The sequence below is a fragment of the Symphodus melops genome, assembly GCF_947650265.1.
Source record: "Symphodus melops genome assembly, chromosome: 12".
NCBI lineage: Eukaryota > Metazoa > Chordata > Actinopteri > Labriformes > Labridae > Symphodus > Symphodus melops.
In genome coordinates, this window is record NC_136702.1 from 11,897,656 (window position 1) to 12,435,155 (window position 537,500).

The 537,500-nt window shown below is 40.2% G+C and overlaps 26 protein-coding genes and 1 long non-coding RNA gene across 49 annotated transcripts in view; 12 read left to right on the forward strand and 15 right to left on the reverse strand.

Moving 5' to 3' along the window:
* The window catches only part of LOC306832630 (uncharacterized protein), a 139,782-nt gene extending 122,065 nt beyond the window's left edge, over positions 1-17,717 (reverse strand). For 2 of the 7 annotated variants that reach the window (XR_013780252.1, XR_013780256.1), the window contains exons 1-2: positions 17,305-17,684; positions 12,047-12,205 (exon numbers count right to left, since the gene is read on the reverse strand). The gene's annotated coding sequence lies outside the window, so the exon portion shown is untranslated. Of the gene's footprint in view, positions 1-12,046; positions 12,206-17,304 lie in introns of all 7 variants that reach the window. The other 5 variants (XR_013780253.1, XR_013780254.1, XR_013780255.1 and 2 more) reach the window with 5 other exon arrangements.
* Positions 17,718-33,561: 15,844 nt separating this feature from the next.
* kcnj3a (potassium inwardly rectifying channel subfamily J member 3a) lies at positions 33,562-61,398 on the reverse strand. 2 transcript variants are annotated; one of them, XM_079357388.1, is made up of 3 exons: positions 59,772-61,387; positions 58,808-59,024; positions 33,562-38,043 (listed from the first exon to the last, which is right to left on the reverse strand). In XM_079357388.1, the coding sequence occupies exons 1-3, from the start codon at positions 60,447-60,449 to the stop codon at positions 37,448-37,450; spliced, it is 1,491 nt and encodes a 496-aa protein (XP_079213514.1). In that variant the 5' UTR covers positions 60,450-61,387; the 3' UTR covers positions 33,562-37,447. The 2 variants fall into 2 exon arrangements, with proteins under 2 accessions (XP_079213514.1, XP_079213515.1); XM_079357389.1 differs by having other exon boundaries at positions 37,955-38,043; positions 58,793-59,024; positions 59,772-61,398.
* Positions 61,399-72,071: 10,673 nt separating this feature from the next.
* Positions 72,072-108,498, reverse strand: galnt13 (polypeptide N-acetylgalactosaminyltransferase 13). Of its 3 annotated transcripts, XM_079357138.1 has the most exons (14): positions 107,941-108,498; positions 103,609-103,892; positions 98,016-98,184; positions 94,686-94,852; positions 94,083-94,290; positions 90,786-90,956; positions 90,016-90,133; positions 88,989-89,169; positions 87,185-87,324; positions 84,880-84,978; positions 82,401-82,535; positions 82,082-82,111; positions 79,954-80,174; positions 72,924-73,032 (listed from the first exon to the last, which is right to left on the reverse strand). In XM_079357138.1, exons 2-13 carry the CDS (start codon positions 103,748-103,750, stop codon positions 79,989-79,991), a joined length of 1,746 nt encoding a protein of 581 aa, XP_079213264.1. In that variant the 5' UTR covers positions 103,751-103,892; positions 107,941-108,498; the 3' UTR covers positions 72,924-73,032; positions 79,954-79,988. The 3 variants fall into 3 exon arrangements, with proteins under 3 accessions (XP_079213263.1, XP_079213262.1, XP_079213264.1); XM_079357137.1 differs by lacking the exons at positions 79,954-80,174; positions 82,082-82,111 and having other exon boundaries at positions 72,072-73,032; positions 108,174-108,426; XM_079357136.1 differs by lacking the exons at positions 79,954-80,174; positions 82,082-82,111 and having other exon boundaries at positions 72,072-73,032; positions 107,941-108,426.
* Positions 108,499-129,071: 20,573 nt separating this feature from the next.
* On the reverse strand, positions 129,072-211,254 carry pttg1ipb (PTTG1 interacting protein b). The gene is made up of 8 exons (XM_079357139.1): positions 211,068-211,254; positions 210,777-210,832; positions 210,570-210,678; positions 210,154-210,259; positions 209,683-209,748; positions 209,104-209,150; positions 208,573-208,625; positions 129,072-129,081 (listed from the first exon to the last, which is right to left on the reverse strand). The coding sequence occupies exons 1-7, from the start codon at positions 211,168-211,170 to the stop codon at positions 208,582-208,584; spliced, it is 531 nt and encodes a 176-aa protein (XP_079213265.1). The 5' UTR covers positions 211,171-211,254; the 3' UTR covers positions 129,072-129,081; positions 208,573-208,581.
* On the forward strand, positions 138,965-152,287 carry prpf40a (PRP40 pre-mRNA processing factor 40 homolog A). 2 transcript variants are annotated; one of them, XM_079357134.1, is made up of 27 exons: positions 138,969-139,075; positions 140,412-140,492; positions 140,657-140,800; positions 142,776-142,859; positions 143,694-143,712; positions 143,809-143,828; positions 143,958-143,999; positions 144,128-144,238; positions 144,366-144,486; positions 144,728-144,752; positions 144,967-145,182; positions 145,364-145,469; positions 147,589-147,653; positions 147,753-147,917; positions 148,877-148,985; positions 149,144-149,294; positions 149,414-149,547; positions 149,661-149,775; positions 149,922-150,013; positions 150,123-150,239; positions 150,441-150,578; positions 150,676-150,771; positions 150,870-150,956; positions 151,090-151,180; positions 151,284-151,345; positions 151,449-151,604; positions 151,690-152,287. In XM_079357134.1, the coding sequence occupies exons 1-27, from the start codon at positions 139,073-139,075 to the stop codon at positions 151,777-151,779; spliced, it is 2,640 nt and encodes an 879-aa protein (XP_079213260.1). In that variant the 5' UTR covers positions 138,969-139,072; the 3' UTR covers positions 151,780-152,287. The 2 variants fall into 2 exon arrangements, with proteins under 2 accessions (XP_079213261.1, XP_079213260.1); XM_079357135.1 differs by lacking the exon at positions 140,412-140,492 and having other exon boundaries at positions 138,965-139,075.
* fmnl2a (formin-like 2a) lies at positions 154,044-200,119 on the reverse strand. Of its 6 annotated transcripts, none has more exons than XM_079358091.1 (28): positions 199,394-200,119; positions 184,337-184,420; positions 180,233-180,313; positions 176,133-176,209; positions 172,409-172,492; positions 171,277-171,432; positions 168,297-168,405; positions 168,003-168,079; positions 166,976-167,069; positions 165,501-165,575; positions 164,374-164,484; positions 163,914-164,063; positions 163,447-163,548; positions 162,775-163,096; positions 162,389-162,580; positions 161,856-161,876; positions 160,881-161,005; positions 160,599-160,801; positions 160,242-160,476; positions 160,069-160,137; positions 159,898-159,978; positions 159,653-159,782; positions 159,388-159,551; positions 159,193-159,294; positions 158,531-158,626; positions 157,961-158,084; positions 155,376-155,475; positions 154,044-154,966 (listed from the first exon to the last, which is right to left on the reverse strand). In XM_079358091.1, coding segments are annotated over exons 1-28 (3,279 nt in total). In that variant the 5' UTR covers positions 199,508-200,119; the 3' UTR covers positions 154,044-154,965. The 6 variants fall into 6 exon arrangements, with proteins under 6 accessions (XP_079214217.1, XP_079214220.1, XP_079214216.1 ...); XM_079358092.1 differs by lacking the exon at positions 155,376-155,475 and adding an exon at positions 156,777-156,896 and having other exon boundaries at positions 154,881-154,966; XM_079358094.1 differs by lacking the exon at positions 161,856-161,876.
* Positions 204,252-206,963, reverse strand: sumo3b (small ubiquitin like modifier 3b). Its single transcript, XM_079356746.1, has 4 exons — positions 206,824-206,963; positions 205,976-206,104; positions 205,784-205,855; positions 204,252-204,932 (listed from the first exon to the last, which is right to left on the reverse strand). The coding sequence occupies exons 1-4, from the start codon at positions 206,842-206,844 to the stop codon at positions 204,867-204,869; spliced, it is 288 nt and encodes a 95-aa protein (XP_079212872.1). The 5' UTR covers positions 206,845-206,963; the 3' UTR covers positions 204,252-204,866.
* Positions 211,255-212,372: 1,118 nt separating the features above from the next.
* myo10l3 (myosin X, like 3) lies at positions 212,373-266,402 on the reverse strand. Its single transcript, XM_079357733.1, has 41 exons — positions 266,118-266,402; positions 252,438-252,536; positions 242,862-243,020; positions 241,895-242,082; positions 241,571-241,705; positions 241,341-241,465; positions 241,211-241,224; positions 240,999-241,083; positions 240,336-240,442; positions 239,915-240,044; positions 238,672-238,790; positions 235,744-235,890; positions 235,330-235,430; positions 234,880-234,946; positions 234,157-234,249; positions 233,077-233,145; positions 230,801-230,883; positions 230,604-230,712; positions 229,297-229,377; positions 227,444-227,568; positions 227,116-227,227; positions 223,577-223,683; positions 221,657-222,058; positions 221,514-221,544; positions 220,560-221,366; positions 219,737-219,860; positions 219,248-219,491; positions 219,058-219,153; positions 218,758-218,851; positions 218,436-218,491; positions 218,190-218,332; positions 217,800-217,994; positions 217,454-217,611; positions 216,847-216,970; positions 216,121-216,418; positions 215,831-216,038; positions 215,562-215,698; positions 214,989-215,112; positions 214,457-214,912; positions 214,056-214,247; positions 212,373-213,921 (listed from the first exon to the last, which is right to left on the reverse strand). Exons 1-41 carry the CDS (start codon positions 266,136-266,138, stop codon positions 213,817-213,819), a joined length of 6,270 nt encoding a protein of 2,089 aa, XP_079213859.1. The 5' UTR covers positions 266,139-266,402; the 3' UTR covers positions 212,373-213,816.
* A 13,705-nt stretch (positions 266,403-280,107) lies between these two features.
* Positions 280,108-286,020, forward strand: glb1l (galactosidase, beta 1-like). Its single transcript, XM_079358316.1, has 16 exons — positions 280,108-280,312; positions 280,599-280,768; positions 280,843-280,993; positions 281,863-281,923; positions 282,020-282,114; positions 282,196-282,376; positions 282,459-282,517; positions 282,605-282,726; positions 283,309-283,349; positions 283,451-283,569; positions 283,652-283,726; positions 283,793-283,882; positions 283,997-284,110; positions 284,288-284,419; positions 284,929-285,156; positions 285,262-286,020. Exons 1-16 carry the CDS (start codon positions 280,259-280,261, stop codon positions 285,463-285,465), a joined length of 1,896 nt encoding a protein of 631 aa, XP_079214442.1. The 5' UTR covers positions 280,108-280,258; the 3' UTR covers positions 285,466-286,020.
* On the reverse strand, positions 285,550-292,381 carry ankzf1 (ankyrin repeat and zinc finger peptidyl tRNA hydrolase 1). Its single transcript, XM_079358315.1, has 16 exons — positions 292,236-292,381; positions 291,788-291,932; positions 291,582-291,700; positions 291,373-291,475; positions 291,084-291,295; positions 290,884-290,993; positions 290,426-290,579; positions 289,983-290,205; positions 288,328-288,426; positions 288,039-288,218; positions 287,813-287,935; positions 287,443-287,719; positions 287,228-287,339; positions 286,975-287,142; positions 286,822-286,892; positions 285,550-286,246 (listed from the first exon to the last, which is right to left on the reverse strand). Exons 2-16 carry the CDS (start codon positions 291,906-291,908, stop codon positions 286,120-286,122), a joined length of 2,199 nt encoding a protein of 732 aa, XP_079214441.1. The 5' UTR covers positions 291,909-291,932; positions 292,236-292,381; the 3' UTR covers positions 285,550-286,119.
* Positions 292,382-293,319: 938 nt separating this feature from the next.
* LOC306832368 (uncharacterized protein) lies at positions 293,320-295,193 on the reverse strand. The gene is made up of 5 exons (XM_079356986.1): positions 295,048-295,193; positions 294,707-294,807; positions 293,811-293,948; positions 293,603-293,724; positions 293,320-293,515 (listed from the first exon to the last, which is right to left on the reverse strand). The coding sequence occupies exons 1-5, from the start codon at positions 295,093-295,095 to the stop codon at positions 293,454-293,456; spliced, it is 471 nt and encodes a 156-aa protein (XP_079213112.1). The 5' UTR covers positions 295,096-295,193; the 3' UTR covers positions 293,320-293,453.
* A 136-nt stretch (positions 295,194-295,329) lies between these two features.
* Positions 295,330-300,878, forward strand: LOC306832953 (uncharacterized protein). Its single transcript, XM_079357975.1, has 16 exons — positions 295,330-295,817; positions 295,922-295,964; positions 296,046-296,108; positions 296,203-296,358; positions 296,489-296,606; positions 296,761-296,939; positions 297,114-297,195; positions 297,303-297,433; positions 298,618-298,730; positions 298,828-298,879; positions 299,257-299,544; positions 299,637-299,754; positions 299,862-300,040; positions 300,134-300,215; positions 300,305-300,429; positions 300,518-300,878. The coding sequence occupies exons 1-16, from the start codon at positions 295,758-295,760 to the stop codon at positions 300,529-300,531; spliced, it is 1,803 nt and encodes a 600-aa protein (XP_079214101.1). The 5' UTR covers positions 295,330-295,757; the 3' UTR covers positions 300,532-300,878.
* Positions 300,879-302,220: 1,342 nt separating this feature from the next.
* tra2b (transformer 2 beta homolog) lies at positions 302,221-306,863 on the forward strand. Its single transcript, XM_079356985.1, is given in 9 exon segments — positions 302,221-302,431; positions 304,585-304,730; positions 304,826-304,988; positions 305,143-305,275; positions 305,278-305,312; positions 305,400-305,515; positions 306,173-306,295; positions 306,395-306,465; positions 306,556-306,863. Coding segments are annotated over 9 exon segments (831 nt in total). The 5' UTR covers positions 302,221-302,398; the 3' UTR covers positions 306,567-306,863.
* A 3,186-nt stretch (positions 306,864-310,049) lies between these two features.
* On the forward strand, positions 310,050-358,328 carry igf2bp2a (insulin-like growth factor 2 mRNA binding protein 2a). 3 transcript variants are annotated; one of them, XR_013780244.1, is made up of 17 exons: positions 310,050-310,570; positions 311,740-311,800; positions 335,873-335,921; positions 336,697-336,748; positions 338,754-338,817; positions 341,097-341,387; positions 341,908-342,042; positions 344,724-344,846; positions 347,472-347,607; positions 349,390-349,527; positions 350,024-350,092; positions 350,796-350,918; positions 351,323-351,397; positions 351,623-351,754; positions 352,450-352,563; positions 353,588-353,885; positions 355,304-358,328. XR_013780244.1 is itself a non-coding variant. In XM_079357292.1 (16 exons), the coding sequence occupies exons 1-16, from the start codon at positions 310,393-310,395 to the stop codon at positions 353,684-353,686; spliced, it is 1,839 nt and encodes a 612-aa protein (XP_079213418.1). In that variant the 5' UTR covers positions 310,050-310,392; the 3' UTR covers positions 353,687-358,328. The 3 variants fall into 3 exon arrangements, 2 of the variants coding, with proteins under 2 accessions (XP_079213418.1, XP_079213419.1); XM_079357292.1 differs by having other exon boundaries at positions 353,588-358,328; XM_079357293.1 differs by lacking the exon at positions 310,050-310,570 and adding an exon at positions 310,680-310,986 and having other exon boundaries at positions 353,588-358,328.
* A 44-nt stretch (positions 358,329-358,372) lies between these two features.
* tmem41aa (transmembrane protein 41aa) lies at positions 358,373-365,110 on the reverse strand. The gene is made up of 5 exons (XM_079358321.1): positions 364,821-365,110; positions 364,239-364,389; positions 363,496-363,657; positions 362,677-362,815; positions 358,373-360,602 (listed from the first exon to the last, which is right to left on the reverse strand). The coding sequence occupies exons 1-5, from the start codon at positions 364,988-364,990 to the stop codon at positions 360,385-360,387; spliced, it is 840 nt and encodes a 279-aa protein (XP_079214447.1). The 5' UTR covers positions 364,991-365,110; the 3' UTR covers positions 358,373-360,384.
* Positions 365,111-365,876: 766 nt separating this feature from the next.
* On the forward strand, positions 365,877-374,193 carry ehhadh (enoyl-CoA, hydratase/3-hydroxyacyl CoA dehydrogenase). The gene is made up of 7 exons (XM_079357390.1): positions 365,877-366,112; positions 367,031-367,134; positions 367,518-367,693; positions 367,865-367,976; positions 368,513-368,617; positions 371,562-371,903; positions 372,270-374,193. Exons 1-7 carry the CDS (start codon positions 366,039-366,041, stop codon positions 373,520-373,522), a joined length of 2,166 nt encoding a protein of 721 aa, XP_079213516.1. The 5' UTR covers positions 365,877-366,038; the 3' UTR covers positions 373,523-374,193.
* Positions 374,194-374,986: 793 nt separating this feature from the next.
* On the forward strand, positions 374,987-387,591 carry LOC306832675 (UPF0524 protein C3orf70 homolog B). Its single transcript, XM_079357541.1, has 2 exons — positions 374,987-375,545; positions 385,159-387,591. The coding sequence occupies exons 1-2, from the start codon at positions 375,362-375,364 to the stop codon at positions 385,848-385,850; spliced, it is 876 nt and encodes a 291-aa protein (XP_079213667.1). The 5' UTR covers positions 374,987-375,361; the 3' UTR covers positions 385,851-387,591.
* A 38,464-nt stretch (positions 387,592-426,055) lies between these two features.
* On the forward strand, positions 426,056-434,426 carry LOC306832589 (thioredoxin domain-containing protein 6-like). 2 transcript variants are annotated; one of them, XM_079357392.1, is made up of 16 exons: positions 426,056-426,258; positions 426,373-426,430; positions 426,703-426,806; positions 426,926-426,997; positions 427,370-427,486; positions 427,880-427,967; positions 428,120-428,202; positions 428,309-428,401; positions 428,923-429,077; positions 429,422-429,618; positions 429,978-430,122; positions 430,206-430,313; positions 430,464-430,615; positions 430,716-430,860; positions 432,616-433,089; positions 434,287-434,426. In XM_079357392.1, exons 1-15 carry the CDS (start codon positions 426,226-426,228, stop codon positions 432,953-432,955), a joined length of 1,890 nt encoding a protein of 629 aa, XP_079213518.1. In that variant the 5' UTR covers positions 426,056-426,225; the 3' UTR covers positions 432,956-433,089; positions 434,287-434,426. The 2 variants fall into 2 exon arrangements, with proteins under 2 accessions (XP_079213518.1, XP_079213519.1); XM_079357393.1 differs by lacking the exon at positions 426,703-426,806 and having other exon boundaries at positions 426,241-426,258.
* Positions 434,427-435,095: 669 nt separating this feature from the next.
* smarcal1 (SWI/SNF related, matrix associated, actin dependent regulator of chromatin, subfamily a-like 1) lies at positions 435,096-444,837 on the reverse strand. Its single transcript, XM_079357391.1, has 17 exons — positions 444,038-444,837; positions 443,617-443,950; positions 442,453-442,503; positions 442,083-442,343; positions 441,946-441,996; positions 441,658-441,841; positions 441,269-441,419; positions 439,925-440,086; positions 439,737-439,802; positions 439,267-439,407; positions 438,356-438,574; positions 437,844-437,914; positions 437,525-437,627; positions 436,977-437,159; positions 435,888-435,988; positions 435,595-435,691; positions 435,096-435,419 (listed from the first exon to the last, which is right to left on the reverse strand). The coding sequence occupies exons 1-17, from the start codon at positions 444,458-444,460 to the stop codon at positions 435,225-435,227; spliced, it is 2,793 nt and encodes a 930-aa protein (XP_079213517.1). The 5' UTR covers positions 444,461-444,837; the 3' UTR covers positions 435,096-435,224.
* Positions 444,838-444,879: 42 nt separating this feature from the next.
* LOC306832591 lies at positions 444,880-447,097 on the forward strand. The gene is made up of 3 exons (XR_013780251.1): positions 444,880-445,040; positions 446,224-446,580; positions 446,957-447,097. It is a non-coding gene; the product is annotated as an uncharacterized lncRNA (long non-coding RNA).
* A 5-nt stretch (positions 447,098-447,102) lies between these two features.
* On the forward strand, positions 447,103-457,379 carry LOC306832590 (E3 ubiquitin-protein ligase MARCHF4-like). The gene is made up of 4 exons (XM_079357394.1): positions 447,103-447,692; positions 453,926-454,081; positions 454,934-455,126; positions 456,762-457,379. Exons 1-4 carry the CDS (start codon positions 447,276-447,278, stop codon positions 457,184-457,186), a joined length of 1,191 nt encoding a protein of 396 aa, XP_079213520.1. The 5' UTR covers positions 447,103-447,275; the 3' UTR covers positions 457,187-457,379.
* Positions 457,380-465,447: 8,068 nt separating this feature from the next.
* Positions 465,448-478,259, forward strand: LOC306833206 (collagen alpha-2(VI) chain-like). Of its 2 annotated transcripts, none has more exons than XM_079358318.1 (28): positions 465,448-465,800; positions 466,899-467,043; positions 467,429-468,039; positions 468,152-468,172; positions 468,267-468,332; positions 468,435-468,488; positions 468,572-468,616; positions 468,718-468,744; positions 468,834-468,860; positions 468,943-468,987; positions 469,075-469,128; positions 469,419-469,481; positions 472,230-472,292; positions 472,380-472,433; positions 472,534-472,569; positions 472,674-472,736; positions 473,303-473,365; positions 473,634-473,696; positions 473,799-473,861; positions 473,949-473,999; positions 474,076-474,174; positions 474,859-474,921; positions 475,017-475,052; positions 475,175-475,220; positions 475,297-475,449; positions 476,673-477,128; positions 477,209-477,244; positions 477,315-478,259. In XM_079358318.1, exons 2-28 carry the CDS (start codon positions 466,905-466,907, stop codon positions 477,914-477,916), a joined length of 3,099 nt encoding a protein of 1,032 aa, XP_079214444.1. In that variant the 5' UTR covers positions 465,448-465,800; positions 466,899-466,904; the 3' UTR covers positions 477,917-478,259. The 2 variants fall into 2 exon arrangements, with proteins under 2 accessions (XP_079214444.1, XP_079214443.1); XM_079358317.1 differs by having other exon boundaries at positions 465,449-465,800; positions 466,899-467,052.
* Positions 478,059-485,068, reverse strand: LOC306833208 (X-ray repair cross-complementing protein 5-like). The gene is made up of 21 exons (XM_079358320.1): positions 484,857-485,068; positions 484,433-484,546; positions 484,144-484,327; positions 483,652-483,700; positions 483,426-483,548; positions 482,773-482,952; positions 482,340-482,454; positions 481,947-482,085; positions 481,746-481,858; positions 481,582-481,644; positions 481,360-481,497; positions 481,189-481,279; positions 480,705-480,832; positions 480,283-480,479; positions 479,989-480,079; positions 479,783-479,852; positions 479,521-479,630; positions 479,139-479,235; positions 478,870-478,937; positions 478,681-478,755; positions 478,059-478,500 (listed from the first exon to the last, which is right to left on the reverse strand). The coding sequence occupies exons 1-21, from the start codon at positions 484,869-484,871 to the stop codon at positions 478,486-478,488; spliced, it is 2,175 nt and encodes a 724-aa protein (XP_079214446.1). The 5' UTR covers positions 484,872-485,068; the 3' UTR covers positions 478,059-478,485.
* Positions 485,069-485,835: 767 nt separating this feature from the next.
* tmem169b (transmembrane protein 169b) lies at positions 485,836-491,051 on the reverse strand. Of its 2 annotated transcripts, none has more exons than XM_079357483.1 (3): positions 490,962-491,051; positions 488,674-489,046; positions 485,836-488,214 (listed from the first exon to the last, which is right to left on the reverse strand). In XM_079357483.1, exons 2-3 carry the CDS (start codon positions 488,945-488,947, stop codon positions 487,580-487,582), a joined length of 909 nt encoding a protein of 302 aa, XP_079213609.1. In that variant the 5' UTR covers positions 488,948-489,046; positions 490,962-491,051; the 3' UTR covers positions 485,836-487,579. The 2 variants fall into 2 exon arrangements, with proteins under 2 accessions (XP_079213609.1, XP_079213608.1); XM_079357482.1 differs by lacking the exon at positions 490,962-491,051 and adding an exon at positions 489,637-489,783.
* LOC306832638 (uncharacterized protein) lies at positions 489,883-493,905 on the forward strand. 2 transcript variants are annotated; one of them, XM_079357476.1, is made up of 14 exons: positions 489,883-489,907; positions 490,848-490,904; positions 491,017-491,143; positions 491,220-491,309; positions 491,405-491,592; positions 491,681-491,723; positions 491,821-491,929; positions 492,026-492,158; positions 492,257-492,321; positions 492,786-492,973; positions 493,056-493,191; positions 493,274-493,315; positions 493,399-493,426; positions 493,500-493,905. In XM_079357476.1, exons 1-14 carry the CDS (start codon positions 489,901-489,903, stop codon positions 493,625-493,627), a joined length of 1,341 nt encoding a protein of 446 aa, XP_079213602.1. In that variant the 5' UTR covers positions 489,883-489,900; the 3' UTR covers positions 493,628-493,905. The 2 variants fall into 2 exon arrangements, with proteins under 2 accessions (XP_079213602.1, XP_079213601.1); XM_079357475.1 differs by lacking the exon at positions 489,883-489,907 and adding an exon at positions 490,481-490,601.
* Positions 493,906-494,378: 473 nt separating this feature from the next.
* Positions 494,379-504,723, reverse strand: pfkla (phosphofructokinase, liver a). The gene is made up of 22 exons (XM_079357466.1): positions 504,443-504,723; positions 502,421-502,494; positions 502,233-502,310; positions 501,379-501,568; positions 500,962-501,127; positions 500,433-500,477; positions 500,229-500,337; positions 499,945-500,040; positions 499,596-499,688; positions 498,648-498,773; positions 498,491-498,555; positions 498,336-498,399; positions 498,096-498,242; positions 497,923-497,993; positions 497,249-497,336; positions 496,985-497,137; positions 496,402-496,566; positions 496,256-496,317; positions 495,342-495,453; positions 495,129-495,228; positions 494,924-495,029; positions 494,379-494,842 (listed from the first exon to the last, which is right to left on the reverse strand). The coding sequence occupies exons 1-22, from the start codon at positions 504,525-504,527 to the stop codon at positions 494,695-494,697; spliced, it is 2,343 nt and encodes a 780-aa protein (XP_079213592.1). The 5' UTR covers positions 504,528-504,723; the 3' UTR covers positions 494,379-494,694.
* Positions 504,724-505,793: 1,070 nt separating this feature from the next.
* Positions 505,794-537,500, reverse strand: part of map3k13 (mitogen-activated protein kinase kinase kinase 13) — a 35,457-nt gene continuing 3,750 nt past the window's right edge. Inside the window, exons 2-15 of one of the 2 annotated variants that reach the window (XM_079357464.1) lie at positions 530,193-530,270; positions 516,625-517,331; positions 515,143-515,326; positions 514,850-515,041; positions 513,880-514,038; positions 513,492-513,650; positions 512,815-512,923; positions 512,533-512,642; positions 512,251-512,367; positions 511,615-511,758; positions 510,680-511,430; positions 510,508-510,578; positions 510,036-510,327; positions 505,794-509,373 (exon numbers count right to left, since the gene is read on the reverse strand). In XM_079357464.1, coding sequence (XP_079213590.1) covers positions 509,272-509,373; positions 510,036-510,327; positions 510,508-510,578; positions 510,680-511,430; positions 511,615-511,758; positions 512,251-512,367; positions 512,533-512,642; positions 512,815-512,923; positions 513,492-513,650; positions 513,880-514,038; positions 514,850-515,041; positions 515,143-515,326; positions 516,625-517,264 — 3,030 coding nt within the window. In that variant the 5' untranslated portion in view covers positions 517,265-517,331; positions 530,193-530,270 and the 3' untranslated portion in view covers positions 505,794-509,271. Of the gene's footprint in view, positions 509,374-510,035; positions 510,328-510,507; positions 510,579-510,679; positions 511,431-511,614; positions 511,759-512,250; positions 512,368-512,532; positions 512,643-512,814; positions 512,924-513,491; positions 513,651-513,879; positions 514,039-514,849; positions 515,042-515,142; positions 515,327-516,624; positions 517,332-526,832; positions 527,209-530,192; positions 530,271-537,500 lie in introns of those variants that run through there. The other variant, XM_079357465.1, reaches the window with a different exon arrangement.

Below are 537,500 nucleotides of genomic sequence, written 5' to 3' on the forward strand. Positions count from 1 at the left end.
ATTCTATTACAGTCTGATCTCTCTGTTATGTCTCTTAGTATGATTCTTCATTTACCCAACCATTTCCCCATAAGAAGCACTAAGTTGAAAATATGCAACTAAGTGTGAAATTTAACTTCAGAGGTCTCGCGCGCGCACACAAAAAAAAAATAAAAAAAATATCACACTGGAAGCAGTCAACAAACTGACAGGGAGTGACTAATAGCTTTTTCTTTCTGGGTAGAAATCCAATTCATGCCAAACAAAAATCTTATTTTGTTTCTGTAATGGTATGACTGTATTACTGTGCATTTCATGAGATCCATTTAAAAGGTGGAGCCAGTCTTGCACATAGCCCCCTGCACAGCCCTAGCAGCTGCTGTGTTATGAAGTCGCACAACTCTGGCTATACTACCAGGAAATAACCACACAGATGCCTGCAAGGCACAAACAGGAGCTGGAGCATTTCATTCAATCATTTAATCCATACTTTTAAGTAAAGGACCTCCATTCTTATGTCCTTTTTTTATTACTTGAGTGAATGGTAGCACACAGTTTTTCCTGTCACCTGCCAATCTTTTGCACAGAGCCGTATCGCCGCTGTTTATTCAGGAAAAGGTTTTTCTAGCAGTGCAGCCAAGTAAGAACTTAGTCACTGTGTTCATTTTGAAAAACGGGTTTCACCACACTATTCACCTTGATGTACGTACTTCTTTTATTATCGTTAACATTTCTTGTCATATTATTCCTATACAGCTAAAGATTTACTCATAAAAAATCTGCTTCTAATGGGATTGTGTAATTCAGAATGTAATCAGAGGGAGTGCATTGGTGCATCTGAATTTATTGTAATGTTGAAAATCATATTTATTATTATTTATTATGTTGATTGAAAAATAGAATCATTCCATCACAGGTAGGATTTTTTTTTTTTTTTTTTGGCTTATGTCATGGCTAACATGCATAAACAGACAAGACTTTATTATAATGTACAAATCTATTTAGCAGTTGGTTTATTTTATTACAAAAAGGTAAAACAATAATAATGTTTGGCTAACCCAGAGCATGAGATAATGAAAGCAGGAGTGCAGATGGAATAAAACCACATAGTATTTATCCTGTTTTATATAGGGGATGCAAACAGCTCCATATGTATTTTGGTGTTGTGTAAATGCCAGGGAGACACAGCAGCATCCGTTGGAGTTAACGGTGCAGCACTTTTGTGTTCAGTAGCACAAATCATTAATCATGAGGCCGGCCATATTCTTGTAGTGCCTGTGCTTTCATTACTGGGCCTAATTAAACAGTTCTGTGAACTGGAATCTCAGATTCCTCTGTTACAGATTATCATTAATTATGGTGAAAGTGCTCAGAGATGTTGGACTCAATTATATTCTGCTCAACCCTGGCAGCGGGGTGATTCATTGTTCTGAGCACTCCACAGCCGTACTGTCTCTGCTTATCACCAACCTCCACTTTTGTAAATTGGGCTCTGCCAGCCAACAAACTAAGAATTATGTGCTGCTTTTTCATTACAAACATGTTGGAGGAGCACAGACCAATTAAGGGAGGGATATTTTGTGTGGAGTGATGAGGCAGGCATTGGTGCAGGGAGATGGGGGGTTGGGTGGAGGGGGCTCAAGTTGTGGCTTTATTACCATGTGCGGTGCAGCCCTCCACCAGGTCTGTTGACTGATTATGCTCCCTACACTCTCTCAATATCTCAAAGCCATCAGTACTGTAACAGTAAAATGAGAATTTGGACTGAATATATTGTTGATATCTCTCTGCATACTGTGTAGACACAGCTTTCCATTGTCCTCGTGGAGGGTTTAAATGGAGATTTCTATTGGACCTGGAGCTGAGTGTGTCTGGCTTTGAAAGAGAGCGATAACTTTTCAAAATATTTGTGTCTGACATGCATCTTTTTATGCAGCTGAACAATGTCAATATTACTTTTATGGTCTTATGTAGGGTATGTGGGGTCTGTGATGAAAACAGTGTGTGAATGAGATTATTGGCCACCTTTTTTAAGGGTCAGAGACGAGAGGAAAATCTAAATCAAAGGGAGGCAGAAGTTCCACTGGTAAGCTTCGGCCTTAGCGGTTTGCACAATTTCATATGCCACAGTAGGTAGTGATTTTAATATATATGAAAATCAGCTGGAGCTGTGTGCATGTGTCTCTTATAATATCACCTGTGGGAGATTTTCGCTGCCTTACAAAGCAGAACTGTTTACGTTCCCCCTCACTACAGTGTCGTCTCAGAGCGACTCTCCATAAGATGTCTGTCTCTGTTCCGCTGCTTTAAAGAATTAACACAGAGTGCAGTGACAGCGAGACGTGGGAGAGGAAAACAAAGACAAGAACTCAAGATTTCAAAATTAAATATAACAATATCTCTGGTTCTCTCGTAGTTCCTTAAACTACCGTTGGTCTAATCCCATAATTCCCCTGGCAGAGGAGTACGAAATGGGATTTTTCTTTCCTTCTGGTGACATAGCGGCAGCTCATTGAAAATGTAATACACTACTTCCAAGTCACAGGTCAGCTGGCAATCTGAATTCTAAAAGGACTGTGAATAATATTCTGTTTTATTTTGAAAATGAACTTTGTGGCCTCCATCATGAATCCAATATATGTCTTAATCTTGTGGGCTCTTGAAACCCACAGCTCAGGAAGACGGCCTGTGACTCCTGAACCTAATAAGGAAATCACTTGTTTTCTCATCCGTCTTCTCATTTTATGGGGGCTGACACAAAACAGTCCTTTATCCTAAAAGCAATTGATGAAGCATGAAATATATGTTAAACACTATTAAGGCTCTTTCTCGCGTTCCTTAAAAAAATGTTGTTATGTAACTGGTCTGAGGCACGACCACAACAGAAACACAAAAGAACATGAATTGTATTCGTCATTCTTCAGCATTTGCTTAAGTTAGTTTACGGCGTATTTTTCTGAGATGAAAAGATGAACACCCGAGCATCTATTGTTATTCTGAACTGAACACAGCTGACAGTGGCAGTGAATTTAAGCGTTAATTACACAATAACCTTTTCAGAATGGATATTTAGACACGCTGTGTCCTGTGACTCTGAATGTTCAGGAAATGAAAACATCCAACGACCAATCAGTATCTGCTCACATTAGCATAGTCTTTTAAAACCCAATGCCCCAAAACATGCCACCGAAATCCTCTCCTATTTATCTTAAAATAGCCACTTAACTTTGACTGACACTAATTCTTACTACATGCAACTGTAGGAACCCCTTCATTTCCCCCTTCTGTCTCTGTCAGAAAATTACAAAAGACAGAGTTTGTGATGTCCCCAGTGTGTGAATCCCTTTATTCTGTCAGATTACAGCATTTGATATGACGTAGTGCGGCATTCTGGCCTCGCATGCCTGCCAGAGACAAGGGACCTGTCAGCAGCAGAGGGGAGCAGTGCAGATCATCACTTTGACTGATCCGCAGACCCGGAGACTGTCATCTCCTCCGACTGTACAAGTCAACACAAATAAAAGTGAGGAAGCAGAAGCCATAATGGCTGGGAGAGATCCAGGCTCATCGTGGCCATTACTTTTATTCAAACCTTACAGATGACATGATGTGAAAAATGAGCCTGTGTCTAGTCGGGTGCCCATTAGTGAGTGAGCACATTATCTCCCCTTTTTCACATTGAATCTCCTCCCTGCATGCAATGGCAGATGCTCCAGAGGAGTCACTCACTTTTATGGGCTTTTGACTGCTGTACTCTTTTAAATACAGGGGCCTGCACCAGGCAGAGATGACGTATGGCTGTCAGCGCTCTTCACCTCACTGACAGATGCCTGCAGTGGATTCCTCCTTAAGCCTTCTGTCTCAAACTGAGGGGGACAGCTAACCTCTTCCCTCCCAGACAAAGATGCATCAAATTGATTATTACAGCAAAGGAGGTAATTTCTAAAAAAAAGAAGGAAAAATAATTCATCACCAGACAATTACAATGTAATTTGCTCTAGTATAGTCTGAAGGCAATAATGAAATACAATTCCCCCAAACATATGAGAGTGATATCACTAGTAGTGCAAATCCTCAGTTTGATCACAATACCATTGATTTTACAATAGGTGCCAATGTCAAAAAGTCTGATTCAAATCCACGATCGATTTCAGATTACCAAATACAATCGGCTACATTTCACCTAACGGAAAAAAAACATTTTTTTTTTTTTTTTAATTGATTTGACAATTTCATTTCTGAAACTTCATAAAAAAATGTAAAAAAAAAAAACCTTTCTCAACAAAAAGAACAAAGACCTGTGTTTCAGCCACACTCTTCAAGTTTCATTGCAATAAAATGTTTTTATTGTGAAATAATTATGGACGCTGGTGGTTACTGTACCTTTAAGAAGTTCACACATTTGTGTTTCACCACGCTGAATTTTTTAATTTAATCATTTCTTTTCCTGTACAGTGATCAGTATTACTGCGTAGTGCTGTGTAAACATAACGCAGTCTTACATGTGTCCTCTTCTGCTTATTTTGACACATGTTCTGTATCAATTCACCTCTTTTATCTAAGTAGCATGAGTTTGGCTTGAATAAAGTTTTTTCATGACAAAATGGGATTTACTTCATTTTCATTTATGCATTTTAATAATATATATATAAAAAAGATAATTCAAACACTATACAGAATTTAATGAAATCTGTGAAACACGGTGAGGTCACCTGGCTATTCTGTCATCACAGCATTTGATCCTCGAGTGAAGAGGATTGATACAGAAAGTAAAAATAAAACAGAGTGCACGACAACACCTGTAGTCTGCATGTCAGAAGCATTGTTTGAAAATTTCAAGACTTGAGCTTGACAGAAACTGTGTAACAGGCTGATGGTGGGAATTTCAAAACAAAAGGAATATCTTAAAGATGACTTCGATTGGTGTTTTTACTTTCCATTGATTTGATCTTTTTCTGATTAGATCAATGGATAGTTACTGAATGCTAAAACTTCATAACATCAGATTTTTTCTTTGATGAGGATGGGGAACAAAATCAGCAACAAAAGTTTGTATTTCGGGAAGTTTCTAAGCTGACAAACATTATGTGCGGGTCCACTGCCTGTCTCACCTCCTAATAGTCTTTAAAACACCTCCGATAACTGATGAAAGAAAATCAATGACTTTCTCAAATCACTGTGTTTCTGTCACATTGTCGTGGCTGGAATTGACAGGACAAACAAGCGCTGCCTCCATCTTTCCAGGCCGTGTGAATTTAACCAAAAAAACAAACACATACTAGCCTGGGCGCTCGTGTTTTAACACCCGGCCTCAGAGAATGACACAATCTTGAATTAATGATGCAAACCAAATTCACAAGCACTTAAGATTAGGTTTATCATCAGCTTCTCTCTCAAGTCTCCCTGAAAAGATACAAAGATTGGCAAGTTATCAAGCACATCAGGACAAGGTGATTCAAAGTGCTTCACACAAGATGTCAAAGGCGGCATGAGAAAGGGGAAGAAGACAGTGTTTTAAATCCTTGATAAAATGCTTTATTTTGAAAGAACGAGATAAATTACCCATTAACCAATCAATCAATCTGAAATGTAAGAGCCTGTGGATGCAGTTGAAAAAAACATCAAAGAACACTACAAGAAAGCTGGGGGACATGTATATGTATCATTTTCTTTATGGTGGGGAATTCACCAGTGCAGTGTGCTAGAGTAAACAATTCAATAGTATAGAAACCCCCAAGGGAGGTCGAGCATATTTGAAAATAACATACATTTTATTCTACAATGGGAAATAAATCTGGATGCAGTCTTACAGATCAAAGCTCAGAGGTTGTGGTCAGTGACAGAGAGTCCTGACTTCTTTCATGCAGTAGTATGAACCACAGCCGCTTGGTTCAATCTAATCTCTGACAAGAAACAACAAGCCTTTGGGACACCCCCGCGGCCCACCTCTACGCCAAACAACATCATAAGCAGCTCTACTCAGGGGGTAACATCTACTGCAGCTGTCACGGGAGAAATATGTTTCCATTTTACAACTTCAGTGGCAGAGAAGACCATACAAATGCTCCTCTATTTCCCTCGCTATTGCTCATTCGTTTGAATCTCTTTGCTCTCTCTCTCTCTCTCTGCTGCTCCCTGTCAGTTTTCCCTCAGTGCCCACACTCAAAAGGGTTCCCTGGTGACTGCGTCCCATTACTGTCCTGAGACTGCTGCACAACAGAGCTGCACCCCCCCCCCCCCCCCCCCAGTGTCCTTGGTGATACCAGTCAAGATTCCCACAGTGCCAAGTCAAGCATTACACCAGACGAACAAGATGCAAAAGTCGGTACAGTTTTAGTTCAACCTGCACGACACGTCTGTCTTTTAAGACTAAGAAATATGACGTCATATGTCAAATCATTAAAAAAAAAAACATAGTCCCAGAATTAAAAGAGACTTAATGACCAAATTACAGATGTTTCCATTATTTCATAATACTGATTAAAAAACACCCAATTTTGATTAAAAAAAAAAAAGTTATCACAATTATGCACTTTGTTTCAGCAACAATTCCACATTTTCTTGTAGGCCAAAGCTGAACTATTATTTTTTTGAAGCAAAATAAATTATAGACAGGCGGTTGGTGTAGGTTCCACCCCCCTTCCCTTTCTTTACATGTAAATGTCACTGGAAAAATGACAACAATGCATTTATAAATCAGCTGACATTCCCTTATTGATGCTTTGAAACCTTTTGCAATTATTTTTTTTTAAATCAACCAGCAGGTAAGATACTTTAAATCCTACGATAAACAAACTGAAGATGAAAAAAAAACAAAGAGTGATGAAATAAATCCCAATCACTACTTTGATTTAATTCATGCAAGTCAAAGTGATTAATGTCTCCCGTGTTGATGGCAGTAAGGTGACGCTTGGATCTAACCTGCACTCAAACGCTCACTATAGTGTTCCCATGATGTCTTCTACAAACTGTCTGCACTCTCACTGTTGATCCAAATACACCAAGTTCCTCTAATTCTACAAGGATCTCAGGCGTGGCTGTGCTAATCACCTGACACACCTGATTTTCCAATTCATTTTCTCCATTCATCTTGAGCAAATGTAGCGACAGCTTGCAATCTGTTTGTTTTGACTTGTCAAAAAGGAACCAAAGGCATGTATCAACATGGAATAAATGCTACTGCAAGATGTCACCAGCTGTACACGATATGATGAATTACAATCATATGTTAATCAGCCGGGGTTGTAGTAATGGGATGCTGACGTGGTGTTCCAGCGTGAGCCTTCTTGCTATGTTTGTTTTTGTATACAGATACGGATTCTTGAACAGACAGGAGCATGCTGCTGTTTGAAATACTAATGAACAGATTTCAGTATTTGTTTTTATGCTTTTCGGATTTTTCTTTTTTTGCTGTTTGTTTGCAGCAGAGAATAACTAAAAACGCATTTATGAAATAGGATCTGCCTTTAATGAAATATTAACTGAGTTTGTTCATGCATTAATAATTACTGCTGCCCACCTTTTTGTTGTTGTTGTTGTTGTTTTATCACAGCTTTGTTAGACATGTGCTACCATAATTGCATGAAAAGACTGGAAACTCGTCACTCTCTGTATTTGTCTCTGACATGCATGCTAAATCGTGAGATGTAAACAGGAATTGAGTGTGTATCTGTGGTTGAAGACCGGCTACAGAGCAGACTACATGGGTCCAGCAACAATGTCAATACTGCCATGAGTAGCTTTTCATTCCCCGGTTACCAACACAGTGAGATCATGCGGTTTGTCCAGCAAACTCACCACTGACTGAAAGAGCCTCAATGCTTCACTGTGGTTTTACTTCTCCATCAGTGGGTCCATCTGTAGATGAACCGGATTAATTTTTCATTCAAAACAAAGGCAAATGTTGAGACGGACTAAAGTTTTTATCCAATTTTTCATATGAACGAAACTTAAGCAGGCGGATTCAGCGTGAAGAAAAACATGGTGCAACACTAACTCCCCCTGTCGTCTCATACATGCCATCATTTTAACTTGAACAACAATGCTAATGGATTTTTTTTTTTTTAAGTTGGAGCCGACTTTCTGTTAAAGGAGCAATCTGTAACTCTGACCCCTAGTGTTTAAAATAGGTACCGCAATCCAAATAAGCCCCCCCCCCCCCCGACTACCTATCCGAGTTTTAATCTCCCTCCATTTTTCAAAACCATCTCCAATATTAATTGTAGTTTTACCATGTTTATGTAGTAGTATGTAGAGCGCATTTCATCGCTACAACACCTGTAGGTTTGACGTGATAACTGGTCTCATATCCGGCAAACCGAGGGGTGTCCAAAACGGCCGTGTGGGGGGTGCCTTAAAACTGTCCACCTTCTCTGGTCAAAACTAAATCAAACCATCCCGGACAAGAATCAAAAGCTGCCTGGCTGCATGTTTCCTTCATGTCTGATGATACTGTATCATCAGGTCATTGTAGGATTCAGTTCAGTAGATATCTTACATTATGGTCCCCTAACAAAAACAGTTTCATGCTCGGAAGGGATTCATTTAATAAGTGAAACTGCAAACAAGGATTTTTTTTGTGGAAAACAGAAAATATTTAAGATATATAAGATAAGATGATATAAATAAAGTAATTATTACAGAATATGAAATCTGTGAAGGGAGGCTTCTGTGGGTAAACAAATGAAGCAAGAGTAAATAGAAACATCAAAAGCACACACCTATAAACTATGCTACAACTAAATTACTTCCACACTCCATGGGTGCAATATGTGATTTAAAAGAGCCTGGCGGTGGCAATATTCCTCTGATATGGTGTTTAGTTTTAATAGGAACTCTCAGCTCAAATATGAGCTGACAAACACAGCAAGACAAACACAGTCTCTCTCCGGCGATGAAATATACACTATCAAATAGACCTGTACCTTTTTGAATCCACTGTGTGGGTGAAACTAAAGCGCAGAACAAACAGCATTCTGATATGGCTTTGAGGGTGATAACAGCGTCTGACAGGGTGGAGAGAGCAGGCTTTGGGCTCCGTGCGAAAACACAACCTGTGATTGACATGATTCCCTGGCCTTAGAGAAGTTTACCTTTTAATAAGAGCTCAGAGAGCCCCTCTCAACAAGCTGGTCCGGGCTCCCGCCGACAGCAGGGGACAGCTGGGGATGTGTGTGTGTGTGTGTGTATTCATGTGCATGCACGTTTGTGTGTAATCGATGTGCCTGTGTGTGTGCGTGTGTGTGTGCGCCCACTTGTAGCAGATTTCAATCAAGGATTTCAGCCGTGCCCAAATATCCCTTCTCTTTTGGGCCAGGTTGTTTGAAGAAAATGAGTGGATTCAGGATCAAGAGCCTTTCTGGAGGAATTTAAGTCTGTTTGAGGATTATGACTTCTTCATCCTGTACAAAGCCTGCAGACGCTGCTATATGCTAGCCCTTGGAGGCCTGGCTTACCAATGCATTCCAGACGTCGATAGGAAAGTGATAAAAACCCAGTAAAGACATCATAGTTTTTTGCACAAATCTTCAAAATAAATAGTGGGGTGGAAAACTTTCTCGTTTTTCCTCTTAAGGAGATTTTTTTTTTTTTTTTTTTTTACAGAATAAGAATTTGCATCAACAAAAGGACATTATGGATTCGAAGTTATAAAAAAAAGGGCTTCTGAAGAAAGTCTTTCTGGCTAAGCGCACATCATGCCTGTGATCATCTTGCTCCAAACATAATCATGTTCTTGTTACTGCCTTTGGAAAATCCTGTCAACATTTTTCCACACTCCTCATTCATGCTTTGTAGTTCCCATCAGGCCTCTAATCTCTAAATTCAACAAACTGCAGCAAGAGCCACACCTCCTTTTTATCTCGCTAATGAATTATAATTAGCGCGCTAACACGTCCCATGCCGGCTCTGATCAGCGTCTTCAGGTTTCAACCTGCCTCTCTGCGGCAATCGACGGCGTGCCTGATCCGTTTGGGAGAGAAGTCTGACGTCGCCTTCGTCGAAAAAAGCTTCAATGACTGGAACAGCCTTTCTTCAAAACCTTCATCAGTCACACAGCTGATGAGTGGACTGCGTCTGCAGCACAGCCAGCGGCGAGTGAAGGGGGCTCTGATCGGATCTGTCATTATTTACCCTGTTTACAGCATAAGCTGAGAGCAAAACAAGAAATCAATAGAAAATGGGGACAAATGACTGTAAGTGTCAATATTTAAGACAGCTGAGATAAAGGGCGCTCAGTCTATAATAGATTCTTTCCATTTACCTTAAGTTTATCGAGCAGAGGCTTTGTCAGTCGCTGACAAAACCATTGGCTAGTTGTTGATGCAACTATGTAGTATCATTGGAACTTTAAGTATAACAAATGGAGGTTGTTATCAAGGGATATGATACACGTTCAGCAATTATATTGGCTGCTATTTCACTGTGTTCATTTTATTTATTTTTTTTATATACACTTTAGTGTAAGTCCTGTAGCCTCCAGTCAGAAAGCTTTTAGCCTCTACACAGTATGTATGACATACGGTGAAACCAGGCATGTGATGTCAGTGAGAATGTTGGCAAAGAACAATCGGATTTCAACAAGAAGAAGTTATCCAAAGCGATCTGCAGTCTTAAGATACCAACAAACCACTTGGCTGCATTTTTAAACCCTCCAAAGTGAAATCAACAAAGTCCGGAAATATTCCAAACTAATTGAATACAAAAAGACGTAGACAAACTGATCCTCCAACATTGAGTCTCCAGAGTGCTTGTTTTTTTTTTTGGAAAGGTTAGGAGACTTGGTTTGACCCGCAGAGAAGTGCGACTCTTAGAGCTGTACTTCTGACTTAAATATTTTTGTTCTCGATCAAACACTCCCACCTTCATACAGAGTGCAGCCCAACAGACCGAGCGAGGCGAGAGGAAGCCACGAACCACGAGCGAGCAGGAGAGGGAGGAAGAAGCGTCTCCTACAGACAGTCACAGCAGGGGATGGACTAACTATAGCCACATCAATGACTAACTCTCACAGCAAGGACACCTCCCTTCACTTTGAAAAGAAAATAAATTAAACAACAAAGGGGGACAGTGACATTCACAGCCTTTCAGTTTATTGCACCAAATACGGCCGGTCCTGCGTCCAGCGCGGGATCAGTGTGGATTTCAGCGGCCAGTAAAGACAACAACAAAATGAAAAAGCACTTTAGGGACGAACTCTGCTTCCCAGCAGGAATGATGATTGCTGTATGGATTCGTAGATGAAGCAGAAAAAAAAGTTCCCTCATCTGCTGGCCTAATATGGTCATTCCAACACAGGAGGAGACCCGTCTTTGTACTTCCTCATGCATTACATACACAATCAATAATGGAAAAATATACACTGGGAAAGGCCTTAGTCGCACTGCCTACAAGCGGCATTGATAAATGATTTTGTGCCAGTTATGACAGCAAGGTGCATGCAGTGAAGAGAGTGGAAGGCCTTTTTAATAGTGCAAGGAGAGAATTAAATCAAACCCAGGAGGGCCTCCTCTGGAAAGTCGAGATGCTGCATCTCTCTGCTCTAAATCACAGCTCTACTTAAGCCCGGCCCTCTCTTTCCCCATTTTTCTACATTATCAGAGGAAACCTGTCACTGCTGTCTATGGGAAAGTTTACAAATCATGATTTATCAGAGAGAGGATCTCTAAACACCTGTGTGAGAAAATAAGCATCCCCTGCATTATTATTTATAGGCCAAAAACTTTTTTCAGTCTGCCTGTAAGTTAAGAAAGTAACTTAAACACAGTGCAAACATTCCTGTTGAGTATGTTTGATTAGTCTGTAGTGCCTCTATGTTTATTGTCGACATTCAACAATTTTAAAAAAAAAGAGACAAAATGCTGATGATCCTCAATATAATTGCTGTTTTTTTTTTTTTTATGGCTGATGTGTATCTATGTAATTCACGTGCACACAATGTGCTCTTAGCAGTCGTCGTTGTAAAAGCCTGTACAGCAGCTCATTATTATCCAAGGGAAGGGAAAATATAAAAGGGGGCTTAAAAAGGAGTGAAAGTTTCCAAAGGTCAAAAATTAATCAAACTCATTACCTGAGGAAGCCAAGGATCCTGGTTGCTGCTAACTCCTTTAGCAGATTTTTAACCTCTATTTTCTTTTCAAAGAGGCGGAGACTCCCAGAGGAGCAGACGTCTATGACTTCTCATTTACAGCTGGATAGGAGGACCGGAATGATCCTCGAAGGCCTATTTCTGGAGACACAAACATCAACATTTAAATTCAGAAACAAAAAATATCCTCCTTTTATGAAAGGACTCGAAAACCTTAGACTGCATTCCTACAGAGCCCTAAACAACAACAACCCAGTTTTGAACCACTTTCTGCAGCACAAACAGGCAAAGCCACACCAGCTGGGGAGAGAAAATCCTTCTTACCGGCCACCAAGGCCAGTTGCAACCAGTTTATCCAGTAAATACTGCAGAAGAAAGCGACAGAGCCAAAGCCATAAGAGGAGGAAGAAGTGAACCCGGGCAATGGGCAGCCAGTTCGATGTCAGGTCTCTGTCTCTGCACAACTTTCTCCTCATCGAGGAACCAAACAAAGACAGATGGGCAGATACATTCGCCTAAATCACATACTGAAATATATTATTGTATCATTATGCATATGTATGGAAATCCCTTAGCTGTCGATAAGCAGCAGTAAAAAAAATGTTTTAAAAAAACACTAAATATGTATGTTAACTATTTAAAAGAAATCATATCTGTATACATATCTTCGATCATTTGCATGAAAATGTTTAATGTTGCAGGTATGTTTGTTATTTTTACTGTTTCAATTATAAACAGTTGTAATTTGTCAAAGGAAGTATTTAATGTATTCTAAAATCTGGATCAGTGTAAATTGTTTTCTCACAGGGAAAAAGATAGGAGACATCATTTAGGGAGATTTGTCACGCATAGACGGGTAGGAGCCTAATTTGAGCTGATTGAGGTTGTTACGTTTATGGCCTGAAGCTGCCCAAAGTTTGACGGTAACATGTTTGACTGGCCACAGAAATATCAAGACTCAATTCACTCCCCGTATGGTGCCAGTGTGATCCAGCCTTTGGATCGATTTAAAACAACCTCAAATTAATTACCTCCAACTCCATCCATGCGCACGTTTGTTTTTAAAAGCTCTTTTTAATTCTAATGTTTTCATTTAATAATAAAACAAATGTTCTCTGCTGAAAAACAGCTAAAAATGTGAACGTAAAAAATAAACATTTATGATGGTACGAAGCTTTAAAAAAAAAATGTTTAACTTGAGTTTTGTTTTTTCTCAGATGAAAAAAAAAAGATTTAAAAAAAGGGAAAGTGTTAATGCTCTAAGGGTAGTCCAGGCTGTAAATGTGCACAATATTCCACATTATATACATGTCATTTCAAATGCACTCCAAGTGACGCAGTGTCAAATCTGTGTGACAGATTTAGGTGAACGCTGGTGAAGGGAACCCTGCGTGGGGAGAGCGGCTTAGGGCTGACTCAAGCCGCCAGTACAAGATTTCCAGCAGGCAGAAAGGAGCTCTGCTCACCACGGAGCGGCTGCTCGTCCAGCCCACCAACACTGACAGCCAGGCAATAACCTGACACCATTGCCATCTTCTGACTACAGTCACACATGACTCTTTATGCAAGCTGCAAACTCAAGAACTTCACACAAATAAAGGCAGGAGATGCACTGGCTAAGGGACTGAAAAGAACAGCAGTTCAATTTAGAAGGAGAAAAAAAGCACAAGTCAAGTTCTGTCATTAAAAAAAAAAACGGATAAACAAAATAATCAGCAGACTGATTTGGTCAGAGCACTTAAATAGTTCACAGAGATGGAAGAGGAGAGAAGTGAGTCCTAGGATCAGACTTGTACAACAAAGCAGAGGTTTCACATGTGGAGCAGATGTTGTATCTTATTTATGATGTAACATCTCCCTCTTATGGCTGCTGCCTGAGGGGACAAGAGGACACATGGAATGGTGGAAATTTAGGAAAAAACAAACATCACCTCAATGGGAATTATTTGAAAATCAAAAAAATATATTTTCCAAATAACTCATCAGAATTCGTGTGAACTCTTGGAATGATCATTTCTACATCTTTTCAAGAGTAATATGCATCTACAAGTGTAACGTAAAATCCCTGAGAATAAAATTTTAATTTGAAAAATATTAAGATGTCGTAATTCTTCTTGAGTTTGATTAAATTTCCTTTAGCTTAAATTAAAGGTAGGATGAACAGAGACTGAAAAATCCAATCCAACTCTTCCAATAACTTCATAATGATATAATGTAATATCATCCCATCCTAAAATAAAAATAGTATTATCATATATATTATATGTTTTAGCTTATACTATGTGTCTATTTAATATTTAACTTTTTACATTGAGAGCACTGAAGACAAATCACTTGTGTGTGTAAGCACACATGGCCAATAATGAGATTCTGATTTTTAAATGCAGGAGCTCACTGACATCTAGTGGACAAACTCTAAACATGGAAAATGTAAGAGGAGCAGAAAGCAGCTGCAGATGGATGCCATTTAGACTATCAGAAAACATGTTTTTATGTTCTTGGTACATAAAAGCCTGATGTTCATTCTGCTCAGCAAGTCCTTGGTTAGTCAGATCTGTTTTCTGCATGAGCTCAAAGCTTGTAGAATATTTTCATTCAGCCAATCTAATCTAATAAGTACACTGTCGAACAAAATCTTTGCTGTGGGGGAAGCTGCACACCTCAGGGTTCAGGAGGTGTACAGGTCGTGGACAGTTGGTAGATTGAAGCCGATCACCTCCTCTGCAGAGCGGATGATACGCTGCAGCGTACCAGACTGTGATGGAGGAGAAGATGATGGACTCGATGATGGCCGTTTGGGCGACAGTAGCTCAGTCCGTAGGGACTTGGGTTGGGAACCGGAGGATCGCCAATTCAAGTCCTGGTGCGGACCACCCGGGGTGCCCTTGAGCAAGGCATCAAATTCCCCTCCACCAGCTCCAGAGTGCCTGCTGGGGGTAGCTCCATCACTCTGAGTGCATGTCCATAGGATCCTGTTTGTGCACGAGTGTGTTGCATGTTCACCAGAGAGTAAACACCTAGTGCACTGTCATGAAAGAGCTCAGTGTATTTTGACATAAAAATAAAACGCACAAAAACTGACAAAACAACGCAAAACAACGCACACCAACACATCGGGGCGACCGTCCGTGGCGCAATCACGATTTTAAAGTGCGACAGTAAACCAGTTGCACATCCCCGGGTCAGCCTAAATGTTTTTGATTAAAACATTTTTAGGATTAGCACTCTTAAAAGAGCTCATAAAGTGTACCACATTTTGTTTCTGTAGATGGAATCAAAGATTTAAAACACTTCTTTTGTTATCTGAGAGAAGTTACACAAGCAAGGATCGAGAAAAGAGGAAACACGGTCCTGGAAGAGAAGCAATGCACAGGATGTAGGGTTGTAGTCCCAACCAAAAACAACATCAACAGCTGTCATCAACAACAGTATCTTTGGCTTATCTGGCTCCACTAACCCGAACATTAAGAGACCGTGATTACCAGTCATACGAAGCTGGTAATGAATCGGAAAAGTAAAGCCGGCGTTTCAAAGAGCGCCTTCACACAAAACGGCAGAGATTGCTTCATTTCACCCATCACACAAGCATCTGCCGTCTGCAGATCGTCATATCTAACAAACTTTGAGCAAACTATAAGAAAATCAAGATGTTAAAGATAGAGCTCAAAGTTCTAAAGCAACAAACGCAGGAAGGACAATTGGCAGATAAAAGAAAAATCAACGAGTATGTGCAGACTATGGGTTATTATATTTTCTTTCCGTCGTTAGTTTGCCTTCAAACTGACGATAATAAGTTCTGTTTCGTCTCAGAACTGAATGTGTTGCTCTGACTCTTTCTTGTGGCGTGTATAACAGAGCAAGAAGTTATATTTCAGCTGCAGCTCTGACGATAAAACGACAGAGCGGCATGGTGACATTAAACATTCATCTGAAAATATCAGTCAAAGCCATAAGAACTTTTTAATTGTACATCTTAAAAACACAACTGAAATGCTCTGATGCTTTTTCAGTCTCTGCTGGAGGATTAACGATATCTATAAAAAATAATAATCGTGTACTTAATGGACACTCTCAATTAACCCCGGAAGCTCCACAATCAAAAGATCTGATTGGTCAGTGGGGAGATTTTCACAGTTTGATCTCTTATCTCCAACATAACCTACTTTGCAGCAGGTTAAGTGTGCGTGTGCAGCGTCAGTTACCGTGGCGATATACCCAGTTAAGAATGAACGACCTACGTTAGAATGAAAATCCAGGGTTAACTCGGAAGTTGTCGGCTTTGTAGTACAGGTCTCCTTCATCCAGAAAAAAGCAACAAAGAGGAAGTCAGCTGGTTTAAACCAGATATTTTTTAAAAGAAAGCTTTATACAAGGGGTCCTCTTCCAAAATGCCACACACTGCGGACCAATAAAACAAACACTTATTAAATAAATTGTAAAATATTCAATGCATCAAGCTATTCTGTCACATGCATGACATACCAGGCTCACAGGCTTCTGGCATTATTTCACAAATTCAAAAAACTTTAAAAAAAACAAGGTCAACATTCACTGAATTCCAATGACTGGTTAGAGACAACTAAAAGGGTTGGGCTTCAAGCACTTGTACACTTAGTTAAATCATTTCTTAAGGTTTACTTAAGACTATATTGAAAAATAAGCTAGTTTTAACTTTACAGTCAGTACACTTGACTTAACATTAAACAGAATTAAGTAGGAATTCTCCAACTATTACTTTTTCCTAATAATTCATTGATTAACTGTTGTTGGTATTATAATTATCCTTTAATGTGAAGAAGGGACTTTTTCCATCACTGATAATAATAGCTTACCCCGATCATCAACATCAGAACAAATTGCAGGAACCTGCCTCAAAGGACTTAGGCTTCATAAACGACAACACAAAACAACAGAAAATACCAAGAATGTGAAACAGTTTTTAAATCCTGTCGGACAAATCTCATTTTCATACACAATTGTTATCATCACTTGAAAAATATTTGCAGAGCTAATGCTCGTTTTATTCAATAACTAGCAGTAAGAGTCGCACACAGACTGTCACAATGCTGAACAGTGTAGTGACGTGAGCCGCCTGTGTACGTCACAGGTGACGAGTTCACCTGTTAGCGCATCTACCGGTAAGCTAATGTTCAATATAAACTACCTGTTCATCCTAATACTGATTAACTCTTGCACTGGGTCAGAGAGCGAAAAACACACGTGTCCTTTACAGAACTTACCTACAAAGTTGTTTGTTTATCTGAGATTTTTATCCACAGGTGCTCAACACGATTAACTGTCACTCCTGCCATTCAAATAGGATGACCGGAAGTGACGTCACACACCAGCCAGGTTCTAGTGAACTACGCCACGTTGCAGAAAAATAATAATAAAACAAAAAGTAATGTGAACTTTTTGACTTGTAGGATATTGACATATAAAATGATCAAATTAAGATGTTTAATCAAAATAACTTCCACCAGTCAGATACAGTATTCAAATTTCCCTGAGTAGGCATGATTTGGTCAGGGTCAGATTTAAACCAAAACTTATTGTTTAGTAAGAAAAAGAAGAGGGTAGCAATAAAGTAATTAACTTTAGGCTGTTGGGACTATAATCACACTGTACATAAAAGCTCTTCCTCTACTAATCAAGAGTCTTACAATGTTGAGAGAAGAGTAACACTATTATCAGTTTAAATTACATACAACCACTTAGACTGACTTTAAGTCACAAGCATAGTGTAAGCATAGTGTTGTTCAGATAGAATATATGAAATACTGGTGTGTTGATATTTCAAGAGTTTATTAAAAGCCTATAAGTCTATTAAAAGGATTTATTCAATCTGTGCATTTGGTTTATTTTCACATTATTTTTGAATAGTTACCACGTCATGTTTCTGCAGTAAAAGTGACAGTAATTCATCTTCTGGAAATTAAATCTATAAAAACATGCCATGGCTTACATACACATAAATAGGTTGGCCTTATATGTATAGAAATGTGTTCATCACATAGTTAGGACACGATTATTATCATAATAGGTTATCATGAGCTTACTGGGGGGTAGTTGATTGGTTATCTTAATTACCTATTTTGCCTATAACAGGCTGAGCGCAACTAGATCTTGTGTTCTCTCACATAAGTCCTGAGGCTGAAGTTGCACTTTAAAAATGATAAATAGACGTTGTTTTTTTTCCTACAAAGCTGCAGGCGCACTGAAGTTTCTGTAGAACTAACCAATGGGTAGGTATTACAGGAGTGTTGCAATAGCAGGGAAATGAGAAAGAAGAGGAAAACAGGGACCTGTTCAGGAACATACATACTGTTGTATGGAATTTGGAAATTGAAGAAGATTGAGCTGTAAACAGTGAAAAGCAGACTTAAGGAAATTAATTTAGCCTATGATGATGACCATTCAAATAAGAACAACTTTATTGCCTGGTCATTGATGTTCTATAAGGCCATCTATCACCATCTACTAAAATATTTTAAAACATTGAAATTGTATATGGATATATTTACAAGCTTCTTATACTCTATAAAGATGACTATTTTTTTATGTGGTCAGGAGACTATTTTGTTATTTCTGTCTATGGAGACAAATAATGAAGCTCTGGAGGTTCATGGAGGTCTGCAGGGAGCAGCACTCTGAGGTCACCAGCTGAGCATCTCCCACAGAACTGCCTGATTGCCAGAGAGAGATATGAAGAAGGAAAGTAAGGATGAAATGTGATGTTTCCTTCTCAAGGTGCAAACAAAGGTGCTATTACAAAGCTGGAATTCTCTAGAAAGCCGGAAGAAACCCTCAGCAAATACTTTACAACTTTGTAGACCTTTCTTGATTAAGGTTGGCTGACTAAGTAAAATAAAGGAAAGGCTAAATGGATGAAAGTTGTTGCTGCCCCAAATTTTAAGAAGCATTCCCAGAATAATAAAGAAAACACAATTTTCAATACGGTAAAATTCTTTGACCTTAAACGTTTCAACTCACTGGCAGTTCTCTGTCTGTGCACTAGATGGCACTGTTGTCTTAATAATGGTTAAATCTGCAATCCAGTTAAAAGATGCTCAAGTCAGCATTACTGAGATGAGCAAACAAGCATACATTATATCAACAAGTGGGAGATTGTTTCTGTTTTAATCTAACATATACTTTCTGTTGTGTACTATGATGTAATGTGGTTATAGACAAGGTGTCATTAAAACGTCTTCATATTTGATCAAAGCAGCGATGGTTGACATCTTGATATAATGACTCGACAGCAAAGCAGGAAAGAACACAATAAAAAACTAATTAGCTTTTGATTTGGAACATGAGTGTCATGGATTATTGAAATAATTAACATAGAAAGAACAGTTAAACCCCCTGTGAAGATAATGAAACTGATCAAAAATAAATAGTACTGTCATTTTGAAGTTGTACTTTTTTTTTTTCTGGTCATGCTTCCTGCCCTTTTAAAGGTTGTTTTGCTTTTTATTGCTAAATCTGAAATTACAAAAGCCTGTCACTTGAAATGAAGATTCATGATGCTAACAGGCTCACATCCTGCAGCCACTGTGCCTTCATGTGATCTTGCTGAATAAAATGATTACCTTGCAATCCCTTTTTTGTATTATGCCTGCTATAGGTTCCCAGTATTATGAAGAGCAGTATGTAAACAAGCAGAGTGTCCTGATTGTGTTTGTGAATGGTTTCATTTTATTTGATCACAGAGGAGAAGACGGATCAGGGTAATCCTTTTTGCTTGGAGATATCTGTGAAGGTAAATGAAAGTGTCAGAATGATGTTATTATGGATGATTCAGAAAACAGATGAAATATTTCTGTGCCAAAGCAATGTGGTACTTTCAACAGCATGAGCGTGGAGCATTACATCTAATATGCACCATTATTCAGGGTGTATAATATTAAATGTGAAATATTACTCATGGTGCAATAAAATGTACAATAATATCCATTTGAGGTGCAACTGCATCCATGAGCAACAACATTTAAGACTCGACTGAATGCTTTTGGTTTCCAATAATTCTTTATTTTTGATGTACCTATGTTAGTAACTACCAGGAATGCATGTGGGACTGTGATGAATGTGTTTTTTTGTTTGTTTGTTTGTTTTTTATGAACAGAGGCACATCAAATGTAATTAAACATTATGCAATGACAATAAAGTTATTCTGTTCAGTTCTTTTGTTAATAAACATCAGGTTATGTATGTGTGTTATACAGCAAATTGCACCAAAAAAAGAAAGCATTTGGAAGATTGACTTTACTACTGAAAAGCAAAAAAATGAATTTCCACTTGAATGTTTTTGAACTAATACCCTGTGAACCCTCCACCAAACCCACTCTGTTAGGCGTATAAAGTATCTCCAATATGACAAAAACACATATCGCCAGCTGTAATTGCAATATCTGATACTGTTAATCTTACATTAAACCAGCTGGCTGTGAAAATTCACAAATCTTACCTCAAGATAAATTTCATTTTGGTGCTCCAGATGTACAGCATGAACAGTATGGGGTCACCTATTGCACAGCAGAGAGAGACACGCTGTTTACCATCCCTAGAGATTAAGGACGTCTGCGCTCCACAACAAAATGTAAAAAAAAAATTAAAAAAAGTATTCTGCACCTGACAGGAGAGCTGTGTCTCACTAAAGGTGACTCATTATCTGCTCTACCTGGTGTGTTTTTGTGTCTATGATACAACATTCCCTTTGATCATACATGACAGCTGTGAAAGCATCACGTTTTATCCAAACACACCACAAAGGAAAGGCAGGTTTTTATAAATTGTGCATTAAGAAACAACAGGAAATAAGGGAGTCAGAGCTTTAATAAACAATCATCTAAACCTTTCCTGCATGTCCATTGTTGTGACTCACACATAATCTCTGAACATGTAACAACCTCTCTCGCTGCCTGCCTTAAACTCTCCTCCCTTGACGTGTAAAACTGCATCACCTGCTCTGCATCACTGAAGAAAACGGTTGTTACCTCACAGTTGTCTGATTTAAATTGTTGCACAAGATTGCCTGTAAGAATAATATTAATTATCATAACTGCAATGACCATGTGGACAGAGAATATTGTGTGCCTGCGAGGCTGCCTCTTCTATTGTAGCCCCTCTTACAGCCTGTGGATTGCTCATTGACTCACCCAGCAGTACGGTTACCTAGCAACGCCTCTTGAATGTACTGTACAGTACTTCCCCATCTCATGGGCGCCTTTAATAATCTGCTTTGCCATTTCCATGTAAGCTTTGTTAAAAGATTTATGGCGCATTTGAAATTGTTCCTGTTCGTCTTTTGTGTGGCAGTTAATGGTGTACATTCATATGATAAGATGTATTTAACAGTGGGGCTTTTGTATGCACGTCTTTCTACGACATGAGAATTAGCACGATACAAGAATGTGAAGATACAAAAATATGGGTAACATGCAAACATATGATCACAGCTTTGAATGGGTAGCAACAAACTGTTGACGTGGTTGATTACATTGAGTGTACCCACACTCTATGATAGACGTTTTAATAAGGCAAGGCAAGTTTACTTTTATACATCACATTTCAACAACAAAGCAATTCAAAGTGCTTCACACAAGCCATCAAAAGCATGAGGAGAGGAAAAAAGAGACTGAAAGATAAAAACAAATCATTTACAAACAGAGAATATGAGTGGATAATATCTATAAGTGACCCTGAGCCAGCTAAATGTATACATCATACTGTTGCATAATGCAGCTACTCTTTAGCCTCGGTTTAGAAATACTGCACATATCAGCTAATAACTAACTGCAATGGTGCAGGATCCCATTGCATTCTAGAAAAAAGCAGGAGTGCATTTACAAGCCACGAGCAGAGGCAAAGGTTGTCCGCAGGTGATCAATCTCAACGTTACATGTATTGTTGTTGTCCGAGTCCGGCTATGAAATTTATTGCCCATATAAAGGCTGCTCATCATGAGGCTGACAGAGTGTATATATTCTCCATGACAGGAGATCAGGACTCCTGATGCCTTGTGAAATTGCTCCAGAGATCTCGCTCTGAATCACCATGCAGCCAAACAGTCTGCACGTGGGCTGGTATGTAGACCTCTAAGCTTTAGTCTTTGCACAATATATGCCCTATGTGTTTCGGTGTTTTTGTTGTCTAACCCTAAGGTCCAGCATTTTAGCTTTATCTTAGGTGATAGCCGATATATGTACATTTATTCTAAAAGCCAATTCCCTGTGCCTCTCTGAACAAATATATTCTGTAGTACGAGCAGCTCCAGTCTAACTAACCCAACATGTATAAATATTAGGCTCTACAGCCTCTCCGCATGCAGCAGGGAGCCTCTCAGGAGCAAAACATGTTTTCCCTGCATCTAGTTCACCTTGCTACTCGTCCAACTCTTCACCATGTTTTGTTTTATTCATGTTCCTACACTAAACTCCTTCTCCCATCACCCAGAAGCCAACCTGGACCTGCGATTGCTGCTTGACTACAGCATCCAAACATCCGTGTGTCAGACCCAAAGTTAGCTCCTCTAATTCTGATTTACTTCTCTTTGTATTCCCTCTCTCTCTCTCTCTCTCGCTCTTTCTCTTCACCTGTTTCCGTCCACTGCTTTTCCCTGAGGAAAGGAAGATGTTGTCTCCCATCTGGCTGACTTCACAGCAGACTGACAGTCTGTTGCAGTCCTCTTGTGACTCCCTGCTGCATAGTGTTCATCCCACTGCCAGAAGCCTATAGCTGAATGAATCCAGGCACCTTTCTTAACTAACAGATATCTAGTTAAATTTGAGAATATTCTGCCTTTTTTTACTCATATTTCTAAAAGTGATCCTTCTTCATATAGAGCACATCACGTGCTGTCTGTATCTGAGAGGGCCATTTTATTAAATGTCCTGGATAATAAAAGATGTTAACAGAGAGTGCAGTGAAGTTTTTTTTTTCTCTCCTTGGAATCGACAGTCATCTTGCATGCTTAATCGCTCTTCAGCGTCAGTGGCTGCGGGGAAGAAATCTGACACCGATATTACCCCACTGAGATAAGATTCTCTACAAATCTGTGCTTTTATTTAATTTGGTTAGCCCCTCTCGACATCACATTTGGAGCCACCGTTTTACGACAGTTATTGTAATCCTGTAATTGAGAATATTATGGCATTAGGCATGAGTGAATATTGTCGGTCAAATATTCTCAAAACTGATTATCTTTTAATTTGTGTTCATGATGCCACAACTGGATATTTGTTGTGTTAAGCAGTCTCACATATGCGCCCTTTTATCTTGTTGTCTTTTTGTTGTGAACCAAATCTACTGTAACTGGTAAAAGATCAACTTTGACTGTTAAAAAATTATTTCTATAAATCCCCTTTGTACCCTCCTTCTCCCTTGTGGTACGACTAAATGTGGAACAAGTGTGTATTAATTTTGTTCATTTTGTCTCATTGACAATCCTTATCAATCTTCTTATTTATCACAATGTTTTGAGTATATTCGTATTTCCTACAATCTTACAATATGTGTCACAGCCTGGGAATATAGTTTTCTTGTGAGAAAAAGTCATTTTAACAGTCATTGCTGCTCACTTACAGCTACGGGTAAGTTTATGTAATATATTTTATCTTAGCTTAACCAACATGGAGGTTATGTTTCATGACACAATCCCTCATTACTATTTGATTTTATTCTATACTGTGATTTTTTTTCCCACTATCTCTGTTTTATACAATCCCAATGAGAAGAACATGTATGGGAAGAAGGTTCTGTTTCACCCCAGACCTTTTCAAACATTAAACTTGGATTATTTAGCAGTAGTACATTTTAGGACATTAAGGTCCTTAAATGTTTCTGGAATTTCCTTTCAAACATGCATCTCAAACCCTGAACTCGTCTGTGTATGGCTTTTGAATGACTCTTCCGTGGTGTTTTGATATTTTTTGTTACATTTTTGGACCATTATTGCTCTTAGATAGGACAGTTGAAGAGAAACAGGTACTGTTGGAAGGAGATAGTGGGAGATAACATCAACGAACAGCAAAGGGCTAAGGTTGAATTCCAACCCACAGAGTGCTGTGACGAGGTCTGTAGCCTCTATAGAAGGGGTGCACGGCATAACAATGCCATTTTCCTTAATGGTGACCCTGTGTGGGGTAATGCAGTAGAACAAATACATGAAAAAAACTTTAAGAGTTGAGTAGTGACTGGAAAGAAAAGAGTCAGGCTATTATGGTGTATGCTGACTGTGATCACACAGCCACACACCCCGCCTTCTTGAAGACTTAACTTGGGGGCTGACAGAAAAAAAAAGTCTGCATAAAGTTCTGGTGATTAGACTTGACAGTTTGCATATGCACCCCACCTTGATAATGTCAGGAAATTATCAGGAGTGCTGGAGTCCATAAATAGAACCTGAAGTCATGCAGTTTTTATTCTCTAAAAACACAGCTCAGAAGCCTTTAGGTTAAACTGATCCTATTAGAACAATTATGATAGAAGACATCTTTTAGAGTAGATTCTGTTACTTATAAGCAGCCAGCGAATGGGCAGTATAATACATTGCATTGTAAATCAGCATTATGTCTTGATTAAGCCATCTGGAGACATTTTTCCTGGACCTGGGCATGTCTCGTGTTAATGAACCACCTCAGCTGTCCACTGTGGTTACTTTCAAGGCTGTGTGCTTTTCTTTGGGCAAGGATGAAATGAAAAGGAGAAGCGTGAGTCAGCAGTGAGAATTCACAGCGAGGTGATTAGAGGTAGCTGCGAAGGCTCTTTCTGGGAGCAAAAGATTAAGACGATGCTACTCTCTCATCTTCCTCAAAGCCAGAGCCATTTGATGTGGCCCCTACAGGCCATGCGTCCTGAGCCAACGTTTCCTCGGCAGCAGATCATAAATGGAAAAAACACATATTCAAATATGTTTTGATATGAGTGGCTATCATTAGACGATAAATTGAAAGATTGGCTTGGCACATCATAGATATCATTTGAAATTCATCCCGCTGAGGGATTGGCGACAGAGAGGATTTTACGAGTCCACAGCCAAACATTTGTAAATATAGTATACGGCAGCATAGTTCCTCTGACACTGGGCAATCAAACATTATTGTTGCATTTATTTATTAAGTTACATTAAAGAGAGAAAGACTTGTTATTAAAGCTAAAGGACTATGATAAAAAAAAATTAAATAAAAAAAACAGAACAGATTGAGAATAAAATAATTGGAACCAATTCTGATGATTTTGTATGAGGAGGATTTCATGTGTTATGATCATTTTCTTTTTCTTTTTTTTCTCTGATTTTATTAAACAGAGTCACTTTGTTCCTGGAAAAAGTACACTTACCTCTAGCTGTTTGCATGTTTACAGATGATTCCCCTTTGTTGAAGACCTACATACAAAGACAATATAAAAAACTACAATGTACAGTATGACAAAACAAGTTGATAGAATTTCTGAGTATTCCAACTTCCAATATGACTGTTTGTAAAATGCAGTAACTGTACTACAACACTGTACATGATTAATGGTTATATAGGGTTAAAGCTCCTGTGAGGAATTTACAGCTATGTGGATTTGTGTGCCCCCTGGGGACAAAGGATTTCTGGATTTCTTTAAACATTTGACATGCAGGAATGAATCGTTGGGTGAAAAAAAGAAGAAAGAAATTGCTGTTAAAAAAGTATCTTTCTGCCACGTTGTGATTTCCTACTGAAATGGAATAGTACCATTCCAAAAACACTAGCCCCATAACTCGAAATCAAAAACAATTAGACACACCTTTTTAATTGGGCAAAAATGTGTATATGCCCCTGAACACATAATGAGTCAGATATTTTGATTTTCTAAATACTTAGATAATGTTTTTTAAATATATTTGGCAGATAATGTCAGATAAATAAACATTTAAGACAGAAATGTTGGATTTAAAATTGGAAAATGTGCTCTTTGACACTTGCCCCACAGCAGGTTTTTAGAATAATCGGCTTCCTAATGGTCTTGTTTGCTTTTATAGGTCACAAAGATGCATCAATATTATTTTCAGTTTGTTTCATTATCAGCTTAAAACTCTTCACAGGAGCTTTAATTGGTTCAGACAGGAAACTTAAGAGTTAAGGGAATGCTATGAAACAATTGTCCATGGAAGGACTCGAACGATTCTTTCTTATCTATACAATTAAAGGGAATGTATTTTTTTTAACTACTTCTCAGAGAAAACAATTGCTTTGAAATGGTTGTATTTGATGTCATTTAAGAGGGAATAGGTTGTAATTACACTTAGAGATTACAACTTCTGCTAAAATCTTCCCAAACCCCAAAACTTTTCGTAAGCTTCCAGTTTTTCCCTCATGACTTTGCTTACTTTATCTTTTAATTCACCCAGTGCCAGGGGTTACAGGCCTTTAGGACTTAAAATTCATAATCCGGCAGCTGAAAGCATTTATTTTTTTGCTTTGTGGTGATAATTTCATACAGAAAACTCAGATTCTGCTCGGGGAGGTACTCAAACAGCTTCTCCAGACAGCTTGTTTGTGAGATTCTGTTTGATTTATGATCATGTTTGTACAGTACAGTATGTGCATTGGCGTATGTGTGGAAGCATATATTAGTGAAAGTACAGTATGAGTAAATGTGACTTCCATATGTCCCTCATATATTTCCCAAGGGGATAATCATACATAGTAGAGTGAGTCAGTCTTGACCTCCAGTGGAGAAGATTTAAATAGATCATAAGCTGCCGCATGGTTAAATGACTTATATATTTCTAATTTTCACATGTATGTTTGAAAAACGACATTCGGATGGAAACTGCTGAAATTGTAATTCATTGTCTTTAATCCATGTAATACATTTCAGAAGGATAATTATTCACGTTCATTCTCAATTTGAGAGGCGACGGAGCAAATGATGCAGATAAAAGGTTGTTTTGAAAGCATTCATACAGCCAAGGTCTCCCTCCTTCACTGCTGATTTCCTGATGTGGACGCAGCCATTGTACTGTACATAGATGATGCCATTAGCACAGATACATTAAACATGAGGGAGCCAGCACTGGAATAAAATGGAACAGATGGTAAGCATATTTTGAGCTGGGCCAGGATGAATAATTCCCCCAACTGATGACACAGCAACAGCTTTGAAATGTCCCAGCTTGATTTGATCAAAGTTTTAGTTCGAGAGTATCCAAGTGTCACAACCTTTGAATGACACTTTTCAAGAGATGTTGCTTGGCGTTTTCAAAGAGTAAACATGTCAAACAAGTGCAATATTTCAAAAAGGAACACCTAAAATGACAGGCTAGTTCTTAAATCAACATCCAGTTTTCTCTCCCCTTGTTGTGCTGAGCTTTAGTTTCCTTTTGCAAACATGCTGCTGTTTGCTGCTGTGTGTGACATTTTGCTTTTACAGCAGCTTAGCTCTCCAGATTCCCATGCTGGATGTTTGTCCTTGAGGGGACAGTTACCCTCAGACCTACCTGTCAGTTTCAATAAGAGGTGGCAGAGAATTTTTCACTCAGTGTGTAATCCATTTTTAAAAAAGTAATGCAACTCAATAGTTTTTTTGTTGTTTTTTTTTGCTCTCCGCAGAGTATGGTTAATTCTTTCACGCAATATGCATATGCAAAGCCCTTGTATTTTTTTTAACGAAAGAGAAAAGGACAAAGTCAAGCACACCATGAGTTTTTAAAAACTTGCTTATATATTTTTGTCACTCGACTGATCTTTGAAAGAAGAATGTGTATGGCTTTCTTTTGTCAGCTCTTAGCTTAAAGAAGGTCCACACTCTCCATAAATTATTCTTTAGATCATAGACCTCTTACTATAATCCATCTTACTTCTATTGTTAAAGTCTTAGCGTGTTTGTTTGGGTGTCTCTTTTTCTTCCTCCCTCATGAAATACTTTGACATTTGATGATAAGGCAACACAGCCGAACCTCCATACTCATTAGTTCTAAAGCCTGGAAATATTTTTTTCACAGTAAAGTTTTGTATGACTGCATTATGCATTACAGTTGCTGAATGATTTATTCTATCTGACAAGTAGCCCATAATTGAATATAGCCTTCAAACGCGATGCTGCGAAAGCTATCACACTCACCCACGTTCGACTTCAGCGCCTGCAGGAAGCCTTCTCAACATTCGAGCCCAATTAAGATTGTTCCTCTGTGTTATTACTTTCAGTATAACTCTCGAATAATGAAACACAGAACAGATGTGTGTGTGTGTGTGTGTGTGTGGGGGGGGGGGGGGGGGGGGGGTAGATGGGCCGTATGTTAGTATGAGTTAAACCAATTAGGTGAAGTGTTTTTTTTTTAAAGGTGAACACTTTCTGTAAAAGATTTTGTTTTTAATGGATGGGGCATGCCAATTATTCATCCGTCTGGATTTGTGTTTGTTCCACTTCTGTGCATATCGAGATCTTCAACTCTTCTTTGACTTGAATAGAAGTGATTGGCTCATTAAACCGGAAAAAAATATTTGTGTATTTAAGTGACACAAAAGTGTGCGAGCTAAATTAAAACACTTCCCTTTTGCTGTGTCAAATGTTCAGAAACCCTCTGTTAAAAGGGACCTCACCTCCCTCAGCTAATCTTTTGCTTCATTATCCTGTCGCCTATCGATCCAACCACTCCTTCAAAATATTAGCACAAACACAAAATGATGTATTCCTTTGTGCCAACATGACCCAGACAACAAAAGTAAGACAGAGAGGGGAAAGAAAACAACCAGTGTTTCATTCATCCTGTTTACATTTAGTCCAATCAGCTCCCTGAGGCTGCTCGCCGTCGGGAGGCCTGACTCCTGCGGTGAAGGAAAGTGGGGGATGTAAGCTTGCTCTATTTTTCTATAGCATGAAAAATGCATGTGGGTGAAGTGCATTATGAATTACATGCAGTAGCAATATCCATAAAGCCACAAGGACATGGCTGTTGAGTACTATAGTTTGCTAGCATCTTTATCCAACAGAAGCCATTGCATTAATGTTGTACTTAGGAGCCAGTTTAGACTTATACTAAGGTGAAACAGACGTGTTTGTTCTATGTAAAAATTTCAGGGACATTTCCAGGAGATTGCAGATGACTCCACCAGAATTTTAATTGGCCATCCAGGTGCCACCTCATCATCCTAAATGAAGAGTGGCTACCCTGTTCCTATGGGTGGGGTTTAAGTTCAAACTAATTTATTTGGGCTGTGCTGCTGCTAGAACCTTTTGGGACATTTCAACGTTTTTCTTTTGTTTACACTTAAGAATCCACATATTTGGATCACTTTTTTTGAATGATCAAGGAGGAATGAAGTTTGAAATATTTACATGTTATCACTTATGTTGTTGTTTACATTAAAAATGTGTACATAGGTATGTAACAAGTGTGATACCTGAATATTATTACACATCTGTTTAAAATCGAGGCAATTACAGCATTACAAGTTCTGCTATTTCTTTCATAGCAGATCATTGCTAGAAAGGACAGGCTATAGTGGGCTTCCTCGGGATGCAGCTTTAGTCGCAGACTCTGGAGATCTATCTTAATTAATTTCAAGTGTGGTTAACTCTCGACAAAGTCCTGTTTACTGTTTAAAAGGAACAAAGATAATAGATGAAAACAGCAGAGATAAAGCCAGAGCGGTCTCACAAAACAAAAAATCTGTAACCGTCATCAGAAAAATCTACCAAACTAAAGATTTGATGTCAAGTAAATACTAAAGGGAACATGCTATGAGAGAAAACACTATTTAAAAACAGGTGAAAGGAGGAGAATGTTGACAGACTTTAACAAGGACGAAGCAGAAAACCTTATTTGGGTGCTGCAATATTTTCTTGAGCTGAAGAAAAATAGTAATTCTCATTGTAAATCAAAAAAATCATTACCCATTTTGATAGTTTGAGTCAAATTATTGTTGTTGTTTTTTAAATTAATTGCCATTTAATAAAATCAAATATCCCTCGGCTCTGCTCAGCCTGTTGCTGGGGTTTTTATCTGATATTGATATCTGAGCAAGCTGCATGAAAAACTAAAGGCATGAATTGTTGTCATTGCAGTGAAGGTGAAAAAAATGGGCACAGAATATGCTAGCTAACAGCCAAGTGTGTATGTACGGTGAACAGACTTTTGTTGGCAGCACTTAAACAGTTGACTACCTGGGGAAGAGCCCAACACTGTTTACAACCTGGTACAGTTACAAAAGAAACACAGTGTGTGACTGTGAGTGAGGCCTCTTGAAATATTCATCCCTCTGCCACAGTAGACACTGAAATGGCTGCAAAAAGACTATGATGAAGTGAATGACCAACAGCAGGAGAGAAAGCCCTTGCCCAGCCAAGTGAAACCAGTCCTGAATCTACTATCAGTCATTCTTCTGCTGCACTAAAATATAGAGTCATGAATCTAAACCTCCCCACCATAGAAGAGATACAGTACACACGAATACATCTACACTAGTTGTGGAGACAAGCGGATACAGTGTATTCTGGATGCAGTTGCTAGGTAACAAGGACTTCAGGGGGATTCCTCATTATGAAGTATCTTAAACGCATCATTAATTGCTAATTTGGAGACATAAGTATTTGAATACTTATCTTAAATACTTTTACATACATCAGTAACAGCATGTGTGCATATGACAATGTTTGAATTCAAAGCATGACAGGATTTTTCATCACGTTTCAGTAGGTTTCCATGTAATTATTTCATTTTTTCACATGATTGATGTGGAAGCAGTTTGCGTTCTACTGTATCTGGATCCAAAAAGCCTCCACGTACTGTATGTCACTCATGCAGAGACAAAAGAGCTGCACACAGTTGCAAACAATCTTTCTCATATAGCTCCACACTTATCAAACAGTTGCCTCCACAGCCCGAGCCGAGGTTGCAGCCGAGAATCCGCCACCCTTGTCTGAACAGGCTTATTTTTAGCATGCATGGATTGTGAGAGAGCACTTGTTTTATTTCAGTCCTACTGGCTCTGCCTGAAGTACCACAATTATTTGGTGCCCTTCGAGTATGCGGAGTCATTTTCCTTGAGCGTACATCCAGCACATGGATGAACAAAAGGTGGCAGGATTTATAATGGTTCACTACAGCTAGCAGAAATGTTCCTCGTGGCCACGGATGATCCCTTTTAGTCTCTTCCTGTAACTGTACATCAGTGAGTTAATGATGAGGTCAATTTTCATACCTACTGTAGAACTGGACAAATTTATAAACATTTACATTTTAAATGTTTTCTTTCTGTGCTAAAGCTTAAATGAACAGAGAATCAAAATCCCTGCATTCAGCATTATTTAATCTACATTGTAAATTATTTTCAGTGCCAAATAACTATTCTAAATTCAAATGATTTGCATCACATTTTAAACATTGGAGGGGCAGAAGTGAAAAAATAGATTTTGAACTCTCTCGTGCCCTCAGAGTGATATTTTTGTCAAAAGGAGGGCGACAGTTGCAAACTGATCTTAAGGCAAACATGAAATGGAAGCAAGTAGATAGAGGGAGCATCAGGCAAACAGGCTCATCACTCCAGAGAGAGAGAGTGGGCTCAGTGTGATGTGTCCTCCTCAGCTCCTTCTTTTTCCCTGCGCTGTTGGCGACTAAAGCAGAGAGAGAGATTTTGACTCAGGTGCAAACTGAGCTGTTTTGCAGACGCCCACGCCTGCCCCGTTATCTTACAAATACAATACACCAGAGACAAGGCATCTGTTGTGGCTGTGTGCGTGTGCCTGTGCGTGTGTGTTTGTGTGGGTGTGAGGATGCAGGGATGTGTTAGTGTGTCTGTGTAGATGTTTGAAACAGTGGAAGACAAACAGAGGATGAGTTTTTTTGGCATCATTTGTCCTTTGCACCTTTCTGTTTCCATTTTTAAAACAAACTTTCTAGATTACATTGTAAAAAAATATAATAGGAGGTATTGATCCCTGTTTTCTGTAGTAGCTGTTTTAAACACTCTATTATCAGTCCCATTTGTATGGCCAGGAGAGGAGCTGAGGGATAAAGAGGGGAAGTGCAAATGTAAAACAAGTCATGACAGAATCTGACAAGAGACAGAAATATCCCCTCTCCCTCTAGTGTTCTCTTTTACACTCTCTAAACCATTTTAATCTCCCCCTTAATATCATCCCTTCCCAACTCAACTTTGATCACTGTCATTTTGCTAACTTCCAGGATTGGAAGGATTGAGGGAAATGCATTATTCATCCCACACACCAATTTGAGTCTCCTCTGCTGTCTGTAATGCACTTCTCTCATCTTGCTGTCAGTTTCTGCTTTTGTTCCGTATGCTCCGTCGTACTGATCTTTCGGGGTCTGTAAAGTTTAAACGAAAGAAATTATAACATTTACACATGAAGGAGGAACTTAAAAAAGTAATAAATTAGAATTTCCCATTTTATTTAAAATGTATTGGCTGGTAGATTGCAGATGTGGAATATAAGATGTCCTTGTTCGCGAAGATTAGGCTACTTTGTTCATTGCAGCAAGTATAGCGCCCTTCTAAGCATAATGCTTGCGTTTATGCTCAATGTCGAAAAAGCATGTTGAACCACAAACTGTTATAGTCTTCAGCCCTCATATTTGTTTCATGGAGCAGATATTATCTAACCACTATTATCATTGCCTTGAGCAGAAACGAGCACTAAGCCTCCCGACTCGACCTGCCCAGCAGTAAATCACACCCAGTGCTCGGCAGTCAGGCGGTTCTGCAATAAAAACTGAATTGGAAATCACTACAGAGGCCTTCAGAATTTGATACACTCTTCAGTCAGATGGACTAAAGACTAATCTGTGGACCAGAAAAAGATGAGCATGTAAAAGCCCTCAACAAAACCCAAATATGCAGCAGGGACAAAATCAGTCAGTCCAACAAGGTTACATTTAGACTCAGCAGGCAAGCTCATGCTGAGAGATGACTCAGTATTATAGATCTACAGGAGTTTCAATATGTGACAAAAAAAAACAAAAACGCAAAGCATGCTGGTAAGTGTTTCTTTGTCCTGAAAGGTAAATGAAGAATTAATATAAGTATTAAAAAACCCATGGGTAGAGCATGGCATGAATACAAATATAACAGTAGTGATAATTCTGCTAAAAGGTGCATCGTAAAACTTGAAATCCTCATTTTTTTCTTTATTATAATTAAAGATAATTACAGACGTCCCACTTCACTGACTGATTTTGTCAGTTATAATAGAAAGAAAAAATGTGTAAAAAGGTATAAAGGTGATGATGTGCCAAAAGACCAGGACAAATGTGCCAGCAGACTGGTAGAATATTTTTTTTGTGGTCAAAATAGACAATTTACCTCCTAAACCCACTTCAGCATTGCACCAAAAAAACCTTTATATCACAATCTAACATTAAAGCTGCTTGACCACGGAGAAAGCCAGCAAACTAATAATCTGCTGATCCATGTGGTTAAAAAAGAAAGAGGGAAACATCATGGACATGAGCTGTTTTCCTGATGTTGTAGCTTGAGACAGTGAAAAACATAAGATTTGACTTTCATTTTAAATCCCTACAAAGATAAAAATCAAGGTTGGCTGCTTTGGTGTGTGTACCTTGACAATGGTTTGTATTTTCAAACAGTGTGTTTTACTGTTAAACAATAGAGGAGAAAATCCTTTTGGGAAGAGGACCGTGGTGGCAACACATCATTATTTAATGGAGTATGAACTTCCCAAAATCAAATAGAGCAGAACAGAGCTTCAGACGTTAGTTTGAAATGAAGACAGAGAGAAAAACACAAAGAAACCAACTTTTAAACTAGGTACTGTTTTTTAACATGTTAAGGAACTCCAAAAGCTTTTCCATATTTGTGGCCATGTTTTACTGGGTAGCTTTGATTAGACAAAGACTGTGCGGTCTTGTCCTTTACCAACACGTTACAAATTCACATTTTTCAAACCTACCATACTCACATCCATAATCCACTTGATAGCTCAGGATTAGATCCTATGGATTAAACGTGTACATCTCTTGTTCAGAATAATTTATACTGGAAGACAAAGCTGTTACAGAAGGGAAACAAAGAAAATCACTGAGATTGCGTGAGGACATTTGTCCTTTTAAGCAGTTTGCAACGCAGCGCAAAGTCAGCTACGCTTTTTTCTTACGTTGTATCATTCTTCGTATGTATTGACCCAATTTGACGCTGACACTTGGTGACGTAGTGCGAGAACTGAAAAGGAGTTCTTAGATAGCCAGTCGGTGTGGCATATTTAGTTTTGAATGTTACAGGAAGTTCCTTTCTTTCTTTTCTTTTTTTTTTTTTAACAACTCAGCAAACTGATTCTCTCAAAGTCACCAGATTTAATTGTGGGTTAAACCTAAGGGAACCATTTGGCTTCAAGAGAGCCTACAAGGAGAAATAGAAATGTGCCATTTCAGTGCAAAATTGTGTTTCATTTGTCCTGCAAGCATTGGCAGCTGTTCTCTTTGCCATAGGCTGAGTCTGACAGAGATTATTTCTCAAGAACCCTGATAACAGTAAGAATCAAAACAACTCTCTAAGAATTGCATTTTTTTTCTGGACAGCAAACAAGATTCCTAAGTCTGAGTAATCCTTTTCTTGCCTCCCACTAAAATCCTCCCACTTTTTCAAAATACATTGGAGTCAATTATTTTAGTATTGAAAGGCTATTTCTGTGGAGAGGCATTATTAGCACTGCCGGAGAGACCACACATGACTAGAGAATAAAACAATGAAGTGACATTGAGTAAAGATGTCGTTAGTCTTAAATGGCATATGTTTTTCGGAAGATCAAGTGCTGAGAGGTGCCCTTAAATGAAGTGCACCTTCATCACCACCGTCAAAGTGCAATAGCATGATCTGTTTTGAAATTGTGATCCATCCTTCAGGATTTTTCGTACTTTTCACAATAAACACTGGGTTATCGTGTGATGAAAACAGAATAAACCCACTGATACGGTCATACATTAGACTTTATATCCAGAAGCCTTCCAGGTATCAGTTATTATTTACCCAAACATTTGAAAACATGAACGAGTGCACAGTGAAGTGTGAACAGAAGGAGGGATTACACGTTGTATGATCAAAACTATGAAAATGCCAAAGTGAAGAACTTCTCACAGTGACACTGGGTCAGTGTCGATGATGGATACTTTATGTGACACAGATTTGGTGGAGATTTTAAAATGCATGTCATCAGTTTGCATTTGTCTTATAAAAGCGAAGTTGATTGGGCAAACATATTCAGAGCAATACTCATGAATGTTAAAAGGTCTGGGTTTTGAAAATGGTCTAAAGACTGGTCCAATGATTCTAAAAAGATACCATGATCTGTGCCCCTGAGATTTTTTGACAGTTTGCTCTTTTTTATACTTGAGCAAATGTTCAGCATACAAAACTGGAGTGACCATCAAAGTATATCCTTTTTTAGTGAGTCAATCTGTTTCAGCTCATTTAATGCATAGTATATGTGTCCAGAGACAGCTCTGAGTACAAAATAATACAGTTGAAAATGCTAAAGCTGTGTTATTATCTGGTATGCAGTGTCCAACAAAGAGAAGTACACATTTTGTCTTAAGTAAAATGAAAGCTCTGTCATGTATGTATGTTTATCTTTAGCTTGTTAGCGCAGAGCACAGACACTTAAAACAGTTATAAATAAAGCTAACTTTGCTATACATGTAATTATAAACCAACCTATCAGGATATTTTAACCATTATTTAATATATTACATAAAAAGGAGATTAAACAAACTGTAAGCTACAGCTAGCTATCTCTAATGTTTGTGCCAGGCAAAGATGACTAATTGTTTGCTGTGGCTTCATGTATCGATCTTTCCAAATGTCAAAATGTACAATTCCTTTTATATGTTTACACAGACATGATATACAGCCACTCACCTAGCTCTCTAAAGGTTGTCTATTTCCTTCAGGTGAAGCAACATTCATATTAGCTAATTAAGAAAAAAATGTTGTCCTACACATGAACAGAGGAATAAAAATGTTTAGCTTTAGACTTTTTTTAATACAGTGGCATATGTGAGGTAAGAGTGTTATATGCCTCCCGTCATTATAACCCCCCAATTTCTAATCATTTTTTGTTGATCTAATGGGTAAATCATGCATTAACACTAGTCAAATTAGCAAGGTCCTAAACAGGTATGTTAGATCTTTATTCCTGAATAGATTGAGTATCATACAATGTCTTTGAAGCGTTTCAAGAAAACCAGATTTCATGGCATTGAATCAGTAAACAGAATGAATATGGGGCTGTGGTAGACCCTGTGGCAATATAAAGATTATATTCATTGTAATATTATTGCTTTCATCACAGAGGAGGGAGATTATGGACCCTTAAGACAAAAGGTTATGGTTTCCTTACAGGCCTACCTCTAATCTAACTAGTAACACCTAAGTTGAAATCCTAATGGCGTGTTTTGTGTTACTACAAAGGCCTACTGTAGATTAAATTGTTTTTATTATGATATAAAGTGATTGCACAGTACTGAGCCCTAAGTAATTCATTAATGACAAAATGTCGATAAATACTTTCTAATATCACAGGGTATAATGAACAATGTTTGTGCTTATCAAGTACAAGTATTGACGCTTTCAACTTAAGTGTTACTTTAATAAGCAAGTGAAAATTGTGTAGCATTGCGCCCAGTTCAGACAGCTCATATGATGCTAATAATGCATTCTCAAAAAGACAAAATGCATCATATGCAACATATTCTGCAATTGATTATAACTAATAAAGTCATAAAATCCCACATGGTAAAATAGTCTATATATGAAATACCAAAAACCCAGCGGTGAACAAACGTGAAGATGGAAACAAGGTAATATAGTTAAGGCTAAACATCTTGTCTATTACCTTTGTATAGCTAAGTCAATAAGAGGAGCATGCAATCAACAGAACATTGCCACAATTTTACATTAAACAACAAAAGCTATCAACTCAAAACAAATGTATGTTGCTTTCCTCACCACAAATCAGAACCGTGTAATGTAGGTTTTCCACATTGTAAATCATATGGCTTTGTGCAATTTTTCCACTGTCAGTAAATCCGCTTATGAAATTGTTTTTTTGTTTTTTTTTGTAAAATAAGATATTGATAAATGTCATGCCAGAAATTATTGAGATTCTGCTCTACATGCGCTGTTTCTTACATGCCAGATTGTGCTAATTGTACATCATCCTAAAAAATATATCAGAGATCTTTCGCCGTAGCATGTATACACTTACAGCCAGGGACAAATGTGCTCATTTCCATCACCCTACTTTATATAAGGTATTTGTGCACTTACTCTACATTTCTTTTAATATAAGAATATTGTCCATTAATAAACGGGGAATAGTACAAGGACTTCAGGTAGGGAAGTAAAGGTGGATGGCATTAGTTAAAGTATGTCACCTATTTTATGTAAAGCGATCTGAATTCATCTTTCTGAGTTTTGGGGGCAGGTGTCCGTCCATCCTTCCCCCACCTCCCCCAGCAAGTCGCTGCAGTTTAGGAGGTAAGTCCGCCACTGACTTACTCATGGGCTCTGTGCTGATCTTGGAGGCCTTGCCAGCCATCTTATCATCAGAGACCCCGGGAACAGAACTGATTCGCTGCAGCTTCATTGGCAGGTCTCCAAAGCTGTAAGTCATCTCTGAGGTGGTCGAGCTCATCCGTAGCAGCTTCTTGGGCAGGCCTTCCCGCCCTGTGATCTTCTGGAGCTTGGTGGGCAGCTTGGTGGTGCTGTCATTGTCCTCCAGGGTCTCCAAGCAGTCCAGTGAGCTGTTCTTCTCCCCGCTGTTGCACAGGGACGGAGCCATTAGGGGCGAGGAGAGCAACAGGGCCTCTTCCTGCTCCTTCACACTGTGCGGAGTGGTAGGCACCTCGAACGTGGCATGGAACTGTGAGTAGTCCACCTTAAAGAAGCCTTCCTCCAGGGAGATGACTGGGAAGAAGCGATGTCCCCACAGAACCTCGTCCTCTGTATACGATGTCCTCGCCTGGCAGGTCATTCCTGTCCAAGAGGGGAAAAAAAGAAAACTTGATGAATTATTCCTGGAAAATTATTTAAGGCTTCAAAATTTAACAAATTGTGTCTTTTACTTTCCCCAACCCAACACACAAGAGGCTAACATTTTGACATGAAATATTTCCTGACTCCAGCGTTAAACAACAGAGCCCTGATTTAATTATATGCTTGGCACAGTTCCATCAACAAGATGGTATTCATCAGGATTCTTGCAATTCTCGGATCACAGAGCCAACAATAATGCAAACAAAAGTGCCTCAGTGAATGAGTGCTTACTGTATTACAGAAACAGCTGCCTAAATAAAAAGCTTAATGGATTATTCGGCTTCCAAACGTGATGTTTAGGAGCAATTTCCAGGCTAACTTGAAACATAATTAGAAGTGCAGCTGAGTTATTTGCTGTGTTTGTTTGGTTAATTAGTTAATCATAAAAGGCCTACTACATTCTGTAATTACCGTTCATAAAGAACTCCATATGCACTAATCATATCCAGTCACAAAGTAAACGCAGTACGACATCTTTATGATGTTTTTAGTCTATAAACCAGAGGCTCCACATTAATGCACAGAACAAGGAAAATAAATATAACTATGACACAAATGCATTGTGGAGGACAAGGTGATGCTCCATGTGGTATAATACACAGTTCCTCTTCACGTCCATATTTGTGCTACTAAAAAGGTTCAGTCAACATCTTAAGCTTGGCCAGAAGCTACAAAGATGGAGGATTAAGATAACAAAATTTCTGGAGAGGCAGACCCAGAGAAGTATCGGCTGCAGACGAAAGCTTCGGGCAGTCTAGCCGCGGGTGAAATGCTTCTGAAGCTCTCTGACACAATAAAGAGAATCTGGTTTAATCAGAAACAGAAAAGGAAACACGAAGCATTTGTTACACAACATTGTTCAGCTTGAGAGAAGCCAAAATGAGTGTGACAATTCAGTTTAAAGCATCCAATTGTGTCATTCTGAGATTGAAAATGAAAATCAAATATCCAGTTTAGCACATTCAGTCTTTGAGTGCATGAACATGTAACCATGCTGCACTAATTGCTTGGAAGATATCAGATTTTAATGAATTTAGAATAAAATCATCCTCAACAGTGACTTTGAATTAAATCAACACTTATATATCCACCTCACACCCTTGGAAACAAATTATTGCAATTTGTAAAACCTCTCACAACAACATTTCTTTCTATGCAAACTTATTGGATGCTTATTAGTGATTTTTTTCCCCCGTCACCATTATGCAACAGCTGCTGTGAAAGCTGCAGTGCATTATATCATTTTATGCTGCTTACAGCACAGCCCTATGATTCTGAGCACAGAGAACATTCGGATGAAAAAGAAATCATTTAATTTCACACTCAAACTAAGCATGGAAAATCTATGATTAGGTTTATGTCTTAAACAAAATTCTAATTTGGTAATATCAGTCCTAAAAGCTCTTATTTTAGCACAGACGATTGGCTTGGGGCACTCGTGCTAAGACTTGTTGAAATCCATTAGGAAATCAACAACTGCAGCGTGTTATTATCACATGTTTTAATTACCAGATTAATATTGTTTGAGCAGAGACAGCCGGGTCCAGACTCAGATGAAGCGCTCATTCACAGTGAGAGACCACGGCTGATTGTGAGGAAAGCCAACAATGAAACTGGAGGAATCTGTGACTCTGCCTGATTGCCAAGGTCATAAAATAATTCAATGACAACAGCAATGGCAGATGTGCAGGAGAGTGAACATCAAGTGTGTTTGGGGTATTCAAAGTATTACTTCTGCACTGATGCTTTGGAGTCCCAGAGCCTTTGGGGCATATGGAAGTGTGTGTGTGTGTGTGTGTGCTGCGGTGAATAAAGCGGCTAAAGCTAATGAGAACTTTGAGGCCAGAGCGATTGAGAGTTAAGTGTGAATGGAAAGCTTATTGTGTTGTGAGCTCTTTCAGATGCCTGCAGCCAAAACACAGTCAGCATTTGATCATCAGCAGGCTTACATATACTGATTCAGAGAAAACTGTAGTGTTAAACACTTTCTAACAGCTTGTTAATCACCTCCAGAAGTGAGCCATACCTGATTTATAGAATACAGCAGTCTGTGCTAAATGGATGTCTGTTTAGCAGGTACAGGACTAAAGAATCAATAGCAGCTTTATGGGAAAAAAGAAAGGTTGGAACAAGTGAAATGAAATTGTGCCCATGGCAAAAGACTGCTATAGTTATATACAAGACATATAGCTTTGTCTTTCATCTATTAATAATGCTCTTTTTCTTCCTGCAGATGCTGTATAAGTTCCTGTTTAGACCTCTGGATGCTTATGAACCATGCAGGCCCGGGGCTGAATCTCACCCTCCCCTTCACTCAACCCACACAAAAGAACAGTGAGCATCACCCATACAGACAGTCTAACAAACCGTACCCTCCTTCAAAACCTAACTAAAGACCTCAACTTGATCGTGGTCATTAATATAAATCTAATTTCAATGCATTATTCAAGGATTGCTGTCTGAGCCGAGCATAATTAGTAACACAGTTACATCACATACAGTTGTGTTGCTAAAGACCAGCTGTTCTCAAACATCCACGTCCCTACAGCACACCGTTTCACAGACACAGCAACAGGAATGAACTCTGTTCCCTGACTTTCACTGAGGCAAGGCCTTAAAATAGTCAGAATTTGTGATGGAAATGTACTTTTATGTAGAAGAATGTGTTTGAAAGAAAGCTCGAGATCACATCAGAATACAGCTAAAGAGCTAAAAATAACACGTGAAATAACAAAACAAGATATTTAATCTGTTTTTGAATATGATTCCTAAAAATAGGAAGACAAATAAGAATACCCGTGTCGGTGTGTATTTTGTACTACTGGCAAAGGCTTATGTAACTATAACACACACGCCTGCCTGAGACTCAGCGTTTCTATGGAAACAAAACTGTAGGAATGTGTGCATGTGACAGCCATAAACCTTTCCACTGTTGAGTTTGTGTAAAAAACACAAACACAAAACAGAAACAGGAGTCCCTCTTTAAAATTACAAGAGTAAAAAAAAAAAAGGCTCGAAATTGAGTTTGAATCGAGGGAAGGATCAAATTATCTGTCCGACTCCAGAGTTAGAACCGAATGGCTTCAACATCAGATAAAAACCTGACCTGTTATTATACAAACACCGCAGATTGGAGGCTTTTTAGTGGAGTGGGGAAATCATATATTTTGGTTACTTTTCATCTCGCCACATATAACAAATGTTCTCTTTATTAAAGTACAAGAGCAAGGGTCTCTTCCTCTTTCATCTATCACTGTAACAGTGCACTGCTGCTGTGTTTTATAACTTTGCCATCCTCATAGTCCTCTATCTGTACCACACGAGCACTGTTTTATAAACACACAGGCACACACAAACAGCACAAGGAGACATGGATCTCACTCCATCTCTATTGCTGTTCGCTGCTGGAAACATCTTTGACAAACACACACACGCATGACAACAGCATAGACAAACGCATCAGATGTATGCTTTGCACTGGTGTCAGGGCCAGTTTGTTGTATTGGTAACAAAAAAGTTTAACCATAAAAGCAACGACATGGTTCAAGACTAATCTTTGTTTTACAAACGTTTGTTGGTTTTTTGATAGAGCAAGGTCTGATTGGCTGTGACCTCTGTTGCAAGGAAAAACTTATCCTTGAACACCCTTTTTTAGGTCAAATGTGTCTTTCAATGCACGAAATAATGCACACCATTTCAGACTGAACGTGTTCTAGGTGTTCTCACACCCTGTTTACGACTTCTCTCTTTTTATTCTGCCTTCAGCTCATTGTTGCCTGGTAGTAATGAGCATCCCTGCACCGCCAGTTCACCAACAAGCTTTGCAATTTCATCAGCTTTATTATTTAACAGTCTCGGCTAAAAGCCATCTACCAAAACCTAAAGCCGTAGTGTCTGAGTGGAAATATTTGACTTCTGCCATTCAACTACACTATCTCCCTTTACAGTTTCAGTTCTAACACTGACTAACAAGACCACCATAACTAAATCATCTGTTACCTGACTGACCCCTTTACTATTTCCTGGTGTGAATCAATCAATCAATAAATCTATTTTGTTTTATAGAGAAAATAAAACTTCATGATTAAAAAGGTGTTTTCATTGTAACCTTACCAAAGCAAAAAGCAGATGCATTGATACTGCAACTCAACAACAATAAAATCAAAGTCCAACGACACTATGAATGAGATCAGGGACACCAGAGAAACCAGCAGGGAAAAACCATCACTGAAATTCATGATGAGTCTGTTTCTCATTATGTTCATTAAGAAAGACATTCCTTACTCTGAGGATCCATTACACGTCTAATTTCTCTCCATGTTTATCTATTTCATTTTGTGACTCTGTAGACGATAATCATAAAGATTTTTCATTCTCAAGGGAGGAGCTTTTCTTAGGAGTGTCCTGTAAAACAGATTCTGTTACAGAGAAAAACATATTGTGGGTACAACATCTACTAACACCATCATACTGCTCACTAAATGTATGACAAGAACATTTCCTCTTAGACAATGATACAGAATATATTTCTGCACCGGACAGTAACTCAGTGACATTTACGCTGGAAGCATTGTCAAGGTATCATTATTATTATCAATAGAAAATTACCATGGATGAGAGTAAAAAAGATACTAAAAGCTACAACAACAACATATTTTGAGAAAGTTAGTACAATATGAAAGGGATTGCTTTATTTGAAATACACATTAAAAAGAGTTTATATATTTGCTCTACAGGGTATCTTTTAGCTAAATGTTCTGGTTTTACTGCATACAACATGACAATGTCAATTTACTTCCACAACTTTCTTACAGCATCATGAGCAGCGGGAGAGAATAATTCGCCTAAATCAACAGAACAACATCTTATCATCATGCAGTAAAAAGCTAGCAACAAGCAGGTAAACACAGAACAGCCTTAAGCTGTGAGAGAAACATGTATTTCCCCTCTGGAGCTGAGTGAACAACGCAACATTCCCCAGATATTTAAAAACACGGCTTTGACTGAGTGCTAAAAGGGATTCAGTCGGCTGGAGATGTAACCATCGACTGTTTTCTGATGCATTTGCTATAATAAGCCCATTCTCACTTTCATGTCGTCAAAAAACAGCAGCTTGGTCAGCAGCCCAGTGCATCAAAATAGGATGCTGTAGCTACTGCTGCAGTCAAGACCACACAAACTAAGACGAGACCAGAGTGCTCAGAGAGCGAGACAAGACCAAGACATTAAGGGATCGAGATCAAGTCAAGACCAAGACAAAGGCAGGGCAAGACCAAGAAAAGACCAAGACCGTAAATATCAGTGAGAAATAATAATCTTGTGTGCAGCAGGCGTGTCATTTAATTAGAGTGTAACACCAGGAAGGTTGGTACCGTAACCAGGGAAACAAATCAAACTACAAATGATTTGTAGTTGTTTGTTATTTTTAGAAAGAGGCATTTTCTTTCTTATTACAGGAATGACTTGGAAAAAATTGCCTTTCAGTGGTGGTCTTGATTTAAAATCCGGAGTCAAGCCAGTCTGAGACTGAGACAAGAGTAAAAATGCTTTTGATTCCGAGACTAGCTGCTTTATTCACTGCAGCACACACACTTCCATTATGTCACACTTATGAAGTGGTCTTGAGACCAAGACCGATTTCAAGCACTATAACACTAGCTTCATTTCAAGATGCTGTCCTCAAACTCATTTGTTTTAAACTTGACATAAAGGTCAGATGGCATAGTAGGAAGAGCAAGACGGTCGGCTAACATTCGCTGTCAGTGGCAATGGACAGATTTTTTTCAGTACTTTACTTCTGTTTCAATAGTACTATAGTCACTTTGCTGGATACTGTGTATACGTTACACTTCCTGCGTTAGTTGCCTAACCAGTGTACATACCAGGCATTATCTATATATTATTAATACCATATCAAGCTTGCAAAAACTGACATAAATGCTCTACCTAGATGTTCATATTTGTATGAAAGTCAGTCAAAAAGAAATCAATGCAATGACACACTATTCATCTAAATATGTAAAAAATGAAGGAACGGATTCTTAAAAAATAACAAAAGTATGACAGCTTGGTGATAATCTCATAATATTCACTTGTAAGAGTTTCTTCATGATGTCACCTTGCCAACAGTGAATAGACTGCAGGATATATGATCTCTGCTGATTGGCTGATGCATACCTTAATCCAAAGTGTGAAATCCCTACAGATCCTGTCGCTGAAGTTCACCCGGCAGTTTACTGCTCTTACACAGCATGCAATATCCATGTGACAGCATGAGCGGCATTAGAATAATCCTCTGCTGAATCCACAAGTTTAAGACAGATGTTAAAAAAAAAATCATCTCATTTGAGGTGAATTTCAGAGAAGAGGAGATCGAAAATCAGAGAGGACACTTTGTCTTCATCAATGTGTACAGGTGGGTTTCACGCTGAGATTTTTTTTTCTGCCATCTCAGCAACAGATTTATTTTCAAATAAAATGTCCATACGTAATCCAAATGGAATTTTAGAAAGTGAGCTGAAGTGGAAGCAGCAGTGAGATGGGATGACTCCCATTTGATTCCATCACAGAGAATAAAAAAAAAAAACTTTGAGATTTAGATGCCCAAAAGCCATCTCAGCTTGAGACTAAATAAATGCACTTTTCCCTTGATAATACAGAGCTGGCTGCTCCTCTGGTCTAACAAAGTGAGGCAGCCGCACATTGAGTCGAGTGACAGTAGAGATAAAAAGCCTTCTTTGGGGGCTGGGAGAGAAAAAGCACAGCAAACTCAGAGGCAGCTTGCCATCTGCCTTGATAGAAACCAAAACCTAAGAAAGGAAAAGAAAAAAAACTAAGTGGTATTCAGAGACCAGGTCATCTAAAAGAAGCTAATCCAGGTTCATCCAGGATCATGTCTGTTTGATGCCTGCAAGGAAGGCACATTTTCCAGCTCTAGACTTGCTGTTAAAACACAGGAAGGAGAGGGCAGACCCGAGAGCAGCTCACACCACGAAGGCAGGGTCTCAATCTAGATTTGTGAAAAAAGAAATCACTGCTATTATATGATTCAGCAACCCGCAGGCAGTGAGCAAATGACACTCCAAATTGACAACTCTGTGAAAATGAAGGTTTATTCAAATGACTCCTCTGGATGAACTCTCACAAGGCAAGTCACCAGAAAAAAAGGAAGGTGGGTGTCGGAGACTTTTATACGCAAGCTCCTATTTAGTGACAAATTCTCAAATAACCTCCCTCTCCCTCCCCTTTTTTGTCTGGCTCTCTTTCACTCAGTCACTCAAATGGCCGGACACACACACACACACACACACACACACACACACACACACACACACACACACACACACACACACACACACACACACACACACACACACACACACACACACACACACACACACACACACACACACACACACACACACACACACACACACACACACACACACACACACACACACACACACACACACACACACACACACACACACACACACTCGTTCACCAGTGCAGTGCTGTCAGCAAAGTCCCCTGACAGTCTATCACGGCTGTGGAAACAGCTCAAGTGTTATGTATGAGAAAAAAATACAACCAAAAACACAAGCATTAGGATCTGGACACTGCACACACACACGCAGCAGCAACACAACCACACAACACGCTCCAAGATTCATCCTGATCTCATTGTCGAGGGTGCTGGCTCTGGCCGGGCATGAAAATGCCTTAGCTGCAGTGCTGGATTGTGGTGGAAAGACAATTACTTGGAGACAATTATCCTGTTGTTCGTTTGTGCAAAACAGGAAGCAGAATTCCCCTTTGTCTAATTTTGGGATTTGTGTTACAACAGATTAAGCTGCTGTGTTGAATATGCTAATGAGTGGCAGAATAGGAGGAGAATATAAGGATGCAGAGGTGAGTTTCAGCTTACTGAAGAGAGGAAAACTCAGTTAAAAGGTCTGGTTACTTAAGTGCTTTGACATTTCACAACTGACATGTTTCTCTTTTCCATAAGATGCAACACAGGTTAGAACAAATTGTGGCTACAGTAGCACAAAAAGAAATCTAATTTTGATACAGACACTGCTATTGTGGTCACAAGTCCTGTCTGATCATCTGTTTCTATGGTGACCACCATCAAGTGCTGAAGTGTAGAAACATCCACAAGCATCCAGCGACCTGTTTTTCACAGTTTTACTTTATGAAGACGGAAATCAGTCCCCACTCCCCGTGTTTTAATGCTGTTAAGTGTGAGATCCATTTATAAAGGTGGCTTCTACCCATACAGTGTACGATTGAGAAATGGAGGAAGGTGATGGAGGGGAAAAGGCAGACGGCTGTGGGGGAGGGGAGAGCCTGAATGCTGAGGCAATTGAGGCTGGAATGGAAGAGAAGGAAGGGAAGGGAATAAGAGCAAGAGCTGCCAACCATCTCCACATAAGGTGGAGTGTCATGCAGGCTGAAGGAACATATGGCTGCAGGCCATTAGCACAGCCAGGAGAGCACATATTACCAAGCAATGGCAATCCTGAATGCTGCTCTGAAAGGAACCAATTGAGCAAAGCATCAAACTATTGATTCCCCTGACACAAAACAACCAGCATCGGTCATAAAGCAGAATATGTCCAAACCCACTGAGGGTTCGACTTATTTCTTTTTATGATATATTGGGGACACAAGTGATCAGAAAACCTTTTACCCATGCTGAATTAGTGACAGCTGTAATCCCTTATTGATCTCAGCTATTACATGTACTTAAACCATGAAGAGGAGTCACAGCTGAAAGAGGAGGAGACAAAGGAGGGACCTTTAAACCCTCCTTTGTCGATTTCGGTGTTAAGGAATTGCTTTTTTGATTCTTTTTTTTGGTCACTCAAGCTGAAGAGCAGATTGTAGTGGGAGACCTAAGCATGCTCCAGTGAAGAGATAGAGAGAGACATCCCTGAGGAGTGTCTTTTTCTAGAAGACAAGCCTTAAGAACTTGTTCATGTGGCTTTACGTTTTGGCCACAGGATTGATTCACCTTCACTTCAGGGACAATCAAAGCTCCAACAATCAATGTTTGCCATCGAACAACATTGTGAGTGCATCACAGCCTTCCCGGTAACCTCTGACAGAAACAGTGTTCCTGAATGTCTATAACTCCAAAGACACAGGGGCTAATACGAGCTGCACTGTACAGTCGTCAAAAAAAACAAAGACGAAAATACACCATGACAAGTATTTCCAAGTCTTCATTGAGTGATCAGAAAACCTCTGCACTGATGGCACTTCTGTCACACAAGTTCATCTCAGGTCTCCCTCCTCTTCTCAACCGGTGATTTATTGGAATCCAACAGGGACTTGACAAATCCCTGAAGACACAATTACCGTGCTTCCCCTCGGGAGGCCAGCACAGTTCATCTGAAAGGAATAATGAATCCAGGATGTCATTGCTGGTTCGCTGCAATGCCCATAATGGGGAGTTAATCCCCAGTGCCATTACTGTATGCACAGTAGACATAAAAGGTGATCTGAGAATATCTTTGTGTATCTAAAATTTTCAATGCTAATTTCAGTGTCATGTGATACAAAATTCATGCTAAACCAGGCTACCTTTCTACAGAACATTATGAATAGTTATTTGGGAAATATGAAGATCCTCACATACTTTCAGAGATTTATATCACTATTATTCTCTAAAAGCCAATTTTAAAAAGTTGTTTTCTAAACATTGAACAGAAACAGGTGATTTCGGAAGGAGGTTCCTAAGTAAGGGAGCGAATACAACAAAGAAGCAATCACACTCAGACGTTTAGTACCTGGTATCACCATGAGGGTTGTAGTTGGATGACTGAAGATTTTTTTTTAATACAATCATGTACAACCCCACAATCAAGACACAAAGTTAAAACCCACCATTGTTGCACCACAAAAATCTAGTTGTACTGTTAATTTTACTCATTGTGATACATTTTTGCAATTGAATAACAAAAGTTTTTCCATTAAGATTTTATAAAGGGATAATAGACACTTGGGGGAGGCTTCTATTACTGAATTTGGAAATGCTGAAGGTGTTTCCCACAAGCCTCAGCTCCAACTCTTTAGTTGCAGTAGGATGGCCCTATTTTTTATTTCTGGAACTGCTATCCCAATAATAATAATCTTGGGCTTTAATGTTCCTTCTGTAACTGATGGGTTACATCATTGAGACTATGTTCAGATACATACAATGTATTATTACATTCAACCAAATGTTCTTAAAGTAAAGCTAAAGCTAATTTACAAATGAAATGATGCAGAATCATGTTTTATTTTTCCTACAATGAAAATGCATTTAATTTGATCAAATTTGCTTACTTTCTTTTTTCTTTTCTTTTTTTCATATGATTGACCTATGACTTAAATACAACTGTGAAGTCCTTTTAAATGACACGCATTGAAAGAAAGCTAAGTATATAATTTTATAAAGATCCACACTTTAATTTATCACTACACCTCTCTTGGACCCTGTAAACATTTCATTTCATGCTAAAATAATAAAGGCCATCAGCTGTAGAACGCATTCTTAATGAAGACAAAAGAACAAGAAGCATGAAAACCTATTTAACACGAGAGCTGTCCGGTATCAACACGTGGCTTATCACAGCACAGGTGGAGCTCAGCAGGGACAGCAGTGTCTCTCCAGAGTTCTCACCCCTAGCACATTAGATTTAATTGGCAACTCCTACTCAGGAGCCTTACCATCTTTAACCCTCTGACCTAAAGGTTGAGACACCAAGAGACTCATTTTCAGTGTAATGAATCATGGTCAGCTTCTTGCTCATACCTAAGGTTCACTCATACAACTGTTTGCTTAAACTAGGATTTTCCCGGCTTTGGATTACTCTTGATCTTGGGGGCTAAGGCCCCATATGATTGATACTAGATGGCCTCTGGTGGAACAAATATAAGGCTTTCTATTTTCTTTCAATTACATCTGCTGATGATAAAACAGATCAGGCTTTGACATTTGCTGCTCTGCTAATCACTGGCAATAGATGTTTGAAAATTAATTACGCTGGCTGCAGAGCCTGCATGGAAGCAATTATTGCTCATTTCATTTGCTAAATATACTCTTCATGTACATTTGTGTCACAACCGTTATAACTTAATTAAAGCTGATGATCATAGTATTATGTGTCATAATTATTATCTTTATTATTAACTTTATTATTCTCCACAACAAGGGGTGGTGAGTTGCTGTCTTGATTGGCAACAATGGCTCAGTGTCTTTACTGTCTTTTTGTTAGGGCTGAATATATTTTAAATCTTTAAATTCCATCTTTGTAGACATGTTTGTTTATTTTCTTAAAGCTTAAACCTGCAAAAGTCCAAATACAGATGTTTATTTAAAAGACATAATCTAAAATACGGAGCATCCAGGTAACAGAATTTAAAGCTGCTCTCTCTCCCGTCACATACAGTACTGCATTTATGCACGAAAACACATGAATAAACATAACCACTTGATCCTGTCTATATGCAACCAAGCCCCTGCCTCCCACACTCATTTTAAAACGAGCAGATAGCTGGGATACTCTATTTTTTATTCTGTTACAGTGAATCATAGGAAAAGCCTTGTAGCTGTATGAAAAAGAGGGGGCTGACAGCAATCTTTGAAAACAATCAACGCACGACTTTAGAAGAGAAAGGAGAAAGATTCTGATCTTTTTTTGCCATAATTTCCCTCCTAATCAAATCAAGAGATGAAATGTGACGCCGAGTTTCATGCACAACACATATTTAGTAGGATATAATTTTCAAATATGAGACTATTAGTTTGTTCAGTAAGCAGAGATTGTTTGCCTGCAGCATAAAGTGCTGTGTCACCAGAAGGGCAAGAAAAAGTCGAAATGACAAGTCTCATTTCGCAAACAAATACAAGCGTTTAAATGAACAGCAGGACAGCTTGGTTTATCATGAACAAAACTTTATGCCTCCTAATCCCTTAAACCTTGCCAACTTTGTTAGAAAACATTTCCAAAATATTTCTTATTTGCACCATTTTATGAATTTCATAGCAAGTGTAATGATCACACAGCACACATTTGCATGAAAGTCACATCCCTCTGAAAAGAAAAAAGGTTTATGCTGATGATAGAGTTCATGAATCATTGCTTTTCATAGCTGACGAACGAATTTAAAAGCACTTTGCAGCGCTTTGAGGATCTTAACACTGTGGTTTGCCTCCATGTTAGAACCCAAACAGTGTACACAAATTCAGGGCTGAACTGATGTGCTCCTTTCAAACCTCTTTCTGCTCTGAAATAAAAATGAGTTCCCCATTAAAAAAAATCATCAGCATGTTTATGCTAATTAATTATTATTCCTCTAATCTGAAAACTGCCTTCTTTTAAACTGCATTAATAAATATTCAATCATCAGCATGCAGGAGCTTCAGCATTCAGAGCATTGTGGAGCAACAGCATCCTGTACAAAGCCCGCAGTGAAAATAAGGAAATGAATTTAGTTACAATGCACTGATTAGTTTCATGGTTGGGGGAACATAAACGTCTGTTACTGGCAGCTACAGTTTATTTTGGGTCCTCGAGAATCAGCACCACTAATGAACAGATTGGCTCTGGCTTGGCGTTTAAGCCTTTGCAGTGCTGAGAAGCAGTACTGGTGCAGAAATGGGACACTTATCTAAACTTGTGATGTATTTTAAGAGGCCGCATGTAGTAGTTCTGAATCAGAGGATGAGTCAAAGTCAGGTCAGGATCAGCTTTGTAGAATAACCCCGTATTGCTATTAATACGACATTATTTCACTATTTGTTTTTGTGAACTTATAGATGATCAACTGTACACATTAGAAAGAAGAACACATTTTTACACATTCCAGAAGGCAAAGAATAAATACCATGTAGCTCAAACACTTTTTCATTGGTTTACAGGGAAACTCAAAAAGAAAGAAGCCATTGCTTATATTGTTAGTAAAAACCTGTGTTTGTCATACTTCATTTGACCAATCAATTGTCTGCTGAGGTAAATTTAGTAACACATTAAATTACGGTAAATGACTTGTGCATCCATTCACACAGCTGTTTTCAATCAACTTATCTAATTAGACCAGAGCAGGGTTTCCCAACCTTTTCGCTACACATCTGCCCTCCCAAACAAAAAAAGTGATACATTTCTGTCAAATAGTAACATAAACTGTGATTAATTTCATTAGAACCAGAAATAGTGTAGAAGACCTTGTAGCCTGATAATTTCAAATGGAGAAACATGCATTTAATACAAAGTTATCTACAGACCTGTGACTAAACCATACAGTAATTGTGGTCGATAGAGCTATCCGTCCGGGGCAGGGTCGCAGGGGCAGCAGTCTTAGCAGAGACGCCCAGACTTCCCTCACCCCAGACACTTCCTCCAGCTCTTCCGGTGGGACCCCGAGGCGTTCCCAGCAGAGAGACATAGTCTCTCCAGTGTGTCCTGGGTCTACCCCGAGGCCTGCTCCCGGAGGGACATGCCCGGAACACCTCCCTAGGGAGACATCCATGGGGCATCGGAACAGATACCCGAGTCACCTCAGCTGACTCCTCTCGATGTGGAGGAGTAGCGGCTCTACTCCAAGCTCCTCCCTGGTGGCTGAGCTCCTCACCCTATCTCTAAGGGTGCGCCCGGCCACCTTATGGAGGAAGCCCATTTCAGCTGCTTGTACCAGTGACAAAGGGCAACCCCGCCGGAGGCCAACGCGCACCAGGAACAGGTCCGACTTACTGCTGGCAATGCAAATCAACAAATGGAGTTTGACTGCTCCAGTCATACACGGACTGAAGCGCCCTTCGCACAGGGCCCCGAACCCCATACTCTCGGAGCACCCCCACAGGGTGCCATGGGGGACACGGTCGAAAGCCTTCTCCAGTCCACAAAGCACATGTGGACTGGTTGAGTGAACTCCCATGAACCCTCGAGCACCCGACGGAGAATGCAGAGCTGGTCCAGTGTTCCAGGACGAAACCGCATTGTTCCTCTTGGATCCAAAGTTTGACTAACAGTCGGATTCTCCTCTCCAGTACCCTGGAATAGACTTTCCCAGGAAGGCTGAGGACTGTGATTCCCTGATAATTAGAACACACACTCCGATCACCCTTCTTGAAAAAAGGGACCACCACTCCGGTCTGCCAGTCCAGAGGAACTCTCCCCAACCTCTGCGCGATGTTACAGAGATGTGTCAACCATGACAGCCCCTGCACATCCAGAGACTTAAGATATTCAGGGCGAATCTCATCCACCCCTGGTGCCTTGCCACCGATGAGCTTGCCAACCACCTCAGTGACTTTGGCTTGACGAGTCCACCTCTGAGGACTCAGCCTCTGCTTCCACAATGCAAGACGTGACGGTGGGATTGAGGAGATCCTCGAAGTATTCTTTCCACTACCCGACTACATCCCTAATTGAGGTCAGCAGCTCCCCACCTCCACTGTAAACAGTCGTGGTGAAGCACTGCTTCCCCCTACTGAGGCAACGGACAGTTTGCCAGAATTTCCTTGAGGCCGTCCGAAAGTCCTCCTCCATGGCCTCCCCGAACTCCTCCCATGTCCGAGTTTGGGCATCCACAACAGCTGAGGCTGCATCACACCTGGCCTGCCGGTACCCGTCAGCTGCCTGAGGAGTCCTATGAGCTAACAATGCCCAATAGGACTCCTTCTTCAGCTTGACGGCCACCCTTACTTTCGGTGTCCACCAACAGGTTCAGAGATTGCCGCCACGACAGGCACCAGAGACCCTGCGACCACAGCTCAGAGCAGCCTCTTCAACAATGGAGGTGGAGAACATGGTCCTCTCAGACTCAATGTCTCCAGCTTCCCCCGGAATCTGTGAGCAGCTCTCCCTGAGGTAGGAGTTGAAGACCTCACTAACAGAGAGTTCTGCCACACGTTCCTTACTACACGTTTGGGCCTGCCGAGTATGACTGGCTACCTCCCCTGCCAGCTCATCCAACTGACAGCACAGCCCCTTTCTTCACCCGAGGGAAGAAAGGGGCTGTGCTGACACACAGTGGGAGGTCAGATGACACAACCACAAAGTCTACCATCAACCTCCGGCCTAAGGTGTCCGGGTGCCACGTGCACTTATGGACATACCTGTGCTCGAACATGGTGTTAGTTATGGACATACTGTGACTAGCACAGAAGTCCAACAACAGAACACCACTCGGGTTCAGATCAGGGAGGCCGTTCATCCCAATCACCCCTCTTTAAGTCTCACTGTCGTTGCCCACATGGGCATTGAAGTCCCCCAGCAGAACAATGGAGTCCCCAGTCAAAGCACTGTCCAGCACCCCTCCCAGGGACTCCAAGAAGGCCGGGTACTCTCAACTGCTGTTCGGTCCGTAGACCGAGACAACAGTCAGAGACCTGTCCCCTTCCCAAAGGCGTAAGGATGCAACCCTCTCGATCACCGGGGTGAATTACAATGCTGAGCTGTGGGGCTATCTAGTCGGTACCTCTCTACTTCCCGCACAAGCTCAGGCTCCTTCCCCCCCAGTGAGGTGACACTCAATGTCCCAAAAGCCAGAAGTTGTGTCTGGGGATTGGCTCGCCGAGGCCCATGTCATGGACCTATGTCATAGAGCCAATGAAATAGGGGATGTAGAAACCATGATGGTTTTGGAACAGCAGGTGGCTACGAAACCCTCAAGAATTGGCATCATTTCAGGCACCATCTCAGTTTTATAGAGCTGCAAGTTACCACATTTGGATAACAAGGCAGAGGACAAGACAAGCCAGGCATTGACAAATGTAAAGTTATCAGTAGCCCAGTCTTAGCTCATGGCTACATCCATTAGCTTGCTAAGTAGCAAGCTAGACTAATAAGATAGCTAAGAGAGTTAAGTGGATGAATTAGCCTAGCTAAAGTGACACTTTATAGTAATAGAAATCCAGCAGAAACCACCTGTCACTGAACCTTATCATGCCCCAAAATTTGCATGACCTACAGCCCTAGAGGTATTGGGTTTATAATTTTATCCAGCATTCAGCATTACAACGTGACATCCATAAATGGCCAAAAAAGAGATGTCCTTTCCACCTGCTGAAATCCAAACTTTGACCTGTCACTGCTGTGAGGTCTGGTTGAAAAATACCAATTAAATGCCTCCCTGGATCCCTCAGCGTGATCAACCCTTGGCCTTTTAAGTATTGACATGTACAGTATGCCCAAGTTTTCTGAAAAAAACAAATGAGGTCAACAACCAACAACAATCACTAGCTTAACGTTAACATCACAGCCTGCTACAGTATCTATACAATTAACCAAACAAGCTCTATTACAGAGCCCTGTGTTCGGTCCAAAAACTGGAGGTATAGTTTCTTAATACATGCTCCCTGTTTGCAGCTACAAGAGATGCACAAACAGACATCTGAGTAATGAACATTGTGTATTTTACGTATATAACACTGTCAAAGTTCACACAAGAAATAAAAGATAACAACAAAGATTTTTGTAGATTACAGCAAACTTGTTATTGACAAAAATATTTCAAAGTTGTTTTCCCTTATGGGGGATTACAATTGAGATGATGCAGCTTTTTATATTAGGCTACAGTCCTTGTTCTCAGATATTTGAAGCAAATTATTATTTCTAAATAATAACTGAGATCAGGTTTATCTAACTGCTTGTTTTAACATTATTGGAAAAGCAGCAATGTGTAGGCCTATATAGTAAAATAAATTGAGGGTGAGATCATTAAGAATCATTGAGATGCATTTCTATTTGTAGGGCTGTGAAAATGCAAATTGGGTCATGGCTAGCTGAGGGGTAGGTTTGTTTGTCCTCAAAAAAAAAAAAAAAAACATGATACGAAACTATTAGATTAGTAATACACCAATGCACCAATATTCAGTTTGATAATGTTAGGTGTTTTTAGAATGAGACATACAGAAACAAATAAAGCTAAAGATGAAGTACTGTACATGTAACCTCCAAAGTATATTTAAACGACAAGCTCACGAGAATGATATGAGGGGAAGAATAAAAAACACTGGCAAGAAACTTCGGCGGCACTTTCATGAAAGCCAATCAGCATTGAGAGTTTGTATTTGTAGTGTAGGTAAATCAGACATGCTCACAATCAGGGAGCTGCATAAGGTAAACCAAAATGTATCCATGTTCTCCTCCATTTGTTGATTTTAAAACACAGCTGGAAAAATGTTCAATAGTGATACTGTGTAGATTTCGATGTGAGCGCACCTGTGTTACACCTGTGCTTATATCTGACAACAACAATGAAATATTGTGAATGAAGATATGGAGGACCCAGAAAGAGTAACTACTGTTTAACACAGAACCTAATTGGGATCTTAATAAATATACAAACAAACAAACAAACAAACAAACAGACAAAAGCCCTGGTTAATGTTATGAGACAAGTTTGTTATTTGACTAGAAATAAATTAAGAATAAAAAGGCCTACCTATGCCTTGTTTAATTTTAATACAACAGTCAAGTTTGTTGAATATCCGAAGGGGACCAGAATTAGAGGAACATAAATTCTTACATTATACTGCATGAACATTAACGGTAGAGCAACCAAATAAACTATGGTGTCAGTGAACATATTTTGCTGATTCATGTTTTGCCACTGGCCAGATCAGATGAGTAAACCGTTGTTGTTCTGAATAAAAGCGTACTTTTTGGGGGCAGCATACTTTTCTTAAAAAAATGTATGGTTCCTGTTGTACATGAGCAGCAGTTACATGTTCACAGATATGTGCACATTAACTAATAATTCAAAGAAGCAACATTGAGAACACAAACCGTGATCAGCTTGTTCAGCAGACTACCAGATTGCAGCTCAACAGATGCTACTGCATTGCGGACTTGTTCAACTGCAAATCAAACTGGAACATAGTTGTGTCACAGCTCAGTGGTAATAATAATAACAACAATAATGATAATAACTTGATATGTATGGCACTTTTAAAAAACTAGACTTTTTTTAGATTTAAGTGATGAAAGGAAAAACAATAAAAAAGAAAACATCAATACAAACAGATGAAAGCAATAACAACAACAAAAACAATGAAAATAAATAAATCCAAAAGAGTAACGACAGGTTTTGAGGATACTGAAGGGAAATAATGCTATTAAAAGAATAGCAAGAAATAAAATTTAAAAAGGTAAAAAGTAATAAATAAAATGATGTCATGTATTAAACGTGTAATCATTGTTACTCATTGGCATTAGCACTATTAATGATGACCAATACCACCTGTCTCCAGTCATTTCCTGTGATTAATATATTTTATTACATCTTCTTTGGTAATCCAAACACCTGAGATGTAACTCAGCTCAGTGTTATTGTGCTGTGATTCACATCAACACAATAATAACAGGGCCTGAAATTGCTCACACAGAGCCTGACATGCAGATCTTCTCTGTGGCCAATGACATATTAGCACCTCACAAGAAGATACTTGTTGTGGAGCAATGAGATCTGTTACATGTTTACGCTGTTATTGTGTCAGACGTTACCTTCATATTGTTAACTCAAACAAAACTTGTTACTACAGCCTTCTTGTTTATTTTATTTTCTTCCCTACAGTACAGCTAGCGTGTTTCAGACAGCATGTACACTACATTAATTGCAACGTGATGTAAACCCAATTTATCCTCAGCAGCACATCAACTTTGCACAGCCGTGTTAGAAAAGCAACTCGATACCACAGAGCCACAACTGGCACCACTCCAGGAGAAAATATGCTGCTACCAGACATCCTACATGTCTCATTTGGAACATGCATCGTACTGAGGTGGTGTTCAAAAACACCTTTGGACTCCTTTTCAAAAGGAATGAGGAATCGCTCAGGTCTGTTTATACAATGAAGAGGTAGTCAGAGGTTACAGCTTAATGGAACAAACCCGGGTTCCTACGTGATATCTTCCAGAATTCACTTAGTTGTTTTGTGTTGTGTGTAAAAAGAAACTTCTGTGAGACCAAAATAAAAGGTATGTGATCTAAGGTAACAATGCCAAGAATGTTACACCTTTGTATATTTTCTATTATCTGGTAGTAGGGAAAAAAGATTGTGCAAGCTTTAATCTGCGGCATGAGAGTTTTAACTCGTGTTCCAGACTTTTTTTTTCCATGCATAACAAATGAAAAAAAAAAATCTAGGGAGTTGTCATCATCCTCGGTAGTAAACAACAAGCTTCATAAATATTTCATCATATTCTTTCTGTGCTGTATCACCTGTTCTGGTCAACACTTCCTCGTACAGTAAGAACTCTTTGTGTTTCTATATCAGAGATCCTCTGTATTACCAGTGATGCTGTCAGTGAAAAGCAATTTGATTTCATGTTTGGCATCACATGTTTGCCTTGCTTTTATTGCAGAAAGGGTGTTATGATTGTGTTATGATCCCTATACCATAGGAATAAAAAAAAAAAAAAGAAAATCTAAGTTTAGGTGCAGTGCTGCAATCCTGAATACTCAAGGAGAGGTTGCCATGGAAACAGAGTTACATTGGCCAGAAATGAAAGCGTCTGAGGATTTAGACTTTCACTGTACATAAATTTTTAACCATAGATTGTTTCAACATCAGTCTTTTCAACTGGCTCCACATTAGCACAAGCGCTCCTAATACAGACAATTCTGTAAAGTGAAAACATGAGCAGGACAAACCCAAACTGAGATTTTGACTGTAGGGACACATGCTTGTATGGCAGCTGTTATATAATGCTATAAATACATTATATTATATCAGTCATATCCTAAACCAATCCCAAACCCATAAAATAATCTGCTCCAACAGTATGCTGGACAAATTTTAGGACAAATTTTGCCACACTAAACTGCTACTTCAAATTGTGATGCCAAACGTGCAATATGCTTTTAAACATGTTAAATACAATCCAAAGAACACAAAAAGAATTCTGCATGTCTCAACCTGCAGATATGCCGAATAGTCTTAGCTGCAAAGAGACATTCAAACACAGCACTAACTATCAGCTAATTGCTGATTGTCTACAGTGCAGCCTGTCACATCTCCATATGTTGTTTAGTCTCAGCCATCCTACTACAACTATTAAGCCCTGTAGCACTGAAAAAGAGCTCTCCCCTCACACTACATCAGCAGTGTCAAATAAACTGTTTGAATTTAAAATGACCACAGTGGAGAATTTTACTCGCTGCATTACACGTCTTGTAAAAATGGAATTCCCTAGAAAGAGGCCCTAGAAAGCAAATTCTTATCCCCCGTGAGAAAAGCAGCCCCGAAGTTAGTGCTGTGCGGGCCAAAGGCAGAGAATGGATTGTTTTTAGATAGGAAAAAGAAAATGTTTTTGTCCCAAAATTGAACTGCTGGATTTTTATGTGACACTTCTCAACTTCTCCAAAATCAAGAATACCTTCTAATGCATAAAATGTTTCTCCTAATACCTACAAGACAGAGTCGATCATCTATTATGGATAAATGTTAAGCACGGCTATTATTAGCTGCGCTGTAAGTTGCTTCAGAAGCAAAAATCAATGAGATGCAATCAAGAGGTCAACAGTGAGTCCTTAAATATGACAGCTGTTAACAGGAGATTTGTTTGAGAAAAAGACAATGCAACAACTTAAAAACACAGTAAAGACAATGCAACATCCTCGGCTAATGTACTTTGAGCCTCATGCAGTAAAACAAGCCCTCATTTCCAAAGGCAGGCCTCTAAAGGTGTACCTTGTGGTTACTCACCCGTCGTCTCCACTATTCCTTCAAGTATCACCACGATTTCAAACTGCTCTGTTTGCATGGACCTCTGGGAGAGTTCGTAGAAAGGGCTTTTGGTGTCAATCACATGGCAAATCGTGAGTGGTGAGACGAGGAAGAGCTGGTCTGCCCCGGTACTGAAACCCACGTCCAACTCCAACTGATCCAACGGAAGAAACTCGCCCTCGGGCGTTTGGCGAGACTAGGGAAGCGTACAGAAAGAGACAGAGACAGAGATGCTTGGTGGGGTGAAAAAAGGGGGGTAAGACAGACTTATGTGCAGCTCATGAAGAGGCTTTGTGGTGACTTTAAAAAAAAAATCATATGTTTTAGGTGCAATCAGGGTGGATGTCAAGCAATCTATTGGATTATTTCTGTTAGTTTCTTAAATTACATACAGAGGATTTATACTGTATTCAGCATATTCGGCCCACATTTGATTTAACTACCACCAAAAATTTAAGATGGTTTAAATGATTTGATACTGTTTGATTTTTCTGCCTAACACTATCAAGGGAGATTAGATTTACCTTACACCCTGTATTAAAGCTTACATTTAATTTCATTTGCCATTTGAAGATTGCTAAAGATGATGTGGAGAGACGTTGTCTAGGGAAAGGCCTCTTGGAAACTTAGAGTGGATTATAGTTCCTCTGTTATGGTTGCAAAATATGATTTTTTTATTTTATATTTTTTTAAAGGTAAAATGGACTTTCTGTGCCCAAGCTATGGCCAAGAATTGCTGATAGTGTTATGATTATTATTGGTCTTTTTAGAAATCTTTTTTAGTCTAGAATCTTTCAGAGGATTTATGTACAGTAATGGGGAGGCTTAAATGTCAGCGTGTGGGCATTTCCTCCAATCAAATTAACACATGATCCTAGTAAATAAAAAGAAAGTGTAGGACTCATATAACGGATCCCTTTTGACTAAAAGTAGCATCACTTACTTTGAGCAATTTGCAGCGGATCTGTGCAGACACCATATGGCTGTTACGCAGGTTGCCGACCCTGAACATGAGAGTTAGTTTTCCATCTCGCATAGAGATCACCGCATGTTCACTGAACATTAGAGTCTCGGCCCTTTTCTTAGGCTGAGACATCTTGATGAACATGCAGCCGATCAGAAAGGCATCGACGATCGATCCGAGGATCGACTGGAAAAGAAAGAGAATGATCCCCTCGGGGCATTTGTCTGTGATGTATCTGTAACCATAACCTATGGTGGCCTCGGTCTCTATGAAGAAGAGGAAGGCTGAAGGAAAGTTGTACACGTTGGCCACACATGGAGTGTACTTGTCGTTATGTGCTCTGTTGAGGTCTCCTCTGATATACGCGATTAACCACCACATAGAGGCCATGAAGAGCCAAGCCACCGTGTAGGTGAGGATGAAAATAAACAAATTCCAGCGCCATTTCAAATCTACGAGTGTTGTGAATAAGTCTGAGAGGTATCTGCTGGTTTCACCACCCAGGTTCCCATGCTGGACGTTACATCGTCCGTTCTTGTCCACGAAGCGCTGCCTCTTCCTCTTTTTCTCCGGGGGAGGCTGGTTGAATCCAGACCCGCTAGATGAGGTGGTCACTACCTGATAATCGTCCCCAAATTTCTTTCGAAGTGCAGACATACTACGATGACAGCAGCGAAGGGAATAACAAAGGATTCAATGATGAAAAAGAAAAACAGCGTGGCTTGTAGTTGCTGCAGTGCCCGTGCGCAATGTCTCCCCTTTTGGAAATAAGGCAATAAAAGTGTGCTGTCTTCGCCACCAGTTAGTCTTGCACTGTCCTCTTTCGCCACACACTACTATTGCTACACCTCACAGCCATGAAACATCAATAATGTATCAGTTCTTTACAAACCTCGATGATAGAAGCCATATGAATGAACAAGAAAGACGCACAGGATGAGGTATCCAAACGCGCCAGTAGCAGTCCAGGTTTTACAGGTTTATCAGTTGCTGCGTCGCGGATTACTCATCGCCCGTGAAGGTTGGGGCTGTATCGACCTGTTCAAAACTGTACTCGCACAGTAAGTTCTCATGCGAAAGTTCAAAATCCCTTAACACAAAAATCTCTGCGTAATAAGTCGCTGGAAACCGTTTCCAGGATGAAACGTGTCTGTGCGCGCTTGTGTTGGAGATGATCTGGCTTTCAGTCCTTCCTTTGTGATGTGTATACATAGGAGATGAGTTGCATCCGAGCATATGAGTGTTGAAAAATGACGAGCTGGAGAAAGAAATCACTGTCCCACTGTCGTCATTTTTGGATGCGCGCCTCGACGCTGATGGCCAGGCTCTTTTCAGGCATCTCTTAAAGAAATGTTGGCTTTGTTGTCATGTTTCAGCTGTAGAGATCCACCAGATGATCCTTTGTTTGTCTAATTGGATCCTTCTTTCCCGTCGAATTCTCTGCGCGGTTCCTGCGCACTTCCACTGTTCCAATGATGCACGCACTGTTGCCTAGTGGTACTACAAAGACAGACAATTTAGGAGGAGGAGGGAAGAGGATCGCCTGATTTGACAGTTTTTTTTTCTCCAACTGATCAAATGTTTGAGGCTGTAGCCAAGATGTTAAGATGACTTTCAAATAACAACTGGACGGCTCCTGTTGGCTTCCTAAAAAGAAACACGCTGCTGACTTTTTGCAATAATATAATATTATTGCAAAAAGGGGGGGGGGGGATTATCTAGTCGAAAATACAACATTTCACACCTTCATATCTACTTCCCATAAAACATCATCTTTTCAAACAATTAGTTTGACACATTATGTATTCTACATTTTATTTTAGATGGGCATTTACAAATGCTGTCTGTTTGCTGACTTTACCTCTGGGAGTGCACTAGCAGCCACCAATGACCGCACATCCATCCCATGGGTGACTGCACCCGCTTTATCCTGTGAATGCTGCACAGAGGAGATCTTAACAGAGTAACAAGTTCTGCAGGAAAGCTGCTGACTGACACTCACAACAAGCTGGATGAGATATGGGGAGGGGGGATACACTACCCAGAATTCACTCATATTACAGAGATCAGGGCCACAGAGGAATACACCCACACTATGGTTACCCAAGCTTTTACACGCTGCATGTCTCCCAAACACACATAAGGACGGATAAACAACATACCACCAGCTCTCTCACATATATACCTCCCCCCCCCCACCGTTGCCACTGCTACCCTCCCCACTTTCTCTTTACTTGTCCACTCAATATCAGGATGTTAACTAAATCAGGTCGTTGCTCCTGCAATATTTCTCCTACAATTATCACTACATCGTGAAATCAGAGATGTCTGCTGCCTTTCAATTCACAAGCTCGCCAGGAGATATGTTGTGACAAGATCAAAGCAGGTCTAGAGCTGTTCAACTTTGGCAATTTTAACGCCACCAAGAGCAAGATATAAGCCACTGTTTAATGCATGCTCACTTCTGAAATGTGACTACCATAAAATGAAATATCTTGTGAATATGTAACAAATCTTTTTTTATACCCTCATGAGAATTCAGGTGGTATATTCTGTTGATTTTATATGATCCCAAATATAGCACAAAAGACTTCTGGAGCTGTGTTGAGTTTGTTTAATCTGATCCTTTGGCAAGCTCACTGGGATCAATTTGTTGTGCTTCAAGGTGAAATCACCTCTCCTCTCATCCTGGACCTCGCTGTGTTTTATGGCACAATATCTCATGTTCAGTCTGAGCCCAGTCAGTGTGTCTTACTGTACAAGTGAAGGTTCTAAAAACAGCACTAAGGCCTGACATAACTGTTTCCAAATGAACGACTGCGTGGCAGCTCAGTGCAGCAATGATGTGCCTCCAAGTGTTGTCTGCGCAGCTCTGGGATTCAGCCCTCTTGAGGGGAGAAAGGACGGCATAAGATTTCCCCTATCAGTCACCGGGCCGTCATAATTGCCAGGTGAACATTAGTAACAGCTTCTGCAAGTGCTTTTATAATGAGTGCAGAGGGGACACAGGTCATCCACCATGCATCCTGGCCCTCATTAGGAGGAGAAGCCTATTCACATATTTGCAGAGCAAAAAATGAGGCTATTAGTTTGGACTGGTCAACAGCAAGTCAGCCAGCCAGCACCACGAGACAGAGATGTTTTAATTGCTGTTGCTGTTTTACTCAAAAGTTTTCCATAGCTCTTGTCAAAGTGTCTGCTGTGTATGTATGCTTTCAGAAAAGACAATTAAATATTACTGTCTAGTGTTCCTGGGTTATAAAGTGCCCAAAACGTCATATTAAAGTCATTTTCTACGTCTTAAATATTCACGCACCAGTCAATGCAAAACAAACATTTTCAAGAGTTTAAAGGTGTACTATGGAGTATTGGTAGATACAATAAAAGTTGGAGAAACTTACTGATTTTTTTCTCTATACAAAAACAGTCATCAGAAGAAAATGTAGTTCCTGGAACACTGTTTCAAGTTAAAATGCTACGCGAACAATTATGGTGGTCAAACTGTAACTTTCCTGGTGACGTTTTAGCTCCAAACTGTGTTGAATTCAAATTTGCAATCATCTATTTTTTTCTTTGCCTTTCAGGGATATTTTTAATCATTCAAATAATAATATCCTTGTGATCATTCCACAAACAGTGATGTAGCATGTGGGTTCAAACCACATCTATGTTTTTCAGCCATAAGGGTATCTGCATAAATAAAGTGTTTTTTGAAGCATCATTCAAACATCACTTACCCTGCAGAAATTCTCCTTTCAGTCTGCTCACCACAAAGGTTTTGTCTCTGACAGCTTAATACAAGAGAGAGGTGAAGGTCCAGGCTTGTTCTTGTCAAACTCCAGGAGGCAGCTGATGTGTAACACTGTGAAAAAAATTAGAATATATGTAGATGAGGTTCTGTCTGAAAACAGCCGAAATGTCTGCTCTTCATTGTCTGTACAAAGTAAAAAGATAGGCAAACATCTGCTTTTTCCCCCTCCATTCATTCAATCAACATCCATTTCAATCACCATCATTGAGCAGCACCTTGAATTTGTTTTTACATCTTGCAACAGTGCATGTCAAACTTCCATTAGTCAATAATCAGAAATACTTTTCATATCTTCAGTAACCCTATTCATAAAAATAGACCCAGCAGGAACCCGATGGGCTGGTGAGGATGAGGATTGATTTATTAATCTAATCAGCCCGATGTAGGACATGAGATGCATTCGTCCTGCTCTCTGAATGAGTCAGGATAGCACTTGAGGTCATTCTGCAAGAAGATCAGCCAATCACTTCAGACAATCTTCTCTAATTCTCCATCTTCCCTTCATAATCTCTACAATCAGGAGCCGAGCAGGGAAAACCGTCTAAGCTTTGATGTTGGCTTTGATGGATTTGTTCCCCCTTTCACAATTTTACAACGTCCTCACATACAAAAAAAAATGTCTCAAACCATAATTCACTGCAACAGTATTGATTTTCACATTTTGAACAAACAATCCTCTTCTTATGAGAGACATGCACGCAGATTTTCTCATCCTGCAAAGCTTTTAACGTGATCGGAGGCATGCTGGCTGGATGCTGGATGCACTAACAGCCTTTGCCTTCATGCTTGGCATGTCATGTGAAACCATGTGGTGGCTGAGTAGAGCAGCATCTCTAAAACCAGTGACTCCATGGGGGGTGCAGCAATTGGGTCAGAATCTGGAGCCTCTGAGGGACATATGAGGTTGTCAGCATCTTGTGGTAATCAAAGAACATTACAGCTGTTCGTGAGCGATTGTTAAAGAAGCTGCAGTGTTCAACCTCAGACTGAACCCTCAGTGGAGGCAAAAAGAGTCTAATAATGACGAAGATGCCTCTTATAGCCACATACTGTCTATGCATGTCAGATGATAAGGTATTATCTTAGGTACACTTAGAAAGCAAAAGCAAATGTTTTCAGGAGCAGTCTTTTGTTTTTTCTATCCTCCAGATCTTATTATTTGTCACTGTGGTCAAAAATAGCATCTGAGCAGGAGTGTTTTGCAGAGCAGCTCCTGGAGATTGATGATTGATTACTCCACAATTACAGCTGAAAGCAGCAGGGCCCCTCCTCCTAATCACTGCTTTCGTCGGTAAAAGGAGATTATCACATAGGAGAAGCTTGTTAGAGCCACTTCCTCCCTGTAAATCAATAAAAATTACTCAAGAGATTGCAAGCATACAACAGAAATGTCTAAGTTGAACCCCTATAGGCCAGCAGGATATGAACATTTCAAAACTGGTACTGTGCATTATTCTGTGTGTGTGTGTGTGTGTGTGTGTGTATGTGTGCGCCTCCTGTGGCAGTAGATCTGACTCCTGCTGAGAAACCAGCCTCGAACCATGTCTAATTAAAGCTGCTTTTCAATGCAGGCGCTCTGAAACTTCAGGTTCCCTTAACAATTAAGAGCAGGATTTTTCCTCTGGTCCCCTGCGAGAAGAAAAGGCACATCCACAGAGTTGATAACCCCCCTCCTTCCCCACACTGCTACCCATTATTGGATTCACTTAGTTGATGGATCCCCATATATTGAACAGGGGCAGACAGGAGAACAAGCATACAATCAGGCACACCAAACACTTTGGGAAAAATAGGACAGAACCTGATGTATAGCCTTGTATTTAAAAGTCGAGGCACGGAAAGTATTGAGAGCTACTTGTTATGATGGTCTAATGGAAATAGGTTAGCAAGACAATCCTATAACAAGGAGGTAAGAGGTTCAATTCCTGCTCATGTGTCCTTGAAAGCTGCCCTAGATAAGAGCATCAGCGGAAAAAAGCTACAATTGTGAGCCTTAAAACAGCGGGGTTAGAAAAACAAGACTGTGTGATTTCCCATCGCTGAGATTGAAGAAAAATCTTAACCTCCTGACATAACTCTGTATAGTCAATTATCTTTTATGTACATTTACATATTATACTGGAAACCAAATTCCACTGCTGCCGCTAAATAGCTGGCATTAACCAAACAAAAATTAGTCAGCACAGATTCAATTCATCATCTTGTATTGCTACACGGCTGCAAGTCCTGCATTAACAGGTCCCGGACGTATTATGGGTAGACTAACGTTGTGGTATTTGTGCTTCAAATCTCTTTTTAAACTAACAAAAATAAATGAGGCTGAACACAATTTTGCATAGCTTTGTTTCTCCATGTTATCAAATACTCACGAACTACGTATGTTTGTTTAATGTACCTTTTTCCAACACACTCCACTCCCCAGCAGCTTCTTTGAGGTGGTCGGCTACTGTCTTCTGCTTTGGGCCACTTGTCAGTAGCTACTGGCTGTCTGAACAGTGGTCTTCAGTTCTGAATGAAACAACAAATGATGGTAACGTGAATCTGGTGAGAGCTTACAAATCAGCCCTCATTCTGCTCAATTTCCTCATAAATCTTTTCCATTCTTGTAGTTGTTGTTCGCCATGACAGTTTCTTGGACTCTGGTTCGAGAAACGTGACCAACTCCTGGAAGTATTGCTTTTACTTTATTTAAATTGGAAGATGCAATTCAACAAACTGTTAATAAAGATTAGGAAACTGATGTGCCGCACAGAGTATATAGCTATAACTAATTACTAACCCTTGTGAGTTTCACAAAACTTAGGGGGGGCATATCGATAGTCACCATTTGTGTAATGAGCAGGCTGACCTTGTCTACCCTGTCATCATCACAATTATGTGTGCTAACAGGAATAGCGATTCGCCAATAATTGTAATACTCCCCATTGACAGTCTCTGCTGGTTTCCCCTTGTGCTTTAAGTGTATGTGCTTAACTATCTAAGCAGTCATTTTAATTCATGACTGACATGGTTCTTATAACGCTAGCTGAGCTGAACTACTGTAGCCTAATATAAAGCATGCACAGATGCTTGGAATATTGAAATGTTATTTAAATAATGGCGTCAATGAGGACTCAAGTAATCGTCCCCATCCCTACTTAAAGCTTCTGTGAAGAAACTGCCTCAGTCTCTGAAACCCTCGTGGATGCCTCTTACGTGACTGCTGACGTTATCCTGTATGTGTCTAAGTAATATTCCATATTTAAAAAAAGTATTCTTGCTGTTCATTAACATTAAACTCATTGTGAATCTTTACAGCTGAATATGTATACAAAAGCATTTTTTTTATTGGTGGCAATATACTGCAAGAGGCAATTATGAAGCACTATATAGAAACATTCAATCTGGTTCTTTATGAGCTCTTTAGCTTTTGTGGGTCATAATAGGTATTAGTATGAATCTTAGTTGAACTTTTTGTTATTATAGCCTTGTGTAGCCACAGTGACAGACTGAGGCTGAAAAAAATATTTAAAAATAAAACTTTCAATTTCCAAACAAGAGAAGAAACTATGTGACTCTCATTTTACCTCTGGCTTCTCAAGACCCTATGAACATTTTGAAGAAAAACAATTGAAACACTTGACTAACTTAAGGGCTTAACTGAAAAAAATAAGAGAATTATACAGCATGTAATAAGATCCCTGGGCACTGAGGATGCACAGTATGTCTTAAAAGGTTTAATACATAGCCGCAGTTCTATGTTTCCTGGGCTTAAACAAAAGCAGGCACTGTGCAGCCTACATGCGGAGAAGCTCTGATCATGTACAAGCTCCTAAAGCCACAGCAAGCCTCAGATAAGGCCTCCATTAGGGCTTTTATTTTAAAGCATCTCACACGTTAATGGACTCCTCTGGCCCGGCCACAGACCCACTATCTTATCCTCCCAGGCCCAGTTAACCAGTCTGGCTTGTGCTTACAATAGGTGTGAGACTGTCTGAAACCACAGCAAGGCTCCCTACTGAGAGTGTGGTGAGGCGCTGACGTATTCTCAGTTCCACAGCAACAACTAATACTTCTGCAACCTCTCAGATGTAAACTAATATTTATAAAGAGTTAGGGAACTTACAATATAAAGAACATGCAATATGAATACAAGTCATTAAAAAAAGGGAATACTCTTCCCTGAGTCCTGTAGAATGTACACGGCGTGACTGCATGTTTTTATGTTGTTTGTAAAATATTCAAATAAAATCAAAATAAAAAGGTGACATAATTTTTACTTAATGGCTAATGTATAGCTAAAATTATTAGACAGTTAAATGGGTAGCTTGAGGGAACTATGCAGGCATTGTTTCATTTTGTACAATTTATAAGTGGTTTTGTAGCTTTATCATATATTTAGCATACAGACTTTCAGAGTTTTCGTCATTGTTGTACAAGAACCAGTTTGTTAACCAAACATAGCATAAAGAATTGAAGTTTGGCAGCTAGCATGCTTTTATTCGTCACGTTTTATATGAAGATAGAAATAGGCTACTGATTCATTACGGAAGAGAGGTAGAATTTACACTGGATTTCTTTTAAGCTCTCATCACAAGCAAGCTAGCTGTTTCTAGTTTTTTAGCTAAGATATTCAGTTGTAATGTAATATATAACCATTTATCAAATTACTGTACTGTTAAAGCTGTATTCTTAGACCAAGTACCTCTCCTTTAATGCTCTAATTCTGAAGTACTGAGTTGACCATGTACTGGTTATTCTCATTTTGCAACATCTCAGGAACTGACACACGATCAACACGCCACCTCTGCTAAAACTTCTGCTGACACAGCACACAAACATTCTCTGGCACCTAACTGGTAACTATATAATCCTGTGACTTCTGACATTCATGGTCTATCCTCTGGGTTTGGTAGTTGACCTGTGAGTCAGCGAGCTGGACCTCTCAGCTGAGATAAACCCTCAGTATCTGCATTGTTTCCTTGCTTTATTAAACCTCCCGGTTTGTTCAATTTGACCCCGAGTCTCTTCCTTCTCTAAGAAAACCAACATGAACAAGGTGACTTAAAAAAAACCCCAAGCAGTAGAAAAAACATAATACATTGTTTTGGCTTTGCATAAGGGAAGAATGGGATTAAGTAGAATGCGTTTTATACACACTGCCATTTTTTTAAAGATTAAATTAAATGACTTTAGTTAAAGATGATAGTTTTTTATGCCTTTTAACATGACCTGGCTAACATATTCAAATCTTTATTTTCATCTTAGCTTAACAGCTGTGCATTATTTTATTTTTTCTTAAAGAAAATATGTTGTCACCTATTTTTTTTTTTTGACTTGATGAGATAGAGCAGCTTTTGGTGAACAAAAAAATAAGAGAGAAAGCGTTGGGGGTCACATACACCATACAGCACCAGGATGTCAACCCTGTGACCAGTTCAATAAGGAGCAGCTGCACACATGATGCCCACTCCACCCACTGAGCTAAACCCCCACCCCTGTCTTGGAGCTTTTAATAGCACCTTTAAGCTAATGAGCTGGGCGTTGAAGCTTTAAATTCATCATAGTGATACAGGTTGGGAAATCTTCCTGTAAATACTTTGACATTTTCCAAAATGTCAAACTTTTTGGTTGATCAATTATTCAATCAAGAGACATTAGTCTGTAACTTTGATAAATGAACAGCCAAAGTAAAAATATCACCTGCTGCAGCTATTTAAATTGCTGTATTACATATTGTTTTGACATTTTACAGAAGAAAGTATTAATGGCTTGATCAAAAATATTGACAAATTAATATGATAGAATTAGTTTAGGGCTATAATGTTCACCATTCATGTGTTAGTAATGAACTACCTTCTTTTCTTCATCGTGTTGTGCCAGATTTACCATCATCAGTAGACGATCCAGGGGCCTAAGGAGACGGGACAAAAAAAAAGCAGAAAACACCTAATACAACGTTTACCTTATGGCACTATGTTTTACATATACAGTATGTCCTTTGGTCACCATAAAGGAGCGACTGTCATTCGCCGCCTTTAGAGCCCACACACTGAGGCCTGGTAATGAGATGTACAGGGGTCTTAAAAGCTTCAAGAACAAGGTTTTATTAAACCACTGATGCATTGGTGTGATGTGCTAGTGTTCACATGTACATCAGTTGCTTTACACTGAAATGAATGCTAAATCTATGTTCAGTTTTCCTACAAAAAAAGGCAAAATGTACAAACAGGAAACATCACTTTGCAAACAGTACATTGAAACATTACATTCCTATTTAAACGCCATGCACTTTAAGATAATCAAAAACAAATGTGTGTACATAATAAGAAAGAGGTGATTGAATTTCTGTCTGAATGTCAAGCAAGCTCTTGGCAAGGATTCAGTATTCAAGCAGCATTGATAGTATTTCACCATTAGTTGCTCCCTTGTGTATGCTCGCCTAAGGTTCTTTAGGTAGTCTGTAAATTGGTTTCATGGGGCCGATGATGATTTCCGAAATACACCGCAATTTCAAAAAACCCGAGGTAAGCACTAGTTTTTATTAACACATTTCAAAATAAACCACTGCAATACCTTGTGATATTTTTACCATTCAATTTTTTTTCTCTACAAGCAGTGTTCAAGTTTTACAGAATCTTAAAAAAATAACTGGTTCTGTATGTACAACAACAACAACAACAGCGCTGATATAACAACATTGTGTACAATAACACACTGTTGGCTGATCCTGGTCAGCAATGTTGTGAAACCTGCCATGCCTACATGAATGACTGGTGAGTACTGATATACCAAAGGGAATAACCAAATGTTGGATCAAGGATAAAACGATGTTTGTATAGTCGTGAGATATGTCAATTATTTCATTGAATATGTTATGTTTTATATGTTTTTTATACTTAAAACAAACAGATGAAAATAAGCACTAACCAATTTCATGAACAAAATAAACAAATCTAAAAATCAACAACGGCATACAAAAAACTTTCTAAAGGCACAAGTAACTATGCAGCTCAAGATATGATTTCTCAACGTGTTAGAAGGATTGCACACATCTCAAAATCAGAAACCTGAACGCTTCAGTAACTGACAAAGGTGTTTTAAGTTATGTAGCTCACAGCTTGCCTTGATAACAGAGTTACACTAGATCAGGTTATGGTCATTTTGGAAACACTCTTTACATTCATTTAATATATTGTTCTATCTCCAACAGCCACAACGTTCATTTCTTCCACAATCAGTAATAAATACGACATATCCTAGAGCTGCCTCATGTTTTCATCTGTAACATACATTCGGTTTTGTTGACTCTCATGGATTTACATCATAAAAGGGAGGATGTTATAGCTGCACTCTTGCCTTGCGATCTAAACATTTACCCTCCCAAACATATGTAGAAATGTAACCGAACAGCTAGAGCCCAACCACTAAATAGGCTGATATTGGCTTATCAATAATGTTTCACTATCTGCTAACATGTCAGGCAATAATGAACAAAACATGTAAGGGAAAATATGTTGGATGTAATGTAAAGGTTTCGAGAAAACTTTATTTTACCAGTGAGCACTGATGAATAAACATTTTTAAACATTTGAAACTGAACTATACTGTATGTATGCAACAATGCTAACAAAGAGCGTTTATTTTTTCTCCTTAAAGTCAAACTGAAATGTTAAGCTAGTTTTTTTTTTTTTTTAAATCCTCTCTAATTACCAAAAACAATACATGCTTTTATTGATTATGTTTACATGTGATGTGAATTCTTTGTACTGGCCATAAACAGCCATTTGCACTGTCTTACATATGGACCACAGTGTTTCCCTAGGTTTACAGCTTTGGGGTGGGGGAGAGAGGACAAATGTAAACAATTGTTTACGTGCGGCCATGTATAGAAATGACATGCCATCGTAAATAACATAAGGCTATTTAGTTTGTTTAATAAAGAACTAGGTATTTACCTGTTCTATAGGAAAGGTATCCTAAATGACTTCTGTTGTGATCTGGCATTATATCTAAAAAACAAACAAAAAAACACCTTGACCTTTAAGGGTATGGGGTAAATAACAGTAGCTGAGACATGCAAGTGTTTTTGTTGCAAATGGCTGCAAATGTGAAGAAAGTGGTACCAAAAGCACATCACTGGTTATTGAAATATTTTTTGGAGGGACATTTTGGCCATCGTTTGGATTGCCACTTTTTTACCCTGGCTAACAGAAAATAAGTCAATAACTGTGGCAGCAAACTTTTCAGTAACCCTTAAGAACCTGCTTAATTGTTGATTTGATTTTTTTTCTGCCTCCTGTTGACATGTAGAAATAATGCAGGTTTAAGGCACTTCCACATTGGCTTCACTCTTGAAACCAAGAGGCTACAGCAACCTTGTATACGAGTATAAGGTCTTCATCCGCACAATGTCCCTGGTGGACTACAGGGATGATAGAGTGCTCAGGTCTAAGGACTTTTCAATGCTCTGATTTTTGGCAGTCAAAAACAGCAAACCTAGACCCATACAAAAAAGGACAGCTAATGCGGGATAAAGGGCAAATTTAACTACAGTGTGGAATACAATGTGATGATTTGGCTAGAGAGGTTTCAAGTTGAGGAAAAACACACAACAGCTGTAGTATCATAATTAACAGTTTTTGCGTTAAAATGAATAAGAATTAAATTAATTCAATTTCAGTTTGACTTTAAATGGAAACATCAGCCTGCATAAACTATCATTTTATTTGGTCAGCCTCTAGATCACTTTCCTGTTGAATGACATCAGACACTGATATGGAAAGAAAAGAAGCAGCAGCTTTAATACAACAGTCCTGCTTTTAGATTGTATCGTGTACAGTGGATACAATGATGCACTGCATGTACACGGCACAAGGAGGTAATTTACAGACCATCTCAGAAACATGCCTTTTCAGTGATGCTCTTCTGTTAAACTGCGTCAGCTGAGCAGCAGTCTGAGCAGCATGGTGGATGCATGGCTAGCAGCTGGCTGACACCGTGCGAGTGCTTTGATTTTCATGTTCTCCATGCATAGACCTTGCAGATAGTTCTCCCTGCTTTGACACGATGTCCCAAAAGCCACGGCTCACCGTGCCACATGACGAGCAGGTGCAGCCTCTCGCAAACCTGTAAATGGAGACGCCTCCATCATGGAAGTTAAGCCACTGCTGCCTGGATCTCTGCATTGGCTGTTACAGGACGAGGCGGATGATGTGCGTGGTTAAGAGCCACCTGTTCAGGGTTTGGAGAGCCAGGACTGGTTAGGATGAGGACAGAGTGGTGTGGGGGGAGCAGAGAGGTGGGAGATCAGATGCTCAGAGTCATGTTACGGAGCAACCACTGCTGAGAGCGGCTGTCGTTGCAGTCTCTCAGGGTGGGGACCATCTTGTCCTCTTCAGATGGCATGTCCAAACACTGGTTGCTGTTCACGTGCAGCAGGGTGAGACGCTGCAGGGAGAGGGAAGAAGAAAATGACAAAGAAATAAACGTTAAAAGATAGATAACCCTTTTGTTTTTGGAAATTAATTCCTTCCTAGTGTTTCTTTTGAGATATGTAGTGTGAAGAGTTCTACTTTCCATCAGCCTGCCTAATTGACAGTGCTTCAGCTCTTTTTCCGAGAAACTTGAACCCACCTGGATGACTAAGATGAAACCTTCACAGACACACGCATCAACTTCTACTTCAACTATTGATTTCCCACATTTCACAAAAATACCTCTCAACACGGTAAATGGCCCGGGTTTGTTGCATTTGGTAACTGCAGCAGAAGCAAGAAAAAAACAAAACAATAGGAACATCAAGAGAGCAGGACTCTCTTGTTGTGGAAAAGTTAGAGTCTTGACCCTTGTACAACACAACATGCACTGAGGCTGCTGCGAGAATCGAGGCTCCTGTTTGTGTGAAGACTGTTGTCATCGCTCCTTTATAAAAAAAGGTTTCTCGGAGAATAAAAAGAGAGCTAAAAATCCATTTCTCTACCTCTGAAAGACTGAAACCAGCACCTACTGCTTTTGTTTACAGCTGTGTTCACTGGCACTTCAGACATTGTTGGACAATCAAATGAAATGCTCTCAAGTGAAAAAGTTTCTATTTGTATAACTACCACGCTAGTCTTTATCGGTGCCTTTTTCTGGAGATGAACAATACTCGTACTGATTTAGATATTTCTCTTATCATAGCTAAGAGTGTTATCCTTGTCGTAGGGTTAATGTGTGAGGCTACACAAAGCTAAAGTAAACCAGACATTCCTTATTCACAGAACAAAAAATAGTAATAAATAAAAATGCATAAAAATTAAACGTAGTCCAAATAAATCTATCTAAAATGTGTGCTGGATTCACATACAAACAGGAAGTAGCTTCAACTGTACGGTTTTCAAATTAAATCTTTTGTTGAAGAAAGTGTGCCTTTGATCACAAAGGAGGAGCTGTTCCGTCTCGTCTGAACGTCTTTGTGGCCACTTCAGTGTGATCGGATCGGTCCCATCTCTACCCTTGTCCACACCAGAAACAGTCATGGGACCGAAATGGTTAATAAACGTGTTTGAATCAAAACGTTTTCAACGAGACCATAGTGGGTTTAACCAGCGATAGAATTCCAGCAGACATTGGACAGAGAGGGTCAGGGAGAGGTTGGGGGTAGACGACTTGGGTAGGAAGAAACCCTTTGTCCTGTGAAAAAACCAAGGACCATGAATTATTAGCCTCTAAAAATTATATCTATTTATAAGACTGCATAAAACAAATTAAACTTAGATGATAAGGACTATTTAACTATTATCTTGTGATTTTAACCCTCAAACAACTGATGCTTTGGCTGCTACAGGGCAGCAGAAAAAAGCTGTACAGACAACACTGACAATTTATTATTAAAGCCCGACCAGTCTTTGGAGCTGACACTGATATTGGGGAGAAAAAAAATCTGATACCAATATATAGGCTGATACCCTAGTTAGATCAATCTTTGATCTGCAGAGATAGATATAGATATACATGTGTTGTGTTGATCCCTCATATTCAGTAATCAAACACTTGTGGAAAAGATAAATGACGCTGACAAGATGGAAATTAACTGCGCATATGTGTATCACACCTCGACACTCTGGAGAGTGAGAATGCTTGTTGTTTTCCATATAGCACTGCCGGTGAAACAGAATGCAAGTTTAAACAATGAAATGAAAATGAAAATGAATGAAAAGAAATGATATTTGACTGGTGAATAAATCTAGGAATATATCTGTAATCAAATTGCCGATACCGTTATTCACTGGATATGCTAACATCGGCCGATATTATCTGCTGGCTGATTAAACAGTGGGGCTCTAATTATGATCTTCTTAAGCAACTGCTTTGCTAATTCACACAGCAAAAAGACAAAGAGAAACATTATCATTCCATTTTTGTAGTGACTGGTGAATAATAAGATAATTTACTTTCATTCTGTTGTGGTTTTAGTCTCACCTGGAAACAAGACGAGTGGAAACTTTAGGTCCCCCTCACATTCAGGCAGATGCTCTCACCTGTTTGAGGTCTTTGAATCATAGTCGGGAAACTGCTCTGATCTTTTCGTTTCACTAACAACTAACTAGTGAAGCACCATTGACAGGCCCTGGAATGACAGCATAAAATTGGTTCTTAATCTGTCATTGCAGCGAAGAACAAACAGGAGTTATTTTTTAACCTTTAAACTGTTGACTACTGTAACTTAGCAACTCCTGGAAACGTGTCCCTCATTGAGTCCACTGCTAATACTCAATGTTTTTCATAACCCACACAAGAAAGACTCACTGCTCACGACAAATTTATGCCACACTACATCCACTGTGAGCATCAAGGCCACTGTTCTTAAGGGGAAGGTAATGGGAGTAACTCTACAACGGGATTTTAGCTTCTTGAAATCACATTATGATCCTTGTTTTGCTTCGTTTGATCCTCAAGCTTCATCGATATTCTTGATGACGTATGTACCATTGTTCAAAAATTAATATCAATTATGGAAGATTTCTGTTTAGGTAGTTTTAAGATCAGAACCATTCAGATGTGAATCCACCCGTGTCCCATTGGATTTGGCCGCTTTCCTCTCCTCCTCATTTGTTCCGTGTTTTGACGGTTTCCTCCCATAGAGCAGAATGAGCAGAACACAGAAAACTGGCTTTTAAAATGTCAAGGCGGCCGGTGGCGCAGCGGCAGTGCGCGCGACCCCATGTATTGAGGCTCAGCCCTCACGCGCGGGCGGCCCGGGTTCGCGTCTGGCCTGTGGCCCATTTCCCGCATGTCTCTCCCCACTCTCTCTCCCTGATTTCCGACCCTATCCACTGTCCTCCCTCTATCATTAAAGGCAAAAAGGCCAAAAAACAAAATCTTTAAAATGTCAAGGCGGCAAACAACACACCTGTTGAGATGAGCTTAATCCGAGCACTGCATGAGAGTGTACCGAAGAAATCTGTGGCTATCTGCCTCAGAGAATTCAGAGAACGAACACACACACACACACACACACACACACACACACACACACACACACACACACACACACACACACACACACACACACACACACACACACACACACACACACACACACACACACACACACACACACACACACACACACACACACACACACACACACACACACACACACACACACACACACACACACACACACACACACACACACACACACACAGAAGAAGAGAGCTCTCAATGGCCTTGATTAACCATTTATGCTCATTCGCTCAGAAGAAACACACTTCCGCAATTTGGATCCTCACTTGAGTTGCTTTTCTGGTGGTAATGACGACACGCAGAGAAGGAGACTCAGATGAAGTTGGTGCATAAGGAAAATGCTGAGACTCAGATGAGAAAAACAATGCCATGAAAAAACTAGGGGAAAATATATTAAGAATAAACATTCTGCTTTTATCTGTTGTAATTTACACATTGATTACTTCTATTGATCACAAATGAGTAATAACCTCAGTTTCACGGGTCTGCTCGCTGCTGTCATTGGGGTTCTTTTTTCAAAATAAACAGCATACATCAAAGAAATTAATGTAAACAAACTACAACACACACATAGGTATGATTTGTCCTGTGGTTATGGCACATGTTTTCATGACAAGACTGCTTTTACTGTTGGCAGAGGATAGTCAGCCTAATGAGCACACACAGACGCTCGGGCCATGTTTGATCTTAAGCTATTAAACACAAGGGCCTGATATCCCCTGACTGGATACAAAGAGGTACACACACACACACACTTTCACACACACCTTTTCTGAAGTACACATTGCAGACGGCCCTACAGGCACATTTGTTCAAACAAAACAAGAACAAAGAGAGCAGGTGGCGCTCGACCTTCCACACCTAAAAAACAAGTAAGAACAATAAAGTGGCTTTGTACTGGAGATGTTTTAAGAATACGAAAAAAATATTCTAAAAATCAGACACAGGAAGAGTCCTGCCTCCTTAGTTTCAAGGACAAGTAGAGATCATATTCAATGTTAAAAAAAACAACAACAAAAAAACAGCAGCATAATCAACAAATACCTTTGTCAAAGACTTATTCATGCATGGAGCTTCTCTTATCTGGAAGTAGATCTAATCTATAAATGATAACAACCTCACAGAGGCAGTAGTGAAAAAATACTATTTCATCTTTTCATTCAAGGATCCAAACCTGCTCTAGTAGCTGAGATGACAGAGATGGAGAAAAAAAATGCTCCACATTTAATGAAAATACTAGAAATGTGGAGGTCCTGTCCTTTGCTCATAATTATTTCACAGCTCCTCTGGGGCAGAGAAAACTCCTATCTAAGCCTCCCAGCAAACCAACCGCCGTCTCCGGAGCGAGTTGCTGAGTGTGTGCACAGCTGAGACCGGATAATTAAATGAGGACGGTTTCTAACCACGAGGCCAGGCTGATGAGCATTATCCTCTTTGTCACCAAGCAGCGTGCTGGACTTGCTGAAAGGCAAAAGAGTTCCCCGTTTGATGTGATCATGTGCTGACACTGTTGGAAGATCTAGAGGGCGAGGACGTCTTTTGTGGGAAATACAAAACCAGCGGATTCCTTTTGTCTCTTGGTGGAGTCAGGCAACAGTCTTATTTGCACTAATGGTTCGCCTGCTCCTGTGTACATGTTCTGCTCTGGAGCTGGCTATGCCACAAGGACCTCGGAGAGGGAACAACAAATCAGGCCATCTAACAGCAGGTCATTTTACTGTCACTGCTCTGAAACACACCAGCAGCCCTGGGAGTTTCTTGTCCAATTTAGCCTGCTTGGTCGCAAAAACTGAGATGTGCCACAGAGAAATTTCTCTTTCGCTTTTTTTCCCAATTGACACAATAGTACGAGACTCCAAGGTGCAAACTGGGTATAACTCAGCAAAAAAAAAAAAAAGAAAGTTGGCGACAGAAAAAAACGAGAGGCAGACAGAGAGGACTGAATAGCAGGAAAATAACAAACCTGAGTGACAGAAATGCTGAGCCAAAAAACATTCTTCACAAAAAGTATGTAAATAAGCAGACAGAGTGGTGGAAAGCTCTGATAATTGGAATGCATTGCTTCGACAATATGTACATGGCACTCAGTGTACACAGCTGCTTCAGGCCAAAAGGAGAGCAGCCTGAGAGGCCAGGGCCATGAAAGCTAGGTTCACAATGAAGGATCACTTCAAAAGAACTTGTACACAATGGCGAGCCTGTTTCAATCAGCCCTGCACGGAGATAATCAGCCGAAAATAAACACGTCCTCCAGCTCAGGCATCGTTCAGGAAATGCTGGCAGTGAATTAAAATAAAATATTTATGTTGGAAAACAAATGTCAAATGAGATCTAATTTAGTGTGAAGAACGGCTAAAGGTCTGGCAGATAGCATCTTAGACACAGAACCATCTTGATGAGACATCCGTCATTGCTTAATGTGGCTCTGCCCCGCTCTGCATAGGTTTCCACCCACTGAAAGGTCAACGGAATGAGCTACTTAATGCACCATAAAACTATTTTTATTCACATTCGGACTATTATCTGAAAGATCAACATCATAAGATTTGCATTCATCCTTAGAAAAAACAGGAAAATACTAAATTCTATTTAAGCTCCTGTGGGGAACTTTAAAGTTGAGTCGTTTCCCCTATAAACAAAGCCGTACCTATCTTGTCTTTGCTTTAAGAACGAATCCTGCTTTAACATCCTGCTTTTTGGGCCTGCAAGTAACAAAAAAAGACAACAAACACAACAAACCAGAAAAAAAATGAGTGATATTTTTGGCGACTCTGACGTGTTGATTACTGTGGATACGAGAGGATACTTAAATGGACTGGAGTACACAAAGAAAAAACTTTTGAGGATGTTGACTCAACCTGTCTGAAAAGAGAGACAGGAGGGAAACATTTGTCGAAACTGGAGGACACAACGGATTCTAAGTCACCTGGTGGTGCAGGTATATATAAACTACGATCGGTCTTAGTATAAACAGTAACTCAGGACCTTTCTGAATAAGAGCATAGAAAACTGCTCACATATTGTATATGCCTGCAGTCTGCATCAATCAACAGCTAGAGTTTCCTGCTGTACTGAACTCCGATGTTTTACAGATTTTACAGACCTTCTTCACATACTGGAAACGAGAAAAGCCTCAAGGAAATTTGTCATGAAAGTGAGTTTTCTGCCTGCACTGTTTTGGTACTGCATAGTGACACAATCCATGGCATGATATGTTCACCTTAACAAAATACAGTCTGTTTTTGAGAGTAAAGGGAAGCTGTATAATCTGGATAATATTTAAACATGTGTTGCTTAAAATGATCTCAAACTGGATGCCATAATATCAAATTCACAATAAAATGATCAGAGACACGAGTGGTGCACTGTAGACCCAGAGCGCTGTATGTGCAGAAAGATGCATGTGCTCCAAAATAGCGCTAAAACAAAATGTCTTGATGGCAGCAAAGTAAAGCACTGGAAACATTTTGCAAATTTAGGTTAAACTTACCTAGTTAATGTGTTTTAGGTCAATTTCTCCTAAAAAAAAAAAAAAAAAAAAAAAAGAGCTAAGTGATGTGGTTCAAATGGTGCTGTGTGCATAGGTGTAGAGCCTAGCTTCTGTGTAAGCACCTGCTTTCTCAATAAAATGGCCGAGCTGACTGGAATCACTTGTGGCTAATACACTTACGACTGACAAGTGCCTTACAATCCCACATTTCAGTCCGTTTCATGACAGGTTAACAACTCCCCGAAGAGGCAGTTTCGAACCCAAAGAGATTCTAATCTATTCTAAATTTAAAGAACGCTAATGCTAAAACTCCACACTACGTTACTAAAATGAGCACCAGCTTCTGCTCTAATCTCTACTAACGTGCTCACCTCAGTCCCCACAGTCCCGCAGAGCATCGGGAAGCTCAGAGAAAATAATCAGTGGGACTGTAGTAGAGGTGTCTAGCGACCTCCAGGTGGGTGTAGTTGTGGAGGATCCAGTTTTGTATGGGACTGTTGTTACAGTACTCCACCGTGGGGCCGTAGGTGCCATCCTCCAGGCGGCTGATGGTCAGACATGATTGGGTGATGATGTGGACGAAGGTGTGCTTCTGCGGTGAGCCAGGAGTGAGAGGGACAGATGGTAATGAAGGAAAGTCTTGTTAAACGAAATGGTCTGCTCTCTAAAGCCAACTGTTACGGCTTCATAAGATGATGATTTTTTTTTTGTAAAAGTACTGATTGTTCGTCTCTTTTTATTTCAAACTAAGACTCTATCTATTCTTCTTCTATACTTCCTAATAAAGTGTGATAAAGCTGTTGTGTCAATTATTTCAAAAACTCATCGTAGGCAATCATCAGAGATATGAGATGTAAGGTTGTTAAAGAAAAAGAAGCTTTGCTCAAACTGTCAGAACTTTCTTTTTTTTTTTAAGAGACATACTTAAACATACATTTACAGAAGAGGAATATTTCTTTTATCACTATGGCCGATGCAAAGCCAGTTTATTAAGTGAGCCTATTTTCTTATCGTCTCCCTACCCATTAATTTCACCAGATGACACAGCTGCTTTTTCATCATCCGGAACACCTCGAGCCTGATGTTTAAAATTGTGAATTTGATTCCTGATTAAAAAGGTCCCCACATAAAGAATTCATGCTCATTTAAACTGAATTCACAGTTTGTTATTGTATCTGCATGAGTGACTGTCAAGACGTTGCCGTATGAACACCAATAACTAGAGCAGGTGAAATGACCCATCATGCTTGTGAGTGAATTCAGCAGATATGTGAAAAAGTCAGGTATTCATGTGACAGTGAAACTGATGACCAGATGAAATGTTAATGGTACTGTAGTCGCAGAGGATTGGGTCCCTGCCTGTCACACTTGTTTCTATAAATAACCCCGGCCACCCGTAGCGGTGAAGCCCCAATGCTGTGTACAACGGAGACCGACCGTTTATGAATTATTCAACCTTTTTTTCCATATTAAGAATGCACCCAGAGAACAAAGTGTAATGAAAGGATTCCTCCTCGGGTTTGTTCAGCGCTTGACGGAAAGCCTCCGGGCTTCCTCACCTTGCCATCTTTCCGTGTCAGCGATATGACGTCTCAATCACTGACGGGTATCACTTTATTCAGAGGAGTCTTTTCTTAGCCTCTCCCAGTGGTTTGAAAAGTAAAAAAAACCCCATCAATAGTTAATATAAAGGACTCTTTGACTTGTATAATCCATAATGTAAAGTTCTGAGAGAACACAGCATAATAAGAATATTTCTCTGTTCTCTCAAAGTGAACACAGCTCACATAATATGAAATCATCATATAAAGCTCGGTTGTTTGATACACAGTTTTTTGGCATGGTCATTTATCCCATCTTTGTTCATTTATTCGTAGTAGCACCGAAATGAAAACAATGACTCACTCGTACATTTTGGTGTTGTACAATTTCAATATGGCTTGTGCGAGCGGGACTTGCAGGCCGCAAGGTCTCTAATGTACAGCGCAATAAGAAAGTGCATGAAGAGGATTTCTTTTACAGGCTCATTTATCTTTGTTGTTTTGATTTACAGGATTAAGTCAGCATTATTTTTAGCTGTGACATTTGGTTTGTAGACTTTGCTGTGCAGCTGAATATTTGTTCCATCATTAAGCCTGAAAGATTCGGCCACTCACTTTTTGATTTTAAATGTCTGATACTTTAGATAAACACATTTTTAAAAGCAACACCAACTGCAGCCTTTAAAACAGTCAAAAGGCTGCATCCACACATTTCTCCTTTGAGTTTAACAAACATGGTTGTACTACAGTGCGTTACATTATAAGCAGATCTAACATGATCTTCACATTTATTTTGATCGACTACAAAAAGTCTCTACTTTCAAACAAAGCTTGCTTCTTCTCGTCTAATAATCACTGACACGTCACAGTCCTCACAGAGCTCGAAGGTATCACAAAATTGGGTGCACGGGATTCAAACTACGAGGCCACATTCAGAACAATGATTTGAAAAGCTTACCTCAAAATCATATTCCCACTTGCCAACATACTACATGAAGGGGGAAAAAAAACACATGAGGAGGGAAACAGCTGCTGGTTGTGAAAAACAACTCAGCCGCCATACAACGATAAAAACTGACACACGGCGCCACCTGGTGGCACCAAACAAATACTACCCAAAACGAAGTTCACCCCACTACAACTTAATCTCCTCAAGCTACAATCAATCAGCATTTTGTCCAAGTCATTTTTTTTTAAATTATACGTCATCAGGAGGCAGGAGCGGCTGCTTGGATGTAAGGATTGTCACAAGATGCCTTGTGAGACATGGCTCTTACCTCAGCATCGTACTCGAACATCTGATTGCCCTTCATGTGGTGACACTTGAGCATGACCACAGGTCCGTTGAGACGGGAGACGTCCAGACAGAGGTCATCTGTCCTTATTTCTTTGTCTGCTGTGTATGAGAACACCTGGGAACAAAATATCTCAGTCAGTGAAAGATAAATCTGACAATGGTCTTTTTTTTTCTTCTTCTTTTCTTTCTGTCATTTGAATTTTTGTTTTACATTGATTGATGGTCTATACCTCAATGGTTTTGAGGAAGATTTGTATCATGTATCAATAACATTTATTACATTTAGTAACAACAATGCTTTTTAACCCCTTTTTTCTTTGTCACTGAAGAATTTGAGCTGATCTGAAGACAGAGGGAACAATTATTGGACAGAAATAAACACACTGGCCACTCTATCAGGCACACCTTGCCAGTACCGGGGTGGACCCCCCCCCTTTTGTCTTCACAGTTGCTTTAATTCTTTGTGGCATTGATTCAACAAGGTGCTGGAAATATTCCTGAAAGACTGAGGTCCATATTGACGTGATAGCGTCACACAGTTGATGCAGATTTGTCAGCTGCACATCCATGAGACGAACCTCCCATTCCACCACATCACAAAGGCGCTCTATTGGATTGAGATCTGGTTACTCTAGAGGCCATGAGAGTACATGAAGTCATTGTCACGTTCAAGAAACCAGTTTGACACTATCTGAGCATCGTGACACGGCACACTATACTGCTGGAAGTAGCCACAGAAGATGGATACGCTGTGGTCATCAAGGGATGAACATGGTCAGCAACAATACTCAGGTAGGATGTGGCGTCTAAACGATGCTCAGTTGGTACACAGGGGCCCAAAATGTGCCAAGAAACACCGACACCACCAGCCTGAATCATTGATTCACGAAAGAATGGATCCATGCTTTCTGCAGTGGAAATTGAAACGCATCAGATCAAAACCAGAGAACATTTTTCCATTCCTCTATTGTCCAATTTTGGTGAGCTTGTGCAAATCAGTATGCTGTTCCTCGCTGACAGGAGTGGCATGCAGTGTTGTCTTCTGCTGCAGTAGCCCATCTGCTTCAATGTTCGCCAAGTTGTGCTTTCAGAGATGCTCGTCTACATACCGAGGTTGTAAAGAGTGGTTATTTGTTACATTATAAGCATATCTATCTGTCTTTTAGCTCAAACCAGTCTGGCATCAACTAACCACTGCTGTGTCTAATTGGACATAGAGGCCCGGCAAGAGGTATAAAGACAGGGGTACGAGCAGCGCTGAGGTTCCCCTATCCAAGCGTCCTACAGAGTAGCAGCAGGGGGGGGGTTTAGAGGGAGGAGACGAGCGTGATAGTGAGAGGAGCGGATCGGGGGGCACAAGCTGGGGGGAAGCAAACCCAAGAGAGAGTAAATCCCCAGTTTAAAATGTAAATGTTGCTGAAAAGGAGGGAAATAGGAAGATATTAATGTCAATGTTGAAATTGTTTAGAATGCAGAGGCTGGGAATGTTGTATTTGTTTAATCATAGTGTTTCTCTTTGTTAACTATTAATGAATCGAAATAAAAATAAATAAAGTCACACCATTTATTTTTCTTTCATTCGAAACAAGTTAACATGTGGGTGGGGAAAATGATCTTTAAACCTTCTTTTACTGTGCCTATGTCTCCTCCTAACTACAATAACTGCAACCCGTTGTGCGTAACACCGGGCTCCTGGATTAGCACGTTCCTTTCAAAGGAGTTAAATTCAGACATCATCACGATCACCTCACTTTTTGCCTGACTTGGGAAATCGCAGTGTATGTCCTAACTCCTTACTAAATCCCAGTATTTTGCACGCTAGGGCAGAAACGGCCCATATTGCATATTCCTTAAGCCAAACTAAATGGACAACATGGGTTGTTTTGCTCATAAGAAAGAAGCAATCCTCACTGCGAGCCGTGAGCAGACCAGAGCAAGTTTGGGCACCTTTTAAGACGCGCAAGCCTTTAGTAAACCAGGCTCTTGGTGTCCAACCTAATTGAGCTAAAGACTTATTTAAGTCTTACTTTGTTTTGTATTCATTTAATAGAGATTACAGTTCATGCACGAGCACAAGCACAGGTTTACAACATGGGCGGCCTTCCATCATCGAAAAATCCCAGACTTTAATGTCTGTCTGGAATGACTCAAAGTAAGCCACAAAGTAATACGAGTCCATCTGTCTTGTAAACTATGCACACTTATTGATCACGTAAAGCAATGCATGTGTTTCAAGAGGAAACCCTGCTCAGGCCTGGTTAGTCCTGGAGCAGTGCGAGTACAGGCCAGCAGGGGAAAGTGGAAAAGGGGGGCAATGCAAAGTACGAGACAACGTGCGCCCTTGTTGTACATCTGTACATTGTACAGACCTTAATGCAATAATTCTAAAAGCATGTTTTGAGTGTTTTTATTTTTAAGTATCCACTTCAAAAACAATAAAAATATTTTTCGTCAATCACCTGGTTTCCGCCCATGCCATGGCAGTTGAAGAAGCCGACTTTCTCGTTCTCCTTTCTTCCCATATTGTCCACACACTGGTTGGTCTCAACATTTCGGATCTACACGAAGAAGCAAGAGGAAAATAATTAGAAGCATTCTTAATATAACTGGAGATTTTCTTTCTGCCTCGAGCTGTTTTGTTTTTCCCAGAGCCTTAACGATTACATTCTCATTGTTTAAAATCCATTCTTTAACCACGTCAACCAAGTGAGAATCTCACCTTTATGCTACAAATGTAAAACGCTCCCACTAAGACTTCACTTTCTGTTCAAACTTTTCTGCAACATTGTTTTGTTTATAAAGTGTAAAGAGACACTTTATTTATGCCAGGGCGGATCTTTATAATGAAGAAAGAAATCTGTTAAACCTTTTTAATTTATTGATAATTTTATTCATTACATTTATCTAAAACAGTACAATCAACAGAAACGTGTCATTTTAAAAGAGTAGCTAGTATGTTTCATCTACATATAGTGGTTGCAGCTTTTCTTGTTCCTTTATAATAGTAAACCTAATCCCTTAAGGAACACAAACTGATTAAAGAATGAAACGTTTTGAAACGTTCAAAGCTCATTTTTGATTTGATTGAAAGATTCACTGATCACAGAGAAAGCTTATTCTACACGGGCCGCAATCCGTCTTTGGCAGCTTTGACAAGTAATCATTTTCAAACAGTGACCTTTACTATGTTCATTGTTTCAGCTACATTAAGTGGATTTAAAGAATATTCATCAGCAACAATTCCTTTCACCATTTATTCAAAAACTTTTTCAGTTATTTAATTTAAAAAAAGCAAAGATTTGCCAATTCAGGTTACTTAAATTTGAGAAATTTCTTTGTTTATTCTCAGTGTAAACTGAATATCTTTCGGCACTGGGAGATATTAAGGAGACATTTTAAAGGTCAAATAGTCTACCAACAAAGTAATTATCACTTAATGCCTAAAAGTCATTTACTGTACGGTGCATAAAGTTAGATAAATCCAAAGTCCTCTCATTTCAGTACCTTTATAAGCTGAAATAAATGAGTGAACTCACGGCACAGCCTGACTCGTCCCTGCATTCACAGCTTCCACAGACTTTACACTCAACTTAGCTTTTCATTGAACTCGTGCATTTACGGAGCTAAAGCTGAGCTGGCTTTAAATGTTGCCATAGCAACTTTTATGCCCGTCATGCAGGGCCAGAACAGCGTTCATAATTAAGTGATATAAAACCTAATGGCTCCAGCTGTTAAAGAAGGGCTGACTGTGTGTTATGGAGGATGAGAGTCAGTCAGGAGAAGTCTGCTTTAGAGGAAGATGGAGAGAGTGAGTGAGAGAGAAAGAGAAAAGAGAGAGAGAGAGAGAGAGTGAGCGAGCACGTACTGCAGTACAGCCGAGCAGCACAGAAGAAAAAAAAAAAAATCCTGTCATCCTCAGCTGTATGACTGTCAGAGGATTACAAGCTCATTTCACCATGAGTTCTTAAACTGACATTACTTTTAAATGGCCCTCGTCTATCATGCAGACAGCAAAGTGCATATCAGCGCAGACTGAGCCCTGTGTTGCATGCGTTACTGTCCACACACAGACATGGGCCTTAAAAGGCAAATTCAGGTCACTTATAAAATACATTTCCCTATGTGACTAACTAATTAAAGAAACTGCTATTATCTCTGACACAATTAAAAATGCACTCTCACGCCTAATCAGGAAATTATCTCACAGTTCCCACATTCGCTTTTTAAATTTCTGAAGGAGCTACTTTCTTAGTTTCATTTCTGCATATTAGAGTAATCATGTAATTAAACATTTCCTCTATTTTTCAGATTTTTAGAAATTGGAATATATACTTATATTGAAGTACTTGCTATTTAATAATTAATAACTTTGAAAGAAATTCTGACTGATGTTTGCTTCCTGTGTTTTTAAGCGGGTTTTCACCTCCTGAGAATAACAAAAAATGTCCAACGATACTTTGCAGAATGCATCTATAAGCCTTATCCCACCTACACATACAGCAAAATATTAACATGTGACAAGGATCAATACTGACCGCACCAACAGTCCCCTTTTTTGTTTATTATAAGGAGTTTAATACCAACAGCTTTTTATCTGTATTTTTTAAACTTTTTGCCAGATCCTGAGATGTTGTGATTTATCCCAAAGTGACATTGTGTGTCTGAGAAAACAACCAAGAGGCTGAAAGGACATCTCCGACTGACTGCAGGGCGAGTGGCATGTCTGCTGCATTAAGGGAGATCAGAGTAGGAGAGAGGTCATACTTCACCAAGTGAGTAGTATCTTCTCGGGATCTGGGAGTCTGGGTAGACATTCTCTAGATACCAGGCAAACGGTTTGCAGTGCAGGGCCTCTCGGAGAGCTCTGCGAGAGGAAACGTCTCCGTAGTCAACACGCATCACACCTGCACACACAAAACCAAGGTGAGGATTCAGCCGTGTGCATCTATAGATCGTCTGTATTTGAGCATTTCCATTTTGTGTCGCAAGTACAAGAGGTAAAACGTGGCGGCGTGCGCTACCAAAAATAAACACAAGGGGGACCCTGACAGAAATAAATAAATAAATACAAACCTACTCGAAATGATGAGGTTGGTCATTGGGCATGTGAGTAAACTATGGCAAACCGATTGTATTCCTATGTGAATTTCTTAAAGCAGGACATTACATTCACAGAGGCAGAAATTATGTAACACAATACGATTAGGTAATATTGTGTGCCATATGTTTTTTTTTGCCAAATTAATAATGTGTGGTGCGTCAGCCTTGATTCAACCGAATACTGAGTAAGGATAACACACTGACTGGGCATGGACACATACAAATACATTAGGCAGATGGTTTCTCTCCAGAGTGCCTCTTGCAGACTCAGAGCTTGTGTGTTGAAACATCCACGGGGGTAATTTATCATGAAAGAGCGTGAATGCAATAAGGGAACCGGAATGCAACTTCCAAAAAAAACGGGCCAACACGTTTAACCTGAAGCATTGTGTAATAATCTATCAAAAAGAAGTCAGGCAATGCAAAGAGCACCTTCTGTCACACCAGCAACATTTTACACACGTCTGTGAAATAGAAATTTCATGTTGGCAGATAAAAGCTATTAGCAGGAGCCTGCTCTTCCTCCCTTGTTGCTCTTGTTCCCCCCTCTCTCTCTCTCTCCCTCTGTAGGGTCCACGGATCACATGTTGAAGATGATGAATAGCCTCTTTGATCTTGAAATCACCAGTGTAGAGGAGGGAGATGCACTTTTAATAGGATCACTTGATGCCCCTCCCAAATTCAGCCTGAGCAGCATACTGTGCTCCTGTGTGCCAATAAGTGAGGTCTGGCAGCAGCGTGGCCCAGATCATTCTCCCTAATGTCCTGGAGGAACAGGCATTCATTGTGGGGGCCACAATAGGCAGAAAGCTTCATCCATCACAACACCGCCTCTGTCTGCACACCTGCCCATGGAGAAGCTTCCCCGACTGAGAAGAGGAGAAGGTCACAATTTGTGCAGGGAGATCGGCAGATTATGGATGATCCCTTATAGGGTGGATGGCATCTAAAACACTTAACCAGAGATTTCCGGGACACTGCTGTCTTCTAAAGGGTAATCACATTACTAAATCGACAGATGGAGGGGTACTCATCTCTCAATCTGCACAGTCCTATTGTTCTTGTTTATCTGTGTGTGTTTGAGCTCTGTCTCAGACAAGCCCAAATTTAAAAAAAAAAAAAAAAAGTCTAAACCCAACTTCAGAAAGTTCCAACGATGGAGATGAAGGAGAAATGAAAATTCATGAGCCAGATAAAGTAGCATGAAAGACTAACTGAGAGCAGAGGAGTCTTTCTTTTCACTGAAATCAGCTAAATGTAATAACAGCCGACACATCAGAAGGGTCTGGTGGTGAGATTTCTTCACATTTGCCTCAGTGCACAATGAATAACCTATTCTTCAGACAGAACTATATATATTTCCATGAAATCTCAAACACGCAGAATTCTTCTTCTTTAATTATAGTCACCAATGTGTGAGTCTACCATTTGGGTTTTTAGAGAAAATCAGCGAGACAGACAGAGGCACCTGGAGATATGATGTAGAAGAATTCTTTGAAATCGTCCATCCACACTTCTGCCAGCCGCCTGTTGTTCTTGTTGATGACTTGGCCCGTTCCCCCGGGGAAGCTGTATGGGGTGGCCTTCCGAAAAACGTGGCCCACGTGTGAACAAGTTACGATTTCTAAAGACCCTCCACACTGCCAGATCTGCAGACACAGACGCACGTTGAGTATTTGGAGTAAGAGTTAATAGAAGTCATAATTACCTGAGGTCAAGTGATGTGAGTGAAGACTGCATGGTTATGATTTCTTTACTAAATCAACATATACATAAAATTATATGAACTTATTATATTCTTTTCTTTTTCCAGGAGGCCAGGCGGGTCTAAAGCATTGACTTAATGTCCCATTGTCCCTGCTGCCTGTTGTCTTCCTGCCTTAAACAATAGTTATAGTTCTGTCTAGTTTAGCTTCTGTCATGTGAAGCTGAAAACGAAAAGACTGTGACAGGCAGAAAGTTCCTTCCCTTTCTTTTACCCCGAACATAACAATATCTTAATGCCTTTAAAAAAGCTCTAATTGTTATTAGATGTAAATACATTTTTCTTTAAAAGCTCATGAGAAAAAAAAAAGACCTTGGCTGAGCAGTGAACTTAAAGGTACTCCTGCAGATCTCTAAGGTCTAAACAGCCCTTTATTTGTATGGCACAACGATGTATCTACGGTAATCTTTCACATTGCTTACTTCGTCATAACTCTTAAAGAAAATCTTATTAGGCAAGGCTAATACTTATATAACTGTTTCCCTTATTATATCATATGGTATGTATGAATATCATTTCTGAGAGAATTTTGCGCTGCATTTAAAGCCGATGAATCTGTTGCTTTAAATGGTATATTTGTGTTTACACTTATCTCATTTCACTTAACTTTTTCAGGATTCTGCTTTCTTTACATCTTTTCCTTAAATGTCTCTCTTAAGTCTGACTCAAGGAAAGACGCAGATGTTTTTCTATGGCTTATATGAACAGTCCTCTCCCTGCCGCCACTTACTCTAAAGGACATTTCCAGATTTTCTCCGCCCCAGATGTCCATCCCAGGATCGTAGTTTCCAATGTCTTCAAAGTAGGCTTTGTCTATAGAGAATAATCCTCCTGCCATTGTTGGAGTCCTGCAAGAGATGCAAAATAATCCCTTTGCATCATTAGATCTCGTTGTGCTGCATCTATTAGAAATGATGGTGATTCAGAGGAACATTTAGAAAGTAATAAAAGATCCATTTGTTAGACAATTCTGAACAAAGCCTCAGAGATGCTTTTACTTCAGGCTCTTAATTGAGGACATCGTTTGTTCCTGGGAGTGATTTGCATACAGATGACAAATTGTGCCTTGTTTTTATAACCCAGCCCCCCCCCACCCCCAAAAAATGGGAAAAACAAAAGCATCCAGAGTATTTCCTATTTTTACATTGAATAAGATCTTCGATTTTAATAGAGCACAATGACAGCCATGTCCTATTTAGGACTTTGCTTGCATAAGTTGGATATGCAGAGGAAACGAGTCTATTTCTATCTGCAGATAAAAATGGAACTCTTTCATAAGAGGAGTTTTTGAGAGGACAATTGACTATTCATGTTTGCCCTTACACATAAACCCATCAACTAATGCCTGTTTTAACTACTAACAGTGTCTTTTCACCTTTTTTGACCTTTTCTCCATTATCCATATTCAAAAGACACTACACTAGTGGAAAGTCAGTCTGCTATCCTTCGTAATTCATCCAGATTTAGCTCCAGAGGAGGTAGAAACATTTTCTCTCGTACCTGACAGGAAGTGTTCTATCCCCTTTGCGTCGATCCATCTCCCGCTGGGGAACTGGGTACCAGCGAAAGTTCAGCTTCCAGTTGAATCCTCCATAGGTCATATCTGAGCCTGCCATGTATTCAAACGTCTCGTCGCTGATGACGTCGATGATAGGGCACACGACGGCTGTCCTGAGAGACACAAAGAAGGAAAAGGGAAGATTCAATGTGGAGATAAGTAAGAGATTGAAGGGTCTAGTCAAAGAGGAGCAGAAACTGTTGTCATAACTCCAAGGAAGCAAAAGAAAGAATCCTGAAATGATTTTTTATCAGTCAGTCAGTCAGTCCCCAACCCAATCGCATTCAATTTTCAGGTGTAATATAACGAAGAAAGCTAATTATCTGAACATATCAGATGCTGGTACTGGCAAATAAGGGCTTATGGTAATTTAGTAATCTGATAAATCAATAGTCAAAATGTTGCTGATTCATCGGTTCTTGGACTTTTCATTAACTAATGAATCCCCATCTCTCTTTCTTAAGTTCAGCTGCTGTTTCACTGCTAAGACTAACATGAGGAACCAAAAGTGCTTCAAATACTCTGGCATTATTAAGAAAACTTTAATTATTTCTTGTCTATCAAAGACAAGAATCCAGGTAACAGTCAGTTTGCTTTGAGTTTACTACAACCAGTAGTGTAATTTCATCAAAAAGGGGCCAGCCTGCAGGTATACGTACATGAGGAAAGTGCATGACTGGCATTTTTGATCCAGTGTTTAACCATTGCAGTAATAAGTAATTGATCTAACCTTATAATTCACCTTCAAGTGAAGGAAATACTTAAAGTAGAAAAAAAACGTAATAAAATAAACTAATATGTAGGGATGTCCGATAATATCGGAGGGCTGATATTATCGGCCGATATTGACTTAAAAATGTAATATTTGGACATATCGGTATCGGATTTTTACAACCGATACTGGAACCGATATTGGAATTTCCGAGTCTCCATGAACGCAGCATGGGACGTTTGTGGGCGCGCGCTTGATGACGTTAAACAACAAATACAACATGCTGGACTCGTGGCTAACAAGTTAGCTCACCTGGTGAATGAGGTGTCCGTGGTTTGGAACTATTTCCAAGTGTCAACTACGGATAATAAATTTGCAATTTGCAATGACTGCAAAGCGTCGGTTATGCGAGGAGGAAACAAGGTGTCTTCCTTTAATACATCAATTTTAATAACCCATGTCAAGAAGAATCACGCGGAGTTGCATGCTACATTTGCGCAGCAAAGTGATGAAAAGAAGCAACAGCCGAAACCGAAGAAAACCACAGTTGGCCGGGAGGACAAGGACTGCCCACCTAAGAAGGCTCGAACTGGAAGCATGAACCTGCGGGACATGTATCAAGAAATCCTTGCATAGAATGAAGTTGCAGCTCAAGCACCTACAAGCGAGACAGCGCAGGTGAGTAATTGATTAACTTAATCATCAAACTAAATTTAATCTGCTGTGCTGAGTGCGTCACATTAAAAATATACATTACATGCAATGAATACAATAACCATTTGGCAGTCAGTGCTTCAAAGAAAAATTAATAATAGAAATTCTATTAAAGAAATGGAGGAATTCTATTATACATTTATTCCCTGTCTTTTTTATTCTTTCTTTAGGTACATGCATACCTAGGAGAAGCCATCCCCTCGAAAGGATGCCCTTTGGAGTACTGGAGGCATCAGGAGAGAGGATGTTGTTACTCTCAAAAGAGATTGGCCATAACTTGTCAAATAATATACTCAAACTGGGCTCAGTCATTCATTGACTATGTTTGTTTACAACTAATGGACTGAAGATATGCCTCTTCCTTTTTTTTAATATTGTCTGTGGTGTTGTTTGAGGCTGTTTGTTGTTGAGGTTTCTCTCTAACACTAAATAAATATGGCACTTTTTTCCATAATTTAAGTTGTTCTCTTATTTTTCTCAGTGTGTACATTTGGAAAGCCATGTTTCATTCACATATGCATCCAGTGGGGCATCACAATAAAATTAGGCATAATGTGTTAATTCCACAGGAGATATTTTATGTTGTTGTTACCTAACAGTTTTGATGTAAAAAGCCTGCATATATCGGTATCGGTGATATCGGTATCGGTGATATCGGTATCGGAAATTAAGAGTTGGACAATATCAGAATATCGGATATCGGTAGAAATATCGAGCATCCCTACTAATATGTATGCTGTACGGTGAACTAGAACAACTAGTTATAAATGTCAACATGCACTACAGCAGATCTGACTCTAATCGACATCCATTTGTTTTTGTTTTTTTAAATACTTTATTAATCTGCGAGGGGATGTTCAGGTTGACGTTTTTATTTTTGTTTTATTTTTTATTTTCTGTGCTGTTGGAGGTTCACTACCTTAATCGACGTCACCTTGGCAGTATTCAGGAAGTGAGCCTGTCACACCTCTCCAGCAAGCAGACCAACTTCCATTCTTATTAGTCAGTACAGACACTTGAACAGGGGAACACTGTAGACTGAGCTAATTCTCCATCTAAACATACTGGCCTCACAGACTTGATGCCCCTTTTTGCCCTCTGCCTGACTAATCATGGGAATTGAAAATTAACATACTTAACATTTTCTGGACTTTCTCATCAACCTAAACTGATTGAAAAATGCATTAATACATCAGTGCAGTAGCATTTAGTGAAAATGTATGGCTGAATAATATTCAGTTCACATGGTAGTGATTTATTCCCGATGGAAAATGATGGAACATTAAATGTGTCTGACCACAGAGGAGAGAGATCACAGGAGAAACATTATTATTGTCAAACAAAATGCAAGATACTGTGAAAAAAAAACCCCATAACATCTCATGAACATTTATCCCACTTTAATCTCGATTTTACCACGACAGCTAGCATCAACTGCAGCGTTGTAAAAACAAAGAGGAAACGGTAACTTGAGCTAGTTTTTCCTCTGAGCCAGCAGCAGATGATGCAGAATGATTATCTTCTGCTATCAGCAGTAGCAGGCTCAAACTGTGTATTCAGACCTGATAGTTTGCTGCCCCATCAATATTCAGATGGAGCTTTGGCTCAAGCAATCAATGATGCAACTTAAGTGAAATTGGATAATCGCAGTATTAATAAAACATGTCTCAGGCCTGAATAGGCAGAAGATTACAATGATTGACAAGGAACAAGCACAAAAACACTGGAGCGACTTGTCCTTAAAAAAAAAAGGTTGAATCTGGTCGTGTCATATCAGAAAGAACCTTCAGCGAGTCCGTTAAGTTTACCCTACCTGTCCTCTTTGATACGTGCCAGCAGGGGCTCCAGCCAGCCCACAGTGCACTCACAGTGAGCGTCCAGGAAGGTGATGACCTGACCTTTGGTGGCGGCTGCCCCCCGTAACCTGGCTCTGATGAGACCTGAACGTTGCTCCATCCTCAGAATCTTCACCGGCACCTCCAGAGTCCGCACATAGTTCTCCAGCTTCTTCTTCAGAAAGTCTGAAAAAAGAACAGACAGAAAAACAACATAATAGGCATCAACCACAATCTACATGTATTTAATGTGACAACCTAGTTTGATTAAATTACACTGTGCTTTTTTATGTCAAACTTAAGAAAGTGATTGGTCAGATTTGTTTGTCTATAATTTTAGAAACAAGTGCATTTTTATGTCTGTTTTAAACATACAAAAATGGTATTGTGTAGATTTCTGTGATATATATATTGTTGTTTAAATGTTTTTTTGTACATCATCATTTTAGTGGCCCACTGAGCCCTGTTCATAACCCGGAGGAAAAATTTTACATCTTTAACCCTTGATTCAGAATTTAAACTTTGTCAACATTTTATTAGCTCCTTTCTGCTCCTCATTAGCTTGAGCGTAGAGCACTAACCTCTCTCACTGGCATCGTCCACTAGCACCACCTCGGTGAGCAGGTGTTTGGGAGAGCGGTTGATGACACTGTGAACGGTCCGCAGCAGGGTGCTCCATGCCTCGTTGTGGAACACGATGACAATGCTGGTGTTTGGCAGGTCGTCTGGGTAAACTTTGGTCTTACAGCTAAAAAAAGACAATTGGACAGAGGGAAGTTCCTCAACAGATGATTTTTAATCAAACATTTTTTGTAGCCCTGTAAAGGTTGTTTTTAATATTCTCACTGGAAAATGCAAAGATAAAAAAAGATATCAAAACAGAAACATATTATATTAATTAAAAAAAAATTTTTTTTCTTATATATTTATCCCTTTATATTCTCATATGGCAAGACCTTTGTTCAGCTCAGCACTACTAGCTAATAAACTGTATGAGACTATACCTTATGGTTGTTACAACAACAACAACCAACTATGACTATAACCCTATCATGAATTATTAATGTGTTTTTAACAGTATATATGAATATATTGTTTCTTAATCTAGAAGAATCCCCAGTATTTGTTGCATAAAACTGCTCAGATATTATTATATATTTTAATGAAATATTGATGTTTGGCATTCTTTATCACTGTTTTGATTTTTAAATTCAACAGACTAAAAGACTTGGTTGTGATGTTTGAGTTGATCCAATCTATCATTGGGTGAGAGCACCAATGGAGCAACCAATTAACCTTAGATGCATGTCTTGGACTACGGTAGGGAACGTTAGGTTACCAGAGTAACCCAAGTTCTCTGAAAATTGTTGAGGTATGTAAGTATGGGAAGCGCTGTCTGATGTGACCGATCTCTGAAGCTCCACTATCTCCGGGGGTATACCAATCAACTTCATCGCACGTCAAAATTGGCTTGTAACCAGAACCCACATGGTTGGCTAAAAAGCCCAATAGACCTTAGCAGTGGAGAATGCTTTGCTATTTCCCAGTAACTCCTGCAGAAAAACACAACACATCTGGAACAGAGCAGTAAGAATAAATTTTGTCTCTAGACTCACACCATCTCTCAAACCAGTGCCACTTGCTGTCATATAATAAATATGTGGACACGCTCTTGGATTCTTAATAGTTTTAATCACCTTAAGAGGCAGGTCTATGCCATTCAAACAGAGCGTCTCCCATGCCAAGTCAAGAGCCAGCCAGGGTGTGGATGAAAAAGTCTGACCGTGCACCTGTCACACAAAATGGCCTTATCGTACGCTAGGCCAATCCATAGCCAGCCTATCTGCCGCATGCTAGCACACCTTCTGCAGATAGAGTTTGCAATGAAGGAAGGAGGGCTGCACAGCCTCAAGGCCTGGACAAGAGGGAGTATGGAAGCATCCTATGTCATCATCTTTGAGGAGATCTAAATTAACATCCTCCTCTTCAGCATCTCCTTCACCATGCTCTACACCTGAATCTAGAAGCTGGCTAAAAAGACGGGGAGAAATCCTCATCTGCTTCCTCCATCATATGCCCCCCCGAGTATGAGCTAAAGGCCAGCTTACCACTGGGTTTAACTGCAGAATTAAAGAGGGTTCGGCTCTAAGAGGCTGACGAAAACCAGCAAGTGACGTTCTAGTATCCTGGTTAATATAGTGCTGCAGTGCTCGCATGACGCTGTGTCCACAAGCCAAGGCTGGGCGTGACTGACACTCGTACGAACGATGCAGAGGGGATGGAGGTCCATTCCTTTGATGGTAAACCTATTTGCAGGCAGTCATGGCGTGAAGCAACATCCCTAACCCTATCCATTTTAGATCCCAGGAGCCATGTTAGCCATCACGTAAGAAGTGACCGCTAGATAGGCAACACACCCACAGGCTATTGACGTGTAAGCTTGTTTGGCAGAAAGATTGGGAACGGGTGCAGTGATGGCCTACCTTTATCAAAATCTGGGGTTGTTTACAAACTTTAATCACACTCCAGTTTTTTTTAGCCTGAAGCTGTATCAGTGCCTGAGAAAAGAATCTGTGTTCTCCTTTTAGGCAACACTGTTGTCAGAGCAAATGCATTGACATGTGAGATTTACGGACAAATAACCCCAGAGAAAGTGGAAAAGTAAACCCAGTGTTGACAGCAATGTCAGCAGCTCAATGGAATGATGGTCTGTCAGAGCCAAAGAGTGAGAATATGTCAAACTCAGGCGATCGCTGCAGGCGATGATGCAGAATACAGAATAAGCTGCATTATGAAAGTAGACTGCCCAAGCAGGAGGAGGGGTGGTAGGAGGTGACGGAGGGTGAAAGAAGCCATTGGAGCAGACAGCATCACTTGTTTTGTCCTGTCTATTCAAAGCGACAGGGCTGACTGACACATCTAGGCCAGGAGGTTGCCTTCAAGACAATCCTGCCTGCTCTGAATAATCTTCACCACAGAGCTGCTGAATTTTTGCTAGGCTAAGCTGTGTTCTGTGATAAAGCTGCTGTAATATTTATAGTCAAAAATGGTTGGAGGTATTATGGACAGAAAATCTGGGTTGCAATTAGCTGAGTGTTCACATTTTCTCAGTGAAATGGGTCTTCTTTTTCACTATGCAGGCGAAAGGATTTTTGTATTTGTATCCCTGCATTGTACAACGTCCAGGGAGTCTTTTCTTTTAAAAAGGAAACACTAGCAGACTTGAGCCATAGGATGAAAGTGTGAAAAACAGGGCATTTTTTGGTGGCCCTCTAACCTATGGTGTATTTTAATATTTATCAGAAATCGCTCTCGTGATGTCTCCAAGAGAGTGCTGGTACAGTTTCATTTCAGCAGCTGTCGAAAATATGTGCTCATGTTTTGCACAAATTGCTCCTTGGAATTTCATTAAAAGCTCAAGTGGATCTTGAGTGACAGTAAACAAAACCCAACTCCCATTCAAATGTCAGGCCTGATGTAAACACATGAGGGAGCTGATGGATTCTGCTTTAAACAGAGGTGGTAATTACACGTCTTTCTGCATTAAATGCAGTATTAAAACTAGTCTAAGCTAACCAACAAACAAAAAAATACTCTCATCAGCAGAATAAGGTTTTAGAGAGGAGTTCATTTGCACACTCACCGTCTGAAACCCTGTTGAGACTTTTTTGACTAAGAGGGAGAAACCCTGCTGCCTTGCTGAGCCATCAAACACATTTCTTCTACCGTAATGCTGCAACAGTTTTTTGTGAGCCTAGCATAACAGTCTGCCATGTTTAAAGATGAAAACAACCCAAAAATAAAAAGCTAAAAAACAACCAAAAGTGGACTGCATCAGCCAAGATGTCAAGCTTTTTTGAAACCATACAATGTGTGATGTGAATTAAAGGCAGGTGTTGAAGCGTACGCACCCATCTAACCGCACATCCGGCAAACTCCTGTTTAGCGCGATCATGTCACTGGCCATCAGATTGAACTGGTTGATCTTAAAGAGCTCCTTCATTTTCTCCTGGTCGTCCTTGGGAATGTTCACTGCTTTCCCCATCTCTCCCGGACCCTCGTGACTACGAGATATCACAGCTGCAACATGGGGTGGGGTGGGGGGGGGTGGGGTGGGGTGGGGGGGGAGAAAAAAGAAGAATATCTGATGAGGAATCCAGGTGAGAATCCAAACTGCACTCTAAAAGGAAACAGAGACTATAAAAGGTCGACTGTTAATAAGGAAACATTATAAGAAAACAAAGTTATTAAGGCCACACTTCTTGTCCTTAATGGGGACTGAGAGTACCAACTGACCCTGCTGACCCGAGTGTTGGCTCTGGGCCCTGTTCTCAACAGCAGGGGTGGAATTAAAGAGTTGTGGTTTTACAAGAACTTTACGAACCCAGCCAAAAGTACACCAATAAATCCAAAACAAAACAAGTATGTCCATAAATGAAGCTTCAAAGAAGTAAAACAATACACATCATACATACATGTTGGAAATGAATCTCTTTGGTCTGTACACCAATGTGTATTATCATGTTCTTAGAGCGTGTGGCTTTAATTGCATAAAAAAAAGGGGAAAATGACAAACAAAAGAGCTGCTCTCATCTTTGGGAGATGCATACATTCTGAAGCGGACACCACAGTTTTAGAGCTTATCTGTTTTTTTGTTGTTGTTTTTTTGCTTTTTTCTGGACAGTGTAGCTGAAGCATGCTGTATTTTTCCCTGCATGCTCTGTAGAGTGTTTTCCTCTATGATAGATAAAAGCCAGAGTGTAAATGCAGTTTTTCCCCAATACATTTGCTGTTATGTCTTTAAACAGTGGTTCACGCACTTGCATGTGAACATTACGCTGCATTCCCCTTTATTTAATAACACTGCACATTCTAAAAAAGACACTGTAAAAAGCTTTGAGAAAAATATGGTCCCTCGCACATCAGTGAACAGTGTAAGACATTTGATAGAGCGAGTGTAGCCGCTCTGCTTAAGCTCTCTCCTGGCTGCTGTGGTTTGGGCTGAGTGGGTATTAAAGCACTGCATAGTCCGTAAGCCATATTTAATTTTAATTTAATCTATTTGGAGGTTTTGAATTCAGAGATTTGGGGAAACATTTTAATAGATGAAATAGAAGTATGAAAGCAAAATCCTTTCTTCTCTGCTCCTCCAGTCAAAGGCCTGCATTCAGCAACACGGTTCCTTTTCCTGCTGCATAGAGCCAGCTCCCTTCATTAAAGGTAAATAACCTTCCCTGGATTTAAGACTCTCTCCTTCGCAATAATCTCTCGGAGCAGAAGCAGTGATTTCCTTGAAAGGGGGACATGCAGTTCACATTTGCAGCTTGGCCTCAGGTCAAGAGGATTCCCTGCAACCCCTCATGAAAAAGGCCATGTGTTTGCTGGATTGTTGACCTCAAACTGCTCCTGTTTTTTTATATGAGGTGCTGCTGACACTCCACGTGGACACTGGCTTAAATGTGATGGACGCACCTCGAGAGCTGAGCTTGATGTTCGCCAATGCATCAGTCTACATCTAAAGATCAACACAAAATATAAGGTATGTTGATTCAAATACAATATAAACCAATTCAATTCAGCCACAACAAAGATTACCAAGTTAAATTAGGAGGAATGCAATGAGTTGTGCACTGCATGGGCAGGATACATTGTGTAATTTGCAGGAAACAGTCCTCATGCTCAAGGACAGCATTCCCTGGCTCTGTGTTGGATCGTGTAAGTTGTGAAATATCAGACACATTTTTATTGTTCAAGCAAGGCTAAACCAATATGTGACACACGCAACAGTCAAACGTTATTGTGACTTCTTCAGGATAAATGGGATTCACTTTCATGATGTCGTGAAGGCTTTTTCCAATGATGCCAAATAACACTGCGGTTCTTGCTGCAGTTGCTACTGGACCTTTCTTATTAAATATAATTTGTTGTCAGTAGATCACTGTGTTTGTGTGTGTGTTTTTTTTCTGAGCTGCTCCAAACCAACTGCCCCAAGTTGAATCTTCAGTCAGCTCTTCAACTTCAAGAAACTAAATTTTGCACATAATTATATTCACATAAAAAAAATATCATCCATCTCCCTCAGCACTTTGCATAAATCCAAACAGTCAGATGAACCACGTAGCCTCAAACTAATAAATGTGTCGGTAACACACAGTCGAGAGGAGCCTAGGAAAATAACCTCTCCACGGCAGTTATTCCCAAACTGGTGCCCAAGGCCCCTGGGGGGGCTTGAGGCTATGACAGGCAGGGGGCTAATTAAAAACAAGGACTTCGTGGTGTATACCTATATATTTCTGTTTTGATGTATATGGGGAGAGTTGGGGGAGGGGCATTAATATGTTTTCTTCTGCCAAAGGGGGGCCCGGCAGATAGAGCATTGGTCCCCAAACTCTATGGTATTTTCTAGCCTAACATGTTCTTCTCCTGACACAGAGCATTCATTATAAAAGATGACCGACATCATCCAGGAAGGAACAGGGGCCCCTGTCCTACCTCCGGTCAATCAATCTAATTCAATGTCTCTGCCTGCAGCTTAATCCGAGCAATTACAGCGAAAAGGTTTCACTCGCGCTCACAGGTAATGAGTCTTCAGATACACAATAGGTCAATATTTCAGTGCTGGACAAAAATAAACTGTCATATGGCGCCATATACCTGTCCGTTGTGTGATTCATGAGCTCGCAATTCTGACAAAATGGAAATACACGAGCAATTCTTCACTCTCTTTGGTATATTTTGGCCTTCTCTGAACGATATGTCATAACTAAAAGGTCTCACGAGACTTCATCTGGACTCTTCCATTCCTGTTTGCAAATACAGTCACACTTACACCATTTAATTTAATATACCAGGTGAGTTGATGGCGCTCAGTTTGAAATATAATAAAAGGACATACAATCAGATGAACAACATTTCTTTCCCCTGCATCTCTCCAACAATCCTTCCTACTTTAACCACTGACATTAAAGTATCCTAAAGATGTTGTAATCCTGTCTATAGCTTGTTAGCTTTAAAAAGTTACATTTAACTATTCTAACAGGACTCACAATGAAGATGTTCTTTCAAAGTCACATTTTTAATCACAAAATGTATCAATGTATCACAACACAATGTTATGAGACACAGCCCTATACTTTTAATCAACACAAAGTCTTGCGTATTACATGGCAAACAAGTCAATTGTCATTTTTAAGCATGCAGATGGAAGATAAGGATTTCAACCTGCAAACTAATGTTGTCTCGAGGTCGTCTCCCAGGTTTGCACAGTGGTGCAGAGTTGTAGGCTGTATTAGAGCTTGATTCATTCTCTTTCCCACATATCTTACCTCCACCTCGTCCTTCTGCTGCCGTGCTCCAGATACTATTTGTGAGTGGAGCACAGCGAGCATTACATTTCCTATCAGAGAAGCTTTTGTTAAAACACGACATGCTGGCAACAAACACCCTGCAGAGCACTACACCGATCTGATGATCAGGCGAGTAGAGGCTCACAGAAAGAACAAGGATTTATGGTCTGGGGACGCTGGTTAAGGTTAGGTCAAACACTCAATGTACACTTTACTTTATTGCGGTGTATTTTGTAATCTTCCGTTAAGATTTCATGATGTATTAATGCAATGAATCAGTTATCGCAGCATCGTGATAATGGGGTTATTGTGGGTCATCATGCACAAGGTTTGAATTTACTTTTGCGCCTGCCTGCAACAGTAGCTGCTAGATTTAAAACTCAACCAGCTGTTCTATTTTTTTTTTTTTTTTACCAGCCTCTCAGCCTTTCACCGGCCGCATTGTGTAATGACCTCTAATATTATAATCAAGGCTTACAGTATATTATTCAAGTAACTGGCAATTCTATGAAGGAAAGTGTTTATAATGTTGAAGAAAGAACTGACGTGCTGTTACAAACAGGAAAAAAAAAAAGTTTGCTTCTGTCATTTTACTTCATCATTTTGAGGCAGTTTTACACAGTATACCCTCACTTCTTCCAATCTCCTTTGTCAAACGACTGTACAGAACTCTACCACTGAACTTACTGGGCATTTCCGTATTCCATTAAGAGCCCCACAAAGGGACGGACAACCTATCTTTGTCCCACGTTAAGTCCATCAGGCATCCCAAGGCTCACAAAAAGGTTTAAGAGTTAATCATTCAAGATAACGCAGCCATCATAAAGTGAGGACGTTAAGGGTAGCCAATGAGGTTATTATGTCATGATATGCCAGATGACACCTACAGTAAACAGAATTCAACTTAACAAGTTCAAACTGAAAACACAGAAAAAAATAGAGTCTCGAAAACTTTGATCATATATTTAGAAGACTATAATATCTTCTCGAAGCATAGTGACTCATGTACAGCAGTGTTGTGTATTGAGATGAGTCTCGGTAGCTGGCAGCTCTGCATCCTTCCAATTTTAAAAGCAGCTTAGCAAGCCTCTTAGACTCCTTCTTACTGCAGGTCATGTGAGGAAATGAACTCAGCTAATGAGGCACTGCAGTTTGATCTCAGAAAGGGTTACTAGAAAACACTAACACACACACACACACACTGTTTCAAGCCGTACAAAAGATCAATTAACTATTAACTGATTAACTATTAAACACTAGCTGAGAAGAAGACTGGACGCTGGACAGAGACACTTTAGAAAATAATTTTTCTTTACAAGTTTGAAGAGCATTAAACACTTTATTAAACGTTTTGCTTTATTACTTCGTTGGTGTGTCGCTGACCTTGCAGGGAAAGATATTCCACTGAGCGAGCTGCATGATAGGATCTTTGACTGATGATTAAGTTTAATTGTTAATGGAAATGTAGGAGCGTTTACAACCTATGGGCTACAAACATAGAACAGATTGAATGATGTCAAACAAGAGATGTACGACGCAAATGAATGATAAAAATCCTACAACTTCTGCACACACTGTACAGCTGTTTTCTAACGCTTTAACATGCATTCAGATCACTTATAGTCGAGATGTTTTCAAAGTCCGTTTGTGATCTTTGTGTAATATACGTGTATCAATCGAAAATCTTAAGCAACACACAGGCTCTTAGATGACCTTTGCTTTTGTTTTCCCTGTGTTTCACTGTATGTCACTGCAATAAAAAGTACTTACTTGTTTTATAATATACTAGATGAGTTATCCATTAAAGTGCCCATCATGTTTGTATTTACACTGGTCAGAAAACTAATGAGATGATGAAATTTGTTTCCACTGCAAAGTTTCAGGAATTGCACAGGATGTTAAATTTACCTTTTTTTTTAAACACACCACATCAATCATTCCTCTTTTGCAATCTGCTGATAGTTTGGAAATAAAAAAACAATTTAAACCTCCTGAGAAGTCTTACATTTATCAATGCAAACCCCTTTTTCTCCTAAATACTCTTTGTATAATGAGCTGTGGGGGAAAAAAACTACCTTAAAACAGGGGAGGGGAGGTTTTACGCTCCGTCAGCTCGATTTCTCGATTGAAATGAGTCGCAGCAGTGGCGTGGACTCACCTCGGAGGGCAGGGAGCAGCGAGCGGTCTTTCCTATCATCACATTTGTTACACTCGCTGAAGTAGAGCAGCAGGAACACGTCCACCAGCACCCACACTAAAGAGGTGGTCAGCACCACCTTACAGTAGACGAACCGTCGCATCACCTCCCCAGGACGTCTGCCAGGAAGCCAAACAGGGAGGGTTCAGGGCGAGGACTCAGTCTGCTGACGAAGTGAGTGAACTCTGGAGACCGAGTGAGGAACGAGGGAAGAGAGCGAGTAGGTTTGACCAGCAGTCGTCATCCTGCAAGAGAGGAAAGATATGTTGAGAAGATAGAGTTCATTATTGTAACAGTAAATAATAAAAAGCATCATGGGAATTTTGTTTGGTTTCACAGTAGCGGTTTCATCATCATGCCACATCCTGCCCCTTCCACTGACAAAAACATAATTAATTTTTACATAAAACATGTAAAATCTTTCCAATCACGATTCCCTAAACAGTCTGCAGCACAACAGATGCTTGTGTTGATTTTCAAATCGGTGCACCAAAAGATCAGCATGAGACGAGAGTCTGACCGTTTTCAGCCTGCTTGGCCCTGACTCGTGACTGGCCGGTCCTCTAAAGTAGCCAATTTTTTTTTTTTTTTTTTTTTTTTTTTTGCCAATCTCAGGCTCACCAGACACACGAGGAGTTTCAAGCTCTGTACACAACGACACAAACAGCCACACACACACACACAACAGACTAACATGTTGGCAGTGTAGACGTGAGGTGTCCATCAGCAGAGCAGGAAAAGTGTCTTTTAATGCAGAGAATGCAATCATGTTTTGTTTTGTAGGACGTTTAAAAAAAAAAAAAGATGTTATTTATAATGTATCTATAATCAGCCAAAAATCTGTATCGGCTGATGAGACCAGGTAAATTATTGGAAATCGGAATTGGTCAGAAAATTGTTTCAGCTCACAGGACTTGATGTTAATATCCCTAGTAATCAGCTCTCTCTAGTTGTTTTGAGGCACTCAGTAATTGAACGTTTTATCATGCCATTCCTCCTATACCATGATGCCACCCAATCACAGCCTATCATTGATGACATTTAACCCCATTCAATGTCATCAAATAAATCTGACTTCAGGATCTACACTGCAAGTCAGTCAGGGTTGCTTCACATGTTTTGGCTTCACTTTTTGAGTGATGTTATGTCATCCATCTTTGTATACAGCCTATGGTTAGCATGGTGAAACTTTTTTTTTTTTTTAAATGCATGAAGCAATAACTTTAGCTCTGTCTGCATTTTGCAGAGCCTCACAGCAGTGCCCATTTTTGATTTACTGTCAAGATATCAGCAACCACAGTGATCATTTGTAATCCTTCTAAAATCTCGCAACTGTCTGGAGAGTGAGATTACGAGGTGCATTTGGTCTTTTCAGTGACTCACTGGCCAAGGTGGCGGGTAGATGAAAAAATTCACCGGCCAAACAATGTATTGGCGTCTCAGTGTGTTCTGCGATTCTCACAGTCATGGCAGCAGAGAGAGGAGCAGGGGAAAGTAGATGCAGGCCGCTACAAAAAACATGCTTAATAGCCATAGCATAGTTTCGATGACCTTTTGGTTAAAAAAAAAAAAAAAAAAGTACCCGCTATATGGCGTATAGTTCTCTGAAATGTACTCACCAAATTAAGAAATCTACCTGTATTTGGCGCTTGGCGGGTGTTCATTTCGAACCCTGGGTGTTTCCATGAATAAAATGAAAGGAATCTTTCAGTCATCTCAGAATTTGTCTATAGTCTAGGGTTGTAACATAAGTCGTGAGAGAATCATATCCTGAACCCAGTACTGTATCGGGAGTTGAATCAATCATCTCTCGTAAGAATCATATCAGGAGGAGGAAAAGTTCAGATACTAAGTCAGGACAGTTGGAATGGCTCTCAGTCAAATGACATACATACATACATACATACATACATACATACATACATACATACATACATACATATCATCAGTCAAAATATACACAAAAATATATTAATACATAAAATATGGTGTGTTGGTCCAAATATGTAACAGTCGAGCTCCAAAGTGATATCCCGAATGGCAATAATATTATCACTTGAGTTTATATCAGAGAAGAATCCAATCAGACGCAGCCAGGAGAGAGGTCAGATTGTTTTTGCTTCTCTTGCAGAGCTGCTTATTTTTCTTTAATAAAACTGTACCTATCATTTCTATATTTTATATCGCTACACTTGCTGTGACTGGCATCAATCGCACACAGACCTGTACAGGAACAGTCCATTGCATGTCACCCTCAATGTCCTGTATAAAACTGACCCTTAGATCCTCCATTTTTCTACATCTGAAAGGATGCTAATAATGAAAGTAAATCAGAATGATGGAAAAAGATTCTTTCAGCCATAAGAAACCACTGAATACACCGCAGCCTTTTAGACATTCATACGAGAAAATACCATTTCAGATGTACCTCCAGTTAAATGTAAATGATGTTAAAACGTTAATAAATTATAAATCAAATGGATGATTGTGTAACTTAACCATTAACTCTTGCAAATAGTGGCAAATGCCTGCAGCACTTCCTGTTGGGAATCTGACAGAATTCCCTATCTTTCACTTGCAGCATGGTGATGATTTTGTACTCCACAACCCCCCACTCCACCCAATCCACACACAGACACAGTGTCCTCTCTGCTCCCTGTCTAAATGTCCATCACAGGCTCTGACACTGCTGCCCTGGGCTAATTCTTATCTCATTCGGAAAACTAGGCAGCCTCTGCCCAGCTGTATGAAGAGCTCCAGATTCAAATCACAGAGTGGCGAGTCACTTCAGAATTTCAACCACCATTTACTGACTTTTAACTTGAGCGCTATCTGGACTTCCAGGTAAAGAGTAAAATCAGCTAACTGGTCCTGGAAATACTTTGAAATTCAAATCTGTATGTCGCATAGCATCCCAAACTCCCATTGTAGACAGATCAATTATGATGCTGTCTGGTCTTGACTGTTTGCATCTCCAACCATCTGCTTCAATGCTCTGGTGGCAGAGAGGTGTTTGCCACTGGCGGCTTGCTGGAGTTTACGTCCGAAGAAGTCTGCGTCGATTAGCACAAGCATCTGCACAGATGAATATTCATTATCTGCTGCACAAAACTCTAAAGTCATGTCCCTTCTGTCTTTACGAGACACTTTTTCAGTCCTTTAGAGACAATTTTAAACCATCGGCATTACAAGCTGTTTCATGAAGTGGCGGTTCATTTAACACTCCTTCATGTGAGATATCTGCTGCAGAGTAAAGAGCAACATTAAGTGTTACTACTGTACTTTATTCGGCGTGCTTTTACTATGTACGCTATTGCAAGACTAAGTCGTCATAATCTACACTGATACAACTGGACACAGCTCTGAGCAATACTGAACATGGGACAATGACAACAATAAGAGCAGCAAACAGCTCAAGAAAAACTGGAATGATGCAAAGGCTGAACTGATTTTGTCATTAACTGTTGATGTAAAGATCCCGACTGAAGTGATGTGCTCATGGGCTACACTTTGAAGACAAAAGGTTGGAGAATCCACATGTTAAGAACGACCTGTTGTGTATATTCAAAGGGATTCAAACCAGGGACCCTCTAGCAGGACTTTCAAGCAGACAGTGGAGCTGTTCAATAGAATATCAATGGATAATGAATTCAGAACAAACTGTATCAAGTGCTGATGAGACAGTGGGCCCTTCTTGATTGACGTTAGTGTTACTGTGAGTGTTAGTAGAGTTGTGTTTTATTGTATTGCATGTTAAATTGTGTTTCTAAAAACAACTGTATTGACTGAAGGATTTAAGATTTATAAACTACCAGTAATACAATATTAGCACTGCAACCACAATTTAATATTGCTAATCAACAACTACCAAGTGAAACAGGAGGTGATAAAGCTGATCCCAATAAACCCATTAGGCCAGTGGCTGTAGCTCCTCTATCACCCAAACAACAACAACAAAGATTACTTTTAGCCTTATGGTGGTTTAAAAGGTGTGGTGAAAGCACATACACGAGTCAAACCATGTCATGTGAATTTGCATTTCATAGCCTACACGTTTAGCAGATGATTTTGCAAATTGTGGGATGTGACAGGTTCAGGCTTTGTAAGTAGACTGAGGCAACGTGTGAAGCAGTCCTAAGGAACCAATAGGCTACTCACGCATTCATAATGTAAAGGCAATTTTAAAGCGTAAATGCTACAGCTGGAGACGTGTTGTGTACAGCAATAATCGCGACCATGTTTATCTCGTAAAAGGTCTGCACGCAAAAGAAAATAAGGATACTGTCTGCTTACCTAAATTACGGATGGAGTGAACCAGTGACCTGTTCCAGCGTCGCTCTCGGGCAACGTGTTGAACGCACACAACATGACCCAATATCCAGTCCTCTAGTGGATAAATACAAATACATCTGCTCCTAATAACACGCAACCTGTCGTGACGACAGTTAAGGAAAAGTCCATCTCACAGTATAGTCTACAATCCCGCGTGATACTGTACGTCCAGTAATAAACGCCACTCGTGGTACCTGTTTGGACTCCTTTGCAGGATTTGGTTCTTGGTCAGCCGCAGTACAACGCTTAACATCGACAGCCTCCATTCATTTTGCACATTCGTTTTTTTTTAATGCGACTGTGGTCAATGCTGGACCCGTCTTTGCACGCACCTGTTCTCCCTGCTGGATATTATTATAATGGTAAGAGTACAAGCCGAGATGATATTCCGCAGCACAATCTAACCTCTCAGCCCAGAACCAACGTGCTAATGTGTCGTTCCTGCTCTCCGATTGGTTCAAAGCGCTGTCACTCAGCACATCTTCTCGAAGTGAAGCGTCACGGACGTCTGGTAAATGTAGGCGTGTGAATCAACGCTGTCACCCCGACGGGCGAATTACGCACGGCATCTCACTGCCATTTAACATGAACATTAGGTATCTATTGTTAAACAATAATAAAAAAAAAATCCTTCAGACTTAACGCTGATAATTAGAGGAAACCTAATCCCTTTTATCGTTTGTATAGCCTATTTTATTGTTTATTAGAATAGTCTAAACTTCCATTAAAACTTATCAGGCTATTCTCAAAACTATTCTTTCAGAGGGTTAAGAGTCAGCAATGTTTGCTTTAGTTTTTTGATGATGAGATAAATGAACAAAACATAATGCACGTTGATACTTTTATGCATTTTGTGTTTGATCTATAGGATACTGACGTCATATCTGAGCCCTCTCGTATAGCTGGAGAAAAGCCTTGATGATGATGACTATGGGCATTTATCTGGCTTCCTAGGTATAAGAAAGTGTATTGTTATCTTTAAATCAGTCTTATACTTTTAATTACCTTGTTTGACTATCTTTGCATAAAGGAAAACTCAACAAATACCCTGCTGTTGTTGTTGGGTTTTTTTTGTTTTTTTACATACTCCACTTGACAGACATACATAAATATGTGCATGATTGCTTTATCCCTACACTTGTTTAAGTCCTATAAGTCCACTAGACAAGTGGGCCACAGTTAACTTTTGTTTTTTTAAGTTTAATTTTTAATTGTGTAAACTATCTGTCAGCTGGTAAAGCAACCGAGCTGTGAAACCAGAAAGAGGGCTACAATGGTAGAAATTGTAAAAGGATCAAAAGACAGAATTACATTTGGTTAGTCATCCCTCTCAGTAAGATCCATCAGAAATTAAGAAACTGGCAGAATTCAAGGTTTTTAAGACACAAGTAAAACAGGGCGGACACTGCAAGTCTGTGAACACCAGCTGGGTTTCCTCTTATAATCCTTATTTTACTGTTTGTCATTTTTTAGTCTCTTAATTGCATTATAATGTCTGGAGTTGTATAATATCACAATTTCTGTATCGTTTAATGTCTAATGCTTCTGTATAAATCCTAATAGCCTAGCCAGGGACATGGTTTGCAAATTAGCCATGACTAAATAGACTTACTACTACATCGGCTCCTGTTAAATGAAAAAAAAAAAATGGAAACAAAATAAAATTAAAAACTGGCGGATGATATTGACAGATTGGCAGTGTTAATATTACATCATGTGGCAAGCTTTGGTGAATCATGTTGAACAATACTGCCATCTGCTGCTACTCTTAAGGGATGTTCAGTGCGGCTTTTTTTTTTACTTCAGTGCTTTTACAAGCAAAAACACATGTTGCATGATAGAACTGAATCTCTGCCTTGGATCATATCTTTTTGTGTTTTCCTTTCAATCATGTAGCAACAGTGAGAAATAATAAGTAATTATGTTCCCACAAATGGGCTTTTCTGTCTCTTTTATAATCGTCTGCGTCTTCTCCTTTTTATTGATGAACTGGTTGATGAGTCTCACCACTTCTCAATGAAATGAGTTATCTGGTTATCTTTATGTGTTCCTACAGTAACGACTTATGTCTTTTTCCAGTTATTATTACATCCTCTCACTGAAAAAAAAATCATAAATATAATTTTCCAATGACAACTTACTAAAAAAAAAAAAAGATAATTTCATTTGTTTGAGTTCATTTGTTTTGAGCAGTACAATGTAGATGAATAATTTCTCTTTATTGTATCGCCTTTACAAAGAACCAAAAGGTTCAGGAGAGAAACAACGTATAAACCTGCTCTTTGTACAAGGAAAATATTTTGGGTTTTTTTTACAATACAATAATGTACTGAGGCCAAAATATGTACTTAAATACACTCACATTTGCATAAGCCACGTGTGATTACAATGCATCACATGCTTTACAGATACTGTAGCTGACATTGAAATTTTGTACAAAACCACATCTTCAAACTACAGTTGCTCCCTCCTGAACTGTTAGTGATTCACTTAAAGTGAACAATGAAAAGTAAAAAAAGAACGATAAATAAAGGATTATCAGCAATGAATAAAGAATTACCTTATCTTATCTCAACACCTGATATCATAAAGCACAACCAGAACATTCCCACTACCAGGTTAATAAGGTGATTCCTGCTATACTGTTTAATCACAATAATGACACCAAATGTGGACACAACATTTATGAACATTATTCGAAAAAGGTGGCATTTGTCCATTTATTACACTTAAATAACATTATGTGGAATCATTTGTCTGTTCATTTGATCAAGGCCAAGCAAGGTGCCACTGCAGATGCACAGGAATCACACATGCAGTGAGATACAGTTCAAAGATTTAATTTTTTATCAATAGTTCATAATAATATCTTTTGACATATTGCAGTTTTTACATCTTACAATTACAACACAGACTTAATTGATAAGTATACTTTTTGCCTTGCTCGGTGCCTTGCACTGCGGGCACCTCAGCACTTGGTGCATGATCTGGCACCTCTCCAGCAACCAGCCTATAGCTTCAATACTTTGATCTGAACTAGGACTTGAACTGGTGACCCTCCAGTTCCCAACCCAAGTCCTTAGATATGAGCTACTGCTGGCTTAAATACATGTTAAGCTATTGCTGGTTTAAATACACGTGTAAACATATTCTCACAAATACAGATATACAAGGGACAGTAAGGCAAGACCACCAGAGTTTTTAAAAGAAATAATGGGTATTGGTCTATTTGAACTATAGGAATAAAAGAGGTCAGCAAAATATTACTTTAATTATTATGACTAAAATGATAAAATGATCAAGTGCAAATACTCTAAATGTAAAAAAAACCCAAATCCTCTCATGACAACAGTGTACTCTGTAACTTCCAACACAAAAGTGTTCCAATCCCTGAGCTGCAACTTTTGCTTCAGCCAGGTAGTGCTATCCACCAACAACCAGGTGACTAAAAACTAAGATATAATGATTAATCCAACAGAATTATGCACTCCTATCAAGAGATGTGGCCATCAAACATGAGTTTACTTTAAGCGTTACCTTTCTTACAAAGTACCAATATCAAAGAAACTTGATAAACACAGACGTCATATCCATAACACCTTATGTCCCGCACTCCTAGCCCACTACAGTGTCCCAGCATTCTGAACAAACCAGCTTTTAAGGTTCAACAGATAAATAAAAAAAAGATAAAGAAGTAACCTGTAAAACTATCATATCTACCCATAGCTATACAAGCATATAAACATTTTCAAAGAAAAGTCACAAAGAGAGATGGACATTACAGCATTGGACCAATAATTGTATGTCCTTCATTTAAGCTACACATATTAATATGCAAACACACAACTATACATTACATACGGAACACAATGTACCTCATGCATGCTTTGGTGCACGTGGATATTGATGTCACGCGCGCACTCTGGCCGTATGGTGGCGCTCTTGAAGCTCCATCCTTCCTCTCGCGCGCGCTCTGAGGCAGGCAGGTGCTTCTGTGAGGCTACAGTATTTAACGCTGGGTGGTGGATTCATTCCCCTCTGAAGTTGGCGACTGAACACATGAAACCTCCAGTAATGCGATGCCAAAGCAGCTTGTTGAACTCTACAATAACTTCTTCAGTTCAGCACCTTATCCTTTCCACTTCTATGACTATTACTTCTGGATTGTGCCAGGCGCGTCTTTCCTCATCGCTTGCACTTTAAAGTTTGATTCTTTTATTTGGAAAAAAAAAAGTGGAAATGAACAACACCGGGCTAAATCAAACCGAGGCTGGACTCCTCAACAGGACGGAGGAGTTTTTCTGCTGCAACTTTTCGTCCGTGGTGACTGATAATGGCTTTGTGGCTGCAGCTCCGGATGAGAGGAGCCTCTTCATCATGAGGGTGGTCCAGATCGCCGTCATGTGCGTTTTGTCCCTCACTGTGGTGTTTGGCATATTTTTTCTCGGTTGCAACCTGCTTATAAAGTCAGAGGGAATGATTAACTTTTTGGTAACGGACAGAAGACCATCTAAAGAGACTGAGGCAGTTATTGTTGGAGCCTACTGATGGTGGGGATCTGTGCTATTGTTTGAATCAGATGGAGACATATGGGAGACATTGCAACTGCCTCACCAAACCCGTTTTCACATCTGTATTTAGAAAAATCGGAGAAAAAATAGCCCCCCTCCGGGAGGAAACTAAACCTTTCTGGACATTGAGCCTCACCTAATTTCTTGTGGCCTTTTAATGCCAACAAAGACCCTTTCATCTCCAAGAGGTATAGAGCGTTTTAAGCCTCTTTTGTTTGGAAAGTATTCAACCAGGCACTGATGTATTTCCAGTAGTTGGAGCACTGTTTGTACAATAAGTGGAAAAGTCTTCTTTTTTTGCCTCCTATATTGCAAATGCAATATAAAACGTAATGGTTAAACATGTACTGTATGTTGTATGTGTTTTTGCATACAATATGCAACATATTAATGAGTGTATTTCATGGGAGCTCCTTGTGATAACTGCATGACTGTCTGCATGGGCGTTGGGGAGTTTCTAACATGCCATGTATCTTGTTAATTGGAATAAATTCATTTCTGTACTTACGATTTCCCTTTTAATTAAGGTTTATTAGGAATATTGCCTTCATCGTGCCCTCTGCCAAAGTAATTTTAGAAATTTAAAAGACATGCTTTAAAGAGCATTTTCTAATTTATTGTATTTATGAGAGAATTACACTGATAATATGGAATTAGCGCTGTTAAATGTGGAAGGAAATTGGGTATTCTATGAGCATGCATTTGTATAAACAGTGAAATTCACACTACATTATTGTCTTCTCATTTTGATTTTCAGGCTATTGACAAAATCTAAATGTTATTCCCTTCCCTCATTATTTCATGAACCAAGAGAATTACATAAAACTAACATATAAATGATATTATACATTTGAGTATGTTTTGTAAAATGATGTTTCCTCTACATATACAATGTATATGATATTTCTCTCGATTCTGATCCACACATCCTTTCACAGCATTCCTCTTTCTGTCACAGCATCTGTTGTGCTCTGCTCCTGTCTCACCTGGATGTCAGCTCCCGAGGGTGACACCATGCAGCCTCAGAAATAACTTGTCATATGAACCCGGGGACGATGAAGCCACCAGGCAATATGCTGCCGCCTGATTGCCCACCTGTGCTCCACATAACACAGTTAAACACTTTGAATCTTGCTTTGTTTAAAATGCCCTTCCCCTCAGATTCTCTCCCTTCTCTACCATCTTTCTGATCTGCATGTCCGCCTTGTCAGGGCCATGTTTTGTGTGGATGGCTGTTGCTTGTTTGGAAACATTGACCGAAACTGTCTTAGACCTGGAACTTTATCTTCTCTTTTATTCATGCGGATCTAAAGACAGCTGTACAACCGTCGACATTGTAGACATTAATAAGAAACTTTTTGCAACTCAATTAACACTATTCTGTTTTCCAACCAAGCTCAGTATTAGAAATTTGAAAAACAGCATTAAATGTTTTTCCATTATTGTTGTGTGTAAAAGCTTTTTTTTCCTCTCACATGCACTCCTAAAAATGTAGCATTTCAGAACTGCCCCTGATCTGAATCTTCACACATTTACCTCACAGCAGGAGTCTATCCACGTCGGACAGGAGGAGGGGGCAGGGGGTCTTGAGACATGAAATTGGTGGACGAAGCATGAGTGTCCGCTATACAAAGCTATAATGACAATATTTGCCTTTATATCAATGCTATGTTTAGTTTAACAGAATCAAACATCAACAAAACAGCAGAGAAGAACAGACAGATCAACAAAACCAATTATGAAACTGTTACCTTACATGCACAGAAATGGAAACGGTTGTGAATTGTCCTGACTGGAGTTTGCCGACAAAATTCGAGTGGGCTGGCAGGAGAAACTCTTGATAAGGTCTGAGTGAAAAGTTTTGCTGTTTGCATTCACACACATATTTCACAGGACTTCTTATCTGTTATCGAGTCAACTCATTAAAAAAAATACTATAAATGTACAATCATTTTCTTGCCTTCTTCAAATCTCTAATAAGAAATGGCTGCATTACATAGAAGTGTCTGACTGGGAAGTTATATTTTTACCATTAAATCATGAACACATGAAGTACATTTTCAAGCATGTGAAGCACTGTTCAATGTGTTCGTCTCATTTTAACCTCATAGCTCATTTTGCATTGTTAGAATAACACATTGGCACTAACCTAGAATTACTTTATTTAAATTAGTAATTGATACAGGGAATGGATTCAGACTGAAGACACAAAAACTCAGTCCAAACCTAATAAACTGATTCTAAATTGCTACACAGAGCCAACAGTCTAAAAAAAATCCCAATTGACCTGATTCCATATGTTGTCTTGCAGAGAAGAAAATTAACAATCTCAAGCAGATGTAAAATGGAGAATTACTTTCCTTATGTCACAGCGAGTGTTTCGCTCTGCTTTGTGTGATTGCTTTCATTAGGGAGTGCTGGGAATAGCTCCCAGAAAAATGTTGTGGCAGTTTAATATCCAGCGGAGAACAATTTTCTGTCTGCAGCTGAAACATTGCTCGTTCATCCAGCTGTGTCTCACTCATACAAATTCAATCAGACCGGATTCTGACTGATTTTGGAAATCATGAAAGAGGTAGATTCAAAGTTGAAATGAAGATACAGTACAGAAAATTAGAACTTAACTGTAAAAGTATTTCTGTTTACATTTTCTGCAGAGAGTTGGTTCGTTGATCGACAATCTACACTGGCAGAAAGATTTTCAAGACCTCCCACACTTCAATACCTCTGGCAATACAGTCAAGAAACTAATAGTCATCTGCAGGGCTCATGTACTCCTTCCACTGTAAGGCTTTGACGCTGTGAAAAAAACCCAAAAACAAACCCATGAAGGACCTTAATAACACAATTACATTTATTACTTTCTCCTAGTGTTACAGTGTTTTCTCACATTTTCCCACAGACAGGGTGTTGTGAGTTAAAAAAAAAAAAGAACAACAAAATCCCATTTTCATGGCATAACTACACCGTATTCAGACACATTTACCGTGTATCACCAATGTAACACAGGTGAATACAGCCTCCGAGTCCTGTCTACTGTAGGGGCTGATTGTAGCTGTGATATATTCAGCAGGGTGTTGATTGTGAGCTAAAAGAGGCTTTAGAGTCTGGCTTGCTGTTATGTGATTGGCTGGTAGAGGTCTAGTCGATGAACTGGATAGTGACTAAAAGCTCCAAATAGCAGCAATCCAGCCACAATCATCTCCTTTGTTTACTTCCATCCCCCACACCCTCTCATCCACCTTAATCTGTGAGGTTCTTCCATTATTTCTTCTTCGTCTGTGATGGAATCTGTTAATGTGGCTTAAAACTATTAAATAATGATGTGCTTTATTAGAAATCGTACACTTTTGTAGGTATTATCATTTATATATAAAGTGATTTACATGATATCAGTTTTATAATGTGGTATTAGAACTTTTTACTCGGTGAAAACTACTTTGTGTTAAGAAGAAAGCTTGACAGATTTCTTTATTAAGTAAGCACATGGCAGGAAGTAAAGCTGTGACAAATCCATGCAGACAGGTTGTAAAGGACTATTCCATAAATTGACATCTCTGATTCAAGTTATGGAATGACTCATGGCTTTGTTGCACCGATGATTGTTTCACACTTAAACGTCACATAAATTTCAAATCTGAACATTACTGCTATTAACTCTTAGCCAGCCAAATATAATTCCAATGCAAGTGAAAGCTGCTCAATCAAATTATTATTTGAGTTAAGTTTTTTTTTTTTAAATCTTAAAACATTGTTGTATTTTCTCAATGCATGCAGTCAGGAATACATTCTGCTCAAATGTTTATTTAGAAACTTTTTTACATTTCCTAAACTGTCGTGCTACTGATTTCATTGGCTCTAGATACGGTCATGGGGGCACAGATGGAAAATTTCACGATTTTTTTTTAGTTTATGTTTGTGCTTTTTATGCCCTGATTTTAAAGACAAGACAGTGGATTGGGTCAGAAAACCGGGGACGGACATGCCAGAAAGGAGCCACAGTTAGGAGTTTAATCTTGGCCACCCACTTGGAGGACCACAGCCACTGCTCATCAGGTGCTCATAGGCTAATAAGGTATCATCAACCTTCTCTGCCATAGCAATCATTACCACCAAACTACGGTCTGTGGTTAACACAAGCTTAAGAGTTGTGGACGTTTTGTTAGACGAGATAAACTATGTTAGCTAAGACCCCCACTTGTGAATTTTAAAGTTGTTAGCGACCGCGGTTTTAAGTACACTAATGAGTAGTAGTAGAGACAATAAACTCTCTCACTCGTCCGCCTTACAGCCTCTAGTCATGTTTTTCCAGTGCTCTTGTAAATATTAGGTTAATAAAAAAACATTAAGCTCCAGTCGTTTCTTAAAACCGCTAATTAGATCGATGAAGCATAACGGTCATCAAAATCATGCATTAACTCTTCAAACTTCATATAAATGGCGTTCATCTGTAAAGATTATCCAGCTGTACTAAACAGCATCAGAAACGTGTGTTTTCCACAGAGCTTATTTTCTGCAATGATCCAAAATCCAATGCAAAAATCCCATAGTCACCGGCGTTGTCACTTCCGGGTTGTTACTACAAAAATACATCATCACTATCACAGTCTATTGCAAGTAACAAGAACACTTGTAGATATGTTATGGAGTCAAAAGTACAATGTTGTCTTTCAAACACAGGAGTAAAAGTAATAAGTTCCACAAAATTATTCTCAAAAAATGTACCGCAGTTCTGTAAGTAAATAACCTTTGTTGCTGTCCACTATACACAAAGAACTGGAGAACATGAGAGAGGACACAGGAGGTTTAAATAATCGGACAGTAACGAGGCAGGTGAATACAATTAGGATGAGGGAGCAAAAGGCGGGAAACACGAGCAGCAGGATGACCAGAACAAGGGTAAGTGTAAAATAATACAGGAGGCAACGATGACATAAAGATGATTAAACATGACCTTTTCTAACTTAATGGATCGTGTTAAGCTAATAGGTACAAAGAACATTTATCAGACTTGACACAAAAATAAAATAAAATAATAATTTACTAAAAGGTAGTAAAACCTGGTCAGGACGATTATATGAAACAGTTGGTGGAGCTATAAAAGAGATATGACTATAAAACAAAAAGAACAGAAGCAGTGAATCTTGCTTGTTTTATTGGCTGTAATAACTGCGAATAATACATTGGTAGGCTAATGTTCATGAAGTTAGCAAACAGTTGTGCCATTAGATCACTTTGAAATGTACTCTCATAGTTTGAGATAATAATTATATCTGTTCAAGAAGCACACATTCTCTTGTAATGATCGGATACAGCAGGTTGTTCTAAACTAAATAATACCCTGTTGAATCATCTTTCCTTTCTTTTCACACAATGCAGCATCATTAGACAATCAGCAGGAACTCATTAATCCTTGTAGTCAAGCAAATGTGTGATTGTTGGCTGTTTAACAAATATAATTGCCATGATGATGTGATATTGACCCTGAAATCCATTTCTTTTGTTGTGTGACCGTGTTTCAGGTTTTCTTGACCCTCTGATCATTAAGCTCTCTGGCAGATACAGTACATCAGCCTGAGCACAGTCTTGTCTCTGCTTTGAAAGTGAACCATTACTTTGCTTTTAGAGTAAGGTTTCACAATGCAATATTAACACAAAAGGTAATAACCTTTTCATGTTCTGAGCACAGATGAATTGTGTTTGTGTTTTTTTTTTACAATAATATAAACTTTTAAGGAAACTTGCATAAGAATGAGGGTTTTAAAATTGCAATTTAAATGATATAATGAGACACACAGAGTGCAGGAGATCAGTATGAATTATTCGGAGTAAAACCATACCTTGAGTATTCCCCCGTCACCTCATTTCAAAGAGCTTAAGCCGACTTATAGTACATTCTGTATAGTACACTCTGTAAGTGTACTCTGTCACTAATGTAATGCTTCTGGAGCTAAGTAAAGACACCATTAGCTGTCATTTTCTAAATCCACTTTGACTTTGCAAATCACATTTCCTAATGCATAGCAGCCTGCTGGCTTGTAAAGATCCATTAATCATGGATGGCAGGTGTGATGAGCAAAACCTTATCGTAGAGCAAGATGTAAAGAAGAAATGTGCATTATTTAGACAAAAGCTTGTCCATGCAAATACTACCAATGTCTGTCTTCTGGGTATATGTTATGTTGCAATCTTTTCCACTATATTTCTAACTTGTATTAGTATCTAGGGTAAGCACATCATGTTTTGGCTGTATGTAATACGCTGAAAGGACTAACTGTAGAATCTTGCACTGAATAAAATGTCACAACCGATACTCAGGAAAAAAAACCCCTACAAAGCCACATCACCTGATTCTATACGTTTCTCTCTGTGTATAACCTTTGGACATTTCATCTCCTCCTATATATATGTTTTCTTTCAATGATGTTTACAGCAGAACTCTTCAGACCCCCTGGCTTTCTTTTTCTTTTTATAGTTTTCAGCACCACATTTCTCGTGACCTGTCACCCTGACTCCAGTGTATTTGAACATGTACTGAACAGTATTTTTCATCTCGCTGTAGAAAAAGGTCTTCTCTCTCCTTCTCTGAGACAATGCCAGGAGCTCTTTGCGTTTAACTCTGACAGGTGGTTTCAGTGGAAATGAAGTGAGCTCAGCTCCTAACATAGTTTTATACCCTAGCTTAATGCCTGCATTAATCATTATCATTATCCTCACCGATAAATGCCTTCCTGAGCTCTGACTGAGACCCAGAAACTGTGTCTAACCATCACCACAGATGGAGAAACAACATTTTTGTATAATGAAAATGAGGACATACTTATTACAGTCAGAATCAATCATAATACATTTAGATTCACCACAAAATAAAACATTTGGACCATACATCTTTGTAGTTATTACATTTTCATAAGTGCAAAGCCCCTCCCTGTACTCTTGGCTGAGCAAAGATACGCTGATAAGAAGCATCCTCTTCAGACCTGACTGTAGAAATCAACAGTGACAGCTTGGACCTGCCTGCCAAGTAGCAGTGTCCTGCCTGCCTGTGTGGCGCACTCCCATGCCCCAGCTGTCAGCTGCACTCAGTCACTGCACCAGTAATGAAGCACCTTTGGCTAATTCATCCATTACCACTACGCACAGTATGTCTGATCTTCTTCTGACCACAACCTCATTTATTACCGACATAATGTATTCCAAGAGTAATTAAAATGTTTATAGTGTAAAATCAGACAGGATTTTTTTCAGGATAAAGTTTAGGGATATATGGTGTTTTATATGAAATCTGCACACAGGAGCTACAAGTTCACAAACTGTCCCCCCAATGTTTCTGATCGGATGCTCCTATATGCCTCGGGAATTCATGCCTAATGGTACACCTCCTGGTTCTGTCACAGCACATGAAAGGAAGTCACAGTGCTGTGTGATAAAACCTCTACAGGGTCATGACTTATTGAGCTCCCTCAAATTGCCTCTCACGGTGCTGCAAGCTCTTCCTCCCTCAGGCCTGAGGCCATTATCGCCCAGCTCCGTCTGCAGGTGCTTTCTCCGGTCACATAACCGACTTCCTCCGTTTAAGCTATGCTGCAGCTCAGCTCCAGGGAAAACTAGTTTAAAGCACTAATGGAGGAAGAAGTGTTAAGTTTTTCATTCATGCTTAAAAGTACTAATACAACAATAAACAGTACTCCATTTTAAGAAGAGCCCTTCATTTATAATCCTACTTGTGTGTACATTTCGATCAGGGGGTTACAATGAAAGACAGAGAAAGATCTAAGTACAACTTTCCAATTAAAAACATTATTAATTTAAAAAAAAGGCAATGTCTTTTCAGAGGAAATTTATGAGGCAAGATAAGTACATGCATTGACAGAAAAGATCTATCCTTAAGCAGAAGAGACAGAGAAGATGTCAGATTAGAAGAAAGACGTCAAAGCAAATGAGTCAGCAAAGGAGATGAAGATGGGGCGCTCTGTGTAAATGATGTTACCTCAGCACAGAAAAGGAAAGTCAATCACTCGCTGTCAGAATCATCCACTCCACTTCACAAGCTAGCTAGGTGTGACTTTACAGCTACTGAGCAGGATGACATTCAAAGAACGTCAAAGAACTTATTTAACACTGCGGGTCCCTGTGAAGAGCAGTGCAAGCCAACAGACAAGGAGCCAGGCTAAACCTCCTGCTCATATTTCACAACAAAAATCCCATCAGTTTTCAGTTTTAAATCTGATCATTACCTCAAAATATAGATCGTTCTTTTCAGGGTGCTCTAGCATCATTTTATCAGGAGTTCATTTCTTGTAGAGCTCCCTTCCTTTTTCTCATCGTTATCTCTGCGGTATTGTGCGCTGACCCTCCCCTACTCGGGGAGGGTCAGCATCACATGCTGGACCTCTGCAGCACTGTGTGTGTGCGTGTGTGCATATATGTGTGTGTGTTAAATGACATCCCAGCCTAGCAGAGCCACACCTTACAACACAACATGTCACAAAGGATCAGCCTCCAGCCCACTTCACTCCAGGAGCTGCTTTCTAAAAGACCTCTGCTGTTCTGTTGTCCTGTTTATTCTTACCAATGAAAGGTCAGCTGCATCACATGACCAATAAACTCCCGCCTGTTTGAAAGTGTCAGTTTGCATCAGCTCAGGATAGGAAAAAACTAAGAAGAATTTTGCAGCTTGTTTCTCAAGTTAGACTTTATTTTTGTATAATTAAAATGGCAACAATTATCTTTGGTTACACCCTCAAAAAATACCTTTTTATAATCATGCACTTTTACACATCTTCTGAAACCTTACATCAAATAATCAGTAATCAAAAACTAACTAATTAGCCTTTAAGGGGCTTCAATTAGGTGTTAAAAATTATGACTGTGACCTTTATTTAATCAGCAAAAATCAATTAAAAGAGTTGCAAAACCCCAGCTCCTCTAAAGCACCACTCATCATAAATAGACCGATTATATCCAAGTGACATCATTGAATTTGCATCTGAGCTGTGGAACTACCTTATTAAAAAAAACAAAGCCTGTTTTTAACATTGAGGTCATCTACGCAGCTGCCTGAGTCACCACATAAAAGCTTCGCTCTCACAGCTTTGCACCTGGCTGGTGTTAGAGATGCTTTGATCTGTGTCACTGCTCGTATTCGCCTCTTTGTAACAGTTAAACAGCCCCCTGCTTCCTTTGAGGGGAAATTGATTAGTGATTAAAAAAGGAAAGAGGAGGAGACATGTCTTTGTATCCACACAGACTCCACTTGTGTGGGTGGCTTTATTGAGAGCTGTGGACATGGCAAGGCTGATCAGCATTATTACATTGAGACGGCTTACAGTTTTATGCACTTAAAATCCAACAGGTGTCCACAATAACATCCAGCAGACAGTTATATTTTTTGGCACTTAGATGTTTAAATGTTCTAATTCTGTTACCTTGAAATCCTGATTCAATGATTTTTGTTTTTTCTTCATCTATCAAATTTTTTATGGGGGGGATGACTGCTGTCTTTATATTTTTTTCATTGAAAAGGCAGATTTCTTCAGGAATGAGACAGTTTACCACAAGAAATCAATCAGCGTTTTTCATGAGCCTGCTAAAGTTATGGAGAACTTAAAAATGAATGGATGGGTAAATTAATCACTCCTTATTTCAAAGAGGAGTTAGGATTCTTTTTCACTGGATGTGAAACAGACTGAAATGAATAATAATGCCTATATACAGCATGACCTACGAAAGCAATTACCATAATCACCAAAATATATTATTTATACTCCTATTCGTAATTCCAGAAACTGTCACTGGCTAGGTGTCAGATGACCTGATAAACAGCATGATGCTGAAGCAGTGTTTTATAATATTTTTAACAGCATAGATTCTCAATTAATTAAACAATTCAGTGTTAAAGAATGTAGGCCAGATTTTCAATTAAAAGAAGAAAAAAACCCCACTACTGACGCATGCACAGGACAAAAATCAGAAAAAGAGATAAGGTTAGCCCTCGGGGGGCTAAGGGAGCAATGCAGAAGTAAAACTTCTCACAGGAGATATAACCTTCAAGAACACTGTCATGATGAGGGGTCCTGCATATTATCTTAAAACAGAAAGAAATGCAATGTTTGCCTGAATTAGACAATGAGGGATACAGTCTGGTGCATAAACCATTCATTTGATATTCCTTAGAAATATTTAACATAAACAGTTGCTGCAGTTAAAGGTATAATATGGAGAATTTGGTTGCTAATGTTTGCATTAAAATATATAGATGAATGACAAATGGACTAAACCCATGTTTTATTGTCATAGTTCAATATTTGCGTAATGTGAAATATTTCCAACAGTTATCAAAGCCAGAGAAATCCATCATTTTTTAATTGAAGCGCTTTTGTCTTGTTGGCAGGCGCAATGATGAGTCGCAATGACAGACACAAAATGTTGGTCTTTACTATTGAGACACTGAATGTTACATCAAAGATTGTTGCATAAGCTAGCAAGAGCTGCTACTAAAAGCTGCCGACCTGTTGCTGTAGGTTCTGCTGTGATACAAACGTCATGTAAAGTATACTCAGATACATCGTCGCTAAACATACTCTCTCACTCAGGTCAGTTTCGCCCGTTCGTATTGCCTACGTTCAACACAAAGTTTGTTTTCAGCTGGGGGAGGAGCGGGGAGTAGCAGAAATAATCACTTCCATGATTCCCTGCCTGCCTCAACGTCACCGTTTGTTATTGGCGACCTATTTTACCTGCTGTGCCGTTTAACACACTGTCTATCAATACTGATGTGAAAAACATTGTACGTTTAATGTTCAATGTTCTCATTGAATTGGAATAGAAATGATTTAAGGAGATTTCTTCCTAATTTTTCCCGGAGGATCAACCAACCAGTAAGGTATGCAAAGTTTCTTATGAATGCTAATGCGTGTAATAGATTGAAAGGCTGCACAAACTAAGGCAATGAAGTAGTATAGTGTAGTGGAATATTTCAACTTGAGAGAAAATATGCATGTATTCAACAGATTTATATACCATCGTCTATAAATAAACATGGACCAAGCCTGAATGGTGTCATCCTGTGGTTACTGAATGGGTTTTAGAAGCCGCCATTGATGGAGTTCACCATGCTGGAAATGCTGTCTCAACCTAACTTTGGGTCAAGCAAAGGACTGGCTGAGAAAACTTGAACTGAGGCAGGTTTAAACCCGGTCACACACACGCCTGCTCGCCCGCATGCACGCGCACTCACACACACATGCAAACACACACACACACACACACACACAGTGTACATTGCTAGCTAGCTCAAATTTGTACAGCCAGTTGGTGGTGTAGGGTAAATAAACACAGGCCACATCAACAGTCCAGTGTTCATACACAAAAAGAATCACTCCGAGAATACAAAATGAGCAGTTTGTAACTTTCAGAACTTTCCACAATGTTTTTCCTTCTCATTTGAATATTCTAATTAAAACACAAAGCTTCAAGTTGGTCTAGTGTTGATGCAGGGCCAAAGTGGAAATAAATTAGCTCATTCTGTGATCATGATGGCTCAGCTCGTCTAGAATTGGCATCAATCAGACATGTCTCGGAATGTGATCAAGTTTGGTGTGAATGTCTCCCCCCCAAAAGTGGAAATAAAGCTGTTATGAGTGCTAACAGTCTGGCAGGCCACTGCTGCTATGAGAAAGGTGTGAGAGCGTCATAGCTGTCATTAATCTCAGCCCTGCAGTCACAGCACATTTCAACAGATACAGCTGGTCTGCACCATTTTAGGCTGACTTCCTGACTGTGACTCTGACCTCCTCCCTTCCATCACTTGCAGGACTGATCACCTCCTTTGACAACTCCTCAGGGCTGCACCTGACCGATGGTGCCTTTCACGACACCTTTCATCACACATTTAGCTGTCAATAGGAATTCTCCCTGTGCCTGACAGGAAACATCTGTCCTGTGTATGCCCTTTAATAACGTGCAAAAGTCAAGGCTGCTGAAGTTTTCATGTTGACAACGTTTTCAGAAAAGTCTGAGAGAAATCACATTTTCTTGGCATATTCCATGGATTCTTTATTTATTGAAATGTGTTTATTAATTTCTTTATTTAATACTTCCAGATGTTTTCCCAATTTTGAAATGGCTAGTCAGACTACCAACCTACCAACCAAGGGATTGTTCCACATTTTAGGAAACACTCTTTTTCCTTTAGAAAATTGGGTTTTTACACATACATCTACATAAGATTACTGATACAACTTTTATGGTTGCAAGCTCATCCCCCATATATTCTCTCGATATCCAGATCAAAGATCTATCAAGATGCAAAGCATTGTCTCAACATTAGTTACTAAGAAGAATTCAACTAGTCGAGCTTCAATGTCACAAAACAGTCTAATTAACCAAAAACATTGATGAGAAAAAAACCTGCACTGCTATGCATTAAAATAAAGGAAAGTGTTTTATCTTCCGGAGAGTAACATTTCCAAAATGTTTAAAGAACAACTGCTGCTTGTGATTTCTGGCTTCTGGGTACAAACTCTTTTCCATACGTCGCCTAAAGAAAGCTATATCCAACCGAAGCACAACCTCATACAGCCCAGTACTTCTCCTTCATGAGAATTAAAATCAATGTGTAAGAATCCATTTCGTTTTCCACTGTATAGTGACACGCAGCCTCGTCACATGTTTTGCACAGCTGTGAGCAGTAGGGAACAACACTGTTTCCCAGACCTTCCGAGACTGCGGACTGACAACAGCACAAAAGAGTCTTCCTCTCATAGAGACATTTATAAATCATCAACCACAGCATAGTGTTGTTTCCAGGGTTGACAAGTTCAGTATGAACTCTCTCAGCTGACACCCAATAAGGGCTGAACAGGTCCCTGTTGGAGTGACCCCAGGTTGGAAAAAGAGAAAATAGCCCCTTCCACCAACACAAACACAGACTTTTTTTTACACCATGCAGATCAGAGAACCTGAAACCAGGCAACCTCTGGGGCTCTTCGTCATATCTCAGAGGTGGGTCTTTGTGTTTCTGGGTATTTGAACGATTATATGGGGCAAATTGGTTTCCAAAGGTTTCTTCTAAAAATAGCCCACCAAATGGATTGAAGCTGACATGAAATTGGTGGATTTTATCACCTCCTTTCATCTTCCTAACCAAAGATGATAGCAGCACAGAGCAGTGGCTGAGGTGAAAAGAAACACACATCCCAGCATGTCATTGTATGTGTTTTTAGGATCAATGCTTCATGACAGCTAAGCGACAGCATCAGGCCCTAAGGACATTAAAGGGATATGGGAGCTCTGAACAACCCTCAATAAAACACAAACCTACAATACATATAACATGTACATAAGCAGGATTACCTTTTCTGAGGAGGTAATGGCTTTTGGAAAGGATCCTGGGAGTGTATGACAGCCTGTGTCCTGTTGATTGATGGCGGCTCTGAAAAATACAAGTGACATTCATGGCAAATAATGCATCAGGAAACATACAGAGAAAATAAGGAAACTATGCAGGGAAATATACATCATTCAAATAGCTTGTCCCCTGAACGGTTTACTTAAAAAGTATGTGCTGCTCATAAAACTGTTGGATGACGTCAATAAAATCAGTGTCACACAGAAGTTTGTGCTTTTGAAATTAATATTAGTCCATCTGTTATTTTGACTTAATCATAGCCGAACTGGTGCAGATGACAGAAGTCCTTTATGTGGTATATTGTTTAACTGATAAAATACTAGCAGATGCTGGATGGATTGACGGAAGTCAGACAGGGTTAAAAAGGAGTTTAAGCAGGAGAATATCAAAACTTCATCAAACCTCGTCGCTGCAATTTCCCAGCATCTAAGTCTACCCCTCCATCCACCCACAGTGGTCTCCTATCCTCCACTCTGTACCTTTTTTCTGTCCTTGTGTGTGTGTGTGTGGGTGCATGTGTATGTCACTCTCTCCAGGGTCCTCAATGTCCCTTTCCCTGCTTTCAGTCTGTGTTTTGGTGACAGCAATGTCAAAACACATCAGCTGTATCGAGAGCAGAGCAGGGTTCCAGTGGCACATTGGCTCTACCACCTGGCTCTGTGATGGCTGCATGAATAATCCCACATAGTGGCTACACACACCCTGATCTCTCTCTAAAACCATGGTATTAAGCTCTTGGCCCTACAGACCAAATAATAAAGCATTGTTTTTGACAGGTTCTCGGCAGACTGCTCTGGGCTAAGTGGAACATAAATTGAACTCTAATAATACCCATAAATGTGATAATGTGTTTACTGAAGAATGATGGAGCTGCAGATAGCAATGTACATAGCAACAAGCCCGTGGAGACAAGAACAGGAGAAGATGTAAAAGATAGAGTGGCCATAAGCTACAGGTACGGTGATTGACTTTACCATTAACAGGCTGCACATTTGTCTGGGTCATTCATCGGCGAACAACACAATCCTGTCTATTTAGCAAAACATTGGTAACGAAGATTGCTTTTGCAACCACACAGTGTCATTGTAAGGGATTACAAACTCCCTGGTCAGGTTTCTGCTGCTCACTGCAGTCGACTGTCTCAGAACTGTTAAGCCTTTTAATCCTCTTTTTATTTTGTGGTGTTCAATATCAAAGGTTCCTCTCAACATACTTTTAGATGGAGACCTCAAAGAGATCTATAAGAAGAGCTAGAGGGCAACTGCAGCTTTAAAGGTGACATCATCAATGTAAAAATAGAAACCAGCAATTGCATCTTGGTCTAATAAAAGTAAAAGGATCTAACAGTATAAACACAACCTTGATTGCACGTGCAATGATTGGAGGTGCAGACTCTAAAAACAATGTTGCAATCAAGGACTTGAGCTTTGAGTATTCACACATTATGCTTCTCATAGCCTGTATTACTCTCTCTCTCCATTATATGACAACTTGTAGCATTTAAAGCATTATCCACCTCTCCTGTACTTTTCTTTACATATTATCAAACCATGAAAACCTACGAGATGTTGTTCTTATGAACATGTAACCATCTCTGAACAGGGATCCCATATATACTGTAATTTTGAGCAGTATGCTTTTTTTCCTACACAGATGGAGAAGGGCTAACATGCTGCAAGGGAATAGTTAAACCCTGTACTTTCTGGTCTAAGCATCACTTGTCCAGACATCAAATTATAATGAAATTGTTCTTTCTATTTCGGTACTATATTAGGCCCCTAACCTTTACTTTCATATTTAACTTTAGAGACAAAAGGGGGTCTCATCCTTCCAAGATTCTATAAGCATGCCAGCTAACTGAAAGGGCCAATAGATTTGATAAAGATAATACATAAACTTGCTTTCACTCAAACTAGGACACTAAAAACACAATTTAAATGACATTTGAATTTATAAACCGTGAAGTTTTCTGAGCCCCAGTGAAAAGTTTTCCATGAAGCTGGGCTGAGCCAATATGTAAATGCAGCAAAATTACATTTTCAGGAAAATTCACTGTGAGACAGTGGAATGGACTGATGACAGTTGTATCCTGTAACCGCAGCGTGACCAGGTATGAGGCTGCTTCATTTGTTTTCCGCTTGCCAGCATGTGCTTTTCCACTACTGTGAATACTTCCAATTGCATTGTTAGCATCCTTATCAAAAAACTGTCATCACAGTCTTGTTGTTTGTTGCTTGGTCCAGCATTTAGGATATTTTGTGAACAGTGAACACCTAAATACTGTCAGTTTCATGCAGAATACTGATGCCCCTGTTACGTCTCATCTACAATGTGGAGTGGAAATAGGGAGAATGGTGGGGTGTACTTAATCTTTCCCTGAATTGCCAGTGGAGATAGTGTGTTAAGCATATCTGAAATAAGATGCAAAGCCACGTTCATTTACATACATGCTGTGATGTCACTGAATTTTGTTTTGCCGCATGTGCGCATGCGTGATAATAAAAACTGGTCTCCGTCAAGAGCTCCGACCAAAGAAGCAGGTGTGCTGTGTTTTCTTCCCTAACTAAATAAGCTAGTGATAGCTTGCCATCTCTGATGACTGTATCCACGCAAGACTGCTGCAAGGATGTCTAATGCTACATAGTGACACAGGTGTAACTGAGGGGACACATGTCAAACATCCACTATGAGTTTAAGAGCCATGCCTTGTGCCTCTTCAATGGTAAAACACAATGTAAAACAACACCCTGCAACGGCAATGTTACATAGTTCCAAATGCAATGTGCAAGAAAAAAGGCGCAATGATGGCGGAACATCCTTGCGGCACTGTTGTGTAATAGCAATGTGTTAACAGCTAATGACTTTGGTAGTGTTTTATGTACAACAGGGAAACTTCCCCACTGTGTGTGACGCATAAATAAACCACTCAGAAAGATTTCATTTCCGAATGTTTTTTCAAGAGTTTTCAGAGTTTAGGAATGCATAAATTGTAGACTCTAAAGGCCACACAATGGAGAGAAAAAGAAACCACATTATACCTCCATGAATAATGTATTCATGCACTATGCTTAATCAAATGCAACAGGTCATTGCTGATTTTTTCATTTGCCCAGCCACTCACATTGAAGAAAACATTACCAGTTGTACATACGCATCACTTACAGTGCAATGACATTTGCTTCCATGAACACTTGCGCAATCAACAGTATAGAAATTGTGAAAACCTATTTTAGCACAATGTTTAAAAAACAATGTCAACAATGCAGGGACAAGCATGTAGAAATGTTGAATATTAAGATAAACTCTGAAATATAGCATGTTGCAGAATAAAATGTAGAATATGAAATCAAATAAATAAAACGTAGACTTGTGTAAAACATTTGCAAACAGAGGTTAAGAGGTTTTATGATGACATAAGAAATGTTATTATTCAGTCTGATTATTTTTTTTGTCATTGTTCCTTTGCATTTCTTGCATTACTTTAACTACTTGTTAAGATTCAATCTATAGGTGCCTTTCAGATGTCAACAGTAAAAATAATTTAGCCTACATAACTGTTGCTTACTTCGCCTTAGATTCAAAATAACGTGTGTTTGCATGTTCTGTACACACATTTACATGCCTTACCCAAGTGCAAACATGTGAGAACCATGTGAGGTCAAATTTATCATACATGGAAGTATACATGTTAAATCCTTTTAAAGAGTTATTTAATGTCAGAAGCTTAAGACATTATATCATCCTCCTACAGCATATGTTTGTTGTAATGTTATATAGTTAATACATCATCATAGCTTAGCAGTGAGCTTGCATCCCCGTCAGGGTTTCAAGATGTGTGAGATGAGTGATCATATTTCAAATTGGGATCAACATCTGCATAATTTCAGAGAAGTGTGAATCAAAAAATGGCAGATGTACATCTGTAGATGTAGAATTACCCATGTAGCTATTAAGGACTTCAAACACAGCTTTAGAAATATGTTTTAGGACATCTGTTTGTATTTCAGTGTAATGACATTTTGAAAAGAAGACTTGAATGAAACAAAATGTCAAGGTTTCAGGTCAATTTGGCCCATGCAGAGAAACCAGTGTGTCTTTTAATTTTAATGATGCCAATGCCATGATAGAACACTACTTTAAACTTTTTATCATCACAGCTTGATTTAGAGAAAACTGATATCCCATTTAAAAAGAGGACCAGATTACACACCTCCACCATCTCGTCACCCAGTGATGTGACAGTGAAATGTTCCAAGACAAGAGAGGAAAAAACTACCCAGCAATCGTCTTTTAATTAAAAGCTTGTCTCGAGTCTGACAGGAGCACTCTGTGGTATCAGAGCCTCTGAGAAAACGACACAAAAGGATTCCTCCATGTGTGAAGTCAACAGGACTGCAGCAGCCTAAATGAGAGCCAGCAGAGAGATGGCCTCAGCCCAACTGTTTCACAGAGATAAGGAGGAATAGAGCATTTGGGATGGAGCGGAATGAAATGCGTCAAGCAAACAGACTGATAGTCTAACATAATATGTAATTAAAGAAAATAAAGGTTTGCTTGATGCACACATTCAGGAGTTATAGTTTGGCTGAAATGTAGCCCCGATAATTGTTAAGTTCCCCACTCCATTAGCAGCTATATTTTATTGCAAAATGAATCACAAACCAGGGAAAGTTTCAGCAGTTGTGAGAGAATCAGAATCAGCTTTATTGGCCAAGTGTGTATGAATGTAACTCTGCCTTACAAGGCTCTCTCTGTACAGACACTAAAAAGTCAATATTGAAGAGATAAAGATTGCAAAGGATTATAAATATTTAAAGCTGCTGTGAGAAACTCTCTGTTTGTGATGATTTTGGTGCCCCCTGTGGACAAAGCAATACCGCTTACCGTTTTGCTGATTTTTTCCTGCACTGCATAGGCAATCTTATCCCATTTTCTTGAGCAACCAATGGTTCTAGTCATCAAAAATGTTTGCCATGGAAAATGTTAAGACATTTATTTGGCAGCAACTCAAGACAGGAGCTTTAAGAAAATAAAAGTCTTCACATTCTTAAAAGAAAAGAGCAATAGTTGATAGTTGAATTCTCCACTATATTACATTACTAGTTACATTATGAACAACTCTGTCTCTACACATTAACATTACATTATGTACCTTCTTGATGATATTAATTTTTAATATTAAAAAAATATATTCCATTAACTATGGTCTAAAGTGTAATGCCAAGAGATGAACCACCACTAATTGCCTTACTTATTACACATGTGCCTGTTAAAGCTACACAAATCAAACCCTGTGCTGAGATTATTAAAAGATTTATACCTGAACATTTTTAATCCTTTCTTTGAGAGGTTACAAGATTCTGATAAAATATATATATTAAAGATCTCTTTCAACAAGGCGAGAAATTGCTTTCCAGGTTGGAACAAAAATGAACATAACCTTAGGAACAGAAGGAGAACAAGAACAATATGAGATCAGCCCATCCAGTCAGGAGCCAGTTTAAAGCATCAATTTTACATCCAATGTGTCAGAAAGTCAAAGTGGTGGTTAGAGGGAGTTTAAAATGGAGCCAGCCCACTGGCGCTTCAGACATAAGGTCATTATTTCTTTCCAACGCTCTCCGTTCCCATCAGGTTTTCACCATTTGATTCATGTGCAGCAAACTGTGCATACTCATTACAGATTGGGAGCAGGTGCTTTCAGCTAACTGGATATCATAATGCTGTGTCAGTCACCATATTTGGGAGGAAAATGGTTCTGACTGACGCTCAAGGGTCTCCTGGGTCCCAGGGAAGATTTTTAAATTGACTATTCAATGTAGGGCATCAACAAAACTCCCGGAAAGAAATCCAAAAAGAGTTACCATAAAGAAGGCTTCAATATAAAAAAAATAAATAAATATGAAGTTGACTTTTCTACCAAATTAATTAGACTAGGAAATGAGTTTCCAAAGCACATTATGTCTGCGAAGGAGCATCTAAAATAACAAGAGATGATGAAAAGATGTGAATACTTTTACAAGTGAAGTTTGACACTACTGTTGTCTTTTAGTCATTTGCTGAATTCATGCATATAGCCATTAATGTCAAAAACTGAATTTTAGGAGACTGAACTCGGAACAGAGGGTTAAGTAAATGTGTAGTTTGTAATCCGTGCAGAATAACTTTTGTCTTTGATGATTTTCTCCAAAAAATTTCACATTAATGCAACGTTGTTAGGTTCTAGCAAAATGTTATAATTGAAAAAGAAAACTGGACAAGAGTTTTTTGAAAAGCTTTCATGTCTGTGAGATTATGTGGTCAGATCAACATGCCAACATAAACAAACTACGGTAGTCTGCTTGGATGACAGTGGTAAAATGAGGTTAAGCATATTTAAAGTATGCAGAGTTCAACACCTTATTTTAGTATGTTAGCCTGCTATCGTTTGCTTGTTTGCATTTAATGTTGAATTAAGCAGAGACTGGTGGAACGTTCACTGTTTTCTATCGAAGGGATATTTTGCAATGTATTTATGGATATTCAAAAAGTGTTAGTAGTATAGTTCTTTTCATAAATTAAATCTTCAATGTATAATACTATAAATGCCCCAATTTCTTCAACCATATTTTGGCTCAAATCAAAATTACTAAATGTGCTCTGTAGATAAAATTCTCAAAGTATTTCCATCCATAACTTCCTCTGCACCCGCACTTACTTTTGGGACAAATCTTTTGCTAACATATAGTTTAGAAGGATTTGCCTCGAAAACCACACTGTAATCATTTGTAGTTCTTCCGGGACACCAACCATCTGAAATGATTGTGCTGGTGGCTGGTAGAAGGTCAGATTTTTCTTCCTTGCCAAACTGCCACACAACAGATAATTAAGGACAATGACTGCAAGTGTGTCCATACTAAACAAAGATAGGTATTGGTAAGGATGAAATCAGCAAAGATACCCTCTAGGATAGATCCGTTCAGTTCAAAGTGGTGGGCCAACTACAGGAACAATTCTATATCCCTTTCTAAATATTGCAGTTCATAACAAAAACTATTTTTATCCTCTAAGATTGAATCTAGTAAACGTTTTAAAGATTAACTTAAAAAACAAAAAGTTCTTTCCTCTTGTGGCCATATTGGTCAATCTTGCATGTCTAATTGGTATTGCCAGATGTTTGGAAGCGTTCCCATGTGTTACAAATTTAGCCCTCTTGCATAACTGATATCAAACCGTTTCTCTGAATGAACATTTTTAGGGTGGGATATTCATCTCCACTTTTTCAAGAGGGATTCAACAAGGTGTGATGAACCTGCCATCGCAGCCCCATTTTACGGTACACTTCCCACAGCAATCCCCTGTGGGATCCGTGTCTCATTCCACACCTGATGTTGGCTCCCCACCTGATCTCGGCAGTCGTTCAAAACAACTACGCTCAGCTTCACAAACATATGCCACATCAGTCCAACAGATAGGTCTGATTGTGGACTTTTTTCCCCCCTCTGACTCATTTGCACTGTGCCAAGAGTTTACTGAGTATGATTATCCCAGTGAAGTCACTCTGTCTGATTGACAAGCAGGGTATTACACACAGACAAATGAGCACTGTAATAGCTAATTGACTGCTCATTCATGTCCTGAACACAATGTTCTGTGAGGAGAGGAGGGACTATATAACAGCAATTATATTTAGCAGTGAGTGTCAATGTGCTTATCGATTTGGCAAATTTCCTCCAGTGCTTTTTTGGTGAAAAGGTCAGATGCTGTTCCTTGGAGATAGGCGTAATATCAGATGGTTTTTAATGGGCTTCTCTCGTAAAAGCTGTCTATTATATCAAAGTAATCTTGCTGTGTGTGTGGTTGAAAGCCACAGTTGATCCAGAGATTACACCGCTCACCCACTTGCCCCTTTCATATTAACTGAAAAAAGTCCTAGGGCTAAAAATTCATCCTCAGTAAGTACGAGATCACATGACTATTAGTCAAAGTGATGTTGCACTTACACGTGGAGCTCATGATTTAATTAAACGTGGTGCTCAGTACAAAGCTGTGATATGTGACTGCATAATGCATACATTTTAAGTGCCATGCGTATGAAACACAGAGCTGCTGAAATGATTTAAAATGCTGCACAGGAGTTAATGATTCTGAAATGTATGTGTAGTTGACTATGTAATGTGATAAAAAAGAAAAGGGATCAACTAACCATTCTGCTTGACCAACATGACCCTTAATCATCATATACTGACAATCTTCAAATTAATCAGAGACAAAATATTGCTTCATTGATTGCAATGGGTCTCATTTTTGAGTCCTTTTATAAACCTCATATTTCAAACATGCGTTATAAGAATTTTTAAAGCATATCACAGGAGGCCTGTAATTACTTAAGGGGAATGCCTTCAATTGTAACAGCCATATATAATTCTGATAACACAAGGCAAAATCCTGAAAGGCAAAATCCTGATAAACTATCCACCAGAACAATCACAAAAGCACATTGGAGCAGCATAATTTCTTTTTAGGAAATTTGAAATGAAGGACATGAAGCATAAAAGCTTGTTTCATAGACTGCTATTACATATAAATCCCCTGGCATCCTCTTTGTGCTCCCACTGCTGCCCCCTTTTTCTACAGCCATTTCCTCTTATTATGGGCCATAGACTCAGCATCCAGTGAGTGCACACAGCTGGACTTCGTTCCTCAAATGAAATCTTCTCCCCACCTTCAGCATCAAAAAAGGAACTATAATTTATGTTATGTCCTAAATCAGAAGCAGAGAGACACATTGAAGGTACAACATTTGTACAGAAATAGTAAATGGGTACCATCTCAAATGTGCATTTTTAATATTGGGAGGTATTCTCTGCTTGTAAGTGCATTTCAGAAAGGCAAGAATAAGGGGTATTCTTATTTTGATAAAACCTCATGGTAAAGTGGTTAAGTCTGTTATATGAAGAATTGTTGGGTCAGGAACCAGTTAGCTCATTAGATCACTAAAACACAATTCATAACATCAAATATTTGGAGCAGTAAGCATGTTCATAAATCAGCCCTGGAATTGCAAATACTTTCTTAGTCTTTGCATGGAGCAAGGCAGCAATGTAAGGTAGACATGACAGTGGTCTCAATCTTCTAATTTCAATAAGTTATCAAAACAAATTGATAAAATATGCGTAGTACGCTTTTAGAGTTTAGAGTAAGTTTTTCATTTTTGGACTAAACCAGGCCTGCAGAAAAAAAAAATGCTTTGATAATCTTAAATGAAACTGTAAGTATAGAAATTTAAACAAACAAATCCCAACCATCCATTGACAATATAATGATGATATATTAGCTCCACTAGAGAAGGTCTTCCCGATTTGTAAATGATTAAAGGCGTGTCAAGGTACATTGCATCGACCAGGCAGACCCTGAAAGAAGGCTATATCTGTTTGTTTGTTTGTTTTCATTTTAGGCCTGAGAGAACTAATGTGTGTTTTTGTTGGGTTTTTTGGTGTCAGAGTGTATTGCACTCGGTCTTTCACGTCTATTTCTCCTAAACAGGAACACACAGTCTTCTCTGAGTGACAACCTGTCAGCGGAAGCCTGGCACATTTGCTTTGTGACAGATGACAAAGCATGCTCTCGTGTCCTCACAGGCCTCAGAAGAACACATTCAGAAAGAGCTCACAGAGTAAAATGTCAGGTTTATCAGACACGACAAACTCATATCTGAGGCAGGGGATCTCCTTGAGTTGTCATGTTGCAGTGAACAAATCTTTTCACAGATGTTCTATTTAAAGTGTAAAAAGAGTAAAAATGACTCATGTGTCTGACATTTAATACAACATTCAACAGGTATGTACTTTGCTGCTGTGCACTGACATCAGGCCTGTAGGCTTTCTGTTATCTTCTTAACAGTAAACATGGTATATTTAGTGCATGGATGTGTGTGGCATTGCAAAAGGGAAATACAGTAGACTGGCCTAAATTGCTGATATCCATGAAATCAGCGACTCTTTCAGAATCGGAGACTGTGAATAGCTGATTCTCTGCAATCAACAGCTTTGTGTGTTCTTGCGTGATAATTGCAACGCTGAGACGAATCTTACCAAAAATAGTTTCTCGATTCAAAATTCTCTGCGCAGAGCTCAGTGTGGCAGAGGTTTTGTCACATGTAAAGTCACAGATACTCCCGACCGCATGTTGCATGTTGTAAATGCACTGTCTGATTCTTTTTTTAGCTCAGAGGTCATGCTTCCATTGATCTTATGGCATGACGGTCAATAATCACTCAGAGGACAAATGTGCATTTAGACAAAACATATGATCCTCAACGAAGAATAACCAACACGTTGCAAATCATATCCAGAGGGCAGATTATTGTTTGCCACGTCAATGTCCATCATTTCAAAAATATACCACTATATTCTCCTTTTATATGTGCTACAATATCAGTGATCATCTTTACCATCTGATTCCTGGTATATATAAGCAATGTGGACACAAACATCTGTATCCCCTCACAATACAGTTTTTGAATGATAGAAAATCTAAACGCTTTAGTTGGTCAAAAGCTCTCTACTTGCATAAACAATATAAACCTGAGTTATATAACTGAACCCTGAGCTGTTCTGTCTCCTTTATTCTCAGAGGGGAAATTGAAAAGCTCCCTGCAAATGTAATAGTTTGTGTTGTTGATGGTTAATGTGAGCGTGTTTGACAGGAAGCCAATTGTTAGATGAGAGAACAGTGCCTGTAAGGCAGGTCAGCAGCTTGCTGGACTCTAAGCTCAGAGTAAAACTGCCAGTGGCAAACATTGACCAGCTCATATAATGTGAATCAATCACACAGAAAGCAATGAGGTACTGACAGCAAACTGTGCTAGGATGTACTAATAGAACATCAACACATATACATACTGAGTGTATATCTGCAGAGGGAATCAGTAGGGAAGCAGTTTAATAAGTGTAATAATTGACTAAACGAATGATGGGATGAGATCATTACAAGTATTCAAAGACTGAAGCCAAAGTGAAGTTTGGATTTGGTGGAGTGTCTTTTAGTGATTTCTGTCAGGACGTTTTGTCCCACTTGTACTCAAATCAGTGTGATCTGTAAGTCGGACAGAGAACAGCACCCCTGCTGGTTGTTGTTCTGTGCATTGCTACCTAAGTAATTGCTCCAGCTAATGCAGCACCATGGCAAGCAGCTTTGTAATGAACACTTTCTGCAATAAACCTTAACTTCATTAATTACAATAATTAATCTACAGCTGGTTGTATTTCTATTTGAACAACTCTTGAGGATAAAAGAGATCTTACTCTAACAAGTAAATAAGCCAGAAGACAGAATTTTATCAAGCAAATTGTCCTTTTTTATTCACAAATATATTTCATTTAAATAAAATTACATATATATGACATATGTTACTTTTAACGTATTCCAAGCCTACTGTAACTGTTTACTTGATAAGATTAATTAAGATAATAATCCTTACTTTACAAAGACATTTGATGTATAATTGTTCCTGTTCATTAGGATTTGTCGTTGATCATGCAGCATATTTCACAGAGTAAACTGATGTTAAAACAAGAAAAACAATGAATCTGTCACACTGACTGATTTAAATATGAAAGCCTTAAACAGCCAACCATATAATTGTTGAGAGCACAAAGGGGGAAGTAGGCCTTCTAAACACAAATTCAATTTCACCTTCTGTAACGCAAAACAAGTTTAAACAGTATTGATGAAATACTTGCTTTTAAAAAATATATCAATAATATTCAATCTGATGGAAACCATTTGCTGTTTTGGAATGACTGTTACTGTGTTTGTTTCTTTGTTTCCCAGAAGACAGATAGTGCATCTGGTTGACTGACTCTCTTCATTAAGTTGAAACGGGATCTATCACTGCCCCTGACTGTCGCCTTGTTGTCTGTTTGGCTTGTTAAGAGAATGGATAGGGAATTCTCCTTCACTTGTCAGTAAATTTATCACAGTTTATTGCAGTCTACCTCAAGTGTGGGTTCATCTGTTTCCCAACTCTTAGTTACATGCTTCACACTCTAATAGCACTCTAAATCCCAGAGACAATAGTATACAGCTCCAAAGTAAACAACAGCACTGAGCAGTATCGAGAGTTAAGCTGCAGATCACGCCTGGAAGGCACATTTTTATTTTCATTTGAAAAGATATAGAATTTCTTGATTATCAAAAAACAATTCAAGATGGTGGGCATGCTGTTGCCAGGTGACAAAAATGTGAAAAATTCAAATCAATATAATAATATGTCCACTTGATGATGATGAACAAATGTTTGAATAACCTCTATAATATGTAGCGATCTGCTTATATACAAACAGAATGCACAATTAAGATAAACAGTTCTAAGAAACCGATGGGGGCCAGACCACAACCATCTGATTGACATTTAAAAGTGTGCAGACTAAATACTTTCTGATTTCCCCTCATTGGGAATCATTCCAGAAACATACAGCCAGGAGAGATGTGTCACAGAATCCAATAATTGGAAAATCACAGCCAGCTCTCCAAATGATCCCCAATACACAGAGGTAATTTTGCTGTGTCTGAACACCAGCCACTCCAGCTTCTGAAATGGGCACCTGTTATAGCGTCAAAAGTAAAAGGGAGAAATAGTTCTTGTAACAGTAAAGAATAACCTCCAGCAATCATCAGATAAAATGCAGCAAGGGTCATAAATAAGTGAATTATTATTGTCAAAGTTTCCAGGTTTTTAAATATAGGGTCCTACTGCATACATACTGCATGCATACTTCATTCAGACTTGAAAACACATCTTACACGGTATGTCCCCCCTCACTCCTAACATTATTGATAAAAGTTGAGTACAAACAAACAAACATATATAAACACGCACATATATATATATATATATATATATATATATATGTTTAATATGGTTAGAAAAACAAAAGTAGTCTTATTACAATATTTGAATGTAATAATACTATTTTGGTTACCGTCGCCTTTCTTATTGCGCATTTTTGCGCAATCCCGACTCTCCAGAAACTGTACCTTTGACCTCGCAGCTTTTCGGGGGAGCTGCACCAATCGCTGTGCACGTTGTTGAGAGGTGCTCAATTGAGGTTTACAGCCTCTCGTCAACATGGTGAGTGAAACAATTGATATTAATAGATGATTTAGAGTAAGGTTGAAGTCTGTAACAGTTGAAGGTGTATCTGTAAGTGATTGTCAGGCGGTGAATGATCTGGTTTTAGTCTCTTTGATACTGTAATAAAGTTACCGTCCTGGATCATTGTCGGTTAGCTTGTCACGTTAGCACTGAGCTAATTTAGCGGTACTCATACAGACATGGATCCGACTAAGTCCTGAGCTGAAGCGTAGTGTGGGAGAAAATAGATTAAAAACATTGAAAGGATGTAGACTCATGTTAAAGGGTTGACTAGTAAATTCATGCCATGGTTTTTATTTAACAACTCGTAACACTTGAGCTATCTTCGTAGCTCGCTAATTATCTCTAGTATGGCTCGGTTAACGTTAAGCATACTTCTGTTCTAGGAATTAGATGGAGCCCAGAGTTATTCATCTCAAACGGTACTTACATGTTAGCAGAGTAGCACCAGTCACAGACAATGGTGAGAGTTATGGTGATTTATAGACATGTGGTCCATATTAAAGATAAACAGCTTTGAGATAGACATCCAGAGGTTATCGCTATCTTTACAAAGTGATCTTTAACTTTTGGGGTGTTTTTCCAACTTCTTAAATCAATTCGTAGTTTTGCACCAAACATCACGAACAAACTTGAATATTTAAACGCTCAGTAAAGTCAGTCCAGTCTGCTCTACAGCATGAAATATATGACCTTTAACCTTAAATCTGACCACATCCGGTGGTTTGGACGAAACGGTCTGACCCTGCTTCATGCGGGAATTTAAAAAAAAACTTTGGCTGGATTTCAGTCTAACGTACAGACAATCACCAATTATTCATGAACATTGTTTGCTAAAATAAAGGCAAACAGGAATTAAATATGTTTAAAGATATTGTGTTTAATCCCCACATGGACACAAAGAGGTCCCTGAAGAATAGCAGTGGTACTATGAAAGTGTACTGTGTGTTGTTTTCCATGATTGTTCCACCTTTAATGTTTATTCTTGCGCACCTGTGTTTCAGTCAAATGTGAAATATAAACTTTAGCCTTCTGATTGCATCCAACACATGAGGATATTTTGGATTTGCAGTCCACAGTGGATAACAAAAACTTAATAATGCAAACCTTTAAGCTTTGTCTTACCTAAATACAGCATTAACTGTCATGTTTTAGGTCATACTTTTAAAATAAGATTCAATAAACTTAAAGACTAATTAAGGGAAACAGCTGTGTTAGTGTCAGTGAAAAACAAACGTGCTGCTGACTGTGCGTCACACCACTGGCTGTTGTGAGTTCTCTAACTCTGTGTGGTGTTTCTTATTCATGACAGTCTTCATCGGAGGCTAATAATGGCCCGAGCCAAGCGCCACCTTATCCAGGTGTACCGCCCTCAGGGATACCTCCCCCCTTTGTAAGTCAGTGACAGATATATTTAAACAAAAAACAAAAAACAATTAGCTACCAAACAACTGTCACATAGGGCCACCGTGTGAGTGGTAAAAAAAATAAATGGTCTCTGATAATGTTTCATCTTATCTCACACATCCATTTCTGTTTCCCTGTATAATTGTCCAGATGGGACCACCAGGAATACCGCCTCATTTCCCTCCTATTGGGATGCCTCCCATGGGACAACGACCACCTACCATGACTCCTATGCCCCCTGGTATAATTCCCCCTGGTATCATGCCGCCAATGGGGGCCCCACCAATGGGACAGGTGAGTCTAGTAGATCTGTTCTGTTTAGTTTAATAGGCGTGTATTTCTGCTGCTTTTCTTTTTTTCATACAGCTCTGAATCTGAGTCAAACTCCTCAATCATTCACAGCATTTTTAGTTATTTAGCAACAAGTCTGTTAACAATGTATCTGATGACTTTTTCATATAAAGTATAGGGCAAGTCTTAATAGCATAATATTATTTACACCGCCCCAAGTAATAAGAATAACACTTGAAGCAGCAAGTGTGTTTCTGATAGAAAGATTGTTAAAAAAACATTTGAATACCAAGCAGGTCAAAGAGGGGGGGGGGGAACCATGAACAGCAGAAGCCTGTGTTGCAGGCTACAGATAAGTAACACGCATGAATGAGACATGAATTCATAGAGGAAGAAGATGAACTGCTTCAGCTGAGCCTGAAGCAGTTTATCAAGAGTTTGGTCCAAGGCACGTCAGAGCCAGCCCTCACTGTGGATTTATTAAACATGCTTTAAAGTGTTTACTTTGATGCTGCTCACTGCTGGCCATTTGAAGGCAGAATAAGGATTTATGTCCGCCAGTATTGACTGGCCTCTGGCTGGCATTAGGTGCAGTTGTCTGGAATGTAAAGATATCAACGGCCAAAATGTCAGGCAGGGAAATATGCCAAATAAACAAATAATTGAATAATGAATAATGGCATATTAAATATGGTTTTCATCTCACACATGTAGAAGACGTGCACCAACCCTCTAAATATCAGTACACTAATGGACCGTCCCCCCTCGTACGCTGATCACAGGGAGACAGGTGTCCGCTTGTACGTCCCTCCATTGAGCTGCGAGGTCTCGTATTAAAGACGATCCTTCTTGTGCTGTCCATGTCTCTTCATTCTGGACCTTTTTCTTTATGCTACGCCACAAAAAAAAAACGGATCACCCGACTTTTCTAAACAAGAGCGGGGTTAGGAGGAAGTTGTTCTAAAACATGCTGCTGGTGAAGAGGCTGAAAACAGAGAGAGAAGAAGTGTGTGAAGACGTGAAGGGAAAAGGTGATCAGATTCAAGCAGTTTGTGAACAAACCCTAAAATAAGTTGGAGAACAAAGCGTTCAGTCTGGTTGGACTGAAATACTCCGAGTTCAGATTGTGAGGTGCATGCCGCCTCGTACAGGGTTTGACTTTGACCACAGTGTTAGGGGTCCGTCTGGGTGGGCTTGACTCCCATGTGAGTTGATTACAGTAATTTTTGCTCATTTGACAAAACACAAAAACTAATAATCTTATTCAGTTATTTCTGCCAGAGCCATGATATGAAGAGATATCCTCAATAAAGACAAACACATAAATCACTGAAGTGCTGATTAGAACAGACAGTTTACAGACGTACTGCTGAACAAAACGGTCATACAGACGGATTAAATACTGTATTAAATCTGAAGTTGTAATAAACTGGAGTTTCCTTTAACTCAAGCTTGATTAGAAAAGAGAGGCTAACATTGATTCATGTCAGAGGATACCTATGTTGCTTTTATTTATTTTTATACAGTGCCTAAACTGTGAAAAGAGGTCACTTTACAATGATTTATTTTTTATTTTTAAATCATTTTGGACATTTATCGTCAGTTGTCACTATTTTTTATTTATTTATTTTTTCCCCCTTTTCTTTAAGCAAAAGTGGATGAAATTAAGCGAGCATATGTGAACTTGTCATGCATGTAAATAGGTGCGATATTTGGGGTGTTTGATTCAGGTGCCAGCAACACCAGAGTGAAAAGGTGGTGAAGTGTTGTTTTGGTATGATGTAGCTTCGCAGGTTTCAAGCTGTGACAACACACCATTAAAGCAGACTTGGTTGCTATCCTACCCCCCCCCCCCCTCATCACAGACAGTAACAGCCTCTCTCACTCTGTGTCCTGACTACCTCTGCCTGAACAGAGGTGGTAAAGGAAAAGCCAGATGAATAATTCATGATGCCTTTTTTCCCCCCTCTCTTGTTAGATGCCAGGCATGATGCCACCCATGATGCCAGGGATGATGATGCCCCCTCGCATGCCAGCTGCGGCTGTACAACCAACAGGACCGGTAACTTTCTCTCGCTCCTTTTTCCTCACTGCTCTGTTTCACACCTGTTAATTATACACTGCAATCTGTGAAACGCTGGATGAAGCATTCAGGCACTGAATCATCACAGCTGGATATCAAGTGATATCATACCCCTAAAAAAAACCCCAAACAAACGGACGTTTTCACTTTGATTTAGCCGTTAATCAGTGGAAAATATATTTTTTATTTTAATGAGTAGTGAGCAATTTATGCTAATAAGCAATGTAATGTATTTACTATGACAACATTAAAGATCCCATATTCTGCCCTGTTTGGGGTTCGTCTACTCAAGTACGTTCACAATCGCTAAATTCGTCTCTCATCTGCCCCCCCCCCCGATCAGGGTCCCCAGGTGGGCCCGGTCTGATCTGATCCGCTCTGTTGTAATTGGTCAGTTGCTCAGCACGGATGTCACATGGGCGTGCAGCACGAGCTTGGTCTTGCTACAAGGAGCCAGTGGGCTTGGATCAGTGATGTCACACCGGCAAGACGTCACACCGGCAAATTTCATTGGGAGGGGAGGGGGGCGGGGGGGGCTTGAAGCTGAGCTGAATTTGTGCACAGAGAGGCGTCTAATGATGCACAAAACGCCTGAAAAACTCTTCAGGATATAAAGTTTAAAAAAGCAGAATATGAGACCTTTAAGACATTCACTCATACGAGGTGTATCCACGTTGTTACTAATTAGCAGAGGTTTGTCACTTACTAAGTGGATGATCAGTCTGTGCTCCCTGCTCCATTAATCACTCACTGGACAAGAAGTGTGAACTATCTGGGATATAATTCACTAACATCTGTGTCTTTCGTCCACAGCCTGGTGTTGACTCCACGGGTAAGATCTTTAAGTTGTCACTTTGAAATTCCCTTTTTTTTTTTTTTTTGGTTTAAAAGTACAGCGTCTGACTGGTTTGTGTGTTTATCATCACAGCTGCTGCACCCGGAACAGCTGTAAGTGTCATTTCTTCTTTGCAGTAATTGCTATTGAAAATGTAGACAAATTTCAGTTGTTATCATCGTTCCCTCCTGCCTTTCTGTTTTCAGTTTGGCAGACTTTAATGTGTCCCTTTGTCCCCGCAGAGTGCCACGAATGGATCCCCACATGAAGAACAGACCAAGAAGGTTTGTGCACGTTTAGCCTTCAAAGATGGCAGTTCAAGACTTGACTTAACTCACAGGTCGCTCGTAGTTGGGTTTCTTTTTTCGGTACTGAAGAAGCTGATCCACGCGTTGTTTTTTGTCTGCCACAGAAGTCCCTGTGGACGGAGCACAAGTCTTTGGATGGGAAGACTTATTATTACAACACGGAGACCAAGCAGTCCACATGGGAGAAGCCTGATGACTTAAAATCTCCTGCAGAGGTAAAAGTTGTAACACCATTAAAACAGCACACACATACATGTTGACATACTCACGAGTTCTTCTACCATTGTTCTTGTGCATTGTATCCCAACTGAATTATTAAATGCTTTCTTTCCCCCTTTTCAGCAAATGCTTTCTAAATGCCCTTGGAAGGAGTACAAGTCAGACACAGGGAAGCCTTATTATTACAACTCTCAGACCAAGGAGTCCAGATGGACCAAACCCAAAGACCTGGAGGATCTGGAAGGTACAAAGCCGCTGTCTGATGACATCATACCTGTAGTAATGTGTCTCCCCCCCCCTCGCCCCCCATAGATGAGCCTTTACAGTGAACGATAGGCCACCTGGCTTGTTAGAAAAATAACATGAAGTTTTTTGGCAGCCTTGATGTACAAACACACCAAGTTAAAATGCAGGAGCAGCGAGTGGCTCTCTAATCTGCTGTGTGCTTTGAAATGATAACAACCATCTCCTTTCATTTATTTCAGCGATGATCAAAGCTGAGGAAAATGGGTAAGAGCTTCCTGTTTACCTTTTGCACTAGTTATTATGAACAACACTGAGCGGTTATTGGAAGTGATTTCTTCCCCCCCCTCGCCTGTTTAATCATTAATGACTGAGAACTTTTTTTTATTTTGATGGAGTAAGGCCTTTAGTTTCCAGCCGAGGGGAACTTTTCCCCCAGTATTTTTGTGCTGGGTTCTGACCTGTCACCGTGTGATTTCAGAACGTCAGATGTAGCGGCTCCTGGCACTGCAGCACCTCCTGCAGTGCTTGCAGAAAACCCAGCCACTATGGCAACAGTGATGGAGGTGGAAAGCAAGATGGCAGTCCCGGAGGAGCAACTGTCTCAGGCGGCCGTGCATCACACAGCTGAGGTGAAGATTGCAGACGCACCTGTGGTCTCCGCAGAGAGCCCTGCCCCCGCTGAGGTCACAGCCAGGTAAACTATGATCTCTCATACAGGGACCATGTCACTGCACTCCCTCCACTTAGTTTTTACTTATTAGTGTGTTCAGTTTACTTAGTCAATAGATGTTTTTGATGAACTGCTACGGCTCTGTAATGATCTATTATCCTTCATGCAAACACAGTTTATCCAATTACATCCATCTTTTCTTTAGCGTTGAGGTCGCAAAGGAAGACCGGCCAGAGCTTCAAAAGAAGACGTACAAGTGGAACACAAAAGAGGAGGCCAAGCAGGCCTTCAAAGAGCTGCTGAAAGAGAAGGTACGTCAGGCGCTTAAAAGAGCTCGAGTGAAAGCACAGACGACACTGTGTTGTCTCTGTTAGTGACATGACCTTTAGCAGAACAAACACAAAGATAAAACTCTCCTCTCCTGAACATTAGTATCCATTAGTCTGATTTTTTTATTTTTTTATTTTTTTTTACTGCCTCCAGCACCATAAAAACCTGAAACTGTTATGTTGGTCAATCTAAAACATTTTGGATGTGAAGTGGCACCCCCCAAAGGCGAGATTATTTATGAAGCACATTTTAACAAGGAAATCCAACGTGCTTCATCCATGACATCATCAGGACAAAGAGGACTTCTACAAATCATTAACACAGACTTTTAACAATCACAGAGGTGATTCTAAAGAAAAATGACATGAAGAAAAACAAACTATATTATGATCCTCACAGCCGTTAATGTTTCTTCTGCTCTGCAAGCCTTCCAGTGTTGTAGACACAGATTCACATACTCATTGAGATAGATCCTGTTTCTCAGTCCAACCTCTTGAGGCTCACAGTTTGTTCCCACAGTCTCCACAATTTTACACTGCAGCATTTTGTAATTGTGATTCTATAATAATTCATGAACTAAAGAAACAGGGCTTAAATACAAGAAGAGAGTTTGACAGTAAAAGTCTCCGGTGAAGGGTGGAGATGTGATGCCTCGTCACTTTGAGTGGCGCTGAGTCTGTGTCTGCGGCCCGTCTCAGTGCTGCCTTGTGTAAAATGTTTCAGCCCGGTCATTCACTGAGTCTCTGTTCCTCCATCAGCAACTTTAGTTGCAGGATGTCAGACAAAGGGCAGAGTATGCCTGATGGCAAATCAATACATTTAACATATTGTGCCTCTAAAAGTACAAGACGAACCATGCATACATGCACATGTCTGTAGTTATGGAGAAACCAAAAATCCCGGCGTGTTTCCTGTATTCATGCTGCAAGTAAAATCACTACCTGTTATTTCCTCACAGAAACAGTACACTCCTGCTCAGCAGCAGGCAGACAGACGTCCCCCTAAATTGGTCGATTTATGTCGAAGAAACTGACTGCAAGTTCTAAACTCTGCAGTGTTGCTCTTATGTGTTATTAAGTCAATGAGAATCACTCGGATCAAATGCAGAGTGCAGCCAGAAGGCAAATCTCTGAAGACAAAAAGGGGGTAAAAGGAGCAGAAATGCAACAATTGTTATTTCCCCCTCCCCCCCCAGCACAACATGTTATGGACATGTTATTCTGTCCAGCACAAAGCATGATGGGATGCAGTACTTCCATAGGCTGCTGCTTTAATATTATATCATGTGCTTTAATATTATATAATATGCTTTAATATTGAAGAGCGTTTGTGCATCTGAGAAACTGTCTTCATACGTGTTGAACCTCTGGGTACAGGAGTTTCTTTTTTTAGGGTAATCTAGCACATCAGTCTCTCCTAATGCCTGATGAGTTTACCATCACATGCTATGCATTTTGATCTGCACCTAATCCTCCCTCCTCCTGATGAGCCTCTGGGAGGTCTTAACATGAAGCTGCACCTCCTGTCGCTGTGCACAGTACGAGCGGAGCAGCACCCACCTTGAACGCAGCTATATTTAGGCTCCGTTTAAATGTTGTGCACAAAGCTCCCCTGAGATTGTTTGCCATTTCCAGCGCGATCTTAATGGCTCTGTCTTTATGATTAGCTTTATTGGATCAAAGGCACAGGGCTGGCGGGGGGGGATTAAGACACTGAGAGAACGAGGCATGCCTCAGTGAGTTAGAATAACTGTGACAAGTGACAAGACAGAGGCGCACGCTGGAATCAGTTCATAATGGATGATGGAGTCACTCCCTGAGAGATGCGAGCGGTGCAAAGGACACTTGAATAAGTCTACAACGGCACTCGTTTGAATTAGTGCCTCTTCACTCCACTAAAGCCGGCCTCCATTAAGAAACGTGTTGGCTGCTGAGAGTCGAGCTACGCTGCTCGTTGTCACCGTGGCGGTCTCATAAGCTATCTCTTCATGTGACTTTAAATCACTGAATTGTCCTTGATGTCTTTGAATATTTCAAAATATCATATTTGATTGAGTTTTGTCTGAACCTGTTTGTTTTGTTTTTTTTGTCTGTGTTTCAGGGCGTGTCCTCAAACTCCTCTTGGGAGCAGGCTATGAAAATGATCATCAATGATCCTCGCTACAGGTGCACCATCCTCCTGAAACCTGTTTGAAGAATGTGTCACAGCCGGTGAATACAAAGCCCGCTGACTTCACTCTGTCATCTCTCCTTTTGTCTTCAAAGTGCGCTTCCCAAACTGAGCGAGAAGAAGCAGGCGTTCAACGCCTACAAAGTCCAAACGGAGAAGGAGGAAAAAGAGGAGGCCCGGATAAAATACAAAGAGTCGAAAGAAACCTTTCAGAGGTTCTTGGAGAACCACGACAAGATGACATCTACCACCAGATACAAGTAGGAGCTGCACCAATCTGCACAATAAGATTTTTCTTTTCACTTTATTGATCTTCGGTTCCCCGAATCGTCAATATTGCTCACTGAAAGGTCATCAATGCCCTGTGCCTGCAATCATGCAGTAATAACACTGCTAGCTTCAAGCTAAGCTCGACCTGTTAGTAATCTTCACGCTGTTGTTGCTGAGCTGTGTTCACTGTAACGTGTGTGTGTGTGTGTGCGCACATTTCAGGGACATGGAGCGTGTTTTCAAATATGACAGCTTTAAGTGGATCCCTGTTGTCTTTTATTTTTATTCTTAATGTTTTGAATTCATTGTTCTTATAAATCCAACACCAACTGTTAAAAATATTTAACGTCGACTAATAAAGTTGGTCCACACATTTTTTTTTTCCACATGAAAACTGAAAAGTGGTGTTATGCTTTTAGAATCTTGCACACATTTCAAATCGTTTCTCCTCAGTTTTCGTCTTGCGTGACGCCATCAGTTCAGCAACACGCTCGAGTTTTCCACTGAAGGTCATCATGGGGGGGGATGCAGATGGACTGGTGACCTTGACAGAGTGCCAGTCAGAGTTCAACTGGCACTGAGGTTGTTGTGATGACTGGGGCTCTAATCTGGGACGGCACACTGCAGGCAGCCAGACTTGTGTGTGTGTGGGTGTGTGTGTGGGGGGGGGGGGTGTGGGTGTGGATGGGTGGGTGGGGCGTCCTCCTCAAGTGAAATCCCTCCTGAAGCTACAGTTAAGCCTTTTCTGTCACTCTTTGGGGCTGCTTTAGAAAGAGAAAAAAATGTCATGGCAGATCATGAAAAACCACTTTCCATCACACCGAAATGACCTGTTCAGATTTTTAATTTCTTTTTTAAATGAATTTGTATTTGGTCGGTAAAATGCTGCCCTCATGTGGGCTTTTGTGTGAACATATCCTAAGCTCAGTTGTGTCTGTTTGTAATGCAGGAAAGCAGAGCAGATGTTCAATGAGCAGGAGGTGTGGAGCTGTGTACCAGAGAGAGACCGGCTGGAGATCTACGAAGACGTTTTGTTCTACCTTGCTAAGAAAGAAAAGGTGAGACTGTTTGGAGTGTTGTTCTCAAAGATTTTGTATTACGACCGAGTATCAACGCACACTTTCACACTTCGTCTGCCTGTATCGTAAATGCTTTGCTTTGTTCGTGTAAACACTGTAAAAGAGGAAGGATGTGAATTGTACCAAATTGTATCCAGGAACAAGCCAAGCAGCTAAGAAAGAGGAACTGGGAAGCTTTGAAGAACATTTTGGACAACATGGCAAATGTCACTTACCGCACCACCTGGTCTGAAGCCCAACAATACCTGCTGGACAACCCGACCTTCGCAGAGGATGAGGAGCTGCAGAGTAAGGGAGCAGATATCAGTGTTTCGACATCACTCAGTTCAATTCATCTGGCTCTGTGTGAATATGTGTATAAACTTTTTGAGTTGGGCCTGCTGATGGTTATTGTCATTCGTTTACAGATATGGACAAAGAGGATGCACTCATTTGTTTTGAGGAGCACATCCGGGCGCTGGAGAAGGAGGAGGAAGAAGAGAAACAGAAGACTCTTCTGAGGGAGAGGAGACGACAGCGCAAAAACAGAGAGGCGTTCCAGGTGAGAGACATTTGACATGAAACATGTTCAGAGAAAAATGCTGAACTCACATCGCCATAGATCGTTTCCTCTGTCCTCTAGTTAAATGAGTGTTTTTTTTTTTTTCCTCTCAGAAATTCCTGGACGAGCTCCACGATCACGGCCAGCTTCACTCCATGTCTGCCTGGATGGAGATGTACCCGACTCTGAGCTCAGACATCCGCTTCGCCAACATGCTGGGCCAGCCTGGTAGGACACACGTGGCTCCGCACGCCTGCATGAAGTCAATGCTCTGAAGCATGAACACAAAAATAAAACATACAAAGCTCATGGTGTCCAATAGTTCATGTTCCAGTTTAGTTGATGCTTCATCTTTTATCATCTGTATCATGCAGGTTCTACTCCCCTGGATCTGTTCAAATTCTACGTTGAAGACTTGAAGGCACGCTACCACGATGAAAAGAGGATCATCAAAGACATTCTTAAGGTAACGGAGCTGTGTTCATTTCATGTCTCTTCTTTTAGCTGCTTTTACTGTTTTCTGCGTAACCTTCAGCGGTTATTCTGCTTACCTTCTCGTTTGCTCTTGCTGCCAGGACAAAGGCTTCCTGGTGGAAGTCAACACCAGCTTCGATGACTTTGGATCTGTCATCAGCTCAGATAAGAGAGCCACCACACTGGATGCAGGAAACATAAAGCTCGCCTTCAACAGCGTAAGACCTCACGCCCTACATACTTTAGCTTCCCTACCAGATCCAATGTAGTTAAGACAAACACAGACGCATTGAAAGAATAAAATGTTTATCTTTACAGGGACTGAAAAGTTGGCTTCAACTTTTACGTGTGATTATTGAGTCTTCCTTCTCTGATTGTGATTCATATTTAACACGAGATGAATTCTGTCCTGTTCACAGTTACTGGAGAAGGCAGAAGCCAGAGAGAGGGAGCGAGAGAAGGAGGAAGCCAGGAAGATGAAAAGGAAGGAAGCGGCCTTTAAAAACATGCTGAAGCAGGCCACACCACCTCTGGAACCAGAGGCTTCATGGGAAGGGGTATGTTCTTCTTTTAAGTGATGTCATTCCTTGATGTAGAGCCTGAAAACATGTTGTACTTAGTCTTTTGTGATGAGTGACGTTTTAAAAATTCCAGGTCAGAGATAGATTCTTAAAAGAATCTGCGTTTGAGGACGTGACTCTGGAGTCAGAGAGGAAGCGGATATTCAAAGATTTCATGCATGTCTTAGAGGTAAGTCTGACATCACAATAGCAATGGGCTGCATAGGGAGATGAGGATTGTGTGTAACATGGTATACCCCTTTTTTTCTTTTTTTTTTTTTGAAACAGCACGAGTGCCAACATCACCACTCCAAGACAAAAAAGCACTCAAAGAAGTCCAAGAAGCACCACAGGAAACGCTCCCGCTCCCGATCGGTCAGTCGACCTCAGCACTCTGCTTACATAAGACGGGGAGCTGTGGGCAAACAATTCAGCTTTCCATATAGATTCTAGGAGAACACCTCTCCTGCCCCCGTCATGAACTTCTCAATTTGAATGTTTCCGTCAGGGCTCGGAGTCTGAGGAGGAGGAATACCACAAGAAGAAGAAGAGGTCGCAGTCCAAATCTCCCTCTGAACGCTCGTCCAGTGGTGAATCTGGTGAGTGGCTGCTAAAGGTCACGTTATCTGTTTTATTCTTTACAAGAAGTTGGAGCCGTGTTGGCAAATTGGGAGATAACCCGAAATGTTGTTCCTGAAACAGAGAGAAGCTATAAAAAGTCCAAGAAGCACAAGAAGAAGGGCAAGAAAAGACGTCACAAGTCTGTAAGTTTACGAGGGCATTGAACTCCTTTTTGATTGGCTCTTTATTGAATCTAAATGTGCGTGTTATGACTGAGTGTGCACTAATGGATCTTATGATGACCAGGCATCACCAGAATCTGACAACGAGAAGAGGGGGAGAGAGCGCGATGGAAAGCGTGAGAAGGACCTAGAGAAAGACAAAGAGAACGACAAGTCTCGTGGGAAATCTCACTCAGACACTAAACAGAAGTCTCCTAAGAGAAAAGCAGTGAAAGAGGAGGTGGGTTTCTGTGTCACTACTTAAACGAATGTTTTAGAGACTCAAGCACCGAATGTTAACCGGCAAGTATTTGTGTTGTGTTCAGGGCGGCTGGGATACATCAGGCAGTGAGCTGAGTGAAGGAGAGCTGGAGAAAAGAAGAAGAACTTTACTGGAACAGCTGGACGCACCTTGATGACATCACTTCTTCTGGTCTTATATTGTGATTGTACACTTCTCCAAACACGCATTCCTCCCTGAGCTCACCTGACTGTTGGGGTCACACTGGCCTGGACAGACTGTGAGGTAACTCTGTTCTCTGGTATTCACAGGGATGTGCTACACTGAGCTTCAACACTTGTTTGATGGCTAATTGATATCAGGAGACTGTAACAATCCATCAAAATCAGATTGATTTTGTTGCCCTCTTTTTTTTTTTTTTTTTGTTGCCTGTAGTTGTACATGTTTTTCCATTGCTAATCATTTTTTATATTAAACTTGGTTTGTCAAACTGACACATTCACCTTGAAAACTATTGAGAGAAAGGGGTTTGTCATTGAAACTATCAGCAGTAATGAAAACATGCTTGATTTGAACTAGACTGCAGTTCTACTCTGGAGAAATGATCCACCATGGTTTTAATTGGAGCAATTGTTAAAAACGATATACTGTAGTTTAATGAAATAAAAAGCTGTTTCAATGAACCATGTCTCAGTTTGGATGATTGAAGGAATCAATAAGGTCAAAGGACACTGATTCTGACTTCATACAGTGTGAGTTTGTTCAAATCATTCAATGACATTGAACGTGGACAAACTTCATTTTCCAGAACCTTCATCAACACTTCTTTACCGTCATAAACAAGAACTGAAGAATAACCAAGTTGTTTAGCGTCGCAGTCAGACAACTGAAAAGAACACATTCTCAACAGTTCCATATTCAATGTAAATAGTTTATTTGATCATATTCATTGAAAATCTCATATCACCTAGTTAAAGAAAAGCTTGTTATTTTGTAATCAGCACAAAGTGCCTGAACGACATTTCAGGTGTTCGTAAAAAGAAAACATGCCAGTATTACCCAGTAAGACAAACGTCACTGTGACAGACGGTGAGGTTGAGACAGAAGAAGAAGAAGAGATGAGTGGCAGCTCGTGCTTCAGTGGAGATGATTACTGGAGGGTGTCTTCTTATCCAGCTGATCACAGGATAACCAATAGATTTGTTAAATGAGGAAAACAGGTGAGCTATTACAGAGTTCCGTTGTGATCAAATGTACCAACACTTACAAATTAGACCACATTGCATGTATTCTTATCTTGCTTTGACACTTAATGACACGTGCGTTCAGATTCAGTGACCTGCTGCGTCCTGCATGACAGTGAGATGATCTGATTATACACAGCTGTAGGTTCTGGCTGCATTTGGCTTAATTAAATATACACAAAATGGAAACAAAACTATAAGTTAAAATAACATTCAAGTTGTATAGCACAAGGCAATGAAAACTTTAGTTTAAACAATATGTACAATATTAACCATCTGGCAATGTGAGTGAAGTAAAAAAAAAAAAAACACGGTTTGTAGCAAAATCTCTGTACATTTAGGAAAATTGGTGTACTTTGTTTTACTATTTTGAATGACGAGGACAACACACATGGAAACATGAGCTTCAAGGAATCCTTTCAGTGGTTAAATACTGTACATTAAAATTACAATGAAGAGAGAAGACACAGACACCTGCAACTTAATCCATATATGAAAACAAAATTAACAGAGATGAAATGTTCAGTTCAATCCAGTTCTGACAATGAGATCCACAGGTAGGTTTAGCATTGTTAGCACAGGTTTTCTATTTGTTAGAAATGTTTCCCCTCGAGGCACCTTAGGACCCAAACATGTACACTTTTAATTCTCAATATATCGGTCAGTTTTAAAATGTATACATTATTTTTATGAGGGACCCGTTTTGGGCCTTAAGTGTAAGTTTTTGGGAATAAACTCATTGCTCCAAAAATAACAATACATCAAGTGTTGTAATTAATGACTGACCCTGTCAAGTTTCTAATAACCTCATCCCGAATATTCCACTTTGCAGCTTTTTTTTCTTTTTTTTTTTGGAAATATTGCATATTTTGGGTTAGATGTATAATACTTTACATCTATGGTTCGGTCTAGGTTGTTGAAAAGATTAGATGCTGTGAAAGAGAATAAAAACATTTATATATTACATTTTTAGGAGAGGGATATTTTTTCTGTTTTGGGCCTTATAGACTTCAGTTTAAGTCATTTTTAAAGATGCCTCAAGGGGGTTTTAAGTTGAAATTCTATTCTGCAAAAGGCTGCATTTGTTCTCAGAAGCCAAACATGCTGCTACAGAAGTACATCATTTCAAATGGACGGTAGATGTAGACTTGAGAAGGCAACTTTCTTTTCAGGATTAAGAATGACAAATTCCGGCTTTACTGTAACCTTTTATATACAATTCACATTTTACTGTATTGTTGAAAAAATGGATCACTTTGGATGTCTTTTCTGTCCAGCTTCTTCTCCCCTTACACTTTCTTTAATACAAAATATAAAGTGTTTTTTTTTCTTTTCTTTGTTCTTGCCTGATGATCAGCCCTTTCAGTACAAGTTAAAGCCTCATGAGATGTAAAAACAAAAAAACTAAAAAAGGTGCAGTTTGAGCACATCTGTGTGAACGATGAATGGAAAAAGAGCATCGGAATGTACCGAACACCACACGGTGTGAAACCCCAACACTGACAGATGTGTTTATGCAGCTAAAAGGAACACGTCCCATACATTCTACGTTATATATCCGAGGAAGCATGTCTTCACGCGGCTCTTAAGGCCACTGCAAGTCCAGTTAGACACATCTTACAATTTAAAGCCAGGTCAACTCGTATTGCTCAAAGTGGGAGTATAAAAACAGTCATCAGACAGCGTAACGTTAAACCACAAAAATATGTTCAGGCACTTATCTCGTCCAAGGTTTCTGAATCAACCTTTCAGATACTTTAAATTCAGTCCCATACGTGTCTCAGTCCTTCAACATCACAGCTGCTACTGTACCACAGACATGGAATAACGTGTATTCTTATGTAATATATTTACATACTCTATGGTTGCTACTACACTCCTTATCTTTCACTTATCGTCCTTCATTCTGCATCCAACCTCCTCTCCATCCTTCCTTCCTTCGTTGCTACACTCGCTCTCCATCCTTCCCCCCCCCTCCCCCCCTCCAGCACATGCTCTGCTTCCCTCGTCACACGACCACTTCGCCGTTGTTCCCTGGCCGCAGGTTCTGATCATCAAAGCGTCTCCTGACACTCCTACGCACAGCGTCGGCTCGCCTGTAAGGCTGATTCCTCAGATCTGTGAGGGAAGAAGAGATTGGATTGGGGTTGTGGGGGATAAAATATCTGTCAGTCAGCTTGTCATGGCATTTTGATGTGCTGGCAGCCTGTCTGTCAAAGCGGTGTGAGATCCACACAGAAAGAAAAAAAAAAAAAAAACCTCGCAGGTCAGCTGTCTCTGTTTGTTACAACTGAGACAGGCTGCAGGGTTTGGACTAAGAAGCCTCTGCCAGAAATCTAGAACGCCTTCCATGCATCTTGTAAAACCAGGACGCATCTCCTTTACAACTAAGGAGGATCAACGACTAAAAAGTATAGATTTCATTAATCATCAGACATTCAAATTTAAGGTGGTGAAGGTGATAAAAAAGGAGGAAACAGAAGAGAGGACAGTCTAAACAGGATAGAGGTAATAAAGAGATGCTTGCCAGGTTTGGGACACATCCAGAACTACAGGGGTGCTACTGGAGGAGTTCCTTACCCTCGAGTGGACATTGGGAAATTTAGTAATATTATTCTTCTTTAGGGCTAGATGAAGAGAAGACAAAATGGAGGTTAAAACTGCAGGAGGAGTGGGTTCGACATGTCAGCCTTAGATACACACTGGCTTGCACTGCAGGAGCGAAGCAGAGTGGCAGCAGGCTGCATGAGGGAAGAAGGCTCTAGGCGGGTAAGGCCATGAGAGGGGGACAGAGCAGGAGGATGTTAACTGATTCAACTGGCAGAGAGGAGGATCAAAGCTTCTGTACAGCTTTGTATGTAAAGCTTCTGGAGGTTGTTGTTTTGTTTTTTTTTCTTTGCGTTATTCAGTTTGCTTTGCAGAGCGGCTACCAGCAGCACAAAAGAAAAGCCTGTATTAAAGTCCAGTGCAGAGCAACTGAGAACTGAAATAAAGAAGTATGGTTCCAGGACACAGCAGCTTTGTGTCTTTCAACAGCATCTTCCCTAAAAACCAAACAAAGCATGCATGCAGCCAGAGTAACGCTGGGAGCAGATGAAGTGGCACAAGCAAAGAGATGATCCAGTACAAGCACACGAAGCATGCAAGCCGCAGACATGCACAGCTGTAAAGTTCCTGATTGATTATATGGAGACACGTGACATGTCAGGTGACCTGTCAGCAGGAGCGAGCACAGCGTATAAGCTATAAGTGGGGGAGCAGGGATGCATGGTGGTAAGGCAGCAGGCATTTAGCATTTAGCATTTAGCATGCAAGAAGAAGCTGTGAACATGAACAAACATTCACTTTTCAACCAAACTGTCATGGAAAGACACAAAGCAAGTTGTAATGCCACAGACATGTACACGATGATGATGTTAGTTATACCTGCCATGTAGATGATGACTGAACACACACACACAACTGTCATTCAAAAGACTATACACTGTGTGTGACATGTTTGGTGCTGACCAACCTGGATCTTTAAATAACACCCACAGACATGATTGTATTCTATATGTCACCACTAGATGGCAGTTTAACGTTTCTTTTACTTGATGGATAAACACCAGTTGGACTCTCCTGTCAGAACAGATCAAGTGTGACCTTGGAGACCGTTTCCTCTGTGACATTATGGTTTGCCATGGTTGATAAAAAAAAAATAATGATGATAAATGAGGGTGTCACACTTCATGCAGGTGTGCAAAGAAAAGCATGACCCCCAACATCAAGTCATGCTCAGGAAGTGGGTGGGTGTGTGTGTGTGTGTTTGTGTGTGTCTCGGGGTCCAAAGTGTGAGGTTTTGAGAGTGTTGGTTAAGAGAGGAAGAGTTTGAGGAGACATGCAGAGGAAGGAGGACATAAAGAAGAGAACGTTTTGTTCCAGCAACCTGAGAGCAGAGAGACAGTTCTACAAGCTTAGTAATGGTACTCCTCATTGAGGGCGGGCTCGCAGAAGAACCGAGAGCCGCGCTTGGCTGTGCGGGCGGTAAACGGCACGGTCTTCAGCACTGCATTGAAACAACAACAAGGACAACAGCCAGGACAAAGACAAGACAGAGACAATTTAAGAAAAGCAGACTCCTACAGGGGTTAAGCACTGATTGGCACTAAGCAAATATCCAACCACAGGACCAGGAGGGGCCAGGATGAGGGCGGGACTAACACCTTTATTCACCTTTTGTACTAGTGTATATATCAACTCTTTGTGGTTGTGAGTCAGAAAACAGAAGCGTTACAATTTGTTTCTGAGTGTCAAACTCTCCTGAAATATTAAAGTAAACTAATGCATTCATATGTTAGCAGCATATTAAAACAGATGTAAACACTATCATGTAAACAAATGTATCAGATGATCATTCTTAAATCTAGTTGAAGATTTAAAGTACCCCGTTATCAGCTCTTCTGTGAGCAGCACTATCATTACCGTTTAGAAACACTGTCTTCATAACATGCAGTCGTTTGTCCAGCAGAGAGCACTGTCATGTTCATTCTTCATCATTTCAACTTTCCAAAGAAAGGAGCGAGTAATGTTTGTTTAGTGTTTGCATGTTTCTAATCGTGACTCCACTTCGTTGAGTCCTAAATATCAAAAGAAGCATCCTCAAACTTAAGTTCAAGTCCATTATTGGATTAGAATGTAATGAGTGTGTTCCTCTCGTCTGTACAGCATTTGTTCCTGTGTGATCATCTTCATGGCCCTTCAGCTGACAAAGGATGTCTTTATTCACTTCTGATTGGCTATTCTAAGAGCCTGTCAAAGCCCGGCCTGCCTGTCGATGTACAAATATTGTTATGAAGCAAAAAGACAAAGCAGATAAGATCAGCATTGATCATCAGACGTCATTGGCTCAGCCGAACTGTCAGTTCATGTTTGTACTAGTTGGGTTAAACCTTCAGTGCTCAAACATCCGACAGTAGATTTTTGAATAGAGCTGAAGTCATTGTGTTAGTTGGTTTAGAATCCCTTTGTTAAAGCCTGAATGTACAGCTCCAAAGAGGATCTTCATGCACAGCGCCCTGAATGCCTGTGCGTGTGTTGAATGAGGCTGAAAACAGGATGGGATGACGTTACCCGTGATGATGTCCTCTATGGCTCCATCTTTGCCTTCGTAGACATGCCGGCTGTCTTTCACCTGTTTCTTCCTGAGCTCCTGGATCAGCTCTTGTTGCTGCCGCTTGTTCTTATGAGATGGAGACTGAGAAGGACACACACACACACACACACACACACACAAAACACACCCAATACTCACTTTTAAAAATCTATGAAGAAGTCATGAGTGTTATCGACAATTCAGGGAACATTCTACCGCCTGCTGTTTCTTTCAGCTCATTTATTTGAGCTCCACACAAAACTCATCTCAGAAAGTTAGTGGATGTTGAGAGTTAATTAAACCATAAAAAAATAAATCTAAGTGCTGATCCTCACTCGATGTGATGTGGCTCAGCCAGGTGTTTAACTGGAGAACTAAATGTGACAAACACCCTGGGTAAGCACTTTAATCCTGTGATCAGCAGTCAGGAGGAGAGGTGCAGCAGAAGGTGAAACGCTGAACTGACGAACCTTCTGTTTGTCATGAACCTCCTCCTGCCTTACAAAGCAGGATGGGAGGCCAAGGTTTCAGGGATGAGGGAATCTTACCTTCTGGTCTTCCTCCATCAAGGCCTCTTGTTCTAGAAGTTTCTCCATCAGAATCTGCTCCTGTCTCTTTCTCTGCTCGTTGTCCTCTTCCGCTTGCTGGGGAGGAGGGCATCACGTGACGTATAAGTCATTTCTGATGTGATTCTATTTTTAGTGTCTTAACATTGAGCGTGTCTGAAGTGTTAGAGGTGTTAGGAAGAAAAAAAAAAAAAAAGATTGCACTGAAAGAAGCTGAAATACATCAGCCAGAGTGGGAGCTTGTTTACTGCTGATGTGTTAGCCTTAGTTTAATACATGGAAAAACAAAGAGCTATCATAGCAGCAGGGTGCATATTGGTATAAAGCCCACAGACACACAATGCCCAAATTCATTTCAAACCGTCTTAGCATCCTCACACTGATCCTCTCCTGATGCTATTGTGACTTAAATGGGGGAAATAACAGTTGCAGCTACCAGCAGGAGACATCAGAGTCTTCAACAGACTTAAGTAGGTCAACTGTGGTTAACATAAGTTTTGGTAGTGGCAAATTTAAGCGATTTTTTTTTTCTTTTTCTTTCTTTTTTTCTTTTCTAAGTACTTTTTTTTTTAAAAGTGTGTAGTTCGGCTCAGCTGGCCGTGTGTGTTTCTTGTGAATTTGATGGAGACAACTGTTTCACTCACCCTGTAGGCCTTCACAAATCTTACAAACACAGGGAAGAAGACGGAGGGCGGCGTCGTTTTGGAGTTCTCCCCGAAGAACTTCACCGCCTCATCAAAGGCATCCTTTCCAAAACAAACGGGACATTTCAGATCATACAAATCAGACCACCTTATACAAAGACTTTTAGCACAAACAGTGACGCGTGATCATGTTACCTGTGCAATCTTGGCATCATCCTGCAGCTTCTTCAGCTTACTCTCATTGTGTGCGATGAACTCTTTGAGCATGGTGTTGTGGCCGTGCATGCTGTACTCTCTTCTCGTCAGCTCCATGCCTCTGTGCATCTCCCTCACATCCAGCAGGACGTTCTCCAGTGACACTGTGAACGCCAGCAGATGTATGAGTGCACCCGCCGGGCCCCCACAGTTAACTGTGAGGAGTCGGAGTTGCAAAAGAACGCCGTAAAGAAACTCGACTCACCTGCTGCAGCTTTCTCCACGTAGTGCAGCTCGTTGTAGAAGAGAGACACTTGGGCGTATTTCTCCTTCACTACATTGGCTATGTAGTGTAACAACGTCAGCTTTCGGTCTGTTGACTTGGTATCAAGAAGCTGTACGGAGATCGAGGAGCAAAGTTTAGATAACACTTGTACAGAAAGGTAGAAGGCTTTTTTTTTTGGGGGGGGGGGGGGGGGGGGGGGGGGGGGGTAGAGAGAGGTGATTTACCAGGTCTAAACTCTGCAGTTTAAATCCGTACACTGCTCCCCTTTTGCTGCTGTTCATGTAGTTTCCAAGTGCCAAGATAATCTGATAAACAAGATGAACAGGAATGTAAAAACAGAAACCAGGTGTTAGTGTTACATCGTGTTCACCCCCCGTCACAAATGATGTACTTACCTCGAGGATTTTCTTTAGTTTCTGGGATGATTTGATGGACACAGATGCTGCGATGACTGCATGAAGTTGCTGAGGAGAGAGAAAAAAAAAAGAAAAAAAAGGGAGACAACATGAGAAAGTGTCACATTACACAAACTGTCCCATGTCCAACACATCAAGATGCCGTTTCTCACCGGTGTCAACATCTGCACGCTCTCATAGAAGTTCCCGATGAAGGCCATGATGGTCATCTTCTGCATGAGCCGCTCGATTTTACTGAACTGCATCATGAAGCGGTCCTCGTCCGTCAGGCTCTCCACAGGCTTGCGCTCCTTCTCAAACTGCCGCAGGACTTTAATCTCGTTCTCTGTTGGCTGGAAACGCATCAGACACTCCACAAAGTCCACAGGCAGAGTGCGCAGATCAAATCTGAAGGATGCAGAAAGTGCATTACAAAGTTCATTCAATGCAAAAAGGCAAAACGTGCAACAAGCAGAGAAAACACGGCAGAGGATCAAATATGGATTTTTTTTTAACTTGAAGTGGCTTACATCTGAATGGCCTTGCAGATCTCCTCAGGAGTTTTTCCCACTTTCCTCAGTGTGATGGCCAGGTTCTTCGCTCGGTTGGAGTCAAGTAGCGTCACCTTGTTGGGACCCTTCTGAATGACCTTCTGCTTGCCCATGTTGAGGTCAATTGCAGGACCCTGAGCTTTCGTCTTAAACATCTCCTCAAACTCGTCCACGTTAAGGTCCTTCAAGACGGCATCCAGGGGCTCAGTTAGTATTCTGTTTTCATAGGAATGGAAATGCACTTAACAGTTGCTACCTTACCTCCAGTATCCTCTCATCATCGATCTCATTGAAGACAGTCCCGTTGATCTGGTTCGGTTTCAGGGCCACCCAGTTAAAGACGGGCAATCTGAACTTTGTCTTGATGGGTTTCTTGATCTTAACAGCTACACAGGACACAGAAAAGTTAGCACAGTGTCTACTACTAACAGAGCACACACATTTACACGCACACACACACATGCAGGTGTAAGGGTAGACGGGTAGCTGGGACTGGTGGGACACATGGATATGACCTCTACATATAAACAGTCCTACTTCAAGTTGGTCACAATTTTGATCGATTTTTTTCCTTTCACTTAAAAGAAAACAAAAAAGATAAATCTTAGTCATAATTCAAGCACATTGAAGCCTGTTCGCCTCTGCCAGGAGAATAAGCCAGTGGGGTATTCGGGCACAGTAAGCTGTACATAAGGTGAGGATTTCCTGCCCTGTGACAAACTTTTTTTTAAATTTATTTATTTTTAATCGGGCTGATTTGGGCTCTCCGTGACCACGCTGGCCGATTCATTGCAGATGTAACATTAAGGCTGCGCCTTGTTCCTGCTGCACAGATGTCAGCAGGAACAGATAGATAAGGTCACAGTGGGAAAGGTAAACAGCATTCCTGCTCTGCATTAAGTTATCACTTAGGAGCCTGACGTGCCACAGCAGGTCGCTGTCAGTATGCAACCAATACCTTGAGATGTGGTGATACATTATATGCAAAACATGCACACAACACATCTACAGAAAAGTGTGAAGGATCAGAATTTTAGAATTTGGTATTTTAGAATTTCCAAAAGCCAATTTTACAGGCGTCTAAATGTCAGAAAACAGAAGACACAAAAAACATATGGTTATAAATTAACTGGAGATATGGGCCAGGTTTCTCTTAAAATGACATTTTCAAAATGTGGATAAAAGACAGGGAAAGTGATGGGGAAGAAAACACCAAACTTGACATGCAGAACCTACAGAAAAGTTTGATGGGTCCCTCTGGGTTGGCAGAAAAAAGAAAGAATTAAAAGATCAATTATTTAAGAAGTTGTCAGAGTTAGTGAGAAAGCATACGCGTGCACATGTTAAACACACATAGTACAGTAACGCAGCTCACGATGAGAGATCAACACAACTTTTTGATGCATTTTTCCTACTCAAGATTTGAAAACCTTTTGCGGTGGCTACTCTAAAAGTTGAGTGTTCTCATGCGTACATTCAAGTAAGCTAGCCATGTTTAGTAACAACAACTGTCCATAATCTAACATAAATATACACTGTATTTTATCAGTTGAAATGTTCCTTAAAAACTTACCAAGAACTTGTATTGCTCAAATCTAAATAATGTCACATTCGTTAGGCCTTTGTCAATAGATTTTAATAAGGGAATTTCATGCTTTTTTGCCACCATCCAATAAGTTTAATCACATACTAACTATCAAACATACAGGATCCTGTCACACCAGGAATCCCATTATTTCCCAACATTTCATTTCATTCAATGAACTTACCTGCTAACCCAGAGTTCATGATGACAGTCGGCGTTCCACAGCCTGGCAGTGGGGGAGCCGCAGGAGGAGGCGGAGGAGGCATAGGTGCTGAGATGTCTGGCCCTGGGGGAGGAGGCGGAGGTGGGGGAGGAGGGGGTGGAGGTGGGGGAGCTGCTGCTGCAGCGGGAATGGCCGAAAATGGTCCGTTTAACACTGTGAGTCAGGAGATAGAATGATATATAGAGGAGGATATAATTCACAGGGTCCACATATGTACATCTCTTACACTGATGATTGAAAAGTGCAGCGAGTTTAATGCTGTCCGAGTTTAAAACTGAATGCAATCAGCTTGTGATTTTTCTTGCATGTTAGTCGATATGCTAATAACAGACGAATATTAAACCTACACGAGTGGTTCTCTGGCAGTGGGGGAGGTGGGGGAGGAGGCGGTGGGGGAGCAGGGGTTCCCGCTATGCCTCCCACGTGATTTGGACCAACAGCTGCAATGCTTCCTCCAATCACAGTGCCCCCTGAGCCCACCACACTGTGAGGTGGTGAGGGCAGGATGGAAATGTCCCCGTCTCCCTTCTTGTGGATCTTGATGGTGCCTTGTCGCTCAAGCTCGTGGATCTTCTTCTCCAGGTTGCTCTGTCGCTGGATGGCCTCGTCTTTCTCCTTCAGCATCTGCCGCAGCGAGTGCACCTGCGAGCTGGTGTCTTTGTACACCTCCTGAGTGGGGGAGAGACAGAAACAGAGAGGTAAGAGCTATGAAAATCTAAGAGGAGTCGGAGAACTAAGTGAACACTTCCCAACATGTGGCCTCAGAAAGAAACATCTATTGCAACTATTTAAAAACCAGCTCCAGAGAACTATAAAACACTTATAATCCCATGATATCCTCTATACCCATAGATTGATTTTTAAATAAGTGATGTGCATGTAAAGAAAGATATGTGAATGCATGTATTTCATAAACTGTTTTATTGTTCTACCATGAGAGTGGAAATCAGGACAAGCTTAAATAAAAAAATAAAATAAAAATTCAAAGAGGATCTAGAAGGTTCAAGTGTGAGTCTAACCCTGATGGATTCAAGGTCCTTGTTCCTTTGCATCAGCTGCTTCTCCAGCTCCACAATCTTCGACATGGCCTCGTTCTCCATGTCCTGCAGCTTCTCCGTCATCTACAGGTAGCCAGATAGAAAAGGACACATAGTGACATGAGCTCATGACAGCATCCAGTGCAGCATGTCAATAAATAGGATCAGTAGGGCATTGATGGGACATGCTTTAAACATGTATGTTTGTTTGTAATAGAATCCTAAAGTGAGAACCAGTGAACATTACTAAAAGTGTATATGTCCTTATATAAGTTTGGCCAGCCTACTTATTCATTCAGCTGCTATGCACCACAACAAACAGCTGTACAATCAACATCCTGACATGCTGGACATGAATATGTAAGTGTTTGTGAGAGCTGAGAAATGTAACTCAGTGAGTTTTGTGGATTTTTATTTAGAGGGACAAATTAGCAGATGAGGCGTCTCACATGTGACATATTCTCCTCCAGCTCCTCCACGCGCTCCAGAGCGGCGTTTTTGGTCTCTGCGTCCTCGAGAAGTGCGCCCACGTCAAACACATTGTCCAAATAGGCCTGGATCTGAACCTGCAGCTTATCGCTCTCTGTGTGCTTTAGTTTCTAAAACACAAACAAAACGGGTCGATAAAAAAAAAAAGAGAGGCATTTCAATAAAATCAGAAATTCATTTCATTTCACTGCACGGGGTAGACACTGAGTCTGATCTGGCTCATGAAGCAGAAGGTGTAGATGTAGAAAGATAAAGATATGCAGAACTGGCCTTTTTTCTGAAGTAATGGAAAAGTCATTATTGACTCCCTTTGTAGGCTATGGTTATTTTCTCAGGGGTGCTCCAATGACAACCACTACTCCGGAAAGAACTGAATATAAAGAGAGGGAGTGTTTAGTCTGTCATTACATCTCAACTCACGTCTAAGTAGTCATCCAGGCGCAGCTTGGTGAAGTCGAACTGTAGATGAACCCTGAAGTTCATGTCCTCGACCGAGTGCACGACTATGTTGATGAACTGCATACAGGCCACCTGGATAAAAAGAGAGAAAAGACAGTAAATGAGTGAGGACTTGTTCTCTCTGTTGTGAATTTATTTGACAGAATACCACACGTTCAAAACAAACTGCTGACAATGCTACTGAAATACAACTTTACAACCCTTTTTGAGGTTTTTGCTACAACAGCCTGGTGCTCATTAAAACATCTATTCCCCTTTTAAAACGGCGTCTGCTGAAATGGTGTGCATAAACCCCTCATTATTTCGCTGGCTTAGTTGGCAGACTGGCCAATCTTGTGGATAAAAAGGATCTGTGAGCAAACAAACAAAATCAGCAAGTTCAACTGCATCAGCTGCCCTCAGCCTGCATAAACAGATCAAGACCTCCCAGTGTCTTATGTACACTCAAACTCTGGAAAAAGAAGCAGCTCCTTATCCTGACAATGGCTTAATAACTTCCTCTAAGAAGCTCAGTTGTCTCCATGTGACACGGAGGCTTTGACTGTCTGTTTGCTTTGTCGCTGCTGGCAGACTGCAGCCGCCTTAGTGAGCGGACTGGTGACAGAAAACCTTTTGAAGGACTGTTTAAACACAGCATGTGTTTGATCGCACAGACATTACCACACTTACATGGACGTACACACTGGATTAGTGCCCCGTTAGTGGGAACTTCCTTTCTTAGTGTCTTATCTACCTGGACGATTGAGACTACTTGGCGAGGTGAAACTTGTTTGGTGTCACTTGTAGTCCTTTGAGGGTGTATCACAAATCTCTTTGAAGACTTATTTTTGAACTTTGACTAAAACAAACGAGAAAGGAGAGTTCTCTGAGCTCCAATCAGGGGGAGCCATTTGATTCATGCGTTTCGATCTTTATTGATGGATTTCTCGTGAACCTCTTGTGTCTTAACTCAGAGGTGAAAGTGAGTCTCAGAACCTGTTTTATGTCGGTCAGTATCAACTTCACGCTTCAGTTAAAAAAAAAGTACTGAATTTAGGTTTTTGGGGGCAATTGCTTGTTTGTGTGTGTGTGTGTGTGTGTGCACAAACCATAAAATCAATGTTGTTGTCCTCATTCTTGAAATACTCCATTAGCCTCTCGAACCGTTGCATCTCCATACACACCTACAAAACAAACCGCATCTCAATTATTCCATTAATTGAAGTGCAGGCAGCCAACGCTGACTCTTGAAATCCATCCCAGAATTGCATAAATGTGAATCCCATAAAATGAATGATTACATGAATGATAAGCCAGGAATCCACATTTTATAATAACCATTTGTAAAAACAACAGTGTTCAGTCAGTGACAATGTGTACAAAGTGCATCACAGATCCCTGTGACCTCACAGAGAGTAAGAGCAGATGGCAGATTGAAGTTGTACTGATTATGATAACTATCATGTACAGCTGCTAGATGAGTCTTCACTTTTACAAATGGCTGCCTGAACACATCTGTGTTCAATACTGCTTGCAGTACAACCTTTACATATACTATGGTTTTATTACAGCCAGTGAAAGGAAGAGATACAGTCAGATAAAGAGAGAGAGAGAGAGAGAGAGAGAGGGACAGAGGGAGAGAGAGACAGAGGGAGATAGAGAGAGAGAGAGAAAGAGAGACAGAGGGAGAGAGATGCTCTGTGGTTCAGAGAGTTCAATCGGAGGGCAATGATGGAGATGAAGCATGATGAAGAACAAAGAAAGAAGAAGGGGGAGTGTATCCAAAAAACCTCTGAGTAATGCTACCACTCTCAACCCTGAGCCTTCTTCATCAAACACAAGCTATCAAAGTCACTCGGCAAACTCAATCTAATGACCCCAGTGCAATTTAAAAGCTTTACTAAAAAAAAATAAACAACCTACATCTGCTCTTACAACTCTGAAAAAACGTGTCCTTGAATACCTCGCTATTATGACACTAACTTTGTCTAATTAGTGGGGTGACATTCTTAGCCTGATTCTCCCCCAGCTAATGCCAATGCCACTGAGAACAACACTCAATATTTCATTCAGGGCTGTAAATATTGCATGAACTACAGTCTGCCCATTTTTTGCAGGCAATATGCTACAAAGTGGAGCCACTCCATCATAGGCCTCCCACTTTTTTCTTTTTTACTTCAGCAGCCACAACTTCTAACCCAGACAGCCAAGGGTCAGGCAAGGCTGTGTGTTACATCCTCCTCTCTGCTGTTCTGAGCGTTGATGCGTCTGCCAAATCCAGTCCTCGCACACGTAACTGTTTGCTCTCCTGTGTTATGCAGCTACGCTGCTGCTGTCTGTAATCTGTGCACAAAAAGAAAACCTCATTCCTAGATGCTATCCCTCTACAGGAATGAGAAATCTGCTGGTCTCACATCTGCAAGAGAGGAGTGTGTGTGTGTGTGTGTGTGTGTGTGTGTGTGTGTGGGGGGGGGGGGGGGGGGGGGGGGGGGGCATTCCTCGGGGGCTGAGTCACTGTTTGAAATTGCACAGTCGAAATGTAATGACATATTTGTCTCCTCAGAGCCCGCTTCCAGCATCATACCTCTTTAAAGTTGTCGAATGCAGAGAGAATAATCTCGTGGCCTCCTCTCACGAGACAAACTGCCGCCAGGAGCTCCAGGACCAGAGCTTTCGTTCTGTAAAACACGGGAAAATGACGAAACAGGTGGTTAGGAAATGAAAGGTAGCGGCACTGCAGCGAGCCTGTGTTTAACGAAGAAGAAAACAAAGTGGAAGACAGTGTAGTGTTGGGCTTAGAATGAATGACAATCAAACTTTTTTATTTTCATCTATTTATCTATTTCTCTATTTCTAATACTTATTACACACGTTTTTTAATAAAACTTTCTTATGCTGACTCATCAAATATGAGGTCTGCTTTAAACGTACCATGGGGGCATGGGGGGAAAAAGTTTTGTAATGTCATTACCAAGAAGGAAAAAGGTCGTTTTTTTTCTGACTGGATAAAAGGCAGGGATAAAAAATGAATACTTCAGGCCGTGTGTGTGTGTGTGTGTACACGCGTGTGTGTGTGTGTGTACGCGTGTGTGTGTGTGTGTGTGTGTGTGTCAGTCTTCAGTTCACTCATGCAGGATTGCTCTGTGCGGATGAGACGACATGTGACAGGTGATGCGAAGTGGTTTCACATCAACTTTTGAGGAAGTCCTGAGCCTTTGGGCACTAAGTGAAAACACACACACACCCCAGGACATACACACACACACACAGAAGTGAATTCATCTGGTGGCTGTCTCAGTGAGCAGCTCCCAGTGTAGTGGAGTGTGCTTGCCTTGCCCTGACCCATCTGTTAGGATGAATGTGCCCCTGAGCTACAAAGACACTCAGTCTGGATCAGACTGTGCAGGTGCACTTGGACAAATATCAGGTTTCTGGATTTTCCATTAGTGATCTGAGTCTTTGTTAGAAAGATTTATGTGCTTGTTTTGCAGCACATGTAACAACTCTCTAATGCTATCTTTTAGATTACCAGACACAATAATCCTCTTTTTTTTAAAATGACTTTGAAGCCATTAAAGAAAAAATTATTTTGAGCATTTTCTTCAACTTACCTTGGGTTTTTGTTGTTAAGACTTAGTGCAATTTCATTCACAGCGTGTGGGTGTGACATGACCATGTTGAAGCCATACTGCAAAATGAAACACAAAGACAAATAAGCTAATTAACAAAGAAGAGGAGCCAGGAAATAAGGAAAGAGCTATCTTGCTCTGCATAATAAATGAAACATGGAGGACAAACAGGGGAACAAATTGAATTTGTCCTGGGTTAGATAAGTGTGCTCGAGTCCGGAGGGACATGCAGTGTGTGTGTGTGTGTGTGTGTGAGGGTGAGAGCAGAGGGCTGACCTGGTAGTTCATAATCGCACGCAGGCACATGATGCAGACGTGGACGTCGTCTTTCTTGCAGACCAGTCTGGAGTTTTTTAGGGTTCTCCGGCTCGGCAGCGTGTTGCAACTGCAACGATAAAGAAAATATATTTTAACAAAAGGATGTCTTGAGTCCACAAGTATCCAAGCACAAACATCTCAGGCCTGGAAAAAAACCCCCAAGAAAACAGATGCCATTTGTGACTGAGCCTTCACCACACACCCCCTCTCTCTTAACAGGGAGGCCATTAAACTGCCACGCCACATTACATTAACACTCACAAAGGCCATATAATCTACAGCCTTGCCAGGACCCAGAGGATGCCCTCTTTCAGTGTTTTAATTTGATGTCCTTCACAGAGATATCACTTACAGCTAACACAATCGAAGCCAGTCATTTGCATGCAGCACAGTGATTGTGCAGCATTATGAGAACAAAAACAAAGGCTCCCCCCCCCCCCCCTCCTCCTGCTGGAGCTCTCACAATAACACAGAAATGTTGAAATAATGTGCACAGCTAGTCAGAGGGGAACAAATATTTACTTTTAGACTTTGGTCACAAGGTTTGATTACTAGCTGGAAAGCGAGAGAAAAAAATGTGTCTTCAGGATACTGATAAATAAGCTGATACGTGTTAGCTCCCACGCCTGAAGGCACTTCTCCTCCCCGAGTCACAACATGCCGTGTGTGTGTGTCTGATCAAGACTACAGATTTCAAGGAGAAGGGCCCTCTCCGAAGTAGTTTACAAATCCTCGTCTTTCTACATTGCTGAGTAATGAACAACACTTATTCATCAATCAGGCAAGCAGAAAAGATGGTCATAGCAAGAGTTTATACAGGGTATTCCTCTCCTGATGAATCCACACACTAACTGAGGCGTGGCACTAGAAGGAGGAAATGACTAACTACATTTCTTAATCTCGCACCAAGGAAAGGAGAAATGATGACGCAACAAATGTACCGACACCTTGACCTGCGCTGACTTGTGAAAATACCTCCTCTAAACTTTATAGAGCAGGTAAAAAAACAATGACGTTTTTTCGAGGTGTTTTTGAGAAAAGAACAAAACTTTCAATTTCAAAGTTTTGAAGCTTGAGTGATCAGAATTAGAATCTGTTTTTATAGGCCATGCAATGTGGGCACATACATGGAGTTTTAATACATACTAAAATTCTTTGTATTTGCCCACACATTTGTTGACGATAAAACAGGAATATATTTTTGATCCAGAGGGGCTGATATGTTCATATCTCGCTGGCGAAAAATTCAGAGCCGTCCAGGATTTGATGTCCTGCTTCAAAAAAAAAAATCAATACACACAAAAAAGCAACACAGGGCATAGTCTACATGAGACCACAGAACATGAACCACTACAACTGGAACTACAAGCTATAAAACACAGGTGTAACACAGCTATGCATTACTAGTAAACTATTTGTAGCTCATCAGACGTACCGGTTTATTTTGGAGCACTTAGGACAGCTCACTGTTCTCTGAGTCCTTCAAGAGGGCCATTTAAGAAGACACATACACTTTTAATATAACGTTCAGATCTCTCATCATTCTAATCAAGCAAGAAATAAATGAAGGGAAAATGATTCTGTATTATGGCCATGAATACCAATTTGACTTACAGCTTCATAGACAAGAGCAAAGCAGAGAATGCAACCAAAATACAGAAGTCTTTTTTTTGGAGACTACCTAAAATCATCTACCCCTAGTGGTCTAGTGAAAGCCTTTTGGAGAAACTAAGCAAGCTTCTGTGCAGAATGGCATTTAGGAAGCCACACAAGCAGCACACAGGCACAGAGGCCAGAACAATGAGGGCAGAAAAAAAAAAAGAAAAGAAAAAGATTTGCTCCGAGGGAAGGAGAATTCAGTGTCAGACGCGGGAGGGGAGACTGGCAGTACAAATAATTCACATCCCCGACACAGACAGCGGGACAAATAAACTGGGCAGCACTAGCAGGGAGTTATAAAGTACAATGAGCAGGGGGTTGCTGAGTGTGTGTGTGTGTGTGTGTGTGTGTGTGTGTGTGTGTGTGTGTGTGTGTGTGTGTCAGAAAGGGAGCAAGGATGCAGGGTAAAGGCTGCAGGAAAGCTCAGCTGAGTGAACCTGAGACCTGCCTGCTTTCGAAGTCTGGCAGACAGAGAAGAAGATGACTATGAAAGAACACCAGGACAGAGGAGAAAAGACAGTAAGCCTTTACTGAACCTTTACCACACTGTAAATGCTCAACACTTCTGAATGCAGCAGAAACACAGGTTAGGTGAGACGATGTAACATTACAAAGTCAGCCATGGGTCAAAATGGATCCTCTATAAGTGAAATGTTGGATAATAAAGAGCAGTAAAACAGTGAAAACGTAGAATAAGTAAATGTTTAGGCGTGTATTTTCCATAATGAGAACACGAAGGTAACTGCTGTACAGACACAGCAGTGGAATGATGGGGAGGATTAGAGACATAATGCACGACTGAATGGGATTTGTGCTTCCGAGCATATATTAGCATGAGCTTATGAATTAATTGTTGTGAAATCCTCTGCACACTGGAACTGGATTTGGAGTTTAAGTGGTCCGTTGGTGTTCACAGAAACAAAACCAACAAAAAAGGATTTGCTCCATAAAAGATGGATCTCTCCCTCTGCTGGGTCCTCTGTCACATGAGACACTGCCGTCGCTCACTCGTCACAATCATGTGCAAAAACAGGAACTATCACAACGCAAATGATCAAGACAAATGGGATTTGTCCGCAGTGTTTTAAGCCATTTAAAGTCTTACAGGTCTCATGACAACATGAAGGGGCATCATATGAAGAGTGTGACTTCTGGAAATAAGGCCACATTACTTTGGAAAGATGGGGGTGGGGGAAGAGTTAGCTATTAGAAGTTATGAATCACACAAAAACATGTGGTTTAAGGTGAACTGAGCTAACGCTGAGTCTGTGATTCCTACCGTAACGTAGAATGTCTCCCAGCACGGGTCAAGCCGTTCCCGGTCATGGGAGACGGCAGGGTGCCTCCTCCATGCAGGTCTTCTATAGAGCGGCTCCAGGGCTTAGACTTGTCCATCGCAGCTTCAGGGTTGTTCTCCAAAAGTTCCTCATCAAACCTATTACAGCATAAACATAGATAAGCATTGAGTTTGTTCTATCAAATTCAAATGAAAAGATAAAGCTATTATGGCTTGCACCAATTTTGTCATGCGAGATCCGTTGGTTAAAAAAAATTATAGATCTGAGGCTGCATTTTTCTCAAAAGTAAACTGTAAAAGTAACTAATGGGGATTAGTAATGATTATTTGATCATATCTTATCTTCACTAAAACATCATAGGAAAGTATTTGATGCCTGAGCAAGCTTACTTTGTTTTGATAAAAGTCACCTGTGAGAAATGCTTTTCTTTTTCTATGAAGCTAAGCTAAGCAGCTAACAAGTGTTGCACCGTCAACACTATGCCAAACAAGCTAGTTAGTGAGCCACTTGTCTGGACAGATGTAAGTTTGACTAAGTCAAGGACTTTTCAGAGAGTGCTAGAAGTGCTTCATTTTTTAGATTTTGGATTTAGACATTGGAGGTAAGAAAACGTCTCATGTTTTGTTGTACTTGGCAGAAACTTTGGAAAATAAAAAAAAACCTGCTAGTCGCAGCATACCTGCTATGATCTATGTCTGTTTTTAGACCGCTTGTTCCATGACTTTTAAATGCTGCTGCAGTGGTACCGAGTGTAAACACACTTTTACGGCTAACCATTCATAATGTGGACAGACCATAATAACATATGGTAGAGTAGAGAGTGAATTAAAACCCAACTGTGTGGCTCTCTGGCCCTGAACACAGGCCTTGTGACTGACTAATAATCACATCGTCAATCTATGAATAGAAGCGTATGGTTGGTATAATACACAGTGCCAATGTGTCAGCAACGAGCCTTGAGTGACTCAGTGTTTCTCCAAGCAGGCAGCAGCACACAGACGTGCTGGAGCAGTGGGAAGATGCTTCAGTGCTCGTGCAGAATAGCAGCATTGTGTTGTCAGTGTTGCATATAGATAATAGAGACATAAAGAGAACGAGCTGGTAGTGACTTACGTGACGGCATACTGTGCAAAAGAAAGGTACTCCACCAGCACGTCCAGACCTTTGTTGTCTTCATTTAAGAATTCTCTCACCCACCTGAGGAGAATCGGGGGAGAAAAAAAAAAAAACCTTTCACTCCACAAAACTTTTATCAGCTCATAAACATTTCTAAAATCATTTAGTCAGCGTCTTTTTAAAAATATTGGTTCAGCAGTTAGAAGCAGAGCAAGCTCAGTCTTTAACAGTTTTAACCTAAATGCCTTTACTTTGAAATTACAAAACCCTTTACATTCAAAAAGTAACACTCAACATGTTAGGAGGAAAATGTGGCTCTTACTTTTCCATTCATTGTTAAATTTTGTGGATTTACATAATTCTAACATGTTAAGCATGTGAATTTCTCACGCCTGTTATGACTTTCACCAGGTCATAGTCCAGCAAGGTGATTAACAACTAAACAGTCTCTCACAGCTTAGTTTACAGGGATGAGAAGTTTGCAAGTTAAAAAGGCAGCATGACAAGATTTGCATAAAGTATACGTCACAAACATGAACAGGATCAGCAAAAACACAAGACTTCTCGTTTCATATATATTTTTATAGAAATTTAAAATTTGCCCACAGTTGCTTCATGTTACTGATCAACATGGCTGACAACAAAACATTAAACCTCACATCTGAAATCATTGACAGTCCATCATTTGCAGTTTAAATTATATGAAAGAGTTTTAAAAGTTTATAGTTGTAATGCTTATCATTTTCTCATTGAACACTCTCAGCAGGCTTTGACCATTCCTAACCCTGATGCATGTTTCCAGGATAGTCACCCTCCATTTCTCCCTATCCTGGCCAGTAAGAAGTGTAATGACCCGGTCAAGGAAGCTTCCTGGCTCCGAGCAGAAAACACCTGCATGTGTTTATTAAAGCACCAGCTTTTACACACGGACACATCGTCTCATTTTTCCCCCTACCACCGCCACACATAAAACTCTAAAAGAGACAAGCCCACATGCTGATCAAAAGCTCACTCTCAAAGTCCAAAGAAGGCCACCTGTTCAGTAGCTTTCATTTTTTATTCTGCACAGAGAAGCTGATTTTCTTGCAGGAATGCACCTGCTAACTTTGGCCTGTGTGACTTTCCCTCCATATTTATGAGCTGAACATCACAGAGCATGTTTATTTAATGGCAGCCCATGAAGGAACCATGTCTTTTTAATGGAGGCCTGACTGCTCAGTGATTAAAAGGAATTTGCAGGACGTAAACATAATGACACACAGGCTTTTTTGGAGTGGTGCTGGGCTGATGATGCTGTAAAGCTAGACGTTTTAAATGTCCACTTGCTTCTTTTTCATTGGCTCCCCTGCCGTGTACCAGTAACTACAAGTGTGTATGACTAACAAGAGCAGCCAGTAAAGTGGGGCCTGTTGGGACCCAGAGTGTTTTTTGAAAAAAAAAAAAAAGGCTTTGGGGGGGTGTGGCCTCATCTGGCCACATGGTAATCATTACCACAGGACACTATCTTAACAATTCTCCTATTCACCACATATTGTTGACCACTGAGCAACATGTGAGAAGCAGGCAGAGAACCGTGGTTGTCATCGGCAGTGATCGTCCAGGGACAATCTCTCCTTTTATAAACAACTCCACGTTGGAAACATTTGTCTGTTTCACCTCTGAAAAGAAGCAGTCATCATTCACTGGCTTAGCGGGTGACATGTTGCTCCGTCACCACCACCATCCATTATACAGTCTCTCCTTTTGCAGTTATAGTAATGCTACATGGTTTAATCTAGATTAGATGGATTATTCATGTAATCTAGTTTACCAACATCCCTAAAAAGAGTTAATCCATGTAAACAATGCCTCAACTGATTTGCCAGACGGATGTCGTTTCTGGCTGCGGTTGGAGTTTATTTTAGTTTGAGGCAGAACGGGAGCAGAGTGTAATCAGGTTGTAGGAGTGTGAGAGATTGTGCTGTCAGAAACATGAGATGATTTGAGTGAGAGTCGGTGCAACAGACAAGAAGACGTAAAGTAATACTTGTGTGGGAGGTGAGCAGGAAAACTTAAAAAAAAAAAAAAAAAAAAAAGGATTAAGCCGGGATGCAGTAAAGACAATGTGTGCGCGTGTGTGTGTGTGTGTGTGTGTGTGTGTGTGTGTGTGTGGATTTGAGGTCTTGTGACGGTTATATAAGCAGTTTATCTTTACATCTTCTCTGTCACAACAGAGCTGATGCTCTCATGGCTGCCTCTTCCTGTCCTTGATAGCGTCTCATTGTCTCCTGTGACCACCAATCTTCAACATCCTGTAAACTCACAGACAGTCATCCTTATTTGTACCAAAGAATCCCAGCGTTTCATTTAGGAGCCATCTGACACACAGTCTGATGCGTAGCAAAACTTCACACTCTGAACACAGAGAAAATCACTTTATCATATTCAAGCATCCCTCACCACACAACAAGGAACTCTTATCTACAATAACAAAACTACACAACACCTCTATAGTCGTCCATTTTTATCACTTCTAAGTCAAAGGATAAAACTAAATGCATGAAGTAGCAACACATAGTTTCATTCATACATTTATGTATTTCCTCCCTGTAAACAGTTGATCTTATAATATCCACAATCCTACGTGACCAACAGGTGGGATGGAGAATCAAGTGCAGGATTCCAGCCGTGGCCTTAAATTCTTAAGCAGAAATGAGGCGCTATATAAGGAGGAGAGAGAGGGTTATAAAACCTTTACAGCTTCTTAACCCTTGTTATACATTTTCTAACTTTCTTGAAGCCTCCTGTGGCTGCCCCAAGCGAAGCTGTCTCCAGTCACATAACTTTTGGGCCTTTTACCAAGATCTGAAAACAGACTGCGTTACTAAAAATTGGTAGAACTCTCCTTTTAATAGTACATGTTTGGACTGTGTGCGCCTCTTTGTAATCAGAAATAGCTGTACATCTGTGTTCCTCCTTCTTTTAATTGATAATAATCAATAAGTTGTTTCCTGGTGTGTAAGCACTGTTACAAGTGAAACAAAAGAAAAAACAAAGGACAATCCGTTACACACTCATATACTTTGATGAATGAGGCCATTGGATCCTACAGATCCCAGAGTGCATTAGGGCCTCATTAGTGAAGTGGGGTAATCCATCATAGTCTCCGTCTATCAGGGTCTCTAATCACCATGACACACCCTGTGATCTAGACTAAGACTAAACACTAAGACAGTGTGCTGCGCTCATTGAGATATCGATCTTTGTTTGTGGATGACTGTACTAACTCTGAATCAATATCTGCTCCCTCAGGTTGAGGCTTGTTTTCTTGGAATACCTGGAATTACCCATGAGTCCCTCTGTGTCTGTATCTGTTGTGAAATCCTGATCTCTTTAGTAACATGCGCAGTAAGTCCTCTTTATGAAGGCAGACTGAGGTGTCAGGTTTTGCAGCTCTACCACTGCAAGAAAAAATGTGTTTTCCTTCCAGACGTTGTTCATATGTCACCTGCCCAAAACAATCGATGGAGTCATCTTTTCTGCATCGCCACATGGCTTTCTGGGTAATATTAGGCCGCAGTGCTGAGATGAATGGGGGATGGTGGCGGTAGTGGTGGTTAGTGTCAATGTCTGCGTCTCCGGGTGTCTGGAATGTCAGACTTTTCCCCCCCTGATCTAATATAACCAGCTCCAAGACATTCAACACTACACGAGCTTCACACACAACCCTGCACTGACTCACCCGATGTGATTGGTCCGTAACGAAATTTCCAGTTCTCTCAGGACTTGGGTGGACTCCTGAACTCTCCGTCTGAATTTCTGAGGACGGGAGAAAAGAAGAGGGGGATTTAATATTTCATTGTAGCAGCAGATCTGTAAATCATCAAGTGGTAGTGCGGCGATGTTAAGGCCGGAAAAAAAATCTTTTTATTTCTGCAGGAAAGGTCAGATACAGGGACAGGGATAGAAACCACAGTGATATTTAAACGTGAAAGCAAGCGAGCCGTGCGCTGATTACAAAATCAAATGTTCTCATAAGATTGTTTACCGAGCCTTTTACTTGCCAGAAACCATTCAGTAGGCTAAAAGAAAAAAGGAGCGGACTCATTGGAAACTCTGAATATGGAACACTTCCCGTTATCCATTTTGCTCACATTGGTTTCTTTATGAGGCAGTGATCCGTCCTTTAAGCACACAGGATAATATTAACCAACATAACTGGTTACCTTTCCAACACAGCAGAACCCACAGCACCGACACATGTCGACTCACATGTTCTCAGTTCTGTTACTGTGGCTACCACGGGGGAGAGAGAAGTGAAACAGAAAACAAAAGAGCAAAGAGGACATGTGAGGCTCCCTCTTTGATTGTGTCCTCCAACAGGAGGTGATCTGCAAAACCCAACACACACACACACAAAAAAAAGGTTCTTCCAGGCTGTTACACAACCGCAGCAACAGAACAAAGGCCGAGTAACCGACCAGTGTTGATCAAACAGGAGGGGGAATCCCTGACAAGAGAGGGACAAAGTGCTGGATGAGAGGAGAGGTGAAATAAACACTCAGCTCTATAAATACTATCCCCGTGTAAATACAGTACGTCATAATTAATACAACTCAAATATTCTGACTCCATGTAACGGCAAGATTAAAGAAAATGCTTTCGAAATATTTCCCTCCCAAAAAAAAAAAAAAAAAAAAAAGAAGCAAGAAAGAGCGGCACACCAAGGAGGCAACACGCGCTCCTTCTCAGAAACATCACTCCCCAATAAATCCTTTAAACGGGAGCCTCAATCTGTTCGGCTTCTTTTTTTCCTATTTGCTTTATTTATTAGAGTACTCACTTAGGGATGTGAATGTCTAATCAACGATGAATATAATCCTGTTCGTCAAATGATCTACAGTAACTTTAATGAGGTATTTAAAGGAGAGGAGAAGACGAGCTTGTCACTTTCCATGATGTGTTAGACTAAGGGAGGAAACAGATCTCAGGCCTGTGTTAACCTATTATTAACACCCACGGAGGACAGAGCTGTTCCCATAGCTTGTCTCTCTCTCTGTCTTTGGGCCTGGGCGGCATGTTTGGCACATGAGGAGATGAGAAACAGAGTGTTTTTATTAGGGAGGAGCCTTTTGTGTGTTTGTGTGGAAAGAAAAGCATATTTAGGGGTACTGCGCAGTCTCCCTGAGGCCCCCCCTCTCCCCTTCTCCTTCTTCTCCCACCAAACGCCCTACACTCCACACTTTTAAGTGCTACCAGCTGCATCACACAGAGAGCAGGAAGAGAGAGGAGCCGACAGTGTGTGTGTGTGTGTGTGTGTGTGTGTGTGTGGGGGGGTGGTGGTGTGAAGACGGTATGAAGAAGGGGAGGAGAAAGGGAGGGAGCAGTGAAAGGGGAAAGTAAAAGTAGAGAATCAGCACTAAAAGTGTTGAGGGGGGGAAAGGAAGAGATTTTGGGGAGTGTGGGCTCAAGAGAGGTCATCCTGGAAACAAATCAATGGCTGATACATTCTTGGGGACTTGTTGGACTGAAGCTCTTCCTCCTTGGCTGCCGATTGGCTGGGAGCTGCCCAGAGGAATGCACCGGAGCCTGCCTATGGAAAGCAGAGGCAATGACCTCCAGCTCTCTCACAGCCGCACAAAGTGGCAATTGTTTTGAGTTTGAAGAAAAGGGGGATGGAGCAGGAATGTAGAAAGAAGCCCATAACTCTCTTCTCTTCTGCGCTGCTTCTTTTTTGTCTCTCTCGTTCTCCGTCCAGCTCGTTCTCCACCGATACCCTCTCTACAATACTCACTCTTCCTCCTTCCCTCCCTCTTTATACACTTTTTTCACTTTACAGTCTCATGTTTAGTTTTTAATCAAAGCAAGCAATAGGCAGGAGGGAATGTGAGAAACAGCTGATGCCCCGGCCTTTGAGAAGAATCTCGGCTGGTTTAACATTGACCCAACAACCAGCTGCAGATAAGTCTCTAGTAGACGGAACGAGAAAAAACTTGGGAATGTTTTTTACTCTGTCTGAGGTGCCCCAGCCATGAAGGCACTAAGTGATTACACTCGGAGCTTTATAACCTCTGCATGTCATGGGTGAAAACAATCCATCGGGCTCACATCAACAAAGCTTAAACGTCTTGTCTGATCACTATAGCTTCCTTTAAAACAGACATGACAATATTGAATACTGATGAACATTAAATGTCTTGTTTGGAAAAAGGTCATACTGGAGTGCAGGGCGTTTATTGCCTGGCTCAAAAGCACCTCATCAGTTCAGGTAGAAGCAGGATAGAGAAACACTTATTTTATTCAAATTTCCAAAACCAGCCGTCATGTCTAACCTTGACACTGTCGCTGCCCCAGCCCACAAAGTATCAGAAGAACATTTAAAAAGTGTTTTGTCTCCTCGAACATGTGTCATTGTCCCTTTATTTCCTGCCTTTATCAGACCTCCTGTGTCTTTTATCTTCCCGGCTGTACATTAAACATCGGATGCACAGAAGTATAGAAGTCTCTGAGACGAGCTCTTAACAGTCTGGATTTATCTGACAAAACCCTCCAGGGTTTTTTTTAACCAGAAAAATTATTTCATTAAGAGAGTCCTGGCCAAGACAGCAGCAGAAAAAGTTTCAGGCGGACAGCAAAGACCAACATTACACCAATTCAATCAGTTATACTTAATATCTTTGCACATTTAGTCAAGGTTAACGTAAAACAAAACATGAGGATACGCTTCAAATAGGTTAAGCTCCCTGTGCCACTGGCAAGCCTGCAGCATTCCAGACTAATGTGATATTTGTGAATCACTTCTCTGAACATCAATAATGCAGGGCTGAAACGGTCTCGCACACTCACAATGTGGTATATCTCACTTCTTATCAAACCAACCAGGAGTGTTGTAGAGCAACAACTCGATGTGTTTAATATGCTGGGAGTTTTAGGAGTATTTGTGTCTCTATGCGAGCCAATGTTGATCTCTTTGGGTTTTTTTGCCACAGTCGTTCTAGCTGTTTATGCTGCTGAAGCTGGCTTATTGTGATGCAAAATTTAAACTCCAGTGGCTGCAAATTGAATTATTCAACAATTTGTTGTTATTCTGGCAGAGTCTGTTGGTTAATTTGGTTATCACAGAGAACGGGCTCCCAGCGTCCCTCTCCCCACAGCTCTTGCTCACTCAGGCCTAAAAGACTTTATTTTGGCAAAGCTGAAGAGCTGGTTGATTTTTTTTGTTTCATGGAGCCCCCTCCTCTTACTCCTTTCTGCTCCGTTTTAAGCAGCCAGGGAAACGGCATGAGTTGGCAACTTCAGACGTATAGCAGACGTCAGAAGCAATGTAGCCACATGATAAAAAAAAAAAAAAAAGTCTGGTGTCGTCTGTTAGCTTCTGCGATGCAGCGAAGCAATGACTGTGCAGCAATTAGCAAGCTCAAGCCCTCTCTCTGTCTTCATCACTCTTATACTCTCTGATGCCTTTAAGCCAGTGTTATTGTGTTGTCTTTTTTTCTTCCTCACTGAGAGGTCAAAGCAGCCCTGTCCGCCGTCGGATGGCACCACACGGGAATGGTATGGATTCACCGTCTTGCTTAATGACACTTCAAACTGGACAGAGGTTTCTTGAGCCTGGTCGCTCCAGATAAACCGTCTCCTGTCTCATTGAGTCACACTGTTCGACTGTTTTGTAACTCAATTTCCCAAGCTTTCTACTCAAGAGGCCCTGCGTGCAATCTTTCCTCAGTTACAGTGGGGATATCCTGGACAAGAGAGATAGAGGGTCAAAGGGGAAGGAAAAAGCTTCAGCTGTTGAAGGACCAGTGCAGAAGAGCAGGATAGCAGGTTAGAGAGGGGGCTCACCTTTCTCGTGACTGCGGGGTCCAGATAACTCCTCAGCTTTTGGAGGTACGTGTGAGGGGGATTTTTCACTTGGAAACGCTCCTGTCATTAAAAAAAAAACAAAAAAACAAGGTTAAGAACACGACCAGAGCAAAATCTGACATTTTTAGAAATGGAAGAAAAAATTCACAGTAATATTATACATTTTGCTTTATTTTCAGACAGTGTTTACTCGATAGAGCCATGGATTAGTTCAAATAAAAAGGATCAAATTCAAATCCAGTTTAGTGAAGGTTCAACCATGATGACTTTAATTCCTTCATATTGAAACTGGTCAGACTTTGACATCCCTTAATTGAAAGAAGAGTTAGAGGATATATTTTACTTTTGAGCGTAAAAAGAAGTTGGTCCCCTTAGAGGCTGCTCTATAGTTTATAAAGAGTCTATGTGATTGTCACGTGTGCTTTTTTTTAAAGACTATTTTGCAGATCGGAGTGCCTTCAAAGAAAACTCACCTCAGCTCTAATTCAGAGATAACTGTGTTGCACAGGAATAATGGTCTGTGTGTGGACAAGCTGAACTGTAACATCAAACACAAATATACATGCTCAACTTTGTCTTCTATAATGAATATAAAACAGTCCTCTCCTTTCATCACCATTGCAGCTGCTAATGTAAATAGTGATCAGTCGATCGTCATACTTACCTGTTACTGCTAATACAACACACACCTTCACCATTATGACTGAAATAGCTCTACATTTTATCATGCTCATTGTTATAGTTGCTCTGTTTGTCACAGTTTCAGAAGGTGGCTGTTCAACGTCAGTCTGCTTTTGCCTCTCTAAAGGATGTTTGTCTTGTCGCTATAACTTCCTGTGCTCATGATGGATTGAAGTTGGGTCTCCGTAAATGAAATGAAGAGTCCGCTCTTTTGTACAGTGTCTCGAGATAACGTTTGTTATAAATTGGCAGCATACAAACAAATACAGATTGATCGTTGAGGAATGGTTTTGCACACGAAAACTCAATAAATTGTCATGATATTCCAAATCGTAGTATCAACAGCATACTCAAAGCTTCGCAGTGACTTCGTGCATCAATAGCTGTGTAGATGACATCAGAAAGGTGGCAAGACCCTCAAACACACGCTCATGGTCTGATAACACCGAGCTGGGAGACGGTGACTGTCTAAGCTGTTAAGCCGGCGAGAGCTAAAAAAAAAAGATGTTTCTATTATTGATTTGTGTTAATGTGCTAGAAGGCATTACCTACCTGGGGATTGTGACTAAACGTGTATGGCTGTGTGCCTACGTGTCTTAAGTTCAGCCAGGAAGAGGTTTTAGGTCAAACCCCTCACTGTTGTGCTCTAGATATAAATACAAGAGATTAGTGTTGGATTTGGATCAGCGCGTCGAGCGGGAAACAGTATTTGGATCAGACTGAGAGTCACAACATGGCAGCATGAGTGGTTCTGTGTGCTGATCTACCACACTACATTGAACAGAGAATAAAAGACAGTGGAGAGCACATCAGTGAGGACATGTACTTTTCAGAGGACGATGGTAAAGATGGCTGAAGCTTTCTTGACTTTAGCAACAAGCTAGCAGAGCTCAGTGACTCGGGGAAAGTGTACCTCCTGATCTTTTCTCCATCGTAAAAGATGTAGATTTTCATCTGAGCTTGTGTAAAGACATCAGAAGCACACCTACGAGTACCTGTGTCTGCGTTTCTTCACTACAGGACTCAAGGAGGAGTTGTAAATTCAAATTTCAAGGCTTTCTTCTGTGGCTTCATGGGCCATTAAATCTTTCTTTGTTCTCTTGTATGAGGGGTTGGGCCCTTATCTCGAAACAAAGGTGACCAAAACAAAAACTATTTGGACCTTCTTTGAGGATATAAGACTCTGTGATTCTTAAAGACGCACAGTTTAGACAGCAACAAACTAATAAAACGTTGAACATGTGCAGAAGCAGGTACACAATCCCTCAACCTGTCTTATTATTATTCAGCTAGTTGTACTCACAGGATTGCACAAAAACTTCAATAACTGGAAATTAAGCCCTAGTAGTCTGCAGTGGCGGTTGGGGGGAAATTTCAACCAGCAACACCTTTAGCATTTAACTGGGGGGGGGCGCTCAGTATTCTACAGATACTGAGGTTAGACCAGATTTCGGGGCTGTTCTGTATTATCAGCAACATTCACATTTATTCCAGCCAGAATGTCTGCCTCACAAAAACAGGAAAGGCATGTGGAAAGAGAGCCGGCTCTCACGGCTACAGCTGACAGAAACAGACACACTCTGCTAGCTATCTGCCAGTCCGCAAAATAATAAATGATTTGGCAAGCACCTTACATATCCTGTTACATGCAATGAAATGTACGGAACGAAGGCCAGTGGATTATATTATAGAGAAGACATGTCTGGTTTGCAGGAAAACATATGAACAGGCTATGAAATGATCTATGGCAGTTCGGGTAAGTTTGACTATGTAGAAGATCTGAATCGAGCGTATGGGTGAGGTTTTTTTTTTATTGTGAGACAATATTGAAGAAAGACTTCAAGAGACAAAACTTGTTGGAAAAAGGCATAATACTGCAAAGGATTCTGGGAAGTCATCACATCTTTATACGCTGAAAGTTTGAACCTTTACGTCGAGGGCATCCTCCATATTTCATATGTTCTCCTAATTGCCCAAAAAATGTTAAATATTTCAACCTCTGGTGGCGTTTGCAGGGCCTGTTTTTCAAAGGGGAAGTACCTGTCATCTCCGCCTTTTTGGCTCCCTCCATCACTGTTGCCATAGTTACATAAAGAGATTCACTGGAGCTATGAGAGAGAAAATACTTTCCTCCCAGAGGGGCCTGTGCTGTCACAGGTATAGACTTCTTGGGAAAACGAGAGGAATATTTTATTTAAAACAATAACAAGTGGAATTATCTAACAATATAAACATTAACTTTTTGGCTTTTGACAACAATATAATATGATAAAGTTATGAAACTTCACTTCATTGAATAAAATGTGTTTTCAAGAAGGATGATAGTGATTCAGATGGACACGTTTCATTTTATTCTCAGTAAGAAAATAAGACAGAAAGAAGATTCTTGTTAGGAAAAACACTGGGAAATATTTTGGAAATGACAATAACAAGGAAACCATCTATTTACACTTCAGGCCAAACGAGAGGAACATGGAGTCCACTCCACACTGAAAGAGGATCTCTGACTGCTGATCAGCAGCCAGGTCGGCTCTCTCTGGCACTGCTCCCTTCAGGGTCAGTGCCTGTCAATACGGTTGGAGTGGGTGGTGGTCTTTATCTAGCCTCCGTTTTTCTCCTCTGCCTACAGAAGCAGAAAAACTCTCTGGCTATGTGGACGAGGGCTGAGTGGAGCACTCAGACCACAGCTCGCCGCACAACGTGCACCCTCTGTTATTCCCTACATGCAGCACTGACACCAATAACAGGCAACGCTTTTTTTTTTTTTTTAACTAGTGTACTGGTGTGTGCCTCCTGCTGTGCCACTTAACCCACTTGACCGGGGAAGTCGAGGGCGTGGGCAAAGGCTGGGAAAGGCTTACAGGCAATGGAGCATGGGAACTGTGGTCACGATGTGCAGAGCAACAGACCTCCTGCACGATTAAAAACTCAGTATAGACAATAGAGCAATATCTTAGATTATCATTGTAGGTAGTTCAGAGTAAAAACCAAAAATTAACAGCCTTACAGCTGTGTACTTGGGTTAAATTAAAACTATGGAGAGTTACTTAGAAATTAAGATACAGCGTTCATATTGATGCCTGTATATGAACTACAAAAACAAAGCAAATCATTAGCTAGAAAGCAGAGTAAAGCTACAGATTTTCTTAATTCCTGTCACTGCTGGCTCCGGGTCAGATTCCGAAGAAAGGATTTATAACGTGAAGACTAAAGAGCCTTTGTTTACATTTGTGCTGGCAGTGTTTTTTTAAGTGAGTCGTGTATTAGCCAGTTAGAAGAAGCAGGAGAAGGTTTTATTGTATTGACAAAAATGTCCACAGGAGGTGCAAAAGCTGATATTGGACTTGTGTGACGCTTGTGCAGCACTATATATCAAACACTTTCATGCAGATAATTGCCCACCTGATCACATATGAGCTCCCACTTCTTCTCGTTGTCATACTGCCGCAACAGCCGCGCTTTGTCTGGAGGAAGATTCATGGAGTTCTGAAAGAGACGGAAAGATGGGAGTTATTTGGATGCAAGTTGTTCAATGTTATTAGTCACACATGAGCAGGAAAGCTCTCGCTCTCTATCCAGACATAATTAATCACACAGTCATGACTAACAGTGGCCAAAGTGTAAAAGTGATGGTGTTCCTTTTAAAGGGTCTCCTGGAACAAGGATGTACAAGAGAAATCTCACACATACGCTCTTGACACATCCTTAGCCTGAACACGAAACGTGTCCAACTCCAGCACACTTTGTTTTGTCTTTGCGGATAATGGGCCTCTGCTTCAGTACGGCAAAGCAGGAAGATGGAGGATCCAAGAGGTACACGACTCAAAGAGCACTGAAGGGATGCACCGGAGCGCCGGCTTTTTGAACTAAACTGAAACTTTGAGCAGCAGCCAGTGTGAGCACGGTAAATCCGCTGCTGGCATGTTCTTCTGTTCACCTGCTCCACCTCCTTTGTTGCACTGATGCAGCTCGTCAGTCACACTCCTAACATTAGCTCGCTCTCAGCATCAGCACACTGATGTTGAGAGCAACAAGGGATTCAGTCTATTCCCTTTTCATAGCAGGTACGCATCCGAGCATGCTGTGGATTGTATTCTACGATATCGATTCCATATGCAAGAAAAAATGAAGTGCTGTGATTTCAAATGCTTGAGCTCACATCAAACGTCACCACCCAAAATTAAAGTAAGTGGAACAAACCAGCCAACCACAGCTGACTGACGTCGCACACAGCATCACTTCAGCAATCTGCGAGTCAGTTCTGAACAAGCGGTGCAATCTGTTTAAAGACCTGCACCCCTACAGCGTCATCCACAACCAAGGCTTAGATGTATCATCACATCCTTTTCTTCACCAGCAAGTTTCAGATCAATAATTAGATAGCTGGCTTAAATCCACACATTTGATTTATATTAACGAATTTTGCAAGTTCAGAATAACAAAAGTTAGCTTTGTTTTAGGTTTTCTTCTGTGGTGTTAATGCAATCAGCTAATGAAAACATTACAGATAATAGAAGATCACCTTGAACACATTCTATTGAGCTTTTTAATTTGGCGCTTAAAAAACAAAGTGCTCAGCAGACTGGATTAGCTGCTCCAATAAACAGGGATTGGTTCGAATCGAAAGTCCGCTTTTGAATCGGAGTTTCAGTTCTAACAATAGTTAGTAAAAGGAAGTTAGACGGCCGAGCACTCCTCTGCAAACTACTTCACTAAACTAAAACGTGTTTCTCCCAGCTCTCTTTCGTTTTAACTCAATACTAAAACCATTCCAGCTCGTACAGGTTCACATATTCATTTTCCATTTCCCATAACACAAAATAAAACGATGCCAGAAAAGTCGACGATGAGAAAACCCAAAATAACTCCCATGCGAGGTGCAGTGGGGGAGTCTCCAATGCACTGACGAGGTCTCGTCTTCATGAAGAAGAGTGCGATGACTCGGAGGTAGAAGAGAGGAGAAACATTGAAACTCTCCTGCCAGAGTCATCGCTTTGAACTTGAGAACCAGGAGGCCGAGGTTCACCTCCACAGTTCATGGAGCAGACGTGGCACTGACAGTAATGTGAGAGTGAGCGAGTTAGTGAAAGAAAACGTGGACACAACTGTGGTCACAGTTTTTCTTCCTTCCCTCATTCTCCTGATGGGAACAAACTAAACATAACAAACTGTTTTCTTATTGTGTTCAGAATGATTTCGTGAGGAGTGTTTTATTCACGTGTTGTCAGAGAGTAACCCCCCCAAAAAAATACGGCTCTATCAAAAACAGCTCTACAGGTCTTTCTTTATCCTGTTATCTTTCCCGTCCATACACACACTGCAGCAGTTCTTTTAAATCTGGCTCTATGTCACACATGCATGATTCACTCTGCCCTCTTGTGAATTAGAACAGCTGGAAACAGTTAGAAAAGAAACACTTCATTGCCAGAGTTACATGATGAAGAATATCTCAATGTATTTGCAGAAAATGTCGTAGCCCCTCCACAGGAAAAAAAAACAACACATTTTACTATATTTACACAACAGAGGTTTGTCCTCAGAAGACTTGGATAGAGACAAGCCGAATCAACCACGACTCGTTCTGTTATGAAGGATATTGAGGACGGTTAAGGGAGAATATTTTCCACTGCTAAGAATAGAAAATGTGGCCGTCGTGGACCGCTCGGCTTGGGGTTCTTTTCCTCTTTTCATTCGACGGGTTGGATCATTTATCAGTGTGTGTTCAGCGCTCAGCGTCTACTTTTCCAGCGACGCTCACGGGGGGGGGTGAGAGGAAGATGGATGAGGGGAAAAAAACCCTGTGATCCAGCCTATTTCCACGAGCGAGTAAAAGCAGGATGGAGTCAGGCACTGATCGAGGAGTCTGATCCCCAACAGGCTTCAGAAAAATCACTGAAAAGTATCGCAAATACGTTTCCTATCAATTTACTAATTCTAATTAGAGTCCTTCTAGAACAGAAACTCTTCTGCTTAGTGACAGGGCCAAAAAAATATGTGAATCCAGCAAAAAGAATCAAAAACTCAATATAAGAGTATGACATGCTTTAGATCTGTATGGACATGTTTGGATGCTGAAAAAAATGGATTTTAAGAACTTCATTTTAGTTTGATTTGATCTGAACAGAGGTTGTAGCCAGCCTGCTCTCCCAGCCTGAGCAGGAAATCACATTAGAATTCAGCAGATGTTGCCGGTTGGCTGATTGCTGCGGTGCTGACTGCGGGGAATTCAAGTCAGATAGACACTATTGATTCAGTCAGGCTGCTAAACAGATGCGTAGAGTTTAGAACCCGCTGTCCTTCCCTAAACACATTAAAAGACGATTCAACACCTCGAAGTATGCTGTTGCATTCAATGACACAAAGCCACTAATACTCTCACTGTGTCACACAGAAACGTAAACACAGACTTTACCCGTTTGTTGGCTCATTCCTCGACCTCTACGTTGTTTGAGAGGAACTTTACGTGGAGGTACAGACTGGATAGGTAGAGTGCTTTGTTGGGTGGATGAGGGCGCCCTGAGTTAAGGGCTTCCTGCTTGGTGAGGCTCCAACTAATGCAAAAAAAAAGAAAAAAAAAAAGAAACCACTTCCACCAGCCGTCAATTCACCTCAATGCTAATGAGCTGTGACAGGCACTCAGAGAGCCAGGGTCAGGTTACCCTAAAGTCTACAGTCACACTAATTCTGTGTCTGTGTTATTAATGGGGTGATGTTGAGAAGGGTGTGGCAGCCTTTCACCAACACCTGCTGGCAGACCACCCTGCCCAAAACACACACACACCTAAATATAACTCAGCGGGTCATTTACGGGTAATTAAAGAAAGAGCGTAAGGAGGATTATGAGAGGTTTACAACGCATGGAAAAATGATGTGAAGTCAAACACTAGCTTGCAGTAGTGGTTTGTTTTTTAAAGAAAGAAAACGAATATAACATGTGCAAAGTGTGTCCTAAACACGAACAAACATAACAATGCAGAGAGACTCCCTCCTGACCACAGACAAAAAAGAAGAAGATGAACTCACTGGGCCAGATGACCGAGCCCTCTTTTCTGTGAAATGTTGGCCTTCAACGCTCCCATCGAGTCTGGCCTCGTGTCACGCTGCCAAACTGAGAGCTCGTCTCCAGAGCAGCTGTCCCACATCTGTACTTTAAGTGAGAACCATTACAAAACAATTGGAGGAGCTGAAGCTGTGAGTATTGGCTCGACATCCTTCAGTGTTGGATCGAGCTTCACCAAACAACGAAAAAGTTTATATCAGGATAAGTCAGGTGACACTTACTCTGTGTCAGAGTCCCTGAAACGCACATACATTGATCACAGAGCAGCTTTATTGTCCAGCATGGAAAAGAGAAAAACTCTTTGACCCGGGCAACATTTGTAGGACACACGCCGACCAGAAATCACAAAGACATTGAATTTAACAAAAAAATTGCTAAGCTATTCATTTATTTATTTCAATAAACAATGCTAAACCATAATCTTAAGACAGCGATATCTAAAGCAAAGTGCGTGCTGATTACTGCCGACGAACTCATGATAATCCTAAAGGAAACATCTGTACGCGATCAGAGGATAACAGGGAAATATTTCATTACTTAATGTTGTAGTGCTGAATCAGTCATGATAAAGGTTTTTGTACTTCTTGGGATCTTTATATAAAAAAAAGAAAAGAAGTGTGCAGCTTTTTGCAGAAAGACAGAAAATTAAGTCTAATAAAGAGTGAATGTACTTTGAGTCTACAAGAGCAGTTTGCTTGAAAGTGGAACCAAAGGGGACTCAGAAGCAGAAAGAAAGAAGATTCCCATCAGCCTACACAACAATGTGGAGTCAAAAAGTGTTGCTCAACTTCTGTCAGTGTTCAACCCTCGCACATGGATCAGGTATGAACATTAGCGTCCATGCATCCTCACATTATGCAGCTTGAGTCAAATAAAGGAGTAAAAAAAAAAAAAAAGACAGCTGGCTCAAAGCCCACCAACCACCCACCACCTTCCAGGGGGTCTGCGGAGGCACAGCTGGCCCCGAAAGCAAACACACATGGCCCACATGAAGGGCTTGTGTTGCTGCGTAAAGATGTGGACTTTGTTAACAAAACTGAGAAACTGGCCATTATCCGTTAACCCGGAACAATAAAAGAGACAGGACGAAATACAACAGCAGCTTAAACCTCCAACACAACCATTAACATCAATCCAAGGGAACGTTTAACAGTGATGAGGCTTCATGGGCAAATCTTACTCCACTCCGTATGTTCAAGAACTTTCTCAGAAAAGTCCAAGCCCAAATGACAGTTTGTTTACTGTCTGACTGGATGATCAGCTCTGTTGGGGATTTAATCTTCCTGCTGTAAATTTCTGCCTTTTTAAGATCATTTTATTCTTCATTAATAATGCCAACCCTCACTGATAAAAAAAACAAAACAAACTAAACTTTTGGGATCAAAAACTTTAGAACTTTTGTTCATGGCCTGTTCATTGTGTGTTGTTCTGTTTTTGTATTATCCTACATAAATACTGACCTCTATGTTCAATAAAGACAACAAAGTTTTTTAAACTCAAGATCCAAACTGTTTTTGTCCAACGAAGTGGACAGTAATCCCCTGAATAAAAACGTACATTAACAGATGTTCTTGCATCGATGACTCTGAAAGATGTCTCACTTCTTTTGAACAAAAAAATCGATTCCATTTAAGTGTTGGCTACAAAGGAGCTGAAGACAACAGGGAGCAAGTAGAACTTTTAAAGTCACTCGACATCATTCACTAAAACAGTTTGTTTTTCTTGCCTTGGTTTCGATGTGTTTTTAGAATTCTGTAACTTTAGTGAAGTCCCTGAAAATGTCTTCTATGTGCATATGACTGTAAAAATTGACTGAAACTAAGGCGTGTGCGAAGCAGTCAGGCCGAGCCTTCGCTCAGATATCTTTTCGAGCAGCTCTGATTCGTCCCTGGGGTCTTGAGAGAGAGAGACACACCCACACTCTCCTCTCCCACTTCAATCTCTACCTCATTTCCTGCTAATGCACCACAACCACAAACGACTCTGATTTTTCAGACTGAGCGCTACGAGAAAGCAGTATTTAATCCAAATCATTCACGTGTTTGCGACGCTCTCGCGAGCAATACGACACACGTCGAATCACACGGGTGACCTCAACAGATTGCCTCTCTTTCTGTTGTAAACACCCAGTTTGCATCATTCAGTGCAATGTTCCAACCTCCAAGTTATTACTTCTCTTTAAAACTTCTAGCCGTCTTTTTAACTGAGCATTACAAACACCACAATACATGCCACAACAAGAACGCCTCTGACTACATCCATAATTGACAACTAGTCTTAACAAATACTTTCAAATTGCCTAATACTCCGGAAATGAGTTCTGTATTAGTCTCTCTGACATATGTTACATATTTGACTTCTCATTGTCCCAGCCAGGCAGTGAAGGAACCCCTGCAGCCCAGTCATGAAAGAATCTAAATCTATCATCTTCATAGTAGAGCTATTAAGCCATAACTTCCTACAAAAGGGAGAAAGGATTTGGTCGACCCAGAGGCATGTGCCGTTCCACCCAAACTGTCCTCCCCTCATTAGCGCCACGTGGATCTGTAATCCTCTGCGTTCTTTGAGGGCACAGGTGTCCCCCGTCTGTCCTCAGATTAGCTTTGTAATCCCCGGGACCCCCTGCTCCTCCGGCTCAGCAGCCTCCTCCATCGAGACTCAAGAGTTTATGTTTGCGAAGCTGTTCGCTGGAATGTCTCGCCACCAAATGGTGAGTTCAAATGTTTGAGCTCGGCCTCTCATTTTCCAGCTTTTTTTTTTTTTTTTTTTACGAGCACATTCCAATGAAATTCCATTCCTTTACCTTTGTGTAGCTCAAACAGGAGCTTATCAGTGCAACAATAAAACCATAAAGCTCGGCTGCTCTGATTTGTACAAATCCATGACTTGGCTGTATTTTTGCCAAACATAGAAAAATGCAACAACAAAAACCAGCTGGTGCCATGTTTACATTGAGAGTAATGTAATGTTGTCTTGAATCCGAATCGCTTTATGCTTCTACAAATACCGGAAACATTATGGAGTCTCTTTGGAGCAGCAGGAAGTTGTCCAAATAAAACAGTTGATGCACGAACACAGGAGGAGTTCCAGCCGGGCCAGATGTTGTGCTGTTGCGAAATTTGTCAGAACAAAGGTGGAGTCCATGTTCCTACTCGAATGAACAAATAATACAAAGGAGGAAAAGCTGTTTATCGAAAAGATAAAAGATAAACAACGGCTCATAGGAATGTATATGGAGTGCACAATAGGAAGAAATCACAGGTTTGTTTTTAAAAGAAAATGTCTGTTTTGGGACTTTTACATGATGAAACTTTATTTGAGTGGGTGGCCGTGGGATGAATGAGATCACACAAAAAAAAAGGAGGCTGACTAATTGAATGAGGCTGCTAAGTATAATCCTGTAGAGCTCTTAATCTGTCTTTCATTAACTACATCTTCCAAACTTATAATACCACACTCATCTGCCACGTGCTGCTGTGTAGAGTTAATATATAGCGAGAACAAAATCTGCACCTTTAAGACGTGTGATAAATGAATACTATTGTGCATCTTCTTTAATGTCAACTTTTGGATTTAGAATTTTCGTCAGACTTCCTCGGTCCTCATCATGCTGACATTGTTTCTGTGATGCAGTATATCTACACCTCCTCCTGCACTGAGGCCACAAGCAAGAGGCTGTCTCCTTTAATATTTCCCTTCCAGTCTTTGTCTTTGAACAAAAGAAGTGGACAATAAGCGGCTCAGTGACTTCATCTAATGAGATGATTGATGCACTTTGAACTGCATGTGGTCAAGCTCAGTAATGTCATTCTTTATTGTCCCATGTAAAAATTGGAAGAATGGGGCGCGATGAATCTTTGGACCCACATTTAAGGAGGACCCTTTCTTTTGAGTTTTACTCAAAATACATACTGGCCCACGTTGCTGTGGGTTTATGTGGGGGGTCCAGGGAGTGAGGCCTATCGTCTGTCCAATAAAGCCTAAAACAACAGACTGCTGCATTGTCTGGGACTGTGATGGGGCCTATATCAAACTCTGGCAAAGAGCGCTGAAGGACATTCATATGCAACAGGACCTCCCATTCAGCTCTGCGGATGTTAATTCTGGCAAGTCGTTACCCGACAAAACCTGCTTTTTTTCTTCTTCTTTTTTTTTTTTTAACTCGGGCAGCTTCAAAAGCAGCATATGTTGCAAGAAAACACAGAACAGACCGACTAAAAAGAAACTAAATCAACTTTAAAGTGAAGGGCAGAACCCCAAAGTAGTCCTGCAATGTCCTGTAGGGGATGTTACAAGAAAGCACACGATGACATTTGGAGGGAAGGACACAGGCTGCATATTGTAAAAGCTTGGAAGATGCACAGGCGTGAAAAACTCTAAAATGTCAGCTGATACAGCATGAGTACTCGCCTTCATGCAGGCCTGTTAGAGCCCGAAACGTAACAACGACCCGAAATCTAAAAAAAAAAATGTAACAAAACCCCAAATGTAATAACTGTCGTTGTCGGCTCTAACAAGGCCTCAAAGATCCACGTTGTTCAGTCCCTAAGAGCTGCATAATGGATTATATCATTATAATGATCATTCAATTAAACCGTTAACACACTCAATAAAGCCCAAGGCCTTGAAGGAGAGCCATATCAATGCCACAAGACACAGCTGGACCCTGACGCCACAACACGAGTATGTCACACTGACACCGACGTCTCGAGGCTTTTTCTAGTTATCTGTTTCTGATAAAGCTCAGTGTGGAGAAGATCAACTCATTCCTAACAGGTCGTAACAAAATCAGCATCTCTTGTGCAGGCAGTGGCACTTAATGGCACAGCTGCCACCCTGGAGCACAAACGGACCATAATGCACTTCTCCACGGAGCAATGACTCCCCTGCTCTTTTGTGCGGCTCTCGGACCGGCCCTGTTGGATGACATTGGCGACTGGCGGTGACCAAAAAGAAAAGGAGCACACTGGCCTTTTGCAGGCTGCATCATTTTACACCTGCTTCTTACACTGGAAGACCTACAGCAACGACGGTCAGGGCCAAGCACAAGGCTGCTTTCAAGAGTGAACACACACACACACACACACACACACACACACACACACACACACACACACACACACACACACACACACACACACACACACACACACACACACACACACACACACACACACACACACACACACACACACACACACACACACACACACACACACACACACACACACACACACACACACACACACACACACACACACACACACACACACACACACACACACACACACACACACACACACACACACACACACACACACACACACACACACACACACACACACACACACACACACACACACACACACACACACACACACACACACAGTAGAGTTTGCATTCAGTGCAACAATTTAAGAGAGTCAAGAAACAAAAAGAAACTTAAATGCCTTCTTTATCCGAGACAGGAAATAACAAAGATTAACTCTCATAATACAGTTTCTTTTTTTCATGTTGGATCAGAGTAAAAACCCTGTGAAGTTAGTCTACAGATTGTAAGTCAATAGTCTTTTTGCTTGGTCTGTACTCTGTGCCACCCACGCAGCAGTGCAGAAAACCCAAACACCCCCAGACGTGCGGGTGTCAAAACTGAACCGAGAGCAACAATAGTGATTGAAGCCCCAGTGATTTCAGCTCAGCAGTGGCAGCTCAAAGCCAACAGACCTGTTCCCTAAATAATCAGCTGACCCCTCCGCAAGCAAGGCGACGTGTCTCAAGGCTTCGCTTCGAGGTTTTCGTGCGGCACATTATCGCTCAATGCCACAGCGCCTCGCATGCTCCACTGCAAGAGGCTGCAAAGATATCCGCACTGGCTGCTGGATCTCATTGCTCCCCGGGCATTTCATGCTCGGCTCTGTTACGGCTAATTGGTGGGTGAGCATCCTGGGGCTCCAACTCAGCAGAAACTCACATGCTCATACACAAGCTAGTAGGCACACACACACACACACACACACACACACACACATACACATATTTGGGTATTTATCGTGGCCTCTTGCACACTGCCGGGTCTGGGTCCAGTGCCAGGCTCCGTGTTGGGCTCTCCACAGAATAAAGAGCAGCTCTGTTCTGAAGGCCTGCTGCACGGGATTCAGCCACTGTTCACCCTCTGCTCTTTAGACAATGCCCATTGTGCTGATTTTTAATGAAGAGGAGTCAACGTGGAAAAACTTCGAGGGCTAGCTTGGTCACTTCCTGGGTCCTGTGCAGCACTGAGATGAAGCGATCACTGTGTGTTCAAAACAATGTGAAAGTAGGAAACGCTAGGAGAGACATCACAAGCTGTCTGTAAATAAACACTTGCGTCTTATGTTTATTTTTTCAATTTTGTCTTTCATCCCTGTCCACACCTACAGTTGAAATACATTCATCAAATAACAAAATACTAAAAAATGTGTATTGGAAACAATTATTAACATTTATTTCAGTGCTGGAAACAGTGATACGTTTAAAGCAGCGCCAATCCACATTTGTGGGTGCCTCCGGACAGAAGTTCACAAACTGAGCGTCACAGACTCTAGAGACACATGATGGTTATATAAAAGTGTAAACGCTGCTATGGTTAATGATTTGTTAGCAAACAACTGACTATCAAGATACAAAGCCGGTGGAAGCAGCCTTTATCGGAGTCAGGTTTCTCACCACTTAAAAATAAAAAGTCTTGTGTTCAATGTCCTTTCGTTGCTTTGTTTTGTCACCAACTCCTGAGAACAAGAGCCAAGTGTTAAGCTAGTAGCTTTCCATCTATCCATCCTCCATAGCTTTGTTTGCCTTTATGCTGTTCTTTGATTTGGTGACGATGTTGTGAAGGTAGCATACAGTACGTTGGGCTGGATATCTTTAAAGCTACCCACTGCTGCTAGAAACAACCCTGTGTTTTGAGTGTGAACCGATCGATTTAAGTGGCTGTAAAACAATTGGCTGTAAAAGCACATGAAGAGGCTGAAAGACCACGACATGCTCTGGATTATGTCGACTGCAGTCAGTGAATTATTTATAGAGAGGATTCATCACTACAAGTGACACCTTAAATACAGACGCATGTTTATATAAAAATACGGATTAGTGAAGCTTTAAACACCTAATATGTGATCGTTTAATATTCTATTCAGTTGCTTTTTCTTTCATAGATAAATCAAGGACTAGGTGTAATAAAAACAATAATAACTTGGACCTGTCAATGTGACAAATTAGCATGGCTACTCATATGATTAATCTTGGGAGTAGATTTCAGATGCAGGGCCCGGGCACCAATAACAGCAGCTCGGGATGCTTCAGCAGCCTTCTAACAAAGCAGCTTAGATGTAATCTGTGCAGACTATTGAGAAGAGCAGCGACAACCTCAGCTAAGCCTATAGTCCCCCATATGGCATTTAAACGAGTCCTGGCTGTAAACTTCTGTGCCTCCCTGACAGCAGCGGTGTTATTCAAAAACACTGATTGAAGTGGAGGCTCTCCTGGATGTGGGTGCTATCTAATGTTTGATATCAACTTTGTGGTTAGCTGAAGCGGAGAGGCAAACATGAGGCCTGAGCTGGGTTCCTGTAACTCTGTCATTTTTCCTGCGCTCCTCATACTGTACATGTGATTCCACATGCTTTCAGCCAGGATGCACTTAGACCAAGACACTAAGTTGATCTTTGCTTATATCCTCTGATGCTCTGCTAAATGTCGACGATGGACTGATTATGCAATGGGCAGATTAAACGTGAGCTGCTGATATATGATGCTGATATGGCCAGTCATAGTAGCAGTTTTAGTTACTGGGATATTACTGCATGCAATGCACAATAAACATAAAGATGGCTGACACTGGCTTAAATTCATTTGCAACCCATCTTCGTCTTGAGGAATGACTTTGGCAGCCACAGCAGGAAGTAATGACTTGCAAACAAGGTTTCCACATTTAGGGAATAGAAGCTTTTTCCTCACAAAAGGCTACAAACAGTGACAGTCAGAACACGATCAGCAAAGAACAGGCTTTAAACACACAGAAAACCATTTTGGGGGAAAGACTTGTCAAATTGCAGCGTACACCTGTAAGGAACTCCAGCCCACAGTCGTATATTAAACAATGAGTGTTTGGCTGAAGCTCAGCCTCACTTCATGGCCAAGGTCACATGTGAATTGGCCTCTCTTATCGCAGCAGAGGCCTTGCATTACAATTAGCCTCAGTCTTTTTCCAAGATCAGCCCCAGGCTCTAGGGATTCACGAGACACAGACTTCAATGGGAGCTTTTCATTAAGTAGAAAATGTCGACTCAGCCAGCAAAAAAAAAGAAGGGAAAAAAAGCACAACCACAGAAAAGTGGCTCTACAATAGAGCATAGTCTGATCCCTGTGTGTGACTGGTAAGACGTGACCTAAAGTAAATGACTGAGAAGTATAGCCGTGCATGCTGGATATATTACAACACAACCTTTCACAAAGAGGCTGTTTTTCTTTTTATGATTTCACAACTGATGCACAATGATAAAGCCCCACTCAACCATAGACTGTCAATATTAATGGATAAAAACCTGAGTGACATCACCAAACTATCACCGGGGAACTAGAGACTCATCGACAGCAGCCGCCATGTTGGAAATCCTGGAAATGCTAAGAGCTGGATTTAACAGTTAAAACAAACTGTTACATCCTCCCCTCCTGTCAATCATGTCAGCTACATGCCTAACTATGAATAACACATAATCAAATATAAACAAATGTTTTTTTTAATTATTCCACCCCCTTAGAGTAAGTGCTCCTGAGGATAAAAACTAATCAGACCTATTCCATGTTTTGTAGCAGGCTTCAAACATGTTGATTTCTGCTGTAAAATGTGGTGTGTATGCGAGTTCAGGGGCTCCAGGACTGAAGGTTGCCACGTGGTTTCAATCTTAAAAGAAGCACACTACATTGGAGAGAACAATACTCCTCATGTGTACATGTATTTTTTTTTTACTTAGCTGGCATTTAAATGTATGCTGTTCCCACACGTGTGGTCTCCTCAGATGATTCAGCTCATGAGGCAAAATATGAAATGCACCTTACAGCGTTGAGCCAAATGTTCAAATACCCTCTGTCCTTGGTAAGAAATTCGAGGGCTCTGGCGAGGCGAGAGCTTGAATGTGGTCGCACACAGCGCAAGCCTTTAATCCAAATGGCTCCCTGCTGAGATCCGGGCCTGGTCTGTTGATCAAACCTATTAGGAGTGGCAGGTAAACAGTCCTGCTTCTACTCCAGCATGAATTTAAAATTTTTCAAAATTATTTGGAAAATTAATAGTGACATTTTAGGACGGATAAAAGTATAAAACAGGCAAAACAGATCAATCAAATCACTGCGGGTGCTAATGTGACAGAATAAGGCTGATTATACAATGATATAAATAAACTTAGAGTTGATTAACACGCAAGTACAAGAATTGTTTATCAGCAGCCAAGCACACTTCAATCTTAATTCATTAGCAATGAATAGCACACATGTGCTGCTGTGATACAAAGCAGGGCTGAGAAGCCATGATGAAGTATCATCCTAATCATCTGCTATTCAAACTCAAGTGAGGTCATCAGAGTCACACAGTGCCACTCGCTCCGGCAATCAATGGAGACAACAGCCATCAGACACGGCCGGGACACATTAGAGTTTAAATGGCAGTAAATAACACTAAATGCAGTGATTATAGTGCTAAATTCCTGTAATGCTGGAGGGCTTCCATCCCTGCAAGAGCTGAGGCATCATGCTGGCAGCAAGGAGGGAGGGAGGGAGGGAGCGGGGGGAGTTCCTGGCATACTACGAGGATCTGCTTTTGTGACAACCAACCTATGAAATCCTGAAGTTAGACAGGTACATGTAGATCTGTGTTTTGGTTGTTTGTTTGTTTTTTTTTCTGGAGAGCTTAGGGATACACTTTGTAAACCACGCGTATTGTTTGTTAATCATTTTCTCCAGCCTGATGTTTACTGCACAAGTTGTTTTCTTGTGAATCCGGAAGGGAGAGACCTCTCACAAGACGAAGAAAGTCGGTGACTCTCAAAGCAGACGTGATTAAGAAAAAGACCTAAATCCCTCTGTGGTGTGACGTCAAACCTCTACAAACAGCCAGACAGGAACGACGGGATTCATCAGCACAGGCAGCATTCACACCCATTCACACACAGCAGTGATTGATTTAACGTGCCGCTAAACTTGATCGGCTTATAGTAATGACTAAACAAAACCGTTTGACCAACATAAAAAGAAAAACAAATCCATGTTAACAGAAGTAGTAAAATATTAAAGCACCTTTCTCCATCGTAAAGTCAACTTAACAATCTCACAGTTGCAAGAACTTGCTTCCTTGCTCCAGTCAAATTCCTTGTGCTGAGCCGTTAATGTTTATGAGAGCAGTAGGCCAGACGACAATCACGTTTGACCCACATTTTGCCAGTTCTCAAATTTCACCTACACTCCACTGTTCTTCTACTCGGGCCGTTATTCATCAACTGAGGAGCTGATTTGTAGTGGAAGCTCCCCGGACCAGCTCAGACTTAGTCACAATCAATAAATTAGAAAACCCAAGAACAGTATCAGTGATGATTCAGTGCCAAAGTTCAGTCAAAGAATCACCCAGAACATTTTTCCTCCAAATGTATGTCTTTGTCATTCAAAATGGTATTAGAGTGTCAATCCTTTTCCACACATACTTTCTTTTAAACTCAATTTAATGACCGGTTAGCGCTTTAAAATCTGAAAGATCTTTCAACAACACCAGAGGAAATGTTCAGCACTCCCACCCAGGTAACATAATTGCTGACAGACACTGTTGACACTTTATGATGTGACAGATGTTTCGAAGGACCTGGCATGCTGGGCATTTTAGAGTTTCTGTAGAAGCAAGTCAATGTGTGGACTCATAAAGTGGGGGGGAAAGAATGTCATAAAAGCAGTAATTTGACTAGCCTACAGGTGTCTTATGTGAATAGAGTCTGGATTTTACACAAGCACTGCTGTACATTCATTAACTTCTACATGGAGTTCAAAGCAGCAAGAATTTGATGCTGGATGTATTTCAATGCTGTAAGGCAACCCCCTGTATGACTGATGGACATCTGAAAATCCTACAACTTTGAATAGGTTTAGAGGAACTGAGATGCTGTCTAATACCTCAAGTGTGCAACAGATGCTAATCTTTGACACTCTTGTCAGAATTCCCCCTTTTTTTTCTCCTCCTGAACAACAAAGAGCAGGCAGGCGTGCTGGACAAACAGGGGTCCAACCTACACACAGCTGTCCCGTCTCAGGACACTGAAGCATGGTGGGGAAACAAAGAAAACTCACAGATGAAAAACGACTTTTTTTTTTTTTCTTCTTACCAAAACGGTTGCAAATCTCTCCTCCAGTTCACCTGGTTCAGGCATTGGCAGTTTCAGAGGCATGTTGTGTCCTCTGAAATCAGGGTGCTGGTCCATACTCCCTGCGTTCCCCATGTTTCCTCTTTGACCAACAAGTACAACTTTTTTTTCTCCCTCTTTTTTTTGTTCTCTTCTTAACCCCCTTCTTCTTCTTCTTCTTCCACTTGGGGGGAAAACGGCGTACAAAAAGGGAGATGTATGCTCGCGTCCTTTGGTTGTGCTTCTCTCCTTAGAGGTTTCTTCTTGTGGTTACTTCTTCTTCTTCTTCAACATTGAGCACATGTGAGGGAGGAAGGTTAATAATGCGACGGGTCCGAGCAGAGCAGCAGGAGTGGAGCCCCTTGTGAGGCATTTTCATGGCAGCAGAAAAAAAAAAGACGTGAGCTGGAAACTTGTCTCTATCCACACGGACCTTTCCGCGCTGTTATCCGTATCTTGCACAATTTCGGCTCCACTCCCAGTCGGTAGTAATGACGACGAGCATGATTCACCCGCACCGCAATCCCCCTCGTCTGCTGTGTGTGTGTGTGTGTGTGTGTGTGTGTGTGTGTGGGTATACTGTGAGTGGAGAGCAGGCTTCACTAATCCCTCCGCGAGCTGCTGACCAGCTAGTTAAGGAGGGAGAGGAGGAGGGGGTCCACACAAACACGAACACACACTAACAGCGCACACACTCTCATCCCTCCCTACAATGAGTTCTTTGAGTGGGGAAGCCTCCCACTTCTTCTTCTTCTTCTTCTTCTTCGTCTTCTTCACAGGGTGTAGCACCCAAAGCCGTAGCCAAGGAGATGATCATTTGTGAGTTGCATTGTGGTACTTTGAGTTCATCGTGAAAAGCAACAAAATTGGTTTCATGACGACTGCTCCCCCCCCCCCCCCCCCCCCCACACACACACACACACACACACACACACGCACGCGCACGCACAATTTAGATGCATATTTCTATTAATTTACAAAGGTTTCATTTCTTCCATTCATATGTCCAAGTGCCTCCACATGTTGGAGGCAATAATAGACGTTATCACTTAATGATTAAACTTTTTGTGGATGATGTGTCAATTACTCACCCAGCTAAGCATTTGATTGATACCTGCATGTGACAAGTTAACATGTCTCCTGTGTGAGAGAGTCATGACTAATATGATCTTTCTCAACAGTGCGAAAAAAGGTTTATGTCACTCAGCAGCTGAAAAAACATACATGAGCTGTGATCACATGTTTGAGGTCACCTAGACTCACTATCATATTATACAATCTATCATAAACTAAAGCCGGTGACTGTCTACACCAGCAACTCTAGTGAGTGCCTCACCACTGTGGATGAATCAGCCCTTGAATTGAATTTTCACAGCAGATATTTAAACAAGTATTAGCTATCTGCTTTTTTGAATAAACTGTAATTTCTCAACATGTTCAATACTGCAACTAGCACACCTGCATGAAACAAGTTACTAAGACCATAATAATGTGTCCTCTGTTTAACAGCTGAAAAAGTATTATACTGCATGTTGTTACTAGCCTACTATTGTAAATGACCTCACACACCTGTAGAACAGTAATATTAACATTGGTTGTACTGTATATTACCCGAAGCAATGAATAATTATCATAATTATAAATAACACAAGACCTCAACTTAAGGGTAACGATATGATTCTTAAGTTTATTTTTGTTTTTATTTAATCTCTTAGTTTTATCCATTGCAATAAAAAAGTTAGATGAAAGTGTAACTGCATTACTTGAGGGGGGGTCCATGAAGGATCCATTGTTATTTGCTATATTAAAATACATTACTTTAAAAGTACAGCGTAGTGTCATGTCACATCATAATTTTGAACAGAAGTGATTGATGTGTTTAACGTTTTCTGTCTTATTCTTGTCTTGAACATTTAGGTTTTTTTTTAAAAATAAAACCTTTTTGTCCAGTGTAAAAGTGAAGGGCCTTTTTTGTTTTCCAAAAAGGAATTTTCCCATTTAGCTGTTTTAGCTTTAGTTTTGCATGCTTGCTATAATGTCTCATGGTTGTTCTTACTGCACTTAAATGTAATAGCCACCATTAATGTAAGGTTTGTATATTTCCTGACTTCAACTATTAAAAATGTCTGTTGTCAATTGTTCAAAGTGATCCCAAACCAAGGCACATTCTCCCAAGTACATTGTTCACCTGTGCCAAGATTTTTGGAATCTTTATTTTGTACAAGAGCACAGTCACTGACATGTTTATTCCCACTTAAAAATTTGAACAAGCATTGGGCTGAAATCTGATCTGCTGACAGGGTGGAGGCTACATTACGTACAACAGGGTGACATCAGCATGCAGCGCTCTGGAGACCATCCAGAGGTTCTCCAGATGCACAGTGCTTTCATTCAGGATGCTGGACCCATTGAACACAGGGAGGGTGTCATATCTTAGGTTGCTGGCTGGACACACTCAGGATGCTAAACACAGCTGACTGACCTCATGTGATCATTATGTGAACCAAAATTGGTTGATTTTCTCTTTCTGCAGGCCTTGTTGTGAACTGTGTGCACAGTATATACAGCATCTTAATGTACTTTTCTGGGTTGGAGTTGAAAAGGAAAACAGTATGACTTTGAATACATTTACTCTGCATTTTAGCAACAATCAGGACATGAACATCAGTGTAATCATAGGAACTGTTTAAGTAATAAAGATCATTAATTAAAGAATGTTGTTTAAAAAATAATAATATCTCCATTATTAGAATATTAGAAACATTTGATTTTATGTCATTCACCACAAATCAATTCATGACCACACATCACAAACTAAAACATCATTTTGGCTTAATGACTGTCTTCAAGATCGGGTTTGATATTATGTTTTAAACTATAACCAGCCTGAAGGCCATATTTCATTATCACTCAAACTCATACAGTATAAGTAAGAATTTCTGGTGAGATAACAAAAAAAACAAATTAACCACGCAGGTAAACAGGGTCTTTTTGGTCCCGAGGTCTGGGGTTTAAGAGCTATTTCCTGTCTGGTAATACACTGGTGGAGGAGGGCCAATGTTTGTTCAGGGATTTGAAGTCTTTATGAAAGTCTTTCAATGTACAGAAGCCCATGTTTAGATTTATTTTTCTTTTATGACTTGTAATCAGAATTGTGCATACATAAATAGGGCTAAATAAATCAGCTGTTCTCTTGTCACAATAGTAAACAAATGCACCCTCTCCTTTACATCGCCAGCAGAGCACTGCAAGGCACAGTGAAAGAGATTTCTAACAATACAAATAACAACTCACTTCTCCCCATTAACTGCAGGCACTATTGTGACGAGTTGGCTTACAGGCGTCTCTAACACAGCTCATGGTGACTCATTCCACAGCTACATAAAGTAGTGATGGTCCGACATGAGGACTGGTATCACAGCTGATCTGTTTCTTTCATCACGAGGATAATAATTCAGCAAATCCTTCCAGAAGCTTAAATGCATAGGCATCAAGAAGACAAAATAAAAATAAATCATGTTATAACTGTTCTCTTTTGAAATGGTAAAACACAGCAGCTCTGCATTTGACCATAAAGCACCATTGAGTCTTCAGAGAGACGTTGCATTAGAGTGCACTTGGAGTTGAGTGTATAGAAAAGAGGGGGGAACCTTGCAGCTGCTTGAGAGGTCTGGGGAAAAATATATGAGAGGCTTCAGATATCTCCACAAGGAAATATAAAAATGCAAAGGAGATGCCAAAAATAAAAGCAGCACAATCACAGCAGTGTGTGAGGAGGCTCCAAGGAGTTTGTTTGGCTGCACTGTTTAGTAACATCTGTAAAACCAAGTTCTCTTAAACAAGAGACGACTTATGGAGTTATGCCCTTTACTAGACTGGAGCAACAAATGTGTCTTTGTATTTTAATTTAAGGCCGGAGACTTCAGTGGTTCTTCAGTGAAACTTGAAATGTTTTAAACAACAATGCCCTCTAATGTAGGCAGACTGAATTACCCTCTCCAGATCTGATTTACATGATTCTCACAGCTTATTTTACTTTTTGTTCACTTGTGTGGATACAGACACGTATAATTATTGGCTTGAACAATGACTCTTAAATTTTCATTAAGTGATGAGTTATATTTTTGTGTACTTATAAAACCATTTGAGTCTTTTTAATGATTGTAGTCCAACAACTAAATTGAGTTTCAGCTCCATAAAGTGCTATTCATTATTTCATTCAAGAGGCTAAGTATCAAACTAAATGTATTGGAATTCTGTAACATATGTACAGAAATAATGTACACAAAAGAAAGCAGAGAATATATCTTGCCAATTTGTCAAATGTCCATTTCAAAATGAAAACGAACATTCTTTGAAGAAAAAAAAAAAGATTTCTACCAACACAAGTCACGAATCAAGCATGTGATGATGTTTGTAAAGATTTGTCAAATGTCTTCAAAATTTGGGACAAAAATTTAAAAAAAACCCTTAATTTTAAACCTTAAAAACAGTCATTGAAAATATATATAACCTTGGATGACAGTGCAAATTCTAGATGTTTACTTTTTCTTCCTGAAGGTCATGAAAAGAAATGATTAACATCAGTAGAACTGATCTGTAGCTGCATAAGACTACATTTAAGCTCGCAGTGAGCCGTTAAGAGAAATATAACAAATCCTTTTATAAAAGAACACTACTCTTGTAGCTTTTTGGTCCAGAAATATTACTGTACTTTATTTCTCGTTCCGTCAAATCTGTGTTGATCATGACAGCATTGGGGTAAACCATCCGCATGTATCTTACTCATATCAAGGACACATTTCTGAGCCGATGTTACAAAAAGAAAATTGGGCATGGATACATCAAATTCTCTTTAATATTTCTTAGAAAAAAAAAAAGAAAAGGAAAAAAAAAAAAACTACTAAAAGTTTGTTACATGAGAAAATTTCATAACATCCATGTTTTCTATCCTGAGGGACCACAGTCTGCCATCCAGCAGCACCCCTCATAGAAATCTTCATCAAGTACATGAATTAAAAACAGTTTGAGAGTAACCTCAATTTGAAAGTTTACAACAATATGGAAAACTTAAACAAAAAGCAAAACGTTTTGGCATGTAGTTCAGCTTATGGTTTGTGAGACATGCAGGAGGTCATCTCAACATCAAAAGACAAGGAGGGTTTTTTCCATTAGGAGCCATATCTGATCCGAGACGCGTCCTTGCCTTGGACAATTTCAAATCATGCATTTGTGTGAATAAAACAGGTTTCAAAAGAAAAAAAAGAAATTACCCTGCATCTGAAAGTTAGGCTTTGGCCCCTAATAAAAAAACCTCCACCTTCTTGTTGTGAGCAGCCTGACATTTAGCCAAGCAAAGTATGTGTGTTGAGGGGGGGAAGGGTAGAACAGAATTAAACAAATACAACATGAAAATAATAATGTGATTCTTCCAAGAGTAGAGTCCACGTCCCATTTAGGAACAGACTCCTCCCGTCTGTTGTTGAAATACATCAATAGTGTCCTCATCCTCCATCTCCAGCTGTAGAAACACAAACATCAGTTATTTAGGAACCTCAGATTTACTTCTGCAACAACACATACAGGTTATTTCCTCATGAAAGAGAAACAGCGAGTCATACCCTCAACACTTTTTGGTTTGGACAACACTGAGCAACACAAACACTAAGCTCGGAATTAGTGTTTGGTTTGAATCTACAGTGTAAGACCAACGCACTTAGCTGATGTGTTGCTTCGCTCCCGTTTTCAAGTGTAACAAAGTTAAAAACACCAACACTGGAAATTTCTTTTCAGAAGAATACATATCCACAATCGCACGACATGTTTTTTCCCTACCAGCTACATTATACCAACAACACACAAATGATTTCATCAAGCAAGAAACTCTTCAGATTTTCCCTCATTATTTTAGTAAAAATGTTCTAAAGTGATGTTTTGTCAAGATAAGAGGCAGCTGCTGATCAGCACTGAGCAATACAATGAAATGAGGAGATGCTAATTGACCCTTACTGACTAAAGTGTACTGGAATCCTTGAACATGCACCTTTAAGGATATTAATAATCTATATTTTCGTAATTCAGCGAAACACGATTGAAAGTGTACATTGAAGTGTGGCAAATGTATTTAAAAATAATTGGATGCTTTATGTTTTTCTCGACATAAATATGTTCATGTCCGGTTGATTTTGATGCACCAGATCTCAAATATAATGTCACTGTATGTCCCAACAGTGTGATATCAGAGAAAAGATGTTCAGGTTATATGTCCTCTGATGATTTTTATTATGGTCCAAGGTTCAACTTAAACAGAACTGCTGCCCATATATGATCAGTTATGATATACCTGACAAGGATACTTGAGCTTGTACTTACCTGTGCAGGTGTGTCTGTTTCATTAATTGGCTGTCCATCAAACCTAAACCTTATCTGACGAATTGACAGTCCCTTTAAAAGACAGAAAACCCAATATGAGATTTTTTGTAATCAAGTTATTGATGAAGCAGTCTTTGAACAGTTTGTTGATGATCACAACATTTAAGTCTGCACACTTTCAGCATGACTTACCTGTCTTTCGCAGTATGCCTTCATTAGTTTGCTGAGAGGAGTATGCCTCTTGATTTTGAACTGTACTACTGACCCATCCTGGCCAGCTACCTTGAGGTTAATGTGGTCGTTCTCCGTCTTGACTCCTTCCTGCAACAACAAAAAAAAACCCCACTCATCAGAAGGAGCAACATGCTTCTGTTCCCTCAATACACAGACTGGTGCCAACACTTCATCTGCACACACAGCTAAGAGGAAAAAACTATGTAATTAATTACAATAAAGGAAGCCCTAACATCTGACCGTCCAACATCTGGCGTCACCACCGACCCCCAGTTAATGTTGATCTAAACATGAGTGTACGATAATGGTACTTAAACATTTAAGGCCAGCCAGCTCCACCTTTAGTAAGCCAGTTTACAAGTCAAGTTTCCCCCACATTATGCTAACGTTAGCTCCATCTTGTTGTTCTTTCCTTGGTTAGCATAGCATGCTAGCCCATGTTCAAACTGGCGCAGAAATCCACAATAGCGCAAAAAACCCCACAAAAACCATTCATTTCTCTGACGGTGTCCAGCGTCGATGTTGGTGAAATGAACCTTCACTTGACGGCTTTACGACGAGTAGTAGTTGCGGATGCTGGTGTAAATTTGACGTTGGAAACACAAAGCTGTGCGCCTGAAGCCAAAAATATCCGCAAATGTGCCAACCTTTGTTTTCTCCGTCGACCCGCTCAAATGCGCTATCTGAAGCCTGGACGTGGGGCTAGCTTAGCACAGGCTGCTAACGTTAACGTACACTGTGCATCATCAGCTGTTCACGAAACAAACATGAACGACATGTTCCTGCTGTGGAAAACGAGTACTGACCTTCGGCTTCTCCTCGGACATTGTGCTGTTTTTCCCGGGATGTATGAATAACGTAGAGACAGACCGTTCACGGTGAAGCGGGTTATCAGCTCCTCCGGCTCTTTCGTTTGCACCAGGAGGCGCGCGCACTTAAATTTGAAATGTAATTCGACCAAAATGGTCACGTGGTTCACCTTTTTTTCTCGGGAGCGCGGATATGTGAGCGCGCAAGCTAATTTGCGCGTACCCGAGGGGTAGGTTACACAATAACAGCACTATGCAAATCATTCTTTAGTCCAGGTCAGGGGGGCCATAAGAAAGCCTTTGACAAGAAATCAAACTTTTCTTTACTTGAGGCAGAGCTTAACATTTTTTTTTTTTTTACCAGAAATGTGTTACTTTAAGTAAGTAAGTTTTCTAGCAGATCATCAACTTAAAGTTAATGGTGGCTAGGTAAACATGTATTTATTAAATACAACAAAATATTAACCCTCTAAAGAGTGGGTCTAAAGGATTTTAGCCGACATAATTTAGTTTAAATTATTCAAACTAGTCCTTCATGAAATTCAATTGAAACTACTCTGTGACTGTGTACCTTGACAACATGTCCCCGAACCACGAATAAGAAGAACATTTTAAGGAGAATACAGAATACTTATGGTAAAGTTTCTGCATTTGTAATGTAAGGTGTGATTAAGCAATTTAGACATGAGTAATTCCTTGTATGCCTCTGTGAAACTGTGAGGCAGAAGAAGTACGCCCCCTCACTGTCCATTTTTAAAACTCATCTTAAAACACATTTTTATTCTTTGGCTTTTAACCCAGCATGAGACTCTGTTCTTGTTTTAGTGTTTTATTGTTTTTATTGTTTTAACCCTGTTAGTGTTTTACTTATGTTTTATGTTTGTGCTCTTCATGGATGTACAGCACTTTGTCACAGCCATGGCTGTTTAAAAGCGCTTTATAAATAAAGTTGAGTTGAGTTAAGTTGAGTTGAGTACATTGATTTTTCCACATGGGTTCATGGGAGTGCTTTTCCTTTTTCATGTTAAAAAAGGAACCATACGTTAGGTTGGATCCCTCAGTTTTTCTGTAACATTTAAACAGGAATCGATTTCACACACAAAAACTACTTAACCTTTTTTTGTAAATGTTCACAAAGTTTATTTTTTTTAACAGCAGATGCACATTTAGTTTAAGAAAATTGTTTGATCAGGAAACATCTCAGATTCTGATATTTATCAGCAGGAAAATGATCAAATAAACTTTAGAATGCATCTCATGTGATGAACAACCTTTTATAAAAATTAAGAAAAAAGTTATGCTTAAGACATGAATGACAAACTATGTTTTACAAAATCAAATGAACAAAGAAATACTCATTTTGAATGAAGCACCACCAAACTGTTCTATCCTTGAGGTGTAAGAATTATAAAATACTGCATTTTGCACAAGTAATAGCCCTCATATGTAGTTCAATGTTTGGATAAAAGCAAATTAAACAAACACATTTCCCTTAAAATCAGTGGAAATAACACTCAGGAATAAGAATTATTAAACTAGTATAAAAGCAAACTTTGGTGTGCAAAAAATGGAACATTAGATAGAAAGGCCACTTTTTAGAGTGTATTACACTCAGTCAGAATTATTTTTACCTATGTTGGTCACATTTTTAGGCAAATACTGGCTCTCTGAAATTAGGTAATCACAGTTTATCATATGCTACACATGAATCATCTAAAGGATTTTTCCCTCCAGGAAGTGCCGCTCAGATTCCTTTTAATGATCATTCATACGGGCATATGGGTTATCCTTTGCCAAACCTGAAAAGAACACAGGGCAAAGTGTTAAACATCGAAATTATTAAAAAAATCACGTTCCAAAAATCCTTTTTTGTTACACATTTTTTCATGCATTTTATTTGTGAAGGAGTTATACTCTTTAGTTTTTGTCCAGTAGATGGCAGCATATAGTCAATATTTTATGTTAAAATGTTTGTTCCCATGGCTCACTGTTAAATGTCTTAATCTTGACTTTGGTTGATCCTTTTAACTTTGCCCGGCGTGTTTATTCACTGTTTATGTAAAAAAAAGAAGAAGCTAGCTTTAATTCTTCACAAATACATTTTGTGACTCATAAGCGCACACACACACACACACACACACACACACACACACACACACACACACACACACACACACACACACACACACACACACACACACACACACACACACACACACACACACACACACACACACACACACACACACACACACACACACACAAGCGATGTCTCACCATATTTGTTTCTGATTTCATCATGCCTCAGCTGCATTTCTGTTCTCCTGTTGAGGAAGAAACAAAGACAACTTGTTAGAAAAGAGGAACACTGGTCATGCTAACTTTCAGAGTGTTTGAATCACTAGTACACAAGAACTGTCATTTTCTGATGACACTGTACATTTTAACCCTGTATACTCACATTTACGTGTAAAGTAAGTAACAATAAATAATAGAAAAGTAATTTGGTGGTTATTGAATACAAATTACTTGAACCAATAATTCAGAGCTATATATTCATAATGAAGTCTTGATAATGAATGAAACATCACGACCATATTCAACGCACCATCATGATATTGCATGATGGTTGTGATTAATGTGATATTTTTGAATCTGGCTGCAACTTTAAACAACTTATTTTATTATTCAAACTTCTGAGAAGGTATGAAAGCTTTACCATCAAATGGTTGTTTGTTTTAAGCACATTCAACATTGCAACATATGGGAGGTGCCCCTAATGTCAGTTCATGGTTATCATTTGGTAACATACAAACCCATACGTTACTGTATTCTGTGTCTGAATACTGGACTGACCTCTCTTTCTGCCGGGCCTTCCTTGCGCGGGTTTGTCGCTCCACCTTTGCATCTTCTTTGTTGTTCCTTGAAAATGAAAATGTGTTCATATAAAGATATTCATCATAATAATGTTTTGTTTTTTAAAAGCATAGATTTCTAAATAAGAAAAAAAAAATAACACCAGAAAAACACTAGACTTATACTTATATTGTAAGGGTTAATTATTCCAATAATGTCATCTAATAGATCACTTTACTCTTCAACCAACGCCCATCATCAAATTGACTCGTTTTTAGGAGAGGCTGGAGCATTTCCGAAAGAGTAAAGCTGTTTGGAGAGTTAACAACAGTAACTAATTCTGTCAGACTTTGGAGACAGCGGTATCAGTCGAGCCTCGCAGAAAACAACCCATTGTGCTCTCCAGTCCTCCTCCTTCCTCCATGGTGAACCAGATTTCACAGTCACAGCTTCATGTGACTCGATGCTTACCCTGTTCTCTCACACTTGCAGCAGCAGCAGAGGATGCAAACAAGAACTCCGATGACAATGATGCCAGCCAGCACTGACATGGTGATGATCAAAATCTGGAAGTTTACTGAAAATTAAAAAGGCAGACACACACACACAAATGGAAAACAAGAAAACACAATGTTTATGCTCCGCTTTACTACTTGTATTACTGATTTGAATTAAAAATGTATGAAAAACGACCAAGAACTGATAAACAGAAAGCAATTTATACTTAATGTTCTCTCAAACTAAAGCTGGAGTGTATAAAAATGCCTTTATTTTCTAACACACAAAATAAAATATACAATTATTTATTTCAACTTATTTATTTCAAATGATTACTTCAGGGTGCACCCAGACCTGACAATGGTCTAATAAGGTTAAACTAGTCTTACCCCAACATACCCCCCACCGTGCATCATTCAGTGGACACACACTTCTGGGGGGAAGGATGTTTCTGGCTGGGTAGTCGATGCATTGTTTGTTTGGTGTGCACCACAAACACTGCAAAAACAAGAAAGCACAAAAACATTGTGCCCGTGGTCTTCACTTTAACATTTAATGGTGATGCATCACAAACAATGCAGTTTTGTTTTACTTACTGCCACATTCTCCAAGCATTTATCACAACTTGTGTTTGAGCTCAAGGCACAAGGGGCTGAAAGAGATAAACAACAGTGTTTAACACACTTTGCCACACGAACACTTGAGTCAACTTCTGCTGCTGTAGACTATAATTAAATCTTCATAATTAGGCGGATCAGTACCCTGAAATAAGATGATTATCTTTGATATTAGGATAAGTAAAACCATTGTAGCTGCTCGTCATGTGACAGCCTCCTGACCTTACTCTGGACTGAACAAAAGCAGAAGAAAAACCCAGAAACACTTACTCGGAGCTGGAGAAGGAGTAGTTGTCTGCGCGTCTGTGGTAAAAATTAAACTGCAGAAAATGAAAGCCAATACAAACAGTGACCCTCTGCGAACCCCCGACATCGTAAATCAAGAGGAAAGCTTCAGCCTTCAAACGAAAACAGCGAGGAAGAAAGTAACGTTTCTGAAGAGGGAAGGAGAGTGACGAGCAGAGGGGAGGAGCTTCAGTTAACGAGGTCTGACGTCATCGACTCCAGACGCTGGTGTAAACATCTGCAGAGTGAAACATCTGCCTTCAGAAATGACTTAACATGTTGGTACCTGATTTTTCCCTTTACTAATCCCATATGAAAACAAAAAGTAACCAAGTTGCTTTAGGTCCCCACACAGGTATTTACTGGGTGAAATTACTTTATGATGTTTGTACAAAATGTAAGATAGATCAGATAGATAAAATAAAGTACAACCATAGGTCTGTTTAAAAAGAGGTTCAAATGTGTAGCGATGAGAAATTATATGGAAGAGGAAGCGAGTCACAAGTGATGAGTGTTGGGGGAAATAAACATAAATTAGAGAAATTCTCATGAGGTATGAGCATTCATAGCTGATTGCATGAGTAATTTCAAAGAGACTTGAATGTAATAGAATTATTATTATTTTTTTTTTCCTGTTATGTTTAAACACTTTACCCAACTTTGAGAAAGAAATTGGGGGTAGGAATTAAAAAAGTTTTTTTACTTCTTCCTACTTCTTTTTGAACATGTGTACTTATAATTTATTTAAATACATATATAAATGTATATATACATATGTGACATATGACATTCATTGTTCTTTTCATCTAATTTTATTTATACAAACGAATATATATGTACATTTTTGATTGTTTTCTTGTGTGAATACTCTGCTCTGTACACATGATTCAAAAAAAACTTCAAACTAGATCAGACAGACAGACAGACAGATCAATTGTGCTGCTGTATCACTCATCTTACAGAACCCACACAGGTGTTTTCAATCACTGTGTTAGTCGACATCATTCAGACTTTAACTACAGGCAGCAGAATGAAGACGCGCATAAAAAACTGACAGCTGGAAAATGGCCTTATGGTGGTTCCATTCAATTTTAACACTACACTTATCCACATTCTGGCATTGTGACACATCAGTCAAGTTATTACCATGTACCATTCTGTAGTGATGCATTTACGTTTGGCACCTGATGCATAGATTGAGTCACATACTACATAGACACTCTAAACCATTATGTGCTCTGCAATAACAAGTAAAATGAGATCAAATCAACCACCACAAACAGCTTTTGAAATACAATAATTTATTAAAACATCTTTGAATTTTGCTATAAAACAAATTCTGATTTTTCTTTGTCAACACAATCAGAAATACAGTCATCATCACGGCAACATCAATCTCTGGTTTGGCCGCCGGCAGCTAACCAGATTGCCTCAGTGAGTACAATTGAAGAGCAATGGAAGACAGTGATGCGATGCGAGGTAAACACTAAGCTCATTATGTCTAGATCATACTGTTGTCATGAACTATACTGTCAGTTGACTGGTATCGGCTTCAGTCCTTTCGGTTTATTTACACTGGACGACAGCGACATTTTAAAGGGAGTTGGCAAGCTTTGCTGTTGGGCTCAACACACTTTTCCTGTTGACAAAAGCAAGTCATAAAAAACAAACTGAGGAACACAAGCAACCTTTAAACAATACTTTTCTGAAATACATTTCTGTGCCCCTGAACGCACAAATAAAGATATGAAATGAACTGGGAAAACTAAACCAATACATTTCCAGCAGGCCGTTCATTCGTCTGCTTGATGCCATCTATACTTTAATAAATAAATACCCCACACTCACATGGCCTTTGACATCACTGAAATACACAGTAAAACAATCTTCAAACACAGACGTGATGAACAAGCCATATAGTGACTCATTTCTAAAACAACATCCTGGATCCTTTGTTTCAAAGATATACCGTCGTGTCCACACACAATCAAAAAGCTTTACACAAAGTACTTACATAGTAACATTGCATTTTCACAAATGCAGTGGTTATTAACATGAACTTTTTTTGTTAGATGCACTTATTTGAGTTCTAAGAGACAAGTTTTTATGTTGTCAAAGTAGTGATGTGACCTAATGGTAGACGAGGAAGCAGTAAGTACCAAGACACCAAACAAGTATATTCCATTCATGAAAGGCAGCTCAAATAAACCTCTCAATAAGGCAAGAGTTGGAAGATAATCTCCCTCAGAAAACTCCTCTATTACACATAAACCTGAGGGAATCTCCAATCAGGAGAACATTTTTTGGGGGACAACATGTGTAGGAACTACACAAGGAAAAAGAACATGTTTATCATTGCGACCTAAGAAAACTAGTGCTGCCTAGTTTGACAAAAAGAAGTTTCTCACTTTTGAAAGTTAAAAAAGTCCTGAAAAAAAGTCTGCTTGAATGGTGATACGTTATATATTTTTTCTTATTATAAAAAAAAGCATATCAGATACCTGAAGCACATTTAATGCCAGATGTGAGAAAAGACCAGTGTAACTAATGTGACCATGTTTGGAAGGAGGCCATACTTTAAAAGCTAATAATACGGGTTTCAGGTGCATGAATTTTGCTCCTTTTGCTTTAAGAAGACTCGGACATCATTTTTGACTCGAACTCTTGCTCCATGCTTGCTTCTTTGCTGTTAGATGGACTGTCACCAAGTACTTTAAGTGTCCTGTAGCATCGATCACCTGATCCAGCTGGCTCCATAACTGGACACAGACTTCACACTGCAGCGTTTCTTCACGATCATGTTTATGTAGGCTTTCATGATCTTTGTGATCTCTCCAACCTGCCAAAAAAAAGCACATGACACAAACAGTCAGATATACAGATGACCAAAAATGACTTCAAGAAAAAGAGAATAATCCACCTCTTTCTTCTTAACACACACAAAATGTAGTGTTTGAGGATATGTTGATGTACCTGTGGTGTTTCAAAGAACATTTCTCTTTCATCGACTGTGATCTTGTAGGTGCAGGGTTGCGGAGCGCCGAAGAATACGATGTGCTCGTACGGGAAAGTCTCCAGAGGCTTGGGCTCTCCTTTCTTGTAGACGGACACATTTTCAGCACTCACGCTCAACCACAGATCATGAGGGAAGCCTCCTTCTTTGCACTAAAAAGACACAAACACAAGAACTCATGAGCATTGTTCAAGGTAGCCCGGTAATAAGGAATGTGCTAATGCTCTGTGCTAAATTAATGAATCTGGAGAAGAGGGGGAGTTAGTGACAGAGCAATGCTTAGTGCATATAGATGACACTAAGGTTTAATAGTGAAAGAGTAATCCACATAAAGCCTCAGTTAAAGACCCAGTTCCCTCACCTCGACGTCGAACAGTGTGGATCCATATCCTGGCCACTCCTTGATGATGGTCATATATTTGAGCATGGCCTGGTGCTGATCCAGACCATTAAGGCGGGACCACTTCTCCATGATGCTCGCCCTGGTGGCAGACGTCTCTTCCTTTATCCACATCTCCAACATCTGCTCCTCCTCCATGCGCTGCTTCTTCATCGAGCCAGTCTTCAGTCCCCGGCGCAGGGTCCCATCAAGGAAGCTGGTCCTCCGACGCTCCAGAGTCTGACCCGAGCCAGAGGCTCCACCCACCTTGGTGAACTGTAGGATGCGAGAGCGCAGACGCCCCACAGGATAGACACTCTCCAGACTCCAGGCTGCTCTTGCTTTGTCTCCGTACAGGAACTGAAGGCGCAGAGCGGCGAGGTGCTGCAGGGTCTCCTCTCGCGAGGGGAAATGGCCCCGAGTCAAACTTTCATGAGCCTGACGAAACAACAGAGCATCGTTAACACCAGCGAACACGCGACATGAATCAATCTCAGTCAAGTGTAAAACACACCTGTTCAAACATGAACGCAAACTCCACTCCTTCTTTGGGCATGCTCTCAACATCCAGAAAGCAGTAGAGTTTAAAGTAAAGTTTCCATTGGCCTTCATCCTCAGCATCGTCGCTGCCAGCCAGTCTGGAGGGAAAGCAATAAGCCTGTCACGAACATGTTTATATTCTTATCTTTATTAATAGATTTTATGTATGTTGTAAATCATATACTATGTTAAAGCTCCTATAAAGAGCTTCCAGTGTTGATCCTTGTCACCCCCTGTGGACAAAGAGGCGCCACTCATCTCTTTTTGTCATGCACATGCATTTTAGTGTTTAAAAAAAAAAGGGAAAATGTAAAAACAGACAACGTGCTGTTTGTCACTTTATCTGAGACCTGCCCTGCGGCAGCACCAGTGTCAAAATAAACTGTTTTCTTGAGTCTGATTCATAACCAGTTAATAATATCAAAGACAAACATATTACACAAGAAAAGAATAAGTAAGCATCAACATCAGATAAATACCCATTGATCTAAATTCATAAATAAATATGGTAAAATAGACAGTACACCTGTGATCGTGAATTAATTACCTTTCAAACTTAGCCAAAACATCAGCCACGAGCACCCTGCTCTCCACGGCTCGGTCAATTGTGTTCTTGTGTTCAAATAGTGCAAACATGTTCCTGCTGTCCTCCATAGCCAACCCTCTGATCAGCTTCTCCACCACCTGGACAATAACAGTCAAGAGTGCAGTGTCATAATGAAACATATCTGCATGTGGGCTTGTGTAAATAAGAAGTCATACTTTGTAGTAGAACATATATAGTAGCCAATGCAGTGCCATGTACATCGTGTTTACCTCTCCAGCTGTAGTGTGTGAGTTAATGGAGATCTTGCAAGAGCCTCCTCCATGACAGTAAACTGTGGTGGTCATTTCATGCCTGGAGAGCAGCGCCATGATTTCCTCCTGGGAGGGGACAAACTCTCTGGTCTTGGTCTTCTTTAGAGACTCACCGACGAAATGGGCAAACATTTCGATCTCTGTACAGGGGAACAGCTCCCTGATCCTGAAAACACCCCGAAACATAGAGACAGTCAAGCGAGAGGTTACAGCTAGATGTGATGATGGCATGACTGAAACCCGCGCACCTTTTGAGGTGAAACTTGAGGTAGCGTAGGATGCCTCTGCTGGGCAGGAAGGTGCAGCTCATACAGGTCAGGAGGTGCCAGTGGGCGCGATTGGCAGGACTGTTGGGATGAGGGACATGATTGGTTTGTTTGATGAGCTGGCAGTAAACCTCGTCTCTTAAAGGCCTCAGGTCTTGGCAGGTCTGCAGGATTCCCTGGATGATTGGCACGGGGTCCGATACAGCCTCCATCTCCTGCAGCGAGTTGAAAATCTTCACAGCCTCGTCCTGCAGGCTGGTGTAACCTTTTTCCTTTTGAACTGGGGGAGAGAGACACACACACAGGATTACAACACGAGCAAAAAGCTTACTTTTTAAAATACACACTTCACATTACACTGGCAATAAGATATACCAATAAAGTTTACAATTTAAATCTTTCAAGATTTATTTTCCCCTTCGAGCAATGATTGAACTGTCAACACATCATTTGATGTGAAGGTCGATCACACTGGAAACTTCCTCATCTATGTGAACAAATCACACATTTGTTTTTATAAATAACAAAACTTGTCTTCTCTTGCTTGTGAGCCTTTATGCTGTAAAGTTGATTTTATAATATATTGCACTGTTCGATAAAGATAGAAACAAACTCAACAACCTTTCAAGGTTCAGTGTTATTCAACATAATGATGCGAGTACATAAAGTAGAAATCTTGTTTGTAAGCAGCCGAACCAGAGCACTCACGGTGGATGCTGACATCTCCATAGGGCAGAGGTAGAAGAGGAGAGTGCAAAGGATGCTGGGTATATCTCAAAATAGGGTTCCTCCAATACGTCTGCTCCACAGCCTCCACATTCAAACTGCTCTCCTGAAAAAAGATGAAAAAAACGCAATCAGTTGTTTTACAGTAAAGTGGTGAAGAATTATGAGTGTAAATCAAAACAGGTTAAAAGGTAAAAATAACAGAGTGGCAGCAACACCAGTGGTGAATATAAATACCGCAGTACAGTTAGGAATGTGAGGAAAAAAGGTAAAACGACAACTTTTTTAAAGCACGAAAAGCCAAGAGTTAGAGCAGATCACTGCACACACAGTGAGTACATGTACCTCACTTCACTAAAGTTTGTGTCCCTGCCAAAGGTTTGCATGACTGAAAAGAATAGGAGTTACAATGAAATAAACCATCACATGTTAGTGAAGTGTCGGGCAGAATCACTTTAGTCTATAATCACAAGCATAGTGAAAATCACACAACCAGACACTGCATAAAGACTAGTGAAGAGTTATTCGCAGGACATAAGCGACAATGCCAGACTAAAGGAAGGAACAGGTTAATCCTTGAGTACAGTACCTTGATATCCCTGATGAGCTGTTGTGTTGGAGTTTCAATGGGAACTTTGCTGTCTATTGCTCCCTGTATGGCGTTCGCCCATCGCATTGCTTCATTCAGCATTTTGGTGTAGAGACGGTAGGAGTGTTTACGTCCATGGATGATTATATTCCAGTAACCTGAGTGAAAACAGACAGGAGGGAATTCCCTGATTGAGCTATGAAATATCATTATGAGTTTAATCATGAAACATTTGCATGAAACAGTGACCACTGAGAAAGATGAATGATCTGCAGACTATAGACTATATAGTTGAAAGGTGTATTTCCCTTGCTAAAGATGGCATTAATGTTGACCATGAACTGACCGGTGTCCTTGAAGACCTTCTCGTCCGGCTGCACTACAGAGCAGAGACTGTTTAGGACGAGAGTTCCCAGTTTGGAGGCAGTACGTTCAGATGACTTGTAATAGTCCAGAGAGGTAGTGGTGAGGACAAACCAGCGCTTCTTCAGCTTTAGAGACGTGCTTTTGGCCCCAGATTTCATCTCTTTATGGAGCCAGCCTGAGAAAAAGAAATAATGTAACTTTAAAGTATTCTCAGATGAAACATGATTGTTCCTTTTGCAATCGCTCAAACATTTGTTTCTCTTTTGATGCACAATCGCACCAACCATGCATGAAGCTAACCAGAGATGCCGCACTGTGCATAAAACTGCACAAATCAACCCTCAGAGACTGTGAGTGTCAGCTGACTGACCTCTGACTATGAACTCCTGTCCGTCCACCTTGGAGTCTCCTTTAGATTTCTGGAGCAAGCCGATCCAGTGGTGCATCTCCTCGGGTGTGTCTGTGTTGCAGTGGATCACCCGGTTAGCCGTGATGATCACAAATGAGTTGGGCCTGCAAAGCGGAACATGTAAGACTGTAACACCATGTGCATGATGTCATACCAATTACATTTTAGCTTAACGTACTTTGTAAAGTTGTATAGTCTTTGCCTCACCTGTCTGGGTTGTCTGATGCACACACCGAATCAATCAAGCCCACATCTAGCGTGCCCTGGACAGACATTTCAATGTTAACAGTCTTCTTGTCATAGTGTGAAAAATGTAATTCTCTAAGAACAACTCAAAAAGAGGTCAAAAACAGGATCCATGAACACTGAGATAAGAAGCTGAAGGGGTTCCAAAAAGGAGTTGGGTTAACTATGCAACCCCAATCTGGACCTCCTTCATCTGATTGGGTTTTCATACTACATTATTCCTGCTGAAAGAGTAATATAGAGGCTGGGGCCCCGAGCAGTAAAGAAGTACAACAGCACTAACCACTGCATTCTTTGGGTTGGCCTGTTCATGGTGCATCTCCACGAGCTGCTCCGGGCTGGCGCTGTGGACCCGACTCAGCACATTGAACCAACCACTGGACGGAGTCAGAGGGAGTTCAGAAAGGGAAAGTCAGCATATATGTAATTGGAAATTACTCCATGAACTTCCTCTGGCAACCACAAGGGGGAACTTTAATGCCACACATCACTTTTAATGAGAGACGCTCACAAAGATAAACACCACCAACAAAAGAGGCAGAGTGAGTCAAGAGTCTCTGTAGAATATGTGAACACAATGTACCTGGCATCTTCTGGAGACTCTGCATAGATGTGGTAGGTCCTCTCCTCTGTCACTATGTTAAGTGCATTTTCCTTTTCATGATTGTCCACTATGTCCCTGAAAAAAGATCCAGAGTAAACCAGAACTAAGTGAAGAAAAGGACAACCAGACTAGGAGTTTTAAGCACACTGATCTGAGATCAGGGTCTTACTTGGCCACCCGGATGTCGATGGTTCCTTTAAGCTTCTCTTCGCTGTCGTTTTCAAAGTACATGAGCTTCGACTCACGCAGAACAAACCAGCGCATCTTCCAGTTGCGCCTGGACAAAGTGGACATGCCCCCTCCTTTCTTGTAAAGCCAGCCAGACTTGAGGGAGTCCTGTTTGGCTCTAAACCACATGAAGGTCTCATCCTTCAGGACGCACCAGCGACGACGCCACGGAATCATCAGACCACCTGAATGAGGGAAAGGTGCAGAGAGCAGAGACAGAAGATCTTTATTTATGTCATCATACAGTATGTGAAACATATATGCATAATCACAGAGGTGAAAAAAAAAAATCCAGATTTAACACCACCAAACTACACCACTACATGATGCATATTTAACAAATGGATATTTTAGAAGTAGGACATTTAAGGAGGAAAATGTTTAGGAACAAAACAAACAAGCATGAAAACAGGAAGACCATCAGACTCACTCTTCATGTATAGGTAGCCGTGGAAGTACGGAGGCCCGCTGCCATTCAGCAGATGCACTCTCCCATTGGAAACCTCCTCATCTGTGTCCACGTAGCCATCGTTTTCTTCATCGCTGTCAATGAACTGAAACATAAACAGCAACATTCATGATGAGGGATTCCATTCATGACAACACTTTACAGCCACTTTAAGGTGTGCGTACTATTCATAATAACATGAATCAGTGAGCAACAAGCAAAGCATATATTGAGAAAATTTAAACAGATCATTTTATGAAAAAATAAATGAATAAAAAAATCAGTGTCCTGGATACTGCAAGTGAGTCTTTTCATGTTGTCACTCATCCTTGCCAAAATACTGTTGAAGACACTGCTATACATCCACCCACACTCGTGCACACCTACTGTATGCAGGCTTCTCCCCCTTTTGACATTTTGCTGATCTGACAGTTTGAGTGAGGGTGGAGCTTCCTGCTGTATCATGGAATAAATTGACATGCTCATCAGGAGAGCCAAAGCAAATAATGAGAGCTGTTTTTCACTGTGATTCTAACATGAGTGGAACCCAATGAATGTCAGAGAAGTATTCAGTGCTCACATGTTGATAATACCCTTCAGTTCATATTGGAACAGGGGCTTAGTTTAGATCTGACATAGAAGAGGGAGATTTACTAGATCTATGTTTGGGTATAATTTCAGGGCAAAACATTTTTTAAAGTCAGATTTTTTTTTTCTTTTTACAGTCGCACCCAGAAATAGTAACCCATCTGGATCAGATCTGCAGCATTTGATATATATATTTTTTAAGCTGATTGTGACTCACCGAGTCTGAGCTGCCTCTGAAGGAGTCTAGGCTGTTTTGGGTGCAGGAGGATTTACGCAGCACCTCCTCATCTGTGATATGGCCGTCATTAGTGCTAGCACCTGAGCTCCCATGAGCCTCGTCAAACTCTTCCTGGTCATAGTCCGACTCTGCGTCAGGCACGTTTGTCTGGGTCAGTTCCTCGCCTGCAGGCTCAAAGTCTGACCCCCTGCCTGTCCTCCTCCGTTCTCCGTTGGTGACGACAGCAAGAGGAGGAGGTCTGGATGTTCTGGAGTCAGCGAGACGAGAGGCATCGCTCAGCCCGTTAGGAGTTAGAGGAGAGAGTTTAGTCGGTGCAGGTGAGGAGGCAGAGTTGGGAGTTACTACTTGTCCTTCTGCAAAGGCAGGCGGAGGAGGGGGGATACTTTGGAAAACTTCTTTATCCAGGGGAACCACAGCAGGAGGAGGGAAGTCCGGCAGAGGTATGCACTCTTCGTCAGCGTGGAAACCCTCGTCCACCTCCTCCTCGGCCAGCGGGGCGGTGGATTCCGTCGGGTCATGGAGGTTCTCTTCACTCGAAAGGGATGGCTCCAAACCGCCAAAGTCCAGGAGCTCCAGGAACTCAGTAGCCACGCGGGAGGCTTCTTTCTCCAGTCTGTAGATCTCTGCGTCCCTCATTTGGCGGAGCTCCTCACGGGAGACATCTCCGAGGAGGGAGACGCCGTCCTCCTGCTGCTTCTGCAGACGCTCGATCTCCCTCTCCAGGCGCAGGATCTCCTCCATCTGACGGCTTTCCTCCTCAGAGGTGTGAGTCTGAGACGGCTCCTTCTGTGGGTGGGACAAGGAAAGACAAAGAGAGTGAGTTTAAAACACTTTCTGCCACAATCATGAGTCCAAATTATGTAGTTTGTTCAGGTGATTACATTTTTGGACATCGTTAATGATGTATATATAGAACATTTTAAATTAAATTACCTTTTGACAAACACCATTTACCAGCGATCTCCTACAAAAGAATCGAAACACATTCAGGATGACAAATGTTATTTATAAAACAATGATTAAAGTTTTTTTGTTTTTTTAAAAAAAGCATTGTTTACACATCGCAGTGACTTTACCTTTTCTCGTCTGCCTTCGCCGCCATTTTCTTCTTCTCCTCCTCCTCCCTCATCAGCCTAAGCTCCTCCTCCCTCCTCCTTATCTCCGCTTCCATCAACCGCTGCCTCTCCTCCTCCTCCTCCTTCCTCCTCTTCTCCTCCTCCTCCCGTTGCCTCCTCTCCTCCTCTACTCGCCTCCTCTCCTCTTCCTCCTCTCGCCTCCTCCTCTCCTCCTCCTCCTTCTCTCGTCTTCGTTTCTCCTCCTTGAGTTGGAGAACGAGGGACCTGGCCCGCTGTCCTCTTTGGTGTTTCTGCAGGACGATGGTGGCGATGCGTAGGCGCAGGAAGACGCGTCTCCAGAAGTGAGCGCGGTAGTTCTTCTGGATGGTGATGACGCTGGACAGAACCCTCTTGTACTGTTTCCTAGCGGGGGGGGGGGGGGAAACCAAACACACACATCAAAAAACAGCCACATTTACTTCAACATTATCACATTTAGTTTCACCGCAAACATAAATGTGACATTGCTACATGATCGCCTCCCGGCTGCCCACTGGCATTCTCAGTTTAAATACACACTTGGTTAAAAAAGCTTGTACATTGTGAAATGTTTAGAGTCTGATTGGCCATTGTGGCTGTGTGGGCTCCTGAGTTTAGCCCTGTGACTAAGCCCCATCATCCACACACTGCACATGCACTGAACACACACATGTATAAACACACGCGCACACACACACAAACACATGTGACTAACAAAGGACCACACACTCTGCCTTTGAACCTCTGACCTATAGTCTCCTCAGTAATGACTCTGTGGCCTCTGACGGCTCTAGTGTTACACATCATCACACAAAAGGCTCTACTTGTCTCTTGCTCCGCCTCCATAGGGAATAGAACTCGCAACTTGAACGCCGTCATCGGTCCCTTTATACTCTCCCAGAAGAGCTCTTCAGCGGACTGTATGTGACCGCACGGCAGCACACAGGTGGAACACAGCTACAGTACATGCCTTCAGGGCTTCTGTATGTGCATATTTTTAAATCACCATACTGATGGATGTCCGGTCTGAGAGCCAGAGGGGACAGTGGGAAAAAAAGGTCATGCTGAAGAAGAGATTTATTCAGGGGATACAAACATCAACAACTGTGCAGCTAATAGTAAACTGTCAGCACGAACAGGGCTTCAGTTTCCTGATCATTTAAGTCAGTTTAAAAGTGGTCCAACTTAAAAGCCATGACGTGTGTCTTTGCGAGATATACTCGTCAACTTGATAATGTGAACTGAAGTGTAAAAACTCCAACGTCCAATTTAGTTTCAGTTGCTTAAAGGACGGAGAGAACCTTCTATTATTCAGTGCCTGAAGTAATAAAGTCAGTAAAGTTTAAAGAATGGAAATCAGGGTGTCTTTTGTGTCCATCTGTATACTTTCCTCCCGATCCTTTAAGACCAAAAGAATCCTGAACAGCTTTCATCACTGCAGAGTGGATGATTCAGAGGTGCGTTCAGGCGACCTACTGGAGTACGTAGACTATGCAGTCGAGTCTGCATGACAGATTTGTTATGTAAACAAAAGTTTCAAGTCTCTTGATTTCAACAAAGCACAACATACGTCTGTAAAGAGCGACCCACTGCTGAGTCAGCATGTTTTTAGAGGCTCAAAATATTTTACCTGGGAGATTAAATAACTTTAAAGTTGTCGCTTTTTTTTTTATTGCTCTAGAGAGTCTAAAACTTCTGCACGTAATACTGTAAATGAAGCGACACAGACAAAAAAGGTAAGAGTGCAAAGGCATGTCCGTGCACACATAATTCCAACTTAAATCACAAACACACAAGCTGCACACTTCTGTTACGAAACAAACACTGACAACTGTCGCTGCCACTCAGCTCTCACCCCCCCCCCCCCCCACCCCCGCCCACCCTGCACACTCTGCCACTCACCTTGCCACATAGCTGAGGATGTGGGCGCGGATCACCATGCCAGCCCGGCGCCGCACCTCTTCCCTCTCCTTCTCCAGCCTTTGCTCCAGGACCTCCTTAAGGAACACCTGCGGGGCAAGCAGCGCAGGGAGGGACAGAGAGAGACACACGGACAGGGAGGAAGGTGGGAGGGGAAGGAGACAGGATGGGTTAGTTCCTCTCCTTGGTTTGGCTGCAAAAGAGGGCCCACAGAGATGTGAAGGGCCCCTGTTGTTTGTTGGCAGCAGCCTGTGCCCGCTGCAGAGGAAGCTGTGGGGCAGCTGAGGCTAGCAGGCTAGCTGCTCTTCTTGACTGCAGAGCCGAGCAGAGGGGAGAACAGGCACTGGGACTGCAGTGTCGCTGCAAGAGCTGCTGCTGCAAAGCCTCATTGTGTTCAGGCGTCCTTCCTGAGAGTTTCCCTACTAACGCTGCTACCGCTGCACTGATAGCTTGACTGACGTGCGCAGGCAGAGAGGAATAGAGAGGGAGGGGAGAGGTAGGGAGAGGAGGGATGGAGAGATGAGTGGGCGGGATGGTGGCTGGTGTCCAGATAGAAAGCCACACCCTCTTATGAGGAAGGGGAAAAAAAAGTCTGGTTAACCCTTCACTTGCTCCTGGAGACTTTTGAAAAGTTGGGACTCTTTCTTTGGGACTTTAAACAGCCTAGAGCTCAATCTACGCTATAACACACACATGAAATGAACATAAAAAGAGTCACGTGACTTTTTAAAATAGAAAAAAGTCATGTGACAGATTTCAGATTTCAAATGACTGGTCGGGGAGATTCAACAACATAAATGTGTGTCTATGTCTATGCAATATTGGATTTCTCGTGCTATCCTGGAAGATCAAGCAAATCTATAAGAGGGGGAGACCTTGGAGTCTGTGTGTGTGTGTGAGTGTGTGTGTGTGTGTGTGTGTGTGTGTGTGTGTGTGTGTGTGTGTGTGTGTGTGTGTGTGTGTGTGTGTGTGTGTGTGTGTGTGTGTCCCAGATGCTCCACTAATCAAAGGATCCCACAGCTGCACCCCGGCCTGCCTCAGTCAAGTCTGTGAGAGGAGGAAGCTTCCTTTTCGTCCACATCCTTCCCTCGTCTGTGAAACAAATGACTCCCAAACACATGTAGACAATCCGTTCAACGTCACCCAAGCCCCGAATTTTGAGCATACACTTCCTCTACACAATCAGGGCATATAATTACATACAGATTGTTTCTCCAAAGGAAGCGTACCCCCCACCCCACCCCCTCCAACTCTCTTAATCCCCTTCCCACAATCCACACTACATTTCCTGAGCCCAAAAATATTACACTGCCATCAAAAACACAAGCATGTGGACTGACCGACACAGACGCAGCCACTCTTTGCATTTTTGGGGTCACAAATTAAATATTTCTCCAGATCCAAAGTTTAAAGTGGAGCAGCAAAGTCCGCCGCAGGTCAAAGTTTTGACCCCAGATGCAGAGCTGAAAAACAAGTTCTCTCTCTGAAGTGACTGTGTGAAAACTTGAATATACATGTGCTTAAATGTGGGATGTTCAGCGGTTATAGATTCCTTAAAAACCAACACGTGGTTCACACTGAACATTTTTGGTCTCCACGCATATCCCCGCATGTCATGTGTGCAGCTGACACTATATAAAGAAGTTCCTGCAAAATGGGGGTAAAAGAACAATAATGTCCAAAAGGGGAATCAACAAATTTGAAATGTTTCAGAGAGTTATCAACCATGGAAGAACCACGACTTAAGGAAGGAAGTTACAGAAGGAGAAATGGAGATTTGGGCTCATTAAAAAAATAATAATAATAAATGGAAAAAGCTGTTGTATGTAGGTCCGTTTGATGTTTTTTAGGTACTATCCATGTTCTCCTCTTTAGTGCATGGGACAATTCAGCATGAGGCAAAAGAGGCTGTACCATCAGGATCAAACAAGTCTCTTAAGGTTAATTATTCAATGAGAGTGCAGAGCCAAAGAAAGGGCTTTTAGTGGAGTAGTTGATGATTGTTTAATAACACTTATTAAAGATCCAAAGAGAGTCAAGAAAAGAGAATTAGGGCCAGAGAGAAATGGTCTGTAAACGATAAGAGCTGAATTGCAAAGGATGGAAATCATGGTTTTCAATTCAAGATGTTTCTTTCCTTAAAACCTCTGCAGCTCTTCATTGCCTCCTCGAAATCACTCACTGAGACTTGAGTTCATTAAAACGAGCCGCTTTGTAAAGGTTAAGTGGACTACTGTAAGCCCCCGCAGTGTAACAGTAACTGTAACAGTTGTTGTTGGTATCGGGGGTTTTGAGGAATAGCCATGAAACTCTGTGGGTGTCAGCAGCAGAGACGTAGACTGACCACAACCAGCCTGAAAAATCTTTGGGACATGAGTCATGGTTTGGGCTGTCCAAGCTGTGGCACACATTAACAGCTTGGGAAAAACAGCAGCTTGACTTCTTGGGAAAGTTCAGTCAGCGAAGACAGCATGTTGAAGCATCACAGTGGCCTCTCTGTCGAAGAATATGTTTGATAGCATCGATGTTCTATTTTCATGAAGTTTATAAAAGTATGTAAATCACTATTTACACATATACTGTATTTGCTTACTGCCAGCCTGCAACTCATTCCTGTGTGTGTGTGTGTGTGTGTGTGTGTGTGTGTGTGTGTGTGTGTGTGTGTGTGTGTGTGTGTGTGCATCTACTTGTTTTCATCATATATGGAGGTCACATACCATGGGGACCATAGACTGCTTTGAAAAGGTAGACGTAGCCACTTGGTTTCAACAGGGCAACAACTGCAGGACGTCCCCAGAAACTGCATTTTTTAATGTTTGACAGGGGGTGGCTGCTTTGATTGCAAAAAGACAGCAACATAAGGAAGTGGGAACTGCTACTGAGAGCTGCTGTACTGTTGCTGTATGTACTGCTGTGGTGAAGATGTTGTGTGAATTATACTTGGATACATCATGGGTAAACAAATTCTTTTCCTCGGGTCTGTTTCTCCCACTCGTATTGACTATGTGCCACTCAGAGTTTGTTTTCATCAGGGGTGGGGGGGAAGTAGGAGAGAAAACCACCCATAAATCACTGCCAGCTTTAACTTTAAAAAAATAATAATTATGAGAGCCCCCTGGTGCATTAAATATGGTCCCATTTTTAAGGCAACAGTGATTGACATGTTGCGACCAAATTAAAAAATTGTCACTTCTGATTCAGATCAGATCACGGCAGTCAAAATGCATTCATAAAGTTGTTTATAAAATGTGGCTGAGCCTACTTTTTGTATCCAGTCTATGAAGGGGATTCAAGGTTTGTTTTTGAGACAAAAAGCTGGTTCTCACAAAGTTTACCCAAAAATGTTGTGTTGGAGACTTTGTGATTGGATAATGTAAGGTATGATACAGAGTTGCAAGTATTTTAAGGCTGGTAGTGACATTTACTGTGAGTTTCAAGGCCTTGAATGTAAGTCAAAGTAATGTCCTCCTTTGTGACATGAACAAGTTTGGGCGTGTGTGCGTGTGCATTATGTGCTTCACCTTAGTTTTCCCTAGTTGCCACTCTTTCTTGGCTTTGTCATGAAGTGCGAGGAGGTCTGAGCTGCTCTGTTTGTCATCATCCGCGTGGATGTTCTTCACAATCATCTTGTACCTTTGGAGACACAAACACACATAAGCACAAACATTTAGATAGGGAAGAACAGTTGAAAGAAATAAGTCTTGTTTGGATTACAGCAGGGAAAACATTTTTCTAGTCTGGTTTGGGTTTTTTTTTTTTTTGAGTTTGTCAAACAGAAATGTATCATGTGGGAGTTAGTCATCAGCTTTGGTGCGCACAGTTCTGTCTGTGTCTGGGTGTTTTTCCAACCTGTTGAAGAAGTCCTGAAATGTTCTGCGGACAGGGAATCCAGCCCTGCGGATCTTCACAGTTTCCAGCATCCCGGAGTATCTCAACTGGTTCAGGACCACATCAGGATCAAACTGGTTGGCCTTCTGTGGATAAAAACACATTTCACAATATGAAATGTACAAACAAGGAAACACTGGTTCATTCTTTCTGAGAGATAGGAAATGATAAATGGACTTATCTTGTCTTCTAAATACTTAAAGCGAGTTACACAGCAGGTCCCACCTACCCATTCACACATTCACACGCTGACAGCTGAGGCTGCTGTCTAAACTTTCCATCAGTATTAACCCAGCCATTCACACACATTCACACGCCGCTGACATAGCAGCAGGAGCAATCTGGGGTTACTGTCTTGCCCAAGGACTCATGGACATGTGGCTGCAGGACCTGGGTGGGACTGAACCCCTTACTTTAGCACAACTGAACACTGCAGGCACGTTTGAGACCGCTCACCTATTTAAATGTAGAGTCATGCTAAACCTGAGCGAAAAAAGTAAATAACCATGCTGAGCGCTATCATTTGACATTAACGATCAGGTTATTGCACAGGAGAGTAATTCTATCAGAGGAGAAAGCTGAACATGGTAGGGTTACCAGAGGAGGCCTTTTCTTTTTTGGAATAATAAGCTGCATTGTTCACAGCTCACCAATGATCCTCAGGCCTGCATATCAGAAAGGATCTGTGACGTCTGCCGCCTCAAACCTCTGCACAGGTGGCATGACCGCCTACAGGGACCACACCAACGCCATTGTCAGCCAGAGGTCAGACGGCGCTGCTTAAGCCTCATGCGAGACCCCCGCATTCCCCAAACGTGTTAGTCTAATTACAGACTAATGCTAGTATGTATGGAAAAAGAAGCACGCTTGCATGCGTTCACGTTCATAATCAAACACACATACCGACTCATAAACATGAGCTCTGAACTCTGCTCTTTAGTGGAGGACTTAGGGGGGCTGAAAGAGGTACGCCATGTTGACTTGTTTGAGTGAGAATATGTTGACCCTACTCTTGGTGACATTTTCTTCCAAGATGAGCAATTGAAAGCACATTGCACCAATACATTCCATTTAAGTGTGTGTGTGTGTGTGTGTGTGTGTGTGTGTGTGTGTCTGCATGAAATGTCAGACGTTTGTACACGCAATCCTGTCATCCTTAAGGATTAACACAAACACAGCTTGTTCCATCTCAGGGAGCGACTGGCAGGTGAGCGAGTGTGACCAACAGTGAATGAGAGCCCGGAAAGAAGAAAAAGGAGTCAAGCCAAGGGGAAGAAGGCAAGACAAGCAAAGTGACCTTTTAATGCTTATGCAGTAAGGGAAACATGTGTGAATAGATGACACAGAGCATGCAGAAAAGCCAATTCACTCTGTCACACAATACTATCACTATCCGATATTCTTAAAAAAAGAAATCGGATGACAGTGCAGATTTTTGTCGAGGTTTGGCAGTTATAAAGTCATACAGTAAGTGGTCCAGAAATGAAGGCCCGTTATATAAATGTACTGCTCGAGCTGCAGCGGTGATCTCTGAAATGCAGCCAGCAGTGACCTCTGAACTCTGGTGAAGGGGATAAAGTGGTAGGAATGTACCGGTAATGCTGCACAGCCCTATTATTTCAGCAAGCACAATGAGAGTCTTCACAGCTGAGAAGGGCTGCTGCATGAGTTTATAAGTAATACACATTTGGTGTAAAAAGAGAAAAAAACTGTTACTTCTGAAGGGGATCTTTTTTACAACACTGCATGAAAGGGTTTCTGACTTTTTTTCCCCTTTTTTTTAAACTTGATGCTATTACATTTGCATGACCTACCTTATCCATGTTTGGTTTGATGCAGCGCACAAAAAAGGGGTTGGAGGCACTTAGTGTGGCCATCAGTGAGTGCAGAGAGTCCTGAAACACATCAACAACAACATGTAACAAATGTTCCTATTTACTGAAAGTCCAATTTTCATACAAGGTTTGTTTCATTATCTATACAAATCATAACCACCATTTATACTAACTTAAGTAATTATCTTTTTCAAAGCCAAAACATTGTTTACTGTTTATTGTTTCTTTTACATGCATTTGCTAAATCTGTATACCAGTAAGTAAATTCTATTTTTTCTGTTTTTCATATTTAAATGTAAACAAAATGCACATGTTGTGTTTCATATGAAAAAAACAAAAAAAAACAAAAATAAAACAAAGACTTCTTTTTTCGGAGAACACAACGAATACACATTTACTGAGTAAAATCAAGGTTTTTGCAATATTCTACAAGTATAAAGTACATGATTTCTCTTAAAGTTTAAAGTTAACTACACTAATAAAAAGTCAATTATGTGTCCCAAGTTTCCATTTATACACAACAAAAAAGTTTTAAACTTAAAACCGTGAGATTAAAGTGTATTATTAAAAAGTATTGTGGACAAAATTCATCAAATAGTAAGGATTTATTCAATCTTACCATTTTCAATAATTGCACTATTCACTTGCATGCCATTGGCCAGTCTGTATTTGCTTTAACACACACACACAAACACACTGCGAGGACCCTCGAACCTTGCAGTTTCTGTCAGCCCCGCTCTCCTCAGACAGTCTGTCTCCAGCAAGGCCGGGCCTGGCAGAGGAGAGTATGATTGGCCCCTGGTTGGCCTCTCTCTGCCCAGCCATCAACCCTAATCCCCCCGGCTTTAAGTACTGTAGGCCAGGGCAGTCTGCCAAAATCTCCCCTGCTCCCTCTCTCTCTCTCTCTCTCTCTCTCTCTCTCTCTCTCTATTCTCCATACTGCAGTTCGGACATGCTAAGCTTAGCCCTTCAGTTCACCCTCTCCACGACCATAACCACATATTTCTTACATCCCAACACCCATTATTCTCTGCAGAACAGACACACTGACAGCATTCTTTTCCTCCCACTGTCTCTCTGTGATTTCTAGCCTTTTTTTTAATTCTCTGCCTGCCCGCTCACACTCACCATGCAGAGAAAGAAAGTCAAATGTTAAGGGTTAAGTGATAATTACATGCAGCAGAACATGGGAGACTGTTGGCTCATTGTCTAAGTGGTGACAGCATCATACAATCTTGAGTGCTGGGCTGGGAGTGAAACTTGTCTGACAGACACTTCAGTCTCACCCTGAACTGAGAGCTGACGGTGGGCTTGCGTCGGGCTGTACCCATCTTTAAAGTCTCGTCGCCATTTCGGCTGCCGACACGCTCAAAGAGGTCGTAGATGAAGTCCAGCCTGCAAAAAGACGGGACACGATGGTGAAAAACTAAACGAAGAAAGAGAAGTAAAGAACACAGGCGTGTGCAGACAACAAGTGTGATACCTGCTGTCTTTGAGAATAAACAAGATGTCGTCTCTGAAGGTGTCTCGGTTCTTCTCAAGGATCCCACGCACATCATAAAGCACCTACAACAGAGGAGAGGAAGAATTATTGTGTGAAGAAATACAATAAGAAAAGACTTGATGGTTATACAGCAGCACAAAGAAGAACTATGAGAAGTTCAACAAAAAACAGAATTACAGTAGGTAAAGATGTAGTAATTATACACTTGGGTCATTAAAATGTTAAATGCACTGTGGATAATGATGCACATGAATAACTTCAGTTCAATTGTATTTGCAAATAGAATACTGGTTAATAAAATACACTGTTAAGCAGTAGAACACACACAGTCATAAAAGTCAGTGGTTCAAATCCAGAGAGCTTTATAAGTACATCATGAACCTGTATGGACCCATTTAATGTACGGTTTTTGTGGTCAGAGAATTCTTATTGAAAAACCACCGCTATTTTCCTTAATAATGTCAAGGGGGCTATCAAGCGTTGTTCCAATAAAGTTTACAGTAAATGAAATGCTGCATCTGTAACATAACTGTATTCATAATCCCTAACTAGTAAAAGTGCACCAGCCTTCTAAATCTGGTTTGTCTTGTTTATGTTGTATTGTTTTGTCTTTTTTTCTTAACACCGGATCGATTAAATAACAACAGTCAAAATCCAGAATAAAAACTTTGAGTTTTAAAATGAAATCTTGCACTTCTATGTGCACTAAGTCTGACATAAGATGGACTGTGAATGTGTGTTTGAATGGTGGGTATGAGCAGAGACGGGGGGGGGGGGGACAGGGCACGATGTGAGCGCAGAGGAGGGCCTGTGTGTTAATGCAGTCACCTGTTCAGTTCAGTTCAGCCTTCGTCTTAGCAACATAGCATTCCTTTCCTCGCCCTGAAATCCATGCACTCAGAGTGTTTGTCTGTATGGGTGTTAACACGCGTGTGTGTGAGAGTGTGTGAGAGTGTGTGTGTGTGCGTGTCTCCGTGTTATGAAAGTTCACAGAAAAGATTTGAGGCAAAGACGTAAAATGAAAATGCTCACTCTAATCTAATAAGGATCGTGTGTGTGTGTGTGTGTGTGTGTGTGTGTGTGTGTGTGTGTGTGTGTGTGTGTGTGTGTGTGTGTGTGTGTGTGTGCGTGTGAGCTCGTATTCTCAGCTGTGTGTGTATACTATAATCCAATAACAACCCCTATCCCTCATTCTACAAGACTGGAGGCTGATGGGGAGACATGAGATTTTAAACTTGACGACACATGTATTTATACATCACGGACAAACTAATTACACTCCATACCCCTCTCATTGAAACATGCTCATACAAAAGCTTCTCTGTCTGCACGCTTCAGGTTGAGCGGGATGGTCTCATGATGCTGCAGAGACACAGCTTCATCAAGAGGAATGACACACAGCTCGAGTGCCATCTCTTAAGGCTCATACAGTGTTACAATGTTTATGTTTGGCCCCTTAGTCCACAAGGTTTAGCATGCTTGTTTGGAGAGACTCAATTTAAACTGACTGCATTTCCCTTGAACCACACTGATAATCGAATCAATGGGAGGAGGCATCAATTTCCCCCACTGAACTTGCGTTACCATTTTAGATAACAGAAGGAGCTTTCAGAGAGTCAACTCAATTCCGCGGAAAAAGAGTGTGTGTGTGTGTGTGTGTGTGTGTGTGTGTGTGTGAGGGGGGGACAACTGGTTGGCCTGCCTGTCCTTTCTGGACTGAATCATTGCCATAGACAACCATGCCAGGCTTGTGACTGAGCTTCCATGCTCACACTGAGGAGACCTTGTCTGAGGCAGGCTTCATAAGGTCATTTTTTATCAGTCCCCCCCCCCAACACACTCTCACACACACACACACACACACACACACACACACACACACACACACACACACACACACACACACACACACACACACACACACACACACACACACACACACACACACACACACACACACACACACACACACACACACACACACACACACACACACACACACACACACACACACACACACACACACACACACACACACACACACCAGTACTTCCAAAACCTCCTGCCTTATTCACTTTCTCTAGCTGAGCTCTTTCCCTAATCTTTTCGGAGGAGAGGCCAGGATCAGCATCATGTAGAGCATTTTGGGAGAAAAAAAAAAAAGCATGCTGTCCTTCTCCACTACTACTAACCCACTTTTTTTTTAACTTTCTCCTTTAGGGAGTTTTATTTGAATCTGTGTGAGTGTTAATTACCTCTCCAGCGTAGTGCTTGATGCCAAACTGGTGATCGTTGACTCTGGGCTTCACATAGTACTGATTAGTCTGAGAAGAAAGGATAAAGCAACGACTCCATTTTAGAGACGAGAAAGAAAAAGTAAAACACATTTATACACAGTAAAATGTATTGACTTTCTATGACTAACAACACCAAGATGTATACGCAATGTACTGCCAAGTCATTCTCAGTCGACACTTCGTTTAAATCCGTCAGATGACGGATGATTGAAATGGATTTCAGAGCGCAGTGAATTGTCAGTAAAAAAGGTGACTTTTATCAAACAATACATTGAAAACGTGTGTTTTTTTTCTGTTTCAAAGACAGATGTTAGAACTACATGTGGAACATATTTGTTATTATAAGTTGAACCTCTCTGTCCTCTCATGAGACCAGATTTATAAAGGCCTCGTTTGCTTTTTGAGCACTGCCTTACTCTCATTAGTTTTGTAGAAATGACTGTTTTTGAAAAGATTAATAAAGATAATTGGTTTTTTTTCTTTTGTTTGTCTTTCCTTAATTATTCATCATTCTTGCTTTAAAAAGCAAAGGTTGTCCTGATGTCACATATTAGGCTTTTTTTTGTTCATGTGTCTAAAATTTACAAAGAACTCCGACTTGAAAAAAAAAAATCTACTGCAACAACAAATGTTACATTTCCCCCCTCTTCTCGATTGATTTCCTGTCAATGAAGTAATACATGTTTAATCTCAGTACTAAACACACCTCCCACATGAAGTCACACAGCTCTTATCCTGCTGTAAGACTTTAAGGCTTCATTCCTCTCCCGTACACTCTTTTCTCCTCACACAAAGCTAATCAGGCCTGACGTATACAGCCGATCACATTTCAGCATTGTTGTGTTTGCGTGTTAGAATACTCAGAGGCCTTTTACCAACACTTCACAGAGGTGCAATGCTGCACCAAAGGCGACAGGGGATTCAACAGGTTTAACAGCAGCTTTTGCCTTTTGCTGTTTTTGTGAGAATGTGAAGGAACAGAAACTGCAGCGTCCTGGTAGTCTAAAGATGTGTGTGTATGTTCGTGCGTTGACTTACTGCGTGTCGACTGTGCAGTTTCTCCAAAAGGGTGTAGTCGGTGCCTTTGGGGAAGCGACTCTCCTCATTGATCAGAGCCAACATGCCCAGTTTCTAAAGAAGACACAGAGAGAGTGGCAGAGAGTGTGAAACATGCCACAGTCATGATGGAACTAGTTATAATCCCATTGTGGAGCATCTGGCAGCTTTTATCATAACAATGCGTACAGGAAACAGCATAGCAGTTCATCAATCTTCTTTTCTATCTGTAAAAAAGAGTTTACTTCGGAGGCATAAGGTTTGGCAGCAACACCTCCTTCACCAGTCAAACCAATACAGCAGGAATCTAAGCCACATCCCAATCTTATAGAGGGGAAAAGGTTGCAGGGTTTTCTTTTGCTTGCTGTCATTTTTTTGGTATGTTGTGATTTAAACCCAGAAACGTCTTAGTCACAAGCCTCTCTCTGCAGAATATCAATTATAACCATCACTTTACCTCTTGTTGGGAAAAAAAAAACAAAAAAAACAATTGTCTTAATGTTTCATTTCAACCATACCTCTAAACCGCTGCCTGGTGTACATTACTGTGCACACAGCAAGATGAGACTACATAATGATAGAGTTGTACAGAGAGGTCAGTGTGAGAGCAGTGTGGCAGCTGGGGCAGCGTGCTCCCACTGGCGGTTAGTGATCGGTCCTGGTGGTGACTTTGCACTCTTGGAGTCTGTCTGGCTGCCTGTTTACCTTTTCTATGAGATCCAGACACTCAGCATTATCCATCCAGTCTATGGCCTCCCACTGGATCCCCTCCCTGACAAAGACACACACACACACACACACACACACACACACAGAAGCAGGGTGTCAATACAAAAACATAAACAACTTGGAAGACACAATGGCTGCATTGTCCAGTATGAGCATGTGATGAAATGAGCCATGTCCACGTTGCTGGCTCATTATACAGGAAAACAACTGTCTGGGGGAGAAACTAAGGCGAATCCAAATCTCTGGCATGCTGCCTGTGTCGCCCCGAGGAGGGCCCAACCCCCCACCCACTTCCCCATCCCAATCGCCAACCCAGCACTATCTGTCTGTGGGACAGTCTCGAGGGTATGAGAGTTCCCCTGAATACATTTCTTATCTGTGTAAATGTACGTCTTCACATTCGGAGTTTTTATCAATCATGCCAACCTGTTGTACTCAAGCTGCTCCAGAGAGAAGATGTGCTTGTTGAAATACTCCTGGAGTTTTTCGTTGGCATAGTTGATATTGAACTGTTCGAAGCGATTCACCTGCAGGACAGAAGAAGATGTCAGCTGTGGAGCTTAAACATCTGTATTTTAACATGTTTAAAGACTTAGGACAGCAGTTATCAGATTCTTAAATGCCTATAAACCTAATGTTTGTTTTTCAAAGTCAAATGTCTGCTCAGCTGCACACTTCAACAAGTATCTCACTGACATATATTTACATTTTCCTTGTATAGAAGCATGTGACATCACCTTTTCCAGATGAGAACAACAGCAGAAGAACTCAACAGAAGAAACATTCAAACTTGCACATGAGGTCAATGACTCTTAAGAAGAAGCTTTTTTTTTTGTTCACCTCAAAGTTCTCAAAGCCAAAGATGTCCAAGATGCCGATGGACTTGAAGTTGTCTTTGCCTTTGATCTTCTGGTTGATCCTCATTATGATCCAGGAGAAACACTGAGAATAGAGCGCCATGGCAACAGAGTCCCGTGAGTCCACAGCCTGCAGATAAAAGACACGAACAGAAGAGGTTATAGTATGGATGTCATACAGACATAAAGAATAACGGTAAGGAAACTTTGAATAAAGGACATATAGTATATCACTTTAAACATTTCACATCTTTAATCAGACGGCGGTTAAAGCTGTTTGAAACACTTGTGATGATTGGACTGTGAAGCCTGAGTCGAGTGTCTATTAAACAAAGAGTTGTTTATAGATAAAGGTGAGTTATGTCAGCATCTGTCTGCTCTCTGCCACAGATTAGACAACATCTGTTGTCACAACAAACAGCCGTTAATCATCGGTATCTCAAGATTTACGCACTGAAGCAGGCGGTATTTACTAGATAAAAAATGGAGTTGAAAAAATAGTTTTTTCCGTTTAGGTTTTTAAAAAAAATACTTTTTAACCCTGCATAAGGAAGCATCCCCCTGTCGCATCTTACTTTCCACTTCCAACAGAGGCAGAAAGGTCAGGCAGGCGGAGGGAGTGGTGGCAAGCGGTTGCCTGACATTTTACTTCTGCTCCATTAACACACATTTAAGACAAAACAGTTTTTATAGGAAGCCATATCTAGTTGGGGCTCGTTGACATCTAGCTATGAAGGAAAATATTTTGTCTTCAGATCTGTATGTTTGAATCTGAATTTCTTCACAACTACTCAAATGATTTACTTCACACTTGGCAGGTGTGTTGCTGGCAACCAGAAAGAATGCAACGTGAATGAGTGTGCAGTTGCTTGGATGAAATAAAATGAGTAAATTGAGAAATAATTGAGGGAAAAAAAGCTAGTCAGCCCAACAAGAGCTATTTCAGAAGGTAGATGGCACGTTGAAAAAATTCCCGTAACTACGTCACAAAGGTTTAGGATACTTGTGGAAAGTCCTGAGTCTTCCTACAACTTATTATCATACTTCTTACTCTAATGACAAAAAGTGCAGACAATGAGGACTTATTTGTCACATACACAACAAAGCAAATATAGGACCCATTTTTCATATGTCACATACTTTCGGATAACTTTTGTTGAAGACCATTATCCCTCTCAGCAACACAGGGACATCATCTGTTCGGGACAATTCCCTGCAAATCTCAAACATGAACAGTGAACTGTCCAACGTGACTTTTAAGGTCACGTCCATGAGAAGCCCTAGAGAAGCTAGTAAGTGGACTGCGAGGTAGGATTTGATCCACATATCACTGTCCAAGATGTAACTCCTCTGGGGATGTAGCAGGGGTGTAAGCTCAATCACGGTGTATATTCAATCAAATATTTTGATTATTATGATGTAATATTCACCACAATGCAATTCTGATGGATCCTGGTGCCAGATATATACATTAAGTAGGATGATATTATTTAACCTTTATAGTCAAATTGGAAGAGAAGCCTCAGATGGGCCATGAGAGTGAAAAAAGGTGAATCACAAAGATGATGGGTAGGATTCATTTTTTCACTTTTACCAACAATACTGGATTATTGATCCTGACGTTATTTAATCAGTGTATATCCCTGGATCTTTTACCCCACAGAGGTTGCTGTAGTAACTTGTGACCCCACACAAAGGTCAAACAAATATTAAAACCAGTTCCAAGTCCTTGTGTTCTTTCATGTTTCAATTCTTTTTTCCATTCAGATCTGATTTTTGTCCCGCTGCAGCAAAGTCAGCCCTCTAGCCAGAAACCACATGTGAACACGTTTTAAAAGTCTGCGCTAAAGCCAGCTGTATTTCCGTCTGGGGCATTGTGCTTGAAATGAAAACAAACCAAAAGTGTGGCGGCGTGTACTGTATTTGGGGTAACAATGCTCCTGGGCTTTTGAGAAATCAATCACAGCCCCGTCACCTCTTGCATCTAGCCGGTGTGAACAGGGAACTGGTGGCTCCAGGATCTCCGTCACAGAGCGGAGAAGAATAGCTGTTTGTCCAGGAGAGCGAGCGGGGGGGGGGGGGGGGGGGGGCTAGAACTGGCAGTCGTGGGGTGGGTGACCCCTGGCCGCTGTGAGAAGAAGCCTTTCTCACTGACTCCAGCACTGGAATAATGAACTCTATTAAGAGACAAGCTGCTTCAAAGGCCAGTGTGAACAAGGAGCAGCAGCGTCTTTGTCTGCTGATGGAACGATTTCTTATGACGTTTGTGACAGTGTGATATTAGCAAAGGTCCATTCTGCATATTCCCTGATATTTATGCATGTGAGTGGGCGTTAAGGCTCAATCTGGACCAGAAAGGATGGTGTCAAGCGTCAGAATGTTCTTGTGGCGTACGTTGAAAAGGATAACACATGCTGAACACAGAGAAATACACACATTAATCACCGAACGAGGCACCAACAATTGAAGTCAAAGAGTGAGTTATCACGCCAGCGTCTCTGTGCCTGGGTGCGCAGGCTGCAGAAGAGAAGACTCACTTCAGCCTCAGTCATTGGCCCTATTGTGCTTTTGACTCAGATCACTATCATGATGGCTTTATTGTGCCAGGAATCTGGCAGACAAAAAGCAGGAAATGGCTGGGAGTCACGCAAGGGATCTGGAGAGGCATGTGGGGGAGAGAGCCGGAGAAAGGCTGTATGTGTGAATGAGTGTGTGTGTGTGTCTGTGTGTGACAGAGGGAGGGAGAGGAGGGAGGACAGGGTGCAACTAACAAGCCTCTCCTGTATGCTTTGTGTTTTTTTTAAATCAGGGGAAAAGATAACTGCAAAATAACAGTGATGGAGGAAAAGTTTCAGGATTTGTGTGTGTGTGTTGTTCGTTCCCGCGATGAAGGAAGTTGTGTTATTGTTACCTGCTCCACAGTGAGAGGTGAGCAGATCTCCTCCCCTCTGAGGATCATGGAGCGCTGGGTCAACACTTCTGAAAGCTGGAAGGAGTCCAGGCCAAGCAGCTCACTGACATTACTGACAACTGAAACACACACGCGCACACACACACACACACACACACACACACACACACACACACACACACACACACACACACACACGCACACACACACACACGCACACACACAAATGTGTACCTTTAAGTGTAAGTAAGGCAGACTGTTCGGTGTTTCTAACCTGATGTTAAACAACAGAGGTGACATAGAAAACGCAATTCTATACAGTGTAAAGGAAACTCTACTCTCTGGGCTCTGCAGTAAGAGTTTTCTGCATTCACTGTATTCAGTGGTTCATTTGAAAAGAGGTCAGACAAAGCGAACAAAGAAGCCTCAAGCTCATGTTACAGCCTGCTCAGAGCTCCGTCTACTGCTGCAATGTCAATCAAACTCAGAGTATGGGAAGTAGTGCTGAACAGTGGAACAGTATTAGTGTAAAGCTGCATACCTGCTTTAGAAAAATTCAAGTTTAAGCACCGAACTCCAGGAACAACAACAACAACAACAGTAGTGCCTACTGTTGTAAGATGTACCCCTTAAATCTGCATTCAGGAGTCCGTCTTTGCTAAAACTCCTATAGTGTACACTGTCATACTGTCGTTTACAAATCTAAAGAAATCAACTGAATGTTCAGGATTTAAAAATAAAGTTCTGACTGAGGAAGTAACACTGGCTTTGCAAGACTAAGCTTTAACATAATATGGTTTATCAAGGAATGAATGATTTATGTGGCTGTTAAATTCAAGAAATCTCCAGATGATTCATTTCTCATAACTAGCATATGTTCTATTGTAGCGCTAATGTTCTCAAAGACACTCTCAATTCAGACCCTGGTAAATATTACTTTACTGTTCTTTCATTTCAAAGACACAAGCATCCAACGCGGTACTTAAAGAACTTCCAAATGAGCTGAATAGTATACTATCACTTTTCATCCAATTACCTGCACTCATTGGAATAATGACAGGCAGGAAGACAATATCTGAATACAAAAATAACTCCAGTGTTAAAGACTTGTCCTTGAGTTCTTTCAGGTTTAAACAGTGCATTACAGATGGGATACTAAAATCAATACTGTAAGGAATCAATCTAGCCCACTCTGTGTATTACATGATTATTTTCTAATGTTTTTGTTTACTTCGTCCCCTACCTCCTTTGGAAGTAATCTGAGCACCGCCAGCAGTCATGAACTCAATGTTGCCCATCAGGAGGACTGCAGAGAGCAGCTTGAACACGTCTCTGATCTCCTCCTCCGTGAATTCCATCACTTTCAGGGCCTCCTGCAACACATAATAGACAAAGTCAGACTATATGTCACCAGAAAGATACTAAAATAAACACACACCAGATTCCTTTAAGATATGACAGCAGATAGGACTGACATATTTCACCTTATCTTAGATACATGTTTGAAAATGTCAACATGAAATACAACCCCACGGAAGGGTAAAAGTTTCCCAGAAGTCATGTTTCTCCTGTAAGGCAGTGTAATTCCAGTGATAAAGGCACACAGTGCCCTCTGGAGGTAGAACTTACCAGTTACACTAAAACCTACATCTTCTCCTCCTTACCATCACACTGTTAAAGAGCTGCTTGTCATCAAGGCTGCTGTCCTGAATGCAGCCTGACTGGCTCAGGTAATGATAAGACTCAGGATCCTCAGACAGGAGGTACATATCTGAAACACACACACACACACACACACACACACACACACACACGTAAAAACACACACACAACAACGTAAGTGTACTGCTCCACTCTGACATCTCTCCACCAATGCATGTCCATAGGTCCAGTCTGAGCATGTGTGCGAGAAGCATGTCCCTAAAAGTAACACAGTGTAAACCTACATTTCCCTCAGGGATTAATAAAGTATTTCAAATTCAAATTTTAAAAGAAAAAAAAAAACTCACAGTAATATGAAATGCTATACCAATTGGTTTGAAAAATAGAAATCCAAGTCCTTTAGATTGATCCTTGCTATCATGCTATTGATTGTGTCGCATATAAATTGCAAACCTGTTACTGTTAGGTATATTCAGTTACAGTGATTGTTGATTGGGAGACATAACGAGATAAAGATACTTTCAATTACTGGAGAGTAATTTTAACTTGATGAAATGGAGGTTAATATATCTGGCTCTGCCGTTGTCCCCCGTTTTATCTGTCTGTTTTCATCACTACATAGGGACCTGTTTAATGTTTAAGTGTTCTCTCTGTAAGAAACCAACCTTGGTGATCTTTGTCAGCGCCTGCTAGCAGAGCATAGAAGATGTGGTAGTTTCTTTCTCCGGGATTCTGTCGAACAACGCGGTTCTTGGAAAGAGATGATGGTAAAAAGACAACGTTTAAAGGTTTCTCATTGGTGAATAGATTTTGTCGACTGAGTCAAACAATCAACTTGCTAAAGATTTTGCAACTGATTGCTTCAACATGAACTTACTTTTTCGAGCAGATCTGATGACTTAAAGTCAAGGAGAAACAATGACAACGTAAAATGAATACACAGTTTGAAGGAGACACGATTGTAATCCTATTTCTCTGCAGTAAGTTATAGACTCATTGAGGGATACAGTCGATGATGCAGCCTCCTTGGATGTTTCCGTTATGGGAAAAGTGGAGCTGGATAAACTTGCCAAAGCGACTGGAGTTGTTGTTGTACACAGTTTTAGCATTGCCAAAGGCTTCCATGATGGGACTGCAGACAGAGGAGCAGAAAAGCACTAATTAGCAGCTGTTAATTCATGATATAAATCGGATGCATAAACAGATTTGGGATTATATGTTGTATTGTAAACAATACCTGCTCTGGACAAGTGCCTGCTCCACCCGGGTGCTTCTCTCTGACAAAGGAGTACTAGCTGAGTTTTGACTCATCACAGAGAGAAACTTGAGCAGCAGCTTGGTGCTCTCTGTCTTCCCAGCACCACTCTCACCACTGGAGACAGAAGAACAGACAATAAATGTAAAGTTCTAACCATTTAAGTTAATATCTTACTCGGACCACATGTTTGGTTTTTCAGAGCCATTCGGCCATCAGAGGACTCATAACTGATTTCATGAACACGTTTCATGCTGCTTCTTTGTCATTTCAAATGTGGATTTTAAAGTAAAGATTTTTTTTTACCTGATGAGCACACATTGGCTGTCATGTCTCTTCCATAGGCAGCGGTAACATTCATTGGCCACAGCGAAAATATGAGGAGGCAGCTCCCCCATCTGGTGTTTGCTGTACAGGTCGACTGCTGTGCCATCATACAGACCTGCTATCTGCTTATAGGGATTTACTGCAGCCAGGATGGAACCTATGTTGGTCTGAGGGCAATAAAAGACCAGACAAAAGTTAGACAGGGAAAAATGAGGACACAAGGAAGGGAGATTATCAGTGAAATAAAACAGAAACAAATAGTATGAGATAGTAAGCTTGACTAGAGTTACACAACACTTCTTCCAAACTATTTCACTTATGCAGATCCACCCCAGTTTCCCCTGTCTTTCCTCTGACTCACTACCTGTAGTCAGTCGTGCTCTCACACATGGCCTACTTTACACTGAAGCTGGTAATATTTTAGGATCCTTAGCTCCTGCTCGGGTAATGCGCTTTGGGAAAAAGTGCCTCATAAAAGTGTGTTTATGGGTCATGATTCCACAATGAAATTGTTCTCTGATGCCATGTGGACAGACCGGCCGCACAACTGTGGGCTAGGATTAGGAGATGGGATTTTAACATGTGTCTGCGTGTAATGATTATTTTAATAAAGCCTGGAGAGTGTTTCAAGGAAGACCTCAGTGCCCTGCTGTGAAAATAATCCTGGGGGTGAGACTGAGAAAATGAGGAAAAAGGAAAATCCTCCCATGGATACTCTGAAAGGTATTACAGGAGTTATTTGTTAAGTGGTCCTGAAATGCCACCTGAAAAGACTATGAAAGACGTAATCAAGCTTTTGTTGACATTTCCTCTTGTTGTTGTTTGTTCGGATAATTTAATTTCTGAAAAATCAATTTCCAGAAAAATGCCCCCCTGAACAACAAATAGCAATAGTAGTGATTCACTGTGAATTATGCAAACAGATTAAGATCATGGGGAGCCTTACATAGATGTTGTCTTTCTGATAGCGCATGAAGAGGTTGTGCATGATGGCGGCTTCATGCAGCTCTGCCAGCGTGGACATGTCCTGTACGCCATCGATGCTGCTCGGGTGCATTGGGTACACCATCTCCCTGTTCAGCTCTGCCCTCTGGAGGTAGATTACCTGAAACAAAAAAAAAAAGAAAAGAAAGTTGGATTTTAAAGCTTGTCAACTTAATTTGAAATTGCAGCCTGAAAAGTAAGTATAAGTATAACTTCCAGAAAATATGTTTCCCTTCAGCTAGAAACTTGCCCATTAATAAATAAAAAAAAGTCCAGAGGGGGTTTGGATGTGCAAGCAGAGTGTCGCATTATTCATTTTGCAGCATTGAGCTGACAACTTTTAAACTAAATAACCCATTTTGACGTTTTTTGCTAAGGAAATGGGGCATAAGTTATTTTACAGTATATAAACAATTTGGTATATTAGTTTTTCATTTTGAGCCAATACAGCATGTAGTCTAGTCATAAAATGGAAAGCTTCATTATAACAATCCCCCCCCCAAAATTAAAAATAAAATAAAAATAATAATAATAATAATAATAATAATAATAATAAATAAATAAAACTAAATTAAACGTCATTTTAAATTTAAATATTCTGTATTCAATGGCATGCCAGACAACATCATTCAAAGTATGCGATCGAACAATGGAACTACAGAGGATGATAAGAAAATTTTGTTTCGTTTAGACTTGACTTGAATCCAAAGAAAAGTAGACGTAAAAAGCACCAGTGTCTCTATTGTAGCAAATAAAACGGGAACGCAGTCTAAGAAACCCACAGAGATCCACAGAGAGTCAGGCAGACTTTCTGGCTATCACAACTCTAGAGGAAGAGAGACATGAGAGGAGATAGCAGACAGACCGTGTTGGTCACTTGATGGGAATCTGGGTAGAGATCAATACTTATGGCCATGGAGCTGGGTTTGTGGTGTCTTTGTGCATTACTGATGGTTATACTGGTGTATTCAGAATGAGTCCCAGATGGAAGTAAAAGCTGTTTTTCCCCAGTACTGCTGAGTCAGGACAGAGGAAGCTGATTAGTGAGTGTCGGTGACAGTTTAATCTTTAAAGGAAATCTGAGCTAGCAAAAACTTTATTAAAGGTAATTAATGCAACTTATATAACATAATACAGTATGTTAAGCATGTTTGTTGATAGGCAGTGGAACAAAAACTAAACCTTTATGAAGTTGTAACAAGTACAACATTCATTCTGCTGTTGGCTCTCTCTTGAGCAACAAACCTCCTAAAGGAAATATCTAGTTTGTCACTATAGTGAGCTGAAAAAAGGGTCTGCTGTCACACAAGTTTACAGAAAATCAAAGAAAGGGTTAAAAGGGCATTATGGTTAGAACAAAAAGTAAAGCAGATGACATTAAAACTATATAGATATCATCTAACCTGTAAACAACTGTTAATTCTGATCATATCATCATATAATGAATGATGATAAATGAAGCTTTAAATAAGTTGGTGTCCTCGTAAGAAAGCTAGAGTACTCCAAAAATACTTCTGTGACTGCAGAAACCTTTATTTTTGATAGCATTTGTGCCTCATCGTTCATAGTTAATTGTGTAGCTCTTTTTAAAGGTTTGGATGTGAAATACTGATCTGACTCTGGTCTGCCAGACGCTCAGAAAACAACACAATAACAATGCAGCCATCAGTGGTTTACTACATGTTTTTATGGTATTAAGGTTTGTGAAAGCTTCGGCCTTTCACCTTAAGGGAGTAAGCAGCACTTGCAGTGATGTCATGCTGGAGCAGAGCCTTGCAGATTTACGGCCAGATGTCCTCTAAACATTTAGTTAAACCCCACCCATCCTCTCTGGCAAATTGGCCCCGATTCACCAGGCAGGGCCTCACTGGCTGATAAACACAGTGTAACAGGCTTTGCACTCATAATCAGCAGTGTCACTTTACATTTAATTACGTCACTCACTTGGTGTGATAGTTAAACTAGAGACGTTTCAATGTCCTTTTTTCTATTTTGATTAAAATATTACAATTACTATCATTACATTTTTAATAAAACAATACAATATGGTATTTTCTAATCATTTGTTGTGCTCTTCAGCTATTTAGGCAATAAAAGATAAGATAAAATAATACTGTCATTTAGATAGACACTTAGGCATAGGTTGATACACAACACTTCTAATAGTGCAATTAAGCTACATACTTAAAAGCTGTAGGCTATGTACACGATAAACATATTATTATTATTATTATATATTACGTTTCTGTCATTGTTGCATGTTCAGAGAATTCAAACAAGCTAATAAGCTAAGCAACAAGAAACAAGCTGAGGGAAAGTTAGGGTTAGCTTGGGTCACAGCTACTTGTTGTAGCCTACCTTTATTTGTTAAGGAGCCTCGGAGCAACCCAGAATTTTTTGACATGTAACTGGTTTTGTTCAGTGTGTTTCACTAATTATGATGCTAAAAAACAATAAAGCCTTAAAAAGTTTGGCCTTAAAATCCAAAAAGCAAATTTTGCTAGCTTGACAAATGCATACTTTCCAATAGCAGTGCACTTTTCTTATTTGGCGCTACAAGACAATAGCTTTATATTATTACTGTATAGATTATTATTTAAAGATTTAAAATGTATTTAAAAAGGTTGCAGATAAATGATGACATCAGATCAGTGCAGTAGAACAGTAAAACACTTAAAGTGTCGAAGTACAGAATTATGTTTTCTTAATTAGCTACCATAGGCTAGTCTTTGTCGTCAGGCTGTAGCAACAAAAAACTCAAACTAAATTGAGCAGGCCATTTATTTCTTATTAAATTGGCTTTTAGGAATTAAACATTGTAAAAGGAGAAAAGTGTTATGCCATAACACGAAAGAAATATAGGCTACATTTGCTCTAAAACACTTCACACTTTATTCTTTGTTGATTGGTTAAATGTTTTAGTATAGTTGCACTGTCGTTATTTGCTGCTCTGTGTGCCCTTGAATTGAAGTTTTTTGAATTAAAAGATGCAAACTACAAAAAGCAGATATTTGTTATAGGCCGACAGTATATGTACCTGAATTTAGTTTATGTAAATTACACAAACAAAAAAACTAAATAAATATCAATGCTTTTCAAATTTATTTTATTTAATAAGTAAGAACGTGCCAGGAAATTGAAAAATAAAAAAAATTGCTTCCTATAGCTCCTATAGATCCACATATACGTATGTCCCACATTTTCTTGAACAAACCAAAGACCCTTGAGACATCCTAATCCTGTGTCAGCATTCTTTACATTCCCAAGGCACAAGTTCAAAGTTACTCAGAGGCGGCTCAGAGCAAAGATAATACAGGATAACAAACATCTAGAAAAGGCTTCAGGTCCATGTTACACTCTCGATTTCAGGGAGAACCTCAAGTTTCACCGCAGGAAAACAAATATAGCAGCTCTAGCCAAATACACAAAGAGTATGCGTATTTGGAAAGCACTCTTTCCACAACACAACACAAGAGAGGAATTGTCTCCTAATGTTTGTATCTTCGGGTTGTTAGTCTTTCTCTTCATATAAGGTGACCTTTGTTTTTTGATCGTCTGTGGATAACTCTGCTCAGATTTCACAGGGGGAGCCTTGGGGTGTTTCATGCCTGAAAACATCAGAGATGCTCATGGAGAACTGAGCAGGAGGTTCAAAATAGGTTTCATATCCCTCTGTTTCCCCTCTGTGGTAATTCCTGCAAGATACTGAGCTGTGATATCACAGCCACAGTATCTCACATTAACATTTATGTATGTCCCAACAAAGTAGTTTCCACACTATTTACTGACTCAACAACACCATCTTGATACAACTTCAACCAAACTTATGGATGGATCACAACTCACAAGTGCATAAAATTCCCAGTACACTGTCTATTACTCTTGCACATTTTCATAACAATCCTAAGAAGTTTCCATAATGTTCTGTAAGAGGCCATTAGAACAATAAGTTAGACTGACACATTGATAATGCAGGAGCTTTAGGGCTGAACGGACACCAACAATCCCCCTGACTGACCTGAAGTGATGTCACTGTGTCTGCTGTTATTGATTTTAAACTCCCATTAAACAAATTCAACAATGGTTTGATGCGCTGCAGTCGCTTTCAGCCAGTGCATGAAGGTGAATTGTTGCAATGCATTTAATGCTGTTGGTTTGTTAGGTAAAAGGGTGTGATTTCTGATGATAGTGATTATAACATGTGACATGTGATAGATTTATGAAAAAGTACTCTGCAGTCCTCTGCTAAGGGAGCCTGATGTTGACACTATATTGTTGGGGCTGAACCGCACACAATAAAATAGTAGTAGCAACACCAAAAACCTGCATGTTGATTTAAAAAAGAGAACATTTTGTTTCGAGTCTTGAACTTTATTTTATTTGCCTTCAAATGAACTGTACTTTAACTTCTGTTTAAAAACGTGAACAGCAGTCTTCTACTTTGTAAAACATATAAATAGTCAAAAATAAAAGAATTACATTGCTCACAAGTTTTCTTGAAATTATGTCATCTTTCAATACTTCAATACTCTTCAACTAGGGCTGGTTAAAAAAAATCGATTCATCAGCACATTGTAATTATAATTTTTTCCAATTCAATATACATTCAAAGAAATCCTGAGATGGTTTTTTTTCTCGATGTAATGCCACCCCTCTCCACTGGGGGCGTTGTGGGTGCTGTGAATTCAGGTCAGGCAAAAATGTGCACTTTAGATTGTACTATACTTTAATGTTTTATTCTTTGTTTATTAAAGAATAATACAACCATAAAATACATTTTTGAGTCTGTTTGTTCTAAAGCTACACACAATGCAAAAGAAGGTACTGTGATGAGTCTTTATGTATAATTAAATCAATATCAAAGCCTATTGATCATTATCGAATCGTAAACCAAAGAATTGAAATCTAATTGAATTGTGAGTTTGAGGACAAGACTCAGTTCTCAATCATTCACTCTCCTTTCCTTAAATGATTGATCGACTTAGTGATTATCAAATCTTGATATTTCTAAATCATACATTAAGTCACTTAAAGGTGTATGGAAAGGTCGACGTGTGTCACCAAAAAAGTAAACGAATGTCCAAAATGAAACCAGCGCCATATGGTGAAAACATCATCACCATATGGCGCTAAATGAAACGACTCTTCTCCTTTGTTATAACAAATGAAGCAGACAAACCAGGATGATGATGATGATGATGATGATGATGATGATGAAGGATTGTTGCCCGATAAGAATAGTTTCTTCTTGTTCATGTTACATTACGTTAAAAACTGTATGTTCTCACCATCTATAAAAAAACATTTCCTGTTCACCCTTGACCTACAAACACTCAACCACAACACCATACCAATTAACCCAATATCCATTATCACCACTGAGTATCCAAGTGAATTAAATTAATAAACTAAGACCTTTGAAAATACAATATAAATACATAAATACACACACACACACACACACACACACACACACACAGTAAATTGGCTCCTACAGATTTAAAAGTACTGAAGCTTTAAAATAAAAACTACAGATATTCTGTCATATAAATCACCAAAAGCTGCTGCAATCTGAAGAGAAGCAATGTCTCAATTGCATAAACAACTTTTTCAATTTGTCCTCAACACATTCATTATTAATGAAAAGGAATTGCAAGTTGCAGTCTGAATTTTCTTCCCCAGAGATTTAAAACATATAAAAAAAATGTTTTTGGTACTTTATGTAGAAAGTCATACCTTGTTGTGAATTAAACATTTGAAACAAAATGCTAATTTCTTATTAAACTATTCAGACTAAATCGTGTGAATAGCTTTCTTGACAAAAACAACCATCTGAATTTTAAACTCTGTTGCAGCTGTAGCGCTCCTTTCCTTTTGTTTCCTCCGGGCTGAAACCACACCCTGCTGCTGCTTTGTTCCACCAGCTCTCCTGAATATTCACACATCAGGGCGGAGCAGGCTGGCAGACCCTCAATGGCAGATACAGTCAAGCCTTAAGAAATGACACATGTGCACAAACTAAATCACAGGCCTGTGCACATCAACACTGTCTTGTTTATCACTGTCTGCTTCTGCTTCTGCTTCGCTTGTTTGTTTTTTCTCTCACTCTGTCTGACTCGGCCTCTGTCTTACAGTGAATCCATCTGCTGAAGGGGGATCCCACCCAGACCCTCGAGACAGGGGGAGGGGGGGTCATGAGGCGATAGGCTTATTAAAGGGAAAAGTGGGAGTTCTATGTTGAAATACTGCTTAAAGAACAATCATAATATTCACATCAATAATCACCTCACATACAATAAAAAAAAAACTGCAAAACAGATGCTCACAATAATATTTGTGTTAGCATGTTATTTTTGTGAGAACACTTGTGAATGTACATCATCACATAATGAGTCCATTCAGCAGTAATGCAGAAAAGACTGAGGGGCCATTAATGCCCTATTTAAAGCACAGAGGCTGCAGGGCAGCCGGCTGGAAACAACTTCAGAAATCACACTTTGAGTCATCTCGGATATTTTCTCTCAGTCTGAACTCGACTAATTAAAAACCAAGACCCAACACTGAAACAGTTCAAGACTGATATATTTGTACAGTAGGACGAAGATGACATCATCACCTGCAGATATTTACTGTAGTTTAGGTGACAGAGCCTCTTCCTGCTTTTCTTTACATGTGCTTCCCACTGGGAATAACTCACACACTGTTAATCCAGCTGGTGCCATCTGGTCACACAACACACACACACACACACACACACACACACACATGCAAATACACACACACACACACACACACACACACACACACACACACACACACACACACACACACACACACACAAGCTGTGTGTGTGTGTGTGTGTGTGTGTGTATTTGCATGTGTGTGTGTGTGTGTGTGTGTGTGTGTGTGTGTGTGTGTCATGTTGCTGTGTCTTCTCTTCGTACAGGTCTGTGGTGTGCAGGGATGAGACAGTGATGGATTCTGATATGATGGTTAATATGACAGCAGCCAAGTCAGCCTGTTACAGCTGTGTCTGAGTGTCTTGAACAGAGCACTCAGACAGGGAGCTGCACCTTAGTGTGAGCACTGTAGCAATGGATAATGGTATATCTAAACGACACAGAGGGGGAAATTCTGCCAGGATGCATTTACTAAACCACATCTGACACTGCACAGACAGATAGACAGTACATACACCCACTCCCCCCCCCCCCCCAACACACACACACACACACACACACACACACATGCTAACCCTTACATAAGCTGGGTTAAATATAGATTATACACTTGAATCTGAAAATTAGAATAAGATGAGCAGATACAGTATGTGATCCAGGGGATCATATGAGGTCAGGCAGCGACCCCGGAGGGTGGAGACAATTTGTTGTTTTTTTTTAATCTCACATTCCTGTCATTCTGCCTGCAATGTCTCGGGACTAAGACGCAGAGGAGACGTCCATATGTGTGGCCTGATGACCAGATGATCCTGGGCTTGCATGTGAAGATCATATGTGACAGGTCAGCATCAGTTCAACACCATGATCCTGCTCATTGAACAAAAGATAAACAAATGTTTTCTTTTTTTAAATTCCTCTGAGGGCGCTGCAAGCTTTTGGACTGAGAGCAACACCCTGTGAGATTCTCCATTCTCCCACCAAGATCATAAGAAGTGGGGTCTGATTATTTTCTTAAACTACGACCTATAGCTGTAAATCCTCCTCAGATGTGATAGATGAGGATTCCATTATGCAGAGCCAAATCCGCCCCCTCTGACCACACATCGCCTTCTCACCCTGCAGGAATCCTCACCGCTGACCAGAGAAACATTGAACCAACGTGCTCAGGATGAGGGCACATGGAAGGGATGAGTTCATATTTTCCATTTCACTCGTCTTTTGCTAATACTGTAATCTGCAAGCAAATTGCATGAAACTAAGTTTGAAAAGAAATGATGGAAGAAAGAACACCCCTAAAAGAAAGAGACTATTCAAAGTTGTTAATGAGTAAAGCTAAAGGCCCTTCATTCTCCACTGATGACCTCGAGTCACATGCCACGCTTTTTATACAAACAGTCATGGACTCAGCGAAGAACGACACAAAGCCTTGGCTTGTGGTTCAAAAGAAGCCGTGTGACTGAAGCTGTGTGATCAATGAATATCCACAGGGGATTGCGATAAAAATCATAGTTGATGACGATGATACACTTTTGACATTGAGTACTGAATATGTATAGTGAGCCCATCACACACACAAGGAAGAAAGTGGATGTCTTTTCAACCTTGCTGTCGATAACAGGGTCTTTTGTGGTAGCTGATCAAGAAGCCTTCTTACCGAAAATCCTGTTTCAAATAAAAAGCATTAGACCCAAGACTTTGTATCCTGTGCTGCTTTGTTTAGTCTTTTTGAACAGTGTTTTTTATGAGCCAATTTATTTTCAGGAGACCTTTGATATCAGATTCTGATAATCCAGCATCTTTCCCCCCCCCCCAGACCATTTTAATTATCATTACAAAAGGAATCCTAACCTAAAGACAAGATCATATAAAAAAATATAGCATCAGAGATCTAGAACATAAAGCTGGTAATCTGGGTTTTCTTTCTTACTGAAGTTCAAAAGAACAAACCAAATACAATCTTAAAAATGTGTGAAACTACAGTTCACCTACTACTGTAACCCCCTGACAGTTTTCCTGTTGCTGCATGCATCCCAGTGACATGGGCTGAGTCAACAACAACACGAGTGGCCCACATCGGATTGCAATCCTCACCCGTTGCAGCATCATGTCGTCTGATTTCTGTTTGAGTTTTCTGTTTTTTTCAGCTTTCAGTCAATAAAGGCTGAAAACCCAAAAGATGCGTTTCAAATGTGGCCGATTAATATTCTGTTTAATTCAGGCATCCTTCATTATCAGCATAATCAAACATGATAAACAAATGAGTGTTTTAAAGATAGAACTAACTATCGTGGTCCAGACTTTTTGCTTTGCAAAAAAGAAAAAGAAAAAAAAAAAAAGGTCTGGAAGAGGAAGTGATGTCAGTCAGTCAGTCAGTCAGTCAGTCAGTCCTTGGGCCCTACCTTATTGCTTACTTAAACCCTGACCTGATTAAAAGACCAACTGGAGCTTTTGCACCATCATGCACCACCAAGCGGTTTATTTCAGTACAAAGACATTCCCAAAGAGCCACTGGAAACTCATTTTTGACCCACATACATTGAGTGAGGATCTATTTTTTAACCTTCCACCACCATCCGCTCTCTCTCCCTCTCCCTCTCTCTCTCTCTGGCTCTGTGTCGAACAGGATTTCCTCCAGACACAAAGACCACCATGATCTGCCAAACAGATAAGCTCAGGCGAATGACTTGACACAAGGGTCCATTCCTGTCATTCTTACTTTCTTACAAAAGGTGTTGATCCCAACGCTGGACCCCGACACGAAACACATGTACAAACAATTAACCTCCTCACATACAAGATGGATCACATGATGCAATATGTTCAGGACAACGGCTTGAAAAAATAATAAGCCTTCTTACCTTCCCATAGTCAGTGGTAAGGACCAGGGATGAATCATCACAGGAGCTGACGGTGGAGGGGTGGAGCTGGTCTTTGTGTCTCAGCCAGACACGGGCCCCCTGCAACACAAAAGTAAGAGGAACAGCGTTAGCATCTGGGCGCATGCAGGGCTCACACTGGAGTCCTGTTGATGAAGAAAGTACTGGAAGTTTTCATCGAAATCATCTTCAAGAACAAAGCTGATAAGGCACTTTCCTTATGTAGAACTAAGCAAAGAAAGGCAACGTTCAACCTATTATGTGTAAATATAATTATTGATAATATTTAGATAGCCATTTAGGTACAATAAATGTAGAGCTACCCAGTAAAAGAATAAGAAAAGCAACATAGGATTACTCCTTTTTTGTTTTTGTTTAATGTTCTCCTTTTCCCAGCATTGCTCACCACTCTGCCACATAGCTCACTCCTTCACCACTCAAACTGGCACAGTTATACTCTAATTAAACTGTCATTGCTTGTTAGAGGAGAAATGCTGTTCACCAGCCAATATGTGTGTCAGGGACTAAAACTAGAAGTCAGAGACATACACATTACACGCACAGTAAAGCTGTCAAAAAGGCCTCCAACCTTTATAAAGGCTAAACAGAAGGATATGACCCATAAGCACCATTTGCTTCGGAAGAATATCAGCCATTACACATGTTTTGTCCCAAATCAGAGCCTGGATTCAGATTGGGGAAAACCACAGCTGATCTGAGCGGCCCGGTCTCGAATGTTTGTGCATCTATGTGAAGTCACTGACCTTCCCAGACATGTTTGTTGGCAGCTCAGTAACCAGCAGCAATAACAGGAATCTGCGGCTGATTGCTCACGCCGACTGTCATTTCCTTACAGTGGAAGTGAAAGACACATTTATAGAACCCACTGAGTTTTAACGACTGTTGTGGATGGGCATGAATGCCTGTGGTCGGTCTTAATTGTAAATCTTTTAGGATGACTAAACTTCCCAATGTCGCCTCAAAAACAACAAACCTTAAAAGTAACCAATACACAGTATCTGATGGTGAAACTATAATGTTCAAAGAAACATTTTACAGTGTTGGAACATTTCAAAACCATTAATCACCTGTCCATTGTATGAAAATACAGACAGATTTGGTTACTTTGGCATAAAGACTGAGAACAGGAAGCCTCACTCTGCTTAAGAGATAACACAGATATCTCGCACCAATCAAGCACCTCTTCAACTTAACAGCCACACTCATGAGGGTCTGGATGATTTCGATCAGCAGCACAAACAATGAGATAGATTAGATAGATAAATAGATCATTTGTAGTTAAAGTAAAAAGTAATAGGAGAAGGTATTTTCTTTTTAATGTGTGCAAGACATCTTGCACACAAAACATATTTTGATTTCAGGCTCTTTTTCAAAGCTCCTGTAACAAACTTGGGTTTGTGTTGATTTTGGCACCCCCTGTGGAAAAAGTCACTTATATTATATTGTCTTCCTGCTGAATTTGTAAATTTGAGGAGTAATGTTTTTAAACAAAAATCAGATCCTGATTAATTTGTATGCATCATCCCCCTATTAATCTTCGCCATGGAAAAATGTAAACAAAGTCTTTCAATCACTTTGTGTACGGCGGCTACCTAACCTGTGTAATGCAGGAATGGAATGTAAATTGGTTTTCAGGATAGGAATTACAGGAAGAATATTTTAAAAAAAATGACTTGAACATCATCCTCTCTTGTAAGAAGCCCCTTCTCACCAACTAAACCCCATTAATTATCCCAAGTGCCACCATCAAGGAGCCCGAGAAAACATGGAGCAAAAAAGGGAATTGTATGTCCAACAGGGCATCAAACTGAAAGGATCAATATTCATGGATTCCACTAGGAAACCTAATACAAGGTCGCCACTTTCAGACATCAATCCTCATTAACTATTAACAACAGGCGACCACGTGTGCACACACACACTCTCATCCATGGAGCACAAACGTATTCACAAGCAGGGTCAGAGCAAAGATCAAGATTCTGTTGTTTAATACACTTAAATGCTGCCTGTCTGATACAGAGCTCTGGCTCAGTATAGAATTAAATTAAGTCGGCAACAGCTTGCAGTGATGATCGTTCGACATTGTTTCTGATTCAGGCTTCCTTTGTCGGACAAAGGGTCACTTAGTCCGACCAGTCAGCCTGCAAACCCACTTCCATCATCAAGGATTTTTCTCCCCTCAGTCGGCTAATGGAGGACGTCTAAAAGTGGCTCTCTCAATCCACGGGGGACATCCGCGAGGGGGGTAAGAGAGGGTCGTGTAATTTAGGAGGAGGCTGAGAGAGAATGGGGGGTCGACGAGGGAAAGAGGAAGGGCGCAGGCTCCTGATAATGTCCCGCCTTCTATTGTTTGGAAAAAAAAGATGCACACTAAACAGAAACACAAAAACAACAGAGGTTTTATCCAACACATGGCTTGATTCACTCAGTTTACTTTTAACATAAGAAGATTGGTGAATTCCATGCCAGTGAGCGACTGTGCCCGTCTGGTACCAGCCTGGCATGCACCATATTTTCAGGGAAAAGCTGCTTCACGTGAGTCCTCTGAGGTCCACTGAGGAGATTAATAGTGTTTACTCTATAGATTTTAAGAAGATCAGTTGCCGTTATGTAACTGGAAATCACAGGGACAGGACTTCAGTATAAAATTACTGTTACAGTACTGACAACATACAGTGAGATGTTGAACAGGAAAAAAAATGTGAGGCAAGTCCTGACACATAGAGAAGTTTAGAGTTCTGTGCGTTTCTACACCACATTTGGGTATTTCGTCAGTTTCGTTGACGCAAGTAAGCAATAGGTATGATAAACAAGCAGAGTTTAACGGTTCCATTGCTGAGTCAGAGTCTCCACCCACATGAACAAAGTTAAAATTGAAGACACGAAAGTTAAAGCTCTCGCCACGGTAACCAGTTAACGTTTTTAAAGCAGGAATTAGGACAACCAATTATCAACAATGATACATGGTTGACTATATGAGTCATCATTATATGGTAGACCAAAAGTCAGCAACAAGTTGGAACACGCAGATGCTTATTTCAGTTTGGCAGAAGAGTCGAGCTCACAGGAGAACTGCCCGTTACTATGATCATAAAGTACGCTGAAAAATCGAACCATAATTCAGCTAACCAACAAAAACAGTTGCACATGACTGATTTACACACATCCATTTCTAGCATTTTCCATAAGCCAAGCAACAACCTCTGGTGTAGCAACACAAAGATAATAGAAGAAGTGCAAAAGAAAAAGTGTCCACTTGAGGCTGGCTCCAAAAGCCAATGAATAAACACGGGGGGGATACTCACATCTTTTGATTTGATTTTGGATAAGCGCTTTAAATAACTGTAATAATAATTCATTTGAATAGCAGGTGCTAGTTTTATTTCTTTTTGCCAGCATGTTAAAGACCTGCCTCCACTGCACCTCAATGGCTGCTGTAGATTGACCGAAAGTTGGGTAGAGTCTGCATTTTCAATATGGCTGTTTGAATGTTTGTCCTACACCTAAATATAATCCTGTAGTTTTTGCTTTAATAAACACAGGCAGGGTAACAGGTGGGGTCGTGCAGTGACTCAAGACGCCAGATGTGTTTGTCCATTTGTTTGTGTCTTTGCATGTTGTGTGTGTCTGTGTTTAAAGAGTTAAAGCCAGAGGGTATAAAGTCGAGAAGAATTGTCTTAGCAACAGATGGTCAAAACAAAACTCCTCCCCCTTTGTCCCCTCCATCCTCAGAGGCTCCGTCACTAAGTCAGGACAAAGACAACCACATCTGACAGAGAGCTCAGGAGGTAACCAGGCGGAAATATCCCAAACAAAGACCAGCTGGGACACTTAGGGACACGGGTTTCAGCTTGAGTTAAGTTCACCAGTCTTGGATAACCTGCTGCAGTACAACTAAATATTTAACTCATACTGTTGGTTTTCTGTCCTTAAACCTGCAAAACAATCAAAGGAAATTGTTAATTAATTAATTTTTAATTAAACCTAGTGTTCGCCAGACGTCATAATTAGCTCCACTGGTAACCAGATGTTTTATTAGCTCCATTAAAAGTAAAGCGATTTCCAATACGTTTCCAAACCTAGCTTATCCACCATTCTTAAAACCTCCGGAAATATGACGTGAAGTAGTTCAAATGCATGTCGGAAATCAAAGTCAAAAGTTTAATTCAGCATCATAAACAATCTCAGTTAAAATAAACCTTCAACTTTCATTCAAGCAGAACTCATTTGGCTGATTCAACCATCTTTCAAGGCTCTGTTGACAATTAAATTATTGGCTCTGGGAACATCAATGCTATGTGTAAATCAGTGTGGCACAATCCTTAAAAGGTATGTTCAAGTAACATAATTAATAATGATATTATTAATAATAAAAATTAATAATAATAATTAATTAATCATACTGTAACCTACAAAACTGAGAACATTCTCTTCAACTAGTCACTGAATTGTAAGTTGTAGTGTTTCGCAATCCACGTAGACACCCTATTACAAAGTTACAAGTGTACGTAGCCGAACAGGTGCTCCCTGACCTTTCACCGTGATTGGCTCGTAGAATCATCTGTGTAATTCTTGTAAAAGTAACAAAGTGTAACCACATCCAATCAAACCAAATTCAAGCAAAGTAAGCAGAAAATATTGTTCATATTATTAATTTGATTTAAACTAATTTCTGCCTCATTTTTTGTACATAGCTTAGATTACTTATTAAGACGGCTATTTGGGATTTTGGATATACAGAGCATTGTGGTGTATGTCTTTAAACACTTCAAGAGCACTGCACTGCTGAGACTGAGTCAGCTGACAAAAGTAATATAATCCACCATAACAGACCGCTCATTGATGACCCATGGTGCTTGCTGACACAGAAACCCCTCGAGTTGAATGACGTGACGGTTTAGCCAGAGTCTTGAGTTTCTGCGGCTCGTACAATGACATCCAGATCAGAGATTTGCTGACGAACTAGCCTTAAATATTTAAGGGAGTACACGGTGCAAAGTGCCACAGCTCTTTCTCTGCTGTCTGGTGAAGCGGGAGCAAAAGTGGTATCGGGTGATCGTATCAGCCAAGAACAAAAGAAAGCTAATTAACTTAGCCTTACCTGGACACAGTTGAATGGTTAGTTATGATGGGCCAATTTCTTGGATCATAGATTGGTTTCATGGAGCAAGTGAACGGCTGCTTAGCGAACAGCAATTAATTTGTGGGTGCAGCACATAGAGGTGACTGTTGGCCAGGAATGATGCCTGGTTGACAGATGAGAAGAGCAAGCTGGACGCATGACAAGCACCTCATTTGTTGGCTCACGCGTAGAGAAGGATACCGACCCGTAACAACGGAAAGTATCCACCAGGACCAAATTCGGGCCAAAAGAAACTGAAGCTTTTGCTGCTTTCACTTGTCCCTCTCAAGTGTCCTTGAGTTCATTCATGTCTGTCCTGGTTATTTGTTGCGACAAAAAGAACAACACATTTTAAGTGAGTCCTCATTAAGTAGCAGAAGACTACAAACACATAGGATTTTAAAATAGAGGATCATGGTGTAGCAATCCCTTTACATCTCAAATACCAGGACATAAAATCATCAACACAACAATAGAGAGGTATAAGACAAGACACTAACCCTTAGCAACCTCAACTATGGTGCCTGGACAGATGTGTTATCCAGAACTTTGATTGGCAGGCTAGCCTGGGTGTTTAGCAATGGTCAAAAACACATTGATACTTGCATGTTCAAAGTGCTTTTGAGAATCAGTTGGAGGTCAAATTGACCATAAAGGCATTTCAATCAATTGGACAAAAGTTGAATACCTACAAACCTCTTGAAAACTAAAAGGAAGGGTTAGTGGGCCCAAATTAGAGGTTGTAACCAAATCCCCCAAATGCTGAGTCAGTGGATTGAAGAGGGGATCCGCCAAGTAGCTAGTGAGATTAAACCAATGGGATGAGTTCATCTGAGAGGACAATCTGGGCAAAGGTCCCCCTGGGACTCTCTGGTCAGAGGCTTTAAAACTGAGGCAAAAACACCTTCTTCGAAACAGAAAGCTTTTAGTTGAAATGCAATCAATATGATTTCACATCACAAAGATAGGTATGAATGAACTGGTTAAAGTATTAAGCTTTTCTAAGATTCTGGACCAGGCCAAAAAACTCCATAAAGTGTCATTCTTAAGAGCTGTTGTGTTTATTTAGTATTTCTTACATTCATCTTCCATAGATTCAGTCATGCAGCCCTTTAGCAACACACTCTTCTGTATCCACCACGCATTTCTCATCAGACTCTTCAGGTTAAACACAGAGCATCAAAAAGATTACATGCGTAATAACACACAACTGTGCTCCAGCATGGCCCAATTCCTTTGTTTCCTTGATGCTAGTGTAACAATAGTGTAACATCTGCCATCCTACTGCAGTAGGTGAACACAGCCAGCATGGGTGAGGCCGGGGAAGGGCAGGGTGTTTGACTGAGGGGAGAAATCACATGATTAAAGGCAACCTTAAGCATCTGTGCTGGAAGATGTATGAATTAATGATGGAGGCAGCAGCTGATCTGAAATTAGCTAATGGAGGAGGAGGAGTCCCTTGAGGGGAAGAGGGCTTCCCCCTGTCTGTGTTGGAGGGGGGCGTCAGAGGAAAAAAATGGGGGAAAAGGGTGGAGTTCATCAATTGTTCTTGACTCAGAGGAGCCGCAAGACCCCCCCACACACACACACCACCCGAGGGGGAAGCTATAAACAGACTTAAAGACGGATGGCCTCAAGGCAGCAGCCTCATCGGTTAACACAGTGCAGGCTTAATTTTCATATTGAAAGAAACTGGTTTTGTCAAAGCGGTAGGTCTGAGACAGATGGAGTTCTAAATAACTGGTTAGGAATGATCTGTCATCACTGTTGTGAAGAGGTTTCATTTACAATAATAATGCTCATTTAGCAAGTCAAGCAAATGTGTTTGCAATGCAAGATTACACTTGTTTTAAGTGCATGATTGTTGTCTTTTTATGTCGGGGGGGGGGGGGGGGGGGGAATGCAGCTCATGAGTACAGAAGAGAATTTGCATAACAGATTATGTCTTGAGGAGCCCAAACAAAGAAGACGAACACTTGACACTCTGCCACAGACTCCTGATACGGTGTCTGGATTGACATGGTCTTATCCTGACTGAACATACTTCTTCTCTATCTATCTTCTACTGGCTGATTAAAGTATTAGTATGCTGCTCAAGGTTATGACTCTTTTTTAAAGAGCAAATAGGTTCTGGAATGAGACGAAGAGGCAGGGAATAATCTGATTGCTGTATGTTTGATTGGATTTTGGGCACTAATCCTCATGAACTTCAATATCTGCAGAGCCACCTGGAATTCCCTCTCCTGTGTGTCATCTACATACCAGGCCCTCTCTGTACTCGCCTGCAGACGCATTATAGGGTCACATGAGAAGGGATCCCTGAGAAATTTCAGGAATGGTGCTCCGTCAGGACCGTCATAGACTGAGCGTGTGTGTGTTTGATTGTGAAAGACATCTGGGGCAAACAGAGTGGGGTAGTGCTTGAGTTTCTCCATCTATGGGATCTGACTTCTTTTACATCATCATCATGGACCTTCACTTAACTCACACTAGCCTGATCATTATAGGGGGTTTTGTATTGACCAATTGCTCATCCAAAAATATAACAAGATCAATTTAGTCTCGAATAATCACAAAATGATTACAGCTAAAAAAAAATAAAGCCTGGTTTATAATTCTTTGTCAAATCTACTCCGTTGCACACGTCATCTACAGAGAAGCCTATGTACGTAGTCGGACGTGCATAGGCTCAAAATGTATATAATGTATGGAAAGTGGATGTCGTAGGGACACGAGAGAGGGAAGGAGTCACAGGTCAGAGTGGGCTGGTTATACAAGAGAATATAGCCTTAATACAAGGGGCACTACCTAACCGCTAGGCACCCCATGACGTACAAATTAGGCTTAATGCTCAAAGTTCCTATGGTGAGGTATGCACATGAGCGGTAGGGGGCAGTGGAGAGGCCGAGGGGATGTGTGTGTGTGTGGGGGGGGTTCAACACAGCAGCAGTCAAAGTAGTTGGTGACAGATAAGTTCAATTCGAAGTTGATGTGGAAACATACAAAAACACGTCAAAGTCCTGGATGACTGGCTTTATGTTGGCGTCGCTGATGCTTCTCTGCTGTTTCCTCCTTGAGAAATGCAATGTCTATTGTTAACTGCCTGCACATGTACAGGTAGTTGCATGCGGCCTGACCTCTCTGTCGAGACTAGAGGTATCCTCCACTAACACAGGCAGTGTGTCTGCCATATCACGTTCGATCACATTCATGACACGGCTGGTTGTGTACTGCATCAAGCTTCAAAAGCAAGTCTTAGCCTAAAACTATCAGCCTTTACTCACAGGCACTGCATCAACAACTGCACAAGTTTACGGCTGTCAAATGTCATAATTATAAAGATTAAACGCAAGGGGAAATTGTAGGTCTGAATGATGACATCATGACTTCAAGACAGCATTTACATTTCAAACAACTAAGATGCAGAGTGCTTCGACGTGTTTAAGGTGGGGTAACATGGAGAGTATTCTTTCTGACAAAGATGGGGAGGCAAAGCTGCATTATAGTGTGAAGCATAGAAAGACAGAACATTCCTCCTCCTGCGAGTTTTAAGTATCTCATCATGCATGCTCATTTGAACAGCCTCGGGCCAAACCACACACCCTCGTTCCTAATAAACAGAGTAGAAGTGGATGGGAAAGCTAACGGTTCATGACTGTGGATTGTGCCATGCTGTGTTGTTTGCTTCTGTTAACACCACGGGGCTTGTCAGAGTCTCCAGGCTCACGCAGTGTGCGACGTGTACCGACGGGGAGTTCATCCTGTATTAAGCGCTGAAGCTATAGCCGTTAAAACAGAGTCAACAAATTGAATGTTTTTTTCTTTGTTGTAACATGTTTCACATAAACACATTGGAAAGTGTAACATAATGAGTGACTAAACTGCATTTTTACTATGGACTGACTTTGTGCGCAGTAATCATAGGGGGCTAAAAAAGGAAATTCAACATCTGGGCAGGGAGCAGTAATCACAGGTTGGAGGTTATTAAACTGCCAGACGAGACCTCGGAACTGAAAGGATTTAAACTTCTGTCATTACCAAGCAGTGTTTATCAGGTATGGCAGCCAGTGAGGGTCAAAGTACTTGTATTGAGTTAGTAATATGTATCGATGCCCCACCCCCCCTGAGAAGCTACAAATATTCTGAGCACAAAATAAACTGCTTCAGTCTGTTTTCTGCAGTATTTTCTTTTCTTTTGCTGACAGTGCGATTGTGTCTAACTACACTGAGCATTGATCATATGAAGTCAAACATTCTCATAATTGCATCGGTTAGCAGACTTCATCCTCCACTTCGTTCTCGTACTTGTCATGTGTTGCCTCTTGGGACCCCGCCAACAGATATAGTCTGGAGGGGACGTGGGAACAACCAAAGCACCTCAGGACTCTGTCTGAAATCTTCCAGAACATTTTAGGAATGCACATTTGAAATGGAGACATAGATTAAAAAATGAATATAAAAAAGTAGGATTCACCAGGTGACCAAAGCTGATTACTGTTTCCTGAGAACGACACACCCATGAGTGCCCTAAGAGACCCAGGGAGGGAGGAAGGAAGGATGGGTGTTGGAAGGCAGATTCACCATTCCATGTCTGTCTGTCTGTCTGTCTGTCTGTCTCTCTAGCTAGCTAACTAGCTAGCTCATGTTTAGCCAACCTCAGAAAACATCATAAAAAATAGAAGAAAAGACCTAGCCTGCTCTGTCCAAATGCAACACATTCCCTCTTAGTACTTTTAAATTTCGCAAAATACGTCAACCCATACGGGCTATCTTTTACCACAGCAGCTGTTTCCTGTTACCTGTATATGTGATAGTGTGTTAAAGTGTTAAACTAAACGTTGCTATTCCTCGTTCTTAAGACTAAAGAACAGGCGAAAAGAAACAAAAAAACAAAGTCAGTAACTTGTCACATCACTCAACACAACTGTTTGTCCGTCATCATGAGCTAATCGACGGGAAGGCAATCTCGTGTGCGTCATTATTTGTAACAAAAATGACGTTTTCCTCCTCTCTTAACTGCCACAAACACAGACAGCTTTGTCTGAAAAGCTCGGTGATGAAGCAGGTTTAAGCTTAAGTCAACAGCAAGGTGTCAGCAGGAGGTTATCACTGAACTGAGCTCCCCGTGCGGCGGTCAGCTCGCTGATAGAAAGGGGTCAGGTTACTGATAGAGACACAAGAAATGCAAACAAAAAAAGCTCGGAAAGGGGAAGAAAAATGCTTGATCCAGACTACTTTCACACAGCTCATTGGAGTGTCGAATGTCAAACGTTCTGTCCAAAAAAAAGGTCAAATTTGAGAAGTTCATCGTGAGAGGTTCTCTTTAAAACCAAATGACCTGCCCTGACACGAGGCATCTGTGTCATTATAAGGAAGGATTATCCTTGTTAGTTGGTGTGTGTGTTCTGACAATGCCTGCAGATAATTAGCCCCAGCGCTCTCGTGACTGATTAAACCCGCCCCAGACTGTACCAAAGCTGCAAGAGTTCTGATGACGTCCACATAAAAACTGCCTTAATAATACCCCCCTGTGTTTGTTCAGAAACAACTAGCACGCTTAATCCGCAACAACTTCAACACTCTCCACAGAAATGTTTCAAAGTCTGCGAATTAAATGTGATAATCCGTGCTGTAACCATTCTTAGTTAGAGCTGCCTAACCAATCCAAAAGACCGCAGGAACCGCTCACCATGTTTGGACCTTTTCATTTCTTCCTTCCTTACGTCCTAAATTTACATCCTGACTTACTTCCTTCCTTACTCCATCTGCACGTCTGCATGGCTGGAAGTGAAGAGGGATGATCTCAGATTCTCAGCTCTCTAAAGTGGCAGCTGGAGGAAGTGACAACTGGGTCGAAAAGACCCCGGGTAGAAAAAAATAGTCCGGGTTTCTCACATTACCAACCTCAACACAGAATGCTCACCAGGCATGCCGATCCACGGCTCCAGCTTCAAAGACCCAGACATAAAAAGCACATAGATGTTACAAGACGGGGGAGAATGTGTGCGTCTGTGTTCGTGTGTGCGGCGGAGGTGATGGCGATGGTGTGAAACCTAAAGCCTTGTCACCACAGCTCGACAATGCGCAGATGACAGGCGGCCATGACCTGGAATTTCAGGGGTCAGGGCCGGGGAATCTGGGATTCCCTGTGTCAGAGGATCTTTGGGAGAGAGGAATTTGGTGTGTAATACAGGGAAGGAGTTAACTCGTGTGGAAAAATCCTTCGTGTGGCCACAGTGTATGGCAGCTGCTGCTATAAAAGGAACTTATTACCAAGTTTAGAAACGGACAGAGCTGGGATTTAGCTATGTCAACTGGAAGTTTCAGAAATACATTCAATATCAGGGTTTCGGTGCGATTTAACAATTCTATCATGACGTGATGAATGAGAGACACATCTATCTTTTAACACGTACAGAAGGCCTAAGTAGGGAGGACATTCACGATGACCAAACTCAGAAGCCTAAAAAAGCCAAAAAAATGGATCTCCTGCACTATTCTTTATTTTTAGGGTGTTGGATGAGAGTGTTTGTGGGTCACGTCCACTCAGAGGACGGATTGGGTGTGGAGTAAAAACCCAGTTTGCTGAAGGCTTTATAGTGTTGTGTCAGCTCCCGGGAGGAAAAGGCCACATTGATGGATGCGATGTGCTTCAGGATGAACCTGTAAGCATACACCCATGAACCTGCCACTCCTCGCAGCGATCTCTAAAAACCTGCCATCATCTTAAACAGGAAGGACACACCTCGATTAAACAGAATCAAAGACGTTTTATTGAAAAGATGATCAAGAAGTAGATGTAAAAAAAAGCTTTTTAAAAAAAAAAATATATATATATAATTCTCATCCACAACATGTCAGCGGCCATAAATCAGACTGGTTGATTCACTGGATGCACAGAAATGAATCAGGCCTCAGATTTATCCTACTGCACTTGTTTTTCCTGAGTTCCGTTTAATCCTCGCCTTTTTTCCACATCCAGAATTCCTGCTTAATTAAATCCACACTGGTTGCATGAGGAGTTCAGGATGCTGGCGTCTTTCCATGACCTAAAAACACCATGGTTCATTTGTTTCATTACATGCACTTTTTCATGATAAACACGACGAGGCTGCCACAAATACAGCTGATGCTGCTTTGTTTTACTGCCCGGGTATATGGTAGTGGCACAGAAAGGTTTGACCTCAGACTTCATGTAAACTGACTTAGATATCCCAAATCTTCAGAACTGCAACCCCATGGAGTAGAAATTAGCCGACCCTATTTGATATATACGTAAAAAAAAAATGTCTCTGTGGCATCAAAGCACTGAGTCTCAATTTTCAGTGCACCTTGAATGAGATCAAACAGCAAATGGAAACTCATGTGGCGTCAAATAAATACTAAAAGAATGATGTCACACGTGTTATATTGCATGATCAAAAGACACAAACATGAGAAGAAAACAACCTGAATATGTTCTTATTAATCTTTGGGAAAATCCCACACAGGAAACATAACCAGATTAAACAAAGATTTCTGCTGAGCTGAACTGAAATAATAACCTTCCTCTGAAAAGCATATCACTCTAATAAAATCAGATTAAGACCTGAAATCCAGCTCACCTCAATCTGTCCAATACAATGTGGGTTTATGCAACGCTATATTGAAAAAGTAGTTTATGCAAGACATGATGTCGGTGTTCAGGTTTTCAGTCTGAACCTCTTCCTTGATAGGAATTTGTTTATTTTCTTTCACAATCACGTCCTTTATTGAACATCAGCCACACATAGTTGCCTCTGTGTGTGTGTGTGTGTGTGTGTGTGTGTGTGTGTGTGTGTGTGTGTGTGTGTGTGTGTGTGTGTGTCTGACTGTCTGTCTGTCTGTGCCCTCCTCTGAGTCAGATTGGGATGACAAATCAGATCTTTTTTTTTCTAAGCGTGTGCTGCTGTCTGGGTTGATTTGTAGATGACAAATCCAGTCTATATGATCCCACACTCTTTACAGACAGTCTACGTCATTATAGCCATAAACGAACATTATAAAGAGGGGAAATAAATAAGCACTTTGGGGCACTCAGGCAGAGAGGCTGTCACATAAGCACTGTTCGTCATTGTCAGAAATGAGATTAACCGAGCAGAAGGGAGGAGAAATGTTTAAAGTAAGGAGAAGCAACAGTGTCTTTAACATATGAGAGTTGTTGGGATATTAGTGTCCCGAGTACAGCTGCATCCTGAAGGCTTCAGGCGACCAGCCCGGTATCCCAACCGCTTCTTGTTTGGGATAAGCCTCCTCATACATCAGCGGACACAGAAAGCATTACAAAAAGAACAAACTTAGCTGGATAGATGTAAAAAAAAAGAAAAAGAAAAAAAAAGTGGCTCACTTTAGAGATAAGTTCACATACAGTTCAAAGGACCAATATGAAAGCAGTCGGGTTCAGAAAAACGCGTAGTAAACAAAACAAAGACCGCCTCGTGCCTACGTTAAAGGAAGGGATACAACTACAAAACCAACAGTCCTGAATAGAGTAAACTTACCTCTACAAAGAATGTATCCATGTTCACTTGTGTCCGACCTCACGTCCCTTTGTAGTCTGAGTTCAGGGTACCACAGTAGAGGAGGAGAGGAAGCCGTATTCCCAAAAGATTTCCATCCGCTTCGTTAAGATTTAAAACTCATCTTTGAGCCCGCTCTCTCCAAAAGAAGCACAAGCGAGGCATGTGAGCTCGTACTTTCTTACACTTCGGCGTAGTTGTTGTGTCTGTAAGGCGTCAAATGGGTGTCCTGTAAAGCTTGTGTGCTGCTGGGCTGCTGTGCGGTGTTTCTGCTGTCTAGTCATTTCAATGAAGCCGGCATATTATGCAGAGGGGGCGGAGCCTGCAGGGGTCACAGCCCCTCCCCTCAGCATACGCCCTCTTTGTGTCCGGGAATTATGATGATTTTATGATGATTTTTAAAGGATTTGGACATATTACCAATGCTTTTCAACACATAAACATTTAATCCGTATATAGGCCACAATTTAATATAAGAATGAACGCATACATGAGAGATATGCCATGGTCAACTGCTTCTGAATATTATAGACCCACATTTAAAATATGTTTGCCCGACTAAGGATTTCAGTTTTGTTTTTTTTTTGTTTTTTTTTTATCACTAGGCTCCCCTTTCTTTTAGTGAGGGAATTTTATCAGATATTTGGTCAATCTGGGAATCAGTTCTTCACCAACAGATTTCTTCACAAAACGTGTTCAATGGATTCAGATTCATAAAGAACCCCTGGACACACATTTTTGAAGAAATGTATTGGAAAGGATTGTTTGCAATATTCCCTCGCTATTTCTGCCGTTTCAATCTCAGTACATGTGGAGGTTTCTTGTGTCAACAACACCACGTGCTGTGTAAAAGAGAATTTTTTTCAAACAGTAGAGCCTTGATCATTGATGAAAGCTCATCCACTCTTCTAAGCTTGCTAACACAGCCTAACAGATTTGTTTAATACTGGCAGGCCTGAAACCTTTATCATTTATCATTTGTTTTTGTTTTTTTGTTATGTTCCACATCAAATGATTTCACAAGCATCAACGTGCCTGGCATATGTACAAGACAAAACAGATATGTTTTGTTAGAAATGGTTTAATTTGCATTAGTCAGCAATTATTTAAAGCCCTGTATTTGAACACATTTTAGTAAACAGTGTATGCAAACACATGATAAGTCTAGAGTCTAACCCATTATAAAATAGATAAAACCTATTGCCTTATAAATATTTAAATTAAAGACATGATTTGTTGTATTTTCATGATGAAGCTACAGTATCTGTTCTTTCCAATGCCTAATTGTTGGAAACTCAGATAAATGAAGCTTCTTTTCTTCAGGTTTTTTAAAATTGGTTTGTTTGGGAATATTCTGTGATTTATTTGAATTTTTACTTTACTCAACCTATTGCATTGCAATAGTGAGATTTAAAAAAAATCTATAAAGATTACAAATAATCCAAATAAAATCAATATTTTGCATGAAATATGAAAGCAAACACGTATTTTGGGGTTTGTACAGATACCTGTCGATGATTGTGCACACACTTACAATCGAGATATTTCAGTATTTTGAACACTACATACATCCATGGGAGGGAATCTTTGTCCTGTAATCTCGTGCAGTTGATCCGAATGACCTTGATGAAAAACACAAGCTTTTTAATCCGGGACCTATGCTCCTAAGATCAGCCTCCCAGTCATGACCTGCGGATAATAGAGGATAGAGAGACACAACCTAATCTATATGCAACAGTCATGTAATAGATCTGAAACTGTGCTGTGTCTGTTGTGTAACTAGTGTTGACTGAGGGGCAGGCGCAGTAAATAGGGACTTTGTTTGTCGATCAGTGTCCCCAAAGTCACCTCTTTGGTGATTTATGAGATTGGATGAATAAATAAAATATAGTGGGTCAGTCATTCCTGATTATAAGGTTAGGGGAAGCTTTAATACTAAAACAAACCAATCTTTGTTTTGTATTCCTGTAAGGAGTGGACTTTAGGAGAATAATACTTGAAAAATCCTTTTGCAAATCACTAAGCATTTTTGCCAATCATACAGCTTTTGACTGTGGTTGGGGGACTTTACAACGAACGTGACGCATACATGAAAAAAGTATGTTTCATGAATTAATTCAAGTTGCCTTATTTTTACATACTGAACACATATATTACAGACACTATACAAACACAATAACAATGGAGACATTTTGGTTTTTTGAGCATTTTCTTTTTTTGCAACAACAGATCCTTGATTAATTTGTTTCTATTCATTATCTGAGCCATTTCACATAATCTCGTTGAAAGTTCAAATATAACCAAACTATATTCATATGATCAAATAAATGTATTAGTTTGATTTTGACTTCATGCACATACACATACAAACTACAGAATAGCAATTATAGAAACGTAAGAGTATGTGTCATACAGGTATGCTTAATTTGTTTAATTTAGTTATAGAAACTATCTTTACAAGATTATACAGCAACAGTCAGATTGTTGTTAGGATTTGGACCGTAATTCAGAGCTGGAACATAAAAAAAGGCGTGCAAGGAGGAAGTTTGTTTATTATTTTGTATTTATGGATTATTGGTCAGTGAAAGGGAGTGTATTTTAAGTTTGGACAGGAACAGTCCACTTGTCTGGGTAATTTGACCTTAATCAGAAAATCACTGATTACAGTCTGCTTGGTTTAATAACAGGTTAGGTGGCCGCTTGTTGATTTTCAGCATTGCACCAACTTAACATAACCGATTAATTATTTGCCAACAACCAAACAATAGTGAAAGAACAGCTCTTAGATTGATTGACTAATCTCCCTCCTTGATGTGAAACTGTGGCAGGAAGTCCAGATTCAGATTTAGTCTTTGTTCCTCTACCTGAGAGGACAAAGAGAACAAGAACAAAACATCCATTTGGTCATCAGGATCTCCAGAGGGACCTGGGGGAAGGGATGGGGATCTAAGACCTGCTGTACAAGTCATAAAATAAATGATTGGTCCACGAAGGAGAACGATGGTACAAGTGGAAATTATACATTTGAGGGGTTTTGCTGTTTTGGAGAAGATTCAAAATTTGCAACATGTGGGGGAACATCACAAGAGGGAATTGTCTCAACATATCAAGAGAAAACATTTGTTTGGAATTTTTAATTAAATAAAAAAAACTGTTGAGGACCTTCTGCTGTATAATCCAAAAAATAAGTTTATCTGCACTCAAATGTTGAGAATTCATTTATTAATCATTTGTATTGTTGTCTTTTCAAATGATTGGTGTCAGTGTCTGAAAGCTATAGTGTAACGTTTATTTTAACGTGTTAAGTTTTAAATGACAGTTAAGAAAACAGATCTGTGACCCTACATACCGCGGCAAATACTGATGGGGACACCAGGCATTCCACAGCCTGACACAATGATCAGCTGAGTGTCAGGTGAAGCTTGATACTGAATGTTTGTGTCTAGATTGAAACTGAAAACCACAAGCAGATGCATTTTCAGACTGGAGGAATCTGTGGGTCTCTTTTGATCAGATCACACGAGGAAGGTGGTGTTATAGGATTAAAATGCTCTTAAACAGTCTCGAGTGTTGTATTTTCCAAATGTTAAAATGAAAAGCTTCCAGGCAGTGCACATACACATCAGCTGTTCAATATCTGCCTGACACTTCCTGCTTTAACAGCGCACAGCACATTTGTTGAAATGTTTGTGGCTTCAAAAATGATCTGTGAAGCTGGCTACATGCAAGAGCCGCAAGATACAGAGCAAGTGCTGCACATAAACTAATGCATGATCAACTCAAGGACTCAAGGTACCAAGCAAGGGTAGTGTGACCGCTGTTCTGGCTCGGTTCTGGAAACATCTGAAAAAGTGAGAAAACAGAGCCTATACATGTTCTATACATACTGTATTACGAGTTGTGCTATCGGATGCTCGAATGGTGGAAAGAGTTTGATGACCCTCCCTATAGCTAAAAAGACCTCAGGCAAAGTCGTTCAGGTCGGGGGAAAGAGCCTTTTGCAGCCGCATGTCAGATAATGTGTCAGTCTGACTTTAGCATGTGATGGAGGTACCATCGACTGAGGTCGACAGTTTGTTTATTGTCTCTACACAGACCACATGTATTCACAGCCAGACCGTGAGGATCACTTAACTGGAGGTGGTCTGATAATGTAAAAAGCACTCATCCATGTATTATTGCCTGAACAGTGAGTGCAACAAGGACAAACATTGATCTGTGCTTGTTATGTCATTGAAGAACTGCCTCCCTTTTGTTATTTATGCCTCAGCAGCAGTGCTGTCAAAAAAAAGTACTAAATATCTAGAAGATGGATTGTAACCTGACATGATTTATAGTTGTACTGATGTTTTAAATCTAATCACATTTTTATATGTAGGCAGAAGTACAAATTCGACATGGAAGGCTATACAACGTATGTAATAAATTTGATACTTCAGTACTTGTTTAAAGTTTTTTCTCATTGGCCTAAGCTTATTTCTCAAATGAGAAAAGCCTTTTTCCAAACATTGGGCTCAAATCTCTGAAGAATTTGTTTGGCATGTTTTTTTTTTCTCCCACATAATCCATTTGTGTCCTTGTTTGCTCAAGGTTTCTCTCATTCAAAATATTTCCTCTGCTGTAGTTGTGCTTGCACATTGATAGGATTGGTCTAAATAATATGAATAAAGGAGAACAGCTACAGTTTTTCTGTATGTGAAGTGTCTTGACATAAATTTGTTGTTATTTGGCTCTATATAAATAAATAAAAAAACAATACATTGATTGCTATTAACAGAGGAAAGACAGATGTAATAGATGTGAAGTACATAGAAGCAGTACTAGTAATTATTATGTTGAAGTAAAAGGACAATATTGTTTATATTGACAAAGTTTGAAAAGATAAACTACAACTAAGGTTAAGGAAAACTACAGTATATGTATGAAGGGCAAATCTGTGACACAGTAAAAGATTGGTCTTTCGTGAAACAAATGGGAGTAATGATGTCATGTTTTATTCATTGAATTATACTAATGAAATTGATGTCTTTTGTTGTCTTTAAGGATTGGGTCTGCTGTGTCAGGGGAGCAGCAGGTTATTGGACACACCCAGTGACAGTGCAAACAAAGAGGGACAAGGGGAGGGAGAAGGTGTGAAAGTGATTGAAACAAATGTAGTTAAGCCAAGATGGATGGCAAGAGCACAGATGAGAACATAAATATTGAGATAAAAATGGAAACGTGACAATAAAAGGGGATTCAATCTTTATGGGATCACTTGGCTTGAAGCATCACATTATTGTGTAAAAATGGTCGATGACATATCCTTCAGCCACATGTATTAAATTATGTGGCCGATAGTGAAACAGCACAGAGCCAGTAGGTCTCATATTGACAGCATTATTCACACCTATGTCAACAATTACTGCTGCCTTCATAGAGATGGAGGAGACATGATGACTGGACAAAAATATCATTTAAGAAGTAACGATTCTGTGGATTCAATTATTGGTGATTCTGCTTAAGATCAATGTAACCTTATCCTATTTTGTGTCATTTTTCCCAGAAATAGGTGCATTAAAGGGAACACTTTTCCCAGAGGTCAGCCTAGGGTTGCATTTCAGTGTGTAACATTTTCTTTTGACAGTACTCTAAAATGTGAGCCCTTAATGAATTAAGCTTTTTAGATGTATTTATATGTTGTCACTATGGTGTGTTATTCTTCAGTGTATTTTTTTTACAGAGAAATGTAACCTCTTTTAGATTATTGAATGTTATGATTATGTGAAGATAGAAAGGGGGGACTATAACTATATTCATTCATGTATGTAAATGAAATGCCACTTGCATAAGTCTGATTCCCCGACATGCCCCCCTGGTTCAAAAAAAATAATAGATGCACCCCTGCCTATATTAAAGTGATCAACAACAACAAAAAATCCTATGTTGTCACAATTTTATTCCATCTTATCTTAAGTAATTAATATTGCGGCTAATTTGAAGAAAAGCTACGAGTAAATTCAGATAGCACATATTACTGAACTAAAAGGAAAGTTAAACAAGATGGTGATTTATCACCTTGATTAATATGGCTTTCTAAACCTCACCATTAGCTAGATTGGGCCGCACTCTGTTCAATAAAATTAAACTAGAGGGCCACATTTTACAATCTATCTCACCACAAGAAGTCCCACTCAGGCATGCCTGCATCCCAAACACATACCTCCTTAAGGCTGAGGAATGAGGGTCAGATCACACACTTCCCATGCTCCCCCGCACTGTCAACTTCCTGTTTGTATATAGAGCTTCATATTTCCACACTCCCACACTGAGATTGTACTCTATTCCCTATAAGTGGATTCATTTCTTTAGGAAACCTGGAAAGTGAAGTCAAAGATGAAAATAACTGCTGAGTAATAGAAATGTAGACATGCCACAGGAGCTATGCATGCTACTGGGATTTTTTTTGTTTATTGTTCAGTTTCTCAGAACAGTTTTCTCTCGTTAGGGTACCAGTATCAGTGACTCACTAACCATTCAGAGCCTGAGAAAACAGAGAGGGTACATTCCTCATTGCATCCAAAGCACAGGGCTGAGACAGTGCTGCCTCATATCAGGTGATTCAGCTGTGTGAATCACAGACAGATCAGTAGATTTCCCCTGAACTGTGAAATCAGTATGAACCATACCTTATGTGTTCAGTATGAGAAAGGAACTGAATATTTTTACCCTGACAAACCCTAACACTCTGGTAAGATAACAGGAGGCTTATATGTGTTAGTGCATGCTGTATGTTTTGAACATGCAGGTGTCTATGTATTTAAAAATCTTTTATACCATTTTATTTTCGGTTTCGATTGTCTTGATGTATTTTTTATTATTGTTGGAAAAATGGAAAATGAATAAAAATTTCTATTCACACAACAAAAAAAACATCCCAGTAACATGCCATAGGTCATGTGGCATGTATACATTTCTATTATCCAGCAGTTGTTTGCATCTTTTGGCATATTAGTTTATTGGCAATAATTTAGTATTGTATTGAGAGTAATTTAGTATTTTTTTTCTATGGGACATCAGTAGGCCAGAAGAAGGAGCAGCTGGTGATTTCATTATCATGTCTTTTTGTCCATATGTCAAAGTATCACTGGGCCAGAGGAAACCTCAACTTTCCCCTTTAGGGACAACGAATTTCAAATAAATTTGTAAATCATTGCATATTGTATAACTGCAGTCCTTTGGCTGAGTCCATTTTATTGTTTCTTGGTGGAGTGCCGCTTTAACATAAGCTGTCCCATTTTTGGAAGGTGGGGGCTACAATACACCTGCCTACACCAGAGACAACAAAGGGGGCTTATTTTGCAGGGTTTGGAGGGGAGAGCGGATGGTTCAATCTAATTATAGACTCCAGGGAGATGACTTCATTGAGGTGACGCCCGACCCTAGGGGAGCATTTCTCTGTCTCCCATCAAATAAGGTGCAGGCCTCTGAAATGACTGTAGACAGGTCAGTTTGTCTGGTTATTAAACAGCTATGTGGTACTTGCAAAGACAAATAAAGAGTTAGTTTAGTATGGCATACTGACAAGCTCTCAGACACTATCACACTCATAAACCAAATTACAGGCCCATGGACGTCGTCCCTCTTCTCATTCCCAGGACAATCAGCTGCGCCTGAGAGGGCTAATGAGCCATAGAGCGACAGCCATTTGTTCTATCAGCAGTTCAAATCAGCTGCCATTAGCAAAACGTGTACATGCCTCTTTCAATCTTCTTCAGATTGTGACAAAAGAGGCAGCATGGGAGAGGAAATTACTGTATTAACTGTCATTACAGCTAAAGTGGTTTGAGACTGAAAAACAGTATTTGTAAAAGTGTGTATGTGGATACGAACACAGAGACAGGCCAGCGGGCATATGAAGGTGTTTTTAACCACAAGTACCCAGTTTGTGTTTAAATGTCAGGCCAAGATAAACTTACACACTGCAATATCTGCAACTCTCATACCACTTTAAAACTTTTGTGAACTTAAATACCACAACACACAACTTCATTTAAAGGGAAATTATGTTTTTTTTTTATTTTTATTTTTTTTTATGAAGACTGAAGAGTAGCCAACTCAACCTATGATGAATGTTTTTGGATATGTAGTAGGAAACCGGAGCGTCCCGGAGGAAAAAACCTACAAAGGGTTGAAGAGAACAAACAAACTCCACACAGAGAGTTCCCACTGGTCGGTAGGTTCTTCCTGTGAGGCCACAGTGCTGCCCTCTGACATGACTAGAAGATGTTTTATGTCATGTTTTTTTTCATAAACCTTATCAAAGCTGACATTTTGAATTATTATGGTACATCAAAATGCTAGCAATGAAAAAGATTTAGGGGGGGGGCGGGGGGGTGTGGGGGGGGGGGGGTTATTGTCGGGCAGAGAGGGAAGAAGGTTCTTTCTTTTCCTTCCAACTCTCAGGTTTTCTCAGTCCCAGGAAGTGCCTGACTCGCTTAAACCAGGGCTTCTGCTGCTCTGGCTTTTGAGGCTGCATTGTTTCCACAGCTTCAGTAGCCTCTACAGTTTCTGTCACTCCTGAAGTTCCTACAGTTTCTGCAGGCCCCACAGTTCCTGAATTTCCTGGAGCTTCTGCAGTGACTTGGGGGAGAGTCTCTTCCATGCATGAAGGTTCGCCTTGCTTCTCCTCACAACTTGCTCTCTTTTTTGTTGGAAGCATGCGATCCTCCAGATGAGCCTCAAGTTCACTTGAGAGCTCCTTGTTTTGTGAGTTCAGGAGCTGAATCTGGGTTTTCAGCTCCTCCACTTCTTCACACTGGATGCTCTCCCTCTCCATGTTCATCTGCTGCAGGGTCTTGATCTTTTCCTCTGTCTTTTGTGTCAGAGGCAGTTCATCAGTTTGGTATCTTGGGCTGTGTTCTTTGCTGGACGCTCTAAACTCCTCCAGTTGTTCTTGGAAAAGCTTGCTGTTGTCCTTTTCCTTCTGGAGCTCAGCAGTAAACGTGTCCTGGCTGGTTTTATAAGCCACTTGTAGCTCCTCAAACTGCTCCTTGATGACTTTCTGATCACTGAGCTGAGTTTTCAGGCCCTCAAGCTCAGTAAAGTTCATGTTCTCCGTCTCAAAAGCAGCCTGTTGCAGGACAGCAATCTCCTCTCTCGCCTTCTGACCGAGGACATCCAGTTCAGCTTTCAAGGTGGAGATCACCTGCTGGTCTCGGGACACTCTTTCTGCGTGAGACTGACCTTGCTGCTCATTCTTGCACTGAAGCGTCTCCACCAATTGCTTGGCAGCGAGCACGTCGGCTTCATACCTGATCTTGAGCTCATGATATGAAACTTTGCTGCTGTCCAGTTCTTCTTGAAGGACCTTATTTTTCTCCTTCTCACTCTGGAGCTCTTTTGTGAACTTGTCGTTGCAAACTACGTATGCCACCTTGAGCTCCTCGTAGTCGACATGGAGATCTTTCTTCTTCCTCTGCCTGGTGGTGTCGTTCACTTTCTGGGCGATCTTAAATGCAGAGAGGGTCTCTTCGTTGCTGTACTTTTCGAGCCTCTCGAGCTCTCTCCTGGTGTCTTTCCCCCGGTTTATATACATTTCCTTGAGGGTTTTCTGCTTTGTCAGATGTTGCTTTGTCTCCTCCAACTCTTGGCTGATCAGGAGTTTTTCGTTCCTCTCCTTACAGCAGTGTTGCCTCTCTCTCTCCAGCAGATCCGTGAGGTTTCTCACATCTTGATGAAGTCTTTCGAGCTCCATGTCTCGACCATTGCCCTGCTGTCTGAAGGTGTTGTTGTTCCTTCTTTGGTAGGTTGGTCGCTGCATTTTCTTTGGCTGGTTGTTTGAGTCACAAAGAAATGCTGCTGTTTGTAAATTGTCTCTGATGAACAGATATGTTGATCTGAAGTGATAGTTGAGTTATCTCTCTTAATGCTGCCGCTTGTTGAAAGGTTCAAATTCAACTGACTGTCTTGAAAAGCTGTTGCCTCATATAAAGACCTGATGACTCATCAAAGACACTTGGAATGGAATCAGTCTTTTGAAAAATAACATTCCATAGTCTATGGTTTAGGCAGACACATATGACAGCGAATGACATAGCTGTTCTTTTTTACAGTCTGTGAGGTAAATATAGATTGAATATGAGGCCGAATCAAATCACACAGCGTTGTTTCCGCTTTCAGTCACTTCGCGTCAGCTAGGCCGCGGAGTTTGTATGAGGTCATGTGACTGCCTGGCTCCGTTCGAGTTGGTGAAACGGAGTCAAACGTTGTTAGTGACTACGTTTGATTGGCGAAAAACAGTCATGTGAAAGAACCGTTGGTGGAAGTCAAAACAAACCATCGTACACTGAATAACAGAAGAATAGTTTTAAAAGTAGCGAGCGGAATGTATCTCACTGTAATGGAGTAAAAGTTGCGTTTCTTCACAAAATACTCAAGTAAAAGTAAAAAAGTATGTTGCATTAAAACTACTCTCACAAGTACAATTTATCCAAAAAGTTACTTAAGTAAATGTAATGAAATTTTAACTCTCCATTTTTTGCTGTGTATATAGTATAATATAATATATAGTATAATATTTTAGTACTCTTACACCTCTGCTGACTTACCTTTCCTGGGTATTCACCGGGCCTGTAGGCCCTCCTTTGTTCCTTGAAAATGAAAATAAGGGCCCTTCAGCTCTATGATAAACTGTTGAAAAAGCTCTGATCCACTCCCGCTCCAAACTCCTCAGAGGCTCCCCAGCCTCCTCTTATGTAGGAGCTGGAACCAACCATAAGGGTGTGGAAATCAGCTCACTCTCAGATGAGTATTATCGGTTTTACAAACAACACAAACTATCTGCAATAAAGCTAAAGCATGTCAAAATACATTTCAGTGAAGTAAATACTGATACTAAAATACTAAAACTGCCTTTTAAATAACATTTGGGACTTTAACCAATTGATTAGGGTTAATTAATTACAAGAAAATAATTTAATCACAGTTTGCCTCATAAACAGCGCAGAACTGTTTGTTATTGCTCCACACTCGCTCTACGCTAGCTCCGCCACAAGTACAAACAAGAAGCATTTGCAGCCTAAACTCGACCAAATGACTGGCTTCAGGACCAAAATTGGTAATTTAACGTCTGATAAACTTAGAAATTCACTCGCTAAATTGGTTGCTCTGGAATGTAGACCACTATTAGTGGTAGAAGATAGGTAGGTAGCAACGTGTGGTCCAACTTTTTAACTGCTGTGCAGAAAAACTAATTTTAAACAAAATCCAACAGCTTTATGAAACTGAGAAGCAAGTAAAAGTACATGCATTGTATTCATTCATCCACTAAAATCCATTTAGATTGAAAAGTGTTGATTTTTAGGGCAAATTTTGTGATACACTTATACTGTATACTGTTTATGACCTTTGTTAGTTTGCTTCAGGATGAGCATCACAATGCATTGCTAACTATAGTTCTTAACTGTTTTAGATGAATATAGTATGTTAGTGTTGAAAATTGGCTGTAGATTAACAGCAATTGCTTTCAATGCAATTTTCAAATAAAGCTTATTGTTTTCTTAATGCAAATACTTGTGATATCTTTCTGATATTGTGGTGCAATAGTGTCTCTTTCTCTCTGGATTACTTTGCTTGCTAATTTCGTTTTGTAATGTAGCATCATAGACTGTAAATATTACACACAGCATACACCTACAAGTTGTCATTAACATTACAGTATAAAAAAACTCTCCTTTGTCAACCAAATGAAATTGTTGAGTTAAATTATTAGTACTTTCTGTATGTCTTATGACCAGATGATGGCTGTTGAATTCAAAAGCAGAAAAAAGGCGCAAAATAAAATGAAGTGCTCGTCAACTAAAAACTGGCTAATTCTATTGAATTGGATTCATTAAAAATTCTCTTAATTTAGAATTACATAAACATAAAGATTATATTTAATGCAACCAAAATAATCAGATACTATCTTAAACATTTTTGTTTGAAAGTTACTTAAATAATTGCCACAAAATCAATGACGCATTTATATTGAATCCATCAGATATATTAAGTTAAATGTACATGACTACAGAATCATTTATTAGTGTACCGGGTGATATTGCTGTTGGTTATGTTTAACGTGATGTTTGCATGCTGCACTAATACAGTATAGGATTATTAAAATATGCGTACTGGCTGATAATAATTGTGCCTCCCGCCAGGCATTTCATACGCTCCCCCCCCCCCCTAAGACTAAGGTCTGGCAACAGGTCTGGGTATACACATGAGATTTGCTTTGATGTTGAGAGTGGTGTGAGAGCTGTATGTATCTCAGATGTGGGAAATATGTAAATCTTGGGAAAAATCATCATTGTGTGCTATACAGGCACACAAACAGATAATAATTAAAATAATACTTACTTAGACTAAAAATAGTCAGAGACTCAAATTAACAAAAGAGTAAGTAATAAATCATCAAAGGGTAAGAAACAACGATTCTTGTAAATAAAGTAAGTCATGAACTTGGACCCATGGGAGAAGAAAAGGGTCAAGGGCCCATAGGAAAGAGTCAGGGACTCCTAAGAATCATGAAACATGGGACAAATCATCAGTAGTGAGTCACAAGGTGTTTTGGCCTTTTAACACAAGACACCCTCATAAAAGGTGGCCAGCTACACGGTGATCAAACCTAAGTTTATGTCCCATGCCCAATCCTGAGAATTTCCCAGTTTAACTGGTGCATTTTTCACTGAAAATATAAAATAAACAATTTTAGCTGCTTTGTTCCAGATGCATAACTACAAATACGTTACTGAATATGTTTGGGTACATATGGACACAACATAAATGCTGATTCATCTTCAGTTGCAATTCAAATTAAACGGTCTTGTTTTTTTCGTCTTAATTTTGAATTATAACAAAATCATTTTAAAAATAGATATTCATTACTAGCACCCAAATTTGGCAGGCCTATGTTTAATTCAAGTAAATGCTTAATCTAAAATGACAGGACTGTCAAATCACTCTTCTTAAGGTATTAAAACGCCATCTAGTGCTCGCTTGAGGAATGGGCCATAAAAACTAACTTTAAAAAACAATTTTATAAATGGACAGAATTTCACAGCGACATTTTTTACTTTATTACAAAATTAGGCAGATAGGTAAGATAGATTATTCTTTTTTATAGTTTATAGACAGAGCTGGGACCTACAGCTACTATTATAAAACAAGTGATTCTCGAAATGGCTAGTTATTGATATTATTATTATTGTTATTCTGCCATGCCTATAACAATGTGAATTGTTCTCAACCTATATAATGGATACAGACCTATAACATCGTTTTTTGGCTGCATTATGTGGCACTCTTTCTTTCTTAGCATTCACCTACACCTTACCTTTACTTAAACTTGTTTTATTATGTGTTATTTTATCTTGTATTAGTCTGAATGATGTGATGTAAAGAAACTCAAGCCAGTTCTAAAATGCTTGATGACCATTTCGGAAAGATGGAGTATTATAATTATTGGAAGATTGTTTTTTTTTTATTTATTGGATTGTTGGCTGAAAACTGGAACATATTTCACATTTTAACACAATTTAACAAATGCACCTTATTTTAGTTTGTGAACGTAAATCTTTTGAACGTGTTGGTAGACTATAACTTGTTTTTGTTTCATTAATAAAAGAGACTTTCATATCCCTCCGCCCTAAAACTAATAATTTATATTTATAATATTAATGCATGCTTTGGATTTTGCAAAGCGTTTTAATTGTTTTAATGCCATGGGGGCATTAACACAGAAGTGATAGATGAATGTTCAATAAAGTATTATGATTAAGTTAATTTAATACTTAATTTTAACAGGTCATTAACAAAGAAAACAATGAAGCTAAACCTTACTTGACGGAGTTCAGCCACAGCCGACAGAGTAACACTGGTGACGAACCATGAGATGAAGCCAGCGGACTCTAGGACTCTGCGGATAATCACATGACGGCGCAGGAGACGCGGACAGGACGTTGTAGACAATGTTGCGCACATACATGGTGAACAGACATGCACTTCTGAACGTAGCACTGCTGTAATAACATACTAAATCACAGTGAGTACTAATTAGTGATGGAATAGTTTGAGGCTGTTCTCGCGGGAAGGCAGCGGATATGGCTGCTGGTGTGCTACTCTTCGTCACATGTTTGGCTCTCGGTGGAAACTTGGTAAGAAACTTGAACATGATGACCAGTTTAATAACATAAGTCACCTGATCACTCACAGGGCTTGTAGTTTGTAAACCAGTGATGACCACTTTATTATGTGTATGTAGTTGGAAAATTCCCCTTAAATAAAATGTTGACATGTATGAGGGCTTTAGTCAAAAGTATTTCCCCTGCAGATAAATGTAATCTCAGCAGTAAATCTGTCCTGGCAGGTAATGAATACCATAGGCCTACTAAAACATCCATCAATTTAATTCAATATACCACTTAATGCAATCTCTTACAGGTCTCAGGGGAAAGATCTTTCTCTATAGACTACAAAAAAAACTGTTTCCTGAAAGATGGGAAGTCTTTTCAGTACATCTCAGGCAGCATTCACTACTCCAGAATCCCTCGGTACTACTGGAAGGACCGGCTGATGAAGATGTACATGACTGGACTCAATGCCATCCAAGTGTAAGTTCAGCATCCCAGTCAAAGAGGTTTACACAATGTTGTTGTTTTACTACTTTCCCTTGGCCTCCTCACAGATATGTGCCCTGGAATTACCATGAAACAGTACAAGGGGTCCAAAACTTCACTGGGGACCGAGATCTGGAGCATTTTTTGGATCTGGCAAATCAGACGGGTCTCCTGGTCATCCTGCGTCCAGGACCGTACATCTGTGCAGAATGGGAAATGGTGAGAAGTTTGGCTTGACACAGTATGGGGCGGCAGTAGCTCAGTCTGTAGGGACTTGGGTTGGGAACCGGAGGGTCGCCGGTTCAAATCCCGGAAATTTGATTGGTAACTGGAGAGGTGCCAGTCCAATTCCTGAGCACTGCCGAGGTGTCCCTGAGCAAGGCACCGAACCCCAAAACTGCTCTGGAGCGCTCGCTGTGGGCAGCCCCCTCACTCTGAGACGTCTCCATTAATGCATGTCACTAGGATCCTGTTTCTGCATGACTGTGTATCTAGGCCTGTGTGTGTTCATGTTCATTAGACAGAGTGTAAACTGAATTTCCCCTCGTGGGATTAATAATAAAGTATAAATTATTATTAGTACCATTATGGCTATACTTGCCAACAGCATCTCATAAACGTCAGAAAGTATACTGTTATTAAAAGGTTGCATTGTAGAAAATGTTAAAAAGAGGCAAATCAATAATGCTGATCAATAAACCAGGTAGTAGAGATGTTCCAGTAGTTTTTTAAGACTTATTGTACTGATCACATTTAAACAAACAAAAGGATGATCCGTTAAGTTTTATAGGTGGGGAGTTACAGTCAAAATAAGTCCTCATAACTTTATTCTCTGATAAGTGAGTATAAAAGTGTGTGTTACTCTTCTGAGCACGTTATTATTGAAATAGGGGAAGTCGATAAACGGATGTCATGTTTGTGTGAGGAAGAGGCTGCTGCTGATCATATGATAACACACTGGGTATTAGCCATTTTACAGAGCAATCACATAATCTCCACATTTTATCAGTGATTTTGTGCACATGAGAGAAAACGGCACTTTCTAAACCCGGCATTTCTCATAAAACAAATGTTTCCGTCTTGCTCAGGGTGGACTGCCAGCCTGGCTACTTCAGAAACCAAACATCGTACTTCGATCAGCTGATACAGGTATAATGTGCGCCTACTTTGCATGCCTCTTTCTCTGGTTTGCAAAGCAGTACAACACTTTTTTTTTTTTTTTTTTTTTTTTTTTTTTAACTTCAGATTATCTCCAGGCAGTCAGCAACTGGCTTGCTGTCCTTCTCCCAAAAATAAAGCCTTGGCTGTACATCAACGGGGGAAACATCATCACAGTGCAGGTTAAGTTTTAAGTGGATTTTTTTTTTTTTTTGGTAAAAGAAAATAAAGGATTAAAAATTAATTATCATCTTCATTTACAGGTTGAGAATGAATATGGAAGTTACTATGCCTGTGATTACAACTACATGCGACACCTTCGGACTCTGTTCCGCTTGTTTTTGGGTGAAGACACGGTCCTGTTCACCACTGACGGAAACACAGACAAGGAGATGATATGTGGAACTCTGGAGGGATTATATGCCACAGTAGACTTTGGCACAGGTTGATACCAATTTATAACGGATATTAATAAGTTATGTAAAGGAAAAGTTTTCAATTTTCTTTTATACTTTTCCTTATACAGAAAACAACATAAGTGAAGCTTTTAAACGTCAAAGAAGGTTCGAACCTCGAGGACCCCTGGTGAGTAACGAGTTCATTAATTAAATACATGTTTTAAATACTGAATCGATCGTGAAACTTCAAGTATGATTTGAAATGGTATTGCAGGTGAACTCAGAGTTTTACACCGGCTGGTTGGACCACTGGGGAGATCAGCATGCTGTGGTTAATTCTCAGAAGGTCAGCAGAATGCTAGGAGAAATGCTAACCATGGGGGCCAACGTCAACATGTATGTCTCCCCACAAACTTCTCACGTCTTCACACGTCTTGGCTTTGTTCTGTTTTGAGTTGTCCACAAAACAAGGAAAAGTCTGTGGATGTCTGCACCTTCAAGCAGTAATGTGCGAGCGCGACAGACGATCTTTAAATTTAAGATGAATCAGTCGACAGTTTGACAAATGTTTCTGCTGTATAACAAGACTACCGCATACTTTTAACATAATAAAGGGTTGTTTGGATAGGAAGGGTCTCTCAATTATAAATACTATCATTATGCTGGTTGTGTATTTTTATTTAAAGCCCAATCAAGAGCTTTCTGAATTTAACTTGTTTAAAATACTCAACATCATTTATAATAGAAAAAAAAAATCAGCTCTAATGAAAAGTGGAATAATTAAAAATGTAACTTCACTTACTACACACATTTTGAAATGACCAAGGCTTCCTATGTATTTGTCTTGTCCTTATTTTTGTCTATTTGGCTGTTTTTTTGTCTGGTAGTTATGAGGATCCATTGTATTTTCATGGTACTGTCAGGACTGGTGTAATGTGCTGAGTTTGCCTGTACTCAAAAAAATCCCTCTCTTCTCAGGTACATGTTTGAAGGAGGCAGCAACTTTGGCTACTGGAATGGTTAGTCAGTGGTTTCCATTATTAAGTCTCTTATCAGTTCCTCTCGTGTGTATCTAAAGGGATAACAGCTTAGTTTGCGGTTCTTTGACTCTTTGTAAAAGGTGCTGATCATGACACGAGGTTCCGCTCAGTAGTGACTAGTTATGATTACGACGCCCCGCTGTCTGAGGCCGGAGACCCCACAGAGAAGCTTCTGGCCATCAGAGATGTTATTAAGCAGGTACTCGATGTGCTACACTCCCGAGGGTGATGTTCTGATTACACCTGCTCATGTGTCTTTAATAATCTCTGTTTCTCTACAGTTTAGAGACATCCCATCTGGCCCAATGCCACCAGCAACGCCAAAGTTTGCTTATGGATTTGTGACCCTAAAAAAGGTAAGCATCACTCCAGGTTTGTTAACAAGTTTCTATTGAGCCTTATAAAACAGACACTTTTTCCAGGTTGGAAACATCAGCAGCCTTCTGAACACCCTCTCTCCGCTCGGCCCAGTGAAATCCCAGCATCCTCTGACGTTTGAAGAAATGAAACAGGTATGAACAAAACAACAGTAGGTGGGACTTGTGCTTCAGTGACAATAAACCTCTTGAAACGGGGAGAACTTCTAGACTGTTGTATCTGCAACCAGTCATGTCTTTTGTTTCCAGTTCTATGGGTATATGCTCTATAGGACCAGGCTGCCCAGGGACCTCCCGCAGCCCACGCCACTTATCTCTCCTCTGAATGGTGTTCATGACCGTGCATATGTGTCCATCAATGGGGTGAGCCTTTACAATGAGCTTTTGTTGTCTAGCCAATCAGATGTTCCGATCAGGTACAAGGAAAACATTACAGATGAAGACCAAACATGCTTGTTTTTGTTTTTTTTAAATGTCAGGTTGTGTTGTTTCGGTGGTTTTTGCTCTCAGTATTGACAAAGTCTGCATCTGTGTGGACAGGTTTACCAAGGCCTCCTGGAGAGAGACACCGTGCTTGTGACAAACGTCACGGCACAGCAGGGGGACATTTTGGACATCCTGGTAGAGAACATGGGCAGGGTGAATTTTGGAAGCAGGATCAATGACCGCAAGGCAAGAGAACAAAGTCGAAAACAGTAGGGGAAAAAAAACAAAAAACTACAACTGTTGATCACCACACAACCACTTGTTAGGAGCCTGTGTTCTGTTGACACACTGCACTTCCCTATCGTTTGTGGCTCCATACATTTCTCAGATGAATCCAGAGTTTTTTACTTTGTAGAATGTTCAATAATTACATGAAAAATACAAAAATATTTCTTTAGCTGCCTTTCTTAATCAAATTCACATACAGCACAAGGTAGGTCACAAACCACAAAAATGTTGATAAATAACTAAAATGAGGAAATACTGATGTAATAGTTAAGAGTGGATAGTGTGCTCTCTTACTCACAGACCAGCGTCAGAGATAAATTCCAAAATGACATTTTCCAGTAGATATTTTTTTGTATTGACCAGACAAAAAAATGATTATCTTTATTCTGGTAGACCTGCGAAGGGGTGTTTGGGTCTCAAAACTAAAAACAGAAAAGGCCAGTTAACAGATTATTTGTGTTCTGCAGGGCCTCTTGAGTGACCTGTTTTTGGGTAAAGATTTGCTGACTGACTGGCTGATCTATCCTTTGGACATCGATGGAGCCATTACTTCTGGTTGGCCTCATTCAGACATTAAGAAATCCTCCACTGACCCCCCGAAAGATCCTTCAGTCGGACCCATCTTCTACTCAGGGACCTTACAGCCTAATGGACTTTCTTGGGACACCTTTCTGAAGCTTCATGAATGGACAAAGGTAAAAACCAAAAAAATCCCTTTAGACAATTCGATACAGAAAAAAAAAAAACTTCTTGCTCCTTTCTGGTTTTATATTTTTATTTTAAAACTTTTTTTTTTTTAGGGTCAGGTTTGGATCAATGGTATAAATCTGGGACGGTACTGGCCTGCCAGGGGCCCTCAACAGACTCTTTATGTTCCTGGACCCCTGCTGAGCCCCACACAGGCCAACAACATCACAGTGCTAGAGCTGGAGGGGGCCCCCACACACCTCAGGGTCCTTTTCATGGACAGGCCTCAGCTAAACCTCCCTCCTGGAAAATCCTGACATTGATGGCAACTGTTCAATTGCTCAACTTTAGCTTGTTAATATAAATCATTCTTAAAATCATTTGACGCTCCCCGAACAATAAACTATTCGACAGTTTTATTGAAGCAAAACAGAAGTGTTCCTCTGAACAATCTCTTTGACAGGAGGAAGTCATTTGTCCCTCATCATTATATTGCATAACTATTGTTCATTGTTGAATTTCCCGCATCAATAAAGTATCTATCTATCTATCTATCTATCTATCTATCTATCATCACCTCACATATCATCGTGTTTCATTTGTAGTCTTCATCAGTCACAATACAATGTCAACAACTTTTATCTTAAACACAGAAGCTTCAGTCAGACAATCAAACAATGATTTAGTATTCAAGGTTGAATATGCATTGACAAAAGGTAGGAAAAACATTTGTTTACAAATTGTCAATCAGACTTTATTGCTTGTTTTCATTAAAGATATTGTTAATAAATTACAAAATATTGTTTTGATTTTTACAGCACTGTATTTTTCCACTGATCCTCTGCTAAAATAAAATGTGATTTTAAAATGTATGCACTTTTTTTTTTTTTTTACATTGGCATGAAGCACCTGTGTCACTCCTAACAAGGCTTCATTTTTATGAGGTAACTGGCTTCCTACCAAAATTATTTTCAGGATTTGCCTTGGAGGTTATTAGCTTTTCGATGTGCTTGGACACAGTGAGGTGTGCAAAAGGAATACTCAAGGTACTGAAATGGGATCTTCCCGAGCAGAGACTCTCCACACAGCCAGCAGCGCCTGATAACAAACCCCCCAAAAAAGAAGAAGCTCTCAGTATATGAGTCCCACTTTTTTTCTTTTTACATCGTGAGTATATTAAAGAGGACATATACTGCGTTTCCACTTCACAAAAACAGTCCCCTGTGGTCTGAATGAAACATCTGTGCTTTGGTAAAAAATAATAACATGAATAAAGCACCGGAGGAGGTTTGTGATCCTGTATAAACCAGCTCTCTCAGAACACTCTGTTTTTGGTGTGTGTCTCTTTAAATGCAATGAGCCCTCCCGAGTTTTCCCAGTAGACGTCACTCCTCTATTGTGAGAATAAAAATGGCCAACCTGCACAAAAGTTTTACTCTAGGCTGGAGTCCATGGATGGAGATACCAGGGAAGGTTTTTTTTTTTTTTTTTTACTACAGTCTCACTTGTGATGTCACAAGTTGAGAATATTTGAAACTGAGCATTTTTCTCCATGTGTTAAAACTTATGCAGACCACAGACAAAGACTGGATTAGAAACTCAGGTTACCCAAATAAATGTTCATTTATATAATATGTCCCCTTAAATAAGAGGTTGGCTCTTGGAAGACTTACTTGATATTAGAGAGGTTGACTCCTGTTGCAGCTACTTGCTCAGCTAGCCTCTTCTCTGCAGCCAAAGCTCTCTGCAATTAAAAAAAAACAGGGCCATGTTAAAGATGTTTCAAAAAGTAACTTGAATATCACATTAAATGCACATTTACTTACCTTTTCACGATCACTCAGTGATGCAAACTTCTTCTTTTCCTCCACCTCCTGCTCTTGTTTACGCTTTTCCTCTCTCTGCTCTTTCTCCCTCTGTTTTTTTAAAGCCTTTTGGGCTTTTTTCTTCTCCGTCTGTTTGGATTCAATCTCCGCCGTTAGTGGCCCAGGGACCTTGGTTTGCGCAAGTGAAAAATAAATAAGTTCTCTGCTTTAAATGAAAGGGATACAAGTCAAAAGTCAGACTAAAGGCTCTTACCTGTGCCTTGTTGTAGTCATATTTGTCAGGATTCTCACCCATATATTTACGAAAAACGTTCCTTGTGTCTTTGTCAGGTGCTACAATATACGGGGTCTGCCCTTTCTTATTTCTAGAAAGAGATGATGTCAAAAAAGTTTTGCTGCCTTCAGAACAATTCCTAGAAATGATCTCAAAACAATTTCACTTCCAGATGTGTCTCTATGTTTCCATACCTGCAGGCTGGGTCTGCTCCTGCATCCAGCAGCAGCTTGACCACCACTTTCTGTGCAGCTGATGAGGAAACATGTAGCAAAGTGAACCCTGATGAGTCTATGGGCTTATTCAGTAGTGTAAGAGGACTTGGGGCGACAGCGTGGTTGGACTCCGATAGCTCTCGATTCTCTTCTGTTTCATTAGTTAACTGGAGAAGCCTGCAGAGAGCGTCAACATCCCCAACCTTACACGCTGTAAACAGGGAATCCTTCAAGCCGTACTCCCATGACTCATCGGCTTTTTCCAAAGAGACAAAAAAAAGAGGCAAGTTTCAAGTTTAAATCCAGGTGCAAAACAATTAACAATGAAACGAAGGAAGCACATTCTTACCTTCCTGTTGCTTCTTACTCTCTGCTTTCTTCTTTTTGTCCCTTGATTGCATCTCTTGAGGAGACTCTTCTGCTGGAGAAGCCTCCAGCACATCCTGATCCTGGTCTTCTGTTATACTCAATTCTGCCACATCAATGAGAAATTTCACAAATCTTGCAAACGTTGGTGAGACAAATGAAGGCGTCCTCAGGTTTCTATTATGTCATTTTGACCAGGCAAGACTTACCAGCAGTCTGCATTTTGCTTTCCTCATTTTTTCTCCTCCTCCTCCTCTTCTTCTTGTGCCTGGAGGGACAGATCTCAGACTCCCTGAGGTCCAGAGTTCCTAAAGTTAGCTCCACCAACTCCAGCTGGATCTCTCCATCCTCTTCTTTATCTGAACTCTCGGGGTTTTCTTCTGCTGGTGCTAAAAAAAAAAGTTCAGAAAAGTCTTGTGGTTATATAATCACAACTTCAGGCCTGATTTAACACAGAAGAGTCCAAGGACATAACTTGCATGTTAACTTCGAACCTACCTTTCTCTTGATGAGTATTTATTTCAGCGGGGGGTTGGACTTTCTTTTTCCAGGCCTTCTTAGATGGACTGAAGACGGCAAACATGTCCGTGTCTTTCCCTGCATAAACACATTGTTCACAGAGTATTGATTACACCCTGGCTCTGTGACAATGAGCAAAATAACTTGTCATAATACCAAGGATATACACAACTCACAATAAGTCAGGGATACTCTTCTTTGAATGAGTGCTTTTCCCATTCAATCTGAATTTTAATGACATAAGTACCGTAATAGTTCCCTTTGATATTACTATTAATGGATGAGAAGAAGCACCACTTTCATTTGTGCAATATTTAGTACCAAGACCATTTAGACAATAACAAAGATAGCCCCAAATAAACAACATTGAAAGTCAGTTGCTGAGGTTTCCACCATTTGCTGCAGTTACAGCGACGTCTCATGCTCCTAACAAGCCTCGTGATGTCGTTCTAAGGCAATGTGTTCCACTCCTTCACAAGTGCTTCACACAGTTCTGCCAGGTCATGTGGAGGTGGGGTACGAGCATCCAGCCGCTGCTTCAGCTGGTCCCAGATGTGCTCTATGGGGTTCAGGTCAGGGGACATTGCTGGCCATACCATGTGAGGCACTCCGACTTCCTGAAGTCGAGCTGTGACAATTCTGGCACGATGTGGTGGAGCACTGTCATCCATGAACAGAAAGTTGGGGGTGTGCTGGTTGAATTGGGGGATCAGGATGGTTTCTTCTATGATGTCTCTTCAGGTAAGAACGTGCAGTGACCGAGCCATCTACAATCACCAAATCTGTTTTGCGCTGACTGGTGATGTCTGCCCAGACTGTTGCACCTCCTCCACCAAAGTGAACCCTGGGGACCATGTTGACCTCGGCGTACCGCTCACCTTACCTTCTCCAGCAACGCTGACGACCGTCATTTCTGTGCAAGGTGACCCGACACTCATCAGTGAACAGGACTGTAGACCACTGCTGCATTGTCCAGGTCACATGGTCTTGTGCCCACTGTAAATGGTCACGGCGGTGTCTTGGTGTCAGTGAAGTCACCTGCAACGGTCGACTGGCATCAAGCCAGAGCAGTGGAGTTGGTTGTAAATGGTTTGTCTGAAAACCCCTCGTACCCCTCACTTCTCGTAAACAGGCCTGCTGCGGTGTGGCAGCAGCATAACAGTGTCTGAGTGCAGAGGTCCTTAGGTACTGGGCATCATTACGGTCCATCACTCCTGGGTCTGTCATGAACACTGCCAGTAGTTCTGTGACTTGCTGCAACTCTGCTGATGATACTTTGAGACACACCAAGTTCATGAGCAATAACTGACTGCCTGCTACCAACCCGAAGGCGCACTATGGCCAGGTGGCGCTGCTCGTCTGTTAAGTAACGTCATGTGTTCATGGCTGCTTGAAGGATGAACTGGGAATGACTTACTGACAATACCAGCTTTTTATATCCCCAGAATGTTGAACTTGATGCCACATTGAAAAGGCTTGTTTTTTTGGTATGTTTGGTAGGTGTGTCTATCTCCCTTATACAACTGCCTCCCAATCCCAAAACTCACTGAAGTAAAATAAACACCTTATGTATGAAACCCACTGAGGACCTCACAATATCCCAAACTTATTGTGAGCAGTGTAATTCAACTTACCATAAATATGGACAGTGGACAGCATGTCATGAACTCTCTGCGCCTCTCGGAAGGTTGCCCTGCGTGTGGCAAAGGGAAGCGTACGGACCCTGGGATCTTTTTTGTCAAGTGGAGCTGCACGTCCGGCAAAGAAGATTGTTTTGTTGTAGCTCGGTGCTCTGATAAATATTGCAGAGGCCTCCTTTAAGTATTCAGCCCAGCTGACCAGTAGATCCTGAACTTCCTGTAAAGTGTTATTAAATGTGTGTAAGCCTTTGAGTTGATGTTTGCATCAGCCCAAAGGAGGAGGTTGGATACTATGACAGCAGAAATGATCATCAAGAAAACACAAACCATCATGAGCCATCAGACAGATCGTCAGCCTTAAAAGGGTAGCATTCATTTCACAATAAATAAATAGTCATCAAAAATGACAGTGTTGTTGAAATGAACTGTAATCTTGCCTTGACGAGTGCAGCCTCATTGTGTCGCCTCAGAGCAGCTCCTGCAGATTTGGGCGCGTGACTTCGGTTCTGAGAGTCTCTGAGTCCTTGAGCCGTGCCTCTCTTTGCTCGCACGGTGTAGCGGTGAAAAGTCTTATGCTGAAGCACGTCTTTTCTGCAAAATAAAGATTGCATTGGCAAGATGTTTAACCTCGCAAGCAAGGCTGTTTTTTTTTCTTCAAACTGACAATGCCATCCGCTGTATGTCACCCTTCGGCTCTGTTAACACCAGAGTGTCCTGAATGTTTTAGTAACTGCACCTGATGTTTTTAAATATATTGGCGATATGTACACTGTGTTTCTTTACAACTGAATCTAAATAAGTGAGATCCAATCATATATAATCAGTGGAGACCCTTTCTAAGATGACAGACAGTTAATATCAGGTGTAAAGAGGCTTTAAGCTGCTGGCTACTCACCCTTGGAACACAGTTCCAGCAAAGTGGCCTCCACCCGTCATGAGAACGACCCACACAGTCTTCTTACTGATCCCCTTTAGCAGGGAAACTCTGTCTAGATCATCACTTGACTGAAATACAGCAGAAATAAAAGCAGTAATTAGATGTTTAAAAACTGATTAAAGGTTTGTTGATTTACAGACTAAACAGCTTAGCTTTACCTTTCCCTGCAGGATACAGCGGTGGACTGATAAATACTGTCCTTCGGAGTTCTGGAAAACCACCTTGCTAGAATATCGACAAGATGTAAAACCGGTTTCAACCAAGCTCTCATTATCTGTGCCAGTGACGTTGCTGCTTGTTCCCCCGCCGTCGCTATCCGAGCTTTCTCCCTCTGAATCCGACTCGGAGCCTGAGATACTTGACATGTCACCTGTCGAAGCAGTAACAGAAAATCAATGAGATCTTTTTGCACATACTTTTGAACTGTCCAACTGCTTTCCTCCTCACCTGCTCCAGACTTCCTCTCAAACTCCTCAGCTGTGACTGTTGGCATTCCTGACAGCTTTAGTCTCAAGTTGAACCGATGCCAGTCGAGCTTGTAGTGCTCCATCTGAGCATTTAAAGAAAAGTTAAGTTCTCATCTGCAGTCTGAAAACAATAACACACGTATGTGTGTGTGTGCGTGTGTGTGTGTGTGTTTATGTTTGAGCGGTCACCTGTTCCTCGCGTTTATGAAATGGGCATCTGCAGGTCGAGCAGACCATCTTTTCTGGCACCTCTCTGAAGAGACTGGACTCCCTCTGTGTGTCATCCTCAGTAGATTTATCTTTCACTTCTGGGTGAGGAAGCACAAGGCTAAGTTTCAAACAAAAGATTGAGGATGTTGTCTACAGAGAAAATTACAGCTGACATTGATACATACCGTGTAAAGCTGGTCCAGTGTTAACAGTGTGCATCAGGACAGAGTTCACTTCCTTCAGTCCCAAAAAGGCCTCATCATTAAAACCCAGATCAAAGATGGAGCGGGACTCAGGACTAGTCATGATCAGAAGTTATCTCTTAACCTGCTAAATCATTGGACACAGAAAATAAATGTAATGTCGTTTCAGCGAACATGTTCCTGAACACGTTTCATTAAGCAGTATAGTAAGCTACAGTAGTCTGTTCTCAATGTTGTCAAACATTACTGTGACTAGCTAGCTCATGTTATCTCTGCTGATGTAATGTTGCTGACTGCTCTTTGGACGACACACGTGGAAGAAATTCATTAAAAGGCAGGTCTGTCCACTTTATTTAGTAAATGTTATTGTGTTTGTAATAAAAAGAAACACATTTATAATTGAATAAACCAAAAATAGAAAACAACTTACCTTAAAAGGGTGTCACAGAAAGCGTCTCTTCTTGCTACTATTTCCTACTGACAAATCTACGGAAGCCTGAAAGCGTCAATAAAGCAGCAACGAAGAGGCGTTCACTTACCGTGGGTCGTTGATCAGCGCGAACGCTGATGACTGAAGTAAAGATTAATAAACACGTTTAATAAACGTTATGGTTATCTTGTAACCTGTCTGACAAGCTAACAGTTCTGGGTACCTTTGGCTCATCATTTTCCTTCTATTAAATCATCCATTTACGAAAACATACTGTTCAAAAAGACAATCCCAGAAAATTGGTCTCAAATCTATCATTACTAAGACTATTGAAATTCCTGTCTGAAGTTCTTTAATCAGTCAGGTGTAACCTTATGTTAGCATCAACTTATTCTAAGAATAATACATTATTTGTACAATTGAAACAGGAAAGTAATGCGTGTAGTAAAAAAACAAAACACTTTCATAACTTTGTGGAAAAGCAGTTTCAGCAACATTCATGTTCTGTTTGAAGAGTGTGCAGCTGGAAAGATTCATTTTATCCTGTTTTTCTTCTTAACAAATTTAATGATATTCTTTTATGAAATTTCTTTGAAGTCTCATGTACAGTTTTGTAAAATTATCCCCTTTAGCCATCGATTCTGCTATTTCTATAACAACTCTTATACGACTTATTCTTTAGTTAATCCATTTCCCCTTTGTTTATTTTCTAAGACATTTACCAGCTCATTCAATTTATCCATGGGGTTATCTAAATTATGGGATCATTTTTGTTCCTTTGGTTGTTTTGTTTTTTTCAAGATGATGCCCACTATGTGAACATTTTAAAGGCATCCAAAACCAACAAAGCTGTGCCAGTGTCAGTTAAGAAGTCCCTAATAAACTGGTCAGTCTTAAATCAATTCCTCGTTTAAGATTACTCTGGCTGAATTCCCATCATTTCAAGAAGATAATAAATCCTACTCGTCTGGTTCTGTCTTCTTTAGGTATACCTAAATTGACTGGATTCCTGTCACGCCTGATATCAACTAAATCAAAGGTGTTTATAAGATTGCAGATTTCGACACACACACACAAAAAATGATAAAATCAAACATTTATTAGGTACACCAATATACATTGTAAATACTATGAGGTATGTAGCACAATTCAAATAAAATAAAAAATAAAAAAACATTTTTCTGTGTTCTTGAAAAAAAAAAACTTGAAGTTTTGGATTCACTTGGGTTTTCTTTGAGCTCTCATGTTTCTCTTAGATTGTGCATGGATCAAAGCTTGAGCTGTTGAGAGATAAAACAGATTATGGCACATAATTGTGTTTAAATAAAGATGTGTCCGTATAGTGAATATCTTAAGACTTTCCTTACCTGACGCATGACGAGCTTTAGCCTCTGCCAGACACTGCTTCACCTCTGTGATCTGAGCAGCGAGCCTTGTGGCCTTGTTCCTGACTTGTTCACTCTTCTGTTGTAAATCGTTCTTTTCATTTCTGAAAGTGAAGTCATCGTGGAAAAAGAAACATTGGTTGTAAGCATGGTGATTCTATCTTGTTATGCAAGTGACACAACACATTACCTGTCTGCAGAGTCTTGACCGATCAGTTGTTCAGAGAGGTGACACTCCTCTTGCAGCAGATTACCCAGCTGCTGCAACATATCAACAACTCCACTGTTTTGAATCACCAATTGCACCCTCCGCTCACTTTCTTTGTCCCTGAAAGGAAGAAAAAACACTTATGAGAACAACTTTAACTGAACAACTAAAAGCAAATCAAGGAGTGTGCAACCTTACAAACTAAGTAAATTACCCAAAATTGCCCAAATTTTCACAATAGAAAACTGGGATAAAATCGCTAAAAATTACATTATTCACAAATAATGATTAACTTTCTCCATTTATGTGAGCCAGGGCCAGGTTAAGTGCTTTGTTGCATCATGATTTAGATTTTCAATTAAGTCAAAATACCATGTTGTAAAACTTTAACTTGCGTAAGACTTTTGAAATGGGCTCAAAAAACGTTAAATGTTGACAAATTCAAGTACACCGACTTGTTTTGATTCTTAACTTATTAATTCCAACATAATAGAAGGCCTTAGCCTCAGCAACAGCATGCTATCTGTTTAATCAAAGTTTCGTCAGACAACGTGCCTTCTCTCATCTTCAAATTACTGTTGATTAGATTCGTTTTATTGAAAAATATAAACATCCCAATATATGACGAAGAAATCAAAATAATAAACCACATTCAATGTTGTTCAGTTAATCATAGTATCAGATTTATTTTTATTTCTAAATTTTTAAGGCCTTCTTTTTTTTTTTAGGCTCATTTGTTTATCGTGGTCGATGGGCCAATCGATGATCGCTTAATTACGTATGGGAAACGTGACGCCACGACAGGACGCAGGTGGACACGAACTCGTAAGTTAATGCGTTGAACAGGGGTAAGTAAATCATTACCTATGGTACATTACCATCGAATTATCTCCTCTTTTGCACTTAGTCTTTGCTGCTGCACCTTTTCCAGTTTCAGAGTGTTTTCTTGGATCGCATGCCGAAGTTCTCTGATCTGCGTCTTTCATTAATGAGAGGAAGAACAGTCAACACCTGGCCCACACATTTTACATTTGTTTTCTAAATAACGCTGCATAAATTACACTCTTAATTTGCCTATGTATGTTCTTTACATTAATGTGTTAGAGTGTTGTGTTACTTGTGTTTAATCCGTAGTAAACCGCACAAATCAAAATTTCACAATTTTGGTGGCTAAGCAAACAGAACAGCAAGCTAACGCGAAACATCGACTTAAACTTACCGAAGAATTTTCGGGTTGTTTAGTGGTTTGGCTATGAGTTGCAGTCATGATATGTTGTTGATTTAAGACAAAATTGTGCTGCTGAATTTGTCGAACGCGGCCAAACGAGATTCGAACTCGTGTCAGATTTTGCTCTTGGCGGAAGTTTATAAAGGGCACTTCCGGTGTATGTGTCAGAGCCCGGATAGCTCAGTCGGTAGAGCATCAGACTTTTAATCTGAGGGTCCAGGGTTCAAGTCCCTGTTCGGGCGTCAGAATATTTTGTCTTTCTTTCCAGATCGTACTCGTGAACATATGTTATTATTGTATGGGTTTTGCGCAAACTGCTGATCATCTGATTTCAGACGTTAACATAGCACGTCTACTGTTGTTAATCTTTAGCACAGTAGAAAGAAAACAGCACTCTTGGTAAAGGCACACAGTGTTTAAAGCCTAAAATTGCCACAAGCCTGTGCCAAACATTAAACCATTGACTTTAAAACTAGTCATTGAGGAGGGGCTGTTATTATACAAAGTGAGACCATACATTATCTTACTTTTCTCTAACTAATTTAGGGATTAAACTCACTCGCAAACAAATAACACTAAACTACCAATTTACTTGAGAAAATCATGGATATTATTTTAGCACAGTGATTAGGAACACATATAAAGCTAGGAGTTAGTGCAGGTAAAATGGCAATACTGTAGAAGTACTCTGACTGGCTACAATGAAGTGGATTATCCTCTTGTGCTTTGTCTCCACCTCTCTCTCCTCCATACATCCTCAGGTAAATTTCCATTGATTCTCATTGATTGGAGTTAAACCTTTGCTCAGTATATCCAAAAGGTTGCAACATAATTGCCAATATATTGTGCATTGTTTTTTCTGCAGAAATTTTTCTTCAGTCCAAAATGGGGTCCCGTTGGCTTTAAAGGTAAATACAGCAGGATTTTTCTAAATGTAATTCTAAATGCTGCAATATTGCACACATTAACAAAAATATCTTCTCTTTTAGAGCGTGGAGAGCATGGTGAGAGGACAGCAATGGATGAAATCATCAAAGCTAATGAGTTGCATTGTAAGTTGCACACAATTTACCTGAAATGTTCCTTCTGTTTAAACAATGCTACTGTTTGCCTTGTTCGAATGATTTCCCTGGACTTCTGTCTCAGCTTCCCGAATCATAGACAGCACTACCAGCCTCAGAGAAGGAGACATCGCTGTCTCTTCAGGAAGACGCTCCAAAGTCTGTTTCGCTCGTAGCTGCCTCTGGAATAAGTCAGTGGATGGACATGTCTATATTGCGTATAGGCTCTCATCTGAATACAGTATGTTTTTTTTTTTTTGTGTAAATAAATCTGCTACAGTCTGATAAACTTGTCATCTTCAGATTTGCAAACTTTGGAGGCTATGTGTGGATTTAAAAATGCTCTTCTTCTCTCCTTTTCCAAATGCCAGCTGAAATGGATGCAAAGATTATAAAGAAAGGGATGGAAAATATAGAGAAAGGTACCTGTGTGCGCTTTGTTCCTCGGACTCACCAGCAAGACTACGTTGACATCCAACCAAAGTCTGGGTGAGACTAAATTTGAAACCATTATGTGGCAGTCTTTTAAAAAAAAAATCCTGTAAAAATGTCTTCTTGTGTGGAAGTGTTGTGAAACACAGAGTTGTATAGCAATAGTTTGGTGCATTTAAATGAATAAACCTTCAATTATCAATACATTTAGTTGCTGGTCCTACCTTGGTGTGCGTGGTGGAAGACAGACTATGTCCCTTCAGAGCCCTGACTGCCTGCAGGTCGGAGTGGTCTCCCATGAATTCATGCACGCCCTGGGCTTTGTGCATGAGCAGTCTCGCTTCGACCGAGACAACTATGTCACTGTCATGTGGCCAAACATTTGGAGGGGTAATTTTAAAGAGGCGGGAAGGGAGATAGGATTTGGTAATGAGATATCCACAAGGTTTAATTCAAATAATATGTGGAATTAATTGTATTTTTCAGTTTACACAACACATTTGTAAAATACAAAACAAAATAAAAAAACACTCATGATTTCTTTTTTTTATTTTCTTTTTACAGACCGGTTGAGGAACTTTGAGAAATTCAGGACTGACAATCTGGATCTTCCGTATGACTATGGTTCGATCATGCACTACGGGATGTAAGCATTCATTTGATGTCAATTGCTCAGTATACTGTATAGTGGTTGTATGTTTGTATGTAGTGTTGGATGTATTATAATGTAACACATTTTATGCATATGTTTAGGTATACCTACTCTCAGGATGGGGAGCCAACTATCCTTCCTAAGAACAGCAACACCAAGGACATAAAGCTGGGACAGACTACAAGTCTCAGCCACATTGACAAGCTGAAAATCAACAAGCTCTATAACTGTGGTTGGTACTGAACGTGGTTTGAGGAAATATGTAGCGCTTGTAACTCTATAAGAAAACAGGTCAACACTAACCTAACCTCAAATTAGACCCATCATTCATTGTCATATGTTTGATACCCGTCTGCTTCTCTCTGTAGGTGACATGGATGATAACTAACCAACGTGAACTGAAGTCAAACAGGAATGTTCTGAAAGCTCTTGAATAAAAATATGTTATACTATGCAAAAAAAAAAAAAAAATAAACATTGATTTCAGCTTTATGTTTTTCAATGCGTCTGTTTTGGTGATGTTGAGAAAGTGAGTAGGTTTGTTCTATTAATTGCATAACATAAGATGGCCTGGTGAAAGTAGTCATTTATTTATCCCTATTCTTCATAAGGCTCCTCATTAATCAGTAAGAGAAGACTGTTGTGAAGATAATGTAATCATGCATGCATGCATGCTACTATATGTACAAACAAGTTTTTTTAAAGAATTGAAGGAAACACTGAAATAAGTGTAAAAATATGGTTAATATTAAAAGTATGGAAAATGTGACAGATAGACAAAGACAAAATGAACACTTTCAATAAAGGGCCAGTTTCGTATATATGAAGCCAGAAATACATCTATGCACTGTTGAGATACAGACATTTCATAGTACTGATGATCTTGCAGTATAGCCTCAGCTGCACGATTCCATAAACTGCTTACTGATGGGACTTTTTCTTCAGCCTTTGCACTTCAAATTGTTCCCTTGATAAGAGATAGAAATCATGTGCATAGAGGGATGTTTTTTTTTATCCAGAAAATATTTACTGATGTGACAAAATGATCTCTGTGAGGACAGTAATCTTCTGATAGTTTATCACAAAATCACTGGTTTCCAGTACGGTCAGACACAAATTGCCTGTTCTTGGACTGGCTGAACAGCAACTGCTGAGGTGTAGTTCATTCAACTGCAAACACCTGTTCGTGTGTCATTTGTGGAAGTGCTGACTCACATGTGTGCTAAGTACAGTGCCAAAGTGAAGGTCAGCATCAGGACCACCTGTTGGGGATCAGCTGTGCGCCTGGGTGAATTACATACCCTGGATGATTAGGGGTCTTAATCATGTTTCATCACAGAGTATGTGCCAAATTGGTACAGAAAAGAGGAGGAGAAGAGGGTATATAGATCCAGTGCCTGGAAGGAGTTTAGTTAGCTGTTGCACTGGACTGGAACTGGAAGTCTGAAAACACAACAATGCATTCGACTACGATCCTTTTGTGCGTCTTGTTGGGCTTCTTGAGCCAGGCCTACAGTTTACCTGTTAAAGTCAGTATCAAAAGATACTATTTTGATCAAATTGGCCTTTATAGGTTGTCATGCTTGTAAGCCAAAACTTGAATAATGATGCACTTTCATTTTACAGAATTCAACTGGACTTCACGAGGGAAAAGTGAGACTCAAAAGGAAATACTCAGGTGGGCTAAAGGAAATACTTCTGCCTGCACACCTGCTCACTGCCATAAAAACCTTTGTTGAATTGCGAAGCGTTTCACCATAGGGTCTTCTTCAGGCGACATTTTTTGAAAAATTGGGGCCAGATCCTGGAGACGACCATATGGTTGAAATGTTGTAGGATTTGCAGTGTTATGCACGTGTGCAGGCCGAGCTTCCTCTTTTTCTTTCTGCTGTTTTTGAATTGTCCTGCACCCGCATGATGGCGTTTTTTTTTCAAAGAGAATGATCAACACTTACAGGCTTCAGGCGGCATTCAAATAATATTCCAGCTGCTATTATTGATTACTCTAATGCTGATAATACTGAAAATGAAATCGGTCTTTGTTTCTGTGTCCAGATGAGGTTAAGGACCGTGATGAAATGAATGCAATGGATCAAATCCTGGAAGTCAACAGGAGTAAGAAAACTTTACATTTGATGAATTTTACTGTTTTCCATTGTTGCTGGTTAAATGATTTTTTTTTCTCATCAGAGTTCCGAGCTCCACGAGGATTGACTTTGAGAGAAGGAGACATTGCCAGCTCGCACATACGGAGTGCCATATCCTGCCCTGGAAATGCCTGTCTGTGGCCTAAAGCCATAGATGGATTTGTTTATGTACCCTTCATTATGTCCCCACTATATGGTATGATTCAATCCACACATTAAAATGAGTGGGGGGGGGGGGGGGGGCTCAAATATGTTATAATAGCTCAAGGTTTATTTTTTTTACTGCAGATAACATGGACAGAATCACCATAGAATCAGGGATGCAGGACATTTCCTCTGCAACATGTATTAAATTTATTCCACGCACTCATGAAGCCAGCTTCCTTGATATTCAGCCTCGATATGGGTATGTATTTCTATCACATGTTAGGATGTAGTGCATGTAGGGTTCTTGTGTGGTGATGTAGCATTGCAGCAATGATGACAAGTGTTTCTTTTGTTCTGCACTCAAAGCTGCTGGTCGTTTCTGGGACAGACTGGAGGAAGCCAGACCCTGTCCCTGCAGAGCCCTGGTTGCATGTGGTCAGGAGTGGCCGCCCATGAGTTTATGCATGCACTTGGCTTTGTACATGAGCAGTCTCGTTCTGACAGAGATCGCTATGTGTCTATTATATGGAAAAACATCATACCAGGTATGGTTCAGTGATGCTTTCAGAAAGCCTTTCTGTAACTGATGACTTCACATCTCACAAAATGAGTTTTTAATGTCCTTTAACATTTGACAGACCAAATGCATAACTTCAGAAAACAGCTGACAAACAACCTCAATAGTCCATATGACTACAACTCTGTCATGCATTATGGAAGGTGAGCCGCTCTCTGAGGCAATACAAATACAGTGTTTGCAGGATTTTTCTGGTGGTTTGAAAGTACCTTATACTTTATCTTTCATCCAGATATGCCTTCTCTGAAGATGGTGGACCAACAATCATTCCCAAACCAGATCCTTATATCCCCATTGGTCAAAGAGATGGACCCAGCATGCTAGATCTTCATAAGATCAATGTTCTATACAGCTGTGGTAGGTGACCTTACACATTACAGACAGTAAGAAATATTTATTACATTAACATGGACTGATTATACATTTGTTTTTCTCCTCACTGTAGGTGCCAGCGAGTAACAGGAGCCTATATTTTTATCTGTCACATTTGGGAAATGGTGTATCATAACTTCTGGTCTTGAGTATGTTGCAGCATTACTTTATAACAATTTAATTTTCCTTTACTATTGTTTGAGTCAGCAGAAATTCTAGTTTGTAGCATTGCATGGTGTTTATTTTGTTCTGATTACATTCTACTAATTAATGATCAAGTTGACCTAAGGGAAATAAAGGGACAAGAATAACAGAGCAGCATTTTTCCAATTCAGCTCTGTGATACATGTTATGTCTAAGCAGCTGCCACTTATATCACTGCATCCAATCTATGAATCAGTCTGTTCTATCTTCTGCCTCCTTTGCTTTTTAAATAAAAGAAATGCAACAGTAACGGTCATTGTCTGTTTCAAAAATCTCTCTGCTTTTCAATGACCTTTTGAATAGCTCTTTAGGGCGGGTCAGTATTTTCTGTTCACCTCTGAGTGAAAGCTACTGATTCCTCTACTTGCATTTACTCATGTGGAATGATTTAGCATTAATTAAAACCATCCACAAAACGGATACACATTAACTTGGCGATAACCCACCACTGCACTTACCTTTATAAGTACAGTATGTAAAGTGTATGTTATCTCAGCTCAAAACTCACCTTTTTAGATTAGTCAGGTCAGGAAGGTCTAGCTGCATTTTGTCGTTTTGTGCTCAGCGAAACAACTTCACATAGGATAAAGTACATCTTTAGACATAGTTGTCCTTTCAGCAACAGTATAGATGCCGAGTAACAACTGACTGTAACACTAAATGTACTCATTATGTCTTAATGCAGCAGTGAGTGTAACTGAACACGAACTACAACGGTGTGTAACATTTACGTATGAACAGCAGAAACTATAAAGAGATGAAGTGATATTACTCACTGTGGATTGTGGGATTAGTTCTTAACTCCGAACAAAAATGATGTCCACAGTCTTGTACTCTTAATATGACCCCACATTCCTCACTGCTTTTGCTTTGTTTTGATGTTGTTGATTCTGTTCGTGTTTTATGATGTTGTTTTTATTCTTCTGTAAAGTGACCTTGAGTGTCATGGAAGGCGCAGATAAATAACATGTATTACTATTAATAATATTATTATTATAAATGTCAGGACAAATAAATAATAAAGACCTGCTGTAGGATAAATAATAAGTTAGCACTTTGGCTGGCGTTACGAGACTTGAGCTTCTTCTTGCTTTTTAATATCAGACACTCCATTATCGTCAAAATCTAGACTAATCTTAAAACTATCGGCTACTCTTAATTTAAATGTTTCTTTTTGTATTTCAAAAAGCCAGTCACCACACCTTTCTCTACCAGACCATTCAGTGTGGTTATCAGTGCATGTGGTCTAATCCGAGAACTCCTCTGAAACCCTGCTGTTATTGGCTGATGTGTAGTATTTAAAACAACAAAACACAATGCTTACTGAACATTAAAGTAAAATATAAGGATTTTTAAAAAACGTTTTCATCTGTTCTGTTGATAACATGTCATGGTAGGGATTTGATCATATAATCTCACAGTCTCCGAGCCTTCCCTTGTCCGTGTCCAAACCACATTGTAAATATTAAGATCCGAAACTGTCAAGATCTGAACCATAGACTGTAAAGATCCGAACTATAGCCTGTAAAGGTCCGAACCGAAACATAGACTATAAAGGTCCGAACCATATACTGTGAATATCCGAATCACAGACTGTAAAGGTCCGAGTCTGTGTCCACCCCAACAGGTCTGATAGGAAACTGACCTCCAGAGGTCACCACAGAGCATACAGCCATACTGTTGTTTGTAGCAAGCTGTCTGCTACTCCTGCTCAAACACCTTTGTCGTTACAAAGTCACAAGTGTTAACAATGAGCGATAACGAAAGAGCATATGGCGGACAGGTATGTATGAATCTTGTTACTTCTTCAATTGTACGTCAGTTTAAAAAGTTTACGTCTGAATGATACTGAAATCGTCACGTCGAGTTGGCTAATTGAAGTTAGCTAATTTTAGCTAGTCAAACTGAAACTATATTACACGTTTTTTTCCTTTAACCTTCACCCTTATCATTTTAACCAATCTGCTTTTTCTTGCTCATTAAAATGGGCTTCGGGTGATTTACGACAACGTATCGTGTCGCTTGCTGTCCAGACTTTACGTTAGCTCATCAGTGTCAGCTAACGTTAGCTCGGCCGCAGGCCTCTGTATATATGTGCAGATACGGTTACCAAGGCGACGCTAACTTTAGCCAATCAGCCAGTTTACTCTATAAATAAATACATATTGTATTAAATGTTTATCCTGTACATGGCGAATTGTAATTGATATATCTACCTTATTAGCCCCATGGGACAATAATTGAATTTACGGCCTCAACATTTCTGCTCACTCATTTGCATTAACTTGCACACATTGAACTCCTACTTGCGAAAGTGACATTTGCTATACATGACTTTCTAAACGGCGAAGTCAATCTGCAGGAAGTTTCCTGAGTCCCTTTGTGGGGATTTTAAGTACTAGTTTAGTGCCTGTTCATATGTGCATTTTTGGTAATGTTTTTGGTCAGGAAGGTCTAGCGGCATTGTGTCGTGTTGTTGTGCTCAGCGAAACAACTTCACATAGGATAAAGTACATCTTTAGACATAGTTGTCCTTTCAGCAACAGTATAGGCCGAGTGACTACTGACTGTAACACTGAATGTACTCATTATGTCTTCACGCAGCAGTGAGTGTAATTTATATCCAGAACACAAACTACAACGTAGTGCAACAATTGTATTCACAGCAGAAACTATAAAGAGATTAAGCTGTCACCCGAAATGGATTGTGGAATTAGTAGTTCCTTAACTGCACTGTACCTTTGCCTCAGTCTCAATTTTTAATGCTGTTTTGGCGCAGAATTAAATGGACTACAGTCACAAGTATTGTTGGCGTGAGGCTTCAATCACTTGAAATAAGGATTTGTTGATATTGATAAATCAATGGGAGATTTGAATGGGGGGGGAAATTTACCTTCAGAACCAGCGCTGCTGGGAAAAATGGGCAGTTACTGTTGAGACAAGTTTGAGCAAATGAGTTGCAGCAGCATCTTGAGATCATAAGGTCAATCTTAAACTGAGATTTGTTTAATAAAATAAAGCTCTGCTAAGGGGAGGGAGGAGGCTGTTTTACATTCAGTGGTTGGATATACCGTACAGCCTCTTAAGGCTACCTAAAAAAGAAAGTTTGACTGAAGAATGCATTGCAGGGCAAAGCAATGTGTTTTTGTACATAATCTATTTTGTTTTTTGGTGCAGCCACAGCTACTGTTAATTCATGTTTCGACCTGATACTGGTCAAACTCTTGGTGGCCGTGAGAACATTGCAGTGAGTCTGAACCACTGAATGTGAAATACTCATAGAGCTAATATTTAAAATGTGTTTAGCAAGGCTTTAAACATTCCCATGCATGTCAGTAGATTTTAATAACTTCTCTTGAAATTGAATGAGGGTGCAGTTTTAATTGCAGTCATATATTCTTCATCCTTTTCTTTTCCATAAAGGTTAAGGTTGGACGAAGACAATGCGGAAGAAGTCTCACATCCACTTTATTTTCAATAATATGAAGCTCAGATGTGAAGCTCATTGTAGGTTGCATGCTAAAACATGAGGAGGGAAGAAGTGTGGGCTGTGTGTGAGATGGGTGAAGTAAGAAGATGTAAGACAATTGAAGAAAGAAGAATAATATGAAGTTAAGGAAGGAAGTGACCTGGATCAGGTCACAGTGCTAAGTAATTTTCTGCTCTGTTTGTCAATGCGTGCATGTTTTTTTTTACATACAACACAAAATTTAAGTTAAAATCAACACATTTTTTACAAAAATTGTTTAATTGTTTAAACATGTTATGATATTCATTACTATTTCTATGAACAAACATAATTAAAATGCATTCCTTATCACAATCCTAAATTCTGTTTTATTTTTTGTTTTGTTTTTTCTCTACTCTTCACAGGATAATCTTTAATCATTACTACATAAATTAATTTATGAATTGGTGTGTGTGTGGTTCGTCCAGGACTCTCGCTCTGGATCCAGGAGCATGAGTCCACGGGGCTCAGGGAAGTCGGCAAGCCGCTCCCCGGCTCGCTCCCATGCACATTCAAATGAAGGATCTCGCCACTCCCGCTCCAAATCGCGATCTCGTTCTCAGTCAAAGTCTAGGTGAGTTAAAATTTAGTTGAAAGTTACATTGTTAAAACACGTTAGTGTCCGTTAAAGCAGTGGTAGTCAGAGTATTTTTTTTCTCTCTCTTTTAGGTCTCATTCCCGCCATGGCTCACGCAGACACTACAGCCATTCTCGCTCCCACTCAAGGTCCTATCGCCACAGATCTCACAGCAGGTCCTACAGTGGAGAGCGCCATCGCAGGAGCCACAGCCGCTCACCAATGTCAAACCGCCGCAGGCACATCGGCAACCGCGTAAGTGCTCATTGGAAATTTTTTGAACAAAAATGTTGTTATACTGTATTTGACAAAAAATCAATACCATAATCCAGGTTTTTCAAGCATGAAAGAAAGAATACATCTTGAGCAGTACACGATCATAACAACCACATTCACTGAAACATTGCAGGCTAATCCTGATCCAAACTGCTGCCTGGGAGTGTTCGGCCTAAGCTTGTACACCACAGAGAGGGATCTGAGGGACGTCTTTTCGAAGTACGGCCCTCTGGCAGATGTTTCTATCGTGTATGACCAGCAGTCGAGGCGGTTTACTTTGAGAATGAAGAAGATACTAAGGAGGTATGAGAGGATGGCTTGACGAAGGCCAACAGTCAGTTTTGTTTAATTTTTAAGTCTAATCAGTAATTTATGTTTATTCACTTTCAGGCAAAGGAACGAGCCAATGGGATGGAGCTGGACGGTCGTAGGATCAGGGTGGACTTCTCCATCCCAAAGAGACCTCACACACCAACCCCTGGAATCTACATGGGTTGGCCAACATAGTAAGGTCATGTTCTGATGGGCTTTCTGAGTTCAGTTTTTATGTGAGGTTTCAAAGAAGAGTGCTTGAAACTCAGAGTGGTCAACAGGCCGCTGTCTTTGAGATGAATTGTAAAAAAGAAATGCTCAAGGGCTAATGGGATTCATTTTGAAAGCAAGGTTTAGGTCAAGATCATAACTACCACCTGTGACTATTAGTGCATTATTGGATATTTTGGCCTTGGGCAAAGTTAGCTGTCGAAGAATAACTGTTAGGTAATTGAAGAGATGTCCTTGGACCCTGAGATGTTTTGTTGCTTTGTTTGAAACCTTTTACTTCAAACTCACTCAGCATCTTGCAAAAGCTAAAGAGAGGAAAGAGGGGAAGTGAGTTGCTTTAGAGTTGTATTATTTTTTTTGGGCTGAAATGGACCCTATTTATCAATTAATTTATTTTGACTGTGATTGGATTCTATTTATTGGCCTACCTTTTGGTGTGACAATATGAATGCTCATGTCCGTTGTTTGCTTGAAAGTTCTGCTCAGGAAGAACACTAATGAGAGACTTGAAAGTACGTTAAATATGTAGCAGCTCTGCGACAACATATCAAAATGATTCTAATAGGTGACATAATTATAGAAAAAATGATTCATATAACTAATGTTTTTTTCCCGCATAGTGGTGGAGGTGGTTCAAGTGTTCCTCGGCGTAATTCACGGGACTACGACCGAGGATATGACCGCGGATACGACAGAGAAGGTTATGATCGCTATGACGACAGGGAGTACTACAGATCATACAGGTGTGTGTGTCAGTGTTGTAGCATTAATGCTGCAGATTTACACTGATATATGGCTCTAAACTGTTCACGTTTTAAACTGTCCTTGTTGTCTTGTTTCAGAAGGCGCTCTCCATCTCCGTACTACAGAGGGGCTTACAGGTCTCGCTCCAGATCACGGTCTTACTCTCCCCGTAAGTGCTTTTCACCAAATACAAATAGTTTAATAACGAAGGTGCTCATCAGATTACGATGTGTTGAACAGTGACTGTTTTGTTTCACAGGTCGCTATTGAAAACCTCCTCCTCTTTCCAAAGCTCAGACTGGAAGTATTTCTGATTGGTTTGATTGATTTCTGCATAGATCGTCTTTCTTGAGGTGATCATCACACGTCTCTTTGCTTGTGTAAGTGACAAGGAAATGTATCCTGAGATCGGCTGTGAAGCAATGTCATTAAAATGCACTTAGCTGTCCATTCTTGAGTTTAATTTAAACATCAGCCATTATAAATGTGTTAATGTTTGAATTTTGTGTAAATATGTTTAGAGTGAATTCACCTTGAACATATTAAAGGAAGTTGCATTTTTTTAAATGTTGGCTCGTGTCAGTCCTTAAATACCTTTACCCATTTAAATAAAGAACACAATAACTTTCCACATCATTTTTATTCTCAGCCTCCACCTCATGAAAACCTATTGACGGGCCAGTGTCAAGAGGTTTCAAAAGATACTTTGAAGAGTATAAAAGCTCCAATGCAATAGTTGATAAACCAAAACCTCTTTAATAAAGATGGTCTGAGGTCACATATCAAGCCTATAATACTGGTGACCTATATACACTTAAATACCCAAACAGGAAATTAAAATGTGTCCAAACTGGAATTTAACTATTTGTCTTTGAAATAAATGAGGCAGTAGTTTCAAAGTTGCTAAATGGACTAATAAGGCTGAATACTAAAATTATATTTCGAGAGCAACATGTACCCCTCAAGACAGTGAATCTCTACCAACATTTTAGGTTTTTAGCACTAGCTCTAAAACCATCAAATGAAAGGGTAGACTTGAATATCAGGCTAATGCACAAATGCCCCAGCTCATCAGGCAGGCACAAGCCCTAAACATTTTTCTAGCTGACATGTGAGACTGACTCATCTTTGAGCAATTGAAGTTGATTTCAATATGCACTCTGTGTAAACAAACTACTGCTACTCACCATGTGGTGAATGGAGTCCAGAGAGAGAGAGAGAGAGCAGCTTGTGGTTGTTGTGTCTTTAGTACAACATCAACCCCTGCTGGTCACAGAACAGTCCACACCTCTCCCAGCATCCATCACAATCAGAACACAATACAAGATTACATTTAATTATTAAAAATATTTTTTTTGTGTTTTTGCCAGTGGTTTAGAATACAATTCAGATCCCTCGGTAAATAACAGTCTGCTTCTAAAATAAGCTTTGAACACTTTTAATTCACACCGCATACCATTAGCTTTATTTAATTGGATAACCTGCGAGTAATATTGTTTGATCTTAAGTGCATGACACAATGTTTTGGAGTAGATTTAATGTCAATGCACAAATGTTTAATGTAATAATTGTCTCTGTCATATTAAGTCTTGAGCACATATTGTACTTGATTAAATTTCCTGCTGATATGACATTAAAATAAATCCATCGAGAGAGAAGATAATCCTTCAACAGTTAGTTTGTCAAACCAAACTTGCATTCAATAATTGAGAAAAAAATCTCCACATGTAGGTGTATTGTGAAACAACAAAGCAAATAAGAGCCATGTGAGGCAGTCTGGATAATAACAGGATTGTGTAAACTGTCAGGTTTTAAGCCACAGGGGGTACAGCAGTACAACTAGGAACTTGTAAACAGGATGTCAACAGTCCTTTTACAAATTAATTCTAACCTAGTTTATATTTTATGTATGTTTTTGGGGAACGCCTCTTTAATCCAACCCCCACGACTGGGAAGACTGGAATAAAAATGTTGAAAGGTTGGATAAACAGAACATGTAACCCTGAATTTGGATTAAAGGGAAGACGTATTTAAATTTAAAAACGTAAATAAAGATTGGAAGTGTATGCAATGAGAGCAAAGAAAATGAACAGGAACACAAGTAGATGAGATAAATCACGGTGCTACGATTTAGAGGATGGAGCAATAATAGACCCCGCCTTGAAGACTGCATCAGAGAGTTACTTTCTCATAAGAAATATTTCTGACTTGTCCATTTGTTGATACTGATCACCGACCTGCGCACATTGATTCAGGAAAGGTGAACATGAGCCACACTGTAGCGATATTTGCTTTATGGTCGTCCACTTTGACTTTGACGTTCAATTGTAGCGTCAATTCAATGTATAAACTATGATGTGTAATTTATAATTAATGTCTAAGTTGTCATTCAATGCAGTCAATTCATTGTTAATTAATTAGAACAGTGAATAGGCCTACGTGACCGATGGCTGTAAGGCCTGCACGCGCTGTTGTTAGCATGTCATCAGGAAAGTAACTAAAGAGCTGTTTTGTAAATAGGGCACAGGACATTCCTCTGTTCACACACACACACACACACACACACACACACACACACACACACACACACACTGCCGTAAACAAGCAGAGGAATGGTGGTCACTCCTGCTGTTTGCACTCCCCTCACTACAGTAGGGTGCAGCAATGTTCCAAGCGTTTCCAAGGCGCAGGCGTGTCACATAGACCCGCTCTGCTGTAGGCTGAAAGCTCCTCCCCCTTTGTAGGTACAACACTACACATCCATGCACGAGCACTGCAGTTGAGGTTGTCCTATGCTCTTACCTTTTGACACTTCAGCCTTTGTGCAGAAACCCGCTTTGCTTCCCCTCGTTTTCAAGATAAACCCACATGAACACACCTCCATCACTAATAATAAGATGCTATATCAAATTTGTAACCTGGAGCCACATGTATGAGGTCAGACTGGCTGAGTGACACTGCATAGAGGACTCCTCCCTCATGTAAAAAAATAAATTAAAAAAAAATACAGAAGAGGGTCAGCAATCTCCTCAATTCTACTCATCAGCTTCTGGGAGCAAATAATATTTGCTCAACTTCACGGTTTTTGCAGATGGATCATATCGATATCCACAGTTTGAAATGAAAACTAAGCTAAGTGTAGATACATCTAATTACACTATTTAAGTTAAAATAAGATAATCCTTTATTCGTCTCGCAAGCGGAGAAATTTGTTGGTGTTATTATATGGAAATACAGGCTGCTCCTAAGACTGAGCTGTTAACTGAAGCTACTACGCCAATAAAAGTATGGACAAGAATAATTTTTTCAGGGTTTCACTTTCTGTTTTGTGACAAAAACATACGTTTTCTTGTTTTATTTGAATTTAACAAAAGCAGACAAACAAGACGATTTTTTTTTTAAACCCCACTTCATATAGCCTGTAGAATATCTCAAACCTGCCTCCATGGCGAGGTTAAACCCTAGCGTACACTGCTCCATAAATCCACATTTCCATGTCACTCAAAAAAAAAGTAAAAGGCAAACTGTCACACCGTTTGGGTCGACAACTCCAGTGACATCGACTTGGTTTTCCTCACAGTATAGCCCCCCCTTTTTCACTCAAGCCAGTTGGAGGGACCCAAGGAACGGCCCTTATTATGATTTGATGAAATAACCCCTCTGCCTCTTTTAAGCCCATCCCTTTGCTGAATGCACCCAGTGATCATCATGCCACTTTCAGAGCCTAATGCACTTTCTACGCCGGAGAACCAGGAATGAGCCCACATGCACCTCCAAACAGTTTTTCTTGTGATTTTAAGAGAGATTTTATTTAGAGGCGGTGCTTATTGGCTCCAGAGGAGCGTCGTAACGACACTTTCCCCCTCAGACCCTGGTAAAAGAGTTAGACCAGGGCCACAGTTGGTGCTGGGGGGTCGCTTATAGTTTAGTAATTTCCTGGGGGGTAATTGCTGCTGTTTATTTATTTTTAATTTTTCCGATCCGAACACGTTTTTTTTCTGTTTAATTTTCTATTTTATTTTTTTCCCTACTTTTTAATATCGCCGCTCTCTCCCTCTCAGACCTGAAAACCCATCGAGATTTTTCCTTTCAGATCATGAACAAACTATATGTTGGGAATTTAAGTCCTTCGGTCACTGTCGAGGACTTGCATCAGCTCTTAGGGGAGAAAAAGCTGCCAGGGGCCGAACAGGTCCTTCTCAAATCCGGCTATGCTTTTGTGGACTTCCCCGACCTGAACTCGGCCATAAAGGCTATAGAGGCTCTTTCTGGTGGTAAGTGTTGGATTTGATAAGTGATGCTGCTGGTGACAGGGGGAAGTAATTCACTGCGGGTCAAACTGCACGATCAGGTCAGAACACAATAGCTCAGAGGTTTCCGAAATGTTAAATATTAATAATCAGCGTGTGTAAGCTGATATTGTTTTAAATGGTCGGGACAGTGTTTGCGATCACATCCTCGTGCCATCGGAGTTTAGATGAACGCTCAGCAATGTACGCTCCAACAGAAATGGGATAAATGATCGATCACAGGACACACTTAAGGCTTCACTACCCGTTTGTCCAAAGAAAACACGAGTCGTCGAAACGCTCTTAACGCGGACAATAACCTATATTTGGGAGATTCCGATAGTGCGGGGCGCTACTTTGCAATCACCCACTGGAATGTATGGGATGGTCTGATGGTTCGGGTAGGCATAATTATTTTTCACTTATTTTTTATCTTGATTTTATTGAGGAGAGTAGAGCGACGCGAGCGCGGAAAACTTGTCAGATCCATGTTCCTCTGATGTCTGGGTATGTTTTTACGAGGTGTCTTGGAGGTGGGTCATGGGGGTCCAGAGGAAAGAGCTAATAAACAGGTAGCTGAGGGGGGACGAGGTGAGACGCTAATTCCGTGCTGCGCCAGGCAGGCCACTCATAATAGTTACGAAAACCCGTGTTCGAGCTTCGCCGAAGAGCGCTTCAAATTCAGCTCCACCGGCTGGGACAACGAGGAGTAGCCCATTAAGAAACACTACCTAGGATAGAAAGAGTACAAGCCATTCTGCTTTCAAACAAGCCCCTCTTTGATGTTGCATTCTTTACTGAGCGCAGAAAAAATACCCCTCATTGCACTGCGAGGGCTGTGGGAGTGGAAAGCATGGCTGCTCATTTCCCCCCATAGTATATAAGCTTAACATGCTTCATTTTGGCGCCGATCTCCTCATTTGTGACCCCCAAAATGTCCCACTTGTGTTAGTTTTAATGTAAACATGGACCGTTCAGCCGCCACCGTGCGCGTAACGCGCCCGCGTACAACACTTTTTTCGGGGGTTTTGTTTGAATGGGGACGCACCTACTTGGAGAAGTGATTCAAAGTGTTGCTGGAAAGGCCTACCAGTTTGCATTGTTACTTTCATGACACACAGCTAATGTTACACTATCAACTTTCGTCCCTACAGGTAAAGCTGAATTATACGGACAGGTGATAGAGGTAGACTACTCTGTTCCCAAAAAGCTAAGGTAGGCCTAAAATCTGACACATACACACACACACACACACGCGCGCACGCACACACACACACACACACACACACACACACGCAAGTAATTTGTGTTCTACGCCTATACTTTGCCCATTGACAGACTGGGTGACCTGTAGGCTTCCGCTGTAAAATATAGCAAGCAGATTTCCCTTTTTTATGGCTTCTGCGTGTGATTTTTTTTTGCATAGGCTTGCATAGGCTGGTGTTGGTTTGTGTCTGGTGATGGACGTGTGATGGCAGGGTGGTTAAAACAAAAGAAAACACGACAAAGACAGTTTTAGTTCGCAAAGACACGATGGCTGCTGCCATATCGCGTGATCTGCAGTGAGGCCTATTCCACTGTGCAACATGGACACTTGCACACGTTATAACTGCGTCTTAATTGAATCTCACAGAAATAGCATAGGACTACTGTTTGTTAAATTTCTGAAAATGATAATTAACATGCTTACATTTCCTCCCAATATGGTATTTGTACTACATGTGGGCGGTTAGGTTTCATTATTGACTGTAAGACTGCAATGCATGTTGTGTTGCATACCAATCAGATGAGCCTCCTTCCTTACAATAGGCATGTGTATGTATGCATGTGAGAAACAGATTGTATGTGTGCTAGGAAAGAGGAGTTGAAGGTTTGTATAACCGTATCTGTATAGTAACCCTAAACTCTGCAACGACGTCAGCACCATACTTTTTGTACCAGCTTGTAGAGTCAAAACACAAGATATTCACAAGCTTTCAATTCCATATGAATAAAGGTTAAACCGTTTTTTTCCGTTTGTGCGTAATACACTCATTTTGTGTCAGATGAAGCTGCCTATAGACTCCCTGCACGTATGGACCCACCCTGTTTCACTACAATGCGTTTGGCTTTAGCTAAAGACTACATTGCGTGACAAAAAGGTAAATATTCAAGCCCCTTGTGGAGAAGCACGTGACCTGTACTTTATGCTTCAGCATAGTCCTCCCCTTTACAGCTGATTGGCTACTCTTTCCTGCCTTTCAGCTTCTCCTTTCTGGCAGTGCGTAACTGTGGAGAGAATACATACGTTTTAACTGTACTATGATCGATCTGCCGTTTTTCTATGCTGTCTGACTTGATGTGAAGGCGTTTTTTCAAGGCTGTACGTTGTGTTCGAGCCTGCGCCACTCCCCACCGTTAGTGTGCACGTAGGCCATGGCAATGTTGAAGAGCCTCATAATGGCTGCCATGGTGGCCCTGCACACTACACGGCGGAACCAGAAGGAGCAAATGTCCTTCATGTGCCTGCCTTCGTGTGTTCAAACTGCAGTGTGAGGTTCTGCTCGACCTGTGTGCACGTTCTGATAGGGCCTGTAAAGTGTTCGCCGTGTCAAAGGAGGACGGCGTGTTTAAATGTCCAGGTGTTCGTTTTGAAACATGTTGAGGATCAGTGTGAAGTGGGCGAACTCGTGTGCGTTTAGAAATCCATTTTATTTGTTCAGAACGTATTAAATCCTCGTTCTCACCCCCTCGAAAGTGTTATTTCATCTTACAATTTCACAAGAGATTTTCTTAATCAATACAGAAAACTTTTCAATTAATTTAAAAAATAAATGCGTTTTTTGTCCTGCTTATGTGATTAAGTGATGCAAATAGTATTGACATTTTAATGCCGATTACATTTATTCGAGTATCTTTTGCAGAGTAAGACATATACATTTAATTCATAAATACACGTATAAACCACTTTTATTTTTTAACATTTTTAAATGTAATATATTTTTAACTCGTAATTATAGGCATTGTTATATTTAATTATGCACGTGTAGCATAGGCTATATAATTGCAATTATAAAGTAAAAGATGAACCAGCTTTTAGGAGTGAGCAAATCTCCAGCTTTTGTCTAATCTTCAAAAACTCTGGGCCTGTTGGCTTTGTTTGAGGCTGCTGTACTTTCAGCTGTTGTTTGCTGTGAGTTTTGTTTGTTTGTATATTGTAGTTATGTTTTGTTGGACAATACCTACAGGGATATGGATTATGAAAGAAATTGTGCCTGTTTTAAAGGACAACAATTAAGAATCTTAAAATGAAAGTTAAGAAGTGAATACTAAAATACAGGGCCATTTAAAAGGATATTTAAAAAACAAAGACAAAACAAAGTTTAGATTGGTTTCAGTTTTGATATCCTATTTAGACATTTTGCAATGTAAATATACATAATTTTGTCTTTTGCTTTCATGGACAAAAGTTATTCCAGAAGAATTTATACTATGTTTACTTATTCAAATTAAAGCTTCTTATCATAGAAATTATCAGAATTCTTTTAATTCATTTTAGAGTGATTAAAATGATAAACATGTTGTCTTGTTACATTAATAATGTTTGTAAATGTATTCTATTTTTACTGCTGAGAGATCTGTTATTTTAAATGAGTTTCTTTAGTAAAAAGCATTTTTGGACATAAATAATTACTTTTAAAACTCACCTTGTGATGTCTTATAATTGTTTTGATAAAGAAGGCTCAAAACAATTATTTCCTCCATACTGTCTAACAATGATCTTATAAACAACATGACTTTGATCACATATTTCAGTTTGTCTGTTTAATCTTGATATATAATTGTTGCTTTTTGCTTTGGGATTTTCATGGTGGCCTTATATTGACACCAGAAAGCAACCTTTTTTGTAGCCTTTAAGAAAAGCACATGCATGGCTGTTTCTCTGCTGGTGCAGCACACTTGCATAAACAGAATATGAGTTAGTGTTAATTCACATTTCTTTCACTGAAATGAGTGTGGTCTGACTATCTAATGGGTGGTGAATGTGCCTAACGTGATCTCTGGCTGCGAGCCGGATCAATGAGCGTTATTGAGCCTGTGGGAGAGCGCTGTTATCTTTTGGGAAACATATTTTTAAGTGTCTTTCTGAAAAGCATACAGGTTGGTTTACCTGTTTGGTTAGCTGCTGATAGATATGAAACAACCGGATTTCATCCTATGAGTTTTTTCTTTCCACCTCTTGACTTCTATTGGAGTGAAAACATGCTGAAATGAACATTCGATTTGGTTACACCCCTTACACTGGCTAAACTGTTAAATGCTTTTAATATAAACTTTGCAGCATAATGTTCTTTTAAAAGGTAGAATTTATTAAAGAACAACCGTCTTTGACATCAGGGCACAAACCAATACATGGGTGTTAACATCTGCATTGCACCACAGAGGTGCACATACAGATGTGTGTGTTTGCTTGTCAGTGCACGCTGAATCAAAACAGTGAAATAGGATAGCCATCAGTTGATCCACTCTGAATCCATTAATACTCCACAGTTGATCCTGGGTGTAGAGGAAGCTCTCCAAATCAGGCTGGAGTGATTGCAGGAGGTGCTGCACTGCTCCCCTTTAAAAGCCACATCTGCTGCACCCTCCTCCTGACTCCTCGTGTCTCCCTTCACCTGTATGCGAGGAGGGATCGCATCGAGGGATCTTTTGGGCTCAGAGACAGGAGGCAAAATGTGGCTCAACCATGCGAGTTTCTTCCCCCTCAGACGTTACTCTGCCTTTTTTCTTCGAAAAGATGTAAAACAGAGTAAGCATGTCATAGGAGGATCTTTTCTTGATCATCTATGGCGTGAATAAATGGTCATGAGGTGTGAAATATTATGCCAATTGAAAGTGTTCTTCATTTGCACTCCTAGACAATTTCCTGTCACTTTAGCTAAATATATTTATTTTGAATGTTTAAGCCCTTGCTTTTAAACCTTCTTTGCGCCAAATGCTGCTAAATGTATTGAGCAATTGTCTACTTTTTCTTTTCTCCAGAAGGGATAGCACACTCGCTTGTGCAACAGAACATATAGCTCAACGGGTCGCTGCAATAAAATTGAAAGCATTATAAATTAATTGTGCATCTATCAGACCCGTGGGATCAGAGTTTTAACTCACAGGGTTTCTGAATGTCCTTTTTTTCCCCCACACACTCCTACATATGCATCACAGTAGCAGTTCCTTTCCTGCTAAACAGTCATTCACATTCCTCTCCAACCTGTTGAATGACTAAGAAGTTGCTGCAGCATTACAACCAAGAGTACAGTGAGATCATAGATGACTCTTTAGGAGCTGCAGGGAGGAGTATATGTGGAAGGTGTGGTCCGGAAGAGGAGGATTTCCGTGACCAAGCATCTTCAGTCTCCTATTTTTCTGCTAACTAAAGAAATCATTGTAGTAGATTGGAGAAAGTAAAAAAAAACGTTTTGGTATATGAAGAATGTTTAACCTGGATGAATGGGACAGAATTGGAGCAGCTATCGTTTATGTGTTTGGGCATTGACAGATCTAAGAAACATCATTCATCCAATATGACACAAATGGGCTCTTCTTCCTCTATGTTGTTATTTGTGACCTCACTATTACACATTTTCCCTGACTAGCTGTTATGACTGAATGATGACAGTAATAGAGAGGCAGCCTGTGGTATACGTTAAATAAACCCTCATGGATTAGACATGAGAAGTGAAAGCCTGCCTGACTGTAACGGAGCCACTGAGGCAATTTTTCTGCTGTCTGCCTGTCAGAGCAAGTGTAGCTGATTATGTATTATTTTTGTCTTGTTAAAGTCAGCTTAAGTTTTAGATTAAAAAAAACCCCAATTCTTTTTATTACAGTGTTTCTATTGACATCATCTTTATTTCAATCCAGAGTTGCATTTTTTCTTTCCCTCTGGCAGGATGTTCTATCCACACACACCTTCACCAGGTGTACGTGACACATCTATTAGTAAGTCTTTATAATAAACTCACTATTATCCTTATTCGCAGATGCTTGTGGATACTTAACAGAGTTTTATGAATTGAATATGCAGCATATGAATATTTGATGATTTATAAATCATGATTAGGAGGAGCACAGTTTGTATCCTTTTTTGGGAAAGTAATTGAAGATGTAACAGCTGCTCAGTCTCTCCTTCCTTTCCTATCTCTCTCTGTTGCTCAGTTTGTCTCTGACGTGTGTGTGTGTGTGTGTGTGTGTGTGTGCGTGTGCAGCATGTGAATGGTATAGTATTTTCATTTGGGGCATAATGCACATACAGATATGTTCACACGCAGCTTGAGGGCAGTGCTGCTGAAGCAGAAAAGCCGCGGTGAATCCCAGCTGAAGGCTGAAAGCCGGATGTAAAGTTTAATGTTTCTCACCCTTAAGTGTGCCAGGGCTCCCAGTAGGCACCCAAGGGTGTGGTCTCCATTAAAGGTTGGGCAGCTGAGAGGCATAGCAGGTGGCATTTCTCACACAGCCAGACCTGTTTTTGTCCCATATCAACACCATCTAAACCTACTCGGTGTGATGGAACCTAAGAGCCCTGATGGGTCGTGAACAGGTGAAATGCATATGGTTAAAACTACCAACAGCCAATCACAGTGAGCCAGTAGTTGTAATGCCTACTTGCAGCCAATCATATGTAAAAGAGTCAAGTGGGTTATGGGGAAAGAGACTCATGAAGGAGGTTGTAACTTCAGACTCTAAATGTTAGCCTGAATCCAGGTTCAAATGATCCTCTTCTTGACTTTTTTTTAATGAAACCTTTGCCCCTTACTCTCTCACCTTGGTTTTACGTTCCAGACAGTAATGTTGACAGAAAGGTCTTCCTTGTTTTCTAATTGCACTCAGTTTTCATTTAATGGATACCAGGAGCCTATGAGAGACACCAAAAAATACATTAAGACTACCAAGACACCAAGACAGCCACACAAATACCAAAAAAACAAAGAATGATTTCAAAGAGACACATGATTAACCATAGTCACAAAATGACCACAGAGAGCCATCTAAAGGAAACCAAGAGACACAATAAAACTTTAAAAGCGGCACAAATGACAACAAATTGATAATAAACTTCTTAAAAATGTTGAGAAACAATAAGAACAGAAAACATCTGCAAAAACACAGAAGGGCAACAAAAACACACCAAAATAACTAGACAAACACCCTTTTTAAATCCATCCTTTGCTTACAGAATTTAGAGCAACAAAGCAAGGATAACAAATCGCGTATTCGTATTTATCTTGTGTCATGTTGCAATGTTTTGAGGTTTAGTTGGCTTCAGAATCTTAAACATATCCAAAGTAAGCCTGAAGTAGAATTTTAACCCTATCTGTTAGTATATAAATGGGTGTTTCAGGTGTGCAACTCTGCAGGACTCCCATAGTACCCCCTGTGGCACAAAGCTTATTGTCAGGCTCACGATAAGCTGATGTTGTGGAAAGACAGGGAGCCAGTGTTAGAAACTTTTGTCAGTCACTCGAGCATCATATACGTAAGTCTTGTAGAGTCATTGTTGTATGAACATTTTGCCTGTTGCGTCACCGTCAGAAAGGGACCAGAGAGATTCTAAATGCTGCTTTGATTTTTCAAATCAAAGGAGACACATACAACTTATTTTACTCACAATATTAATATGTTTGTTTGGAGATATCATCTGTAGCTTTAAATGCCAAGAAGAACTAACGTTCTAATCTGTACAGTGAAGCAAAGTGTACTGAGTCTCCCATGCAGTTGTGATATACTCTCTTGATGTCTGATTTTTTTTTAATGTCAGCACTTTGAGAAACAGCATTACAGAAAGATATGGTCTTGTGACATTTCCAGCATCTTGATGTGGGAACAAATCTTTCCCATTGTGCTTGTGGATGTGTGTGCCAGTGTGTGTGTTTACAGGTCGGACTGTGTTCGGTTCCATCTGTTACAGGTTTGGTTCTTCAAGTTGCCATGGGAACCCATTTTAAGTATTTTTGCTTGGTTATAGGAGGAGAAGGCTTTTTAAAAAATCAACCCTGAGTCCTCCAGTGTGCAGAACACCACACTATGCAAGGGTTAAAATGAAATCCAAACCATAAGTTCAGTTTTCTGTGTGTGAAAACTGGAGATTTACCCTCAAAGTGATCATTATGATATCTTTTGATATCTCTGTCAGAATCCTTTGATTACAGTTTAAAATTGTTATGAACTGCTGTCAGTTTGGGGACCCTGTAATTTCCACCCATTTCCCAGGAGAGTAGAGACTGCCTTATGCTTACAAATGCTAACCCTGTCTGCAGGCCAGCCATGTGTCTGTGGCTTACACTTTGGGTGATTTCATATTACAGTGAGTACATATGCTAGTGAGGTGCCTATAAAAAAAGCTTTCTCTTTATCAAAGTTCTTTTTGTCTTTTGTCCGAGTTGGCTGTCTGTTTATGTCACATCCGCAGCCCTTTAGTGACCTTTCTTATTCATAAACCCACTCAGAGCCAACATTTCCATCTTTTTCCATATGTATTGCAACGGAAGCATGGAAACCCCCTCCCCTAAACAGAACAAGTCATCCACAGTGAAGTCAGCACACTGCTGAGCCCCCGACACAACCTGCAGCACAGTCTGATCATTGTGTTTGCTCTTTTTCATGACGGAAGAGGAAGACATGGAGAAGACTTACAGAGGCAGAGATGCGTTTATGTGTAAGCAACTTTGTGTGTGTGTGTGTGTGTGTGTGTGTAGGTGTGTGTGTGTGTGTGTAGGTGTGTGTGTGTGTGTGTGTGTGTGTGTGTGTGTGTGTGTTTGGGTGCTCCTGTGTGGGCAGAAATAAGCACTGCTGATAGAGGGCAGCATTTCTTCCTCTTTGTTTTAAATGAGGCTGTGGGTGTGTGTGCGAGGCTGCTGGTGGCTTCCCCTCCCCCTGCAGACTGCGATGGGACTGCCTGTTCACTAACAATTTAATTCAGTGTAATTCAAATCAGTGGCATTTACTGGAATGGGATGGGGCTGGGGGAGTGTTAATAGAAACAAAATTACCAAAGCATATTTATTAATATTTGTACATGAATGAAAACAAAAGAAAAATTATAGATTTAAAATCCAAAATTGTAAAAGTAAAAATTAGGTGTTGCACAATCATGACTGTAGTTTAGAGACGAGCAGAAAGATTTATCATTTCACATCGACACATATTCCTACCTTCTGTTTAAAAGGATTTGATTCCCTTCACATATTTGACTCACAGTGAATACAGATGAGAGGTTTGGTGCAAAAATAAAACTGTATTACCAAAATTTCTACGGAGCACAATGAAGTATTTTATACATAGAGAAGTTTAAATCTTCTAAAGGAGGGATTTCCACCTCAGAGTATCCCAGAACTCACGTTTTTAACAAGAGACATGAAATGCATACAAATCAAAAGATTACAACAACACATTATATCCTCATTTTTCATTATTCTACGCTGTCAATTTTGTGCTTTAACACGTTCATATTTTACATAAAAAATAATTGTATTAACTGAAGCCTGTCTTTAGAAATGTTTAGATTTTTAGTTGTCAGGTGCACAGCTTTAAATCAAACACCTATGTAGGCAAAGCTTCGCTGTTCACGAGTGTTTTATTAAGCCAGTTAGAATTTTTTATGACAGTCAAATAAAAGACAGAAGTTATTTGTACACTGAATAAATTATCAAACATGCTAGAGGCTGTTAGAAATTGTCTTTTGCATTTGATGTGACCACCGAGCTGCTTGATTTTTTGTCCAGTAAATACAAGGCTCACCAGTTGTTAGTGTCTGAGTTTACTCTTGGCAGGAAGAGTATGTAACTATTGCTTCTTATCATCACCAGCAAATGTCTTTCATATAATGTTGCCATTGTTGTTTTTGATTTTATGGTCATCTAATAATCCAGTCTTCGCTCTCTGCAATCGTTGTTTTATTTGTTTTGTTTTGTTAGAGCTGAGCTGTGGTGGCAGCGGTTGAATACTGTCCTGTCATGGTTAGAAAATGGCAGTAGTAATACTCTATGCCAAAAAAAGAAACCTGTTGCTTCACACATCTGTGCTTGATCCTGACTGGTTCTGCTGAGCTCGGAAATGAGTTGTGGGGGACAGGGCAGGTGCTGTGGAGTGTGCTGGCTCCATCTGTCTCCCTGCCAAGTGACCCAGCACATGCCAACAACCGGCCTGCCCAGTGTGAAGGAAGAACCGAGCATGTATGTGAGAGTGAGGGGGATAATGAGAGAGCAATGGAAGGACATAATGAGAGAGAGTACTGCAGGGTAAAAGGGAGAACCCTATGGGAGTCCTTTTGATTCTATCACACCAAACGTCAGGTTGCAGGCAGGGCGGTGGAGTACTTTTCACGTATCCGCTGCTGAGAGCTGCACATATAGGCAGCCGTGAGCAGAATGTGAAAAAAACTGTTTGTAAATAGTTGTTGTCTTTCTGACCCTAGTCTTCAATTTCCCTGGAGGAGCAGAATATTTTATGGTGAAGTGTTCGACCTGTGAGTGTATCGCTAAACAGTCTGGGTTTCCCATGGGTGCAGTAGCTCCTGCGGCAGCAGTACCTTACTGTACTAATATTCAGTCCTGGGGTTTGGAAGCTATTATGTTTAAATGGGGATTCTTTTATGAGCAAAACACTGAGAATAAAACGAACAATGTACGTGCAAGTTGAAAGATACTGGCCTATTGATTGAATGATTGATTGGACACTGGTGTTGAGAATGGAGTTCTTATTATTTCCATCTGTCTTTAGCAGTTGCCAACTTGCAGGTCACCTCTGACTCATGCATACAAACAACATTATGACACTGACTGATGAAGTGTCCGTCCCCTGTCAGGTTAAATGAAGCACACCCTGACACACAACCAATTAAAATTGAGCCATGCCCAGAAGCAGAACATGATCTTGTAAAAAAAAAAAAAAAAAAACAACAGCAAAAACCTGGGCACCTACGGCGCTCAAGGTTGGTAAATATTTGATGCTGGAGCAGCCATACATGAGCTCTGCGCTGCAGAACTGTTCAATTGAATAGTTTCCTTTGCATGTTAGAAATCAAATGTGATTATTTCCACATATTAACCACAAATGAGCTCACTCATTCTGTGCATGTTCACGGCATTTCTATCATTATTAATGGTGAATTCCACAAGATGCAGCTGCAGCTTATCTCATTGCTCCTGGGAGGGTCACACTCACCCTCCACTGCAGCATTTCTTACTTGTCTTCCCCTCCTCCTCCTCCTCCTCCTTCTCCACCGCCTCCTCCTCCTCCTCCTGCCATGTGCATGTTTTGTGTCAGGGTACCATGTTATGCGTACCACCTTAGATTGCGTGCATTGTCTCTCACCGCCTCCCTCCAGCTTCAGCAATGTGTCACTGCTCCCCTGGCACAGTAAGGCAGCGTAGAGTGAACCAGGCTATGAGTTAGCAATGAGCGGGTGTAAATATCTGTACAACTCTACGTAATGTACTGTAAGCTGAATGTGATCCGCCCTATCAGATAGTGTAACAGAGACAGGCAGTTTATTCTTAGTAGTGGTCAGTGGAATTCTTTGACAACAGTAGATGTCTGTGTGTCATTGAAATGTGTATGTGTGTGTTTGTACAGTGCATCTGTGTTGCTGCCATTCCCCAAGCGGGAGTCAGCAGTTCATTGCAGAGATGGTTTGCTAAGATGGTTTTGTTTTAAGTGGTATGAGGAGTGACTCCAGGCAGCCCGGTTTCCGGTCGCTTGACGTTGTGGAAGAATAAATTACAGAGATATAGAATGACTCGCTTCAAAGGCCAGTTTGATATACAAGACACAGTGGTGGAGATGTGGAGACGCTGAAGATGATACATGAAGTACTCAGCATTTGAAGAGGAGTATGATACAACTGGCCACATGTTCCTTCTTTCTTTTGTTGTGTATAGCTGTGCATTCTTTGACGGATGCCTGTCGGGAACCTCAGGCTTTTTAGAGCATTTAAAGGACCACTGCTTCCTCCCCATCACTGCACATCATTAAGGCCGGCTATTGCTTTGCTCACGGCATATGATTCCCACACACACACACACACACACACACACACAAAGAGATGGCGTCTTATTTGATCAAACGTCGCTGAAAATTACAGATTCACCACCAAACAAAACACAGCTCCGATTTTCTTTTCATGCCATTGTACTTAACCTTGTTTTGTAGACTCTCAGCGTCTGTATGTTATTCCCTCCACCATTCCAAATATAAAAACTTGTCTACAAGTTGGCATCTTCTCATGTAGGCCTTTTTTCCTCTGCTGTATCATTCAGGGTGGTATGCTCAAATGCTGCTACAAAGTTATACTGCTGTGTTTAAGGTTGTATTAAATTAAACTCAGGCAAATTATTTGTATAGCAACTTCAATAACTATGGCGTTTAAAAATCCAAAACTGTTATTAATATTAGTAATTAATTATTATTAACTAATTTGTATTTATTGACCTCAAATTTCTGTTAGCTAGGAATAAATACATTTTCAATCATAATGGACACCATGGTGAAAATACTAGCATTCAACCACTTACTTTACCGTGAGCTTCACCTTTTTATATTATACAAAACTTTTAAAAGGTGTTGTTTACAAATAATGTACGTTAGCAAGTGGCTGAATGCTAACATCTGCTGTGTGTGGTAGCTAATTGAATAATAAATGTTAGCAGTCAGTCACTTCTTTGCTATAGAACTGTAATTTCTTCAAATAGATACACCTGGAAAACACACTACAACTAGAAAGAAGGCATAATATGGGACCTTTAACATAAAATTTGGCTGATTTCCCTCTGTTTTTTTTTTATTATTTTTTTTATTTTTTACCATCCAGGGTTTTCTCAGTTGCCTCACAAAAAAACTGTAAAATTGATAGCAATTGTCAGGCTTCCTATTCATACAACCTACAGCCATTGCACTTCCATTTTGTTACAGCTTTTGAGCTCTCCACCCTGAGCATGTTGGGAATGAAGTGGGAGCCCTGTGTATGGGGAAGAACATCTGAATATGATGAATGATCTGATTGCAATTTTGTGACAAGACCAGATTTGCCAGGCCTTTTCACACACACTGCTCATTAGAGCCTTGGTTGTTTTGGTTGTCTTAAAGAATGAGCGGTCAGGTTTACAGGTCAGCCCTCGCTCCTAATAGCCCATTTAACTGAGTCAGTGTGTTTGTCAAAGAGGGGAACCAGCCTAATCTGTTTTCTGCCAGGGACCATGAAAGCAGCCGGCTTGAAAATGCTTGCAGATTTGTTTTGGTGTTTGTATTAGGAGGAAGGTCTTAATCCGATAGGGCTGGGAATAGTTGTTAAATTACTGACTGAACCTTTGAGAAAGGAGAAAATGTCTCTAATTGTTATCAGTCGTTTGATATTGAGCCTCAGGTAGGAAAAGCACTTTATGTGCATGCTGTTTGGCCTTCACATAAATTACTGAATAGATTTGGCAAATCTGTTGTTCCCTGATTTCAGATTTCCACTTGGATCTTTTCTTTTGAAAGCTAATTACTGTTTGTGTCCCTGCTGTGTGCTAATACTGTGGGATTTATAGAAAATCAAACCTGGGAGACAAACAATAAACAGACATAAACGACTAAACTGAAAAATTGTCTCAGACATAAAAGATGTGTTGGCTTTAGTTAGTGCCTTATAGTCACAACAGCAAACCCCTCAGGTTTCTCTCAATCACCGATTAGCCTCATACATATTCTCTGTTTTGGAGCTGCCACTTCCTAACTGGAGATACCGACATCAATGCAGGATATTTACTCAAGTATTTCTCACTTATTGATCAGAGCTGACACCTTTATGAATGTCTGCGATAATTTGATGAGTCTATATTACAGCATACAGGCCTTTTTCAAAACTAAGCTATCACCGTTATTTATCCACATCGTTGAATCACACACACACACGCACATAACTCTGAATAACCATCTTCAGCTGACATCCTCCCGAGCCCCCCACCTCATTTCAGAGAGTAGGTCAGGATGTGAGGCCATTTTAGCCGCAGGATTAAAGTCTGACAGGGATAATGCCACTTCAGCCACTTGTTAGTCACGTGACAAGAGATGTTCTGAGGGTTTGGGAGGAGCAATGTGCATGAAGTCCCCTTATCCGTGTAACTCCACCCACTGTAAAGCCGGAGACCCGTAAAAAGCTCACAAAACATTACAGGCCACAGTAAGGGAAACCCCTTACACTTGCCCCTGTCCACTTACAATGCAGACAGTAAATAGAGATGAACAGCCTTTTTATACCATTTTAAGTTACACCAGTTTAAAAAATACATCCATTCCTACATACTGCACTGCTCAGCCTGTAGATACTATATGACAACTTGTTAATATTGATGACTTATAGATCTTACTGCTTACATTTACGTGTACGGTAAATGTTTCACATTTAACTTCTCATCTTTGACTGATTCTTATTTATTTCAGTCTGTTTTTGTGTTTGAATAGACTCAAAGTCTTCCATCTAAACAATACAATGATAAATAACACTGGATGTTTTATTGTTTCGACATGAACCACTCTGCACCATCAAGGTTCCACATTTATTAAAATTGCTGGGGCATAAAGATTTTTCAGAGCTGCAACTTACAATTATTTTCTTAGTTATTCTATCTTATGTAATTGTATTTTACATTTCAGCAAGGTTTATTTTAAATTAAAAAGAATTAGCAATTTCAAGTATAGTCCAAAGTGAAAGTGATTCAGATTGTTTTTGTTGTTTAAATAACAGAAAAAACACAGGAAAACACGTTTAAATTTTTTTTAACGCCATTAGTAGATTAAGGAAATTGTTTTAAATCAATTTTGTTCAAAAAAAGACAAATGAATTTGTTTCAGCTAAGCGCACATCAATAACAAGCATGCGTGTTTCTTTTTTGAACTGATAATTTAAAACCAAACGTTTCATTAAAATGAAACATTGCTGTCTAAATTAAATGTTTCTTGAACTTTACCATGTAAATGGCGGATGAGAAACTAAAATGATCAACATTTATTTTCTGTGACATTGTTGCCAGTATGCTAAAATATCTCAAGTTGATTTGATATATTTATTTTGAAAAATGTAGAGTGGTAAATTTTTGCTCCTTAACAAATATATTGTAGAGCAAAGCTTGAGTTAGCCCCGCCCCGCACGTCCCTGTATTTTAGAAACACATTGTATGATTCAGTGTTTCCTAAAACTTTGTTCTGCCGAGCAGTCCTGGGAGGATTCCTCAGCGACAGCAGCTGTGACTGACAACGCTGTATGTTAGAATATGCTGTTTATTGACCAGGCTTATTAGTGTGTTTTCTGTTTCTCTGAGGATGAATCCTCACTCCCCTCCTGCTACTTTTCACTCTTTGTCAGGAACTTCCCTGCAGATGAGTGGAGGAGGGGGAGAGGAAGAAGAGGAGGTGGTGCGCTCATGTGTGCGTGAACAAGTAAAACTGGCTCGCTCCGGAGGGAGCTGCAGGAAGCAGTGAGACGGGTGAAGAGAGACAGAGAGGGGGACGATGACAGAGAGAGGCTGTAGAGAAGGAGAAAAGGCAGGGGGGTGAAAGGTTTGAGGGCTTGTGTAATTTTGAATTGTGTGCGTGTTGTATTGATCCAGGATAACCTGGCAGGGACGTGTACACCTATGGCAGGCGGGCTCAGCCTTCCCCACTACAATACCTTATGGCCTGCAGATTAAAGGATGAGACCTAAGGAACAAGCTGCACAAGTCAACATAAAGCGACAGAAGAAGCCATGAGGAGCAGCTACTGTAACAGACAGCGGAGCCACGCCGCAGTATGAGCTGGTACCCACCTGTCACAGGCTCTTATCACTGAGGTGTGTGAGGGCGAGAGACACAGGAAATACATCAGTGTGTGCATGTAGAGGAGAGTAGGCACACAAGAGAGTGTGCCATACATTAGTGTTTTAGATGTGTGTGTTTTTTGTGTGTGTGTGTGTGTGTGTGTGTGTGCGTGTTAATGCATGGCAGTGATGTCCCATGTTGGCTGGCTGTATCAGTGACAATGCTGCTGACTATGTGCTTTGTGGCGGGGGCTCGGAGGAGACCTCAGTTAGTGGAGGAGCAGCACATGAGTCTCCGTGTAGGCTTAAATAGTCTTGCTTTTTATGATTTTTTTTCGCGTGTTGCTCAGTAGTAAAGGAAGTGGTTTGGGCACCAATGAATCTCTGTGTAAATGTTGTCATAGCAGCTGACTGCTTGCTGCAATTTTGCTTGATGAGCAGAAATTACTTGTCACAGGATCATCCATAATTTTTCCTGCCTATCACAATAATTGGTCTTAGTAGTGTTATTTATTCATTTTTTGTGCTGCCGAAATACATGTTTTTCTTCTAAGATTGTTGAACGGTATTAATGGTGTAGATCTGCAAAGTTCGCTTTAATTTGCAATTGTTAAAAATGATGTACTAGCAGGTTGACATTAAATAGAATGTTTTTAAATATGTCCGCAGAAAGGGGATTTTTTTTGTTTATTTGTTTTTTAACTCTCACTTTTTAAAAAATTTATTTCTTGATGACACTCACGCACAGTCACAAAAAAGAAAAGATGTTAATTCGAAAAAAATAACCTTAATTATCTAGGTTAAAACCAACCCACATCAGACACAAATGATTTTTTACAAAAAAGAAAAAATGTTTGTTTTTTTTTGTTTTTTTTATCAAAATGTAGTCTAAATGGGACTTTTAAAAATGTAATCTCACTGCTTTTTAATTACATTAATGTTGGGATTGTGTAGACATTTAGATGATTTATTGAGGTGTTATTGTCATTTAGTCTGTAAACGATGCTTCCCTCTGTGTTGTGACTGACGTAGTGTATCACGCTTTTCTCCCTCAGAGGTCACATGCAAGTCGACACAAGATTACACAGAACATGCTTTTATGGAACGTTTGATCAAGAATGTGTTTGACATAAAATATAAAAATTCCAGACTTAGTTTTTGTATGCATGTTCAGAGGCATACTGATGGGCTTAGAGCAAGTTAGAGCAAACCTTTTTGAACACAGAAAAACATTATTTCAGAGAGATAACAGCAGAATATCTGAAGTCACTTCTTTTATTGGCTTAATGGGCATGACAGGAGAAAATGCATTTTGTGTGAGCTGGGCACCCTGTGGCATTTTTTAGTATTAAGTGTACATTATTTTGTGGCGATTACACCTGCGAGCTAAAAATCATTTCATATCTGCAACAATATGCAAATAGCTCTGGGCCCTCAACAATACCCCTTATAATAAAATACAGTTACATATGACTGTCCTTTATTATATAATCTGAGTATCTTTGGGTGTGTTGTGAAACTAACAACCTCTGCAAATGCTTCCATGGATACGGTTGCTAATGATTAAGGGTGGAGCATCAGATTAAACATTATAGCGCTGTAGCCGTCTCTCTCGCTGCATAAATCTCCAATATGAATGAGATGATTCGTTTGACTCATTGAAAATCTTTTGAGTCATTTATAATTCTTCTTTTCATGGGTCACTGAATCATTCCCTCATAGCAGACATTGATCAGCTTACAGACCGTCTCTGTGAACTTTGTACCACATGCAACAGATAAAACCAACAACGGTTCCTTATTTAAATCTAACCAGCTGTGTGATGAGAAGCGGGCAAACGTCAATAGGAAGGCTGTGACCGCATTAGAACTCTGTGTGTCTACCTGCATCCACAGAGCAAACTAATGCATGAACAGAAACAGGCAGGCAGGTGAGCCTCCTGAATTCTGATGAGTTCTCACCCGCCGAGAGCTGGGAGGAAAAACAGAAGCCGGCACCTGAGCAATGCACGCTAAGATGAGATGGTTGGCAGCGCTGTGCAGCTGCAGCTTTGTTCACTCAGCAGCATCAGTGGGAGAAATATTTGGTTATGGCGAGAATGAAGAAGAGTCAGGTACAGTGTTTGATTTGTTATAGGGGGTGGATTTATGATGGATGCAAATGAAGGCCTGGAGGAATTAAAAGGAATTAATGAAACTGAATTTGAAGGAGAATGTCACAAGTAAGGCTTATTATTAGTTAATGCTACTGAATTTTAGCGTTGTACATGCTATTTGATGTTTAAAATAAACAAGTGGCTGTTTGACTAAGATATCCCTACAAATTCATAAGAAGTAAGCATGTTTTGCCCTTATAAACTACAAATGTGTTTTTCTGGCTTGTGATAATCACTGCTATAAAGAGAAGTAAATTCACAAAATGGAAATCCAATTCTGAACCTTTTTGTGACCTTACATAGAAATTCTCCCCAACTTTTTGAATTTGACTAATCACTAGTCACACCAACTCCCTTCTTTGATTTGTAAATAATGACCAGAGAGGAGGGTTTACCGTGTCTTGAATGACTTTGAAACAAAGCATGTCAGAGATTAAATGTCTTCATGGGGACTTAGCGTATTCTTGGAAATATTCATCCATGTTTCTGTGCAGAAAACTGCCACCCACTTCCTGGTGGTTTTGTTGAGTCAGTCTATTTACCAATCAGAGACTGTGTTTCAAAACTTCCCACTAACAGTAGCTCTGTTTCACTCTGCTCTGATCTCAAAGAGTGTTTGCAGAGCAAGATAGTTATCCCCCTGTCACTTATCAGTGGTATTTAAAAAATGCAGCACCCGAAGTTGTACTGGGAACCCATGTTGCTGAATTAGCATTTTATTGCTACTTTCTTTATTTCATTTCAAGTGTACACTTTAATTGGCACCTTAACATGGAACATGACTGGATTGATATTAGGAGACAGAGAGCTTGATCAGCAAATATATGCTTTTATTAGAGTGTTTGTCCCATTTGGTCACAGTTAATGTTACATCTTAAAAAAAAACAACAAATCTTTAAAAAAGCTGCTGAAATAATTTAAGCCATTTTATGCAACAACAAAAAAAGGAAACAAAATCAGGAGAGACTGGTTAATAAGACAAATTGAACACTGTTTTATGTTCTCTTTCTGGTAGAATCGGCTAATTGTTGAACTCCTGTAATTCATTAGGTTTCATGTTTAGGTCTTGTAGACCAAAATATTGCACCCAAAAGAGTTCTTAAAGGTGTCTAATGTTTGTGCACAATTAGAGTACAAATGTTTGTGTGTGGATAAAGTCAGTGGATTGAAGTGTAAAGCATTTCATTCGGACAACTCTATAGGTGTGGCCCATTTTCCATGTGGGAAAGACACACTTAGTTCCAGGAAACATCTTGAAAATAACAAGAACAAGCATCAAATAAAGCATGGTCATATTATCTATTAGTCTATATGGATTAATATATTTTTACTGTGTATTCAAATGTATAGTGACAGTGAATGTCAATTGAGAAAAATCTTCTATAAAAGCTTCTTTGACAATATGCTTCAGGTTTTTCTATATGCTACATATTGTCATATAATTTTTGAGAAAATGCTTCAAGGTTTGTTTGTCCTTCAGGAGGACACACAGCAACACGTCTTTTGCAGCTGAAGGACAACAACAATGCATAGACTCTTCTCTCGTATAAATCCTGTTATCTCTGCTCCACAACATTATGACGGGCCTGAGAGAAGTACTTAGGAGCACTACACAGAAATGGACCTAGCTCCGTCTTAATCCTGTGACAGAGAGTGGGGACACAGCGGGAGTGCCTGAGAATTTAGAAAAGAGTAGCCAGAAAAATCTAATACACAGTAGGGTCTCTCAATATTGTTGACTTGTTGCTTCCTCTCTGAGATTTCAGGGCATCCAGGCGCTTAAGAGCTTAAGGGTCGAAGGTAGAAATTGGGTTAATTCAGATTAGACGATTCTGTGGTTGGCGTATAAGGACCACCAGACTATCAGCAAGTAACCTACCCAAACGGGCCTCAATAATGTTCCTGCTTCACGTCTAGACTCAGCATAAATTAGATCTTGTATCACATGTAAAAGGATAAGAACAGCGGTGACGTATTTGTGCAGAGCTCACACATACAGTACATTCCCATGTAGCTGATGGTCAGATGATGACATTAAACTGCACTCATCCGACTACTACACATTAAAGAAGCAGAGACATTAGCCTTACTCAGACAGTAAATATCTCTGGACCTGAAATACGATCGTCTAATAGGTGGATAATCACACGTTCAGTGATTTATGACCATAGAGGTTTTCATTTCCTATTTTATCTACATGCTGTGGCTGTGGGGAAGGCCAGATCCTATTTCATTTTAAAAGTAATCAATTATCCTACAAGTAATATAAAGTCATATTGGACTGGTGTGGACTTCCTGTGTCTATTGTGTCATCAAGCAAGGCTTGAAACAGAATCCGAGACGCTTTTTCAGCCGATAACAAGAAAGGAGGGAGCAGTAAAACGTGAAGATTTCTGAGTTTCCTGAAAAAGTAATAGTAGAGGGCCTTTCATCACATTAAAAGACTACTCTCTTTAATCATTAAGCAGCACATATGTGACTGTACCAGTGTGACAGAATTCTGAGGCAGTCCATAATCAGTTTAACTGGCAGCATTGACAGCTTAATGGACACAGGAGTAAGGGAAATGACTGGGAAAAAATTGATAAGTCAGGTGATTTTCATGTAGAAACCATTAGATTGGAGGTTATTTGGTTATTTTGGAGGTGAGTGTGCACACAGATTTGTTCAGTTTTTTTTTTTTTTTTTTTTTGTTCAGACCGGTTAGGCTCCGCGGACTGAAAGACTATTTGCAATGTCTTTTTACTTGGCCAAATAGAGCCTCCCTGCTGGGCACAGAGCGGGATGCATTGTGAGCCGTCTATGACAGAGTGGGCATCAGCGCAGGGTAGGGAGGAGAAGGTAAACAAGGCTTTTAGAGGCTTCATTAGACAGAATCATTCTGCAGAGAAGGACATGTTTAATCATTCACTCCTGATTTTGTTCTGTAAAGAAAGAAAACAGTTTTTGCAGCCAAGTTTTTCCCCTTTCAAAGAAATTCAAACTATTTTGTTCAGTCTTTTCTGCCAACATTCAGCAGCTTAATTGCGTCAAAGCTGATATGGCAATCCATTCAAATTAAAAACTAAAAGATACAAATTTGCCGTAGTAAGTCATGGTTCGATCAGTTCTTGTGCACATGGAAATGGGACTGATAATTGCCAGGGCTGTGAGTAATTCTTGGTAAAAGTACTGTTCATTCTCAATTCTCATTGATTTATTTTTGGATTCATAAAACATGAAAACATTTTTTTTTTAATGTGACCAAAGCATCATTGAGCCTAAAATGATGTTGTCAAATTTCTTATTCTGAGTACGAGACAATTAAAGCCCCAAAACGTCTATTTTCTCATGAAAAGAAAGAGACTCAAGATAAGCAAGAACCTCTCCCAACAGAGAATCATTTGGGAGAATTGGGGGAATTTCAGCCAGTGAATCACCATGATCTATATAGAAGAAGATATGGACATTGGTTTTGGAGAGATATCAGAGTTAGGTGGCTGCACCCCGAGCGAATTGTGATGTCATTGCTCTTCAGTAGTGTCTAGAAAGTGAACTGGTAAACTCGAGCACCCGCTTCAACGTTGATACTCACCAGGATTTGAACGGACTACCCTTCAGGTCAGGCGTCCTTAAGGACTGAGATACGGCCGCCTCAGGCGTAAACTTTCAAGGAACATGGAAATGCCTCAAATCTCCTGTGTCCGCCTGCACATTCAATGGTTTAATTAATGTGACTGCTGGTTGTTTGTGTGTGTTGGTATCCACATGTGTGCGTTGCTACAGCTCCTTACTTCATGTAGGTGGATGGAGTAAATATTAGCTTTTCAAATGAATATGGTCACCCTCAGATATTTAAAGGCCATAATTGAGAGGCTTTAATTTTTTTCCCTCCGGGCTGGCCGCTCATAACCAACAGCAGACGGTTTGGTTATTTCAACAAACATTAAGTAACCCTGGAGTTCAGTCTGTGTCTTCACTGCAGTTCATTTTAGACTGGGAGAGGAGGAGGCGAAAAAGGGCGCTGGGTTCACCTTGACCGCTAAACAGATACTATGAAGACCTTCTGGTTCACATCACACCACTGGGCTATTTCCTGATTATACAGCCACATATATGACCTGGGGATGTCCACATCAAGTCTCTCGTTGGACTTAAACACTGCAGACAGACAACAGTACATGTTGCAGGGTGGCATGTGTCGCGGGGCCTCTCCCTGTGCTGCAGACAGCAGACGAACAGAGAGCAGTGATCTTCTGGTTAGCCAGCGGCCACAGGCATGCAGAAAATGAGACCTTGAAGAACTGTCGGGAGGCAATGTCACTTTTTCCAATAGATGTCCATTCAGGGAGCTTCCTCGACATACTTCAGAGTGACAGGCAAGCAAGTGGCCTTTAAAGCATGTCCAAGCTATGGAAACAAAAATGAAATCAAAGCGGTTGTCACGGAGCAGGAAGAGTTGGACCAGAATGATTAAGAAAGCTTTGAGATTTGCATCAAGGCCTGCTCTTTTTGTCTCCCCACACATCAGATCTGCTAATGTGCTTTGTATGTTTAAATGCACAGAGGAGAGCACCCCTATGCTGCAACTAAGTGACAGGCATTCTACTATTACATCAAGGTTACAGTTGACAGATTGGTGAGTGAAAACACAGTAACCCTCAGAATACTTTGGCTGTTTAGGCAGCAGATGAAGTTGGATAAAAGGAGCTTTCAGGTCCCATCCTGTGCGGTTCAGGGATGCCTGTGTTCAGGGCTGTTAGGAAGTATGCAGTCGGCCTTAAGCCTTTTTGCAGCTATTGTCTGCTTCCAAGCAACAGGAGATTTTTTCACCACACTGAAAAGGGTGTTGTGTTACTGGTATAGACTGATTTTGATCAGCTTATTGTTTGTTTTAATATGAGTTGTCAAGGAAAATGTTTCGCTGACACTTTCAGCCACCAGAAGTGACAGGAAGCTTGCAGGAAGCAACCATAAGGATTATTTAGTTGTGTTTTCTGACATTCATTTCACCTTTTTTTTTATAGGATGTACACAAGATTTATTAGGTTTTATTTCTTTTCGTTAATTTGCTGTTTTAATGAACAAAACTGTTGTTTGTTGCCGCTTTATTAAATGTTTCGTCTGCCCTCTTTGTCCTCTACATATAGCTTACAAGAATTTCAGACTTGATGGAATTCAAACTCTTATATGTTAAGAGAAAAATATGTAAAAAGTAAAAGTAGAATCCCAGATTGTTTGTGAGAATATGGGGATTGTTGTGAACTTAGTACTGCCCCCCCCCCCCCTTATTATCATATCATTCTCTGCTTAATGTCATCCCCTCCCACTCCTGCCGACTGAAATGCTTTCAAGATTATTTTTCGGGGATACGGAGGCTCAGCTGTGTGGCAATCCCTCCATCAGCCTCTCGCTGTTTTGAAGGTAGTAAATCAGCGGCTCTTATTGCAGAGCTGGACTCTTACGTTAATGTAGCCGTTAACGGCTTGTGGTCGCCGGGCGGTCGGTGTGGCTTTGCTGTTTGAGCTGACACGCTCTCAGGAGACAGAAAGAGAGGCTGTGTAGAAGCTCTGGATAACTAAACTGTCAGGTTAGAGGGGCACACCGTCAAGTTTGAATACTTCTGCCTTACTGGTGTTGCTTTAAAAATAACCTAAAATGTTTCAATCATCATTGTGACAGTTTGATTCATTTTGAAGTTAATCTTAAAATTAATTATTTTCAAGTTAATCACAGATCATTAATGTTGTGAATTTGTGAATTTCATGTAGTTGTTTTTTTATGTCTTGTTTTATTGTATGGACCCGAGGAAGAATAGTTGTTACTGCGGTAACAACTTATGGGGATCCAATGTAAATAAAATAAATGAAAACTCACATTCAAAGACCTGCAAACAATTGCAAGGCTGATCCGCAACATCAATTGAAATGAAAGCAAAAATCATAATTTTTTTTAACAAATATATAAACACATATTTTTAACTATAAATATTATTGTCTCTTAATTAAATGTTTTGTTTCCTTCTTTTACTTTTTTTGTCAAAAAAAAACAAAAAACACCTGATCCAATAGGATGCACTAATTGAGATAATCAAGGCTGATATCTTTCGTACTATTTTGAAACTAGTAATTTCGCCATACCAATGTTTTTCTGAAACTAATTGATGTTGCTTGTTTTTATTTTCTTGTTTTTGATTCCCCGTCTGTGCTTCACAACACACATTATCGGTCATGTCATTCAGGCCTTGACTACATTTCACCCCTACAGCTCTTATGTATTGAAGTCAACAGTTTTAAGAAACAGCTTGTAATTCATCCTTCTTTCACATAAAGATAAGGTTATAAAAAAGTTTCTTGAAGCCTTTTATTCCACCCCGGTAAGAAGCAATTATCTGTCTTAATCCAGCAAAACAAAAACCTTCTTTTGTGAAAACACGATTAGTTCTATTATACAATAAAACGTAAAGCATTTATCAATAGTAATATAAAACATCTTTAACTTAAATGATTAGTTATTACAAACATAAATAGGGCTCAGTCAGTTCTTGTGTTTTTGTTCTAAAATCACAAATCCAACTTCAATATGTGGATCTCTAGTGTGCCATCCATTTGGCTCCAAATGGTGAATGCGAATTTTTTGCAGGCGCACGAGACTGACATCTGTCAATATATCTAATGTATAATTAAAGGGATATGTCTTTTGCATGCAGTGAACAAAATAATGTTTTATTGGGGAGGTGAGGGAAGCAAAACGTTTTTCTAAATGGATGACCTCTCCTTCATCTCAAATAAAATGAATGTTATTTCAAATTCTTCAGTTATGCCAGGGCTTGAAAATGTCTGTTTATATACCTAATGATATACCTAATCAAATAAGCTTATTCTCATCTTTTTATATCACTTCTTGTGTCTTAGTGGGAGTAAGAATAGCACTTGTAGGATGCTGTTACTGAGAGCCACTATCTGCTGTCTAATAAACGTACTCACCTGCACACCGACGTTTCCTTCAGCTCGACGGCGGCTAGTTCTGTTCTCCTGCTGTCTAACGATCCGAGGGTAGTGTGGGAAGTGAAGATGACACTGAATGTTCAATTAGATTCAGCGCTGATCTGACTCTGCATTCCTGCCTTTTTCATTCAAAAATCTTTTCACAGCTGTGAAGGCAAACTCTCCTGAATATATTGTATATGAGAGTGAGGTTTAACGCTCGTGTAAACACACTGTGACTCTCAAGTGTGTGTGTGTGTGTGTGTGTGTGTGTGTGTGTGTGTGTAAGACAGAGTGTGTCTATGTGTGTGTGTGGTTCAGGTTTGTTAAATCCACCCTGTCTGTGTCTCTCATCTCTGCAGGAGTCGGAAGATCCAGATCCGGAACATTCCCCCTCATCTACAGTGGGAGGTCAGTTTTTTTGTCTTTGTGCGTGTGTGTGTGTGTGTGTGTGTGTGTGTGTGTGTGTGTGTGTGTGTAAGTGTGCACGTGTGTGAGTATAAGATAGTTGATACCAAGCTGAAGCACCAGGTAGCACATAAACCAGCTTCCCGATAATGAGTCACCAACTTTTACACTGTATTTCTCTGTAGACCGAACGGTTCATGTGCATGTGTTAATGTGTGCGTCTGTGCTTTCTGTGTGTGTTTCTGTGTCAGTGTTTGTTGCTGTTTGCATGACACTGTGTCTTTGTGTCAACATCTGTAACCTCAGTAGGGTCCGAGTTGTTTTTGTCTGTGAGCTTCTTTCTCTTCAAGCTTGCCAACACTGCTGTGCCTCTTGGGCTTTGCTGTGTAGCCTATTTATAAGAAGCTCCTAGAATACTCACAAAACTCCTAAGACCATTAACCTTTTTTTTTTTTTTTTTAACATTGCTTCTCATTTTTTTCACCTCTGTTTTTCAACTTCTCAATAATTTTAAGAAGACCGTACAAAATGTGTGATTGAAGATTTATTTTGATTCTAACTGATTCAGATTCTTGATATATGTACATTAAAAAATACTCTTTCAACAAAAAAAAAATACATTCAGTATTCTAATTGCCCTCTCTTGCTCGAGTGTCACTTGAACTCTGACCCACATTAGCAGAAGTAGCATCAGCACTCAGTTTGTGTGTGTTTGTGTGTCTTTTGTCATATGTGGCTTTAGTTGTGTGTTTGACTCCTCCTCTCATCTCTCCCTCAGGTTTTGGATGGCCTTCTAGCTCAGTATGGTACTGTAGAAAATGTGGAACAAGGTACATAATTCTTTTCCTCCTCATTCACATCACATCATCATAGTTTGCCTCCGACTGTTCATTGCACATGTGTCCATTTAGCGACGCACGCACAGGGACCTCCCAGTGAGTCAGGTCGCCCTGTGTGACTTGACTTCCTCTTTGCCATCCTCTCCCACACGCTCATTATCTAAACATAACCCATCTCTGCATATACATATACTCACTTAGTCATCTCCTGTGAGTGTGTGTGTGTGTGTGTGTACATGTGTGGCTCACGATTTTGACCCATGGAGAGCAGCATTTGAACAACATGCAGCCTCTATAATCAGCACTGTGCCTTGCCACGTGGCCCCCGCCTCAGCCTAAGCATTTGGATTGAAGTGGGCAGTGATGGCAGCCATCCAGTTGTAGTTGGTCCTTTTGTGTGCGTTTAGCCTTGCATTTCAGGGAGGTGCATCTTGGTACCGAGGCAGGTCACTGCAGGCGCCTGTGGTGAGGCTTTTGTGTATTGTCTGATGTGTCGGCATTTGAAGCAGATTCTCTGTACAGCCACCTCCAGGAACTATATGATAGCTAAAGACACATGAACAAGTCGAAAACCTGCACATGCAAGGAGAAACAAACAGTCATGCACACTATGGCCCTCTGAGTGCATTAAACCAAGACAAACTACCACCCACTGGAGTCAAGTCAGGTGCTCAAGGTAAACACAGCTGAGAAGTTACTCCACACAGAGTTTTCTGGATGCAGTAAAACAGCATGATTAATCTGTATCGTACCCAAAAAACAGTGCAGAATTTCTTCTTCTTCGTTATCCTTCTCCCAAAGTCAAAGTCGTTTCAGAGCATCCACAGAGACACCCTGCTCTTACAAATTTTCTGTCACTTTTTACTGCCTGTGTCCATAGTGCTCTGGTTACCGGATGAAGTTTTAGAGGACTCTTGTGTTCATGTGTGGCATGCTGGAGGCTGCCAGTGGCAGGGCAGGGCGAGGCGGGGCAGAGCTGGCTGTGATCACAGGGCATCAAGCCAGGCTCTGCCCACCCTCTCTCTCTGAGCCAGCTGAGCGCTTGCACAACTTTTAACCCTTCCAAACCAGCTGCAGGTTTGAAGAATTAGTCAAAGACACACTCAATGCCGTTTTTAAATGTCTTACATGTTAAAAACAAGCTTCAAGGGGGAAGAACACTGCTGAACTTTTATTTTTCTATTTCTGTAATTATACTGGCGACAGATCATTTATTTCTGTAAATTTTCTTTTGTTGTTTATGTGGGTAACTTGCAAAAAGCTGGAGTTTATTAGCACTTTTTTAAAATATATCTTAAGCATCTGCAGATGATGTTTTTTTGTGCGGGCTTACACTTAAGTCCCCACAATCAAAGAGCAGCGGCTTCATTGTTGATTCACAAGTTTGACATTCAGCGGTTACACAGAAATCCATCAATGACAAAGCAGAGATGCTGTTGTGATGTCTATTAGAGGCCTTTTATGGAGCAGGGGGCAGTTCATTAAAATGACATGTTGATTTTTGTTTCTCTTTATATTGCTCTTACTATTTCCCTATCCACCTACTTCTACATTCACACAGTAAAAAAAAACAACAACAAAAAACAAACAAGCTAGAGCATGTAAGGTAAGAATACAGGTTGTGTGACTTCCAATAATACAACACAAGTACAACTACATTACAAACAATGGTACATTTAAAAAATCAATATTACAAAAAGGGGATAGAGACATTTAAACTCTTTGTCAAACTTCCAGTCCATTGGTCTGCAAGTGGTAAAGATGCTAATGTGTTTTGCATCTCCTGTCTGTAACTTCAGTGGGCAGCAGTTAGGGTATGAAGGGAAGCCGGTGCAGTGATGGCTGTAATGGATTCATACAGACAAGTGGCTCTCTGGGTCACCACAGGAACCTATACATGTATTTGACTCACCAAAGGAAACAGCAAAAACCTGGCATGTGCATGCACAAATGTGTTTCTCATCTTTCTTTGCTTATCTCTCTCTGTCTTGTACAGTGAACACTGATACAGAAACAGCGGTGGTGAATGTTACATACTCAAACAAGGAGGAAGCTAAAGAGTAAGTATCCTTAAAAATATATACTTGATGTCTCATGAACAAATAGCTGATATTCTAACTGCTTTCGATTCATACTTGTCAGAGTACTTTGTTTGTACCTGGAGGATTAAAAAGTATATCCACAAGGTTCAGATCAAAGCCAAAACCAGCCTGAAACTTAAGAGTTTGCATGTTGTGTGGCTAAATAAACAAAGCTTACTACATAATTCAGCAACCGTTATGTCCTTTTTGTTGTTCTGGTGTAAATACCAAAAATAATTGCCTACAATAAAGCCTTACATGCAACGATGGATTGTCAGGTATGCCAGTCAATGCCCCAATTAGATATCATAGTTAATTAGCTCAACAAGAGTAAAACATGTTTTCATTTCTCTGTAACAGCAAAGAAGTATTCTGCTCCATGGGATCTAATTTAACAAAGCTAGCAAGCAAAGCTGATGCTAATGTTTGCCTAGCTGGTTTCTAAGGTGCTGATTTTACAGTGTAACTTTATTCAAAGATGGAAAATATCCCGATTTAGGATTTTCATATCAACAGTTTTTTATCATTATTATTTCAGTTTAAGTTGTAATAAACCTATGGAAATACGAAATAGAAAAGTTTCCTGTTAAGAATGTGATCTTTTTCTAAACAGAAATGGCTGCAAGAAAAGCTGCCACTAGTCTTAGCTTGGATTGTTTCAGTTCTTGGAAGTTCAGGTTAGTTTTGGTTAAGTATGTCTTTTAACTGAGCCAGGTTTCACAAAAAAGATTTTAATCATCCAAGTTTCTGTGTCCCACTGGAAGATTCAGTGGCGGTATACAACACTGGAAAGAGAGCAGAGCTGCTGCCTGCCAAAACCCACATTCAAAACCATTCATGGTTGCACTTTTAGCAAGAAAACACATTTGCTAATGTTAAATAATCTAAAAAAAATACTTTGTGTCCTTATTAATTGCCTCTAAATCTTTCCAGATTGCTTCTGAAACGTCCATGCTGTGTTTTGATCAGTGCTGGACGGCGCCCAGCTGCCTTTCATTACTACCAGTTAACATGAGTACGAGTTTCCGCCAGTGCACTGCAGCTGACTGATATCTAGTGCTGTTGGGATTTGGCAGACAGACTCTTATTACAAAATCTCTCAAGTAAAATGTGTAACAGAATAAGTTGTGATGGTTCATGATTGTCGGTTTCAACGACACGTAGTAGCTCAGACAAGCTGAGTGTGAGGTGGCGATCAGGGATTGCCCTTTAACTCATGTCAGTGGTACGTGACGCTTTTTGGCTTTTTTAGCCAATGAGAGCGCTCGTAGAACTGGGACTTTCCCTCTCTCCCCCCCAAGGCCAGCATTACATTAAATAAGACATGATGCAGATGTGTCAGCTGAAAAAAGAGCTAACAACAGGGTCTGCACTTTTGTCTTTTTGAAGAGTAAGGAACAAATGAGGTCAGTTGACTTGAGTTGATGAAAGTCAATTTAAGTAATGAAAATGATGTTGACATGAAACAAAATGTAACCGGGAGTCAAATGTTACAATAATAATTTTTCAAATGAACGTCCATGTTGAAAGATTTTCAAAAAAATATAACGGCAGTAACCAATGGTTAACGTTTCAACTGACACGTGAGCTCTGCAGGAATTTCTTTTTAGGCAAGAAAGGCATTTTTTCTGGTTCTTGAGTGAAACAAGGTTGAGTACCAAGTACATTATATTTATCGAGAAGCTCGAGACATCGCATGTCACAGATAAGAGTTAGTATTCTTCTTCTGAGTATTGTGTTAGTTATTTATAAAAAATGTTCAGGAGGAAAACAAATTGTTCAAGCTGAAAGAGGGTCCAATTTTCTTTTGTACTGCGAAAATCATGAGGATTTGAGAGTTCATTTTTAATTAAATTGGTCGGCAGTCGAAGAGGGTAAATTCTGCTGTACAGATCTGCAAATGTATTTTTTAAGCTTGACTTGAAGGTCAAATTGAAAGTCAAAAAACGGCAAGATAGAATATTTAATCTAATTTTTTTATCAATGTGGCTCTTGAGTCGCACTCGGTTGAGTACCATAACATCCTTAAAAAAAAGAATTTGCTGTACATACTCGTGTGGACAGCTAAAGATTATCTTGGAACAGCTCTATTTTTATTTTAAGGACTCAGGAAATGGCGACTCAATACAGACTTGACTTAATATTTTTAGTCGCTAACTCGTACTCAGACTTGAGGACTAGGGGCTCAATGTTTGGTGACTCGAAACAATATGCTGTATGAATGAAACTTTGTCTCATCTTCCTGCTCCTCCCTGCAGAGCCTTCGAGAAGTTAACAGGACAGCAGTTTGACGACTACTCCTTCAAGGTGTCATATATTGCGGATATGGATGCCGCTCCACCCGACCAGCCTCCTCGCACACGGCGTGGGGGTCGGTCATCCCGGGACCACGGCCCCCCTGAGCCTGGGTCATCTGGAGAGTTTTGCAATCCACGCAGTAGACAATACGACTTCCCTCTGCGCATTCTCGTGCCTACTCAATATGTGGGAGCCATCATCGGCAAAGGGGGCCTTACCATCAAGAATGTCACCAAACAGACACAGTCCAAGTAAGCAGTGGCCATGGACTTTCTGTTTAATTTTCTTTTTCTTTCCTGCCTGTCTGGACTATTCAGACATTTATTAAGAATATTAGTAGGGGGTGCTGGTGGCACAGTGGCAGTGCGTGCGCCCCCATGCATCGAGGCTAAAGTCCTCACGCGGACGGCCCGGGCTCACGTTTGGCCCGTGGCTCCTCTCCCGCATGTTGTTCCCCACTCTCTCTCCCTGATTTCCACTGTCCTTTCTCTCTAATAAAGGCATAAAATAAATCTTTAAAAAGGATTTAATAAAAGTTTAACATTGTCAACTACTGTATGTCAATAAAAACTCTGGTTGATTATTGCTGAAATGTTTACTGTTGCCTCATATTGCCGCATGAGACAAAAAAAGGTAATAACTATTCTCTGAAAGTAATAATAAACCTTATTATGATTCTATGTGATTAGATTTTATTTCTTTTCTCACCCTCGTCATTGTCCTTCTTATTGTTTTGATAAACTTAAATGCTTCTGTCTCTTTTTCCTTCAGGGTGGACATTCATCGGAAGGAAAATGCAGGTGCAGCAGAAAAGCCCATCACCATCCACTCAACCCCCGAGGGCTGCTCCTCCGCCTGCCGCATGATCCTGGACATCATGCAAAAGGAGGCCAATGAGACCAAGGCGTGAGTCTGCAGACATTCACATGTACACACTTGGACATGCATACAATCCTGCAGGGAGATTAGCCATAATGTCTGCAGGGCTGTAATCTCATCCTTTAACCTGCCTGCACACCTTTTAATCTCACTTTGTATTCTCTGGCATGGACCATTAACACAGTGAGCATATTGTAACTCACTCACGTAGGTTAACATGTGATTGCAGCTTAGCATTTGGGAAACAAGGCCAACACATCTAATTGAACTTGACAGTTTTAACAAGACACTGCACCGTTTAAACTCTTTGAGCTCCTGCTAAATCTCATCACCAGCACCCATTTTTACACAATGATACTCTTGTATTTGTTTCTTTAATTTTTTGGAGAATGTTTTTACATCACCACTGATTATATGTAAGCACACTCAGGGTTTTAGGTGGTATAAGTGCTAGATCCTGCATTGCCTTATGAAAGAAAAAGGCCTTCCGCAGAATTAAAAGACAAAAATGTGTCCCAAAAAAGTCCCACAGGGTCACCATGTTGTAGTAGCTATACACCATGTTGTAGTAAGCTTAATAGCAGATCCATAATATGTATGACAGAGACACAGTAGCAGTTGATAAGAGGTGACGCGTTTAGATGTATATTGCATAGAAAATATAATCAATAATAAAAAATTTAAAAAAAATCATGGGGAAGAATCCCCCCCATACCTCGTCTTAGCCATGAAAAACTCCATGATGTTCAATATCTGAACACGAGTCGTGATAAGTAGTAATCTAGACCTGTATCCAACCATATTATCAGCTCTCTGTTGGATTTCTTGTCTTACATTATCACACGAACGTAATGTTGCAATAACAATTATACTATTTTCATCAAATGCCTGTTTGTGAAGATGGGCCCCTGCCACTCCTTTGCACATCTCTGCTGTTATTCACTGGGTGTGAGGAGGCCCAACACCCAGTGAGACACTGACACTTTATACTCTTTTACCCCACAACACTGTCATCTCCACTCTCTCGGCCCTCCGCGCAACCACAAACTAATTTCACCTCACAGTAACTATCAACACTTATAAAGGCCCCAACATGCCTCCTCTGAAATTATACACAATAAAAACACACTAGAACAACCGCCAAACTGTGACCCAGCCCATAAGAAGGTGACAGTTTAAGCACTGTCACCCTCTACCCCAACTCTTTAATCCAAATGTATACCACACAATTGTCTCTCATAGTAGAAGTATAGGTTAGAGAAAAGTAACCCCCCTCCGCCGGTGCAACCACACATCTAAATCTTCAAACATACAGACAGAGTTTGATTATCCTAATAAAATATGTGCTGTTTATGTTTTTCTTGCTTCTAAAAAGTAAATGAGGTTTATATTTTTATTTGATTACTTTACCAGATTAGAGAAGTCACGATTAAATATTTGTTTCATAACTCTTCTTTGACAGTCATTCTGCCGGATTTTAATTGTCTGACTTTTTGTTATTGTTTTTATTGGTTTTTATGGTACTTGTAGCATTTTCTTTTAAATGTAAGGTTCAAGGTGACCAATAAAATTTCAGTATTTTATTATTATTAGTTTGGCCTTCACATCGGGTTCAAGCATTTTAATTTTTGCAGATCTGTACAGCACAATATTTTAGAGTTTACCCTCTTTCATGGAAATTGAACTCTTAAATTGTCATGATTTTCCCAGAATAAAAGAAAATTGGACTCTCTTTCCACTTCAACTAAATACTGCATTTCAGCTTTGGGCAGTTTGTTTTCCTCCTGAACATTTCAAATAACTAAACACAATACTCAAAAGAAGAATACAAACTCTTATCTATGACATTCAATGTCTCTAGCTTCTCTATGAATATGATGTACTTCGTACTCAACCTTGTCCGACTCAAGAGCCACATTGACAAAAACTACTACCCCTCATCTTCCCTCCCATCCTCTTCATTGTCTTATGTACACACACTCACCCAAATATGCATGCACCTTTTCACAGCGGCTCGTCTCACAATCTTTGTTAGGTTACTTTGATTTTTGTGTGTTTCTGCTCTTTTGACACGATGCATTAGCAGTACGGTAAAGCCGTGGCACGCTTCACAACAAACATCATCAACTACGAGTGCAAGACTGCTTCGGTAGCAAGCAGCTGCAGAAAAATGTGAAAACATTTCAGTTTTAACAAGAGACATCACACCTCAATCGGTACATTTAGTGGAAAGACATACCAGCGGATTTCTCTCTCATTTTCTCTCTCACTCGCTCTCTCTGTTGCGTGTACACGCAAATGAAATAATATAAAGATATAAAAAGGGCTGGGCGACCACATGCTGAGAGGGTAATAAGAGAGGCGTGCACAAATACATTGGCAACATTTGAGTAAACGTTGCCATAGTATTTGTGCAATTTAGACAGGGATCTCTAGCGCTCTCTCTCTCTCTCTCTCTCTCTCTCTCGATGGTACTTTTCAATACTATTCTATCATTAAAATGGTAGAGATTGTATTATTTTAAAAAATGTGGTATTGAAAATGTGTGAGCCTTATAACATACACCAGCACTCTCCACTGGTCAGCTACAGTATCTTCATTCCTAATGATGAATATCCCCCATCCCACCAAAATGACCCTTACAGCACATGGGTGACTCTCTTCTGTTATTTCGCCTAACCTGAGTGTGTTTCTGTGTGTGTGCGTAGGACTGAGGAGATTTCTCTAAAAATCCTCGCCAACAACAGCCTGGTAGGCCGGCTGATCGGGAAGGAGGGCCGCAACCTGAAGAAGATTGAGGAGGATACAGGGACCAAGATAACCATCTCCCCGTAAGTGGTCTCTCTCTCTCTCTCTTTCTCTCTCTCTCTCTCTCTCTCTCTCTCTCTCTCTCTCTCTCTCTCTCTCTCTCTCTCTCTCAACTATTTAACCCTATGACGCCTGTTGTCGCGAATTTGCATCAAACCGCTAACTCTCCAAATGGAGCCAAAATACTGTCCATATTCCTCCACTGCCGGTTGATGCACTGTTAATACACACCTTGGAACCTTTTCCAAGCATTAGATTTTCATAGGACCAGTCGGAGATACAACAACATCCGTTTGATGTGCTATTTATGTGCTATTTTTATGTAATATCTATTTATGTGCAATTTTACAATAAGCGTTTTAAACTTAATTTAGCATCTACTTGAAAGCAGAAACGTATGTAAAAAAAAACAAAAAAAGTTTTAATACTTGGAAACAAATTCAGGCATCTAGGGATTAACACACACACAAACATGCCCCGCAGTTAATTTAGTATGTGCTGTCACCTCCGAGAACACGCTGGATTGAGAGCTTGTGTGATTGTGACACAGCAGAAATTATACTTTGAAGGACATTTTCATGTATATTTAAACGAGCGCCTGAATACCAGACAGTGATTTTGACTTATCTGTGCCACACCTCTCTCTCATTAGCCTCCCAGCATGTGGTTTCACTTAACTGAGTTGTAGGAGAGCAAACGTGAAGAGTCAATTACAGCTCCTTCACCCCCAGAACATGATATTAGAGAGGTGGCGGTTACACCCCATTTAATTGAGCGTGCTCATCAACCTTCGTTCATCTAGGTTAATGAATTGCTCTTTCTGCGTGAACTCCAAAGAAAATGTAATGAGTCCTGAGATAGAGATGACAACAGAAGATGAAGGGGGTCCGTTTTGAAAAGAGACAAACAGTCCAATCGATATTTGTGGTTATTTGAGTGTCCTCTACGTCTGCAGACACAGAGGATGCATCATGATGCCTCTTTATTGGGTACAATTCTTATTCCTTTATTGCAACAATAGACAGAGTTGTTAAAGAGAGATTCACTGCCGTTTGACTGTCATCTCACCTGCTGTAAAAAATACAGTATTAGTAAAGATTTTTTTTAATGGTACCAGAACTGAGTAAGCATCAGAGTTGCAAAATCTATGCTTTGGGAGAAAGCTGTCGGAACATTCAGCCTAAGATATGAAACGTGTTTCCCTTCCTGTGACCTAACTGAGATTAACTGTGGTTTAATCTTGACAGATTGAGTTGTGATAGGGCTATTGCACAGAATTATGAAATCAAGCTAAATATCTTGCTGCTAAATCTTTCCCGCTAATGCATTTTCACAGTAGTTGCTCTCTTAATAAGCGGGGATGGATGAATTAATTGAATCAGTACACAGATGTCACTGATGATGAAATTCACATTCTGACCTTGTGAGATATAAAGCAGAGGGTTAAAGAAACCCTCCACTGATTTTAGACATACAGACGAGTTTTCTCTCTTCTCGAGGAGTACTCAGTCAGGAGAGAGTTCAGAAGATGTTGGTGTTTCCAAAGCAGGATGAACTGATGCTCTTGTTTCCATACACTGATGCTATCATGGCTCATCAATAGCTTTTAAGTCGGTATCATTTAATACTTGGAAAAGTTTTCATGAGTGCTATGCCCTATTTGAAGAGGAATGTCTGATAATAAAGCTAACAAAGATGTCTCATATGAGCCACAGCTTTCATGTATTTAAACCCACATGTAATGGACATGTTGTGTTTTCTTTAAAGCACTTATTTTTTTCTTTGTGTAACCATATGACCTTCTTTAGTAGTCACATATGTGCAAGTCATTATACTTTGGTTAGGCCAGATCTTTCAGAAATGTTCTTTGTGATCAAATTACGTTTTTGATTTTACAAGATAATCAAGACATTTAAATCAATAAGGGAATAGAAAAGACACCCATTGAAAAAATACAGGAATGTAAAAAAGAAATAAATACAAGTATTTAGAAAGAGAACAATAACAACCCTTTGAAAGAAATAAAACAACACAAACACACAGAAAACAAAAACAAAAGCACAAACATGACCCACCTGTTAAACATGTTCTTATGCTTGTTGAAATTTTCTCTTCAACCTGACTTGAGTCAGTACATTAAATCCCATGACTAATTAAAAAGAATTGTGCCCCTCTTGGATATTAAGTTCACCTTAATCTTTCTGTCCAATTATTATAATCAAAAGAAATGAGAATGTTGGTTAAATACTTTTAAAATCTTGCAAGTTGTCATTCCTCCATCACGACCACCTATTACAAACCATGTGAATGCTTGATCAAAACCTTTTTATGCTGTTATAATTATTTTATTTTTTTAGCTCAACATACAGAAACCTAAACACGTTAGTTTTGACATTTGTACTTTTAAAATCTTTGTCATCATTTCCAGCTGAATGGATATGCAGAAGTTAATTGCTGGTTAGCTTAATGAGAAATGTAACGGCAGTTATTGATGATGAAGACTTCAATAACACTTAACACAAAGCCTGGAAATGCAATTCAAATGAGCCTACACATACCCACCTTCTGAGAAAAGATGTGAGCAGAATATGAGAGTGCATATGCACACAGTTCAAATGTGTATGTGTGTTTATGTGATTTCCTTGCAGGTTACACGACTTAACTGTTTGCAACTCTGAAAGGACCGTCAACATAAGGGGCCTCCTGGATGAGTGTTGTAAAGCCGAGGTAGAGATCATGAAGAAGCTGAGGGAAGCCTACGAGAACGACATTGCTGCTATGAACGTAAGCCGAGCTCGGGGGTTACCATCTGCAGCGTGTGTGTGTGTGTGTGTGTGTGGTTATGATCTCAGGTTGACTCACACATGCTGACAGGTGAACAACAGAGAGAAGTGATGATATACAGCTGGATAGCATTGCCTCCTTATTCAGTGTCTTACCAGCAGCATTAGTAATACTGTCTGCTTGGTAAATGGATAACAGTAAACCATAGCTGAGTAGCTCATTAGTGAGTCGAGGTGTGTTTGTGTGTCTCTGACTCACGCCCACTCCCCCGCTGCGTGTGTCTGTGTTCCTGCTGTAACACACTGCGTTTCCCAGCATCTATCTGATATCTGTAGGCTGCTCTCTCACCCAGCTCCTCTTTCACGCCACGCAGATGACATCACCGATGCTGCAGACCGAGAGGTCAGCTTTAGAAGAAGAGAGATACTGATGATATCACACACTGCACGCTCCCCAGTGCGTTGCAGTAATATGAAGATGGATGCAGATAAAGTGATTGTATTGGCTGGGATGATGTAACTTGTGGAGAGGCTCACAATGCTTTATCTTTGCTGCTTTCTCATGAGGTGCCAGACTTTTTTCTCATTTTGATCTCCCAATTACTGGCTGAGAAATAATCATCAGGAAGCATCACGCAGCATGTGGTTAAATTGTACCGGCTGGTGCGAGCAGATCTGGCACCTGTCGGCCTGAGTGTCAACTCTACTGTAAGCAGTGAGGGCCATCTAGCGTGACACTGAGGATATTACACAAAGCTTTCTGTGCAACAAGGAAGCGGGAGGAGACTTTCGCTTCACGGTTATGAAGCTCCAGATTACTTGGATGAAAGAGATTATTGTGTCCATTGTGATATTATCTATAGAAACATTTATTTTTTTACTTGAGCAAAGAACAACAGATCTTTTTATCAGATGCACTTTTGGGGGCGAAAGAAGAAGGGGATTTTCTCCACCATTGAATCAGCCCCTCAAGCTTCGTCACAATTGTGAAATGATACAATTCTATGATACACATTTCTCACTGTGGAGTAATTTAATTCACACAAGAGCCACATTTTTATGTAATGGATTCAGTAGAGTTATGTGCTTTTATTGTGTAATGTTAATTTTGTCTACATATATTTTTCTGGTTGTACAGCATTTTAATCAACTCTGGTTGTTTATAAATGTGCCTTTTCTGATTTCTGAACTGATTTGATTTAGTAAAGGAACATTTAAAAGAGCAAAGGTGGAGCATATTCAGTGCAACTTATCTAAATAGAAAATCCTACTTTGGTAAATATAAATGAAATATAACTTGACATTCAGAACTGTTGCTGAGTGTATACTACATATTGCAGGACACACATTTGTGTTGCTATTTCCTGATGCTATATAATTACTATAATCGTTTTGGTCTAATAGTTTCCTGCATGCAAGGACCTCAGAAAGGCCCAATTTTCTCATCAGTTTGTACTGATAAAAGCCTCTCTCCATAAGTGACTTCTGTTACTTATGGAGACTCTTGTTTTATTTGAATGAATTTGATTATAAATATGTTGTTTTTCTTCATTAATTTCTTTGTTAATTTTGTAGAACTGATTTGTCTCTATTTTTATCTGAACGCGTTTATAAGAAGTAGATTTTTAAAGTATGTTTTTGGATGCCTGAGTGTTCAAGATAAATCACATTTTCAGTTAAGCGCTTGCTTAATTGAAAATGTGTGAGCCTTTGCTAAACGCCTAATCTTTATTCTTGCAGTTATCAAAGCGTGACTTCAATTATGCTCTGTTCTTTGGCATAGCAACAGGCCAACCTGATCCCAGGCCTGAACCTTAACGCTCTGGGCATCTTCTCCTCTGGTCTGCCGATGCTGCCCCATGCTGCTGGACCACGCGGTGCAATGCCTCCTGTGGCACCAGCAGGATACAACCCATTCTTAGTGAGTACGCTCCTGCTTTAGCTTTCCCACTAAGCAAGCAAGAAGAGCTTGTGTGCACACTGTTAAGTGAATTCAACCCACCCGGCATAGCAACGCACTCCTCCTGAAGGGATCAGCTTTGACTCGATAATGCAATTTGTTTTCAGCACACGGTAAACCAGGCTTCCCCTGAAGTGCTTTTAGAAAAAACAATACAGTGTTGACTCAGGTCTTCCTGCACGTTGTTGTACACAGTTTGAAACACACAGAATTCCCCTGTCTTCTCCAGAGATGAGTCAGTTTGTCTGTTAAACAAAGTCTCCACTCATCGCCAGAGCCAAAGTGGTGTGAGACTGTGTGAGAATGTCTTTGCGTGCTTCATAGAAAACAAAGTTAGTGTGTGATTCACCAGGAGTCTATGCCCCAGAATTCCCCTCAATAAGAGCTTTAAATGTGCACATGCCTGTGTATGAATTTGTGTGACCTTTGCGATCTGATTGGTCTGCTTCGCCTTCAGAGTCACTCTGCACATCTCAGCGGCCTGTATGGGGTTCCTCCAGCAAGTGCCATTCCCCACCAGCTTTCAGTATGTATTCTTAAATTTGCATTACAGTCAGCGTTGTCATGGTGATAAGAGAATTAGTCAAAAATGTGTGTAGTTATTTCCTGATGCCATATAATTACTGTGATCGTTTTGGGGTAATAGTTTTCTAAATTCAAAGCCTCCATTTACTTAACTGTTTGTGCTGATAAAAGCCTCTCTGAGCAAGTGACTTGTTACATGTGGATTGGACTTTTAGAGCAAAAAACAGATTTGGATAGAGGATACATAAATAACAGAACAGGATTACCTTTCTGTCTATGTTAAACAGCAAGTCTGGCATTTCTCTGTAGCATCACCCAGTCACCAAAAAGCACAACTATTTAAGGAGGGCAGTCTTTTTTAGACCTGAGTAGCCCTGCAGCTTGGAAAAATTCACATTATAAATCTCTAGTATGATTATGTTACCAGGCTAAGAAAAAATGATATTTGGCAACCATCAGCCTTATTAGAAAAGTGTCCACGAAGATGCAGCCAGAGCGGTATGTTTACACAAAGAGAAATTCCTTGATGAGAGCTCAGGAGCTTCTCTTTGCATGTAGTGTCATCGTTTTGGCTGCTCCTCAAGTATCTGTCCATCAAAATCAAGATTTTCAAACTATTTTAAGCTGTTCTGCATGTTTTTTCAGTCACTGTCAGCAGAAGTGTTCAGTAAGTTTGTGTTTAAAACTATTTGTTGGTCCTTCAGCAACAGGCTCAAGAACAGGAGGTTGTCTACCTCTTTATTCCAACTCAGGCAGTGGGGGCCTTGATCGGCAAGAAGGGCCAGCATATTAAACAACTTGCCCACTTCGCTGGCGCCTCCATCAAGGTAAGTTTGCCACTGTCAATACAGAGCTGATTTAAATTGCTTAAGGAGAAAAAAAAAAGCTTAAAATGTGTCTCATAGGTGGGTGCATGTTTCAGAGGTTCTCAAATTGTTGAGGTAAAGTAAGCAAGTTTGCTGTCAATGTTTGCTAAATAAGCAGCCTTGCATGGACCACACTTGAGGATGTTAGCTTTTTATGGTCAAAAACAAACAACAAAAGAGGGGATGACGAATGAGGAGAGAATTTTAGAAAGCCCCTAAGGCAGCTGACCGGGATGTTCATGATAACGGAAGAGGATACACTTTGTTGTAAGAATTGGCTTTTCAGCTAAACATTGCCTGCATGCATTAGCTGACCACTTTTTCTCTATATATTTGTTGTGATTACGTGATTGTTTGTGTGTCAGATTGCCCCAGCTGAGTGTCCAGATGCGACTGAAAGGATGGTTATTGTTACTGGAACCCCAGAGGCTCAGTTTAAGGTGAAAAAACCCCAACTACCCAGAAATGTGTTCAAAATGCATCAAAAAGTAATAATTCAATATTTCAGTTTTATGCAACATGCTGACGACACATTTGCTTCTTAAAATTCATTTAAAAAGAATCAGTTTGATTATTTAATGTGTTCTGTATTATAGTAAACCGAAGTGGACCACTGTGTCCTGTGACCAGTCTCTCCTTGCCTCATACCCTCCTCTGTATTCCAGGCCCAAGGTCGGATATTTGGGAAGCTGAAAGAGGAGAACTTCTTCTTAGCAAAGGAGGAGGTCAAACTGGAGACACACATCAAGGTTCCCTCATCCGCAGCTGGCAGGGTCATCGGCAAAGGCGGCAAGACGGTAAGGAGAACTGAATTAAGGCCAGTTGCATTTATTCTTGTTAAACCAATAATTACAATACATCACATAGTCCTTGGTCTGATGTTAGTGTGAGGCCCGTGTTATGTGAGGCATGTTTGTGGACAGTAGGCACCCCCCCTCTCATATTATTTAAGTATTTTTGTTTTGTCAGTTGTCAAGTCGCATTGTTAAATATATCTATACAAAGGCACTGTGGTATTTTTAGTGGGTATAATTGTGGATCAAAGAAGTACAAAGTGTAACACAGGCACTTTTGGGGCAGCTCAGGGCAGCACAAGGGGTCTTTGATGCCATGCGTAGCTCAGTTGACCAAGACGTCCGAGAGTGAGCAGCCACGCGAAGTTGATGTTTGTGTCTCTGTGTTTCAGGTAAGAAAAGTGATGTAAGTGACAGTAGAAAATCCACAGTTAGACTTCTTTAATATTTACTGTGTAGGTGTGTGCAGAATATTTGTATTATTGTTGAGAGGCATAAGCATTATTTTTGAAGAGCGGGTCTTTGATGCCATGCGTAGCTCAGTTGACCAAGACGTCCGAGAGTGTGCAGCCACGCGAAGTTGATGTTTGTGTCTCTGTGTTTCAGAGCAAATTAAAGAAATATAAAAATCCCATGCACGCTTGGTCCTTCGGGTATAAGTGTGCAACATTCGTGAATTCTCCTTTTTTGGTCGTCAGGTAAATGAACTGCAGAATCTAACAAGCGCTGAAGTCATTGTGCCGCGGGACCAAACTCCAGACGAGAATGACGAGGTCTTTGTGAAAATCAATGGACATTTCTTTGCCAGCCAGGTAAAAAAACAAAACAAACAACACTTGTCAACTCACACCTCTGCTGTTAGTTATTTGGGCTCTTATCAAATACACGTACTCAACCAGATATGATGTTCTCTATACAGTAATGTACAATAACCACAATGTTTATAACAGTGTGGCCAGATTCTGAAGGATGGTTGTCCTCAACTTAGATGTTTGAGATTAGTTTTCCTCATCTACCTCTTACACTTATCTTAAATGATTTCTTAACAATGACCCAAAAAGGCATTATTAACTGGCTTCACAGAAGAAGAAAAAAAAAAAGCTAATTGATACAAGCTGGAATCCCCTACACTCACTTTCTCTTCAAATATGAAAATTTACATACTTAGTCGTTGCATACCTGGAACTATATACAGCCCAAATACATGGGGCTAAAGAGGCAACTGTGGAAATGTGGCAACTTCTATCTGTGCATCTTAGAAGCCTCCTACTGTAAGTTATTTTTTTGGGTCAGTTTCTTTTTTCTCACACTTTCTTTTTAAATTGTCATTATACAGTAGAGCTTTAATTTTAAACTTGCATACTGTCATTTCTACCTGTGATTATCTCGCTTTAGTATGTGTTATGTTTCTCCCAGAGCCACAGGTGTTTGTTACTGAGGCTTATTAGACTTCTGCTGGATTTCTCCGATATCATGGAGATGGTATTATATCAGATAAAGAACTTGCATGTCAGCAGATTCATGAATTAAAGATGCACTCTAGCTAACCATGATGGACTTGTTAATGAAGAAGAAGTTGGCATATTTCGTTTTTTAGCAGTATTCATACAGTGCAGATCAAGCATGTATGAATTCAATTAACCATTACAGAGGACAACCAGAAACACCATTAAAACAAATGTTGATGTTTCCTCCCTGCTGTAAAACCCGCTCTTCTTGACTAAATTGAATCAAATTGTTTAGTTTTTCACATTGTTCAGTATAATCTAATTTCACATTGGCAAAGTGTCATGTGTCAATTAAGAACTGTTTTTACATGCGTTTTCTCTCCAACAGACTGCACAGAGGAAGATCCGGGAGATCATTCAGCAGGTCAAACAGCAGGAACAGAAGCACCAGCAGGGCGCCACTGTGTCACCGCACCACTCCAAGTGACCAGCCGGGCGGCTTGAGCGGGCACCAGCCAATGAATGTAGCCCTCCCAAACAGACAGAGACCTACCCAGACAAAAGGCCAAGGCCAAGGGGGACATGCAGGGCAGACCAGCAGCACCGGGATCAAAACCAAAGAACTTCACCAGGAGGGAAACACGTGAGAGCCAAAGGCTGAGGGCATTGTGTGCACTGCCAGCCCTGTAAGAGCAGATGGAGTGGGAGAAATCTGTACTGATAAGTAAAATAAGAAAAAGACCAAAAAAAAAAAAAAAAAATCTAAAAGAATGGCAGAAAAATAGCAGCGAATTGGGGAACTGTTTTCTTTACAGTTAAAAAGGTAAAATGGAAGTAGTATGTTGCCCTGCATAACGTTATCTCTTTAGTTGGACTAACATAGGCCTAACCAATGGATAAAGAAACTATTAACATGAGCGTATATGAGGCATTATGATTGGTATTTTGGGTTAGAATAAGAGCGACTGACAATGGACACCTCTCACAAGAGTGAGGGATATTGAATATCATTAGCAGTATTGATACAGAGTAGAGTTTATTAATACACACTGAGAGTATGCACTGTTATTTTTCTATCCAAATGACAGTTCCACTTGGTGTAGTTTGAATATTTAGCTTGTTCAAGAGATTGATCGGGCTGTTGCAGCCAAATAAAGCAGTTTCCGTTTTTGTTCCCATTATAGGCCACTGAAATCAAGAAAGAAAAAACCCCTATAAGTAAATATGGTGAATGAGTCTTTGCAACAAGCCTGTGTGTGTGCCAACGCAAAAGATAACGTCCCTTTGAACCATCTCTCACCATTCATACATGACGCTGCACTTGTTTTGTTTTCCTTTTCTTTCTTTTCTGCTTCACTCTCTCATCACTCTCTCTCATCTGGCATCATGGTTGTTTAATAGGACGAAAATATTTGTTGTCAAGTATCTTTTTTTTTTCTGTAGCCTTTTGACAACACCGAACTGACTGCCACTTTCGCAGAGGTTAAACGCAACAGAGGGATTTACTTATATCAGTAATCTGGTATCACTATCCTGTGCTGTATACTAGAATATATCTACATTCATACTTGTCCTGATGTGAAAACTAAAAAAAAGGTGTCTTTAAAGGCATCCTACTCGACGATCAAAGCAAAAACTGACGTCTTAAAATAAGAAAATTGGTGCACCTTTGCTAGTTAGTGAGCAACCCCTAATTGTGAATGTGCACCGCCACACGCTCTGCCTTATGAGAACTTCACGAGGGCCAATAGGTGATATGGGTTGGGTGGGGCGGGGTAGGGTGGGAGGTTGCATAATTGTGGTGTGTGGAGTGGCAGTGGGGAAACATTTTTGGGTTAGAGGGTGGGATTTTACGGGGAGGTACTGTATGACCTGTTGTGCACACACAACTGCAAACGTGAACCGCAGCCGTATTTGGCTTTAACCCTCTCGTCAGGGAGCTTTCTAAAACGGCATGACAGCTGTGAATGTATGATATGCAGCCTTTTTAGAAAATGTCAACCCTGCCGTGTCCAGTGAGGCCAGGCCAGAGGCACAGACACACAGCTTGTCATTCTCACTCTCTCTTTTTTTTTTTGTTGTCTTTTCGTACTTTTATTTGGAGAGCTGGCCGATGGCTGTGCAAGCACGCTGGACACGCAGGTCCTGGTGTCCCCTCTGTGCTTTACTTTGGAGACCATGGAAGCTTGATGCCTTATTTTGTCACCTGTCAGAAAAAAACCCACCCATCAGCTTCATCTTCCAGACGCAAGGTTATTGCCAATACGCACAGCTTCCTCCTTATGTGTGTACGTGTGAGTGAGTGTGCATGCATGTGTGTATATATATATAAAAAGAGAGAGTAATATTTATGAATCTATTTTTTTCCTATTTTGTGATGAGAGCTATTGACAAGAAACAAAAAGAAACAAAGTCCTTTTCTTTTTTCCTCAGTGGGACACTGCCATATTATTTTGAAGGGAAGTGTTTATTTTCTTGAAAACTAGACTATGAATAATAATATAAAGAAAAACCTGAAAAAATAGGAGAACAGTAAAGTGAACCAACGCGTTAACTTTGGTCAGGATGTGAACAGTGCGCATGTCAGTATTGTGATCTACCTCAGGCTTCAGGGTACCTCAGTCCAATCTTTCATTTCCCCTTTTTCCACATTTTGTATGCCTTGTTAACTGATCATTTTGAGCGTTTTTAATTTTCTTTTTTAATGAAAAAAATAAGATCAAGATCTAAAAGTAAGCTCTAAACTCTTCAGGTCCAGCCGACTAGGGAAACTTTGTCAAACCGTAGTGAACTCTGGTGGACTCTCTCTGCCTGGGCACCATAAAACCTCTTAAATAAACAAGTTAAAGGTCAAAGTAAATTTTTATTGCTAGAAAGGAATGAAGAGCAGGATCTTAGGGGTACATACCTGCCCGAAGTGGTTCTGAATGTGGATGTTGTGTACTGATTTCATCATCAAAGAAAGAAAAAAGAATACAGAAAAACTAACCAACTGTACCTCCTGTTTTTTCCCAACTGTACCTCCAGGTTTTTTAGACTTTAAACTTAAATGAAGTTTATTCACTTGTGTAAAAAAAAAACAAAAAAAACAAATTTTATAACAAGCCAACCCGATCTTTACCAGCTCTGTTAGTACTCTGGGGTTGATTTGAAGAACAACACAAAGCTGCAAAAATACACTGACAAGACTTTTGAACATGGTGTAAAACCCTTGTGTTCTGTGTAGAATGTAGAACAACTCTAGTCTAGTCGTTGAGATGTCACTGTGTACGACAAGATAACTGTATATCTGTAAACATGTACAATAGAGTCACACATAAATGCATCAATTTCTGTCTCTCTAGAACACTTACAAGTCTGCACTTGCATTGTGACAGATGGTGGGAGAAGTTTAGAGCGTCACAGCTTCCCTCAAAAATGACCTCTAAATGGTTTCCTCATTGATCTAACAATTATTTTATTTTTTTTGTTGTGCTGTTACCTCTCAGAATTCAAGGCTGACTTTAGTTACTAAAACCGATGTAGAACAAAAAAAAAAAGAAAAGTAATTAAATGAATGGTTTAGTGAAAGTTTGTGTTTGTCTTTGGAGTCCTTGTAACTGTTGAGAGCTGAATTTGATTTTTTTTTTTTTTTTTTTTCCAGAGGGCAGACTATTGTCATCAGATGAGGTGGATCATTTTTTGTCCCAGTGAACACAAACTTGCAGTGCTTAAACAAATACAAATAATCAAAAGGTCTATCAAACTCACACAATGCCTGAGACTTCATCAGCAAGCCTCCCCACAACCAGTACAGTACCTCATACTGATGACGACAGCTCGCCACACCGGACTCCCATACCCTAACCTATCTGTACGAATGCAGTACGTCTCCTTTGACCATCTGTCTTGCTCTCTCAGGGCAGATCCTGGAGAAATAAATGGCTTTTCACGGTAGCACCGTTATCTGTAGTTTATCACTCGTGGTTTGTTTTTCCTGTCAGGAGTAGTGTTTAAAGCGGTTTTTGAAGTTGAAGCTCTTTTCTTGCATTGCAGAGGACTCTTCAGACCCCTCTATCTCTTCTTCTTCTTCTCTCTCTCTCTCTCTCTCTCTCTCTCTCGTGTTTTTGGCTCTAAGGTTCGGTTTCACTATGGTGTTGTCAGCACAGTAATGGCCAATCACAATTGGAGGTTGAAACTTGTTAGGGTTAAAATGATTTTTTTTTAAATTACCAAGCATTGGTGTTTCTAGGTTGTGTGGGGTGTTGCTAGACATTAATATTCAATACAAGAAAACCACATATACACACATCACTGCGGGTGTACTGTGTTAGTCATATCACATGGTGGTTGGATAGCTTAGGCTTTTTTTCTGTTTTGTTTTCTGTTGATCTGGCTTTCTCGTCATTTACACTGATTTAATTATGTAGTCTGGGGCAGTAGCTGGGATTCTTTTGCTTTAATATTCATTCCTGTTAGATCTCTATCAATAATACTAGCTGTTAAATTGTGGTTGAATATCCTAGCTAGGATTTTAAACAGATTTGGGTGTCAGAACAGCAAATGACTTATCTGTGACATGCAAAGATGGGGATCGACAGTATCCAGGTTTGATTTAAATTTTAAAAAGCTAATAAAAACACATGTTCTGCTTTTAGGACTGAACAGAAAAGAGGGCATTCAACAAACATCCAAATATTGCAGCTCAGCTGAGGAAGGATTAAGATAAGTCTGGTCAGATGTCTGCAGAACCACAGCAGTATTTTTTGTCCCGTCTTGTTTTTAAATGAGAAAACACAATGCATTGCATGAGACTGTTGTTCCAGTGTGTACTACACTTCATAAAGCACTAGACTTTCAGTAGTTTTACATGGATCCTTTTCTGTGAACTGATTTTCACAATTTGGGAGATTAACTTTTGTTTCCTCAGAAGGTCACAACCCTCAAGTCCTACATTTCCCACGGGCCAAAAGGTCCCCAAACACCTCAAGGTAATTAGTGACTGTGCACTGGACAGACATCTGATCCATTATCATCACATCTAGTGGATCCATGCCTTTCTGGTTACAGCCATGCTGTTGTTTTGAGATGTGAGTGAACTGTATTGCTGAGCAACCTGGATCTGAGCAATAAAGAACATTTAAAAAACACATTTACTGTTGCTTCAAGTTTTTTTGTTGTTTTTTTTCAGCTCTTAAATAAAAGTAAGATTTGTGATCAGACATAGAACAGATGTATAAGCAAATTGTGAACAACACATTTCAATATGTCAGCGATCTGACGCAGCAAACCTTAATCCACAAGAAGAGTTTAAAAATAACCCTCTGAACAAAGGAAACATTGTTGGACCAGTAAAACAAAAGACGATTAGACTCAGGAAAAGGCAACAAAGAGAAGGATTCTCAGCATGAATCTCAAATAACTTTCTGTTCATTCTTATACAAGGATCCAGATTATTAAAAACCATGACACAGCAAAACAAGCATTTATATTTAGCCACAAAAGGATTTGAATTGTTTCCTTTACAAGCTTCATCAACGTCATCTGAAGGTCAAACTCTGGTCACTAAATTACATAATTTGAAAAAGTTAAACTCTGGAAAAAAAGAAAAAGTACAAAATTCTTCAAAATACTCAAAATTTACACTCAATTTACAAAATGCCAAACAAGAAAAATACTACTTTAACTTGTAGTATATATGCTGCAATCATTATTAGTGTTAAAGTTAGAAATATTTCCCATCAATCCAGTTCATATTTCAATAACCTTCCCACGTGACCATATAATAACAATAATAATAACTTTATTTATATAGCACCTTTACACAACAAGAGAACATCAACAGACAGGCCAAACAGTGCTAATATTATAAATTCAAACAGGAATAACAGATGACAGAAATCAAGAGGCAGTGAATGCTATTAAATAATAACAATGAATAAAATGTGTTTAAAATCAACCAGGAGAAAACTAAATTAAATAAAAATTGAAAGAGAGTGAGACGACATGACATCACAGGCTCTAAACACATAATGAAGATACAAATAAGGGATAATAACAGATGGTGAAGCGAAGTGAAGCGGGAGAAGGCTGAAAAGTTAAACATTAAAAGGAGAAATTAGTTAAGAGTAGGAGCCATAAAATGAATACGTATAAAGGCTAAAACATTTTAAAAAAGAAAATAAAAGCAATCAAATGAATAGAAAGGAAGAGGGGATCGATAAGTAAAATGTGTGTCTGTAAAAGTGAGTTTTCAGAAGTGATTTAAAAGATCACTGACTCTGCCCGCCTGTCCTCCTCAGGCAGGTCGCTCCAAGGTAGAGAAAGGCTCCTTTCAATTTGAGCCTCAACTTTGGAACCGCCTTAGGATCCGGGGTCACAAGATGATTTGTAGGGATCAGGTTAAAATGTCGCAAACGTAAATCGGGGCAAGGCGGAGACGAGCTTTAAAAGTGGTGAGTAAAATCTTTAAAAAATCAATTCTAAAAGTGACAGGTAGCCAGTGGAGGGAAGCAAGGACAGGTGTGATGTGGTGTTGTCTATTAAAACCTGTAAGAAGCCTAGTTGCTGCGTCCTGGACCAGATGGAGGCAGCAAAGTGATTTATTAGTTGTACCAGAAAGAAGGGAATTGCAGTAGTTCAGATGAGAAAAGATTAATTAGACATTTTTCCAGGTCAGCAGGCAGGAGAATTGATTTGATTTTTGAAATGGATCTTCTGTGAAAGACGCAGGTCTGGCCGACTTTCTTGATTTGTTGTTCAAAAGTGATGTTGGAGGTAGAAGTTTGAAACAGAGACTTAGAATGCACAACAGGCACTTAAACCAATCGCAATTTACACTGAAAAAGTACAATAACTGTAAAACGAGAATCCAAGTGTCCTTAAAATCCTTCCCCGTCTTTGTTTTTTGTACATTCAAACATCTATTTACACTCACTGTGCAGGCTGGGCCCACTGAAGTTGTGGCACAGATACATCAAAATTCACGAAAAACAAAATGTTTGGCTACAAATCCCCACTGCAAACCCTTTTAATCTCCACATGGCTTAAGAAAAGCAAAGCCATTCAGAAAATGAAAACCCTTTACACACACACACACACACACACACACACACGAGTGCACAAAGTTCTTTCTCAGGAGTCTCCACTTTGAATACATTCAGTCCATTCAGGGATCATATGGAACAAATACATGTCCAGAACACATCACTTGACCTTCTTCTCTTCGACGCGTCCGTTCTGTTGTACATCCAGTTTGAGCCTCTTCTGGCTGAAGTGTCGGATAAGGGCACCGGGCAGCAGAGCCATGCAGGCAATGGCCAGCAGCTGTAGGAGGCGCTCCCAAGAGATCAAGTCATCCAAAGACGACACCTCAGACAGCATGACGCCCGTCTGCACGCAGATGAAGTTGTATGGAAGGAGACCTACCAAAGTAAAAAAAGTATTCATTAACTAATACATTCTAATTACATGGCTTTCACAAAACTCCTGACATACTTCTGAAGTTTATTGGGGGCGAGCTACAAGGTGAACGCAAAAAGTCAAATCTCTCCGGTTTTGGGTTTTCTGCAAAAAGTCTGAGTGAGCTGATGTAAGAGCGCAGCAGGACACAATCGGAAAAATTCTCCTCGAGTGAATGGGAGAGGGGGGCGACGTTTATTCCCTGTGATCGGTGCACGACTGTAGATTGTATGCATGTCACGATTACAGTCGAAAGTCATGTATGCAACTACGGTTCTATGAATCCTGGATGACCGACCGCCAGAGCTTCTGATCCCTCAGAATTGTTGTGCAAGAAGTTTCTGAAGGAAGATAGAATCACAGTTACATACGTAGCTTCCATTCTGTTCTACCCTTCCTGACAACCAGAGGTGCTGCTTTATACGCTGGATGACTCATACCAACACAGTCATGGGGAATCCCCATATACCAACCTCATTTCATTGAAGCTGATGAATCTGGTAGTAGGACCACACCCAGAGCATGGGGGTTTGAATTTTAACTCTGTAGGACCTCGTGAAGGTACTCGGTGATGCCCAAGAGACCATAGCACAGATGTTGCACAGGGCTGCCTGATATGCCTGGTTGATCACGTCCACAAACCAGTGGGACAACTGCTGCTTCGAGAGCATGACCTCTCTTGGGACCACCATAACAGACAAATAGCTGGCTGGATCCACGCATACTGGCGGCACCCTTGACATATACCTGTAAGGTCTGTACAGGGCAGAGCAGGGCTGACCTGCTTCTGTCCTTCCCTGGCGGGGGTTGGAACCGTGCCCTCAGCATTGGCTGATCAAGGTTGGCCCTTGACTGTACATTGGGCAAAATAGGTGACCCCCGAATAATCGGCATGAAGGGTCTATAGACAAAGCGTTGAGCTCCCCCACGTCCTTTGCTGTGGTAATGGCGAGGAGGAAAGCAGTCTTTGCCAATAACTATCTCAGATCTGCCTCTGCCAGGGGCTCAAAGAGAGGCAGACATAGAAGAGCACAAGGGGCAGGACCCAAGCTTGTGCTCTGTGCTCGAGGTGGAGAAAGCCTCATCACCCCTCTCTCAAAGAGAGAGAGGCCAACTTGTGGCACCCAACAGTGCTGTTTTCTACCTGAACATGTCGAGAGGAAATGGCAGCTACATAAACCCTCAGGGTAGAGAGGGAACAGTCAGTATCCAAGAGTGACTGCAAGAACTCCAGGATCCAAAGTCCTGCCTGAACACCAGGCTGAGAACAGCTGCCACCTGTGTACATATTGAATGCAAGTGGATGATGCCCTTGGGTTTAACACAGTCCGGAGATCTATCAATCTCTCAGCAGCGAATCGGGCCCCTGCAGTGGCCATACCTACAGCTGAAGGCGATAGGGGTCGGGGTGCTAGATCTGAATCCTCAAACCTCAAACCCCTGGCCAGTCGTAAGCCCTGACTCAGATGGCTGTTCCCCTCTGTACAGGAGAACCAGAGGGGGCACCGAGTTGTTGCCTGTGAAGCAAAGAGGTCTACTGTCGCCCTGCTGATGTGGTCCCAGATGCAAACATCACTATCCCGATCACTAATCTAGAAGACTTGCCTCAAGACAGGTAATCTGGTTTCTTTCCCCAGGTAGGTACATTGCCCTCAGACTAGCTAGGTGGACGGCTGCCCAGGTCAAGAGATTCTGGGCTACACACAGCAACCTGCCCACCTCATGATTTATTTGAGAGACCGCTGGGATGTTGTCCAACCGTAATTCTTCAACTGCTGCATAACCTGAATTTGTTCATAATGTGAAAACGACTTTACTCATATTTGCGAGTTGATGCGTGCCTTTTGACTGATTTTAGGAAAATGGTTGAAAAATGATAAACCCCGTTTCCATTACTTTTCGAAGAAACCCGAGATTGCAAAATGTTCCCTGTGGTTTTGATTTAGAGTGCAGGAACAGGTTGTGGAGAGTGTTGGGTGTTCATCATTGTGCGACAGCTCTGGCAAGCTGTCGATCAGGTGGTGCGTGTTTGCTTACCAATGAAGACTGAGCAGAAGAAGAAGGTGATGGGGATATTGACAATGGGGGCGCACATGTTCAGAAACCAGTTAGGAGACATGGGGAAGAATCTTAGAAAGAGCAGGAAGAAGAACAAACAGTCCTTGTTTTCTTCAACCTGGCAGACAAAGAGGAGCAGTTAGAACAAGTCATTTCAGTTCATCATGACACAATAGATGCACGTTTCCTTTATTTGATATCTCTCAGATAACCATGTTATGACACACGTATTACTGATACTGTTATATTTGTAAGATGATCAATCACAATGTGCCTCGTTCTTTCAGTCATTATTTGAGATGCAGGTATATTTTGGTGAACAGCAGTTCAATACTAAATCTGCTGCCACCAGAGCAACAACTTTGGACAGTTACTTTACTTACATTTTTTTTTTTTTTAATAAAATGTTTCATCATCTCCACCTCCTGTTTATACAACTGCCACATGTCCTAAATGTTGAAGATCCTTGACATACATATTTAGATCAAACATGTAAAGGGTTTCACTTAACATTGAAAACACTTCATCTTTTTTTTTTCTATTGGGCCCAGAATTTAAGTTGGTATCTATAAATATGTATTTACTATCATTGTATGTGATAGTTGTGGAAACTGATGGAGAGATCTTATGGGTGACATCAAGCACACTCCTAATGTGCCCTGTCAGCATTTTGCACGGTATTGTTTCACTTGAAGAGTAAGGTCAGGCAGTGGAGTTAATTGTCAAACCAAAAACTGGTACGTTAAAGTCTCAACATCGCTGCAATGATTAGATCTGAACATGGTCTCTTTGAATTACCTTCCTTTGCAGCACAGACACTTTATCAGGGAAGAGGTTAATAATGTATTGTTTTCCGAAGGAATGCGACAGGAGGTAGCACATGGTGGAGCCCACTGTGGTGAGCACGCAGGCAAGCAGCAGTCCTTCATATGGTCCGAATATAGCTCCTGCTAGAATATTCTGCACAAAAGACACACATTGGAGAAGGCCTTTGGTTAGTACACACCATCACTAAGTGTACAATGATAAGCTCCGACACAGATCTACTGTATCTTTTCTCCCTATCTAATAACAGTTTGAAGTGTAAGACACTTGGTGTCAGTGGTTTTAGCCAGCATGCAGTGTGATGTCATCTCTGTTCTTCACACACAGTCACGCAGATTAAGCTAATGCGAGTGAGACAGAAAAGCTGTCACAATAGTGACAAACAAAAAGCAAGTTTGACATCCCTTTGTTGTTCGAGCTCGCTGAATATTTTTATCCCTTGCTTTGTCTCTTTGAAGACACGAGGCTGAACACATCAAGGTCAACGCCAAGTCACTTTCCCCTCAAAAGAGCTCTCGGGTGCTTGACTTTTCTTTAAATTCCAAGGCGTGACAGGTTTCTCAACGCATTTCAATGAATGGGTCCAATTTTCAGCCTATTTCAATCCAGAACATGAACATTAAAGTTGCTCGAGATACGTTTGAACGCATCTGACATCTGTTTGTCATCCAGCTGCAACAACTAAGAGAAGTGTTGAAAAACTATATTTATCTTACCAGGAATGAGGATCCAGGAATGGCAAAGGACTGCTTGTAGAGATATGCGCTACAGAAGAGCAGCAGGACGTATCCTGTGTGCTCTCTCTTGTAAAACTGCAGGAGCTCAGCCAGTTCCCTCAGCTCCTCCAAGTCTGAGGGAAACTTTAAACTGCAAAAACATTCATACTATAGTTAGGATGGAAAATAAATGTGTCCGTGTAGTAAAACATTCCTGCTAGGACATACAAGCCCTTTGATCACATGTTTGGTTTGTGTTCAATAAAAACAGTGGTATTTGGAGATTTAAAATATATATGACATGTTTAATCCCTGAACTAGTATAGGAGATTTATCTATTATTATAATTTTATTCAGAGAGCAACGTATTATTTATTCTACATAAGCTAAAATTTAATTCCAACAATGTGAAAACCAATCTTGATAAAAGGATCATTGACATGGTTTATTAGGAAAGCTTATCAGTCTCCCTGTTATCTTTTTTTTCATCACGTGTGAAAGAGATGGCAAACACCAACCTCACTGCAGCCTTTATTATAACTATAATAACAGAGAGACTAATGTCTTTAAACCGAAAGTCACCTGCTGGGCTCCTCGGTGCTCTCAGCTGTCTGCTCGGACTCCTCCACATGTTGCCTCTCGGCGACTGCACGAGGACGTCGTCTCGGTCCCGCAGGAAGGTACAGAGACAGTGAGTACAGGTACAAGCTAGCTGCAACAACAACAGCGATAAGTCCAATCAATGAGCGCATATTCCTCACTTTGGTTAGCCTGTTCACGGCTTTACCTTCTTGCTGTCGGGGAAACAATAACAATGGCTAGCCACTGCTCTTCCTCTTCTCCGAGAGTGATAGCAGCAGGCAGTGTCAGCGGAGCCACACTGCCCTCTTGTGGAATAAAGTATTTCCTGCAGTCCGATCCGTCACTGTGAGTCCTTTTTCACACGAACCTGCGCATCAAAGAATGAATCATATTTTTTATATCAAACCCTCTTCTCAAGTCTTTTTTGTAATAACAATATGAAATTGCAGTTAGTGTTCATTATGGTGGAAATGTGACTTTCAATGTTCTGTGATGTTTGTGAATTTATGTATGTCATGCGTTGATGTATTTTGCAGAGCCCCTGAAGTCGCAGCAGGTACAAAACCTTATTTCGTGCTCACACGTTAATGATTTCGTGCAGCAATTATTTCCACATTATAATTATCTTAGTTATTTTTCTTGTCCTCACAAAATGATGGTGGGATAAATAATGAATTTCATTTTGTTGGGATTTCAGGGTCTTCAGTAATTACATTTCTGCTGTTTTATGTGGGATGCACAGACTGTAGCATTAAACTGCACCATAGTTTATACAGCCAATAATCCGGATCTTTAAAATCTTACTTTTTGCTGAAAAGACCATCTTATGTCCTAAAGATTTACTCTTCACATGTAAAGGACAAACATCTTGTTCACTTTACTGTGTTGTGGCAATTGTGAGGCAAAAAGTAGACTTGATTTGAAACACTTTGTTGTTGCCAACGAAGACCTACAATAATAACAATAATAACAACAATAATACAGAAATGGTCGATGAACTTTCCCTTTGCAGGCATCATTTATTGTCATTTTCAACTCCGGACCAGAAGGGGGCGGTATCAATCGGAGTGGTTACCATCAACTACCAGAGGAAAACAACAACCAACTAAAAGCATGCAGTAAAAGTGTGCGCCTGACCACACTGAAGACACAAAGTCCAGTTTGCAGCACCGAGTATTAAAAACAAGTGTGAACAGCCTGTAATACTTGATCTTCTAAATGGCTCAATATTCTCGTGTCTCCGGATCTGTTGGCTTGATTACGCTTAAGAATCCGCCTGTCAACGCACTCAGGTGAGCGAGACAAAAACAATGCACAACTTCCACAAGAAGTTTACATAAATGTATTCTGTTTATTTGTTGTTTTAAATAATGACAAGTAATTGCAAACTCATGTGTTAGCCTATGAATAAGATAACTCAGTAATCCACAGGTTGCTTTAAAGTCCGTTGCAAGCCTTCAGTGTTATATTCATACAGATATAAAACTTTATGATTTCTACCCATAACGCTGGCCATGTCCCCGTTTCCTTGAAACCCAGGTATTGATATGTATGATGGTGCAATTCGACCTCCAGTATCTAGGTACCATTTTACTATCCGAATTGAAATACTCACAGTGAGGTATTACAATAATACAAACAGTAATATGATGCATCACATTATATAGTTGCAATTAGTAATTAGATGTAATATTACAGCTGACACGCCACAAGAATAATAAGAACAAACTTGTCCTAGTGCCTTAATTACAATATACTGAAAATCGTGCTGCATAAAAAAAGTTATTTGCTTTTGATTTTGTTTGCACATTTTCTTAAAGATCATATCTATTGCAGTACTCTGTAACAATAAGCATTGCAATAAAAAGCCAAGTCCTATCCACTGGTTTAAAAAAGCTGTAATGAAGAAGTAAGTGTTTAAAAACCTGTCAGCCTAACTGAGATTAAACAATAAACAAGCGTTGGGTAATAATTAACCTTGAGTTCAACATGTTCCATAAGTCACAATGAAATTATACCATAAAACAATTCATTTTTTTAAAGAAGACATGTTAAAATGAATTTCTATATTATTGCAGTAATGTTTGCAGGATAGTAAAGCCTGTAGAAAAATAAAGAGTAAAACAAACTTCCAACGTTTTACTTCAGGGTTTAATTTTAGAAATATTATAAATTGAGTCATGTAAAGACGTCTCTTTTTTTATACACAGTGCCGTAGTGAGGCATGGCATCGTTGACACAGTACAGCAAGCGCTCAGTGACCCAAAGGTGAAGTCTGTGGTCATCTGTGGCCAGAATGGGATGTTCTGTGGAGGTGAGGATGTGTTTATCTTTTCTTTTTATTTCCTTTACCTTTACAGTGGGCACAAAACATCTAGCTTGCCTTTTTCATTGGGAGATGTTTCAGATGTAAACTGTCCCTAATGAGCCTTTAGAGATCTGGAAAATATTAGATATTCAAATCTCTAACTAGACTCACAAGGCAAAAGTCTGTGACAATGTTTATATTATAACAGTGGCTGCATTTATTCTTTTATCTGACATAGTTTCCCTTTAGTTCTTTTACTATGTTTATAACAAGTGTCTCTCCGCTCCTCAGCAAGAGAGCATGGCAGTTTACTTCTAAAGTAATAAAATAAATTACTGCTATTCCAGTTATAAATCATCTTGGTAACTTCACCTTTTTCTTTGTTATAGGGGCGGACATCAAAGAGTTTGAGACATTGTCAAACATGAAAGGTCCTCCACTGATACCAATGATCCACAGCATCGAGGCTTCAAACAAGCCAGTGGTGGCTGCCATAGAGGGAGGAGCTTTTGGCGGAGGCCTGGAGCTGGCACTTGGTTGTCATTATCGAATTGCACACTCTAAAGTCAGTTCACTCCTCAGATCTCTCTGCGCCTCTAAATACATATGATTTACCATGAAATAATAACTTTATTGTCTTCAGTTGTCAGAGAACGTGTCATTTGTGGATGTCATGCAGCCCACCACTGCTCAGCACCTCTCATTCATTAAACCTTGTGACTCTGTGTCCTTTTAGGCCATAGTTGGGCTTCCAGAGGTGACTCTGGGTTTGCTGCCAGCTGCAGGAGGAAGCCAACGTTTGCCAAGGCTCATCGGTGTCCCAGCTGCCCTGAATCTGATCACCACAGGTAACAAAGACACTTTAACCTTGCCTGGTCATAAAAGAGTTGATTTAAGTCTTTTAAGTACCAAACAACATGCAGGAGGACAGTATCAATACTATATGAAGAGATTCATATAGTAGACTATCTGTCTTGGAATTTTTTTTCTTAGTGTTGCAGTTTGTCCATATCTGCATAAAACCATGAAAATAAATTATTCAGAGTGCCTTGGCAGAGCTGTTGTTTGTATGTAAACCCTGACCCTAGCTCTTGTTACAGAGAGATCTGTAGTTTCCTCTAATGACCAGCAGAGGTCAGCCTGTGTTGGTTAAATTATTCTTACTGGGGGGGGGGTTTAATTCATACTTGATCTCACATTTTCTTATATTGATAAAAGCACACTTTATTACTTTATATTTGTGATAATTTAATACAGTTTTGCATTTGTATTTCCTGTGCGCTCACCACAAGGCCTGCTGGACAGCTTGTCATTCTTTATTTGACAATTTGAAATGTCGCATGTCGCCCATGTGGACCCCTGGTGCCCTTTATGTCTTCCACAGGCCGCCGCATTACTGCTTCTGAGGCCCTTCAACTTGGATTAGTGGATCAGGTTGCTGATAACAATACTGTGGATGCAGCCGTGAAGTTTGCCCAGAGTGTTGCAGGTGAGACACACAAAAAAACTGATGACACAAGGTAGCTCACTGGTGTATGATATCACTCACACTTCACCAGCTTAAATTAGCTTCATGAAATGAAGAGAAAGTACATGCAGTGCAGCTATTTTGGGCAAGTCGGACATGAAGAAGTGCCAACACGTAGGTTGTGGAAGTCAAAGGAAGCAGAGAACACGGCAAGCAGATCCTCCAGCACTGATGTCATGAATGTTTCATGGCTCTGTCAGATGTGCTCTGATGTCTTCACTGCTTTTGCTGTATTATTCAGGAGGGCGAAAAGGAACAAACTTTCCTGGAATATTAATATTTGGCCCTCGCTATTCATTTACAAAAATGAGGATTTCCCCATGCACATGCATCCGACTCATTTACTCACTGAATGGAAAGCCAAAGTGTGCCATGTCCCTGCAGAGGCGGGTTTCTCAGTCTGTGTAAAGAATAATCCACTCAGATGTGCTTCATTGTAAATGCTGACAGACATCACAAGTATGCTTAAATTACATTTCCAGCAGATGAGGATCTAACACAAATCAAAAGAATGCACAATGTTGTGAAGAGGATAATTTAATCAATCACAAAAAGTTCAAACTGCCTGTACAGTATACTGTTTGTTCATGTACGTATTTTAGTGGAGGGAAAACAGCCCTGCTTTGTTGTGGAGCGATGAAACTCTAATGCTAAAAATGTCACCAACACCACTGTTAGTTAGATTACCTGAGCTTGCTTCACATAAAGATAAAGCAGTGGGGAAACAGCTGGCTCGGCCCTTTCAACACCTTCGTACCACCTGTACTGCTAAGCACTATGTATGCTACTTGTCTTTTTTTTTTTTTTAAGTAAAAAAGTGAAATTAACACATTATGTTGTGCTGGGAGTTCTTTTAGGCTACTTTTTATGTTTTGGGCACGCAGAGCTAAGCTAGCTGTAGCCCCCTGCTATTGTTCTTCAGTGCTAAGCTAACTGTAAGACTACGAAAACTATTTCTCTAGCTCGTGTATTGGGAAAATTGGGTAAAGGTGTATTACTTATGTATATTTATGTATTTCTTTAGCGCAGCACATGATGTACAAGAGCCTTTGAAGTTTTTGCATGAAATGGATATGACAGGATGGCTTTAATGTAGGTTGTAAGTTGCCAACTTCTAGCTTACTTGACAGTGACAACTCATTTCTACTAAATTAAGGTAGATATTGTATGAAACCTGCCAGTACTTTGTACTTGCTATTGCGCCTTTGGCAAATAGCCAAACTAAATCTGTACAAAATTTAAAACAGTCAGTTTCCTGAACTGCATGGAGAACTACATTTTGCTATCTTAAAATGATTGCTGTCTTTGGCTTTTTACAAATGTTTTTTTCCCCACACATCTCTGCCAAGATGACTTTGAGTGGGTGAGAAAGTGTGTGTTGTTAGTAAAGCTGAGTCTTAGTGTGAGTCAGACAGAGGAGTTGACAGCATACAAGATGGGATATTGGAGGAGATAGGAGTGAAATCTGTGGAGGTTTTGACAAATACTCGAAACTAAAGCTGATTAGATGGAAAGGGAGAACATGCGTCTAAACAAGCATGAATGTTTGACACAGTGGGATGCCTTGTTGGCAAGTCAGACAGCGCAGAGTTAACATCTGACAGGTCAGAATATGCAAAAATATCAGTACTATAAAGGTGTATAACTGGTGCAAGCGGATGTCATTTTGCGATATGCATTTTTTTTTAAGCATAAAGTTTTGCACATGTTCAAGATTCAGGATTCAGTTTTTGTGCTCATGCAGTAACACAAACTGCACACATGTACGGATTGAAGTCTCTGCTGGTGACAAGATTAACTTTTTTACCCCGGCAGTTGCAACATCTGCCCGCTACATCTGTCAGAGGACAACCAGGCTTTCCACTCACAACAAATCCATCGACACAGCTCAACCATTTACAGATTAACTGCTGCAATAATGCTCTGCTAAAGTACATTGAAATCAGATTGCAGAGCCACACAGCATCTCATTAACATTTCAGTGGGGACAGAACGTACATTTCAGAAACATGAAATTAACTTCTCCTTTTGTTCTTTTTTGGTAATACATTTTGATACTTGCTTAATTAACTGTATTGGACTAAAAATCTTAGTTACTGGACTAAGTGGAGATCACAGATCCGATGCTGCTGTCCCTTTAAACTTTGCCATGGTGACCCAGTTTCTGGCCCAAACCCACGGCTGAGTGTAATTCAGTAGAGCTGTGAAGGATTCTGACTACTCTTTCATGTAATCATGTCAGATGAGACAGGAATGGGAATTAAGATGCTTTTAACAACGCTGCTAACAAGGTTTTAATAAAGTGGCCTCCTTCCTCACTCCACTTTTTCCGGGATTAAATCACAGAACACAGAAAGTTTGATGTTGTTAAGTCCTATATATGAAATCTTCTCATGCAGTTTCACCTGGAAAAAAACTGCTTTTCTATTGTACGAAAGATGGCTCTGAGGCCCAGAAGTCATAAAAATTCAATTCCATTTGCTCTCAGAGTTTGAAATGTACCAACTATTCTGCCCTGAACCAAATTGTAACTTTTCATTCCGTTTCAGATCAGTGTTATTCAAGGTGAACTGTAACAGTGTGCCGGCAGAGTCCCTCCAATTATCTTGGAAATGGTCTGTCAAATCTCTCTGCTCTTAGAAGCCGCTAAAATATCTAGTGATCGAGTCACCAATTATACACAGTCTGAGTGCCGACTGACAAATCAGAGACAGTGGAAAAGAGGGGCACTAATGGCAACTAGGAGGCACTTATAGTTCAGAAAATGGAAATAATGCAGAAGTAAATTTGCAGAAATGTCATTCCAGAGCAAATGTTTGATTTAACTTTGCTGGCAGCAAAAGTCAGAGAACTGCATTAAAGAGGTTATCCCCCTGAGTGATTTTCTTCTATGTTTTCATTTTAGGTCAGTCTGTGGATGCTCGTCGTATAAGTAATTTTCAATGTTCACCTGTGCCAAATATGGATGCTCTGTTTGAGGATATGATGCAGAAATTGCGGACCACTTCCCGCGGAGCTATAGCACCCATTGCATGTTTGCAGGCGGTTCGGGCAGCCGCCACGCTGCCGTACATTCAAGGCATGCAGCGGGAGAAAGAGCTGATGGCCACCCTCTTCACATCTGGCCAGGCTCGCGCCCTGCAATACTGTTTCTTTGCTCAGAGAGCGGTCGGGAGGTGGAGCATGCCCAGTGGAGCCCGATGGGACACGAGCAAGGGCAGGCCTGTACATAAAGCAGCTGTTATTGGTAAGAACTTTGGACTTGTCATCTTTTTTTCCGACATTTTCAATTAAAAAAGAAAGTTGGCTCTGTGTGGCATCTCCAAATCCACAGTGGAAACTGTGCCCTCATTTACAGTTCAGCTGGGTGTAAATGCATGAACTCGTTCACTCGTGCAGGGAAGATTGGATGTATGACAATCTGGATATGTGAAGCTTAGCAGCTTAGCCATTAAAATGTCAAGCTTTAAACAAACGCTGTGCTGCCTATCTATAAATGTACAGTCTTGCTTTTGGTACATAAAAAATAATTGTTTTTTATTCAAACTTGTATATACTGTACTTTAAGTCGTTCAGTATTATTATTTTTTAAATCCATTTTTCTGTATTTAAGGTCTCGGCACAATGGGGAGAGGGATAGCAGTGGCACTGGCTCAGGCTGGGTTGTTTGTGGTGGCAGTGGAGACCCAGGAGAAGCAGTTTATGGAGGCAAAGAAGGCGGTAACTGGCATGTTGGAGCGAGGGGCTAAAAGAAGTGGGAAACCTATCGCATTTGATAAGATCACATACAGCCAGAACCTCCAGGCCGCAGCAGACGTGGACCTGGTCATCGAGGCTGTGTTCGAGGACATGGCCCTGAAGAAGAAAGTCTTCCAGCAGCTGTCTGCTGTTTGTAAACGAGGCACCTTCCTGTGCTCCAACACCTCTACCCTTGATGTGGATGAGCTGGCCTCCCAAACCCACCAACCTGAGCTGGTGGTGGGGATGCACTTCTTTGCTCCAGCTCATGTTATGAAGCTGCTGGAGGTGGTGTATGGGCCGCGGTCCTCTTCTGAAGCTGTAGCTGTTGCCATGGAGCTGGGAAAGAAAATGGGAAAAGTCAGTGTGGCTGTTGGCAACTGCAGGGGCTTCGTGGGGAACCGTATGCTTAAGCCATACCGTGACCAAGCGTACTTCCTGCTTGAGGAGGGAGCTACACCTCAGTTGATAGATCAAGCGCTGGAGGAGTTTGGTTTTGCATTGGGCGCATTCAAAGTGTCCGACCTCTCTGGGCTTGATGTGGGTTGGAAGGTGAGGAAGGAAGAAGGGCTTGTACAGCCTGGTGGGGGATCAGGGAAATCAGCCAGAATCCGAAATGGTGTCAGGTATAGTCCTCTAGGAGATATCATGTGTGAGCATGGAAGGTTTGGCCAGAAGACGGGCAGAGGGTGGTATCAGTATGACAGACCTGGGAGTCGTGATGCAAGGCCTGATCCGTGGGTGAACAGCTTCTTGGAGGGGTACCGAGCCCGCCACGGCCTTGTGGCACGCCACATCAGCAACCAGGAAGTGCTGGAGCGCTGCCTTTATGCCATGATCAACGAGGGCTTCCGTATCCTGGAGGACGGAATAGCCGCAGGACCGGAAGACATCGATGTCATCTATGTATTTGGTTACGGCTGGCCCAGGCACCGTGGTGGTCCCATGTTCTATGCCAACATGGTGGGGCTGGAGATTGTCCTAAAGAAGCTGGAGCACTTTGCCCAGGCTATCCCTGACGTGCCCACCCTGCAGCCCTGCAGCCTGCTCAGGAGGCTGGTGGCCAGCGGGAGCCCACCTATCAACAAGTGGAGGGAAGTCATCAAAAACGTCCGAAGCCAGCTTTAGCTCTCCAACATGTAACAATCTCAGCTTTAATCACTATTCCTTTACTATGATGATCTTTAACTGTGATAAATGCCAAATGAACTGCACTTAAATTGCACTTTTGATTATGGATTTTACTGTTGAAGCTGAATACTCAAAGCGCTTTTACACCACATGTCACACCTACCCATTCACACATTGATGGTTAAGTGTCTTGTATAAGGACACATGGGACATGTTGCTCGCAGCAGGAAACTGGAGCTGGGGACTGAACTCTCGACCTTCCAGTTAAGAGTTGATGACTCTAACAACTGAGCCACAGCCGTTGTTATGCGAATGAATGAATATCCAATGAAACAACTCTGCCATGGTGATTGAATTAACCATGACACGTTTTACAATAATTAAACGTAACAGGACCTTTTGATTGGAATTGAAATAGATTTCAAAGATGTGTCAAATAAAGTGCTAAGTTAGTGTATTATTAACATTGAATATAAATGTAGCAATGTTCTTAATTTAAAAACAAATCTGCATCAACAGCAACATTTGCATACAAAAGAGATTGTCATTGATTTTCCATGTTTGTTTGATTGTTGTATTGGTCTGCTTTCCTAATGTTCAAACAATGCAATGTAAAGATCTGTACCTACATTTATCATCAAATGCCTCAGTAAAGTCATTTATAGACTTGTAAATGAGTCAATGGTTATTTTTGATCAATTCTCTCTGTGAAGAAAGAACGATATTTGGAAATTATATTTGTTTGACTTGTTTCTTTGACTTAGGTGTCGGTCGGTGGTGTTTTATTTTAAATGTTTCATCAAGCATAAATTCTTCTCAGGGGAAGAAAAAAAAGGACATTTTCCCCTTCATCTGTGTATTTCTGCTGAGCCAGCTGCTGTGATGACAGAGGAGAACTGGGGGAGACACACTGAGCCGGCTTTTATATAAATCAATGGCTCAGTCTCACTCACAAAGAAACCTCACACCCAGCAGTGAGCAGATGTTGAGGACGCCCCCTTATGGCTGAAGCCTCCAGACTGAGCAGCTGGATTATATGAGTATGACGCTCCATTTTGCCACAAATACCCTTTTAAAAACCTTTAAAAGGGAAAGGTAATGTATGTCCTAAAATAAAATAACAGTGCGATAGTCAAAATAAATAGCCTTACAAATGGAGACATTAAAGATATTCAGAAAATGTTGCCAATTTTTGACATTTGCGGTTGAATTTAGGAGTCGACCTTATTGTAGGAGTAAATCCAGACGGACTTGTTTTTTTTTAATGCATCGATGGAAGCCTTACTGTATATTTGAAGTGCGCAGAACAGCTGTGTGTGTGTGTGTGTGTGTGTGTGTGTGTGTGTGTGTGTGTGTGTGTGTGTGTGTGTGTGTGTGTGTGTGTGTGTGTGTGTGTGTGTGTGTGTGTGTGTGTGTGTGTGTGTGTGTGTGTGTGTGTGTGTGTGTGTGGACTCCTCCCGTTGTGTGATGAAGTTCAGATGCGCGCCGTTGTTCCGTACGCGCGTCACCAGAGGAGCTTCCCGACGCGAGGGGAGGATGGAGAGCTGTGTGGATCACGACCATGGGAGGCTTTAAATCTAACACTGTACCTCGATAATTGACATTTTTTCTACTTTTGAAGGATATGTTTCCACCTTCTGTATGAGCAGGAAACTGGTTGCTTCGGATTCAGACATCCAGCACCGCGTTTCGCGACTGATCCTCAGTTGAAAAGCTTCTTGGGCTTCGTGGACCGTAAAACCTCGAGTCGGTCCCTCACGGCTATGCTTTAGTATACTCGGGCGGAGCTGTGTGTGGGAGGTATTCTCTTTTTTTTACTATCCAGGAAATGTTGGCATGGCCGCCTCGGGAGCACAGAAGTGTCCGAAGAGTGAGAAGTTGGACGAGGCGCAGGCTTTGGCCAAGAGCTGCGCTGGGCGACCAGACTTCCTGCCTTGTGATGGACTCTCCATCTGCGCGACGCACAGCCACGGGAAGTGCTTCAAGCTGCACTGGTGCTGCCACTTGGGCTGGTGTCACTGTAAGTTTATTTCACATGGTTTAAAAGCACTTCTTATAACCATATGTGAAAGCCCCTGCTATCACAATATAGGCTACTGAACTGGTGCGTATGTGAATTTAGATGTGGGCTGTAAATTCACCATACACATCCTGTGAATCGACTGAAAATGGTTTACTGAGGCAGATGTTCATAAACGGCACCAAAAGGTGCTTATTTAGCCAACTATTAAACTGACTCATCAGATGCACCCAGAAGGGATCGTGTGCTACTCCATTAGTGTTGTTTTATTTCTGATGCAACTTCCAGTGAGATTTAAGAGACTTATTTATCTCTGAAATAATTCCGAGGTCAAACTCAGAGTAACATCCTCCATTAGAGTCAAACCTTCAAATAGACGCCCCTGTGTGAATAGTTAATGTAGGCAAGTCTAAACAATGGAGGCTGCAAAATTCACAAGCAGGATGTGATGTTTCGGGGCCATGGTGCCACTGCTGCTGTTTTCATGCAGCCTAAACTGACAGTAAACAGAAGCAGTAGTGAAGTTCATTAAAATTTAGTAGCTAAAACAGCATCTAAAACGGTAATGTTGTAATCTTTAGCTATCTGCTGTAATGTCATGTTTAGGTTTAAAAACATAGGTCATTACAATCACAATAAAGTTCTTTTTTTGTGTGAACACTTTTAAAATATAAACGTTATTAAAATGGGAACAAATGAGAAAAATAGCGTATGCCTGAGGTTATGAAAGCATCTGCGTGTTGCTTTAAAATATAATGTTAACAAATACAGCCCATTATAAATACCATTCACATCAAGTAAAAGTAAAATAAATAATGATTTGTTTGATCTGAAGGGAGGGGGATGGTGATGGCTTTACCTCACTGATTGTGAAGATACTTACAAAAAGGCTTCGTGACATCACACACTTGAGTCATCTCTGTTGTTTTCTTCAACAGTAAAAAAAATCTTGTTTCTCCTTGTCAATCAATTTCATGAAAAGAAAAAAAAAACAATAAAGAATGAATTAATCATACCGATAAGTACTTTGTGTAGACAAATGAGTATAATAACACCTCTGTGCCATAAGCTGTTTTAAATCAGATATTTTCAGTATAATATTTGCTGTTTAATTTATTTTGACACGATCTGAGTGAAGTAACAACTCAAATTAAACAAATGTTTATTTATCCACACCTACAATTCTCCCTAAATATGCACATTTTATTCCTATTTTAAAAGTATGATTGTGTTTTATGAAATTATCAGCTTTTTTTTAATGAAACATTACTCATATGAAGATTTACGTCATCTAGAGGAAGTGTTTAAGGATGTGTGCTACAGACTGTACAATGTTAAGGGAAAGCACTGAGAGATTAACTAACACATTTCTGGTGTTGATCCTGATTTCCTGACACAAGATTTTCACAAAAATAAAGTATTCTTTGAAGTAGAACATATTTCAACAAATCCTGATATTTTAAAAACAAAGTGAAGCAGTTTAGGCCAAATGATACAACCCCAAAACTTTCAACATCATCTACAGTATATTAAATCTTTACGTGAAGCAGCACTTCCACTCAATTACAAACCATTTTCTTTTCACTTTGACAACAGTCACAGACATTTCCGCCAACAGTGGAGCGCAGACATTCCCCCTCCATTTAAACCTCCTCGACCCGACACTTTGACACCACCCAGCGCTAAATCACAATAGCTGCGTCTGAACCTGACAGGATGTCAGGCTCTTTGTGCTGGCCTAATTTATCCCGAAAATCCTCAGATCAGTGTAAAACACAATCAACCATCTCCTCTGCACCATTCACTCAGAGCTTATAGTGTGCAACTGGAGAAGTCACATTGTAATCTTTGCCATGTAATCATTGGATTTAGATTCCTGCCTCGGTCCAGAGTGAGCCAAGCGATTTGAAATATCTGATGTGGCAGAAAAACCATGAATTCTTTCCAGTGTATATTGGGAGCCACATGCGGGAATTATGTTTCCCAGAAAAGCCTGCTCAGCGTTGCATCATTTGTAAACATTCAGACCACTTTTTGTTCTGAAGTATTCATCTCTGTAGATAAAAGTGATGCGAAATGGACTCAGGGACCCTTCCCCCCTTTATTTAATACAGTTGTACTAGAGAGGAAAACATCATAATGAGGCTTCTCACCTTCACCTCTCTTTCCGATGTAATTCACGGGTTCCCCTCACAGGACGGCCACGCACCACACTGTGAGAATAAACCCAGTTAGTCTGCTGAATCAGGCTGAACCAGGGCACCCAGTGAGAAAAGTATTGCAGCTTGCTTCTGCATGCAACCCCCAGCTGCTCTGCTTGGCTCACACCCTTCTTTCCAGTGATACATGAAAAACACTGGATAGAAAAAATGTTGTTACACCCTTATCTGTTCACATTTTCATTTATGAACATGCCTACCACTGTCGCCCGGAGTATAAACTTGTTCTGAAGCTGATAATTGTGCATTCACCACAGGGAGCCCCGCTAGACTGCCTTTTTAATTACATCTTTAATAGCTTTCCAGGCAAACAAACACAAAAGGTCAATGTGTAGTGAGACTTGCTCAGCATTTAAATGTCCTGAACACAAATTATTTCCATTATCTCACCTGTTAAGAGGTGTATCGAGTGATTCCTGGCTTCTCTTTTTTCCATGTGCCTTTGCAAACCGAAACATCCTCAGGTTTTCGCCTTTTGCAGACTGCAGCAAGAAAATAATGTAGTTTCTTCAAATCCCAAACAATAGTTTCTATTAAGATGGAGCTGAATTGAAGCGTTTGGATGAGAAAACAGTGGAAACTGGAATTGTACGTGGGTGGAAGCAATGTTCCCAGCTGGTGACAACATCAGTCCAAGCCTCTCATTAGTGGTAATTAGCTGTATTTAGTGTCACCGCCAATATGTCATGTCTGATGAGAGCTTTTGCTCACAGCAACACTAGAACCACCTGGTCGGAACATTTTCTCTCCCTTTTAATCTTCAATGTACTGATTACAATTACCAGGCAGAACAATGAATCACTCATTTATAGAGTCTAACTAAGTCTAATGAGTTCTCAACAGTCCTGTAAGTCGCTCGTACTCACAACTTCACTTCTTAAAGAAAGTGGGATTTGTGTCAGGTTTCATCTCATCTGTACCAACACACAGCTGTAGCGTACAACAATCTCTGAAGGGAAATATGGAGGCTTATTTGATAAAGCTCTGCACTGTATTGATTAGTTTGGGGACCACTTCAAAATTGACTGCAGTGCTGAATCATGAAAAGTTTCACCTTTTATTAAAAGATCAATACATTGTGAGCACAGGCTGCAGGGGATGTGTTTTTTGATTGATCTTGTGTTTGGGAGCCACAGTGTGTCGATCACTTTAACTGCTGGATAATGGAAAAGTTGAAGGATTGTTGCAAAGATTTGAAAAGTGTGTTTTAATATTCTGCCATATTTGCTGTTTCTGTTACGATCCCCTCTAAGTGCCGCTGAGCAGGAGACACTCAGGGGACAACAGGAAATGATGTTTTAAAATACTGTAACCTACAAAAACTACTTGACATGGCGGCTGCAGTCTCATGTAAGCTAAACTGAACATTTAGAACACATGACAGAGTTCCTCCTTTTTTTTTATCCAAGAAGACTTATAGTTGTTTTTTAGTTAATTTCTAGTACTTTCTTGATGTACATACAATTTCGACATTTATTTATTGTGGGCTGAATCCATGCAGAACAACAGCTGTAGATTACATATCCCACAATGTAACGAGCTTTTATATTTGTGCACAGGTTTAAAAAGGGAATTTCCTGACTGGCTTTAGCTGAAAAACAGCCTCTCTTTCTCCCTCTGGAGTCATTAAAGAGGAAACAGGAAAGGGCTTTCACATGACGCTTAGTCAGAACGTCCCCTCCGCTGAAACCTGAAACTTGTGTTGTTACCCTGACCCCTGGCCCCATTGTTGGACAGATTTTGAACACAAAGAGCAGCGGATGTTAACGCAAACCAAATTTACCAGCCAAATTGGTGCAGCCAAATAACTGTTTGTGCTTACAGAGTTTGAAAGGCTGCTTTGAACTTTTTGTGTAGAATTTGAAGAGAAATATCTGCCCAGTTTGTACTCAAAGATTGCTGGAATTTGGCTCAGACGTGTAAAAAAACAAAAAAAACAAGCTGGTGGAGTTGTTCATGACTCAGTCTATACTTAAAGGCTTTGATATAAGCAGATATTTAAAAAGACAATAACTGTGCCAGACACCCATTCCCATTCATCTAAATGTGGAGTTTGTCTTCATTAAGCCTCGGTCTTTTAGTGTTTCTTTTTGAGCTGCAGAGAGTAGAGTGACAGAAGAGCTAGAAATTGAAGGAGTGGTGCCAAATCTGTGTGAGAGTCAGTGAAGGACTGAGAGGCTATATAGTGCATTATTCAAAGAGACTATCTCCTGTACTAAAGCAGAGTGTGCAGCCGTCAGCAAGCCACAGGCCCCAGAGAGAGAGAGAGAGAGAGAGTGAGAGAGCAGGGATGACATGCAAGATGGAGACGGATGGGAGCAGAGGAGTTAGAGCTCCTCATTCGTCCTGCATCCTCCTGAGAGAAATCTGTGACTTCCTCAAACAAGAGGTGTCTGTCTCCTCTAATCTCATCGTAAGAAGGCTTGAGTATAATGACCATGCCTTCACATTATTTTGATGCAGTCAGATGAAGCTAACCATCAGTAACCCTCAGATTGAAGAGTGCAATTTAGTGGTTGACCAAGGGGGCTTTTCTAAAATGTAGATTTAAGAAGGACATGTTGTAAACATGTATTAGGTATTGGTAGGTATTGTGTAAGAACAGCAAATAGATATAGAGCTGTGAGTAAAAGCTTATATGCATTCTTTAGTTTATGTATTTATTGCACTTCATATTATTATGGCAAAATCTAACAATTGCACGTTTTATTTTATTATATCGTGCAGACCTATTTTGGAGCCACATTTTATGTATTTTGACTGGGTACGTTTATCCAAAAGAGGGAAGAGACACCACCACGATTTTTTAAACTGGAGATACTCTGAATTTACTCGACCTTTGTCCTAATGACGAGCTGTTATTCCCTCTTTTGATGTACCCAACAGCCTCATATACAGCCCCTTTTGTTAAGTCCTACATGCCCAGAAGGCCTGTCACCAGTCTCCAGAGAACTTTCAATGGTATTTAATAATAACTTGATGAAAGGCAAGTGCAATATGCCCTGTGGCTGCATATCTTCCTGCTCTATTGGTGCTGCTGTCTGTGGAAACTTTGTGCCTTTGTTTCAAATGCAGTTAATTTTTCTCACTGTGGTTGAAGGTGCAAAGTCTTGGGTCTGCCGAGAAGCTCATCTGTTTTTTATTCTGAAGCACTAACCCGACCCTACTACATCAACCGCTGGAGGTTTTTTGTTTTTTCTTCTGTCAATCTTCATTAATGCCTGCCTGAGAGAGTCTTATGACATTATGTATTCTTTGTTTGGCCAGCTCACTTAAGGAATAAAAAAAATCTGCTGCAAAACAACTAGAAGTTCAAGAATGTCAGAGACATTGCCAGTAGCTGTTTTGTGCTATTTTGGGATGGTTGGGTGCCTTAACCCGATTTAATAAAAGAAAAGTTGTGGATTGTTTTTCTTTTTGCTCGCGTATTACATGACAGAATTCAGCAAATAGCCTTTTTTGCAACAGTCAGAGCACGATACAGCTTTCCCTTTTTACACACTATAATGTGATAGGTCTGTTATTACTGGACTGTATATGAATACAGTTACATTACAGTTGTAAGTCATTATAATTTAGTCCCATTTACATAAATAATCAACCATTTAAAAAGTGTAAATATGCACAAATGCACAATTTCTTCTTCTGTCTCCTTGAATTAACATTCGATTTAATGCACACTTTATTGGTTTTTGTTTTTTTTGGCAAATGAAACAAACTTTATTGACCTATTTTTGATCTAGATCTATACACCAGTGGTTGTATAGTTGAACGCCACAAAGGCAAATCGTTTTGTTATTGGCTTTTCATATTGTTTACTTCCTGCCTCGTCCTTTAAAGAGATAACTCAGGCCCTGACCCCAAAACTAAAAAGTCAGGAATGGCAAATTGTTCTCGGTATTGTATTTCCTTTCTTTATAAGGATTTCTGATCTTTTGAAAATGGAAATATAAAAAACACGAACACAGCAGAGTGAGACAGTACAAAGGCAGCTTAACAACTGACATTGTCATGCAAGGGCTCAGCATTGGGGAACACTGGAGTTCAGCTGAATATCAATAAAGCTGCATAGACTGTGTTCACTGGCTGTCAGCTACTGTTTGTATTCGTGTTAGAGAACAGTCTGAACAGTAAAGGCACACAGAAATCTCAGCTCTACATTAGCTTGTCTGTTCAGCTTTGTTGGTGCTTGAACATCAATTGTTGAGTTAATTTATGTTGAAGGTTGTTGCTCCTAGTAAACTCATCCAGGAGTTGATATTTTTAGAAGCAAACATTTAGCCAGAAGTTTGAAACTGAACTCTAAATCTTTTGAGAGTTTTTGCAGCACATTTACATTTGTGTTTTGTGTATGTACATATACTTGTCAACCTATAGAGTTGTGTATTCTTCATGGTGTGAGTGTTTCAGATCCCTGGCGTGAAATGGGACTTTTCCCTTGCTTTAAGTCAGATTTGAAGTCTCTGAAGTTCACACCTCTTTTGAGCACAAGAGTCCCACTCGTCCTTTCTGCTTAGTAGACAGCAACTGATGAAGTGCCCGGTTAGACTTAACACTTTGTGTTTTTAATCCATTAAGTGTTTGGGAACCATGGGGTTGTGAATCTTTTTGCTTCCTCTTTGCATCCAAGGATTGTTTTATGACTCAGCACCTGAAAAAATACTGTGTGTGAATGTTGACTTCTTTTTTTATGACCTGACATCAATGCTGAATGCATGCAGAGACAGCAATTACATCCACATGCAAGCCAGCTTCCTACTATTAGATACAAGTGCAACTGAAACCTACTTGCAAAAACTCAAAGTAAACTACAAGTTGTTTTTGTTATCGTTGAAAATGATTCTCTTCCTGCTTTTGTATTTACTTAGTGAGATTAATCTCAAACATACCACATTGTCCTCTGGGGTAGATGGAAACCATGATATTTCTATTTTAGTGCAAACCCACTCTGCATTCTGATTCTACGTTCAGGCTGTGTTCAGTGTGTGAGTCTTTTCAGGAATACCAGTGTCGATGAAGTGTTAGCTCCATATGTTTGTTGGTTTTGTTGTCTGCATATGCAGCATCTGCCCGTCCCACGGTATTGCTCTTGGAATTTCAAACTCCAGATGGATGCATGCAATTACATGTGATATGCGACATACAAATGTCAACACACTGCCTGCAACAGCTTTAGCTTTCATTTGTTGCCGCTATCTCGTCTGCCTGGATGGGCTCGCCTCAGTGTGAACATGGACCATTGAGTTTCCCTCATTAAACAAAGGATGGCTTCTATTACTCCCCTTTGTCTGTATCGGCGCTAGGTTTTGTGTTGCATAAAGCATACAAACATTCAGCTCTATACTGGTGCTGAATGATGCTGTTTTGTGTCCTTTAAAAAAGAGGTGGGCAGAAACTCCAGCAGGACTATTGGGCTGGTTTAGTTTAATTAAATATCATTTAATATCTTTTGTGTGGTACAAGAAATGTCTCGTCAGCATAACAAGCTCTCCTTGTCCATTCAGCAATGAAAAACAAAGCCCCTCTGAGCTAATTTGATGTTGTCAATGTCACCTGGGGAACACTTTTTGATTGAATGATTCCACCAACCAGTGAAACAAAAGACAAGGACACAGAGCGAGAGGAAGTGATGCGTAGGCCTGTCATTTTCTGTAGTTTCTCTCTCTCCAGGGAGCCAGTTAAACACAGCCGAGCAACACTACACAGGCAGCTCGGCTCTGTGTTGGAGGCAGTGGGCTGCAAACAATGAGTAACATTTGGGAGCAGTCATTTTGCACAACCACAACCAGTACATGAGATGTCAAAATGGGAGGCATAACTTACTTTGAAGGCGTCGAATATTTGTGTATGAATCAGGCCACTTATCAGAAAATGTATAGCTTTTATCTCATAGAGGATTAAGAAGCACTGTATATTGCATTGGTCTAATAATAATAAATGTGTTGCAGATTTACATCGACACAACAGCATGATTTGAGAAATCGTGTTCTGTGGCCTTAATCCTTTACGTTTTTCATCATTTTTGAATTAAGTCTTGCATCAGTTTCTTCACTGCTCTGCGTGGCCTGAAATATAAACCATGTTACACTCTGGCTGCTGCTCCTCTTGAGATGATGGTAGAAGGGCAGGTATTTTTTTGCCTCTGGCAGCACAAATGCTTTGTAGAGTGAAAATTGCAGCAGCCTCCAAAATAGGAGAGATGATAGGTTATCAGAAACACTTCTTTCATGCACTCTAATCTACACTCACTGGCACCTTCCAAAAAATGTTTGTGGTTAACAATCACTGAAACACCTTATTAATATCACTCATTTATTGCTCTGCAAACGTTAAGAACCTGTGAAATAAGGCAGTAGCTCCCAAACCTTTTTTCCTTGGAGCCCTTTATACTTGTATCTTAGAAAAGCTGAGATGTCCTTTGAACCCATATGAAAGAAGTTATTACATTACTGTCAAGAATTAACATTAATTTAAAGGTTTTCGTTGATAAAATCGTGGCAGAATTCTCTACACCCGTGGTCTCACGAAAATAGTTTTGTATAAACTTTCAGTAAGTGTTTTGTCATGGTTTTAACCAATCTAATATGGTTTGGATCCTTGGTTGGAACATGGTTGGATTGATGTATGTGTTCAATTTTACGAGTCTTCAAATAAATGCAGGAATGCACCAATGTAGGATTGTCGTCGGCCCTGTTGGCAAACATTGGCCTGTAGTTTTTTTTTTGGTAATAGCTTGGATTTTTTATAACCACTGCATCTTTAAATATGTAAGAGGAATACTCTGATTTGTGTTTTTATATGTATTGAATATGAATATATTTCAACCAATTTACACTGAAGTATTTCTTTTAAGAGTGTAAATGCGTGCTGCTGTTGGGATTTCTGCCGAAATGTTTCTACATGGTTGCATAATTTATTTTATTTCAAACATGTTAAAAAAAAATTTTTTTTAAAAAAAGCAAACAAAGAAATGCTGTAACTAAAAATATGTTAAAAACAAATAAAATATAAACACAACATTACATGCCTGTACATACATTTTTATTTATTCCATTCTGCATTATTGTCTTCTTTTTGGGCTGTGTTGGCAGAAGGAAGCGGTGAACACACTGATATATCACGCTTTCACTAGATGCGATCGTATCTGAAAATAGTTGCTTATTAAATATCTAGCTGAAACACTGCTCTCATATTGTGTTTTATCAAGCGCAGGCATACATAGTCCAATTTAATTTATTCTCCTTTGTAGGTCAATAGCAACTCCAGAAATGTCTGTATCCTTGGCAGCTATATGCTCAACTGTGTTCATCAAAAAATCTTCAAATTATTATCTGCTGAGCAGTTTCCTTCAGGCTTAATTTCTCTCTTTTTTCTCTTCTTTTTTTTAAATTCAGGCAAGTACGTTTACCAGCCCATGACCAATGTGTGCAAGTTGCCCAGCACAGCCGTGCCTCCTGTTGATACAGAGTACAGTAACACCATGGACCTCTCCGTCTCTCTGGCCGAGCGCTTCCTGAAGCTTGCCCCCTGCTTCCAGTCACCCCCTTACCTGGAGTCGCCCAAGTATTGCGTCATCGCCGATCTCTTTGTGGACGACTACATCGTTAAACGTATTAACGGAAAGATGTGCTATGTTCAGCGCCCCCCTCCTCCTTTACCAGAGCCCCCTCATGCCCCTACCCCTACCCCACCTGCTCCTGCTACACCTCAGAGGCCCCAGAATCCAGCTTCTCAGTCTCGACAACCAGTAAAGAACGCACCGCCAACCCCACACACACCTACACCCTTGCAGCCGGTCCAACAGGCATACAGTGAACACAAACACCGGTCTCCTGTGGATAAGATCAAAGGCCCCAAAATGGACCACTGCTCCTCTCCATCCAGCTCTGAGGACTCTGGCATCAACGCATTGGGTCTGCACTACCTGGAGTCCTGCGAGGAGGAGAGCGACGAGGAAGAGGATGAGGAGCTGAGCACGGACGAGAACTCCAGCCCTGGAAGCCTTTGGGACCAGGACGAGTGCTCTCTGCTCTCCCCCTCCAAGTCTATGATAGAGATCATCGAAAAGATCGAAACAACTGTGTAACCGATGCATCATCGACATGTACACCAGCTGACAAGCAGCACGACATAACTGAGAATGATTTTATTGAGGATGATTCCTGCAGGTGGCAGAGGACTGTACGCCTGCACTCAAACACAGCCTCTCCTCTGTCAACCAACCCTGCATGGAGTGAATTTCTAAAATGAAGAAGCACAGGATTAAAAAGCACATGCACAGTGGACCAAATAGACCTCTTGTACATGGTAATTACACAGTGAATAACCTAAAATACAAAAGGAATCTGTCATAGGCACACTTACATCACAGAAAAGTAAGAAAAATATCATGTAAAAAAAATTCCGAGGCTTTCTTCCTTTTCAGGCATACATTACAGGAGCTAAATTATATATTAACAAAGAGGGTAGAAGTACGTTTGGTGATGATAATGAACGTTTAGGGTGTTCCTTGTGTTTTACAGTCATCAATCTGACATTCAGACTTTATTCTAACTCAACATTTAATTGTCAGAGAAAGCTTGCCATTTTCACTTTCTCACATTGGCTGCTAGCTCCACCCACACCTATTAGTAATTCTGACACTTCAATGTAATAACTCCAAGGCCAGCTACCCTTGATGGGCCTAAAGCACATCAGCATTTTTACCTGTTAATTACTCAGCTCAGAGCAGCAGGAAAACAGCCGCTTTAATCACGTTGTTATAAAAGATTTCCAGGCCCACAGTTAGTCTGCACTTTACTGACACTAACACATGCAGTAGGTATGTCAGAGTTTGACAATCAAGGATGACACAAAAAGCACATTCCCATGCTGTACCTGCCAGTGGGGACCATGGATGCTCTTATATAACTTCTTAAACCATTTATCAGACTTTAACACATGGAACTGACCAACCCTTCAGGTCTCACTGCGCTGAACTGTAGTGCTGTTCAAGGTTAAATGAGGTGTTAAGCAAAACATGACTTGGTATGACCTCTATTAGCAGAAATTAAATAGCATGGACACGTCTCTGGCAGAGCTACAGTGACAACAGTAGTCACAGCAGAAACTTGTAGGACACCTAGGAAAGCAGGTATATATAATTATAACTTTAACAATAAAAAAAGGCATTGTTATTTGCATTTCAGGGTTGACAGTGAAACATCTTGTGTTTCCAGCTGAATGAGGAGTCTTGGAAAGGTGAGCAGGTTAGGACAGATTAGTATGTCACAGTTTTTTGTGCTTTGGGGCAGAAAAGTGTCACTTAATGCACTTTGAAAATGACATTACAGTATGGAATAGGATGCTGAATAGGTGTTGTAATGTTGTGATGGACATGATGTTAGAAGAGATGCGCTGAAATATAAACTTGTGTGGAACAGCCCCTTTTTAGTCAGTTAGTACAATGAAGATAGGCTAGGGTTATATTTGTTTTTTGTTTTTTTTTATGTTGAAAGAGTTAACTTCCAGGGGAGTTATCTGCCAAAATCACCTAAATATTCACACTTATTATCGCTATCAAGCTGCACTAAATGTTAAAATGAGAAAGGAAATCTGCATGACTGCATTTATTTGCAGAAGTCCCTTCCATCTAAGACTAATTTAACATAATTGGCTTCTGAAAGAGTGGACAAATTGTGCATCAGTTCATCAGATAAAAGGACTTTTATTCATTGACTGTCCTCAACATTACATTGAACACAGTCCCTCCTAATGCAGTTTAAAAATGTCTTATGTTCTCATTATTGTTATATTATTTTCATATGAATAAATCTCAATGAAACATTTTTTTCCCTCAGTTTGTCCTTTGAAATGTGTGGGCATGTTTTTTGGGGGGGGTTTTTTTGCAAAGAGAACATTAAAAAAAAAAGACTTAAACTTCCTCAACGTGACACACAGATGACTAAGGCTCTTCAGAGATTGGGTGGAATAGCAAAGTAGAGTGAGAGATAAGCTCAAATGGAATCATTACTTTCACAACGTGTCTGTTGATTGTCTCTGACAGGTCTCAAGGATTGTTAGTTGTTGTGTCTTAAATTCCCTCCCCTGTTGTAACCTTTGCCTCCTTGTGGTGCTACCACAGAGGAAAATCTGCTCATGTTGTAAAAAATCAAACTAAGCAAATGGAAGATTGAGGACAATGCCACAATTGTAGTACTGCAGAAAGACAAAGCAAGCAGGTGAAGGTCCTGAGACACGAGTTTGTATCTGATTTAATGAGGGATATGTAAGAGTCTCTTTTCCCATTAAATCCCACCCAGATTGATTTCCCTGTTTCTCCTGCATAGAGTCTATTGATTATCTGTACTCTGCTAGTGCGGAAGGCAAAACCAAGGCCACGATGAAATGCTAATCAGTTTATATAAATGTACATTCATTGTTCTGCTTGGTCATGAAGATAAGTGTGCAGCTGACTGCTGCTGGAAAGCCTGCATGACAAAGCAGAGTGGGAGACAAGAGAGAGAGAAAACTGGAGAAGACAAGAGAAGAGAATAAAGGCGAAGACAAAAAAAAACAAAAAAAAACAGTGGGAGTGCATGGAGGGGGCAAAGGAAGTGTAATTAAAATCATGGTGATGATGATGATGCAAGCACATGCAAAGTCTTTGGAAGGACTGCCTGTGTGCATGCAGTTCAACATTTTCAAAAAAAAAAAAAAATCAGACAGATCTCATGAAGAGATAGATTGCTGTAACTGTTAATCCCTTGGAGCAAAGTCATTCAATTGGCAGGCACCTTGAGCAGTCCAGAGCTTCTACACACACACACACACACACACACACAGGAAGATGCACACCAAATCAAAAAATGTCCTTGTTCAAGGACTGCTTCTCAGGCTGGGTTGACACAGCACGAGTCATACAGGCTGAAGGGAGATATTGTCAGTTACTTTTTCCTTTCAGACGTTAGCATAAACACATTACCTGAGGAGGTCTCCTTTTTAGTTTCATTCCACTTATTAGAGGAACACAGCTGAAATACTATTTAAGTGGCAAAATGAAAACATATGTGCCATAAGTGACTCACCGTAGCTAGAGTAGAATTCAGATAACTCATTTAAAAGAGATTTGTTATTTAATTGGTCAAAATGTAATGAGGCTATGAAATACATGCAGAGAGCGTAATACTCACAAAAAAGCTTCTTACAAACTGTAACTGTTTATGTTGGTGTTTGCATGTCTGCAGGATGGGGTTGAGTCGCTCTCAGTATATGTTTCATGCATGTAAACTAAGACCATAATGAAACAATTTTTGGGTCAATTATCCCATGGTTTGGTGAAAAAAATGGTTTGGTCACATTATTCATGTGCGGTGTTGTCATTCTTTGACCCAGTTCTGCCTCACTGGGAATACAATAACTTCAGACATACAACCAAACAGTGACTGTTTGGACTTCTGTTTGAACAAATTAGTGTTTGACAAGTGAAGGTAATCAGCAGTAACAGAAACAGTACAATGGTACAGTTTATGAACATTAAATTTAACAGTCTATCATAACCTTTTGATTTTGAAAAGTGGTTTAAAAAGCATTATAAGTGCCAAAAGTAGAACATAAATATCTAAATGTATTTTTTGTTGAAATTTGGGGTGTAATAGGTATCGGGTCTGAAAAGATGCGTTGGAATATTGAAAAGGCACAACTGTTCACCGTAGTCTTATACTGCCTCATAGTAACTCATGTTAAACAGTTAATTCGTCCCTGGTTACTGCATTTTTTCACTTAAAGATACAATATTTCCACAATCTGCTTATAAACGTTGTTCTGGTGAATCAACATTGATTTGGGATCCATTCAGATCACCACCACATTTCAGGCTGCATGAAATCTGTAGATGGTGGTTGACTGGGTGTAACTTTACTCAGAAACAGAACATTCGTAGCAATACAGCCAATTGTGTTGTGTCACTGTTAGAGCGATGTTCGGTGCAGTAATGCATGCTTCCTTTTTTGTCTTACCCACACAAGCACTGAAGGTGCAGGTGGCACATGAATACAAAGATATCTGCTTAATGAATGGTTTGTCTATGTTACATTATCAGCATTATCAAAGCTCAGTCAAGAAAAAAATGACAAACTTCATTCACAGAAATATTGATGTTTTTTGTTTGATGTCCCTGCTGGATGGTAAACAAATAGGCCTATCATAAATTAATCTGTTTAACAAATCTGTTAATCTGTTTGATTTTTTCTGCTGTTAAAATGCACAGTTGGAGTAATGGCATGGCTAAAGAGATGAAAAGTTGAATTACAAATGTAAAGATATAAAACACTATCCAAACCTTGACACATATGATCTGAACTGGGAGATTGCGGATCAGCTGCCCTACTAAAACATCACATACAGTAGCTAAAATGTAAGGTAAGATTTTTCTTTACAAAATATACACCTTCCTTATAAAGTCAGTCCCTAATCCAAGACATTCAGAGAGCAAACCTCACAGCAGCACTCTGTTTCAAAAGACCCATTTATTTGTCCAATTTACAGCATAATGTCCTGGTGATTGGCCTGATGCAGGCAGCTAGCAGGTAACAAGGGGAACCCAACAGCAGGCTGCTGATAAACTATTGGACACATGGCTTTGCCTTGGCAGTGCTCGATGGGTGATGGGTTTCTGATAAGCTCTATAAACGCTAGTATGTCACCAAGAGTGCAGCTCTGCCCTCCCCTGTCAGGAAAATTCATTATTACGTCACTGTCATCCTTCGTCTTTGAAATGAATTTAGAGTACTTTGAGACTCAGAGTGAGACTCTCTGCAAACTCCAGACAACCGCTTTAAGCTTTAGTGCCGGTAGACAAGGCTGTATCTGAAAGCATTTGTTCCTTAAAGCTACAGGATGATTCATCCTTTCACTACTTATGTGAAAAGTCACTGAGTGCTTTTTGGGGATGGCAACGACTCACATGGTACATTAATGTGATTAGTTGGCTTTGTTGCTGTGGATTAGTCTGCATTAAGTGATGATTCAGTAGTTGGAAAAACAGGATGGATGATCACATTTACACATTAAATTTGCAGTACCTGCAAGTGTAAAGCAAGGGGCTTTCCCATTTGAAAAATAATAATTTAATTAATTCACATTTTCATTTCTCAGCTTTTTATTTCTCTACAGTTTTATGGCTATTGATAGTGTCCCTTAGCAGAGCAATTGTGTGGTTAATGTGCACTGACATAAACTCTAAATCTATCTTAATCTCATCAAAGAATGTGAGGATGTCTGGGATGCCCATACTCTGTTTATGTTCAACTTTAAAGCCAGAGAAGTCAATGTGGTTACTTTTCTTGAGTCTCCGCTTTCCATTTTGATATATTTTTTTCTCTCCTCGCTTGCTTCTTTTGATTTTATGTATGAAACAGTGAAAATTAACTAATTATGTAACAAGTGGGCAGATATACTCTGTTGGGTTCATAGAAAAACAAGATTAATGTGAACGCTTGTTTTGATTGTAACATATCAAAAATCTTGTTTTGAAGCTGTACATAAGTAGAAGCAATTTATTTAGAAAGGGATGCATCAAACACATTTTGTTCGACATCAAAGGGCTGTGATCTTCTGTCTCTACTTCATATATTTCACATTTTATTCAAATATCAAACATGATGAAAAGAGAGTAATTTCTGTATGGACACAAGGCTTCTGTGGAGGGACTGTGTTCGCAATTCAAAGGTCAGTAAGGCTAAAACCTCTCAAAGAATTCATCAAAAAGCAGGTGACCTGAGTTTCGAATAGTGAACTCTGATGAAACACATACCGCTGCATTAAATCGAGTTAATTGGAGGTCCTGAACCCTTACACAAGAAAAGAAACTACATTCAGGAAATTCAAGATTTGAAGGAATGCAGATGCTGTAATGAGTCAATTTCCTCTCTGTTGAGAACTGATTAGTATAACAGTCTACGTTTCCATGAACAATGTCTCTTCTAGCAACATGGTTTAGATAGATGTGGATCTCATCTGTGAGAGTATTTCATGAGGCTGCCACTCAGAAATTGCATTGTCCTCCTCTGTTTAATTTTTTCTAAAGGGTTGTCCAAAATTGAGGGAGATAACTAGGACAGCACAGGCCCAGATTGCTCCCAGCAGATAGCACTGAAAAATATGGGACTTAAGCGTTCAAACCTATATGCCCTGCCTGTCATATGTGGTTTCAGGGGAATTATTGCATAATAAAATCTTTGTCATTATTGTGCCCCAGGATGAGCTTTGCACAGTAGATCCATTAATTAGTGGAGATCTTCAAGGAAAATGTCCTCCAATACGCATCTTACTTTGAGTAAAGCATAAAAAATGAAAATACAAGTTAACATAGCACACGCTCCTATAAAGAGTTTCTTAAAATGTCATGGTGTGAAACAATCTTTCTGTGCACACACAATAAGTAGTCCTTTTTAAGGTGATTGGCATTAATTAAGGCATTATTGTACTTGAATTATATGTTTTAAGCTATTCTTGGACTCTTTCCAGTTTTTAGGTTATAGCTTACCCCCAAACTAGGGCCAACACAAGACTTACCTGCTGGCTCTACCCTTTTTACATGGTTTAAGGTATGTTTAATAAATCTAATTAAAGAGGGAAAAGTACTTACTGAATGCTTGCTTTATTGACAAAAAGATAGAAGATGACATAAATAACAAGCGTTTATGGATACCAGCAGCTGTTAGTTAAGCTTAGTAAAAATCCTAAATTAGGCTCAGGGTGTGAGTCAGAGTAAGATCTTACATTAGCCAACATCTTATACTAACAATGTACATTTTCAATGTTAAAACAGTAGCCCCAGAAGCGCCAGCAGCCTAGTGGTTAGTGTTAGCGCCCCATGAACAGAGGCACACACACACACACACACACACACACACACACACACACACACACACACACACACACACACACACACACACACACAGACAGACACACCATCCCAATGCCTGACTCCATCCATCATCCTGTCTCTCTAAAGTCTGATAAAGAACTTTAAAAATAGACATCACACATGTCAATTTTGTGGCACTAAATAACTTTGGCAGCTGGTCGAGGCCATCTTGTGAAAAGTGAGTATAGCTCATGCACACGTTTACACACAAGCCTTCAGTTATAAAAAAAAATAGCCAGTTAGGTCGTCTTTGGACGTTTTGATACAATGGCTTGGTCTAAGAGGATGGTGCGATGACAAATAAAGCTAAGCAGTGAAAAAAAGAGAGTGATCTCGAAAAAATCAGAGTGTACATCCCTGCAGATATTCTACATATTTAGCAGACTTTGATGTTACCTTATACGATTGTATAGTTTTCGGCTTCACTTTTTTGTCGTTTGGCAGATTTACCGTGTTTAGAAAGTCATCTAACCAAAATAGGGTTTGCATTCAAATAAATAGATACATCCTTCTTACACTGGAAAGGTGTCTCTTTTCGTGAAAACCTTTAAGTTTAGCTTTATAAGTTTGGACAAATGTCTAAGAGGGGTATAGGCGTAACAAGGTGCATCTTGTAACAGTGCAGTTGCGCTCAAAGTGGTGCCAAACAACAGTCCTATATATTGTTGCTTTAAGCTCATTGATTAGCATGTATTACAACCAACTTTAATCCTAACAAACAAAAGAAAAGTAAGAACGTTAAAATGAACTTTCTACTGTTTATGCTGCATTATCTCATGCTAAGCTAAACAACTACTTGTTGTAGCTTCTTATTTAGCATTCTGACGCAATTGATGTGGTCACCAGTATACTTGAATCAAGACTCTTTCAGGCTACTCTTGTGCTTTTTGATATTTTTCTCTGGATGGCTAAAGTTACAGTACGCCCACACCAACCTCTGAATTGCATCTAAATAGAGAACATTACACCTCCGCCACACAGTGAGTGTTTGGTGTAGGTGTAATAAAAGTTTCTTATGTTCTAGCCTTGAATAGTGCTCTTAGTAACACAACATTGAACAACAATAACAACATTGTAAGATTATGTGAATATAACAAAAAAAACATTCCCAACATCATCTGCAGTTAAACTCAATGCTGAAGACCACAAAAGATGGGCCTAATCTTTTAACAGTGAGACATGTTCAACCAAAAACCAAGTGCACAACATTTAACACCAATAGCTTATCTGAAGGAAAAATACTGGATTGTGTGTGAGCCTGTAACTCAAAGTGGAAGAAGAGGAAGCAGTGCTTCAAACAGACATGTCTGATTAAGCTCTGAGTTAATGGACCTGCTAGCTGGACCAGAAGAGGACCAGCAGATGGTTTTCACACTGCACATTTTATATGCAGTGATGCACTGTGCCACGGCCCCTCAAAAGCCCCTCAAAAGCCATCTCAAATTGCAACGCAGCGTGGCCCCCTGCCCCGGCCCCATTCTCATCTCCTTCACTAACACTATTAGCATGTAAATGACAGCTGAGCCTCTTGGCTTCCCTGTGGGTACTGATAGGCTACACCAGACCTCTAGCTTCTCTATGCATTAATATCATTTTCCTTATTGTTGTTGGATTATGTGGGGGTTGGAAGCATGATGTGGAGGGGTCAGGGTTGGCTTGATACTTGGTATGAATATTAAAGGTTGTTGTGTTTCAGGCCAAAGAGGAGCAGATAAAGAGGAACTCCCTGAAGGACAATATTTCTGGGATGTATGGTCAATTATTTTTAAAAAGAACACCACACAGGTGAGGTATTGTGACATTAAGGAACCAACAGAGATACAATCATTTACTGTTATAAGGCTGCCAACAATTAAAACAGAGATTTGAGTTCATGCTGTACATGAATTTCCTTTGTTCAATCAATCAATATTTATAGTGCCAATTTATAACAAATGTTATCTCAAGAAACCTTATAAAAGAAGCAACTCTTTATTTTATTATTTACAAAGACTTGACATAAATCCAACATTAGCACAGAACTAAGCAACGTTTAGTAAAGTTACACTGGCAATGAGAAACTGCTTTTAAGAGGCAGTTTGATATTAACCCCTTTTGACACTGCAAGTTTGTCATTTTCTCTTACTCCATTACCTGGTTTGGTTGTTCTATGTTTACTTCTGGTTTTTGTGCTGAACATTAAGCATTGTGAGTACAATTATGATCAATTAAATTAATTGCTGACTTTTTAGGCTGGCATTTTTTGAGGCTACAATGCTTGAAAAATAACAGACAGGGAAAAAATAAGGCACACAGAAAAAGTCAATATGCACCTTCCCATTCCCTTAAATAAAAAGTATGTAAAAGCTGAAATCTGCATTGAAGTAATGTTTTTACCTCATTTTACACTGCAGCCCCTGAAAAATCATCTTCCTTTGATCAACCTCTTTCACTCTCCTGTGCTGACATCTGCAGCAGTCCAGCTGATGCACCCTGACTGCATCGTCCTCACCCGGTTTTCACCCGGTGTGCGCAATACTTGCTGTCTTTAATCTTCAGGTTTTTAAAAGTCAAAGATAAACAAACCTTGATTTTATGTAAGATACTTGTTGACATCCTGATCAAAGTGTTGCAGGTAACAGGTAAATCTCACCTGAGAGAACCTGCAGTGTACTTTTATTTGTGTGCTGTCTGCAACCTTCAAGGTAGTGTCTGAACTTTTGCATAGCAGCACTGTGCACACAAAACACGGACATACACACACACAGGCACATGGATTTAAAAACATGTCTGTTCTTTGCAGTAACTATTCAGAACTGCGAAGGGAAACAGAAGGTCAGTGGGTTTAGACAGCCTGTAGATACAGCACCATAGCGTTTCTCATTGAGTGCCTCTATCCTTTTCTGCTTTGAGCTTTCTGTGGCTGCACTAAATTATTTAACAGACAGCAGTCATCTGTGAGGAAACCCAACAGACTCCTTGTGTCCCAGGAGCCCAGAGACAGGCAGACGGGTAGCTTGGGCAGTGCTGCCGGAAATAACATGGCAGAGAAATTTGGCTGCAGTGGCCTTAGCACATTGCTGCTGTGTGGTTCAGAGATTTCAGCTGAAAATAAAGCTGGTGGTTGCAGTTAGAAGGAGTCAAGGTTTCCATGCAGATGTGCCGATGCCAACCTGGGAAAAAGAACTCTTCTCTTGAATGGTGCAGGATCACATTGACGAGGACGGCTGTGTGTCCAAAGAGCATTTCAGATTGGTGGGTTCGCACAAAAGAAGCTCAGTATTTGGCTGCATCTTGGCCAACTGCCAGCACTTCTACTTTCTCAAACACAGAGACGCCTCTCCTCTGTTTAATGTGACAGTCCGCCTTTCCCTCATCCTCAGGCATGACCAATCAACCCTGAGAAGGCTCATGGATGATCTTGGAGTCTTTCACTCCAGCTCAAAGCAACTGGAAATTTTTGTTATACAACTCTCACAAAGAAAATCATGTGCGCAAAATGGTACATTTTGTTTTTCTGCACTTACCTAAGGAAACACTGCATTACAAATATGTGCACTTTAATTTCAGGAAGCTTTTGATTCTACTTTGATACGACTACGTTAGCCCTCTGCCAACACACTCCAAGGTACACAAACTATACAGAGCTCTGTATGTATTAGAAAGACTTACTCAGTGCGTCAAAGTTGAACATTTTTAACCTTCAAAAATGGGTCTGTAAAGGCAGACAAGCACGCAAATTGTTTGAATTAATGTGTTCTAATTAGATGTAAATTCAAGATGACGGGACACAAAGTTTTACTCACCATCACACCTCTATGTGCACACACGCAGACACACACAAAGTGTTGGCAGTGTGTCATTTCAAACGCCAAGCCAGGAGACGTCTGGTGAGCGTCTGGGGCCTGCTGTCATCTTTCTCACTCCAGATAATCATCACTCATCATTTGGATCCATTCTGTCAAACCACCAGTCTGTATTTCCACCACGCTCACCCTCTCAGGCTGTATGAATACATGATGCAAAGGTTTCTGTGGAGCATTAATGTAAAGCAGCAGATATTGACTCTGAATTGCCTCTGGCTGAACGAAAGACACACTAGATAAAGCCTAAACTGTTCAGTTGGCGCCTCATGCTTCTCCCGAATGCAAAGAGGGATTTCTTATCCCTTTCTGCTTCCTTGCATGACCTACAACACATCTGCTTGGGGAACCTGTCAGATGCAGAAAAGAAAAACAATTCTCCCATTGTATGTCTTTCTGATCAGTCTGTTGTAATTAAAACAACAGGAAGTTACAAGCGAATTAATTTCTGAAATTAAGGCTTGAAGATTTGCTTCAAGTAATGTGTTCATTTCTCATCATATTTCCCAAGGCTGGCAGTGAGGCTATTTTTTCTTCTGAGATGCCAGGCTCATTTTGTTCTGTGGATGACATCATGCGTTACCGTTGCTCGTTTTAGAGAACAGACTCATGGGACCATTGTTAGAGGTTGTCTCATTTTCTCGCTGAAATCAAGTGAATCCAGGATTGGGAAGGCAGACAGAAGTGTGAAATGTCTAAAACCTGAAAGATTTCACACCTAAGAGGAAAAGGAACACACACCATATTATTTATACTGTATACTTTTTTTTATTTGATAATTAAGGGTTCTATGTCAGAAGATTTTTTAGGAACTTAAAAGCTTGATCTTAATCAAACATAGTAGTTCGTTATATTGAGTTTCATCATTTGATTCCTTTATCATCAAGAGACTTGGCGAGAGTCTCAGAGAGGAACATTTCAGCCTCACAGCAGGACCTCTGTTGTTATGTCAACAGTTCCGCCTGCATGGTGAAATTTGATGCAAGCTTTTTCCGCACTTTATCCCCACACTCCATTACCCAATTTAATTTCCTTTGTCTTAAGCTGGATGTCGCTTTGATTTATGCTCCATTGTTTTACATCATGGATCATTACAGATGTTGTAATAAACCTTCTAGCATCTATTTGGCTTTCATTTATTTTCTCAGCAGGGGTTTGTAAAAATAGCTGTTTTTATGTTGTGCACTTGACTTTTTGGGCAAGACAGTTCTCCAAAAAGATGAGAATGTGTACTTTGATTGCTCGGCCTAAAGCCAAACCCAATCAACAGTAAAGTCTTATTTCAGTTTCCACATTTTGTTCTTTATCCTGCAAACAGTTTGCAGCTTGTTAGTGAGTGCCACCAATTAGGCCAGATATCTAAACCACTGTAATTGAAAGGAAAATGAAAGGGAACAAAATGCCCGTAAAGTCAGGATTATTCCCTCCTTGCATGTCATTGCATAGTAGGTTTGTTTTAGATCTCTGAATGTCGTGGGTTTTTTTTAAAAAAAATGGTCACATTTGAATTTGTTTGCCCTCCTAATGGGGTTTGTTTAAGATCTGTGTTTGTGTGACAATTTTTCTTGACCTGCATGATTTCTTCAGTGATGAAATAAGGTATTTATTGATTTATTGATGTCAAATGGAAACAACTTTGCCAAAAACAGGAACCAAGATAGCCGTCGTATGATTATTATTCTTTAAATAACTTTGTATCAGTTTATTTTATGGTTAAACAAATAAATAGTATATTAGTAGCCATAAAGGTATATATTTTTAAGAACTTCAAACACGCTTCTTAAAATTCTGTCACCATGCTTTCAATAATTTAAATCTAAAATCCCCAGAAAAAGCAATATTCCTGAATGTTTATGGGCCCATATCTCTGTTTTAGGGATGCTGAGAACTCTAACAGCTGCAGTTGCATGCAGGAGTCTCAATAATTCCTCTCTTGGTAAATTTTAAATTGGCACGACATCATAGCTTAGGTGTCAGCACAGGAGTTCCTCTCTCTTGCTGTAGGGGATCCAGGTGCAAAAGGCGACACACAAAAGGCAAACGAAGCTGTCCTTGGGCTGGGGAATGACGCTTTTTTGCTGAAACTTTGCAACCTGCCTCTTTGAAAGTTGCAGGTGACTAATCTTCCCTTGTCTAGCAGACAGGTTGACTTTTTTTACTTAACTGACACTTTGAAGGTCTCAGCTCATTCCCTTGACTCTTTTCCTACAGAGTTCAGAAGATGCTGATTCATCCCGTCCCCTGTAGAGAAAATAACTACAGTATGATACGTGCACTTTAAAAGCATGGTTCTGCCTGAAGGAACAGCGTCTCTGAGTCATGGCTTAGTCAAAGTCTTTGAAGGATATCATTAGCTGCTGCTGTAAATGCCAGGTGAGAAATGATGGAGGGAAAAAAGACAGGAGCCTGTTGCACTAATGTTATGTTACTGCATCATGTTGAAACAGTATGGATTACTTTATGTTGACACAAGAATTTCACTTTGCCTATTGCATTTTTGTTGTTCAATAAGATGCAAAAAAGTCTTGCACTCAAGTGTATCCCACTAACCTATTCACCCAGCACCTTTTTGTAATTATATCACCAAATAGTGCAAACACAAGGCTGACACTTTGAGGTGAAAGTGGAAGATGTGCATACAAGAACAGAAACATGTAGATGAATTGGCATCCGAACTAAAGGTAGAGGGGAACAGCAGGTCCCCACATGGCCCAGCCCCCTTAGCTGGCTTTGTTCCTGCATCTCCTTTGCAACAATTCAAAAGCAGCTTGCACAAATTAGACCCATGGGAGAAGGGAGAATAGACCAGCGTGCAGCAATCTACTGTCACTGCATGAACCTTCTGCTGGGGAGAGAGAGAGGGAGGGAAGGGGTACACTGGATACGCAATGTGCCCAAGATGAATTGGCCATGTGGGACCAGATGTTCCTCTATGGAGTCACTTCATCTCACTATTATTAAATGCTCTTGGTATTGAAATGCAGGACCAAATATGTATACCTACAAATTTGTATTTTCAGTATCTCCTTTTTAATTTCTAGACCTTATGGTCCTATTTTTTTGGGCAAAAGAGGATACATTTTTGAGACAATTGTTCCTTTCAGTGTCATTATATTAAATCCACCACACCAAAAGGTACGAAAAATGGACACAAAAACTACCCGCTAGACTAGGGGTTTTGTTATGTGCGCCATGTACACAGGCTATAATCCTCTATACAGCGGCTGTGGGTTCAAATCTGACCTTTGCCCTTTGCTACAGGTGATCCCCCTCCTCCCAACATTTCCTGTCTCTCCTCAGCTGTCCTATCCAATAAAATCCAAAAGGTCCAATAAATAAAAAAAGGAGAGACCATGGGTGAAAGTTGGCAGCTTCTTAACTTTGTATAGACTGCAGGTGCTGTGTTCATGACCATGATGGAGTAAGGAGTTCCACAAATCACTGCAGGCTTGCAGGAAAAGCTGGCAGGTGTTTTTCTAGGGAGAGATGCACTGGCAAGCATGAGGTGATATAAGTGGAGGGGATTGGAGAAAACAGAACAAACCCTCATTCTGTCAAAGACAGCCTTGTGATATTTATCATGGTTAGGTCAAGTAAACTCATGCAAACCAAAATTTTCTTAGAAAGCAACACAGAGCACAAAAGACTGTTCATTCAAGTGTGTCTTTATGTGTGCACCTTGGTATAAAGCCCTGTAGTGTAGCACTTCTGCTTGTCACTGCTTAAATTGGATTTCAACACTTACTAGTTATTTTGTCCAATAAAGGGAATTACTTGAATTATAATGGCCACCATAATGGACCTGAAAGTACATGAATCATCAAAATTAAATGTAGTCCTTTAAAATGGTTTTGAACTATTCCGTGGGTGACATTTTTACTGCAAAATAAAGTGCAAATGAAAACTGTTCCACCGCAGATCTAGATAATAGTAATGTGACTCTAATAGTGCAATTGAAAAGCACGTAAACCAATTAAACATAACATTAAAAACATACATCATTCCTATTTAAAATCAATACAAACTTAACCTATAGCTCTTTGGACATAAAGCATTTCAGAAGTTAAAGAAGGAAACATTATTTTCATTCTCCAAATCTGTAAAAAAAAAAAAATACAGCCTTGTTCTCAATTCTATGTTTCCTGCTGCACTTATTCTCAGTGTTTATAATCTGCCCAAAATTATAATGGAATATTTGGTATTTGAGTTCCTGTCAAAAGCTGGTGGGCTCAGCCTCCCTGATCTGAACCTTATCGGTGTTCTGTTATTGGACTTCTGTACTAGTAACAGTTTGTCCATAATGAACAGCATGTTCGAGCACAGTGATGTCCATAAATCCATAAGTGCAAAATTAGGGCCTGGGAGTAGTTCGGGGAGGCCATGGAGGAGGACTTTCGGATGACCTTGTGGAAATTCTGGCAGCCGCCATTCCCGGGGAATGGCAAGCAGTGCTTCACCAAAACTGTCTACAGTGGAGGTGGGGAGCAGGTGACCTCAACTGGGGATGTATTTGGGCAGTGGAAGGAATACTTCAAGGATCTCCTCAATCTCTTTCACTGTGGAAGCAGAGGAAGAGTCCTCAGAGGTAGACTCATCCATCAACCAAGCCAAAGTCACCAAGGTGGTTAGGAAGCTCCTCAGTAGCAAGGCCCCGCGGGTGGGTGACATTCGCTCTGAGTATCTTAAGTCTCTGGATGTGCAGGGACTGTCATGGTTGACTGGTTGACACGTCTCTGTAACATCGTCGGGGACAGTGCCTCCGGATTAGCAGACCGGGGAGATGGTCCCTCTTTTCAAGATGGGGGATCGGAGGGTGTGTTCCAACTACAGGGGTATCACACTCCTCAGCCTCCCTGGGAAAGTCTACTTCAGGGTACTGGAGAGGAGGAGCCGCCTATTAGTTGAACCTCGGATCCAAGAGGAACAATGAGTTTTTGTCCCGGCCCAGGAACACTGGACCAGCTCTACACTGTCCATTGGGTGTTCGAGCGTTCATTCCTTTGCCGTCTGGTTCCTGTATGAACGGAGCAGGAGTCTAGTTCGCATTGCAGGCAGTAAGTCGGACCTGTTCCCATTGTGTGTTGGCCTCCGGCAGGGCTGCCTGTGGAAATAAGATCACGGATACAAGCAGCTGAAATGAGCTTCTGGGCGAAGTCTGGGCATCTATGTTAAGACTGCTGCTCCTGTGACTCGGCCCCGGATGAGCGGTAGAAAATGGATGGATGGTTGGATTCTGATTCTTCAAATGGAAAACTGCTTAATCTAATATTTGTCATGAACCTCTGATGTCAAAAGTGAAGTGTTTTCTTTCAGAAAAAAGTTTGCCATCTTAGAAAAGATGTATTAATTTATCACACAAAAGCATTTGGTCCTCTCAACTGACAAAAAAACTGGAGGAACGAATTCCGTATCTAAAACGTTGCACTTGTTCTTTTACCACCAAACTGTTTAAAACTGTCTCTCATTGTCTTATTGATAACATTTTAAACATTTTCATTACCACTCTACTCTGCATTTTCCCTTCTTCTTTGAAGTGTGCTGTAATAACACTCTTGCTTCTGTATCTTATTTATGACCGCAGAAACAATGTTTGAATTATTTCATTCTTATGTTTTTAACGTCAAAGTAAAGCACATTGAGCTTATGTTGTGAAATGTGTTAAATAAATAAAATTGCCATTGCCATTGTCAAGGTTGGCATGCAGTTTTTAATGGCAAACAATTACTGAGGCTTTTCATCCAGGGTTCAGCATCAAACAGGCAGAGTGTCAGCTTTTGTTGCCAGGGGCAGACTTTCCCCTCTCCGAATGCCCATTCCTATGTGATAAATGGCCTTTAAAGTGATTCAAAAACTCTGCAACAATAACAAGCTCTTACAGGTGAAAGAGTTCAGGGCACTGTATAGGAAAGACGGTAGATCCATATATGTCAGAGCAAAAAGTAAGCATGAGCAGACACAACCTTTTTTTTATTTTTTTTTTTATTCAAGAGGTCCTTATTTAACCTAACCTGTTTGTCAGTCTGCTCTGTCACCCCATTGCCACCTGAGGGATGTTCCTAAGCACTGGAGCTGGCACCCTCCTGGGATCTGACAGATATAACAGTTCAGCATGAGAGAAATGAAAAATCCCTCAGCTCGTACACACATACACAATGCATGCGTACACATAGACAGAGCACAGACGTGAAGGCAGCAAGGGACAAGCGTTCCTGCCTGGGAGGGGGTATATTTAGAGTCTTGCGTAATATGCTTTTAACACAACACAGAGTGGATGAATTTTTAATGCCGGGCAAGCGAGAGGGAGGGGAGAGAAAAAATGAATAAAGTTAAGTATTTAATCTCTGCTGTTGCTTAGGGGGAGAGACAGAAATCTGAGAGCAGCCCATAACATCAGACATGGCACACAGGATAGCCACAGATTCAGAAGCTATGGATGAATGAGTCTGCAAGAGAGGGAGGCGGAGAGAGGAATATTGCACAATACGTAAGGCAAGAGAGTGAGGAGGAGACAGTTTGCATGAATGAGTGAGCAGGAATAACAACGAGCCATGTCAGCGCTGTGCTGGATAACCTTAGAGAAATATAGAAGTGCACAATACCAAAGCAACAACATATTTTCTTATAAACTAGAATTGTTAACAATGTCAAAAATGTTTGTACACCACATAGGTTAGGGGGAGATACTGTATCTGTTGATAAGTTAAATCAAGAAAAATCTGTAGTTAATACAAAGGCTTTTCCTCTGCTATTGTACTTTTGTTTATCAAATGAATCAGGGGGTTTCCATTGCATGAAACCCTTGGAAGGTGCCTGGAGGAGGTGCATTTAGTCACCATGGGGAAGCGTTATGGAATAAACTACCTGCTGATCTGAGGTCTGTAAAAAATGTGTATTCTTTTAAAAGTGGTCTTAAAACATTGCTTTCCTGTCGTGCCTTTGCGAATTTATCTTTCTCTGTTTTGTTTGATCTGTTTTGTTTATTATTTTTAACGAGTTTATATCGTGTTTGTGTGTTTATTTCTGTCTTCTGTAAAGCACATTGGGTTTACATTTGTATGAAATGTGCTATACAAATAAAATTGAAATTTTCTCAGACAGTTTGTTTTGTGGTGGGGCGACTGGCTCATAGTAGAGTCGTTGTCTCTCAACCAGAACGGTTCGATCTCTCGCTCCTGCAGTCAAATGACAGAAGTATCCATGGGCAAGACACTGAACCCCTGCGTCAGCGACGTGTCAAGGTTCATGAATGGATTTTGTTCATACTGATGGGCACTTGACATGTGAATATTGTGTGAAAGGTTAAGTGTGACCTGCGGTGCAAAAAGTGCTTTGAGTTGTCAGAAGACTGGAAAAGCGCTAAACAAGCTGAAGTCCTTTCATTTGGCTATTTTGAAGTTGAGGTAGGAATGTTGTAGAAAGTATGAAGGCCAGGCTATGTTTTTAAAAATCCAACTTTAAAAAGAAAGAAAAGTATGCACTGCCTAACGATAAATGGTTTAAGTGATAGATGCCTTTGAATTAATTACATGTGAAACACCACCTGATTAATGGAGTGTTGTCTGTCTTCTCGTAGAAATTATTTTACAGGAACTGGTCCTTAGATTTCAGGTGTTTATGTTTAAGTAAACTAAAAGTGGCGGAGACATTGTGCTTTTTTTATTAAAGAAAGTTGCAAATAAAGGCATCATAGAATAGCAAAATGATTTGTGCTGCTGAGATAGTACCATAAATAGAGCCTTCAATCACACATTGGACTACTAGCAGAGGCGTTGGCAACACTTCATTAGAGTGAAGGAACATAATAGATGTATTTCCGTCTGTTAAAACAAAGACCAAAATAGACTACAATGTCATGTGTAAATTAACAACACCTCTGAAGCTGGTTTAAAAAAAAGAAAGAAAAAAAAAAGGAAAATAAAGCATACTTGAAATATCTTGAGGTGCGCTAAAAACCTGCTGGCTGAACAAATCCCACTGAGCTTTGTCAGCCACTATGATTCACAACATGGTTTTTCTCACAGCATTACTTCTTTCTTCACTCAGATAACACCTAAGCGAGAACAAGATGACAGAAGACATGCAACAAAAGCTTTTGTGGAATTTCCCTATTTTTGTCATAGTCACTGTCAGTAAAATGTATGTGAATAGGTCCTGTAGTTACTGAGAGTCCACAGTCTGTAGGGCTGATGGAGACTGTAAATAGCAGATGGGCCATAAAGGATTTGCTATCTATCTTGACATATGGCTTTATTGTATAGGAGAATCTTCAAGAGCAGAGGATTCTGATGTGATCAGGATCACTGATCAGCAGACATAATCTTAAAGCTGCTAATCCTGCCTGTATGCTCAAATCCCCTAAAGAGGAACTATAATGATGATGGTCAGATTACATCCCGTGTTGGTGACAAGGCAAGAACCTCTCTTTAGGCAGTGGTAATTAAATAAAAGAGGTCAAATGAAGAGCCAAATAGTCAATAGGTTGTTCAGTTTGTTTCTGAAAGCACTGTATTTGCCTTCCTTTCACCTCTTATTTAATTGTTCTGTCAGTTAGGTATATTTTCTCTCTCAAAATCATTATTCACCTGAATCTCCATGATTAAAAAATATTATTTTAAACATTTCCTTTAAGTATTGTTTTCTTCCTTGGAACATATTTTGGAGAAACAAAAAACAGAGGGTTGTTATTTATTAAATGTTTTCATCTTAATCACAGATTCTTTCAACACTCAACTCTGTGTAATAATACACTAAAAAAAGAAATAACTGCTATCAGTAATAACATCAATAACTCTGCCAAAGGATCTTTAACTAACTGTGGATCACTGACTGCAGAAAAAGCTAATTTACTCTCTGGGGATGAGGGATGAGGATGACTCCTCTTTAAAATCTCTAAGTCTGTTATGTTAACCCATACAGTAAGCTAGTAACTAGCTACCTTGTTAAAGGTATTGAATAAAACACACACAAAAAAAGAAAAAAACTCCCCACAGGCACTCATGCTCAGTACATGAAGAACCCATCAGGTCCCCATTGTGAGGCGAGGAGCTAATGTTAGCTTGGGAGCAACAGGGATGTTCAATTTTGTTTCTTGACGGCAGACACACTATATTGCATATACACAGATACATAACCTTCAGTTGACAGTTATTTATGATTTTGTGGTATTCATTTAATCTTACAGACTTTAAAACTAAAGTCAAGACATTTAAAGCCGAAGACATCGTTGGTACCCTGCATATTGGGCAACTGCTCTACCACCTGAACTAAAATGGCATCCTATTGTGTCTGCTGTTACAACTTTTAAATACAAAACAGGGATGTAAAAAAAATCTGTACCTGCTATTGTTAGATAGATTAATAATTCCATAATATTATATAAGTTTAAAGATGTATATTTTTATTTATTTAACATATCAAATAAAGAGTGTCCAAAAACAGAGACATTTTGAAAACAGTCATAGGACCAGAACATGTTTAGCATGTTTTTTCTTAATAAACAATACACAATATGAACTATGGATTCACAATACTACTACAATAAAGTTTTGTTTATAAAAATAAAATAGAAACTTCCACCATCTATCTTGTGCTTTCTATTTAGCTGCACAGTGTCAGCGCTATGCTGGAGCATCAAATATGTTTGTGTACACACTCAGGGGGCATCTCTTCATGCTGATTCTGCTGATAGCAGAAATACATTCAGAGGCCCATCAGTCAGAGATGTAGGAGTGATCGTTCTTCCTCCACAGTTTCACACTGAGGCTATAAACTGATCTCTGTCAGAGGGGGAACACAGCAGCCTTGCTAGACAGTACATCTGCAGCTGCAGCAGAGGAGCAGGATCATTGCCCCAGCAGGTCTCTTTCTATTTGGATATTTTACTGTCTGTACTCCAAGCTGAAGCACCAGATGTGCTGGTATGATTTCCTGTTGGTGTTGTGAAACTTCGTAAGACAGAAAACAATGTACAGTAGAATAGGTTTGTCTCGGCATCAACACAGCTGTACTGCCATCAACATTAGATAAGTTGTCTAAGCTGTACAGCTCACTGAGTGCTATATTTTTCTGTCACGTGCTCACAACATTGATTAGAGGAAAAATCAAAGTCATCCTCAAATAGTGGCAGCCCCTTTACTTTGTCCATTTTCCTCTCTCACAGACGAGTCGTGACTGATGGAGCCCAGAGGTGTGAGAGCTTTCATCCAGGGCTCATCTGGCCAATGACGAGCCTGGGGTGGTGTCTGTCACCAGCAGAGCAGACCTCCTGCCCCTGGCTGCGGATTCTGTTGAGCTGAGGCCGGCTAATGAGGACGTTATCAGATCAGTGTCTTCAGTCTGACACAAGCTTAGCCGCCAGCAAAACAGATTCAACCTTTTCCCACCTGCTCGCAAGATGAACGACTAGGAACTTCCCACAATCTAGACACAGGAGGAAGGAGGTTGTGGATATTGTATATTATTCCAGGGTATGTGTATAACAAGAGAAGCAAAATGATTTATATAAAACAATTCAATTTCAGAAGTCTGACATTTGTTCTTTCCAAAAATTAAAAAAGATCTATTGTAGACATGTAACGCACACTACCCAAACCCATCTGCTATAGATGAATGGTTTGTATTTGTGTTATGTGATTATCATTGTTAAAGCTTAATCAAGCAAAAACATGTTTTTTTGTAGATTACAGCCAAATGGTTTTGTTTTTTTTAAGAAAGATTTGTACTTTGTGTTTGTAAAGTTGATTTCCCTGATGGGGGCTACAAATACTTTTATTAATATGATGCAGATTTTTATATTACAGTCATAAATCTTATATTCAGGGCCGGTCCATGGCATAGGCAGTATTGTATAGTCTGATGCCAGGGGAGAATGTTGTCTATAGGGGCATCCTATCACCCAAAATGAGTGAGGAAGAAAAGTTCACGATTATAAAACGTTATTTCATCTATTGAAAGTGTCAGGTTATTATTCAGTAATATAAGAAAAGAAGCCAAGAAAACATTACTACAACACCCATTTAAAAAGGCCCTATTTTGTTGCTCCTTGCTTCACCTGAATTGGTTGCAACACAAGGAGCACCAGCTCATATCTTGCCTTTGGTAAATGGAAATTCATGAAAATTTGACCTGATCTTTGACAAAAATCTGTCAACTGACTTCCGACCAATCAAAGTGCTTTGTTAAATGTCAAATTCTACCTTTCACACACACATTCATACACTGATGGCAAAATGTTGCCAACCTGCCCATCAGAATCAATCTGGAGACATTCACATCAATGACTATGCCTATGGAACAATTTGGCTTTACAGCAAGAGTTTGTGTTTGAATCTTCAAGCTGCTGGTTAGTGTATAATTATGTCTGTATCTGAGCCCATTGGCCACCGGGAATACTTTAGTCAAGATGAACTTTGAAACTCTTTAAGCAGGCCCTGTACAGGTGTGCTTTAATTTACCAATGCTTTATACACTCATTCTCTCAAAAACAATGACAAAAGAGTAGTTGAGAAATGTTTGGATTTGCAATTAATTGCTTCCTGTTTAAGAGTTAGAGAAGATCATCCCTCTATAATAGGTCAGTATAATCATCCAGCAGCCAGTAAACTCAGTCCAGTATTTCTATTAAAAAATAAAAAATAAAAAAACCTCTAAGCAGCACTTCTAAAGGTCAGTGAATTCACACATTTTACCTTGTTATAAGCTGTAAAAAGAACATTAACTGAGGGTGTTTCACAGATTTTTGTATGACTCATGTTCATGTCCCTCTGGTATTTAGTTTAACACACTGACAACATTTTGGTTAATTTGTTGATAGAACCTGTTAATTAGCAATAAACCCCAATCCTAGGCAGACAAAAAATATCAACAGTTTTGCTGGGACTTGCTCCTGATTGAAAGTGTTGGAAAAATCGAAATGATAGATAGATAGATAGATAGATAGATAGATAGATAGATAGATAGATAGATAGATAGATAGATAGATAGATAGATAGATAGATAGATAGATAGATAGATAGATAGATAGATAGATAGATAGATAGATAGATAGATAGATAGATAGATAGATAGATAGATAGATAGATAGATAGATAGATAGATAGATAGATAGATCGATCGATAGATAGATAGATAGGCCACCAAGGTTCTTAATATTTACAAACGTTTCATTGGTATTTTCTAAAAAATGCCTGGGGTATCTAGTCAAATCAATAATGTCAACTTCTGGGAAACGCGGAGAAGAAGATCTTCAAAGTTAAGAGGATTAATGTTGAGACAGAACCATGAACATTTGAACAAAATACCACGCCAGTAGTTCCAAAAATATAAGCTTTCTATCTTGATCCAAGCAGTAAGTTGGCCAAACAACAGACATTGAATGGTCCTAAAACCCTCCAACTGTTGTGTCTATTTTCAGTAAAGGGTTTAAAACAGTCATTTTAAAGACTAAAGCCTTTGATGAAAGCTTTGGCATTCATAAACTCTTCCTCCTATTAAAAAAGATATAAAGCTGCTACGAGTGATAGTTGATTTAACAAGTGCAGATGTTATTCAAAAACTGTTCTCTATCAGAGTCAGAGCCAATTAGGCACTGCCCTCTTTCCTCCTCCATGTTCATGTGTAATTGGTGTGTTAAAAATACTGTGTGTGACTCTGAATGAAAAGAAGTGTACAACAGCAGTCAGCTATCACATTGTCATACACGCTTTTTCACACAACACTCTAAAGCTGAAAACAATGTTGTAGCTGCCTTAAGGAGTCTTTAAGGGGATGCAAACCAAGCGTAAAAAAATTGCTGCTGTGATTGCTGTGTATGCACTGCCAAGCATCTGCTGGGCAGAGCAAAGTAACATTGTATGAGGACTGAGCATCAGCAGAGAGCCATCTGTTTTACTTTAATTCCAAAAATAAAAGTAAACACATCGCTGTGATTATGATTAGGAGGAAATAAATAACAGCATTTTCCTTTTTAGAACAAAAAACCTTTTCAGAAATACAAAAAACATTGACCTCCTGCTCTGCCTCCAGATGAGTATAACTCAATACCCGAGAGACACAGAGGCAAAAAAGCTGTTTACTTTTTTTTCCACTCACCACAATGATGGACGAGAGGTGTCTATAAGCTGCTGAAACCAATTTTAACTTGAAGTTGTCATCTCCAAAACGGAGCCATTCTATCATTTTGAAAAAGCCTTATGTGAGCCATTAGTATGCACAATGAGGTGCACTTCATCTGCACACACAGGGAGCAAATTAATTTCAAGCACGGGGACTAGTGGTGTTGTGTAATGGTGGACAATGAGGGTAGGTGTATCAGCTGTTGGTACATTATTGGCGAGGCATAGTATAGAGTTGTTTAAGTATAACTAAAAAATATTATATATTCATCCATCCAGTCATTTTTAGGCGGAGTAACAACCAACTAGGATTACCCATTCATAGAGCATCTATATGCTGGAAACACGTTTGAAAGGAACCTCCAAAATGACAGCTTAATGTCCTCTGTGACAGCTAATTTAGTTGTGTGGGAGGAAGAGGGAGCTGCCACCGTGTTTATTTCCCTCAGAAAAAAAAAAACAACAAATCTGATCTCTGGTGGGAGGGAGAGTTGTTTTCGAGTGAATTTTTGTTTTGCCTTTCAAAAGAGTTACAGCTGTCTGCACAAGATCGCTGCCTCCCATTTTCACAGGATAACATTCTAAATTGAGATTAGCCACAGAGGTCATGCTGCTAATAAATGCATGCATTTGATAGCTTCTTACAGGTAACCTAATAAAACGAGCAGCAGCCTTCAACTGAATTTTGCCAGAAACAAAGGCAGAATAAGAAACGTAGCGAAGCACAAAGCTTAAAAAAACAATAAAAAATCTGGTAATCATCTATTCTTTCAATTATGGCACCAGAATTTTCATGGAAACTAAATAGGTCTGATTAGTTATTGTCATTATGGGCACACAGTGTAGAGGGGTGAATTTGTTTTATAACGTTTCCTTTTTTTATTTATGGCCAATAAACGTTATCCGTAGTTAAACGCAAAACTGATCTGATTGAGAGGTGGGTGCGATGTAATGGTGTGTCAGGAAAAGTTAGGCTGAGACAGGATTTCCTGCGTGGTGACTTCTGCCCATGAGCCTTCCCAGGCCACTGCTGTAACAGCTTGGGGACGTCACTTACAGTAGGCTGCGACCATAAATATTTACAGTCGCTACAATTTTTAGAAATTTTAAAGTTATGGGCATCAGAGTTTTGAAGAGCCCCTGTAGCATAGATTAAGAATATAGGCTCGCTAAAACCAGGAATTATGACTCATTAAATGTGTCTCTGTATAAGACAGCTGTCTGACCATGGCATTCTTTAAGACACATTTCTTGTTTGTTTGTTTTTTTTTAATCCTGTTTATGTAATATAATAAATCCTTATGCTCTACATAGATTTGAAAAGTGCTGCCTTTATTTCTGGATTTTGGGACTTACTATACCAACTAGTCAATGTATAATGTGATGGTTATAAATGAGAAATATTCTTTTGATGTCTTCAAAGTGCATCATGAATAAAAGTGCTAATTTTATGTGCAAACATGTCTGAGTGACCATACTGTTCAACGCAATAGTTTGAAGTTTCAATATTATCATTGCAATATCTTTGAGCATTATGATGGGTTTATCCCTGTGCCCGGAGGTAATAAAAAAGGTGAACAGCCACAATATTATACTTGTTTGGATCACGCTCAAGAGCCCTCAAGAGTCTGAATGGCTGTGTCTCTGCCTCTATTTCAGAAAGGCTAAATCCAAGGACGTGATTAAATATTGTTTTTAGAGTAGAAGGGAAGATATGGATTTGATATTGAATATGTGGTGTGCTTAAATTTGCATTACACTATTATAATAAACCATGTTAGCTGTTAAAAGCCAAAATTGCCTTTTGACGTTGACTGAATGGAGATTGTTGCTCTGCCCCAAGAGAAAATAATGTATAAAAGATGTTTAAGGAAAAGTATGACGTTCACCTTCAGTGTGCTTCAAAAGAAACACTTTATTTCCTCCCTTTCTCTTCCAACACCCTCTATTTCATAGTCATTGCCCAAAGCTGATGAAAGCAAAAGATAATCACCTCTGTGCTTCTTTGACTGTCACAGTTGTTAGATCAGTGGTTCAAACCTCTTCACCTTCAGACTGAAAAGGGCTGGGGACATTGCGAAGGTGATGAGAGAACAGTGTCTGATTCATGCCCCCGTCTATCAGCAGATGGAGGGTTGCATCAGTGCCTTTAGATTGGCTGCTTTCTTCTCATCTGTGATTTGTCTGTTCCTGACCATACAGCTGCCTCTAAGGCAGTAAACGTATTGATTACAAGTGGCACTGATCTCTTAACAGCCAAACTGTGGCATCTCAGTGACAGAATCAAGATAATAATCAGAGGCACACTGCTTTTCTTTCAAACAGTAATACAATAATATCAAGATTAATCACACATGCAGTTAATGTCACTGAGGGAATTCACAACAGTAAAACCTTTAGCTTCTTGCTTTGCTTTCTTTTTGGGAAGGTGTGAAAACATCAATCTACATCAATCCTGCAAGGCTTGCTATAAATACAGAATGCTAATTGGCAGGAAACCAAGTAACAAGTGTAATTCATATCCACATATATGTCAGATGCTGACATGCACCTATCCATACACATAGACACACTAACACACACCAATTAGTAACTGTACTTCCTGATGGATAAGTGATACTGGGTGGGGGGTGGGTCACGGTACCCTTTCAACAGGAGGGACTGAATCTACAGGTCTTCTCGGTTAAATATCTGAAGCTGTGCAGAGGCGTCACTCCCTTAACTGTCATCAAAACCCTGATTACACTGGGTGGCCTCATTACCCAGCTTCTCAGTGTCTACTTGGATTAGCATTTTATTTGATTTCCTGATGCATAATTAACCGACGAGTTCATACTAGATCATAATTATATTCAGACTGACTACGATAATGAGGATGTCTAATCAATAAACAAAAGCATTTGGGTAGATTTGTCTGTCCTTCAAATGTATTTAAAACATCATACATATCTGAGGAGATATTTGTCATGCTTAGCCACAAAATATACCAATTTGATTTTACAATAGGTTCAAATATTTAATATTTGTCAGTAAGCTTAGGGTCGGTTGTCCCTGTTTACCCGAGGCTAAGCTATGTGGGCCTTCCACTGTTATATAGCATTAAATCATCAGTTTATTGGTTCAACATCCATAAATGTAATGACAGAAACTGTACACTTTTGTTAAAACCAAGGACTGTAAATAATTGAGATCAAAGCCTAAGTGTCTTCAACAATTGGTTACTGAAGGGGCTGCAAATGCGATTCAACCTAACTTTCAATCAGACTAACTACGAACAAGAGCTGAAGCGGAGGCAGGGTTTTTCGCCAAGTGCAAACATGCCTGCCTGTCAATCAGGTCAGATACACCTTATTTTCAAATAACTACTATTATTTATAAAATCGAAACAGATGAGTAATACAAAAATCCCCCCCCCCCAAATACAGTGTTTGACATTAGAGACTGAACCAATCAGAAAATTTTGTTTTAGAACCAGACTGTGAACAATTTCTGTTATATAATTTTCTAAATGGGTGTGTATCGCCGTTTTCCCATATGCACTCCGGATATTATCTATATAATTATGGGAGGACTGCCCTGGAGACTATTTCTTCAGAGGTCTCGATAACATTTTGAGATGAAAGATTAGAGCCTCATAAATCTACTTATCAAACTATATCAGCCTGATTAATAAAAAAAACACCATGGATACACTTGGTTATAATTTCAGGAGGCTTTAATTAATGTTGCCAAATAACCACTTCCACTTCTAACCTTGGAAACTGCTGGAACTGTGTTTTTTTTTTTTCTGTGACTGTGTGTGAGTGTATGAATTATGAAATCCAGGACAAGAGTACACGTACAAATGCAGCCTTGCCCCTGGACAACACAGTCAACATGTTTTGAATAGTAACTATGTCAGCATCATGTGAGGTTCACTGAGTACAAGTCAGCATGAAGACACGTTGCACCCTGGAGCTGAAGTGAACAGAGCTGCTATAGAGGAAGCAAGGCGGAGCTAACCTAATAAGGATGACTTTTAGCTTTTAAAATGTCACTGTGTACACTGAAGTGGAATTTATTCAGACCCCTAACTAAAATAAGCTTCCTTACTCACTAACATTGAAAAGTGCCTAAGTACATCTGAAGGTATATTTCTCCAAGGCCATATTAATAAGGTTAAGGCCTGGTGGAGCATTTTTTAATTACTTGGTCATGGCTGGAGTCTCGCAGGAAGCGTTTTACCTCGCTCGCAAACTTCCCTGCAGAGGCAGCAAGGTCAAACTCTTAAAGAAATGAACAGACTTAAGACAGTTAAATCAAATAGTCCCTCCAGGTACTTTTTCTTTATAAGCAAAGTTTTACTTAATAGGTTAAACTTTGTTACAGTTATTAAGGACAAAGAGTGGGGGAACACAAGATAAATAAATAAAATAAATTTGACTCTGACTAATCCTCCACACCTTAACCTCATTGAAACAACGTGTCACAGCATACTTATGAGCTTGATATTGTTGCTTAATGTCATGGTAACAACCTTGCCGCGCGGGGTGCCGGCTCCCTCTGACACAGCCTCCTTCCTGACTTTCATCATTAAAGTGCACACACGGGAAAGAGGCTTTGAAAATCGTGCTACTATTGAGTGCTCTTGAAAGGAAGGCTCTTTTTTCATTTAGTGGTCTACTGAAGATGATTTGCATTCATGGGTTTTAATTGTGCCGTGTGATGTTCAACAGGCTAAGCTGCTCCAGAGAGCTTGTCCCTCTCATCTGCATCAGTGATTGATGGTGGATGATTTTCCCTTGAACTATCAGGGCTGTAGAGTTCAGAGCACTCAGGGTGGGGGTGATGGCAATGATGGAGGAGAACGAGGAGAAGGAGGAGGAGGAGGAAGAAGAGGATGCAGGAAGCAGTGTGGGCTCAAGAAGAACAAGCTGTTTAGTTAGTCCACTCATGGATAATCAGACAATCAGCTAGAGATGCTTTTAGAAAAGGCTTGATTGCATTTCTTTGTTAAAGTAAATAGCCATTCAGTAATCCTTTTAATGGAGCTTTTAGCTATCAGCCCATTAGCACTAAAACAACACACTATCTGTGTAAACTATCAAATTCCAGGTGAAAAACTTCTTTCAGAGATATTTTTAATCATACTCCACATATTCTGTATTTAGGCAAGATTATGAAGTATGGATACTCTTTACAACTCTACAACAGCAACACATACTGAGAAAGGTATTGAAGGTATCCGTGTTCAGAAAGTTCACTTTCATTGGAGCTGGAGGAAAAATCCATTTGATCAATAGGTTCTAAATGATTGTTGAATTTATTTGTGCAATTCACACAGATGAAAATCGTTTTTGTTTTTTTAAAAACATCCATAGTTTATAGTGAGACATTATTAGGACCCTTGAGAAAGGCTTGTAGATGTGGTGGCATTTTAATTGGTCAAAGATAAGGTGCCGCAAGAAAGTGGCAACATAAAGAATTTATCTTACTTGTCACACAGAAGAGCTGTGCATTTTAATCAAACTGAACTTGTTTATTGTTGCTAATAATAATAGAAACATGTAGTTACTAAGAACAACTGAACTATAGAAGACATGGCACAAAGGACACAGACTGATTCTATGGTTACATTGTTTGTTTTCAAAGCCTGAATGACCTTGACCCCTCTTTTATCATCAACCATCTAAACCCATACAGCACTGCCTCCTGAGATCATCTGACATGTTCCTCCTGGCCATCCATTGCTGTGGACTAAAACTCAGAGAACTGTGTACTTACACTGTCACATCTCTTAGCCTGTGAAACAGACTGTGCTCTTGGATCAGAGCAGCCCCCTCTTATTCTCCCTGAAGTCAGTGCTTAGAACGTTCTTGTGCCTCAGCCCTGAAAGGTTGTGCACTGTGTTTTTAGCTTTTCTGTGATTTATTTACTTTGTGTCATATGTTTGAAATCTGGAGGGTTATGTTTTCTTCATTGTTTTGTGACCCTGTGCAGAATGTCTTTGTCGTCCAAATTATTGGCTTTATAAATTAATGTGGAAAGGATTTGACTCAATAGCTCATTGATTATGTTCAAATGAAGATTATTGCCTTTCAGTCTTAAAAAGTTACAAGTGATAAGACAGAACATGTTTTCCTCATTTTTGTTACTTCCATTAATAGTTTTGTAAGAATGTGCATGATGAAGCAGAGACAAGACCAAGTCTATAAATATCAATGAAAAATCCTCATCGTGTGCAGGAGGCATGTCTCTCACTTAGACTGTATATGGGAAAGCTACAAAAGTAACAACAATACAAATCAAATTATTAATGAATTGCATTTTTAAAGGTGTGTTTTCCTTTTAATCACAGTTATCCTATGTTTGCACATTTGTTTCATTTTAGGACTTAAATCTCCTCTCATTGTCGTTCCATGCCATGTGACTCCTAATCACTTAATTATCAAAATACACAGTGTGTCCTGTTGCTATGTTTTTGAATGAAACTCTGATCTAATCAGTTTGGTTAAATGTATGTCCCTCTAAGTTATATATCCCAGTTTTTTCCTACATTTCTAAACCTGCAATTTATCAAAAAGTGTTAACTGGGTCGGTCCGCTCATGGCTACTTATCTTACGGTTGTGTTTCTTCTCTCTACCAACACGTACACAATAAATCTACAGACAGAGGCTAGCTGGCAGGCATGCAATACATTTTGTACTTAAGATTAGCAGCACCTGTCAGGCGGCTAGTTCGCCTTAAGTATAAACGGCTTAAGAGAAGTATCTAGCTTTATGAGCTTATTCAGATAAAATCTGCAGTAAGACATCTTACATTAGAAGCTGTTTGCTGACTGATTCTTTAAAGGCAAATAGGGAAGTGATGAGGGATTTTGGATGTAAATTGAAATTCTTAGCAAGCTAAATCCACCATTTTGGGATATCACCATTTATACTTTTATGCAATAAGACTGTTAGCACCATGGAACAGGGGATACCTTTCAAAGGTAAAGAAGATTAGCTCTGCCTACAAGTGTGCTGCTAACACTATTTGGATATAAATGCATAGCCAGCAGAATGAAAGTGAATGTGACATCACTTTCAATTCACTTTACACACAAGGCTAATTCTATCAACCTTCATGTTCTGCACGTACTGTACTCTAAATGGCTGTGAACCACTACCGCTGAGAGTGTGTATACAACATCGCCATTGTAAGGTAAACAAAAGGCAGGCTGCAGGACTATTACAGGAAGACATGAGAGCAAATACGGTTTTGTTTTGTGTTTGATTGTTTGAGAGGCCATTTGTAGATGCCTCTTCAAGGAATATATTGTTAAAGGTGCTAGTTGGATTGAGCAGCCACAATGTTTTAAATGTCTTAAAAGGGGGCTTTTCTTGTGCTGATTAAAAAGAAACAGAACAGCGTTAAGGGAAACAGCAAGCTGTCAGAGGAAATGGTGGCTGTCCATCTTCTCGTGTGACTGCAGGCACATCATCTTTTCTGTATTCAATCTTTGAATAATGCATACTAGCTGCATGCATCAAAAGCAGATGCACAAGCCTCTTTGGCATTTCCTCTCCTCACAGCTAGACTGCAGGCATCCCATCTGCACCCATCAACACTGAATAAAGCAGAAGCATCAATGCTAGCATCCCAAAGTTTAACCCTGAACAGGCCCACTTGTCTACGGTGAGTGAACATTGGTTTCTGAAAAGTTATTTTTTTTATTATTATTTTAGCAGTGCTTGTCATGGAAGAATGGAGATTTTTTTCCGCTGCTATATACTTTTACCTCACTGTTACAGAACGAGAAGTCAACCGACATTTGTGGATGTAAGAGATGAAAGACTGAGGCAGAGCTGGTAGTTCCTCAGCACCTCAGCTCTCTGCATTTAGATGACAAGGACCACAACTCCACATTCCATTTTCACAGCTCATTTAAAGCTATCTGCAGCACTCAGAGGACACCTTGCTCATATCAGAAGCTTTACCATGAAGTAGCTTCACCTCAAAAATATAGGCACCCTTTGCCTTTACTGTATAGTTTTATTTTTGAACATCAGGGAGCAGTTTTTATGTGACTTGACAATGTAGAAGCTTTTGCAGCCTACACAAAGGTTTTTTGTTTTTTTTGTCACAACTCACACAGACAGCTTTGTTTGGTCTGAGATTTTAGAAATATGTGCGTAGAGTTTTAGAAATATTTCTTTGTCATCCTATTTTCACTTGCACTGGTTTGGCCAGAAATGTCTGGCAGTGGTAAAATCGACTGCTGCCATGTTAGACATACGCCAAAACTCTAACAACCTGGCGTCCTTATTATACTCAACAAAAATATAAACGCAACACTTTTGTTTTTGCTCCCATTTGTCATGAGATGGACTCAAAGATCTAAAATTCATTCCAGATACACAATATTACCATTTCTCTCAAACATTGTTCATAAATCTGTCTAAATGTGTGATAGTGAGCACTTTTGCTTTGCTGAGACAATCCATCCCACCTCACAGGTGTGCCACATCAAGATGCTCATCAGACACCATGATTAGTGCATAGGTGTACCTTAGACTGTCCACAATAAAAGGCCACCCTGAAATGTGCAGTTTTTGCTTTATTGAGGGTCTGGGGACTCAGAACCAGTCAGTATCTGGTGTGACCACCATTTGCCTCATGCAGTGCAACACATCTTCTTCGCATAGAGTTTATCAGATTGTCAATTGTGGCCTGTGGAATGTTGGTCCACTCCTCTTCAATGGCTGTGCGAAGTTGCTGGATATTAGTGGGAACTGGTACGCGCTGTCGTATACGCCGGTCAAGCACATCCCAAACATGCTCAATGGGTGACATGTCCGGTGAGTATGCTGGCCATGCAAGAACTGGGACATTTTCAGCTTCCAAGAATTGTGTACAGATCCTTGCAACATGGGGCCGTGCATTATCTTGCTGAAACATGAGGTGATGTTCATGGATGTATGGCACAACAATGGGCCTCAGGATCTCATCACGGTATCTCTGTGCATTCAAAATGCCATCAATAAAATGCACCTGTGTTCTTCGTCCATAACAGATGCCTGCCCATACCATAACCCCACCACCACCATGGGCCACTCGATCCACAACATTGACATCAGCAAAGCGCTCACCCACACGACGCCACACACGCTGTCTGCCATCTGCCCTGAACAATGTAAACCGAGATTCATCCGTGAAGAGAACACCTCTCCAACGTGCCAGACGCCATCGAATGTGAGCATTTGCCCACTCAAGTCTGTTACGGCGACGATCTGGAGTCAGGTTAAGACCCCGATGAGGACGACGAGCATGCAGTTGAGCTTCCCTGAGACGGTTTCTGACAGTTTGTGCAGAAATTCTTTGGTTATGCAAACCAATTGTTTCAGCAGCTGTCTGAGTAGCTGGTCTCAGACGATCTTGGAGGTGAACCTGCTGGATGTGGAGGTCCTGGGCTGGTGTGGTTACACGTGGTCTGCGGTTGTGAGGCCGGTTGGATGTACTGCCATATTCTCTGAAACGCCTTTGGAGACGGCTTATGGTGGAGAAATGAACATTCAATGCCCGAGCAACAGATCTGGTTGACATTCCTGCTGTCAGCATGCCAATTGCACGCTCCCTCAATGCTTGCGCCATCTGTGGCATTTTGCTGTGAGACAAAACTGCACATTTCAGAGTGGCCTTTTATTGTGGGCAGTATAAGGTACACCTGTGCACTAATCATGGTGTCTGATGAGCATCTTGATGTGGCACACCTGTGAGGTGGGATGGATTATCTCAGCAAAGCAAAAGTGCTCACTATCACACATTTAGACAGATTTGTGAACAATGTTTGAGAGAAATGGTAATATTGTGTATCTGGAATGAATTTTAGATCTTTGAGTCCATCTCATGACAAATGGGAGCAAAAACAAAAGTGTTGCGTTTATATTTTTGTTGAGTGTATATTATCTAGAGTCTGTAATCTTAGTATACATGTTCATTCATTTTTTAAAGAACAGTAAGTACAACTAAAAGTTAAAAAAAGCATAGCATTTCTCTAACAGTAACTGCCACTACATTCACAAAAACAACAACAATGAAATAGATTGGTGGGATTGCAGTATTTGCTCGTATTTGCTAAGTCAGTGTCCTGACTTAGACACAATGCTTTTGTCAAGTACACCAGAACGCAGTTATTGTAAGTGGGGAAAAAAAGAGTTGATGAGTACAACAATATGAATAAAATCCAAACTTTAGAATGAAACGTATTATTAGCAGCACATTGAGTTCCATTCTCCCAAGACTGCTGGCGAAAGAGGAGGAAATCAGCAGAAAACTGCTAGGGGAATAACATCTGAGAGAATCAGAAAACACCCACAGAAGCAGTCTATTATCTATAATCACTTGGGAGGCTATCTGAAACAAGACCTTTAAACCACAACCTAACCCTCCAATGACTGTCTCCGCACTAACAAACTGTCTTTTCAATTAGCACCTATCTGACGTTACAGTGATAACACAAAACCAATTACACGCTATGCTGCAGATAACTCCTAATCGACTTAATAGCTCTGATTTGACTTCTTCTTTCTTTTCCCCTTCCACCACTCCTGCCTGGGAGCTTTTTTCTCCAGCTAGGACAAGGTATCACTTTGAATTATCAGTATTGAAGGCCAATCAGAGATAGCAGGCAAGGCCAATCTCCTGGAGGTCCTGATGGTGTTTTTGTGTCTGTGAGTGGGGTGTTGATGACAGCTTCTGGGGTGAGAAGAGCAAAGCTAACTTTACATCCCAGGCTTCTGTCGCTTACACTTGGGTTCACAGCTCAGAATCACGCCTTCACTGTGCCCCACTTTGTTTTTCTTGGATAATGTTGATAATTAGCTTTAACCTCTACTCCATGTCTACAGAAATCAAATATATCCTTTACTTCCTCTTCTCCTCGCATCAGAAACAGAGGGTTTAATGCAAAGTGGGATTAAGCATGCAAGCAATTAATCTTTTTTTTCCCATAACTAAAGCAGAAAGACAGAAATAAAATAGAAAGCCAGTATACACAGTAGTCCGCCTACAAACATTATTTTAAATTAAATAAAAATAAGGAATGAAAATACAAAGAGAATATGGTGTACATTGTGTCACATTTTAAGCATCTTCTTTATCACACGGTTAAAAGGTAGAAAACATACATAACGTACATATGACAATACGAATGACTGATGATGAGGTACTTAGATACAATGAGTCTTCTTTACTGATGGCCTACCTTGTCACATACATCTCTTTGAATGTATACAGAGGGTATAAGTACAAATATTTTATGGAAAGGAAATTTTTAGAAAACCAGATAGACATACATGATTTAGGTTTCTGCTTTTCAGTCTTCAGCAGTTCAGAGTTATTCTAAATAAAGAGAACAGGTGAGCAGCAGATCTGGGAAATGAGTCTCTCTAGAAGCAGCAGGGCTGAATAAGTGGACTGAGCCGGTGCAGCTATTAACCTGGACCTGTTTCAGCTTTGACAGATAACAAAACCCTGGCTCTAATGATGCCAGACAGTCACTGCACTTTAATTAAGTGTGAAATGGTACAAAATTGTCTGCCTTGTTAGACTAAGACAGCCATTCAAACTACGGTGTAAAGCTATAGGCTTTAACTTTACTTCCTATGAACCTCAAACAACAAATAATAATTTGAAAGGTCCTAAGATTAAAGGACTAACAATCATTGCAAAGGTAATCACGCAGCTCTAAAATTCAATCAAAACAGGCCCATAAAGCCGTGAGTGATTTTCCTTCACTGTGCACCTGATAGGAAGCGACCCATCTCATGCATCATACAATGCACAAATCAGTCAAAATGTTCATCTGAATTATAATTTAATTGAATCTTTTTTTCTCATCTCACTGCTAGTTCCTCCCGTTTTGAAAATCAAACAAAAGGCACTTTTGCTCCAGGCTGATGTTACAAAGGGGTGGAAAAAAAGAGGACTTGCTAGATGCATTTATCAAATATGGCAATTTGCTTAATGGACTCTGACAAAGCCATTGGCGGTCTTTATTTAGATGCAGATGACTTCCTCCACACTGGCTTCCTCTGTCACTGGCAGAGCTGCCTGTCACAGAAAAAGAGACGAAGGCTCCCTCCTGTTTTTACAGACTACAGTCAATCACCATCTCAGTCTGTCTGTATGTGAGACAGACGGATTGCCTGTCTACACTCCCTCTCAAACTTCTTTGGCTCACTCTATTTTCCCTCACTCTGTATAAATTCTCCATCAATGAAGATGAGAAAGAACAAACCATGTCCCTGTTGGAGTGCTCGTTTTTGCTTTAAAGCACAGAGCTGCACATGGTCACGCTTGTCATGATACAAAGGGAAAATTGGAAGTTGGCTGAGAGAAAAGCTAACAGTGGCTGTGTTTAATAACAGCGGGCACCTTATCACACAAAAACATAGTTGTCATTCCTAAAAACAGCCTGATAGAATAGTAAGATTAAATAAAGTGCCTCTAATTCTTTCATTGTGAGTACTTGTCATTATACACCACGACTTTATAAAAATGTGCCAGCATAAAATTAAGCCATTTCTGTATTCAATTGCTGTATTGCTTACGGAATAGGTTTTAGGCCTGGAAGAGCTGATAAGCATGCAACCAGCATACTGGAAGCACATGGCTTTCCAGCTATTAAAAAGCTTGTGGAGCAGTGTGTGTGTCTCTCTCTCTCGCTTGTTGTTTGTGTGCATGTGTTGGGAGGAGCAAATCACTTGGAGAGCTGGTTCAATGTTAAGGCAACAGTGCCCTCTTGAAAAACAAAGTTCTAAACTGTGATGCATCAATGATCCTCATACGCAAATGATCTATAAAGAAGCACAACTTTTTACAGTACTCAATGAAAAGTTTTTAAAAATCTATTGAAATACACTTTTATTGGGGATTTAATTGGTTAGAGGGCTGTTATGGTATTAAACTGAAGGGAACATGTAGCCTACACCAAGACATCAAAGAGAGCTTTTAACAAGAAAGGTCGAGAGAGCCCTTATCTTAAATGTATATAGTTACTCCATGCATACAAATACACAAATGGCCTTTCACGCCTCTGTCAACACCTTGTTTATGATGCTCTTAAATTGGCTTGGTGATATCAGTGTGTCTTATTTGAGCACTTTTTGATAATCATTCTATAGTGCATTATAAGAGGGGCTGATTACCCCTGATCTGTTGTGCTCTGGTCTGGGCACTGCAAAGAGTGACACACCGGAGTAACAGTCAGCGGTAGGATTGACATAATGATTAAATACGTAATCTCAAAGTTTTCACAGGATCGTTTCATGAAGTGCTGTTGCTGCAAATTGTAAATACATGATGAAAATAAATACTTTTGCAGCCCTGTGGCACTTACATTAGTCTGCTGTTTGTAAAACAAACTGTGCGGGGAAGTATAAAGACAATGACAAGAAGACAAACTAAGATATATACAGTATGTATATATACTTTTTTTTTAACTTCTCAAATGCATGATGCAACAGATTGGGATTTCCACAACATTTGCTTTGGAACAATTAAACCAAAACCCTGTGGGCCTATGGTGGGATGAAGCCTTTCCAAAAATAAACACAACAAATTGAGTTCTTCTTTAATGAGGCTTAAATATGACTTCTGTGCTTAAGATGTGCTAATGGAGATTAATCTTCAGAACTGCCATAGCCTCAAATCCTCTGCTTCTTTCATCACTGAGTAGAGATTAACAGCAATCCACCAGGGACGATGATAAGTGGTTTCTCTGAGTCAGTGATGGGAGCCCTATTGAGGGACCAACAGAAGACCTACATAGAACTATGGAAACATCTAACTCAACTCAAAGCAAACACATTCAGAGTCAATCAGACAAATAGTCTGTGGCAAAGACTAAAATTCTGCAGATTGATTTTCTCTGAATTTAGTCAAGGGTTGATGGTGAAAAGTATGTTGTTTGGTGTTTATGATAACATTTTTTTTCAGCCAAAATTGAGACATAATTCAAGTGTACAGGTCAAGGTCACAGAAGATTGTTACCACAGGAGGAGCCAAGATGAGTCTGAGAATATTTTTAAAATAAAAGCAAAAAGAATGTGTTTCTCATTATTGTTGGTGCACCATCATTATGGAGAATATTTGCAAGATCAATTGAAACTCTAAAGGCATGATTACTGACCAGCCGTCAAATTATGTACTACAAACATATTGATTTCAAAACTACTCAGCCATTCCTTGTCAAGACATGGTTGCGGTGATCAATTGCAAATAGTTTTGAATGAAATAGTGACATGGCATTGAAACACCCTTTGACAATCTTCTCTAGGTTCATTCCCCTGGGACTGAACAATAACATTTTAGCATTCAGCAGCATATCTGTTCAGCCTATAGTCAACTGAGCCGACAGCAGCAGTCATTACTGTTGACATTTGATGACACAAAGGTCACTATTCAGAATTTGGCAAACAGGACTTGTAGTCTGGTACATGTAAGTCTTTCATTAGTTGTTTATATTTTTAGTTGATTGTCAATATTTAATGTTTACATTGTACATAGAGAGCACAGTGTACCAAAGTTAAATTCCTTGAGTGTGAAACATACCATGACCAATAAAGCTGATTCTGATACTGAGGACAAAAAGCCTCAAATCAATGTTTTTCATCGACTTGATGAAACAAAAGCAATCCCTTCCTTGCATCTCTCTAATGAAAATTAGCAGGCCTGCAACTTACGCACAGTATGAATGTTGTTTCGGCAGGCAAACACTGTGTCAGGACCTTGTCAGAGCTACCATGATGGAGGGGAGGTGATTGCGGTTCCCATCTGGCTGCATAATGTGCTCAGAGTGTGCCATGGGGTCACTAATAGAAACATATCATACAGCCGAAACAGCACAGTGGGAGAAAAACAAATTGTGAGTCTGTTGATGACGGTATAAAGGATCCTGTTTTTTCTATTGTTTATGTGTCATTTTATGTGGCTTGTTGACACATTACACTGTGATTTGTCCTTTTGCTGAAAACTCTAATTGTTCAACCTTTTTCTATAGGCCCACTCTGTGATGGAAGAAGCTTTGGAGCTGAACACCATGAGTGCAGCAGTTCATTGAAATTCATGTGGGAAGAGCATGCAAAAGTGGTCTGATCTCTGCAGAGAACCTATTCCACCATTAAATAAAATGTTGCAGTTGGATGGAAATGTTGTTGAGGTGTCACTGTCAGTTTTAGTTTTAAAACACAAAAGGAATGATATGTTACTGCTATGGTGCTGCTCCGGATCAAATCTAATTACTTACATAAATCCATGTAAACAACATATACCAAACACAGCTTTATCATTTATAAAAAATGTAAGCAAACATAAAACACATCATGCTTTCTTTAGTACTGTACGTCATATTTGAACTTGTCACTCTTGAAATTAGACTTAGATAAGGCATATTTGATTAATAAAAGGGCTTTGAACAAGACTTATTTTCAGCAAGTTACTCTATTGATAGTTTGGTTTGTTAATCGTATAATCCTTGGAACTAATATGTGTTTTTTCCAGATTAAAGATGAAATCTTTAAACTTCCTCTTTGGCAGACCAGAAGTCCAAAACTTAAAGACACACAGTATGCAGTTTTCTGTCATAGAAGGAAACAAAAAGGCAGAAAATTAACATATTAGAGCATATTAAAGCAGAAAAGGTTTTGTAGTTTGGTAAAAAACTGTTTCAAGTCATCAAGTAATCTTGTAACAGTGAATTCCCTCATGTGAACAGTGAGTCCATTCATGTGTTTATCACCTCAGTACAGCTCTATCAAATTGCTGGTTCATCCAATCAGTAAAATGATCACACACACCTATTAATGCACAGAAAGGATCTTACAATACATTGTCATTCTATGGCCCGCCATGTGTAACATATTGTGACTGAGAATGCAGCGGCAACAAGGTAAGCAGTACAATCAAACTCACAAAGTGACAAACACCAGTTCACAGAGCCGGGGCCCCTCAGTCCTCTCTTTATCACATAAAAGATGTTTTGCTGCCTTCGCGGATAAAGGTAATCTAAAAGCTCCATATGCAGCAGTATGTGAAATACATACAGTAAAAAGAGGTTTTCATATAATTTCAATGAAATGTAATCTCTCCTTCAGTCATTAACAATGAGTCAAGGGATTCTATAATTGTTCTATTGTATTTATGGCTGGTGCTCATAACCTAACTAGTTTAAAACAGAAATGTCTCATAAAGACAAGAAATGAGCACAAAATTTGGGGATGTTAATCCAAACATATCACCAAGACCTGCAGATTTATTTATGTTTTCATTATGGAAAAAATAGCCAAACAATAAACTCAAGGTGCAAAGTGGTCATTCTGTTAAAATGTAACGTGTAGTCTAAAAGAAAAGTTTCAGTTAAATCTACTTCCGTGTAAATATGCCAATATTACCGGAAGTCGGAATGCTTCGTTGCTTAGCAACTAAAGGGCCAAACAAACGCTTGATTCACCTCAGAAGTTTAATAGCTTGGCATGTTAGCATTTCAAGTCGCTTAATTTAACGTACTTACTCACTTAATCTGGTGCTTACTATCTTTCTTAATTATAGCCTATATTTTAATTTGTCGCAAAATTCAAATGGCTGCGAAGAAGAAAGAAGCAAGTTTGCAGGTTGGAAACCCAGCACGTCTACTGTTAAATTAATGTTGAAGAGAGTTTTTAGCTTCTTATGACAACCTTTGATACGAGTTTAAATGCTCAACTAACTCCCTTTACATTGTCCAGACCTCTGTCACAAACCAGGAGCTGTGGGAAGAGATGCTTGCCACCAAAGGTTTAACAGGTAGTTAGTTCGCTTTATAATTTATAATAATTATAATAACCGCTGTTGCATCCCGTTTAAGGAGTAGCCAATTTTTACATCATTACAGCACTAAACATCTGCTTATGAGACTACGACTTCACAGATTGTTTGAAGTCTATCACTGAGCTGTTATTTATTGCATGCTGCTGCCGCGTTGTGGTTAATAGGATAACTGCATGTAGGATTTATGAATGTAACATATTTCATATACTCCCCCCCAACACACATACACACTTCATCTCCTCCTCTAGTTGTGGATGTGTACCAACAGTGGTGTGGACCCTGTCGAGCTGTAGTTAGCCTACTAAGAAAGATAAAGAACGAATTGAGTGATGATCTTCTACATTTTGCCACAGTAAGCACTGAATGAATTCATGTAAATAATTTAATTTAAAACAAGAAAGTGTGATGGGAAACTCAAGACTAAATGTGTGTGTGTGTGTGCGTGTGTGCGTGTGTGTGTGTGTGCTGTAGGCAGAGGCAGACAGCATTGATGCACTGGAGCGGTATCGAGGGAAATGTGAGCCCACCTTTCTCTTCTTTGGGGTGAGTGCAGCTGTGTGTGTGTGTGTGCGAAAATTTTTTATATTTTCATTTCATCTTTATAAACTATAAAACTATCTATCTACTTAATATGTACTATTTCCTTCCCAATAATTTCTACTTTTATCTGTTTATTTTTTAATAATATTTATATATCACCTTTGTGCTACGCTAAAATACTGTGCACTAAAGGGTCATGATCCTCATGGTAAAAAGGCAAAATTCTGCCCCTTATTTATTCTCATTTTTTATTATCTATATTTAGGAAGTAGTTTATATGATTTTTTTTTGTTTCTTAGGTTGCTTACTCACATGGGTCAACATCTCTGTCGTTGCTTGTTGTGAGGAATTTTCCTTTTTTTTCTTCATGAACAGGGTGGAGAGCTTGTGGCAGTGCTGCGAGGGGCAAATGCTCCTCTCCTTCAGAGGATGATTGTAGAGGAATTGAGCAAGGAGAAGTTGGTCCTGGAGCAAGGTGGTGAACGCAGAGCGGTGAGCCTTAAGATGCACACACTTACCCACACAGTTATATTAATGGAGGTGCTCAAACAATAGAGCTTTTTTCACAGCTCATATTTTGTCCGGTCAAGTAGAAATAGCACTGTTTTAAATAATTGCATTAATAATAACTGGATTGCAATCAAATGTCACAGTGAGTCATGACAATGTGAAAATGAGTCAGCACGCACATCACCAGAACCATAAAACTGATTAGACTAAATCATATTCAGCCAAAATGAATCCGTTAGTCTGACAATAATCATGAAGGCACATGCAGGCACGCACACGTATTTAAATCACAAAAGTATATATTAATAACATTTATGGTTTACTGGCTAACATATACTGTAGTGTTACAGTGTTTGTATTTGTTGTGTCTGTCAGGTTAAAGATAATGGTCTGGTGGATGATGAGAAGGCCGAAGAAGAGGAGGAGACACTTAAACAGTCAGAAAATGATGACAGCATAATCGGTGATGTGAAGGCAACATTATCATTCGCTCTCAATATTTTTTATTTGCATAAATACTGGTACTGTTGTAACTGCGATTACAAATATTCCTACACCAGTGTTCTTTTAATTACTACCCCTTACCAATCTTTGGGCTGCCCTTTTCTCCTGTAGTTCCTGCCAGTCAATCCTACACAGTTGCAATCATCAAACCAGATGCTGTTGCTCATGGCAAGGCAAATGAGATCATTATGAAGGTACACTGCTCACATTTATAGAAGGAAACATCCAATTCAATTAAAAAAACCTGATTTGTTCCCTTGTTGACGTTAGTTAACTATCTGACACTTCTCCATTGGTTAGATTCAGGACGCTGGATTTGAGATCCTGGCCAATGAAGAGCGCACACTGACCGAGGTCGAAGCTCGAGACTTTTACCAGCACAAAGCAGAAGAGGTGTGGTGACAAAGGAGAAGAATAGGAGCAACTATCCACAGACGATCACACTCATGTCTTTAACTGATTACAGCACTTGGTATTAGAGTCACACTGCTCAGTGATAAGGTATATCTGGATGGTTTGTTTAGGCCACATGCATATTTTACCAACACCCTGATGGGAGGAGAGTCAAGACCAGGGCAAAATCGTTCAATTAGTTTACAACACATCATGCCCCCATCTGCATTTCTGCACAGGGCTCAAAATAGATCTGCTTTGTTAGCAGCTTTTGTGTTTTTGCTTATCACGCTGTTTGTGATGAGACTAAATCATTGGAGATTCTAAAAAACAAAACGTGGGAATAAATGGCCAAGTAAAGCAATAATGATCTTAAAAAGACATTTTGTCTGACTTTTAGTTTTAATTCATGCAGAGTTATCTGCATGAATTATAAAGGGTTACAAATGGATAGCATTAGCATAAATGTATTACACTAACCTATGTTCATGCTCTTGTGTGTATATGATGGTGGTTTGTAGGTTTACTTCGATGACTTGGTGCAGTTTATGTCCAGTGGTCCGTCCCATATCCTGGTACTATCTCAGGCTGAGGACTCAGCCAATGTTGTAGCAGCATGGCGTGAGTTCATTGGCCCTGCAGATAATGAGGAAGCCAGGAAAGAGAGGCCAGAAAGGTTAGTTATTGTAATATATATTATAAATTCACAAAAAAGAATTAAATTTTTTTTTTTTTAAATCAAACATGACATTGAAAATGTAAGCTACAGTTTGATTTGTTGTTCAAAAATGATTGTGCCTGTGTCTTTGTGAAGCAGAACATTTGTTTACAGCACAGACATTATTCATGCACTGTTGATTGTGTGAAAAAAAATCTCAGGCTTAAGTCCGCAAAAGCGATTGAACAGCACATTCTCGCCTGCTCTGTCAGACACACCCAAACATTATGCTTCTCTCTGGTTGAGCACCAGCCGAGCAACCATCTGCTCTCCTCTCCTGTCTCCCCCCTGGCTTCCTGCAGTTTGCGGGCACAATACGGCACACAGGCACTGTTCAACGCAGTGCACGGTAGTGAGGACATTGACCAGGCCGGCAGGGAGCTCGCCTTCCTCTTCCCCAACTTTAGGACAGCATCAGTGACAGGGCAGGATGGGGAGGAAGAGCGTGTGGAGAGGACACTGGCTCTTATCCGGCCTGACGTTGCCAAAGAGAACAGAGGTGGGGTCCGTGCCAAATACACAAGTACACTGGTGTGCTAGCACAGATACAAACACTTACTTGTTTTTTTTTTATTGATATCGTGGGACTGTGTCTTGATTCTCTTAGCAAAGGGTTGAATTAATCAGCTGCAGCTTTAATTTGCACCCTTAATTAAAATATCACAACCAACTCAGTAAATCAAAATGATCATACATTAAATATAGCCCTTTTTAAAAAGAGTTCTCAAAAACAAAACATTATCAACTTTATTATCAAGCTTGGTTTTGAACCAGGATTTGTTGCATCAGACTAACATGAGAATTGCACACCTAAGAAAGTGGGGTGTAAGTTTATATTTTTCATCTTTTGTACTGCAGAAAAGATCCTGGCTAAAATCGACGAGTCAGGCTTCACCGTGGTTTTGAAAAGAGAGTTGACGTTAACAGAGGAGCAGGTCAGACAGTTTTACTTCCAACATGTCGAGGAGGACCACTTCCCTGCACTGCTCAAAAACATGACCAGGTAACTTACACTACTTAAAGTGAAATTAATCTAAAGATTAGTTTGTTACTGCAGAAGTGTATTGAAAATGTGTTATTGAACAGTGGGCCCGTGTTAGCTTTGGCTCTGGCCAGAACGGGGGCCATTGAACACTGGAGGAACATTCTGGGCCCTTCTGACATCAATCAAGCCAGAGAGGAGAGACCTGAATGGTAAGTGATGTGTTGTTCTTTCCTTTATACAATTAAATAACTGAGAATTCCTGGAAATAAACAGACATTAGCTGTGAAGGGAAGATGGTAGCCCACAGTCTAAACATACCTGTAAATCTGACCCTATACTGTACATGTCTCCTCACTTAGTCTGAGGGCCATGTTTGCTTTGGAGAGCGAATCTATCAACCCACTCCACGGCAGTGCAAACCATGAAGACGCAGAACGAGAGATCAACTTCATCTTCCCTAAACAGCAAATGCTGGCAATGATCAAACCTGATGCCATTGAGGAACACAAAGGTAATTTTTTTTGTCATTTAAACAAACAAAAAACGTTATATGAAGATCTGTAGGGGTAATTATATCTTCCTCATTCATTATTTTCCATTCTCTCCAACAGAAAAGATTCTGGAGGAGATCTATGGTATTGGTTTCTCTGTTACGCAGCTGAAGGAGACGATGCTGTCAAGGGAGACAGCTGAGGAGTTTTACAAAGAGCACAGAGAGAAGCCTTTCTTCAGTCAACTGGTTGAATACATGTGTAGGTTAGTCTACCCCTGAACACAGCCAGAGGAGAAGGCCAAAATGACCCTAGCAGACCTGCCCTCTTTCTCATTAGTGCTGCAAGTTTAACAGCACTTTTAACTGTAATCTCTGTAGCTTAGAATCTAGGCAGCCTGGGGCAAGAGGCAAGTCCATCTCAATTTCTTTCTTTGTCCCACCACACACATAGATTTTGGAGTTATCTTCCGCTCTGATTAGTCCCTTCACTCAGTTGTTACACAACTGCTCGCTACAGCCTGAGAAACTACCTTTACTGTCACTCTCCTTTAATATCAGCTCAGGCTTAGCCTTAATGGTGTTTTTATATTCTAATCAGTGTGAAAGAGGCCCCATGTGTTAAATTAAACGTACAATGTCTACAAAGTAACTTGACACCTGGCTGAGAAGCTATGCTGTGATGTTGTATCTAGTTAAAAGAGCAAAATGACAAGATTATCATATATTGAAACTGAGAAACGTTTTGGGAAAATGACATGCCCAACTCTTTAAAAAAGTACAAGAAAAAACCTAAAAAAAGAACATGTTTTGCATGACAGTGGCAATAAAGGTTGGAAAGGTAGTGAAATTCCTCAAAAGAAAGAACAGGTGGAATGTCTTACACATGCTAAGTTTAACAAGCAACAGCTCAGTTACATGATTTTGTATAAAAGGAGAATCCCTAGAGAGGCCGAGGATATTTGAAGTGAGGATGGGAAAGGGTTCTCCATTCTGTGAAGGACTGTGCTGGAAAATATTGCAATGAAAAACTTTTCTCAACAAAAAATTGCAAAGAATCTGGGGATTTCCTCGTCTACAGTCCATAACATCAAATAGATTCACAGAATCTGAAGTAATCCAGAGGGACAAGGCAAAATGTCAGTAATGGATGGCCATGACGTTCTGGCCCACAAATTGCCCTGCATTAAAAAAAAAACAGATTAGATTCCGTAGTGAACATCAATCACAACATGGGCTCATGTAAACTAACAGAAGACATCATCTAAGAGCTCAGTTCATCGCTGTATCCTCAAATGCTAGCTGAAACTCTACCATACAGAAACAGCAGCCACTATTACTAAACCAGAGCTCATTTAAAAGTGGTTAAGTGTCTGATGAGTCAAAACTAGAATTTCTGTTCAGCTTATTATCGCAGTTCAAAAAACAGTATCTCTAATGGTACTGTATTGGGATGCATTAGTTAATTGGTCAATGAATCAATTGATCTTTGTTTGTATAGCCTACTGCCAATGATATAAAATTGTAATCTTAAGACAGTAAACAAAAAGAGCAGGTCTAGACCTTACTCATTTATTTACAAACAGCCAACATTAATCCACCATGAGCACAGCACTAAGCATCATTTACCTGCACAAATTCAAGTCACCTGAATGCTGAACCATACAGTATGTACTGCACATCAGACAACATCACAAAAGCGTGTCTCCGTAGTAAAAGATAACTAGATGAGATTGTATTGCTGCCAGCAGTCTTGAATTGATATTTAAAACATTTGGAGCATTATGAAGCATAACATAAGACACAGGAGACCCTGTGCTGCTGAACAGTTGAAAAAAAAACATGATGAAAAAATGTCATTTAAAAACATTACAGTTTCAAAATTAGGCTCGACGTGTTGGCAACGTTTTGTTAACAGAAGAGGTGATGTGACCAAGTTCACTGCTTACTGAGAGAATTCAATCTAAGGTTGCTCTTTTTAACAGAAAGTGACCCTCTGTTACTGTCATTGTTTTCTTTAGCGGACCTTGTTTGATGCTTGTTCTGACTAAGGAAAATGCAGTGGAGGATTTTAGGGCCATGATGGGTCCCACAGATCCTGACCAAGCTAAGGCTACATCCCCAAACTCACTGAGGGCCCGCTTTGCCTCCGACATCCTCCGCAACTCAGTCCATGGGTCCTCCAGTGAGACGCAAGCAGAAGAGGAGATACGACTTATCTTTGGTGACATCAGCTCAGACACAGAGCTCACCAGCGGTGGAGAGACTGCCACAACCATTTTAGGTAATCATATGATGTGTGTGACGGTGATTCCATCTGTCACACCAACGGGGTTTCACAGAAATTTATTCAGCACTTAGCGTGATGGCTGAACTAACAAATGCTTTAAGCACAGTATTAATTTTCTTTTCAGCAAAAGATCGAGATTCAGATGACGAAAACTCAGAAATTTCAAGATCACCTGAATAAACGTCTGGTAGCCAACAACCCAAAGGTATGGATGAAGTATGAATGAAAGGTTTCAACATCATCATCTGTCAAAAATTCAGAGGATAAATCCCTAAGCCTGCTTTTCTGTATGATACATGTTTCAACAGACCAGCAAAGGCCGGACTCACTCAATAAAATATGTCCAATGTATAGAATGAGCACAGCCAAAATTGTTTTTGTTACATTTTCCTATTCATAACAGCTAAATAAAAAGCTGCTCAGGTTGTAATTTCTATTGTTGGATATGCTGTTAACCACATAACAGTTCAAGTAATATGGTTATAAGACTACAAAATCATCCCAGACTACTTTTTGAATAGATTTGATGACCTGCCTCAAACCACCATTCATATTTGAACTTGTTATATTTAAAATGTCACTTTTTTTTTTATGTCCAATGACTGCAAACAAACCTACCTTTAGTCGTTTTCATGGTTAGAATTTAGAATTTGCTTTGCAGAGGTTCAATTGGACCTCCTGTGTGTGTGCTGTACCTTTCAGAGAATCCATCTCCTGAATCGCTGCACAGCAATCACTGCTTTTTGTCCTGGGAAAAGCAAACAGATATGTCTCTTTCTAATGACCCGATTCAAAAAGCTTCTACGAATGAGAGAAGTTCTCTCTTCTGATTCTGAAAAATAGCACCATTAATCTTCGAAACACACTAACATCGGTTGTCATGGGGATATAAAATATAAGCTTTTGCTCTCTTTGTCAAGGGACTTGAACACGTCTTTATTTGCTGGGTTGACTGTTGAGGGCAATATTTATTCAAATAGGTAATCTATAATCTGTCATCTCATTTTGTGGGCATAATAATAGGTTTAAGAGGAATGGTGTGCCTTATTGAGTCCTGTGGTTGATTTATACAGCTGTTTCCCAAATGTGGGTATGTTTTAAGGGTACATGTAGGAACTTTGGTAAATACAGAGAAGTTAATATACATTTGCAAGTAAACTGACCTGTAAATGGACATAAAATCTTTAAAACTCAAAACAGCATAGTAATCGTTAACACTAATGTATAACCTGACCTCTAGTTTTAGAGGGTTGGTGGCGTGTAGTTACTTTATTCCTTCCTGGGGAGGTGAGTGGGGGAGTGTGGTGCACTTATTTATACCAATGAACTATTCTATTTGTTGCAAGATACCACTGTACAGACTATTTATATATGGTTTGTTTTTTCACCCTTTGACTTGCAGGTGAACCACAGAATTCAAACCCTGGCAGCCCACAGACCAGAGGAGACGATCCAGAGCTCTCAAACTAAATCAAGTCCCACATTTAGTCATTTCTCTGGCGCTAAAGGTTTATTCTGTAATATATTGTAAAAAAATGAAAATCTGTCATCCTATGAATCATGAAATAACAAAGGAAGATGTTTTCTGTTTACATGCTTTGTATACTGTATGTAGGTGGTGGGACAATACAATCTGCCATCACATTCCTTTTTGAAAGGGGTTGTTTTTTTTTCTTTTTTATACTCTGCTGACAAGATTAGCTGTCTACATGCTGCCTTGGATCCTCTAAGCAGCTGTAAAATACGCGACCCTGACCAGGATTGTAGTCAGCACAAAACATTTATTATTCCAGGGTTTATAAAAGGTTTTTTTTCTGTAGCTAGAGAAGGGGGCTCACTCTCTTCAGTCTATCTTGATTTGCCTGCAGATGACAGATGCCATTTTCAGGTCCAACAACCATGCTGTGACAATATGAATGTGAGCAGGCTTAAATTCTTTTCCTTTGAGCTTAATAACAGCAGGTTAGCTTTATAATTGCAGATAACTTCCCTTGGATTAATTAGCATCCTTATGAATGTTGAAAACAATATCCTATTAAGTTAGATTTATTGCTTTAGGCCTTACACATTTAAAAAATAAATTACAATTGTTTTCCTCCCTATATCAGCTACAGTCACCAAGATTAAAACAAACGACAAAAAAAAGATACAGCATAAGTAACCAGTCAGGCTACATTTTCAGAGAGAGTCGAAAAATTTATTGATTTCCTCTTCGTAGCAAAAAAATATAGGTTTATTGAAGTATTAATAAAATTTAAGTTGACGTATGTTCAGTCATGATTAGCTCAACAAAAGTCTTGTATGAGTCTTGTTGATCGTCAGCCATTTAAAGTTTCAGAGTCATCTGCTGAAATAGTCTTTGATGCTCCTTTTGCTCGGGCTTTGTCCGACCATGCCTTGGTGTTGACCGCAGCTGTCTTCAGACGGGGAGTCCTCCCAGTCGTTCGCAGCCTCCAGTAAAATCGCTTCGTCCATATCGTCATCCGCAGTGAAAGAACTCTGGAACATTTCCATGATGCTCCTCTGCTTAGGATCCTAAAGAGCAAATATGGGGTTCATCACTTCATCTACAGACTCACTAACGATGCAGCTAAAGCAGGCATGCTCTGCTGCACTGGATAGCCTTGCTTTATGGTGACAACTTTATTGATGTTAATGTGTGAATGTCATTGAAAACATGTAAAATAGTTTGAAATCATTTACTTCTTACCTTAGAGTGGAAGCTTGCGTTGACTGCTTTGTCAGAGAGGTTAGACTCAGACAGGCCTACCTGCTCCAAGACATTCATTTTGGCCTGGATCATTGGCCTGGATCAATACATAGTGAATGTATTATAATGGAGCAGATACAGTATAATAAATGACTCGTCACGATATGTCTCTCAGAAAACCAACATTAACTCGACCTCACAGAGTCGGCTTTGGCTCATTGGCAAAGAAAAAAGGCTAGAAACAGTGTGGACACTGCAGAATTTGGTAATGCTGCCCACTGACTGACACATACCACAGGTGATCATCAGCAGTTCCCTTGGCAACCAGGTAGTGAATGTTCACATTGCTGGTTTGTCCAATACGGTGCACCCTATCCTCTGCCTGAATGAGAACCTGCAATGACAATAAAACATTCCAATTCAATGGAGCGATTACATTTTTCATAAATATATGGAATGTGTTCCGTCTGTATTCAGCTGTGGTGACCCCCCCCTAAGGACGACTGATACTTTGAAAAAAAATCTATATAATCTATCATTTAAACGTATAATTCACCAGCCAGGAGTTCAAATTAAAGCACCATTCAAATGACTGTTGGAGCCTAAGCTGTGGTTAATGAGAAAGAGAACAGGTTGAGTTCAGTACTCTTTATGGTGCTATCACAGAGAATAAAGCTGTCAGCATTATTTTGACCTTTTCCTGTAAATTAGCATTTTTGGAGAGTAGTGTGAGATTTGTCACGTCTGTCACTGCTAACACCAGGGTTGGCATGAGGGGTGAAGGTGTCGAGTAAAAAGCCACCTCTGATATGTTTGAGTGGAAGTTTTTTTTCCATGTAAATGCTTTAATTGGTATCCCTCGTCGAATGGGGAAAACAAAATCTGCTACAAGAAGAGCTTGTATCGTCTGTGTTGTCCCCTCTGCCCACCAGAAGGAATATACTCTTTATACCATTCCCGTTGCAGATGTGCGATAAGTGATTTGTTTTTGTTCACCTGCAGGAATTATTTATTTCAAGTTTCTTTTTGACTCCTGAGATAAGTACGTGTTTATTAAGCGGCTACATGTTTCACTTCTCTCACTGGCAACGTTGTTCTCTTCTCAGTTTGTCATTTGGTGTCCGCATGTGGTCTAAACAGTTTCAGAGTTTTTTTCTTGAACAGCTGTCTGCATGGTCAGACAAAGGAGTATCTAATAAAGTGACAATAGTCCAGAAGGGAGCTGAAAGAGGATAAAAGAAAAAAAAGGTTGGACTGAAACAAAGTTAGAGTCCAAAGCACTAGTGAAGATATATATATATTTTTTTTTTTTAAAGAAAAGAAAAAAGAAGTACTCACACGGAGTATGCAGTAATTTGTAGTGAAGACTTTCTCTGGCTTACCCCGGGGTTCCAAAAAAGTTCGGCAAAGATCACGAGGTCAGCAGAGTGCAGTGTCAGACCCATGTTAGCCGCAGTGATGGACAGGACAGCTATGCAGCTAGTGCTGGAGAACTGGAACTTCTCGCAGAGTTGCTGCCGCTCAGCCGATGGAGTGGTCCCGTCTATACGTATGAAGGCAGCATTCTGAAGAAGGAGTTATTTGAAAACTTTGGAAATGGTTTAAAACATTATGAAACTCCAAATGATCCTTTAACACGAACTCTTCACACTCGGAATGGCTTTTAGTCGTTGGGCCAAAGTAAATAAACTGAATTTACAACCCTTCTTTGTAAAACCATATAAATGATAAGTCAAAATAGTAAAAGCTTAAATGTGCTCAGCACTTTTTTTCACATTTATTCCCGAGATAGCGATGAAACTTGACCTATGATTTCACTTCAACTCCCACGCAAGAGCCAGTCTAGTTTCAAAAGTCAGATCGACTCTTTAAAGCCAGCGTTAGATTTCAGTGCCTCTCAGGCTTCTGCGCAGTGTGCTAATGTACTCACCTTTTTTCCCAGTTCACTGGTGATATGATCCAGTACTAACTTATGATGAGCAAACACTAGAAACTTCTCCCTCCCGCACTCCAGCATGTCTGTGATGTACTCCCTGGTAGTGACATAGAGAATACAGCTCTCAAAGGGAAGAGTCAAACATTCAGTTTACATGTGTATTTATCACAACGCTTTCTAGTTCGCACAAATCCAGTGCAATCACAGCGCTCTGACAAAAGACTCAGATTCATTTTGCATTTTAATCTCAGTGCTCATCATATTTAATCTGATTTGACGTACTGATCCCCACCATTAGAGGGTCTGTACTTACATAATCGCTTGTAGCTTGGCTTCAGCTGTGTGGTTATAAAAGATGAGCAGGGCCTCCTTCTCCTCCTTTTTCTGAGAAAGGAGATAAGAAACAGTGCAAGATAAGAACTGACAAGAGATCCTTTTTGATGATTGGATGTGACTGCCACTACTCGGAGGAGCAGTGTGATTATGAACCATCAAGCTCAGCAGCTCACTACCATCTGAGGGGATGAACACGAGTAAAATAAGGCTCAATGGAGTCCTCTGGGTTAGCTTAAAAGCATGTTTGAAGACTAAAAGGACTTCAGCAGCCGATCGTCTTATTTTTATGGGTTTAAACTAAGGTTCTTTATTGGATTAAAATACTTTGATTAATCAAAGACAAACCATTTCAAAAAAGAATATATTGTTGTATTTCATCTTTATAAAATGAGAGAATAGCAACACCTGTAGAGACTGATTTCTTGAAGTTTTCAAATCCGTCTTTGCGTGTGATTTTTTATTATTATTTTTTTTTTAAATTGAACTTACATTGTGGTTTCCATTGGCTAACTGCTTGGCAGCAGCAGACAGAGCAGCCTTGGTGCGAGTGCTGACACCGTCTATAGTCACAGTGACCACCTTGCGTTGTTTGGAGGGAAGCTGAGAGAGGACTTCGGACTTGAGGCGACGGAGCATCAGACACTCCTCCAACAACAGCTTCAACTCTCCAAGGTTCGAGGAGCCCGAGTAATCCCAGCCCCAAGTCATCTGGGTAGGGGATACAGAAGAGAGAGACAATTACTAAACAATAGACTTGACAGGAAGGAGGAATGAGGAGACAGACGAAATGAGATCAAATTAACAGAATGTCAGCCAGCACCGTACCCCTTTCTATGCCAAAGTTCTTTCTACTTAACACATGGATTAGTTATAACAAGCCTGAGACTAAACTTCAAAAATGAAAAGCGCTGATTTCAGTCATGAACTGGAAAAGCTTCATCAGTATGTGAAGGCCTTTTTTTATTGGATGGACTTCTATGGGGGTGGACCCCATTTTTACAGGGCAGCTCACAATCTCCAACTTCTTAGCTGGATATTAGTCATCAAGGCCAAATTAAGGCTGTAATTGGTCTTTAAATCATGCACATTCAAAACCAGAAAAAATAATTAAGAAGATTAATTGGCAAGAAGCAGACTCACAGAAAATGGGATGAAATATCGACCCACTAAAAATAGTGCTAATACTAATCAGAGTAAAGGAATGTGTCGATGCCTAAAACATAACTGGTTTAATTCCATAGGCTGCTCACTTATGTATACTTCCTTTGAACTGTAAATGTCATTATGTGGGACTAATAAATCATTTCCAATCAACCCACTTTAAGTCCTCTGATGTCTACCTGAACTACAGCCAATAGCTCAACAGTATTAGGAGTCAATCTTGGAAAGACTTCAGCTACCTGTTTAGCATTGCAGTAGCGCAGCCCAAAATCATGGAAGCGGGGGAAGAGTGTAGGCCTGACAGCCAGGATCTGGGTGTAGAGCTCAGAGGGTCTGGACATGGCGGGGGTCCCGGACAGAAGAATCACTCTCTTTGCTGCCTGAAGATGGGAGGAAAAAAAACGACTGATCAGAGCACTGCTAAGGATCAAAACGTTAAACCTGCCATGTTGCCTCTTTAGCTGGTTAGTGGATCCACTGCTTTACAAGAAAAGTTCAATGAACTGTCTGGACTGTTACATGCAAAACCTGGAAAAAAAGGTAAACGTCTGATTGGTGACCTCGTGAGAAGGAAAATTGGTCCATGTTTAATATGAAAGCTTTTACCTGAATGAACTGCATCTTTACACGTGCTCGTGATCTTTCATTTTGTTGTATTTTAAAGGGGTATAAAACCAAATAAAACGTTAAATAGAAGAAGGAGGAGTACCTTCAGGAGAGGCAAGGCTGCCCTACAACGAGCAGTCTTCATGTTCTTCAGAAAGTGAGACTCATCCTGCATAGAATGACAACATCCCAGGGTTATTTATAACCTACAGTAAAGGTTTGAAAGTAATAGATACTGCAATGGAGAGCAGCCATTTCTAAATACTGGCACAGTTGAAGCGCACAGCTGACCATGATGAGAACACTGAAGGGGTTTCCTGGCAGCTGCTTGTCCATCCTGCTCAGGAGGTCGTAGCTGATGATGTTGACCGAACCAGACCGCAGATTGTCTTTGGCCTTCACCACCACGTTGATGCTGTCAGCACTCAGGGAGGGAAGCCAGCGCCTGAAGGCCTTCAGGCAGAGACACTTAGTCATGTAAGACATGCACAATCAAAACTCACCAGAATTATAATTTCAGGGTGTATTTTCCCTAACGCCAGGAGTATGTCGGACTCCAGAATTTCAGAAAAAAAAATAATTCAAGAAGACGTCTGTGACTGGTGGCTGGTTTACATGTTAGTAATCACAAGCAATCAAGCTGAACTTATTATAAAAGAGCTGATCCTCATTCAGAAAACATGGCCCAAATGTTTCTGACAATTTACTTACTTGCTCTACATTCTCCTGTCAACCTGGCTTAAATTCTCAAAGTGATGTCTATTTTTTACAGCAGATCAGTCTGAACGCAGAGCGCTAACCGTGCAGATTATATCAGAGCTTGACTGACTAAGGGTCTTTTCAACTGGTAGACATTCTGTAACTAAACTCTCCTCTGTGTTTCTAACTTCTGATTGGCTGACTGTGTTTGATCCGCGCAATCTATTTCGAGAACAGCCTGTGTTGTCTTGTCAATAGACAGAAGGCAAAGGGAGGATTCTCTGAGAATGCACTGCTGCCAGAAAAGTGGAGTATAGATGCTGCAGAAAATGAGAAAGACTCAGAAATAAGTGAGACCCAAGATGAACTCTAAAAGGGAAAAAAAAAAAAAAAAAAAACTGGGACATGGAAGGAATAACATTTCAATAACCCAGAGCACAGGGCCGGAGTGTTTTAGACAGGCGTCGACAAAGTCTCAGATTGTAAATGAGCTGGAGAAACTACATACCTACATATGTCCAGTTTACCTTTCTACTGTATTATTAATCAGATTAGAGTTAAAGAAATAATACAAACTATGAAACTTTCCAAATCTAAAAGAATAACTGATATGGATTTCAATCACAAATCAACCCAGGCTGAACCAGTGAGACAAATAAATGACAGCAATTCATTCTGATATTTTACCCACTAAAGATAAAGGAGAGTCCTCTGGGACTTTACTCGAATCCAGAAAGCTTTAAGTAGGAATCAGTGTTTTACTGTGTTGGGCACAGCTTCTGTCAGAGGAGGATGTGCTTTAGAAACCGCCTGCAGACTTAATGCTGACTGATAAAGACACCATTAAAGAGAAACAAAGCGATAATCTCCTGACTCCTCTAAGTAAAAAGCTTTTTTGTCAGAGGAACAAAACTTTGATAATTATTTTTTTTTTACCTCGGCCCAGGTGAACCGCACAGAGGAGGGAGCCACCACCAGCAAAGGCCACTCGTTCCTGTAGTAGTCGGCTATGCAGATGGCCTGCACCGTCTTTCCCAGGCCCATGTCATCAGCCAGGAGGAGGCGGCCTTGTTTTGACACTGCAAAACTACAGAAACACATAACATGCTAATATCATAATGACGTCAGAAAGGCCTTTTTCACTGATCAAACTGTTTGAATCTAAAAACTCACAGTAAAATCACAAATGTTTGGCATACAAATACTGAATAATCCTGATTAGTCTCTTCATCTGCACAAGACTGTGCACAATAGCTGCCTCATGGTTTTGAGTTACCGACTACAGAATGCAGCGAGAGCACTAATGGCTTTCATAAGGCACCCACTTGACTCCCTCCCTCTGGAAGGGCATGAGGCTGCGGGTGAGCGAGGGGTCGATGGCGGAGAGGTCTGCCTCAGGGACGTCTAAAGACCTGGCTTCAGTCCCATCAAACCTGGCAGAAAACGCCTGGATTATTGCCCTGGGAAGAGGCTCCACCTCCACTGCTGCTATCCCACTGAGAAGATCCACTGGGTGTGGAACAACGCACGGTCAGACAAGATGGCAAATGTTACGGAGACAAACAGAATCACAGAGATAACAGCAGCCAGATAAAGCATATGTTGTTACTCACTGAGTCTCTTGTAGTCTTCAAGGGAAAAGCTCCACTTCCTCGTTTTCATATCTGCCACAGAAGAAAAACAAACCATATCAGGAGCTGAACAACTCCGATTTAAAGAGGTCCGAAATATTTCAGAACACTTTTCTTACCATAATTCTTCGTCGGCATCTGCTTGAACGCTGCAATGACATCGCCGTGGTAACCGATGTCGACCTCAAACTTGGTCTGAGACACCAGGATGCACTGGCCCTGCAGAGCAGCTCCAGGTTTCTGCCAGCCGTTACACAGCTTGAGCAGGGCCCCGATCGCTGCACCGTCACGAGCCCTGCTGGTGGCTACACCAACGTCCAGCGCTTCCATTCCCTCCAGAGGCCTCAAAGACACAGAAGGAAGAGAAGCTGCTTCCTCCACTGAGACAAGAGGTGGATGCAGCGGCAGCCCAAGAAGAATACTCTGTCACACATTCAATTGAAGATTTTAAAAAATGCATGCTTCTGAGTAGTATCCTAACATTCATACTTAGGTGTTGGTAGTCCTCCAGGCCGAAGTTCCACATCTTTGTGGCAGGGTCTAAAGTAGAACAGAATATTCAGTATCCCAAAAGGCTGTGCAGAGATAGACACGAATAAGAGAAAACAGAAAGAACAACTTTGGAATTAAAGAAAGACGATCTTGCTTCAGATTATTACTGAGTAATCACTGTTGGGCAGTGGGCCCATCAGAGAATAAACCTTCATAGAGGCAAATAAGGTGGTGAACAAACACATCTGGAATGACCTACACAAACACAACAATGGACATCATGTTCCTCACACCTTCACACTGCCTGGGACGCATGAAGGATTTGTCAACATTTCCTTTAACAGATAAGGATGCTGAAGTTTTAGTCAATGGTCACAGTTCAGTCATTTGATCATCTTTTATTGCTTTTTTTGTTCTTCATGTGATTGGAAATGGGTAAAAAAAAACACTGACGCTCAAACTGACGTTAAAAGGGGAAGGCTAACTTGTCAAATCACAGTTCTTGTGTAACCTCACTGTGTTACCTGCAGAATCTCTAAAGCTGTAGCTCTAAAAGTAGTCTACGTATTAATCACAGGGAGCGTCTGAGTGACATCACTGCGTTTATTCTTTTTCTTTATGCACTTCAAACAATGGCAAAAAAAATCTGAAAACATGACCCAGAATGTGATTCATTTCTGTGACACATGGTCATGCACTGATGAAATGACTTTTTTTTAGTTTCACTTATATCTTGATTTGGGTTAGAAAAGTTTTCAGAACAAAGAACATTTCATAAAGTTGCCCAAACAACTTTTTTTTGTTTTGTTTCGTCTGTCAAAGCACTTTGTAAACAACTGTTTAAACAGTGCAAGTTTTTATTTGATATTTGTTTGCAAGTCAACTGCATCCAATGACCGGGTTTATGTAAAAAGGGAAGAAACTGTCAATACATTTAAGTCTTATCAGTGCAAGACCTACGCTGACTATTTCAGACAGTTTGTGAAATAATCACATCAGCAAAAAGCTACTCATTTGTGTTTACATATTCTTATTTGTTTATCACTTTCTGTTTTCCATAGAAGTACAGTTGTCTTTACTGGGGATGTAAAAGGAAAATATCAACATTATAAACATCAAGACGTAGCTGAAACATTCTACCTCCACTCTGAGGATACTTACCATAGTTCTTTGAAGAGATGGATTTAAAAACTGCAATAAGTTCGGCATGATAGCCCACTTCTATTCTGAAGCGTCCCTCTGTGTGAGATACACATTTTCCTCTTACGGAGATGGCAGGCTTCTTAGCAGGTGCACCATTAAAAGTAGAAGAGTTGGCAGGTTGCTGTGCCACGGGGCTTTGGGCAGGTTTGCTTGTTTGCTTGTAGAATGAGCCAGTTGCTCCACCAGAGTTATTTGAGACAAGGTTAGGCTTGGGATGAGCTGGCTTTGCACCAAAGCTTCCTCTGCTCACATGTTGACTTGTTGTCTGGGGCAGGGGGTCGATAACTTTCACCTAAAAAAAGCAAAGTGTGAGGATTTAGTAAACAGTATTAAAGTTATTTTTCTTTTAATAAATTAAACATTACAGCACAAATCTCACCTGTCTCGAAGTAGCAGAGTTACACAGAGAACTCTGGTTGATTTGGTTGCCCGACAACTGCTGATGGTTCATGCCATGATGTGGATTTTTGAGGCCCTGCAAGTCTTTTTTGAAAGGTGGAACAAACCGTTTTGGTTCTGGGGCAAAGCTGGGCGTTTCCCTGTGATGTGTGAGGCATGGTGAGTCTTTTTTTACAGGTGGAACAAACTGTTTTGGTTCAGAGGTAAAGCTGGGCTGTGTCAGGGTGGCACGATCCCATGCTTGTTTAGGAGGGCACACCTGTACTGAACTACTGGTGGAGACTCCTGAAGTCTGCTTGTTGCTGCTCATATTCTGTCCAAGTCTTTGGGCTCTTCTTTCCAGTGCCCTCTGTCTGTTTTCCTCGATCTTTCTCCTCTGCTCCGCAGTCAGTTGATTAGACATGATGACAAACTCTGCTGCGACTAACGCCAAGTCACGACTTTTGAGTCATCAAATTCGTATAATACTTCACACTCAGATGTAGCAGCGAGATCTAGTCGCCCACAAACTAGTTTGTCCTTTAGCAAACAGCGCGTGCGATGAATGCAGGTTACCCTGCTAGCAGCGGAAGCTAACGTTGGCTAGCGAGGGCGGAAAACATTTAACAGCAATATAAATCGAGTTAATGCTGGACAGAACATAACTAAGACTGAGATCTATAAACGTTAAATGTTACTCAAATGTGTACGAACGGAGCAGACAGAAATATCTCACGCTAAGTTGACAGCTTGCTTGTTTGTTCAAAGTAGTGTCTGCCGCGCAGGAAGTGACGTTAAAAAACAACCAGACACGTGTAAGTGGCGGTTGCCTAGTGATGTGGAGGTAGAGTCATAGCAACAAACACGAACGCTTTCATATTTAGACTCCAGTATATGGCATTAACCTTAACAACTACACGTTCGTATTTCACATTACTTTCGTTAGTACCCGTCGTTATTGAGCTTTAGGTAGAAATGATGCAAACGTGTTCACTAAATTGAAGGTAAGGTTGATGTTGAGCCAGAAGAAGTTGAATTTAATACATCCTTTGTTGGGAAATGGTACGCTACCCTGAATGCAACGTCAACTTAGTCTGCCGTTTAACAAGGAGATAGGCCTAATACTAAATACAAACATGCATCATTGTTGTTAATGTTATTATAAGAAAGCAGGTTTGCTGATAAGGCCGAACGTGTACTTTACTCAAGCTGGAATTTTAATTGGACTTCTACTTGTCCCTTTGCACTTTGATATTGCTTTACTTTACCTCATTTAAAATCTGAAAACATAACATAGTCGTTATTACCATGTATTAAGTGTGCCTTCTAAACAATGATCTTCAGATGTTGTTTGTAGTCCATTAACAATGTTGTAATGCATAGATAGTTTGTGTAGTTAATTCAAAGAACTCAATCTCATATTTGATTAATTTACCCCAAAAGTTAGACATTGTGCTTTATGTAGATAATTCTCATAATAAGCGCTCTATTTTTTACATTGTGATATTGCTTTAGCCTACTTTAGGTGGCCTATTGTTATAACTTGACTAAAAACAAAACAAAACAAAACATTATGCAAGATCTTAAAGACTCATTTGTCTTTTATCCAGCTGAATCTTTTCGAGTCTTCTTTTCTTTCATGATAGATGAACTCTGAAGAGTTTACACTATGTGTGGGAAATTGTGATGGTCAGCAATTTATAAAGACATCATGATGACTCCAGTAAGTCAAATACTGATCGGATAGAGATGATATTTATCTATGGAGGACTGATGTAGACAGCTTATGAAAATAAAGAGTTGGCTGCAGCCTTCCCTAGGTCTTACATTATGTATTTAACTGTGTGTTAACTTTAAGTGTTAAATGAAGTGTTTTCTTTGTTAGCTGCTTAATTTGAATCTGGGCTGTAATTTCTCCTTTCACTCTTTTAGACATTACACGTTTGAATATTTAAGCCACTGTTAGCTTGATTGGTATTTGTGCCAAGCAAAATGACGATATTCAACTGAGCTGTTATCAATAATGTGTGTTTGCCTTGTGCTTGAATTTTTTCATTTTCTGCTTTCGGTTTGCATGATTAAAGGAAATACACATTAATGTCGCCTTTAATGCATCGACTCTTTCTATAATGATAGATGGCTTGCCTTGAACAAGTAATGAACCGTTTCCCTGTGTATTTGTCTCAGTCCACAGTTGTAGGAACGAGTGAGCTGCTTGCATCACCGTGCGCTGGTGACGTGTGGCGTCTGGGAGCTGTCCCAGGAATCATGGTGCTGAAGCTGCAGCACCGATTCAGCAGCCAATGATCACATGAGAATCCGGGGCTACACGGATGCTTTCACTCAGAGCAGGACGGTCCGACAATCGTGTTGGATTGTAGAGGAGATTTAAACCCATCGGCTTTTTTTTCTCCCTGGACGTGGACATTCGATAATTGGGGGATGTAAGCTTCACACAGACTTGCCAGCGACCTGCAGTCTGGCTGGAGATCTATGAGAAAAATCCCGAAACTGTGAGTCGTAGACATCGGGGTAGCTCGCCAGGTAAGACAGATTTCGCCTCCTAACATGGCACGCCATCGAATGCCTTGAAAGCATTTGGAGACTTACAGTAATCTCTGCTGATATCAACTGTGTGTTATGCATAATGGTCTGTAAGAACGTTTGGATTTTAAGAGTGAGCGCTGACATTTATTTGTTGTAGTCCGTAACAGTCCATTGTACCAAAGGCAGATGTGATTCTTGGGTTTCTGGCTCGTCGTGAATCTGGAGGGAGCAGCCTGTCGAGATAGTTTATGTTGTACAGAGCTGCGAGACTATTAAGGCCATGAAATGACAGTGGGCACAGAGTAAACAGACCACAACCTTATTACTTGAATGCATATTCCTATCAATCTAACATTTGACTTTCCTCTTTTAGCTGTTCCATTTATTGAACCTAATGGCTTCAGACACTTGTTTGCATCGATGGGATTTATTTGCCTTTTGGATTTACATTCTGGAGGGACGGTAATAGAATACTTTGAATTATAACATTTTAACAAAGACACATAAAGTCTGATTTAATAATAATTTAAACAAAAAAGAAATCGCAGGAAAACAGACTTCCCCACCCCTCCACATATGAACAAGTGTTTGCTCATGCCGGGGACACATTCAGTACATGCTGATTTCGTCCAGCACCTTTGCACGGTGCTGTGAGTTTGTGGCCGGAGACAGTCTATTGCTGCAGCCAGGGCATGCTAAAGAGCCGCTGCTGCGTACTGCTCGGTGACCTGAGGGTGCTCCTACTCGGGCCACCGGCACCACCAACACCGCTGCCTCCGCTGACCCCCATGAGCAGCCAAACTACGGAAAGCCATGAGACAGGCGTCAGCGTCCCCGACAACAACAACACGTTAACGCGGAGCCACCAGCACGCAGAGGACCGCGCTGCCGCCCCACCTACCGCGGGAGCCACCGGGCCACCGGGTGGAGAGCGAACGGTGTCGGGCTGGGTGGATGCTGCAGAGCTGTCAGCGGCCCTTCGTGGCTGCAGCAGCTCCTCTGATGACTGCTCAAAGGGCAAACTGGAGGAGAGGTTTTCCCTCACCAGCTACACGGAGAGTGGCTTCAGGACGCCTGTGTGTCGGATCTGCTTCCAAGGACCAGAACATGTAAGTCAAGGAAAAAAAAATGTTTTTCCTAAATCTCAATAAAAGATATGTCTTCTCATCATAGAAGTTTAATTTGACTCTTACACCTCCTTTAGCTGAGAGGCATCTATTTTTTTTCCATTAATGTTCAAATGAAATCCCCCAACTCATTCCACTTCAAGCAGCTTAATAAAGACCAAACTGGTGATTTGAATATTCCATCCTAAGATTAAAAAAAAAAAAAAAACTCCCTGAGAGCTTCTGGTTCTTACTCTCAGTTCCCCTAGGCTTCCTTTGACAAGCTGCTGTTTCAGTGAGGACAATAGCTGCTGGAGAGCCATCTGAGCAGGGATCCTATACTGCATCCTGCAGTCAGTGCTTTGCATGGCTTAAAAAGACAACTATAGCTCGCAGTGGGAGGATAATGAAAGACCTTATCCCCATTGTTGACAGGTGTGAGGATCCACCAAGATGCAGTAACAACTCATTATAGACAAATACTGTGAATTCACAGTGACACATTACAGGTGTGGAAAACAAAATGAAAAAAAAGATATCTTTCACTTTCAGAAGAAAAAGGTAAAAATGATAATGTGCACAGAACAGAACGGAAAAGAGCAGCAAAGCAAATCCCACAGCGTGCCTCTGCCTTTGGGGCCATATCGATGACAATGTCCCACTTTATCAATCAGGAGAGGAAAAAAGAACATGGTTTAGGTGTGCAGCGTTAAATAATATTACATTTTAAAGGAGAAGCTTGCACAAGTGGCAATTTACAGACACATTAGTTACGCTGCTTGACAGAGCCTTCCAAACCACATTGACGAATATGTCACACCTTACCAATTAGTAATGGAGGGAGGGACGTTCGAAGGAATGTGAACCGAGATAACTGAGGTGCAGAACATAACTTTTGTATCTGGCAGTCCGTACTGATGGTTGCTTTTTACACAAGCGGCATATAGATGATATCATTTCACGGTCATTGCACTGTGTATGGCCTATAATCTCACTATGTTTCATCAACTAATTACTCCAAGAGCAACTCTGTGCATCAATCCACCTCTGAGCCCAGACTTTGTAATTATAACTGACATGGGGCCTACTTAGGAGATTGAAAACAAGGCCTGATCTTTTTTCCAGAAACTCCACAGATAGTCAGCACACCGCAGTGCATATAAAGTACCGCCTTGAAAAATTTGCAGTATTTCCCATGGCCTCCTCCAACTCGTCTCATCGATGCCTCCTTGAGACATTGCAGCTAGTCAATAGCACTTGAATTCAGGCCGTCATATCATTATTCAAGTTCTTATCTATCAGCGTTCTTCCTTTTCCTGTCATCTCTGCCGTTGGCTTGGGTGACGTCCAGATATGGATCTGCTGAGGTGTAAATGGGTACGAGGAGAACGAGGCTCCATTTGAAAGGGGAGATGAGTGGACTGTGTCACTTTGTGATACAGGCAGCGAGGACATTCGTTATCCTCTGTTCTCTTTAAGCCTTCATGTTGTCACATAGACCAAGGCAGCCAGTATCTCATTTGACAATCCACGCCCAAAATACGTCCTTCTCCGAGTCTGAGATGCTCAAGGAAGGGAAAACTAAAGAAGGGAGCAGAGGCATGTCTTTTCTTGAGCATCCCCCAAGAACAAGACATGAGGTCTGTGACAAAAACAACCAGTGAAAAACAAATGTACTCTGATGATTAAATATGACATCAAACATTGTAATAACTCTGCATAATCAAGCTCATACTGGTTCTTTGAGGTGCCCTAGTATTTTTCCAACCAAATTGCTGTTGTTTTTCTGGATGGGCCATGCAGATTTTCTCGCATAAATCATACAAAACTAAAGACAAAATCATGCATTCAAAGGTCTGTGAGACAAAGTTCAGGTAAGCTATTCCACCATATGTTAGCACAAATAAAAACGACACATTTTCTTATTACATCTAAAGGTCAGAATGTACAGGTAAAGAATGCAGCAACTAACACGTTTATATGTACAGTAGAGATTAGTTTTATGATAGATGAGAGAAAAAAAAAAGGTTGACCAAGACGTTAATGCAGACTCCTTCTGTACATGCACACATTGTAAGCAGTATAATGAACAGCTAGCCAATTTCAAATGAAATGACAAAAAGCAATATGTCTTTTAAAACAGTACCCGGTTATTCATGTATCTTTTATAGGCAGCTTGCCTCAGGATGTATTTTAACCCGTTTAAGGTCAGCGAGACGCTTTGCAGGGGCATTTGTTTCATCTAAACTTGTGCTTTCAGACTAGATCATGACTTGGCCCCTCGGAGAATAAGCGTTTCCTCTGAATCACTCAAGAGATTTTCAGGAAATCGTCACGTAGTGCACAAATGTATGAAAAAAAGATTTATACAGAAACGTAAAAAAAAAAAAGTATTTCCCTGCATGTGGCATCCTCTCCTGAAGTGTCATGCACTATTACATCCAAGTGCCCTTTAGGGCCGATGCTTCTCCTGTCCTGTCCTCACTTCAGTGGCATGTTGAGAATATGTGAGTCCCTGCTGCTTTGAAAAAATGTTGGCTTGTCCCTCCTAAATCACAACACAGATAATGCACTTGCACAGAGTGTTTGTCTGAAGCACAATGAGAAGCCTTGAGGGGTCAAGTTAGCATCATTCTTTCTATATGGCCCCACTGTGCAGAGGCACTTTGCTCTCCTTATCTACCATTGGATGCCTCCTCTGCCATTTGTTGGGAATAGATTAGATCAAAGTGACTTAAGCACACTACTTTTTTATCGGAGAAGTCATGTGAGGTGTTAATTCCTAATGTTAAACTTTAAACTCACGTAGCTCCTTTATGTTAGGACTCCTAAAGAGCCTGTAACTGTCACTATAATGATTCCTGTAAAATAAGCAATGACTAGCACGCTCCCAGCAAAGGTTTTATTCATGCTCGTTACAGGTAAATCACTTTGAAATAATATCACTCAACGTCATTATTCTGATGACTCAATATGGCAAGTTCTTATAGAGGAATATATGAGGCTGTAATGTAATGTCAGTGGCTAATAAAAGAGCTTCATTCAGTTTCATTGGGAGCTGGTTTATTTAACCTCAATTTCCCTTCTTCTTTGAGTTAATGGGATCCACGTTCATTGATTGCAGATCCTGAATAAATGTGAATAGCGATCTCTTATTTAGTGTCATGTCATTATGTGCATTGGGAGATGAGCCAATCACTTCATGAGATGCACTGAGGTGTTTTGAGGAAAATGGAGATCAGAGAAAGGGAATATCTCAGCCAAGCTTTCATACGCTTTCTTTTTTTTTTTTTTTAAAGACATTCTTTTGTTGTGTTATTTTTTCAATGATATTTGCTGTTTGATCAACAAAAGGACATTTAGTTATCACTTTCTGTATGCGTGGGCTGTAATGCCACATTTGTTATCGCTCTCTCTTACTCTCTCTCCAGCCTCAGTTGTACTGCACTGATCTAGGTTTCAGCTCTTGGCTGCAATCAGCCCAGTCACAGTGAGTGGTCTGAGTCCCACTGGACACGGCAGAAGTGTTCTACTGCTCCTGCCAATACACTCCCACCCTGGCCATCTGTAGACGGGCCTTTTCTCCTCCTCCAGCTCCCTGCTTTCTCTTTCTTCCTCCTCTACTAAGGGCACTGCTCTGTCTGTCAGACATGTCAGCACAATGACAGCATGGACACATCATTCTGAACTGCGTTTTGCCTTTCTTTCTTTACTTTGTAAGCCAGGTTCAGGGAAGATAGAGACACGGTTCATATTCAATATTGAATTAAAATTACTATGGCTTAGAGAGTATAAATGCCTCAGATTATAGAAGAGAGCTCCCCTGGCTAATTTATTTTTCTTTCACTACGGGACTTTTGTTCAATCTCATTAAGATTAAAGTTTATATACAAGAAGGTCCTGCTTTGAGTTTTATAGATCCAGGTTTCTTTAACTGCAGGTCAAGACCTTAAAAGAGTGCTGGACTATCGTGTGGGTTATCATATCCGATCTGACATGAGTAGTAATATATTTTAATGAGTTCTGGGCCCAGGGTTAGAGCTTATAAATCTCATTTGTTCCTCGGGCAAAATATGGCTTTAGAATATTTGCTGGTTAAGGATAGAGCTGAGTACATACTGCTGTTAAGTAAAAAAAAGCTCTTGATGCCAAATTGAATACATTTCTTAATGTCACTTTGGTTGATGTGTCTCCGTTCACTGTTAAACCTTGGAAGACATTGTGTCACATTAAAAATCCTCTTCCTCTTTTTTATTTGTGCTGTGTCAAAAGTATTTTTCAAGTGGATGGCACAAGCTCTTCTGAACATCTTCTATAAAATACAGATAAATATAGATTTGTTAATCCAAAGAATATCTGACTTTTACGACTGTAACTCAGTCTTTACATGTCCTTATAAAGGGTCGATCAGACAAAGACATGGTCCACATGCACCTAGTTCTCGGCTTCTTAACTTTGATTCCTTAACACTGTTTTCAAAAATTCGAAATTAGAAAGCGCTGAATTAGCACGTAATTGTTTAGGGCCAAATGTCATCAGTATTGTCTGCCTGTTGTCTCCAAAGTATTCTACACATTACAAAGCAGCACCTAAAATCTGCCAATTGTTGCCGTCTTATTCACATATTGAACCACATTGCAACTCCACTGTGATTCCTTGTCAGTCCTTTTAAAATGTCATGTTTCTTTTCCTAATTAATTGGATGTCTTATGTAAATTATTTCAAATTAAATTGTTGATTAAAGGTGCTGTTGTTGAAAATAGCTTTGGTGAGTAAGACCCCTTTTGTAAATTTATTTGCACAATGCACTTTAATTCAATGAATAAATATTGTGTTTTAGATTGAGGGTTTTCATAATTAATTATTTATTCATTGTTTTAAGGATGGGGGTGTTACAGCTGTATGTTCCCTCTCTACCTTCTGTTGTCTCCGGTCCAGGTTGTAGCCACTGAATGCCCAACGAGGCTGACCTGGCCTCAGAGCTTAAAAGGCCTGTGCTGGCTTCAGCAGAGGGAGGCATTTGGAGTTGGGACTGTTATGATTCTCAGTCAGGGATTGTGTTTCGTCACGTCAGTCTTAGTTGATCATTGTTTTCATTTAGTTTGTGGAATCGTAATAAATCCCATTGTTCAATTCAGTTCAATTGAACTTTATTTGTAAGGGCCCATGTACAATTAAAACATAAATGTAACCGTTTGATTAGCCTTAGGCTTAGCCTTAGGCTAATATACAGCTGCAGTCCTTTGGCAGGTTTGACTTTGTTAAGGTGTTGTGTGTGTGTTTTAACGATTTAATTTGTGGATTGTTGTTAGTCCCATAGATCCGCCCTATGGTGGGGTGTAAAAATTTACCAACCCTTTTATGAGGATCAGTTTGCAAATAAAAAAGGAAAGCAGGGATAATAGATGAAAAAGAGTGGACATGATGTGTTTCTTCTGAAGTAACATATTTAGAACTATGAAAAAATATTCATGCATATGTGACAGCTAAATTCCCTTCAGCAGCTGCAGTGATAGAATACCTTCAGCACAGTATTTTGCAGCTTTGTTGGGGTTTGCTCTCTGACAGAAGCTTCAGTGACTAATCCTCCTCTTTTCAAAGCTACTGGTAATCAAGCATTGTGTCTGTCAACTAGGTGTTAGGCAAAGCTCCCATTTCACACCTGAACTGGTGTTCTGCTATAATGTGACAGTGCTGCTTGTACACTGTGTGTGGTGTGTGTTTGTGTGTTTGTGTGTTAGATTGGCTGACTGTGCATGCAAAATCTCTCAGAAAAAAAAAAAATCAATAAGTAAGCACAAAGAACTGCAAAGGAATAAAAATGTATGCTGTAACCTGCAGAACATTGCTTGAAAAAAGGGGTTATTTGCAGGGGCAACAGAAAAAAAAACCTGTCAGCCGGTCGATGATGGCTGAAGGGATATACTTTGTGAAGCCAAAGGCAAACATCCTTAGCAATCTGTTTCCTGTGTTTGCTTTATTCCGTTGTATTCTAGGCGCCTCTAGTGCAAAATGTAAGCCAGTGTGCATTAGTGCAGAACGTCTCTTTATTTTCATCACAGTACTGCATGGAAAGCAAATGTCATGTTCCCCACCAGCAGCACATATTCTTCAAATCCGATCTGTAATCAATGTCTAAATGGAAGACATGTAATTGTGTTTTTTAACTGAACTCTACTGGGGAACACTCTGCTCTTGGTTTGCCTGTACTGACAGGCTCTGCTTCTGTCCGACAGGGGGAGCTCCTGAGTCCATGTCGGTGCTGTGGGTCAGTACGCTGCACCCACCAGCCCTGCCTCATCAAGTGGATCAGTGAGAGAGGATCCTGGGCCTGTGAGCTCTGCTACTACAAATATCAGGTCATTGCCATCAGCACCAAGAACCCACTACAGGTGAGCGCTTGGTTTAGAGGTCTGCGTTTGAGATATTTCAAAGGAAAGGGGTCTCGTGAAAAACAGTGATTTCAAGTCCTTGGAGTGTGATAAAAATGTAGAAGAGAAATCCATACTGACATGGATTTTTTCTGGATTTTTAAGAGTGTTTTGGCAAATTGGAGGATAGCTCCAGGCCCCCCTTCTCTGGAAGTCATTTAGAACCATTTTTGGTTTTCATTTCAAATTTAATTTGGCACAATACACCATTTTTCAGGGATCACTCCACTGTGACTCTTGTCATGCACTGATGATAAAAAGAAGAATTCAGCATAAAGGGAATGATTCTTGAATTAAACGCGCCTTTTTCCGTCTGATCTCTACAACAGACAGATTACAGAAACAGCTTTTCTCTCCGTTTTTAGACAATGGTGACATGATCGGTTCCTTTGTGATTCCACATGGATTTTTGGGGGGGAAGTTTCCGTCAGGCAGCACTGATAGATGAAATGCTGTCTCCTTTACATATCTGGAGTAAACTGTATCATCACCTAACCTATAAGTTATGGTTTGAAGATGTTAAACAAAAAAATGAATAAATAAATAAATTTATTAATTGAATAAATCAAGTGTTTTGTATTAACGTATACTTTTTCATCTTAATTTAACAGTTTGGGAATGTGATCATCAGCCTCATTGAATTAGAATACGGATGTTTTAAAGGGTGCTGTATTTGTGAATGATTGTACCCATTGATGTGTTTCTCTTTTTCTCCTTAAACATTTGTTCTAAGCCTTGTCATACACTGTGTCTTTGAAGTTAAGAGAAAAAAAAAAAGAGCTTACCTCGACAGTGGTCTGTGTCTCCCTGCAGTGGCAAGCCATCTCGCTGACAGTGATTGAGAAAGTTCAGATAGCAGCAGCCATCTTGGGCTCCCTTTTCCTCATGGCAAGTATCTCCTGGCTGGTGTGGTCGTCTTTCAGTCCGTCCGCCCGTTGGCAGCGCCAAGATCTGCTCTTCCAGATCTGTTACGGCATGTACGGCTTCATGGATGTCGTCTGCATCGGTGAGGTCCAATGTTTGTTTTGTTGAATGTTTTTTTCTACTTCTTCTTTTTGTAACTTCACTTGGAAAGACTGTCGGTAAACACAGATATTTATAACGTGTGCATCCAGTCTGGTTACATTATTCTGGGGTTCATTGTGCATTCAACAAGCAAAACAAATAAAATGCCAAAGGCGTTCAACAGAATCAATAATCATACCCACTGGCTGAGCACAAATTATTTTGACTGCTGTGAACTATTGATGATCAATACAACAAATCTATAACTAAACCCAAACTAATTCATATCCATATTCACTATGTGGAGTCTATTCAAGACACACCGGCTTTAAATTTGTATTGCACAAAACATTTGTTTAAAAATCACTAAACAACAGTAACTATATCAAAGCGCATGAAATGCTGAAAGCTGTCTGATCTATAAAACATGAGTTCTGTTTTTGCAGTTTCTCGAGTGGTTCCTGTCGAATAAATTACAGCCTGTTCCTCACTAGAATAAAAACACGACAGAGCACAAAATTCAGGAGCGCTGTGAACACCATGGTACACTGGCATAGCACACGAGGGCAAATAGGTGCAGTAACCATGTTTTGGATTTGCATAGTGTCAGCTTTAGAACTCTGAAGAATCCGCTTTAGCCTGCTGTCCTCCTCTACAGCCCGGGGGGGGGGGGGGGGGCACATGTTTAGAAAGACAGTGTGATGGCATCTCACATTAGGAAAAGTCTAAGTGCCGCAGCAGCAGACAGGGGGATGAGAGGAAAAGCAGATTGATTGTCTCCGGTTTAGTGGCAATGAATGACTGCCGAGTCATTAACTCTGCTCTTTACAGAGATTAACTTGTCACCTGGCAGACGTTAAAGAGCAAAGCCTCGACTTTCCCTCGTGCACAAAGTTGGAGTGGGAGGGAAACGGAGCTGATCAGGAGAGACCAGCTTTTGTCAATGAATGGTCTAAATATAGAAGATGGTGGGAATGATTAGATTTCCATATTTAGCAGTCTGCTGCCGATGCCATTTTCACAAAGTAGCAGCTATATGTTAGCTCTTAGATTTAGAGCACAACTTTGTACCTTAACACAAATAAAATGCATAACCACTTTAAATCCAAACGCTTTGTATATGTTGTAGCAGTGAAGAGGGGAAGATCATCATCAATATCAAATAGAAAAGACGAGAAACTATTCCGTTCTTTCAGGACTTCCCTCTACAGTACATGAAAGGACTGCTGTAAAATGTTGGGGTGAGAGCCTCTATTGTCACAGATGGATTTCAATTTTCCAGATACGAAGTTCAATGAAACCAAATCAATAAGCAATTTGAAACTTTTGTAAACTGTTATCGAACAATCCCAGGGATTGGATCCATCATTTTTTTTCTAACCTACACCAAAAGCGGTGAGTGTTGCTGCGTCAGAAGTTTTTCCATGTCTACAATTTTTCAAAGTAATAGAGATCTTATCTCATGGTGCAGTACTTTAAAGATGAGTTGTTTTGTGCTGCTGCTCCCCGAACTATAACTTCCTGCAGGCTTTAACACAGGGAATCTACCACTGCAGAGACATGAATCACTTTGTTGTGTCATAAAAGTCTGCTGCCAGACACTGACATTGTCTAATTGATGCTCTGATCTCCACAGCACTAATTGTCCACGAGGGACCCTCTGTGTTTCGAATCTTCCACCGCTGGCAGGCCGTGAACCAGCAGTGGAAAGTCCTGAACTATGATAAGTCGATGGACTGCGGCGACCTGAAGGACCCCGTTGTGGACAGGACTCTGTCTCAGCCCAGCCCGGGCTTTCAGACTGGCCTAGGTGTGTCCACCTCCACCTCCTCACTGATGGTGGTAGCCTCTACAGCCGCTGGCTCCACTTCTACAACCGTGGTAACGGCAGTACCAGGAGGACTGGGAGCACATGTGGACCCAAACAGCGGCAGCACAGTGCCAGACCAACACTGTTCCTACAACATCCTCCACCTCCTCAGTCACCTGAGGCAGCCGGAGGTCCGCAGCCAACCCAGCAATAGCACAAGAGAGCTGGTCATGAGAGTCACTACAGTCTGAGGAGTCAGTTGAGGCCTTATCTCACACGGGGGTGAAAGATTTACTAACCAGCTGACAGTTGAAAAAGAAAAAAAAAAAAAAAGTCTCATCTTGACTGCACTGGATTAATACCATTTTGTTGTTTGTTTGTTTCAAAATGCATCTCTGCTGTCCATACATGGATTGAATAAAAGTCGAAGTTGTTTAATTTGCAGATTGGTTTGAAAATATTTCTGTCTGGTATTAAAGTTAAATAATATTTGCCAACATGTGCAGAAATGTTCATCCCTGACCTTAAAAACTCTCGACGGTGACGTTTAAAGGTCTCCTTAAGAGAGCTTTCAACCACATCTCAGGAGCCACCTCAGCCAGCTTTATTCAATGACTGAACATGTACTGTTGAAAAGTCTATTTTTGACTACTAGAATTGTGAACAGGAGGACATCTCTCTATTGCATAACAATGATACAAAAATAACTGTCGAAAGATCCGAGACAATCCTATTTTTACAACAGAGAACTGTCTCTAAATGCACATTTACATCAAAGTAGAGATTATTGTGATCAGAATGAGATGGTTTTTCTTTATGATAACATTGTGTTATGTCAGCACAGTGAACAATGAGAAAGTACACATTTTCTGTATGTGTTTGGAACATACAATACAAACAAACAATAATTAATTTCTGGTAGTTTTCAGGACAGAGGACATTTCACAAACAGGTTCAACGGAAAGGAACAAACTAGGTTGAACAGCGCACACCTGCTTCAAGTATTTAAAAAAAAAAGAAAAAGCAGAGACACTACACAAAACTACAGACACTGATATCCTATGCAAAACAGCAAGTTTTCTTTTTCACTTTAGTTCACATTCTTAACAAGGAGGAAAGTTTAGGAAACTCTACAATCTGAATTGATAGATAATTCAGTGTAAAGCAAATCCTGCAGAAAGATGCCAGAGAGTTCAAATGTCTTACATAGATTTTCTATTAAAGGAGTCACATCAGAGAGAATATTACAGCAGATTGTATGCAGATTGAATGTATGAGTGGAATTACATGGCAGGCGTAGATATGGAGCAGTAAACAAGAGCAGCAAAGTAGTACCTCAAAGCAGGTCTGACGCGCTGCTTTGAGAAGAGAAGGTGGTTTCATCTTTCACTTGAACTTTGATTCGCTTTTTGTCCTTCTCAGGTAGAATTTGTGGCGATTGTTTGAGGTAAAGTTTTGTGCCACCTATTCTGAATTTTCACACAACCTATCACAGTCCATCCCAACAAGGGAGAAGAGCATGCTACAGACAGTCAGCTAGTTTGCTTTTGACGCTATCTTCATGCATGGGAAAAAAAAAAGGTCTCTTTTGTTCCAAAGCCGTCATTTCTCATGCCGTACATATTCATGTTCAGACTCACAAAGTCAGTCATTTCCTCGTCTCTTCGCTATCAGATTCAGATATTCTCTTTGATATTTTTTATCAAAGCTCTTGTTTCATGTCCATAAAAGATCAATTTTAGCCCAGGGGACACCAGATCTCACATATTGTGGGAGGGAAGAGACCTTGTTTCAAACATGCTCAACAAGGAGTTTAGGTTACCCGTTTTCTTTCCCCCTAAAAGACAACAAACTGACACTGTGAGACTGTGCAAGAAGACACTTTGCATTATAGTTCTCTCATTCGCAGTCTTTTTAAAAAAACAACAACATTTTGATGCTAATATTATCCGTTTTAAGCAGAAAGCCAAAGCTGATCATAGTGTGAAATATTTTTCACAGGCTTTGCCTCAGATAGCTTTGAGCTTTCTCCAACATGCATTACATTAAAACACATCATTAGCTTAAAATACATCTCATATGAATGATCTGCATTAAATAAAGAGACGCTGGAGCTTCACGTCATGCAGTTTATTTCCACTCCTGCATGTTTTTTCTACTGACAGCGTGAACAACTTAACAAAGAACTTGACTGCTTTTTTTGAGGGAAAACAAAGTATTCCCCATGTACTCATTCAGATCTGAAGAGAAAAACCTGCTGGTTTCCGTTTAGGATTTTATATCTCGTCTAATTTATCTCCAGGTGACCTGGTGGAAATGCTATTTTGCAGCTCTGCGTATCTTCATCATAATCAAATGCCAGGAGTACAGTATCTGCAGAGAATCAGGTAGAGCTGAGATTTTCTGATGAATTATTTATACCATGAAGTGCTGATATCAATGCGTTGGAACTGCTCTATAGAACCAACTTGCAAAGGAGCTCGGAGGTCGCTCAGAGTTCACAAATCTGCTTTCCCTTTCCACTGTTCACACCTTCTCTCTTTGAATTCACAGGCACACACACCTAGCTTTGATAAAGTAAAAAAAAAAAAAAAAGAGGAAACGCATGAGAATTCATAACATGAATGTTGCTTTCAGGTTTAATATGGAGAACAGTCGCCATGCAGATTAAATATTCAAGAGTAAGCTCTTGCACATGTGGAGCTCTTATGTAATTGATGCATTGGAAAAAAACATAAACCGTGTTAAAATTCAGTCCTGAAATGTAAATGCAGTACTTTTGATCTAAAGGGATGTCTGCTTTTTACCATTGTTTTGAACCATCAAAAGTCCCTGCAAAATTATCTTTAGCACCATGTGCCAACCGTTTTTAGATGCTAGTAATTGCAACACTATGCTTCAGATGAAAACCCAGGCATAGTTAAATGTAAGTAATTTAGTTTTATGTCAATTGAAAGGGTTTTTAACTTATACATCTATATTAGTTTTTACTTCACTTAGCAACAAATAATTGAGGCACTTTGCAATGCCTGAAATTGTATAATTAATGCAAGCGGCTGATTTCAGGAGGGCTGTCTGTCTCCTGGTTGGAACACGATATAATAAAACAGCATTGCTTTCATCTGCAGATAATTGACCCAAAGAGGATTTTTGCAGAGTATAGAACACTGAACCTTTGAAACTGGGTAAATTGCATACAGCTAATGTGCTATTCAAGCAGGTCGTCTAAGGTCTGAATCATGGCAGAAAGCACTGTATTCATTCCCTCCAACTTCTGCTCCGTCTGAAAATGAAAAGAAGCCTTTTGAAGAGCTGAGATGAGGCTTTAGAAGGCTAGAAGCATCCACATCACTACAATGTTTAGACAAATTGTAGGGGGAGCTGCTTTAGAACTTCATGATAGTTCTTTCTGAATACTGATGCATGCACCCTGTTTCTGCCATGAAAAATCTGTCGCGTTAGAAATATGAATATAAAAACATGTTTGCTGAAAATCAATTACTCAAGCTTGATACGCTATTAGTACGCATTGATACGCATTAGTGTAACGTGTTGTTGGTTTTTTTTACCTAAAATGTGCAGTTCAAAAATGTGTTGTCTGCTATCAACAAATATGTCTCTTTTTGTACAAGTCCTCAAGAAAAACAGCAAATTAACCAAAGGCTCCCGAGAAGCAAGACATGTTATACTATTTGCCAAAAGCTCTCAACAAAGTAGGGCAGTATCCAAACACAAGTTCAAGTACAGATAATGCATAATACATCGAGTTCATGTTCAGTGCAATAGAGCGAGCATATTATAAGTTGTTGAACACTGAAAACTGCATCCTGTCTGCCTTGCCATTACACACTGATACCAGTCCTGAAGTAGCTTTCAAACTTCAAACATCTTTGCTTCTAAAGTGGACTTGAGTTCAGGAGGTTAGTTAAGGTTAAAGAAATTGGCTGCTGTCTGCTGCATATACAGTACCTTTAGGCCGTTGTTATCGCTAGCTACACAAAACAATCCATAAAAAGGCAAATTCAAGTTTTATTTGAACTTTTTTTCTTGCTTAGTGTTTTCAGATAACATTTAATATGAAATGGTGCTAAATAAAGAATGTCGTCACATTCTACTCATTTTAAATAGAAGGTAACCAATTATCCAACCACTTGAAAACATTGTAAAAATATCAATTAAATAGTTGGTTTTTCACAGCATACACAACTTTTGAGTGCAGAAGTCAATCAATGCCCTTGGCAAGAGGAACCCCAGATATATAGGCTATTTTTCAAAGATCAAGTAGATGTAAAAGATTGTGATGTAAAAAAATATGCTCTCTTTGGTTTTCACCTAAACATCAAATTTAAAATCCAAGTATTTGTGAGCTCTTTGCTTTTACTTATCATAATCAGTAGAATCTTGTCCCATGCATAGGTGTAACAGAGCTATCCATGATCCAGACATCCAACAAACAACAATGAACTGACACAGACGGGAAGACACACAGAACTCAAGAATGTAACTAGAACATCGAGACACAAGGAAGAAATTACACAATAAAACAGGAAACACTAAAGACTAAACAATCAACTCTAGAAAACATTCATTTAAAGAAACAAGCAACACCAGTGAAGACACATCCAGAAAGACAACTAAAACAATATAAAGAAATCTAAACTCTGAAATACAACGTAAACAAGACAAAACCATGCCACTATCAAGAGATATATCACTATATATTTCAACTGAAAAATATACATTAAGGGATTTTAAGGTCTCTTCACATGGCTAGTTAAAGGTAGGTTACATTCACATTAACATCTTTAGCTAAAGTTTTAGTGCACAGCTTTTAAAACAATTTAGTACACATTGTAAAAAGGATGAGTAGTAGGGCTTTTCATTTGTTACAAAACATGACTTTTAATCTCAATATGATTAAGTTAACCTTAAGGCTTAAGAACCTAAATGTACTGAATAAAATAGTACGATTGTGTGTATTTTATCGTAACAGTAAACAGTTCACCAGCACCCAACTTTTTCAGATAAAACTCTGGGTGTGCATACTGTGTTTGGGTAAAAAAAAAGAAAAAAAATCAACACAAACACTTGGGCAATTTAGAGGTTTCGGTTCAACTGATCTGCATGTTTGAAGGCTGTGGGGAAAAACCTTCAAACATATCACACAGGAAGAGACATCCGACACCAAGTCTGGAGCTCAGATTCATATCCAAGAGTTCTTGCTCGAGAACATGAAAAGACAGAGTACCAGCCAGCCTCAGTCATTCAGACACATCACTCTGAAACCAACCATTACTTTAAATTGTTATTTGATCGGGAAACTTCTTTGATTTGGAAATACACTTTTAAAAGAGAGGAACTGATTGAAAAGATGAAAGACATTCTGTACTTCAGTCGTCATAAATGGTTATCAGTAATACAAATAATTCTCACCAACATGCTTTATAGCTATGTTCTCCCCCTGGTGGTACAATGATAGTTTGCTATTAAGGGTGAAAAACAATGGTTCTTCAGAGTGTTATGAGCTTGATATTTACACCAAAATATAAATATTTGATTAATGTGCTAAAGATCCGGGTAGCTCCGTGTGTACTCTTTGACTTACTGGCTTTAGGTTTACAATCTCTGTGAATACTCTTAGAGATGGTATATGACATGAAAGCATGATGCCTCTCATTCCAGGCATCACCTCAACATGTTGCTGTAAAAAAAAAAATGAACATGTGAAGTCCGTTTAGTTATACTATTCAAAGTGTAAAAGACACTGTTTTAACAATGTGGAATATGTTTACTGATAATTTCATAACAGTGGTAAATTCATAAAGAAATCACAAAATACAAAGCCTCTGACTAACATCTGTATATCTACATCACTGCCTTTACCTTTAAATCAAAAATGCACCACAGTTCATAACAGGACGTCCCTTACTCAGGATTTGAATGTAATCTGCCAGGAAAAAAAAAATATCTGTGTTTCATCATAAATTTATGCATATTGAAACAGTGAACATAAAGGTACTCATATGTAAAATGTATGAACACCCACGTTTGTGAGGTCACTTTAATCATTGTTTCTCACTCCTCTCCTCGTGTTGGGCACGCAGCTGCCCTAACTGTGAATGTTAATCTTGATGCAGTAGGCATTTAAAAAGAGCTGTTGCCCAGGAGAAACAATCTCAGATCGCCTGGCTCCCTCTTAATCGCTCACCTGCTCACTCAGCATCTCTTCAGAACACACACACACACACACGCACACACAACCCTGCCACAAACACATGCACACACCTCACACTTGGGTGCTCTGCCAACAGCAGCGGCGCTATGTGAGCAGGTCAATAGGCGTATCATTGCATTTCTCTAATTGAGCCCCTGATGAGGAACTTCCTGAGCTCCCTGCCTTTGAATGTCAATAAAGAGACAGCCTTGCACACTAATTCATTCCTGCTGCTTGTCACACAGTGTCAGAGAACAGTGTGCTACCTGATTAAAATACATCTCTCAAACTAAGGCATATGCATACATGTCTATCCCCCAAAAGTGCAAAGATTCCTGTATTTACCTCGTTTTGTTTGCACTGTATAAATAGATTAATAGTATCTGAGCAACGGGACTGCTTTCACCTTCTTTTTAAGTGTATCAGTGATCTTTTTTTTTTATCGCTAGGTTCAAGGACCCCATTTTAGTGGTAATAGAAATCTGGATTTCAAAGTATGAGTAGCTTCCTCCCAAAGTGAAGTGCGTGACTGAGAAACTAGATAAACCCTGTTTGTTTATGTGAGTGTTCAGCTTTTGTCATCTTGTCTGCACTATTCTTACACGCCCTTCTTTCCAAGCGTGCAGCTACCTCCCTCCCTGTATTTACAGAATATAGGAATATTTTCATTCATAGCTTTTTGCTAAAGTGTTCATGTGATGATGGAAGTGCCATCACTTTGAAAATAACTATTGGTATGTCAAAGATAGCTTTTAATATACTAAGGAATAATTTTAACATTGTCCTTAGCTAAGCATTATAACTAAGAATGTTTTTCTGTGTTTTATTATTTTTGGATAAAAGTGATTGATGGGAGTCCTTCATAGTGCATGGCATAACATTGTCACCACATTATATCTGTACCTGCTTTTAAATACTAAAGGGAAACGAAGCATATAGTTCCAATCATCATATACAGAGAGTGACCTTGTCAACGTCACCACAGAGGGGACACATATCTGCCCTTGATTTATGAAAAAAAAGAAAATGAATCAAATCATGAAGGCATAAAAAGATAGGCAGGCCATCAGTAATAATCTGTACAGCGTCCAAAAAAAAGTGTCCTTCAAAAGACAATGAGAAATTGATTTAATGTCTTATCTCATGATGCATTGTCTGTAGTGTCATTAAATGCAGAGCACCTTCTCTGTTTTTTTATTTTTATTGATATGATGTTGATATGATTAAGAGTGAAAGAATTAACCCAAGCTTTTCAGGCAAATAATATGTTTACATCAAAGCATCCACAGTTTACAGGATATTCAGCATGCCTCCACTTGAATTACAGATTGAAAATAGCTGATCGTTGCTTTAAAGATTCTTGAGAAAGTTTTGAACGTCTAACAGCGCTTTGTGTACTAGAACGTGTCATGGATGAGAATGCATTTCAGACATATTACAGTCTTTGCTCAAAAAAATGCTACACTGTCCCATCATGGGCAGTAAAGAAGAACACTGCCAGCAAGTTAAAAACAAGTTAAACATGTAGGGTTGTTACATGTCAAGGATATACCCAATGTTTCAGGGTGAGATACAGTGGATTTACAACAACATAAATGTTGTTTCCAAAACTGCTTTGTGCATCTTTAAGTTAATCAGTTAAAAAAAAAGAGTCTATTCTGCAACCATCCTATCATAAAGTATAGACAGGTATTTCAAAAAAAAGTTTTGACAGATGTATTAATGTGTTTGTAATATTTTTTTGTTGTTGTTGTGCTCTTTTTGATAGAGTATATTCTGAGAGTTGATATTTATTCAAATCTATAATTTTGAAGACGCATAAGGAGCATTGAATAATTTCATTCATAACTTCACATAGGCGAAACAACCATGAAAAAACACACTTTGTATTTAGGCCCATACTGCAACCTCTACATTTCAGTAAGTTAATGTATTTTAAATAGCTTTTGATTGAGTTTAATTTCAGTTCAATTAACAGTGGTTTGAAACATCTTGGAAAATTTGAGATTAAATTTTCTAACTTGAGGCTTCAAAATAGATAAACTAATCTTCATAGAAGAAGACACATTTCTTAACATTTGACAACATTTTTATTAGACATTTCGTCATTTTTGGAGAGTTGCTTGCAGTCAAATTCCTACATGACATCTCTCATGTCTAATGCTCTTCAGACTTAAACAGTCTGAGTGTACGCAGCTCTCTCCATGTAAGGATATGCAGCAGTGGAGCCCAAGTGTTTGTTACACTGCACTTTGAGATAATAAGTCACTGACACTCGCTCTCTTTATTCTGCCAAATGGAGCCGATAAATAGACTACTGCAGCGAGTTCTCTTTATTTAAATCCACTCTCTTTTATGGAATAATGTAGGCTATGTGGTTTCGCGACAGCGTCATCTTTTTTTGACTCCAGATGCTTTGCACAACAGCAGACAATAATCTGTTAACTTCCAAATGATAGTGCATTAAGCGTGCGTCGCTGCGCGTGCGCCCCGGAGCTCACCCAAGGATAAAACAGGCGGCTCCTCGAGCAGAAACGGACCCCTGCTCTGTCTGCTGATATGGGAACTTTGCGATTAAGATGATTATCTCCTAAATTTCATTACAGCCTCAAGTCGCTGCTTGGTTTTACTGTTTACGTGCAGTCGCTGCGGTGAGTCACTTTCTATTTGAACTTTGAAAAAGTTTTAGTGCATTATGAGAATTGCTTGACATTAATGGTTTATAATGTCGTCAAATTTGATACCGACAGGATAAATTGCTCAAATTAGTCTTCATTTTTTCTGTACTTTACGGTTCACATTTGTTTTTCGAAAGAACTTGTTATATTTGGGAAAGTGAAGTTGATGTTAGTGGATGCTCATTTTTACACTTTTCCTTTATCCTGTTTCATGAAAATGTTAACTTTTAATTAAAGGCAATACAATTTAGCCTCATTTTCAAACAGAATGACCATCTTCTGAGTTTTATAATTTTATTGAAGAACTGGACCACAAACAAATCAGTTGTATACCCTATATGCCACGTTATACTGGATTTTTGCCAACTGTTGTCAATGCACTTTGTATAGTTTTTTTTTATTTTTTGATGTTTTAAACAAAGGCAGATGAGTAAAAACAAAAGTTTTAAACTGCGGGATAAAGAAGATTTGAGTAAACACTGAACTTAAATATACTTACACTCTAAGACAGCACAGATGTCTATAGTTATAGTATTATTTTTGCCTTCTCAACTTTATTTTCCTCTTTATGTTATCTGCTTTATCTGTAGGATTTTGTTTTGTTATTTTTTTTGTTGGTCATTGATGTTGCATAAAGGGGCTTTATTCTTTAAGAAAAAGTTATCCTCATCTAGAGCACATTTTTATTTATTCACTTAGCAGCACATAGTAATTCATCTTTGGAGGGGATTTCATCACACAAACCCTAACATGGTCCTCTGATATCTTGACTATGTTTAATCACTCTTGACAACAAATATTTCAGAAAGCCCCTCGGTGGATTTATCACTAAACGAGACACTTCTTTTACAGCTACATTTAAAATATTGTCCTCTTTCCCCACACAGTCTTGTTATTCACTGACATTGTTTAAAACACAGATAAACATTCCTGAGCTCTGCGGCGACGCCTGCTGTGAAGACTCACTTTGTGTGACAGCTACTTCCTGCTTTAAAAAGCAGTGTTGGGGTAAAAAAAATAAACCTTCAATAACTCTCACTCACCTCTTGTTGTGTCGTTTGTTTTTCACAGGATAGAATGGCGATGATTTCAGGCTTCATCTTTCTTTGCATGCTCCAAGCTGTCACCCTTCAAGGTCTGACACCTCGTGGGCCCCGGCCGGTACCTGGACGCGGTGATAGCCCAGGGCCGACTCAAGCTCCTCTCCCACCTGCAGGTTGTCTGAGTGAGTTTAATGTCTTGAGTGAGTTTAAAGTGTAAAGATTTGTTTTTGGTGTGTTTTAGCCTTTATACGATGAGACAGTGGCTAGAGTAGGAGAAAGGAGCCATGGGGGCAAGAAGCCACAGGCCAGACTCAAACCCTTTCTGCCCACTTGGAGGACTGTAGCCCCCTTTCACGGGGCGCAACATAACTGCTAGGCCATCTGTGCCCTGAAACTAACACCATTTCCTCCTGAAGTTGAAGAATAACAATATTACTTCTTTACAAAGTACCTCTAAATTAAACAGAAGTACAGCACATGAGTAAATGTACTTTGTATCATTGAAACACAACAGAGCAGTAGAGTTGTTAACTTTTTGGTCCATGTTGTCTCCTCAAGCTGGCATCGTGGACTGTCCAGTAAAAGTGTTTTTCACCATCGACACCTCGGAGACCATCGCCTTACAGGAGTCCCCGCCAGGGGAGCTGGTGAATAAACTCAAGGAGTTCACCACGGTCTTTGCCCAGAAGTTGGCTGATGAGGAGGTCAAGGGCCAGATCAGGATCACATGGTCAGTAGGAGGTCAGAACTTCTCCCAAGATCAGTGGGTCTTCAGCCAGTTCACAACTAAAGAGAACTTCATCAGGCACCTTAGTGGGGTGGATTACCAGGGCAAAGGCACCTACACAGACTGTGCCATCAAAAACATGATCCAACAATTGACCCAGTACAGCTCAGGGAAGAAGGACATCCTCTTCTCAGTGGTCATCACAGATGGACATGTGACAGGAAGTCCGTGTGGGGGGATAAAGGCGATGGCAGACAAGGCTCGAGAAGAAGGAATCCATACTTTTTCAGTGGCGGCATCCAGGAATATTGATGAAGTAGGGATGAGAGAGATAGCCAGCTCCCCTGTTGAAGTGTTCCGAGATGACTACATAGCTGTGGATATTGTCGAGGGACGATCGAAAATAATGGTCGAATCAATCGATCGCATCATAAAAGTCATGGTGATCTAACATATTTTTTCTTGTCTTCTTCTTGAATTTCATATTTAATTCAGATTTTCAGTACATGCCACTGTAAAGCTCTTCACCGACTTTTGTTTTGTTTTCTTTGCAGAAACATCAAGCCTATTTACATGTAAGAAAGACTATGCAACCATTTCTGTATGTCATTAAGTACACTAATATTTAAATTAAATCTATTGTTTACATTAAACATCCTGTTCTTATAGTGTTACAAGCCTAAATGCTTTGAGTTTCCTGGGATTCCTGGACCAAAAGGGGCTCGAGGTCAAAAAGTGTGTACTGACCACAACAACAAAACACTTCTTGTCTCTTTCTACTTCAGTTTGTACAGAAGATTGTCTTGTATTCATGTTGATATTTATGCCTATTTTTAGGGTTTAAAAGGAAGCAGAGGACAAACTGGACCAAAAGGTCAAAGGGGGAATCAGGTATGATGGTATAAGCATAATTATTACTCCTAAAATTCTGTACACGTTTTATTTGAATGCTAAAACAAAATCTGATATTGCAGGGGGATCCTGGCATTGAAGGTCCAATCGGACAACCCGGTCCCAAGGTCCACTGAAGCCCATCGATTGTGTTTGCAACATACAAGAATTGTAGATTTTTTTACTCAAGTGCCACTCTCTAATAAATGTCCTTCTTGTTTCCATACAGGGTATGATTGGTTTGAACGGTGAAAAGGTGAGGGACATAATTTTAAATAAAATTTCTGTCCAATTTTCTATCCAATACTATTGGGACTAATGGCTCTATTTTTTTTTTTTTATCAGGGTGAAATCGGAACAAATGGAGCAAACGTAATTCGTTTATGTTTATATAAATCATTTCATATTGTCACCGTTTACATGCTGTTGTTAACTTTAATGTCCACATTTTCAGGGAGTGGCAGGAGTACCTGGCATGAATGGAACTAATGGTAGAAAGGTGAGTTTTCATTGGACAAGGACAAAAATATGAGTTTACCATGACTGTAATATGTTTAGAACACTGACATGATATTGTCATCTTTAGGGTCAAATGGGCCGTATTGGAGCTCCTGGTTGCAAAGGTGATCCAGGAGACAAGGTATGTCAAGTTTAATAAAAAAATATATATTTTCTTCTCCCAGAGATGAGGACCATAATGCAAAATAGTGCATCATCTCCAAACGTTGATTTTTCAGCTTAGGTAAGAAAGTTTAACTGAAGTGTATCATTAATAGTTTCAATTCTGGTATAGACATTTTCTTTTCAAATTTTTCTTATATTAAGAACCATATGTATTTTTCCAAACCATCGGTTTTATAGCTGAAACAATTAGTAGGCCTATGCTGGTTTACTGAAATGTATAATCACTTTTGTTTTTGTCTCTATAAGGGACCAGATGGTTTCCCTGGAGATGTTGGTGACACTGGGCGTCCTGGGGACAAAGGACAGAAGGTCAGTATTGAAACTGAACACATTTGTTTTTCCTCCTTCGCTCGCTCCAGTAGTGGAGCGAGCGTGGGGGCAGAGGGTGCAGCCGTCCGGGCCCAGTGGTGTCTCAAGGGCTCGCTTCAGTTCAATATTTCGAAAAGTTTGTTTGACGTGGTCCAAGTTTCTCTGTTTTTGCTGCAATCAAGATACACCATGTATTTGCAGAGCAGAGAGGAGCCCCCCTACACTGCCAAGGGGGTTCCCCACATCGGCAGCAAACAGCGCCAGCAGGGTAGCTACTTTGACCTGTTTGCAGTGTCATTAATTCCAACCCATTAGCTCCCCTTTGCTGGGCCTCACACTACTGTCTTGAGTTTAAAACAGCAGGTTGTCTGCTTTATTTTAGTTTTTCATAACATTAAAAAAAAAAACAAATTAAAAAATCCAGATCAGAGCATTTCTCAGATCTTCATTACAGATGTCAATCTCTCACAGCTGCACTCTCAGCTTCAGCCGCTTCATAAAAACTTTCTGCAGTCCTGCATGACAAGACCAGACTCTCAAAGGTTACCTTTACCTTCAATAGAGACGGATATTGTCATTAAAAAGACAAAGATGGTTTGCCAGGTTGAAAGGCAGGGTGCTGCTATCAGCAGGTCACATATAGTTTATAAAATACTTTCCAGTAAAACTGACTGATGCTGGATGGAAACTTCATTGGTAGGTTGTTTCAAAATTATTTGTGCTTATGCTTAAATGCTGGCCTTTTTATTTATGGCTGCATGTGTGGTAGACCACCATGTCTGCTTTGTTATTGTATGACACAGGTCATTGCTTAGAAAGTTTGTTGTCCTGCGTAGGTTTGGATTATGTGTGACTTTATTGTACAGTCTATTTGGCTGTGTGGACTGATGGGCGTCTGACTTCACTGAATGTCGAACTGTAGCGTAATCAGTTGTCTTCTATCTTTGGTTTCCCGCCCGGCTGATTAACTCTGCCTTACTTGTTTAATAGAAAATAATTACCGGTAGTCAAATATGTGCACAGATGTAACAGCACTAGTGACGCTTCAACATCAGCAGGTCACTGATTCGTGATAAATCCCTGTCACTTTCCATTTTGCTGAAATAGCACTCATTGTAATGTGCATTTGTCTTTGTCCCGCCCCGTCTAGCATGTTCTTACAGCCGATAGGCCACTATAGCCTACCAATGGCTATTACTACAGGATATAGGCTACAGCATATGCTATATAGTAGCTTATAGACAGTTTAAGTTCCCACTATAAATAACCACCCCCCTCTACAATGACCCAGCACATTCCCGCCAGGGGAAGTTAATGTCAGAACCATGTTTCTGACAGTATTCACAGAAATCCATTTTAATAGTTTTAACCTTTCAATTGATTGAGAGCAGGTTGTTTTAGTGGAATTGATCACTGACGGAGGGAGCAGGACCCCAGACACTGTGTGCGTGTGTGTGTGTGTACACATTATCCCTTGTAATACATGACTACTTCCTTAATGAGTCAATAACTTGACCCAAAATATTAATCGTAAAATTATTTTTATTTTAATGTATTTCCCAGTTTAACGAGCAGTTTATTAATCTACAGGTAGAGCTGCGTTCAGTCTTTTGATTGTCAGTATTTTCTTTTCCTTTCATGAGTCTTTTAGACACTTCTGAGGCCTATAGCCTAACCTTTTGGTTAAGCACTTATTTAATTGGCCATTTATTGGCCAACTATCTATAATTTGGTAGATTCCTTAGTCATAGCATTTTTTTCCCCTCTTTTCACAACTGTTGTTACCCATCCTATACAGACAGATGTCAAAATTAACTTGACTTATTTCCGTGGTTTGATCTGATTACAGTTAGCTCTCAAACATCTGTGATTACAGCTGTGTCCCTAGCAACCGTCCCCTCTTCATATTGACAGTTATTTCTTCTAAAAAAAGATGTGCTATTAAGGGATAGCAGACTTGCTGTGCGCAACTTACAAATCTGAAATTTTACCATTCAAAATGACCATTTAATTATTAGGATCATGTATCCTCTGAGGACCATGGATGGTTGTGTGAAGTATTGGCTTCAGTGGTGGAGGGAGAAGGACTGATTAGTCTTCATCTGTATGTTTACCTGTACTTAACATCACACAAACAAGCAGTTCCAGCTGGTTTTGGAAAATATATTGTACCTAATTCATCAGGTCCAATCCAAACTGAAATAGATACCGTCCTAAAGTCGAAGCATAAACTCCTCAGACTTTAAGTGTTCAAAGAGGAAGCCTTCAGACAACAAAAATGGAAGTAGGTTGGATTCCGCCTCATCGGAAATGACCTTTCTCATAATGTTAGCTTCTAGATCCGCAAGTCCTTGCTATGTTAATATATTTCAACCAAAAAAGCCAGACTAGACCACTTAGCAAAAATAAAACGCTTGATTATTCCATTCTTGTAAGGCCTTTCCTAGCATCCTAAGTACTCTAAACAGTTTGGATATTCTGTCCGAATAAACAGTTAAACTGCAATTAGTCATGTACGGGCTAAATAGATGACTCAGAGAGAATGGCATGTTTGTTCGTCTTTGACTGCAACACTTTTGTCCAGTAAAAAATACATTAAACTAATTGATGTCAATTCAAATAAAATGTGTTAAAATGCGTTTCATCTTGTCTTGAACATGTCTAGTTCCTGATGTTATTTGTTGTGTCCTGTGCACTTGTAGATGTTCAAATGTTTGTCAGTGATGTCAATGTATTTTATCTGTTTAGGGTGACGCAGGTCTCCCTGGAAAGTCAGGACCGCCTGGTGTGAGGGGGGACATAGGACCTAAGGTGGAAGACATGACAGAGCACCCATCAGAAAGATGAACTCGATTCTTCTGTGAAAACACAAAATAACACTCAATCTCTGCTCCTCAGGGTGAAATAGGAAACTCTGGAAATCCAGGGCCACCGGGAAAAAAGGGAAATGCGGTACTGAGAAATATCATTTCATTTAAATGATTTCTGTAGTATACTACTGTAAATCAATATTTCTACACTGACTCTGATATTAAACTGTTACTTCTTATAGGGGATTCCTGGAGATATTGGAAAGAACGGTGACATGGTATTTGAAGTTTTTATTTTATTTTATTTTTTCAAGAAAAGTAAATAATAATTTGGAGAATTTTCTGTTAACTGTAATAAGTAACTATAAATGAATATTATCAGGGAAGGAGCGGAGACAATGGGAAGAAGGGAGACCAAGGTCCTGACGGGAAAAAAGGAGAGAGGGTAAGTTCAGCTCATAGAAAAAGTTGTTTTGTAAATTTATCAATTAAACAAGTTTGTATACTACAAACATACACGCTACAGCCATGGCCTTAATAATATAATTAATAATAATATCCTATATAATATTACCTACTGGTAATCTGTACTTCCACCACTTTCGCTTTCACTTGAAAACTTGAATTCCAGTTGCACTAAAGGATTTACAGATTATCAGGTTTGTCACAATTTTGAAATCAATCTTGTGAAACAAAATTCTACGCACTGGTCTTGAAAGAAAAAAATATGAAGAACTCAAAATGATCAAAGTGGTCAACTTTATCGTGACATCATCCATCCATCATATTTCCTGCTTATTATTAACGCCTCCCTCTGGGCCTTTTACTCTTACAGAGAAAGATTGTAAACACTTCCTTGCCCAGTGTAATTGGACTTTAATTTGCTGTGGAACATTTCTTAAATTGCTTGTGAGAATTGTTTTCAGATAACTGCTGTTGTTTGTATAAATCTATGTGTTATTAATGGTGCAGTGCAGATTCGGACACTTACACTTTCATCTATTTTTGTAGGGAGAACGAGGATCGCAGGGAGGCAGAGGTCGGTCTGGGGAGGACGGACTCAAGGGTGGAAAGGTGGGGCTCTTCACTTACAGTGTAGATTTTGGCAAAAAAACCAAAGAACTCAGCAGTTCTTCCAAGGAAATACAATAAAGCAAGTGCTGTCTTCATGTTGTGAGTGTCCTGCCAAAACAACCTGAGACAATATAACTACAACAAAAACATATATATATAGATTATTTTTTTACATCTTTACCATCAGAGCTATGCTTGGCAGATATTTATATCTGCATTTGAGTATGTCTGTTAGAGCAAAGGTGATCTTTCATTCAATCTCTTACAGGGAGACCAAGGACTGCCTGGACCGAGGGGTCATTCAGGAGAACCAGGGGTCCCTGGAGGAATTGTGTGCACTTTATAACATCCTAATCCTGAAGTGTTCATTGTTACAGCTTTGTTTTAAGAAAACTATTTTCTGCAAAATACAGCATGTCTTCTGTGGTTCAAGGGCACTGTGGGAGATCCTGGAGATCCTGGACCAAGGGGAGAGTCTGGAGCCCCGGGACCAAAGGTGTGCTAAACCTTTCTGTCACTTGAAAATGTAAAATAATGCTATATATATATTTGGTTATTGATGGGGTTTTTTTTCGTTCTAAAGGGTGACACAGGAAGACCAGGATTTAGCTATCCTGGAGCGAGAGGAGCCACTGTAAGGTTATCCCAATGACCTCGTGATTCTTTTAAAGTCTACTGAATTCTGAAACAGCTCGTGCTTAATTTTTCAGGGAGACAAAGGTAACCCAGGAAGAAGAGGACCCAGGGGGGGCAGAGGGGACTGTGGTGCCAAAGGACTACCTGGAGATAAAGGACCTCTGGGACAACCCGTAAGATTCATCACAAACGTTTCCTGATAGCTTTCATTCTATTTTTTTTAAATGTCAGAGAGTTTCCTCTCCACTGCATTTAAGCTCACTGGAGTTTGAAGCTTGCAGCCTTACATAATTGCTTTTGACAAGCGCAGAAAGCTCCAGAGTAACATCTCTTTCCAAAAACATCCAAAGAAAAACTCTTCAGAATTTCTTCAGAATCAGGAAATTGCTTCTGGAAGCAGGTGTTAAAGTGTTGCACTTTATCCTCTACAGAATAAATCTCATTGGTGTAGGATTGCAGTTAAACTCCAAACATTACAGTCTATCGGCTGATGAAAACTATAAAAGATGTGTTTTACATTGTAACATATATACAAACGCTGTCAGTGAGACGCTCTGAAGAAGGCGAGAGACATTCGCCGAAACTGTCAGCCAACAAAGGTAAAGAGCATCATCTACTCCGATATTATACATCTGAAAAAAGAATTATATATAGATAGATGGCTATAGATATAACCATATTTTAAATGCTAACAAACCATTAAGAACACACAATAAAAAGGAACCGTTCAGATTTCCTGTGATTTTTATGTTAGCGTTAGTAACGGGAGAAGGCACTGAGAACGACAGGACTTCTAAAGAAGAGTAATATTATTCAGAGATGAGTCATTTCTCCGGAATTTTCTTTTTTACGCACAGGGGGAAGCAGGTCAGTCAGGTCAGCCAGGAGACAGAGGACCCAGAGGCGACCCTGGACCTGATGTAAGCAACAGCAAAACCACTCAAATAATTGCTTGACCATGCATAGAAATTTAAGCTCTAACTGGTTTCTCTCCTTCTCTCCTGTTTGTGTGAAGGGAGGCCCAGGTCCAGAGGGGGATCCTGGCCTCACTGTGAGTAATATTTAATATATATATATATATATATATATACACACACACACACACACACACAGTTTAATGGTCACTTTTATATGTCCTTTGTATTACGTCTAAGCTGCATCCTGTCACTACAGGACTGTGATGTCACGACTTATATCAGGGAGACGTGCGGTTGTTGCGGTAAGCGAATATTACAGAAACAGATTTCATATGCAGTCTCTTAGTCTCTACATACTGATCCTTTTTTCCCCCTCAGACTGTGAGAAGCGCTGTGGCCCTCTGGACATTGTATTTGTAATTGATAGCTCAGAAAGTGTTGGGCTGACAAACTTCACCTTGGAGAAGAACTTTGTCATCAACACCATCAACAGGCTGGGATCTATGGCCAGTGACCCTGCATCCCTTACCGGTACAGTCGAGCAAAAAAAAACCCACACAGATTTACAGGACCTACAAATGGTTCAGCAGACAGTTTCAAGTGACAAGAAGGACAGGCTGCCATAAGGATGAACAATTTCCAATGAGTGAATCACATAATCCAGCACTAAATACAGAATAGAGTCACTTCACTGCCAAAAACATTTGGACAGGCCCTCATGGCAGCGCACTCTTCCTTAAACCTGTGACAGCAGATTGTCAACGTCATGTATTTTCGGCCTTAATAATTGTTACCAGTAAAGAGTCTGAATGAGTCAGTAAGATTAAATAATGATGGTTTACCTTCAGGGTGATGTGAGCATCATGCACAATACTCCAGATGTTTTACCTTTTTTTTTTTAAATAAGTCAAACTCTGAAGAAGTATGCAATGCAGGCCAGATTTCATCATTTACCAAAAAGAAACACTGACTCACTTCAGTCCATCAATAAATGTCCTGATAACAAAGTTCATTTTGAAGAAAGGCTAGCACCAGGGTCGCATCAGGAAGTGTTTAGTTTTTTGTTTGTTCGTAGTAGAGAACAAGATTAACAAGAGATAAGTTGAAAGTCATCGAACAAGAAGTCCTGCTTAATGCTGGCTTGAATTTTGACATGGAGGTGCACTAACTCGTTTTCTTCTGGTATGCTCAGTCTACACAAGCATGTTGTCTTGCTGAGGTATTTTATGAAATCTGTATATAAAGGTACGTCTAACTTTGTCGTTTATTCAGGTTTTTGTGACCTCTGCAACATGTCACATGACATCTTAATAATATTTAAACACCTGTTTTGTCAGTCTGTTATGTCCTGATGAAGACTCAGTTATAACACATAGACACATCCATGTTTTTTTTTTTTAAACTGCCTCAGAGCTCCTGTGACGTTCAGTTTAGGCTGCATTTCTTCCCAATGAACTTTGTAATCAGGACAATCATTTAGTCAGGCTATTTGACTTATATCCCCTAATTCTTGAAGAGCACCTGATTCCTCAAAATGTTTTGACCCAGTGCAGCGCTGCAAGCTTTTTTTCCATTTTGAGTCAACTTCATATAAAGCACCAGACCTCAACAAGCGACAAGCACGATTTACTTTTTAAGATTTACCAACAACGTAAGAAATTCGTTAAGTACTGAGAGCAGGACTAGCATGATTGGTTTTGGCCTTTGAGCCTATCCTTAAAACCTGTTTTATAGTTTTGGTTTGCATCTTTTAGGTACAAGAGTCGGAGTTGTTCAATTCAGTCACAACGGGACTTTTGAAGCCATTCGTCTCGATGACCCAAAAATAAACTCCATGTCTGCCTTCAAAGCGGCTGTGAAGAATCTCCAGTGGATTGCTGGCGGCACCTTTACGCCTTCAGCTCTTAAGTTCGCTTACGATAACCTCATCAGGGACAGCAAGAGAGCCCGAGCCAAAGTGTCTGTGGTGGTGATCACAGACGGTCGCTTTGACCCCCGTGACGACGAAGACCTGCTCAAGTACCTTTGCAACGACAATCAGGTGGTGGTGAATGCCATCGGGGTTGGCGATATGTTTAAAAGACAGCAGGATGATGAGATCCTGGGGTCAATAGCTTGTGACAGAAGGGAACGTGTTGCTCAGATGAACAGTTACATCGACCTGGTGGCTGAGGACTTCATAGAAAGGATGGAGGCAGTGCTGTGTCCTGGTAAGCCTGCACACTCCTCAGTGATAGACAAGGTTCTTTTGAACTTCAATCTAACATAGGCTCTTTTGAATTCTCTTCAGACCCGGTGATAAAGTGTCCTGATCCCTGTAATTATGGTAGGTGATTTTCATACCTAGATTGTTATTATTTGTTAGCAGCTTAGCAAGTACTTCGTTTCTTTCACAGAACCTGATGTTGCTCCATGTGTCCAGAGGCCGGTGGATTTGGTATTCCTGCTTGATGGCTCAGAGCGCCTCGGGTTTGAGAACTTCCGGTATGTCCGTGAACTTGTGATGGAGGTGGCAGACAGGCTTGTGATGGCACGGAGCAAGACGGACCGTATGCGAGCTCGCTTGGCACTCGTAGAGTTTGGCAAGGAGAACGAGAACCACATAGCCTTCCCTCTCACTCACGACCCTGCTGTCATTGCAGGGGGAATAGCCCGCCTGTCTTATTTGGATTCCTCCTCTAGTGTGGGGCCTGCTATCTTACACACCATCGACAACATCCTGGGTAGAGGAAATACTCGCCAGACCAGACGGGCCGCGGAGGTTTCGTTCATTTTCATCACAGATGGCATCACTGACAGCAAGAACTTGGAGGAAGCAGTCAGTGCCATGCGTGGGGCACAGGTCGTCTCCACGGTGATAGCAACCGGAACCGATGTTGACCATCAAGTCCTAAAAAAGCTGGCTATGGGCGACGAGGACGCCATCTTTATGTTTAAAGACCTCTCACGTCTAAACCGGTCCGGTTTGTTTGAGCGTTTCATTCAGTGGATATGTTAATGAACAGCATGGATGCAAACCTCATATTGGTGCTACACTGTACAATCTGCTAAATAACTCACTGCACTGCTTTACTGCACTTACCAGGGACACTGTATTCATCCTCAGTATTTTGTTATACAACAACAGGACACGTTAAACATTTTTAATCAACCATTGAGCTTTACTGGTTTCGGATAACAAACTGGTTGGGACACTGAGGCATTGTTGCCTTTAAAGTCAGGAAAGGTTTTTTAGTGCTCATCCATCATAAGATTGAAATGACTTCCTGTATTAAGACGTGACATTAATAAAAAAATAAAGAAATGTGACATTTAAAATTAAACACCTATACAGCCCTTCACATAGAGTTCTCATGATACTTTTTTTTTGTAAAAATACTGGTGTAAACGTTTGTTGAGTCTAGCTTTCCTCTGGGCAGATAAATGGAGTTACAAAGTATCAGGGGTCTCTATGTGGGAAAGTAGAACAATGGATTGCTGATTTGCTTTGGACTGGCCTGGCTGAATGATTGCATTCTTCTCGTTCCTTTGCATGTCCACAGCAAACTCTCCCTTTTGCCTCCCGTCTTACATCATGTCCAGCTGCACAGGAAAAGAATTTAAAAAAAAAGAGACATTAGACTCAGGCGTCTATCACATGTCTTCATGAGCCAATCAATAAGCACAAAGAGTGAAGCAAATCAGGCAGGAAGTGTGTTTTAATAAGTCTGGGAGACTTTAATAAAATCATTAAACCCTGAAAGTATGAATAGAAACACTTGCCAGGTCATCCAGGTCTCCTGTATCTTGAGCCTGTGGTGCAGCTTCCTCCTCTTTCTTCTCCTCAGAAACAAGAAACTGAGGACAACATTTCATATCAGTTTCAGATCTGTTTCTTGACAGTTTTAAAAAGATGTCAATCATTCACTCTTTCTTAGACAGCTTTAAAAGTGAAAGATTTTATCAAGTCACCTGATTAGCTTCGTTTTTGGATACCGTGCATCCTTCAACCTCGTCTTTGCTGATCAAAGTTACAGCATCTGTCAATCAAAAAGCAAGAGTTGAGTCTGCAAACATTAAGCTCCTTACAAGGGATTAGGAGTCAGGCACCAATCAGCTTCCTGTTTCGTATTGTTTACATATTTTAGGACTTGAAAAATGTTGTGGAAACTTCATCTCCTCTCGGGGGAGGAGTGATTTGCAAGGAATCCTGCAGCCCTGAGGAAAGAGGCTTATCGCACCTTGAACAAGCAGGTCCCAGAAGACCTCCAGCCCTCTGTTTGGGATGCTTCTTTTCAGGGATTGAAGGTAGCTGTTGTACAGATCTGCATTCTCCAGCTGAAAGATATAAAAAAAACATTCCAAATCCATTTACAGTAAGAGTCTCTAAAAGCCCACATCTACACACAGATACATTAACAGAAACTCCTATAAGAACTGGCCTCTGTTCAAGACAGCAGAAATGAAACAGACTCGCTGTTATCTCAAACTGACTCATAATCTCTGCAGCAAATCCAAAACTTTATGTCCGGATGTCTCTAAATTGTTTCAGAGAACTCCTCAAACAGAAAACCCTGCATCATCGTGCACTCCCTGAACTGAAGATAGTGAATGTTTGTTTACCTTAACCGACTGCTCCCTAAAAGCCTGGATACAGGTGATGCTTTTCATGAAGTAGTGTGTGTTCTTGTTGCTTAGCAACTGCTCTATCCTGTGAGTCAGCTGCTGACAGGCTGGGAAGGACGCAGGGGTCAACACAACCAAACAAAGAGATAAATACAATTACAGGGGCTGAACATGAGTCATGAGGGTTTATAATACCAGCAGGGAAAAAAACAGTTTATCAGATAAGCCAGAAAAACAAGGCTGCAAAACTGGACCTCACCCTCTCCGAACGGAAGACTCTTCTGCTTAATCAGAGAACGGAAATCTCGGGCTGGATCAACACTGCCCACCTGGTAAAAGGGTTTTGAATTAGCAAGGAATTGGATGGAAACTGAATTTTTAGGAGTATTTTCTATAAAAACATTTTTTATCACAGGTTGTTGTCCCTCTCGGATTATTCTGCCATGCAGCTCCCTTGATTCTCACCGAAGTAGCAGAGCCTTCAGCGATGTCAGCCAGGTTAAACTCCTCCTCTTCGTCATCTCCTTTGGCCTTTTTGGTATCTGGCTCCTCAGAACTATGAATAACAAAGGTCAGCGAGAATTCTTCAAAGTCAGCAAAAACCTCCACACACAAACATTTGCAAAAAAAAAAGTACTGTCAAACTAAAATGCAGAGTATTTAAGTATACATAGAAAATTCTTTTATAAACTATTGACCAACACAGAAACGTGTCTCAACTTACAGTTTGGTCCAACCTGCAACACAAATCAAACTTACTCTTTGCCAAAAATCTGAGCGCTCGTCTTCAGCTTCTTTTTCTTCTCCACCTCTGTGAGGGGAAACTTCTTTTTCATCTCCTCCAGTGGAGCCCGGCACTGTTCACTGATGATATCAGGGCGCTCCAGAGCAGCCTTCAGCCACGGCTCCATTGGGGGAAGAGGGGTGCCTGGGTTCACGGCCCGATGGTGCAGACACTGAAAGAAAAGGTTTGGTGTGGGGGGTTGAAAGGACTGTGGAAGAAAAACAGACTCCAGCTGGGGAAGCTCTAGTCAGACACGGACAAATTATGTTTTTTTGTATTGTTTTTTTTTAGTTAGCTGAAAATGATGACCACGTGTACTACAACACTTGGCAACCTACCTCGACTTACAATACATAGGTAATAGAGCACGGCACACACACAATCAGGATTGCAGTACCTGAAAGTGCCTCTGGAAGGCAGGGTTGGGAATGTTCTGGACCTCGAACAAGTCCTTTTTTTCTCCATCCTTCTCCTCGACCAACATCATGGAGTCAATGAGAGAGTCTACTGTCGACAGCTGGGTGTCTAGATAAACAATTTCCCCAACGGGGATTATAAAGTATATACAATACAATGATCCATTTGTAAAAATTCAAACCTGTAGAACCAGTAACAAAACAGAAGCAGTAAAACAACGCATGTGTGTTAACTACATGCAGGGACTCTGGAGAAACAATGTGGAAACTACTTGAGCCAAGAAAGCAGTCGTGGTCATGAGCAAATTCAAACTGCAGCTGTGAAAATCACGTGATAATGGAACATTGACAATCAATTTTACACAAGAGTGCAAATTTGCAATTTCCTTAAAAGTCAGTTGAGTGACTTTGCAACCTCAAAGAGTTCACATGAATATGAATATGCCTCGTGTGCAGAAACAGTACCTGTTGGAGTGAACTTTTTGTTGTTCTCAAGAGATGGAAATGTAAACTGTCTGAGGTCTTCCATGAAGGGCAGCTGAACATACATCAGACACTGTTGAGGTAGAAAGACAGACGATTAACTCTGCGCTATTTGTCACAGATTCAGCAAATAGACGTTAAATGTGGGCTCACCTCGTAGTCTTTCGTGATGCATGGGAAGGCGGCTCCTACTTGAGGGTTGCTGCGCCGGTCATAGGCGTAACGTACAATGGCCACCATCTCCAGTTCATCCAGTGCTCGGATTAGAGCTGATAGTGCAACTGCAGCATGCTGCTCAGAAACATCAGTGAAAAGAACAACTAGTCAGTTAAGGCATCAAGTCGCCAATAATTTTGCCAATTTGTCTTTTCTTACCTCGTCATCTTTGCCAGCAAACATCTTGATGACTTGACTCCCCATGAACTGATGGCGGTGCACCTGCATAAAGTAGGCAGAGGAAAGAAAAAAGAAAAAAGTTCATCTGGGCTTTGTTCTCCTGAGCACTTTAGATCCACAGTGTACTAAAAAAAGGACAATACATTGCTCTGCTTGGTGAAGCCGAGAACAGCAAAGCACTTTCCATCGTGCTTGTATTTCATCTGGTCTTGATCTACTTTCGAGAAGGGAACAATGTCACTCCCATAACGAAAACCTGCAGACAAAAAGAAGAGTCGGCGTCATTCGGACTGTGGTTTAGAAATGCAACAACGTCAGACAACGACTTCAAACAACCTTCTCACCTTGGATGGTATCGTCCCTCTGCACCTCTGTCTCATTGTCGTCATCCAGACAGTAGACGGTCTCTCTCTTCACGTCGTCTCTCTTGTTGCTTTGAGCGTCCACCGTCATCCACGTTTTCTTTAGTTTCTCTTCCGTCACCTGGAAAAGACAACCTTGAGCTTTGCTAGCAAACTTCACTTGACTATTATTGCTTGCTGCCATCTGTGTTTGGACTTGTTTGGTATTGTATTTTTGTTGTTTTGTAGAAAATGAGCTAAACATGGCTAATTGCTCTAAACGTTCAACACTACTGTACAATATTATCAAATTAAAAAACACAGAAAGAACAGGACAATATGATGTAACACTTCTTTAAAATAAAGCATCAGATGTGTAACATGCAGAAAACGTACTGCTTTGTATCCAGTGATACGAATAGACAGACAGCTGCCGATGGTGAGCAGACAGGGCCAGGCCATGGGTCTCCTCTCGATACGCTTAAACATGCAGAGCTGTTCAATTGCATTCCTGCAGGGGTAGTAAAACACAAGGAAATAAAATATAAGTCATAAGCCATGCAGTTATCCGAAAAAAATCTTAAGGCCGGGAAATTCCTCCAGTATTGGGAAAATGAATTACATTATGAGGTGATAACTAAGCCATTTTTATTTGAAGTGATGTTTACTTGTACTTCTATTGGTAGAGCCATCTAGGATGTGCACAGGACCAGCTGTTTGTTATATCTGTGGGTTGTTGCTTGTAATGTACGTTTACAAAAATAAAGAACATTTATAAAAATAAAAAAAGGATGTAAGACGTGATGGATATCTGCAGGAGGCCTCCAACCTGAAGGTGTAAATTTCCTCCAGGCCGTCCTCCTCATCCAGACTAAGCATGATGTGCTTCATCATGTCCAGACCGTCTTTCTGTTCTCTGGTCAGTCCTTTGCCTGTGCCGTGATGACCAGGGCCTCTCCTTTCTTCATCTCCTCCACCTTCTTCATCTTCATCCGCAGCGAACGGCAGACTGAAAAGGAGTCACATTTGATTTCAGGTAATACCATAAAAGGTTTTTTCCCAATAGACCGGATACATTTTGTTAGACTGATTCAGGTATTTGTCTTCTCTAAAAAGTTTCAGGAGAAGGAACACCGTACACGGGTTTGGAAAAAAGCTTTCTAAAAAACGTGTCTCAAATGCACTTTGGACCTCTAAATAAATGATTCATCAATAACCTATCATTTGCAAGACAACGTATCCCAACATTACACCTCACATTTAAGTTATACACTGTGGTGTTTTATCACCTTATTCGCTGGGCCAAGCCGCTTTACTAATAAGAATATCATTCAAAGTATATTATAAGCAGCGCTGACAGAAATCAATTTAAAGGTCATCTATAATAGACTCAAAAATATTTTCAAATAAATGACAGCCTGCAGTTTTGATGGATTGTATAAGCTTTGAATTGACACTTTGCTTTATTTGTCAGAACCTTACAAAAACTGCAGGGTGATGTCCGCTTGTTTCAGGTTCTCAATGATAACGTCAAGTTGCTCAGAACTGGCCTGAGTGTTGAGATCAGTTAGGACGGCAATGATGAGACGATCACACTTTTTGTCTCTGAATAATACAAAAAACAAACAAACATGAATACATCGTGTTAGCACAGAAATGTGTTTTCTCTCTTATGAGAGTTAGAATTCTATTTCAAAACAGAACGTACTTGGTTTCTCTCTGAATCAGATCCATGCACACGACGAGAGCATCCAGCCCTGATAAAGAGGAGTTAAGATGCTAACAGAGTCTCGAGCATCATTCTGTGTTCAGTATGTAACAGCACACACAAACAACTAAGAGACCTTGTGAAAAATAATCTTCTCAAACAATTAAGTAAACAGTCAGCAAACCTTCAACAGAATTATGTATTATCATAAATGTATATTCGATTTTTAAGATTTATTTTGTGACATCATAGAAAAGAGTTTTTACTATCAAATATGTAATGTTAATATGACATTCATGTTTTAGGCTGAAGTTAGACTGAACTGTTAACTTTTTAATCAGCTTAAAGTGATAGCACAGCTAATGTGCAGAGTAAAATGGATCAAAGAAAAAGATCACCTAAGGTCCTTCAAGAATAAAAGACTCTCTCTTGTGATAAACAGTTTATACTTTAATATTCACAGAGCTGCAAAGTCCTGGAGAAAAAGGATACAATCAGCCTGCGAACCCTCTGGATGGACCTCATTCTGGATTTCCTCCAGAAGCTCAAAATCAGGCATCATAAGGTGACGACGCACTGAGATGTTCTGGTACTGACCATCCTTATTCAGGGAATTATCTGTGGAGTCTGTGCCAAACAGGACTAAAGCCAGCTCATCCTTTGTCTCTGCAAAAACCTGTCAAAAAGAACATTTTCATACAGACAGAGGGCCATAAAGAAGATATTGTTGGTTTGTTTTTTTGTGGTTTTTGGAAAGGAAAAATTATAAGTAGAATTTTACCTGGCGCTGGACAAACTTCTGAATGACTTTTTTGGCCAGATCAAAGGAAGCCTCTTCTCCTGGGGCGGAGTTGGACATGGAGAAGCCCACATCCATGCACAGCACCAAAGCTGACTGCAATTAAAATAATAATAATAATAATAATCTTACTGAGAAATGTTCTGTTCATAACACATGCAGAATGAGCCCAGATAAAGTGTCTTAAACAAAGACTTGATTTCGTTGTCACGTTTTGAAACAGTTTGAATGAGCTCAGTCTGAACATGTCCCAACATGTCCCTGACGTCAAACATTTGAACCAAATAAGACACACACAATCCGTTCATAACGTTATCAGACAGGCATTAAACATATCAGTAGTATCAGACAGGTTGGAGATGTTAGGGAAGTCAATTCATTAAAAATGCAACAGAAAGTTACTCACTTTAGAGCCTGCCATCTTCTTCCTTCTTTCCAAAACTGCGTGCCACTGTGTTATGGGTCCGGACAGAAACCGTAAGCGGGAGAACCAAAAACAAAGGTTCCTTTTTACGTTAATAAGTGTCAATAAATCTAATCGAGCCTCAACATATCGACTGTGTTCGCCGTGAATGACTATAAAGCTGTACAACGAACCACACTGGACCTGGATAAAGCTGTGACAGTGTCCGTCGTGGTTTTCAACAGCGGGAGACGAGTCTGATTCGTTATTGAATACATGAAGACGATGTAGGTCAAACGCCCTCTTGCGCTTCAAATAGATTCTGTACAAAGACTGAAGTAATGCAAAAAAGGCCTAAATAAATAAAGGCTTCTTAAAGTTAACCCACAGCACCAACCCTCCACCCCATGTCCGCATATGAGATATTGAAACGTCGTGTTTTCTATTTATTTATTATTTTCTATTAAAATTTGGAGAAAAAATTATCCAACTTACACCATAAACAAATACATTAATAAGCTGTCTATTTACTATTATCCAAAGCTATAGGGGGAGCAGTACCCATATATTTTGTTTCTGTGTTTTACTATTAGCCTGTAAAGTTGTATAGCATTAGGAAATAAAAGGAAAACATAAGATGATAATTAGGCCTATTGTGTTGTTGTTGTTTTTTTCTAGAACACTACTTGGCTTTGGGGCAAAATGCAACCCAATGTAGCACCAGTATGCCAATTATCAGATTTCATGACACCCAATCCCCCTGCATAGTGAAGTGGTGCTGTGTGCACCATGGAAGGGAAACAATACCAGTTACCAAAGGTTCAGTTTTCTTTCACAATATGATGGTTTGTTTTCTACCAATATCTCAAAAGTAGCACATAATTGCAATTTGTTTTCCCATCTCTGTAATTCATGGCTTTGCATTCCACAGTTTCAAACATGTAATTTTGAATACAGCCACAGTTAACATCCAACACATATCTTTATCAGTATTAAAAATAAAACGTGTTTATTTGACATAGCGGTCAGATAAAGGTTTCAATTACCCAATTATTCAACCATCTGCTCCACTTAAACCGACCTCACTTACTACAGCTGTTCAAAAGCACCAGAGTACAAAACAACACAATTCATCATTCTTCTTATATTAAATATTTAAAATAAATTAAAACAACATTGAAAGTATGTCTGTTTGGAACTGTAACAGGAACTGCAGGTTGAACCTTACAGAGAACTTCATTTAACTGGTGTGGACCAAGAATGTAAACAAAACACAAGTAGAGAGTAAGATACAGATGCCAGTGTTGATGGTGCGATAAACATAAGCAGGACAAAAAAAACAACAACACATGCCCACCAAAGAAATGTCTGGAATGTCAGTTTTTGCTTTGTAAGGTGACCTTGAGAGTTCTGAAAGGCACCTTTACATAAAATGCATTATTATTATTTTGTACTTATGGCTTCAATTCATGAATAGACGTTTTGAGACTGGGCCCTATAGGGCAATGAAGACCTATGAACCACTACTGAGTCTTCTTCCTTCCTCTCCCTCTGCATCAAGTTCAGAGAGCACAACAGACCACACATTGCTGCTTTATTATAACTCGCCTTGAAGCTCATGAAACAAGGACTCATTTGCCATGGTAGATGTATGAAACCCAAACATTTCTAAATAAAACTTGCACGATGTAAGTACATTATCATCTTGGATATGGCTTGTTCTATTTCTTCAAAACATAAACATTTGTCCTTCTCACAAGTATTTCCTCTCTTGAAAATTGTATACCTTTTTATCTTCAGCCATTGAGATGTATTTTGATGACAAAGTGATAAATAACTAATCAATCTGAACCCATTCTGAGTCACTTCAAAATGCTTAGATCTGCAGCGCTAAGGTGTTTTAGCGCCACAATTCACTTTATATCTGTGACCTGGAAAGAAAGATTTGTCTTCTTCTGTAAGCAATAAGCTTGGAGTTTGAAGCTGAAGATAAGACAAATAAGTCACAGTTTCATGAGACATATGGTAATACAATTTTTGTATTGGGGATTTTTATCGGACTTGTTTGTTGCCAGCTTTCTTCCGATGCAGACACAGAACCTGATGTCATCCAGAATTTCAGCACATAGTAATCCTTCATATGCGGCCTAGAAGGTAGTTTTCTCTTTTTTTCCAGTTGAAAATCCTGCCTCACTCCAAACACAACTTCAGTAAGTGATAATAATGATTTTGCAAATAAAACAGCTTTGATGATGAAACTGGTGCTGTTGATGTCAGTGCACAGCACAAGTGATTACATACAATAAATTACACCTATTTACAGATAATGTCAAACTTGTTTCTACACCATGTGTGTATCAGTGTCTACTCAATGTTTCTCTAAACTCTAGTACAGATAGCACCAAGGCCTGCATAAAAAAAGTTATGTGATGCGTGAATCAGTTACAGAAGGTAACTCCAACAACCATAACACATACAAATCAAAAGAATACAACATTTCTGTTCACATGCTTCAAGGAATAATTAGAAACCTGGATACAATAATGCCTTACAAAATTTAAAGTAAAAGTCCAGCAAGTAAGGACCATTCAGGCAGTGTTTGATAAGTTACAGAAAGTAGAGTTTTTGGATATTTGCCTGGGTAAAACTTGAACTTTCTGGCACACAGCTTTTCAAACCACTATAAATCAGTGCTTACATAAACAAGTGCCTGTGTGTCCCTCTCTTCACACTGATGATGTCTGAGCAAGTTCACTGGGTGCTTTGCTCTGCAGAGTTCCAGAGACTGTATCAGATTCAAGCAACTCCACTATGCTATAGGGGGAGCAGTCCTCCAGTCCCAGCTTCCCACAGGCCCAGCCGCAGAAACCCTTCTCCAGGTCTCTCACAGCCTGCCACCATTCACTGGCAGCCCAGGACACCTGCACCACTGCCGAGTACAGAGCAAGAGACAGCGCCATGGGCATGATAAGCATGGGGTAGAAGATAATGAGGAAGGGGCATATGGTAATCTTGTGCCAGAATGTCCGCTCCTCATTGTAGACTAGGAAGACGTTGTACCAGGTGAGGGTGCCATAGTAGAAGGAGGTAATGAAGGACAGGAGGAAAACCACAGGGGCGCAGGAGATGCTCCACAGGACAACGTGGGGTCCCTGACTCACGCCGAAGCCACAGGTGCGTTTATAGCCTTCACCTGCCTCACACTCTGCATCAAGACGCTCCCTTGACTTTGCCAGATCCCTGATTTCCTTCTCTGTCAATGTAAGGTGGATGTCTACCAGCTGGCCTTTCTTCTTTCCTCTGGTTATTGTGCCTGTCAGGGTGACGTAGCGGCTGTCTGGAGGAAGGCTCCAGCCTCCACCTAACACAAGATGAAATAAGAACATTACAGTTAACTTGATGACAATTAAATATGAATGTCCCTTCATTATATGTCCCCTTACAAGGGTTGACTTCAATTTACTTTTATGCTCTATTGTCTAAAGTTATTGTAATGTGATGCTATTTTTATCCTTATACAAGGTCCACTAAGTTGAATTGAATTCCATGTTTTTTCACTCAAACAAGGGAACAAGGGAGTATGGATAAGCTTATTCATAAAATAGCTAATAATCATGTTCTAAAATGCTGAATTAGTTATATAAGCACACTGGCCATTGAATTGACTGGCTAGCATGATGAAAGCACTGCTCTTAGTAAACATAACAATTAAAAAACAGCATCTATCTTGATCATAGAGTTGAAAGATCAGTCCTTCATGATGGATAGTCTTCAATACAGTATTTATTTAGTTTGCATGTGTGATTTTAAATGTCCTCACCATCGCCTGTGGGTGTGCAAAGGAATTTAGCTCCTTCCTCCGTGCTCCTCTCGCCCCCCTCCTCACCACCTTGCTCCTCTCCTGATCCCCTCTCCATCTCAGAGCGGTAGACAATAATAGACTCTGGACGTGGGTCTTTCTTCTTCCTCCTCTTCCTCCTCATGGAGGGACCTGATTCTCCATCGTCCACATGGTTCCCTGATATGTCTGACCTCAAGGAGATCATCTGGGGGCTGCCCTCTCCTTCAGTCTGAGACTCCCCAACAAATGCCATGCTCTATCCTGGTCTAGTAAACTCTTTGACTCTTATAGACTACTTAAAGGGTTGTTGATGGATTTCCCCCCATTGTGTTTAAGAACTGAGGATGATTTTCTATTAAACACAAAGGGACACAAACAGAAATAAAGAGAGGAAGTTATTTTAAAAGCAGGTTTGTTTGTTTTTTAAGGCAACAATAATGTAATCCTCTGTGTACAGTGATCCTGGCCTAGATTCTGCAATGCCGCTTTTGCTGTAATATTTCAAATCTCATCGGTATCATCGCTGATTCAATAGCATTATAGGCTTTTGAGCAGACAGGGACCAAATTGCTCTGGGTCGATGAAAAACAAAGCGTGAAAGATCTGATCATAAGAGGGGGATGTCTCTCTTTTGCATGACAGCGCACCGCTATAGCCTACTGTCAGGGGATACACTGTGACCACAGCATACTAAAGACAACCTATCCCTTTTAAATAAAGAAAGGGAGAAACGTATGTATTTCATGGACTATTGTGATTATCTAAAAACAACAATGATTAAATAAAAAGGCTGATTAATCGACAATGCAAGCCATTCTTCGTCCAGCTGATCCCCTCCCATTTAAATCCCACCCATGTCCGCTCTTTTCTCTTTTGTCTTCAGACACCACCCGGCGAACTGCATGCAATCAAACTACGGCTGCAAACACATTTTAATCTTACCTATAATAGGTTGAACACAATCGGCTGGTGAGGAAAAATCTCCGGATTTGGCTACCATTATGTGGGATCCCACGCCACACAACACAGTGTTTTAGCCGATACAGATGTAAAGGATTTCCAGAATAGCACAAAACCCGCCCCTCCAACCTCTGTCACACCAATCCTGAGAAACCTCTCTTCCTCACTGCCGTTATCTGGTTAAAAGGAAAACTGATGGGAAAATCCACATATGTCGTTTAGAGTTAACTGTGACCAGCGGATGGAATGAGACGTAGGCCTACAAAATAACAAAGATGTTTACTATATAGATCTATGCTTAGGCTACAGTCAATCATTTGTATGTCTAGTTAGGCCTATAGTCTTTCTAAATTAGGCCATTTTTCAAAATATGCTGTCAAAAAAATCAGCGTGCAACCTATATTTTCATATGCTTTTAAAAACAGTTTTCTGATACAGAAAATATTCCATTAAATGTTCTGACCTTTTTAAGCTTAGCAGGCTTAAATATATAATAATTAATCACGGCCTCTTTAAGGTTATTTTTGGACACCATAATTAATAAAGGCTAGACTGATATAAAGATATTAGTAGGCCTAATGCTGCTTAATGTCGGCTACAAAACCCTAAAGTTAAGTTTTCTGAAATATTTGCTATGTTGCTAAGTTACATTTCCGATGGTTACCATAGTTTTTATTATTTACAATCTATTCCTGAACACTAATACAATTTAAAATGATGTGATAGAAAACACTAAACATGAATGCATTCTTCTGTTAGACAAAAACACAAATTATATAGACCTTTAAAGTTTATTTTATTTTGAAAGTTGCGACTCAGCTGCGCCCCCTATCGAACGTTGCTAAGCTGTAGCAGCAGCTCGCGCGTTTGACAGTTAACGTTTCAGGTGTTGAAAATGAACGACCATTATTCTTTTGATAATATTGAAAAATTGCTTTTTGTGTGTGGTGAGTCCACTTCTGGAGTCATTGCTTGTTTTATTTTATTAGAGTTTTATTTATAATGTTTTCTTGCATTATTTGCTTAAAAGGTTTAGCTAGCTAAAGTTAGACAAGAAGAATGTATCAAGTTAGCTGCTTATTCAAACAAACAAAACATCACAGGAGCTTCACAACTTTTATCATCGTGATCCATGCAAGAAAGATACATCGTTTATTTCATACACGATAAGTAACCATTGTTTATATTTATAGCTCTTCAAACTCGGGAGCTTTCCCAAAAGAAAAATGAAATCAACCAACAAATTCAAGGTAAGTCTATGTTATTACACATTTCTGTTAAAGATAGAAAACCGACAGATAATTTACCCTGCATTTATTTGTTGAAGTGGTTTCCATCAAGTGTTCCACTTTTTTTTTGAAGTTTGCAGAGCCGACGTTGCTGAGAGGAAGTCTTACATTGAAACAATAAAAAGAAATGTAAAGAAACTTGATGAAGAGATCATCCTGAAGCAGAGCACGCTGACGCACAACAAAGCATGTGCTAAAAGGTATGATGCAGGCAACCATGACACCATGTTGGATTTCATGTTTTTAATGTTTTCTTTCTGTGATCTGTTTCTTCAGCATAAAAACGACAAACAGCCTGCTTCTTCAATACGAGCAGACACTGAAAGAAGAACTGGAGAGCAGAAGAGACAGATACAACCATGACACGTGGGTTCACTAAACTAGCTGTTCACATTAAAACAAAAAACACACTTTTTTTAAAGACATAAAGCTGCATTTTTCTCTTTTTGTAACTCAACAAGGGACGTCTATGAAGAGAAGATTGCAAGCTACAAGAAGACATATCAATCCCACAGAGACTATTATTGCCAAAATCCTCTAGCAAAAAAGCTCATTGCGCTCCAGGCTGAAAAAGAGGAGATAGAGTCGAGGATCAAGGCTTGTGATGATCGCATCACCATGAAACAGAAGGAGCTGGACAATCTCTCTGGTGATACACACCTTTATGTCATCATATAACTGGCTCTGGTAGTGCTGAAATATTTGCAGCTTTTTTTAAATACTTTTTTTAATTTCAGGTCCAGAAGCCAAATCTTCCTCTACTGAGAAAGCATCAGACAGGTATTTTTTTTAATAGTGTATCTTATGGATGAGAACAAATGACATGTAGCCTCAAGCAACGAGTTTTTGCATGTTTGAGTTCCTCTTTTGTTCCTAGTATTTCTGTACAGCAGCATATAACAGAACCAGAGAAACCATTGGATCCCCAGACAGAGGGCAGTGATTCTTCCATTGACTTCTCCTCTCTTCATCTCAACCAGACCGAAGTACTCAGACCCGCAGTCAGACATAACGTCATGCTATGAATATTGAATCCTGTTCCTGTTAGAACAACCTACCATGTTTGATTAAACATTTTGTAGGATGATCTTGAAATATCTGTGGAGGTGAGGGCTGAAGAAAAGTGTGAGGAAAACGATGTCCAGGATACACGTATGAGCAGCCCTGTCCAAGAAGAAGAAACCAATGGGATGGCATCATGTCAACAGGTGTATGGTAAGAAAAGGAGCCTGTAGTGTAATATAATATATATGGCATACAGTATTCCATGTTTTTAATGTACAACTCCCTCAGCATGACATATCTTTCTGCAGAACAAAGAGGGCCAGATGTGATGCACACTGAGAAGGAAAACCAGGAAACTGGACCACAAGTCCTGGTAATCTTTACTTTCCATTACTTATTAAAATATACCTTAAAATGCTAGTCTTAGGATCACGTCTCTCAAGTTCAATCTATACAAGGGACTAAAATCTGATTTCATCACTATTTTGAACTCCTATTTCCCAAAGTGAGCTGAAACACTAATAATTTGAAATCTCTTTTTAATACCTCTTATAGCGTCATTGTGTTGTACCATCAGTGGTAAAAAAAAAAAAAAAGCAGCATCTCTTTCCAGAAATAATCTCAAATTACCTTTTGTAACTCATACAGTAGTGAGTTATAAGTCAGAACTTCTTCACAAGTAAGACTGCAATTTAAACAGGACAATACAAATAATCTCATCTGAGATTTATTTATTTTTTGATGACATAAGTGACATCATGTTCAATATTGTTGATGCAATCTCAGAGTTTTTGCTCTTGGAAATGCTCTAAGTGTGAAGTTTTTTTATTGGGTTAGGAAAAGGAATCCACTGCAGCAGATATAGAGGAGGCAGAAGAGGGGGAGGAAGGATTAGCTGAAGAGAGAGAGGAGGCACCAAGCGGAGAGCACACAGGACCTACTGCTTTCCCAACTCAAGAAACGAATCCTCAGTTATCCCCAGCAAGAGTGAAAGCCGTGCCATCAACCCCAACATTCCCATTTAAGTACGGTTTCATCTGAGCTGTCTAATGCTTTAAATCAAATTCAACAAACTTCTGAGGTCCATGTTTCATGTCTTCACTTCAGCTTTAGCCCTGCCAGCTCCCCACGTCAAGGGACCTCTGACACCAAGTCTCCAGCTTTCTTGTTCTCTTTGAACCCTGATCCTAGCACTCCAGGGTTCTCTGGGTTTGGATTTGATGTGGGCTCAGCACAGGATGAGGTAAGGAGTAGGCAGAGGGAAGAAGTGCCGTTACAGAAACCCCTGGTTTTAATGTTGGAATTAACATCATGTTTCTTTACAGGACTCCTCTTTCGCTTTCACCAGCCCTTTTTTCAATGAGAAGGTACAGCTCAAATCATTTTAACCCATCTTTTAGTTTATACAGCACTACTAATACGGAAATAAAATATGCTCTTATCTTTTCAGAAAACATCCGAGTCAAAGTCTCCGAGCTGTAAGTGTCATTTAAATCTCTGTTTTCTTTGATGTTTGACCTGCTTTCAGGTGTGTACATTCTTTTTTTACAGGCTCTGATTTCCCGTTCGGCCAGTCAGAGCAGAGTGAGGATTTCCAGTTTGCCTTCACTCCAAAGAGCCCTACAACTACTAAAAAAGATAACCCAGCAGAGGATTTCACATTTTCTTTTAACTTTTGAAAGTTATATGAAATGCATCTTTGTTTTGTTTTTGCAAGACAAATTCATTGATGAGAACCTTTGTTCATGCGCTCACATGTTCAGTTCTCAAGTGGTCAGAGTTGAATACAGACATGAAACAGTTGGCCACTTGAAAGTGTTTTTGGTTGGTTTGTATTTGCCTGTTCAATAAAATGTGTAACATTTGATTCCAGAAATGGAGAGCATCTAACGTGACTGTTGAATAGAATTTTGTTCACGATAAAGTAAGACCATTAAAACGTGTAATAAATGTATAATTATGGAGAGATTCATTTTTTGGTCTCAGATCAAATGTTGGGCTTTTATCCTTTATTTTGAAAGGACATGGGACAGAGTACACAATTAGGGAGAGCAAGGGGGAGGACACTGAAAAAGAAGGAACAGATTGGACTTGAACACGGGTGGCTCGCTTGGAGGACTGCATCAGGGGCCTGTGAAGACCTTTTGTCATTTTTAAGTACAGTAGTTATCGCATAAGAATATTCCCAACTGCTTTTATACATACAGTGAATATATCTATCTAAAGTATCTATCTGTCTGTCTATCTATCTAAAGTATCTATCTGTCTATCTATCTATCTACTTCGCAGTAATGGACTTCAACATGGCTTGAGTCCTACTCTAGTGTAAAAATGATAACATCCCACTGGTCACATTCTGACATTAAGGTTAATCAGCTCATGAAGTTTTGTGATATTAAAAGTAAAACAAACAAACGATTACGCCACAGCTCGTATAAATGTTTTCGTTGATAAATGAATACATCTTCAGCTTCATGGCAGACTTGTTCGTCTTTATGCAGTGATTTACATATAAAAGGCTTACTTTGCACATTACACAACAAAAACAGCACAGTTTTAAATCTCATTCAATACGTCAACTCATGAGGTACATCTTTGCATGATTGATCATTCAGTAGCCATTACGATAGAAGAACACATACATGCTGCATTTAAAAGTCTTACTGTACCGCCCTGTCTCCAGTTAAAGCACTGCAGTCTCTGAGTAGGTTGAAGGTGCAGAGAGAATATGGCAGCGTCAGAGAGCCTAAAAGCCAGAGTCGATGCTGAGGGAGCGTCGAGTCACATGTTCGATCTCTCCGGGGACATATTCACAGAAGCTGGTTTGGTATTTGGCCAACATTTTGAGCAGCGGCCGAAGGTTAAGCCACCACTGCACCTTTGGCATCCGGTGCCTGGAAATCAAAGGTCACAAATGACTCGCACTGATAAATAATGAAAGGCTTTATATGAAACATGCTTTTTGATTTGCTTACTCAAAATCAGTCGATTCCTTCAGTTCGGTTACAGGGGTGAATGAGACAACCTTCCTGTTCAGACCGAGCACACACACTGTGTCTGGTGAGTTGGCAAACACGCGATCTGACGAGAAAAAACATTGAGAATGACATTTCTTTGCTTTGACTTTCAGAAACCCAAATTTACATTTATGTCAACGTTAGATGTATACAGTGACACTACCTTGTCTGAAGTTTTCAGTCATTCTCTCTGAAAGCCACTGGATAGCCCTCACACCCAACTTCGAGCCAAAATTTCTATCAAAAGGAGAAGGACAGCCTCCCTAAGGCAAACAGGCACAAACTGGGAATTAGACAGATTCCTATTGTCAATGCAACTGGTAGCATTTGTGAGTTCGTGTATTGTCGTGATGGATCCAGTGTCGTGTCTCTGCACCTGCTGAAGGTGTCCCAGCACGTTGACTCTGCAGTCAAAGATGCCCTTCCCCTCTGATGAATACAGCCTGTGGATGAAATCTGTAGTGTAGTTCTCGTGGCATTTTTCATTTCTGTTAAGAAAAGAAATTATAATTAACCATTGGAAACACTCATGTTGCAAAAAAAGTGTGCAGTTCATAACATTCTGTTCATCTTTGTTTTGATACGGGTAAAATGAATTGATAAAAGGCTTGGAGAAGGATTTTAAAGCAAGTCTTTTCGTTTGTCTGCTGCCACTGGGGTCAAAGCTAAAATATGTTTACTTTAAGATCACCTGCCGTAACATGTTGCACTGTACAAACAAGAGCGCCACACAGGATGAATCCCAATGACTGCTGATTTTCAGAATCAACATTTAGAACCATTATTTGGAAAGATTACCGTTTTAACACAATTTGGTGCATAAAGAAAACAAACGTATGTATCAGAAGATGAAACATATCCCACTAAGGTGTTGAACTAGATTTATACGAGCAGTTAAACATCAGCATATTCTCATATTCTGTTGACAAAATTAAAATTGAAAGTTTTCTTCATGTGATGCAAAAAGTGATGTCATATTGCATCACATGAAGAAAACTTTCAGGCAAAGAAAAACACATTTTTCTCGTCTCAGGGCAAAATGAGGGCTGGATTCACAACCATTCAACACTACTACCATGTTTCTAATGATACACAGCTTCATGTAAATGGGTGAAGTATCCCTTTAAGTAAAACCTCATAACTGTTATCTTAGCTGTACAGTCTGTAGTGTTTCACAGTATGCAAATATACAGAAACAGACTTACTCTAATGAAGAATAACTGAATTTGGTCAAAGGCAGCCAAAGCATTATAAATCCATTCTGTATACGTTTGTATGAGTGTTGTGTACCTCAGCACCAGACCCCTCTGGATGTCCTTTTTCATCTTTTCAGTCAAATGATCCACATTGGTCTGTCAGAAAGCCAAGTCATTAAAGAGACAGATTCTTTTACAAACATTAGATAAAAAAAAAAGACAGCAGAATCTTGATCTTACCTTCAGGTCATGGATGTTGATGGGGTCTTCAAAAATGTAGGCAGCATCAGCTCCCACAGCTATGCCGGTAGAGGTTGCCAGGTAGCCGCAGAATCCCCCCATCGTCTCCACCACAAACACTCGTCTTTTGGTCCCAGACGCAGACTGCTTGATCTTGTCACAACCCTGAAGAAAACATTTTTAATCATTGTAAAAGCACACTTGGTAAGTGAAAGGGGGTCAAGACTCAAACCATGAAGGTGAAGCGAGAGACCAGTTCTACTTAAATTCTCCCAAACCTTGTGCACTACATTTTCAATGTCATTATGCAGCCTCCAGAAAGAGTTTAAACTGTTGAAAACAACAATTCAAGGCTCCTTAAAGGAAGTTTGAAAAAGAAAGTGTGCTGCTTAATATACATTTAGAAGGACAGAGATCAACCGAAGTCTTCCTGTTGTTGACACTGCTCAGAGAGTTCAAAGTGTATCTGTGTTATACAGCAGCTCATATTAGACGAGATGTTCTCTGGCTCGGTTCATCTCTATTCATGTTAGGCCTGAAACATCAAAGTCACACTGTTAATTTGCCATCTGCTCAGCATTACCTCCATGGCAGAGTTGACAGCCGTGTCTGCTCCAAGGCTGAATTCGGTTCCAGGGACGTTGTTGCTGATGGTGGCAGGGACTAGACACATGGGGATGCAGAGCTCATCGTAGTGACCCCGGGCTTCAAACAGTTGCAGCAAACCCACGTACCCCTTTGAAAGTCACCAGGAGGTAGATGTAAAACTTGTTTGATGTAACAGTGACACGATACATTAATATACACGTGATTCAGTTCTGCTTCTTAGAAGGGTCGTGAGTCATACCTCAAACCCTCCAATCACAAGCAGAGCTGAGATGTTGAACTTGGTGATGGTTTCCACAATCTTCTCCAGGTGTTTGTTTGGAAGAGTTCTGAGAAAGGACATGAAACAAAAACAGTAATATGTCAATTACAATTTTTTCAAAGCAGGCAGATTACCAAGATAACATTATCTTTTGTTTAGAGATTGCACAGTTTATCAAACCAAAAACCTGCATTAGAAAATAAAGCCTTTTAATTCCACACTTTGTTGGACATTGCTACAGTGTTGAGTCACATTATGACAACTTTAAAAAAAAAAAAAAAAGTATGTTCAAACTCAACAGAAGTTCAGAGGGACTGTAACATTTAGGTTTTTTTAAAATAGATTGCAGATGCCCTGCAAGAGTAGCCAGCTGACATTTTTCTTTTCAATGTGATATGCACCTACTTCATGAGAATGTTAGATGTGAGTACACCTTTAAAAAAAAATTTCGGCTTTGAAATTTGTAAGATTTGTGTTTTGGCTTATTTTAACTACCTGATAACTCAAGGTAAACATTGGCATCACAACCTTTTTTTTCAAGCTAATTTGCTCTCCATATGATCTGCGATTGGACCACAGCATGACAGAGCACACACAAAAACTCTCCAGCAGCGGTTTGATTTTTCTGTCTTCTTCAAGTCCAAAACGCTCACCGTTTGGTTCCCAGGATTGATCCTCCTTGTCCGGTCCATCCTGCAACTTTGTGCCATTCCATCTCAAAAACCTGCACAGACAGTATCAATTCTCAATCCTTTCTTTTCATACACTTTACTTGTTAAGAAATAATACTGCAGTGTGGGGACAGATTAAAAGCAGAAGCCCTCACGTCTCCTTTGGCGAGTCCTTGGAAGCCATCATGGACAGCATAGACCTTGTGCCCTCGAATTAGCGCTAATCTCACAGCAGATCTCACGGCCGCATTCATCCCTGCAGCAGGGGCTCCCACGTTCAGAATAGCCAAAGATAAATTGGTCTGAGGAAAGAAAAAGCACATTTGGTCTAAGCTTTGTGATACTTTGTGTTAAGTACTTTGTATGCGTGTGTGTGTGTTTATCGACAGTCTTACCTTAGACTGTGAAGGCTTTTGGTAGGCAAGGAGCTTGTAGATATTCCAGTTGTTTTCAAAACTCCTACAGAAAATGAAATTAAATGATGAATATGAATGGATGAGACATCACAGCACTATTTCCATAATTCAATACAAAATTGTGCAGTTCTCACCCTCCGCGCAGTTTAACAGCTTCATCAAACCTCTTCTCATTCATGGCCTTCTGCACCAACTTTGTCTGCACAAGATGACGGAGTTAAAAAAAAAAAAACACATCAACCTTCACAAATTCCATTAAAATCAATTATGGAAGAGAGGAGAGTGACTCACCATCTCAACACACTCCATCAGAGGCAGGCGAACAGCTCGGTTACCTGACAGGCCGATGGCACACGGGGGGGTGTCAGGAGTGGCCTCCATCAGAGCCACCACAGCTTCCACCCCCAGCTTACTGCTCTGAAAACACAAGAGAGGCTTCAGTAAGTACTCAAAATTCAATAAAGTGTTGCAGGGTAGGATGAGTAATGTTGTTTTTGGTTTTATGGAGTATAACTCATCTAGACACAGATTTCACCATGTTCAATTTGTATAAGCTTACTAAGGATATAAAGAAAGCGTCTTAACAGAAGTATGAAAACATTTCACTGGCCATTGCACATAACATTACCAATCACCTGTACCTGTAATATATATATATATATATATATATATATATATATATATATATATATATATATATATATATATATATATATATATCGTTGTTTATCAAAGCTTAGGATTTGGGACACTATTCTGTTGTACTTTTTGAACTTAAAAACACATTTTGATATGAACCATGCAGCTCCTTTTATGCTGTACACAACTCCCACTGTCTGGCTTTCTTTTTTTTTTCTTCAGCTAAGCTAGGTTTCACCCGTCAAAACGTAAACAGCAGCTAACTTTGTACACTGATTTAAAAAACAAAACACTGTTGTATTATCAGATCTTTGTTTGGGTCGTCATCAGAGTATTTTAATAGACTAAATGCACTTCCGGCCAATCAGAACTAATTTTCTGTCTATGCTACAACTATTAAATATGGGAGACTTTAGATTTGCAGTTGTGTTCAAACTATTGCCGAGTGCTGACTATACACTTCTGAGATGTTTTACTGTGTATGTTTTATGTATTGCCTGTCTTTTATTAAGTATTTGTGACTCTTGCCTACAGGTATAAATAAAGTAACCTGAACCTGAAATAGATTTTTCTTTAAAATATGCACGTTTTCCAACTCACCAGTATTCTGTCAAATGCTGAGGGAGTCCCTCCACGCTGAACATGCCCGAGTACTGTCACTCTGGTGTCGTAACCCAGCCTCTTTTGTACCAGCTTCAAACAGACATGGAAGCGTTTCAGAGTATTATGTTACGCCATTAAGCGGGCGTACACAACAGAGAAATAAGAGTTCTACTAGAGTTAATGTAATTCCTCATGTGCTACAGACATTTAACACCTCTGAACAAGCATTTTCCAGATACACATTAGAATGATATTTACACATCACACTACACACAGATGTTGTTAGGCAGCTATTACATTACAGCCAGTTATCAATCCCCCCCTTTTCTTTCATCTTTACACTTACATCTTTTATGTATGTTGTGGATATGGGCTCTCCTTTTCTGTTGATTGCACCTTCTGCTACGATTATAATGTTAAGCCTGGACCCCTTAATGCGGCTCTGGAAAAAAACAAAAACATACACATACATATTATCCAGTGAGTCAGTGAGTGCAATCATGCATTATGCTTTCAAAGAGAAAGAAAGTCAGTCAAAATGTCCATGTTGAGCAAAGAGCACTAATACTTACTCTCAGACAGACACACCTCTTCTGTAAATAAACACACACACGTGTTTTCATGTCATACCGTTTCTAGACGAGCGCACATATGGTCCTCCCAACCCTCCTGAGGAGGAGCCTCCGGAATGAAGAGCCAGTCTGCTCCAGAGGCCAGTGCAGACACCAAGGCCAGATATCTGGAGGAATAGCACATAATACCAAACACAATCATTTGTCATATTGATCATGGCAGAATACACAGGATGGTAAAATGTGTCAAGGTGTTACTCACCCACAGTGTCGCCCCATGACTTCAAGAACAAAAGTGCGCTGGTGGCTGCAGGAGGGACACAACATTTATATTGGAGAAAGTTAATAAACAACTGCAGCAACAATGTGTGAGGGCAAACAGAGATTATCCAGATTGTAGCAACATGCAAGAAATGGGGCAAGTCTGAGCGAGATCATGGAAGAAGTTCCTGCGAAGCTTTAATGGTAGAGACAGGTTCTGACAACGCCACAGAGATGTCTGCATTCCATTAAAGTATGTCTGACACAGGACTTCAAGCGCTCGAATTTTAATCACAACTGCAACTGATAAATTACTCAACAAATGATTGAAGCTGTAGTGAGATAACTACCAACTATATAAATGTGTATTTTCACACGTTTTCAGTGGAAGTTATCCTGTGTTGTTGTCGTTTTATCCTTATATACTATTGTTGATTTAGAAAGAAACACAAATCAGTCCAGTACAATATCCGCTTTTATCAAACTGTGTCGCTCATTTTGCCACTGTTCAACATCACTCAGTTTCTGACCTTTGTGCAGTGGTCATGATAGCGTCAATTATCTCTATAATGCGGTGCAAAGCAGAATCGGCTCCGATGGTCATGTCTGTGCCGCAGAAGTCGTTATCGATAGAGCCAACGAGCCCCACGATGTTCAGGTTGTCGTGCTGCTTGGCCAGAGTGTCTGTGATCCTCCCTGATGAGGACAACACAGGTTCATTGTTGCAGATAGTAAACTGGCAGGTTACATATGCGGATGTTTTTGTTAAAAGCTTTTTTAAAGCAACTGCTCCTCGTGAGACTAGTAAAGCATTTTAATTGAACTACCAGCTACACAAGTGTTTATATAAAACAAGCTAATATTAAAATGATGTAACTATTGTATTCCCAGCAGTTTCAGAGTAATAGTACATCACAGGGTAAAGGAACGTTTCTTGAGCACTTTACCTTTCTGTACAAGCTCATCCAGCAGGCTGCTCCACTCATTACGGAAAATGTTGGCTCCTGTGAGGCTGCCGTCTCCACCGCACACGCACAGGTTGGTGATGCCTTTCTTCACCAGGTTGAAGGCAGCGGAAAGCCTCCCCTCCCGGGTTGTGAAGATCTTGCATCGGGCGCTTCCTATCACAGTTCCACCCTGCGGTCATGTAAGAAAGCCAAACAATGTAATGTGTCCTAAAAATGTCAAACCAGAAGACCAATATTTATTTTAGTACTTCGCAAATGATTAACTGCTTACGATGCAACAGATATCAGCGATTGAAGGAACAGATTCAATGACATATAGGCATGAAACAAAGCCATGAGCAGTGCACCTGAGATTTGGGAATTTGCTCTGGAAATGAGCAGGCAAGCAGATTTTGCTTGAATTAATGGGACATAATTAAAATTGATCAGTGATCAACTATGAAGCTTAACCAACAAAAATGAGTTTGCTGAAGTTGCGGCTACATTAATAGATGCTTAATGCACATGCAGCAAGGCCCCTTACCAGTTTGAAACCATTAAGGCAGAGAGAGAAGACATGAGAGAGAGAGAAAAGGGGGATTTCATACAACTTCTTTTTAACCCACAAAAAAGAGAAATAAAAAGATTTAAAAGGATAACACTAATTTGAAATGATAATACAATTGCCATACGGCTCAAAAGGCTAGTTTTAGCACAGCTTGCTGCTTGAAGACCTACAAAAGATACCTCTGTGTATATTTGACATGTTAAAATGTCTGCTGAATGGCATATTAAAGCTACCCATATTAAAACCACTATTGTCAACAGCCACAAAGGTTCATATTTAATCGTACCTGTTGGATGATGTTGGTCACACTGTGCCAGTGGGCCAGTTTGATGTGGTCTCCCCCGTCCACCAGACCCTGGTATCCCTGAACAGTAACATATTTGTTTTCTTATTGTAAGTACAGCTAGAATAAGAGTGAATGTGTGTGTTTATAAGGGGCATATTATCATCAGCAGAATGAAACAGCTTCTTTACCTCATATATAAGATAGACCTTTGCTCCCACATAGATGCCCATTCTTGTCACAGCTCTGACAGCAGCATTCATCCCTGGGTGAAAGACAATAGCACAGAAATATTACTTTAAAATCGGCTTCTTCAGTCATTACACAAGCTGTTGCACAATAACCCTGCTTGAGGTCATTGAAAAAAATGAAGTGGGTATGACTTCGCTATCTCTTACTGGGCAAAGGTGCCACTCGCTCTGTTGAAACAGTCCTGACAAGAATTACTCAACAAGGCCAGGGTTTCTTAACCATGGGGCCCTTCGAAGGGCCGCGAGCGCCACCTGCAGGGCCGCGAGGGGATAATATGTTTGCATCTGTGGGCCGTAAGGGCCGTGATCGTTGGCCTGCAAAATACTCTCCGACCACCAGAGGCAGCATCATCAGTTAGAAGTAGTAAGGATATTTAGCTGAACGTCTATGGAGAAGTCTCAACTCTGCTAGGTGACGACCCCGAGGCCCCGTTTACACGGAGACGCTGTGACAGAAACGCATGGAAACGACCCCACTCCGGATTCGAAGTACAGACCGTCTACACGGCAGGTCTTGCCTGAGTGAAAACGATGTAGTTCTCACGCCCGGCCAGTAGTGGGCAGTGGAACATTACAACGCGACACGCGCGACACTCAGCAGCATAACCACTTCCTCCACAACATCCTCCTCAGCGGCTAGTTCTCCCAAGTCTTACCTAAATGCTGCGTATGGTCGCCCTGTGCTTGGGTAAAGGTTGAACTATTTGCCGCAAGTATTCGTTGCTCTTTCGGCGGCGACATACACAATGTATCATATCAAGGTTCTGTTTTAAAAGACGATACAACGCGAATAGCTGCTGAAGCGCATAGCCGCCGCAATTGTTGTTTGTTCTCGACTACTGCGCATGTCCAAATGTTTCGTCTTACTGTCACAGCGTCTCCGTGTAAACGGGGCCTGAATCTGCATGGAAACGTAATGGAGAGGTTCTTAAAACGAAAAAATAATGACGGCAACGGGGGGGCACTACAGAAAACAGAATGCTCTTTTTAATTTCACCAAATCAACCTAACGTCATTGAGCACCGAATTTTATTGCTTTTGTTGCTAAGTTTATATTGTGTTACTTATTTGACAAACATGCACTTAAATATGGTTTTATATGAGCAAAATTAATTAAATGATCTTAACTTGTGCAAGGTTTTATGCATAATTAGCCTATGTATAGGTTGATATATTGATTAAAAAAACATACAAATGAAGAACAGTATTCATTATTACAAGATAGTGACACAAATAGCTATTAAATAAAAATGACCGCAAAAGTTAAATCAGAACCATTCACTCGATTGGGCCCCAGACTACCTTGCCCTGAAAATGTTGGGCCCCAAGGTCAAAAAGGTTAAGAAACCCTGAACTAGATGTGTAGTAATTCTCCTATGAGTGAAAGTCATTCTCAAATTTCTACACAAGTGACAATAGTAAAGAATGTGCATATAGCATATTGTGTACAAAAGGTCAAATATGCCTATTACAATCAATTGTTCATCTTACTACCTCTCTGGTTTTTGGGGGGGGGGGGAATAAAACAATGATAAATAATGCAATATTAGGTATTATTGTGTGTTTTTAGATGATAATCTATTATTTATCTGATGGTTCAAAGTTACAAAAATGGGCTATTCAAGTATGCTTCTTAGTTCAGTAAAAAGATCATATCCCAGTAAGCACAGTTGGGCTCTTCCTCAAACAGTGACTAGTGCTCAAGTACTCAGGTGGAGTAGTGCACATCTTGGTCTGCACACTATCTTCACCATTCCAAACCAACAGGAAGTGAAGTGTATTATTCTGCTCAATGACGATTTTTGACCCATGAACTGAAGAGAAATACATCCAGCTGTAATTGGGAGTTATAAGCTCGACTCTTTTATCAGAGTGCTGATTTAGCCTATTTCTTGCTCTCACGTGCATTTGTTGCAGAAATATGTTTAATGCCGACACGACAAAACCAAACAAAGGGGTCACCTTGTGCATCTCCTCCGCTGGTCAGCACTGCCATGGCTCGACCAGCTCCCGTCATCTTCAGCTTCTCCAAGTCCATCGAAGACATTTTAACGAGCTCAGTTTAAAACAGACAGACTGGTGGAAAAATTAAGAAATGTCCGTTAACCTGCAAAGTAAAGCGTTGGGTTTGGTAAGCATGAGGTCAATCAGGATGTCGCTTCCTTCTTCTCACAGGTTTACTCCCAGTAAACAGTCTGCATTGACACTTCTCAGTGGTCTAACTCCGCCCTGTTCAAAGGAGACTACAGTGGGCGTTCACTTTATGATAACGCACGGCCCGGCGGTAGTCTCCAACAGCTCAGTGATTCTCAAAGTGGGGTCCCAGGACCCCCAGATGTCCGCGAACCAAAGCTTTTACAAACATTTTTAAAAGTGTGCTGTTATCAGGCATATCAACGAACTGGGACCTCTTGCACCAATAAAATCAGCTATTCTGCCCGATAGTCCCGCCCCCTTTAGTTTAGTGTCTATAGATCTCTGATGTGATCTTGACATGTCTGTTTACTTATTATAGTCGCAATAAAAACCCAAAATTAAAAAACCCCTCGGAGCCAACATTTTCTCAAAGTTTATAAAATGGATTACTTGGAGACTACACTAGCTATAAATGCAGCCTAATTATATTGTTGCAAAGTAGGCTACTTAGTTATCTGTTAAATTATTGTTATGGAAAGAATGTATTTTGCGGATGTGTTAAAGTAATTCTGTTGTGAACTGTTCAGAGTAAACTAGCTGTAAAGATCATGTTTGGGTGAACTCTGAATATACAAAGATGACTGCATGGACAGCTGACTTTCCTCTGTTTAGGTTGATTACTTTTAAATGGCATATCTTCTGGAACAGAGCTCATCAATGTTTTGTATCCTCCCTGACATGTGTAAAGGGGCTCTGAATCACAAGGATTCACTCTATAGATTCACTCCTTATAAGAATAAAAGCTCACAAAGACGACTGTTTCTCGGTCCATATTCTCACTTACATATTTTCCATTACAGGGTCCTTGGAAAAATGTCTCACTTGAAAGGGGTCCATGGTCTAAAAAAAAAAAAAAAGAACTGTTGTAGGCTATTGTGATATTGCATTGTTAAGCCTATACTATTCAAATCAAAATGACTAACTAGATGAACAATTTTCCAATTTTATTTTAGCCCCAAGAAGGTGCTTGATATTTTAACAGCTGTACAAGACACCATTGCAACATTACCTTGAGAAACAGCCTCTGTTATTTAGTTATTTAGTATCTATCATTTTAAGATCAAGTACAACCGTCAGATCAATTTCAACTTTAATAAAAGTCAAATAAGTAGGCATCTTGATGTTAAAATCAAGTTGGATACCACTTTATTGATTCTCAAAGAAGGTAGGAGTTTTGGATATTCATCTTGATTAGAAATGTACAGTTCCTTAATTGGTAGGACTATAAGCCCAAAAAAAATCTTAGATAATACTTTTAGCAGTTTGCTTGCAAAACCCACCTAAATTAATCTATGGCTCATATAATAATAACATGACATCAACACTAGAACAAATTCACATGTTCTGTCATTCCAAATAAACGATTCAGACAGTTGATGAAATATAAAATCAACAGGAAACAGTTTTTGTCACAGAAGAGACAGACCACAGTTTGTTGGGTACAGTACATCAGCATTTATTCCATGCACTAATTTGCTCTGATTTTATTCCCCCAAGATACCAGTTGCACTGTACACTGGATAATGCAGGAAACTGATGGGATTGGTTGATCGTAATGCCATTCAACAGGAAAGTGAGTTGGAAATGAGATTAACAAAGAAAACATATGTTTGATACATGGGACGAGGCAACATGATGTCAACAAGTTAGAGATGATTTCAGAGAGATGAATATGTAAATAATAGGTATTTTGATTTAAAAAAATGAGAGGAAGGGATCTCTGCTGAAGCACCGAAATCGGCATCACACATGAGTACAACCCTATTGTTCATTAACCCTGCTGAGACAGTCCAATCACTGACTTTTGGTTGTAGAAGAACTTCCTTTTAGCTTATGTCAGGTTAACTTAAACCTTTGGGACACTTCATGCTGCTAATCAATACTTCATCCGCAATAAACATCATGATGATGATAATGATGAGTGATCCCAAAGAAAAAACAAGAGATGCGAATTTATATGACAATGCTTTTTGTTCAACCGTACTGTAAAAATACTGTCTTCTTCCCATACCAAATCATTGTGCTTTCTTTACATTAATACTTCTTAGGAGAAATCACAGGTCATGACATTTCTAAAGCTGCCTGAAATTAAAAAGAACAAAACACCATAGCATAATAAATTAACTCAATAGTCATGTAGGCCAGCTACAAAGAAAAAAAAGAATCAATATTAAATTAAAACTTTACAGCAATCAGTCATACTTCACAGGATATATGCCAAAAAAGATAAATGTTAACAGCTTGATCAAATTATGTAGACATAAGGATACACAAGGTTATTCTACACTAACGTAAACAGAGTGAAGAAGGTTTGAAGGAGGCTAGAGGTAAGGCAGCAGCTGCTTTCAGTACCAGGACTGAGCCTTTCCAAAGCTGTCAGGCAAAAGGTAATTTATTCATCAGTACAGGTTAAGATTCACCATGTGCCTCTACCATCTCATGACTCACAACCTACTGCAGTGCTCAATACTGATGTGATACGGATTAAAGAATTTCCTGCTTATTTCAAACCATGTTGGCTGGTCATCAGCGACAGAAGCGTGAGGCTTCTGTCTGAGCTGTGCAATATGTTAAAGAGAGAGGACGAAAACAGGTTACATTACATTTACAGTTGATTATATACAGGACTAACTAACACTGAGATGAGGTTGTTGAAAGCCAAGAGCTTAATGGCTCTGTGGCCTTGTCTCTGGCTTTTATTCCTAACTTAGAAACTCAGCCGTCTGCATACACTTGAGCTGACATCTTGACATCATTAACGTTCAATTCAACCCTGGCTGGCAGTTACTTTAACTGCACAGAAATTAATTTAAGTTGGATGACAAACACTCTCACAGTGCTGAAAAATAAAGCTTAATCAGGTGCAGTATCCCCTTTCAAAGACAACAAGGTAAAAGTGAAATTGCTGGGATTCTTGGATTTGGATGCTCATGGGAAGATAATATCCCTTGTGTAAGGTAAAAAAGAAAGAATGGAGTCATGACGATTACAAAACAGATGGAAAAAGCTACTGTAACTGTCTCCACCTAGTGGCTGTGGATATATTGCTCCTGCTCTAAATCGGCAACATAAAACCTGAGCATCCATCTCTGGAAAGGCAAGTTCACAAAGTAGGGACAATATAAAAAATAAAGCCTATTTATTGAGCTGTTTTACACCTACTTCTCTGATCTAGTCACCAGTCACTATGTTGTGTCTAGCCTGCTAGACTACTACATGCCCAGTCAACATTATTGCTGTTTTACTACTACAGCATAGATGAACATTTATTGGAGGCTGCATGTTAGACAGTATAAATTACCCTGCTAGAAAATGGAACATGGAATATTCTGCACTTAATATTTTCAAGAAACGGGATACTGCACCTGGATTATTACTAAACCGCTCGGAATCTTTAGATACACATTAATATCTGTTACAGCGATAAAAGAGTTGAACATCAAGGCTACCTGTAAGACTTTTTTTCCCTATAATAATCCTGCACGGTCGTTATTATGTGCCACCCTAAGAAGACTCCTACATACAACAATTGGTCCAATCCTGTTTCTCAGCCCTCGAAACTATCCTGAGATGAGACTTGAAACTGTAGAATCTAATGGAGAGGAAGGGCCTTCATCCTAACACACACACACACACACACTTAAAACTCCCTTAACAACTCTTGGTCATGACATCTGATTTATGATGACAATGACATTGGCGTGTCTCGGAGAAGGATGAGCTGCATCACAAAGGAACAGACTCTTTTTTTCTTTTCTTTTTTTTCTTCTTTGTTTGATGCTCTGCCAGCTTGTCCGCTTCATGCAGTCTTCCTGCAGCCTTGTGAAATTTGCAAGCCGAACAAGCATGCTAGTACAGTTTAGCATGATCCTTGATGACTGGACACTGTTTCTAGGAAGGGAGGAAGAGACTTAGGGAGAGAGTCTGGTAGCGAGGCAGGTATGTTCATGCTGGTGTTTGCACTGTTTTCATGAGCTCCGTCTCCCGATCAGCGTGGTGGGGACGGGAAGGAAGCCAGAGAGGTGGGGAACTGAGGCTCTGCATTGTAAACTAATGATAAAGCCAGTTGATCTTAATCAGAGCAAGTTTCTCTGTTGGGTTTTAGAAGAGTGAACGGAGCCAGATCAAGGCTTGTATTTTTAACAAAAATTGCAGGGATGTCACTCCACCCTTCAAACTTTTCAACACATCTTATTATCCCCTACATCTTTGTTCGTTCTCAATCTATGGCCAATGCACAGCTAGCCCAGTTTTCAAATGTATTCCTCTGTTTGGATCAGAGCATATTCAGCATATTCAAGTTCATCATTTTTCTTCAAAACTCAGACAAAAATAAATTATGAGATTATCTACATTATCATTCCAAAGGAAATCCCTGCTATGGGTTGCCTGAATGGTGTGCTAGAGACAGGGCAGACTGGGTTTAATGAAGGGGGAGGAAAGGGGGAGGAGGGGGGTCCTGGGAGAGATTGCACGGGGCTTTGCTATAGGGAGCTTTGTTTACAATGTGGTCCTCTTATTGCTGTGTTTTCTGCAGAGCAGAATGGGACACGATGGCCTCCGGGCAAAAACAGAACTAAGCCCTGGGGACCTTTTCACCACGAAGATGGAGCCCCAACTTTGTTGTTTCTGATGGTGGCGTCTGAGCACTCTGCGTCTGATGTATCACAGTCTGAGTCCCCAAACTGTAGTGGATTCTGGGAGAATAATGAAAACAGAAGACAAGACAAGACGTGAGCATGGATCCAACAATAGGGGATCCAAACTTAAGATCAGATCATGTTGTTTTTGTGCCCTTATTTTGGACAAACACTTTTTTTCCCCAATCAGTACTTAATTAAGAGACAATATTTTTCTGTACCCTCGATTGTAATGTGGTTTAAGTCTAGCCCACATATAATCCATGTCTTTCAGCATATTTGATCTGTACTTTAATATTGTTTAGTGAAAAGCCCTTTGAAATCTTTGAAGCTATAATTACTATTTTAGGTGCCACCAAAGCAATAAACAAATTAAGACAAACCTATTGATGTCACTAGATAACAAGTTAGGGGTCACCAGTAATGAAACATTATCTAAAACACGAATTTATGCCTGTGCTAAATTTAATTCTACTACATCCAATAGGAGTTTAGACTTTTCTCACCAATGAGAATTTGCTGCTGCAGGAGTGCTATTTGAGGAGATGTCAATAAGACATTTGAAATAAACGTAAACGTTTTTCAGATATTTCATGGTGGACTAAATGGAGAAGGTGACACTTAGCTCTGACACAATATATCAGCGCTAGTCTGATGCGTGTCTAACAATGAAAATACCTAGCCAACATGATAGCACTGCTAATATCCACTATGCTGACCTCATAGCTGTGTTCGTCAGAGCATAGCTTTCCCAGTGAGATCTGGGTCTTCACCCTTCGGACGGCACACTCCTTGTCAGACAGGCCGTCTGACTGGGTGGAGATGTCGATGGGGATGTCCGGTGTGTGAGACAGCAGCTCATCCAGGTGCTCCTCCTGGCTGGCGCTCAGCCTCTCCAGGGGTCCACTGTGGGAATGGTCGCTGGTGTTACCTTCTTCACCGTCGGACACAGACAGGTTTTCTGAACTAAAGGTGGAGTAGGACTGAAAGCTGCTCATACAGCGATGAGGTCTTTGAGGAAGAAAAAAGGTACTTTTAGACACATTTGCATTTGATTCCTAATGACTGGTTATACTAATATAATATACAGTACATGGTTAAAATAAGAAGAGTGTTATTTTCTTATGTTGAACAACACAATATGATAGCATTAGATCAAGGTGGAACATTTTATGATCAACTGTGCTTTACCTCTGTCTTCTTGGAAACTCCACTTCACTATCTACCTCCCCCTCCTCCTCTTCAGATGACTCATCGCCACCCTGCAAGAGAGACAATCGCAGCTGTTACTACATCAGTTTCAGTTTTGTAGCACAAACACTCACTACAGGGTCAGTCATGAGAGGACTCCAGCTGTGCTCACCTTCCTGAGAGGTCTGAAGATGCGAGGCAGTGCAGTGGGGAGGGTGTGTGTGTGTTTGGATGCATCATGTTCCTGCGCCTCAGTCTTTTTTGTGGCCTCGCTGTCTGTAGTTTGGTCTTTGCAAGGAGCCCCTAAAAAGGACTGGGCGCTTTCCTGGGTGTTGAGCAGTGAGTAGTGAGGTAACTCTGGGTGGTTTGATACTGGAGGGGTCTCCTGACAGTGAAGGCATCCAGGGAAGGGGTGAGCCTGACAGCAGGGACACAGAGAACCTGCACCAGCACCTGGGACATGGTTGGAGCTGGTGGATGAAGTCCTCTGTCGCGTGTCTGCGTCCACCGCCGTGGATATGAGGTCAGGGCTGGATTCAGAAACGCGACGCTGCAGGTGGTCTGTCTGAGGGCTGCGGAGGGCAGCCGCAGGACCAAAGTAGCGTAGGTTATTGGCACAGTTGACGACGGCCTCTTCGCGGCCCTTTAAGGGGAGGAGGGTCCCCTCAGGTAGTGTGTGGTGGTGGTGATGGTGGAACTGTTGCTCCTGAAGAGACTGGGTGTCCTCTTGGCCACCGGCTATGGACTTTAACAGCCCAGGGAACTCACTGTGGCTTCCTTTGCTGTTGGCGCGGCGGTGGCGAGGCTTGCTTCTGTATCGGGCTTTGCCGGGAGGCGTGGAGACTTTCGGGCTTGCTGATAGAGGCGATGGGGAGGGAAGAGAGTCGACACTGGGGATACCATCAGAACGAAGCAAGTCTGGCCTGAAAGAAATGAATTCGGCAACATTAATGTTATGCAACATGAATTATTCAATAATAAAAAAAAGGTTGATTGTATGAGCTTTGTCACTTTAAATGTATGTTAATATCATCAATGCAAATCTGCAAATGATAATGGATGTGTAGCATTAGAAACAAATTGGTTCTTCTTTTTGATGCTACAGACCTTTTAGCGGACGGCATCCCCGGCTTGTGGGAAATGCTTCCCTTCTTCTTGATAAGCTTCTCCACAGCGTTGGACCTGACGATGGGTCGGACCAGGTGCCGCTTATATGTCCCGGGATATTTCTTCTCCACTGCTTGCTCTCTCCTGTTAAGTGACATAATAAGTTTAGGGTTTTCATGACAGTTAAAACAATTGTCTTTTTTTTTTTTTGTTCATTTTAGGTATCATACAGTAATTAGAGACGGTACACAGTAACATTTCATAAGATGAGGCCGAGGAATGTGCTACAAATAAGCCACAAAAAGATGTGTTTTATTTCTCATTCTCAAGCAAAATCAAATACATTTCAAAGAAGATTTTGTCGGAATATGTAAAAAAAAAAAAAAAAAAAAGTCTGACAGTTGTTTGTGATGCAACTCAAAATGCCTTATTGTTCTAGTGAATACAAAACCAAACACTAACTACTGTCTCTTCTTACTATAACATCCGTGATCTCCCCAGTAACTGTAATAATTTAAAAATAAATATAACATCACTGGAAATTCCTCACTGAAGGAAGTAAGTAGTGGGAGACCAAATGATAAAGAAATCGTAGTGAAGCTGACCAGTGAATATTGTGATAAAATGTTTACATACTTCATTAGTTCTTTCTCCCGGACCTCCAGCTGCAGCATGATGGCGCTGAGCTCCATGTAGAGATTGTTTGCTCGTTCTAGTTTCCTCTCATAGTGCTCCCGGATGTCCAGAGCATGCCTAAAAGTGTGCAGAAAAGCAGGAAATGATTACTCTTTGACATCAAAACATAGGAGAAACTATGGATATGTCGAGAGAGCCTGATCAGCAGACAAAAGGTTCACTTTTGCTTTCTTTTCCTGCAAAGTGCTCACTCTTTCTATCTGACTCTCATTTATTACACACCTCAGTTCATCCCTCCGACGCCGGATGAGCTCCTCGTCCAGCCTGTGGATACAGGTGCCTTCACTCTTGATCTTCTCGAAATGTTTCTTCACCTCCTCTCTCCATTCTGACTGTAATTTGGATGAACAGTCAATATCACATTAAATGTTGATTCTCAGGACTGTAACTAAAATAACATTATCATCTAGAACACGTATAAGAAGTCTAGAGCTAAAACGGGCAATAATTTAGGCAGAAGCAGCATGTACAGTCCGGAGACTGATTTGTAGTAACAGTTCAAACCTGAGACTTGAAGTAGGTCTCCTGCGGAGCTCCCAAGACATCAGCAGAGGCAATGTCGAGATGTAGTAGAATCTGACGAAATGAAGGCCTATTCCTAGGTTTGCCTTGCCTGTCAAAAGATCAGCAAAACCAGCAGAAGGAAGGGAGAGCAGATGTGATTAAAAATCTAATAAACAATGAGAAAAAAAAAATCCATCCATCTATCTATGTGGTGCATGGTTAGCATTTTGTTTGTTAAGACAGAAATCTATTGTTTGTTTGTCCACTCAGATCCTTTATTTTATCATGCCTATAAACCCCTCTATACCAGCCCTGCACAGAACAGGCTGTTTCTTTGCCTGTAGCTTTTAATGCAACTGAGCTGTGTCTGACCTTTCCCCTCTCTGGAATAGGATTGCAAGGCAGACTCAGAGGGCAGAACAAACACCTAGCTTTGGGAGGGGTTACTTCCCTTTGTGATGCCATTAAGGGAAAATCTTCAAAAGGACTGTTTGAAAACATATTTTCTGAAAAGTGGAGCAGGCAAAAGAGAGGATGGACTATTTTCATGATTAAGGAGTCTGAGTGTTAGAACACCATGTTAAAGTGTATTTAGCATAATAAGTGACCTTTAATACAGACGCCGACCTCAAACTATTTGAACACCAACTGAGACTATGATGTTTAATCACACCCACCATGTTTGCTTCATGAGGATTTTAAAGCCATCGGGGCAGGTGGAGGGAACAGGAAGGTGGAGACTGTTGCTGCCAACACCCCAAATAATGGCAGAGGAATCCACGTCTTTGTAGGGAATCTCTCCAGTCAGAAGCTCCCATAACACAACACCAAAAGACCTGCAGAGCACAAGGAGAGTGAGTCAGGTCTGTAAATGGTAACAATATACAGAATCAATTTAAAGTAGTAGATTTTTGGAGACTGGACCACTTAAACAGTATTTCAATTGCGCAACTTTTTGTCATGTTCAAGCTTGAATCATCATAATCTGCATATTAACACCTTTACTATTGATTTCTTAGAATATAATATATTATTGTACATTTGCACAACAATTTTAGCACTCACCATATATCTACTTTTTCGGATACAGGCTCATTTCTTATCACTTCTGGGGCCATCCAGGCCACCGTACCAGCAAATGACATCTTTGTACTTTTGTCACTGAGCTCTTTGGATGTTCCAAAGTCAGAGATTTTCACAGTGTCGTTGTGGGTGACCAAAACACTAAAACACACAGAAAACAAACACACTTGTTAAGACTTTAAAAACCTTTCATATTAGAGGATAGCAGTGTCAGACTGACATTAAAACAGGTCAAGTGACTTAAGTTAAACAATCCCAACGATTTTTTTTTTAGAGAAAGTCCTTCATTCTGGAAGAGGAATGGGTTTTTCTTCTAATTTGGCAATTTTTTAATCTGTGTTCAAAAGACTCAGCTTTGTCAGAAGCATTTCTGCATCTGAATCACTCCATTAGCTAAATGAGTCTGACCTTTCTTGCACATTCAGCCAGCTATCATTCTGCTGACTAATACAGTGTTCAGCACTGCTGCAGCATGATAATATTGATTAGAGGAACAGGGCTACAGTGTGCGCAGGATGGGGCCGGATGAGCAGCATGAGGCGGGACACTGTGTCTTACTCGTAGATTACAGAGGCAAACTTTTTTATCAATTCTGAGAATGGCCTTTAAGTTAATGTCAGACAAGCCACAGCTGAAAGGAGAAATTGTTTTTGTCGCTTTGGGCTAACAAATACTGAACAAGGCTGCTAAGCGCTTCTCGTGAGATTAACAGATCAGCTGATGGATAACTTTGACAACACAAACAAACATACTGTACTCTTTTGTAGATCTGGGGAAAAATCTATTTTACTGTTATTCATACTGGAGATATTTCACAAAATAAGACACAGAGGAAATAAACCTAGTTGTTAGTAAGGCTTCTGCTCAGAGTAAAAAAACAAAACAAATACATAAATATATATAAATGAAGTCCGTTTTCTCTTAATATAGCAAGAAAAGAGAGAATATTCACTTGGGAGATTTGAGGTCCCTGTGGATGATTTTGTGAAGGTGTAGGTAGTTCATGCCGCTGGCGATGCCTGAGGCCCAGTCCACCAGCAGCCTTGGGGTCACCTTCCTCCCCGCTCTCAACACCTCATACAGCTGGCCCTGAGCGCAGTACTCCATGATGATGCAGTAACAAGGTGCCTGCGTGCACACACCCCTAAAGTGGACAAAACACAGGAATGACATTTGTAGAGCCTCCAGCTAGAAAACATGACACTGCATTTGTTTACACACAAGCGCAGGTTGCTGCAGACTTACTTAAAGCTGATGATATTTGGATGTTTGAGTTTTCGCAGGGGTTTAATGTCCGTCTCCTTCTGTTCGCGCACCTTCTTGATGGCCACCTCCTCAGAGCGGAACTTTCCCAAGAAGACGGCTCCCTGTGCACCGCTGCCGAGCCACTGCAGCTCTGAAATCTCCTCGAATGGAACCTCCCACATGTCTGGAAACAAGTCAATCATATTTTTAAACAGAAGCCTATTAAGTATTGTGCCTTTAGAGGTATACAACATTTGTTTTTCACTCGATGCTGTCATAATTTCTCGTTGAAATGAAGGGAAACATATTGTGTAGATTGATTACACTTATCTTGTTGGTATGATAATGTGAGGCTGTAAGAAACTGCTAGATAGCTTAGCGGAGCAAAAAGATTAGATCACGGGTGAACAGCTGGAACAACAAAGATCAAACTACCAACACCTGTAAATCTCACATATCACATATTATTAACTTGTTTATTTCTGTCCTTAATTCAAAACAAAGTCTAATGGAAATAATCTGTCTTTTTAAAAGGGGTTATGCATTGGATTACTCCTTAGCTAGGTGCGATTACTCACATTGATGACAAATCCAAGATGTGAAACAAATAAAGGAAGATTTGTTCCTTTAAAAGGTTGTGTCATAACAAAAACATTTTCACAGTTATATTACTGAACAGATGCCATGTACTAGGTGAGTCACCTGTAAACTTTCATAAAAAGGCACATCTATGTCGACATATGTAGATAACATTTGTCAAACTGAGAATCCTTGTTTAGTATTACAGCATTACTGTTAAAAATGTCTCACAAGTTGTGTAAATAGTGAGTTATTTGTTACCCACTTTTGTGTTTAGGTTTTGAAAACAACAAAGACTAGAGAGGATGCCACTGAAGTCTCCATCCCTTTACGTTTGAACATTAGCTGGCCGGGCCTCGTTCTGTCTAACCTCCACTATCGTGTAGCCTCTGTGTGCAGCCTGCACAGGCAGCCCTGCAGCAAGGTGAGTCTACCTAAACCACGACCTCAATTCAAAGTGACAGCAGTACAGTTTCACCCACAACAGCAATATTGTGAAGCTGGGGATGGCTATTTAATTAAAGGCAGGGTAGGTAATTTTCTCCCGATACACTTTCGAAGATTTTGGATGAAATTGTCTTTAGGTCCTGACAGCAATTAATAATGCATGTGCTCTGAAAAAGAAATAAAAAAAGTCATCTGGAGCAGTTGTAAACACGTAAAAACTTTGACCAATGTCGGCACTCTGTACACGTTTTACAAACCAATCGAGCCTCTCTATCCCATGCATGCACGAGCCCACACTCAAAACAATCTGAAATCTGCTTCTCGACCAATGCATGTAAGTGAGGGGCGGGGCTTTTGAGTAAGCACAGAGGGGAGGGGGTTAGAGCATACGGAGAACAGAGAGGATGCTACCCTGCCTTTAAGCTGGTCCACTACATTAGGTGAAACGAGACTAACCTTGCTGTTGCAGCTTGTATTCTGTCGAGTATGTCTTCCCGATGATGTTCCAGACGGGCCGCAGACAGCCAAACAGCCCCTCTAAGAAGCCGCCCGAACCAGGACCTGCTCTTTGGAAGTGCAGCTTGATGTCATCAGGGTGGTGTGGGTGGTTCTGCCTCCCCTCACAACTGTGATCCATGGGACAGTCTCCTTCTCCCGTCTGCTCCTCCATGCCACTCCCACAGCCGTGCTCACATGAGGCCGGTGACACAGCCTCCTCATGGTCCTGCTCCTGCAGCTGAAGCACGCTGTTGTCAAAGTGTCCGCCCTCGCTCCTTGTAGAATCCACACTCAAAGCTATGTTGGGGGGACTTATACCCCCCAGCATTGAGTCCTCATCCTGAATTGGCGTCTGTAGAGTCTGCGGGGGAACAGGCAGGTGTGTGGGCGGGGCCAAGTCTGTGATAATCTGAGGAGGTAGGTTCAATGGAGGTGCCGGAGGAGGCTGAGGTTGGGAGTTGGGCAAGTTTGTTTTTTTCATTCCGTCCCCAACCACAGTGAGTTTGAGCTCCTCCTTGAGTTTGCCCACCAGTAGACTGGGGCAGGAAGTCCACGAGAGCACCTCCGGGGAGCTACCCATGTTGTCGTGCATGTGCATGGGCTGTCCAGCGAGGATGAATCGAGTGCTTCCTAACACGAGTGTTCGTCTAAACGCTGAAATTCACCTGCAGAATGTGGAGACAGAAAAAACAAGAAAGAAAGACATGTTAGCTAAAAGCATAGAGTAAATGAAAAATATAATGCAAATTGAAATAAAAAAAAAAGGTAGAGTTAAGACCTATTCAGATGATTGTAGACACCTCTGACACAACATAAACATCATTTGAACTTTTGCAGAGGTGCAATATCACACCCACAAAGAATGCAATCCTCTCAATTCCTCTCTGAGCTGTGGGATTTCAAGAGCTTACATTAATGATGACTTTTTTTCAACTACGGAGAGAAATCACAACAGGATGGGGAGGGTCGGAAATCTGTTTAAATGAAGGCATACTGTCAGAGACAGTTGTTGTACGAACAACGCTGCAGAATAATTCTTTAACCCCTTTTCGACCGGACACCATGAACTATGGTCTTTTTCAGGAACTACGCGCGTTTCCACCAGATCTATAAGGGTAATAATGTAGTTCTGGGGTAGAAGTTTACCCCTAAAAAAAGCTGCTACCTGCTAGGGGTTATGTACTTTCTGAAGGTCCATGGCTCTGATTGGTCAGAGTGTTAGATCACACTCTACAATTATAAAAATGTAAAAAATATATGTTATAGACAAAGAAAGACTTTAAGTACAAATAAACTAAACTGAAAATAAATAGAAAAGCAAGCAAGAGAAGAGTCGGATGTTCGATCTTGATTTAAAACATTTATAGTGTTTTAATCTCTTCAACTTGTTTAGTTTTACTTTAAGTGTATTTTAAGTAATTCATCAAGATAAAAACTACTTGATTTGACTTCTGCAAAAATAATTTACATTGATGTTTGTGAAAAATAATGATTGACTTGTATACTTTTGCTTTCTTTATTCTCCATTTTTATAAAAAAAAATCTAGCATACTAACTTTGGTGACTGAAAATCTTTTTTCAGAAATACAATATCAAAATGTTCCCTACACAGAACTTCTGTATTCACAATTTTAAAAAATCAGATGTTCTACAGTTGAAATGTCATAACAAAAAAATTCAATCAATTCTTAATTAATTAAGGCATTTGCAAAGCCATACAGCCTCATTTGCATAAACTTCCCAGAACTTCAGGCAGCGGTGGAAACGCAGAGTCATGTGCCACGGGAACCTTTTAATTCCTTCAAAAGAAGTCCCTGAACCTTTAGTTCTGTGGGCTTTCGGTCAAAACGGCTTTTGACATTTCTGGGAAACAGTTGGACTAATCAGACAAAGACACACAAACACACACACAGGCTTTACAGTGTTCTATGTGAAGCATAAACAGCATAGCTACGGTTAAAGCTCTTTCCATTTATTAGGAGAGGAGAGAGCAAAACATCTGGCACACTCAGCCCACTCTCACTGCTTATCTAGCGACTGACCTCAGGACCACAGCAAAGGAAGTGGTCAAGACACGGCTTGGCAAAGGAGGGGGACACAACACACCTTGCCTAAAAGTCAAAATTTGATGCACAGTCTGTGGCTAAAGCAACAAGAAAATGTGTTTGGTTACTCCTGCATATGAAAACCTGAGAAATGTAGATATTACCATTTAAAAAAAAATCGACATAAGCACATCACTTCACTGTAAAAAAGAAAAAAAAGAAAAGAAAAGAAAAGCACTGTCAACCACACCTGGGGCACTAGTCCTAGTATAGTAGTATAGGATGAGACATCTTAAAGAAAGAACTTGGATTAACAGGGATTATATTGTCTAAACTCAACATCCTTCTACTTTCACTTCTGAGCTATCAATAGCATCACAGAATCTCTGTCAACAAATACAGCTTACTAAAGTCTTATCAAGGGACCAAAGAATGGACTTGGACACAAAAGACAGTAAGCTTCTAATGGCTGTTTGTGTGTTTTAAAATTATCTCTAATGAACAACATTCCCCAAAAACGTTATGCTTCATATTAAAGACGTATTTAAGAAAACTACCTCATTTGTCCTGATTGTAAAATCCACTTATTCGGTTTCCATTTTGAAAAAAATAAGCTTCATAAGTTTCCCCTCCTCCCTTCATGTCACTGTCCCTGATAGAGTATTGGTGTGCAATGCTGCCAGTCCGAGTTTTTCGACTCGACCACTGGGAGATGCCAGATTCAGAAGTGTTCAAATCCTGCACATAGAGGCTCTAATTTGTTGCGACTGTGAAGTTCACTGTGTTTTCAGATGGTCATTTATCAAGTCTGGCTGTACTTGTTTACCAATCTTTGCAAAAAGCGCCATAAGCAGTGAATGAATTGCTTTGTAAAAGACACTTGATTTCCTCCTCTGTAAGCCCATGGGGACATGGCCTTAGAAATCCAATCAAGTTTGAGGGGGCATTAGAAAAGCGGGACTGACAGACAGAGTAAGGGAGATATTGAGAAGCTGTAAAGTGTGTGCAGTCGGGAACAAAAGATCAAAGTCCAGGAGGGAGGAGACAGCGTGAGCAGGCTTTGGTTACGTGGAAGTTTCCTGAAGGCGAGAGGGCAGCTGGGAGGTCCAACTGAAACACACGTTGTCTATGTTGCACTCTGCTTGAACATTGGCATGAGCATACAGCTTTTCCTGTTGGCATCGGTCAAAGTACAATAAAGCTGTGACCCCTCTGATGTAGATAGTGTTACTGCTGAAGCTACATAACAAACCATGCCTGATACTTCTAATCAAAAATCAGCATCATTGTCAAACTAACGAGTATCAGAAGAAAAGTAAAAATCTTGCATTATTTCTGTTCAGCTGAGCTTGTGACACAAAAAAGAAAATCCGGAAAAAGCTGTCTGAAATCCTTTGTTCACCCAAAAGCACCAGAGAAACCCTGAGCTTTGTTATGAAACTTTCTTAATTTTATTTTAGATATATTTTTGTTATGCCTTTATTAGATAGGACAGTGCAGAGTAGGAAATGGCCGCCACCTTACTGCGAGACCATCTGCGACCATCTGCGCCCCATGACATTTTTTTTTTTACCAATTTAATGCCATAAAAATGAACCTTAAATAAACTAAAATGCATTAATGCCGTAAACGTTTTGTTGGAGAACACAGATTGGTCATGTTCCTAGCTTTGACATACCATAAAACACCATTCTGAACTAGCAATGCATTGTGGTCTTTGTAGTAGTTTGCCATCTTAACATTCTTGTTGCTTCAGTTGCTAGCGACTGCCATATAGCACAACTGTTGGTCATATTACAAATCCACAGACAGAATGCCAAACATAAAAACATCTCTGTGGTTATTTAGTACAAGTGAAGCTTGGAATTTGATATTGCTTTATATAACAGTACAAACAACATTTATATACATTTTCTAACTTTAATCATCATCAATTTTCTGTTCTACAACTTGATAAGAACATAAGAAAGCCACACTTTTACCTGCTAGTTTGTCTATGTCAAAACAGCTACTTTGTCTTATCCAAATGTATCCATTTATAAAGCAACCAGTGAAACCAGAGTCTGTTGACATTTTCCTTGGAGGCCTGTGTGATGGATTATTCCAGGTAAAGTGTATTCAGAACACCTGATGCTGCAGAGTGATAAATGTAGTTATAAGCTACAGTGGTGATGTACTTAATACCAATGCTCATAAAGGACTCTTCAAAGGGTGCAAATTATCTCTTGCATGAAAAATATCAACTCACGTTTTGTTATGAGAAGAAAAAATAATTAGATTTCAGGGTGGAAAAGTGAATTATATGTGCTGGGTGCAATGAACGGTGTCATACACACTAATAACTGATAGAACAGATCAAGTCAGAGGCATTTCAAAAGACCCATTTTGGTATCTGAAGATTTCTTGAAGCTTTTTTGATACCTGCTAATAAAACAAAGAACAGAGAAGACGAGGGCGAATACAAAGTTCCTGACGGGTCTCAAACCAGATATGAGTGTGATGGTCTGCGTCCTAACCCTTAGTCCACATAGATGCTGCATATATGTTACATACTGTATCTGCTGAGGGAGTAACCTGAGCGCTGTGAGAGTGTAGTGGCTGCCAGAAGCTCATCTATAATGCAGGCCTGTCTCTAAGCAGGTTGCTGAGAGTGCAGGGGAAGGAGAGAATACTCTCTCAGGTATCCAATAAATCCGTCCCGTCCACAGCCGAGACAATTGAGCTGTTCGTGAAGAGGCCCGAGCTGTAATTCCATCCCATGGGCAAATGGCAGAGCTGGGCTCCTGACGTGGGTCAAGGTGGTTGGATGTGGTAAACTGGACAAATACACGCACTTGTAAAAAAACAATACATCACGCACAGTAGCCACAATATACCAGGCCAAAAAAAGCACAATTAACTCAACTTAAGATGAACTACTGAGCGCGATTTGACAGACATCTGACATCATTTGACAACATCTTAACTATTTAAACTCTCATCGACCAATTTCTTTCCAAACAAGATCGAGTCTGACACCAAGAGCAGAAAACGGACCTCTTGCTCTCACCCCTTAATCTCTAATGGAAGATCTCTATGGACATAGACTCCAATGAATAATGTCTGTGCTGCATTAAGAAGGGCTCTGGGTTTCATTTACTGTCCTTTATTTACAGCACTATCTGAAAGTGACCTTAATTACGCAAAAGGACCCACTGATGTAACAAAAAAAGAAAGATAAGTTACATGTTTTGGATGGAGTGGACGTTGCCTGAGGGAATGAAGTCAGATACACGGTAGAGAGAGAGAGAGAGAGAGAGAGAGAGAGAGAGAGAGAGAGAGAGAGAGCGAGAGAGAGCGAGAGAGAGCGAGAGAGAGCGAGAGAGAGAGAGAGAGAGAGAGAGAGAAATGATCAGGGGCTGATCCTTTAATCCCTCTACAGGCCTCTAGAAACAAGCTTGTACAAACACAGCCCCCATTCAGCCCTCCCCCTTCAATATACCCCTCCATACACATCCTTTCACAAGCCATGGCTCTCGAAAAGAAAAACGAACGCCAACGTTCAATAGCACAGTGAATCATCGTTAGTCACTCTTGAGTACATAAACACTTCAAAATAAGGAGCAGGCCGGGTAAAGTTCTGAACAACTGTACCACACTTATATGAGTGTGTGTGTGTGTGTGTGTGTGTGTGTGTGTGTGTGTGTGTGTGTGTGTGTGTGTGTGTGTGTGTGTGTGTACGCAGCAGCTGCTGTTGGAGGGGGATTGGAGTTTACACGTGTGGGTACACACACACACACACACACACACACACACAAACACAAGCCCAGGGCGTGTCTGGCAGGATCCAATAATCCCACTACTCCCAGCAATCCACTGGGGACAGGGGGTTTCTGTGCCACTCAGCAAAAGCCAATATAGTTGTTTAGATTGTGTTTCAGTGCTTTCACTCTGAACTTCCACAACCACAACATATTAACGTAGCATCAGACAGACTGCTTACATACAGTATTTTCACACTGCATTAAAGCTAAGATGTCAGCAGCAGCAGAAGAAGCAGCAGTGTGATCTGTGTCTTCATCACTCTGCTCCTCATTAAGGGAAGTCGTGCTGGGCCCCACAAGGGGACCCCCCCCCCCCCCTTCAGGTGACAGCTGGGCCAACAACAAAGACCCAAATTAGACCCTTTCGCACCTCATCATTCACACGTTACCATGTCAACACAGCATCCATCCTGGCCTTCTGCTGCCAGTCACACTCGTATACAACACTTAACTTGCTTTTCTGTACCCACTGAGCTCTTCATAAAGTAAGAACAGACAGTGTCTCCTATTGTTACAGTATTGTAATCAGAAGAAAGAGAACTATGTTTCTTAAACCCAAATAAGATGGACAAAATCTCAGCTTGACGAGCTGCCACACATTCTACACGTTTACAGCCCCTTTTCTATAAGAATATCCAACTTTATTATCATTTTGAAAGCAGAGGCAAACAGTAGCACATGATTGTAGCACAGTGAGCCAGGGTCAAACCTTTCAGAGACGCTCTGCAGTTCTGACAGACTGGTCTGCTCCATCGCCTCATTGCTTGAGGGAAAGAGAAATAAGACAAATGCCTGACCCAGACTTTCTCCATCCCTCTTGAACTCCTTTACTTGAAACAAGTGGAGCAAAAACAGGAACTGGAAGGTACCTCAAAAAAAAAGAAAAAAAAAAGGGACAGATTCCTCGAAAAGCAGCTTGGACAAATACATGAGTGTTTTATCATCTGTGGGTCAGAAGTCTTTGTGCTCAATAACACGTTACTGTCTGTGACTTCGGGTCACATTGGAACTCTGTTATCTGTACTTGTTTCTTTAGTCAAAGCAGACTCTGAACCTTCATGGCTAGGAATATCAATGTGAGTCAGCAACGTTACAAAACACAACTCTCTGCTCATGGATTCCCCTCTTGTCACTGAATTAATATCTTGCTATGTGAACATGTGACATGGAGACCTCAGAAATGTGACTCAGTCCAGGCCTGATTTAATTTGTCAGGATGTGGGCTAATGTCTAAATCATCTTTCCTGAGCTATCATGGCTTTGAGTCCTGCCAGAGGGGGGATTGTTAAGTCAACTGAAGGTGGGTGAAAGTAATAATCTGCAGTCAGTTCGGGCCTGGCGATGGAGGGAGAAAATAAACAAATTCTGGCACAGCGTTCAGGCGTCTGCTGATGTATGGGCTGATCTATTTCCTGTAATCACTCTCTCCTCATATTCAGATTCCCCCTGTGATTCACCTGGACTCACCTGCAACTATGAACAAAAAACATGTTTTTTTAATCCAGATACTTATGCCAAGGATTAAGATAAAATAATCCTTTATTCATCTCACGAGCGGAGACATTTACATTTGTATTGATGCCAATGCAATAAAGAATATACAATCTCTCAGATGAAACTGATTCATTTTGGTTGTTAAATTATTTAAGGCTTGATCTGAAAGGCAACTGGACATGGTTGGTTTTCAACCAAATCTAGTAGCCTTTAAGGTTCAAGACTTGAATTATTGTGACCTGGATAGATTTGTTTTCAGATCTTGTTATATCTCGGGGTATGATATACTTATAAGCAAAGACAAAAAATGTCAAGACAAAAACATTAATAATTAAGTTATTCTCTACTGAACTAAAACAAAAAGATTATACATTCCAGCATTACGGAAAGGAGAGAGCAAGGGATTTTTTAAGAGGCTTGTAAATGACGGTATGGGAGCATTTATAGACTGACATGTGCAAATACATATTAGGAGCATTTGTAATACTTCAAATCACAAGTGGAACATCTGTACTTTCTCTTGATTTTCCAGAGACAAGGAGGAGAGGACATAGATGAATGAAACTGCCACAGATTGATTGGATGATGAAAGTGTTAAAAAAAAAAAAAAGCTTTCCCATTACTCCTCTTCCTCTTCAGTGCAAAACAAATCAAAGTCTCATAGTGTGGTTTCCTAGCTCTCCATTCAGTGCAACAAATCAAAGTCATGCTTTGACATCCAAGCTAAACAAAGTTTGTTTTCTTTTTTTTTTTAACATGGATGTGTTTCATTAGCACCCTGAACACACTCACAAATATAACTTTTGCCTCAAATAGCCTCAGCCAGTACCAGCCAGAGATGAGAAAATATAAAACTGAAGAAAACAGTGTGCGCAGTCGACACGTCACATGTTCTCCCTCCAGCTTCCTTTTCATAGCCTCTCTCTTACTGAGGCTGCAAGCCAGTGCTGCAACCAGGACACGCCGCCTCCTAAAATCTGCAACTATCACGCACACTCTGCTCTGGAAAGCTTGCAGGGCTACAAAAATGTGCCTTTTCAGTCAAGCCGAGTCTTTGTCCACACTGATACATAACGCTAAAGCTTTGGAGAGCGCCGTTTATGAACTCTAACCAGATTCATCCGGATAGATGACGAAAGCAAACAGACAGAGAAGGGACGGAGAGGCCAAGGAGACAGTGAGGCGAGAGAGAGGCTCAAAGAAAGAAGTGGAAGAAGAAAAGAAGATTAGAGAGAAAAAGACGTGGTGTATTTTGTGGCTTGAAACAGAAAAGAGAAGAAAGGGGAGAGATAAATGGAAAAAGAAACAGACAAAAGGGAGATGAAAAACTGCTTTTTTCTGCTGCTGCTGCTGTTGCGACTGCTTGCGGCGTAATATTGTACCCACCACGCTCCAATGGGAAAGACTCCCAGAGCGACAACAAAGGACACAAGAGGAGCCGGCTCCATGTGAACTGGGCCTGTCTGCCCTGCACGGCCAGGAGAAAGTAGCACAGACACACATTTAGACACAGACTCAGACACACACACACACACACACACACACACACACACACACACACACACACACACACACACACACACACACACACACTCCACACTGCTCACCAGAGCAGCTGCTGCCACAACAATCCCCCTTGTGCTCTTTTAATAGGGACGGTCAGCCTGTTCCGCCAACAACAAGGAGCGGAGAGAGAGACAGACAAAAAAGTGTCACAACAGACCAACACACATATTGCGAGAGCCTGGCTGCGACTGACACCATTTTCATGGAGGCAGTATGAAAAATACACAAAGCTTAAAAGAGATTTTTTTTAAAAATGGAGTATGTGGGTTTAATACGAGGAAGTGGGTTTAGAAGAACATTTTCTTTTTAAATGTCTAAAGACACTCAGCACAGCGAGAAAATCAATACACACTAGTGCTTCTATTAGCTGTTGGGTTCATTATATCCCAGCTTGAAACTCATCTATGTCTTTACATACTGAGCCCCAAAAAGAGTCAGAGTCACTCTAGAAATAAGAAATACAAGTGGTAAACTCCTCATGGATATCCATGGATGGATGGAGCTCTCCCCTCCTCCTATCCTCCAAAGCCCGTCTGCCGGCTACTCATCCAGCGCAGTTACATAAACATGCTTAGCAGCAGAGGACAGAGGTGGACACACAGAGAGAGAGAGAGAGAGAGAGAGAGAGAGAGAGAGAGAGAGAGAGAGAGAGAGAGAGAGAGAGAGAGAGAGAGCTTTACTGCTGCAGCCAAATGGATAAGGAGATGGATGGAGATGCAAAGTGGGAGGAATAAGTCAAGGATGCTAAAGCAGGCAGGTGCACAAAGGGAGAGTTAAGCAAATATAACAAAAGGAAAATGTAAGCGTTATAGTGACATAACGCGGCTGTGCGTGATACACGCGAGCCCAACAAAAGTCTTCCATCTCTGACAGCTTCCACTTAAAAAGCCTTTGAGGATGATTCGGCTGTTACTTCACAAGGTGAGGACAGTTTTTGTTGGTCTTTATCTACAACTTAACCTGTCCTTCAGAGGGAACTGCAAGTACAAGTACTGCATCAAAAAAAAAAAAAAAAAAACAGCAGCAGCATCACCGCTGAGCCTAAAATAGCTTCTGCACGCACCTACGCACAACAGCTCGACACACGCACTCCTGTAACTGCACTGCTACTGAGCAAACACAGCTGATTCAAAAAACACACAACAATGCCTTTGACTACACTGACAAAAAAATGACAAAGTCAAACATACAAGATTAATATGTAAAAGTACATTTATATCAGATGCACTGACAGACAGAGCATCACCAGATTACTCACAGCAGATAGAGCTCGGATACATGGTCCCCTCTCAGATCTGAGGCAGGGATGAAGGGATAAAAAAAGGGAAAAAGCTGCCAGGGAAAAAGGGGCTGAGCTGGCAGTGAGGATGGAGAAAAACAGTAAGAGAAGCAGAGGGAGACAGAGGCAGGAGGATGACAGACATTCCTCTAACTCCTGCAGCACCTGGGCCGTGAGTGGGTGGCTTTCAGCGTCATCGAGTCGCTGAAGACCCGCTCACGTCACACTTTTCATGAATGGAGCCGTCTGACGCAGAGAGGACAAGGAGGAGGGGAGGGGAGGAGGGGTGGGGACTTCTGCACAGACTCACAGAGGAGGAGTAAATAGAGATGAAGAGGAGAAGAGAAGATAGGGAGGAAAAAAAACGAATGAGGAGGGGGGGAGGATGTATTTCAAAGCAGCACCAGCTGGGAACAGCAGGTTCGGCTGCGGTGGCGTCTCTGTAAGTAGGACAGACCGTTTCTGCACAAGAGAAAATCCCTCTGTACAAAATCAGCAAGCACGTCTCTGCATTTCAATGATATCACATCCCACATACTGCACAACTGCATCACAGCATATAATGCTAGACTAGCATATAACAAATGCTCCTTTTTCTTAAACACAAAGGTGACATCCCTCCTTTTCTTTCTAAAGCCTAAAATAATGACTTTATTGTCACAGACAACACAGAAATGCACCAAAGAAGATACAATCAGATCTTTATGGAGAGCTCTTTGGTAATAATGATAAAATCACATTTATGGCTTTTCTATAAAACACTACCAAAGAATTTATAATCCGCAGATAAGAACTTTTGTTTCATTTTACATGAAGCACACAATTTTTGTGAACATTCTTTTAACATACTGTAGATGATGTACAATCTGCCACAAGGTTGGGTGGGTGCCTTACAGGTTACTAGCTCCAACTAATTTGATAGATGTGAATCATAAGATTGTGATTAATGACCTACATTTGCACCACAGGGTCTTCAAGCTCTGCACAACTTATTCTGTAAGTATTCTTTAGCAAACATACAGAAGATATTATCCAATGTTCTGTGGAGATAAAACAAAAACACACTAAATACTTTTTTTAAAAACTGCTGTTTTGCTTTAAGTCTCATAGGATACAGTACAATTAAATGGCATATAGAACCACCAGAAAGGAGTCTATTGATAAGAAAGTTCCCTAATTCAAGACTTAGGGCTAACAGTGAAAGAGAAACTAAAGGTCAAAGCCAGAATATCAGAAAAAAAGGGTTCTTTTCTCTCTTCAAAAGGTCATGTCATGCCTCTCAGGAGCCCTCGTACTCTAGCTGTGTGTTCATTTCGTTTCTTTTCCTTTTTTTTAATCATACAGGAAAGATTGACATTTAATTGGAAAGACTAAACAGCAACACAGACAATCAGGGGTTTAATATGACCTTGTTATAAACGGTTTCTGTTTAGTGCGGTAAGTGCAAATCTGCTTTCTTAACATTAACAGTGAAGTGATTCATTTTCAACCAGTCTTATAGACAAAGAAGATCAGAGGTAAGTTTGACATCGGGATTTGGGTAAAAAAAAAAGTATAGTGTATTCAGCATATATAATAAACAATTAGAGTATTTACACACATCTGGGACATTGTTTATATTATAAGTGTAAGGGACCCAGGACGCTACCCTGAGGAACGCCTATATAACAGGTATAGAGAGAGATGAGTCATGTTATATAGATATGAAGAGATCAACATTCCCACAGAGGAAGAGAATTGAAATAAACTAAAAATGGCTTGAATTTCCCTCGGGATCAATAAAGTATCTATCTATCTATCTATCTATCTATCTATCTATCTATCTATCTATCTATCTATCTATCTATCTATCTATCTATCTATCTATCTATCTATCTATCTTCAGTAATGGGACCTTTATTGATTGAGGAAGGATGTTTTTAGTGAATAATAATAACGCAGACAAGATTGATCACATGAAATTGACACTATATGGGAGGTAGCTGAGCAAGTTTATCTTCAAGATGGTTTCTTTGCTGATTTAAGAGATTTTTAAATCATTTTAAAAGTGCTGGGAGAATGGATATTAGTCTGAAACAAGAGTTGGATCATCAGATTTAATAATGTGACTGCATTGAGCAGTTTTCCAGATGTAAGGAAAGCCTGATAATGACACTGGTTAGGTAATAAAGAAGATGCAGAAAGCTGTCTGCATGAATCTTGGTTTATGATTTTATGGTTAAATGAATATTTAAACCATAAATATCAGAGGCACGAGAGAGTTTAATGTCTCAGACAGCTCATGCCATGTCATCTCAGAGAAGGAGAACTAATGAGAAGTAGGGAAAAGCACCAATGGAGGACGAGAGGGAGTTTGAAATTGTAAGCTAATTCTACAACAGACAGAAATAAACAATCATTGAAAGTCCTTGCTATCTTTTCAGAGTCACTGACAAGAGTGCCCTGTAGAGAAATTTGACAATTATCAGTTTTCTCTTAGTTTCTACAATACTGACTTTAAGTGTCTGCTAGTTCTCTCTGCGAGTTTTAGATTAATAAGCAGCTTGAAGAATTAGCTCTTCAAATTAAAATTTCTAAATTTGTTTCCTCGCTCTATAAAATGATTTCATTCTCTGGTGTTTTTGATGTCCTATACAATTAAAAACATAACGCCTGCAAAGATTTGTTCAGGGTTTTTTAAATACAGTTCATAGTTCCAATCAATATTACTAATTTCAGCATTTAAGTGGGATAGTTTTGAATTTGATATGTATGTTGAATTTTTACATCTGCAGTCCCTGTAACCGATGGACTGCAGATGTAAACTAGCTCTGAGCTAACTCTGGTGCAATACATCAAATGGCAACATTTATGTTTAATATTGTACATGGTCCTTTTACAAATAAAGTAATAATAATAAAAACAATAACAATTTTAGAAAAAATTTGTCAGGAATGAATTTTTTGGGGTTTAACAATTTTCAAAACTGCATTAACAATTGAGAGATCTAATCGCTGAGACGCTGTGTGAGTAATTTCAGACAGACTATATTTGATGGTTGATTTGTAAAGATAGGGTCAAGGAATGAACTGCGTGTGTTGCTGATTCTGTTAAGCTCCTTAATTCATTGATCAAGACCAAGCTTTCCTGCAGTAGCTTTCAAAGGCTTTGAGGAGCTGTCATTCCACTTCATAGTCACTTTGAGTCAGGTCCAGGATAAAGAGCAACAGCTCCAATTAATAACATATACAGATGATATAAAAACTGGTTCAGACCTAGTTTATGCAATGATGAAAATAAAAGTACTTTATTCAGCTCTTACATTTGTGTGCTTGAGTTTGTGAATGTACACACACTGACCTGTCAGGGGGTTTCTGGGCATCTCAGGGTCTTCTGAGTGTGAATAGGGCTCAGGTTCGACTCTGGCTTGCTTCTCACCTGAAAACAAGCAAACAGATCAGAAATGAATGGAAGTATGAGAAGAGATTGAGAAATGTCATGAATAAATGAGGGGGTCCATGATGCATAATAAGCAGCATTATAAATGTATCACACACAACACATTACCAGGATGACTAAACTAGAGGGAGAAGTTGTGTGTCTGACTGGTTATCTGTGGTTAAATGTTTCCACTGATGGCAGAGATTTAGACTAAAACCTTCAAAAGCGACTGATTGAGAGGGAGGGTCTGCCTGAAAGGAAACGCTCAAGGAACAGATGCTCCACCCCATCCTGTTTTTAAGAGCCCAAACCTCTGGGGAGAATGAAGATGTGGGGGGAGTTATAGTAGGAGTGTAATGATGCACGTAGGCTTGGGGGTTAGGCACATAGGAGCATTATTGTCCAATCTTCATCTCTAAGCCACACCCAAGCAGGGGACAAAGCCAGAGGGGGAGGTTTGGTATCCTGGGGCGAGGCTATGTGGGAGACTTCCAAACCCGGTCTTTAAATGGCGTGAAATGACAGTCAAATGAGTCAAGGCACAGATGGCTGAGGATACTGGCTCTTATGGTACTGACAGGGACTGGTGAGTGTGTTAGCAGATTGTTGGATCTGCTAAAATAACACCTTTTAGATGCAAAAAGCCCAACATTAACATAATGTCATTCATCCTTCTGTGGGTATATGCATTGAAAGAGATATTCTTTCTTTGTCTCCGAAGACACACGCCTGTAAACATGAAGACTTGCACTTGTAAAATCACAGCAGGGGAATTCCCAAAAATACAGCTCGAGTTAAACATTTTCAAAAAGTAAGAGAGGGAGAGTGAGAGAGATTGGCGATACACAGTCGCATGGAATCAAATACTGGACTATTTGTTCAGTGAGATCGTCTAGCGCTGCTCTATAGCCGGAATTCTGAAGGTCAGCAGATCACAAGCCTGTGTGCTCACGTGGAAACAAGCAAAGCCACGTTACATTAAAAAAACACGCCTAACTTAGACTCTTTTCTTCAGCAAAGGCTGCTATGTCCTTCGCCACATCACTTCACAAGGTTTTTTAAAGAATGTGCAGGATGCATCATGAAGGTGTCTTCCACTTTTTTCTAAAGTAGAGAAAAAATGTAGAGAAAAAAATAATTAGATCTTCATCACACACGATCTTATTCCCTTCATTAGTCATTGAGATACAGCTAACAACCATCGACTCAGATTTATCTAAAGTTAGCTGAAGGTTAGCTGGGGCTTCATCTGATTGGCCTACATTATTTGAACACAAGGCTCCAAATGTCACTGAATGTCAGACGCTCATATGCTGAGTAAGAATTCAATACATGTGCACATTAGGTCGTCATATAAGGATTTGTTGGTGTGTTTATTATTACTGTACACATCCTGATGGCAATTACACTTCTCAGCCCTAATGCAAGCTCAAAGACGTGGCCCCTCTCACCATTCAAAGAGTTTTCCATCCAAAAAGATTCAGAAAAAGGCTGACACTGGTGTTCCTTTCTTAGCCCAGCATGGTGACAACATGAAACAGAACTGGAACAAATAGTGAGTGTTGAGACTGTTGTGTGCCTTGTTGTGTTGTTGATCTACATTATTACCATCTAGGCTGACAGCTGACTGCTGTTCAGACTGCTTCTAGTTTCCTGAGGAACGTTGGCCCCCAGTCTGTTGATGTTTGCATTGACTTCTAAATTAGCGTTGATTTGTAAGCTATCTAGCTAATTAATAACGCAGGCATATTCAAAGAGAGCAGAAGAATCATTTTCAAACAAACACAAGTTAAAAACAACAAAAGGAAGTTATAGTTAGACATAGCTACTAGCCAACTAGCTTCAAAGTTTGTTTTAAATTTCTCATTAAAGATAGGTTGCACGTTCTATTTTCCTACTCAAATTCAAACTCATTTAACATTAACCAAAGTTTCAATTTACTTTGGGAGCTGAAATCTGAGATCTTTTCAACACTGAGTACAATTTCCTCAAGTGGAAACAGTCTCTGATGCTCATTAATGAGAATGCCACAAACAAGTAATGCTGTCTTTTCTTCAATAACAAAAACAAAAGATACACTTCTGATGTAAGAAAGAAACTGGAGGTGTTTCTCTTCTTTCTCTTTTGCTTCAAACTTCTGTCCATTTGAAGTGTGCGGGTCCCTGATTGGCTCTGTGACAGGGCACTGCCTGTTATGCAACAGAAAATGGAAGCACTATACTGATGTACACTGATAGAAGACAGCGACATGGTATAACATTCATTATATTTTCGTCATTATTTCAACGCTAAAAAATACAAAACTAAAGGGAAAGAAGAATATATATTTTTACAGAGCGACATTGAATGTCTTGATTTGTCCGACAATTAAAAATTACTTTTTTCACAGAAAAGAAAGTAGATCTGGATCTGGATCTTAGCTTTAAGTCACATTTTACACAATGTGTGTGCCAAAGAACAGTTCAAAGTAATTTTCTCACTGAAATGGCACCATTTAATCTGAGGGTAGCTGATAACTAGTGCCCACTGTGTGCTCTGATATGAACTAAAGCCATCATCAGACAGTGATGACCCTACAAAGTTATATGTTTAAACACACACAAAACTCCTTATTGAAATAATTATGAACTTAAAAAGACAAATAATAGTCTGACCTGGGTGTCTAAGTTTAGCTTTATTCCAGTAGGAAGCCTCCTGTTCAGTCTCCATCACCAATACACAGACGTGATGAACAGCCGGTCAGCGTTCCCTGCCCTCTCCTCTGAGTGCAACAGAGCTGTAAACCACACTGGCCCCGCTCCGTTATACACACTCATTACTATTTCACCAGCAGCGGAACAACTGCACTGACAGCTCCTGTGTCCCCACATTAATAAGAGAAAAAGCAGCTTCGCAGCTTACAGTGGTTTACTTTTACAATCTGACATCGCATGCAACACACACACACACACACACTCACAATCTACAATTACCAACAAATAAATAAGAGTCCATGGATGTCTGCTCAGTCTGAGAGGATGCTGACATGTTCAGTTATGAGACTATCCTGTTGCTTCCGATGACACGATGATAAAGGAGAAAAGCAGGGATTTTTAAATTTGATTTGATTTTTAGGGTTCTCCTAATGAAAACATACAGTGGTAAAACACATAATTATGTATATATATCAATATTAGATTTTTACATATCCATATTCAGCTATGGGAATCTCTTCTTCATGCTCTTCTAAATTGAAGATACATTTTGCTTAATTTGGGGGTCCCCCTGTTGTTTTGTTGTGTTTTTTATAGCCTTTTCACAAGTACCAAAAGTAGGGAAACCAAAGAGCACTCTGAAGGTTTTGGCACTGAAACTGATGTGTTAGCACAGTTAGCACAAACAGCTTGTTAAACCACCTTGCCTTAAAGGGTTTATAGCAAAGTGAAAACTCTGAACTGAGAAAAGATTAAAAACTACAAACTTGTTAATATTGTACATAACTTTAGAAAATGTATTTTTATAATGGAACAGTAAAGGAAGTCTTCTCTTGTTGAGCTGTGATTGAGTCTAAATCAAGCTCAGACTTCATCTCAATTTGACATTGTTATTTACCACCTTAAAAGTACCCTGCTATTCATTTTGACATACAATGTACATATCATGTTTGGGTAACATACAGCAGAAACAACAATGAAACTACAAAGTGAACCAAAAAAGAAGAAGAAGCAAGAAGCTTGCTGACTTTGATGAGCTAGCAAAGATAAGTCATGATTAGCCAAAGCTAATTCTCCAAAACATACTTTTCTCTAGCTTCTTCATTTAAACGACTAGTGGAAAAGCTGAGGAACTGACAAACTTGTGATGTAGTTTGCGTTATGGGATGTACGTAAAATAATATGTGAAATTCTATGATTATTGGTTGAAGCAACAGTTCAAAACTGGTAAATAATGAAAGCAGAGAGAACACCTTTTTATTTATTCTATACAACTAACATAAAGACTGCCCACGTTTAGGAAAAAATATATTCTGAACTGAAAGGTAACATTAAATGTTATTTAGCTTTTGTTGTCGACTCTTACTTTGTCATGTTACTCCTTACTGCCACTGTGGGGCGATATAGATGAGTTTACAGATTTTTTGTGGTAATAACTTTTGTATTTGAAAAATTCTTAATATTGCAGGTATATTTTTTATTCCTTTTCTCAGCAAAGAGTTTTGTGATAAGAAAAATTTTTTTTTTTGGGATCAACTTCCAGCCTATTAAATCACACTGCCCACAGCCAGCTGGTCAGCTGTTAAATTAAAATAACAGTGGTCCCCAGTGTGTCGGCTTCATGCACGAGGACGACATTGTTCGCCTGAGAGATGGAAACAGGCCGGCACAGCTGATTGGTAGCTTTTACAAAGGCTGACATGGATGAGTGAGTCCTGCACACAACAACCCTTGATTCTGAGAGGCAGATAATGCTTGTGAGATTACTGTGCTGAGCCCACCAACAACCCACGGCCTGACCAATCCGCGCTGAGAGGAAATTACATAACAATGATGGTTCAACACTACCGGAGGATTCTGCCTGCACCACTACAATCCATCCTATTTCCTTCTTTATCATCAGTGCAGAGTCGACTGCAAAAGCAGCCGACGCAGAGCCTGGTTGGCTGGGCAGGCCTCCCTCTGAACTGTATGCACCTGATAATCCCGAGCCTGATTTATGGGATTGCGTGCAGAGCTATAATGCAAAACACAAGCAGCTACTCTTAGATAACAGAATGTTATGAAGGCCTTCTTGGTTTAAATTATTATATACAAAAGAGAACTACAGAAGTGGGAGGAAATGAACACACTAACATGTTTAGTCTTGGATCAAAGATATAAGAAGGAGTCTGGGGATGCACTGGTATGCAAGGTTACAGGCAGACAAAGGCGAGAGGAGACAGCAAGGCACAGCATATACTCTATAACACAACAGATCCCAACAGCTCGTTTCTCATGCACCCTGACACATTCTTTTTTATCTGTATAAGAGCTCAACCGATGAACCAACAGAGCCGATAATAGTCAGTGAATTTTCGTACTGAAAAAAAAGTCATCCCCTGGGTTAGTGTTAAAACATTCCTTACCCTACAGCAAAAAAAAAGGATAAAATAGAAAAGTTATGATGAGACTATAAAGGTTAAAGAACATTGTCTGATAAATGTTTTTTTTCAGATCATTTCAATCCTTATTGTTTAAAACTCAAAGATGAGCTTAGCATTTAGAGCTTCATCAATCCATATACGGACATTATGCATTATATGTTATGAGTGACAGTGCATCTTTCCTTGTAATTTATATATATATATATATATATATATATATATATATATATATATATATATATATTACTCACACATCAGTGGATGTATACACACATGCAGCCTGTATGACTTTTGTGCATGTGCTCTGTTTGTTGCTCCTCCACTCGTGTGTGTTAATATGCTCCCCATGAGGCGCTGCAGGCTGTGGTAATTATAGCAGACCCATCACAAGAGATAAGTACATTTAGTCATGTGTAGAAGAATGAACACACGACGGCATACATGCACAAACCCTAGAGCACACACAGCGTCATAACATTGCTCATGCATAGAAAATATTTTCCTTTTTGATCAAACTCTCTTGGAAAAATGGCCTCCTGTGTCGAGGTTGTTTGTGGTGTTTTACCACATTTAACATTTTATGAGGTGTCACACTCTAAATATGAATCTATGACTACAAGGGCTCCTGAGGAGATGCAGGACTAACCCACTTCTCAGCAGAGATCCAGTTCTAAAAACTGGCAGACGAGTTCGTCCAATAAATCCTCTGGCCAACGACCACTTAATCTCCAGCAGAGCCAACCCAAAAGAGGAGCCCAGAAGATGGAGGATGCTTACTTTTTTTAAATCAAGCTGAGTTATCCTTTTTGGGATTTAGCAGTCTGATATGGAAGTGAGGTGTGCCAGGCAGACTCGCGGTGTGACAAGCTGGCCCTGCGTTTGGCGCACAGTAAGCTAAGGATGGTATGTAGGCAGGGCCTGAGGAGCTCAGACAGTGTCATTACAGAAATGTCAGTCAGAAGAGGACCTGATGGAGAGAAAGAGGAGGGGGAGAGAGAGGGCCGAGAGAGAGAGAGAGAGACAGAGGGACGGGGTAAGACATTCATGTTCGCATCATTTCCCCGAGTCGAGTGTTTGTCGTTGTCTTTTTCCGCTCAGCTGCCCTTCAATGTCTGCACGCGACGTTAACGTTCAGCGCAGAGACAGAAATGTGACGGCTATTTTTAAAACAGCTGTTAGCCATGCATTACTGTAGACCCCACACACCTGAGCACAGCATGTTTCATCTATTCAACGTCACTAAAAAGAAGAGCTGGAGTTCAACCAAGACACAAACGACGCAGCTTGATCTAATAATTAAACTGGTTTCAATGTTATTGTGAACGACAACGATTGTCTTTTTTCCAGTATCTCCCAACGTTTTAAAATGGCACAGAGCAGCACAAAAGGGCCTGTTAATGTTTTCAATAAGCCAATGTGACCAGAACTCTAGAACTTTTTTTTTGTCTTGCCAGCAGTCCAACACATTGATACATCCATACGCTGCCAACAAAGCAGCAGGAGCAACTTGGGGATAAGTGTCTTGCTCAAGGACACTTTGTACATGTGGCTTTAGGAGCTGGGAATAAAACCCCCGACCTTCTGATTGAAAAACAACCAACTCCATCAAATGAGCCACAACCGCCCAATACAGATCCTGAATTTTAAACTATATCAGGATTAGCTTTTGCTCTGTTACAATGGCCGCAGACAGAAAACATTGAGAGAACTCTGACCGCGACGTGTGGACAAAACGTCTTAATCACTCAGAGCAATATATATCGTGCCAAAGAACTTCAGTTAATAGATACTTGCATTTTTAGATTTGAAAATACATAAATCAGAAAAAATAAATGCTGATTTCTCAGCGTTGATTCAATCTGTGATGAGCCAATGTCGGTCATATACTGACAGGAAACAAACTCACATACACACTGTAACACACACATGGACAGTGAAGTCAAGACAACACAAGAGAAGAGAAGAATTGAACTAAAGGTGGGGTGATGAACTGCTGGTTTGTTTGTTGGGGAGTTTTTGATGTAAGAAGCAACAATCTTCACATGTTAGATATCACAACAGCTCAGAGGGCAATGCAGTCCTTCACTGTGTCCACACCATCAATGTTT

Bases quoted from the DNA above. Each gene is read 5' to 3' on its own strand.
- myo10l3 (XM_079357733.1), bottom strand. From the start codon at position 266,138: ATGGATACATTCTTTGTAGAG. The intron at 218,492-218,757 runs GTTAGTGCTGTT...ATGTCTGTCCAG, and splicing joins CCAACCCAAAGAATGCAGTG to GGCACGCTAGATGTGGGCTT. The intron at 216,419-216,846 runs GTGAGTGCTCTG...TCTCTCCCCCAG, and splicing joins TGGAGATGTCAGCATCCACC to TTCAAAAGGAAAAAGGTTAC.
- LOC306832590 (XM_079357394.1), top strand. From the start codon at position 447,276: ATGCTAAAGAGCCGCTGCTGCGTACTGCTCGGTGACCTGAGGGTGCTC. The intron at 447,693-453,925 runs GTAAGTCAAGGA...TCTGTCCGACAG, and splicing joins GCTTCCAAGGACCAGAACAT to GGGGAGCTCCTGAGTCCATG. The intron at 454,082-454,933 runs GTGAGCGCTTGG...GTCTCCCTGCAG, and splicing joins GCACCAAGAACCCACTACAG to TGGCAAGCCATCTCGCTGAC.
- LOC306832368 (XM_079356986.1), bottom strand. From the start codon at position 295,095: ATGACTGCAACTCATAGCCAAACCACTAAACAACCCGAAAATTCTTCG. The intron at 293,949-294,706 runs GTAATGTACCAT...TCTTCCTTTCAG, and splicing joins AAAGAGGAGATAATTCGATG to GGACAAAGAAAGTGAGCGGA. The intron at 293,725-293,810 runs GTAATGTGTTGT...CTTCACTTTCAG, and splicing joins GGTCAAGACTCTGCAGACAG to AAATGAAAAGAACGATTTAC.
- ankzf1 (XM_079358315.1), bottom strand. From the start codon at position 291,908: ATGACTAGTCCTGAGTCCCGCTCCATCTTTGATCTGGGTTTTAATGAT. The intron at 291,476-291,581 runs GTGACCGCTCAA...TTAAATGCTCAG, and splicing joins TTCATAAACGCGAGGAACAG to ATGGAGCACTACAAGCTCGA. The intron at 287,143-287,227 runs GTAAGAGCCTTT...GCGCAAACCAAG, and splicing joins ATGACTACAACAAGGCACAG to GTCCCTGGGCCACTAACGGC.
- pfkla (XM_079357466.1), bottom strand. From the start codon at position 504,527: ATGTCTTCGATGGACTTGGAGAAGCTGAAGATGACGGGAGCTGGTCGA. The intron at 498,400-498,490 runs GTGAGAACTGCA...CATTTTCTGTAG, and splicing joins GCTGTTAAACTGCGCGGAGG to GAGTTTTGAAAACAACTGGA. The intron at 495,030-495,128 runs GTAGTGTCACTG...TTTTCTCGTCAG, and splicing joins GACTGAAAACTTCAGACAAG to ATCGCGTGTTTGCCAACTCA.
- LOC306833206 (XM_079358317.1), top strand. From the start codon at position 466,905: ATGGCGATGATTTCAGGCTTCATCTTTCTTTGCATGCTCCAAGCTGTC. The intron at 468,173-468,266 runs GTAAGAAAGACT...CTGTTCTTATAG, and splicing joins AACATCAAGCCTATTTACAT to TGTTACAAGCCTAAATGCTT. The intron at 472,434-472,533 runs GTACTGAGAAAT...TACTTCTTATAG, and splicing joins CGGGAAAAAAGGGAAATGCG to GGGATTCCTGGAGATATTGG.
- smarcal1 (XM_079357391.1), bottom strand. From the start codon at position 444,460: ATGTCTAATCAACTGACTGCGGAGCAGAGGAGAAAGATCGAGGAAAAC. The intron at 442,504-443,616 runs GTAAGTATCCTC...GTTCTACTTTAG, and splicing joins CATCTCTTCAAAGAACTATG to ACCCTGCCACAAAGATGTGG. The intron at 439,803-439,924 runs GTCAGCTGTGCG...CATTCTATGCAG, and splicing joins CCTTCAGTGTTCTCATCATG to GATGAGTCTCACTTTCTGAA.
- LOC306832638 (XM_079357475.1), top strand. From the start codon at position 490,550: ATGAACGACCATTATTCTTTTGATAATATTGAAAAATTGCTTTTTGTG. The intron at 492,322-492,785 runs GTAATCTTTACT...TTATTGGGTTAG, and splicing joins AAACTGGACCACAAGTCCTG to GAAAAGGAATCCACTGCAGC. The intron at 492,974-493,055 runs GTACGGTTTCAT...TCTTCACTTCAG, and splicing joins ACCCCAACATTCCCATTTAA to CTTTAGCCCTGCCAGCTCCC.
- igf2bp2a (XM_079357292.1), top strand. From the start codon at position 310,393: ATGAACAAACTATATGTTGGGAATTTAAGTCCTTCGGTCACTGTCGAG. The intron at 311,801-335,872 runs GTAGGCCTAAAA...TCATCTCTGCAG, and splicing joins TCTGTTCCCAAAAAGCTAAG to GAGTCGGAAGATCCAGATCC. The intron at 335,922-336,696 runs GTCAGTTTTTTT...TCTCTCCCTCAG, and splicing joins CCCCTCATCTACAGTGGGAG to GTTTTGGATGGCCTTCTAGC.
- kcnj3a (XM_079357388.1), bottom strand. From the start codon at position 60,449: ATGTCTGCACTTCGAAAGAAATTTGGGGACGATTATCAGGTAGTGACC. The intron at 59,025-59,771 runs GTAAGTGATGCT...ACGCTTCCCTAG, and splicing joins TCCGCTGCAAATTGCTCAAA to TCTCGCCAAACGCCCGAGGG. The intron at 38,044-58,807 runs GTGAGTAACCAC...CCTCTTGGACAG, and splicing joins AGGAATAGTGGAGACGACGG to GAATGACCTGCCAGGCGAGG.
- galnt13 (XM_079357138.1), bottom strand. From the start codon at position 103,750: ATGCGACGGTTCGTCTACTGTAAGGTGGTGCTGACCACCTCTTTAGTG. The intron at 94,853-98,015 runs GTGCGTACGCTT...GTCTTTTTTTAG, and splicing joins CCGGATGTGCGGTTAGATGG to CTGTAAGACCAAAGTTTACC. The intron at 90,134-90,785 runs GTACGAGAGAAA...CATCTCTTGCAG, and splicing joins GATAGAACACTTCCTGTCAG to GACTCCAACAATGGCAGGAG.
- sumo3b (XM_079356746.1), bottom strand. From the start codon at position 206,844: ATGTCCGAGGAGAAGCCGAAG. The intron at 205,856-205,975 runs GTAAGTCATGCT...TGTCTTTTAAAG, and splicing joins AGGCATACTGCGAAAGACAG to GGACTGTCAATTCGTCAGAT. The intron at 204,933-205,783 runs GTAAGTACAAGC...GTGTTTCTACAG, and splicing joins AAACAGACACACCTGCACAG to CTGGAGATGGAGGATGAGGA.
- ehhadh (XM_079357390.1), top strand. From the start codon at position 366,039: ATGGCTCAATATTCTCGTGTCTCCGGATCTGTTGGCTTGATTACGCTT. The intron at 366,113-367,030 runs GTGAGCGAGACA...TTTTATACACAG, and splicing joins CCGCCTGTCAACGCACTCAG to TGCCGTAGTGAGGCATGGCA. The intron at 367,694-367,864 runs GTCAGTTCACTC...GTGTCCTTTTAG, and splicing joins ATCGAATTGCACACTCTAAA to GCCATAGTTGGGCTTCCAGA.
- LOC306833208 (XM_079358320.1), bottom strand. The intron at 482,953-483,425 runs GTAAGGTTCTGA...ACTCCTTTTCAG, and splicing joins GACATCACCCTGCAGTTTTT to TCTGCCGTTCGCTGCGGATG. The intron at 479,236-479,520 runs GTAAACAAACAT...TATATCTTTCAG, and splicing joins TTAGGGAGCAGTCGGTTAAG to CTGGAGAATGCAGATCTGTA.
- tmem41aa (XM_079358321.1), bottom strand. From the start codon at position 364,990: ATGCGCTCATTGATTGGACTTATCGCTGTTGTTGTTGCAGCTAGCTTG. The intron at 362,816-363,495 runs GTAATTCAAAGA...TTTGTCTGCCAG, and splicing joins TGTCTGTGCTGCAAAGGAAG to GTTGAAGAAAACAAGGACTG. The intron at 360,603-362,676 runs GTAAGCAAACAC...TTACTTTGGTAG, and splicing joins CTTCTGCTCAGTCTTCATTG to GTCTCCTTCCATACAACTTC.
- fmnl2a (XM_079358090.1), bottom strand. From the start codon at position 199,507: ATGGGGAACGCAGGGAGTATGGACCAGCACCCTGATTTCAGAGGACAC. The intron at 180,314-184,336 runs GTGGGCAATTAT...TTTTAATGACAG, and splicing joins GGGAGCTCATATGTGATCAG to GAGCGTTTCCAAGTGAAAAA. The intron at 163,549-163,913 runs GTGAGACGCCTC...GGCTACCTGTAG, and splicing joins TGGAGGAGAATATGTCACAT to ATGACGGAGAAGCTGCAGGA.
- glb1l (XM_079358316.1), top strand. From the start codon at position 280,259: ATGGCTGCTGGTGTGCTACTCTTCGTCACATGTTTGGCTCTCGGTGGA. The intron at 280,769-280,842 runs GTAAGTTCAGCA...GCCTCCTCACAG, and splicing joins GGACTCAATGCCATCCAAGT to ATATGTGCCCTGGAATTACC. The intron at 280,994-281,862 runs GTGAGAAGTTTG...CGTCTTGCTCAG, and splicing joins TCTGTGCAGAATGGGAAATG to GGTGGACTGCCAGCCTGGCT.
- LOC306832953 (XM_079357975.1), top strand. From the start codon at position 295,758: ATGAAGTGGATTATCCTCTTGTGCTTTGTCTCCACCTCTCTCTCCTCC. The intron at 299,545-299,636 runs GTATGATTCAAT...TTTTTACTGCAG, and splicing joins CATTATGTCCCCACTATATG to ATAACATGGACAGAATCACC. The intron at 300,041-300,133 runs GTATGGTTCAGT...AACATTTGACAG, and splicing joins ATGGAAAAACATCATACCAG to ACCAAATGCATAACTTCAGA.
- pttg1ipb (XM_079357139.1), bottom strand. From the start codon at position 211,170: ATGTCGGGGGTTCGCAGAGGGTCACTGTTTGTATTGGCTTTCATTTTC. The intron at 210,679-210,776 runs GTAAGTAAAACA...TTGTTTTTGCAG, and splicing joins AATGCTTGGAGAATGTGGCA to TGTTTGTGGTGCACACCAAA. The intron at 210,260-210,569 runs GTAAGACTAGTT...TTTAATTTTCAG, and splicing joins ACGGTGGGGGGTATGTTGGG to TAAACTTCCAGATTTTGATC.
- tmem169b (XM_079357483.1), bottom strand. From the start codon at position 488,947: ATGGCATTTGTTGGGGAGTCTCAGACTGAAGGAGAGGGCAGCCCCCAG. The intron at 488,215-488,673 runs GTGAGGACATTT...ATCTTGTGTTAG, and splicing joins TTGCACACCCACAGGCGATG to GTGGAGGCTGGAGCCTTCCT.
- LOC306832589 (XM_079357392.1), top strand. From the start codon at position 426,226: ATGGCTGCGAAGAAGAAAGAAGCAAGTTTGCAG. The intron at 428,203-428,308 runs GTACACTGCTCA...TCCATTGGTTAG, and splicing joins CAAATGAGATCATTATGAAG to ATTCAGGACGCTGGATTTGA. The intron at 430,123-430,205 runs GTAACTTACACT...GTTATTGAACAG, and splicing joins CTGCTCAAAAACATGACCAG to TGGGCCCGTGTTAGCTTTGG.
- LOC306832675 (XM_079357541.1), top strand. From the start codon at position 375,362: ATGGCCGCCTCGGGAGCACAGAAGTGTCCGAAGAGTGAGAAGTTGGAC. The intron at 375,546-385,158 runs GTAAGTTTATTT...TTTTAAATTCAG, and splicing joins CCACTTGGGCTGGTGTCACT to GCAAGTACGTTTACCAGCCC.
- prpf40a (XM_079357134.1), top strand. The intron at 144,753-144,966 runs GTAAGAGCTTCC...GTGTGATTTCAG, and splicing joins ATCAAAGCTGAGGAAAATGG to AACGTCAGATGTAGCGGCTC. The intron at 151,605-151,689 runs GTGGGTTTCTGT...TGTTGTGTTCAG, and splicing joins GAAAAGCAGTGAAAGAGGAG to GGCGGCTGGGATACATCAGG.